The following is a 576,716-nucleotide window of genomic DNA, read 5'->3' on the forward strand; positions in this document are numbered from 1 at the left end:
AAGTGCTGCCTCCCAGTGCACGAAAACTTCACCTCAGTGGCCATCACTCAGGGCCTGGAAACACTTCCTGCATGAATCCAAAACTAAGACAACGCTCTTCCAACCACACCGTGCCTATATGGCGTAGCACACTGCTCATGTAGGTAAGCTCGTCATTGCCACACAGCGGAGTAATAGCGCTATATTAATGTTGCAATACAATACCGCGCCAGACCTCTCGCCTTTGCTAATGCTTGAAGTGTCATGTAGAAAGGCAGTGTGACAGGTGTGTGCACTACCCCCCGTGGCTAGCAGGGGGCGCCCTGGGGCCGTTCTGCCGCCGCAGGAGCAGCCAGCGCCGTTTGTTGTGTTCAGTTCTGGGATCTCCAGGGGACCCAGGATACAGCCGAGATAACGAAAGAAGGCGCAGGGCAGACGGGGCTGCTGCACCTGACTGTAGTGGGGCTTCTGTCCCCTCCTCGGCGCCTGGGGAGCAACGGCCAGACGGGCACCTACGCTGAGGACAAGTTAGAATCAGAGAGACCCCGAATTTTGCAATCCTCAAGATCTGAGAGGCGCGTCGGAGGTGAGGGGAGACGGCAAGGTCTGAGGGTGGGAGTTTACAGCAGGGAACAGACAGCGGGAAATGGGGGTGAGAGACGCGCAAAGTAGAAACTGCAGTGCCCGTGAATGAGGGGCAGCATTTCTATGGCGAGGGCAGGGCGCTAGAGTGAGAGACCCTGGTCTGGGGGCAGAGCGACACTACAGGGAAGGGCAACTGGAGGTGGGGGGTGAGAGTCACAGCGGGGGGCAGGAACTGTCTGTGAGAGAGAGGGAGCCCTGTCATTTGAAAGGGCTTAGGGAAGGGGTGGGCTTACAGCAAAGGATGCAGAGCTGCGAGGCATACTAAGCCGCTGCGGGGCAGGTACTGTGCAGCACGGAGGGGCACCGAGCCACGAGGAAAGGGTATATACGCGTTCCTTCAAGATAATACCACACACAGAGAGACTGACTGGGACAGGCAGAGGCGGCCCTGGAGGCGAAGCCCTGGATGTGGCACTGAGCTCCACTAAGAGACACAGCCCTGGATGTGGCACTGAGCTCCACTAAGAGACACAGCCCTGGATGTGGCACTGAGCTCCACTGACAGGCACAGTCCTGGATGTGGCACTGAGCTCCACTGAGAGACACAGCCCTGGATGAGTACACTGACCAGCACTGGAAGAGCCTGCCAGGCCGGAGGACGCACTGCCCAGCGGTGGAGCCGCCCGCAGCCCAGTGGCCCGGGAGGAGGGGGACAGGCATGCAGGAGAAGGCGCCCGAGCTGCCGTAGCCCCTCTCTCACTCTCATCAGCGCCCGCTGATCCTGGCCGGGACCATGAAGGAAGGAGTGGAGTCCAAGGACCAGCAGCTCACGGTAAGACCAGACCCGGCCCATCACTGCTATTCCATGTTGTGTTAGTCTGCACTTCCCTACTCTAGCTATTGCCACATTACACTGTATAAGCAATGGAATGCTGGGGTTTTATTAGTGTGGCTGTGTTTTCCTTTCTGTGATCACGTATGTTGTCTGTACTCATGCATGTTTCCACTACTCTTGTATTTCTTTTCTGGACTCACTATGTTTTCTGTGTTCGTAATTCTATGCTCATGGGCTATAGTTCACATGTGTTTTCCGTGCTTGTGTGAATTTATGTACTCATTATGTTTTCTGTACTAGTTTGTTTTTAAGCTTGTATTTTGTAAATGCTCTAGCATGTTTTCACTTTTTATGCATACTTTAATGCCCCTCCTCATATATGTCGATTCACTAAAATCCCTGGGGTAGCAGACGTGACATCACACACCCTTTGACCTTATTGACATCAAAGGAAGTGACATCGTATGACTTTTGACCCTTAATCTTCCCAGAAAGTGATGTGACTTAACCATTGACATCAATGAAGTTACATTACAACTGTGTCATTAACATGAACATACAACACACATGTCTCTTTTGGATCCACCTGCATTGGGGTGCCGACATAATCTGAAAGTGGTGGGGTGTATGTGATCTAATGCTTGCCCTAAATTGTATAAGCAAACCAAATGAACCAGAGCTCTTTTGAATGGTTTCAGAGGGCAAGGAGATCTCCCCCACAAGAACATTTGAAAAAATGGGTAAAATAGTGCATTTTAAAGCACACTTTGTACATAAATCTGCTACAAAGCCATGAAGGGCCCTTGTTAAATATATAAGTCCTTTCATGGTGTGCCAAGCCAGTGAAACCTGACGTACCAAAGTATTTGACCCCTTTTTTTCAAAATGTGCTATAGTTACCCATTATGGCAAACATAACCTCCATTGTGCCAGGGCCAGCATTTTGCCATCTGTGCCCCCTATAAGCCATGGTTGCCCCCTTATTCCAACAGTTACATCTAATATGCCAGTGCTGGCATTTTGCTATTAATGTTATCCATGTATTTTTGTCGACCCTTTTGTAACAATTTACCTTTAGTGCGATAGGACCAGCATTTTGTCATGGTTGTCCCCCGCCTATATGCCACAGCTGCTGTCCTTTAGGGCTAGAATACCCTCCAGACTGCAAGCATGAGCATCCTTTCATGGGTGTCTCGTAACAAGAATTGCCTCCAGTGTGCCTGCGGCAGCCTTTTGTCATGGATGTCCCATACATCAAGTATCATCTCTGGCATACCAGGACCCTGTCTGTTAATATTTGCCTTCAGTATGAAAACCCCTTTATTTAGCAAAGGCCAAAAGCAGGCTTGCAAGCACACCCCATTCTCACTCACGCTAATATACGTTCACTAACTCACACTCATTCTCACCTACTCACTCTTACCCAACCATTGAAAAAGAGATAGTTGTTGTGTTGCAGCAAGAGACTCCTTGGGAGTGATAGTCAGGCAGATTACGAAAGAATAATAACAGGGGTGATGGTGATAATGCTCGTTTATTGGTTCTCGTGGCTCTTTTCAGTGCCAATGAGTTTGGAATATTTCTAGACTTGCAAGTTCTTTGTTTGCTGGTGTGTGTCCTCGTCTCCTGTGTCTATGACTTTGCACGTTTGTGTGCCCAAGCATGGACATCATTTAGAGGCCACCAAGGGTCCCAGCTGTGACCCCTGGCCTTTCCCTTGTAAGCCCTGAACCTTACTTTACGACCCCCGGCCTCAGAGGTGCCAAAATCAGTGCCAGGCACAAAGTGGCGGCTCATCCTTCTGGACGTCGGTTGGGGCTCCACTCTCTTTGAATTCTCTTCATTTTTGTATTGCACTATTGGTGAGTGATGATTCATTAAGCAATATTAGTGTAATAAGACAATGGAGTACAATTAGCTGCAATATGAGTTCATTGGCAGTTAAAGTAAGTAAAAAAAAAAACCTTTCAAGTGTATGTTGTCTGCGTGCTTTCTGGTGAGTGTGTTTATGTGAGAAAGAGAGTGTAAGTGTGAATTTGTGTCTGTGTGTGTGAAATTGAAGATCAAAGGGCCTGTAATGTCACTTCCGCTACCCCTAGCATTTTGGTGAATTTATGTTAATATGCCCATGTCCATGTGTGTTTTCGGTGCATGTATTTTTCAGTTCTGATTTGTGTTTTTGTGTTCACTTGTGTTTCGGTCCTCGTGTCTTTTGTTCCCTTTGACCTTCCCATGTTGAGTCTAGCACAGCCTGGCCAAATGTACACTTGTGTTTACTTCTTAAGTAAACACTTCTTTAAGGGGTTACTTGGAGGAGAGACAGCGCGTGCTGCCGTGCCGCGTGCAGGGATCAGACCCAGATTTACAGTCTCTTCTGCCAGTGCATCTCTGCTGCCGGCTGCGCAGGTCTCAAGTGTGCAACTGATAGTGGGAGATTTGCACAACCGCCCTACTGACTTGCAGAGCTCCTGTGTCGCCAGGTGGACTTTACCTAAACACAGTTCATGCCTGAGTGTGTGTGTTGTCTTTTTTTTGTACTGTATAATCCATGGCAGGGCTCAGCACACTTTCATCTTCTAATGCCCATGAAGGCAGATTGTGCATCATATCTTCGCAATGCGAAGGACCAGCAGGATGTGGGCAAGTCTCAAGAATCTGTGGGGCTAGCCCGAGACATAGGAACCAGCCTTAAAGTAGTAAGGGGCAGACTGCCTTTTTCCTGTGAAGGACTGGGTTATTCCAAGACCCAGCGGTGCCAGGGGACAACACCTGAAACCTTCGTGGGTTACCTGTTCTGGCGTACAAAACACAGAGACACGGGACACTTCCAGCGACGTCAAAGATCGGCGTTTATTTACTGCAGGGATACAGAAATCGCAAGAAGTACACAACGTGTAGGTTCTAGGAGACTGCTTCGAATTGCAAAAGTGGATCGCTCCTTTTATACACATTTTTGCCATTGCACAACATGGCAAACAAAGGTTACAACTCAGTTCCCACAATAAACTTCAAAAGAGTCGCGTTCATGTTTCAGGAGGCCGGAACATAATTACAGCAGCATTGCCGGTTCCCAACTGTAAAAACATATTATCCCCACAGTTAAACACATTCCATTCTGACTGTAAACACATTAGGAGAAGGGACAGAAACAGATGTAAGGAAAGAACAAGGATGCACGACAGATTGGAAAAGAGTGTTGGGAGTAATAACGGAAACTTGATTACAGGATCAAAGACCTCGTGACCAATGCATGCACGACTGAAACAATAGACCAGCACGGTAAGATGAGCCTTGAGCGGGGCCATCTGCCTTTGTCGTGTCATTTCCTCTATCATAAAAGTCACCCTCAAAGGAACACGTGTCCTTAGTGTAAGCCTGGGAATCCCAGGGTCAGAGAGCGGACAAGGTCCGTTCGCTGGCTACTTGAGGGCAAGAGACAAAATGGATGCCGCATCTAAAATGGAACCCGAAGGTTCGGATGGACAAACCCAAAAATGAGACGAACCATACGTGGTTGCGTAGCGAAACCACGTACACCCACTAAACTCGTCATTTGCGGTTCGTAGATACCAAACTCATCCATATTCGACCACACCTAAAAAGTGTCGTTCCGTCTCGCACGGAACCTCAGACGCTCCTTTTGCCCTCATGTAGGCAAGCACTAGTCGAGATCGGAATCAACGTCAATATTCATCAAATCGTTCAGCTGCTGCTGGAACATCATTCTATCCATCAATGTCTCCTTGGTAACAGATGGCCGTCTTATACACGTTGTAGCACACAGGCCACCTAAGGCAGGACCACACTGCACACAAAGACAACACGTGAATAGAAACGTTACAACAACCCCTACGATCATCAGAATCTTCCAACCCCAAGTGGATATCAGGCCCCATAACCATCCTAGAAGTGTCCAATTACCTTCGTCCACGTGTATGGACTCGGAGATCTTGTGCAACTTCGAGATGGCTTTGTAAACAGTTGGAGCATTGTCAGGAATGAAAATGCAACAGCTCGAATGGATAACTTTACACACACCACCTCTATCTGCAAGGACAACGTCTAGAACCATACGGTTCTGCAACGTCATGAGTCTATCCGCCTGAAGTTCGGCTGTTAAATTACCAAGAGCACTCGCAGTTATGTTAGCAGTCGACTCGACTACACGGGTCAACTGTCTGAGGTTCCTACTATTAACCATAGGTCCCCAAAACGGCAAGAAACCCTTAAAGAAGTCTCCTGCTTCCTGACCGGCAGTGTCCTCTTTGCTAATAACGCCTCTCACAATTCTAGTCTTGTGATAGTCTGAGGCAACCGTAAAAGTCGGTGGTAAAAGATTCGCAATATAACAGGTACCCGAGAAATCACGGGGTAACCATGTATATGCACGTTCATAACATACGAAATAAGTACCCTTGGCAGTCAGAAAAACAGGGGAAGAGAGCATCGGTAGGACATATGTGTCAGTACAAGCACTGTTCCCAAGTTGTGCTCTCGGATTTCGACCCAAACCTTTCAAGCAGAAATTACCGAGGTGGGGTACGATCCATATTGGGGACGAACTCTTGAGCTGTCTATCACCCACTGACGTACTATACTCAGCCTCACTCAGATCCTTATAGGCCTGCACCTCTTCATCTGGAATAAGCGATGCATCAAAAACATCTCTATCTAAATCCGCAATCGCTATCGCCAAAGGCTTGTGGTACGGACCAGGACCAAAGCTTGCAGAGCGTGGCTCTCGACTGGGGTAGGAGTCTAGTGCACTACGGAACATAGTTTGGAATGCTCGAGCTGAACCCTGGGAGCTGTAAGGAAGAACCAAATACGGAATACCCCTATCCATGGTATGTGGCATTAACCCACACACCCAACAGTTGGTAGTATTCATCACCAACTGATGCTGATGTAGGAGTTGAACAAAGGAGTTATTCATGAATTCCGCACGTCTAACCTGTTCATGTTGAGGCAGGAGATGAAAAGAATGTGGAGAAACGGTAGTAATAGAGCTTAGTTTAGGAGAAAGAGTAGGTGAAACAGAAGGCAATAACGACTGTATTCCAAAATACACTCCGCCCACCAATAGCATAGATACAGTCAGAAACAGTAGGAATACCTGAAACAGAAAACATTTTGTTCGTACAATCTTATGCAATTTTGATCTTTGCGCCGACATCCTTTCTACTTCCAACAGCTTAGAGAATGCCATCCTCTAAAACCGTCCGTGACGTACTTGACGCACTTCGTTCTGAGTAGCGATTATCAATTCCCAGGAGTTCCCAGGAGTCGACAAAAGTAACCGACCTAGTGTCAGAAACCTGCTAAACAGAAAGGAGTACCCGCACGGCCCTACAGTTAACCCGGATGATAGGTTTTCTCAACACTCAGCTTTAATACAAATCTCTTAGCTGTAAAAAGGCACATAAAAAAAACTCAAAAAGAAAGGATGTAATTGTTCGTAATGTTCGTAGCACCAGTAAAGGAAAATATAAAACAACATTTTATTAGTCCTTGCTACGTGGACGAAGAAAGTATCGATTTCTTCCAGGTCGAGTCTGCTCTACAAACAATTGTTCAGCTGGTGAAACAGTGTTCGGTGGAGTGGACGACGATTCAGACCTTGAGTTCTTTACGACTGATGACTCCACAGGTATGTCTAGCAGCGACAAATTGTCTCCTACAGGTTGAGCATCACTAAACGGCACAAAGCATAAAGGGGTCTCAGTTTCCGTTGCCGCAATCCCAGTTCTCACCCAACCATCTGTTGGTAAGGGGATTGGTACTTTTTTCGTGTGGCCGGCGTGTACCCAGTTCTTTCTGCCTTCCAACCGAACTGCAGTCCTCGTTGTTAATAACACTTGAAAGGGACCCACAAATCTTGGCTCCAAGTTACGTTTTCGGCCAAAATTTCGGGTAACGACCCAATCACCTGGGCGGAGCCGATGTCCAGGACCCTCTGTCTGTGCCGGTAGAGCTTCAAAGACCTGTTGGTGAATTAACCTTAATTTAGTAGTCAGATCATGAAGATAATCAATTAGCATTGGATACTCAAGACTATCAAAGGCCTTAGGTCTCGGGACTCCCCAAATGTTCGCAGGGCGGCCGAACACAATCTCATATGGGCTGAGCCCTACTCGAGAGTGTACAGTCGCTCTGGTTGATAGGAGAGCCAGAGGCAAGGCATCAGGCCATGATAGACCAGTCGTAGCTTGTATCTTTGCGAGTTTCAGCTTCAGGGTACCATTGTACCCTTCAACTAAACCCGCTGCCTGAGGATGATTAGCGCTATGGAATTTCTGACGAATTCCAAGGCCCTTACATACACTCCGCATCACACTTCCCACGAACTCACTTCCATTGTCTGACCACACAATCCGTGGCATTCCATACAGAGGGAAATATTCCTTCAGCAGGATTTTCGCTGTGGACAGGGCAGTGTTATCCTTAAGAGGATAGGCCTCGATCCATCTGGAAAACGCACAAACCACAACTAAAACGTACTTCAGATTATTGCATCTCTCCATATGGATGAAATCCAATTGGATAACTTCAAAGGGGCAAACAGGGGGAGCAAAATGACCAGGTGGAGTGGGGGTGCCCTTGCCAGGATTATGCATCAAACACACCATGCAATTCTTAACCACTCTCTCAGCACACTTAGCAATACCATCATTCTTCCATACAGGGGACAAGAACTTGCATATCCCTTTCGCACTAATGTGTGACAACCCATGAGCCATCGTCACGACAGCTAATACATACGCATCCGGTAACATCCACCTCTGACGTTCCGTCAAGTCAACCCAACATCCATGCATATCCAACTTTCCCGTGCTTTCTTTCCACTTGGTCTTTTCAGCTTCAGTAGCCTCGTTCTGAATTGCTTTCACACTCTCAACAGTGTCTTCACACATACCAGTTTCCGTCGACCATCTCGCTGAACTTGTCACATACATTCGAATTGCAAGATTCTTAGCCGTTTCCTTGGCAATCTCGTCCGCAAATGCATTACCACGACCAACATCATCCGTCACTTTTCGATGCGCACTGCATTGAACGATCGCCACCTGTTTAGGCAATGTAAGTGCATCCAAAAGATCATTCACGAGCTGCCCGTGTTGGATCTTCGTACCATGCGATGTCATAAATCCTCTTTCTCTCCACAATCGACCAAAACTGTGCGCAACGCCGAATGCATACTGACTGTCGGTAAACACATTCACTCGCTTTCCCTTAGACAAAACACATGCTCTTGTCAATGCAATCAACTCTGCCGCTTGCGCTGAACTCTGATTCAATCTCGCAGTTTCCACAACCGTGCTCAACGTCACTACAGCATACGCGGTCGTCACATCGCCATTCGGCAATTTAAAACAGGAACCATCAACATACAAAGTACCATCGGGATCTGTCAATGGAGTGTTTTTCAGGTCCACACGACCCTTTGTTTCTTCCTCAGTTCGTAAATAACAATCATGTGGTGGTACATCATCTGATTCCATATTAGTCGGCAACAATGTCGCCGGATTCAGTACATTACAACGCTTGATCTGTATATGACTTGCCAAAAGGGTCAGCTCATACCCAGACAACCTCGCACTCGTCAGATGTTGAGTTTTTGTCCGATTCAAGAGAGTGTCAACTGCATGCGGAACCATCACTATGAGCATATTATCCATGACCAGACCTGCGGATTGTCGAATAGACGCCGCAGCTGCCGCTGTCGCCCTCAAGCAACTTGGCAACGCTCTAGCTACCGGGTCTAAGGTCGAGGAAAAATATGCACATGGACGCTGCTTACCACCAAATGGTTGCGTCAAAACACTCAACGCACAACCTTCCCTCTCGTGGACATATAATGTAAATGGCTTACTGTAATCAGGAGTACCTAACACAGGAGCCGAACACAACGCATCACGTAGTTCAGAAAAACTTTTCTGACATTCTTCCGTCCATGGCAAAGGAGTCGAAACGTCCCTGCACGTGAGAGCTATCAATGGCTTCGCTAACAGTGAAAAATTTGGAATCCACTGTCTGCAGTATGACGTGATACCTAGAAAGGCACGCACATCTCTCTGAGTTGTTGGCACAGTCATTCGAGCAATTGCTGCAATTCTTTCAGGGGTCAACCTTCTTCCCGCCTTTGACAATAAGTGACCTAGATAGGTTACTTCTTGACAACAATATTGCAGTTTAGAAGGTGACACCTTGTGATGCAAGTCACAAAGATGCTGTAACAGTGATACTGTAGTAGTCTTGCAAATCTGTTCAGTGTCTGCAGCTACCAACAGATCGTCAACGTACTGAATCAAGGCCGCACCAGTTGGCAGCACGAACGCATCAAGTTGACTCTTAAGAGCTTGACCGTAGATCGATGGACTCTCACAGTAGCCCTGAGGTGCACGTTTGAACCTGAAGCTACGACCACCTAATGAGAAACCGAATAAATCTCTGCTGTCCTCAGCAATCGGAATGCTAAAGAACGCATTCTTCAGATCGATTTCCGAGAACCAAGATGCAGAGGCTGGAATCAGAGTCAGCAAAGCTGTAATGTCGGGTACCACGGGAAACTGTGGAACAACAATTTTATTTACCTCCCTTAAATCAATAACTAGACGGTACACAGGAGGCTTGGAGGGATCAGTTCGCTTCAAAATAGGCAACACAGGACTATTACAAACGTTACCTCGTGTTTCCTCAATGACATCTTTATCAATCAAGTCGTAAATAATCGCTAATAGTGCTCGTTCACCATCAAGGGAGATACGATACTGGGGTATGCGCGGCAGTCGCACGTTGAATTTCAATTGAACGACATAAGGTGGTATATCCAGCAGGCCCACATCATTGGGACCTGTCGCCCACAAAGAAGCCGGAAGAGAACTCAATTCCGGTGGGAGCTTATCAATCGACAAATACATAGGAGAGATCACTCTCTGACCCAATGTAAGCTCCACTCCCGCAGGAGAGCAATACAAAGTCGCATGTAACCGTTTCAACAAATCCAAGCCCAAAAGATTCTCACCACAACCAGTAGTCAAAATCAAAGGAGCTTCCAACTCATGAGACCCAATTGTAAGGGGCAAAGGGCTAGAAACTGGATTGCTAACGGGGGCGCCGGAGAATCCAACGGAAACGTTCATTAAGCCAGACGAAGGCGCGCCAGGGAGTTTCGAATGCATGATGGAACTTTTCGCTGCACCAGTGTCCAACAGAAAAGGCTCGACTACGCCCAAAGTGGTAACTGCGACATAAGGCCCTCTCTGATCAACCGGAACTGATACTTCTCCCTTCCTCTGTCTACGGCTGTCCTAGTAGATACCGTCCGCATCAACATCATGCCCGACATAATAGTCATCCACATGATACTGTGCAGTTCTACCAGACGAGAGATCGCGTCGATCGAAACAATTTTGCGAGTCTGAGGAAGTGGCAAGACGCTCAGTCTGATTCTGAGTAACACCGCGACCTCTACCACGTGAAGCTTGTTGAGGACCACTACGACCTCCTCGAGCCGAAACACCATTGTTCCGGTCACGTAAAACTAGACAATTAAACTTCAAATGGCCCTCACCCCGACAATATGCGCATTGATTATACCCCAACACAAAGCGAGGTGCAGAAGAGTCATTACGCAACTGTGATCTAGAAAACTGCGATTGTGATCGATTTGGCTGTTGCGAGTTATAATTCGAGCGCGGAGGATACGCTTGCTGCAATAAGACCTTAGTTTTAAGATCCTTCGTTTTCTTATCTGCGCGTTCGCTTTCTTCCTTCTCTCTGTTTTCGTAGTACTGGGCCGTAGCTAATATCTGAGCAGTGGTAGAAACAGCCCACGAACTTTCAGAATTTTTCAGCTTGTTGCTGAGTTCAGGCAACAAATTCAATACGAATTTATCAACGAACAACCGCTGACCTCCCTCAGCGCTCATGTCCTGGCCACTATGATCAATAAATGCCTCCTCAAATCTCGTAAAGAAATCGGAGACACTCTCATCCCTCTTTTGTTTGCACGCAGACAACTTGTCCCAATTAACGCGTATTGCTGGCATAAGTGTCTTCATAAGGGTAATTATCCTCTGGGGCAAATCCGCAATAAGCTGTTCAGGTTTAGCCCCACCAACTTGCTGGGCGTCTGCCGCCGCAAGAGCAGCCCAGTCACCGCCTAACTCAGCCGCGTGATTCTCGTGACGGATTTTCGCCCAAATCGGCTGAGGCACTACATTGCCAAACAACATGTCAATATCGGCAAGGTTCATAACGGTAGCATCCACTAGTTGGGACAACTCCTTATAATAACCTGCAGGATTTTTACGGGGGTCAGGCAAGGTTTGCTTTACCTGCAAAACTTCCGATCGCTTCCAAGGGAGGTGTATCCAAACTCTCTGAAAACGTGCTGGAATAGCAGGATTAGCATTAGGATCACCTGGCATCCATACTGGGGGAACTTCCCGCATAGGATACTGACCAGGTTTTGCCATCCACTCTTCCGTCTCGTCTTTAAACAATGCTCGAGTTTGCACTGTACATCGAAAAGATAACAGACGCTCTAGAGCACATCGAACATTATCACCTACAATCACACCAGTCGTAAATTGATTCTGGAGCTCAGAGACCTCGGGCGGTACATTATCCACCGCATCATTATCCCACTCTACTCTCAAAGATTTACACATTTCCTCGAACACGAATCTTTGTGTGGGCGCATTAAACTGAGAAAATGTCTCAAACACTATACGCGAAGTGTACTTCACAGGATGGCGAATCCATTTACGCGCCATTTGTACCAACGACTCACGTTCCCTACCATCAGGAATCTGACTGCGCCTCTGAGCAACATCGGAAAGAGTTGACCCGAGTATTGGCCCAAAAAGCGGAGAATAGAGAGTAGCAACAGCATTAAAGAGACGGCTACGAACAGAAGGAGAAGAAGAAGAAGGTACAGGAGCAACAACAGTAGGAGTAGAAACAGTAGTAGTGGACGGGGTAACAGGAGTAGCGGTAACAATAGGTTGAGGAGGGACTGGCAAAGGAGCAGTAGGAAGGAGAACTGGTAAAGGAGGATGAACAATCTGCGGATTCGGGAGAGCAGGAGGAACGACGGGCTGACCTGCAGCCGCCAGAACGGCAGGTTGAGGAATAGGAAGAATCACAGGACCCACAGTACCTGGAGCATAGGGAGGTGGCGATTTCAATAAATAAGACAATAGCGAATCCTCTATCACTTCCTCTCCCGTCTTATCAGAATTAGACGGTAACACCGGATAACATTTATCCACCGCCATATGATGAAGTCGAGCACTGACTTCCTGCTCCTTCTCATCTTTATCTCGCTGATACTGTTCTGCATTTCGCATCACCGTAATAACATCTTCTCTCTTATTTTTCTTAATCTGTTTGATTTCTTTCTGCTTGGCCTCTTTGCGCCATAACCAGAAGGAATCAAACATGGCCGGCCTAGCCTTCTTTTTAAACAGTTTAGCCTCAAGATTATCTAAGACGGCAGTTTCGAAACTACCATGTGATGGCCAACTAAGAACACCATCATTTTTAGTGTAACGAACCCAATATTCATTATATACGATTGGACCTACGCCATGGCGACTATAGAGCTCATAAATTGGAGTTCCAACCGGAGGTATCGGACATGAATCCTCCAACCGGGAATCCATGCTGCAACATTTAAAGAAACCAAACAAAGTACTACGGCCAGGCATCGTGCACACTAACCGAGTTTACAAACTTCGAGGGCTATCGAATTAATGATGTCCTCGCACAAAAAATGCAAGACCCTCGGTTTTTGGCAATTGCAATCGTCAAATAAAACCCAACAACTACGAACCAACAACTAAGAACCACAAATGCAATGGAACCATGCAAACAACAGGGTAACTCTGGGAGCGACCCACAAATACTTAACTGAAAGAGCAATGGCGTCACCAGGAAGGCCCGTCTATCGTCTCGCCGTACAAAGGACTACGCCAGGCGCCAAAGCAGGTCGACAGTCAGGGCATCAGTCCATCACAGCCGTCTGGAAGCGGGAATCTTCGCGGGAAAAAACTTCGGGCCACTTATTTCGACAACTGGATCGATGAAGCGGGGTGCACCTTCCCTCGGAGATTTCACACGAAGTTCCTCACGATTGTCGGGCTTTGGACCGGTACCGCTGATGTCGCCCGACGTTGGGCGCCAACTGAAGGACTGGGTTATTCTAAGACCCAGCGGTGCCAGGGGACAACACCTGAAACCTTCGTGGGTTACCTGTTCTGGCGTACAAAACACAGAGACACGGGACACTTCCAGCGACGTCAAAGATCGGCATTTATTTACTGCAGGGATACAGAAATCGCAAGAAGTACACAACGTGTAGGTTCTAGGAGACTGCTTCGAATTGCAAAAGTGGATCGCTCCTTTTATACACATTTTTGCCATTGCACAACATGGCAAACAAAGGTTACAACTCAGTTCCCACAATAAACTTCAAAAGAGTCGCGTTCATGTTTCAGGAGGCCGGAACATAATTACAGCAGCATTGCCGGTTCCCAACTGTAAAAACATATTATCCCCACAGTTAAACACATTCCATTCTGACTGTAAACACATTAGGAGAAGGGACAGAAACAGATGTAAGGAAAGAACAAGGATGCACGACAGATTGGAAAAGAGTGTTGGGAGTAATAATGGAAACTTGATTACAGGATCAAAGACCTCGTGACCAATGCATGCACGACTGAAACAATAGACCAGCACGGTAAGATGAGCCTTGAGCGGGGCCATCTGCCTTTGTCGTGTCATTTCCTCTATCATAAAAGTCACCTTCAAAGGAACACGTGTCCTTAGTGTAAGCCTGGGAATCCCAGGGTCACAGAGCGGACAAGGTCCGTTCGCTGGCTACTTGAGGGCAAGAGACAAAATGGATGCCGCATCTAAAATGGAACCCGAAGGTTCGGATGGACAAACCCAAAAATGAGACGAACCATACGTGGTTGCGTAGCGAAACCGCGTACACCCACTAAACTCGTCATTTGCGGTTCGTAGATACCAAACTCATCCATATTTGACCACACCTAAAAAGTGTCGTTCCGTCTCGCACGGAACCTCACCTGCACTATGCCTGCATGGTCTAAGGCCAGGGTTCTTGGAAAAACAAGTCAGGCAAAGGCAGTGCTTTCCCTGGGCAGACCTAAGCTGCAATATCCAGTAGACTCAATCCGTACACTCTGCTGGCTGGAGCTGCACTCAGAGGGGTTGAATTTGAATTTGTCCAAGATAGGAAATGACACCCATTTACTAATATTGTTTATTCAAAGGCCTCAGCTGAGAGGGAGAGGTAGAGTGGGAAGGATCCAAAGGCACTTGGAAGGGAAGTTAACTGATGCAGTCAGACATAAAAAGTGTATTTCACAAAGCTCACAGGTCAGAGAAGAGCTGGGTTAAAGTTGAACTACCAACCTGCAGTCCTAGACGAAATAATGGATTCAGTGTAAGTCTCCTTCCTCCACATTGTTTTTGTTTTACCCTGAAATTTCATACAGTACTAATTATAATTAGGGCTATTGCTCTGGGAGAAAATTCAAGAAGATCAGGAGTATGCCTCCTTATGTAAACTAGGAAGAGCAAGGGTCCCTGGGATCCAATAAAAGTGCAGGGCATCCATGGAGGGGAGGACGGCAAGCAATGCTTAATTTGAGCCGGTGGTTCCGGTGCTCTGCGACGGCACTCAATTGTCAACACCGGCACTTAAGAGAGTCCCCCACATGGTGGCACTGTTTGTCTAATTTAGAGACGAGCACAGCAACAGTTTTTTATTAATTCAATATGTGTTAAACATGATTAATACTTCCTGCTAAAGCCATTCTTATTGCTTAGGGGGCCTTTATTATCTGAATTGTCACAACTGGGAGGGTTTGATGGTTAGTAATTGGGTTGTTACTATAGTTGGCAGCGCTGACAGTGGCAGTGGGCAGGGCAGGCGGAAGTGTCTTCCTGATGAGGACGCTGGCACTTATTTTTTCGCAAATGAAGTGCTGACAGCAGGGTAACATAAGGCGGCTGATTCACTCTTGCGCTGCGAGGGCAGGAACGTACCAAGTACCTTGTCTCTTACTTGCATGTGCAGAGTGCCAGTCTGACTTGGGTCTGCGTCATGGCCTGACTAGGGCTCACCCAGCAGGTGCTTGTTTGCCTTCGAGAGCCTGAGAGGGGCTTGGAGCATGAACCCTTTATCAAGAGTTTGGCTTCCTTTGGACTAGCAGTAGTAGGTGGAATCTTGGTCTTTTAAAATCTGTGTTGTTTCTAAGCTCTTCCACTTCCTCCCGCTTTCATGAAGCCTGTTTATTCAGCAATAGGCAATGTCCCGGCCTTTAGAAAATAAATAAATACATATTTACATACAAACACAAATAAAAAAACTAAAGTGGTGAATGCCTACTTACTCTGCTATCAATTCCCATTCTTGTCCTTTTGTTATCCTTTACTCATTTTGCAGCATCTTTGCCTGGTGCATGTGCCGTATGGATTACTGGGCCTTCTCTGAGTACCCCCATTTTGGTGCTCAGGCACACAGCATCCCACTGCCCCAGAGGTAAATTAGATAGTTCTAATTCTAATGTGCACGCCTGTCTCACATACCTACACTCATCACACCACCAAGCTCAGCGTCCTGTAACCTGATATCCGCACCTTGGTGCTCATCACTCACAACATGAAAACTCTTCCCATATAGCATCAAAACTAATACAATCTCCTCCCAACTGAACTGGACGCTCCATTCAGTCACCAGAGAAAAAAAGTGTTTCCTGCCACCTGTAACTTCCAGGACCAGCACCTGGGATCAATGGCCATCTGTTGTGACTTCAGGAGCCCCACTGGGATACAGCACCCATCATCCCCACCACACAATGGTGGTGACACCTTTTCAGTGAACAGAGAGGGGGGATATCCAAGGGCCTGCTGGGCACAATCTTGATTTGTTATTTTCATCTTGCTGATAAGCGTAGTTGTTGGTTTGAATCACGGCAGTGTAAGGTTGAGTTTGCTTAGATTGCCTTAGAAGTATGGTGTGCCAAAGGACTTTCACGGCCATCATTCATACCCCCAAGGTGATTAATCCGGAGAGAGGGGGACCACTCCGTCATGAGCACACGGCGCCCGTGGCTCATGACGGAGTGGTTCCGTCATGAGCACGGAACGGGTTAAATGACTTATGATGGATGGGCTTTCAAATGGGGCCTCAGAGCTGGGATGGCTGGGCTTATGTGTTGTGAAGTCGAGACTTGCGATGCATGTGCTTGTAGGCTAGGTAGATTTGAGAGGGTTTCTAAATGCATTTTATGTTCCCTAGCTGAGTCTTCGGGTGGATGGCAATGCAAATTGAGTTGCTGTAAAGGTTGTAGTAGCTTGTCTTGTAGGATAGCCAGGAAAAGGTTGGCTTCGTAGTTATTTCAGAATAGTAATGTATAGAATCATAAGTTGAGGATCTTTGAATGATATGGTGCTCTGCCATATAAGTTGGGTTTTTGTTAGAGTTGTGATGGTAGCTTTATAAGTCGGTTATTTTGGAATGATATGATGGATTGGTCTCCTCAGATTTGGGTTGGATGACCTTGTATTCTGTAGGATTTATAGATAAGGTAGTTGCAATGGGTGGTCTTGAATGTCCAGCAGCCTGATGTTTCATGATGGGTGTCCTTATAGATCAGAGGGTTGTTGGTGTCCTATATAGTTGTGTAACACCAAGAACTGTTGTGAATGTCCTTTTAGATTGCATAGCCTGGGGAAATTATTATGTTTGAGGTATGGGAAGCCATGAATAATGGGATGTATGACCTTAATGGTTGGGTAGTTGTGAAAGTGTTGTAGGTGTCCTTCTGTAATGAGGGTTTTGGTGGGTGTCATTTTAGCTATTGTTAGGTCAGAGAGCAGTTCTGGATGACTTTCAAGGTTGTCTAGCTCCAAGAGTTCAGCAGATGGCTTTGAACAATTTGCCAATTACTAGTTGTCATGGGTAGCCTTGTAGACTGAATAGCTCAAGAGATGTGCTTGCTTGTTTGGTAGCTTGCAAATTTGGGTTCGACCGCAGGATTTGATGTATGATCACAACATAAGTTGGGTGTTCTGTGCTTCACTGCTTACAGTGAAACGAGCTTGTTTTCAGAGAAATCAGTCCGAATGTTGTTTCCCTAATTGAGTATGCTTTATGTCTGTAGCCACACTATTGTGCAAATATTATTCAAAGGGTGTTCCATAGGCTAGGGCAGACGTGAGTGACTCCTTGTTGTGTTTTAGTACTAGGGTCAAGGACTGACATTGTTCTTCTTTCATAATTGCGGTAGTGCTCAGCATCATCGTACATTGAGCTGTGGGTGCCTTTGTTTCAGGAAGTACCATCCATGCCCCATTGGAGTTGATGGATATTAGTTCCTCCATCGCTCTATAATCGAGAAACTCTCTCCATTGTCCATTCCTGCAATGGCGTTTCCACCTTCATACCTGAGCCTAAGAGGTCACAGCACCTCTGCTGAACATCTGGTCATGTTCAGAATTGTTCGTGAGAGCAGAATTTCGTGAAGAAACTGGGAATCACCTCCTAAACTGACAATGTGCTGCCAAAGGTGCTGTGTCACGTGAGCGCATCACCTGTCGATACAGTTGATGTCTTGTGACTTCTGTGGCTAAATGTGCCTACTACAGAAATCTGTGTGTAACCTGCAGGCCAGAGGTTTGAATCCTGGTGGTTCTACCTCACGCAGCCTTAATAAGTACCTGTCGAACTGGGTAATAAGACATGCTATTTGCGGCAGCAAAGCACGCTAATTGTTATCATTCTCTGACTGCGCTGTTAGAAGGCGAGCGGCTCCAGACTCAGTCTCTGCTCAGTCTTGGCATTGGCTCCCCTCCTCTGAGGGTGTGCTAATTGGATGTGTGTGCGACAGGGCTCCAGGGGACCAGCGCCGACCTCCCGTTGGGCGAGGACGTATCCTAGGTGCTTTTGCTCAAACACATTTGCCATCTAGCAACTTTCCTGGTGTTGCCACGATAAGGAGGCAACATGCTGCTACATTCAAGAACCCACACTGTGTCTTTTTGGAGAGCTTGTGTAGAAATGTCCTATAAATGCATTTCTATAGCCACAGTTCGGCGCCGAAAGGCATTACTGTACGGATAGCATGCTCTGCCCTGGAGGAGTGCTTGGAAATTCTCCCCTAAGACACAGTCTCACCATATTTGCATTTTGGTACTTACAGTGTTGTTTTTCTCTTGGTCTGGGAGGTCTAGACGCGTGATTGCTATTCTAGGCATCAGAACTGGCCAAAGCACTTGGTATAAGTAATCTTGACTTGAAGTGCCACATCAAGGCGCTAGGAGTTTGCCATGTATCAGGGTGATACAGGGCTACATACAGGGTGCACTTGACAGCTGATTTACTTTTGAGGTCACTAGTGGCATTGTCGCCAAGACGAGGAAGGGGCAGAAATGGTTCTAAGTTCATGATTAAAACTATCCCTTTTAATAAGTATCCGACAGTGCAGTGCTATAGTGTGACTTATTAAAGTCTAAGCTTCTACATGTCAAAGAAATACACTTGTTTGAATTTTGAGGAAACGTGATCGTATTTTACGTGATGTTTGTTGCATGATTTACATGGCAATTCTTTTTCAGAGCTCGGCTCGTAGAGCCGAGATAGATCCTTTGGCTTGGCTCTGGCTCGGCTCTCCCTGTTACTTTGTTGGCTTGCCAACCTCTAGTCTAGTCAGCTACCACAGAGAGTAATGCCCTCTGAAGACTTCTGCGTCACACAGCACCATTAGTGAATAACACATAAAGAGGGCAAGAGCCCGTTCTGTGTACCCTCTCCTGACTGCTGTCAACTACCAGACCTCGCGTGGTTTCCAGATTTTCCACTGTTCTCTACTCTTGTTCCCTTGAAACTGTTACATTTTGGGTCTTTTAATTCACCAGCTAATGTGGAGGACTCTTCTGGGCATTGTCTTCTCTTTTTGTGAATTCATATTTCCTATGGTTGCTCGTGTCTCTCTGCCAAGCGCTTCGCTATCATTTATGCAGCAGGTGCAGTGGCGCCGGACATGAGAGGCCCTTCTGCACCCCAATTATGTCTCTGTTTACCCAGGGAAGCTTTTTCCTTTCTTGCAGTATGGTCCATGCTTCCCTTTGCTATGTTGAAGCTTCCCGCTTCCATAGTGTAATTTCTAGTTTTATTAATATTTATTTGCTATAAGATGCATTCTAGAGACTGTCCATTAATAACGCGTCTGTTTGATTTGGCAACCCTCTATTGACCGTACAGTCCCTTCCTGCATTGCATACAAACTGCTGCTGTCTGATTTGAGAGTTGGCGTTGTGCACGCGCAGAATGCCATGTGTCGCAGTGAAGTTAGCTAAATAGTGCCACATGTTATATATGCTATAGGGCAGCCGTTCTTAACCTTTTGTTTTCTTGGGCCCCTAACTGAAACACTACTGGAAGCTGGAGACCCCCGCCGAAAAATTTGTATGATTTTAATCTCAAATTAATACACAAAAATACAGAAACATGTATAAAACAAACAAATACACAAATGCTATATTTCGTTTCACTATAAAAATGTAGAAGTCGAAATTTTAAAGGGAAGATTTGGAGCTTTTCAAAATGTTGTTTTATTTCTAAAGGACAAAGCAATATACTAGCCTAGCATATCATGTTGTCTTTTTTGCATGGTCTATTTTTTTCTGCACAAACATATGCTTCAGTTCAAGCCACCAAACGTCCATACTAGATTCCGTTTTCTGTCCTTGCTCTGCTCCCACGAATCAAGATAAGGATAACATTATGTTTTTCAGCCTCCAATTTCAAATTCCTCCACATTTACACTGGTTGAAGTATTCCTATGTTGCTTCTTATGTGTATATACATTATTAATCTGCCAATAGTATTTAATGTTCTAAACATTTGAGGACCACTGAGTAGGCGCCATGGACTCCCAATAGTCGTCAAACGATGGACTAGGTATAATTAAATAAATAAATAATACCTATTCTCTCATCTGTCTGCTTCCCCCCCTTCCTCACCCTGCCCCGCCCCACCGTCTCACCACGCTTACCTGTGCAGGACGCCGCTGATCATTAGAATGCTGAACAAGGTTTGCTTTTCCATAATTTTGTTTTTGGTGATACAACTGAGAAATTACCACTGACCCATTGAAGTGGAATTTCATGTTTAACAAAAGTTTCCTCTTATTTCTTTTTCGTCTCTTTTACTTTAATTGAAGTGCGAACTTTGTGCAGAATCCCTATTCCCTCAAAGAAACAAAGTGCAGTAACAAGAAAAGCATTCGGATGAGCCAGCCACCTTGTACGTTGCGAGGGACTCTGGTGGGCTTTTGTGCTTGCGATGTCCTATGTTCTGCCTACACTGGATGGTAGCTAGAAGGATCAACAGTAGCATGTCTCACCTACTGTATATAGAATGATGGACACATGCCTGCTTCTGAAAGCAAAACTGCTATCTTCTGGTTTTTTTTTTTTTTGTTCAAAGTGTTTGTCACAAACTCACAAATGCTCTATTTTCCCTCTATAGGTGGCCCTGCGAATCCGTCCTGTCAGTGAGCTGGAACGCGAAGAAGGTGCCACCATCATCGCTCACAAAGTGGATGACCAGGTGAACTCTTATTCCTTTCCCCAAAAGCCTTAAGCTTCCCCTACCAATCACACACCCTGCTATAATAATGGACGTCTGCAGGGATGGTGGCTAATGGAAGCACCAACAGATGCAAACTTTGGTGTGGCCATGGGACAGCCACATGTTCACTCTCACTTAGAGACCATCTCTTCATGTGGAGATGATCAAGAATGCATCAACAGTCATTGGTAAACACAGGATGTCTTGTGTAAGCACGACAGGTGAAGAATGTTTTAAAAACATCTGGTCTACAAAAGGGGCTCAGCAGGTGCGTGATGTGTGCCCTGCACCCCAGTGGCAAGAAGAGTCACTGGCCTACAAGGGCTCCCTCTTGGGCAAACTCAATAGAGTATTTGTGAGGGGGGTAGGCTAAGTAATATTTGGGGGACTTCAACCAGTGGTGTAAGAATTGCCCCTGCAGCCCCTGCGGTGCATGGGGGGGGGAACCCCATGCAGCCCCCTTCAGCACTGTGAATTGGTGGTGGGGGTTCTGGCCTTAAAGCTCCTGACTGGGTCCGCAGCATGAGGGCAACCTCCGTGAACTTTGCAGTGTGCCCCCTCAAGTTTCATTACACCACTGTTTTCAACACCAATGTGCAGGGGTTCTTGTTATTCTGCTTTAAGCCACAGGGGTTGAGGTTACAATATGATACACAAAGCCAGCAGTAGCGGAAGTGACATCGCACACCCTTGACCTTCACTTTCGCTCATACACACATGCTTACACATACATACATTAATACTTACACAAACTAGCTCACGTAAACACACTCTCACCCGCAAGCATGCACACAACATACATTTAAAAGCATTTTTTTACATACCTCCACTGCCAGGGAAGGTCATATCTGAGCCAGTGGTGTAACAAAGGCCCCCGCAGACCCCGTGGGGTGAGGGCCCCCAGCCTCCAGTTGCCCCACAGCACAGTACTCTGGCCGAAGAGCTCTTGATTGAGTTCGGAGGTATGTGGAGGGGCACCCTCAAGTTTCGTTACGCCAGTGATTCCAGCTAAGTGTACTCCATGTTTTATTACACTAATAGTGAATAATGTAATACTATTCAGTGTTAATGTAATAATGAAATTAAAGAAAAAAACAAAGTGAAGCCCCAACTCACGTCTATAAGAACGAGCTGCACTCTGTTCCTGGCAGGGCCGGACTGGGAACTGAAAGCAGCCCTGTAAAATTTTGGAAAAAGACAGACCAAAATGGTGCATTTTACAGCACATTTTTCATTACAGATTTAATTGTATTAACTTTTAGAGTACAGTAAATACTACATGATGACCTTAAAGAGCACCAGTCATTATGCCTACAATTAAGGCAGGTCACGTGCCTCTGTGCCTGCCTGGTCACGAGGGGTGGTGGTGGTAGACAGTGGGTGTGGTGCCGATAATTGTACACGGGCCGCAGCCTGCACGCACCGGCTGAACGGCACCCTGTGCCTGAGCATGCACAGTGCAGTAGCTGGGTGGGCTGCTATGGTAACTTGGGTTGAATTTAGTAGTACGTGTGTGAGGCACGCGCACTACTAAATTCAACCCAACTACTGCACCACAGCACCTCTGTTTGTCTGTGCGAGTAAAAATCACCACTGCCATTCGTGAGTGAGAGGTCACCTCACCAATGGCAGTGGTGCTTTTTCTCCGCAGAGCAGAGGCAGGACTGCACACTGCACTGTGCATAGCTGCCAAGGTTTCAGATTGCTATGTGTGACATTTTCATAAAATCAGTGTAATTATGAGTGAGATTCAATGAATATGAGTGACACTTTCTCGTGAGCAAAAATCAAGCAATGAACATGAGGGAAACATTTAAATATCAGAAATTGCACCTATTTGATCAACCAGAAACTCTAAGATCTTAAACTGCTGCACTAGGGCTGCTGGGAACTTCCATCTGTAACTGGCTCTGCGTGAGACTGCGATTGCACAAAGCGACCCACCCACTGCTCTAGTGGTCTCAAAAGGATAGAGTATAAAAAAAATGGCAGTGGTCTGAAAATACAGACAATTACAGCTTGTATGATAGCGGCTATAGTTAGTGGAGCGCTGTAAAGCTATGCAGACCAACGGTTTGTCAAATTTCCAGGATTTCACTTCTGAAATGGACTGAATAGTGCCCAGATGCATTTTAGCTTCCAGTACGGCGCTATAAGAAGTTCACAAGTAAATACAGTCAACAAAAGTGTATCATAATCGTTATGGGAAATATTAATTCTAAATAAAACATCAATGTGAGGCAGGGCAAAACAAGAAGTTCAGACAAAAAGCAAACAGCAACTGGTGGCGCTGTGGTTTGCGTTTACGCGCTTACGCCCGACCCCTTTCGCTCAGTGACAGCCCTCAGTACTTCTCCCTCAGTGCAATTTCCTAGTCAGTGTGCCTGGGTCACTGCGCCCTATACTCACTGTTTCTCTCCCCAGGGCTTGCTCCTCAGTGGACTCCGCAGCGGCTCCCGAATCCTGCTCCCTGGTGCTCGTGCCCCTCTGTCAGTCTCCTGGCTTGAACCCCCAGATCTCCGGTCTCATGGTTCTTTATTTTGGGTTCCCGGCTCTCCCGGTCTTTGCCTGTGCTCCTGGGCAGTGCCGGCTCGTGGGGTGTCCTTGCTCTCACGTCACCAGCGGTGCCCCTTCCCTCTTGCATCATGGATTATTGAACTCTCTGTCCTCGTGCCCTTCTCATCCCACATGCCACCGATGCCGGCACTCCCACCTTCACCCGGCAGCTATCGCTTCTCCCACGGCGCCTCCCGCTTACCCTGGAGTGCTCCCTGCTTCCTCCTTCTACCTGTAAGAATGCAAGTGCAGGCCTCTGTAGCTCATCTACGACCCTCGGGCCTCAGTCCTGAGACTTCCCTCGGCCCTAGCGTGAGCTGCTATCGCTCTCCATGAGGAGCGTTCCGCAGTTGACCAAGTTCACATGCGGGTCTCTCTGTTCCTTCTGGACACGGGCTCACTCCCTCGAGGCCGTTACACACAGGCCCTGCTGAGTGGCCTCGAGCTGGGGACAGCAGAGATACCCGGCGTACTGCAAGCTATAAAAGGGCCGGAGCCCTCCACCGACATCCATCTCACCAGCAGTAGGAGGACCTGCTTGGCGCACACTTGAAGCCCTCCTTGTGATCTTGGGCGCACACTGGTCTGTGTCGCTCTGTGAGGCCTGCGGCGGATCATTCACTTCTTCCCCTGCGCTCCCTTCTTATCCCTGCAGCCTCGGTGTTCAGCGCCTCTCCTCCAGGAGGTCTCCTTCCGGATCCCAAACTGCATCTGTCCCTCTTGCATGGCTCCTCCCTCTGACCCTCACATGTCACCCCATGCGCCTCTCCAGTCCTCGCCCACAAGTACATATTAACCAAATGCAAAAATACACATGCAGTATAAATAATATCATATTATTTATACTGCGTGTGTATTTTTGCATTTGGACACTCCAGGGTCGGATTCCTGCTGAGAACCCACAGATACACCTAATAATGGTGCACCTTATAAACTTTGTATAAGGTGCACCACCAGCTGTAACAGATAATACTTACATCTGTCCTCTTCATGAGATATGACATTTTATAAGGCAGGTCACCAACCAATTACCTTCTCTTAGGGTAATAAGTTAGGAATTAGGTGTATCTGCGTAAAAGATAATCTGAGTGCATATGTTTTACTCTGCATAATTTTTTAACTAAATCATCCGACCAAGGCCAACGACACCTGTGAACTTAATAAACATAGGAGTGCCACACCCGCAGAGCAGATGGCTTATTGTTCGTTCCAAGGTGAGGAACCTCGATGGTCATTTGTGCAAACTAAAGTAATTAAATCTTAGTGACCATATAGTAATAATGACATGTTTGTCATCATTATAATTTCAGATATTCCACACATTGCCTAGTGGAACCCGAATAGAATAGTAGGAGGTATATGCCCTTGCCCCCACAGGACATTTTAAATTCAGAATGGCCTTGTTTTCACGTGATAACAATAAGAGGTGAATTACCACGTTATTTATTTCAACTAATATTGGAGAAGTAGTGTAGACATGTTAATGTGAAAGTTGAACGATATACGTAGGGGTAATTTGTAATTTGTTAATGTGGTATGACTGAGGGGAGACCAGTATAATTGTTGCGTGCTAGAAATTCTATTTGTAGGCCATATGACAGTAAAGTGTTGAGCTTTAGGGGTCTGCTCGATGGGGCTATTAATGGTGTGCTCCATTTGAAAATGTTGGCTTCTGTTTTAAATAAAGTATTGATAGCCTGAATGATACATAGTTTGGTATAAACCGCTGCCAACAATTTTTTGTGACATTTGAAACTATGATATGACCCGCCAACATCAAAGAAACAATTACTGACGTGTGTTTTATTGTCCAGGTGGTCCTATCTGTTCCAGTTTTTAATTCATGTTTGTGAGAGTCACAAAAAAACTTGGTCTTGATAAAGATGGCTATATAAAGTTCCCATCAAAACGCGTCAACGCTTTACAAAAGGAACACAATCTGTGAAGAAACTGGGACCCTTGAATGCTCATTGTCTGTATGGTATCAGGTCTCAGTTTTTAAATGTAACAATCACGGATGTGGGCCATCCAATGACATAGTATCTGTCTTTTGTATGTACTCTCCCTGTTTTTATGTATGTTTTTTATGAAAATTGTATGCAATTATTGTGTTTTATGACGATGTTCTGATGGAACAGAAGTATTGATTACCTACATACTATTAAGCTTATGCTTTTTTAATCATAACCTGGATCAAATTGAAGAATAAAGTTATTTATTTTTGTGAAACTATTGCTTCTGATGTATAAGTGAGGGGCTTGGGGTGTGTAATTACACTGCTCCCTTCATGTATGTGGATAGCTTGAATGCGTGTGAGCGTGTTGTATAATAGAATATATAGTGAATAGCAGTAGCCTTAGAGTTCGGTCCAAAGGAAACACTATTTGTTGACATGAACGTATACGTTAGGCCATTGGCGGAAATTGTGACATTTTGAGGCTCTCTGTAGTATCATATGCAGATGATATTCAACCTATTGTTTCCTTCTTGTGGATGTCTCTCAAGATGCTGCCAAGTTTCAGAAGTGTATGCTGGCTTTGGCTACCTGGTTGGGTGACAATTGTCTCAAAGTTAACTTTAATAAAACCAAGATTTTTTTGTCTGGCAGAGTTGGGGTGATCATTGATCATTGATGGCCGCAGGCTTTGGGACCTTGTCCTCCACCCAAATCCTCAATCAAAAATCTGGGCATATGGCTTGACTACTCCCTCTCCTTTGAATCTCAAGTGAGAACTCTTGCAGGTTCCAGCGCCGGTCTCCTCAGAGGCCTCAAACCTCATAGTTTTTTTTAAATTCCACATTCAAAAGGTTATCGTTCAATCACTTGTCCAGCGCATCTTGACTAATGCAACATTTTATATTTGTGTTCAAGAAATCCATTCTGAGGAGGCTGCAATTAGTCCAGAATGCTGTCGCCCATCTTCTGTTTAGTCTTCCAAAGTTCTATCCCTCATCAGGGCTTCTTCTGAAACTTCACTATTTGGCAATTGAGAAGCGCATCCAGTTTAAAGTTCTCAGTACCGCCCATAAGATTATGCACTTTTCAGGAGCTCCTATTCTCTCAGAAATTATGCTGCCCTACTTTGCCACCAAATTTCTTCCCTCTGCAGATCTTAACCTGGCAGTGATATTCTGATTTATGAGAAAGTAATTGGGTGGACTCTCCTTTCAGGTGCTTGCACCTGTCTTTTGGAACAGCATGATTTGAGGCTATCCAGAATCGGATTTGTTTCAGAATAAAACGTAAAACATACGTAGAAAAGTGCCTCTTTTGCATGGTTAGTCCCCAGGGTATATGGTTACCACTTTACAAGGAATATACAAGTAAACTAAATATTTCAATGGTGTATACACCAGTGTTACCAGAAGCACTTGCAGTTTAACACTCGTCAGCAGTGGCAAAGTGCTCAGAGTCCCAAAGCCAACAAAAAGAAGGTCTGAAAAATAGGAGGAGGAAGGCAAAAATTTGGGGGTGGCTTTTCAGAGGAGGCCATTTTCCAACACTGAGGTATTGTAAGATCTTAAGAGATCATCCATGTTTTCTGTGTTAAGCGATGATTTGCTGTTCTAGGACATGGATCTCGATTATTGATCTGCTTGGTTCAAGATTGGTCAGAGATGAGATTGTAGTGGTTAAAGTGAGAATCGACTAGTTGTTCAGGTCTTGAAAACTTGTGTGTCTGGGTTTTGTGTTGAGTGCATGAGTTATCACTTCGGCGAACAGCGCTAGTTTTTTTGGAAGGCAGAGGAGATCTTGTGAGTCTGCTGTCAGGTTTGTAAAGTTTATCTGGCCTTACAGGCCATTAGGTTCCCTTCTTTGTTTGATCGGAATATTGTGTGTTTCTGCCAAGTATTGCTGCACTCTTCAATTTCTTGTCTCAGTCTTCTGGATTCAGTGCTTCAGATGAGTTCTCCTCCTTTCGATAGCTTTCTCTGGAGGTGTATTCTATTCAATCTTGTTGTTTTTCCTGTCTTTGTGTTTTTTTGTTTCTTTTTATATGGTGAGAATATCCATGATAATGTCTGGAGCCTTGATTGACAAAGGGTTCTTGAGGTGAAGGGGGTGCATCAGAGTCTTTGAATGGTGCCAAAGCTGGGTCTTGTGTGAGCAAAGCTGTGATTGTTGCCATTGCTGGATTAATGTCTATTTTCAGCAGGGAGCTTGAGATGTGTGAGGTGTGAACAATGTTAGTGTCATTTAAAGGATGGTTGAAGCTAGGTGTAGGTGATCCATGTGGTTAGTCAGAAAGTTTGAGAAGTGGGAGTCATCCCTTCTTTTAGTCAGAAACACTGAAAAGTAGGAGCCATCCCTTGTTCTGATGCCATTGTTAAAGATGGGATTGGTGATTTCACTATTGAGAGAAGGTGAGGGACCGGTGAGGAACTTCTATCACCATTTAATTTTTTGAGCCTGCAGAGTAGCAAGACCCTCAAGGGCAGCACACAGACACTGTGCATCCTGGTGACCCTCCACCCCCAGTACATGCTATCCTAGTTCCAAGACATTCTTTACTGACTCAGCCTCAGTCTTCCTGCCAGTCACTTCTGGTTGGCACAAGTGAGTCCAGCAGCAATGGGGGCAGTGTCGAAGCATGGGGCACAAGTGTGGTTAAAAAGGACAACATTATTCTATATGTATTTTCATTGCTCTTTAGTTTTCTAAAGAACACACCTTAAATGAAAGATAAATGCAAGCTCGAATAATCACTCGGAAATACACTCTTACATTGTGAAACCACAGCTGGTTAATTCAGTCTTTCTGCAGATGGCTGTCTGTATTTAAGGAGAGAGAAACAGAATTAAATCCTGGTTGGTGCACTAGGGCATTGTGTCTTGTCTGTTTATAGTGCTACGACGTCCCCTTCTGCGACAGAGAGAGCACTTTAACTATATAAGTCATTGATTGTAACATGCACAGTAGTAGATAAGGGTCACTCAAAGTGTCAAAGATTTGGCTGTAGAATGTCACTCCTAAGTACACTGAAATCATGGAAATGCCACACATAAGCAAACTGAAAACTTGGCAGCTATGGAGAGAGTCATGGTAGGGTGGAGGGAGTGCCCCAGAACTCAGGGAGGGCTGGAGGTCCTGGGGGGCAGTGATGCAAGGCGCTTGCACATTCACACCTCGCACATTCACACCTAAGTGCCCTTCCATTTCTGGTGCTTTGCAGCAGTTTTAAGATCTTCTTAGAGTTTCTCATTGCTCAAATGGGTGAAATTTCCTATATTTATATGTTTCCTTCGTCTTCATTGCTGGATTTTGATCGTATGAAAGTGTCAGTCGTTGAAATGTCACTCAAAATTGCACAGAAATTATGAAAATGTCACACATAGCAATCTGAAGCCTCGGCAGCTATGATAGCAGAGGCTCAGAGGAGAGCACTTGGAATATGGGCTCCTTTTCGGGCAACCTCGTGCGTTCCCTTCAAACTGGCCTGCCACCTGGAGCAGATTTCACATGTGAGCCCAGAGCAGGGTTCACCCTTTCATTAGTGAAAGGCGAGGCACGATGCCGAGGCACTATTAGGTTTCAGATGGCCTTTTCTTGCAATAAAAGCTGCCAAGAACTGCTCAGTGAAGGAGAGCGCAGCCATACAATGGAGCCCGGGTCTTCCCGCCACACAGATGCCAGTCTGAAATGGTGTATTGTGTCACAAGATATCTGGCCTCTCTCGGGCACCCAGCCGCCATCCTGATGCCATAGGGAGATGAGTGTATGAAGAAACCTGCCGTCACGGTGACTTTTTGATATTTTAAAGACATTGAGTATTTATATAGTGCGCACCACAAACTAAATGGTTAAATGGTTGTTTGCTTTAAATGATAAGAGTTTTTATTACCAAATCGTATGAGTCCCGTGAACCGTAGGTAAGACGGAGATCTCAGCAACGAACGCGGGACCTATCTCACCGTACGCGAACAGGCTTTCAGGGCCTTCCCTGGGGGCATGAGCCAATCTGCTGTGTTTAGAAAATGCAGCAGGGTGACATCATATTTTATTTATAGTGCAGGTGAAAACATCCACTGTCACTAGTCCAATCTAAAGGCCTCTTTACAAACTTCATTGCCAACAGTGAGCTGTCATGTGGAATAATATGACTTTGGGGTGAATTTGGCACTTTTGAACATTGCAGTATTTGTCTGGGTTAGACTTGGAATTGCATCTTCTTGCTTTCAAATGAATACTACAATGTGAGCCCTTTGCGGGCAGGTCGGAGATACAGCTTGGTATCTGTTAATCCCAAATTCGCAGTTGAAATTCCAGATGACTAATCAGAGCTCTGAATGAGCGATTTATATCAATTAGACAATGACAGACAGTCAGTCTCCCAAATGTGTCAACTGAAATCTAACTAGCACTTTCTATTTCCAGTAGACAGTGCACTTCCAGTTACCGTATTCACAATCAGACTTCTGAAAGACAGACAGAAATCCCATTGGCCAACTGAAATTGTGAATATCAAATCGGAATCTCAATGACCAATACAAATTCTGACTTAAAAATCTTAATACAATTGACCAATCAGAATCCTGAATCACCATTCGGAATTCCAGTGACCAATTGGAATTTTGAATAATAAATCAAAATAACAGTAACCAATCGGAATTCTGAAGGACACACGCGAATCCTATTACTCAGTTGGATTTCTGAATGACAAATAAGAATACCAGTTACCATCACACTAAATGACAACAAAATTCAAGTAATGAATCAGAATTCTGAATGGCAACTCAAAATGCCCAACAAGAATTTAAGATTTTATTGTGGTTGAAAATCTTTCATTGATTTGATTTACAATTACATTGAATAAAACATGGACTGTAATGAATTACCATTGGATTGCAATCATATGGGGTGCGATTTTTAAAAGTACCAGTAATTACCAAATGTAATAATAGTTGCACTCCCTGGTAAGGTTTGGTAGGTCAAACCTGACAGAATTTAATGGGCTAAAAGTGCCTTGTAAATAGCCGACATGCGGATTTTGATGCAGTAATCACCAAAATGTGTATCATATTCCTTATTACTGAATGATAGAACTCAGAATAGGTTCTATTTATCGTGTGCTGGGAGTTAGATTATATCAGGCACAAAAAATGCTGTCTATGCTTCCGAGTCACTTCGGGCCCTTAGAGCTGTGCTATGTGCATGGTGGTGCTCTGTTGGGTCAAAATGGGTGGAAGAGCTGTGGGCACCGTATTGATGATGAAGTTCTTTGAAGAGCTATGTCTTCATCACTTTTCTGAACATCAGTAGGGATGGGGAAGCCAGATGTGTGCAAGGTAAATTAGTCTGTGTACTCAACTCGAGAAGGCTTGCTTTTAGTGTTTTCTGTGTTTCTTTAACAGGATTCCCTTCTTGCAAAATCCTGGCTCCTTGTGTTCAGTAGGACTTTACAGGTGTTCGCTCTTTCTACAAGAGAGGGCTGGGCTGTCATCATCAATTGCAGGTGAAGTGGAAGGTCTTGAAAATGAGGCCATGGTAGCAGGTTTACAATTAGATCACGAATGTGACAACCTGATGTTTGTCAATACCAGGAAGTTTACTGTGGGCGTCCCGAAATCTTGGCTGGTGGAGGTACAAAATACTGAATAGGGAATATTAAGTTACCAGAATACTGTAGCCAAAATAGTGGGGCAGGTATAGATGAGTGTAGGTTCATTACCCTTAACTTCAAATATTGCACAAGTGCTGAGTTAATAATATTAAATCTATACTTCTCGATAGTTACTTACATTCTTGATATTTTGGCCCTACAATATTCTGCAACCTCGATCGTCCCTACTCAATACTCCAGACCACAGCCGCCTTGGCTGTAGGCATGTCTGTATGTGAACAGTACCTCTCATCAGGTAGAACACTCCCTACAGTGTCTCTAATCAGGTAAAACCCTCCACTACTTACTATGGGAAGCCTCAGTGTACGGTTCTCCGTCTAGTCCTGGGCATTGACCTGTGGAGGATCCTACGTTTGGTCTTTGTCTCTCAACATGTGAGTTTCAGACCCCCTTAAACACAGAGTGAACCCTGAAACATGTTGACTGATTAAAATGAACAGTCCAATATGGAGCTCTTCCAGTTTGTTATAATCAGGTGAGAAGGGCACAATAAAATACATCTTGTCTACTCATCATGTTTTAGATCTGGCCTAGAAAAAGCTTTGGTTGACTCGTCAGCTTCATGCAATGAAAAAGAATAACAAGAAAAGTCAAGTCAAAGAGATTTATTGAGCGCACATATCACCCATGGGTCTCATGCAGTTGCGGATCGCATAACTCACGGGTGGGGGGGCAGGGAGGTGGTCGCGGAGGGGTTCAAGCAAGGGGTGCGGCGGTCAAAAAATATTCATTAGAAACTTACCTTACTGGGTCCCGCACCGCCTTCGCTCCTGGCCGAGACCTGCGTTCAGCAGCAGTAACAGGAAGCATGCATATTCCCTCCCCTCAGCCAATCACAACACTACAATGGCAGCGTTGTGATTGGTGCAGACAGCGCCCAGCCTGGCACCCTTTAGGGAGACCAGTTACAGGAAATGTAGAGTGCGCATGACTGGATTGGTTGGCCCCAGAGGGCCGACAAACAGTCAAGGCCCACAATAGTGGGCAAGCTACTCCTCCCGGACCCGCCCACCCACCTGCCCCACCCACGCATATCCTCCTGCTGGGCCCCAACCAGGCATACCCTGCCTTCTGCTTTCTCGCAGCGCAAGAAGCAGAAACATAAAATGATATTTAAAATACCATTTTATGTTTCTTCTTTTCGCTCTGCGAGAAAGCAGTGGGGCGACGCTCCTCTGCCCTAATGGAGGAGCCACCCCTGGTCTCATTGCGCTTGCGTCAAAACTCCTTTAGGTTCGAGAAGCAAACTGAAACAGGGAGGACCATTATCGATGATCAAATAGCCAGGTTTTTAAGTCATATATATGTATATAGTGAGAGGGCATTTTGGTCAGTCCGCTACATCCATTAGTCTGCTCAGCAATTATATACATGCTATTTCCTTTCCATTTACCGTTTTTTATGTTTTGGTTATTCTTGTATGCTTAAAATACGTCTTCATGTTAAAGTAATTCAAAGCCAGTGGTACTTTTTGCTCCAATAATAATCCTATTTTACTATGATGTGCATTAAAACTAAAAAGGTTTCTACTCCTGTTTCTAATTCCACCTACCTGCTATGAAGCATTGCACTGTTCTATAATAAGTAGATGCAATGTCTGCCACATTTAGACAGTGGCATGTTTTCTTTTTTTTATGCTGTTTAATTTTTGTAGCATTTGCTTGCAGTTTTTTTTTCCAAACAAAATTTGCAATTGCACCACTTACAAAGGCCAGACCTATTGGATTTGCCAATGCTTGTTTGTGATTCTGGTGCAATAGTGTATAAATAAGGCAACAAGATATTTACACACAGACACATAACATACACACACGCACATATATGGGGCACGTCTGGTGTTCTCTAAATTACACTGCCAATAGCCATTGGACTTTCCTGTTTTTCCCACACTCAAGCTCTCGATTAGATTTCTGGGACAATGCTTACTTTGCTTAGCTTTCTTGTGTGGAAACTTGCAAATTTGTTGCGTAGGTAATTTGGAAGCATTTGCATGTGACTGCGTACACTGTCCAAAGCAAAACCAAAGGGGAAGATGGACGGAGTGTTTAACATTGCAAGCACTCACCCCCAGTCAACTGATCTGGGTTTAATCCATCATCATTCTTTAGCTCACTCCGCCACCCCAGTTTAGACATGGCCATATGCAAATCAGTCTGACCCTGTGCCTCATGGGAACAGTCCAGCCCGAACTGCCAAGCCATGTCTTCTCTGGACCGGAAATAAGCTTCCTGGGACCGGTTTCGGGTTCATAACCCTCATCAGCCAAGATATCTTGAATCCAGTGGCAAAGTGAGCAAGAGACCCACGTCTGGGCATACCCTGCCACACACATATGCGTGTGACTGCATAGTTGAAACCTTGTGATGGAATGCAATGTGAGATAATGAGGATATAAAATACTGAAAATTGAAAGTTGGTGATGAAAAAGCATCACAGCAGTCTAGATTCTAAAGGGGAAGCCTGCTCTTCCTAGGACCACGGGCAGCAGGTTCATGTTTCATAGGTTTCACCGGAAATACTGGACATCACAGAATAAAACGTAGTAGTTTAACTTGGGTCTACAATGCTTAGAGCCGATACATCTGTGTGGCATTTGGTAGTCAGATAAACTTTGTAGCAATACTAGACGCAAGCCCTGCTCACACTCACAGCGGGTGGTCTACTGTATACTCTGCACACCTTGGAGTTTGTTTTGTAGAAACATACAAGCCAAAGGAACTGAACAACCCGTGACTTCTCCTTAAGGCTAAAACTTTATAGCTTGTGCAACATATCCTAAAGAGCGCACAACAGAGTATCCTGGAGCTGTTATATTGCAGAATTTCACCCATGGCAGCTCGGGCAGGACTCAAGCTCTCCCACTGTCAAAATGTTAGTTGCCCGTGACATTGCCTAGTGTCCTGATTCCAGCACGGCCACTGCTTACCAAATGGGAGTATAATCCTGCTTTTATACCTAATACTGATGGGTAGTCGACCGTCCAGTAACTACTATGCTGTAGATGTTGCTGATATTATATGGGAGGCGCCGAATTTGACACTGTTGGGAAATTTAGTAGCATCGCAATAGTACTGATCTCATAGATATAGTGAGACCTATGCACAAACTGAATTGTGTTGTACATTTTTAAGTACTACACTAGTAATGTAAATGTATCTCACAATGCTATTACAAACTTATGTGTGGAGGTTACGTCTCTACCTCGCCTATCTTTTTCTGTGAGGAGATCTCTGCCCCGACAGCAGAGTCCCCACATTCATAAGAATATGTTTTAGTCGTAAATGTGGGAGGGACAGGGGTAGAGTGGCTGGAAAATGGAGAATATAACTAAAGATGAGAGCATTGGGGAGGAGTAAAGAGGGGTATTTGAAGGGTCAGGGAGGAAATTAGGGAGAGACTTGCACCCACCCACCCAAGACTAATCCTCTTCCTATATATAAGTTGCATTTCTTACGTTTCTACATCCAAAAATAGATCCCAAAATCACTCTACTTCAGTGCTGAGGTAAGTCCAGCACCACACATGCTCATCCACTGGTATTGCAACACCCTTCCTTAGAAAATGATGGCGGTAGGGACTTAATATAAAAACAAATAGGAAATAATGTTAAACTAATTCAATTATTTAAGCTAGTTAAAAATATAAATAAATGTGATTTAATGTTAACAAAAATATATAAAAATAGTGCATATGCATTATTTAAATATGGATACACTAGATGTCGGGCAGACCACCACCTACGGCCTTTTGGTGGCAGTCCGCCCGACTTCGGAATGAGCCCCTATGTATTTAACACATTAAAATCAACAAATGTGCAAAAAAAATGTTGAATGACAAATTGGAATCTCTTATGACAGACTGGAATTCTGAGAAACTAATCATATTCTCAAATAATCAATCCAAATTGGAGTCCTAATAGACCTTTCAAAAATTCATCTGCTCAATCTCTAGGTTAACAGGAATTGTGAACTTCCATTTGGTCATTCTGAATTCCTACTTGGTCAATCTGAGCTTATGCTTCTTTTTTTTTATCTTCTGCTTGGTCATTCTGATTTTTTGCTTGGTCATTCAGACTTTCTGCACTAACGTTCTGAATGATCTTTCCCAATTTCTGCAGGGTCGTTCTATATTTCTACTTCTTCATTCTGAGCTTTTACTTGGTCTTTGTGACCTTCTACTTGATCACTCCGTCCTTCTGGTTGGCCATTCCGAAAGTCTGCATCATCAATGCAATCTTCAGTTTGATCATTACAATCTTCTGTGTAGGCATTCTGAGGTTTGACTTGATCATTCTGAATTAGAAAATGTTCCCACCAGCGTCTTTGTTTGGAATGGTTCAGGCATTGCCCAAAACATATTCACTCATAGCGACTCCCACTCCTATTCAGAATAAGTATTTTAGGTGCCTTTCGCATATTGAAGGAGGGTTTTAGACAGTGCATCATGATAAGACATTGCATGATGTGTGACTCATACCTGTCTTCAGAACACTGATATAGTGGCTCCAGGTGGTGGTCTGGGTGGTGAGGAAGAAACACCGCATCACCACAGTTGGGACAGAAAGTCAATGAATAGTAGAACTGGTGGCATTAAAGGGATTCCTGTGAACCAGACAGCAATTATTTTTATATTTATAGGACACAGGCCTATTTTTATCTTTTCTAATACCGGAGCAGAGAGTCTCCGCTGTGTGCACTGCTACCCTTTTCTATAAATAAACCACACTGTATTGTTTGGGAGAGGTTTTTTCCATGATTGAAGCACGTGAAAGGCCACACTACCATCTCATTTTACTCCCTTTCCTATCTTCTTTTTTATTTCTTTTGTATGCTTCATCTGCTGTGTTGTTTTTTCCTTTTCTCGTTTTCTATATTTTCTCTCTTTTTTCTTTTTTTTTTTACTTTATGACATCTAGTTTTCCAGACTTCTTTCCTGCATTCTCATATTGATTCTTCTTTTTTCGTGGTTTCCTCCTACTTTCATGGATTTTACTTGGGTTGTTTAACCTCTCCTTTGTTTCTCAACGTGCATAATACCATTTTTGCCTTCTTAAGTGTTCTTTGTGCTCAAATTACCCACTGCCAATTTTATTTTATAGCATGTGCAGTTGATTTTGAAAGGCATGTATTTAAAGACATACATAATGCGCGGCTTCATTTACACTGGCACACGTGCATAGTTTATCACATTTTGACTAATCATGTGCATTAACATGTGACTCATGAAAAGTAAACCCATATTACGTGGTGTTGGTTGCCACTATGGAGTAATGGTTTCGCTGTGTTTCCTATTAGAAACACATTTTTTATTTTCCTGTTACTTTTGAACCGATGGATGGTTTCGCTGAACGAATTTACCCCAAACTTTACTTGAACATTGAATGTTTCTGCTCAAAAGTGTGCTATGTTGGTTTGCTGTAAATCTGTTCAGTAGTTTTTTTATATAAGCCTTTTGAAAAGTTGCTGAGTGGGCTTTAGAGGGTTATCAACTTCGTATATCTGTACCGTGTGGGATTGTGGATCCCCCGCAAGTCCAGAAATAAAAAAACAAAGGAATCCAATTGCAAGGAGGAGCGGTTTATCCTGCCATTACTTTTGGATCTTGGTCTCCAAGTTGGTAGGGTGGATTTGCGTGATCTGATTGGAGAGAAATGTGTCTTACAGTGGCCATTTCAGGATGCAAGGCAAGATCTCTGTGTCCTAAAAAAAAATGTAAAAAGCCATATAAGTTGGGAGGATAGGCACACTTTGACTCAAGCTATGGTGGGGAGGCCATCAAAGGGCATCCCATGGAGTATTTTTTTTTTTAAGTTGCTAGATCCATGAATCCTGACCATCTAAAATGGTGGTACTAAGACAGGTGCTGCAGGTCCACAAAACACATTGCAAATCCAGGGCAAGCTTTATGTCCGGGTACTGCAAACCCAGAGCATGCTTCTCCGACCCATACATGTCCTTTCGTAAATTTGCAGATATGGATTCAGGAATACAACCAGCCTAAAGGGCAGCATAGATTGAAGAAGATTTGCCTGGGTTTGCGTTACCAGTTATGAAGCTTGCCATGAATTTACGTTACATGTTAAGAACGGCTAATCAAAATAAATAAATAAAGGCCAAGTTCTATTGGGGCATCCTATCAGCCCAGTGGGGGTTGTCTGCCCACAGTGGATTGAGTGCAGGGTCTGCCTGCAGTCCAGGCCCTGTGGACAGCCTCTGCTGTACAAGGACGAAGGCCATACAGAGCGAGGTGTTTGCCGCCTGCGGTCACTTGGTCGCATTGACAGAAGGCTGCCAATGCCAGATAGGGTGCAGGGCCTGGCTACATGCCACACTCTGTGACAAATCTCCACTGTACCAAGGGCCATGCACAGCTGGGAATGGAAACTACACAGTTAAAACCGGAGTCATGGGTCTCGTTGCAGCCCCATTGCAACCTTGTTTCGCCCACCCTCTCTGAGAATTTATAAAGCCCCAAGCACCATTATCCATGACTGATATGATTATATTTGGGTAGGGGGACATGCACCCCCCTCCCCAGCCATAGAACTAACCCGATGACCCCCAACCCCATTATAAACTCACAAATTGTGAAAGCACCTGCCCTTCAGTGTTTTCCAGAAGTAAAAAAATGTGTAATATCTGTAGTTGCAAGGGCTTAAGGGTTAGGTGCATTGCTATCAAAAATATCTGTTGGTTCAGAACGGGTGGTGGCGTGTGCCTCTGATCAGAACGCAGGTATTCAGTAATTGAGCATGAACTCTCAGCTTGTGTGTCGGCCACAAATCACATCAGGCATTTTTTTATTTGGGGAAATTATTTCACTATCCAAACTGACCATAAGCCCCTTATATCGATTCTGTCACTCGGAGGTGTAGAAATTCAACAGCAGGCATTGCAAGGTTATGCTCAAAGTTACAAGAATTTAATTTTGATATTTGCCTTGTCCCCGCCTGAAAAAACTCAAGTGCCAGACTTTCTGTCTAGGTTGCCTCATGAAGATGAAATTGTGAAGATGAGCATTTCGATGTGGTATCCAATGTGAGTGATGTATGTGGGGGAAATGAAGAAGTGGGTGACGAAACGGTAAGGATCAATGAATATAGCAAGGACTAGGAGTTGAACCAGGCAAAAAAATACTTAGTGGAAGGATGGCCTGAAGTTAAACGCCTTGTAGGTTTCCTACATTCGTTTGCACATGTTGCATCTGAGTTGTCGACTAATGGGGAATTCCTGTGCCGCAATGACAAGTGTATTCCTCCAATGAGTTTATGAAGCCGACTTCTTGAGCGGTGTCACACAGGACATATGGGAGTGTCTGCATTGAAGAATGAAATACGTGGTTATTACTGTTGGCCAGGAATGGATGCGGAAGCTGACCACGTGGTTTGACAGTGTGCGGTGTGTATGAGTGCTGACAAAAATTACAGGACACAGGTACCCCCATGCAAGTAATTTAGCCAGAATGTGCTTGTATGTAAGGCGACACACTTCTTACACACACATAAAATAAAGCATATAAGGACTGCGCTATACAATCCACAGTGTAATGGATTAGTGGAACCCCTTAAGGGTTGCTGCCCCCCACCCCTCCTTGCCACCCCTCCGCTCTCCCCTCCCAGTGCCTCAGGGTCTGCAGGAGCCTGTGTTACACCGCTGGTACCAATGTAGCAGTCACTCCATGCACTGAGCTATCTTATCTTTTCTTTTAACTATCTCCCCCATGTAAGGTGTCTTGGTGTCTGCACCCGTCTCGGACTCATTTCCAGGGGTGGCTGGGGGAGAAGGGGACGTCCCTGCACCCGTCAGAGTGGGGGAGATGGCGGCCCTTTGTTTGGCAGCCTTGAACTCCGTGGTGAGTGAGGGGACAGGGCAGAGACATCGTTAAAACACGCTGGCATGGTTTATCCCCGGAATCTATAACTATGACAACCACGGGATGCCGTCTGGACAGATGGCGGTGCGGGGAATGAGCGCGCGGCTGAGGCGGACGTCCCTGGATGACTGGTCTTGGTGCGCTCACTCAGAGCCGTGGTCACCGGAGTCTGAGCTCGTGCGCTCCGCCCACCTCTAAGGAAGCCGAGCCTCGAGTCGAGGGTGAGCGGGTGCGTGGGGACGCTCCACGCAGGTGTCGGGTGGCATATTACATTCTCGAGAGCCAGCCGGCCGTGAGTGTCGAGGAGATGGAGGCCACAGCCCGGCGGGCAAAGCAGGGTGCCCTGGAGCCCTTTCTTTGATGCTTCACTTAACAGGTTAATTGTGTCACAGACCTGGTGTTCCTTTGTATGGCGCATCTCAAAGTTTTGGAGCTAACGACAAGGTTGGATCGGGATTAAAAATCGGCCCGGGCACACTAAAAAAAGTGGCTCACATCTGCATGTTGCCTTTCCGCAAAGCACTGCTTAGGCGGAGTTTTTTTTGGGAAATAAGGGGGTTGGGGTCTCAAACGGAGGCATACTTTCTTAAATGTATTTAGATTTTTTTTTTAAATGCACGGATTAGTTCACACTGGTGAAATACACCTGAAAAACAAGCGAGGCCACTAATGCTCAGCCCTCCTGCCCCCGCTCAATATGCATAAATTAACGGGCCGGCCCAGCCCAGAGAGTGAAAGGGAGCGACACCTCTGCCTGTTGATAAAAGGGAGGTAATGGACGCTCATCTGCCTCCAGAAAGGTCACTCAGGCACCCGCTGGACCGCTGTCAGTATCCGAACAGCACAGACACTGCCCAAATCATCCCCCAGGCTGCCCAAATAAGCGTCCCACAGCTGGAACACGGATACTGGCCCCTCGGGCAATGCCCAAGCGCCCGCGTTACCAATCTGACCCTGGCTAACAACAAGAATCATTGATTCTGTCCATAGCAAGTGTGAGCGTGCGTGCACGTGTGTGTTGTGCGTGCTCCGACCCTCTGCGGCACTACCTGGCGACCAGCCACGACCGTGGAGGGAGTTCCGTGGAGCGGAAAGGCGGGGCGGGGAAGGGGCAGGGTGGGGTGTTCTAAACACCGGAATATGGATAATTGGAGGTAAGTAAACAATTAAATAAATAAAACTAATTTCGTAGCGCGCGCTGCATCACAAAATGCGATGCAGCGTGCGCTACGAAATTCATTTTATGTATTTAATTGTTTACTTACCTCCAATTATCCATATTCCAGTGTTTAGTACCCCCCCACCCTGCCCCTCCCCCGCCCCGCCTTTCCGCCCCACGTAATTCCCTCCACGGACCGCGGCTGCTATCATCTTTGCAAAATGTCACACATTCATCTATCACATCCATGCTATGGCTGCTGAACATACACGTCACTCCAAGTATATGAACCCAGTACTTAAACAAAAAAAGCATATAAATTACTTCTATACATAGACACAGAACTTGCCCAACACATGCACATGACCTACAGCTTTACGTAAATGTCCCTTGTGCACGCATGAACCTGACCATACACTACACATAAATACGTGACTCCTGTTTAAATACAGCTGTGTGCCATGTGCCCTCGTGCAAGCAAGGAAAGCTGGCTTTGTAGTAAAAAAGCACAGCCATGAATGGGGGCCCATCACATGCTTACGCACCGCCTTCACTGCACCTGCTGCACGACTGTGTAACGCCTGGAGCGCCTCTGTGTGTAACGCCGGTGCCTACAAAGCTTGCTTGCACACATCCCGCGCCTTCAGATTCCTAGCACGTACACACAGGGCCCTTACTTAATACACGTTCTGTAGGATAAATCTGTTTCTGGCAACTCCTTGGAAACGAGAATGTCGCAGCGCTGCAACCCATCTTGCAGCGCCGCGCTGCCTAATTAGGAAATTGCAGGGATGCATCATATTTACACCAATACGATGCACCCCTGTACTTTCCCTGCTCAAAAACATCAGCCTAGCGCCAACTCAGGCACCTGTGTTGCAGGGATGATTGTTTATGTGCAGGAAGGGACACCTTCCTGTTCATAAACTATCATTAAAGGTGATTTGCTCCTTTTATGTGCGCTGCAGAATGCTTAGCGCTGCTTTGTAAATGGAGCAGGGCATTGAGCCACCGGCGCATCGGAAAAAGTGACGCTCCGGTGGCACATTGCCCTTGTGAATATGCCCCATAGACAGAGCAAAAAACGAGGAGAAATAAAAGTATTTCTCCTTGTTGCGCCGCTCTAATGCCTGCTTTTCAGTAGCTTTTTTAGTGCTGCCTCAGATTTACAGATCCTTGTAAATCTCCCTTTGTGCATGTGAGCACTAAGTGTCGCACATTCTTGCAGTGCCATCTGTTTCATTCAAACTGTAAAGGATATACAAAGATGGCGTTTACCGCCAGATTCTTGTGCCGAGCACAGTGACGCCATCTACGTACCATGACGTCATTTAGAAAATACAACAAATTGATTCTATTGGAAGATGAATGCTTGAAGGTTGACACTTTTGCTTTAATTCTGTGGCTTCTGCAAATTTGAGGTGCAGGGCTTTCTGCAGTCTCTGTTCCCATCGGCTGGCACTAAAGACAATGCCAGCCATTGCTCTGGTACCTGAGAAGAGGTTCCTCTGTGAAGGGCACTGTTTCATCCAACTGCTATGCCAGCTGCTCCTCGCCTTCAGATAGGAGCATCTTTCATTTTCTCCATCACACAGCTGTCAGGTGAGCTAGGCTGGGGAGCAGGTACAGACTGGCCATTGTCTAAGCCGCCGCCGCCAGGGAGATCCATTCGGCGAAAGTGAGCTGAAAGCTAAGATGATGGCTCCGTCTCAGAGGTGCGCTGAAAGCCCCTTCCTGGAGATCCTGGCTCAGACACACAGGGCCTTATTAAGGCTAGATATTGGTGATGAGAAGTACATCTGGGCAACAAGAGAACCTTTCATAGTATCTAAGTCACAACAGAAGCGGATGACACAGAGTGAGCATTGTCCAGTCCACAAACTGCCCACTTAACCATCGCCATCCCCAAAGCTGTTGGCATTGCCAATTGCTTTGGCTTTTGTATGGTGGTTTTCGACCAAGCTTCCCTGACATACAGCGCAGGTTCAGCATGTGCAAGAGAAGTACAAACACAGCTACAGGGCAGGTAGAAGCAGCAGTTAAAGGTACACAACCACACACAAAATACAAGCAGCAGCAGAACATGTGTCCTCGCACGCACGGACACACACAGAATATGTAGGGACAGTGCAAGCTTCCCTCACATACCCAGATTCATTACTGCATAGGTACCAGCAGTGCTCACACACTTTCTGACACATGCACATCATTTTTTTTAAAACAGATTTTATTGAGTTTTGTAGCTTCATCAAACAACTAGCACATTTTTGACATCATATACAATGCAGTTATTCAAGCCCATCTGCCATTTCTCATATTATCTCAATCCAAACTACCAAAACTCCCCACTGCCCCTTCCCAAGTCGTGTCCAAAGGAAATCCATAAATCAGACAGTTGAGTCTCATCAGTAAGCATCACAGGTTTGTTAGAGTGTGACCACTCACCCGTAAGGGTCTCAAGGCGCTAGGAGTGGAAGGGGGGTGCAGGTTCCGTTCAATCAAAGAGGGGGTCCGTCGAAGAGCCAGGTTTTGAGGTTTCTTGCGAAGATGGGGAGAGATGTTGTCTGTCTGAGGTGGAGCGGGAGGGCGTCCTATACTTTGGCTGCGCGGAAGGAGAAGGAGCAGCCTCCCGGTATGGGCTTTCTGGTGCGGAGGACCACGGCGTGGGAGAGCTGGGCTGATTGTAGGGTCCTTTGGGGTGCGTGGAATTTGAGTCGGCTGTTCAGGTATGCTGGTCCGGTGCCGTGGAGGGCCTTGTGTTTGTGGGTGAGTATCTTGAAAGTGATTCTTGCCTCGACGGTGAGCCAGTGGAGTGTGCGCAGGTGCTGGGAGATGTGGCAGTATTTTGGCAGGTTGAGGACTAGTCTTGCAGTGGCGTTCTGGATGTTCTGTAGCTTGTGGGTGAGGTTTTTGTTTATTCCGGCATAGAGTGCGTTGCCGTAGTCGAGTCTGCTGGTGATCAGGGCGTGAGTGACGGTTTTGCGGTGTTCGAGGGGGATCCATTTGAAGGTCTTCCGAAGGAGGAGGAGGGTGTGGAAGCAGGAAGACGAGACAGAATTGATTTGGCGGTCCATTTTGAGCTCGGAGTCCAGGATGATTCCCAGTTTTCGTGCGTGGTCCATGGGGGTTGGCGGGTTTCCGAGGACGGGGGGCCATCAGGTGTCGCTCCAGGCATCGGGGTTTGGGCCCATGATGAGTACTGCTGTTTTGTTGGTGTTTAGTTGTAGGTAGCTGTTTTTCATCCATTTGGCGACGGCTTCCATGCCATCTCGAATGTTGTGTCTGGCTGTGTTGGGCTCGTTGGATAGGGCGTGGATGAGTTGGGTGTCATCTGCGTATGACACGATGTTGAGTCCATAGGTTCTGACAATGGGGGCGTGTGGAGAGATGTAGACGTTGAAGAGCATTGGGCTAAGGGAGGAGCCCTGGGGGACTCCGTAGGTGGTAGGTGTAGGGTCCAAGAGGAAAGGGGGGAGTCTGACCCGCTGCATCCTGCCAGAGAGGAAGGAGCGGATCCAGTCAAGGGCCTTGTCCTAAATTCCTGCGTCGTAGAATCTGTGTATTAAGGTGCGGTGGGAGACTGTGTCGAATGCCGCTGAGAGGTTGAGGAGGATGAGGGCTACTGTTTCTCCTTTATCCAGTAGGGTGCGGATGTCGTGTGTTCCGGCGAGGAGGGCGATTTCTGTGCTGTGGTTTTTTCTGAAGCCGGATTGGGAGGAGTTGAGGATGTTGTGTTCTTCAGTGAATGTGGCGAGTTGGCGGTTGATGGCTTTCTCGATGACTCTCGCTGGGAACGGGAGCAGGGAGATGGGTCTGTAGTTTTTGAGGTCGGCGGGGTCCGCCGAGGGTTTCTTTAGGAGGGGGTTGACCGCAATCCTGTTTCTGTAATTCACTTGCCCACTCCCTCAGGAGCATCCAATCTTTCTTTTTCTTGGCCTCCTCTCTTTCATTTTCATCAAGCAACAGAGAGAACATACTGATATAGCTTCCCTTCCAAATGTTTTCCTTCACTTCCTGCGTGACATGTCTTGCCAGGTGTTCCCTAGGGGTGCGTGCTTCCCCCACCCTAAAACAGGCAAAGTCTGCTGCTTACCTGATGCAGCTGCCCCCGCTGGTTCTGTTGGCTTCTCCTTTGCAAGATCCACACCTGGGCTGCTTGCCGGCAATTCTTTGCTGGTCTCAACCGGGGCTGCCCCATCCACTGGAGTGACAGGGGTTGGTGCACCCAGCCCTTCTCCTAGCTTATCCCCAAGTGCCCCGTCCAACTGAGCCTCTATGTGCCTGGCTTTAGCAAGTAATTCCTCCCCGCTACCAGACATACCCACTGCTGGAGACCAATTCCCCACCTTCCCTATCCAAGGGAGGACCACTGCTACATTGGATACCAACTCCTGAGGAACTGGGACCCCGCGGGGGCACCACCCATGGGGTGACTGGGGCCTTCAGGCTGCCACCTGTACATGCTGGAGGAACAGCCCCACCACTGCCTGCTGAATCGGTTCCCCCAGATGGATCTGGCTCCCCTCCCTCCCCGCTTGCCCGGGGAACTGGCACAGGGGCCATTGGTGCAACAGGTTCATTTGCTCCCTCACCTTCCGGTGCCCCCCCTTTTCTGGCTCTACTCTTTTTGGGAAGATGAGGGAACGCCGCCTTAGGGGCCAAATGGGTACGTCTGGCCCTTTCTTTTACTCCATCATGCCCATCAACTTTCTCTCTAAGGTCTGCAGTGGCCTGCCCCATCTCATCAACCTTCTTTAATCTATCCTCCATATCAACCATTTTTTGCATCATGGCTACCATCAAATTCTCCATGCGGGCATGCTGTTCACCCCACTTTGACTTACTGGCCATTATCTTTAATAATATGCAAACAATTGCTTTGAAAAAACACTCTTGAAGAAATGGGTTACCACCTACCCAAACTCAAACTAAATGCCCTCCACAAGCTGAAAAAGGCACCCTTGGAGTGGTCTACACTGGCACACCCCACTGCCCCCCACGCCCTGGGACGCTGCCCGGGTCCTTACCTTATGAACGCAGGAGGTACACAACCGGCCACAAGCACCCACGCAACCAGAGCCATGCGACACCAACTAATCTAGTGGGTCAGGTGAGTATTCTCCAACCTGCGTGGCTCCCGGAAGCGCTGGAATGCAGGCCTGTCCGTGTCCCCTTAAGGCCCTCTTATGATCTGAACAAGTTGTCCCCAAACCAGGCTGCTGATCAGCTGCAATTCAAATAAAGTCCTTGTGTTCTTTGTCTCTGTAACCGCGTGCACGGCGCTCAGCCACTTGCTGCTTGTAGCCTAGAACACAACAAAAAACAGATCAAGTGCGGCCTCCAGGTGAGGCTGAGGAGCTGCCGTGACTTCCAAGATCCAGGAAGCTGCCCAACACTGCCCCTGAAATAATAAGGACAAAACTGTAAGGTACACAGACCCTGACCCCTTAAACAAGTGGCTCCAATTGCGCTGTAAACGCGCTGCCCCACTGCACAAAACTTGCCTTTGTCCTCAGCCCAGCTGTTAAATGCAGTGAACAACCTTGGAGAAATACACTACCCAGAGCGCGCTGCTCCCGCGCTGGCCCCACACCCCAAAATTGCCTCTGCTTAGTTTATACGTGGTAAAATTATCACAATAGGCAGCCCCCAACTCGCGCTGTCCCCGCCACACAACCGACTTCTGGTTATGCAGCTAACGCTTTAACAAGGCCCCAGTGCTTCTCTTAAATCAAACAGGAAAAAATAGGCGCTTTACAACTATAACGCACAGCTGTTTTTACTTTCCCAATCAGCTGATCACCACGCTCCTTCAAAAAGTGAGCTCCGCGTAGAGAGGTCGCACCAGCTGCTTCATCTCGAGTCTCAGCGCGTCCCAGCCGCTCCGATCGCCAAATTCTTCTCCTGCGCTGACCCTCAGAGTCTCCGCTGCGCGTGCTTTCTCGCGGGTCTCGCAAAGCCGCTCCTGGTCCCACTCGCCGATCTGGAGAAACCTGAAAGATAAAGCAAAGGGGTTGTAAAGCCTCAAACGCGAGACTGCCCAACTCTCCGATGCCGCCGCTCAGCAGTCCACTTCGATGATCCTCAGATCCTCCGATGTGCGTGCCGTGGCTGGTCCCAGAGCCGTCCCTGGTCACACGGCGCCAAACCCAGTGAAACCTGCAAAATTCAAGAAATGAAATTAAAATACAGCCTCCTAGCGAGGTTGGGTGGGCCCTGCTGCAGGCTATGGGAGCGGCGAGCAAAGAGGCAGACTCCGCCGCTCCCCAGCCTTTTATTAGCCCCAGACAACCCAGGCCATGCCGGTTCTAACCGGCCCCCGACGTGCGCCCCGGAAGTGATTGTTATCACTTCCGGGGCGCGACCCGGACCAACCAGTTCTCTAATGAGGCGTGCCCGTCACGTCACTATTGCGCGTGACAGGCCCGCCTACGTATTGTCATCGGGGGCCAGCACGACTGCCATACATGTGGCGTGTCCAATGCTGGCCCCACCTTTCTAGAGATGAAGTGCTGACAGGATCAGGGTGAGGGAAGAACAAAGTGGAAGAGCTGATGTGAGGTGGAGAAGGACAGAGGAATGGTGAGGGAGAAAAAGACATGCTGGTCAGGGGCAGCTCCTCTGTAATGGCAGAGGAGTATCGCCCCACTTGTCAGAGTCAGTCACAAAAAAATTTAATAATAATAAACCAATATAATTTTATTTTTCTGTGACTTGCTGGCATGCCTGTGTAGGGCGGGCCGGGCCATTAAAGGGAGCAGTGGTGGGCACTTAGTGCGCATGAATGTCTGCCCGCCGTCGTAGGCCGGCGAAACCGACATGTGCACTTCTATTTCTCCAACTGGGTTGGAGAAAAGCCGCAGGCTCCCAGGCAGTTTCTGAGCGGCAGCCCAGGCCTCTCAGACCAATTGTGGGGCTGCTCTCATAGCATCAAAGCAGTGTCTTCCCAGAGACTGCTGGGATTGAAGGATCTAGGCGGCCGTCAGCGTCAGAGGTAGCAAAATGTATGTTTTTTTAAACATTATTTTCTCCTAAATTCCCCATCCGTCCCCCCACCTGTTCCCCAGCACTTTTGTTTGTGGCGGCCACCACTGGTGCTGGTACATTGGAGAGAAGATTTGAAGGGAAAAAATATTGAGGACAATGTGTAACAGATGGATGAGGGTGAGGGCCCTCTCGGTATAGGGAGAAAGACAGAGGAGGCTAGATTGAGCATTGTAGAATTACTTATTCCTTTTCAATGTTTTCTTTGTGTAAACTAATTGTTGTCCATCCTGCTGCTGATCACAGACAACTATGGGGTGGGGAGAGGCAAATATAGGGTGTCTGAAAGGGAGTGGGTCCGAGCGAGAAAGACAGAAGGCTATCTAGAAAGAGAGATCGAGAGAGAAAGATTCAGAGAGACAATGTAGGACCAAGAGTAAGAGGCCCCGAAAGAATGAGTGAGAGAAAAACGGTATATGTTTAAAGTAAAGAAAATATGTTAGAACTTCAGTAGAAAGAAACTTTCATTGGTCACCTTTTTAAGCTGTGCTATATTGCTTCATTCTATTGCTCTTAAGCAACTATGAGGTCACCTCTAAGCACTGAGAGCAGGTAGAAAGAGCAAAAGAAATAGAAAAAGACAAGGCGAGGAAAAGAAGAAGCCACAGAGGGAATGAGCAAGGAGGGATGGCGATGGAGTTGTCGTCTCCATGAGAGAAGTAGCAGCCAGCTTTAGGCACATGACCAACAGATATGGGCGGCCACAAATAAACCCTGCTCTACAACTGACATTCTCATTGGAGCACTGAGGGCCCAACCCACAAAGGGCCTCCTCACTCATGGTGGAGGCCCCATAGCTGTGGCTGGGGAGCCATGAACTCGTGGCGGAGGCCCTGCAGTCATGGCCGGGAGGCCAGCCGTGGTGGCGGGACCTCTGTACTGCAGTTACCCTTTGCAGAGGTCCCGCAATGAGTGTGGGCCCCACCCATGACTGTGGGGCCTCCCACACGAGTGCGGAACCCTTAGTTAATCGAGCCCTGAAAGCGAACGCACTGTGCTGACAATTATAACTATTCATTGTGTAACATTTCATCAGTCGTTCCTTAATTCTCTTCCCCTGTCTTGTTCCTCCTCTCCTCCTTGTATGCGTATACTTCTTTCACTAGACAGGGACCTCCCACTCTGCTTAGTAACAGAAATGGGCTAGGGCAACAGAAAGAGTACAGAGACATAATGACTATGGCATTGCGAGAGAGGCAAAGAAGAAGGCAAGGAGTAGTAAAGATGGGGGCAAGATAGATATGTGACAAAGGGAGATATGTAAGGCAAAGTGCGAAAGGTGAGGCAGTCAGTAATAAGATACAGAGAGGCAGAATGAAGAAGCGGTACATAGAGAAAAAGAGGTAGCGAGAGAGGTAAAGTTAGATAAAGAAATGAGTTGGAGCTGGAAAGAAGGATGGGGATTTAGTGATTACTGCAGTAGAGAGAGAAATGAAGTATATCACAATAGAAAAGTAGAGTGGGAGAGGTGTATTAGAGAAAGGTGAAGTACAAAGGGCAGAGGTAGAGGTGTGTTGAAGAGTAAGTTAGTTGGAGGAAGACAGAAAATAAGAGCGAGAGGGATGTAAAGATGGGTAAGGTCAGGTATGGAGAGAGATGACAGAGCAACAAATAGGCAAATAAAGAGAGCTTTGAAGATAGGGAGTGTTGAGGTAAGGATGGGTAGAGATACAAAGTCAGGGATAGTTGCAGGCAGAGAGAAGCGGAGAGGTTAAGCTGGAGAAAGAGAGGGAGAAAGATTACTTTCTCAGAGGGGCCTTTGAAGGCGAGAGTCTTGGGCAATGCCCACTTTGGCCCTGCCTTAAAATGTCTCCAGCCCTTTGACCTTCCAGACAGGAGCTCCAGCCCATTCTTCTGATTGCTTCAAGACTCACTCAGTGTCTGGAACAAATGTAGACCTTTTGCTTCTGTCCAGGTGACAGCCCTGGTCACTGGCCTCCTATCCACCCTATTTCATGTTGCCCCGCGTCCCTCCTCTATGTGTGCAAATACGAAGTCTTCTTTCTTGTGCCTTCCTTTCTCCATTGTTGGCTAGGAGAATATTACCTAGAGGTGATGAAACGTAAAAGGCTTCTGACGACTTAATTTATCAGATATTTTTGTAAAAGTTATCCCCCATTTTTTTCGGCACAAAACGTTGCAATCTCCTATTGGGGGTCACGTGTTTTTTGGTGTCCTGGCTTAATTTTGTCCCAGCCCGACCCAGAACAGGAGTCATGTGGAAGGGCAGAGGGGTCATGCCACATGTCTACCCTGAGGCCTAAGGAACTGTGGAGAAGGGCTGAGGGGCCACAGCATTATGTGGCCTGGATCACGGAGGGGAGGGGGAGGGTGGGGGGTAGAGAGAGAGAATGCGCACTAGTGTGTATAATCGTAAACACTCTTCGATCTTGACTATTAAACAGTGAGCCAGTGCTGTTGCCTTGCTCCGAATTTCATGTTTGGTCGCCCCTTGTTCCAGTACGATTGGTTTTACTAATGGCACGTGGTCCAGGGAGAAACCAGCACTATGAGCCTCACTCCGTCTGGGGTGTCCCTTCAGGCAGGACCGGCTTTAGGGCAGTGTGACAGGTGCGGCCGCACTGGGCGCTGACCTGTAGAGGGGGCGCTGACCTCCGGTGGGGGCGCTGTGTTTAGCAATAACTTATAACTGGGGAGATGAGAGGCACTTTTGGCCAGTGGTAGTGAGAGAATCCGAGGATGTGGTCATGATTTTCGCACCGGGCGCCACCAGCGCTAAAGCTGGCCCTGCCTTCAGGGCTTCTGCCCTGCCCTGGTTCTCTGCACAGATTCAATATTTGTGCCTGGCCCTTCGTTGGTGGGCGACTCCCCTGAGGCCTGTTCCAAGGGTTTCGACTCAGAGAGGATAAACAAGCCGTCTCTCTGATGCAGTCTCCCTGTCGAGCGTCGCCTTTCCACACGCTGCACCTGACCCATACTCGCCCCTCCCTCGTGTTGGGAGAAATGGCGCCCATTGGTCAGGCTCCATTTATGCACACTTGGTCACATAATAAGTAAACATCCTGAGCCCTGCGCTGAGATTGTTCGAGGCGTCGCCAAGGGTCAAGAGAAGGAACGGCAGCACCAGGCTTTGGCAGAGCATCTTTTAAGCCACTTACATCTATCAGTGTGTGCGCTTCGCTTTAGGATAATCTCTTGACAAGCCTGTGTGTGGAGATGGCTTTTGCCTCGCAGTTACACCTCCCGTCCACATGGCAGCTGAAAAACATTTCAGCCCTCCTTGGTGAGGCTAGCTGCGAAATAATTTGGAGAAAAGTAGCATAGCTTTGACCCAGGGTTGAACTTGCTTTTTAGGCAATCAGGCAGCGCCCGAGCTCTGGTCTCTGACAGGTCAGTCGGTTTGCAACTTTTATTTTTGGTTGTTTTTGGGCCTGTTTTATGGTACGTTGGGCCGTTATCTGTCCTCTGGCATACATGCCAACATTTTGGAAGAGGAAAGTGGGAGATTTTTTAAAAATAAGAAGAAGAATGTATTTCTCCCATTGACTTCTGTGGCTGCCTGCATGTGTCTACCGGCGTGTATGGGACTTGCAAGTGTGGTGCCAAAGTACTGCATATCAAAATAAGTTTTTTCGAATCCTGTCACGAGCAAAAAGAAATTGCTATGTCAAGCAGAGAAAGCGTGACAAAAGTTTTTTGCACTTTCAAGCAGGAGCAGGTTACTGTCATCGCATAATCCGAACCACACAAGAACAGCCCCTGCCATCTGAATACACAGAAGATTCGGGTCTTTGCATGCAAGAATCGGGAGGCTGGAGACTAGCCTTGAAATCTGTAGTCTCCCGTCTGAATAGGGAGGGTTAGCACGTATGCCCTGGTATTAACACAAACATTGCAGTCGCCCATATCTTTGCAAAACACATCTACAGCCTATCTTTACAACTTCAAAAATACCTGATTTCCAACTATGGGCCACTTTTTAGCTATCTAATTCACAAATGGGGCCATTTTCATTTTGGTGCCCAGGCCAATTCACTGTCCCAGTCTGACCCTGCTTGGACCCCGATTTAGGCTTTACGAAGGAGCAATGAGAATGCAAGGTGATTGCATGAGGTTTGTAAACTATTAAAAGTGAGTGAAGCAGCATAAATGCAGAGCAAGACCAGTGATAATAAGGGCACACTATATTGGTGGTGACAAACCTTGCAGTAGTGTTTTTTTGCTCTCCCAAACGTGGAGACATGGAATCTTTCTTTAGTTCTCTCTGTTGCTTTATTATTCTTCACCACATTGAAGGTTATTTCATTAGGTTACTTTACCGACCTTTGAAGGTTGAAAAACTGGCTGCCTGTGTAACTTACACATCACACACAGTTTTCAGCAGCAGCCTAATAACCTGCTGAGCTATCTGCCCAGTCGAGACGTAAGTACAAAGAATCAGAGCATTAAGCGCAGTGGATGGATAGAAAACTCTAGTGGGAAAGCAGAAAGGCGCTTGGGAGAGAGCGGGTTGTGCAAATGCACAAAAACTGTACTTTGCATGGTTACCCAGGTGTCATAGATTAAAGGGTGGCTTGTAATACAACCTGCCGTGTATCGTAGACCACAAGACAGCAAGCTGTTGAATTAAACTCCAATGCACAGGCAGCTCTGAAGGCCTGAGGATGGCACCACCGCCACACAACACATGGGCGAAAATCAGCTTTGAAGCTGCTTAGAAGTAGGCAATCCTTTGCTGCTGTGCTTTGTAGGTCAAAGGGCGAGTCTGTGTAATCTTTAAACATAAAGTGATGACTGTGCCCAGGAGCTCCACCGTTTTCGGATCCTATTAGTTCCCCACGCAGGAGATTATGAGGTAGGAAGTCGGTGGGGCTGTTCCTCACCTTTCTTCTGAGCTTGATCTCTTTGAAAGCACAGACTAGTGATGCAAGTGTCCTGGCAGTGCAGACACAGGGCAGACGCCTGGACACAGGGATGCTTCTCCGAGACACCATGAGGCCCAGTGCATGTTGGGACTTTACTCCTAAAACGACCACTCCTTCATAAAATAAGGGAGTATTTACTTTAGAGGAAGGAGGCGAATTGTGCGTGACCCTCGGGGTGTACTGACCTTTTGGCCACGATGACATTTCCCCAGAGTGATGAAGGCTAAGTGAGATGCTGTCAGCGCAGAGTGGACCTCCCTGACCCATCAGCCCCCCACAGTCAGTTATTTTCGTGGCTTCCAGCACTGTGGGGCTGACTTAAACATTTCCACATGTGGTAATTTTGTTTTTCAGCCAGACTTTACTGACTCACTAGTAGGATACAATCTTTGCATAAAAGCCATTCTGATTCCACTGGGCAGCATCACAAATAAGGCAACTAGTTCTTTAAAAGTAGGCGCTCCAAGCCGACGCATCATTCATAGAGGTTAATGCTGAATAACAAAACTGGCCCACACCTTAAAAACACAACGTACTTAAGGCTGTGACGCTTTCAAGCAACTTGTATGATCTGACAGATTTTATTAAAACACTTCCTTTAAAAAAAATGTTACGTTGAATTCAATTTCCTAAATTGTTTTCCGGAACTCCCACACCTCGTGCCACCCTAGCCTGTGGTTAGCCCTGGAGAGACGCACGGCCGTTGCTTGGCGAGGCGCGGTTGCCTGGCACGCGGGTCAGGCAGGACACGCCTTACTGGAACAGGAGCAGTCTAGGCCCGGCAGTCTGTTGTTTGCTAAATTCATTAGGCCTTGTAATCGGATTATATGTGAGTCACCGGCTTCGAAGGTGATTACTATCTGAGATACGTTATCGCGATGGGCCATCAAATTACACCATCCCTCCCCTCCCGCCATCTTCTTGCACCACCGCTAATCCGAGTCGGGTCCACTGCCGCATCGTAGGGGGACTGCGGCACCGTGCTGCTATTTACAGCGGCTAGAGCTGTCACTCACAGCACACCATAAATATTACACTTGCGAAGTGTTAAGTGCTTTTCAGTTTAAATTGTGCGACTTTGTTACATATACTACTTAATTGTGTCAAGTGCGGCTACCCTAATGTTGGACATATTTAGGGCTTTACTCGGAGTTGAGGTTTCCGTCACAAAGGTGGCAGATTGCTCACCCTCCATATAAAAAAGTAAATTGTCCAAACGTCACCCTGAGGCTCTCCTCCCTAGATGTTCTACAGGTAGTTAGCAATCCGTAGTTTGCACACATAAAGAGAGGTGTGAGTTATTAAGGCTTATGACATTACTCACATCTAAATAGGGGCTTATTATTTACAGAAAGAACCTCATTATAAACGGCCTGGAAATCACTTAATCCTGCTGTGTTTACCCCCAAACATTATGTACCTTAGTATGAAGTAACTGGCGCTCATGTTAAGCGCAGAAAGGCCCTTCTACCGAGTTTATATGAAATCAAATTGTGAAAAGCTATCAGGCCGAAATGAACTCACCAGAGAATTACCCATACTGTACTGAGGTAACAGGAACTGCAGGGTGCAGAATTTTCCATCCGAGTACCAGTTGCAGTGCCAGGAATAATGTTCAAATGTGAGAATCTTTTTATCCAGTCCGTATCCCAATTTTTCATGACACTCCAAACCATTTCCCAAATCATATGCCTGCAGTTTTTCAAAGAGTTAAAATGGAAGAGGCATTTTGGTACAATTTGTACAACTGGTACTTTTAATAAAACCATGGCATTTTTTAACGCTCACATTGTTGAAGCCAAGATCAGCTTCAGAAAGAGACGAACATACACATAAGCCAATCCACCACTGAGTGAGTTAGCTCAGTGGGTAGAGCAGCTGCCCCTGAGAGCTGGCCATACTTGTAAAAATCAGTTTCCCCAAGCACCACCCAGACGCTCTCTCTCTCGATGTTCTTCAAGTATATCTACCCGAAGTTTCCAAAAATGAAGAGTGGTGTGACATTTTAATTTTTGCAGCATTACACAGCCTTTATTGGGTGTTAACGCTTAACTTAAAGAATCATGTTCTAATGCCCCCACACGACAATTCCAAATTCCAATGGGAACAGTAAATGCAAGGCTCAGAACTTTTTGTCCGATTACAAGTTGCGGTGGCAGGAATGGGGAACAAGGATGAAAATTCATGTTTTGCTCTGTATCTCACTTTTCATTACACTCCAGTGTATTATACCAAACTTACTCCAGCTAGTTTGCATTGAGGAAATAAGCTGCAATCCCATACAACTTGTAATTCTAATAAGCCTCGCGTAAAGAGGGTCCATACTTTTTAATCAAACAACAGTATTTTTTTTCACGCCCCCAATTATGAAGTCAAGGTCTGCTTCAGAAAGTGTCTAATATACATGTAAGCTGAGCCACCACTGAGGTAGATAGCTCAGTGTGTTGGGCGCATGCAGCTTAGAGCAAGACTTGAATGAGAAAAGGAAATAGCCCAAACCCCACCCTAATGTTTCAAAAAATTCAAAAGGGCATGAGCCACGAAAGCTAATGGCTTTTCACACCCCTTAACAGTGATTTATTTTTAATTTAAAGAACCTGATTTCAAACGAGCAGGAAATATCTTACTTTAAAAAAAGTGTCCTTGTGTTAAGTAAATGGTGCTCATCTAAAGCACTATAATGCCCTTGTGCCGATATCACATAATTGAAACGAAAAAGCCACCACTGTGTGAGATAGCTTGGTGTGTTGAGCGCATGCCACTGAGAGCTACATATGACTGAAAAAAACCAAATATCTCAGACGCTACTTTATTACTCACCCTACATGTTCTACAGGTAGCTAGCTATCCGTCGCTTCAAATGATAAAGAAGGGTCTGTTAATAAGGGTTAGGGGATATCACACAATTCTTAACCTTAAGAACCTGATTCCAAACAACCTAGACATAACTTAATTCCCGCTGTGTCTTCTTAAAAAGAAAAAAACTGTGAGCATGTGCAAAGTAACTGTTGCCTATGTAAAGCGCTGCAATGCCTTTGGGGCAAGTTTGCAGCATATAATACTGTACACAAAAAACCAAAGGCCCTCACTAGTGAATTACAGACACTGAAGGGAGCAGTGATTGCAGGGGCAGACATTTTCTTTTGATTACATGTTGCACTATCAGTAATGAGGAATAATAGTGAGAATTTGTGTTTCAACTCCGTAGCCCATTTTTTGCATTACACTCAGATCCATTTTCCAATACATATTTTTTGCTGGTTTTCACTGAATAAAAAACGTATGCGGCATTTCCATACATTTTTTAATACTGATTAGCCAACGGTTAAGTGGCCCAGTACTCTTTTTTGAAGCCAAGGTCTGCTTACGAAAGAAGCGCACATTCATATTAGCAGCGCCACCACTGAGTAAGATAGCTCAGTGCGTAGTGCCCCGACCTCGGAGAGCTGGCCATTAATGAAATGCAAAAGTAAATATCCCAAGCGCCACCCTAAGGCTCATCATACATGCTATACAGGTAGTTAGCTACCTCTGGTTTCCAAAAAATAATAAGCCCAGTCTTATGTCATGGCCCGGTTTAACCACAAACGGAGTCTAACTGTTACCACATGCACCAAAGGCAAAGGAGGTCTGTAGCAGTGTGCGCGCAAGGAAATTAAAAGCTGATTTATCATGCGCCACGTTCATGTGTGAGATGTCCCGGTGTGCACCAGAGGCAGATTTGAGCTATTCAGGTGTGTGCCATGTAAGACGTGGTGTATTAGTATACACACTGCCAGATTTGGCATGTTCTAGTTTGCGCTAAAGGCAGATTTAAGCTGTTGTAGCATGTACCCCTTCTGATTTTAGAGCTGTTCTAGTTTGCACCACTTATAGATGTAAGATGCTTCATAGAGCAACATGACAGACCATAACTGTTTTAGCGTGCAACACGGGACAATGTGAGGTGCTCTAGCACACACTGAGTCATGCGTGAGGCTTTATATGTGGACCACAGGCAGACGTAAGGTGTACCAGACTTGAGGTGTTCTATTGGGCACCTTTGTTGCTTCACACGTGAGATGCCATACACATGCGTTGTGCGGGTGTGAACACCAGGCAGATGTGTCTATGAGGCAAGGATGGGAGCTGTCTAACGTATTCCTGACAACCCCAAAAAACAGCCCTACAATTAGTTCACTACAGTTGTAATAAAATTGCACGGCTATTATACTAGGTGTGTTTATGTGGTTTGGGAAACCTGCATCTTAACCAGCAGCTTTTACTCGACCCCTCAGAGCTTGCTAGATGAATGAGCCGCCAACATGCTGCTTAAATATAACCACAATATCCAAACATGAAAAAGTACACATTCGCCAGTGCCTGATGCGTGCATGTGCCAAAGCGCAGCAATATTGCAAACATTAATTACAATTTTACAGTACCAAACAGGAGTAACACAACAAAGAATGGGAGGAGGGCAGGCGAGCAGGCACCGCTTCACAGTGTACTGTAAAAACTAACTTTCCATAGGCTCTGAAGTAGGCGGTACCATCGCGTCACAGGGTAGTGCAAGCCACCCTGCTGAATCGGCAAGAGAGCAGTTTACGCCTACGTTTAATGTTCAGAATTGTTCTGCTCATGGAGGCTGTGTGACCACGACCGCTCGCGGTGTTGGAGATCGTGCAACAGAGAACAGTCTGCAATTGCCTCATTGTTCTGCTGTGGAGGCTGTATCGGCGCGACAAAGAGAAGAGCCGGCATGAAAGTGACGCGTCGGAATGCATAACAAAACATAGAAATGTTTTAAGAAAGACTAGCACGCATTGAGAAGCGGCACATGTATGTGTGCAGCCTAACATAGGTGAAGGAGAGGAGCACGATTACTACACTCCAGTAGCTGTAGCCCTCAGTTCCGTATGAGAGGGGGGCCACGTTGAGAGCTCTCGGCTATGTGCAGAAGCGATGTAAAGGCAAAACATTAAAAAAAAGTTCAGCTTTCAAAGCGGATGAGAAAGGTATTTGTGCCCCATGAGACTGATAAGAGAAACACATGAGGAGCAAAAGGAACTAGTATGCTTCAGCCAATAGAAATGGAGGAAAAGTAAGTTTCAAGCACAGGAACCAATGAAAAGCAAGGGCGGGATGTAAGCCCCTTTTAACATTATATTAGCAATAGATTTCACAAGCACAGAGCAAGTGCTGTGCAGGCAAAACTTAAAAATGAGTACCAGAGTTGTGTATTTTTTTGTAGCTGTGCAATGGTCTACCATTATCTGCAAAGCATTATTATTTATTGTTATTATTATTAATATTTCCTTGAGTGTAGTGTCCTCTGAGGCAATTTCGGCTTTTTAACAACTGGGACTGGCCTCTTTAAGTCGCTAAATAGACAAGCATTGGCATAGCCAATAGGTCTCGCCTTTGGGACCTTATAAGTGTTTAGCTATCCAGCACAATATCCTTGGTGCAATAACATCAACTGTTGCATGGCTAAACACTTATAAGGTCCCAAAGGCGAGACCTATTGGCTATGCCAATGCTTGTTCTTTTTTTACTGTCCCTCTCTGCCAGGATACACCAGGCGGGGATGGACAGTAAAAAAAAAAAAAGTCATCAGACAGTACACTCTAAATAGGGCAGAAGGTTGGATGGCTTACCTCCAACGCCCCTATTCAGTTGGGACGTTGGAAGAAGTTTTACGCCGATTGGGTAAATTTTACTTCATGACCTATAGATTAATACAAGCGTTTGAAATGCAATATGTCTCGCATTTGTGAAAGTTAGAGCTATTGGAGGGGTAAATGACAATGTCTCTTACCTATGTGTTTAGGTTTGGAGTGGAGTGGATGTATGTGGTGTGGAGTGGAATAATGTGGGTTGGATTGGAATTGTTAGTTGTTGAATTGAGTGTGGTGGAATTTTGTGGTATGGATTGGATTTGTGTAGCCGAATTATGTGGCATGGTGTGCAGTGGAATTATGTGGACAGTAATTAAGTGGTATTGAGTGTACTGGAATTCTGTGGGGTGGGATCGTCTGTTATGGTGTGTAATTATGTGGAATGGTAGTTTATGTTGTGGAGTGGTACGTAGTGGAGTTTAATTATGTTGTGTGCTGTTGTGGCATGATGTTGAATTCTGTTGTGTGGATTGTATATATGCAGTATGTTGTGTCATTGCGATGAGTTTTATTATGTGGTTTGTTATCAAATTATGTGGTGTGGAATGGAATGGAAATGTAGAAAGTTGAATTGTGTGGCGTGGAAGTGGGTGGTGTTGAGTGAAATTAGGCTGATTAGAATTATGTTGCATGGCGAGGAGTGTATTTGTGTGGATTGTGTTACCAGGTTTAGAACTGATGAAATCTAATTACAAAGAAATGCGGTCTTCGCACAAAATTAAAACTCATTGCTTTGACCAAAAAATGCCAGAAATGCACAAATATCTCTTTAATTTTAGACCTAAGCAAGGAGGAGCTGCAAACAAAACAAACATGCTCAACATGAGCTGCGAAAAAAGAAAAGAGTTCCAAGACCAAACACTTCAACACGCCAGTGGAAACTTACCAGAAATGTGAAATGTAGTGGCTTAAATGGTATGAAATGAACGCATTTTTTAAAGCGTGTAGGAGTAAGTCAGCAGGAGGAACCAACAGAGGGGGTGTGCTTTGAGAAAGAAAGAAGAAAAATCAACCTTAACAGCAAGGTAATGAAATGAGGTCGACTGAGGTAGAGATGGTGGTCGGAAAGGTACAGAGGAAGGAGGAGAACCAGCATGAAGAGAGCAAGGGGAAAGGTAATCTTATTTTCAGAGGTGTTATGAAGAGATGTTAAATAAATGCTCTGTTTGTTATGAAAGGTGTGGTCTGCATTTTGTGTATGAGTGTGTACTACTAAACACTTCAGCTAAAACATAACTAGCGCTGCAGTTAGTGTGCACACATAGCATTACAGGGCACCACAACACAGTATTGCACTCGGATTATGCAGAAACACTGTTTGTATAGTAGCCAGAGTAAACACACACTGGAACAGCAAACACAACTGACTCCTTCCGGACAGCAACCATGGTCACTACCATTAGCAGGGCAACCTTCCTGCTGACAACCAAAGGCTCAGCTAGCACATAAGACAGGGCAAACGCAACACAATAACAGGCGCATGCTGATAAAATACTGTGCACTCGAGCTGGCTGTTGTTTCTCGCCATTACAAAAATGGGGTAACCCATGGTTGAGGGACCTGGGTATAATCTTGATACCAAAAACAATGGTCCTTGACCAATTATTAATACATCTGAGTCAATTGCTTCGCTTAGTTAAATAATTTTCTGATCCTGAGCTCAAAACCAAAATTCTTTCTAAAGGAAGGAGCTCACAATATTCAATATGTAATTTAATCTAACGAAGAACAACATCCAAACCATTTGTAAATTATTATCCATACGTTTATTATTTTGCCATTTGAAAAAGTTAATTAATAAAGCAGTACGAGGTTGCTCCAAAGGGAACGTGCATCAAAAAAGAGTGATTAAAGGGTGAATGAGTGAAACAAGAATGGAGACATAGTAATAAAGACATTAAATTGATTTCAACAATAAGGATCGGTTATAATTCACCGTCCAAAACCTGGTCACATTTATCAATTTGTAGAAACGTATTCTTATATTTCGAAAAAGACCCAATAAGTGGTCTAGCACGAAGGACTGTTGTGTGTCCCAGGTAGTGAGGAGTGGGCGTCGACGTTTCGACCCGTCTTGATGGCCTTGGGGGATTTTTAAGCCTTGGCCGTGCGGATCTTCATCAGGACCAGAGAGGGGCAACCTGACTGGGTGGTGATATTAATCAAAACACCTGATCGGATTTAAGGAATTTAATTCAATGGAGGTAGCCAGACTTCCAATGGATGGAGGACTACGTGTCACAGGGTAGTTTTTCAAACTGTAGGGGGTCACAGGGTAGTTATTCCAAGCGCATCAGGCGCTAATGTGCACTTCTTCTACATCGGATATGTCACTAATTGGACGGATACACCGAGACGTATAGTTCAATCGGGACAAGAGGCACTCTGTATGTGCTTGCTCAAGGAGCGTTCGTCTCCGTAAAAGCTCCCGCTCAGTGTGAGCTCGGCCGCGTAGACAGTACCACGCTGGGGCAAGAATAATATAATGAAGCTCAGAGTAGAGCAGGCCAGTGAAAATAACAAGCATTGACCGCGCGGCCGTGAAAGTGACACGGCCGCGCAGCCCGCGAAAGTGATAGTGATCGCGATCAAAGACAGATGGCGGCTGCGCGCGTGCACGCTCGCGTGAACGCAAGCGCTTGGCCACCAAAAGCCTGTGGCAGCCCTTTGAAAACCCACACACTAAAAGTCTCGCCAGGGCAGTGCATGCGCTGTGTCAGGCGGGACCTAAAAAACTAGGGGTGTGCAAAATTTGCGTATTTTTTGGGTCTGTAATAATGTGAAATTTGAGAAAATTGCTTGAACTTTTGTGCAATTACACGGAATGTAAATCATTTCTTTACTGCAATATTTTAGGGCAAAATGTGTCCTTGTCAATTTTTATTGGAGACCGTATTTTGCATTAAAAATGTGGTAAAAACTCAATTGCTGCAAACAACAGCCCCTCATGTTCTGTTTGTTCCCGTTGTTACTGCACTCCTGTGATATTAATGGCACCATTTTTGGAATTTCATCTAACAAGCGTAACATAAAATCCCCGAAATTACGTGAATTATGCTAGCGTAATTTAAATTTCATCCTGGCCTAAGCTAAAGCTAGTCAGATTTTCAAGATCATTGACAAGTATGGAGAAAAGCTGTACTGAAAATCATTGTATGTAGTCAGTCAATGAAACTTTATTCGGATCAGTAATAATCCATAAAAGCACAGTAAATAAAGGAAAACATACAAAATGCACGATAAAGTGCTATTTACACATAAAACAGCAGTCCATACAAATTTTAAGACATTGTTAAACGAGCACGAACCACAGTTTTTAAGAAGGAGCTCACACGAAAGACAAGTTCATGGTCATCCAGGGTCAAAATCATTGAAAATGCAAGTTCCAGGCTAATTGGTTTTAGTTTTTTAAAATACGGAATTAAAAACCATTTGATATACTTCATATAAAATTTACAAAAAAATAAAAAGTGTAAAATTGTTTGCTTGCTCCGACAGTCACAAGGACAAGGCTCAGCACATTGCTCATTAAAATTCCATAAAGGAAAACTAAGAGCATATTTAATGGTACCTGCCCTAAGACGGAATATAAGGCCACGCTCCCAATGACTCAGTGGGAGAGTTAAATAACTGGGTGTAGGATAGGTTAAGAGATTACAGGCTAGATATCTGGAAACACTAGGTTTCAAAGTCTCCCTCGCTGCCCTTTCAGCATTGAATAACATATAAAGTTCTTTTTTAAGTTCACATTTTGAAGGGAGCGTAGTGGTGGTGGGTTTTAGGAAAACATTTTGGAAGTTCACGCTGCGAAGTGCACTCAGCACCCCTGATAACCAGGGGATAGCCATTCCCTTATCGCAGCGTAAACAGTCCTCGATAATGTCCCTGGTCAAATTGGCGGCAGGGTTTTTCCAAATCGCCAGCCAAAAAAGGGCCGGACGAGCACGAATAAAATCCCCTATAAAATGCAACCCCAATTCCTTATGGCATATAAAGTGTGGGGAAGTAATGGGGACAAAGAGGAGCTTCCTACAGAATCTGGTTTCCTCGGCAATTATGTCAGAACATCTAGCAGTTCCCCAGACCTCAGCACCGTATGTGGCAACCGGGACGCATTGGGCTTTGTATATTTTTAAAATAGCAGCCAGCGCGCCGGTCATCTTGGGGCGGGGGAGGCTCAGAATTGAGTTAATGGACTTTGAGAACTTACTCCTGGAGTGGGCGATATGCCCACTCCAGGAGTTGTTCGCAGCAAAGACCACACCCAAATACGGGAAACTGCTAGTTGACCCCAATCTCTCTGTCCCCACAACAATACTACCAATATGACGTCTCTTCGGGCCACATGACATTACAAAGGATTTTTTTAAATTAGTCTTCGGGTCTAAGAAATCCATATGGTCAACAAAGCCATTCACTAAAGTGCGTAGAGCATTAGGGGTGCGGCCCATAAGGACCGCATCATCTGCGTATAGCAGGGCGGGGAAATGGTTACCATTTATTGTCGGGACATCACCAGTTAAGGAAACCAGGTGTTTATGTAGGCCGTTGATATAAATGATAAATAAAAGAGGGGCTAGGACACAACCCTGTCTAACCCCTCTATTGACTCTAACCAACTCAGTGACCTCGCCCCCATGGCCAATCCTGACACAAGCCTTCAAATCTCTGTGTAAGTAGGCCAGGAAGTGAACCAGGGATTCATCCAGACCATAATCCAATAAGGCCCTCCAGAGCAACGACCTATTAACGAGGTCGAAAGCAGTGGATAGGTCCATAAAAGCAAGGTAAATTGGGCATTTACGTGCAACGGTGTATTTGCCGAAAATAAGGTTAAGATTAAGGCACTGTTCTGCAGTGCCAACCTTATTACGAAAACCCAGCTGACAACTCTCCAAAATATGGTTATCCTCGGCCCATGATAGGATTTTATTATATAATACTCTGCCTAAAAGTTTTAAGGTATTATCAATAAGGGAGATTGGCCTAAAACATGACGGTTGAGACCGATCGCCCTTCTTAAAAATAGGCACAATTATACTTGATGACCAAGTTAGTGGTGGTGGGGAGGTAAAAGTTAAATTTTTAAAAACATTCAGCAAGAGAGGGGCTCATAAATCAGGATAAGCTTTAATAATGTCAATTGGAAGGCCATCGGAGCCTGGGGCTTTATTCCCCGCGCTCTGTGCGATGGCCTCTTCCACCTCAGATAGTGATATATCTACCCATGGAGGGTAGTTAAATATTGGGGTAGCCGTCAATGAGGATGGAACCGCATAAATCTTGGAAAAATGGTCCACCCAAGCAGCTCCGGGGATGGTGCAGTCCATTGGGGTCGAGAGCTGGCCTGAGCAGCGCAAATCTTTGACCGCGGCCCAAAAGATATCCCCCCTTCCACGGGCAGCGGTTTGCGCTAACACCTCCCAGCGCTCCTCGAGAATCTCTTCCTTTCTTCTACTAATGGCCAGTTTGTATCGAGTCCTGGCATTTTTCATGTCAGTCAGATTCCTCGGGCAAGCGGATAAAACTAGCCGCATTGTATGTAAATCTTAAGTAAATCTTAACAACATGACTTACTTACTTTTCAGTAGATCAAAAAGCTGAGCTCTGCTAGTTAGCAAGACCATGAGTGCGTAAAAGACTATTGGAGCGCTTTACATTGCACAAGAACACATTCCTATTATGTAGGGACGGATAGATTAAGTGATTTGCCTAACTGACGCCGAGACTCAAACCTGGTTCCCCAGTTCCACAGTTGGCAGCTCTAGCCATTATGCCACATCCTTTCCATTTGACACGTATTTGTGTAAAGCATGTTGATTTGTGTATCCAAGGTAAAACAAAACAACAATCCAAAAACTACATTCAAAAGTTTATTTGAGATCTGGTTTCTTCCCAAACTTTTACGATTTATTTAAAGACCGTGAGCGTTTTCCATTTGTTTAATCAATAAAAACTCTGCATCTGTTCCAAAGCTGGGTTCTAGAATGCTAAGCAAGCCACGGCAGATCAGTCCAGTCACCTTTAGTCGGAAAACATTTGATATTAAATGCATTTGTGTAGCACATTGCCACCCGCTTTGAGGCTTTTTCAGAAACAGCGCACTAGTTTACTAGTCTTGGCTTGCCAGTGACCACTGCATGCGCTATGTAGCTCCTTTGGATGTCTGTAGTGCCGTGGTTCTAAGTACTTATTCAAACATCCGATCAGTGGACTCGGGCAGTGCTGATGGCCTGTCAGAAGGCCTCTTTCTGAAGGCGATGAAAGGAATTGTTAGCAAACAGTCTAGAATTTCCCAGCATTCAACGTGTCGCCTTACGTTTCACTGGGCCCGCTGACCAGGAAGTGAGAGTCCTTTTTGAGGCGCTTTCCCTGGCTTCTCATTATGCTCTCAAGTTGAAGGCGCTTGAAATGGACAGAGCACAAGAGTGGAGAGGTCACACCGATGTCAGCAGATCTCCTTACCTGTTTGCCGCCTTTGTTAACCGGCACTGCGTCTGAAGCAATTTGTCACGCTCCCTATTGTGTGTTTCATTGAAGCCAGCTGTAATTAACAGCGTTGGCTGAGCGCCTTGTCTGTTGGAGGAAATGCCTCCTCGCGTGCTGTGTGCAGACTGTGATAATCCTCTATTGTCAGTGATGTAGCAAGAGTGACATGGGCAGTGGTGCAAGCAGGGAAAATGGCTCATGCCTCATGTTTGGGTAGCAGAATACAGTCTTAATTTGGGTGCTGTGTGATCCCCTTGCACAAGTGGGCCTTGGTGTCACTTTGCGGTCGGTGGTATTGTTAGCTATGCCTCTGTCTATTGTAAGACTCTTGACACCAACCAGCCAATGGCTTTTCTCAGTTGTTTAATGTTTATAAGTGTCTACCAATAGGATCTGCGATAGATTGCTGTATTTATGGGGCTCCAAGTGCTTAGTGTATTATCCATCCCATGGAATTCCTCCGTGCTAGATTGAACCTTAGGTCTCTATTAGGAGTTAAGCGTAGAAGCAATTAGTGCATGCTGTGGTAAGTTGCACACGAGGTTACTGACCCGGCCGATCACAATTTTAAATTCTTGCAATATTTATTTCATATGTTAAATGCAGCATGTCTACCCTCCATATGAATTGTGTGTCATATCACATTTAAGGCACTTGAACAAAACCTGCAGGAAATAAAATCCACTTGAAGGATGGGAGTTCCTTGAAAACCAGTGGAAAATACCACCTAAGATACCCTCTGTCAAAAGCAGGTTGTAGACTTGTAGTTGTGAAAGTTCCTAAACATATATGGAATAAAACAAAAGCTGGAAAAAACCACCAAAAATAACCTAAGAATTGCACAGTACATATGCTGTTCCAGCTACACCATGTTGTACCAGATCAATGTTCTGTTGCAACAAGCCATGCAGTGTGAGGATTTGAATAAGGCCACCCAGAGATGACTTCAGAGGTGCAGCAATGCAAGTTGAGAGCCAAGATTGACAGAGTAAGGCTGAAACATCTAAACATGAGTCAGCCTGAGATCTCAAGGACATACATGGCTGATATGGGCACCACACCAAACATACTCGCATCAATAAGGGATATCCCGGAGCCCAACATAGTGATACACACTGCCATTCCTTCCCCTCCATATTATAACAGCGCTATTATAGTTTGCAACAGGCACTGCGCAGTGGACTTGTAAGATTTGTACAAAGCATTTTATGTCATGCAACCTATTTTTGATGTCCTCAGAATTACAAGGATATGTTGATACAACACTGATTTTGTCTGTTATTCCATTCCACACATGTTTTCTGGTTTTCAATGTGGTCTTTAGCATCCTATAGCCCATCAGACAGTAGTGCTGTTTTACCACGTGTCAGTCAGGAATTATCGAGCGGTGTGACGGGATTAATTCTGACCGCGCACATGAAGCAAGTATAAGGGAGGAAGGGTTCTCCTACCCGTGGCTAATTTCGCCAGTTTATCTCTAAGCAGTTACGGAGGTAACCAAATTATTGGAGCTGAACATAAAATTGTTTCCAGCTAATCGCCTTTTATTAAATCTATCCTCTCATACATTGACTGTTGTTACGTTCGCCTTCCATTATTTGATTGGAAATTGTCTGTTGGGATGCTCAGTTAAATTTTATGCCCTGAAGATGACCGTGGATTAATAACAAAGGTCGAAACGTCGTCGACGCAATTGTGGCCGCAATTAATGGAGGACACATTGTTTTGCTTGTTGTAGTTTCAGTGTTTTTCTGAAACTCCATCTTTTATGTAACCTCTTTTTGTCTGCCACCTGTCTGGTTGTGTATTTTTACTAAATGTTATATGTACCAGCTTACAATTCTGAGCTCTATGATATTATATTTTTATTGAATACAATTTGTATGTTTTTGTAGATTCTTCCTGTATGGGCCTTCTTTCTATATATATGTATTTTTCTATATATATGCATTTTTCACTTCTATGTGTGCACTGATGTGGTTGTTGCTGTAATTAATTGTTAATTCATTTTTGTATATGTAATTGTATTTTCTCAAACACTTTGAACCTTTGTTTGGATTAAATACAGTCAGGACCTCCAGCGCAGGATCTGTAAACCTGTGCTTCTTAACCCTGCTGGGGTCCATCATGGGAGATTTTGTCAGGTTTCTGCTTCTCATGAACGTGTCATGTCACATGGTGGCAATGGATTCTCTTGGTCTTGTTCTAAGGTACTTTGGCCTCAGAAAATGTTTGTCTGCCCAGTCCCACCCAGAAAGGAAGTCTTGGTGTGCTTTGGGGTGTCCAGAGCTCCTTCTGTGTGTGCCGTTGCTGTCTCTATTCTCTACAAATTATTTCTTCTCACTCCAGGGACTTACTTCAGGGATTTTCAGTGCTTAAAAATGGTACTTCCTGGTGTTTTTCAAAGCACTATTTATTGTGTGTGGCATTTACCAATGTATCAAACAAATGAGAATGCATTTGCTGCCATCCCAATGTGCTGCCACGCGTATTTCTCCCATGCCTTAGATAAACCATTAGGTTTTTTAAAAGATCCCCCACCCACCATCCTAGTTGGGGGCATGCATCATCATTGGGATTGGGATCCCACCTAAGATGCTGAATGCATCTAAGGTGTCCTACGACACCTGGTTACAGCGGATCTAGTTTCGATTTGTGATGTGGTGAATTGTGACTGAATTTTAAAACCACCTCCAGGATATCTGCCTTTAGGGAAAATATTTAAATTTTGGATTTCTGGGGTAGGGTTAAAAACAGTGATAGTGGATGTGCAGTGAGCACACACAGCCTAGTGTTAGGTCAACATTTTTCAGCCAAATATGAGTGCTGTTTGGTCACAGTGGCTTTCTTCTGCCAGGGAAAACCCTAGTCAGTAAATGCACACACACTAAGGCATGCATATGTAGGGTGGACAATTTGTAACCTACAATTCACGCTATACTTCTATCAATATATCCTCTACCTCCACTCTCTCATTCATCCCAAACCCCATACTACTACTATTGTCCTCAAAGTAACCCTTTCTAGTCTCTTCCCTCCTCTATTCCTCCGTTCCTCATCTTTTACTATTCAGATCACCCAGATCACCCAAACAAGCCGTTCTAAACCCTTACCTCTGACTCTTCCCCCTCTACCCCTCTTTTATTTATCCCAAACCACCATTCACTGCTATGAACTCCAAAAAAGGTTTCTAGACCCTCCCCTCTTCTATCCCTCCTTCCCTGTTCTATCCCTCCACTGTTACTTTTCAATCCAAACAACAGAATAACACGACCACCACTCATGCCTTTCTACAGCTATAAACTCCCCCCAAAAAAAAGAAAAAAACATTCTAGACCTTTCTCTCTTTTATCCTTCCACTATTCCTTTTCAATCCAAATAACAGACTAACATGTCCACCACTCACATTAATTGCATATTTCCCAATACTAATTACCACTAATCCTGTTTGGGTTCCGGAGTAGCGTGCTACTCATTGAAAAGCGCTTCAACACCTCATCAAGGGTAGCAAGGGCGATATAAATGCAAACCTTTTCCCTCTTCTATCCGTCCACTATCCTTCTCAATCCAAATAACTGACTGACATATCCACCACTCAAATTATTTTCATATTTCACTATGCTAATTTACCACTAATCCTTTATGGGTTCCGGAGTAGCATGCTACTCGCCGAAAAAGCTCCCCACCCACTCCTAAAAGGAAAAGGAAATGTAAAAAAACTCCTGCTCTGCCTGGTGGATCTTAAGGGCAAAATATGTCCAAGTCTTCAGTCCCCCCTACTACCGAGGGTGGATCATTCTCACGTGATATGGGAGACTCACAATGGATGTTATTGATGGCTGGGATTAATTCTAGATTGGAAGCACTGCTGGCTCCAATTTTAGTAAAGCTGGAGGCCCTGTTTGTCGAGGTCAAGCAGATTAGGACACAACATCCCAACCCTCCTATGTGGCAAATTACAGAGGGCCCTGCTAGACCTGATAGGGCATTAGTATCAAAGGTAACTACTACAACCAACTTACTGGGGGTCAGCTCAGCATCACCATGTGTTAATGAGTCACAGGCCGCAGGCGCTATACCCAAAGTTCCTCTCAGGGATCGTATGCAAGCACCTGTAGCTATACCCCAAATACAGCTGCAGCTAGAGGCAACCAATGCAAATGATATACATCTAACACATGGTGATACCCTACGAGTTCCCGCATTAGCAGAGGCTAGATTTGCCACGTTAAAGGAAGCCAATGCTGCAGATGCCCAGGTCACCATTGACTTACCTCCAGAATGTTCCCCCTATGTAGTAGTCATAGCTAACCCCCCCACACCCCCTCCACCCCCCCTTTAGGGCCAGGCTAAATAGAACCCTACGATTCGTTAAGGAATAGAGTGATTCACTGGTTGGATAGGAATTGTCACTTCCCAGTAAGGGATGCCGATCAAATCATATATGTAAGGAGAGGGTGCTGGATTGGCCCCCTCAGAATTCTTTTTGCCAGAGACTGCATTATAATTAATTTTAAGGAAATGGGCTAAGGGCGTCCTTATGCCAGAGACTGCATTATAATTAATTTGAAGGAAATGGGCTAAGGGCGTCCTTATGGGAGAGGCACGTCAGCCCCAATCCGAATACAATGTTATAAGTAAAGCGCGGGTGCCGCGATTATACCAAAAGTAAAGAAATAGATGTTGTTTCCTATTCCTTTACTTTTGGTATAATCACGGCACCCGCGCTTTACTTATAACATTAAAAGTAAAGCGCGGGTGCCGTGATTATACCAAAAGTAAAGAAATCGAAAAACAAATCTATTTCTTTACCTTTGGTATAATCGCGGCACCCGCGCTTTACTTTTAATGTTATAAGTAAAGCGCAGGTGCCGCGATTATACCAAAAGTAAAGAGATAGATGTTTTTTTCTATTTCTTTACCTTTGGTATAATCGCGGCACCCGCGCTTTACTTATAACATCAAAAGTAAAGCGCGGGTGCCGCTCTTATACCAAAAGTAAAGAAAAACAAGTGGCGCGCGCGTCACACTTGTGTCTGGGCACGATCATAGCTCCTCCCACGGCCTATTGGTGTCTATTACGTGCTTGGTGCGCGTAATAGACACCAATAGGCCATGGGAGGAGCTATGCGTGCGCCTCTGGCCAATTGCGTCCAGTCTTTTAGAATAAGACGCACGCAAAGGTCAATGGGGGAGCTGAAAAGGAAACGCACACGGACGAGCATGTGCGATTGCTAGGTCAGCTTGATTTCCCCATTTTTCACTTACTAAAGGTCTCGCGACCTGCACGAGCACTGCTGTGCAGTGCAATGCAGGTTGCGAGACCTAAAAAGGGCGACCGCTCATCACCTGGCAACTACAGGCCGATTAGCCTCATTGACTCAATGCAGAAAATAATTGCCAGATTGGTCCTCAGTAGAATCCAAGTGTGGATTGTGGAGAATGAGATTTTGTCACCCCTGCAGGCTGGCTTTCATCCTTTTACCAGCACCAGGTTTTTAGGTTTGTTATGATATACTGGAAAGTAGTTATCATGGGAGGAGGTTTGCTATATGCAGCCTTTATCGACCTTAAGTCGGCTTTTCATCTGGTTCCACGTACCAAATTGTGGAGCGTACTTTTGGATGCTGGGATGCCCCAGGAGCTACTAGCCTTGATAATTAAACTGCACACTTCTAATTATGCGCAGGTGAGGTGGGGCACAAAGGGTGAGGTTACAGCTAGATTTTCAGTGCTTAAGGGGGTGCGCCAAGGATGCGTCCTGGCGCCCACGTTGTTTTCCTTGTTTATAGACAGGGTGGTTCACTACTACTCCACATGCCATACAGATGCCCCTAGTTTGGCGGGGCTGAGGATACCATTGCTCATGTTCGCTGACGACACCTTGATCCTATCCAAGACACAGAAGGGCTTGCTGGCTGCATTGTCTAGGTTTGAGGTGTTTTGCCATGACCATGGGCTGGTGGTAAATGTGGATAAGACAAAGTTCATGGTCTTTCATAATCACAAGACCATTAAAAGTAGTGTGTTTATGAACAATGTCCTATTGGAACAGACTAATGTGTTTGCAATCCTGGGGACTACCTTGGGCAAGAAACTTAACTGGAAGCCCCAGAATTACCTTTTAGCAATGAAACATGCACAGTTGGCAGGAGCACTGGTAACAGAACATAAGCTCTCGTTCACTAAGCCCATGGCCCCAGTTCTCAAGATTTATAACACCAAGGTTATTTCCTCAATCTTATATGGAGCGGAGTTATGGGGCTTTGAGAACATCTCCTCCTTTGCACAAGCTCAGAATAAATTTGTTAGAGCCATCACGAGCCTTCCACAAACCTCGCCCCTATTGCCACTTTTTATGGATCTGGGTTGCCTTTGCATAGAGGATTTAGCCCGGTTTAGACCGATAGCGTTTTGGAGACGACTCTGGGTTACCCCTGAGCTCTCCCAATATGCTAAATCTCTTATGGATTTCAGGGGGGTTGGCTGTACGGGGAAGATCAAATGGCTACAGAATGTAAAAAACACCTTGTGCAGGATGGGGATGAGTGGCTTATGGGAGCATCCCGAAGAAAATCCATTTCCATCTAAAAGGGAGTTTAAGGCTGCGTACTGGGACATGGTTAAGAGCAACTACTTTTCTTCTAATACTAGGCCCACTTTATACAGGGACTTTCTGATGCAAAAACAGGACTTCGTGCTCAAAACATATTGGGATACCATCCTTAGACCAGTTGATAGGAAATTATATAACCAGTTCAGGGTTGGCTCCCTCCCAATTAATGCCTTTACATGTAGATGGCGCTTGCATGGGTCAGAGCATTGTCCTGCCTGTCCAGCGCCGACGGAATCTATATCCCACTTTTTGTTGGCGTGCCCGGCTTACAAGCTTCCCAGGAGCAAATGGCTGAAACCCATCTGCATGAACCTGGGCACTAGATCTGCCATGGAGGCGTTAAGGATTCTGCGGTCATCCACTGAGGCCCCTATAGTTGTATCTATGGCCACATTTTTGAGTTGGGCCTGGATTATTCGCTGTAAAAAATTAAGAGCAGCCCAAGCCTAGTCATAACTATATAGCTGCTGTGTCACTTCAGTGAGACACTGTTACTTAACCTATAGTAGTGATGATTATTTGGTTTTATATAGCATCATTGTAATTTTATGGTTTTTAATGTGGTCTCTGGCGACTGAGCCTTTTTATATGATCAATATTTTGCATTAATTATTGTTACCAGTTTCACGGATTTGATTGTTATATACAGTACTGTGTTTTTCTTCTAAGTATTGTTAACTTGACATTGTATGTTCTGTCTTTTATGATTATATTAATCTAAATAAAGACACAATGAAATGAAATGATTTGCATATTGCCATGTCTGAACTGGGGTGGCGGAGTGAGCTAAAGAATGATGATGGATTAAACCCAGATCAGTTGACTGGGGGTGAGTGCTTGCAATGTTCAACACTCCGTCCATCATCCCCTTTGGTTTTTCTCCCTTGTACACATATACACATACCACTAAAATGCATGTGTGTGCACATAAACAAATGCATTTCTTAAAAAGCTGTTAAAACACGAACAGCACTTGTTTATTTATTTACTGCACGATCCGATGGTATTGAAGCGCTCCCTCTATCATCCGTTTTGCCATAGAGCGAACACAAGCTGATGGTATTGGAGCACTTTAAGTTCTCACCAGTTACATTACACAATGACACATTCATTTTTGTCAGTGATCCTGTTTCAATTAAGGCTTTTTTTCCCGTTGTTGCTTGCCCATCTCCCCATCCCCTCCTGCTTCCCTGCTTGACCAGTCCCCCGACTATGTCCCTTGTCGTGCTTCTTTTTTTTTTTCACGATCCGATGGTATTGGAGCGCTTGTTTCGTCCTCCATCTTTCCATAGTGCTAATACCAGTCGATGGAATAGGAGCACTTGCCGTGCTCACCAGTTACATTACACAATGACAAATTTATTGTCGTAGGCAGTGAGAGCGTAAGTGATATGCCCAGAATCACAAACTGTGCAGCTGACCCCAAGATTTAAACCTGATTCCCCAGTTTCCCTGTCAGCAGCTCTGGCCATTACGCCACCTCCTCACTTCACTTCAAAGCTCCTTAACTGCTTTTTCACTATCACTTCCAAATTTTTTCAGCAAGATCCCATCAACACCGAACAAGAATTGGCAAAACCAACAGATCGTGGCAATGCCCAAGCTATTGGCCTTGTCAATGTGAATGTCTTTTAGCCATGGCGTCTAGCAGCACATCTGCTGTTCAGCATGGCTGAAAGCCACTGAAACATTGCAATGCAATAGATTTAGCATTTACATGAGTTTGAGCTATTGGCATTGTAAATGACAATGCCTTTTATTTATGTGTTGTGGAAACCTGCAAGCGGTGTGTAAACACACACTTTGTACTTTGTTGCTTGTGAGAGAAGCAAGGCTGGCAGTAACTGCGCCTCTTTTACTAACCTTACCATGTCCCCATCCTTTGTGCGGGTCCTCCCTTCCAGTTCCTCTACCCGCCTGCTTTGTAAGCTAGAACGCTTACTGCCTTAACCATGCGCATGCGTGGTTCAGGCATATGAGTGCTTAAGGAAGTGTTGTTTAGCTTGCAGTGAAATGGAACACGTGCTTGAAGCCGCGCTGTAAAGCCTGTTTGCCAAATACAGCTAATGCTTTGTCTTTTAAAAGTGCAGCATATACCCACTTTACCCCAACGCAACACACTTGTCGGCAGCAATAGAGCAGTACCTGCACTGCTGCACATACCTAATCCTGGCCTGCTGCTCTAGTGAATACCAGAAGTCTCCTCAGCCAATGAGAAGTCCTGGTACCCAAGACGAGAATATTTAGAAGTGCTGATACTCTGTACCTGTGAGTACCGGCCCATTTAAAGCACTGATTCTACTACATGGAAAACAATATCGCTTCTGGACTGATTTAAGAGACTCATAATCCCAATTATAGTGTAGACAATTTCTACACAACACAAATAATTTAAAAAATACTCAAGTAAATATTTTGACAAAAATGCCTAACAGGACTAAGTAAGAGATAACAGTTTAGTCATAATAATTCATGAATACATTCAAGTATAAATCATTTTCTGTTACTTAATCATATTAGTAACATGTTATGAATTGTAAAAATATGTTTTATTTAATTGTGTTGCACAGCAATTGTCTGAACTATTGTTGAGATCACGAGTGTCCTAAATTAGATCTTAAGGCATGTTGTTCTCAAAATATAGCATTGATACCCTGATTCCATCGTGGCACACTGGATTGTCTTGTTTTTTTTCTCCATTTTTCACCTTTGCTGTCTTTAGATTTTGACATTTTTCAAAGCTTTTGCTTGAAATAGTTACGTTAAAAAGAGTGTTTTCCCCACTAAACATTTTCTTACCCATGATTTCTGTGTGTTACTGCAGGTGCGAGTCACACAAGCATTGCCTCCTTGTTCATCTTCCTCGCTCCAGTCCTCACTCGTGGGATGGAGCTCCAGTTCTCTAGATGACTTAAATTACTTCCCCCAATATGGCAGCTGATTACCCAGCCACCCATAGAGAGGAAGTAACACATCATGTTCTGATAATTATCTAAGTCATGAAAGACAACTAAGGGAAACCCAAAATATATTCAAAGTTCCTTAAAGGAAAACGGGCTGCATTTACAAATAAAAAATAAAATGACATTTTTTTCGTATAATTTTTTAAGGGCCCCCTTAAAAAATATTTTCGCATGTATTTGCAAAGGGGAAGGGGTCCCCGGGGAACCCCTTCCCATATGCGAGTGCATTACCACCTACTTGAAGTAGGTGGTAATTGCGAGTGTTTTGCGACCATTGCAGTCGCAATACATTAGTACATAGTTTTGAGACTCTCTATTTGGAAGCGAACGCCCCTTCCAAATAGCGAGTCGCACACCAATTTAGCGAGTCGCAAATAAATTGCGACTCTGTAAATTAACTTTGTACATGGCCCATAATGTTTTTGCATGCGTAAACGGGTTCGCAAACCCGTTTGCGCAGGCAAAAACGGGTCGTACATCTGGCCCCTAGGCCTGTTTGTGTATAGTTACTCACTAGCTGTGCTTGTGCACTGTGCTCACCAAGCCTGTGTGTTAATGGTCACTTATGTTTGGCCACAGTAGTGATAGGATCTGTTTATTCATGGTACTCTGGGTACAAGCTCATTTCATGTCTGGAGTACCGACGGAGAGAGCGGTGCCCCATCCTGAGCTGTTGCCAGGTTGAGGTGTTTTGTTTACCCTGCAGACTGCGGGTAATACTTGTTAGGAGAACAGACTGACTGATTCAAGTTCCTGTTCGTGTATCCTTTTATATTTATATCACTTACACACTTTTGCAGCAGCATCATTAGAGGTCCTGATGAAAGCGTAGTCCACGATAGGGCTTTTTGCTGAAACATGTCGACCATAATTTTTCACCTCACCCAAGCGGTTTAAATCTATACTGCTGGTGCACTGTTTTTTAACTCTGGCAGAGAATGTATTAGAATAAAATATACAATTTGCGTTCTCTAGCTAGTTTTAATCACATTTCCTTCACATTTGTTTATATTTTGCGCTGCGCCCTTCCTCACATCTCTCTTTGCCCATCATTTGTGGATTTAGCAAACTCCACCTATATTTGCAAAACATCCCTGAGCTCCTTCTTCGTAGAGAGGGAGTTGTAGCCCCCAGAGGAACTAGGTTTTTCCTCTGGGTGGAGATTCCCAAATGATGAAGCATGTCACCTATGGTGAGTGAGGGATTTCGTCCTGTAAAGTTTATTGTTTATTGCTGTGAGGTTTAGTCAATGTTTCAGAGCTGGGTGGCTGATTGAACGGTAATAGTGCTTTGATACACTTTTTCTGATATTTTTATTATTTGACCCCAAGATTTCGTACTGTTTTTTGACTCTGTAGTTTATTCTGCATAGCGCTCCTTTAGCGTTCTGCATGGTGCTCACAAGGCACTTTCTGTATGGATCACACTTTTCCTTTTTGTGAATGGTACTCACAAGACATGTTTGTTCATGGTGCTCACATGCTCTATTTGTACTCTCGACTCACTCGTTCTAGTAGTACATAATTGGAGTGTTTGCTATGGAAATCCTTAGGCTTGTTATGTTATGTTATGTTAAACGGGGTTTTGTTAAGCGCTCAGCTACTCAAGCAGAGTGTCCCGGCGCTATCAGACCCGAAGCCACAGAACTCTAAACAGGGGGAAGGGGGCTTATTGGCTAAAAAGCTTGTTTCTGCATAGTACTACTAAAGCACTTTTCTGCATATGCCTCACTATTTCTCTGGTGCATGGTACTCACTAGACATGTATGTTTCTGGTACTTATTGCATGTGTTTGTCCACGTTACTCCAGAGGTCTAGTTGTGTGTAGTATTCACCACACATGTTTGGCATTAAACACCGTGGACTTGCTCCTGCTTTGTACTCCTTAAAAATGTGTGTGTTAGCTTAACTATTCTTGTTTGTAGACAGTACTCTCAGTGCAAATTCGTGTATAATGCTCAATAGGAATGCTTGTGTCTCTGACACATCCGGCATAGTTGTTTATAGTACTGACTGGGCGTGTTTAGGTTTAGTGTGCCCCAGACATGTTTGTACCTGGTGCTCACTAGGTATGTCTGGGCGGGGTGCTCACTAGGCATGCTTATGCATGGTGCTCACTGGGCATGTTTATGCACTGTACTCAACACACGTGTATAGTAGTCACTAGATTTGGTTGTGCATGCAGGCATGCTTGTGCATGGCACTCACTAGGCATGTTTGTGCACGGTCCTCACTAGGTATATGTAGATGATTCTCAGCAGGCATGCTTGTGCGCGGTCCTGATTAGCATGTTTTTTCATGGTATTCACAAGAACATGGAACTCACTAGTTATGTTGCGGCTTGATACTCACTATTTGTACCTGGGCGTGGTAGCTAGAGAGGATGTGAATGAGGAGTATTCACTAGACTTGTCAGTGCATAGCACAGAGCAGGTATGTGTTCATAAGTCATGCTTATCTATGGTGGTCACTAGGCATGTCTGCACGGTTTTAAGTTGGCATGTGTATATGTGCATACTATTTAGTAGACCGCTTTGTGCACATTACAGGGCATGTTTGTGCATGTTACGCACTGGGTGTGTTTGTGCACGCCATTCACTGAGCATGTCTGTGCATGGTACTCACCAGGTCTGATTGCATAGCACTGTTTCTGTTTAGGCAGTTTGGCCTATAGGATATGAATGAGCTCTCCCATATGACTAATGCTTTCTTGGGTGCAGTGACTTTACTTAAAAGCATTCTCTCGAGTTCCCAGATTCAGCACATCACCCCAGAACTGAACAAGGTGCACGAGCTGCTGGGCAGCTGCCATATATTTCAAGGCCTTATGCACGGCAATGAAAGGCTTTTGGTAAAAAGGCCGTCAGGTACACAGCCCGTGGCTGGGGTTACACACAACCCTTTAATAGCGAAGAGATTGAAAGCAAGGGTCGTTCTTCCACTGCACAGAGGCCAGTCTGGCATAGGTAGCCTATTGACCAGTGAGAGCAAGTGGTCAATGCACAATTCTGAAATCTTATGAAAAGTAACAATCCAGGGGAGCTTAAGCTCTAAATATTTCCCAAGGCTACATCAGTGTTGTTCATGGCAGCTCCTTAGTCGTGTTAGGACCCGACACCGCGCTATAAGACAGCCTTTAGGATGTATGTTGATGCAGCATACATGGGACCTTATAATCTCACACAATATTGTTCTTAAAGATTTTTTTATAAAATGGCTATGTCTTCTGGGTCACATATAACTTAGCATTCTAGAGACTAAGGGGCACATTTACAAGAAAATGGTGAAGCGTGGTGTTAAGCAAAAATTGCTAACGCCACGTTCCGCCATTCTGAAAACGCAGGGATGCGCCGTATTTACAATGGTACGGCACATCACTGTGTTTTCCCTAGCTCTGGCGCTAAACTCAGCTGCCTAGCGTAAACGCAGGCTCCCTTGCACTATAATGCAATGGTGCCTGCGTTGAGGGAATTATTATTTATATGCAAGAAGGTGTCGTGCACATAAACAATCACTAATGGTGATTTGTCACTTCTCTGTGTGCTGCATTGTGCAGCATACATAGAAGTTGCAAATTGTCATATTTAATTATTGTTTATGTGCAGGAAGGGACACCTTCCTGCTCTGAACAATCATTCATGGCGGTTTTGCTTTTGCTATGTGTGCTACACAATTTTTCGTCATGTTAAGGCCCGATTTTCCCTGGTCTTAATTTTGGCGCTGCCCTATATTTACGCCACCCTTAAAATAGGGGGCAGTGTAAAAATCAATGGGTGTTTCAGCATAACGCCCACCGCAACACCCATTGCTCGCCACTTTCTCGCTAAGTGTAGCGTGATGGGGGCCTTATTTACAAGGCGGCGTTAAGCCAGTTAAGTGGCTTAACGCCACCTTGTAAATAAGGCGAAGGACTTATCACCACAAGAACGTCACAAAAAGTGACGTTCCTGTGGCGATAAGCCCTTGTAAATATACGCCAAAATTGTTAAAATGGAGGTTTGGGTGAAATGACCCACAGATTACGTTTATAGTAATTAAAAGGACTGGAGGAAATGTTTTTGGGGGGATTTGTACATGCATTAGCAATGAAATGTAGGTTAAAGATCTACTCAAGATGTCCAGAGTGTTGGTTATGGCATGGGCACCCTCGATAGGGCTTTTTCCTTGGCTAGGCATCTTGGGTCTACAAATGACATTTACCGGTGGATGTCCTAGTTGGCCTCTCACTTTGGCCCTCACATTGCTCTACGCCCAGGTGCAGAGTTCAGTGGATGGCTCCATTCCCACCATCTGGCAGGGTGACATGGGCGGGTAATACCATCCTGCCACCTTGAGAGAGGAGATGACAAGGGCGGGTAATACCATCCCATCGCCTTGAGAGTGGAGACGCGCGCTGATGGTCTGGAATGTCAGGATCTGCAATCAGTCTGCTGGCGCCGCGCGATAAAGAGACGCGAGAGTCATCTGTCAGTGCCCTAAATGGTGGTATCTCCCATCGGTGCAACGGCGCCCGGATCTCAGTCTACTGCGCGCCAGGCCGGGCTCTCCGCAGCGGAGCATCTATCTGTTGTTCCACTCAGGAGGATCTGAGGCTACCGAATGGCTGTCCGTCCCAGGGCATCTCGCACACCTCTCACCATCATCACCACGAGGCAGTGGCTTTCTGTGACCTCTGGCTCTGTATCAAAGCCTGAATTATGTTTTCGACACCTACACGGGCAAAATAATGAAATGTATACGTCTGGGAACTAAAAATTACATTTCATGTTGTTGGTGAGACACAGCCTCTAAAACATAACTCTCCAAAACATAACTTCTGCTATCTCTGGGTGACATTAATCAATAAAACTGGCACCGCTGAGTTGAACGAAAGCAATCCTTAATATTAAAGTGCCAACACGCATTTGATTTGGCGATATACTCTGCATATATGCCATTTATATATTTGTGCACTTTTGTCTGAGGCTTGTAAATAAGGCACTATGCAGCATTCCTGGCACAAGCATGCTTGCACACTTACATAATGCCATACGGATTGCAGGTCCACAACTGTAGCTGCTGGTCATTGCCCAACGGTGCTGCAGGGAGTGGTTGTAGGTTCTAGTTAATATGTCATCCACCTGGGGATGATGTCTGGGATGCAGGGTAGTTGGGTCTAAAGGTCTCTGGTGACATCAGTGATGCTGGGTTACTGAAAGTCTCCTGGGCACTGGTGTGATGCCAGTGAAGCGCTGGTACAGAGGGCGCGGAAGCCTCTTGAGCAACAGAAATGATGATCATGTAGAGATGGTGCGAGGGGGAAACAGCCACTACAGCGCGGCTGTTTCCACAAATACCCTTAAGTGTGAGGGCCCAGGGGTTACAGTTAGTTATTCACATATAGAGTAGGTGTGAAAGTCGCTGTGGACAATTATAGTGATGCTCGGGTCTTTAATGACTTATGACTGATGCAGCCATTAAGGTGTTTTTGTAGCATGACATGTCGCCTACTGGCCACTCTTGTGGTTGGCTTCTCCTCAGCTTCCCCAATCCGCAGCACACCAATTCCTCCTGCCCCCTCACCTTTATCCCCTAGAGATGTTTTCAGGGATGGCACTGACTTAGAACCTTACTGGCTAATTGTTTCTCTGGTAATCAGGTCCCACGTGTCTTTCATTGGCTGTGGGCCTCGCATCTTGCAGAATAATACCGACGCTGACTATCATGGTGGCCCATTCACTTTAAACCGACCCCTTCCCTGGAATTGAAACATGACATCTCCATCAAACCTTTTCCCATGGCCCCTTGCACCATGAGATACCACGCAAGGAGGGATCACTGTTTCCCAGACTCTTGGTTGTCTGCTCTCCATGGGTGTTTTCGAGTTGGTGCAGTGGAGGGCAGCGGCATGTCTCACAGTCGCTAATGAGAGACAGGAGCAGGTCCAGACAAGCACCTGGAGGCTAACGAGATCTCCCAACAACAAAAACAACATATATTTTTTCAGACTGACTTCCCAGAACGGGTTCCCTGCCCGACGCATAGCCAACTGTGATTGTAGTTATCGAATAGCCAAATCTTACCCCCCATGTGAGGAAAGCACCCATGTCTTGCTTCCGTCCACAAAGCAGTGTTTGTTAAACTTGGCCACGAAGTCTCTTCTAGTATGTGTTATGAGATACAAGATAAATTGACTTTCACTCAAAACACAGTTCCAAGACACGAGGCAGAGTCAAGCTCGCCTCTAAGAAAATCTGGTACCTCCAAAAGACCAGCAGGATTGAGACAGAGTCAATAAGCTACCAAAACACGAGTCTCGCTCCACCTTAACCATGCCAGCCTTTCTGAGGAGCCTGCCTGTTGGGATTCCTTTCAACTGCCCCCTCCACCCCCCGCCCCCGGCCTGTCCATCTCTGGGCTTGTGCCATGTGGTGGTCCTACTGTCACACTCATATTCTTACTTTTGAAGAACAAACCTGCTTCCGAGAACTAGGACACCTTGAATCTCAGTACGCAGCCTCACCCTTGCCATGTGTGGCAACAGTGCAATCAGCAGGGAGGTCAGACAGAGGTTTAAAACGTATTGGAGTGGTACAGGCAAAAAAAGCATAAAAGAATTTCAAACTACACCTCTCGCAAACTAACAAGCCCACTCACAGAGTGAGTTTACAAAAATAAAAACTCTAATATTAGTTTCAAATTACAGTGGCGGCTGGTGACATTTGAACGTGGTGAGGCATAAAAGTTCTACATGAGTGCCGGGTGGTGAGCGAGCTTAGCGAGCATGCCTGACTGTAGGAAAGTAGGATCTGGTTCTGTGGTTACCCCCACTTTTTGCCTGGTGCTAAGTTGTTTTTGACTAGTCTGACCGGGAACCTGCTAATCAGGACCCGAGTCTTGCTGCTTTCTCCCTCAAATTGTTATGTTTAGATACTTAGGTACATCCCAGATTGGATACTGGGGCACCCTTGTCAGTCCCTATTATATGGTACTAAGGTGCCCAGGGCATAGGTACACCAGAGGTCCCCCATGGGCTGAAGCATGTATTATGCCACCCATGGGAGACCATTCAAACTGTAACTACAGGCGTGCCATTGCATCCTGTGTAAGCTGGTGCTAGCACCACTTACAAAAGATATAGGTTTCCTATATCTAGGGTCACTGCACTTAAAACCTATAAGTCACCCTTATAGCAGGCCTTTTGCAATCCTGAAGGCAGGGTGCTTGGTTCTAAGTGTGAGGGTGCCCCTACATGAGCAGGAAACCCCTACAGCCTATGGAGTCCATTCTCCCGGGTTGTAAGTGAAGCAGCCATATACCATATAGAGAGGTACCGCGTAAATACGCGATGACTATCTCGAAACTGGCTGCAACGAATCCTATCATGTTTGATATCAAACATGTTGGAATCATACCCCCCACACCCTAAGCAGTGTGGTAGGTATGATTCCAAGCACTGGAACGGGCCCCTGTTGGGCTCTCAGTGCTCCCGGTGCCAGTCTTTTAGACTCGGACAGCACAACATGGCTGCTGCCGACCAGAGACACGATTCTGCCCTCCTGCTGCTGAGCCAAGCTCAAACAGGGGAAGGCAGAACAATAGATCCTAGAAAAAGACCCTAAGTAAATCAGTGTGTAACCTCAAAATTATTAATTTTAATCTTTCAAAAAAAAATCCCTGGCATGGCAAAAATATCCTTCTGCTGCGTGAAGCAGCGTAAAGGGTCTGTCACAGCTGGGGAAAACAGCCAGGGTCGTACCTGATGTCTTCCCAGTGCACCGTTATCCCAGCTGAGTCGACACTCCATAGCCCGGTGTGCCTCGGCTTGCTATTGCGCACACTGCAGGGTAGTGACGAATTGTAAAGGGGGGGTGTGGGGTTGTCATGGCCTGCTTTAAACAATGCAGCCTCGGGATGTACAGGGCTTACACTGTACCCGCCCGAGGCAGCCTGGAAATATGATGCTGCCTGGCGTCATTTGTGGGTGGGCCCCTAAAAGGGCTTAAAACAGTGACTACCGGGCTGGCACCATGTCAGCCCAGTTTTCTAAACTTTAATGTGGCATTCAGGAGTACAAAGCACATGTGTCACAACTTCAGAAGAAACCTGCCTGCCTGTCCTGCCTGACGCCCGTATCTGACTCGGAGCGTCGCCGACAGGGAGGCAGGCTCAAGGACTGGGACAGACTACCGCATTTGTTTTAAAATGGTAAGTAACATTGCTACTGGCGTTACTTAGCATTTTAAAACAAATGTGGTATGCGGATGCTGGGTGGCCCCTGACACCTGGCCTGCGCACCCTGTGAGCCACGCCCCCAGATCGGCACCTGGTTAAAAGGAGCAGCCTTTCGTGACTCTTGTGGGATACTCTATCGTTTGGTCTCATACCTGAGGACGCTGCACATTTCGTCTGCCCTGTGGTCCTGGGCTTGGTGTTGTGGACCTGCACCTGCTGACATCTCCACTCCTCGCCGCACCCGCTTCGCGGGTGCCGCTTCGTGCAGCCCGTGGTGACGCTGCGAGGCGGTTGGCAGATTTTATCTGGGGAGGAGCATCGCGCAGCAGGGACTCAATCTCCCAGGAGTCCCTGCACGGCCCCTGACACCTGGCCTGCGCACCCTGTGAGCCACGCCCCCAGTCCTGCATATCCTATATTTCAGTAGATCTCTCTCACGCCTCGCGGGACGCGCCGGGAGAAGCCCGGGACAAGGGCGGGGCCGTCTGTGGCCGTCCGGGGCCGGAGGAGGCCGGGCTGGGCCATCCCCCTAAGTCGCCCAGGCAAGGTTCAGGGACGTGGTGTGTAATATCAGGTGCCCTTTATCTCTCCCTGTGCGACACATTTAGGTTACCCCCTTTATCCCTCTAAGTAGCGCGTTGCTTTAATTCCGTGACATTTGACCATCTCTAAATGCCGATGGCAACTCGCTCGAATAAAGTACGAAGAGGAGGGGGTGACTGTGTGAGTGCCTCCATGGACCAATTCATAACACGTGCCTTTTCTATTGTAGAAAAAGAGATTGTCTGGACGGAGCGCGAACTCTCTCGGGAATCTCTTACCAATAAACGCTCATCCCTGGGCAATCTGGCACTAGCTCCATCTCCCGTTCATGCTCTTGTTCCCTTGATTACTGATTCTTCACCTTATAATGAGCAACGAGTAAATAGAATTAGAGCAAGCCTGGATAGACTGTCTCTTATTGCTCAGAGTGGTACTAACCTAACTGAATCAGATTGTCCCCCAACACTTCAGCTACCCCATCCAGTAGTTACGACTCCTCCCGTGTCCCAGGCCCCTGATACTCTATCCCCACAGCCTGACCCTCATGTACATGTAGAGGGGGGAGCTGCCGCAGCTAAAAGGAAACGTGTTATCAGCCCTCGCAGGGGGAATTTGATCAAACCCCATAACAAGCTAAGGAAGAAAAATCCCCACAAGGTGGTCGTACCGGGGAAGAGCTCTGGGGTGGGGTTAGATTCCTCAAAAAACCAGCAAGCAGTAGCTGGAGCAGATATTCTCCCTCAACAGTTGATTTTAGATTCAAATTTGGCTCCGCACTTGGGTGTGTCCTTGGAGAATTTCTTGCTCCCGAAGTTTGAATGCTTAGTGAAATCATTATTACTTCCAGTCACAGACCAGCTAAAGAAACTGTCCGAGCGGGTGGATGCTTTTGAACAAACAGTCCTCGACCACTTTTTCTCGGTAAAATCTCTGATTAAACTCAACTCTAAACTCAGAGAGGATGGGCAACCCCCTTACTTGCTATCTGGGCCCCCTGCAAAGAGTCCGGGTTCAACACCACCCATAGCGGGGAAGATAGAGGTTGTAACCAGGGAAAGCATGTTGTGTGAATCCACCTTGCATCTAGAGGGGGGGAGGGAGGAACCAGGGACTTCAACTGTGGTTAACAGAACACAGCCCAAAACCACTGGTAATTTAAAAAAATCTACCAAATCTGCCATCAAGCCCACAGATCACGCAAAACAGGGAACTATAGCTTTGGCCAAGAACATCAATACTCCTTGTAGCGCTCCTGCTGGCGGGTCATGTCCCACACTCCCAATTTCTTCTTCCTCTACTCCAGCACCTAAGGTTCAGGAAATTGGAGAGAAAGAGATTTTAACTGCACCATACCCGAGTCTTCCCCCTGGTTGCCAACCATTTGTGGTGGTTCTTACTGGGGTCCCCCCATTAAACCCAGGCAACAAAGAATCTTATACTGAGCTAAAAAATAAAACAATGTTTTGGCTCAGAGAAAATAGACCTCTACCTGATAACATCGATGGCCAGGTTATTCATGTAAGACGGGTTGGATGGGTGGGCAATAGGCCAAAGAATCAAAAGGGAGATTGTATTTTAGTCAACTTTAGAGACCCGAGAGCAGCTAGGCATATTTGTAGCCAGGAGTCCGACCATGCCCTATCTGCCATTAGCACTTGTGATCTTGGCTACTTTTATCGGCCTCCACCACCGCACTGGCCTGTTAGGCAGACATATAGAGAGGGGAGGGACTGTTGGCACCCCCGCTATGTTACTCTTGACCCCATTTTCATGTCTCCGAACCCCGGCTCCCGCTCATATTTACCGTGGCAGGATTATTGACGTGATGATCATGGAGCGGTCAATTTGAATTCTCTGGGGACCGCTGGGGCTATATACAGCGACTTGAGTGTAGCAGTATATATTAAGCCTCTTTGTGTCAGTGATCCTTCTCCGTCTCCCTTTTTGACCCCTTTGCATCGCAGTCAGAATGGAATAGCCCCTACTGTGACCAGCACTGTCCTAAACGGAATCGAGTCGGCAACAACTGATGCTGGAAGTATCTCCATTCCAACCAGTCCGAACCTCGATTCCCTTCTATTCCATGAAGTGCACACCGCTAACACTGAGAACCTTAAGGTGATCAGCTGGAATGTGGCGGGCATAAGCCGTAACTTAGAGCTGGCTGATTGGAATTTTCTCATTGAATCCTTTGATATTTGTGCCTTTCAGGAGACTTGGTCCATAGAACCTCGGCACAAAGTGGGTTATATGACCTTTTATGTTGCTGCAAGTATTTCTACTACGGGAAGGGGGCGCCCGTTAGGTGGGTTACTTATCTGGGTGAGACTTTCCTCGGGTTTACACGTGAAGCAGCTTAAGACTAACTCCCCTGACCTAATGAGACTGTCTATGAGGGGTTCTCGCAGTGGCAGCCCCCTGGAGATCTTTAATATTTATACTAGAGGTCCAAAAGGAGGTCTGCCTTCCCCGACACTAGTGGCCCTGGAGGATGGGCTAAGGGAGTGCAACCCGAACTCATACATCCTAGTCATGGGGGATTTTAACTGTACGTATGAGCCACTTGCAGGGTATGATGTCCTAGACACCCTAGGCGAGGACACCCAAAGAGGTATTCCACCTCTTAATATAAGTCCAATTAAGAGATGGTCCCAACGTGCAATCCAACTAAATGCACTCACTTTGGAGTTTGGCCTAAGGGCGACCAATGGGAGATCCATCTCTGACCAGAAAGGGGCACATACCTACGATAGGATTGGACATACATCTAGGATAGATTATATCCTCTTAGATTTCCGTCTTTGGTCCCACTTGGTAGACATGGAGGTTGTTGCATCCACGGATAGCGACCATAATCTGCTCTCTTTGAGTCTTACTCCCCTATGGTGCAAGAATATTAGCCGTGTAATCCCTCCTGTCACAAGGATGACCGGAGAAGTCTGCCCTTCAAATTGTGGGAGGCGGTTAAAATGGGACAAGTTTATCCTCGATGAGGAGAAGGTCATGGGCATAAGGGCAATTATGTCAAATATTACACCAAGGTTATCAGCCGCTACATTAAATGCTGACGAGGTTTCCTCCTTGTTTAGTAGTACCACTAGATTAATAGGGGACCTTTTTTCCATACCCACTCGAGTGGATGGCGTTCGGAGGGAGCCCCGCCCAAAGGGTAATCCTGGCTGGTACTCCGCCCCCTGTCGGGAAGCAAAGCGAGAACTAATCACGGCAGTGAAGATAGGGGATGGAGGATTAGTATCGGTTGCGCGGAAGAAGTATAGGTCAGTCCAACAGGTCGCCAAGAAAGACTGGGAGGACAAGTTTTGGAGTGACTTGAAAACAGCAAGCACAGAGAAAAATTCGAGGGGTTTTTGGCACCTAATTAGAGCTAAACACAGGCCCATAGATTCGCTCATTACCTGTAACATCCCCGAGGAGTCCTGGTTTGAGCATTTTTCTTCCCTCTATACTGTGAACATGGAGGATGAACCAGATTGTTTTTTTCCACCCTCTTCTGGTTGTCTTGACCCAGGGGTGGAAGTCCCTTTTACAGCTAGGGAAGTTGAACATTCTATTAAATCCCTTGTGCCGATGAAAGCTGCAGGGCCGGATGGTTTGCCTGGGGACCTTTTTCGTCTTAATCCAGGAGAGTGGGGGGGTTCTTATTGCTTCCCTGCTTACTGCATCTAGGCAAGGAGCTTCACTCCCAGAGTCGTGGATGGGTGCAGAGGTCGTCCCGATCTTCAAGAAAGGGTCTCGGGATGACCCACCTAATTATCGCCCCATAAGCTTGATAGACTCGTCTCAAAAAGTGGCAGGGAAAGTAATTTTGAGTAGGGTTCTCCAATGGGCTGAAGAGAATAAAATATTATCTGACTTTCAAGCTGGCTTCAGGGCTGGTACCGGGACCATCGAACAGTCATTTCGACTGCTAATGATCTATTGGAAGGTGGTAGTGATAGGCAAAGGCAGTCTGTATTTGGCATTTATCGACCTGCGGACTGCCTTTGACCTAGTACCCCGGGAGCGCCTGTGGCGGGTTTTGGTAAAATTAGGTATGCCCTCATACCTACTGTGCCTAATAATAAAACTTCACGAGAATAACTATGCGCAGGTGAGGTGGGGAACCCAGGGTCAAAGGACCGCTCGCATCAAAGTCAATAGAGGTGTGCGCCAGGGGTGCGTCCTCGCACCCACACTCTTCTCACTTTATATAAACGGAGTTGTGGACCACCTCCTTAAAATTCAAGCTGATTCACCATCATTGGCAGGGAGGAAGATACCAACCCTGTTATTTGCCGATGACACCCTGCTAATCTCCAAGACCCCGGTTGGCCTTCAGAGTCTCTTGGATGGCTTTGACCAATTCTGTAAGTTAACAGGTCTAAAGATTAATACTGATAAGACCAAGTTTCTTGTCTTGAACCCTCCTAAAAAACTTGGTCACCCCCAGTGCTTAATATGGCTCCCTTGGAAAGGGTCAAGGAATTTGACTATTTGGGCATACGCCTCCTTGACACCATGAAGTGGGACAGTCATCTCCTTAAAATGATCTTAAGCCACAAAAGGGTGGTGGGTGCTCTTCTGAAGGAGCAGAAAGCATCCTCTATGAAACCTATCGCCCCGGTGCTTGATATTTATGCTGCCAGAGCCGTCAGCACGTCACTTTACGGAGCAGAGTTATGGGGTGCCCACAGTATGAGTCAGTTGGTGCGCTCAGAGAACAACTTTCTGAGGGACTTGATGTCCCTTCCCAAGAGCACTCCTACTCTCCACCTTCTGCTGGACATGGGGTGCCGTCCCATCCAGGATCAGGCGAGGCTGCGCCCTCTTCTATTGTGGGCCCGCCTGTGGAGGGTCCCGGAACTGGGCAGTTATGCTGAAGGCCCAAAGGAGATTTTAGGCTTGTCTGGATGGGCAAAAATAAGGTGGTTAAGGGATGTGAAAAGTTTGCTGACCGAGCTTGGCCTTGAAGGGGCTTGGCATTCTCGGTCTGCCCCTCCGAAATCAGCTTTGAAGAACTTATATTGGTCTTGGTCAACAAGCAAAAGAAATACTGATCCCAGTTTGTGTCATGCCTCTAGGGATTTCCTGCTTGTGAAGGACGTGGCACTGCGGGAACACTACTTGGACTTTATTACAATTCCCAGGGACAGAGCTTTGTTTTTTAAATTTAGAGTTGGTGTGCTGCCAGTGAGATCATTGACCGCCCGGTGGAAACCACCGGCCCAAACTACACCTGACTGTCCCTTTTGCCCATTGGAGATAGAATCGATCCCTCATTTTTTGTTTGTATGCCCAGCCTATAAAGTGCCCCGCTCCAGGTGGCTTAAACCACTGTGTAGGGAGCTGGGCACTCGACAATGTAGCGTGGCCCTGCGAATTTTAAGTTCAGATACTCGGCTGCTTTTTGTTTGTGGCTTAGCCAAATACTTAAGCTGGGCATGGCGTATTAGGACAAAATGGCTTTTACTAATTGTTTAATTATGGTTTCTGTGATTTGACCTTTTTAGCTATTTATTGACTATGTTTTTATAGATTTTAATTCTGTAATGTATCTTACTTCTGTAAAGCTTTTAAATATATTTTTTGTATCGAAATAAAGCCACTTTGACTGACTGGCTGGGTGGCGCAGAAATAGGGTGGGCGCCACCAGCACTAAATCCTGCCCTGCTTGCTGTCAAATATCAATGGCACCCATTGACTCTCTCAATTGTATACCAAAGACTGATTGGTTGTCTATGTCTATTTTAGTTGGCTGTCTTGGCTTACCTTGGATACAACTCATGGGTTACCAGAGGTCTGTGAATTGACTCTGTACCTTAAAGTTGTCTATCTTTAGTACCCCTCCCCAGTTGAAATATTTTTTTACTTTAACACATCAACTAATAAACTATGTTCACCATGCTTTATCCCATTTGGCCTATAGAAATGCAACTTAAATATGTGCTGATTTTGTCTAACACAATGAGTGGTGTTCCTGAAAGAGGCTTGCTTTGAATTTCTTATGGAAAATAATTTAGAGTCAATTTCCTGTAGGAAAGGAGGAAAGTTATTCCATGTTCAATAGGTTGCTTGGCAAATGTATGTTATATTATCCACAGTTGTGTAGTATATGCTACCACTATTACGGCACTTACGCACAATCTTGAGCTGCACATGCTCATTGTACTGTTTGGGATGTCCATTGATTGGATGCACATGGTTATATGTAATTAGGAGAGATTTATTTGTAATATGGCCTTCAGTAGTGGTTCAATGTATAGAGACATTTCAAGGTTAAAGAGGACAATATAGTGTCGTGTTGTATTGTGGACTTTTTGTAGCGCTCTCCTATTTGTCGATATCCGAAAACATTCTCCAACTGGTCTAGGAGGTCGTTACCCAATCTTCCAGTGCAGTGATGAGGAAAAGGCTTTGGTTGCAGTGTCGTATGTGGTACCTGGAGAGCATGCTCCTCCCTTAGTGTGATGACATGTAACATATATGCAAAGGGAGTGTAGCTTTGCAGCTAGGGTATACAAATCCGTATGACATGAAGTCAGCTGTATCAGATTTGTGGAGCATCCACTTCTTTATTGCTATTTTGAAGTCACTGTAACCATGGTGATCTTTATTCTATATGGAATGTGTTCCAAAGTTTATAATATGTCTGGACAGGAAAGAGCTCAGCCAATGGGACTTTTCGGTGGGAATTCACCAATGTGAGATAGTAGCCCATTCCCTGGAGGCACAGTTAAACCACCACTAACATGTCATATGGTGTCTACCCGTGAGCAATAGAAACACAGACCCTGTAGGCACTTTTAGGCCACCAGTAAAATCACTAAGTGGAGTTTGCCCAGGAGCAATAAATATCCAAACCACTGGAGTCGCTGTTAAAGCCACTTGGGACTGTATATGAAGCCCTTCCGCACAAAATGGGAGCCCAGCCACTAGAGCATTGGTCTTCAAACTTGTTAATTATGCGCCCCCCCAGTAAAGAAATAAAATTCATCAGGCCCCCTCAGATTTTTCCAAGTTATTCTATTAAACTGACAATGTTTAAATATATCTCTGCTTATTTAAGCACAAGATATAGTTAGAAATAGCAGTTAAATTCTAATACCATTTTTCCCAGATAGGAAATAAATGACAGAAGAAGCTAGTGATGGCCCATTACAGAGTGGCTTATTGCTGCTCAGTTTTCCCCACCAATTAAAACAAAGCAGTGCTATCAGAATCAGCCGCGGTCCGTGCAGGTAACAGCGGTGGGGCGGTGGGGCCGCATGGGGGGAGATTTCGAGAGACGACGCTGAGGGAAAATTAATTATTTATTTAATTTTCCGTCTGCATCGTCCCTTGAAATCCCCCTCACCCGGCCCCACCGCTCCTCCGCTGTTACCTGCACGGACCGAGGCTGATCAGAATAATGCTTCTTTTGGCCAGAGCTTCGCGGCCCCCCCTGCGATCACTTGGGGCCCCCCCTAGGGAGGCCTGCCCCCCAGTTTGAAGAACCCTGCCCTAGAGGCATCGTTAGACCACTAGCGAAGGCTCTGTGTGAAGTCACCCCTGGAGCAACTGAATCCCAGACGCCTGCAGCACTTATGCAGTTAGGCCACCAATAAAAATGCTGTAGAAACATTTACAATACTGACGGATCAGTATCACCTGGGACAACTCTGGCTGATCACAACTGGTCTGGTGTTACTGCGCCCCAGGATCACCAGGTGTGGGAAAACTGGGCCCAATTTTAATTGGTTCAAAAATGCACCTGCTATAATCCCATGTGGGCCCTGGCGGGGACTGTGGGCACAAGCGCAGCCCAACTCCGCCAGATGCTCTCCTATAGTACAGGGGCTTACAGGATGCTCCCACACCTGCCAACACCCTCTCCTGGCCCTGGATGCTTTCCATGCCCCCACCCTGTGCTTACTTTGTAAAATAAATAGGTGCAGTGGCCCTCGTCAGGAGTCCTCCATAGCTTGCACCACCCATTGCCAGCGCTGCCAATGACAGTACACACCCACTAACCATCACACCGCTACAAGTGTGACCATTCAGACTGTTCAAGGCCCCCAAAGCAATAGGAATGGCTTGGGCGGCAAGTAGTAGTTGTTTTTGATGTATATTGGATGAATAGATAACTGTTGTTCTCCTCATCTTTAAATTACACAAACAGCGCCACAATGTGACAGCTGTCATTAGTGGTGGTGTTGACAACTAAGGGGCATATCAAGGAAGGCGTTAAAAATTACCACCGGTTTAGCGGCAGAAAACTGCCGCTAAAGCGGCGATAATGGGCTTGATAATATGCCGCAGAGAATTCCCATAGAAGCCCATGTTGACACCAGAGCATGGGCTTCTATGGGAATTCTCGAGGGCATATTATCAAGCCCTTTATCGCCGCTTTAGCAGCAGTTTTCTGCCGCTAAAGCCGCGATAATTTTAACGCCGTTTGTTGATAATATGCCCCCAAGTCCCCTGGAGACACTGTTAAGCCACCAATGAACACAATAGGAGTCCACCCAGGAGAAGTGGGAACACAAACTTTCTGTAGGCATTATTAAACCACAATCCAGGGTTCTGTTGAGACTGCAGTAGGCGTTCTCTTCGAGCTTCAGAGATGTCTTCCCCTCACCCCACAATTAACTGGCGACCATGAAGTAAAGTTAAAAGAGAGTATACTCCTGCGGGCAAGAATGAATTAGAAGCACACAGTCAAGGGGGCAACTTGGCCTTCAAGAGCTAAGCAGGTAGATATTAGTTAGTCTAAATACAATTCTTGCAAAATCTCAAGTTATTTTTTTAATATACTTTGTTTATCAACTTATAATGGCTTTACCCCAACATTTTAGGACGACATAAAGAAAATGTACTGATCATTATGTTTCTCTTAGTAGTTGAAGGCAAAGAAGACCTTTGCCGAAAAATATGCACTTGTAAATATGCAAATACTTTTCAATATGTAACCTTTCATTGGATCTGGCTTGCCTGCCTTCTTATATTAAACATCACTCTCAGCGATAAATGACCTTCTCTCTCTGCTGGGTCTAGCAGCCTCATGCCAGCTCAATTATATGTGTACCTAGCAACCAGCAACAGGTCACTAAGGAGTGGTGCTCAGCCTTAGAGGGCCAAATTATCAACACAATAGGCGCCTCATTAGGCAGTCTCTAGGCACTTTTGCACACAGCATGCTCAGCATAGGTCTAATTTCTATTTGAAATCCAGCATCTCATTACATTCTGGTGCCCAGTCTGTCAATAGCCATCCATGCATCGAAAATATTGATTGTTCTGATGGAGTCTTCGCATTGACATTTGTGTAGTACCCAGCTGCTGATGTGTGGCTTCACAGTGTTGTACAGAGGATCCACAAAAAAGGGCTTCCACGAGTGCCCACGTTGAATGTGTTCTGTAGGGAAGCGCTCACTGCCACGGGCAATAACCACAGAGGTGCTGCAGTTGCTTTTGGTGAGCTGGGCTCTGTAGCTTAACCACAATGGTAACCAGAGAGGTAAGATGATAGAATACAGGTTGTAGCGCATATGGATTCGAAGCTGTGTGTTTTCAGCTATCCACATGGTAAGAATTTGGTATCATGAGATGACCTAGTTCCGGTAGTAGTAGCAGTGGCATTCTCCTACATGTGTAAATGATGACTTAAAGTGAGAGCACTTATGAATGATTTATTCTGTTGTCCTGAATTAGTTATCTGTTCTACTTCTAGAGGAGCTTGTCCCCACCGTGCAAGCCTATCTTGCCACAGTTCAAAGGCCCCCTTTCTGTCCTCCAATTCCTGTCCTTGGCTGCCCTCGGTAACTGGTGTTGAGTGCCTGGGACCTTCTTCAGCTTCAGGTGACTAGTATCCACAAGATGACACAGCCCAATCCATGCTGCAATGTAGGTATCTTCTGATGAGGACAGACAGTGGAAGACGTCATTGGAGAAACCATTCTTCTATTTTTTATTAGACTGTGTTGTAAAGAAAATATTATTTAGAACTCAAATATTTTTGCACATAGCCTTTATTCTTTTTCTAAATAATGTGGCTTTGATATTTGGATGCCTAACAATTTTACCTTTCGTTTTTAGCTGCTCAGCACATATTTTGACTCACAGGGGGTTTCTTTCCATCATGGCCAGGCATGACGAATGCTTCTGTACATGGACCTTATTAAGTTTGGAAATATGCTCTTTTTAGGTCTCGCCTACGCAACGCGCATGCGCTGCTTAGGAGGGGACCTCGTAGAATCGATCAGCTTTTTAGGCGAAAAACGTGCACACTTTGCATTGCTTTCTATTGCAACGCGTGCACGTTTGGCATTTCCCTTGCGGGAGCGAGCAGAGGCGCCATGTGTTAGCAATTATCGCGCTCGCTCCCGCAAGGTAAATGCTGCATGTCCCTGCTCTCTGTCACACTCCGCACACCCCTCCCACTTGTTTTTTTTGTAACCTATTTGAGTGAAACACGTAGGTCTCTCAATCAGTGAATCTTCTTGTTGTCTGCAATTTACTGCACTTTTTGAGCTATGTTGTTTGTGGTTAGGGCGTTTTCTGGGATTTTCCATATTATTAAGAGCCGACTTCTGGTGGTTTATGACATACTTCACTGGTTTCCCAGCGATGTTGGTTTTTACGCTTTACTGTGTATGGTTATACAGGCATGAGCGCGCACAAGAGTTCCTAAAGTGGAAATGTTACAGATTGTAAACCTACCAAAAGAAATGAAATATGTATTTTCCTTCCATAAAAAGTGCATGCTTTGAACATTTTTAAATTAGAGTAATTTGAAGGACGTCCAGCCTAAAATGCGAAGCGCTGTATGCAAAACAGCTTCAAAAATTGTGTGCTGTATCGGAAGCAGTACACGCTACATACAATCTGTCCATGATTTACTAAATGAATGTTTTACTCACCATGGGCAGATTACTTTTAAAATGATCAAAATTATTTGCAAACTAAATCCATGTTTCTGTGAGTATTAACCTTGACGCAAGTGCGGCCTCGTTGGCTATTTCCACACGCGCTGCTGCTGGGGTGAGTCATTAGCCATTGCCTCACGACGTCCATGCACGACGGAAGCTGCAGTCGGTCTGGGGCTCGCGCAAGCACTGCATGTGCAAGCCCCTCCTTGCTGGAGGTGAAAGGCCAGCACGCAGGGAACCTGCGCCTCTTCCTTGAAGAGAAGCAGGGCCGGCTTTAGGGCGGTGCGACCGGTGCCACCGCACCGGGTGCTGGCTTCCTGGGGGCGCCGTGTTTGAAAGTTTTTTATGCTTTTGAAGCACCTGCTGCAGCGTTTCTTTCCCCTGGAAATTACCAGGCCTCACATAAATGTCAAGATAACTCGTGTGATTAATTATCTTCCTGGAGAGAGATCAGCATTTTGTATAGTTGAGGTTTTGACTTAGGTGAAGTTAGTGCAGAGGGTTAATATGCCTACTGTAAAGAACGTGTACCAAGTAGATTACAGAATGTGTATGAAGTAAACAGATCAGCAGGTTACTGCTTTCACAAGAGACATCCTTTTGTTACTTGCAATTTATAACTTAAAGTCCTAATATGGAATAGTGAGCTATTAACTTTCATCCTAGAACTGCATACACACTGCAAAGTATACATTATTAGAACATTGATTAATGTTGCAAAAAGGGTTAATTTGGCTAGAAATCGATTCTTATTATTAAAGAAAACTCCCAACTATGCTGTTTCTTTTTCGACTCTGAGTTTGTGCTTCTCCACACCAAGCACTCTTAAACTATACTGCCTACCAGTATGGATGACATGTGACTCCTACACTTTTAGTCCTTTGGCTTATGTAACATTTCCTATACACTGATTTACACACGTATGATTGATTGTCTCTGCGTAATGTGTGTGTGATGCAAAGTGCTCGGACACCCTACACTGATATGAGTGCCGCTATATAACTAATTCAATGTATCTGAGAGAGTGTGGTTATGGAGACTTGGTCACTGTTAAAGGGTGCTAGTGAGAGACTCCGTGGTGGAGGTGGTCATTGGGGGGCGCCAACAAACATTGTCGCACAGGGCACCACCAGCACTAAAACCGGCCCTGAAGAGAAGGCAGTCCTCGGTGGGACGTGGTGGGACGTGGTGTGCACGCTTGGGCGCCATGGGGCCACCGAGAGCCCTCTCCATCCGCCCCATCCACAGCAGAGGGACTGCAACTCACTAGAGGGATTAAAAAGAAATGTCCGTTCACAAGATCTCCCAATTTAGTCACAAGTTGTTCTGTGCCTGGTGCGAGTTGCACACTGATGATGTTATAGCTCTTATTGGTCTATATTTAAAATAGAATTACAAAACTACCGGAATCAGGTTGCCTCCCCCCCCCCCCCTCAAAAAAACGTGCCGTAGAGATTTTCTGGAGAGCATTATTTGGGGCCATGATTATTACATTGCAATGCTAAACTTTACCTGGTAAGTTATTTGAAAACTACACTATGATGGCGACATAGGGTGGCACTTTGCCACCACTTTGCATGGGAACTCTAACTACGCATGGTCTTCTTTTCCTCATTTATTTTAGAACGATGGCCTGGAATTTTAGTTAACGTGCCATTTTATTCCCGATTACTCAACTGACGGAAACACGCCGCTACCGTCCCACACCCCAGAGCTTACAGGTTGTCCTTGTGTTGACTGCGATGTCAAGCCGTGCTTTAAGCCCCTTTGGTGCCTGAGGGGGTGTGAGCCGTAGGTGTCAGTTAGATTACCCTCTCACGAGCCTGACAGCACTCCCTGGCCCTCCATGAGGAGGTCCTGTTGCCGCCCTGCATGGAGGAGGGAGGTGGGGGGATAGCCTCTCCTTCTATAGTCAGCAAAGCTTGCCATGTCAAAGGGGGGGGGGCTGAGGTGGGCATTCACTGCAGACACTTTCACAGGCTCTGGGAATGGCCAAGGAGCGGTGACTGAGAGCGGGTACAACAGACATTCCCTCCAGTTAACAAGTGAGACCTATTGGCTATGCCAATGCTTGTTGCTTTTGACATTAATTCATTAATACAAAATCCTTTGGGCGATTTGAGTCGATATGTCTGCACAGGAGCTTCACACATTCCACCTTCTGCTCCCCGAAGCCTGTTAGATGAGAGACACACACACACACACACACACACACACACACACACACACACACACACACACACACACACACACACACACACACACACACACACACACACACACACACACACACACACACACACACACACACACACACACACACACACACACACACACACACACACACACACACACACACACACACACACACACACACACACACACACACACACACACACACACACACACACACACACACACACACACACACACACACACACACACACACACACACACACACACACACACCCCCCCCCCTTTGTTTTATAGTCTCTGGCCAGAGAATGTACTTGGTGGTACATCTGGGTGAGGGTATACCCGCATAGACCCGGGTGGCTCACTCTTCATCCCTTCCCACCTCAGCCACAAATTGTCATTGTTGGACTTTGCACACAAAGTCTCTGAGACGCTGACACAGCCGCGGGTAGGCCATAGGTGATACTACTGATTTTGTGAGAAGTCTGGCGTCTCTCAGTTACTCTGTTCTCAACTGTGCGATTGGGATTCCCTTGGCTAGTGACAGTTTCATTATGGTTTTCCTCCTCCTGCCAGCTATTGTCTTCCATGTCATCTTTGGCAGGCGCCCGTTGGTTGGTTGTGTCCACCTTCTTGAACCATGAGATGTTTCTTGCCACTGTCTTGCTGCTTTGTCTCGCTGTGATCATGATACCATTAACTCTTAACACTGTTCACACTCATAGTTTAAAAGATGCCCTGAATTTCCACCCTGGTCTGCGAACTTTGATGATGCCTTTGTCTTCTGGCAGGACCAACGGACTGTTTGCTCTCCCCATCTGGCTCATGCACATGTTGCACTGGGTTTGAGTCTCTTGGGGATTATAGGGCAGTGGGGTCCACCCAGGGTATATTGGATCGTGTCCCGCCGAAGTCCGCTGAACAATACAGTCCACGGGGCTTGTTGGGTGGTAGAGTGCGGTGTTCCGCGATACTCATGGAGGAACTTCTGGAGGCAAATCACAGGGTTCGCGTTCTCTGTAGCAGCAATCCTGAGTGTTTTATTGAATGTGCACATACATCTTTCGCCTCGCCTTTGGCCTACGGCCATTGGGAGTGATGTAATGGTGGATTATTCCTAGGTGATTGAGTAAACCTTCAACTCTGATCCTCGAAGGGTTGGGCCATTATCAGTTTTGACCTCAGTTGGTAGGCCAAACATTGCAAATGGTTTTTCCAGAACTGGTACCATATGCATGAAATCGGTCAAGTCAATTACTTCAACAACAGGATATTTGGAGTAGCTGTTGAACAGGACCATCATGATCGTTCCATCAGGAAAACTCACAAAGTCAAGGCTTAATTTGGCCAACAGGGTAGTGCATGGTTCTTCCATAATGATGGGTGTCGGGCTTCAGGAGGATTCGTTATTTGGCACACTGGGCATTGTCGCACCACTTCATCTACCATGGTCTCGAGGTCAGGGAACCACACCATTTCTTGCATGGTGAACTTCATCTGCATGGTTCCTTGGGGTCCACCCTGAGCCAGCAGTGTCACTTGGTGTTGTAGCGTGGCAAGTATTACAGGCCGGCTTCCCCTTTGCAGAATGCCATTTTGGGTGTTACTGAATTTGTTGCGTACTAGCCACATTTTGACCAGCTTCTCTTTGTCGTGGCTGCTCCATTCGATGGCGTCTCACATGAAGTTTAGCCAGGACTCTCCCTGCACAGCTGCTATCACCTTCATCATCCTTTTTTTGTGGCTTTCTCGATGTCACTGAGGCTGAGCGCTCCTGGGCAGGCAGCCTGCAAGATCATGTGGATGTATCCTTCTGCGTCGTCGGCCTTGTCAGCCCCAGCTTCGTCTGTTTGAGAGGGGTGACGGGAGAGGAAGTCTGCAGGATTTTTGGATCCTGGCTAATATATCACTTCCATGTAGTAATGCCGCAATTTGATGGCCCACCTCTCGATTCGCAGTGTTAGATGTGGTGCTTACCGCCGGAAGAGTGGGAAGAGAGGCTGGTGATCAGTGACTACTTTGAAAGGTCTGCCACTTAAGTATAGGTGAAAACACCTGCAACCCCACTTGATGGCCAATGCCTCCCTTTCAATTTGGGCATAGTGCATCTCCGTTGGGGTCAGCGCCTTGCTGGCAAACGCTAGCTGTGCCCACTTTCCAGGCTCAATCACGTGGGTGAGGACTGCCCCCAGCCCAGTGCTTCATTTGTAAAAGAGTAAGTGCCTGGGCCCAAAGCTTTGGTCAGAAGCCCAAGGCCAGCATTATGAATATCGGGGAAGGCAAATACCAAGGCTGTGTAGTCTTGATTCTGCCTCATGCCTCGTTCATCCTTTACTAGACACTCCATTCACCTCTGTCTCACCAATACAGGTTCTTGTTCATTCCTGCTTTCTCCCGTCATCATGTTTTTATTTCACGTTCTCTTTCTCCTCCTTTTCCCTTCGAGTTTCTCTCTCATGCTCTGGATCAAAGTTTGATGAGGAAGAATAAGTGTCAGTCCCCAAAAATGAGTTCCAGTGGGCCCCGTCTGCGACCACCGGCTCGAATTAAGCACTGCCCCAGCCCCACTGGACTTGCATTTACAAAAAGTTATATTTGCTTTACAGGATTGAAGTAGGCCATTGTCGTGTTGTTCTGAAGAATGCTTTTATTCTCTGAAATACGTCATCCTCCTTCTGGCCCCATGTCTAGCTGGCATCTGCCCTGGTCAGGGCTCTTAGTGGTTCGGCCAGGGTTGCAGGATTGGGAATGAAGAGGCCGCAATATGTACCCATGCTAAGAAAACTGCACACTTCAGACTAAAGATGGCGATGGGGCATGCTTGATGGCTTGTGACTTCCAGGGGTCAACTTGCATCCCATCTTGGTTGAAGACGTAGCAGAAGAACTCGATTGAGGGTTGAAAAAAGGAACACTTTTCCCGGTGTAACGTGGCCTCATGTTCCCAGAGGCATTTCACAGCAGCTCTTAAGTGTTTGTAATGTTCGACGGCCATTGCAGAGTGGATGAGGATGTCATAATTTACGTTCATGACGAACAGGAGTCCTGACAGAGTCTCTCTTATGGCATCCTGGAAGACTTTGGCAGCCGAGGATATGCCGAAATTTAGTTGTTTGTAATGACGCAGCCGTAGATGATTGGTAAAGGTCATGATGTCCCTGCTTTCTTCAGACAGGAGCAGCTGATGGTAGCAGGCATTTAAGTCTAGCTTTTCGAACCACCTTGAGCTGTTCAGGTTGGCTATGATGGAGTACATTGTGAGTGTTATGTGGTGTTACCGCTTGATGGCACTGTTTGGGAGACACATGTCGATGCAAAGGTGTATTTTGCCAGGTTGCTTCAGCTTTTCGTCGATCACCATAAGGGACACCCAAGGCGTTGGGCCTGACACTTTCTCAATTACACCCTGCTTCTTGAGTTTGTTGAGTTCTTGCTCAACCAGTGGTCTTAGGTGGAATGGGACTTGGCGGTGGTGGAGTGCCACGGGTTTGACGGATGGGTCAATATGTAATTTGACTGGAGGGGCATTTAAGCATCCCAAGCCATCGAACAGACCAGGGAATTGGTTGAGTAAGTTGTAAATTTGGAGCGCTTTCACGTTTCAGGCAAACACGAGGCCCAACTCTTCGGTGGAATGGCTCCTCAGTAGCGTGTCGGCATCTTTGTCTACTACGTGGAATGTTGTTGTGACTTCCTGGTCATTGGACTTCAACTGTATGGACATGCGTCCTTGTAGGGGTAGTAGCAATTGGCTGCCATAAGTGAAGATCTTGGTCTGTGACAGGGTGAGTGTTGGTTTGCATCAGAAGTTGTTGTATTGCTCGATCCCCATGACATGTACTGACGCTCCCGTGCCAATTAGAGCTTTGAATTCAGACTCAGCGATATGGAGAATGCACCTGGGTTGAGGCATCCGGCGGTGCTTCAGCTCGCTCGTGAAAGAGATGAGGAATGCCTCTTCTTCTTCGTTGGGTGATGAATCGTCACGCCGCCGATTTGTCATGATGTACTTTTGGAAGTGTCTGACGTTGCTGGATCATTCAGGGATTGGTGCCAGATAATTTTGGATGACGGTCTTCCACCTCTGGACTCTCTTCTCCTGTCACCCCCTCAGCAGACAGACTCAAAGTGGTTACTCCTTCTGCAGTTTAAGCATGTGCAGCCTTTGGCGGGGCAGTCATCCAGGAAGTGTTCTTCGCAGCCACAGTAACCACAGTAAGGCTTCACCAGTGAGGGTCTACGTGTCTTGGTTTCGTTGGCTCTCCCCTGTGTGCATATGGCATCAGCACATTCCATCTTGATGACCGTGGACTTCTCAGGTGCCTGCGTGATAGTGATGCCCATTTCATTGGCCCTTGCGGGAGACAGGTGCAAGGATTAAGATATTGTCTGGATTTATATTGGGTTGTCGTAGAATGAGACCTCTCAGAGTCTTATTGCAAAGAGTGCAACTTACTGGCAGCTGGGTGTGGCACTTGCCGGGCATGCTACCGCAAATTATTGCATGCGGCAGAATACAGCGGCAGCTGGTGTCGTCCTCACGGGGGTCAGGGCTACAGGTAGGGACGGAGTTACTGCCGACTGCAGGAGCTGAGCAGCAACTCGGATCGACGTGCCGGTGGGCCTCAGGGAGGATCGATCGCAAAATGTTGTCACATTTGTTGCGCTTCAAAGACAGAGGTCAAATGTCAAGCTATGTCTTCTGACAAATTGCTACTTTTTTACATGGGACTGGTGTTTACAAACTCCTCTCAATGTTCAGTCATTGAAAGAAAAGTATGGTGAATTATGTGACAGTACAGGGAGAGTGCATGGAAAGGCTGTAGGATGCCATTTTTTTGTAACACCCAACAAAATGTAAATTCCTGTAAAATCTGAACTGTACATATTCAGAAATAATGAAAGCAAAAAAGGACATTTTTGTTGCAATTCTGAAGTGTGATGGAAACAATGATTTTAATAAGATCAATAGCAAACCAAGACACTTTACTTGGTACAGCTCAAATGATAACTATTGTATTGCATTGTATTGTATTGTATACGGTATTTGTAGAGCGCAGCTATCATCCAACGGGTATCTTGGCACTGTTACATGAATCCTCATCAGGCAGTGGAGGGAAGAAACGGGCGTAAACTAACAGGGCAGCTCCAGAGCTGTCAAGCTCTGCGAAACAGCCATGTTTTGATCTTCTTCCTGAACTGTAGAAGATCATGTAGCTGTCTAAATTCCAGAGAGAGGCTGTTCCAAAGCTTGGCAGTGGCTGAGCTGAACGCTCTTCCTCCTGACTTAGCTCTTCGAATTTTCAGGACTTTCACCAAACAGGCGGTGGCAGAGCGGAGACACCTTGTTGGAGTGTACCATGTGAAGGTATCTTGAAGAGGTATGGGTCCCAGGCCATGAAGAGCCTTGAAGACCAAACACAGAGACTTAAACTGGACCCTCTGCATTATAGGCAACCAATGAAGCTCTGCAAGGGCCAGTGAACCTGACAAGCGTCGTGGTTTCATCAATGCCAATTTGGCCACCACGGTTTGAACTCTTTGGAGGTGCTCAATCAAGAATTTAGGGGCCTCTAACAGTAGGGCGTTACAGTAGTCAAGTCTACTGAGGATGATACTACCAACAACCAACACTCTGGCCGTCTTTGGCAGCAACGGGAAGATCTTCCTTAATGCTTTAATCAGGGAGAGACAATTCCCCACCACCTTATGTACATGCATTTCCATGGTTAAGTTCGCATCAAGCATCACTCCCAGATTACGTACTGCTTTAGCCGGAGCCAGAGTGGATGTGGATGGAGAAGGCCAGAAATTGTCCGGAAAAAGGGGAGGGACTTTTCCCACAGTGCAGTATAAGCCTTCAGTCTTATCCGAATTGAATTGAAGTGAGTTAGTTCTTAACCAGTGGGCAGTATCCTGCATGCAGGCATGAAAAGCTGCTAAAGAAATCAACTGATTTCCCTCTACGGAGAAGAAGAGTTGGGTCTCGTCGGCCTAATTTACCACTTTCACACCATGCGCCTTCATAATTCCAATCAAGGGTCTCATATAGATATTAAAAAGAATAGGGCTTATCGCCAAGCCCTGAGAAACGCCATGGTGGATGTTGGAAAACTTAGACTGATACGGCGGAAGGGAGACCGCCTGACATCTGTCAGATATATAAGAGCGAAACCACTCTAAGGCCGTCCCTGACACCCCGACTTCTTCCAGCCTGGTCAGCAGAATACAGTGGTCGACCGTATTGAAAGCGGCAGACAGGTCGAGCAAAATAAGAATGCCCGATTGTCCCCTGTCTGCCCGCAATCGGAGGTCGTCTAACAAGGTCACTAGGGCAGTCTCAGTTCCATGGCCAGGTCGAAAGCAGAACTGAATGTCGTCCAACCTGGAGTTAGATTCCAGGAACTGAGACAAGGTATTGCTGACCAGTCGTTCAATGATTTTAATCGGGTAAGGTAAGAGAGAGATTGGCCTATAGTTCCCAAGTGTCGTTTTTTTCAAAAGTGGAGTAACCACCGCCCGTTTCCAACATGCTGGCACTGCGCCAGAGGTTAAAGAGCTATTACAGATCTGGTGCAGAGTAGGAAAAAGCTCTGGGCCCAGCTCCTTCCAAATTTTGTGAGGGAGAGGGTCTAAAGGGGACCCCGAAGATACACTCCTAGCAATTCTGTTAAAAATCTCCTCCGAAAGTGGCTCAAAATAACTCAGAGAGGTCAGTCGACCTGACTTTGCCCTTTTATCCTTCCCTAAATCTCGTGTCTCCTTGATTTTAACAGTGAAGTCTTCTTTCTTAGAAGAATTATTCCTATTCAGTCCATCAATGATGTTGCTTATTTTTTTTCCATGAAGAAAATCGCTAAGCTATCACACAAAGCTTGGGTTGGCATAATTTTAGACTGTGTACATTCCGGGACATTCATGTCCTTCACTATTTTGAAAATTGCTCCGGAGTTATGTTAAGAATTTAGGATAATATTAGCAAAGTATTCAGATTTGGCCAAATCGTTTCCCTTCCTATATTCCACTATTGCAGCCTTCCAGGAGACTTTATCCTCATCCGAGTAAATCTTCCTCCATTTCCGCTCAGCCGTTCGGCAAATCAATTTTAAGGTTTTCAGATGATCATTGTACCAGCAAGCTGACGGCCTGCCAGTCTTCTTACAGTTTTTAAAGGGATAATCTGGTCAAGTCGACTTTGAATCTGGTCACAAAAGTCCGTATAATTGTCTTCCACTGTTCTATCATTATTAGAATCGTTTCCTAAGGAAAATATCGAGGAGTAATCGGTCTTTTTTTTTAGAAGTCCTCTCCAATCCCTGCTCCTAAACATCCTTGCTTCGCTGGTGGAAGGCCGAACCCTTCTAGGGTCAAGTATCTGGAACTTGACCGGGTGATGGTCGTACCAGCCAACTGGAAGGATCTCTACTGCTTCCACAGCCTGTTCCTTAGAAAAAAACAAGTCCAGTAAATTTCCCCCCCTTATGGGTGGCTTCAGTAATCCACTGGTGTAATTGCAGGCTCTCACAAGCCTGAATAAGATTACTATATCCAGAGTCTAAATTTCCATTGCACCATAGATTAAAATCACCCATGAGAAACATGTTGGAGTGGGTAATTGCAGATGATATCTATCAGTCCCTGCAGATGAGGTGAACTCACCGCTCCTGGGGGTCTGAAACCCGTTTTCCACACATTATCGTTTGTATGCAATATAGTTTTATCAGTAAACTGTATGTCTGTGCAAATTTTGTGAACATTACAATGGAAAATGTGTTGTCTGTAAATGGCAGTGCTTTACCACACGATTAGTTACATAAAAAATTGCCCGCCTCATGTTTAAAGCCGGGTCACAAAAGTTTGTCGTTCTAAAAATCATGGTTCTGAAAAGTATGGGAAGCATTGGTCTAACCTCTCTCTGCCTGATCACGTCAGTCCTTGCTAGGCACTTTTATCTCACCACTTACCCGCTTGGTGCTAGGTTTAATACAAAATCATGTAGTGTTTTCACCCCTCTCACCACTCGTCCCTGGGTCCCAGTTTCATCACTTGCTGCTTGATGCCTGTGCCACCTCTCCCTCTAGTTCCTCATGCTGTGTCTGAAAGGAGGGTTCAATGGTGTTACCTCTGTCTGAACTTTGACTCCCTTCCACCACAGTTCTCACCTTGGTGTACTCACTGGCCTCACTTTTCACACACTGGTGAATTCGAACTTCTGACTTCCTTGGTTTGTATCACTCATCTCCTCACCTCTTATCCTTTGATCTCTTACAGATGGTGGTGCTCATGGATCCACTGGAAGACCCTGATGACATCCTTCGTGCTAATCGCTCCCGGGAGAAGTCCTACATGTTCGATGTAGCCTTCGACTACACAGCGACCCAGGTGAGCAGAGGCGTAGACCACAGTGAGATATTCTCTGTGGTGATTAAGGGGTTGCATAGAAAGATCCGAATTACCACTGAAAAGAGAAAAACGTTTATTTTTTGGGGTGCTCCTATTAATGGGCCAGGATAACCTGACTGCCTCATTGTTTTCCTATGGTGTGTTTTACTATTTAATTGATTGTTTTGGATTTTAGTAAAGCATCCTCTAACACTGTTTCACAGCCGTTTGACTCATCCACCTGACCACTAATACAAATACATAATGATTGATCCCCACAGACATGAAGTGGAGCCAAAAACCCACTTTATTACTCACATTGCTACTTAGCTTCTCACTCACCAAGCTGCTCCTGGCTTGCTCAATAATAACAAAAACAACAGTTGATGGACAGAATGCAGAACAATGTCATACATTCACCCCAGTACAGAGATCTGGGCATAAATCCATCGCTTTTTTTGCTCACCATGCCGTTCCATTTGGAACCCAGCCATATGCAAATCAGTCTTGACCCTGTGCCTCATGGGTACAGTCCAGCCCGAACTGCCAAGCCAGGCCCTCCCTGGACTTGAAATAAGCATCCTAGGACCCGTTTCGGGGTTTCACCCCTCTTCAGCCAGGATAGCTTGATTCCAGTGGCATGTGGAGCATGGGACCCACATCTGGGCATACCCTTCCCACTCTGGGTTACAAATGCAAAAACAACAGTTGATGGACAGAATGGAGATCAATGTCATACATTCACCCCAGTACAGAGATCTGGGCCTAAATCCATCGCTTTTTTTGCTCACCATGCTGTTCCAGTTTGAACCCAGCCATATGCAAATCAGTCTTGACCCTGTGCCTCGTGGGCACAGTCCAGCCCAAACTGCCAAGCCAGGCCCTCCCTGGACTTGAAATAAGCATCCTAGGACCGGTTTCGGGGTTTCACCCCTCTTCAGCCAGGATAGCTTGATTCCACAGATATGAAGTGGAGCCAAAACCCACTTTGTTACTCATTGCTACTTAGCTTCTCACTCACCAAGCTGCTCCTGGCTTGCTCAACAATAAGGCAGTTCACATATCGAATCACATACAACACTGTGGTTTCGGTGCTCTCTGCAGCCCAAATTTCCTCCTGGTGTCACTATTTAAACTGCTGTTTAAAGTCTAGAGGCACAAATAGTCCGTACACAGATATTAATAAACTTAAACTTCTTGATTCTTCATCATTGTTATTCCCTCTCTTCAGGCTGCATTAGAAAAAAAAACAGCTACAGCAGACACTGGTTTTCCTGCCCATCCACTTTCTCAAGGTTATAACAATCATAAACATAAATTATTATCATGCACACTCTAGCTCACAATGCAGCACATCCGAAAAAAACACCATCTCTTCCTCACCTCTTTACCATACCAGGTGGAAAATGAGGCTTTAGAGGCCAGAATTCCCTCAAGCTGGAATTCCCAAAATTCAGAACTGCTCGCACTTTAAAGCAATCCTTTTCACGTGTCACCACTAACTTTTCAAACTCCCTCCTCTCTCCCATGAGAACTCAATACTCCTTTTCATATCTGGTGTGATCACTTTCCTTCAGAATTTAATTCAGTCTTCTGGACAAATTCTTCTTTGAGCAAACCAAGGAAAATTGACTTTTCAAACTTCCCACAATCATATTTACATATTAGTGCACATTTCATCTCCGTCGCTGTAGATTCTCATTGTTTGTTGATATTCAACTCATTGTAATCTGTTGTTCACAGTAAAGCACCCTGATACTACCAAGTGCAGCATTTGTATTTCTACGCGATACCTCGGTGGACGTGTGCAGATCTACCAGATACAACAGTCTCCTCATTGCTCCGTGATGGTACATATACATTTGTGATGTTCCTAAATGCTTCTGCTGGTGCCTGTGGTGCCCCGGGAGTGCTTTATTGTTTGCAGTCCTCTGGGTGCCTCAATTGGTGCATGTGTTACTTTCTGGTATTTCCGTATCTGCCATGCTCCCAAACACTTCAACATCTGCACTTCTTCCAGGTTCCTCAATTAGAGTCTGCAGCAATCCTTCATGTCCTAGTTGGCATCTGAAGTGCTCCCAAAAGACTTAGGGGCCGATTACAGTCTCGCTAGGAAAACCCTCAGTACGACTCTGATCCAGAGGGCTTTCCGAGCGAATCGTGCACCAGGAGTCCGAAAGAGCGAGTACGATGCATTCGTATGCTGACGGACTCAGTTCGCTCAGACTCCCATTGAACTTTATGGGAGCCTGTATACTGGGCCCGTACACGGGCTCCCATAGCAAAAAGGGGTGGGTGGGGAAAAGCGTACACCCTGTGGCGGGCACCCCACCACACTGGGCATGCTTTGATCGGGGGGACCCATGGGCACCCCCTCGTGACAGATTTGGAGGGCCCTGGGTGAAGGGGGAACTGCTATGGCCCTCGAAGTATGATTCCGACAGCAGTTTCATCTCGCTAAACGTACACCCTGTGGCAGGCACCCCACCACACTGGGCATGCTTTGATCGGGGGGACCCATGGGCACCCCCTCGTGACAGATTTGGAGGGCCCTGGGTGAAGGGGGAACTGCTATGGCCCTCGAAGTATGATTCCGACAGCAGTTTCATCTCACTGAGACCGAGTCGATGCGGCTGTCCGAATCATACATTGTACTCACTTGGTCGTAATCCGGCTCCATTGCGAGACACGATTCGTCTATGAACGAGTCATATGGAGAGGATCGGGTTCGGAAGTGATTCAGACGACGCGTACGCGATATTCTCATCGTACTTGGTCATTTGGACCTGTGTACGATTCAGATCCGGGAAAGCCAAATCCGATTCGGAGGCCTTCCTAATGACTTCGTAATCGGGCTCTCAGTTGGCATCAGCCAGGTGCTCAAGGCTTTTTTGGGGCTGGTGCATTCCTAATGTATCAGTTGAAGTGTGTTTCTTGGAGCATTCAGTTCTCCTGGATATATGTAATTTACTTATTTAAGTACTAATGACTATACACCTCAGTGTGTCTGCAGTGCTCCTAGATATCTCTGTTCACATCTTCTCCACACCAGGCCACCTCAGTGGTGCCTTCACTACCCTGGAATTTCCTACTTGGCATCCGTGCTCCAAGATACCTCGAGTTTCCAAGTATTTTTTTTACAAATATTCTAGTAGGGGGCTACACAGCCCCTAAATTCCTCAGTCACTGCTGGTGTGCTTCTGAATGCCTTAAGCTGGTATCCACATCATCGCGTCTGTGCATCTTCTGTGCTTCTTGTTGCTTCTTTGAGTGCTGCAGTGAACCAATATACCCTATTTGGTGCATGAGGTGCACTATGATACTTGAACTTGGTACTTTTATAGCCACTTCAGCACATATGCAAATGTCCTGGTTCCCTTGGTTGTTGTCTGAAGTACACCCATGGGCCTCAGTTGGTGTATGCGGTGCTTCAGGATCATCACAGCCATATCAAAACATCCGTAATTTACCTGGTTGCCAATAGCGCTTTAGGAGGCCTCAGTTACCACTTTAGTTCTTCCAGATACTACCTAAACTGACACCACAGTTCTCCTGAATATTTTTGTGGTTCTTAGGTTGGATACCTCATTTGGTGCCTGCAGTGCTCCATGTTGTCCTGTTTGGCTCCTGCTGTGCTGCAAAAATCTTCAGTTTTCATTGCATTGCTGTAGGATACTTTGGTTAGTATTGTCACTGCTTCTTCAACACTTCTGCAATGCTTCTGGATGCATCAGTTGGGGTCTGTTGTGGCGCTGGAAGTTCTGGTTGGGGTCCGTAGTGCTTTTGAATCTGTCAGTTGGTCAGCCCAGTAACTGGTCCCAGGATGCTTAACTGACCTGGCAGTTTGGGGATGGACTATTCCCATGAGAAGCAGGACAAGGACTGATTTGCATATGGCTTGGTCCAAACTGGGGTGGCACAGTGAGCAAAAGAACAATGGATTAAACCCAGATCTCTTGACTGGGGGTGAGTGGATGAAAAGTTTCAGCACTCTGGTCATCTTGTTGTGTTTGCTATGTTTGCCCTAAGTGGCCAAGGGTATGCCCAGACATGGGTCCCTTGCTCACTTTGTCACTGGATTCAAGCTAGCCTGGGAGATGAGGGGTGTTACCCCGAAACCGGTCTCGGGATACTTATTTCTGGTCCATGGAGGACCTTGCCTGGCAGTTCGGGCTAGACTGTTCCGAAGAGGAGCAGGGTCAAGAATGATTTGCATAGGGTTGGGTCCAAACCGGGGTGGCATAATGAGCAAAAGAACAATGGATGAAACCCAGATCTCTTGACTGGGGGTGAGCGGATGAAAAGGTTCAGCACTCCGTTCATCACCTTTTTGTGTTTCCTAAGTCGGTAAAAATGCACACAATTACACCAAATTAGGCTTGCAGTACTCCAGGATACCCTAAATGTCACTTGCAGTGCTCCTGCACTGCCCCTGGATACTGATTTGATATCCTCACGACCAGTGTAGTTTCCCCAGAAACCTCACTTGACACTGGGGTGCTGTTGGGTATTGCTGTGATGCTAGGGGACCTCCAGATTCCTCAGTTGGTGCTGCTGTGCTCTTCGGTGGGTCCTTTTACCCCACAGTACTCTTAGATGCCTTTGGTTTGTGCTTGCAGTCCTTGTGTATGCCCCGGTTTGTCGCCGCAGAGTTGGCGGCTCGACTGTCGCTCCCAGTGGACCGGACTGGCTCTAGCAGCGTCTGAGCGTTTTCTGCAGGTAGTTATTTCATTTAAATATTTCCAGGAACTCTTTACCCTGTGGACTCCGTCTCCAATCCTGTTGCTATTGTTGTCGCCACACATACACTTCTGTGCCTCCCTCAGCCCTCATATTCATGTGATATGTTCACGCCACAGTGAGATCATGTGATATGTTTCCCAACCCTGGGTCAGCTACTGTTCCATCACACCCTGGGACCAGCAGTGTTCAGAGGGTTGGGCACTGCTCAGTGTTCCTAGTAGTAAAATATCGGATTATGTGTCATAATGCTCATAGTTATCGTCAGAAAACATTATTATGTTTTTCTTCATTTCTCCACTGACTCCCAAAGGTAAATAATAGGAATCCGTGTAATAGGTTCCTACTTATGTGCATCTGTAAGTGACAGCAAACTCACCCAGAGGGAAGAATTGACCTTTATGGTTCATTCCACTACGTCTGGGATAAATTACCACGAACTATACGTTATTAGAATAAAGCAAGCCATTGTATAGTTATAAAATGATATATAACATTTAAGCACAAAACATTATGAAAGTCAGACTAAGATTCCCCCTGTCAGCATTAAAACAAGTACATATGTCCTCATTAAGGCCTTGTAAGCCCCGTGAGGATCAGCCTGCCATATTTAAAGGTCCCACCCCCATGGAGGAGATTTTTCACTCAAAGTACTGCCGCTGGCGGAATGGGGCTGCATTCTTCTATTTTTAACAAACAAGTCCCTTTCCACCCTAAAATCAAGGGTTTGTTACAGAAAAAACAATAATAAATGTCCCTTACATACAGGGAATTTTCTCTTATTAGGTGGGTACTGTTATGTCGGAGGGGCGAGGTAGCAGCCCTCCGATACAGTGTTTGGTGGTGTGCTTACGGCCTATGCTTTAAGGAACACACGGAGCCGGTGTTGGGTTGCCTGTGTCTCCTGAGTAGGCGCGCCCAGTGACGTCACGTCCACGGCAGCCAATTTATTAAACTAAGGTCACATGACCTGGGCCATACTATCCGGCCACTCTGTGGTAGGGGTAGACACGGGATGCCTCTCCCTCCGATCCAAGGTCAGGACGCCCTGCGGGACGCACCCATTACATCATGGGTGCGACACAACATTCCTCCTCAAAAATAAAACTTCAAACTGACACCTTGTACGTTCAATGCAATGACACATCAATAATTCAAAAAAGGTCCCCATAGAAGTTAGAACAGTCTTGCGTGCAGTAGTGCCTCAGCTTGCGAGTCGGCTTAGGGTTCGGTCGGATTCAGTACTGGGAACTTCCATGCCCACTCGGCCCTTCCTCGGCATCCCCACTCTGAGAAGGGCCTTAGACCTCGGAGGGTCCCTCAGGTACTTCAGCGTCAACCACAGGCGGGACTGCATTGTCTGGATTCAGTTACGTATCCTGAGGTCTGCTTTCTCGGTTGGATTCAGCGGGTTCGCTTGGTCTGTCCTCTTCTTGTGGGGAACCTCCCCAAGACGTGCTCGAACTCTCCCCGACATCAGACGATGACGGGACCACGGAAGGATGAAACCTTTTGAAATGTGAAATGTTCCTGGTCGTTGTTTCACCCCCTCTCCTGGCGGTGATCTGGGTGCCTTTCACATGGATTAAGATCCAGGGTTTTCTTTCATACAGAAGATTGAACTTGCTGCCAGACATCCGGTTCTTTAACAACACCAGGTCACCCCGTTCCAGGTGTTCCTCCCGAGCCCTCTGGCGCTGACTGACTTGAGCATGCACCCATCGTCTCTGTGCATCTATCCGTTCATTGCTTGCAGATCCCGGGCACCACTGCGGGTGATGAGGAATGGAGTCGGTGATCACCCGACCCATCGACAGGTGCCCTGGAGCGAGCCCCGTGGAGGTATGAGGGGTCTGCCGGTAACTCCACAAAAACTTGAAAATGGCTAGCTCCACTGGCTGTTGTCATTCATGGGCTATGCGTATTACCTTATTCAAAGTCCGCATAAACCTTTCCACCTCCCCGTTGGCTTGTGGCCAGCGACGGGTGATTCTCCTGTGCTTGATGCCCAACGAGGTCAGGAATGTGGCCATTTCTTGCCCCTGGAATGGAGGACCATTGTCGGTTCTCAGCTCCTAAAAAATGCCATGAGTTGCCATCACTTTCTCTAGATTACCTCGGTAGCACTCAGTGTGTTGACGATTTCCACCTCTGGGTAATTGGAGTGATCATCAATGGCCACAAATGTGTGTCTCCCATGCGGGAGACTCCCGAAGTCAAGGCTGACACACTCCCAGGGACGCAGGGGCCGAAGCTCTGTGATCACGGGATCAGGCTGAGGCGCTTCTCCGGTCACCTGGTACCACTCGCGGACTGCCGCCTCCCCAAGCTCGTCCATCAGCGGAAACCATACTTTTGTCCGCAGCCTTGACTTTGTTTTGACCATTCCCTGGTGTCCGATGTACGCAAGTTGGACAACTTGGGCGGTCAGAGATGACGGGATAATCAGATGATGTCCTTGCATCAGGCACCCTGTAGCATCTTCCGTTATCTCTGCCGGATGTGATAGAGTCTTTCTAGGATGCGTCGCGTGTCAGCAGTAAGTATTTTCCACTCTTCTCAGGCTCGGTGCCAGTTCCCACACTTCATGGCTTGTTTGACTCTCTGCAGGCACTCATCTGTGGCCATTTCTTCTCTCAGTGCGTCCATGGAGAGTGGACGGGGGCAGGACCTGGCGTTGACACAGCGGACATACTCCCCCATGTCAGCGGCATCCTCCTCTTATTGGGCTGTGGCTGCCCTCGGATGGCGAAATAGATAGTCCGCTGGATTGCGGGATCCTGGCTGGTATTCCACTCGACAATCGTAGTTCTGCAACTGCAGCATCCATTTCTCTATCCTGGGAGGAGGCTTTGACGATGTACCGGAGAAGAGAGACAAGAGGGGTTTGTGGTCCGTGGCTACCACAAACGGCTTGCCGTATACGTAGAGATGGAAATGGCGGCACACCCAGTGTATAGCTATAGCTTCTTTTTCTATCTGAGAGTATCTCTGCTCGGTATCATTGAGAGAGCGGCTTGCAAAAGCCACCGTGGCCCAGTCCTCCTCAGCATGACGGCGTTGCATCAACACGGCTCTCAACCTTTTTGGGCTAGCATCTACTGCGACCAGTGTCATCTTCTGCGGATCAAAGAATGCCAGGGTGGTGGCAGGGCCTCCTTGATGTCCTGGAATGCCTTGGTGTGTTCCTGAGTCCACGCAGCTGACAGGGCCTCCTTGGAATAAAGGGTTTTATTTTCTTGAGATGACAGAGTGTAGAGGGCTCCATTAACCAATTTTTTATGTGGACATTGAGAGTTAGGTTATTATCGATGGAGATCCTAAGAGATTTTACTGAGTTGGACAAGGAGAGTGAACAGTTGCGGGAGTTGCGTCACTTTTGTGACACACTCTAGTATTGCGTCATTTTTGCGCCTACAGATACGTCAGAAATACTGCCGTATCTGTAACTTCTTGCAACATGATGCGTCTTCCTGTAAATATGGCGCATCATTGGTGTCGCAAGGAGGGCATAATGAACAGTGACGAATCGCTGTTTTCTCGCAGCGATGTGTCACTTTTTATAAATGATGGTATAAATGTTTTTGTAATATGTGACCAGCTCCCTCCACAAAATTCCCCTTCCCTGTCAATGGGTCAACTGGAAACCAAAAATAGCCATGGAGATATTATGGCAAGAGAGTGCAGCTACTTCATTCATTTTTTCTCCAAATTGTTCTAGGCGCGATCGGAGAGCTTCCTCTGAACACAGCCATATGAGGAGCATATGAGAGTCACTGCAGTTTTTTATTTTCCTTGGCACTCTAAGGTGCATAATAGAAGATGGAGGTCTCTTTAGAAATATGACTGTGCTAACTTAGTTAAACTGAACTCTTTGGAAACCCAAAACACTCAAACATTGATGTCAAAGGTCATGAACCACTCGGATTAACCCGGGAATGCTGAACAAATCTTATTTTTTTTATATAGGACCTCCACTTTGTCTTAGTAAGGCCCATTCTCTGACGATCCGTGTGTTTACTCCCATGCAAGATGGGTAAGGACTTTTTGCCAAACAGAAGGTACACGGCGAGCTGTTCTATGTGTGCATTACACCACTGCGCACACCCTCATTACTGGTGTAAAAATGTGTCTGATTATTGAGCTGTAACAGGCAATTAAAACTCATACAAGTCAGGTTCTGCTGGACATAGCCATATTGAGACCCCTTTCTCTGGACCTACATCACATGTAATCCAATAATCCAGTTTGGGCTGACACTTCAACTACGTTTAGGTGTTAATAATCTGAACAGAAAATTGTATTGAGTATATTCTCAAATCTGTAACTTCTTCAAAGCCTTAGGGCCTCCTTTAGAGTTTGGTGTGGTGGAAGCTCTGCCATAAATTGGCAGAGAAGTCATCACATCAAACGTGTTGTTCCATTGACTCATTAAGACTTGGGGAAACTGCTGGGCTTCCAAAGCAGAGTTTCAGTTTGCTTCACCATGAGAAACCCTTTACCTGGCAGTCCATCATCTACTGGACCACCTGGACAAAGTGGCTTTTGCCTGTCCTGTTTAGTGAATGGTGACCACAGTGATTTTACTATACAGGGCCCCAATCTGAAGCACGCAGACCCCGGAAGTAAAATGTGAAAATGATTGCATGGAAAAAAGAGGAGGTATCCTTGGACTCAGCTTAAAACTGCCTGACGGAGGTTTTTAAATGGTTAGCGCTGGCCCAACTTAATGTAACGAGGATAAGTCTGAGGTTCTCCTCTACGGGTCCTTCCAGCAGAATTTTAGGGATGACCTGTGGCCCGCTGGCTGCCCTATGCCAAAAACCATGGATAGCCCAGCAAAAAACTTGGGGGTATGGTTTTGCGAGGACCCCAGATTCCTAACACAGATCAATAAATTGGTGGGTGTGTGTTTCGGCACATTAAAACTCCTTAAGAAATTTCTGCCGCTACTGCCTAAAGCAGCAAAAGAAATGGTGACCCGCGCGCTCATTCTCTCGCGGCTAGACTATGCCAATTCTCTCTACATCGGCCTCCCCCGTTACCAGCTAAATAAGCTACAGATCATTCAGAATGCGGCCGCTAGAATGCTCCTGGGTATTCCGGGTAGCTCCAGCATTAAGCATCTTCTTCACGATTTGCACTGGCTTCCGGTTGACCAGCGCATTCTGTTTAAAACATTGACCATTGACCATGGCCCATGGCGCCCTCTACAAATCAGGACCTCTATACCTCAGGAGGTGCTTCGATTTCTATGTGCCATCTAGACATCTCAGGTCCACGGGACAATGTCTTGCGGCTATCCCACGTCACCGCCTCGCCAGAATGGGAGGTAGCTCCCTCTCTGTGAGGGCAGTTATGGCCTGGAACAGCCTACCTTTTGAGCTTAGGAACAACCACGACCCCAGGCTGTTCAAGAAGCAGCTAAACACCTTGCTCTTTGTTTAGCCTGCTAGCCACATCTACCACATCCGCTCCCCTCTGAACAGGCTTCCGCGCCGGGACACTTCCGAGTATCCGTGCGCGTTACAAATGGTGGATAACATAGCATAACATAACATTGCGTGGAAAGAGAGAGAGAGAGAAGAGAGAGAAGAGAGAAGAGAGAGAGAGAGAGAGATTTTTTTTACCACAAAACAGAAGAGAAAGCCAAGCAGGCCAAGAAAAATGGCCGCCAGCTCAGCACTGAAGAGTGATGAAAGTGTATCCACTGCACTGGCAAATGTACTTTCATCATAAAGCTTCTTGGCAGGCAGCTGGGGATCAACATGGCAAGCTTCTCAGCCAGGGAAGCAGAGGCCAGGGCCCTCAATGACATGGCAGGCTAGTGGGCACCACCCAAATGTTAAATTACCCGTTAGTGACGCACTTCCCTTTGAAGAGAAGGTACTACTGAACTTTAACTGATCCTTACTCCTACAGCTCTAATGACTTACTGTGAATGGACTCTGCTAGGGTTCCCCTGCTCTTCCTCTCTTTACTCCTGGTGGGGCTACCTCCTCTTTCATATCTAAGGCGAGATATCTTGGGGAGAGGATGTAGCCTTATGGCTAGAGCGGTCGACTTTGAAGCTGGGGAACCGGGTTCAAGTCTCGGCAACAACGCTGAACATCCTGTGATTCTGGGCAAATCACTTAATCTCCCCGTGCCTAACAAAAATGAATGTGTCCTCATGTAACGAAACTGGTGCTATGTAAAGCACTCTGATCCCCGATATCTTCGGGTCTAGTTTGCGCTATATAAAAAAATAATAAAGGCCACTAAACACACTCATACATCAGGTCCTGTCCGTCCTCTGATATTGCATTACATTTCTTCAGACTCACACTGTTACATTGATGAAAGTGCTCTCTTAGGTAAGCAATCCAGTAGCCGTAGGTGTAATTAAGTAGATTTATTAGTCATAAGTTAGATGGTAAAGAAGGCCCCACCGGGAGCAGCATCCAGCTGCTCAGCCTCACTCACTCAAACTGACCACACATTCAAACCATGCATTCACCAACATTCTGATGACATCACACACACAGGCTGAGCAGCAGGGAAGGAGAAGACCAGAATATAACACATCTCCCTCCTTTAAAACAATGAAAACAAAAGAAAACAAGAGAAAATAAACACAGTAAGCCCTGACGATGACAAGGTCAGGATTTCAAATAAGCATTAAACAAGAATGTATGAATGACTACCAATAAAATTATGGAATAGCAATACAGCATAATATCAGAACTCAAACAGTGGAGAATAAGTTAAAATTGAATAATTAATAGCATCACACCCAAATAAACGAAAACACCACTCACACTAAATTCCAAAGGAAGGTAGGACGTCGCAACTCGCACAAAACATGAAAAGAGGCATAATATCAACTCGCACGAAACCAATACAAAAACATCACATGACTATACAATCCAACAATTCAATGCAGAAACATCACATGACAACTCAATCCGACAATAACCAATGCAAAAACATCACATGACAATTCAATATGACACTCAACCTCACATAACCACCATCCCACATCAGAAACCAAAACCCTAAATATCACAAATCATGCCAGTTGGCCAGACCAGCACGAAAAGCGATAAACAGGGAACCGAAGCTAAAAGAAATGGCGCCCCAAAGAATAACAAAAATAGGAACGCAGCAGTTCTAAGCTAAACAACACACCCACACAACACAGTCCACAAAACGGGGAGTATGACTCCTTAGAACACACACCAGGGTAGAACACACGGCATGGGGTATATGACTCCCCAAAACACGCAGGTTAAATGACTTTTCAAACACATACCAAGGCAAAACACACACTTTAAAGGGCACCTGACACCCAACGCACGGGGTACATGACTCCCTGAAACTCACGCCAAGGCAAAAAAACACATATCAAGGGGTACATAACTCCCCAACGCACGGGATACATGACTCCCCGAAACGCACCTAAAATAAAACACACAGCACAAGGTACATGACTCCCAGTGCACAGGGTACATGACTCCCCAACTTAACGTACTCAAGTTACAACACACAGCACGGGGTAGATGACTCCCCAGCGCTCAGAGTACATGACTTCCCGAAACGCACACCCAAAATAAAACATACATTACGGGGTACATGACTCCCCAGCGCTCGGGTACATGACTTCCCGAAACGCACACCTAAAATAAAACATACAGCACGGGGTACATGACTCCCCAGCGCTCGGGGTACATGACTTCCCGAAACGCGCACCCAAAATAAACAGAATAGAGACTATATGACCAGCCAAATGCAAATGCCGACGCTAACCAATTGAACAAAGCGCGTACATCATGGTACAAGGTAATTAAACAGTACTAGTGTTGTTACTGATCCGCACACACGTATAACCTAGAAAATACTCAACATGCATAACACAGTGGCTACCAATACCAAACATGTATTTGGTGATTGATCAATCACCCGAACCCACTGCCAAAATAAGATATATTCACATTCATATTAAATATTGGCTGATAGATCTTGTAAGATTTTACCACAGAACAATATACATTAACAGTGCATACTTTCCTCTTTGTTTAGCACCGTAACTATAAACACAATAAACTAAAATAACAGAAAGTAGTCACCGTTGTCGTCGCTGAAAAAGTAGCTCGAATAAAATCCCCCCCAGTAAAACAAGTTGAAACAATCTTAGTAGGATCCATCAAAATCCACAAAATGGCAGTGTTGTCCAAAAATTTGATAATGTAACTGTTTCTCGCAAAGGCAATGCATTATTAGAAGATAAGTTAAGTATATTGCGATCTCCTAGGTAAAACCAACTTGACAGAAGCACCTTGTCTTGTCTCTTTTCACGCCACATATCGTATGGAATTCCTTTGCAGCAAAACATTGAAGCAGAAGTACAAAGGATCGGTGCTTAGGTTACCTGACACATCTATGCAGCGCTCATTGCAGTACAAATTGTTCATTGACATCCCTCGCAGTGGGCATACTTCGCAGCTCACACGGTTTGGCACACTACTAAGTGGTGCTCAGTGCTTCACAGATGGAAAGCTCCAAACTGGCGGCACGCTGAATGGACGCCCGCCGGGTGGCTCCAGGCGTGTTTATGAGTGACAACGTCAATCGGCATCGCGATTGTAGTGGAATTGCTGCGACGTCAGAGAAGATACCTGCCCGTGCGCACGGTCATTGTAGAGCAGGTAAGGGCGCGCGGTCCGTGCATAGCACGCGCCTCCGTTTTCAAAAATTGCAACAGACCACTACTATTTTATAACAAAACACTCACAGTTAAGCACTTTGATGGTATCGAAAAACAACTGTCGCAGGGTGTCAATACCGGTACTTGCAAGGCGTCTCCCAGAACACAGATTTTTGACCTGTCTGCAGCGAATTAAACAGAAAAACAGAAAACAATGCCCCCATTTGTAGATGAAACACACTAACACGCAGCCAGTTCATGCAGCAGAAATCAGATAATTCTGTGTGTGCTTCCCACATGTATGTAGATCATTAGTAGAAAGGAATTCAGGCATAATGATGTTCGGGAGCAAAATTCGTTGATGAAAGAAAGGTAAAACGCCCTAGGCAAATGACTTTACTAATCCAGAGAATAATGCAGGCCCTTTGACGACAAGGCACGTAGATTAAGCATCCAATGTTTAACCTGTGCAAGTTCCAAACTCAGGATAACATCTTCCACGGCGTATTTTTGCATTTAGAATCGCTACAGCAGTAAGCAGCCAAAAGTCCAATGTTGGCGGGTTTCAAATTTCAGGCCACACACTGTCAAACACTTATAAGATTTTTTTTTTTTTGTTGAAGTTGAAAATGTCAATTGACAAAACAGGTTACAAACCAATTGAGCCACACAACGTCCAACGCTCAAAACATACCTCTATGGGCTGTCTGCTGTAGAAGGCACCGGTGGGGCATCCAAGGCGTTGGTTAGCTTTTCTCTTCAGGCTCAGCTGGCTTCTTTGTGCAGTATCATCAGTTTCTCAACTTTTCACGTGTGGTTCTTTATTTCCAATCGTCGCCACTGTTACATTGATGAAAGTGCTCTCTTAGGTAAGCAATCCAGTAGCCGTAGGTGTAATTAAATAGATTTATTAGTCATAAGTTAGATGGTATCAAAGGCCCCACCGGGAGCAGCATCCAGCTGCTTAGCCCCACTCACTCAAACTGACCACACATTCAAACCATGCATTCACCAACATTCTGTTGACATCACACACACAGGCTGAGCAGCAGGGAAGAAGAAGACCAGAATATAACACACATGATGACCGAAACTGTGTTTGTTTCCTCAATGCTGCTGAAACTGTGGAATCCCGGTAGCTCACCGGAGAGTCTATTAACCTTAGGGTACACCTCTTAGCTAGCAGCAATTTTACTGAGGAATGGGAGCTGGTTTACTGAAAACCTTTCACATCTTCAGGAGCCGGGGACATTTCTCCTGATATGGCTGAGAGAAGCCCTGGGTAACTCGAAACTATGAGCTAACACAAGAGGCTACCTGAACAAAGTTCCCTTTTAGGGTTTCCTACATGCAACTGCAGTTCCTGTCTCCTGTCCTCTCTGGTCAGTTTGTCACCCTCAATCTTTCTCCAGTTGTGAGTATTCCCTTCAATGATTCAAACTCTAATTTTTCTACAGCCACATCTCCAGCATTCCTATGATTTTTTTTTTTTTTTTTTTTTAACATGTTTTTTATTGCAACATTTTCAGCAACATAACCATCGGGGCAACCGGCACCCCCTACAATCTCCGGTCATATTCCTCGGTTTAGCAACGCACACAGCCATTCAGCCCACATCCCGGAGGCCGGGCGGCGTAGATGGATAGTTAAGCAATGGAACACAACTATCGCCTCACAGCGGTGCCTGGTGCATGCCCCATGGGAGCCTCTGCTTTTCTGTCCCACCAGCTACATTCTTCACCCAACTCAGTGTAGCATTACCCTCCCACCGCAGGAACTCCCCCCCCTCCCAGCCCGCCCCCCCCAACTGCTGCTGCTGCGGGCCCCTCCAGTGGTCCCTAACTCTAGTTCGTGCCAGCTATCTGGGGTACATCTATTGTCCTCAGCCTCAAGGAACTCCGTTCTCCTCACGCTCCCGTTCCGCTCGCTCGAGCCGGCAATCCTGCAGGGCCTGCTTGATCTGCTCCCATGCCCTTACCCACTCCAGCCCCGCTTCATTGTCCGTCCTAATCGCTTGGCGCCTTCTGACTTCACTCTCACATCCTGACCATTTTAGTAACTCGGAGAGCCACCGCCCGATCGATGGGCCCTCCCGGGACTTCCAGTGCCACGTAATCTCTCTCTGGGCCAACATAAGCCCCAAGTCTACCCAGCATTCCTATGATGACATCACAGGTGCATCAGCTGGGGTTAGCACTAGAACAGTCTGCAACTTAATGCTCCAGTGATTGCTGCCCTAGATTACGTTGCTTATTAGCATTAGAACTGACGGAGCAGTGATTCCTATGTAAACTTTTGATTTGTTGTTCTCCTAAGTGATATGAGAGACTGACTCAAGGAAATTATGGGAAAAAGAAGAGCTGAAAAGATGTTGTCAAAAGGCGAACTTTACAACACAGTTCTCAAAATGATTTGGCCAAAAATGTGTAAGTTTTACTAACAGTTCAAAGATTTATGAGTTATTCGGACACTTCAGTATCATCCACAATAACTCAAAGTAGGTTTCTCCATAGCAGTAAATGATATACCTATAAGAAACCTTTGTGCCTGGAGCAAAGAACTGAATGCTTAGGCAACTTACTGTGCCGCAGGAGAGACAGTACCTCATGGATTAAGAAACCACTGTTTGTGGAGTATGGAGCAATATCTTCAGTGGTGGCTAGATTTTGAGGAGACAGGCATGTTATTAAATAAAAATCCATTTCGTAAAGGATTTACCATGAAATTACAGATATTCATGTGTGATCAGTTTGTATCAACTCTCAGCTATTTGTACTCAGGTGACTGAGTGGTCCAGTTGATTTAATATGCAGTTTTGCCTCCTCTTTCCAATGAATTATGGCGATGATGCATTCTTCCAAACATATAATGTGAACTATACTCCAATGCACTCTTTTCCTGGCGCTAGAAACATATTTAAACCAGGACTCTTCAACTGAACCATGAGTAATGAAGGGCAGTATAATGCTGCAGGACAGATGGGTGTGTGTAATTTTTCGTAAGAGATGCACAGCACATCTCCATATGGCTGGTTTCAAAAAGGCATATTTAATGCAAATTTAGGAGAGGAACAGCAGGTGCCAGCAAGGAAGCAATAGTGTGAAGAATCTGAGAGTTGAAAATGTGCCCTTTTTTTGTAGTGTCACCCAGTATGTTTTTTACCCTTTTGTTGAACCCTGCTTTTGCTGGCTATAAAACTCTGTGCACTTTATCCCTGCTAACCAGGGGTAAAGTGCTTGTGGTCCTCCTTTCAACTTGGTAAAATTGGTATACACCTGATGTAAAACATGTCTCAGGCCTGCCAGTGTAGCCTGGCTGTGCAGTTTTAAAACTGCAAATCTGGCCTTTCAAAATAACCTCTTTTGACATGCCTAAACCTTCCTTTTAAATTATTTATTAGTTAATAGGTTACCCCTAATTAGGTCTTACTGTGCATAAGGCAAGGTGCATGGTATTTAAAAGTAGGACATGTAGAAGGTTAATGTTAAACGTGTCCTTATAGTGAAAAGCCCTAAAAGCTATTTTCATTGTAGCAAGGTTGGTTGTTCCATTGGAAAACACCAGGATGAAATATTAAATTCTAATAGAGCACCTGGGAATGTGACTATCTAGAGAAAAAAAACTATTTTAATAGTGATTAACATCTAATTCAATAGTGAAGTCAGATTGTTTTCTAAATATTGCTCAAAAGCAACTTTTGAAAAGTTTCCTTTTCCCTACCTGAAGTCCATGGAATATAAATCTGCATTTTACTCTCCAGCTTCTGCTGGACAGTAATTAGCAACTGAATGATGCAATGACTGCAACAACAACAAGGTTATGGATGAAATGCTTGAACCACTCGGGCCTTTCAGGCTGGACTGTTCCCATTGGAGCAGGGTCAAGACTGATTTGCATATGGCTGAGTTCAACCTTAGGTGGCATGGTGTGCAATATACTAATGGACTGGGATGCAGCCTGAGTAATTACCAGTTGCTGAGATTATTTGAAACATTCCATCAATAACATTTTAAATACTTATGTGGGGTTTTTAATATGACCCTTGGGGCATATTTCAAAGAGGCCTCCCCTCTTACAGGTAAATGTTATCTAACACTTGGCCAGGGCCCTTTTTTGTTCCCCCTAGCCAGTCAAGCTCAAATCACAGTGGGCCTCTTTTTGACATTACATGCTCACAGCCTGGTTGACTGATCGAATGGGTTTACATATAACATTTGGGGTGCATTTCAAAGGGTGAAGGCAGGATGCCAAAATAATTCTTGTGCACCCCATGTCTGTTTGCTGAAAACGCAGCTTTGTTCTTCCTGACCTTTATCCCTGAAGTTGTTGTGGGTTCAGGGACTGCCACAAACTAGATTTCTAGGATAGATGTGGGTGGACATCAGGATTACCAAAGCACACTTTCCACACACACCACTACCCTCGGAACTCAGAGACCCCATTTAGTGTGGCAGAAGACTTCAGTCATCTTGAAAAAGTGGGTAAGGGTAGCCCCTGAAACCGTTACCCAATTCGTTATGGCATCCAAAGGAATCATTCCCATTAACTAGTTCATGTCAGGCATACATTTGCCATTGATAGCCACTCTTCAGAACACTCCTGGACTTGTGGAAGATCCGAAGGGGGTGAACCTGCTGTCTCCAACCTGAGAAGAGCCTTGAAGACTGGATCTGCTCTCTTTCTTGGATCCAGGACAAACAAGTATTGGCATAGCTAATAGGTCTTGTTTTTGGGACCTTATAAGTATTTAGTTATGCAGCACAATATCCTTGGTGCAACAACATCAACTGTTGCATGGCTAAACACTTATAAGGTCCCAAAAGCAAGACCTATTGGCTATGCCAATGCTTGTTTATCTTTGGGAGGGACAGTTAAGGCCATATCCTGTATGGCTCACTCATTACGCCTCTGTCCCTGTGTGAACGTTGAAAGCAGGGGAAGGTTTAGGGATGGATTTATAACATAATTTTATAGATGGGTAAGAAGAATATAACCTAGATGTTTTTCACCTCGGGGTTCTCAGAGACACATAGGTGACTAGAGCATTGCTCTCATTGTCTACTTGATGTAATTCAGAAACCCTTGGAGAAAAACATCCAGTTTTTTGTGGTTACACATCCATAACTCTACAGTTTTCCAATGGACAACTGTAACTTAATTCTGTAACTCTGTTTTGGGCAGGGGGCAGAGAGCGAGATTTCAAAGCTGTCAGAGAGATTATTGAAATGATGAGCAACTTGTGTGTATGTATTAACAAAAACAGTCACATACATAGGAATTAAGTTGGGGTGAGTGAACACGTTTGCCAGATTATGAAAATGGCAAAACACACCTTTTTTTGCTTGCCTGCACAGCAAAAGATAGCTATAAATATGCCAAAATCCATTTCACAGGTGAACTGAAATAAAGGGTGGAGTATTTCCTGAACTTGGGAAAACTGCTGTGTTTGTGCTGCCCGTGCCACCCCGGACCCCAAAGCAGTCTGGCAAGATATGGACTGCCCGCGACCATTGCACTGGCCCGAGGAAGCAACCAATGGAGTCTGCACCACACCACATAACAGGCACAATGATCACTTCTGATCCGTGCTAACTCTGTCAGACATGAACCAGTGGCCATGAGATAAAACTGTGCCTTGGACACACAGTCAAAATCATTGACTGGAACCCCATGCAAAAATGAGATTAAGTTAACGGCGTCCAATATTGATTGAGAGAATTTGTTTTGCATTTTCACCTCTTTCAATTAAATGTGATCAAATTTAATGAATAGTTAAAAAGTCCAATTGTATGTACTATGCTCCTTGACCACACTTTCACCCCTACCTTAATCCACGAGCATTACTCCACCCTTAACCTTAAGCCCCAGCCAACAGGATTCTTGCTGTCCCAATGAAGCAGCATTTTACCCCTTTCCCCCCCATAATGAGGCCCCATTGCTTGTGTTCACTGCAACCTGCTTCAGCAGTCGACCCAGGTGACAGCTTGTCATTGCCACACTGTAGACTGGCCCTGCCTGAGGTGGTGGAAAGGGGTATCGGGCCCACAATAGAGGTGGATGGCCCAGAAGTGCCTATTCTGGGGGGAAGGACACAAGAAACTTCTTGTAAGAAGCTAATTAAAATGAGGGCTTGCAATGTGTCACTACAAACAGATGACATGCAAATAAGGCCATCTTTTTTCAAAACAACATTTTCAAGTAGATGATTTCAAGAAGTGAACACAACTCTGGCTACGAGGCATCTTGCTGATCTATAGCTGTCCACCTTGACACAAGTTGAACCTTTCAGCCAGTCTTGAATTTTCAGCCAGCAGCGATAAGCATACTGGAACTTGTAGTTTTGCATCCTCATTGGGCCTACATTTCCCACTATGTATATAGTGCCGTTGGCTGAAAAACAAGAATCAGCAGTGAGTTGCTTGCATGACACTGGTGTAAGCAAAATGATGGGCCCTCCGGTAGAATAGGATGAGGGGCCACTGAGTCTCTCATATCTCACAGATATACATTGGCCGTGGTCTGAATGGGGGTCCCCTAAAAGGCTGGGGGTCTCCTGAAGGGCTGGGGTCACTTTTATGCCACCAGGGCTGCAGGGGCCTAGGTTACGTCACTGGAACAAACCAGCTTGTACACCGACACATCTAAGTGCATCTCTCTAATCAGCTCCTCCCAAACCATATAATTTCGACATTCAAATGAAAATATGGATTCAAACGATCAAACTGCACCAAATGCACTTCTACTCTGTTGCTAGCATCAAACACAGCATTCATCCTCAGGGTGAGACTAAGACAGAAAATAGACAATGCTTAATTTTAACCAGTGCTCTACCCCGGTACTTAACTGTCAACACTGACACATATCACAGTCCACCACATGGTGGTGTACTTGTCTAATTTTGAAATTAAAAAAAAAACAACAGGTGTTTAATAATTTAGTATTCATTGAAAATGACTAAAAGCTGCTGCCCAAGCCATTCAAATAGTGTTGGGTGGCCTGGAATAGCCTAATTTGTGACAGTTGTGGGAGTGTGATGGTTAGACGTTGCGTTGATACTGTCATTGGCAGCGCTGGCGGGGGTAATGGGAGGGGCAACCTGCAGTGGCCTCCTGACAAGGGCCTTGGAACTTATTTATTCTTGTATTTTTTTACAAATTAGACACTGGAAATAGCCCCAAACACCAACATAAAAGTGGCATTACTAGCGAATGAGCAAGCTAACAAAAAAGGCCCACATTTGTAAAGTTTTGAACTTGTAAAGGGCAGGCATGCTGTATGACTGTGGGAAACTACATGCGTTTGGGGTTTGGGGTTACTGCTGCTCGCAATGTATGTGGTATTAATGCCAGGGAAATCAATATTAAAAACCAGCACACCAGCTCATAAACAGGCCCACAAACAGGCAAAACACTGGCCCACACACTGACCTGTCAGACGAACCCTTCCCCTTCCGGCACTGCCAGATTGCCCTATAGGCCAGGCCGAACCTGTTAGTCCATCAACATGGGTCACCTTAAACAGAAGAACAAAGCTCGCCAAACTGACTGCTGACGAAGCCTCTCTGCAAGCCCGCGTGATGGGCTGCCTGCCCTGCGCCACACAATGAGGGATTTCAGATATCCGGTTCCCCCGCGTGGGACCAGCTGTACTAGCGCGAGGCCAATTATGTATGCTCATCCCAGATCTTCACCAACAATAACTCGCTTGAGGCAGCTCGTGATTGCTTTAGCGCGCATAGCACACCCGGCATAACGTTAGAGCACGCAGGTATTTTGAAGCAAAATGCCCAGGATAAAACACATACCAAAACGGTATAGTGCCTGAGTGGCTCAGCCGTTGGACGTATTATCGCAGCCTCTGCGTTTCAAAATTGCATACTGCAGGGAAAGTGTGGTCTAGCGGTATGTTTTGGTGTTTAGGGAGCAGGCTTTGAGAATACAGCTGTTATTCATTGATTGTCTGGGAGAAAAAATACACTGCCCTGGAAATTAGTTTAATACTGGCTCCATGTATCCCTGAACGTTGGAGCGAGTCGAACCCTCACCACGTGTCAATTATGTTTGAGTTATTGATGCTTACATCCCCTGAAACGCATTTTGTATTTTTCTGAAAAATCTGAAGGCACACCTCACTAAATAATTAAATATGCCAATGTGTCAGGGTCGAATCCAGTACATAGGATATTTCCCCACAGCGGCAAATCATGCCTGTGTCTATATGAACAATGTGTCTAGCTGGCAGTCAGCTAAACCAGAGTTGCTTTCTCATGGCGCTTTCATACAGAGTGTAACACAAGCCCCGACTGTAAAGGGGTCGCCTAGTCATCAGTGAGCCATCCTCTCTGCTCGATGCTTTTGACTGCCTGTGAAGTATCCAGCAAAAGTGACACTTTAGTGACCCTCAGCCAGTTTTTACAGGTGGGACTCATTTTACATTACACCTGCCTGAAGAGCACGTCTAAGCATATTAATGGTACCAATTATTAATAGATGCCGGTGGCTGGGCGAGAGGTCAGCCTGGCCCTGGTCCTTGTGTCAGGATCCATTACTGCTTTCTGCTGAGCCCAGACTCCCTCAAGACTCATCCAGGTGAGGAGTGAAATTTCAGCCCTGGATTTGCATTTGTTCCATGTGACAACTGTGCTCACCTGATCTAAAAGCGGCGCAGGGCACTGGCTGCATGACCTGCTGCATTCTCTTCAGCTCTTCGTGGGCACTTGCTTTGCCTGTTTAAAGAGCAGCGTCTTATGCGATTCTCTATACCTTAGTTTATGTCATGAAATACCATATGTGTTACAGAATGTTGTAGTATATTAATGTGCATAATGCGGTACCTATGTAACTCCTATGTCACTCAAGACCCTTTAACCCCTTTCTTTTCCTCTTCTTCCATCAATTTTCCTCTTCTTCTTTCTTCCTTTTTCCTTATGTCATATACATAATTTCTCTTCCATTCTTTCCTTCCACAAAACGTCTCTTGCTCTATTCACCTGTTTTTACTCTTCCATACCTATACTTTTGTCTTCCCCCTATCCGCTTGTGTGCTTTCTTCCCATTTCTTCTTCTCTTTACACACCCCTTTAATACCTCAAAACTCTACATCCTTCTCGTTCATTCATCCTTTATCCATTGAATTCTCATTCCAAATATTTTTGTCTTTTCCCCATAAATCTTCTATACATGATCCTTCCTCAACTGCTTTAATTTCCTCTTTTGCTTTATTTTTCTCTCTCTCCATTTTCTATTTGCCCCTTCCGTTTTCTCTTCTCTTCCTCTGAATCGTGGCCTTTTCCTTTCGGCTTCCCTACTCTTCTCTCCCAACCTACACCCCTCCACTTCACTCCATTTCCTTGCTTCTCCTGTTTTGATCCATTGTTTTTTATCTCTATGTAACCTCATCTAATAATACATTCCGCACTATATTGTTCACTATTGCATAAGACAGGAATTTACATACAAATACCTACAGACATACATGACATATTTGATTAAAATTCTGCAGAGTATCTTTTTCAGTTAGCTTTCTCTTCAGTGAAGGAAAATAATGAAAATCGTTATCAGCAGCATTCAACATAATAAACTGTTCTCTTAAATTAGAAGGTTAGTCCTGTTTAGGCTGTGCAGAAGAATTGGCTCGCTTGGCTTTGCTAGTGTTTGTTTGGACTAACGTGGGTGAAGTATGATGGATTTTCCGTGTAAACCAATCTTGCTGACTGGCTGGCTATGTGTGATTGTTCCTGGGTGAGTCCATCTCTAAAAGTTATAACGTGCACAAACCTGCCATTTTAGGAGTATTCAACAAATGTGTGCAGGTAGTTTGCTCTCATGAAAAATGGATGATCATTTATAACAGACAAGAGCAGAAGTACACACCTTTTCAGGGTTCGGCATTGAAAGAACCCACGACATTGACTTTGTCAATATTTTCCCCGTAGGGAAGAAATGTTTTTCAGTGCAAATACACTTCTACGTTAAATTGGCACATGCAAAAATGTACACCTGTTAAATGTTTATATGTATCTGAACTCTCATGAATATCCATGCCTTGCCTCGTATTTCTACAATTCTGTCAAAGTCCCAAAAAAGGTATGCATTTGATTCTACTAGAGTAAATTTGCAACGTTTTTTCAACAGTTTGGGCCACAACGATGGTTTGGGTGATAGATTAAATACATTCTGTGCTACTATGGATTGTTTTATATGCTTTCTATCTCCCACTTTACTAATCACACCTACTCTTTTGATCCTCTTTCCCTCCTTTCTAACTTATTTACTTTGCTATTTCTGTCTCTTCCCTTTCCTCTAATATTCTCTGCAGCCTTATTCCTTTCTCTCTCGTTCTCAGACACTCTCTCTCGTTCTCCTTTTACAGGGGTCAAAGCAAAGTGAGATTTTACAGTAATTGCAGTGCTTAATTTAAGCCAGTGGTTTCCGGTGGGGTCCACTGGTACTGATTTTTGGGGACACCCTTATTTTTCCTCATCAGACTTTCACCCACTCAAAGAGAGCCAAAGATAGAAGGGGGGATGAAGAAGTAAGAAAAAGATGGCAAAACAAGTGACAAAGGGAGAAAGGAGGGATGAGAAAGAACCTGGAAGAGTGATATAAAGAGGCAGGGAGTGTCTGGAGGTGGATTAAAGAGGTATGAGTTGGAATCAAGAGTATGAAGCCTTGGTATTCGTAGCACTGGCCGTGGACTATGGAGCAAAACGTTGGGCCCCAGCACTTATTGTTTTACAAATTAAGCACTGATTGAAATGGAGTTCTCTAATTACATAGTTCCAAAACGTCTTGCAACTCTTTGCATATGTCCACTACTTATCTTTTTTATGTTTGTCTCTTTTTTTAAACTTTACAATCAGGCTTTATATTTTTTCTGGAGCGAATTATTTTAATTGTGTCCTACTGTTCTGGAAGGTAGCTAAACTCGAACTCATTTAGCCGTCTGTACCACCACACCCTCCCTTTATTGACCCCTCGCACGCTCTGAACCGATGTGCTTCTCTGTTCTCGCCGAGAATCATGCCCTACCAGTCACAACTCCATTTTTTTACATCTTTTCTTGTATTCGCTCTCTTTGTTTCCGTCTCCTTTCCAGTACTGCCATTAAATGGTATCTCAAGGGAACCGCGTTGCTGTAGTGCCCGGAACCAGACTATAGGCCGAGGGTGCAGGGAACCAGTGACATTGACCTCAGTCTCCCTCGGTGGGATGCTAATTGTTGCCATGGAGACACATAGCAACAAGTAGGACCGTGGAGCCTAGGCACGTGTTGTGCCTTGCTGACGACTGCTAAGAGGACCTGGGAATTAAATCTGTCGTTCCTCCTCCAGTGTACACACTACCTCAGTTTAGTCAGCAATTCCTTATGTCGCAGTGTCCTGACGGGACAAGAGCCCTAAGACCTGGACAGTGAACCAAACCATATCCTGCCTCCAGACTCAACAGTCCAGAAGGGGAAACCCAGATGCACCCTGTCACTTCACGATTCAGCTAAGAGATAAGCTAAGACATAAACGATTTTTCTTTCTCAAGGTCTACAAAGAATCTTCCTGTCCATAGAGAAAGTGAATAAAATGGGAGCTCAAACATAATAGGAAAATAACTAGAGACAGCAAGATGTGTTTGTTTCCTGTGTTGACGACAGCCGATAAAAAATAATGTGAATGCTCAGAACATTTTATATGTAATTTTGTATGTAATCATTCTGAGTTCATCGAAGAGAACCATGTCCTGGACACCTCCCGATTCAGTTTCTGAAGCAACCACAGCACCGAGACCGAACTGCTGCTCGCCTCTACCGACATCCACTCCTTCCTCGGCATGGGCGAAACCACAGCCCTCATTCTACTGGACCTCTCGGCCACCTTCTACACTGTTTCCTACCACACCCTAATCATGAGACTCCATGACGCCGGCATCCGCAACAAGGCACTGGACTGGTTCCACTCCTTCCTTACCGGCCCAACACAGCGAGTCAGACTACCCCGGTTCATCTCATAACCTACAGAGATCATCTGTAAGTACCCCAGGGTTCCTCCCTGAGCACCACCCTCTTCAACATCTATGTGGCTCCCCTCACAGCCATCGTCAAATGCCACTGACTCAAAATCGTCTCCTACGCAGAGACACCCAGCTGATCATCTCCCTCACTAACGAACCCACAGCCACCAATATCAACTTTCACAAGGGAATGAAGGCAGTTGCTACCTGGATGCAAGGCAGCTGTCTCAAGCTCAACTCTAACAAAACCAAAGTACTCATCCTGGGACCCACCCCCTCAGCCTGGGATGACTCCTGGTGGCCCACTACACTAGAAACCCCTCGCACCCCTGCGTACCAAGCATGCACCTTGGCATTATACTAAACTCCTCGCTCTTAACCTCCAAATCAAGCAAGTATCCTCATCCTGCTTCCACATGCTGCACCTGCTTCAAAAGACATTCAGATGGCTCCCCACGGAATCCAGAAAGATGGTCACCCATGTATGCATTACCAGTAGACTGGACTATGGCAGCGCACTCCACGCCGGCGTCATCCAGAAACAGCTCAAGAAACTACAGAATGTCTAAAACGCTGCAGACAGACTTGTCCTCAACATCCCCTGCCATAGCCACATGACACAATACCTCCGACAACTCCACTGGCTCCTGATCAACAAGAGAATCACCTTCAAACTCCTCACACATGCCTATACGGCCCTCCATGATGCAGGACCAGAATACCTGAACCACCACCTCGATTACCACACACACCCGCCAGACAACTCCGCTCTGCCCAACTTGCCTTGGCCTCCGTCCCACGAATCCACAAGGCCAGAATTGGAGGCAGATCCTTCTCTTACCTCGCAGCCAAGACCTGGAACACCCTGCCCCTTCACCTCCAGCAATGCGCGTCATTGACCCAGTTCAGGAAGGACCTAAAGACCTAGCTCTTCGACTGAACCTCCACACCCAGATGGATCAGCAGTCCCCCTCAGCGGCTTGAGACCCTCATGGGTGAGCAGCTGCGCTTACAAACCCCTGATTGATTGATTGATTATTGGGTTTGTGACTTGCAGGTTGTACTAGAAACAAACATATTACCCTACTGAGAAATCATGCTAAGATACTACCCTGTGCATGCAGTGCTCTGTAAAAGGCACAATAACTCTCTAATGATTCAAACTTGTGACCAACGGATTACACTCCACTCTTGCAGCAAGAGCTTTAGCAACCTGAGCTGTCATACTAGTGTTGTACCATTACTCCTGCTGTATACACATACATCTCTGCAGCAGGTGCCTTGACACCTAAGGTTATGTTAAAATGTGCCCTGTTGTTATCAACAGAGCAGGTTAAGACATCTTTAGTATAGAATTCTTGTTGTCCTCAATTTTTCTGAGGGCAGTTTGCTCAAAATAATACAAATGTACTGGTGACTTTCACTGACTCAACCATATGCATTTTCCCTACTTAGTCCCGCCTCTGTCTGTTGACCACCTCCCGCGACCCCTTCACTGTATGGATTCCTGGAGTAGATTTCTTTCCAGTTGCAGTTCTTCCCCACCTCTCCACTTTGCCTACCGCTCTTTAGCTCTCTCTGTTCTGCCACATTTGTTCACAATCTCCCCATTGTCTCCCTTATTCTTCCTTCCACGTCCACTGTTTGTGCTTCATGAGAGCGGTTCTTAGACATTACCAGTCTGACCAGTATTGCCAAACCAGACGCTTTCATTGCAGAGGACGACAGGAGACAGCGTAATTACAGACCTACGGTGTCATTTTGATGGGTAAATTGGTCATTATGTATTTCACTAGAAATCCCTTGGACCTCACCCTGCGAAAAGCACTTTCAATCCCAGATAATAGAGAACCAGTCTTTTCACCTTTGTACAACCAGACCTTACCCTGGCAGCAGAAACTGAGGGGTGGCATACATTTTTTTATCGTAGAAACCCTTTTCAACCCAGCCTCCATGCGCGTTGCCAGGGTGTCTGCTACTGAGAGCGATTATAAAGGTGTTAAATGGGGTGATCAGCATGACAAGAGGCTGCAACACTCTTACCTAAGTATTAATACCAACCTTTACCTTTAAAAAAATAAAACAGCACATTTTTAATTTTATATACTCAATATCATTTAATATCACATGTTCTAATTGTGCTAACCAAGGTAACGTCTCCTTTGCTTTTATTTTAATTTTTTTTTTTTACTTTGAGCCATTTCCAAGCTAATTCCCCCATTACATGTGAAAGAGATACATGTGATTTACAATAGAATAGTATTTGTATGTATGAGTGCGTGTATATATGTTTGTTTCCTACAACGCAGGCTTAATTTGTAGATTGAGTGGTTTTGTAACTTTGGTGGGCATTATTAAAAAATATGTATTCAAAGGAAAACTTTAGTCAGGGGTCAGTTGTTTGTGTCGGTACCAGGTGCACAACTTTACGTGTGCCAGATGCACAACGTAACAACACTGCATTGAAACAGTGTCTATTACACTTGAAATTCACCTGTTCTGGCATTTATGCTACATTTAACTCCTACCTTTGCCGTGCGCTGCTCATGACATTCTACATGACATCACAAATGACATCATCATCAATGTTACTGGTGGCATTCCTTATCACATTACCATTTACATCATCAATGACATCATTCATATTGCTCAAGGACACGGCAGCTCATAGTCCATTTGGCAAGGCCAGAAACCGTACCGCACCAACTCTATGGACACTAGCCTTGAGCCACACCCTGCGGCCACAGAAGCGGCCTCGGAGCCAGACCTTACTAAGCCTTACACATTTTGGGGAGGGCCTTTTCCGGTTAGTGCATTGTGGGGCACAGAACCCCATAAAGCACTAGTCTTTTCCTATTTTGTGACCGCTTGGAAATGGCATATCCTCGTACAACAACATTTGCACATTTGTCTGGACTTGTGGCTGTGCTTCCTCCTAGCCATATGCCTGGGTTTGTGGACATGTTTCCTGCTGACCGCCTGCCTGGGCTTCTGGCAATGCTTCCTTCTAGCCACTCTCCTGGTTTTGTGGCCTTTTCTCCTCTTAGCCACCTGCCTGGACTAGTTGTGGCCATGTTTTCTCCTAACGTGTTTATGGGCTTCTGGTTGCGCCTCCCTGGCCACCGGCCTCTAGTTGTGGCTGTGCTTTCTTATAGCTACTTGCCTAGGCTTGTGGCAGTGCTTCCTCCCATTAATCTTCATGTACTGATGTTATCCTATAAGATGCTCTACCTGTAATGGCTGTGCTCCCTCCCAGTGCGTTGCCTGTGCTAACAGCTGTGCTTTCTCTTTTCTTTCGCCTGCAGGATATGGTGTATCGATTTACTACCAAGGGCCTGATCGAGGGTGTGATATCTGGCTACAATGCAACAGTCTTCGCCTATGGCCCCACAGGTTCGTTTTTTCACACTTGTGACTTCACCTAGCGCCGCAGCTGTTCATGGTACTGCTCTCGACCTTATCAACACTGATACAAAAACAAAAAACACAAATAAAGAACACAAAATGGTGGAGTCTGCCCTCCCACAAAACAACAGACTTTTTTCCAGAGTTGATTGATTGATTGATGTGAAACTTGTATAGCGCGGCTGCTCAGCATTGTACTTATTTGACTTTTCCCAAAAAGTGAAAATTTCTAGTGTATGGATGCAGCAGAGATTACAGTCATAAAGAGAGTAATGCTACATTATCTTTTCTTCCCATGTGCAACTACTTTGCTTGAATCTCTGTTACTATATCTAAATTGATTATATTTGGTTGTATCTTTTCTAAAATAAAGTTTCTTTGTTCAAACTAAAAAAAGTTAAGACTGTGATGACAAGTCAGTAGTTGGAGCTCACTCTTGATGAGGTCCAATGGCTCTGGTGTCCAAACCGAAGCAGAGGTTCCAGTCCTCTGTAGGTCGTTTATTGTGCTTTGTGCAGTAACCTGCTTGGCTCAGTGAGGGTTCCTAGGTTCACGGTGCTGTCTGGGTGAGTACCTTTTCTGTTGTGACGGAATACTTAGTTGTTGGGGCTTTACTTTTCTTCCTTCTGGTGAAAGCTCTGCCCCAACCTGGAAGCAGCCGAGTGAGACCCTGAACCTTGGTCTGTAAGACACCTCGTCCTACAGCTGAAGGCTGCAAACACTGGGGCAGATTTACAAGAAAGTGACGCATCTGTAGAGATGCGTCACTTTCCCTGCGCCAACATGCCAAATCCTTGCGTCACCATGGATGCGCCGCATTTACAATACGGCGCACCATGGCGCAAGGATTGACAGATGCGTCAGAAATTCTGAAGCATCTGTTGACGGAAAAGTCACGCATTGCTGGAGTCGTGTCGCAAGCACGACGCAACTCCAGCAATGCTCAGGGCCACCCTATGCCAAACATGCTGCATCTATTCTTACGCCTGCTTCAAGCAGGCGCAGGGTTTTGACGCAGCATGGACGTAAAAGTGACTGTGAAATCTTGTAGATTTCACTGTGTCACTTTTACAGGGCTTCCTGCGACGGAACGCCAACCCTGCATACATTAACCCTGATGCAGGTTTAATGTGGTGCAGGGCTTCACAACATGACGCATGTCCCTAGATGCGTCACATTGTAAATGGGCTGCAACTTTTACGCTGCCGCTGCGTCACAAAAGTGACGCAACGACGGTGCAAAAGTGACGCAAGGGGCTTGTAAATCTGCCCCACTGTGTATTGGTATGGACCTGGACACTGCTCAGAGAGGCAGATTGCCCCAATAACTATTCATAGTACTTTAGCCAAAATTTGTTAACAAAAGTTATGAAAGTAAAAATCACCCTGTTGCCTGAAACTGCCTACTGCAGTCTAGCAGCTTTAGCTGGTTAAGCATCACAATATGTGGAATGCACTCCCGGGAGCCCCATATGTTTCACTCCAAACAACACGGAGGAGCACCTAGAAGTTTCGAGTATTGCACATGGAGCATGCAGGACCAAGTCCATACTTACGATGAGTTTTGAGAATTGTTCTCTATTGAAGTCTCTACAACGGGCTCCCTGATTACTTCATTCATTGTTTGTTGGCCGTGTAATTGTTGTTATAAATATTATACAGGACCTAGGTACTTTGATCAAAACAAAATATACTGTCGCCAGGAGGAAGCTTGCTCCAGCCCCTTTCTCATGTTAGCGCCGTCTAAGTATGTGGCATAATGGCCAGAGCTGCCGACTTGGCCGCAGGGGTTCGAGTCTCCGGTCGGCTCAACATCCTCTTTCTGGGAAAATCACTTCATCTCCTCGTGCAAAAATGTCCTTAACTGGTGCTCATGAAAAGAAACTGTGCTGAGCACCGAAAACCACGAGCTCAAATTTGGGAACTACAAAAGGCAAGAAGGTTGCTTCCTCTAAGAATGCACATTGTCAGTGCGCACCTTGATGCTGTCCTGCCCACCAATGCAACCATCAGAACACCCACTTCTGTTCCCTCAGCTAAACTGCAACTGAAGAGCACTGCACACAGAGAATAACACCGTTCTCATTATTTTCCCTATTGTAGGGTCGCCAGCTTTACTCTACCATTTCAGCTCATAAACTCAGAACATTTAGTGCTAGAATCGCTGCGTTTTCTTCAATCCATTTTATTGTCCGCGCACTTTAGGCTTGTTGCTCGTTTCTTCCTTTACAAAGAATATGCCTCTGGCATACTGACTTTTTTGATAACTGTGGCTAATTGACTGTTGACAACTTTGGCATACTGGTGCTTAAGGCCTGACCTGCTCCATAGTGCGCGACAGGTGATCCAAGGAAGCTAGGGCTCACCAGTGTATGCATATTAATAAACCTAAACGTATTACGTTTTTCGGCGCTACATGGCTACTCACGGTGGTGAAGTTCACAACGCCGCATTCGTCATTGCAGTACTGGCAGCAGAGCAGCATGTCCTCCATGTTGTGGCCTGTGTTCTGGAAGAAGTCCCACATGCTGAAGGACTTGCCGATTTGGGGGAGTTGTCGGCAAGGTCTAGGGCCTGCAAGTAGTCACTGTAGCGCTCCTCGTCCTCTAAGTACAGGAGCTGGCCAGTTCGCAGTAAGTCATTTTTGGTGATGGGCGAGGAACCGTTTGTAGTTGCAGAAGGCGATGGCGGGATGGTCATCACGGTGCTCTCTTTCTCGTCCCGGGTGGTGACGTGGTGGAACTCGGAGTAGTACTGCGGCTCTAGTTGCTTTTAAGCAGCAAGTAAATCGAATATATAAAAATTATACATGTATGAAATGCGGGCGCTGGCACACGTGTATATTCACTTTTCCTGGACGTTAAAACGTTTATTGACAATCCTGCACACTTCCAGCATGCCGTGCCCCAGCTTAGCCAAAAGCCCGCCTCTGCCATTCTTGAACGGAAATTAAACAATGTTCTGTAAAAGGCATACTCAATCTGCGGACATGACATCACTAACGTGATGACGACGCTCTTGCAGTATGCGTGGACCAGGGTGGGATTTTCTATGAGGACATACCAGGCGGCATACCAGGCAGCAGCCACAGAAGGAGAGCAGAAATGTATTTTAATAATTACCGGGCCATCGATCTGGCGAGAGAGAAAAATCATATAGACCTGGCCCGGTGAAATAAGTGCTGGTGCTGAGCACCGGAAAGCACCGGCACAAATTAAGCACTGCTTGTAGCATTTCGTGCCGCCTTGCTAGAACTTCTAGTTTATTATCGGTGCCTTTAAGCTGTTCTCTTTTCCGCATGTGCTGATTGGGGAAGACACTTCTTTACTTAAACATGTCCTCTGTGGGTTTACAAAATGGATTTTTAGCCTGCCTCCATCACTCCTCTGGAGAAATATGATTGCACAATTTTATTTCAACATGTTTTATTACATTTTGTTAAACAAGAACACATTAGCAATTCTGTAACAGGGTTTGCATCGATTCGTCCACTTGCTTTTAGCCTATATAATTCTTTGCAAATATCTCAAAATATAGAAATATTGACTGAATTAAACAAGAATCGTTTCTTTTCATGTTGCACTGTTCAAAGGTAATTTATAGAAAGTGTACATCTAATTTAATCTCTAACAGCAATAGTACATTTAGGAAGGTTACTTTCAAATGTATTACTTCAGTCACACTTGACTATTAAGAATTTGTACAAAAAAGAGGTTGGAATAATGAGCTACATGTAATGTTTTTGTTTTGTTTTCAGGGAGCAAATGACGGGTATAGGCAGAGGTGCAATTAATGTAGTTAGTGCTTTCCTGTCATTAAAATGGAATGCTGCATTTGCTAATGTCAACAAAAAAAAAAGAGAGTAATGCTTTCCCTGTAAATGCAAAACGACCAAGGGATGAACAAAGTAAAAGGAGGAGTCTGCTGGACAAGAGGACGTTTCTACTGCATGTACAGTGCCCTCTCAGTCTCTATGACACTAACTTCCTATTTAAAACAAGCATTTGCAATGCAATAGGTCCCGCATCTGTAAGAGTTTGAGCTATTGGCATTATAAATAAAAATGCCTTTAATTTATGTGTTTTGAAAACTTGCAATCGGTGCGTAAACAGGAACTTTGTACTTATAGTCCTTGCTTACGAGAAGCAAGACTGGCAGTTAAGAGGCGCAGTTACTGCCAGCCTTGCTTCTCGTAAGCAACGACTATAAGTACAAAGTGTGTGTTTACGCCCCGCTTGCGGATTTTCAAAACAATAAATAAAAGGCATTGTAATTTACAATGCCAATCGCTCAAACTTTTGCAAATGCGAGACCTATTGCATTGCAAATGCTTGTTCTTTCGAGAACCCAATTATCAACACTGGAGTCAGACCTCTGGCAGAGGCGCTAAGAAGTGGTCGACAGGGTCCAGCTGGCTGATGGTTGTACTATAAAACTTGTGCGCTCAGTCGTCCTTCGCAGCTAAGGTCTGGAGGACAGGAGTCAAGTGGTAGACATTTTTTGTCAACAACCATGATCTCTGATGGACCCCAGCAATATCAGGGATGTTAATAGCAAAAAGCAACCCATCCAACCACAATACATGAAGTATGAAACATAGCACGCTAAGTGCAAAATGTTTGTGCATCCCTTGGCCTGCAAATTGAAATGTTGCACAATGCCTATGAGAGACATTTCTGTTTTGTACTGTGCTTACGGGTGAGATTTAAGTCTATTGTGTGTGACACTTTGAAGGACCCTTTACCGGGTGCAGTTAGCAAGAAAACATGTACGGGACAACACAGCTCATCTTTCAGATTTGCAGGGCTTGGATTGGATTACCAACTTTTACTTGACATACAACATTGTTTTTAAACTGTGCATTTGTCATTCTTCAAAAGGCAGGCTGGCTCTCATAAACTCACAATTCAGCAATATTTTTATCTGCTCATTTCTTCACTCCACATAAACTACAATCGTTTTGAATACCCAAACCTCACACAGACAAGTAATGCGCTGCTGGCAGTAAATTACTCTGTGAACATCATATGGCTATGTTCTATGAAAAAAAACAGTTTTTGAGACGAGTACTAACGGCTGCAGTGTGACCTTACAAATGGATTAATAAGTAAATGTGGAAAGGTATGAGGAAGCTCAAGAGCACGCTCAGATATGTACCCGTTTGTCAATGGCATCTGAAATAGTGAAAATCAACATGTGAGACAGCAGTGCAGACATTTGAAATGACCAAACACATGGCTGCCAAAGTTATTTTGACGTCGGAGCTATACACGTGAGTCTCTATATTGAGAGGTTGGTGGTGCTGTGTGCACAAATAAATAAACACCGTACCTGCTTTTAGTGTGACAGAACAATGGATTGTCTGTACTACATTCCCTTCTCTGTTTTAAGAGGGCCAGTCCCCCTCTTGCAGGGCACAAGCCGGCCCATCAACAGAAATACTCAAGTCGGAATTGGGGAAAAATGTCAGCCTGCATGGAGCGGTCGTGTGGACGGGCCAGTTTTAGTTGACCAGTTGAGGGGCTGTGGCATAATAAATGGCCGGAGGAAAGAGCGGTAAGGAAAAAAGACAAAGCTGCCACCCACTAACTCTGTGTCTACTACCGCTGCTGGTCCCATCATTTACTGCGTGTTTACAGTAAGGAGCCATTAGAAGGCTAACAAGCTATCTCCGTGAAAGCGCGAGGCAGGAGGGTTGTGCTCAATGCGAGACATGCACGTGCACATCGCCTGTCCAGGCGCGCACATGGTTTGTCTCCCTTCGGGCACCAAACCGACAACAATAGTCTCGTCAAGGCGAGCAACGTGCATGCGCTGCGTTTGCCAGGCGAGACCTAAAAATGTACTTTTCTCACTAAAATATTAACCAAACGGTCCACTATGGTAAAGATTCAACTCAAAAAAGTATTTTCGAGTTCATTTTCTTGTCGGTCATGTTCAGAATGCTGCTGCTTGCATTTGGATTTGTAGTTGGGTGCTCAAAATTAACTGAACGGTCCGCTAGGGTAAAAAACGCTTGTGTTGACTGTGCATGTTAAAAGAACTGCCTTCTGCATTGGGAAGATGATCCTCGAGTTCGTGATGAGTTGTTTCCCTACATCTTGAGGTAGGATTTCTCCACTAACTGAAGTATTGTTATGCAACGTGGCATTATTCCGCAATCTCCATTAAATGTTATGCCAATTAAACTGGTGAAAGTGGGAAAGGTTAAGCCTCCAACATTTGGAGGTAGGGGAAATATACCCCAGGCCTAGTTCAAGAACTAACAGAGTGTGTTCAGAGATTCCCCTAACCTCAATTGCACGTCTATGAACATCTATGAAGAAGGGCTAGAGAAGAGTGGTTCATACGAAAAAATCTATTCTCAAAGAGATGCCATGTACACACATAAGAAATTAGTATTCCCTATCTTGAGGGTGAGTGAAGCGCCATAGGTCATGTAGATTATGATCCTGCATGATATCCAGCAATACTGCACTGTTCTTAGCATTAGGTCTATCAAGGGGTCCCGACCTGTCAAGAAGCGGGTCTTGCACCAAGTTCCAATCGCCTTCCATAATAATCTTGGCATTACTAAATCTTTGGGCCTGATTTAGATCTTGGTACACGGGTTACTCTGTCACAACTATGACGAATATCCACGTCCGCTAAAATATAAATCCCATAGGATATAAATGAATTTATATTTTGGCGGACAGGATACCTGTCACAGTTGTGATGGAGTAACCCGTCTGTCAGTCAAAATTCTAGATATAGAGGAAAAGAAGGACACCCTGTCCTGGTTAGGAGCATAGACAGCATCAAGGAACAGAACCCGGTCTATCGTTCTGAATTTTACAAAGACACAGCGACCAAAAGGATCCGTCTATGTCATCAGAATAGTGTCCGGTAGAGATTTATGAAGCAGGATAGAACTCTGCACTTCTTCGGAGATGAGTGAAACCCTGAAGCAGTAAGGGCCTCAGCAGAGGAAGAAAGTAGACTGCCACTTATAACTTTGCCCTCCCAATCCCGTCGTGATATACTGGTCTCTAGGGTAGATAAGTGTGTTTCCTGTAAAAGGACTATGTCAGGGGTTTTGGATGGGCGGAGCTTAAGTGTCTTTTGATGATTACTGTAATGGGTAAGACCATTGACATGAAGAGATAGGAGACAAAGGTGTTTGGAGCAGAGGAAGAGCCATCAATCCGAAGGCAGAAAATGGGAATATGTCGGTGAGTCAGGTTGGTGTATTATACAGTAATTACACAAGAAATATAACACAATATTTCAATAAGAAATGCAGCAGATCTCCTAAACAACCGATAGGTCAAAGTGAGAAAATTAAACCAACTATATACAGGCAAGTGGTCCTCCCAGCCCACCTCATGCCCAGTGCCTCCAGATAAGAGGAGATACAGCCAAGTACTCGGCCCCAATAGGGTGACAAAAGGTCCTACAACCCCAGAGCATAAAGGAAAAGTTGAGTAGATATTGTAAAACCTATGGCAATGAAAACAAGTTTGAAAAACAGGCAGCCCCCTATAATGGACCCCTCAACATGATAACACACTGTCATTTAATACAAAGAAAAAAGATATATGGAGCATATAGAGTAGAATTGATATCAGGCAGATCTTACCAAATAAAGCTGGGAGGAAAAAATCCAGGTCCAAGGGAAAGGAATTCGCAAAATCATTTTACTCACAGTTTGACAGGACAGAGAGATTTATTGTGGCATCTGAAGGCTGTGTCTTTTCCATCTCGGGGTGCTTGCTCCTCCCACCACTTAAGCACAGTATCCAGTCATTGTTCCGAAGGGGCGTTATCCCAGCGAGGTCAGAAAGTGAGGGTGGAGAAGTCAGACGCTTAAGTGTATCGGGAGAATCTGTACCTAGGGGAGATGTGACCATGTCTGTGCCAGTCAAGGAGGATAAATACTGTTCAAGATCCTCTGGTTATTCAAATTCCCTGTGCTTGCCATCACCATTAATTAACATGGTGGCCGGATCCACCATCAACAGTAAGTAACATGGTGTCCGGTTCAAGCAGACCAAAACGAATATTAAGTTGACGAATAGTAGGTCGGGCGGCAGAAAGTTCTTCCTCTTCATCATCTGATCATGAGAGGAGTCTGCTGGCACGTAAATTCTGGCATCTTTGTATATAACTGGGCCCTTATGACGTTTAGCTGTGGAGATCAGTTGGCGGGCCTGGTGATGACGAAGAAAATAAGCAATGAGTGGCCTTGGGTTATTGTGTCGTGATTCTACCCTGGCGCGGATGCCGTGGGCCCGTGGAAACTCATTGAAACTCCAACATGGAGGAGTCGCAGTGGCATAGGTGGCAAGGAGCCAATGAAATATTACCACACAGGAGCCACTCCAGGATGTCAGCACGTGAGTAAGTAGGTGGACGGGAGTCCAAAATGGACTGAGGGGCAAATTGGAGGCAGCAAGGGTCAACAATACGCCGTAGGGATGGTATCCAGGACCCCCTGTATACAGTGAGCGGGGAGTGACTCGAAGAGCAAAGTATCAATGATGGAACTGTCAAGAAGGCTTAAACAGCAAGCTGCCCCAACTGTAATTGTAATTGCATTTATATAGCGCTTACAATCCCTGATGATGCGGCAAAGCGTTTTTTCAGAAAGTAGCACGCTACTCCGGAACCCAAAAAGGATTAGTGTCAATAAGACACTGTAGTGAGGCCAAGAGAGGAGTGATGGTCGACCAAGTTAGGAGAGATGTAGGGAAATGGTCCTCAGGTAGAAGGCTGGCAACAAGTAACAAGCGCGGGCAAAGCCAATCGGTCTCGGCAATCCGAGAACCATAGGCATTGTCAATGTGTTATGGAGTGGATGTATGTGGTGTGGAGTAGAATTATGTGGGTTGGATTGGAATTGTTAGTTATGGAACTGTGTGGTGTAGAATTGTGTGGTGTTGAGTGGAATTATGTATAGTGTAATTATGTGACATTGTGTACAGTCGAATTATGTGCATAGTAAATATGTGGTATAGAGTGTACTGGAATTATGCGGAGTGGGATTGTGTGTCATGGAGTGTAATTATGTTGAATGGTATTTGTGTTGTTGAGTGGCATGTAGTGGAGTAGAATTATGTGGTGTGGTGTTGAATTTTGTGCCATGATGTGGAATGCTGTGGTGTGGATTGGATGTATGTGGTGAGTAGTGGAATTGTGTTGTGGAATCTTGTGGCTTGATATGGAATTATGTGGTGTGTAATGGAATTGTGTGGAGTTGAAGTGTGTGGCATGGAACTGTGTGGCGTTGAGTGAAATTATGTTGAGCGGAATTATGTGGTATAGTGGGGAGTGTAATTATATGGATTTTTGCTATATGGCATAGAGTGGATTTATGTGGGATTTATTTATGTGGTATTGAGTAGAGTGTATGTATGTGGAGATGAATTATGTGGTGTTGAGTGGTATGTGAAGTGTAATTATGTTGTGTGGAATTGTGTGGCATTGAATTGTGTGGTGTGTGAAATTATGCTGCATGGTGTGGAGTGGAATTGTGTTGCATGGTGTACAATTATGTGACATGGTGCGGGTGGTATTATGCGGTATGGAATTATGTGGCATGTTGCGAAGTTGAATTTTGTGGAGTGGGAATTATGTGTTTTGGAGCTTTAAATGACATTGAAAAACAATGCAGCACCAGGCGCATCCCTAAAAGAATGACCTAACCTTATCTTGAGAGAGGGAGTGTTGATGTCTGTCCCCAAATGGGAGCGACCCCGAGACGTTGCCCACCAACGGTAGTGGTGGGCACAGGGCTAGACTGACCGTAGCGAGCATCGGGCATTTCCCCAGTTGGCTGGAGGGGTAGGGGCCGGTTTTGTGGCCGTGGGGGCCATTTTTGTCACTGGGGGCCGATTTTGCAGGAGTGCTTCAATTTGACCCCCTGTAACAAAAGCGGGAGCGAGGCTTCTGCTACTTAAAATATCTTCTTGCGTTTCTCTTGTGCTGATCAGTGTGGAGTTCAGTAATGAGCCTATGTACCACCACCCTCACCTCCTTGAGAAACCTGTGACTGTTTGTCATTGCTACCACTGAGCATTAAGTGCTGAAAGGTTTGTACTAATCCCAGAGTAGGTCCGATCAAAGACAGGAGGGACAAACAACCCAATCCCCCACAACTGTGACCTGCTAGACCGTACCTATCCCGTGATTCCCTCACCCTCAAAACAAGGCCATCTTTGAGCCAGGGCAAGCTACACTGAACCATGACCATGGCTCTAAATCCATTGACTGCAAAGGACCACTTCAGGCACAATCAGTACATTTTGTGATGCTATTAAAAAAATACATTGGTAAGGCCAGAGGGTCTCACATTAGGACCTACTATCTTTGCAATTGTTTTTGTGATGCTGTGCAACATGGCTAAAGAGGAAACAGCGAAAAAGGCCCTATGACTCAGCCCATCATTCTGAAGGTCCGTGCACTGTGCATGTCAGTGCCCGCACAACGAAGCAGGCGTTTTTTTCAGCAAATAAAAAGTAGCAAAAAAGCACCTTTCTCTTTATCTACATGTGGGTTGGAGAAGCAACAATGAGGAGAGTGGTGGATGAAGTAATCCATACCAATGGAACATGGAAATAACACAGGGTAAGGAACGTGGAGCGAATAGGGAAGAGGCGCACACAAGCTAGGAGGAGGACCGCTGAGGTGGAGAAGCAAACTAGGGCAAGTACAACACAGAAGAGGCAGGGAAGAAGAATGTGAGCGAGAGAAAGGCACCATGGAGCTTTGCAGGGTGGTGGGGCAGGGGGACATGGTAGTATCCAAAAAGTAAGCTATGGAAGAACACAAGTAACAAGCCCATACTCTAGCAGAGAGAGACACAAGGAAGGAAATCCCACACAAGTTGACAAAAAAGGCAAGCAAATGAGAGTGACAATAATGCCGCCCAACGAGTGGGCTCTTAGCTGATAGAGTCCTTTCGCAGACGGCTTGAGCTGTATGGTAGGCGAGACCTAAAAAACTACAATCTCACATGCTCCAGCAAATGCCCTGAATCATCCCACTCGTTCTGGTGGCAGTACAACTTGATGAGGTTTCACACAGTCACTATCGAGTGAATGTCAACAGCAGCAAGTGGGGCCAGTCACACACTCATCATCATTTCTGTTTAACAAGCAAAACAGAAGGATCTCAGTGGTTTCAGCTGTCAAAACGAGAGCAGCAAAGACTAGAGCAATTTACATTTCTAATGAGACTCTTCGCCAGCAAGCTAAGAGAAGCTGCTGCAGGTTTGCAAACAGTGTGCTCAGGCTCTGTATTTTAATAGGTGGACCTGCAGCTACCCCAAAGAATCCTGTGATGAACTTATGGCGTGGGGACATTTCCAAACCTAGGGCCCGATTCACAAAGGTAAACTTAGACCAAACGTCTCCGTTTACGGCTTTCGGCATTCACAAAGGTAAATGTAGACCAAAAGTCTAACTTTACGACTTTTGGTGTTCAAAAGGTAAGTTATAAGTAGTATCTTTACATACACACTCGAGGCAGAGTTTATGCACTCGGGACGGAGTGTGGAGACTCCACTTTTGCACTCGGAGTGAAATCTCTGCTTCGAGTGTGGCGACTCCACTCTGGGTGCGGAGTGAAATCTCTGCACTCGGGCGGAAATTCCGCACCAATTGCAGAGACTCCGCCCCGAGTGCAGACATAAAGATACTACTCGTAACCTACTTTTGTGAATACTGAAAGTCGTAAATGTAGACTTTTGGTCTAAGTTTACCTTGATGCGTACCAAAAGTCATAAACTTAGACTTCTGGTCCAAGTTTACCTTTGTGAATCGAGCCCCTAGTTTTTAACTCTGAAAACATCACTTCTATTGCAATTTAGTTCGTAGATTCCTTCTCCGGTGACATTTTGTTAATTTATTATTATTAAACTTTGTGAAATAGTTCAGGAGCACAAGAGAACAAGAAGAATACAACAACAAACAATCCCCAATTCTATTTCCAGGTTCCCATGTACACGTATAGAACAAGACATCAGCTTATTCCCCCCAGACTGACTTCGCCAGGCTACACGACAAAAGCACTAGGTACATTGGATCAGAAGCCATTATCCATTAAATGGGGAACACGGATTGCGATCCCACCCTCCTTTAACATGAAGGCAAGAAGGCTAGACTCAAAACAAATCAATTGGATCTCTGTGCAACCAGGCTCATTATTGCATTTAGAAATGGAAAAGTATTAACTTCAGTATTTTCAGCCATCGCTTCATTTGCTCTTCTTGAAGAGACATGAAGAATCATAGAGGCATCATTGTTGGCAAATCAATATGAAAGTATTAAATGTCTCTTGTAGAAAGATAAGAACGTGGTGTGATGTCAATAAGTGAAAAATCTTTTCTGTGATGCAATTCCATTAACTACAGACGTGAGCAGTACTGAAACAAACTGCAAAAATATTCTGATTTAGTACTAATTAAACCTTTGTTTATCCCTCCAAGTGGGACAGAGAATTCACAATAACTACAGATACTCCCTTTTTTATACACACACGCTTACTGGTGCCGCCTGGAGGTGCGTTTCAACGTTTACGAAATTCCAAAGAGACACACTTGTGCTTTGCTACTAATATGGATACAGATACTGTTGGATCATATTTACAATTGCGATTCAGCTTCGGCTTTTTGGATGGCTACATCATCCACATGATTTAATGGATCCAATATTGACCTTTCCTGGCGGCACGCCTTTTTGACTTATTGACTTTGCGGATTTAGCTGACTTTGGACCTGATTGATTTTGGACTGACAATCTGTGCTGATTGCTGTTTTGGATGTGTTTATCGTCTTTCTGAATATTCCGCTACCATGTGTTGTCGTTTTACTTTGACCTCTTCTATTCTACCGTGCATGTGACGCACCTAGCCAGGTTATAGTGGTTGCCGGTCTTAGGTTGCTCACCGGTTCATCGCTATTGGCTTCAGCCCTGAAGAGTCAAGGGATTACCTACCCTGACGAAACACTTGTCGGCTGGTTTTTGCTTCCAAAAAGAATAAAGAAAATTCATTACTATCGAAGATTTTGATTGATCCTGTTTTTCTACACGACAGTATCTACTGTATTTTTGTATATGTGTGCACAGGATTGTATTATATTTCTTTGTTGTCGGGTTCGCCCTACACACATTAAGGGTTTTTTAAGGGTTTCCCCTTCCTGTCTAGCACCATTTCTACTGTTATAGTCAAATACTCTATACGCATACTTGCTGGGCGCCACTACTTCCTATATACTCAATACCCTTCATGTAGATTGTGTTCAACTACAGATCTTTATTACTCACCCTTTATTTTAGGAGATAAAATAAATGGGGCAAAAAAATGGAAACATACAGGGAGGGTAGGAACGTGCCACTCGATTACGTGTGAAAACAGAAATGCCTTACTCCTTCGCAACAGGCTGGAGAAACATATTAGAATTTCTGCAAGCCACGGCATTGTATTAATAAAAATGCAGTCATATTTATTTATTTATTTATTTCTGAGTTTGTAGAGCGCCTGGTTACACTTACCAGTGTGTCCCCGCGCTATCAAGGATTGCAGCAGCACCTACTCAACAAAACCAAAAGGCAGATGGTTAGCCCTTGGGGAAGAGAAGCGTCTTCAGCTCCTTCCGAAAAATCAGTTCTGATGATTCTGCCCGTAGTCGGGGGGGAGGGTGTTCCATCTACGGGCAGTTAAGGAGCGGAACGATCTCCCTCCCATCCTAGCCTTCTTTATTCTGGGGATCGAGAGGAGTCCAGCATCAAGGGAGCGCAACTGTTGAGCAGGAATATAAGGAAGGAGCAGGTTGCGCAAGAAGCCCGGGCATTTCCCCTGAACTATCCTGTGGGCAATGCATAGGGCCTTGAAATCAACACGTTCCTTAATAGGAAGCCAGTGTAATTTCTCCAAGGCTTTTTTCGAAGGAGCTCTTCTTGGTAGCCGGAGTACCAAGCGAGCAGCGGCATTTTGGATAGTCTGGAGTCTTCGATGGCAGCTTGCATTTGCTCCCAGATAAAGGACATTCCCATAGTCCAACCTCGAGGTGACTAGGGCATGTACCAAGGTTTTCCTAGCAGATTCCGGGAGCAAATCAAGCGTCTTTCTCAATTTACGAAGGATAGCAAAGCAGGTGCCAGAGACACATCGGGAGTGGTAGTCAAAAGTCAGTTTTGAATCAATCCAAAAGCCTAAATTCTTCACCTGATCCCTTGGGATCGGCAGAGGTCCCAAGGCCTGCGGCCACCAGGCCGAGGTCCAAACTGAGGGAGATCTGCCGACGATAAGTACCTCTGTCTTGTCACCGTTTAGGCGGAGGCAATTGCTGGCCATCCAGACTGAAAGGTCTTGAAGACAGGATGTAAACTTTCTAGCAGCCTGCTCAGCTGGCTGGGTCAGAGCAACAACCAACTGAGTATCATCGGCATATGTTACTACCTCAACCCCATACTGTTCAGCAATGAGCGCCACAGGTGTAACATATAAGTTGAACAGGGTGGGGCTGAGGCTAGAACCTTGAGGGACTCCCTGCCTGAGATCAAAGACATCTGATCTGTTACCCCCTTGCTCCACATAGAAGCTGCGGTCAGTCAGGAATGATTCTAGCCATAGCCATGCTTTTCCCGTCACTCCCCCTCTCTTCAGACACTGTAGCAAGGTGTGGTGCGCCACAGTGTCGAAGGCGGCACTGAGATCGAGAAGTATCAGTGCTGCTACTTGCCCTTCATCCACATGTTTCCTCAGCGCCTCTGTAGAAAAAAGTAGGGCTGACTCCGTGGAGTGGTGAGCACGAAAGCCGGACTGGCTAGTGTGTAAGAGGCCATTCACCTCTATATGTGCTGTGAGTTGTTGGTTGGCCAATTTTTCGGCTAGTTTGGAAAAGAAGGGTAGTAGGGAGATCGGGCGTAGGTTGTTAAGCTGAATGGCACTAGCTTGAGGTTTTTTTTTTAGGGGTAGCACGACTGCTTGTTTCCACCCAGGCGGAACCTTGCCTGAGTCGAAGGATAGGGAGAGTATGTGTCTAACATAGGGGGCTAGAACTAGCCAATATTCTGGCCGGTGCAGGATCCCTGGGGGAGCCTGATTTAATTCCCCTCGCTACTGTCATCAGAAGTTCCTCCTCTGGAACATGGAACTGGCTGATGCAGCCTTCCTTCTCTTCCCCCCATCTGACTTCCTCGTGGGGGGGGAGCCTATTGGAGCCAGTTCTGGCATCACAAGGAAAGGTGGAATAAATGTCCAACACCTTTTCTTGGAAGAACTCAGCGATTTTGTTACAGGCTTGCGCAGAGGCGCCCGCCTGTTCATCACTGGAGGCTAGTGTTGAGATCTCTTTATAGATCATGAATAGCTCCTTGGTAGAGCATTTAGCCCTGTCGATGCGATCGGTATAGAACGCTGCCTTGGTTTTCCTGATCAAGGCATGATAGTTCTTGAGGCAGACTTTATACCGCGTTCCTGCTTCTAATAGGTAGGCCCTTCGCCAGGCTCGCTCTACCCATTTGCAAGCGGCTTTGGCTTCTTTTAGTTCCGCATTGAACCATGGTGCTGATTTTGTTAATCGCACCGGGCCCTTATTAGACCAGGGAGCTGCTGAATTCAGAGCAAGTGTAATGTGTCCATCCAAAGTTACGCAAGCCTCATTAAGTGTAGTGCCCAACACAGTGGGGGGACCTTCCAGGATAAAACTGAGAAAATTTAGCCCATTTCCTTTGTCTTCTCCTGTTGCAAGTGATTTGGCTCTGATTATTATGAGCCCTCGTATGGAACCAGAATGGGACAAGGAAGTGGTCTGTCCATATCAATGGTAAGGGGGATTCTTGCTTAATGTTATCCCAATTACTGAAAATGGGATCCAGCTGATGCCCTAGGCGATGTGTGAGAAGGGTAGAGCATAGTTCTAGCTGCATAGTATGCAGCTCTTGCCGCATTTCTTGTGCTGCTGTGTTATTAACATCTTCAAAATGAAGATTGAAGTCACCTAGCAGGAGATATTTATTAAAGCGCATGGCTGAGGAGATGGTATTATGTACAAAACTGTCAGTGAAGGCCTTACTGGCACCAGGAGGTCTGTACACTAAGCGACCCTTGATAACCGTGTTGGTGTCAATCAAGATGGTGAAGGCTCCTGTTTCACTGTCTGCAATATTAGCGGACTCTAGGGTGCATTTAACACTCTCCCTGTAGATTATTGCGATGCCCCCCCCTCTCCCGCTGGGTCTGTCCTGCCTACAGATTTTATAACCGTAGGGAAGAGCCTCCGCTAATTCAGGATCCGAGTCCTCATTAAGCCAGGTCTCTGTTAGAAACAACATATCCCATCTGTTATCAGTCAGGAGATCATGAATCTCTAGCCTATGTTTTTTGAGGGACCTGCAGTTGAGCAGGGCGCAGTTAATCTTCCTGCTATTACCCAATGCATTGGGAATACCAGAAAGGCTCCCTGTGGTGTTCTTGCTCAGGGTATATCCACAATGCCTGCAAGGCAGTTCCTGGTCGTAATTATTTAAATCAATGTCATGCTCACACTCCTTAACGATCTTAGTACGGAGATTGGTGAGCTCCTCCTTAGTGTAAGTACGAGGTAACAGGAGACTGCCAGGGGGTATGGCCCCGTGCCCCGGTCGGCCGCGGACGGGCGCAGACGGGCTTGCCTTAGGCGCGCCTTCGGCGCGCATCCAGCGCGCCCGCTGCGCTCGTCCGCTGCGCGTATGACACGTGTGGTTAAGTACCTTCCCTTCCGGCGGACGACTAGACCGCGTCCTGCCGGAAGTGGGTACCGGGTCAATGAGGTGTTTACTCCCGCCGCTCAAACGGCAATGCAGCCGCGGCGGATCGGGCAGGGACACCGAGAATGCAAGGACACAGCCCCGAAGTGAGGCAAGTAAAAGCGTCACAAGTAAAATATATACAATGCTAAAAAACAGTACAATGCTACAAAGAGAAAGAGGTCATATATGTTCCCAGGCGCTAAGTAATGAGGAGTGGCGCCGACAATCCGCCGTTCCCCAACACAGGATTACTTAAGTACCTTCCCTTCCGGCGGACGACTAGACCGCGTCCTGCCGAAGTGGGTACCGGGACAATGAGGTGTTTTCTCCCGTCGCTCAAACGGCAATGCAGCCGCGGCGGATCGGGCAGGGACACCGAGAATGCAAGGACACAGCCCCGAAGTGAGGCAAGTAAAAGCGTCACAAGTAAAATATATACAATGCTAAAAAACAGTACAATGCTACAAAGAGAAAGAGGTCATATATGTTCCCAGGCGCTAAGTAATGAGGAGTGGCGCCGACAATCCGCCGTTCCCCAACACAGGATATATGTGTTGAATGGCAAGCCTAAAGGTCCATGCGCATAATTCACCAGTCACTGTTCAAAAAATGAAAGATTTACAGTGCATAAGGGGGAAACTGAGTAAATAAACTATGGCGAAAATGACATCCCTGCAAATTATATATAATTATTTTCTTGGGGAGAGGATCTTGAAACCACTGTGTGTTTAGAAAAAAAGACACACGTAGAAAACAGACTTTGACCTGTTTGAATACTTTTAACAGAAATGGGTACTAAAGATTAATTTAGAAATTGGCTTGGAGTCAATCAGCTGGCCAGTATGCCATCTGCATGACATTTACCACTAAGCACCGGCTTTGCCCTGCGCTGCCCGACTCGTCGCAGTCACACAAAGCCTCTACGACTGAGATCTTTACTCCAACATACACTAAAGACAGACACGAGTCGCTGTAGAGTCTCCAGCGAGAGTGGGTCATGGATATGTTCTCACTAGGACTCCATATTGTGCTGTATAAAGTAAAGGCCCACGCACATGATGGCGCCTCTTGTGCTGCGACAAGAGAGACCGCTTTGGAAGTGATAATCTAGCCACATACAGATTGCCGGTCTAAATTGCTAGCGCAGCTGCCTCTTGGTGAGTAATTGCTTGGAAGATCACTTACAGAACCAGAAGCAGGCTAACCTGGCATAGAAAGATAAGAGCAGGCACAGCAATAAAGGACCAGCAGGTCAATGTGAGCAGAAGAGCGAGGGGTTCCTTAGCAACAACGTTTCTTTGAGTTTATCACATGGTCAGCAGTGACTTGAGTGGTGCCAGATTAATTTTGGTAGAGAAGAGAATAGAAGAGCATTTGAGGAAGCAGTCTAGCATGAGAACTGGCCAGTCTTTGATTGCACAGCAGATGTGACAAGATAAGAACAAGATTTACAGGCTTGTTTACAGAGGGGCTTGAGCACAGAGTGAAAACACAAGAGCTTGTGTTAAGTGTTTTTCAACAAAGAAAAAAGTAGTTCCAGAAACAGATGCTAAAATGTGACCAGTGGAGGGATAGTGTAACTGATACCTGCTCTCGAGGAGGGCTAAACACAGGAAGAGGTATGACACATCCATGCCATGGACAAATAGGGAGCAAGAATAGGAGAGGGACAATGGAGCCAGCAAATGGGAAGCCTATGGGTGTTCAGAAGCCCACAAAGTATATACAACATGTCTCGAAAAGACAGCGCAAGCACTATCCAGCCGAGAACTAAAAATGCTGTGGGGGCCTCCCAGGTACAGACCAAGGGCCCGATGCGCCCCAGGCCAGGTGGAGTGCGGCCATGTTGTGCGACTTGTGTGCTCAAATTGCCAAGAGAGGCTGCCGGCTCGAAGCGGATTAGGCCTGCCAGTACTTACCAGGAACAAAGGCAAAGGCCTGTCCGAATGAGGGTCTCCTGCAGCCAGGAAAGGGCTCCCGGTTGAAGCGCACTTGTAGACTGCAAAAATCAAGGAGGGCGGGCCCTAAGTGCTCCCGCACTACTTTGCTGTCTTTGAAAAAAAACCAAGTGGTTGCAGAACGATATTGCGTGCCCGGGGCACTCTGGCAATCAAAGAAGGCCGCTGCTGGGAGAGTTACGCCAAAGGCAATAAGAGTCCTGTGGGGCATAGAAAAAACATGCTGAGTGTCACAGTCGATGCAGGAGACCATTTGAAGGCTCACCTTGGGGGAGGACGCAGCATAGCCCTCTGGACCGGGCATATATCGTAGGAAAGCACTGGGTGGGGTGGGATCATTAACAGGAGCTGGCCGTCTTGATCAGGGCCAGACTCCTTCCCCCCCCTTTGTTTGCCTTTTAATTATTTTAGAGCATGTGTCCTTGTAGCACCTTGCAGAATTTTGGAGTGGGGTCAGGGTGCCTGTTGGTGAGTGTGACTAGAGATGTGAACACATTCACAAAGAACGAAAATGAGAATTTATGTGTAAAGTAGGCAGAAAAGAGGCAGACTAGATAGGCCTGGTTGTCTTTACCCACATTAGATGCCAGATCAGAGTTCAAAACATCCTACCCTCATGATGTACATATGACTTCATGTCAAATCACAATTGCCCAATCTGATGAAAAACATGGACCGCATCAGATGTCCCGACGCCCGGCCATCATCATGTACAGTAGCATGAGACTACATAAGGGCCTGTAACACTAGTCAACACATTAGGATTTGAAAAACAAATAAAACATTGCTTCTTCTAAAAACAAATTTACAGCTCCAATTGGTTTCTCACTCTCTCTTTTGTGGCTATCAATACATTCCCTATTGAGGTTTCTTCACAACGCTTGTTAATTATAACAACACAACACATTCTTTATAGTGTCTTAGTTCACAGTGAATTCTCCACAAATTGCTTATTTCTGATTAGTCTCACTTCACACCACAGACATCACTAAGTAGGTTTTTGATGTCGTTATTTGTAGATACTATGCATTTCTTTATATAGAGTTTGAGTAGAGGACCCTGTAACAAATGAGGAGGAATTCATATTGGGTCCATCATTCTTCAGTTCATCTCCATAACCTCTTAACCCCACTTACCTGTAACAAATAAGACCGAATTAACTACAGGTGTTTCATACTCCTGCCCAACTCTATTCCTTGGTAACTCTTCCCTGTAACAAATAATGAGGAATCAATACTAGGTCCTTTATACTCCAGCCCGTCCCCATTCCCTGCTAACGAATTTAACACCAGGTTCTACTTACCCCTGGGCGTCTCTGTACCCTACTAACCCTCTTCCCTGTGACAAATAAGGAGAAATTAACTCCAGGTCCGTCCAGGTCTCCTCTAACCGCATGTATCCACTCGCCGCCTAGGCTCAATGGGCCAACACGTGGCTGTTGTCCCAAGGAGGAGAAAGGTCTGAGCAGGAGGACGCTCTTTCCGCGTTCTCGCTGCTAAATTCTGGAGCTCTCTTCCTGTGAGCATCAGGTGCATCAGCAATCATGGTCAATTTCGCAAAGTCATTAAAACCTATCTTTTCCCTGCTTGAGGGGCCTCTGGCACTCGCTCCACGGTCTTCTTAGCAGTCTGCAGTAGCAGCGCTGGGACGCCCCTTTGCTGGGGCAGCTGTGCGCTATATAAATCTGCTAACATAAAATAACCTTCACTGAAACCTCCTTTCATACTTGAAGTAAACCCTCCTCTTCCCAAGTAGATCTCCGGTTTTCTGGAAAGTGCAACTGGTGCTTCTGCCCTTTCATTCCTTCTATTGCCATTGGTCAAAAGTATCTCCTGGTCCCTTCCCCTAAAGGACACATTCCCTCCTCCATCCACGGTGTTTTAATATTTTCTCTCATTCCCAGGAGTTTATCTCAGCGTTCTTCCTCCTCTGAATGCAAAATGAATCCTGCTCTTAGTATCAAACTTGTTTTAGAACATTTGGGTTTTGATTAAAAGGTCTGGGATTTATCTAAGACACTGCTATATGTGCTGTGGTACTAAAGACAGCCTGTGGAAAGTGGTGATCTTCTTTCCAATTCAACTCAAAAGGAGTCACCCTACTAACCACGGAGGTCACCTGTTTTTCAGTATCCTGGACGGCGGGTGACTCATCCACAGACTTATGACCCCTTCTAATATGGTCCCCAGAGCATGTCCGTTCACAAGGCTACAATATAGAACCCCCACAAAGCACATGAGATTCTGTCAGAAGCTACTATACCCAACTTTATGACATATGTAAGACCCTATCTGGGGCTAAAACCCTCTGCCCTCCGGACATACATTAGATCCCATCTGAGGCTAAAACCCTCCAGTGTCATGTAGATTAGACAACATCTCAGGCTGCAGTCCGCCACGGTTACGTCATAAATTAGACTCCATCTGAGGCTCCACCCGCAATCAATCAATCAATCAGGGATTTGTGAAGCGCACTACTCACCCATGAGGGTCTCAAGGCGCTGGGTGGAGGGGAACGGGTGCGTACAGCTCTGTCTCATCCAAAGAGCCAGGTCTTGAGGCTCTTCCTGAAAGCTTGCAGACTGGGGATTCGTCTGATGCGGAGGGGGAGTTTCTCTGCCCTAAGGACATACATTAGACTCCAGCTGAGGCTACCACCCTCCACTCTCAGGAGAAACATTCCATTCCATCGGAGGCTACAACCCTCCACTGTCATGTGGTATATTGAACTCCATCTCAAGCTACAGTCTTCCAATGTGATGTCACAAATGAAACTCAGGACTTACATTAGACCGACAAAGGCTAAAATCCACCGCCCTCAGGACATACATTAAAATCCATAAAAGGCTACAACAATCCACTGTCATGTACATGAGACTCAATCTTAGGCCACAATCCTCCACTGTTACTTCATACATTAAACTCCCTCTCAGGCATCCATCCCCCGCCCTCAGGACGTATATTAGACTCAAATCAAGACCACCATCCACCGACCTTAGGGTATACATTGCACTCCATCTGAACTTACAATCCTCTGCCCTCATGACCGTACATTAGACTGCAAATTTTGTAACCATCCGTGTGACAATTAAAAAATAATATAACAAAAATCCGTTAATGGAAGTATTTATTCCCGAGTCAGCTTCCCCCCAAAAATGATCATATTGCCCCCTGCCTCCAACCAGAATGATTGTATGCTGAGGTGTCGTGGTGTGGCATTGCTCGTGTGCCCCTGCGCATTATATGCGCCTCCACTGTTCCTGTGAGTAGGTTGGAGAGTGCCCCCGAACCTACTGCCCATCTGGGGAGCTCTCCGAGCCCACCCTCGCTATTATCGTGTTTGTATCCATCTTGCCTCGTCCTTCTTCGGCTTTTATGCGTTGCTATAGAAACCGCCCACGGAAGATTCTCCTAAACCTCTCTGGGCCCCTGTCCTGGAATTGCCCAAATAGCGTAGATCTTGTAAACAAGTCTCTGCCCACAAGTTTATGGGCTGGTTGTGAGGGGGCGGGGAGGAGGGCAGCTGCTCCCTGGGGCTCTGAACGAGGAGGGAGGGAGCACTGGTGCAAACCTTGGTGCCTCAAGACGCCGCTTCTGTGACACATGAAGGATTAGGATCAACAGGTAAAAAAATTGTACCTAAAAAATCTGAATTTCTGGAAGACCAGGTTTGAGACACTGTTAAAGTTAATGGGATCTTTGCGACTGGTCAAGAGCGATCCTATACTACAAGATGTGAAACTCACACGCAGTGAGTGAGACTTGTGGCTGTCTGGTTTCTTCCATCATTAGATACCTCACTTATGCCTATGTTTGCCTGTGAGTTCACTGCTTCTTAGAATATTAAAGATACGTCACTCATAAGTGGATTTTCCTTTAGTTTTAAGGTCCCTTTCTTCTCTAGGGGCACCCATCTGAAGTTGGCAGTATTGCCATAGGAAGGACTCCCACAATGCCTTTCATCTGAGCACCGTGTTTAGCGCCTGTGTTATGGGAGTAGCTATGGACAGTGGTGCTGTAGCTCTTTCACGTTTTCTGCCGTCATATTTGCTCATATTTACTCGTTTATCACGTGACCTGATGCGTACGCCTCAGCGTATCGCGTCAGTGTCACGACATTACACTCGTTGCCCTGGAGTCTTAGGGGCATATTAACAAGGGCATTATCGGCTTTTTTGGCTTTAAAAGCCAAAGAGGCGGAGATAAAAATATCGCCCTATCAACAACAGGACAGGAAGGGATACCTTCCTGCACATAAACAATGGAATTTTGCTGTTTCGATGTGTGCTACACAATGCAACACACATAGAATCAGCAAAAACGAGGAGAAATAAATCATGTCTCCTCGTTTCGCCGTGTTAAGGCTAGATTTTCCCTGGTCTTAATTTTGGTGCTGCCCCATATTTACGCCACCCTTGTAAATATGGGGCAGTGTCAAAATCAATGGGTGTTACGGCAGTACGCCCAACGCAACACCCATTGCCTACCCCTTTCATGCTAAGTGTAGCGTGAAAGGGGGCCTTATTCACAAGGCAGCCTTAAGCCATGTTAAGTGGCTTATGGCTGCCCTGTGAATAAGGTGAAGCCCATATCGCCGTAGGAACGTTGGAAAAAGTAACCTTCTTGTGGTGATAGGGGCTTGTAAATATGCCCCTTTGTACCTTCTTCAGTGTTTTCCCAAAGCCAACCAAGCAGTGTCAAAGGCGAGTGAACTGCTGTTTCCCACGATCTGTGACTCCAAGTACTTGGTTTGAGATGGAAAGTTGGCCTCCTGCACAACTCTTTAATAGTATCTCAGTAAATGTATACATGCATTTACAAAACAAATGCAAATCAAATGGCGATTCATTTACACAAAACAGAATACATAGCAATACGATAAGGCAACACAGTACAGTGGTGAAACCTGGGCCCCAGATTATGCACACTATTTAATATATGTGATCAGGACTGGCTTTAGCGCTGGTGGCGTCCAGCACGACAATGCTTGTTGGTGACTCCCAATGACCATTTCCGTCACAGATTCCCTCACTGCCACTCTTTAACAGTGCCACTCACATCTCACATAGTTTTACAGCACCACTCTGATCAGTGTAGGGTGTCAGAGCACTTAACATCACACACTACACAATCAATCATAGGTGTGTAGGAAATGTTATGTAAGACAGAGGACTACAAGGTGTAGGAGTCACATGCCATCCATACTGGTAGACAGTATAGTTTATTAGTGCTTGGTCTGGAGAAGCACAAACTCAGAATTTTAAATGTAACTCCATGGTTGGGGGTTCTTTTTAATCACCAGAATTGATTTCGATCTAAATAAACCCGTTTTCCAACACAGGATAATGAAAGACTGAGTAAAAGATCATAACGCTCTTATCTATACCTTGTAATTTGCATGCAGCTCTATGATGACATTTAATAGCTCACTGTTCTATGTTGGGATTATAAGGTATAAACTGCAAGTTACAAAAGGATCTCTGTGCCAAAGGCAGTAACCAACTTACCTATTTACATCATATGCCCTTTGTGATCTGCATGGGACACGTTCTTAGCAGCAGGCATATTAACCCACTGCTCTACCTTACCATGAGTCAGTACTTCCACTAGAAAAACCTCTGATCTCGCTCAAGGAAGAACATTTATCACCTGTGTTATCTTGACATTTTTATTGTTGCTTATAGATTGCAGGAGGTCAGGAACACGGCAGCAGGTGCTTTTAAAACCATAATATACTTGCAATACAACGCCCCTGTCCGAAGTCAGCGCCCGGTGCGGTTGCACTCGTCACACCGCCATATAGCCTGCCCTGTTTGTGATCACTAAATGATCAAGAGCACAAGAACAGTCCTTAATTGAAAACTCAACACAATAGCAATACAGTTACTAAAAAACTGGAGTGGATCAACAATGCTTGCCAACATATACTGGTTGCAGTAGCTAACTGATTATGGTCACAGGACTGTAAAATGGGGGACTGCAATTCTATGGCAGGACTGGAGGCTCCAATTATGCTTCTCATTTCTTTGCTTTTTTATTCACAGCAGCCAATCAAAACACTTTATTTGCAAACAACTACAAATCCCATGAACACTAAGTGCACATAACAACCATAGAGTGTATCATATAAAGGACTCAACAGAGGTAACCACTTCCTCTTTCTTTGCTGCTCCGCAGCCAGGTAAGTACCTCTTACCACTATAACTTGCTAGTTCTAGTGCTTGATTTCTGACTGTGGTTGTTTAATTGCGTTTGGTAACGTGCGGTATAGTACTGTCTTAAGCTGTTAATTGCTGTGGAGAAGCGCTTACCGAGGATTGGCTTACCGCGTGCTAGCCGTTACAGGCTTGGATTTGATAGTGAGCACAGTGGCGGGCGTCTGCTTTCCCCACGCTTGCCTCCCCTTGTCCTCGCTTTTCGTGTTGTGATCGGGATCGCTGCGGCCTCCCTTGCGGGGCGCACTGCGCCGTTCGCAGTTACCTGTGGAGAGGGAGTCAGGGGGTGAGGGCTGCACGTCGCTCGATTGCGCAGTCCTCTTTCTATCGCTGCGGGTGGCCATAACCGCGCATGCGTGGCGGTCATTTTGGGGCATAGTTTTCACCGCAAATCAGTACAGAGAGCGCGTAGCAGGAAAACGGCTCCAAATTTAAATTTCAGCTGCATATTCAAGTGCAAAAGTGTCCGTTTGCAAACCCGCCTTACGCCTGCTGTGGTATAGGTGCAGTGGGCCGTTAAACGTTGCATAGGCTTTGCCTAGAGGGGTGTTTTGACAAGCCTTCCCTCCACAATTGAAAAGAAAGGTTGTTGCTACAGGCTTGCCTGGGGTCTTACCTCTCCCCCGTGACTGTCCAGGTCCTGGACTTTTGGTTTGAGGATTACTCCTCCCTTGTTATAACTTTAAGATTAATTGATTTGTTGGCCTGTGCTCCAATATGGCAGAATATATGTATGAGGAGGAATATTATTATGAGGCTGAGCCTGCGGGTTCATTGGAACAGGACCTAGTAGAGGCACTAGATGCTGGGGTCCAGAAATCAGTTAACTCAGCTCTGGTCGTTGGTCACACCAAGAACTATCCTTGCACATCAATTGCTTGGAGCTGCTGGCAGGCTCTTTTGCGATCCGCAGTCTTTCACCTCAGAAGACGGATTGTTGCATTTTCTTACGAATGGACAATATTTCAGCGGTTTGCTATGTCAACAAGCTGGGGGGAACCAATTCCAAGATTCTGGCAGAAATTGCCAAGGATATTTGGCATTATTGTCTGCTCCACAAAATATCGGTAGTGGCAGAGTATCTCCCAGGGCGAAACAACGAAGTGGCCGATTGGCCCTCCCGCTACCTTCGGGACTCCAGCGATTGGAGGCTTCACCCTTGAGTCTTTCGTGCTCTGAACCTCGTATGGGGTCCATGTCAAATAGACCTCTTTGCCTCGTGCCTCAACCGGCAACGACCGGAATTCTACAGTTGGCGTCCCGATCCGGAGGCGATAGCCTCGGATGCATTTCTTCAAATTTGGCCCCAGACTCTGAATTACGCGTTTCCACCATTCATGATGATTCCCAGAGTCTTGGCCCAGACCAAGCATCAGCAAGCGGAATTAGTGGTTATCACCCCGTTGTGGAGGGCTCAGGCCTGGTCCTGGATCTGTCCTGTGCTGTACCCTTTCTCCTTCCGTAGAGATGGAATCTGCTGTTAGATCCTCAGAAGGCTCCTCATCCATTGATAGAGTCAGGGCAGCTTCCTCTGGCGGCTTGGCGAGTTTCAGGGATCGCTGGGAGATCCCAGGACTTTCGAGCGACGCTCACAAGTTCATTAATGAGGCATAGTCGCCCAGCACACATAAACAATATTCATCTGCATGGAACAGATGGTGTAGCTGGTGTTCTCAACGGAACGCCGATCCCACTACAATGACTGTCTCCATGGTAGTGAATTTCCTGGCCTCACTAGCGTCATCGGGTTTAGCTTACAGAATGGTTAACAATTTTCGATCCGCCATCTCGGCAGGACACGTTCAGATAGACGGTAAACCAGTTGGTGAGCACACTTTAGTCTGCAAACTACTTAGGGGTATTAGGATGGTGAAACCCTCACACCCTAAATACTCAGCCCTTTGGGACGTTTCTGTGGTATTCCGCTTTTTGGAGTCCTGGCCTGCCAATAAATACCTATCTTGAAAGCAACTTTCTGCAAAATTAGCCATGCTATTGTGTCTGGTTTCCTGCAAGTGGGTTTCAGATATCCGCGCCCTCGATCTCGCGGGATGTCGGTTTTCCCCTGAAGGAGTAACCTTTCTTATATCTCGACGGACCAAGGGAAATTTTACCTCTGTATCTTATCCGGCGTTCCGGGATAATTCTAAGTTCAATGTTTGAAAGTGTATGAGGTAAGTACTGCTGAATTCAGATCTGATATGAATGGCCAATTGTTCATTGCATTACAAAAGTCTTTTAGACCAGTGCCCCCGACCACTTTATCTAGGTGGGTGCGTTGGCTCATGGAAGAAGCAGGCATTGATACCTCAATATTTGGTGCCCATTCTGTGCGGGGTGCGATGGCATCCAAATCTTTCTCCATAGGAGTAAGTCTTACTGATATCATGAATGCAGCTGATTGGTCAGAGGAATCCAAGTTTGAGACGTTTTATTATAAACCTATCTTGGATGTGGCGTCATTAGTGGTGGCTCAGCTTTGAACAAGCATAATCAGAGCCTCCGGCCCTGACATAGAATTAAATATTTGCGAACATACGTGACAAGAATTTTCAATTCTATTAAGGACAACGGAGGCGAGGATTATCCCACCCAGGGTTATGGTACTGTTGCCATGCATTGTTGTTGATATTTTCATGCATGTTAGAGTTATTACACTGTATAAGATTTTTCCCCACCTTGTGTTTGAATGGCATGCTTAAGATCTCCATGGGGTTATTTTCCTATATTACGTAAATGTATCTCTGTTTTTCTTTTCAGGTACTGATGGCAAATGAAGGATTCAACGCTTCGACGTTGGTCACGTTTAAAGGGTTGGTCCCTCTGGATCTTTGTTGCGTTTTGCTCGCCGAATGTTGGAAGTTCATGGAATCGTCTTCACGTTCTGAGGCCTCAATGTTCATCTGTCTCATGTCTGTGTCGTGAAGGACTCTTCCGCCAGAGGAAAGGTTTCGGACTAATGTTGAGTTCCTGTTCGTTTCAAGTATGCTGAGATCAAGCAAAGAAAGAGGAAGTGGTTACCTCTGTTGAGTCCTTTATATGATACACTCTATGGTTGTTATGTGCACTTAGTGTTCATGGGATTTGTAGTTTTTTGCGAATAAAGTGTTTTGATTGGCTGCTGTGAATAAAAAAGCAAAGAAATGAGAAGCATAATCCTCGCCTCCGTTGTCCTTAATAGAATTGAAAATTTGTGTCACGTACGTTCGCAAATTTTTAATCCTCCTGCCGATAAGCGATACATTGTAACAAATTTGCAAACCTTTTCTATATGCAGTCCTAATGTTTGTGACCATTGAAAGAAATCAGGTGCAAAAAAATAACAAGTACAGTCCATACCAGAGCATATCAGTAACATGAAAAGCGAAGGGACAGTGCCATGGAGTACAGGAACGTGAGTACATATATCTGGGAGGATAGAGCTAACTCTTGGTTTAGGATTACGTGATGTTAGGCTGCGAAAATGGGTATATCACATGATCTAAGGGTTCTAGATGCTCCAGATCAATGCTGGAAGCATCCTTGATGTTGAAGTGGATAAACCGTAGCCTGGGCCACAGCAATGGGTGCACACCCACAGGTACTAATGGTTTTCTCTATATCACATACGGTATGGTACAACAATAGTGTAACTACAGCAATGTCTGACAGAAATGCTGTATCCCACTTATTGTTTGCAAAATTAACATTCCATTAGAGTTTATTTCAGAAAATCTGCACCCAACAGGACAAGATATTTGTGAACTTTAACTTAGAACACCATTTTCTGTCAGACAATATTCTTGCTAACAATATTCGGGCCAGCTTGTATAGCAACCAAGTTCTGGACAATCACTAAAGTTGCAGCATTAGCCAGTAGAAACTAAGGAAAAAGGGGGTGAGGTGAGGGAGGGAGCATGCTTGCTCAGAAGACTCACCACTCAACTTACTTAAAAAAGTATGGTTGCATCATTTTAGGGTAGTCTTGCTCCGTTTTTAGGTCAAGCCTAGCGCAGCGCGCATGCGCTGCCCTATGCAAGGCTTCTTGTTAGCACTCTAAACTTCTCCGTGTGGGTCTGACTCCTCCCACACATCTGATTGGCTTTTGCGTGTGTCTTTAAATGTTATGTTATTTGTTATGTTATTTTTATTTGTACCGCGCACAGCTGCCCCAGCAAAGGGGCGTCCTGGCGCTTTGAGAAGGTGAACACAACACAGCACTAAAAGCGGACAAAAGGAGACGAGACACAACAGATAAGCTAAACAAATAAAAAGGTCTTGATAGCCCGTCTAAACTGAAGGAGCTTATCGATGGCCCGGATTTGTGGAGGAAGAGAATTCCACCAGCTCGCTGCCAGGACTCGAAAGGAGCGGCCACCAATTCTGCTCAACTTAAAACGCGGGACCACTGCTAAGTTCTGGCCTAGCGATCTAAGAGTGCGAGAGGGGACATAGGGGATCAGCAATTTCCCCAAGATTTGTGGGGGAGTACCCTTTAGGATTTTAAATGCAAAGCAGAGAACCTTAAATCTAATCCTCTGCTGCACAGGGAGCCAGTGGAGAGAGCGCAGAGTATTGGACACCGAGCATCGCCTAGGCAGACCTGTCACCAGTCGGGCCGCAGCGTTTTGAACCCGCTGGAGCCGCAGAAATTCTGACTGGTTTATCCCCGCCAGTAGGGAGCTGGCATAGTCCAGCCTGGACAGCACTGATGCTTGGACCTCCAGCTGTCTTGTGGGTGCATCAAAGAATTTGAGGATGGGTCGAAGTCCTCTGATGATGCCATAGCAAGAAGCCGCCACCTTCTTGGTATGACAGATGAAACTCAGAGAAGGATCAAGCCACACCCCCAAGTTTTTTATCTCTGCCGCTGGGAGGGGAGTCACACCCAACTCCGAAGGCCACCATTTGTCATCCCACAAAGCCACCTGTTTACCAACCACCATAATCTCCGTCTTCTTGGTGTTTAACTGGAGACAGTTGGAATTCATCCAGTTAGCCACTTCCCGCAGACCATCACAGAACCTGGGAGCCTCCAGGTCTGAGTCCCCACTCAGTGTGCCCGCCAGCTGCGTGTCATCTGCGTAAGAGGCATGGTCAGGCCCCACCGCTTGACGACCGCAGCCAACGGTCTCACATACAGATTGAAAAGGGTGGGACTCAGTGAAGACCCCTGTGGGACTCCCTGGTCTAGCCGGTAGGATGACGACTTACCGGGCGGGATCGCCACCTGGAATGACCTATCCGTAAGGAAGGAACGAAACCAGTGCAAGGCGGAGCCAGAAACGCCCACCTCCTCAAGACGCCGAATCAGAATCCCCTGCGAGACCGTGTCGAAGGCGGCACTAAGATCTAATAACAGTAGTGCCGCCGTCCGACCGGAATCCAGCATGGAACGCAGATGCTCGACCATCGAGAGAAGGGCCGTCTCCGTGCTGTGACCCGCACGGAACCCGTTCTGGGTAGGGTCGAGAATGTTAAGCCTACCAAGATGGTCTGTAAGAGTGGCATTCACATGGGCCTCCGCTATTTTCGTGGCCCAAGGGAGAAGGGAGATAGGGCGGTAGCTTTCAGGTTTAAGGGGGTTAAGGGTCGCCTTCTTCAGAATTGGCGTGACTACTGCCTGCTTCCATCTAACGGGAACCACTCCAGAAGAGAGAGACAGGTTGATCAAGGACAGCACCGGGGTACGGCAAACCGGTGCCAGGGTCTTGAGTTGGGCCGGTTTCAGCGGGTCTGCCGGAGATCCAGACTTGATTTTGGCGCTGAGAAAGTCAAACACCTCCAGAGATAAGGGGGGTAAGATGGAAAGACATTCCCCCTCACCTAAGGTGCGAGCAACCTGCTCTAGCATCAGGGAACCCGTTGGGAAAGTGCGATAGATGGCTTGCACTTTTTCATGGAAGAAAGAGGCCAAACCCTCACAATGTGAGTCCGAGCATATTTCCACTGCAGTTGCTCTCTTCGCCATCAAGTCCTTTAATACTTTAAAAATAAGTTTCGATGGATTGGCAGAGTTCTGAAACTGTTGAGCATAAAAGGAAGCGCGAGTTTGACACACTGCCCTGTGATAAATCTTGACCTTGGCCAGATAACATATTTTCAGATCTGGGTCGTACGACTTCCTCCATAATCTTTCGGCCTGTCCACAGGCCCTCTTAAGAGATGCCAAGGAAGTGTCATACCAAGCGCTCGGCTCCTTCCGGTGACACTTGGACCAACACATAGGAATCAGAGAATCGAGGGCACCAGATATCCACTCACAGAAGGAGTCGTATCCACAATCGACCTCGATGAGCGGACCTAAAAGAACCTTCTCGAGCTGATGGTAAAAATCCTCCAGTCTTAATTTGTTCCAGTGTCGTTTAAGAACAAGTCCATCCTGAGATAGAAAAGGAGAGTCAGACAAAGAGCATGCCGTTTTCACCAGCATGTGGTCTGTCCAGACCAACTGGGAGGAACCAAGAACTCTGAATCCTTCTAGATTTGTGAAGAACGGGTCAAGAATATGACCACCTTTATGTGTGGGGAAAGTAATCATCTGCGAGAGCTGTAAAGCCTCAAGATCCGCCAGAAAGCTCCTAATAGAGGGTAAAGAAGGGCAGTCCAAATGGAGATTAAGATCTCCCACAACATTAAAATTTGCGCATCCTAGTGCCTCTATGCTAATATACTCAGGAAGAGCAGCCCTAAAAACAGAGTCACAGCCCGGAGGCCGGTAAATTAATAGCCCAGAGGGTAATGAAGGTACACAAATGGACAAAGGTGGGCACATGTCCCACCTCTTTATTTAATGGTCTCTCCCACGGTGTTTTGCTCTCGGGAGCGAGAATCGACACGCAGGGTGGCAGCTGCATTCCTTGTTTTAATTAGCACTGTTTCTTATCACTCCAATCTAGCTCCCTTCACTGGCTCCTTACCCGCCCCCTTCACTCTTCCCATCTCTCCCCCCAACTCTTTCCCCTCCTCCCACTTTTAGGAATCCATAAAATGTAGTTTCTTTCGTTCCCAGACTGTAAGAGACGATGTTGTTAACAATGAAAAGCGTCTGTGGCTGCTATGCTCCCTTTGGCATCACAGTTTACTGGTGCCATGTTTTGGTACAACCGAAGACTACAACTCGGGACATAAAAATCTGCCAGTGACAGGGTCGTCTGATAGCTTTAGCATGAACCCACTGAGCTATTTGTGCCCCTCTGACCTTGCAAGAGTCCCTTCCTGCCTTGTTTGAATCATAGCCGTCAGGGGCTCTATACTATAGCACTCATCCTTGCGTCGTGCCTTACTGACACTGCTACCACATACGGCCTTGAGGAGCGGGTGTTATTTGCGCTGCAGGCCGCAGTATCGTCCAGTGTGATTGTTTCAGATGTAACGACGCCTGCAGACCATTGGCTTCAGTGCTGCCATAAAGCTTGGTGGGTTAATGCCCTGCTCTGTACTGCTCTATACAATCCACACGATTCATGTTGAATTTGCTAATGCAGACGTTTCCATCTGAGGTCGACAACACACAAAGCGGTGAGTGTAATGATGCTAAGGCACAAGTCCACATGGACGGACAGCTCAGTGTAAAGAGAGCCTGCTGCAGAGACCAAGTGTTCTAGCACTCAGCCTTTCATCTTTGAGGAGCTGGCAACCATGCTGCTACATCAGTTTGGCTTTCTGTATGCATTACGTACAGGGAGGCTCAGGGCATCTATTATAAATTGTGACCAGTTCGGTTTCTTTGGTTAAATAGCATCACTCAAGGCCATTACATTTTTACATATACAAGGGAAAAAAAACATTTGCCCAATATCACATAATGTTAGTCGATGGCAAAACCCAGATTTTCCCCCACAGCTCCAAAGTTGGCACTTATCTCACTGTGTTGTACTTACTATTTATGTTCTACAATATTGCTTTTGACCGAGGTGTGTGATAAATATGCTGTTAAATTTTTTTGGCTTTCTCTATGCATTACGTACACAGATGTCTGGGGCATGCACTATGAATTGTGACCCAATCGGGTTCCTTGGTTAAATAACACCACTGAAGGCCATAATAATTTTACATACACAAGGAAATAAATAAATTGCTCAAAATGTGTATTAAGTATGCAGTTACAAGGGAAGAGGTGTGGCGCCGAGGCCAGGGCGACTGACGCTAGAGTCTGGGGCTCAGGGTTCGATCCCCAGCACTGGCAGCAGGTTAGCCCAGCACCATGTGACTCTGGGCAATAGCTTGCTTAATCTTCCTGACAGCCCCCAGCGCCGGGATGCCTTCGGGTAGCTGTCCGCGCTTTACAAATACCGGATTTACATCATTTTTTGCAGGTTAATAAGTAAAATACATTTGTATTGCATATATTTTTAGCGTCCGCACTGTATATCTACTTACGATAGGGTTCATCTTATTATTTTTTTTTTTAGTATGTGCTGGGTGTAAGTGTGCTTACACTAATATATTTACACAATTTTAGACTTTAAACTACTGCTTAATTTGAGCTGGGGTATACCGGTGCGCACATTGACACTTAATCATTAGCACTTGCTCTTTGGGGGTGCATGTAACACACTCATTAGGGAATATACAATTTCTGTTTTATAACTCACAAAAGTGAAAGTTATCTGTGTTAAACTTAGGGGCAGATTTATGAGCCCCTTGCGCCACTTTTGCGTCACTTTTAACATGGGAAAAGTGACGCAAAAGTGGCGCAAGGGGCTCATAAATCTGCCACTTAGTTTTTATGTTCCGTGATATTTCTTTTGTTCACGGTTTTAGCCAGGATGTTAGGGCCACGGCAAGATTTGTGTCCCTCTGACCTTGCGTGAGTCCCTTCCTGCCTTGTTTGAATCATAGCCATCAGGGGCTCTATACTATGGCACTAATCCCTGCGTCGTGCCTTACTAACACTGCTACCACATCCGGCCACGAGGAGCGGGCATTATTTGCGCTGCAGGCCACAGTATAGTGCAGTGTGATTGTTTCAGATGTAACGACTCCTGCAGACCATTGGCTTCAGTGCTGCCAGAAAGCTCGATGGGTTAATGCCCCGCTCTGTACTGCTCTATACAATCCACACGATTCATGTCGAATTTGCTGAATTTGCCTCGAGCATTCCAGAGAGCAGCCACGCTGCTCTACAACATAACTTGAATTCCTTGGCAAAGTCAATAGCTCTAGCAAAACACTTAAAAGGTCCCAAAGGCGAGACCTACTGGCTATGCCAATGCTTGTTTTTGATGAGGGGTCAAAGTGTTGAGTCTGTCTCTCTGGAGTCCATGGTCTGGCTAGGGGCTCCCACACAGGCAAGGTCAGCAGCAGGGCAGGCTAGCAGAGATTCAGCAGTTCGTTCAGGCTTACGCCTAGTGAAAAGGAAATGAGCAGCATGTAGTGCCATCTTCTGGCAGTAGAAGGATCCCTACAGGTCGGTATCCCATACGTTGTTCAGACAGCTGCAGGGCAGCCCCAGCATATACTTCCATGTTCTGGCATTTGGGCAAAATGTTATATGTCAGTCTGAACATTTGCATTCCATAAATATTCGATTTTCAGCAAATCATGGTGTGGGGGATGAGGTGCTGGAAATGGGAGATCTTGCCATCTATCCCAGAATGCTCTGGGGTGGCCGCTATCTACCTTCAGATGGCCAAGTCCATCTTCCAGGGTTCTGTTTGGTGAAAACTCTAGTGTATTTCCTCCAGACAGCCTTGGAAACAAAGAATAGCGAAGGAAAATAGGTGGGGATGGGCATGCCTTACTGTCCTATGTGAACAGCATCCATACTCCATCTTGCATCTGCTGCTTCTACAAATAAATAAATGTTTGTCAACAGATAAGAGTAATCCTAACGATAGCTGTATTGCTAATTTTCACAAAGCATTCACCATGCACACACTTTCTGTTGATCACTATCATTGACTCAAACATTATGCAAATGTTCACAAACTTTTCATTTAGGTACAAAAAAAACATAAAAAGACCCTGCGTGCTTCAAGCCCTATGACTTAATGTACACTTAAAGTTCAAAATAAATCTCCCCTTGGTGCTGCTTCTGCACCCCGACAATATTAAATGCTGTACCCTGCCAGGGTCTTATAGAAGTCATTTAGGAGGTGGGCTACCCCTTGAGTCTACAGGCTGCGGAGACCAGAGCTCCTCCATCAGAGTGTCCCTGTGAAGCAGCATTTGCAGTTTGAGGGTCCTTGTGAACCAAGTTCACCATAAAAAGTTTCCAAAAGGGCAAAATGACAGGGTATCCAACAGGCAGTGGCTATCGCAGGCCACAGCAGCCTCTGTGTCGCAAGGGGGTCCACACCTCTCCTGGGGCATGAAATCTTTCAGAGGGACCCCATTCTAGCTAAGGCCAATGAATATCTGTGAATTATGGGAGACTCAAAGGGCCCTCTTCACATTCTGCAGGAGGTCCCATCATTTTACGTTCCGCCACTGGCAACAGGGACAACTGAAAAATGGCAGGGATGGTGCATTCGTGTTGTGTTTCGGGCACTGTCTTCTTTACAGCTTCCAAGGATATCTTTTTGACTCGTTTTTCCTCCTGGACAACTGATTCTTGTCTAAAAGAGTAGAGCACTTCTTCAAACAAGAATCTATTTTTAGGAGGACCTTTCCCTGTGAATATTGGGGCAGCTCGGGGCACTCATTGCTCTCTCAGTCCTGCCTTTATAGCGTCTGTTCCCGGGGAGGAACAGCATGCTTTTCTCAAATGTAGGTAAACAAAGTGTATTCTTAGGCTTCGCTTTCAAATTTCTATATGGGTCTGACTCTACTCCGGCCACATCAGTATACGCAAATGCTGCTCTTTTGTGAAACCTTGCTCTTTCCTTTAAGGCTGGTCCGCCTCTGTCTGGGGCACGCAGTGATGCCCCCGAGATGCCTGGGTTTCATTTTCTTTATCATCGAATACCACAAGCTAAGTAAACTTACCCATCTGCCAGATTTACCCACACAGCCATAGACTGCACCATCCTTCACGTAGTTCTGCTGTTCCAATGTCCTGTCTCCCTGCCATCTGCCTTGGCAAACAGATTTGCAAAGTAATTGACGGTTTGCTGCACATACCCTCATTTAATGATGCTCTTCTTTGCACTATATCCAAACCTTCCTTGCTGACAGATGCAGCCCTGATATTTACTCTTCTGAGAGTAAAAATAGCACACTGCCGGACTCCTTCATGGAGCATGGAGGTCAGCCAATCAGAGCTGATTATTAGAGCTCCGGATGTGGTTAAAACCATTCCACAGTAAGGACTGGCTTAGCAGCTCATTGGTGGTGCTTTTGCCACCCAGGTCAGATATCCGATTCCAGGACGAAGGCCAGCCAGGAGTGGTGCTCTTGGGGATCCACCTGGTGTCAACCCAACCTTTTCAATTCAGTTTGCATTTGGCTGACCCAAGTTTTTACCAACTGCGTTCACAATTGCCCTGATTCATGGATCCCAATGAGGTGGGGACCGACTGCAGCTAGATATGCACACATTCTGTAAATAATATGTGAAGTGTATCACTCGTGGCATGGGCCTTTTAGGTTGTAAGTTAGGACACAGTTGATATATGTTCTGTGAGCATGTCTGTAGTTGGGAACTCGAGATGTATCCCTTAGAATCCACACATACACACAGACGTCAGCGAGTCTCTTCAGCGCTCTAGACAACGAGAGGATTAAAGGTGACTCCACAAGGACTCTCTCTGGAACTGTTCTGGAGGCTTCACCCCCTAACACGCTCACCGAGCAATTGTGGTGGTGGCAAGGAATTATTCTTTTTTAGCCAGTATGGCTATCCCTCAGGGGTGAATGCAACAAACCTCCACGTCCCTGAAATAAAGGGGCAGATTTATGAGGGACTTGCGCCCCTTTTACGCCACCGTTGCGTCACTTTTGTGACGCAGCGGCGGCGTAAACCCTGCGCCATGTTACGCCCCATTTACATCGTGACGCATCTATGGAGATGCGTCACGGTGTAAAGCCCTGCGCCACATGAAACCTGCGTCAGGTTTCATGTGGGCGTTGCTACTGAGGGAGGGCGTTCCGTCGCAGGAACGCCCCTGAAAAGTGACTCAGTGAAATCTATAAGATTTCAAATAGATTTCACTGAGTCACTTTCCCAACGCTGATGCGTCAAAACCCTGCGCCTGCTTGAAGCAGGCGTAAGGCTTGACGCACCATGTTAGGGATAGGGTAGGTTGGAACAGTGCTGGAGTTGCGTCGCACTTGCGACGCAACTTCAGCACTGCGCCAACCTTACGCCGGCAGATGCGTCACGTATCTGCTTGTCCTTGCGCCACGATGCGCCGCATTGTAAATGCGGCGCATCTGCGGTGGCGCAAGGGCAAACTTGCGTGACGCAACTTCCCTGGCGCATCCATGCTGATTTGCAGGGATGCGCCAGGGAACATAAATCTGCCCCAAAGTGTAGTGGCCGCCACTGAAATGACCCTTGTTCGCTCGCTCTGCTGTGTGCTGTCCTGGAACCTGGGTAATAGTGTAGGGCAGGCTATGAATCATGACTGCCTGCTCTAAAGTAGGTACAGGCTACCTGCCCGCGCTAATGACCAAAACAGATTCCCTTCCTTCTTGTCTTCTCGCTCCTCCGTCAATGGAAGTTCACAGATCTTCCAACCCAAGCAGCTTTTGCAAGATAGTCCAGGAATACCTGCCTGCATTGAACCATCATCCACAGAGAAAGCTGTTTTTAAGAAGTCCTCTTTCTCTTTTCTTGAATAGACATGCAAAACAAACCTCATAGGAGCTCCAGCGCAGGCAAATTCTGACAGGCCATAGTTATAGAGGAAAAGCCCACAAACATAATCATATCCTCATTGGCTGGCACCTAAAAAGGTGAATTATAGCAGCCTCCGATCAGTAGTGAACGGTCGGCTCAACAGCTGAAAGCTTGAAATACAAACAGTGTCCCCTCCCTAGCAAGTTGAAAAGTTACATCAACTTGTAGCTGCATGAACTGTTGGCACTATGTGGACATGAGATTTGTCTTGGTTGTTTCTTGAAGGATAGGATCAAGTTTGAAGCCATACACATGGTCCTACTGTTGTCTGTGGAGTCTGTGGTAGAGTGAGTCAACAAGGAGTTGAGAGTGTGCCTGGTGAGCTCCCTCTCCTGCTGTAGGAACTTCTACTGTAGTATCCTACATCCAGGTGCTGGTACCAGGAGAGTGGCCCCAACTACACCTACGTATCACCCTGACATTATTGGTGTTTATAAACACGTGACAGCTGATAGGCATAATTAACTCTGGAGCCTGAGCTCTCTGGAATGACCTGAAGGTCACTTGTCCAATTGGTGATCCCTTGGCTTGGTCCCCAGTTGGTACTTGGGTTTGAAGCATTCTTGACTCCGTTTATCTGTGAAAGTGTCTTCCTCATTGGCTGGGAATAGTGACTCCATGCTGAAGTGGTTGCCTCCTCTTATTTTAAATGACTTTAGTGATGCTTTCATCTTTATTGATGTATTGCCTCTCTGAATATTAATCAAAATGTGGTTGTCTGTCCTAACGAATGTGGTATACTGAAACACGACGAGTCCCCAATGGCTTCAGCCCTGAGTGACACGGGCCAGATGTCGCACTTTCTACACTATGTAGGTTTCCAATTCCTATTACTACCCAGCTCTAAATAATTCACCTACGTACACTTTAAGCAACTTGTTAATTTATGGAAGATACAATACCATATACGTAATGACTCATGGAGGTTACTTAGTGAGTTCATGGTCCTCTGAAACTGTACTTCAAAACCCACAGGGCAAATGAGGATCCATGAATGTCAATTCACCAAATGACTGGGGGAGGGGAAGTGACATTGCATACTATTTTACCCCGATGATGTCAGAGGATTTAAACCCTTGCCCCACCCATAGCCTCCCATGACGTGTGAAGGGGCAATAGTCTGAACTGCAATGTTGCATTAAAAAAAGTTAATAAATTATGTTTAAAAAACACCCTGGGAGATATTTCTTCTAGTAACCATGTCATTAAGACTAGTGATTTGTCCATGCACACAGAGGCTAGTAGGAGCTGGAGACAGGATAAAGCAAGGGTCTCACAAAGAGAATCAAAGAGTTATTGGTACAGAAAGAGTGCTCAGCATCCAGAATCACCGCACAGCTCACCTGCACTTGCAGAGCAGATTCTCATGCAGCCCTCCTGCAGTCTGCTGTAAAGGGCAGGGAGGGTTTCTTTTGTCTGGGGCAGCCTGGGGACATCTTTACAGCAAAGGGCAGCCAAAGAAGCAGGACAGGTCAGCAGAGCTCGAGCATGGGGCAAGCATAGACCTCACCCAGAGAAGATGGGCAGTACTCCGCTCTGACCACCAGTTTTCGTGATGCCGGACATCGACGGTTTGCCCATTTCTGGGAAAGTCCAAATGCTGTTGGACACAGTCAGCAATGTCCTGCTTCCACCACATACTGCAGGCAATCATAGCATGTTACCACACAAAAGACTCCTCCAAGATGGCTGGTGGTAAGAAACCTTGAGTAACCCACCAGAGATTCGCCTGGTTAGAAGTATAGAATTTGCTGTCTCTGTATTTCCTGTCGGGAAACATCCATTACTGCTTTTAAAATGCAACTGTTACAACGCAAGTGCCTTTACATGACATGCTATTACAACGCATGCCATTTCAACGCATGTCACTACAACGCATGCCATTATAATGCATTATAAGGTAAGTAATGGAGATTTTTTATTTTTAGGGTGGGTATGGGTTTCGGGGTCGATGGAAATAGTAATTTTTTCCCCTACACTATCCAACACTTTCCCTTCTGTTGCACTCACTGGAGTGGGAATAGTAATGTTACCCCTACACTATCCAACACTTTCCCTTCTGTTGCACTAACTGGAGTGGGAATAGTAATGTTACCCCTACACTATCCAACACTTACCCTACTGTTGCCCTAAAAGTATTATGCGTTGTAATGGTATGCATTGTAAAGGTATGCATTGTAATCAAATGCGTTGTAATGGTAGTTTTTAAAAATGAGTTGAAATGGCATGCGTTGTAAAATCATGCGATGTAAAAACCGCGTTGTAAAAGCATGCGTTGTAATTGCTTGCATTGTAATGTCATATATTCTTTCCTGTCTGTCCATCCTCGGCAGGGCCTCAGTAAGATGAACACGTGCAGTTTAACAAGTGGTACTCTTTAGATTACCAGCTGGAATCCCTGCAAGGCCAACTCTGCCTTTCATTCTTCCGATGGTCAGTAAATCCAGTGCCAATAGATCGGGTAATCGCAACACCTGTTAGTTACAGCAATCAGCATTTGCACACAATTACGTATGAGTGATTGTAATGCTATACAGTTATACATGTGAACAATAAACAAGGCGGTAACGAGATACCCCTCCCGGGGTGATTCGCGTGCATTACAAATCAAAATAGCATAACATAACTAGACGTCCCTAGAACTAATTGCACTGGAGACACTTTATGGAGCTGCTGATTGCACCCAAGTGTACCCATCGGCTTTCACCAGCCAGGGCCCATGGTAAGGGGTGTGAGGGGGTCCCAGTTTATAGTCCTATGTGAGCAACGGTCAACTGTGGTGTCCCAGGAGAGCACTACATTTTCAACTTGATGAAGTGACCCTAAAACTACAATGCTAAGGAAAATCTAGTGATAAAATTGATTTGGAATTTTAGAGCGGGTACAACCAGGAGAGGCGTTTTCCTTACAAAACACTGCACTGGCTGTGACAACTGATGTCGAAGTGAGTAAGAACTAACTGGAAGGGAACTGAGTTTCACTATCTCTCTCTTTACTTTTAAATAGTTCTGCTTCTTCCCATAACCAGTTTAATAGCAGCAGTACTTTTGTTTTCCAATGGAAAGCACAAATATTGTAATTTAAAACTTAGTCCTCTCATTCAAGATATATATTTCTCCTGCTCTCCTGTCAACGTTGATGGAAAAGAAACAAGCATTGGCAAAGCCAATAGCTCTCGCCTATGCAAGATCTATTGCCTTTGGCAATATGTTTTAGCCATGTTGCACCCTAGTGTGTCTGCTGTTCAGCATGGCTAAAAGTGAGTGGAGTGGGTTGGAGAGGGGTAGATTGGGATAGACTGCGGTGGGGTAGATTGAAGTGGGGTAGATTGAAGTATGGTAGATTGTGGCATAATAGATTGGGGTGGGTAGATTTGGGTAGATTGTGGTGGGGTAGGTTGGGCAAATATATGGGTGGGGCATATTAGGGTAGCTTGTGGTGGGGAGATTGTGGGCAGATTGAGGTATATTGGCGTGTTGCACATTGCGGTAAATTGTGGGCAGATTGGGTTAGATTGGGATGAAGTAGATTGGGGTAGGATGGGTGGACTAGATTCGGCTTGTGTAGATTGGAGTGGAGTAGATGAGAGTAGATTGGAACATATTAAAGTGGGGGTAGATTGGAGTGTGGTAGACTGGGGTCAGGTAGGTTGAGGTAGATTTGAGTGTGGTAGATTGTGTAGATTAGATTGGGGTAGATTGGAGTGTGGTAGATGGGGTGGATTTAGGTGAGGTAGATTGAGCTACATTGAAATTCGGCAGATTGAAGTGGGGTAGATTGGAGTGGGGTAGAGAGGGGTAGATTGGAGTGGGATAGAAAGGGGTAGATTGGTGTAGGATAGATTATGGTGGACTGGAGTGGGGTAGACTGGGGTAGATTGGAATAGTGTAGATTTGGGTGGGGTAGATTGGAGTGGAGTATAATGGAGTGAGATAGATTGGATTGGAGCAGATGGGGTAGACAGGAGTGGGTTGAATTGTTTGGGGTATATTGGGTGGGGTAGATTTGAGTGGGGTAGACTGGAGTGAGTGAGGTAGATTGAAAATGGGCAGATTGGAGTTGGGTTAATTTGGATTAGTTAGATTGGGGTAGATTGGGGTGCGGTGGGGTGGGTTGGATTGGTAAATTGGAGTGGGTTAGATTAGGCCAAATTGGACTGGGGTAAATTGAGGTAGATTGGAATGGGCTAGAATGGAGTGGGGTAGTCTGAGGTTGGTTGTGTGAGGTAGATTGGGATGCATTAGCTTGGGGTAGGTTAATGTGGGATAGATTTGGTTAGATTGGTGTGGGGTAGGTTAGGGTAGATGCGGTGGAGTAGATTGGAATGGAGTAGAATGGGGTGGTGTAGATTGTGGTGGGGCAGATTGGGGTGGGGTAGATTAGGGTGGGAAGGTTGAGGTAGATTGGGGTGGTGTAGAGTGAGGCAAATCGTGGGCAAATTGGGTTAGATTGGGGTGGGGTAGAACAGGAGTGGATTGGGGTTGGATAGATTAGGGTAGATCAGAATAGATTGAAGTGGGGTAGATTGAGATGTAGTATATTGGGGTGGGGTTGGTTGAGGTAGAATTGAGGGGGTAGATTGTGTAGATTGGGGTAGATCGGACTGTGGTAGATGGAGGTGGGTTGGGGTGGATTGGAGTGGGATGCATTGGGATACATTGAAATGGGGGTGATTAGAGTGGGTTAGAGAGGGTAGATTGAAATGGAGTAGAGAAGGGTAGATTGGGTTAGATTGGTGTTGGGTAGATTGTGAACTGAGTAGATTGGAATAGTGTAGATATGGGGGGTACATTGGAGTGGAGTTGAATGGAGTGGGGTAGTTTGGAGTGGAGTGGTGTAGACTGGAGTGGGTTAGATTGTTTGGGGTTTATTGGAGTGGTGTAGACAAGGGTAGGTTGGGTGTGGTTGATTGAGGTGTGGTATATTGAGATAGATTGGGTGGGGTAGATTGGAGTGGGGTAGTTTGGTGTGAGGTAGATTGAAGTGGGATAGATTGGAGTGGGATAGTTTTGGGTGAGGTGGGGTGGATTGGTAGACTGGAGTGGGGTAGGTTGGGTTAGATTTGAGTGGGTTAGATTGGGTAGGGTAGATTGGAGTTTGGTAGACTGAGGTGTGGTAAATTGGCTGGGGTAGATTGGAGAGATGGAGGTGGGGTGGATTGGGGTAGACTGAGTGGTGTCGTTTGGGAAGGTGTAGATTGGGGTGGTGTAGACTGGAGTGATTTAGCTTGGAGTGGAGTACATTGGAGCTGGGTACATTGGAGTGGGGGAGATTGGAGTACATCAGAATAGATTGAAGTGGGGTAGTTTGGGAAGGTGTAGATTGGTGAGGGGTAGGTTGAGGTAGATTTGAGTGGGGTAGATTTTGTAAATTGGCGTAGCTTGGAGTGTTGTAGATTGGGTAGATTGGGGTGGATAGGAGAGGGGTAAATTAGGGTACATTGGAATGGGACAGATTGGAGTCGGTAGAGAGGGGTACATTGGAGGGGGGTTGAGAGGGATAGATTTGGGTAGATTGGTGTAGGGTAGATTGTGGCGGACTGGAGTGGGGTAGACTGGGGTAGATTGGAATCGTGTATATTTTGGTGGAGTAGATTGGAGTGGAGTAGAATGGAGTGGGTAGAGTGGAGTGGAGTGGGGTAGATTGGAGTGTGGTAAATGGGGTAGACTGGAGTGTGTTAGATTGTTTGTGGTATATTGGAGTGAGGAAGATTGGGGCAGGTTGGGTGTGGCTGATTGGGGTGTGAAAGATTGGGCTATATTGGGTGTGGTAGTTTGGCATGAGGTAGATTGACTTGGGATAGATTGGGTTAGATTTGGGTGGGTTTGATTGGGTGGGGTAAATCAGAGTGTGGTAGAATGAGGAGTGGTAAATTGATTGGGGTAGAATGGATGGATTGAGGTGGGGTAGATTGGGGTGGATTGGAGTGGGGTAGTTTGGGATGGTGTAGATTGGGGTGGTGTAGATTGGGGTGGGCTGATTGGGGTGGGGTAGATTGGAGTGGGGTAGATTGGAGCTGGATAGATTGGAGTGGGGTAGATTGGGATAGATTGGCATGGGATAGATTGGGGTATATTGAAATGGGGAAGATTGGAGTGGAGTAGAATGGATTTGGGTAGTGAGGGGTAGACTGGAGTGGGGTAGAGAGTGGTAGATTGGAGTGGGACAGATTGAGGTGTGGTACATTGATTGGGGTAGATTGGAGGGATAGAGGTGGGGTAGATTGGGTGGATTGGAGTGGGGTAGTTTGGGACGGTGTAGATTGGGGTGGTGTAGATTGGGGTGGGCTGATTGGGGTGGGGTGGATTGGAGTGGGGTTCATTGCAGCTGGGTAGATTGGAGTGGGGTAGATTGGGATAGATTGGCGTGGGATATATTGGATATATTGAAATGGGGAAGATTGAAGTGGAGTAGAATGGATTTGGGTAGTGAGGGGTAGACTGGAGTGGGGATAGATTGGGGTATATTGAAATGGGGAAGATTGAAGTGGAGTAGAATGGATTTGGGTAGAGAGGGGTAGATTGGAGTGGGGTAGAGAGGGGTAGATTGATTAGTGTTGGGTAGATTTTATTGGATTGGAGTGGGGTAGATTGGAGTGGTGATGATTGGAGTTAGTAGATTAGAGTGGGGTACATTGGAGTGTGATAGATCGGGGTAGATTGGAATGGGGTGGAAAGGATTGGTTTAGAGATGGAATGATTGGAGTGGGATAGAGAGGGATAGGTTGATTAGTGTGGGGTAGATTTTAGTGGATTGGCGTGGGGTAGTTTGGAGTGGTGTAGATTTGAGTGGGTAGATTTGGGTGGGGTAGATTGGAGTGTGGTAAAGTGGGGTAAATTGGAGTGGGGCAGATGGGATAGACTGGAGTGGGTTAGATTGTGGTAGATTAAAGTGGGGTATAATGGATTGTGGTAGATAGGAGTAGATTGGAGAGGGGTAGATTGGAGTGAGTAGATTAGAGTGGGGTAGATTGGAGTGTGGTAGATTGGGGTGGATTGGAGTGGTGTAGAAAGTATTGGGGTAGAGATGGATTGATTGGAGAGGGATAGAGAGGGATAGGTTGGTTAGTGTGGGGTAGATTTTAGTGGATTGGAGTGGGGTAGTTTGGAGTGGTGTAGATTTGAGTGGGTAGATTTGGGTGCAGTAGATTGGAGTGTGGTAAAGTGGGGTAAATTGGAGTGGGGTATATGGGATAGACTGGAGTGGGGTACAATGGATTGTGGTAGATTGGAGTAGATTGGAGAGGGGTAGATTGGGGTAGATTTGAGTGGAGGAGATTAGGGTAAATTAGATTGGGGTAGATTTGAGTTGGGTATATTGGAGTGGGGTTGAGAGGGGTAGATTGGCGTAGGGTAGATTCTGGTAGTTGGGTAGATTGGAGTGGGGTATATTAGATTGGAGTTGGGTAGATTGGAGTGGAGTAGATTGGGTAGAGTAGATTGGGTTGGGTAGATTGGAGTGGGGTAGATACCTCGTAGACTGTGGCAGATTGGGGTAGACTGGAGTGGGGTAGATTGGGTAGACTAAGTTTAGATGGTACAAGAGGCCGCTTATTAATATGCTGTTTTTCATGACTTGTGTGGTCTTATTTCATAGTCTATAATGATAAATCTTTTCATGATATTATCACAACTGTTTGAGGACTGAGCATATGAGCATATAAGATCAGTATTACATCTCTGCAGTTGCAGTACTGCAAGAGCCTACAAGATTTGTCTATTTCTGTAGTCTACATTTACACATAGTTATACTGCATTTTAGTATTGGAGGAATTGAGTACCCTGTTAAGTGTTTACTTTGTTCATCCTAGCTGCACTGGGAGTCCATTCTTTGGATGCATCTTGGTTTTCTTGTCAAATGTGGCTGGCTGCACAAAGCTTGGTACTCCCGACATCCCATATTCAACAAATCACTACTCCCACTGCTGTTGACTGAAAAATCTGGTTTCCTTTTATGGGCACTGCTTATGGAAATAGATGAATTGATGGTCTAGAAAATCCTCTTATAACCTCATATGTCATCCCATTTCCAAGCACTGTACAGTATGGTGCCCCCAAATATTTCAGAAGTGTTAATGTTGTCAAGTATTTTCCTAATGCCCGTGTTGTTCACCCTTTTCATAAGATTGTCCATCCCTGCATCTCTTCTAGGTTGTGGGAAGACTTACACCATGCTGGGAACTGACTATGAGCCAGGCATCTATGTGCGCACACTCAATGACCTTTTCCGGGCCATTGAGGAGACCAGCGATGACATGGAGTATGAAGTCTCAATGTCCTATCTTGAGGTAAGGGCCTTGCCTTGGGAACTCTTTGCTCGGTAGAACCATCTGTCTGGGGAGGTAAGTAATGGTAGGTGTGTAGTTAATGTGCAGTGGCGGAAGGCAGAACCTCGCTCCTTTCCATTGAACCTCGTTGGTGTAGCTGACTTGTGCTCCATTGCACTAAGCCTCTTAGATCCTGGTCTACAGCAAATATTGGCTATCATTGGCGCTGTATGCTTCTTGGCAATATTGCTTCTTAAAACCTTAAAAACTCATATCTCCAGTCCCACTTATTGGATATTTGTCATTTTGCTGTCATTTTATTTATTACATTTTACTCTGTTTTTGGTTTGAAGATATATTTGCTTTGTAATAAGACTTCACTACATTTTTGGTACTACATAAATACTTTACACATTGTCCTAAATAATGCCTATCTGCTCTGTGCCCTAACTACCAGGGGGTTGAACTTGCGTTAATTTTGTGACTCTAACTGTTCACACTCATTTGGGGTTGAGATTATTCCTTGTGGTGGGAAGTCACCCCTCCCGCTCCCCAAATAATAGTCCAATTTCATACAAACAATCACACATAATCAAACCAATTACTGATAGTACATTCATAGACATCTCTATCAAAGTGGTTTGGTTGATGTGATATGTCATTTTATCTGTAAGAAGATTTACAACATTTGTAACTACATCTGTTTGATTACGGCTGAGGCAATGAGCATTTTATTTGGTGTGCATGTTATTGCTTACATAGCGGCTGTGCAAATCACTGGCAGCCCACTACATTTTGAATAGGTGCAACACTGAGTCTGGGATTACACAGACTCTGGTACGTGCGAATTCAAAACCTTATAGAAGCGTCTGGCACCAGAGTCCCTGATTATAGCATAGTTAGATAGTGTGTCTGGGCTTCTTATACAAACAAAGACCTGCTAAGTAATGGCTACTTCTCAAAATGTAGAACACCAAAGAAACAATAGAAACAGTGGGTCTGAGTAACAGTCGCAGGGTTTTCAGGATGCTGACGTGAAATGCCATCCAAGTGAGAATGGTGTCTGAACTTGCATGTTTACTCACTCATCCACTTATACATTCCTCTCAGTGAGTTAAGCACCAGCTCCAATGATCTGTCTGTAACCTACACATCACTCAGATTTGTGCTAGACATTTGCACAGCTGCATGTGCTCTGCAGGGTATGGAAGAATGCACTTGCTGCTTTCTGTGAGAGAGTGATGATTGCTTTGCTACTGCCAAGCTGTGCCTCTTCTGTGAGAAAGCAAAGCTTGCACTGCTGCTGTCCAATGTGTACCTGTCTTGTTATGGGGGAGGCTTTTGCTACTTCTACCCTCTTTAGGAGGGAAGTGTGCACTGTTTCTTCCTAAGGTGTACCAGTTCTATGAAGAACGGGTGTTTTGTCTGCTGTTGCCACATCTTATGAAAAAAAGTATATTTTAGTACTTTGAATGCACTTGAATAACATGCTCAAGTCAGTCAGAAGATTTTATCAAACCCAGGGCCAAAATTAGTGGCATGCCCTGACACACAGACACCGGTTTTAATCCTGGCTTCCCAGCTTGACCAAACTATTTGACTCTGGGCAAATTTCTTTCTTGAACATGCCTTCCTTCTATTATCATCATATTTGAGTGTTCCTTGAAATAATTAATTTTAAAATGTGCCCTGTAGAAAAATCTTCCTTATTCAGGGTGGGCTTGACCATAATGTTGAAGTTAAAGTTGAAAGGGTTTTGTATAGCGCTCTATTACCAAGCGGTTTCTTGGCGCTGCAGAAGGAAACTGAAACTGAGGAGGGAAGGGGGGTGAGGGTTTAAGAGGAATAGGCAGAGGAGAAAAGATGGGTTTTCAGAGCAACCCGAAAATCCAAATAGGAGGGAATAGACCTGATTGCCAAAGGGAGTGTGTTCCAGAAGTGGGGGGCGAGTGTCGAAAACCTGGAGCCACCCGATTTCTTCTTAAGGAATCGGGGGACAAGAAGAAGGAACTGGGTGGAGGAGCGAAGATTTCTGGCAGGAGCATATGCATTGATCTTAGATCTAATAAATGCAGGGGCAGTGCCGGCTAGAGACATAAAGGTCAGACAGCCCATCTTGAAGAGCGAGCGCTCCCTAATGGAGAGCCAGTGGAGAGTCTGAAGCAGGGGGGTGGTGTGACTAAATTTGGGAAGCCTATAAATGAGGCGAGCCGCTTGATTTTGGATAAGCTGCAGGCGACGGCACTCGTAGGCAGGAATGCCCATATACAGGGCGTTGCCATAATCTAGGCGGGATAGGATCATTGCCAGGACAATGAGTTTGAGGGCTTCGACCGTGTAGTAGCGCGAGACTTTCCGGATGGTTCTTGAGGCCGAAAACAAGAGGAGACTGCCGAGCTTGATTTTGGATAAGCTGCAGGCGACGGCACTCGTAGGCAGGAATGCCCATATACAGGGCGTTGCCATAATCTAGGCGGGATAGGATCATTGCCAGGACAATGAGTTTGAGGGCTTCGACCGTGTAGTAGCGCGAGACTTTCCGGATGGTTCTTGAGGCAGAAAACAAGAGGAGACTGCCGAGCTTATCTGGGGACGAAGAGAGAGATCCGGGCTGACTTTGATGCCCAGAGTTTTAACGGAGGCAGATGGAGACGGGGGGAACCAAAGATGGGGGTCCAGAAAGCAGGGGACCAGGGATTGGAGGGACCACCGATGAGAACCAGCTCCGTCTTATCAGGATTCAGTTTTAATTGATTGAGGTTCATCCAGTTGTAGATGAAAGTAAGAGTGGAGTGGACCCTGGAGACTGAGTCAGAAGAGAAGGAGAGGTTGAAGATGAGCTGGAGGTCGTCAGCGTAGTTGAACGTTGTAACCTCCATATCCTGTAAAGCAGCAATGAGGGGGTGTATGTAAAGGTTGAATAAGAGGGGGGAGAGGGAGGAACCTTGGGGTACCCCGCAGGAGACAGAGCTGGTGGGTGCAAGAAAGCCTTCCAAACGAACAGCCTGAGTACGGCCTGCTAAGAAAGAGGTGAGCCAGGTCAAGGCCGTCCCCCGTAGGCCGGCACTCCTGACACGGTCGAGGAGGATGGAATGGTCGACCGTGTCAAAGGTGGCGGAGAGATCGAGAAGGACTAAGGCCTGGGGGGAATTGGTGTCGGCGCTGCGTTTGAGCTCATCAACCACTGAGAGGACAACAGACTCCGTAGAATGTGCAGGACGGAAACCGGCCTGATGGTCCGCCAGGAGGTGGTGGGCCTCAATGTAGGTGGAGAGTGAGGAGGTGATATGGCTCTCCAAGATCTTGCCCAGAAGTGGGAGGAGCGAAATGGGTCTAAAGTTGGAAGGGGCAGTAGGATCGACACCGTTTTTTTTTATAATAGGGATTACCGTGGCTGCTTTGAACACATCAGGTACAATTCCTGAGGTGATAGAGGTGTTAAGCAGGGTAATAGGGGGGCTGGACAGAAGGAGAAGATCTCCCTTAGGATGTGTGCCGGGCAAACGTCAGTGGGGGAACCAGTTTTAACTTTTCCCAGGAGAGTACGGAAGGCCTCTTCTGAAATCAGGGGGAATTGGTCGAAAGAGGAGGGGGACGGGGGTAAAGGAGGGCAAGAGAACATAGGAGGTGCCATGGGGATGTTCTGCTTTATAGTGGCGATCTTCTCAATAAAAAAGTCATTGAGGGAGTTGCAGAGGGATTGGGAAGGAATGGGTCTAGGTGCAACTCTGTCGGAGGCAGCAAGCTCGTGGACGATCGTAAATATCTCCTTGGGTTTGTTAGCTGCCTGATAAATTTTCTGAGAAAAATGTTCTAGCTTGGCGGTGAGTATAGCTTTTTTATAGGCCCTAAGTAAAATCAGATAAAGGATCTTAAGGTCAGGGAAGTATCTGCGGCGCCACTGGCGCTCAGCCTGCCGAAGTGTCAACTTCTGGTTTTTTAGGGCATTAGAAAACCATCTATTGGCATCGTGAGAGCGGCACGTTCTGACCCGTCTAAGAGGTGCAACATGGTTGCAAGCCACTGAGAGCCAGTTATCGATGGTGGCTACCTGCCGATTGGGAGGCAAATCTATCAAGGTGGGAGCGGAGGAGGCTAAGGAATGGCCTAAGGCGGTCAAATCCACCCTATTCCAGTTGCGAGCATAGATATTTTTGGGGAGAGGGGGGGTGTTGATCTCCCCCAGTGGAGTGGAGAAGGTAATCAGGAAGTGATCAGACCAGGCACAGGGAAGTATAGTAGGCGAAGATGTTGCTCTAGCTATAAAAATATGGGCGTGTTTAGGAGAAACAAGACAACTTAGACAACTTGCCTCTTGAGTCATTCATAAAATTGCCACGACAGACGGGGTGCTGTTCTCTAATACTAATAAAAACCACTCAGTGCTATGATATGATCTAATGTTGTAAAGTGAATCAATCCAAAATACATTTTTGTTTTAATTAAAAATTCATACCTCAGTGCTAAATGAAGTAGTAGTCAACAACACTTGCAGAAAAGCAAGGGGTCCAGGCTGAGCAAAAATATATTATCTTCTGCCTTCACTGAGCTGCTTTTTCAGATAGGATGCAACACAGGTGAGGCAGTGGTGAAGTATGGGACCCAGCCTGCAATACCTCATTACCAATGCCTTATCAGCGTGAGTATCGAGGCCAGAGATGTTTGGATGTTGGGTGTCTGGCTCACAATCTCAAAACCTATGCACACCCTTTGTCTGCACCCAATTAGCTTTGAGTGTGCCTTAGTAGTGTTGGCATGGCCTATTCTATAAAGCAATGCTATGATTTCAGAGGCTTGCCCTGTACAACATGCCACACGGGCTGACAGCCTCGCCAATATCGCAACTGGAGCTTGAGAAATGTATCCATCTGCCACCTTCCTTCTTAATTAGGTGAACATGCCGGAATTAAACGGCAAAAACAGAGGTCCTTACATTTAATTTAGCTCCGTATGATCTTCCTGCATCAATATATACTCGAAGGCCACACCCTATTAGATACTTAGGCATTTATGTCACAAACAACTATGACAAACTCTTTTCTTTGAATTATACCACCATGTTAGGAAAAGTTAAAAAATTACTGGGAAAGTGGACCTTACTGAATTTATCTTTGATAGGCCGAGTGTCTATGGTCAAGATGTCAGTGCTCCCGCTATTTCAGTTTCTTTTTAGTAATCTCCCTATGAAAATTCCAAGTACCTATTTCAAAGAACTGGGTGGATGATTAGGAAATTTATATGGAACGATAAGCACCCTAGAGTCAAATTGCCCATATTACAGTTGGATGTAGCATCTGGGGGATTAGCGCTGACACATTTTCCAATTTATTATCAGGCTTCCCTGCTTAACTTACTCTCACAATTAGGAGAAGAGAATTTGGTCTTTGATAATTACTTTCAAGTACAAATGGTGAAAAAAAGCACTATAAAACTGCCCATTTTTCTGCGATCTGAAAAACTACCTAAAAGAACCAGATATAAGATCATTGCTGCATTGGTAACTAGGATTACGCTTTTTTTTAATTCAAGAAATATTCCAGCGTATCATGCTTATACCCCCATACAGGATTGTGTAGCTGGAGGTTTAATGATGTCAAAAGAACTCTATCAAGAGTGGCAAGAATTAGGCTTCGCCTTCTTGGTGATTTTTATAATCATCATACATTAATTACATGGGATTCGATAAGGCTACAGTTCGGTAATTTAAAATACTGCTTTTTTTCTAAGTTATCTTCAGCTTGCGAAATTTCTCGAAAATAACTATACTATGCTGAGTGAAACAGAGCTTCCAATAATCAAGCAAATATCAAACAAGTTCACGGGTGTCGGAGTTTGGTATTGACTTCTACAACAGCAAGCACATAATGAAGAGATTATTGTGAAGGAACTTCAGAAAATTCACTTAAAGACAGGCTGTAAATTCAATATTAAAGAATGTCAACAATTAAGCGAATGCTCAAATAAAGCATTGCGAGGAGCAAATTATAAAAGAATTATAGTTCTATCAAGATGGCTAGCATACTACACTCCTCAGAGACTGCATAAAATGTTTCCTACCTGCCTGAATCAATGTTTTAGATGTAATGAATGGGATGAAGGAGGATGGGTTCATATATTTTATGGTTGTAGTAAATTGCAGCAATTTTGGAAGGATGTTTTTGTTATGATATCTCAGTTTCTGTCATCAATTATTGTCCCATCACCAAGGCTGGTTCTATTTGGTATCTCGACAGAGATGCAATTTTTTACTAAATATCAATAATTTCTATAGCTGTTGCCAGATCATTGGTGCTGCAAAACTGGAAAACCAGTACACAACCCAAAATTAATCAATGGATCAGTAAAATGTGTAGTACCTATAGATTCGAGGAGGTATACACAAAACGTATAGGAGCTACAGTAAGATTTAGAGCTGTATGGCATAAATTTGGTATAGCGGAGTTAGAGTAGGATTGAGAAACTTGCTGTAGTTGGTAACAAATTACAGGACAATATTTAGTAATATAAATGTTGACTGTCGCACCTGCACTTTATGGAGTTCCTTGACATTTGTACTGATTAATAGTTGATCCTAGCTGCACATGCACTTTAAAAAATGCTGGATGTCTGAATTGTCCTTTTTTTAAAAAAAAATGTTGGGAGTATTGTTGAAATAGTTGTTTCTTAGTTGCACAGGCACTTTAGAGGGGAGGAGAAGAAGAAGGGGGAGGAGAAAGGAGGAAGGAGGAAAGGAAAGGGAAGTAAGGGTGGATGTATCATGCAGAAATAACGTACCAGGGAATATAAGCTGCTATGGAATTCTGTTTTAACGTATCCTTCTAAAAAACAAAATCGTAACCTCTCAATGTTAATTAAGAATATTATTGTTATTGTATGCATTATGGTGTAATGTACAGTGTATTTTCTTACTGCTCTTAATAAAAATATAAAAAATAAAATTAAAAAAAACTAGGTGAACATGCCATATGAACCAGGGACTGTTTTATTCTATCTTATGTGAGTTACCTATATTCCTGCAGAAGTCATCTAGGGGCCAAAATCAAGACCTGAAACATGTCGATGGAAAAGAGAATGAGGGTCCGTTGCTTTGTCCTTCTTGATTTTAATATTGTGGGAGGGAGACACCAGTAAAAACATTTTTTGCTCACCCATATTCAATTTTAATATATGTCTGACAGTTTAACAATTGTAGAACATACATGTCAATATAAGGGACTTCTGTTCCCTATGTTGACATATGTCAAATTAGGTAACCCATACCTAGGAAAGTAGTGACGAATAGCAGTCTCAGATGCATTACAGTACTAGATGTGGAACCCACTGATGAAGCATAGCAAATTTGTTAGATGAGGGATAATCATCCTATATGGGCACATAAACATATGGTTTTTCCATAAGATTGACTTTTTCTTTCAAGAGTTTTATACTTATTGTATGTTTATGTTGGTTTATAGAAATTGCATACCAGTCCTTTAATGCCACCCACCCGCTTTCCAGTGTGCTACTGCCACCTATCCTTTACTTTAGTGTTAGGCAAGGTTGCCCTGCTGCTGCCCATGTTGTACCTATGATGTGTTGTGTAGCATCTTGTAGAAAACCTTCCACTATACAAAAGAAAAAAACTATTTGCATTGCCAATGCTTGTTTTAATGCATGAAGCGGGCAAAAATGTGAAAAGAGATTTCTTTTGGTTCTCTGTGTAAAACAAGCAACTTTTTAAAATGGACAAAGTTACTTTGTATAGCTTAAAATATAGCTGACAATTGGCTCCATTTTCATGTATAACACCTTTGTTCAGTTCTGGCATTTGAACCAACAGCACTTTGCATGCTGATATTTTGAGCTTGCAATGTGCCTTTAAAACAAAACTACAAGACCCACAATGCTACATGTTGACTAAAAAAGCAATGGCTGATGGTATTGTGCCACTGGGCTACATGTTTGAAATGGTCGAAATGACTTTGTAATATTTTTAAATATAGCGCTCACCTCCCATTGCACATGCCTTCTGGCATGCGCAGCGTGCGGTTGGTCTCACAGGTCCTGACTGCACTCAGGCAGTCTTACTGACTTTCTCAAAGTGTCACAATACCAAAATATAAACAGTGGGCCTATTGGCTTTAGCCCTCACAGGGCAATATGGGGTGCTCCTTCAAGGAGCAGTGAATAATGGAGCTTTGCCAGTTACCTAGAAAGGCCTCTATCTCAGGTTCTCTCCGTGACCTCCGCTGGCTTAGGATGGAGAATCGCATTAAATTCAAGGCCCTATGCTAAATGCATAAGATTAAATCGGGTTAAGCGCCACAGTATCTAAGTGCCTTGGTACACCCTTACCTCCCTACGTGTCTTCTTCGATCCTCTACTCAGGCAAAGTTTCAAGTCCCCAGGATCAAACGATCGTGTATGGGTGGTCGGTCTTTCTCTTACTTAGCTACTTCACTGTGGAATTCACTTCCCCCACAACTCCGGCATGAAACCATCTATTACAACTTCCGCAAAGACCTAAAAACATGGTTATTCAACCAATAGTGTATCTTCTTGCGTGGGTGCGATGGCGCCGGTAAACCTCCGGGTAGCTGTGTGCCTTAGAAAATTAATAATAATAATAATAATAATAATAATAAATGAGGTTCTCCTGCTACTTATTTATTCACTTTTCTTTCTTTTTTTTTTTAAATAATAGTTTTGTGGGTGTCCGGGTGCCCACCTGGGACATACACGTCTGTTTTAGTTGGGAGCCAGAGTGGGAGCCACATCATCATGTGTGCCTGCGGGAACTTGCATGTTTTTTCCTTGGTGGGTGCCCTGGTGTCCACCAGGGGCACCCACAGATACCTTCCAGTTGGGGGCTGCGGGAGGAGCCCAGCCGGCGCACCCACAATGCAAGCTAGCTGGATGCTGAAGAGGGAGCCTCAGGGCCCCCAGGGGCCCGGCCATCTCCCCTTATCGGAGCCTGCAACTTTTTAAGTTATATGTGGGTGCCCCGGCACTCTCAATGTAGGGGTTGTTGAGGGATGTGGGGCGAACCCCAAGGCAGTGTGGCCCCAGCTGATTCTACAGCCAGGATCATACTGGGTGCTGGCAGGAGCCGTCACTTTCTCCTTGCTCCCGCTGGGCAGGAGTAGCCTCTTTTAACTACTCCCGCTGAGCGAGAGCAAAGTTGAGTTCCCTGTCTAGGAGAGTGCTGGGTATGCCACACTCTCCCAGGGAGGGAATCACGGTGTCCCAGGGGTGGGACACTATACAGTATTAGGTCCCAGGGGATGGAGTTCCCAAGTGCGCTGACCCTCCCCTTTTCAAATATATTTGGCCCCGGGGATGGGGTCACTGGGGGCCAAGAGTGGCTCGAGGAGGGGGGGGTGGCCCCCTCCCCTTTTTAATTACATTTGGCACCAGGGGATGGGTCCTGTTGGCCTGAGCAGGTTAGGAGACGGGCCGAGCACCCCTCCCTATTCATTTTATTGTGGGCTCTAGAGGATTGGGTCCCCGGAGCCATAGCTGGCTCGAGGAGGGGGGCTGTGTGCCCCCCTCCCCTTTTGAAATGTTTGCGGGCCCGGGGGATGAGGTTCCTGGGGCCCGAATCTGATTGGGGTGGTGTGGCCCACGGATGCCCCACTTCTCAAAAAGTACATTTGTATTTTACGCTAACCACTTTTAAGGTTTACCAGCCGCCACTGCCATGATGAGACTCGAATCTGGTTCCCCAGCTCCAATCCCGGCTCTGGCAGTTTGGGCACACCCTCTCCCAACTTAAATGAAAGTGGACGTGTATGGGGGAGAGGGGGCCAGATACAGTTTCTTACATTTATTGCGACAATTTGCTGTAGTGTCTCTTTAAAAAATGGGTTGGCTGAAGTCGGGGAATATCGACCTTCCTGTCCGTCAGCACTCCTCTCGGACCCATACGTCTATATATAGAAGTGCATTCAGCACTTGATCGGTTGACCTCTGACCTCCTTATCACTTGTTGCACTCAGGCTGTCTTTGCTGCGCCCCGAGTAGGCCGCGCCGTCCTGTGTACACTGAGCTGATTGTCGCCTTGGCTACAGGCAGAGGAACATATGCGCAGCAGCTGTAGAAGCGAGCGGCGCGCGCCGCCTGGCCAGGCCGGCACAATATTTGTATGCGCAGGAGGATACATAGCAAGAAACGAACAGTGTGGAACAAACATAAACCGACCTGAGGAGTAAGGAGGGCCCGACCCAGAGGCAGTCCTGAGCATGAGGTCAACTGCCACCAAAGCACTGTAAACCATCAATCCGTGGCGTGACTGTGCGGGAGCTTCGGTTCCCGGGACCTGAAGGAGAAGCCGTTGCACTGTGGTGGGGTGGGTGGTAAGAGGGTATCACTTCATGGAAGGCTTGTGCTTCTATCATCCAAGCGATCTATTGCCAGCCCATTCGATGTTCCGAAGGTCACACATAGCGCCAAGCATGAGAGCCAGTACTCGAATTCCCAATTCGTAACTGCTTGATGCTAGACGGAACACACCTTTTCACCGTGAGTGTGTGTACATGAGTGAGGAGCGATGCGATGGGAAATGTGGGTTATTCCCGTGATGGTTGGGTGTGCGTTTAGGAGTGATACCTACCCGGGGCTGGTAGGCTGCCTGCGGCTGCTGAAGTGTCAGTGTCAGGTTGAGGGGCTTAAAGGAGACAGCACTAACTTCTCTCTCCATGTGTAGCGCATGGTGAAGTGCACATCAGTCAGAAGACATACTGGTTGCTTCCTAACAGCATCTGAGATCGCTCTCCGGACCAAAATCTATGACTTTCCCATCCGCAACAGCAAGGCCCCAGTGCATGAAAAACCTCAGTGGCCCAGTAACATCTGAGGGAACCACACTCAACAAAGCCATGTCTGACCTCCTCAGCTATCCGAACCACCTCCCAAAATCACGCAATCGACGCTACGGCAAAGTGGTATTGCTGGTACAGCAGAAGAAATACACGCAGTGAAAAACACACATGATAATAGTGAAGCAGAGATATTTCCCCCACTGGGTGAGCTCTCGGACTAGTACCCCCGAGACGTCCACACTGGCAGCTTTAGAAGTAGACAGAGCTCTGAAATGCCTCATCACAGACAGAGAGATTTCGAAGGAACTGCATCTTGTACATAAATATATTTATTATTGAAAACCCAAATGTTTAAGTTATAAAAACTAAAAACTTCAGTTGGCCACTTCGGATGAGTAGCGATAGGGAGCATAACATGTTCCCCTACGAAAGCAGGGCAAATTAAAAGTAGTCACCCTACCTAATAATTCACAGGCTCATAGAAGAGACTTCTGTTAAAGTCCGGTATTCTGTCAGCATGCCGGATGTTAACATATAGGTAAAACACCGAGACCAAGCATTAGCAAAGCCAATAGGTCTCACTTATGAGAGCTATTGTCTTTGGCAATGTTTTGTAGCCATGCTGTACAGCAGCGCAGATGATTTGCAGTGTGGCTAAAAGTAATAAAAAAAAATCTTTATGACGCAGCCAGGGCTTATGCGCTTTTAAACAAAAAAATAAGTCCATTAGCGCTGGATGCATCGTAATCTTTATTCTTAATTATTATTTTTAGCCATGCTGCACAGCTGCCACGCTACTTACGCTGCTATACAGCATGGCTGCAAATCGGTGCCAAAGTCGGAAATGTCAATGCTGTACAGAATGAACAAAAGGCCATGGCAACGCCAATAGCCTCAAAGGCGAGACCTATTGGCTATGCTGATGATTTGTAGATCTTTTTCCAACACCCCTGTGTTTTTGAGCAATTCAGTTAATCTCCCCATTAATGAAAAAATATGACATTTGGCAAACAACCCTCACCCATGTACTTGTCTCAGTGAAAATACGTTTGGAAGCAGATAACATCTGTTGTCACAACAAACACCTATTTCAAAAGAGCAAAGGGCTTAATTGAAGTGCTTTTAGCATAGCAAAGCATAGCTTCAAATGGCAAGAGGTTCAACAAGGAAGAGAGGGAAAAATAAACAATAAAAGGATTGCCTCATTCATACCGTGATCAGCAGACGGACAACAATCAAGTTGAAGCAATCATTACATGGGCCATGCTTCAGCCGAAAGAAGAGGAAGGGAAGTCAGCCCACGCTGGCCAATTAGAAGGCAGCAAATATGAGCGGTAATAAAGCCAAAGAATGTTAAGCAAAGGGCATGCCGCAAGAACAATAACTCTCGCAAGTGAAAGCGCATGCAGTGCATTTGCATGCAGTGCATTTGCAGGTGTGCGGGACACTATGATTGCACAGTAGACTGGGGTGCAAGGAATAGTCGGAGGCCACTCCCTGCATCCAGTTCCAGTGGACAGTTTGAACAGCAGAAAAAGTATATCACAATAAAACAAACAAAAAAAGTAACACAAATAATCTATGCCAAGGGAAGGTTAGGATTCTTTACTGATATAAAAAAGTAAAGTGTGTCATACAAAATGTAGTTCCCATTAAATCTGCAGTATAAGCAATGTTATGGTTATGAGCCAAAACCTTGAAATTCACTGAATTTACTATGGAACCATATCGCACCACAACTCATTGTCCATGACCTCACATATTATGTCAAAAATGATATCAAAATCAGCACAACTATTCCCACTAGTGGTGACATTTGTTTTAGAGACTGTCAGCTTTTGGCAGGAGCGAGTTGAGAGCCGTTACATAACATTAGACTATTGGTTCAACCTTCCCTTCCCATGTCCTCGAACACCATCATTAAAATATAAATATAGTCCAACATGCCGACACTGATTCCCCTCTTTAATTTCCAAATTTCACCATATGCGCCAACAATAACAAAATTATGTCTTCAAATCTACTGTCCTTAAGACAACTGATAAAACACCATCTTACCTAAGAGTAAACATGCATTTAAGACTCACGTGTTCCCTACTAGCCTACCTGCCTACAGAAACTATATTAAGACAAACCAGTTTCACAAAAAACCTAATCTAATCCACTTCAGAAAATAACTCCTAACTCATCAGTTCTCGGAACATTCTCAATTTCAACAGAGACAATGCATCCTTATTCTTGACTGTCCTGGAGATGTGTTATATTTTTATTGTGTTTTTGTTCTTGCATCAAGATGCTCTCTAGTGATACCCAGCACCTTACATATCTAAAAAAAAGTTTAAAAAATGCATTTCTATTAGGGGTGTGCAACATTTTCTAAATTGTCTTTTGCCAAATTCTTCAAGTTTTCTATTTAAAGTTATTCAGCTTTACCTGGTTTAAATAAAGCAATTTGTACAAAACCCAATTCTTTCATGAAATTTGCTTGCATGTGAAATTTTGTGGCGGTGACACAGAAATGCATGTAACATAGCACACAACAATGAGAAACAGATCTTCCTAAGAAAATTGTCCTATTTTTGGTATTCCAGCACTTCAGACAATTTGATTGGTCAATGTTTGAGTCAATTGAGTTAAATGAAATTTCTCAGCAATGTTAGATAACCGCATATTACGTAAATGGGTATGCTGAGTGGCCTCCAGTGTATTTTGCCCATTTTGCCTTTTACTGGAACGATATGTCCACTCCTTAGCACAGCACACCTTTACTCAGGAATGAGGTATATTTCCAACATCACATGCCCATATGTGCTCATACCAATGTGGCAACATTAATGAAAACATTATAAAAAAACATGTTCATGCTTTTCTCAGGTGAAATTAAAGTCAAGTTCAGGATCTGTTTCTGAGATCGGTCCTGGACCAGGGTTCAATTCCCCGCCTCGGCGGGTCTTGGGCTAAAAATTCCATGGACTCGATAATTCTCGCCCCGGTGCCTCCTCGACTCACGGGTTCACACTCTGCGACTCTGGGCAATAGCTTGCTTAATCTCCACAACGGCCCCTCGCGGCGGGATGCCTGACTTTCACCTTGTGGATACCCTGCTATCTCACAGGGGAATACCAGGACGGGTTCCCTAAGCAAGCGCCGGGAAACCCACAGCGGGTAGCTGTGCGCTATATAAGCTCAACTACATTTACATACATTTACATGAGTCGAGAGTCTAGGGACCTATAACATCCATGCTGTGTGTAAGAACCTTGATAACCTCTGATGTGATGATAGTGTATAATTTATTTTTCCTCAACTCCTACAGATCTACAATGAGATGATCCGAGACCTGTTGACTCCTTCCCTGGGATACTTGGACCTGCGAGAGGATTCCAAAGGTGTGATCCAGGTGGCCGGGATCACAGAAGTCTCTACCATTAATGCCAAGGAGGTAATGTTGGCCTTGAGACTGCTGCGCGCTCTGACCTCATAGCATAGAATGGAGGGTTGAAAAACGAAGGGTAATAGTAATCCTCAACAGGGATAAACCACACTTAAAGTAGATGATAAAGATAAGTAATGACAATAGTAGTTAGCGCTTTGACAATTTGTTAAAAAATGGGGTGCTGTGTAAACTGATGGCACTGATTACCCAACAGTGCTAATAGCAGGTCCAAAAACCTGCATGTACAAATAGAAATTGTTCAGTAATAGCACTCCCTAATGCAGTTACATTTGGCGCTTTACAACCAAAATACACATAATGAATGATTGCATTTTCAATAAAATGTCCACTATCGATGTAAATTAGTCTTCTTTATTCTTTGTAGTGAATTTCTCAGCAAATAATAGAAATCAGGCCAACACGTGTTTCGTCTGTACCACAATACGTATTTCAGACTTTTTCAAGGCTGGAAAAGATGGAGATGTACACAATGTATAAGACTCTGCAAATCGGTTAACATGATTCAGTATTCATATAGCTGAGTACTCAGATCTAACCATAATTTTCTATGCAAGAAAAATAAGGAGGAAAAAAGAGGCGAGAGAGGGAAAATAGATTAAATTACCCAAAACACCATATATCACCATAAAAGTAAGAGAACAGAAAAACTGACCCAAAGGACCGTGTATCACCATGAAAGTGAGTCAAATGCAAACATTGACCTAAAAGAGAAACCGAAAAGTAGTAAGACTACACTATATAGAGATAGATAAGAGAATAAAGGACAGCCATTAGACACTATATATTACTCAAAGCTGCGCCAAAACTGAAAATCAGGACGTGAATAGATAATGCAAAATTGAAAGAAATAGTGAGATGTCTAATTTTTATTCGAAAAGCAATAAGACACACTAAAACACACCCACCAATTGCGCAGATCCAGAGCAAGTCACAATGATCAAATAGTGGTTCAATCCCGGATATCACGAGAGTCTTGAATAGAAAAATTACCAAGAAAAAAGAACAAATAAACAATCACACAAGCTAATCAAGTTTTAGCCAAACATATGTAGCACACCCTAAAAGTACTTTTAAAGCACCAAATGTAACTGCATTAGGGAGTGCTATTACTGAACAATTTCTATAGAATGGAGGGTACTCAAGGATGGACTGTTCTTCAGTACCTGCCCTAAAGACCATGAGTTATTTTCTTTCTTAGCTGTGCAAACTCTCCATCATGCATGCAGAACACGTACTACTGTGGCAAGTCTGTTGACTTTCAGATACATTTTATCATGTGAGAGGAAGTGGAGGCTTAAAAGGACAGGGTCTTAAGCCCAATACTTTTACGAGGCATGAGAAGGCTGGTCATGGAGTGATGGCGGGGCTTCATGCCGAGAACTGAGCTCCGATTAATCCCCACCCCAAAACAAAAGTTTCTGAGGCTGCTGCTGATGTCATGGAAAGTTTGCAACCCCGCCCTCCCCCAAACAACACCTACCCCATGGGCATCAGCAGTCCCCTTGCCTACAATAATGAGATGGAAACCACACTGCAGAGGGTTTTGCAGCTCATGTTAGTTCCTACCATGTGATATCAGCTCCTCACCAGGAGGCTGTGTGAGCAGAGCCAATATCACGCGACCATGGTGGGATCCTGTGTGTTTGCGGGTCTGCTAACGATATGTATGGTGATTGTTTGTCTTTCAGGGTCTGACCCAGGCTCTACAAATATCATCAATATAATAAATAAAAAATAAAATGAAAATGATAGATTTCTCAACGAGTTGTTGCAGCTCCTTGACACTGGTGGTGAGGTAGAGTCTTACATGCCTATGTTTCTGACTCGTCCCCATCCACCACTGGATTAATTGGGAAATCATGTAGAAATCCAGTTATATACCTGGTACTGTCTGAAGACTTGGTGCCACGCTGGCATCCCATGAAGTGGATCCCAGGGGTAGGTAGGCATTATCTTGGCACATGACTGCAGTGGGACAGCTACTTAAAAGCAAAAGAAAAGAAAAAAACTTCTCTTAATGCTGCTTTTTTCTTAGCAATTCCAGTTTTGGCAGATAAGGGAATTGTGGGAGGTAATTGATAGCACAGGATCACAGAATGTGGACAAGCAGTAAAGCCAGGATTACAACTTTGATTTACACGTTGACCAACCAAAAGCATAATCCTTAGAGTACATCTCCACTTAGCAACCTGACCCTACTGCGTCCTACCTAGCAGAGTAGAAGTGGGCTACAAACACCACTGTGGAAACGAGGATTTGTTTTATATGTAAAGGAGACATTATCTCTAGAGCAAAGGAAAAATGATGTTAAAGCAGTCTTCAGTAATTAAACAAAATGATTTATTAATTGTTACTTTATCTTGATTAAAACGTGAGGGATGACACAAAAATGTTGGATAGATAAGCGTTGGATAAGGGCTATTGGTACCCTACCATCTGAAAGAGACCCTATACCTCTGGCATCGGGAGACAGCCCAATGATGATGCATGCCACACTATGAGGGTGAGGGTCTTGCAATTCACAGTGGCACATCTGTCCCAAATAGGCGTTTTCAGAGTAGTACTATGCGTCTTTTTGTGAGTACATACTTTTGTTAGGGATGACGGAAGAATAGGTCTCTCCTCTTTTATGAGCGAGCAGCTCCGGGATCCTACTTCCATGGTCTTCTCTACCGGAGAATGCTGAAACGTTCCTCTGAGTGCATTACATGCTTGGAGTTAGAGCACATCTTTGACCAAAGGCTTGTGAAGCCATCTACCTCAAGCACTTTCTAAGTTCCCAAGGCGAGAAATCACATGTTAGGAAATAAAAGGTAGTTCCAGGTTTCCTCACCCTAAGCCCTTACTTTAAATCACCCCAGGCTGCCTCTCACAAGCAGAAAGTAGTGGGGATTACAAAGCTCCTGCATGAATGTCACACAGACTTACACATTTAAATTCACCACCCACACATAGTTCGGTTCCTTGTTTCAGTGTTATAGCAGAACCATCGCCACCTCAACACTGAATGTTGCCGCAATCACTGTAGCACCTCGTGGCAAGTTTAACATTTTCTTTACGCTACAGTATAAACGCAGATGGGCAGTTTCACGAGGTCTAACAGGGCTGCACTCCCAGAACCCAGGGATACAGACTAACTTCCTTTTTCCTTCCTGCTCAGATAATGCAGCTTCTGATGAAAGGGAACAAGCAGAGGACCCAGGAGCCCACGGCTGCTAACAAGACCTCGTCCCGGTCGCACGCGGTGCTGCAGGTTACAGTGCGGCAGAAGAGCCGGGTGAGGAACATCATGCAGGAGGTTCGCGTTGGCCGGCTCTTCATGATAGACCTGGCTGGATCTGAGCGGGCCTCACAGGTACTGGAGCAAACGTTGACCAATTGGGGAACCTAGTGAGCACCCATATAGTGAGCACCCGAATAAGGTGTGTCAGAATTTGACGCTGAAGCCAGTACTGTCCTAGTGCACTGAGGGCAGAAGCAGCTTCACAAAACATCTCGATGCACAGAGCTTCCTTCCCATCTAATGAATTGCATTGATCCATTTACTACCTTGTTCTATGGAGTTGTATGATAGAAGCACTCATGGTTAAGCCATGAGTGCCTCTACCACGCAGGCCAAACCATGAAAGCGTATTCACTACGCATTCCTTTACCACACATGCCTTTACCACGAAGATTTTGTGGTACAGCCATGAATGATGAAGGGGTATGTGTGGCTAAGGTCGCCACTACCCCACCCCGTGCTGTCCCTTAAACTACCCCAACCACTTCCACTGCCCTAAAACTTACTCCAACCCCCCAGTCCTAAAAACGACCCCATCTACCCATTCTCCTCTCACTGCCCTAAGGCCAAAAACCCTTCCCCGTTTACTTACACTATGCCGCCCCCATGCTGTCCCTTAAACTAACCCAACCTATTCCACTGCCCTAAACCCTACCCCGACCCCCAGCTCTAAAAACGACCCCACCTACACATTCCACTCCCACTACTCTAAGGCCCAAAACTATGCCCCTTTTTTTACACTACCCCGCCCCCACCCGCGCTGTCCCTTAAACTACCCCAACCCCTTCCACTGCCCTAAAACCTACCCTGACCTCCCACCCACCCTAAAAACTAACCCAACTACCCATTCCTCTCCCACTGACCTAAGGCTTAAAACCCTGCCTCTTACGTTACTCTACCCCGCCCCCCTGCGCTGTCCCTTAAACTACCACAAACCCCTTCCACTGCCCTAAAACCTACCCTGAACCCCTCCCAGCCCTAAAAACAACCCTGACTCCCTCCCAGCCCTAAAAACGACCCCCGCAGCTTCACTTACCTCATCGCGGCATCTTCCTCCTTCCTTCTTCCAACGGCTAGACCCGCGCACTGCCTTAACCACTCAAATGTTTGGTTACGGCATATGCATGATTAAGGCAAGCATGGTCGAGTTGCGTAGTCGTAATACGCGTGGTTTAGACCGCGGTGTTCTGACTGTTTCCTGTTATATGGTTCATGTTAAGCAGTGAAGCACATGGGTAGCAACTTTCTATGTTCCCCTGCAGCATCGCTGGTAATTAAGGTCAATGCCACCCTACCTCTACATTCAGCTTAAACTAAAAGGGAAAATAGCAGTAGTGCCAGGCTTACAGCTTCCCACAAGGATAAAGGGTACATGTATTCACCTGTTGAGTGTATCTCCCATCAACTGATCCCTACATCATTGTAATGGGTCTGTGTAGTGATGTCAGCACCTTTTCCACCTGTGGTATCCGAATCTACGGTTTAGTCCAAGCAGTTTTTTGTTGTTGAGAAGCAGGAAGGCCTGCAGCAGAGTTCGTCACATGCTCGGCTGTGTCTGTCATGCAGTAAGTCTGCCGATCAGCCTTTTTAGAGATGCTGATCTCTTTGAAATCTCGGGATTTCCCACCAAACCAAGCCAGTATCTTAGCGCTGTACACGAGGAGCGCGCCTGATGGACAACGGGGAACCTCGCGGTGAAAGACGTCCTGGTGTTTTCATGGCTCTCTTTAGTTGCAGTTTTCTTCCAATTAGTTTCAGTCTGTCCTTATGTGGACTTTCTAAGTGACTGAGAATTTAGCTCTCTTGATACTTTTCCATGTGCAAATGTTCTCTGTTGCTCGTGAGTGGAACATTTACCATCGGAGAAGGAAGAAAATGACCACAATGCTCTGGGGTACTGGCTGTTGTGTATCCAGCAGGCTGTTTTGTGCCACATGTAGGCTCATGATGTCACTAGAGAAAGGATGTGCTGACCATCTGTAACCGAGTCAAACCCAGGACAGTGGTAAACGAATTCTGGACAAATGATCAATTATACGAACACGAGCATTGGACAAAGTTCGAATTTTATGAAACATCCAAAATTACAGCTTGCAGTATACAACTATGAAATGAACGATTGGCACAATAATTTGAGTTGTATCCCATATCTATCGACATATTTTCCCAATATGAGAGATAGGAAGATCTCTTTTTTGAAAATGAGAATCTTTTTTCTTCTTCAATCTGCTAGCACTGTCTGTTTCCTCCAGACAGAGGTGACTGGTAAACTTTGAAACAGGTGTGGAATGAATACCAGGCCTACATTGCAAACACCAACCAGGCGAGCTTGCCCAACCAACCACAGTGAAGTGATGGTTGCGGTAGCGGGGCACATTCTTCACCCACTAATTCCATTTTACTAGAGGGAACAAATGTCGGAAATCACAACACAGTTTTTTAGCACATGAATAAAAATCCATAGGTTTGCTTGCAGCTCTGACGAGAATTTAAGAAGTGTTCAATATTTCAGTGTCTACCACACTAAACAAGACGATGATATGCCTACAGCACTAAGACATTCATGCAACTATCAACCCTCAATGACATTTATGAACCCTTATAAACATGGGAGCAGACATGTTCAGCATCACAGAAGCGTCACCCGCATGCTAATGCCACTATCCCACCAAACAAAAAGGTAATTCCTAATTCATATGCCGGTAGAAGTTACTCCCATTTTTAATATGGCACTGGAGATGTAATTCATATTGTTGTTCTGTGGCAGCTAGTAGTTCAATAAAATATTAACAGGATTGTTATTTTATGCCTCGATGCTTGGATTTTGGAAATGATGGTGGTATGGTACTTAAGTATCCCTGCGACCTGCTAATAGTATGTACCGGTTGCTAATAGAATAGTACCAAGTGGCTACTTAATGTGCAAGCTTGTCGGGTTCAACTTCCCGATAGTAGACGGTAGTACCACTTTGACACAGGTATTTGCATATTTCACTGCCAGATTCACAATGACACATAAAGTACACATTGTTGTACTACATTTTTTTAAGGTCTTATGGTTCACTCTACCCCAGTAACCAATTTCCGTGGCAATTTTGCAAGGTCAATGCTTGTGCATTACAACAGGTATAAAGGGCATAGGGCCTGATTACGATGGAAGTGAACCCCCCCCACCGGCAGGCTGCCGTGGCGGGTTCACCGCCATCGTAAGGCCATTCTCGGCCCTCCAGATAAGGATGGCGGGTGGTGTGCTGGCGGGCAGAAAGCCCATCCGCCACGGGTCCGAAAGAAGCAATCGTTATGATTGCCTGTCAGACCCGCCCCGCATCCCTAGAATCATAGTGGTGCCTAGCAGACACCGTCCGCCACATTAGAATGCTGCATCCCCACCAGCCTTTCCATGGTGGTTGCCCCGCCATGGAAAGGGGCCTATTGCGGGCCCCCCTGTGCAGGGGCACTTTTGTGTTGCACTTGGGTGGCACCAATGGTGCTCCCCTACATTTCCCTGCACCATGTGGCAGGGAAAGGCAAAACCTGCATTATCAACATTGTGGCGGGTGCTGCAGCCAGCAGCACCCGCTGCAATGTTAAAACTGCCTTTTACCGCCGCCGTGGTGGCGGCCACATTGTAATTTGAGGTGTGGGACCTTAAATCCGTTCGCCATCGTAATCAGCCCCATAGTTCTGTTACGTTTGGGGCACACAGGTCTTCCCATCAGTCTACACAGTGCAACCATTAGCCCCACTTAGGGGTACACATTTCCATGCCAATATTGTCCTTTGAAAGAGTGGTGAGAGCGGCTGAACACATCTTACTTTGAGGCTGCTTTCAAAGATGCTTTATGCAGGCAACCTTTGTATAACAGAATGGACAGCAGGTTTGTTTTACCTTCCCCAAGTCTTTGGCTCTTGTTTCTTTTGGACATTTGTCAGTCATCCCTCTTTCTGTGCTTTAGTAAAGCCTGTGGATTGTTGTTTACAGTTGTCTTTGAAGAAAGACCGGTGCCTCCAGGGTGGTTTGTGCAGGGTGCCCGCCCTTGTGCGACTGCGTGAGGAGAGCGTTCTTTACTACCGGAGATGATGTTCTTGCAGAGAGATGGACTTGCTGGGGCCAAATGAATTAGCAGACATGTGGAAAGAAATTAAAAAGAACTGGTATGATACAAACCTGTGGAGCAAAGCAACAGGACACGGTAAAGAGATGAAACTAGAGACAGTGTATATGCAACAAGCAAACACGATTCATTGTTTCCGAGTGTGGAGCTTGACTGGATTGGATATGAAGTTTCATGGATCCTTCCCCAGTACACTGTGAAGACTCCCCAGAGTATCCGAGCATTGTTTTAGATGGAAAGAAAATAATACAGTCGTGGCCAGGGGCAGCAACCCAAGTGCCGTATGAAGACAGTCCAGTCCTTGGGGAGGGTTTCAGTCCATTGATGGCACAGGACGGGAATCCCTAATTGGGCTCTTCAAATGCCCTTGCAAGGAGCCGCCCTTACATAATCTTTACTTGGGTTTAGTGGACATAGTGATTGGTTGCAACAAGGTATCAATTATTTTGTGTTTTTTCTATTTTACATCAAGAATAGATGCATTGAAATGTGTATGCGAAATATCGGAGATCAGTCTGCTTGTAGCTGATCCGTATTTGCTAAAATAAGTAAAATAGGATGTCGGTCTCTTCCTGTAAGGATTTCCCTACTTGAACAAATTAGGGGGCATATCATCAAGCCCCGGAGATAAAATTATCGCCGCTTTAGCGTCCGTTTTCAGACGGAAAGAGGCGATAATTGTATCGCCTAATCAGCAAGGTCACACTATCGTGTGAATCCTTGCATTATCGCCCTTTCCCCCCACGCCCATCTTTGCATCTCTAATGATGATGCAAAGTGGGCGTTCCTGCCCTGACATAACTGGAGAAATGTTGCTAAGCGACATTTCTCCAACTATCAATGGGCACGCTAACCTGCAGAGCAACAAGCAAAGTAGCGATAACCTCTGTTATCGCTACTTTCCTTACGCTTGCTTCAAAACTGACTTAGCCGCTGGAGAAACTGGTTTGTGCTGCTCGTTACTGCCAGGACTGCCTGGATTCTTACCCCAGCCTTTTGATCTTCCATCGCGCCTCGCGCCCCCCGCTGCACGGGCGCCGCTCGAGGGACCGGGACTTCGCTGTTCACTGCCTGGGTCATTGTGGATGCCCTGTTGATGCCCTGACTCTACGCTCCACGCTGTTGGCCCCCCTGTGCTGTGCTGTGCTCTGCTGTGGTGAGGGGACGTTGCTGGATGCTTGTTTTACGGTGAGCGACCGGCGTAACCGGGACTGCGAGGACCAGGGTGCTGTGCGGGAAGCTGATCATCCGCACCTGGTCCTCTTCCCGACTCCTCCCCCAACACCTTCATCAGGCGGTGCACCCCTTGCATTACGGGCTCCGCTGGAGAAACTGGTTTGTGCTGCTCGTTACTGCCAGGACTGCCTGGATTCTTACCCCAGCCTTTTGATCTTCCATCGCGCCTCGCGGCCCCCGCTGCGCGGGCGCCGCTCGAGGGACCAGGACTTCGCTGTTCACTGCCTGGGTCATTGTGGATGCCCTGTTGATGCCCTGACTCTACGCTCCACGCTGTTGGCCCCCCTGTGCTGTGCTGTGCTCTGCTGTGGTGAGGGGACGTTGCTGGATGCTTGTTTTACGGTGAGCGACCGGCGTAACCGGGACTGCGAGGACCAGGGTGCTGTGCGGGAAGCTGATCATCCGCACCTGGTCCTCTTCCCGACTCCTCCCCCAACACCGTTTCCTTTCCCTTTATAAACATAATTTTGCCCTCACGCGCTAGCGGGACGCGCGCGGGTCTTAGCACGGGGCTAAGACCGGGCAAAGAGCGGGCCGTTTGAGGCCGTTCGAGACTGGAGACACTGGGCTGGGCCACCCCCCCTGCAACTCGGCCATCTTAGTGAGAGAGATATATATATCAGAACTTGCAGAAAGAATGCCTAGGGCTAAGGGTACCGCTACCAATACTACTCTGGCTGGAACTCTGGACAATTTCATTGTTAGGGCAGCCAACATTTTAGAACGTGAAATTGACTTAACAGAGCGTCGTCTCTCGTTGGACTCGCTTACTGCCAAACGTTCTTCTCTAGGGACTATTGCCACAGTTGTTTCACCTGCGCCTTATAATACTATTTCTGGCACAAATAATGGTACGATTAGCGAGGGGGGTAGTATTGATCTAACTATGGACTCTAGCTTGGAAAGGATAAGGGCTAATACTGCTAGAAATACCAACAGATCTGACATCTTGTCTGATGCTGTGAATGTTCAATCTGACGGTGTTTCGACTCGAGCTCAATCACATGCCATCTCTGATGTCACCTCCCCCCTTCCTGCTTCAACCCTAGGGGCCAAACCAAAACAAAAGGCTGCCCCGCGTGGTAAAAAGGGGAATAAATCTATACCGAACAAATCCAAAAACGATAAACTCCCGTCTAATCTTTCTCTGGGGACTAACGAACAAACTCTGTCTGAAGTAACCCCAAACAAATCCACGCAAATAGATGAGGGTTTCCTCTCAAAAATAAGGGAAATTTTTGATAACTCTACCCGACCGTTTTTAGATAGGCTCATCAAGATAGAAGAGCGCCTTAAAAAAATAGAACAAACTGCTCTAATAAATCTTGAAATTAATCAACTAATGAAGATAGATTTACATAGAGAGCATAATAAATCCCCCGCACCAGCTAATATTGCAAGTAACTCTATAGAGAAAACCTCTCCTCTCCTGACTATTCCTCACTTGGCTCTGCCATTAGACACATCCCGGAGAACCGGTTAGGTTATTGCTTGCACTGAAAAATCTACCAGCATTAGTGCCACTAAAGATCAACTTATAGCAGAAATACCTCAGCAGAAATCCCCAGATGCTAATATAATAGTTACTAACGACACGGTACAGAATAATAATGCGAAAGTTAGTAGTAGGGTTTTGCCCAATGGAAACGTACATAACCTACCCATTCTAGATCTTCCACCAGAATCCGACCCATATGTTATCGTTTTGACGGGTGTACCTTGTATTGGAGCTAATGTTACTGAGTCATATCACGAGCTAAAGAACAAAACAATGCATTGGCTCAATAACAACCGACCACTCCCTCCTGGCACCCACGCAAAGATTCTGTTTGTGCGGAGAGTTAGTTGGGTGGGCAGAAGAAATAAAGATACAACAGGGGACTGTATTGTGATCAATTTTAGCAACCCTCATGTGGTTAAACACATCCAACAGACACGATCCTCCTTACATTTTACCAGCATTACCCCTTTCCCACTTGCTTATTTCTATCCTCCCCAAGCTAATAACAACTGGTGGGTTCAGGTTGGGCGAGGTAAAGCTAACGGCAACTTTGAAAGAGGCGGGATGGCTATAACCGACCAGGACTGGTTGGAGTCTTTTTCATGCGCAAATAGGTACAGTTGCCTAGATGCGGTTGATTGACTGCCCCCTAATGACCCCCCAGCCTCAGAACTTGTAGGGAAGGCTGTAAATAAGGATGAGTTAAAATCATTTGATCCACAGACAGCTCAATTGATAGTCCCCCCTCGGGTTAATCCTGATACTACTTTTAGCAACTTTATGACGGTAGAGACTCCGAATTATCCCTTAAGTCCAAACAGTGGTCCGGTTGTCAATGTTGTTTCTTGTGAAATTTCTATTCCTCCTTCCTTGCAAGAGGCTGACACATGCTCTGACCTCACCCTTTTGTCTTGGAATATTGCAGGTCTGTCCTCCAGACTAGGAGACACAAATTGTATCACTTTTTTGAAAACGTTTTCGTTCATTTGCCTCCAGGAATGTTGGACGGTTGATCCCATTCATATGATGGGCTATCGAACTTATCACACTCCTGCAATACCCACCACTAGAGGGAGAAACAAAGGGGGTCTATGCACTTATGTTTCCAACTGTGTAAAAGACATAAAAATCTCCTTTGCACCAGCCTCTGCTTTTTACCAAATTCTGCACATCACGCTTGGGGGAAAGTTACATATAGATCTGATAAATTCTTATAACAACATACCGAAAGATCTGTGGGCCTCAACACTTAAGGAACTAATTGAATCCTTAAAAAACTTGGACGACAAGGATTCCTCTGATACCTGTGTTATTTGGACTGGCGATTTTAATCACACGTTATGTCCACTCAGTGATCAAAACATATGTGACCTGGGGGAAAGGGAGGGCGTTCCTTCTGCACATTTTTCCCACACCCCTTTAGGAAAAAATCTAAACGACATACTCTTCTCCTTGGATTTGGGTTTTGCTAACGAACTTTGTTCTCCATCAGTCCCATTCAGCCCCACTTTTATAGGCAGAGGATGTAACTCCATCATTGACTTCCTGCTTATATCTAAACGCTATTCTGACTATATTTGCTCGTTTGAATTACGCGAGGTAGCAATGAGTGATCATCTACCCCTCAGTTTGTCCCTGGCCATTCCGAAGGCTAAAAGCAACACCGATTCTACGGTTCAGAATCTATACAACCACAGATTGCGGCTTGCCAGGAGGAATGGTTATACCTTAAAATGGGACAAAGTAGAACCAGCGGCCTTTCTTGGTACTTTAATCCGCTCTAGGGTAGATGAATTCAATACTTGTCTAATTGAGAGCGCCGATCCTTTAAAAGTGACCGATGCTTTCCTTAGTATCTCTGCGGAAATTGGGAATCTACTTACAAAACCTCTTCATCATGGGGCTAACAAAACCAAGAGGTGGTTTGACAGAGAGTGTAGAAGGACTCACGCCTACTTATTGACCCAACTAAAGAGAGACCCCAGAGTAATGGTGGATGTCAGATCGGCCAGATCCGCTTATCAAAAGGCAGTTAAAAAAAGGAAGAAACAAATTAAACAGGATGCGTGGTTTACCCTCCGAGAAGCCTGTCAATCTAAAAACAATACTGCCTTTTGGAAAGCAGTGAACGCTCCTTTTTTTACTAATAATGAAACAGACTCTATTGAAATAGCAATCACTGAAGAGACTTGGGTGACTTACTTTCGGGAACTCTATCAAGAAGACCCCACGGTAGTTACAGAAGGGGGGAAAAATTTAAGATTACAGGATAGATTGCACTTTCCAATTAACGTTGCCTTCTCTATTGACGAAGTTTTGATAGCCATTGATAAGAGCCCAGCGGGAAAGGCTCCGGGCCCGGACGGAATACCCGTGGATATATATAAGGCAAACAATAAGTTATGGGCTCCTCTTTTAACCAATGTTCTTAACAGCTTTACTAAAGTGGGTTTCCCACGGACTTGGCAGGAAGCCATTGTGGTCCCCATTTTTAAGAAAGGAGATCGTAACACACCGAAGTGTTATAGACCGATCTCCTTACTTGATTCTCTCATGAAGATCGCGGGGAGAGTTATACTTAATAAACTGCAAACATGGGCCGACGAAAAAGGTATTCTCTCCCAGTTCCAATATGGTTTTAGGGAAGGTTTGGGAACTATTGAGCAAGGATTGAATCTAGCTCTGCTAGTAGCCAAATATGTTGAGGCAAAAAACGAAAATATATTCCTCACATTTGTGGACTTAAGCTCGGCTTTTGACTGCATCAACCACAACAAACTCTGGCTAACCATGCAGGACATGGGTGTGGACCCAAACCTTCTAATTTTTATCAGAGAATTATATCGAGATGCGGGTGCTAGGGTTCGTTTCGGAGATAAGGGGGAGTGCTCTTCCAAATTCCTTATAGGAAAGGGCGTGAGACAAGGCTGCATTTTAGCTCCTTTTTTGTTTAACCTATATATTAACTCAGTCGCATCTCACCTCCTGGAAGATAAGCAGGACTATCCAAAAATCGGCAACTCCCACATCCCCATTCTTTTATATGCAGACGATGCTGTAATTATGGCCCGGACTCAAATCGGCCTACAAAGATCGATTAGCAAATTCTCAGAGTACATGGGCAATAGGGGTTTAAAGATCAACATCAGCAAAACTTTTACTATGTGCTGCACAAAAAAGAAGAACCTTCGCTGCAATTCTTTTTTATCCGACACAAAACTTGCGATTGTCAACACTTTCTCCTATCTGGGTATTAATTTTGATAAAAAGGGCACTTGGCTAGCAGCAAGGGAATCAAGAAAATTAGCCTTCTCACGAGCTACAGGAGCCGTCAAACATTTCTCTAATAAGGTAGGGGGTCGTCCTGTATCAGTGCTGTTGGACATTTATAGAGCCAAATGTGTATCCACCGCACTGTATGGTGCAGGAATTTGGGGTATAGGAAACGCCTCGACCATCCAGATCTGTCAAAATGTTTTTCTTCGTTTTTTACTGGCAGTACCTGGGTCCACTTGCTCTTACGTTTGTCATCAAGAGCTGGGCGTACCTTATATCTCTGACCTCATTAACCTAGAGCCCATTCTGTTGTGGCACAAAGTTTGGTCGGGCACCAAGACGGGCTTGAACAGGGATATAATTAAGGACTGTCTTGGCTTAGATGGGTCTCCAAAAATCTCCTGGTTCAAATATCTAAAAAATTTCTTTGTTGAGATGGGCCATCCAGAATTCTTTGATTCCCCAGACACCATGGCAGAACTGTCAAGAAAAAAACTTAAGAAATTATGCCTGGTCTTTCTGTCAGAGAAACGCTGGTTGCTGGAGAAATGTAAGAGCTCCGTTATGGCTAACCATTTACTTATTCAGATGCAAGGCATACAGCCATACTTGAATCTTGTCCCTAGCTGCTATTCTCGAATGCTTTTAACCCGATTTAGGGTTGATGCCTTTTTTAGATTAGTGACTTTTCCTGTGATGAATTGTTGGTCTAAGGAACTTATTCCCTGTCCCTGTGACGAGGTTTCCGTTCAATCATCTCTGCATTGTATCCTTTTTTGCAAATATTACTCAGAACCTAGGAAAAGGTTGCTCCGACCCGTTTTAAAAAAACTAGGGCTGAGGCAATGTAGAGTGGCTTTGGTTAAACTGCAATTGCTGGATGATGAATTCCTCATTTTCTCTGTTTCAACATTTCTTAAAACCATTATAAGATTTAGGATCTCCATGAATTAGGATATGTTTTTAACTGTTATTAATTTGTACTGCTTCTTGTAAATAATGAACTATTTTATATGTATGCTTTTATGGTTTTTCTTTTAAAAATCGAATAAAGCTGTTTTGACTTGACTTGACTTGACTTGACTTGACTTAGCCATGATATCCTATGTAAGGTGAATATCATGGCTAAGTATGCCTTGCCCTATAAGCAAGCTTTCGCCAAAGCTTGTGCGATTATCGATGTATTTCCAGCGATAATCGCACAATTGGCAGCTTGCACTCTGAATTTTATCACTTTAGAGATAAGCATTGCTGATAGCACGCTATCTCTGCGGTAAAATTCAGAGTTGGCCGTGATAATTATCCTCGCGCTAAGAGCGCTGAGCGATAATTATCGCATGGCCTTGATGATATGCCCCTAGGTGACCCTAGGCGAGTGCCTTTATCTTCAGGTGCCTCTGTCCCATTTGCTTGGCAAATTTGAAGCGCTTAGAAGCAGACTAATATTTCCATACAGTTTATTTGTAAATTGCAGACAAGAGCGGATTCGCATCTTCTTGCAATCGAACCACAAAGGCCTTGTATACTCAAAGATTATGTACTATACTTGTTAAGGTGGCTTCTTCTAAAGGACCCTCAAGAGCCCATGCATAGATGACCTTAATTGTGCCATTTTTCGACTGCCCATATCACCTGTCTTTATACACCTATCTCTGGAAGGCGACTCATCCTTGGCTACTTACCTTATGGATTACTCTGGATTCCTTTCCCTCAGTTTAGGCAGTTATGGGGTACCCGAAGAGACTACCACTGCACTGGACTTGGATGCCTGCACTCCAGGGCTGCTCTGGTCCCAATCTTGTCACATTTATCTGAAGTGTTCTGTCAAAAGGAACTCCCTGATTATTATGGGGGTTGCATCAAGCTGAAGATGTGCTGACGCCAAGCAGTCATCCTCTCAGAAACCAATAGCGGGAATCAGTTGCAAAGGACGGCAGTGTCTTCCCAACAAGAACCTGTGATCTGGGGCATACATTCTTTATCGTTTTGTCAGGGACAATGCACCAGAGGGTAACTTACTTCAGACGGAAGACTTTCGGCGGCGCCGTCACAGGATCACCCCGCTCCCTTCCCTCGTCTTCTCATACTCCAAGGTGAGTGCCGCATACTTAAGATGGCTTGTTATGTGAGCTTATAACTCCTTCTGTACGGGTGCATGTCTGAAACCCAATCATTTTACCAGGGCAAAGGCACTTTCTCTGGCGCGTTTTCCATCTGCCATCCAGTTGTCCAGTGACGTTCGACTATCATTGATCTCCGCCTAGTGCTGGTCTTGTGCACTGCAGCCCTTTCATCTTTTACCTAGCTTCATCTGGACAATAACGCTCGTAGAGCGCCACCTGGTGCTGAGCTAGTAAAAGTTTCAGCAACAGAAGAAAGTACTCGAGTCTGACTAGGGTTGCCGCCTCGCCGGGTTTCACTTTACATACTTGTCATCTATTCTTAAATCCAAGCTGGTAAACATATTGACGTAAGCACTGCAATTCGGTGTTTTCCCCTTCTGACACGTAGACCAAAAACAATAAACCCATAAAGAAATCAGTTAAAAAGTTCATAGAGCTGTCTAAATCGTTTCTGATTAAGCTACGAGAGAAAAAAGTGTCATGTTACAAGAGAATCCTGGTAATATTACAGGCATTAATTATCACATATCAGATATTGGCTGTTCCACAACAGCAAAACGTAAACAAATGGATGATATTATTTCTTAGAAATGTGTAAACCCTCTGCAGAGATAACAGCAACCCAGGCTGTCCGGCTCCTCTAGGCCTCAAGTGGTCCTGGCGGTATGCCCCCCCCCATGCAGCCCTGCACTCTGTGAGCATGAGCTGCGCAGAAGCGCCTGTGAATACCCAGAATGAATGAATGAATGAAATTAAATTTATAACGCGCAAAAAAAACTTAGCCCAAAGGGCATCAAGGATTTTGTTACATGATAAAAAGGTGAGAGACGCTACAGCATCAAGCGTGTCCTGCATAACACCCTTTTAGAAACATATTGGAGTTTGGGCATGGTAAATAGAGTTTAACATTTGATTCTGGCTTGGGTCCGTTGAGTGCTTTTGGGTGGGTTTGATGTGGTCCTGTTTCTCCAAAAATAAGAGCGAACTAAGCTGCCTAAATTGGTATGTTTTGTAGTCTTTTATTTAGCTTTGTGTGCGCCTCTTTAGACCCCATTGCACTATTCCACATGGGTCATGTGAGTGATCAAGTGAGCCGCAATAGGTAGGATATTCAGGAATAATGAAATGTGTAAGCAGTTTCTTTCGACCACTGCAAGCAGTTGTGTGATGAAAGGGGGACCTGCCTTGATGTATCCCCAGGTTTGTCACATTTGGTGCTGATGTCAGAGCTATTCCCAGGGCTGGGGACTGTGTGGATCAGATATTTTCCTTCCTCGATCCTCTTAATAATACATTATCGCTTTTGGTTCCCCTGACGCAGAAGAAACCTTCTCGTTTTGAGTGAAACGTAGTTCGTGTCTTTATTTTTCATTAATTGAGTGTTATTAATGTACAATCCAAATCAGAGTTGATGGTGTTCACTTACCCAAGCCAATGGGGATATAAACTGTGGCGACAGACATGGACCTGAGGGACTCGCACGACACCCGCGTGCTGGACTGATCACATGGCTAAGTGTAAAAACCCCATGCAGCCTGGATAAAGTGGGCAGAGTAGTTGTGAGCCCAGTAGTTGTGAGCCCACACTGCCATGAACGCAACCTTAAGAGAAGGGCATAGATTTAGCTATCAGTGCATCAGGTGTAGTGGCAGAGAAGCCTCGGGATCTGAAGGGCCCACTGCACGCCTTTAGTAGCTCTCTTTTACTACTGAAATAGGGGGGGGGGGGCATTTGTCTTGCTTGTGTTAGGGTACACGATGGATGACTAAACAATTGGGAAGGGCACCCAATTTGGTAAGAGGCACTGGGAGATTCCCATCAGGGTGACACGGATTAAAACAGATTGAAAATGTTGTTGCTTGTTTAATTTTCTCAACCAAACGCAAACGTACGGTGTGTGGACAGGGTCAGGTATTGCTTTCTACCTTTGGCTAGTAACAAGTGCAGTTTGCATAATTCCCTTTTTTTTGTTTCACAAAAAGAGCTGCTTGTAATCTGGTCAGTTGCCACTCCCCTCTTCCTCTGTCCTCACAAGGGGTGTGTAACATCCCATGGTCCCAAGGGCCTATGTTCTTGATAGGATGTGCTCATAAAATTGCTTTTACTTTCTTCGGGAGAAGTCCCTGTCTCCTGTCTCCAGACTTCATGTTCACACTTTAGCAATCCCCCACTTGCCTCACGGAATCCTCATATCCCTTTCTCTTTATTTCAACAACAGTCAGTATTGTCGCCTGAATTGAGAAAGAGGTGCATTCATTGGCCTTTCCTGGCCCTCAGCTGCTCTCCACTGCAGATCGGTGGGAGCAGCTTTATTGCAGGTGATACCAAGACCTCTCTTTTTCTTTTCTGATCCTGGCTGCGCTTATGTTGGCCAGCCTGCCTGCTAGGTTCTCCCCAGCAAAGTTTGAAGTCTTCTGATTGGTGGAGTCCCCATCCAAACACATCTTAGCTTTTCCCCCTTCAAAAACCAAGACCCGGCTGCCCCTCTATTACTAGACCAACAAGGTATGACGTCCTGTGCGAAAAATGAATCTGCTTCCAGCATCCCTGATCCCAAGGCGACCCCCATAATGAGCCATATTTTGGCCACCCCAAACCCCCATGTGTGGGATGCCATCCCCTGCTTAGTTAGGGTATGTCTCTGTCTGCGAGTGGGCTGATATCTGCCTACAGTAACCGAGAGCTAGAAACTGGTAAGCAGATGTCTTTCTGGGCCCTCAGTAGTGTTACCTAGAGTCATGATTTTTTGACTAACCAAGCGAGACCTCTACCCGGGCCCTCAGCAGTGTTACCTAGAGAAGAGAGACCCCCTACCCTACCGATCAGAGCCATCCTTTCCTCTGAGTAGGTTATCCCATGAAATATGGACTCCCTAGGGGCATATCAACAACAACCGGCGATAATTATCGCTCAGCGCTCTTAGCGTGAGGATAATTATCTCCGGCTAGCGTGAATTTTTATCGCTGAGATAGCGTGCTATTAGCAACGCTTATCTCAATAGCGATAAAAATCTACACGCTAACAGGCTAACGTGAGATTATCGCTGGAAACACAGCGATAATCACACGTTACCTTGTTGTCAGGGACAGGCAAACTTAGCCATGATATCCTCCTTCCATAGGATATCATGGCTAAGTCTGAAAAATACCAGACGTAAAAAAGCAGCGTTAACCGCGGTTAGCGCTGCTTTTTTTGTCTCTAACAGGGTTAGCGACATTCTTGATAATAGGAGAAATGTCGCTTAGCGACATTTCTCCTATTATTTTACTCTGGAACGCCCCCTTTGCATCTCATTAGAGATGCAAGGGGAAGCGTAGAGTAAAAGGGTGCTAACATGCAAATTTGCGTGTTAGCACCCTGTTGTTGATAGGGTGCTAGTTTTATCTCTGCTTTTTTGGCTTTTAAAGCCAAAAAAGCAGAGATAAAGCCCTTGTTGATATGCCCCAAAGCAAGTCGCCCATGAATGGCTCTGTTTTTAATCCATGAGGAGCTAAGGCCTCCATGTCAGAGAGCCCCTTGTCTGCTCCGTTATTTGCACGTACAAGATTTGCTGCTGTGGAGGTATAAAACTCCTGCACACATAGCAGCTCCTAAATATCTGGAATGCCGAATTAGTTACTCTTTAGAGCTTTTTGGGAAAACCTATTGATTTATGGTAAATAACGGATGATTCTTTAACCTACTTTTAAAAACGCCAGTGGCAGAGAGCCGATTTCCCCCAAAACTTCCTGGAAAGTTCCATAAAGGCCCACTTTAATACTCTTTAGCAATTTGCAATAAGGGGCTAGTGGTAAAATATTTATGAGGGATTCTTTTAGCTGCAGAGCTATTCTTAGCACCTAGTCCAGAGCGTTCCTCCTGGTGAATTTGGCAGAAGCTCTTCGAATAGACTGCCTAAATTCTGTAAGGACAGGTAGGGCCAGTCCAAGCCTTACATATAATTTCGGACCATTCTTTTGGTCTCACATGCTACAAATAGGTTCAGGAGGATAAGTGCTGAATCATGGACTTCATGAAATACTTAGTGCTTTCTAAGGCATTCCCGTTATTGTCCTGCGAGTTCTCTGGCTCAGTTTTCTCCTCCAAACATTCTACAAAAATGCAAACATGAGAATTTACTAATACTTTGCAGCAAATGATTTACTTTTGATGAAAGGCGAGGAAAGATTTTCTGCGTAGAGACATTGAATCCTAAAAAACAGAATTATGACATTTTACCCAACAAAACCAACCTTTGAAACTGCTCATAGGTGATTAGTGCGCAATACAAATTCACATTACCCAGCATAACAACATTTTATGCCATTGAAACATTGAAGTTATGAATCTTTGCTGGATAATTCTGTTTGTTTAAAATATAACTTTGTAGAAAGTCTTCTTATGAACTCAGTTGTTTTTTTTAAAACATATTTTATTGTGTCAATTTGACTCTCACAGCGCAGGGCTCTGCACTCCAGAGACGTCTGCCATATTCATCATACATATACCGGCAAGCAAATGACAGATATATATTAAAACATAAGATAAACAAGAAAAAAGGGGGGTAAAATCACGATGTATAACAAATGCATATTTGAATACACTTAGTATCAACTGGACCCTACTAGCCACTACCCCAACGCACGAGTCTCCTCCTCCACCGGCGGCTCTAACCATATTCCTCGATAGTCTGCCCACCTTTTCCAGATCTTGTAATGTTTGTGTGGGCACCCCCTGGCCTCAAAGACGGGCTGCTCCAGTCCCATACAAAAATCTAATCCATTCTTCCAAACTGTCATGGACGGGGCTCGTGCAGCCTTCCACTCCCTAGCAATATCTCGCTTAACCAGCGTAAACCCCAACAACATAAGGTGTCGTTGATAAATATTACCCCCTATGCCTTCCATGACATGAAGTATAGCCAGCCGCGGCGATCGGGGGAGCTCCCACCCCAGCACCTCCGAAAGGCATGCCAACACTCCCCTCCAAAACCGATCTAATGACGTGCACTGCCATATTGTGTGCAGAAATGTGCCCTCCTCCCTACCACACCGCAGACACTCCGGGGACGCAATCAACCCCACCCGCCACAATCGTGTTCTTGTAAAATATACCCTGTGAAGATATTTAAACTGAACCTGTCGGAGTCTCATGGCTATAGCTGCGCCCCATGGCGCTGCTAGTGCCTCCCTCCAGTCCTCTACCTCTAGGGCACCCACATCTGCCTCCCAATCCCCCCGCAGTTTGCTCAGTGTGGGGGAACTGTGTGTGACCAGGGATTGATATATCTTGGACATTTTTATGAACTCAGTTGTTTTGATGGAGATTTTGACTAGTAAATAGATTACACATCTACTCTCATATCTTTTCAGGGCTTAAGGTAAACTGTAAAGCATCTCAGAGCATCTTTGTCCTCCCACTAAAAGCTAGAATAACTAACACTGGAAGTGAATTAAATGCTCCCCACTGTAATCTCCTGTGAGAGCAGGCGACAAGTCTCAATTTTGGCACGGCCAATTCAGCATTAATTTTTTCTGTGGTTGATAAATGGAGTATCTGTTATTATTTGCAGTACTCAAAGATTTGGTGCCCCCTACTCCATGTGAAATGCATGTACGTATTCTTCCCCCTCCCTCCGGGCTTGAGTTGAGCTGACTCGTATGTCGAACCTAAAACAAAGTCCTCCTCTATGAGGTACACTTAACCAACATTCACAGTATCTTAACAAGTTAAGTTCCTGTCACAAGACTACTGAAATGTACAGGACAATCACAGCCCTGCTGTGCCTGCAGAAATGATTTCTCAGTGCCTGTAGCTAGAGCCTCTGCACTGCGCAGACGAAAGGGGGAAACGCCTTGAGGAAAGATGACAGGGTGCTCTTTGGGGTTCATCTGATGCCAGGAGCAGAGTCTGCTGGGCTGCACTGACATTGGTGTTTCAGAACCCATTGAGCCCAGCAGTCAGAAGCAATCTGTCTCTCTCGTCCAGGATTTGGTGTGATCGGCTATGCAGTTTACTCGTACAGTCTGGACAAGGTAGACTACGTAGTTATCATCTCAGCATCTGGCATGGTAGAACGTGTGGGTCTCATCAGCAGATTTTTACTTGAGATAGTAGCTGTGATACAGTTCTCATTGGCAGTGTTGGATATGGTAGTCTCTATGGTTCTCAATTCAAGGCAGGGGCTTTGTGAACCCCCGCTTTTGCAGTTTCAGCGGGGGTGGATTTTTATTGGCCTCTTCTGTCTGCAACACAGCAAACAAACGCTCATAATTAACCAAAGTAAGAGGGGTTGATAGAAAAGGGATGGATGGTTAAAAGGAGGGGTAAGTGAAAGGATGCATGGGTGGGTGAAATTATGTGTGGATGTGTGAAAGGATGCGTGAGTGAGTGAAATGATGGGTGTACGGGTCGATGGGAGAAAGGATGCATGGATGAAAGTATGCATGGGTAAGTGAGAAAGATGGATGGGTAAAATGATGCATGGGTGAGTAAAAGAGTGGGTGAAATAGTGGATGGGTGAGAGGATGGGTGAAAGGGTGAATTGGTGAAAGGATGGTTGGATGAAAGGATGGGTCAAAGGAATGGTAGGTGAAAGGGTGGATTGGTGAAAGGATGGGTGCAAGAGTGGATTGGTGAAAGGATGGGTGAAAGTGTGGATGGATGGATGGATGAATTGGGATGATGAAAGACTGAATGATAGATGAAAGAATGAAAGGATGACAAAATGTAAAGGTGAAATGGTCGATATCCGTGGGTGGATGAAAGGGTGAGAGGATGCATCAATAGATGTGTGGCTTGAAGAAACAAGGAAGCTCTTCTAGGTAGAGTTGGGCTAATTTGCTTCGCTTTCTTGGTGCCATCAAAGCTTTGGTTCAAAGTGGGAGGTATGTTTTTTTTCTGGCTTCTCTCTTGTTTCAATGTTTTGTCACAGTATATCACTCATAGTTCATCAGGAGACTTTCGAATTTTAAACAGTATTATGCTCTCATCGACAGAGTTTTATATGGTTCGCAGAGCATGTAATATTCATTGTCCACTTTGGGAACTATTTCATGAGTCCTAGGACAAGTAGAGGTTACTGGGTTCAGATTGTGAGAATCAGTACTTTTGTGTCCACGTTAAGTTCTTTCAGTGGTAAGCAGCACTTGTGGTCATCATTGATCAGTGGGGGCAGTGCTGCTCTTGGTGTTGTGCGCACAGTAAACGCCCATTGCATGACTCACTGCGCGGCGATGTGAAGTTTTTCACCCTGGTCCAGCAAATGCGGTTGCATTTCGCAACAATGGCACCAGCATTCATTGACTCGGATAAACAGCGGAGCGTTAGTGCTGGATCCAGTGGTGTTGGATGTTTGTGGTCATGGGGATCTTGCTGGGTGGATCCTTCCTAAGCTAGATTCACAAAAACCCACCACCCAAACAAGCTAAGTACCCACTTCGGGTCATAATGGTGCAGGCTCTTGCTGGTGCAGTCTCCTCTGATGATGTCAATCTTCTCTGCACTTATGGGGGCAGATTTACAAGCCCCTCGCACCACTTTTGCTTTACTTTTCGCATGTTAAAAGTGACGCAAAAGTGGCGCAAGGGGCTTTAAATCTGCCCCATGGTTTCCAAATGTAATTTGATTGTGCTTACCGTTTTCATTATCTGTGCCGATGCCTTTTTTTCTTTTTTCTTCAATTAAAAGATGTGAACTTTGGTCTAAATTTCTTTAGCACTCTGATGCTTCATGGAACTAGATGGTTACAAAAGATCTCAAACCCTGTTGAGTTTCATGGTACCTTCTGACTTCTTTGGCAATGATATGGCCCATGCTGTGGGGCTAGTCAAGGCACTAAGACCTGCACAGTCACACAGGCCTTTCTTCGAGCAGCTGTTGGGTTGATTCATCTCATCTTGGTTCCATCACAGCTCCTCTTCTTCAGAGTAGCATCTTCCTCGTGTCACGGGACCTGAAAAGCTTCACCCTCGAAATAAGGTCAAAGGCAGCCCCTCTGGCTGTCTGTTTGAATTTCCACAGGCTATTGGTGCCAAACCAGGCTAGGAGAGTTGGCAATGGGTAGCCGAACCCTGGAGCTCAATTTCTCTGTCGTCAATGATGGGAAAAAGCTGGATTACAGTTTCTGCCCCATTTTTATATTAAAGTTATAGATAGCAGTTGTATAGGTGTGTATTCCACCAGTCAGCGATTAAACTGATTCTGGGTAGTGCTACTCTTTTGCTTATCCAAACAATCTTTGTTGAAAGTTATGAGCAGGGTGTTGGGATGGAGTCAGGAGTCCCCTTTCAGGAGAAGCGCACAACAAGGCACAAGTGCAAGGGATATTGCCATACGTAACTACCTGTTGATTTGTGTGGGGGGTGGGGGTTAACCTTGCAGAGAACAATGGACTAGGAAAGGGCAGGGAATGCTGTTTAGTTTCCATGCTGCCTCCTTTCCTTAACACTCCTTAGCCTGATCCACTGCAAAGGATCCCAGAAATATTCTGAAGGAGGTGCTGTTGTGGAGGCCCTGCAATTAAAATCTACTGTCCAAGCATTTCCTCCAACCCTCCACTTTAATACCAATAGAATGTAGCAAACACAAAACGGAATTCCATGTGGCTACAGGCACGTGTGCCGTATGTGCCCCACAAATATCCTCCACACACACAATAATGTACAAACATGCCCAACATAGACCAGCAAAGGACCAAGGGGCATATTTACAATAACTGGCGCATCCCTGCATATCAGCAGGGATGCGCCAGTTATTGTGCGCCGCAGCTCTGCCACCATGGATGCGCCGCATTTACAATGCGGCGCACCATGGGGCAAAAACGGCACAGATGCATGATGCATCTGTGCCGTAAAAGTGGCGCATTGCTGGAGTTGCGTCACAAGCGCGACACAGCTCCAGCAATGGTCTGGGGGGTCCTATCTTGCTAATGCTGCGTCAATCCTTACGCCTGCTTCAGGCAGGCGCAGGGTTTTGACACAGCATGGGCCTAAAAGTGACCGAGTGAAATCTTGTAGATTTCACTCAGCCACTTTTAGGAGGCGTTCCTGCGCCGGAACGACCCCCCCCCCTTGCGCAGGAATGCCTACATGTGGCGCAGAGCTTTACAACGTGACGCATCTCCCAGATGTGTCACGTTGTAAGTACCCCGCACCATGGCGCAGGATTTGCGCTGCCGCTGCGTCACAAAAGTGACGCAACGGCGGCGTAAATGAGGTGCAAGGGGCTTGTAAATCTGCACCCTAGTTGCAGGAGTCTGGTAGACCAATTTAGAAACATTGAAGATGCCGGTAGACCATCATCCGTACTAAGTGATAGATAAAAAGGGCTTATCTAGCTTCTAGAATAATATTGCTGTCACCCCTGTCAGTCCTATACAACCCATTGAGATGACATTAGACATGCTCATCCAATCGAGGATGCACATCGTGTCCCCCTCTGACCACCAAGCTTTGTGTTAGGTCTTAGTCCTTGTCTCAAAAAGTGCATCCAGCATCCACCTCTGATGATCATGTGTGCTGAGGCAAAAATAAAAAAGCTATGTTGATTTCAAGACAGAGATGCATGCCATTCAAGCCATGCAGGGAACAATTCTCCATCCAAACAAACCTGTTTATAGACATATGTTTCCTGTCTGCACCTTTTCACTCTGTACTCTGTATGGCAATGATGAGAAAATTTAGACATACAGAATTATAGGTAGCATTGTTTGCTTTAGCAGCTAGTTATTTAGCAGACCACATGGCACTCATTGGATATGGTAGACTAGCAGGACTCATGGACTGAATGCAGTGTGAGACGTTCTTGTCTTAAATTGGTCTTAGTCTGAGTTAAGTCCTTATTTTCAGAAAGAGCATCAGTAAGTGAAAATGGGTAACTTTATTTATGTGAGAGAGGAGGTGGATTGCTAGATGCCCAGGTAGCTACTCTAATCCCGCACCTCTGTAAGTATAAATGTATGCATGGGAGCCACTTGAAAACCTTCCTCAGAATGTTCAGGGTGTGAAAGCATGAGACGGTGACGGTATTGACTTGGGTGATCAGGTCGAGTGTGCTGTTGATGATGATGCTGAGGTTCTTGAAGTTGGGGTGTGGGTTTCAGCCGTAGATCTGTTGGCCACCAGGTGGAGACCCACAGTGATGTGCTGTTCCCGAAGATCACAATTTCGGTCTTGTCGGTGTTCCACTTTAGACAGCTAGTCTTCCTGTGGGCGGTTTCAGTCATGCAGGCATTGAACTTGATCTGGGTACTGGACGTTTTGTCCATTAACTATTTGAGATAATTTAATTTAACATTATTTCCTATTGGGTCCCTATCTCCATTGTTTTCTATGGGAGGGTGTTGCAATACCAGTGATTGGCTATATTTCATTCTCAACTTACTCCTGTTCTGAGCGGGCATGCATTTGCTACTGTTTTGGGTCCAATTTGGCTGTAGTAACTTTGCAATGCAGTTTCTGAATAGGATTAGGCTTACTCTTCTGTGGGTGTGTGCATGTCCCTCCCTAAACATTTTCCTAACCCTCCGTGAACCCCTCCTTATAGTAAGTATGCTCCCTTTTCCAGCTACTCCCTTGGTTCCTACCACATTTACTACTAAGCGCTAAACTTACATGTGTGAGGATTTCCCCCCAGAAAAGATAGGAGAGGTGGATCATTACACTCGTGGGTTTGTGAATTACATTATGCAGCAAGTAACTAGGGGGCAGATGTACGACCGTTTTTTGCAGTCGCCAATGGGAATTCGGCCCGTTTGGGACCGCAAAAAAGGTCAGCTCCATGTACAAACCATATTTTGCAGGTCACTAACCTATAAGCGTCTTGCTATTGGGAAGGGGCGTGCCAAGGGCGTCCCTCCCTAATAGCGAGTGCAAATGGCATGTGCCATTGTTTTGCAACTGCATTTGCGGTCAAAAAACACTTGCAGTTTTCCACCCTTTTCAAAAGGGTGGTAAACTATTCGCAAACGGGAAGAGGTCTCCAGAGGACCCCTTCCCCTTTGTGATTGGGTGCGAAAATATTTTTTAAGAGCAGGCAGTGGTCTCAGGGACCACTGCCTGACATTAACAAATTAAACTGAAAAGTTACATTTTTTTTTTTTAAATGCAGCCTTTATTCCTTTAAGGAAAACGGGCGACATTTAAAAAAAAAAAACCTGCTTTATTGAAAACGCAGTCACAAACATGGTGGTCTGCTGACCCCAGCAGGCCACCATCCCTGTGAGTGCAGGCCATTCCCAATACATTTTGATGAGGCACGCAATTTGTGATCCCATTGAGAATCGCAAAGGGTCTGAGACACTGTTGTACATTGCATTTAGCAAGTCGCAAATTGCGAACCACAATTTGGCGCAATTTGCGACTCGCTAAATGCAAGCGTTATACATCTGGCCCCCTAACTATTGCAGTAAATACTTTATGTATAGGCTTTCCTTTTTTCTCAGTTTCTATGTTTGGTAAATTCTGGTGGGGTTTTTCCATAGTTTTTAATACCTTAAAAAACTGTGGTTATCAGTGGTTACACATTTTAGCACCATTAAAAACAACAGCAACTGTGTTTTTCCCGTGTTTATGGAACATGTTGATTTTATTATTACTTGCTTTGTGCATGGTATGTAGAGAGGGTGCGTACAGTGTTTATGAGGTCCAAATACATTTTTACAAATCAAACTTATTGTAGTATACCATACAATACTTCTTCAGTGAGTCTTTGTGCATGTCCGCTCACTCTTTCCTTCCCATGTAAACTTTTGTCTGTGAAAAGGTCCTCTCAACATTGGCACTTGAGACGGGTAATGGCAAAACAGCCAGTACACAATTTGCTAACTCTGGCCACTGACATAGCTTTCTATGCCAATACTGGTGCACCTGAAGATTGTGATTCTCTGGGACAGGTTCTGCAACATATGCGTTGAACTGGGTGTATATGCCCTCAGAGTTCTTGAAGCGGTCAAAAATGAAGCAGTACTTTTCAATGTCCGGAGAAAATTCCCCTTTATGGATGGGATCTAGTACTTGTGCAGAGTACCACAGTGCGGCTGCATTATCTTCAGATGCCATGGTTGGTGAAGGGACATGTATATGCATCATTGCATGCCATTTCTCATGCATTGTAAAATACAATATCCTGAATTGCTCCTCAACATTTCTTTGCTTACCAAATGGCAAGCATTCTAACATGGAACATGTGGAAATGCTGAAGTCACTAAAAGTGTCGCTCAGCCTACTCTCAAGGAGATGTTTCACATCTACACCAAATATGTTGAACTCTTGGTAGACAAGGGTATTTTCAAATCTAGCTTTTTAATTATGTCCACTAAAGCAGTCATGTTTTCCTGTAAAAATCTAAGAATGCAGTAGAGTCTACTTTTTTTCACATAACTATCAATATGCGACCAAAGATCCACACATTTCTAACTCTGAAGATTGTAAAGATGCTTTCATCATACCATCTAGCAAGTGGCAAGGATCTCTTACTGGTAAGCACTTCAGCTCAGGTATCGATTTTGACAGGTCATCACACAACGTTTTCATATACGTAGCTGAATCACTGCAAATACAAACAATATCACTCTTATCTTTTATTGACTTGTTTAGAACTTTTTGCAGCAGCATTCCAAGTGACACTGCATTCCATGTTTTTCAAAAGTCTGGTGCCCTATTTTCACCACTATCCCAGATGCTTGGTGACCACACTCTTTTCACATATACCTTTTACTAAACCTTGCATTGAATGCTTAAAGCCTGGGTTGTTTGGCAATTCACCTACTATCAATACTGACTCACTAGAAAAGGGGGGGGGGGTTGATATATCAAAGGGTTTTACCCATTCTCTGTCTGTGGGTAAATGTGATCGTACATATTGGGAAAGATTCTTATGAAACCAGCCATTTTACCTATCAGTGAAATAATTAAACATAGCCAAATATCAAATATGATTTTGATATTTCCTGATACTCTACAGTTCATTTTTTTTTAAATAAGACCTAAAACATGCTTCTAAACCATGCATCTTTAAACCAAAGAACTCAAAACTAAAAATAGCAAAAGGAAGAAGAAACAATATTTTAGAGACCACCCTAAACAACAAAACTCAAGCAGAATAATGTTAGCCCAGCCTTTCTTGCTGCTACCTTGTATAACAAAGTTACAATGTATTGGCCACTTCAGGAAGAAATAATAATTACTCTTTTACTCTCTTTTTCCTTTCTTTGAAGGGCATTTAGTTTGTTTTTGTGCAGGTGTTTTTTCAGTGTTTATATGTTTACACTGGTGAGGGTTATTTCCCTTTTGGTGGAATTTTATTAATTATTTAGGTTTAAATCTAGAACAGGAAAGCCTATTTATGTACTACAAAATTTAGTTTGGGAATCAGGCCCATTTGTCTTTTTGTAAATTCCTACTTAGACTCAAGTATGTACATAATACTTCAAATGCTTCATTGTATCCATTTCCGTTTCCTCTCCTCTCTGAACAGACCCAGAACCGAGGTCAGCGGATGAAGGAAGGGGCCCATATAAACAGGTCACTGCTGGCTCTTGGCAACTGCATCAATGCACTAAGCGACCGTGGTGGGAACAAGTATGTCAATTACCGGGACAGCAAGCTCACCCGACTCCTCAAGGTATTGTAAGTTATGAGTGGACCTGGTCCTTCTTTATATTGCCGTCCCTACTGCACAGTTCTGTTGAAAGGCCTCTGCAGAGATTTGTGTATTATGTTAAATTTATAAAGCGTACGTATACTCTGGGGTCTCTTGGCGCTAGCACATCTTAAACACAACTGGGGGAGCTGTAGCCACCTTTATTAAAAAGCCATTATTTCCTGTAACAAAGCTGCTACCTCCCCATTTGACTCTTTTAAAATCTGTAGGGCATAACTTTCTTTGCTCCTCTAGAATGCAGATTTCTTCTGGGTTCATACAATGTGAGTGCTTGTTTTAAGTATTCAGGCCAGTGTCACACAAGACCTTGTAGGTTAGCACAGTGCCTTGAATTTAATGCAGTTTCTCACAGTCATCCAGTGGATCCCCTTGATTGCTTGTGGGACTGGTTAAAATTTTGGAAGACCCAGGAGCAATTTGGCTGCCGCATTTTGCAGAGTCTGCAGTTTATTAAGGTATCGTTCTTGTAAATTCAAGTGCAAACCATTACAGTAATCAATTTTCGCAAACACCAGGATGTGATTACTGTTTTTTTGATGTTGGGTTGAATGAATGGAAAGATTTTCTTGATTATCCTCAGGGTATTGAAGGAGGAAGAGATTAGGGAATTCATTTGTTTGCTAAAATTCACCTTGTTTTTGATTATTACACTGAGTTACAGGTTCAAATTTCAGCTACGTAGACTCAGCCTTTTACCTTTCAAAGGGGCATATCAACAAGGGCTTTATCTCTGCTTTTTTGGCTTTAAAAGCCAAAAAAGCAGAGATAAAACTAGCACCCTATCAACAACAGGGTGCTAACATGCAAATTGGCATGTTAGCACCCTTTTACTCTACGCTTCCCCTTGCATCTCTAATGAGATGCAAAGGAGGCATTCCAGAGTAAAATAATAGGAGAAATGTCGCTAAGCGACATTTCTCCTATTATCAAGAATATCGCTAACCGTGTTAGAGACAAAAAAAGCAGCGCTAACCTCGGTTAACGCTGATTTTTTACGTCTGGTATTTTTCTGACTTAGCCATGATATCCTATGGAAGGAGGATATCATGGCTAAGTTTGTCTGTCCCTATCAACAATCTAACGTGAGATTATCGCTGGGTTTCCAGCGATAATCTCACGTTAGCCACTTAGCGTGAGGATTTTTATCGCTATTGAGATAAGCGTTGCTAATAGCACGCTATCTCAGCGATAAAAATCCACGCTAGCAGGCGATAATTATCCTAGCGCTAAGTGCGCTTAGCGATAATTATCGCCGGTTGTTGTTGATATGCCCCTAGGTTTCATCAAATGGGAACCACTGAATTGGGAATTGCAACACCTTTTACGCATCAACCATCCCAGCTTTATGTCAGTAATATCATTATTGCTTATCATAGCAAAATGTATATCATCTATGCTAAGCAGGGGGTAAAAGCACTGCTTTTGTATAATAAAGGTAGGAAATGTAATATGCCTGTGCACATTCTACCAAGAAGACCTGACAAACTGGTCCTTCTAAATATACACCATGAACAGCAGCTCATTCCAAAGAAGCACTGCTTTTGCGTTTTTTAAGTGCAGTCATGTTCTGAGCAGTGACCATCCATTTTTTGTTCAAGATGACATCCACCATTGCGGCTGTGCTTGTTTTTCATGGAAGGTTTTGGAGTGGCTGGTTTGTTGGGTTGAACCTAGCAGTGCTCAGCTAATTACATGGTGGTCCCTGGGAAGTGATTCCTTTTGTGGGGACTTTTTTCATGTGGGTGTGCCTTTCAGGAACTGAAGGTTTGAGCTTCACTCTCTTCCATTCCAGGATTCTCTCGGGGGTAACAGTCGGACGGTTATGATTGCTCATATTAGCCCAGCTAGCAGCGCCTTTGAGGAGTCTCGCAACACACTCAGCTATGCAGATCGTGCCAAAAATATTAAAACCCGGGTAAGAGAAGACACTCTGCATATCACACTTTCCCATATCTGCAATCCATACTGCATCAGTATCTGGGCTTCATAATTTGCCTAGCATGGGCTCTTACTTTATCCTATGTGTGTCTACTCTTGCTCAGTTTTCCTCTCTCCAGTTCTCTCACTCGCTGGCTTTTTTTTTTGTCATTCCTTTTTTCAGAATTTTTTTTGTCACTTCCTCTCTCCCAGAAATCTTCAGTTCCATTCTACTATCCCATTTCAGCCATTTTCAGTGCCCTTCCTTCATGTAATATATTTGTTTACATTTCTCTGTCTTTTATGTTCTCTTTGGTTGCTGTTTCTCTTTTTACCCTCATCTCTCCCCTAATTATCCATTTTCTTCCACTCTATTTTTTTCCCTCTCCTGCTCTCTCAATATTCTTCTATCTTTTTGTGTTCTGTCTTCATCCCTCTTTTCACGCCTCTCCAAGTCTGAGTTTCACTTCTTGTTCTACGTTTATCACCATCTTTCCTTTTCTCTCCTCTCGTTTTTTATCTCACCACCTATTAAACCTGGAGAGGTTCACGTTCCCCTATTACCCTCTTTTGATCTTTCCTTCTTACTTTTGGCAGGTGAAGCGGAATCTGATGAACGTGTCATACCACATTGCACAATACACAAACATCATCTCAGACCTGCGCAGCGAGATACAGCGGCTGAAGCGAAAGATTGACGAGCAAAGTCTGAAGCAGATCAAGAATGGGAAGAATGACATACGCAACATTCAAGGTGAGAAGAAGCTTAACATGTCTCTTCACAGATAACACCAGATCCTTTGTCCCACCTCGGAAAAGGAGCAAGACTTTCCATTAGGCCCAGATACTTACTTCTGATTCTCATTTGGAAACTCTTCTTCCCTTGTGTGCATGGTCCTTCACTCCTAGAACACATTTTTACACTATTTTGTTGCATTATGTTATGTAGGTGTATCATGGGATACTTAATTACGTCCCCTCTGCTTATGTGAGAATTTAAAAATTGCAATAAACTGTTGTGAATCTACAAGTACAGGTTAATATCAACTTTCACTGATTTACAGTGAGAGTCACAGATGTTCGATGAAGGAAAAGTCAAAAACCCTCTGATAGAGGTTCTGATTGATGGTGCTCCTTCTAAAAAAGGGCATTATTGTAATTTAAAATCAGTAATCTATTGCAAATATGTCAGTACAGAATGTAAAATGGAAGTGTAACTTTCAAGTGTGAGTTCTATCGAACTATTTAATCATCCATCATTGGTTTGCCCGATGCTCTTCTGGCACTTCCATTGCAGCACAGTACAAGGACCACCTTCTGGATGACCTCCAGCAGATAGTTAATGGTGGCCTTGCATCCATATTGATCCCCCCAGTCTACCCTGTGACATTTGGTACGGTGAGCATATTTGGACGTTTCTGCCAGCTCTAACACTATCTAATGGTTCCAATCCTTCTTATTTTTGTCTGAACACAAAAGTCAGCTCATTCCTTTATGCTCCGGTGAACATTTTCTGCTCAGTTCCCCCTAAGAGTGTCCCTTCTCTTACTTAATGCCGATTGGGGCAACATCATTGTTCTCTTTAATCAAATGTTTTTTAGAAGATTGCAATTCATAAATAGTATTCAAATTTATATGGTCACCTACAATATTGTTCAATCTGATGTACAAGCTCATAGAAGGGAGTTTGAACAAAATATAGTTCTTAACATACCAAGAGGCAGAAATATCGGAATTTTAATATCGTGAAACACATGTATCATTGACAAGCACATTATTTTTTGAGATAAGTATTATAGTTGTAAATAATATTGATGTTTTTTTTATCAGTTTAAAAAGATTGTTCTTTTATTATTGTGATGTGTATTAGTTGATATATTTGTATTATTTAACCCCTTCGACGCTTATGACGGAACGGTTCCGTCATGCACGTCGGTTGGGCTGTGCTTATGACGGAACCGTTCCGTCATGGCCCCGCCCGCGCTCAGAACCTTCAGCACTGCGCGGAAATCCGCGCAGCGCTGAAGGGGTTAAATACTAAAATATACAATGTAATTTTAAGCGATGTAAACATTTTGTTTTACATTTATAGTGTTGTAGTGGATTGTTGGGTTTGTAGGGGAATAGATTGGGAAGTTAATTAGGTAATACATAATTAAAAAGTAATAATTAATAAAATGTATTTAATTATATGAATGATATTTATGATGTAATTTTTGTAATACCAATCTATTTCATTATATGGTATTTGCTGGCTGCTAGGTTTGTAGGGGTATAGAGTGGGAATTTCATGAAGTAATTATTAGTTATTGATTGTTAATTATTTAATTGATTTTTAATTATGTAAAATATGTAATAATTATTTTTTTAAATTATATTTTTGTTGCCGGATGCTAGGTTTGTAGGACTATGGGGTGGGAATTTACTTAAGTAATATTTAATTAACTATTCATTATTAATTGCTAATTGATTATTTAATTATTTTAAACATGTAAGTTATGGTATAATTATATTTTGGGTGCGGGCTGCCTGGTTTGCAGGGCTACATGGTGAGATGGTAGTAAATTAATATTTGAATAACAATGATTTATTATTTGATCGTTTTTTATTGACTAGTAAATTGATTATTTTGCTTTCGTTTTTAAATACATGTATATATATATATTTTATGTTCATATTTTTTTATTAAGAGTTTAACATGCTTTCTCCATTCATGGGGTTATTCATACATGTAATGTGTTTGAAGCCAAGTATTTTCACTACTCTTAATTAGACTGCAGTAAGAATAGTAAAATTAACCTTTTTGCAGTTCAACACTTTCCTTACTGTTGCGCTGTTTGGAGTGGGAATAGTACATTTTACCCCTCCAAAGTCGAACACTTTTCCTACTGTTGTGCTGACTAGAGTGGAAATAGTAAATTGTACCCCTCCAAAGGTCAACACTTTCCCTACTGTTGCACTTTTTGGAGTGCTAATAGTCAGTTTTACCCTTCTGCAATAGAATGTTTTCCCTACTTTTGCCCTGTTTGCAGTGAAACTGGTGCATTCAATCCTCCAAAATCCATCACTTTCCCTACTATTGCACAGACTGGAGTGGGAAGAGTAAATTTCACTGCTCCAAAGTCCAATGTGTTCCCTACTATTGCACAGATTGGCGAGGGAGGGAATAGTACCTTTTACCCCTCTGAAGTACAGGGGCACTGTTTGGAGTGGGAACAGTAAATGTAACCCCTCCAAAGTCCAACACTTTCTCTACTATTGTGTAAACTGGAGTGGGAATAGTAAATTTCCCTCTCTCCAAAGTCCAACACTTTCCCTACTGTTGCTTAGTGGAGTGGGAATAGTAAATTTCAGTCCTTCGAAGTGAGGTTAGATTTACCAAATGTGTTTTGGAGATTTTTCATTTTTTAATATTTTATATATAGTTTACATTTTCTTTTTTTATTCAATTGTTTTTATATGTTTTATGGTTTTATTGTGTATTTTTGTTATATATAGATATATAACAAAGGTTACATGGAGATTATAGATGGGTTCAGATTTTACACACACAAACCTATAGTGATCTCAATTAACTATAACTCGTGCCCCCGCCATCCACTGTTTTCTCATCAATAATTTCTCTGCAAATGTTGCAGTGAAATTATCAATGCTTTTAAAGGCTGGTAAAAGGCTTTTGTCGTTTTACAGCTCGGCATGGATGGCATTAGGTAATCCTATGCTTAAAGACTTTGCGGTAAATGTGGCAAAAGACTTTGTCCCTTTCTAGCTCGGTGTGGATGGCACTATGCTAATCTATGCTTAAAAACCGTGCTAGAAAAACATATGAAGTGAGCAGATTTAGAGTGTCACTGGTGTTGTGGGATGCTCTATATAGGAGACGCTCTCCACCTAAACTTGGGAACTACCAAGAGTTCTCTGCTTCTTTTTTTGCATAATTTATGTAGCACGCTAAGCCTGAAAGTGTATTGTTTTGATTCATATAAAAAACTTATTATAAGCTAAAATAAATATATTAATTATGTTACACTATAAATATATCTAATTACAACAATACCAACATATATATGTGTTTTTATTTTTATATAAGTATATATTTATATATAGCATTAAATATTAGTGTATTATTTAATTTACTTTTTTTAATTGATAAATTAAAATATTTTCCTTTTACTACTTTAAACTCTATTTATATTTAGAAAATCGACATTTGTGACTGTTTTTGGACAACATTTAGCATCAAAGATATTTTTCAGATATTTTTGTACTTACTATTATAACTAAAGGGGCACCAGATTGTGGTAAGCAGTATTTTTGGCACGATATTTTTGTCAACGATATTGTTTACCACAATATTGTGTCAGTGATCCCACAGAAGTCTACAGTGCATTCACCGCTAATTGTTTCAGCCTAAATGTACTAAAATAGAAGTGATGGCAAATACAACATGTATTATTTACACTGCTTTGAAAACAACAGAATTGCTTTATGAGTTCTATATCAAACACAAAGCATTAGAATAACACAAGTTAGCCTTGTTACAAGTTCAGATAGTAAATCAAATGATTCTAGGGAAAGTCCCTCTTTGAAAAACCTTTAACTTTTCTGATACTTATTGCCATCTTAGTTACAACAGTAACCTAACATTCATTTTCCAGTCTGTTTAAAAAAAAAAATAGCTCCACAGTTGTCATCTGGACCCTGCATTGTAGAGACTGTTTCATTTTTGTACACTCTACTGTAAGTCTATTAGTCACTAACTTAATGGTGGGAGTCTTTCAAAGTCTTGGTCAGTGATCTTGCTGAATCCAAGGCAGAGGCCTGGTTTGTCTACCCATGAACTTAGAACATAAGATAAGGCATTCATAATTTATCTTGTTGTCTCAACCAGCGTAGCAGCAAAGATGACATTTATTCACATATCAAACATCTGCAAAGTGACCCACTGTTCATTAATTTGTATCCCGTAAATATGCTTTATTTGAAAAAGGTTGACCCACTCCCACCAAATCATATATATTGTTGTTTCATGAGAAGGGTGAACAAGCTGCCCACGGCACACTATAAAAGGATTGTGCAATGCTCAACAAATACCCGATTCTGCAATCTGTCTAAACCATGAGTCCTCTCGTCTCCTTTGCCACAGGGCTGGGCATGTCTGTGTCAAATATTTGATCCATATTTCTTGACACCACATGCCATAGGTTTAGTGGATTCAAATAAACACTTTCTCAAAAAACAATGTAAATACGTCCATGATTACAGTTCCCAAATTTGTGCTGCGCCACTTCCTGTCTTTCATGTCAATACCGCTCTTATTTGTCAATAGTGAGAATAAACAGTTGGTATCCCACCTGCAGGGAAGAAACAGTTTTTCCTGCATGCACTCAGCTTGCTATTGCATATTTTAACTTATTTTGCCCGTCTAACTACAGAAAACCATTGACAGGTTTATTTCACATAGACTTTGCTTCAAGTGCCTACCGGTATGACACAATTATTAAAAATAGATATAGTTATTTTTTTGTTGTTTTCAAAGGGCTTCCTACAGAAAATATCTTTCATCTGCATACTTTGGCGACACAGCTTTGCAAGGGCACAGAATATCTTTTATTGTAATATTCCAGAATTTATTGAAAAAAGAAAAGTGAGTTGCAACAAAGTAGGGCCAAAGTGCACACTATTAAATTAAAGTTTCTTTGAAAGTATTTCTGTTCATTTCATCCTGTGCCCTTAGCGGTGTATATTGAAATGCATTGGCATTGTTTCTTTGTTGGTTTCAGCTGAAGTTCAGCTCCATCACTCTCCGTATGAGCGACAAGAGATAGACCAGCTGCGGGAGCAGCTGATCGGGGCATTTCGGGAGCAGATGGAGATTCGACGGAGCATGATGGAGCTCGAGAACAATCACATGGAGATACAGATGGACATCTCCCGACACCTGCTCATCATCGCTGAGTAGGTATTCGGGCAGTGGGCAAGCATATGGGCGTGTCAAATGATCTGACAGCTAGTAAAAGATGAAGGTGAGAGACTCAGAAGTCAGACCTTGGAGAAGGCAAACAAAAGTCTGAGGGTTGGATTTAGACCTGAGAATTTTCAACTCCAGGAACAGAAGAGAACAACCAAAGACAGCTACTCCCATGAATCACTGTTGACTGTGAGAGCTCATCTAAGATGTTGGAATATAACAAGAGCTATAAATAATGTGAATTCCCTATAGACAAGGAACAGCAAATTGTAAGACTAGATGCCAAGAATTGAAGGAGTGTCCACTTATTTTGAATACCTCTAGTAATACTCATGCTAGGGCTGAACCCAGTAGTTCACGCGCATTAAAATATGACAGCAAATCTTAGGACTTTGGGTCCCAGACTCTTAGAATATTAATCAGGAATGTTTGGCACAAGGATCCTGAGATTTGGTTGCCTTCAGAGTTCTAAACTCTGAATGCATTCTCACATATGGCGATTGGGCTGTAAATCCTATGACCTGTAGCCAGGACCTAAGAGGTCCATGGCATGGTGGCAAGACAAAAATGAATGGCAGCAGGGTTCCAGCTACAGCGATACAGCAGTAAACCCCAAGACCCAGGGGCCAAACACGTAGAGTTCATGTGCATGGACCTGTCTGCTAAAGATTAAGCAGGTGACCTGTTACGCAGATGTGTCGCACACTAGTTCTATTGTTTGAGATAAGCACATTCTCATGCACCTTTGCTAGTGGAGTATGTTAAACATCTATTTTGTTGGCAACATTTTTAATCCTTTTATTCCAATCCTTGGTAACTTAGTTGGGAGCAGGAGAAAACGCGCCGTGCCCGTAAGTGGAGGGAGGAGATGAGAAAGGAAACATATGGCAAGGATGACAGCGAAAAAGATTCAGATACTGGAGATGATCAATCGGACATCATGGAGCCCCAGGAGGTTACTGTAGCGAGGGAGAACATTACCGTCCTTGTGGGGGAGCAGAAGAAGCTCAGAAAGCGGAAAGTAAGTAACTAAGTCTGAGCGGACCATGGTTAAAAATGGTAAACCAGAGGTTAATTAATACGATTAGGCTGTTTTCTGCACTGCTGAAGAATGCATTTCTGAAACTGTTCAGTATGAAACTCTGACTAGGTGGTGATAGAAGTGTTGTTCAGTATTCATCAATGGAGTCACAAGCTTTATTTCTTATTTCATTGGTTTAACTGGGCAGTTCTTTATCACATAGTGTTGCTTGACTCTTTCTAATGCATGCACCATGCAAAGTCAGGTAAAATATGTGCCAAATATTTGTTCTGAAGGATAGAAATATCTAGCATTTTTGCGGTTTCCCATCCTGGTTGGAAAAAACGTTTTTTATAAATTGAAATATTATTGCTACAAGATTGAAACAAATCTTAATGATGATGGGAAATGTTCAAATTAGTTTTGAATAAGGATGAAAAGAAACAAAGAAATATATAGATAATGGTATAATGATGGATAAAATGGTTAGAAATCTTGGACAAGTCCAATGTTACAAACCACTGATGTGAGATTTAATTTTGGTGGGTTAGTACTAACTACCTTTTTAACTCTTTCCAGCATTTTGTAACACAATTCCTGTATTATGTTTCTAACCCTTTCCTGACTGGTGCTTGCTGCTCTTTCCCCAGCTGGAAATGGAGAAGAGGTTCAAGGAGATTCGGTACCAGGCTCGGCGGCTGGAGGAGGTCCTCCCACGCCGAATCAGCTCGGAGGAGCAGCGAGAGGTACTAAGCCTACTCTGCAAGGTACATGAACTAGAGATAGAGAACACAGAGATGCAGTCCAACGCCCTGCTCAAAGACAACATGATCCGTCAGAAGAACTATGTAGTGCAGCGGTTTGAACAGCACCGGGCCTTGTGCGACGAGATTATCCAACAGCAGCGGCAGATCATCGGTGGTAAGGCCTGCTGTGGGAATATATTGAAGCAGATAAAGCATGACTTGACAAGCACTCACAATGTTCCAGAAACTCTGAATTCAGTAGACTTCACCACACACTCCAAATTTTGAGTAATTTCTTGAGTAACTTGTTTCTGCTGTCAGCATGTATCAGTCTAAATGCAATTACTTATTAAGAGACCACTCCTGCTAAAAAAAACTGATGTACCTCTGACCACGCTTCTGATCTCCATTATTTTCCACCAGTTCCACCTTTGGTGAGAATAATTATTGGTATCAATAATGGCAATGCAGAAAGTGGACATCACCTAGAAGCTTTACACTCTGACCACCAAACAGCCGTAAAATGTCTATACATTTTGGGGTAGTCCTGCACCATTAACATAGGAACATCACCAGAGACATTTTATTATGGGTTACTCAAGCAAATATTATCTTGAGAGCATAAGGATGACACTCCCTTTACCTTGCAGTTAATACTTAGGAAAAATAGAGAAGCATACAGAATTAGCCTTTGTTTGTTTTATATGTGAATCATTGACTTTTCCATTTCTACATTGAGTGTGATGTACTATGTTCTGCAAGTTATTGATGCCACAGCCTCTTGGCTACCAGTTACTATGGGTATTTTTCAGGCTGTTTGCAGTAATAATGAACTTCCACTAGGGGACACCAAAATACTGCTGCCATACCTCACCTTAAATAGTGTTTATCCTGGTTGTTGCTGCTAATGATCAAAACAAAGCAGCAGAACAATGTAGTTGGAAGCAGCCGACTGTACCATATTCCTAAATATAGTTTTTAAAAAAAAACCATTTTCACTGTTACATACAGCTGTAAGCAATAATCCAACAGCAGCCATATATCAGTGTTCAATTGCCTTAAAGTCCAATAACCCATGCCAAATCAGAGCCGCACCTCTCCCCCAATCGTGTTCTATGCATTCTACATCCATTTCCAGTAACCGTGGATATGCCAGAGAACTCTTTGATCTTCTATTGTCCCCGACTGTCCCCCCTCCTCATCACGGCTGCCCTTCCGGGGCCGTGGCCCCCTGCTCAGTATCAGTGCGTTGCGTGCCACCGGGCGTGCCCTGTGTTTGTGACTCTGTGCTTCTGTTATTCCGTTGCCCGGTCTCTGTATGCCCAGGCCTCGAGATCCTCTAGTAGTTTTTTGTCCACGCCTACTTCTTCTCAAATGTACCTCTTCTGCTAGCGTCCATTCTACTGTGTCCCTTTACCACAATGTGACAGAGAGAGTTCTGTCGCCCAACCATCCCATAGCTACACATCTTTTAGCAAGTACTAATGCGAGTTGTAAAAACTTCCACTGCGTTTTCTTTCTCCGGGGTTGCTTTATTATACTCAGCAGGCACTGCTCTGGGCCATCCTTCAGAGCTGTGCCCATCACCGTGCTTAATGTTATCATTGTCGCCATTCAGAAAGCTCACAGTCTGGGACACAGCCAAGCCAAGTGCAAGGAGATTCCATCCAGCCCACACCTTGTGGAAGCTGCAGTTCTGTCCCTCTACATTCTGGTTAGTTTAATGAGTTTGGTAAACATAATAAAAATGTGTCACCTTGAATCTGCCATTACACGAGACAGTTTTAACCAGTGCACATGTCGTCTGCCACTCTTTGTCTGTCACAGGGTCCCCCAACTCACCCATCCAGGCCTGTCAGGCCTTGGAGATAATCCCTGCTCTATCCTTCTTAAGTGCTTTGTAAAACAGAGAGACTAAGTGGGGGCCGAGGCCTGCAGCCAGCACCACCTGCAATGTCTCCATCTGTCACTGCATCTCCAGGAATCCTGTCCAAATCTCCTGTGTCGTTCTTGCAAGTTTAGCATAGTGCAAAACCTGACTGCTCCCCATAGAGAACGCCTCACAGGCATCTGAAAAAGTAAGCAATCGCTCTTCATAATGTATGTCCCCCACTGTTTCACAGCCTCCCGCTCTCAAATGCACAATTGACATGTCCACCCGGATAATCTGAATGGCAGCCACGTCCCGTGCAAGCGTGTGCAGCGGGTTCTGGATTATTTAGAGGCATCAGGATAGGAAGACCATTTTCACCACTGCTATCCATCCCCCTACTGAGAGCAGCTGCATTTTCCAAATCCGGGTAGACCGTGTCATGCCTCCTAGCATCCTCTTAATAACGGCGTTGTCCCTCCAAGGTGTGTGCCACCATAATTCCCTGTACTTAAAAGTATCTGTCTCCCGCTGCAATACTAGCCCACGCTGTTCACCCCCAAGGGTGGCAGGCAGTGCCCGCAGCGGGCACAACAACGACCTATGCCTGTTGCTCTAGAGATCAGCTGCGGCACTGAAGTTGTTCAGCTGAAACAGCAAGTGTGGTACAGCCTCCTCAGATAGTAAAGGACATCTTCTGAATATAGAGATATCAGGTGTACCGAATCCCTGATTGCGATGCCAAAATCTCTCAGGTACCTCCTACGTTTTATAGCCAACAGCTCAAGCGCAAGGGTGAATAACAATGGGGATAGAGGGCATCCCTGGTGTGTACTGCGTTCCATCACCCAGTCCCTGGAAACCACTCTGCCAACTCTTGACTCTGGCACCAAGTGTGCTATACAGGAGCTGCACTCAGCCACAGACATTTGGTACAAAACCCATCTGTTGCAAAACCTGCATCAGGTACATCTTGTCCAGCAATTCAAACGTAATGCCTATCCATGCCAGCACAAGGTCCTCCCAGCTATGGTCTACTGAATGCAGAGCATGTGTAAGCCTTCTCAGATTCATAGTGGTGCTACGACCAGGTATAAAGGCACGTTGGTTGTAATGAATCAGGGTTCTTACCACTCCACGCAGCATTTCAACCTGGATCTTACACAGCACCTTTGTATCTACATTAAGCAAAGTATTGGGTCTGTTTAAGGAAGGGTCCACTACATCACTCCCCGGTTTGGGCACCATGTCAATCACTCCTTCCAGCAAGGTAGGGCGTAGCGTTCCTCGCCCTTTAGCTTACCTGTACATCTCAAGCAGTGGCTCTGCCAGTTGTGCTGCGAAGGCCTGATGATCAAACTCGACGGGAAAGCCATCGCTCCCTGGCGTCTTGCCTCTAGTCATCTTCCCCAGCGCCTCTTTTAGCTCCTCAGGTGAAATCTCTGTCCCAAGCTCTCCCCAGAGTGCCAGCAAGACCAAAGGGAGCTCCACCTCTGCCAGATATGCGGTTATGTAATCTCAGTCAGCCGGTTGACTCTCGTCATACAACCCCATCAGGTGGTCTCTAAGTGTAGTGTTAATAGCCACTTGAGATGTCACAGTAGTCCCGTCCATTCAACTCAGTGCCATGATAGGGGGCATGTCCATTTCCAATTTCAGTAGCCAAGCTAGGAGCTTGCTGGGCTTCTTGCCTTCCCGGTGCAGCCTCTGTCTGTACTCCCTGTGTGTGAACCTGTCTAGGCATTCCCACGTGTCCCCAAACTGCTGACTGAGGGTCACCAGCTCCATCCACTCCTCTCGAGCATCATCCTCCTGCCTCTGTGCTTATGTTATTCTACCTTCCAACACTCCCAACTACCCCTGCAGCTACCTCCGGAGGCCACACATTTTGCTCATACATAGCCCCCTCATGACAGCTTTCAGCTCTTCCCACTGTACTAATAATCCCAATTATCTTTCATGTGGGTGCTCAGTGCTTAACCCAGCAATGCCCTACATGCAGTGTCAAGAAGGGTGTCAGGTGGCACTCTACAGTCAGGGAGCCTATAGTGTGAACTGGACATACATAGGTCAAGCCGAAGAGGGGAATGGTCTTTGAAATATCTCCCCAGATATGTGGCTGTCTGTACCCCAGTGTTCATTGATGCTGTTCCCAGAACACGATCCAGTCTGCTATATGTGCCGTCTGTAGGAGAGTAGCAGGAGTATTCCTTTTTGGCTGGGTACATTGCTCTCCAAATAACCCCCTTGGCTGCTGGGTATGAGTGATCCATTCCTCCAGAAAGCGTTCAGCTAAATCACCCTCTGCTCTCTCCAGGAAGCCCAACAGGTGCAAATTGTTCCTGTGCGACCAACCCTCAGCATCTTTGGCTCTACTTTCCAGTGTCTTGATGGCTGCTGTTAGGTGGGTCACTTGATCATTGAGCATCGTCACTTCTTGACCCAGGCCAGTGAGGGTGCGTTTCACATTTGTTACCCTGTCTACAACTTTACGCAAGTCTGTGCACAAGAGGCCAACCTCTATAGTAACTGCATTCATCTTCCCCTTAGCACAGTGCATGAGCCATGGATGGCCTCAACAAAGGCTGCCTTGGACGGGTCCTCATCCTGCTCAATCTGCCGAGGCCCTGTCTGTTTTGTACTCCTAGTGGTGGAGCCCTGTGGCTTTGCATACTGCATAATGGTGTTACTCTGCTGGCTTTGCCCATGCTGTGCCAGGTCCCCCACCCAATGGGGTCCCACAGATTATGCGCCAAAGGCTGTGGAATGGAGGGAGAGGTGCCCCATGGCCAACCGCTGTCCGTATATCGCAGTCCTCACAGCTATGCTAGCCACAGACCCTGAAGAGACATTCCCTGCAGGGCAGCTCTCCCTCCAAGGTGCTCCCTCAGCAAACTCTCGCAGCAAGATGAACTGTGCCTCCGTTGATGGCAGGCGGCCACTCACCTGTGACTCCTAACACCGGTGACTCTGACCCCTCTGTCCAGGATCAGGGACAGGTATGTCCTCCGTCGCTCTCCACTCCAATGCCGATCAGCAGGTCGTGAAGTCTGATCAGCTGTGACCGGCTCCCCTCTCTTTTATAGTTTCACTGCCAATGTATTTGGGCCTGGCTGAACCTTCAGCAGGCCATCTGCTCTCGTCCTGGGCCCCTGGTCAATGCACTGTGACCAATCTATGTGTTAGAAAGGGAGGAGGGTCCGCTTGCCACCAGACAAGCAGCTCTCCTTAAATCGCGGGCCGCGTGTCCCCCAGCCAAAGCTGGCCCTCAGGAGCCCTGTTCCGGATGGCGAACCATCTCTGCCTCGCTCTCCTGACCGCTCCCTCCTCGTGGTCACAGGATGCAGGATGGCCCCGCTGCCAGCAGGTCCTGCGTCACCTCTGTTGCCCAGCACTCAGGGCCGGCTCTAGGGCAGTGCGACCGGTGCCACCGCACCGGGTGCTGACTCTTCGAGTGGGCGCCTGTTTGGAAGAATTTTATGGTGTTAAAAGCACCTGCTGCTGCATTGCTGGCCTCCGCAATTTTCATGCAAAAATAAACATGTCAAGATAACACAGTGATTAATTATCTCCCTGGAAATAGAAGGAGTTTTGTCTAGTGGAAGTCTTAACTCATTTTATGTTTAGCACATAGTGTTAAGATGTCTGCTGCAAAGAACCATGCACATCACAAAGTGCATATATTTTAAATAGGTTAGTGCTTTTGTCAGAGAGATCCTTTTGTTACTACTAAAATCCTAACATGGAACAGTGAGCTAATAACTGTCATCAAAGAGCTGCATGCAAACTGCAAGGTATAGATTAGAGAATTATGATTTTTTTCCTCGGTCTTTCATTATTATAATGTTTTAAAAAGGGTTCATTTTGTTTAAAAACAAAACGTATTATTGAATGTAACCCCCAACCATGGGGTTATGTTTTAAATTCGGAGTCTGTGCTTTTCCATCCCAAGCACTCTTAAACTATACAGTCTACCAGTATGGATGACATGTGACTCACCTTGTTGTCTTCTGGTTTATGTAACATTTCCTATAACCTATTTTACACACATATGATTGATTGTCTGGTATAGGAAGCGCAGAGAGAGTGTTTATGGAGACTTGACGGGGCACTGTTAAAGGGTGGTAGTGAGGGAGTCTACGGGGGCGCCAAAAAACACTGTCGCACAGGGCGCCACCAGTGCTAAAGCCGGCCCTGCCAGCACCTGAGGCCCTTGTGCAGACTCCAGGCCCACCAAAGGTCCTTGACAAGCCTTGGCATCACAGAGCATTACCTGCCACCACTGCAAGGATGTTGCGTCATTCAACGGAGCTCCTATTAATCAGCTGGGGCACCGTACTGTAGACAACAAACAATCTGGCTCATACGGGCAGAATTAGGACAGATGTTTACTTGGGACAGTGGAGCAGGGGCTCAATGCATCTGATCGGCCATCTTGTCAGGTATATATTGGTACAGTAACAGAATTCAATAACTAGACTACCTTCTGTTATAAATATTGTGTCCTAAAAATGGGTCGCAATAGATTGTCCTTTTGGAGTTGATAATAGACTATATATTTATGTAAATTATATTTAGGACACAATGTTTATCTCAGGCACTATTTTATTATATGATATTCTGATGCAAGTAGGGCACGTACATAGCTTTGCCTCGTCTTGTGCCATAGCTTCTTCAGATCTCCAGTTCCCTCTCACAACTGACTGAGGAAAACTAGTCCATGTGTCCTAAATTCATAGTGATGGGTCATTAGGGATGACGACGCCTCTGGCTATTGTAATAGTATAATGGCTCAGCTAAATCTCTTCACTGTTTGAAACTCCATTTCCTTAAATCTCTCTCAGTATTGAACATCATCCTCTAAATTGTGATAAGACATGAAAAGGTACAGACTGTCATGCCTTTCTGCCTATAGTTCTGCTCTTAAGGCAGGTCAGGTTTGCTACTCTGCCAGATGAAAAATATAATGTGTTTATTATTTAAAAAAAGTTTCTTTCAATATTGTTCGTGTGCTGAAAGTTGTTATAGAGTTATTAGATCTGTGGAAATAACTCTTCAGTGATACACTGGACTATACGTCTTTCTCTTTGATATCCTGACTCTACGCTGCTGCTGGACCCTCTAAATCTCAATGGCCCTTCTGAGCTCTGTGATTTAATTTCATACATATCATCTATATCACATTTCGTTATATGCCTTCCATCCTAGGCAGTTTAATCGAAAATACACTTAACAGTATGTGGTGAAATGATTAGTTGTCATTTTTAGGTAACTCAGGGGCATATTATCAAGAAACGGCGTTAAAATTATCGCAGCTTTAGCGGCAGAAAACTGCCGCTAAAGCTGCGATAATGGGCTTGATAATATGCCCTTGAGAATTCCCATAGAAGCCCATGTTCTGGTGTCTACATGGGCTTCTATTGGAATTCTCTGCGGCATATTATCAAGCCCATTATCGCCGCTTTAGCTGCAGTTTTCTGCCGCTAAAGCGGCGATAATTTTAACGCGGTGCTTGATAATATGCCCCAAAGTCACCCAAAACCCTGCAACCCAAATTGTGACAGTTTTTAAATACCCCACTCAAACTTTGCAAATGTCATGGGGGCATATCAGCGACAACCGGCAATAATTATCGCTAATCGCACTTAGCGCTAGGATAATTATCGCCGGCTAGCGTGGATTTTTATCGCTGAGATAGCGTGCTATTAGCAACGCTTATCTCAAAAGAGATAAAAATCCTAGCGCTAACTGCCTAACGTGAGATTATCACTGGAAACCCAGCGATAATCTCAGGAAATGTGGCGTTTGCTTGTTGATATGGACTCACAAACTTAGCCATGATATCCACCCTCCATAGGATATCATGGCTAAGTCAGTCCTGAAGCAGACGTAAGGAAAGTAGCAATAACAGGGGTTATCGCTACTTTTCCTGCCGCTATGCTTCATAGCGTGGAGCTTGATGATAGGAGAAATGTCGCTTAGCGACATTTCTCCTGTCATGTTAGGTCAGGAACGCCCACTTTGCATCTCATTAGAGATGCAAAGCTGGGCGTTAAGATTTTGTGCGCTAATGCAAGGTTTCACGCGTTAGCGTGACCTTGCTAATTAGGTGATAAAATTATCGCCGCTTTTCGGCCGAAAACGGCCGCAAAAGCGGCGATGATTTTCTATCGCCTCGTTGCTGATATGCCCCATGGTGTACTTAAGTTACAATGTATTGATTCTTTAAGGGTGTGTAACCACTTTCTCAATTACTTTTCACATGTGGGACACAATAAATGCTTCGCTTGCAAGTAGTTCCATATAATATGTTCCAATTTAAACAGCTCAAAATTCTCCAAAACCGAACTCCACCACAAAACATATTTCTCCTTACCAAGATCAACATCTTAAGAGTGATAAGCCCGGACACACACACAGATTTCTTTTAGTAGCACAATTGTTTTCTTTGATTTTGTTACCCTCGATATCGACTTTGTAATCAATATTTTTTCTGTATTTAAATAGCTCCAAAGCCACTTCCCTAAAAGAATATCACTTACTACACATTGGAAACCTAGCTACACATGTCTTAATAAAGCACAAGATCACATGTGACACGAACAGCAACCACTCGCGTTCTGTTGGTTTACACTGTTCCAGTGTTTTCACAATAGAATTTTTATGTGAACGCAATCTCAGTTATGCGATGGATCGTAATGAGGTAATCGCGGGCTGTTTGTTAACAGGTGTACCATGAAATGCTGTAAATTGCAGAAGATTCAATCAGTGTAATTGAAATATTGCAAGGAGCTAGCTGCCTCCTAAATATTGATGATGCAACATTTTTATGAATCTTTGCAACAAGCCCCCTGGTGCTTTGCCAGATTGGCGCATCTGACACAATACATTCTTCTGGCCAGTTCATATTGCAGGTGCAGTGCAGAAATAGTGCTGTAATGCAACCTGAACAAAGGCACAATAATCCCCCTGCAGGACAACAGATCCATGACATTTATAATATAACTAAATTCTAGTGTATAGAACCTGTAATTGTTTTGCCAGCTCAGAACATTTCTTCCTTTCTATCGGCACCTCCTGCATCCTCATCATCACATTCCTAGCTCCATCTCTCCCATAATTAACCATGGTCTCACTACCAAATAGATTGACTTTTTTACCTTCAGGGATTTTGGCTTTCTGCAGCACATTATTCAAATTGATGTGGAGGAGGGGTTCAATCCATAATGGCAGGCAACCCATCAACCACAATCCCAGAATGAGGAGCCTGGAATCACTACATTGACCACAGCTCCCGCTCAGTCCCATCATGCCCCACATTCATTAGACACAGACAAGGTTTTAGGAGCAGAATCTTTTCCCTGAAATAATTTTTCTTACTGTGATGAAAAATATGATACACCTGCATCCTAAAGGGCAGGATTCTGATCTTGCAAATTCCTGAATGTTTTATCCAGTACAACTGAATTGATAGAAAGGGAAAATAGGCATTTTAGTTAAACCTAATGATGAGCTTGGAAATACATTTGAATTTAATTAAAGATGTCTCTAAGATGCTAGACAATAAATGCAGGATTCCCTCTGATAGATAAATAGTTGTTCCCCCTCTCTCCACCCAGTTATTTGAGGCTATGTAACTATAGAGAATGGAGGAGCCCTGTGGCGATGTCCACCACAACACCAGGCAACACCAGGCAAGATGGCGGGAAAAGGTTATCTGTCCCTAAAGTTGTTAAACTCTCATTCCATTATGATCTGATGCACCCTGTAGATGTTGGAATTAGTGATGTCCCTTTAAAGGAAGCTCACTGAGTTACGCAGAGAAGGGTTTGGTCACAGGTTTTTATTGAATATTGAGACTTGGGGAACTAGATCCTGAGTACCACCCACAACCAGGCCAGGAACACTGAGGAAAACCCAGGGACTTTGGAACTACCACTGGGCAGTGACCAATGTTCAAGTCTTCATATTGCACAGAAGAGGTTTAGCACAGAGTCCGAGACTCATTTGTGGGAACATTCTTTTTCATTTGTCTATGGACGAAGTCTTGACGCAAGGCTAGGCTAAAGTTGCTGTGACTATGTTTGTATCTATTATCTTGATCAAAACATACTACAGACATTCATCTGAGACTGCCAAATTACCAGACAGATATAGATTGGTTCACAACTATTATTGAATAGAAAAAGGAGTAATAGATACGTTTACGCTTTCGTAAGCAAGAAACATAAACCTGGCAAATACCAGTCTAAAGCTTCCCCTGCCTCTCCAAACAATGCTGAGCACGAAACTGATTTTAATTATGAACTGGTAAAGCAACAAAATCACCCAGTACAGGCAATAAACTCATCCAATTCGAAGGTCTCTTGGCTCTGGTCAGTAGAGAATCAGGGTTTCAAGTTAGAGAACTTCTACTACAAAAAACTTCATAGGACTTTCAGTTCCCTGCTCTGAGTTGGTAGGTGAAGAGGCTCATGACAGTCTAGTTTTGCAACTGGTTACACCTTAAGAGATGGTGTTAGGCTTCTACTCATAGTACTACCAGAATATCAAGTTTTTGACATCATCGTACAAAAATACTGACTGCAGAAAATCTACTTCCACTGTATCTTCAGGTTGAGTACGTGTAGGCAAGCAGGGCCAGCATTAGAGCAGTGCGACCGGTGCAGCCGCACTGGGCGCTGACCTGTGGAGTGGGAGCTGACCTCAAAAGGGGGGGGGGAGTATATTTAGCAATAACTTATGATTAGAGAGTTGAGGGGCACTTTTGCCTGGTGGTAGTGGGGGAATCCGAGGAGGCGGTCATGGGGTGTGAGGGTACCAGAAATGATTGTCGCACCAGGTGCCACCTGCGTTAGCCCTGTAGGCAAAGATAGATTTCCCATTCTTAACTCCACCCACCTCTACCTATCTTGAAAATGTATATGTCATTAGAATACTTGAATCTTCAAGATTTGTACAAGTGGAGTTATAAACAGTAAATATATTCTTATGATGGTTAGGGGTAGTCAATATTCTGGAGTTGATATTTTTATAGATCATTAGTTGTGACCTTGGTATTCGGACACACGACCCCTCTCCTTTAGGGGCTTCATAGTGCTAAAGCTGTTATGAGAATACTTATGGACCAAAATCACTGCGAGACATATCTTCCAGTTAAAGATTTCAAGATGTTCCTCTAAACCCAGATGAATTCTGGAATCCATCAGGAAGAGGGACTGTTGAATATTTGTTTTTCCTGCTCCATGTTGAGATTAGGAGATAGACTCTCGGTTTGTATTCCAGACACTGTAAAGTATGACTAGCTTTGATTGCTTGAAGTCACCAACCTTCTGTTAGCATTCCTTTTCTGCTTTCAAATCCGTAGTTTTCCATACAATCAGGTATGTTCAGGTAGAGATGGGAAGATAGTTTCACAAACTTTAGATTTCATGTTCTGTGTTGCCACCAAAAAAAGAAAAGCACAAAGCAATATTCTAGAAGTCAAGTTAAACATTCTGTCTCTTTGATATTTCCTCTAGTCAATAAATGTAAGCCAAGTGTGATCTATACTAACCCTATACTCGTTATGTTCTATCTCTGCAAGTCAGGAGGACTCAGTCAAAGAAACTCTGCTAGTTACCAATAGATTGCTGGTGGGCAACTTAACCCAACCAGAAGACACCCTCACCTGATGTTACTCTGCCCCATTTGAGTAATCCCTGAATTCAAAAGTAACAAACACTTCTTTTCTCAACTGAGAGTTTCCTTCCAGGCATGTAGTTGTGAAGCAGGTCACGCACTATCCAGTGTTCTGCATTATTGGCACGCAGGATCTCTAGACCAGGAGATGCCATCCTCCTTCAACGGAAACCGTGATTCCCCTACCACTTTTATCCTCCCCGTCTAGCTCTCAAGATCGTGGTCGTATTTTGCATCAGTTCACTTGGCTCCTGATTTTGCTGGTTCAGTTTTGAATAAACTAACACTCGTTCTCACATCTAATAAATGGGGTGAGGATTCATGTTTTCATGTTCAATTCAAAGAGGGCCTCCTATCAGAGAGATGATCAGATTCGTCACCCTTCTACTTAAGTGCTGAGTTTGAGTGCCTGGAATGTCTAATTTTACATCTGAAGCTTTTTGACAAAAACCTTAAACTAATTCAGGTAACTAGAAAATACATCACCATGAAACGAAACCATAATAAGGTATGTGGCTCTGCTTTTGCCACTGGCACCTAGACAGTGATATTAATCTCTCATTCCCTGTTGATTCTTCTGATGCCTGTCTTCCAGTCCTTTACTCACACAAGGATTAGGAGGAGGATGTAGCCTTACGGCTAAAGTGGTGGACCTCGAAGCTGGGGAACCGGGTTCGAGTCTCAGCAACAACGCTAAAACATTCTGTGATTCTAGGCAAATCACTTAATCTTCCCGTGCCTAACAAAAATGAACGTGTCCTTCTGTAGCCAAACTGGTGCGTAAAGCACTCTGATACCCGATTTCTCGGGTCTAGTTTGTGCTATATAAAACTCTAAAAAAATGATGGCGGATTTGGCAAATATGGAAGCAATTACTATTTCTTACACAGATAAGTCACTCAAGGGATGTCTTGGTGTCTTCCCTCTTAATAAAAAACTTCCTCTTGTTTGAAACCTCAACATATTTTCAAAGACATATGTTCCTGGGCCATTGAAGCTCATAGCCTTTTATAATATTAGCTAAGCCATCTTGAAAATTTAACAGCATATTTATCAAAAAGTCATGCAACGCAACACAGGAAGACAATCTCCTGCACTGCGTTGTGTGACAGGGAAAGAGAAGAAATGCACCATATCTACGAAGATATGATGCATTCCTGCTCTCTCCCTGCGCTGGCGCACTGAGTGCTGCCTATCTCCAATGGAGGCACCCGTGTGCCATGGTACAAGTGTGCCTGTGTTACAAGCAGGATTGTCTTTGTGCGTGAAGGAAAAACCTCCTGCATCAAAACAATACCTTGAGGCATTTTCCTCTTTCTACATCTGCTGCAGAATTCAGCACATGTGGAAAGAGGAAAAATCAAGGAGAAATAAATATATTTATCCTCGTTGCACCTCTATTGGGAAGGCACACCATTCTGATGCAACCCCACGTTTACCAACCTTAGTAAATCTGGAATTGCATCAAAAGTCATGGGTTGATGCATGGGAAAGCCCATGTAACCCCTTACCAGTGTAGAGTAATGAAGGAAGCATTTTGCACTGTCTTGCATTACTCTGGATTCACTATGTCATGCAGAGGGGCTTGCCACTGAGGGGCTTGTGTTGCCTTGTGTCACCTTGCATGACCAAAGGGCAATGCAAGCCCTTTATAAATCTGGGCCTAATTTTCTAGTGGTTATCACTTCCGGCCACAGAATATTTCAGCTGCAGGGAGCCTGGCATAGAAGCCATATGCTGTGCATTACCCACCCATTTCATGAGTTTCCATGTTTACTAAAATAAGTTTAAGGAGTTTCATAGGTGAACTTCTGTGTTTCACGTATTTATGAATCCTGCTCCCAGGAAAGGCACAAAACCTCTCTATTCACTGTGACCTCATTTATTTAATCATGAAATGCCATTTCCATCACTTCCACCTCCCTCAGAAAGGCTTTCGTACTCATGCAGTAAGATAAGATTAGCTTTTATTGATTCTCAGATTCATGTCTCAATGAATGCAATCTGCAGACCCTCCTTCAGGGCCACTCTCCGTGCTCTTCACAAGCACTACTTCTTGCATGCTAGAACTGGAGAAGTTTTATAGTTTGGTCAAGCCAGATTGAACAACTATTTCAACTGGATTGAGTCCAGACTTCACCTTCTTCCTCATTCTGTATTTTGTGCTTCATAATCTTCATATCTTTAACAAAAGGGTATGCAGTTCCTAATAATAACGTAGTGTGTGTTAGAATCACTAGGTCCCAGGGTGATGGTGTGAACACGGTCTAGTTAAGCGGAGTAAAAGGTACTCCTACTGGAAATGAAGACCCTCACACACCCAACAAGCGGGTGTCTTGCTTCATCACCGGGTCTTTGCTCCTTATCGGGCCGGCGGTGCAATGCCCGATCAGGCACCCCAAGGGGGCCTTCCTATCGGAGATCTTTATTTCCAAACGCCGGTGAGTGAGGTGTGTGGGGAAAACAGTTAGTTGATATAACTAGTGTAGGTGCAAGTGGAGTGAAAGGTAAGTGTACTAAAACAGGGTAGGTGATCCACTTCAAACTAATTTAATAAAGTATGGTCACCACCCTGATTAAAAACAATCTGCACATCTCTCACCATTAGGTGTATGAGTGATATGTGCTACAACAATAATAAAAAAGGTCAACATGTTTCTTGCCTGGATATTAATTAAATGGCAATTCTTCAGGACCAATGGATACGGCTACCTGCACCTTTTTGGTGGTGGCCACAACCTCTAAGAGGTGTCAATGGTAGCCACACGTACAGCACCCTAAAAACGTGTGGTGCCGTGTAAATCAAGAACACACAACCTGTGAAGAAAAACACACAATTATTGAAAAAAACATTGTTATTGTACATCAGTTCGAGGCATCTGATTCAATTAAAGTTACGTATTATGTCAAACCAGAAACCGTGGCATGCGTCGAATGTGAGCATGTATTAAAAGGACTTTGTCGAGGCAAACAGCAGAATCTTATAGGAGGACTTAATCTATATTTCTTAGAAGGCATGGTACTCTTGGTTATATACAAAACTCACCCCATTAGGCTGTGGAGATAATGTGGTCAGGGTAGGAACACACTAATTGTTAGTGTCCTAAAGAGGAGGAAGAAAAGTAAAAAACAAACAACAAGTGCGTCAGGAAAATCCGTGTCAATTGCACTCAAAATAAGATGGACAACCCATATGGTAATTATTCTCATGGGGAACAACAGCGTATAAAGTTGTTTGATGCAGATAAAGATACATGTAAAACAAACTCCCCGGAGCACTCTGGTAGATGCTTACTACAGTTTATGACATATACTTTGAAAATGTTGAAACAGTGCCCGCTCAGTGCTGATAGCGCGGGTGCAATCCCTGTCAGTGCTCCTTATATCGCATCCCCCATGTATGGGACTCGAAACGTGGCAGCACTGGTCTTAGCGTGTTGCCAGAAGGCGTACAGGGGTTGTGGCAGTCAGTTAATCAAAAGACTTGCACACGCAGTTGGTGATAGAAAAATAAGGATGGACTCATCCCAGCGCGAGGCACGAAAGCGCTGGGGAGACCGCCGTGAGCAGAGATTGTACATGCTGTCTACGAACAGTATCGCCTCTAAAGCGTGGTGAACATAATCTTCATATCACAGGCCTGAAGGGCTTGGATGCATCAGTAAGTGAAAGTTATTCACCTTAGTAACTTCTCTTCTTTAACCTTACAGCCCCATCACTTTTTACAAATCCCCCACTCTGCCTTTTGCTATAAACTGGCCTCTTTCCTGCACTTCAAAGAGGACAGAGCTTACAAGAATCATGACAGGGACAATAGGGCCGTGTCCGCATAAGGGCGAGGCTTTCTACTGCCGGGCTTCTGTGCTTTCTTTTTCTCCTCTGATTGTGCTAAGCTCCCTGCCCCAGAAGTCCAATAGGAACAAGCCCCCAAGTATGATGATGGGACCATAGAACCAAAAACAGTTTCACGATGAGTAATTTATAGATTATTAAAAATAAAATTTGGTCTGATTTTAGAGAGTGAAATATGTAATTACTTCCCAAATTTGGATCCACTGCCTTTTCCAGCCAGAGGGACCGTCTCTAGGTATCTGACCATGTTTGTAAATCTTCCATGTAGATCACAATCTGGCTGTACCGCACCACCTGGAGATGCTGTATGAGATCTACCTGCGGGAGCTTGAAGATGGAAGCCTTGACCGAATCACCATCATCAATCGAGTTGCCATCAAAGCTCTGAAGGTACTATTCATGAAAAACACGTAAACTAATTATCTGAATGGAAGTATATGCCCTAAATGAATATGCTAAAGGTGCTGTCAGAGGCTCCCGAACCTATTGGGTGATCAGTAGATTTCCCATCAGTTCAGTGACTCTGAGAGGCCCATCTTCAGCAATGAGCCAGAGTTCTGTAATCCACGCCCTAATTGGTTATCGAATTTTTACTACTCACAGTGGTTTATTTTCCTCAAGCCAGCGAAAAGCATTTTTCTAAGCTCAGCACTTTGATTTGTAGAGTGGACTTTCTGTGAAGTTTCGTGAAGCTAAAATAGAGCTGCTAGTAATGAAAAAGGTAACGATCAAGAGGCAGCACTGTCTTGACCGGTGATACACTGAGTTTTGAGTTATCTGTGATGTGCTTGAAGGAGGTCTGGGATCTACAGCACTGTTTGCCACTAGAATCAGGAGAGGGTGGTGGTGTGCAAAGTTAATGCATCTAAAACAGTTGGGGGTATATTTACAAGGGCTTTATCTCCGTTTTTTGGCTTATAAAGCCAAAAAAGCGGAGATAAAACCAGCGCCCTATTTACAAGAGGGTGCTAACATGCATAATCGCATGTTAGCACCCTTTTTCCCAACGGCTCACTTTGCATCTCCAATGAGATGCAAAGTGGGAGTTACTGGGCGTGCCCAAGATGGACTACCTTGCAAATATCGCTGATGTTTACATCGCGATATTTACAAGGCAGCCCACATGATTTTAGCACACATTAGATTTTGGCGAAAACGTCCGTTTTCGCCAAAACCTAACGTCTGCTAAAATCCTGAATTAGCCATCCCTAACATAGGGGGTGGATTATGCTGATACGACCCTGTGGGTCGTATCAGCAAGGTTATTGCCCTTTTGCAAGGAACATCACTGGAAAACCGGCGATGTTTCCTTCAAAAGGGTGATAACCTCGCTATCTCTGGAATTTTTATCGCCCTGGAGTAATGCGTTGTTAATAACGCGCTACCAGGGCGATAAATATCAGAGATAGCCTGCGACAATATAGTTATCGCTAAGCACGGCCAGTGATAATTATCGCTGGCCGTTGTTAATATGCTACCAAACATAAGGATCCACCTCTGGAAGAAAACAAATAACCTGGGTTCAGAAAACACTAGGGTAGTGAAGTGTGCGTGTCCCACTTTGGTTGGACACACACTAGGTTGTTTAAATACCCCTCACACACCAAGAATGACCCATGGTGTCATGCTTCATCATAGGGGTCTTCCCGCCCCGCTGCGGGATGGGGCGTGCTACGACCTGCGACTATGCGGGAGCACTGATGATAAAGTGCTATGTGTGATGCAAAGGGGGGTCTGAGGTGAATGTAAATGTGAGTTAAAAAGGACCTGGCCCCTTAAGACAACAAACTTTAATATGTCAAGGGGGGGCGGGTGCTAGTAAAAAGGTGGTGCGGAGATTCCCTATGTAATGTGTGGTTACTCCTAATATGTCAACATGTTTCGATGCGAAAGCATCTTCATCAAGACAGGGCTAAGATCCCTCCTAAAAAGCGTGTACTTATTTAATGACTATTAACATATAAGTGAAGATGCAAATTATGATGCATTAATATACGATACCTAATAGTATACTTGTATATTCTGAAAAAGAAAAAGAAAAAATGGACGTGTTTAGTGTCCCAGGAAGCAAAAACATGGTACCTGCAAACATAAGTAGTGCGCCACAAATGTGACCAAACGTGATTGTTAGCCATAAGTCTAATATTGCAGGAAAAAAGTGCAGTGACCTGTAAGAAATAGAGACAATACATGACACTACACACAAAGAACAGAAAACACACACTCTAAGAATTGCGTGAACTAATCTCTAGTGATCAAGATGGACACAGTGGTAAAAAAAAACAATACATACTTATATGTATGTGAGGATTCTGCCTCATGAACTTTGAGAACGGGTGGAAAAGTCAAGGAGCCTCAATGCTAAATGGGGAAAGCAAAGAGGAAACGGAGAAGGAGAAATGGCTGTTACCTTCAAAACGCTGCTCGTATTATGAAAGGTTGCGTCGGCATCCCCGAACGGCTGTGCCGTACTTACGTGCCCTTGCATAGACTTTTGCTCAATGTACGTCAATCCCGCGGTTCCACTGATATGCGGGGCTTTGCGGGCTGTGCTTCTTTTACAATGAGCCAGTAATCGCTAAATTAGGTAGAACTCGTTACACCTGGGTCATGGTAGTGACTTCCGGGTGGAACCTGTCGAAAGGCTAGACCGTGGAAAGCCCTCGGAAAACCGAAAGTGAGGAATAATCGTAAACACAAATACGTGGAAAGCAGTGTGAGCTATCAAAAATACGATAAAATAATCCGGTGAAGATGGAACATTGTATTAGAATGGCAAAGCTGATATTTGGTTTTATTGTATGCTGAGAAATCTCAAGCGCTAACTCCCTAAGTTGCGGGCGTGTGCACGCGCAGGTTTAGAACACGTGTCACACCACTGCGTAACACATTGGCCAAATGGTATGCTCTAACAAAAGGTAAAAAAGGGGGGGTAGCGGAGAAAAGCCATGCTGAAACCTCCTGATATATAGGATAAATACAAATACAGGGATTTCTCAAAAGAAATAGTCTTAAAGATAAGTATGGAAAACGGGGCCATTAGCTCTCCATGTCTGGTGGGTTACATAGAGCCTCCTGATATAGAGGATGAATATAGTGAGTCTCAAAAAGAATGGTCAATATTAAATCTTAAAGGTTTATTTGAAAAACGGGGACATCAGCTATCACTGTCAGGTGGGTTACATAGAATTACTCAAAGGAACCTTCCCAGAGAGTGCTGTACATTGATAAAAATAAATGGAAAAAATAAAATTAAAAAAATGTAAATGGATGGCTAAAAAAGGGGAAACAGGAAGGGGTGCTTTACTGGGGGGTCTCAACATTGATCATTGCAGATTCTGCTTCAAAGAAACATACCAATAGCAGTCCGACATGCATCAGATGACACATGTGGGAAAATGATGGTGCTAGGTCAACTGTGACCACGGTATCTCATCATTCAGGCCCATCAAGTGTGTGCTCAGACGGAACACCCAGCGTTGCTCTTTTTCAAACAGACCAACCTCGGTGTTCAATTGTTCTATGATTGTCCATCTGAGGTCTTCAACCCCATGGTTCATAGTTAAGAAGTGGGTTGCCATTTTAGTCCTACTCTTTTTGCAGCGAATATTGCTCTTATGCTCGCCGATCCGTATCTTCACTTGTCTAGTGGTCATACCCACATATTCCATCTTACAAGGGCAAGTAATGAGATACACAACATTCTTGCTGTTGCAATTAGTGAATTTTCTTTGCTCCCAGGAAGTACCGTTGGCAAAAGTGATTTGGATACTTTTTTTGGTGAGTGTGCATGTACTGCACATTCCACATGGATAATGTCCTTTGATGGGTGGTAGTACGTTACTAGTAGTACGTCGGGTTGGTAATGAACGTGGTCTGGTATGAACTAGAATGTCCTTCAGATTTTTGCCTCTTTTGTGGGAGAACATAGGTTTTGGTAAGTTTAAACCGCCACAGTTCAGGATCTTCCAATTCTTATTAATGATTTTGGACACTTGGTTGGAATGGGTGTTATAGGTTGTAACACAAATGGGTCTGGTCTCTTGCTCTTGTGGCGTATGGTCTTCTAAAAGGGAGTCCCTATTGTTGTTCCTCGATCTTTTGAGTCCTTTTCTAACAATTGATTCCGGGTAGTTCCGATCTAGCTATTTCTTTTCCAAATCCTTTGCCTGGGCACTGAAATCTGCAAGTTCTGAACAATTCCTCCGTAAACGGAGGAACTGACCATAAGGGAGATTATCCCGAAGGTGTCTGGGGTGAAAGCTATCATATAGCAGTAAGCAGTTCTTTGCCGTAGGTTTAAAGTGCGTGCTGGATTTCAATCTTCCTTCATCTGCGTAGATGTTAAGATCAAGGAACCCCAGATTGCTGTTAGATGAGGTATGTGTGAATTTGAGGAAGATATTCTGTTCGTTCAGCCAATTCATAAAAGTGGTCACTGATTCGGAGTCCCCCTTCCAAATAACTAAAACGTCATCAATGTAACATTTCCACAGAATAATGTTGTTGTAGAATGGGTTATGCTGGTTAAGTATTTTCTGAGATTCAAGATGATGAACATACAGACCCCCTAGACTCGGCGCAAAGGTACTCCCCATGCTAGTACCGTGTTTCTGTAGGTAATGGACATCCTCGTACATAAAGAAATTTTTCTTAAGGGCCAAAGTAATACATTCCATCACCAAATTTCTGGGAGTATGGTAGTTCCAGGTGGTAGAAAAAAGAACCTCTTCTATGATATCCAAGCTCTCATCATGCGGTAGGCTCGTATACAGGCTCTCCACATCTAATCCGAGTAACAGATGTTGTGCCGGATCAAACGTGAGATCTTCAAGGAGCTGTAGAACTGCTTTGGTGTCTTTCAAATAGGTGTTGGTACCTTGGACTAATGGTCGAAGAAATGCGTCCGCAAATTTCGAAAGAGGCTCAAGTATTGAGCCAATCCTAGATATGATATGGCGTCCTGGAGGGTGTTCAAGGTTGTTATGAATTTTGGGGATGGTGTAAAAATAAGGTGTTCTGGGCGACTTCTGAATAAGGAAGTCAGCCTCTTTTTTGGAGATCCAATCATGTGCAGTGGCCTCTTCCACCATCCCCATTATACGTATCCGAATGGCTTCGGTGGGGTCATCAGGGAGGATTTCGTAATTTCTTTGATCTCCCAGTAATCTCCTGCATTCGATGTCATAACTGGTGGTTGTCTGGATGACCGTTGCTCCGCCTTTATCTGATGGTTTAATGGTTATATCCATGTTGTCCGCCAATTGCTGTAGAGCTTCTTTTTCAGATCTAGTAGTATTCTGGAAGGTTTTGTAGTCTTTCTGAAGTGTGTTATTAAGATCTTCCATAACAGCTTTCTCGAAGGTTAACAATTCGATGGGTATGGTGGAGTCCAAAGGAGTGAAGGTAGATTTTGGTCTCAATCCCGTATCAGAAGACTGGTTTGGGGCCACAATTTTGTCAGAGAAAAAAATTCTTAGTTTGAGCTTGCGTATGAACTCTTTGATTTCCAAACAGAGTTTGAATTTATCTACTCTGTTGGTGGGGACGAAACCCAGTCCCTTTTCCAGAGCTACCGTTTGGTGGTGGGTAAGGGTAACAGTTGAAAGGTTGACCACTAGTTGTCCTTTCGGCTGGTTGATGGTTGGTTCGATGCTGCTGTCATGCTCCGTGTGGATACCCTCGTCGAATCCTCTTGGTCGTTGTTCCAATGGACCTGGTTGCCCCTCCGGTTTCTTCCTCGTCGTGATCCTTGACGTATCCCTAAAAAAGGAGGCAGACCATAATAATTGTAGTCTTATGGGGCGGGATTCCAATGTTGGAATGGTACTCCCATTGGTGGTAGTCCAAAAGGATATTGGGTGTAGACAGGTGGACCTTGATAGCCACCCCAACCACTACCTCTTGGTCTGTATGGTCTTTGTTGTTGACCTCTGCCCCTCTGATTTTGTGGATTACTCGTTCTGCTTGAGTAAGAGTCGTTGGATGTCGTATCGGAGAGGTCGCTGTCTGTTTCCAGGTCACTGCCTGTTTTCCGTTGTATGTAATCGTCCCTTATATATGGGTACACTCATTCATGGCTAAAAGCTGCGGTGTCTTTCTTCAGTTTCTTATATTTGCTTTGTTTAAGTGAGATTTCATACTCACTCATCTCTTGGTTAAGTTCCTCAAGTCTTTTCTTGAGGACAGCAGTTGATTGATAACTTTTCAACTGAACCTCGATTTTCTGTATGTCAATTTTTAATTCCTGGGTAAGGCGAGTGGCTGTCTTGATAATAAGGACTAGCCAGTCCCTTGTGCAATGCCACGATATCAGTGACCAGTCTTTTTTGAAAATCTTGTCGTGCTGGAAAATAAATGGCTCGTTCCGAACTATCAAGCCTCTCGGTGCTGTATTAGCCCTTAGGTACTCTGTCATTAGTAGACCATTAAGCCTGGGCAAAGCACTACACTACGCTCGCGTAGTTTGCGAAGTTCGCGCTACTTCGCACTACGTGAACTGCACGTAGCACAGTGCGAACACGCGTAGCGTAGTGTTGCGTAGTGCTGCGGTCATTTTTTGCTTGCTCGTGGTCCTCAACGTCAAGTTGGCGACCGCGAGCAAGCTAAATGACATCCCGGCGAGACTTTTTCCTTGTTCGCGATCAGCAACATCAAGTTGGCGATCGCGAGCATGGAAAATAAACCTCCCGGCGAGCTTCCCAACGCGAGGAGGTCAGGTTTCTCGTATGCTCGCGACCGCTCGCGATGAGAAACTACCAGTTCGCGTTGAGAAAGTTGCCGCTCGAGTAAAAATCTACTCGAGCAGCAGAAAACTACAGCTCGCACTGTGCAAGATGCCATTTTCAATGATTGCACAGTGCCGGTTGCTTGTCCGCACTGTGCAATCATTGAAAACGACATCTGGCACAGTGCGAACAAGGTACTACGCAGTTCGCGAAGTGCTACGCGTAGCTCGCGTAGTGCGAACTGCACTTTGCATAGCTTCGCGAAGTAGCACTTCGCAAACTACGCCCAGGGTTATAGACCATGCAGAGCTGTTTTAATCTGCGTTCTCCATAAATTGGATAATTCATCCCAGTCCGAGCTATTAAGACCAGGGTCTGTATTACTCAAACCCTCAAAGGGGTTGAGAGCTGCTAGAATCCTGTCAACTTCTTCATCATCAAATGTGAGACCCGCTGACTCTGCCATGTTTGTAGATACTTGAAAATGTATGCGTATTCAAGTTAGACTAAATGTGAGTAGTTGATTATGCGAGTGTGTGTTTCTTATGTGGTATGTGAAAAAAATTTATAAAAAGATAATGAAAGGGAAAGCACACTGGCTTTATAATCCCAAAGGGGAAAGAAACTCCCACAACTGTACGCTGTCGAAATAGCTAATAATAACAGGATTAGGGAGTGTAGAGGGGAGGCCCTACACGGGCACTGGAGGTGGATACGTCCTCCACTTAGAATTAGTTACCAAACATAAAGAGCCACCTCTGGAAGAAAACAAATAACCTGGGTTCAGAAAACACTAGGGAAGCCCACTTCACTACCCTAGTGTTTTCTGAACCCAGGTTATTTGTTTTCTTCCAGAGGTGGATCCTTATGTTTGGTAACTAATTCTAAGTGGAGGACGTATCCACCTCTAGCGTTGTTAATATGCCCCTTGCTTTTTCTTGGCCATCAATGTAAACTACGACAAATCGCGCGTTCGCCACATTTTAGGACAGCCACAAGAGCTGGTCATTGCAGGTGACAGGTTGTTCACCTTGCAGTTGTAATGGACGTTGTCAGGCAGGATGGGCTGACACAGGCTATAGTAAAATGTGCATTTCTAACTGTTGTGTTACAGGTATCCACAGTGAAAAACATACCGGGTGCCCTCCTGTTAAAGAACAGATGCCTTAAAAAGCACAAAGCTTTCCATTGTCCATCTGTTGGATATATGAGAAGTTAATCATGTTTCAGCATAAATATTGTTTACACTTATTGACATCACTCTTTAGGGGTGCCCTTTCGAAATTGCTCATATTGAAAGAGGTATCTCCATTCAAAGAAAGAGCTGCTCATATCCCTCGATAGAAAGTGAAAGGACTCCTAGGAAGGACTTTTTTCAGTAGTTAGCCGAGCATTTCCTGGAAGAAAAGTTAGGGGCAGATTTATGTGCCCCTTGCGAACTTTAGTGCTGCTGTTGTGTCACTATTGTGACGCAGTGGCGACATAAAAATGCGGCCAATTTACAACGTGATGCATCTAGGGAGGTGCGTCACATTGTAAAGCTATGCTTTACATTATACCTGCGGCAGGTATAATGTATGCAAGATTGGCGTCCCCATGCAGGAAAGCCTCGTAAAAGTGACACAGTGAAATCTAGTAGATTTCACTGCGTCACTTCCAGGACGCCACTGCGTCAAAACCTAACGCCTGCTTGAAGCAAGTGTAAGGAGTGATTCAGTGTATTGGGAATAAGCCTCAAAATGCATTGCTGGAGTTGCGTTGTGATTGCGACACAACTCCAGCAATGCGTGACTTTTGCCCCAACAATTTCTGACGCATCTGTCAAACCTTGCGCCATGGTGCGCCGTATTTACAATACGGCGCATCCATGGTGGCGCAAGGGTTTCTCAGGGTGGCGCAGGGAAAGTGACGCATCTCTACAGATGCGTCACTTCCTTGTAAATCTGCCCCCGCGTTTTTACAATTGAGGCAGACTTTTATAGATAGCATGTATGATATTCCATTAAATAAAATATGTAATATGGCGCTAGAAGTGTCCATTTTGAAAGAAAGAAGCAATTGCTTAAACTGCTGAGAGAGCTAACTCAGGAGAGCTGTTCTTGCATGAAAACGGTTGTAAAGTAGAATGTGTTGGCTTGAATGTAATGTATTTTGTAAAGGGTGACTTGTATTGTTCCAACCAACATGTAAGATAAAATGCCCCATTTATGCCGCCCACCAGGACAGCCAGAATTCACTCCCGCGGATTGCGCAGGTAACAGCTGGAGAGAGCGGGCAGGAATTAGACTCTGATCAAGAGAGCGTGCAGACCTATGGCTCAGAAAATCAGCCACCTCCCCGGAGGGAGGGACGGAGGAACACTTTGCCACCTTTGATGCCTGAGGCCGAGAGGTGAGTCTCAGGATGCCGGGGAGAGCTTCACTGGCCACGCGGATGAGCTCAGATTGGGCAGGTTCATGAGGAGGGGGAGCCGGCCTAAAGGTAGACCTGGACATTTTATAGCAAGCCACTCTGAACGCCTGACTAGGCTAGGGCAGACTCAGTCACAGATCAGGCCATTTCTGATGAAAGGATGATTGGGTCTTTATTAACATTTGTTTTCACTTAACCTCTCGGGCTCCTATTTCTCTCCTTTGTTAGTGTCTCTCTCATTCTACTCCTCCATCGCACCCTCTTCTGTTTATATTCTTAGTCGTTTACAGGGGTACATGAGGACTCACTTACAACACAGAACTTTGATGCCTTTTCTTTGAAATTGGGGAAACCAATTCGGCTTGTAGTAGGATGCTCTTTTTGAAATGTGTGAGGACCTGGAGGTGGTGCAGAGGCGGCAGACAGGGAATGGGGCTCTTTGGAATCTTGAAAGTTTGGTTGTGAACTGAGCAATGGTAGTGGTGGTGGGGCAAAGCTGGGTTGTATAAAGAACAGGCTTACATAGCCTCAATGGGTTGGCTCCATTCTTCACCATATGTTGATCATTTATACATATTTATGCTGGCATTCTGTGCAATAGCGACCTGAAGCAACCTATTTAGCTAGGTTTCAAATACGTTTACCAAGAAGGATCCTCAATAAAAGTCTGCAAGGATTTAGAGGGATCCTATCGAGGGTCTTAAAGACAAAAATTGATCTGCAGACTGACCTGTACATCGCTTCTGCATATTTTCCCTCACTCCCAGAGAGAAACTGAAATTTGTGCTGCATCTAACTCCAACTTTTTCATACTTGCCAATCCTACGAGTTAGATGCCAGGCTTCCGCTTTTGCCACTTCCTACTGATTTCGCTGAATATTCCTAGGGATTTTTTAAGCTGGCATGTGATAACAATGTTCTCACATCACAGGCCAGTTTTAGAAACCCATACAAATGAAGCTGTTGATCTTGGCTCTGAGGCATATTTTAGGATTACCACGCATCATTGAGTTGCTCCATGTGCCTACTGGTGTGAGCGGGCACTACCAAAACAAGCATTTGCAATGCAATTGGTCTTGCCTTTGGGGCCTTATAAGTATTTAGCCATGCAGGACATTGTCTGCAGCTGCAGCCCAGTAGGAGTTCCACTGCGATGCGTGCAAGGTAAACTGTCTCCAATCGAGAGCCACCTGTTTTGAAAAATGCCAAATATTTACAGATTGGTTAGGTTAATAAGGTAATAATGCTCTAAAATTAAGGGGAGGGGTGTTACAGCCATATCTGAATTGAGAGATTCAATCATGTGGGGCTGGATGCCAAGAGAACTGCTGGAGCCTGAAGGACGAGCCGTAGATTTGTGCCCTTTGAATAGCAGCAGGGTTCGAATGCGCACCCGGCATGTAAATGTGGTGGGCAATGGTGCATTGGGATAAAGAGGGTCTCAAGGTGCTGAGACATTGATTCCAGGCTTTTATCTGCCGATCCAGAGCTTAATGATGCTGTAATAAGATGGTCTTCAAACCAAAATGCACCAGAGCCACAAACGAGAGCAATATTTGACTGTTTAATCATAAAGGTTCCTGATCGTGGGAGTGCTTCGCAATACCATGGAATGTGCAAGCAAAAGTTATGCTTCCCTGTAACAAATCTGGTGGGGTTTTGGTTGCCTTATGCTTTATGCATACACCCTCCCCCCCTTATTAATCAACCTTTATAGCTGCTGTCTATCTGTTATAACTTTGACCTTCTCTAAGGAACAATCCAATTATGTACAAAATACAGACATAGCCCTCACTGTAAACACATAATTGCATCTTATTAATGGCCATTGAGGGACTGTGTTCCAGGCTGTACAACTGGTGCTATTTTTCAATCTAATATCCTGTGCATTTTAATGAAATTAAACACAATCTGTTATGCCGAGGCAATTAAGTGCACACAAAGTGAGGCGGTGAGCAGCAGCACTGGGAATAGTAACTCACTTGTAAGTACACAGTGTAGCTTGCTCACAAAGCAAGTGCCCGCCATGGCAGCCTTAAATACTCAGAAGGCTCATTATAAGCGCTACTGTACTGCGGAATACCATAGTAGGAACAACGGTTTCTTGGGGAATAGTCAAGTTTTAGGAGTAACAAAAAACAACACAAAGGGATGAGAGGTGTTGCTTGCAGAGTTGGTGAAAGCATTGTTAGGAGAAGATCCCTTCATTAGCATCCTGACCCCAATGCTTATCTTCACAGAGTCTATAGGGTATATGACTGTGTGCTCCAGCTGTTATGTATGACCCTATGGAGGCTCTTGCTGGAAAGCTTTTTTATTTGTCCCCGGGATCCCATCCATCTTCAGTCCTGCTCCGCCACTGCAAAGCCGTTCCATCTGCCCCTGGAGAGAAGTAGCATCCAAAGTAGTGCAGAATACCAAAGGAGCGGAGCACAACCCTCCAGGGTGCAACATAACCTAACTTCAAGCAATTTCCCGAGCACAAGCACCAATGGCTCTTCAGTGCTCTGTGCACAATCACCCAAAACACGTATCTAGTGTTATCTTTTGGTGTGCACCAGGATCTGCTCAAGTCTCGCAGGGTGTGCCCCGATAGGCAGCTACAGATCAAAGCTATGGCCATTTTTACATTGTAAAGCCTATGGCGAACGGCAACGTATTACGGGCAGCGCATCCTCCTCCACTCCGACTCAGGCTGGTTCACACAGGCATAGAGGAAGGGGTGTGATGCCCGCAAGAAGCCTCACGAACACAAAGAGGTGCTGTGCCTGAATAAATAAAAATGCGTAACCATGGGAAAGCTTTCCTCGGTGGTTGAGGGGGCATGGTAGCTCCCATTGTGTGAATGCGTTGGGGAATTGAAATGGGTCAGCTGAGCGCTTTCAGATGCAAACGCATAACTTCCAGATCTGCTGACTCTGCCGAGCCGAGATAGGATGAAGAAGCACTGACACGAGCAGTGCTATTGGAGGTGTGGTGGGGCGGGCAAGCACTGTTGTGGGAGGGGTGAGGTGGTGTGAAGCGAAACAGATTATGCGATCAGCAGAGCGTGATTAAATTAGCCAGTGTATTTCCGAAGTTAAAAAACAAAGGACCATATTATCAAGCATGGCGTTAAAATTATCGCTGCTTTAGCGGAAGGAAACTGCAGCTAAAGCAGCGATAATGGGCTTGATAATATGCCCTTGTGAATTCGCATAAAGCCCAGGTTCACACCGGAACATGGGCCTCTATTGGAATTCTCTGCGGCATATTATCAAGCCCATGATCGCCGCTTTAGTGGCAGTTTCCTGTCGCTAAAGCGGCGATAATTTTAACGCCATCCTTGATAATATGGCCCCAAGTGTGTGGTTGAAAATGAGCTGCACGCATTTGCCTCTGAAATTCAACAAAGACAACATTTCAAACACACAAGCCAAGGCAACCAAAAAAAATAGTGCACTAACTAACTTAAATGGCAAGAAGCAAAATAAGACCTGTAACAGGGCCAGTAGCCATGGAAGGGAACACACACACACCAAAAAGAAGGAAAATGGCCACGGCACACAAACAGGCCAATTAAAAACATAAGCGTGGCTGATAGCCCTTAGAGTAGATACCGTATGTCTCGAAGTGACAGCGCATGCCGCGCATGCGCTGCCCAGGTGAGACCTAAAAAGCATGTACTGGCTGTAGGAGTGTTCGGCAGAGGGGAAGGTTGGCAGGATGCTGTTCCTTGTACAAATAAAGCTTTGTATTTGATACTGTTGTTGAGACAAGCTGCACCACATTATTATAATTATGTTTAGTGTGACTAATAAAAGAAACGAAATTGAGGGTTTTCAAGCGTTATTTTTGTACTTTTCATAGTATGGCTATTTTTTCCGTTTCCATAACTGCCTAGTTTAAAAAGAGAGGCAATCGAAATTATACCATCTGTGATTTCAGTATGCTAATTAATACCTTTGACACCCGAAAGTCTACCTTGTTTGGGCAAAGAGTATTGACAAGTATGTATTCAGCGTGTTGATTGTCAGATCAAGAGTCATTTTGCCATCTGAAGATGACCATATGCTCTTCTGAGGAGAGAGGATGTCAGCATCAGAGCAGGACTCCCCGCAAAAATATTGCGGGGAAACATGCCTATTTCCTTAAGGGCGATTCCTGCTTTGGGCCCCGGCTAACAAACGACAGGATTTGTAAAAAAACGACTTCAGAGTTTTGCATAAAAAATGCCACATATTGTTTCATCCGGTACACAAGAGTATGAGGTTCCAGTGGGAGCCTGCATGGCTTGCGGGTGGGGTGGTTGCGGGGGGTCGCAGGGTCACAAAGGGGGTTGGGGGAGGTAGCTATTACAGGAGGGAGTGAGAATAATTTTTTTTTAAATGTAAAAAATATAACTTAGCTTGCCGCCGGGTCCCGCGTCTTTGCTCCTGCTCTCCTGCCTCTGACTTCAAGAACAGGAAGCAGGCAGCCAGGCTCCCTCCCCAAAGCCAATCACAACACTGCAATGCAGCATTGTGATTGGTCTGAGCGCTGTGACACAGTGCTCAGCCAGGGGCTGGAGGGGAGGGCATGTTCTCCATTCAGGCTGTAATGCAGCCTGCATGGAGAACTGGGAAAGTGCGCATGAATGGTTTGGGCGGCCCAAGAGGGCCAACCAAACAGTCATTGCGCTCTTAGGAGTGGGCAAACCACTCCTCCTCTGCCCTGTTCCCAGAGCAACCCGCCCGCAAAGCATCACAAACATAAAATCAAAATAACTGCCTTGCCAGTTGTGAGTTATCCCTGGTCCCCATCACCACATGGGGCTTTGATGCACCGTTCTACACCAGCAGCAACCGACAAGTGTGTAAGGAATTGTCCTTCCATTGGATTGTAGGGCCTCTTTAAGTGCAATGTATTCCTCATAGTAATTTGTCCGAACTAGCAGCTCACTGCATATAATTGAATAAATCACTGATGATGACACTCTTCCTTTGCAGATACGTTGGTGCATAGATATTGGCATTATACATGAATGCCTGACATTTTTGTTTGTGTTGATGAAGTCACCTTGTGGGTTAGCACTACAAGAATACGGAGGGATGGGGGGCTGGGCGGGCATTGCACCGAGCACTGCACCCAGAGACCCTGGATGTACGTGAACAAGCTGTGCTACCAAACTCTAAGATATGAGCTTGCCAATGGCTATGTTACTGGCCATATGAATTGTAACTCCCAGTGAGGTAGCCTCTACCCTGCTTGACAAGGATCTAGAGTAGGATACCTAGAGCAGGATCACAGGGTCACAGTGGTCTGTATTTATCTTCCCCAGCGGAGCTCCAGCCACAGGTAGCGGACAATCAACCAAAAAGAAGCTTGCTAGAAGGAAGCTGACAGGTGCCTCAATGGTCGGACCTTAAACAAAAACCACAATGATGTATTCACATACTACAGTGATCGGAGCGTGATGACGTATCTGTGTGCATGCATCATGACGCAGCAGCAGCTTTTTTCTTATTTACCTTTCCAAGAAAGATATCCTAAGATCAGTAAATTAAAAAAATATTTATATACATGCTGTATGTTCATTGTCCTGATTGCAAATTCCACTTGCAGGGATCTCCTAAAAAGAAAGAGGAATAATAATTAATAAAAACAGGGCAGGTGGGTGGTGCCATGGAGTAAGAGAGGGGTGTTGGGAGGAAGTAAACACCAAATGCCAGCAGTGAGCATGCATAGCATGGATGGGCAAGGGTTACAACAAACAAATGATGGATGGAATGCTGACAATGCAGACATTCTCCCCCAGTCAAGAGATCTGGGTTAAATCCATTGTTCTTTTGCCCACTACGCCACCCCAGTTCAGACATGGCCATATGCAAATCAGTCTTGACCCTGTGCCTCATGGGAACAGTCCAGCCCGAACTGCCAAGCCATGTCTTCCCTGGACCGGAATCAAGCATCCTAGGACCGGTTTCTGGCTATCAGCCGTCATCAGCCAGGATAGCTTGACTCCAGTGTCGTAGTGAGCACGGGTCCCACGTCTGGGAATACCCATCCCACTTAGGGCGAAAAGCGTTACAACAAACAAATGATGGACGGAATGCTGACAATGCAGACATTCTCCCCCAGTCAAGAGATCTGGGTTAAATCCATTGTTCTTTTGCCCACTACGCCACCCCAGTTCAGACATGGCCATATGCAAATCAGTCTTGACCCTGTGCCTCATGGGAACAGTCCAGCCCGAACTGCCAAGCCATGTCCTCCCTGGACCGGAATCAAGCATCCTAGGACCGGTTTCTGGCTATCAGCCGTCATCAGCCAGGATAGCTTGACTCCAGTGGCGTAGTGAGCACGGGTCCCACGTCTGGGAATACCCATCCCACTTAGGGCAAAAAGCGTTACAACAAACAAATGATGGACGGAATGCTGACAATTCAGACATTCTCCCCCAGTCAAGAGATCTGGGTTAAATCCATCGTTCTTTTGCCCACTACGCCACCCCAGTTCAGACATGGCCATATGCAAATCAGTCTTGACCCTGTGCCTCATGGGAACAGTCCAACCTGAACTGCCAAGCCATGTCTTCCCTGGACCGGAATCAAGCATCCTAGGACCGGTTTCTGGCTATCAGCCGTCATCAGCCAGGATAGCTTGACTCCAGTGGCGTAGTGAGCATGGGTCCCACGTCTGGGAATACCCATCCCACTTAGGGCGAAAAGCGTTACAACAAACAAATGATGGACGGAATGCTGACAACGCAGACATTCCCCCCAGTCAAGGGCAAGGTATCAGCCCTGGGGAAAGGGGGGATTTGGTTATGAAAAATTGTAGAGTGGGACAGTGAGGGCTGGGGAAACCGTGACGAGCTTGGGCGTGGGACAGCGTGGAGGGTGGGGTTCGGATCACAGAAGCAGCATCCAAGTGGAGAGTCAGGGAGCAAGAAAACACATGCAGACTCATGGAGTGCCAAACGCAAAAGGTAAATGTAGTTCCCTAACTGAGATCAGTGGAAGGACACATGTCATCCAACTGAAAGGATGGTAAAAAAAAAGCAATCAAATTAGATAGGCAAGAAAGCCAACCAACGCTAAGCAATGTGCTGACCCAAAATCCATGGCAAGTATTGGTGTTTACATTATGTCTTTCAACATAGACAGCTGAAGCAGTCTGAAGGTGGGACCTAAAATGACAACATTGTTTTGGCCTTTCAGGGTACATTTTTACACCTTTTTTTTTCAGCACACAAATAGTATGGAACACATTAACAACATTTGGACACAAGAATGATAAGTGGAAGCTCTCAGTTTTCTGAAATAAAAGAAATAACATAGCCATAGGTCTGCAAATACTCCAATGGTGCTTTCTGTCAGCTTTTTACATCTGTCTTTCCAGCTCGGACATAGGAAGAGTGTTCCGGACCAGTCCTCGTGCCAGGCAGATCAAAAGCTCTATGGTGATGACCCCACCACCCATCCATGTGAATGGCATGGTGACACAGGAGGTGAGTGATTCCTGCTCCCTCACAGAAAGACTTCTGTGGTGCTGTACATTAACTAGGACCTTGTGTGCCCAATGTGCAAAAGTCAGCCAGAACATTACCTTTGCCTGGTATAATAGCTACAACCATATCCCATCTCTGTGGCTGGAATGTAGCAGACTGTGGGGCATATTTACAAGGGCTTATCACCACAGGAACGTCACTTTATGTGACGTTCCTGTGGAGATAAACCCTTCGCCTTATTTACTCAACGTGGCTTAATGTCGCCTTGTAAATAAGCATGAGAAAAAGGTATCAAGGAAATAATACAAAAGAACTTTCACAAAGAGAGCACATTTAATTACCCCTTCATGGACATCAAATATTCATTGTGAATACATCAAAAATCATTTTCAAAAATACACAGAAACAGGCGCTTATTCAAAGAGAAGCACAATGACATATATCACAAAATATCGAGTACATACAATGCACAAAGGACATGATACAAATAACAATAACCCAAATGCAAATTATTCCCATCAGTGTCCTCCTCTAAATTGCAGGCGAACCACTGGGAGGTAGTCAAAAAGAGAACACTAGGGAAGGCAAAGTGGCCCAAATTTTTAGGTGTCCCCACAAAAATCTAAGAATCACTACTGATCTAGTGACTCCTCCATCCAATGTCTGTCGACGTGACCACGTTTCAGCCTTTATTGCTTATGGCCTCTTCAGGACAGGGGTTATACAACAAATGTTCCTTCAATAATTCTCTCACACGCTGCAGGGTAGACGGCACACTTAATGCACTGCCTTTAAACTATTATGCGTACTTGTCAGCTGGGACTTTAAAAAAAGATCCGAACACCGGTTCTCCAATAAGCTCTAAATGAATGAATGTCGGGTCAGTCTAGAGGTCGAATCCTCACTATACACCAGCTCCTCAGCCGCTCGGGTTAGTGTATAACCCTGTTGTTTATGACTAGCCTTGTAAATAAGGCCACCTTTCATGCTACTCTTAGCGTGAAAGGGGCTGGCAATGGATGTTGCCATGGGCGTTCCATCGCAACAGCTATTGATTTTGTTACTGCCCCTATTTACAATGGTGGCGTAAATAAGGGATAACGCCAAAATTAAAACCAAAAATAACCTGGTCTTAACACGGTGAAATGAGGAGTAATTATTAATTTCTCCTCGTTTATGCTGTTACATGTGTGCACACATAGAAAGAACAAATCGCCATGAATAATGGTTTATGTGCAGGAAGGCGTCCTTTCCTGTACATAAACAATAATTAAAAAAGTGACGATTTGCAACATCTATGTGTGCTGCGCAATGCAGCACACATAAGAGTTACAAACCACTATTAGTGATTGTTTATGTGCAGGAAGGTGTCCCTTCCCGCACATAAACAATCATTGCTTTAACGCAGGCACCCTTGCATTGTGCAATGGTGCCTGCATTGGCTCTAGGCAGCTGAATTTAGTACCAGCACTAGGGAAAATACTGATGTGCACCGTATCATTGTAAATATGGAGCATCCCTGCGTTTTCAGAATTGCGTAGCCCGGCGATAGCAATTTTAGCAAAATGCTGCGCTCCGCCATTCTATTGTAAATATGCCCCTGTTTCTCTTCACCATCAGACTTCATAGCATGAAATCAGGCCCAATAGAGGGCAGACCATGACATAATACCCCAGCCAGTGCCAAGGGCGTCACATAATGTCACCACCATGGGGTAAAGCTTCTTCAAGTAGCAGAGCATGACATCTCACCACTATCATGGACCTAAGCATGACAGCACACCAACATATATACAGACCATGACATTCCACCACCACCTGGGCACAGAAATTGATATTTTACAAGCAACAGAAGGCAAAGCATGACCTGTTTACTCCTCTAGCTGTCAGAGCACAGCGTAGATCCAGTCGAAAGAGGACAGATCATGTCATATCTTCACCTCAAGGGAGGCAAATGTGGCTTATAGGCGCCACTCAGCAGGCATGGCTAGTCAAAAAAGTTTAATATCACCTCCAGCATGTGCTAGAAAGTAGCGTATCACCAACACTACCGTATCGCCAGCATTAGATGCCATGGGGCATATTTACGAAAGAAGTGGCAGAGCGTGTCGTTAGCCTCCTTGGCTACAAGAATATGGTGCAGCCCTGCATTTCCCCCTGCGCTGGCTCTAAGTTTAGCAGCCTAGCGCCAACGCAGGTACCATTGCATCATAGTGCAAGGATGTCTGCATTCAGGGAAGATTGTTTATGTACATGAAGGTCCCCCTGCCTGCACATAAACGATCTTTAAATGCTGCTTTTGTAACTTCTATGTGTGCTGCTTGATGCAGCACACACAGTAGTTGCAAAACAGCATTTTGAAAAAAAGGTGGTTTATGTGCAGGATGGAGGACCTTCCTGTACATAGACAATCATTGGCCTTTTGCTGTTTTCATGTGTGCTGAACAACGCAGCACACATGAAAACAGCAAAAACGAGGGGAAATCAAACTTTTTTCCTTGTTGCGCCAAGGTAAGACCAGGATTTCCCTGGTCTCAATTCTGGCGCTGCCTCCTATTTGCACCTCCCTTTCAAATAGGAGGCAATGTCAGAATCAATGGGTGTTGTGGTGGAACACCCACAGCAACACCCATTGCCCTCCCCTTTCACGCTAAGTACAGCGTGTAAGGGTGCATTATTTACAAGGCACGTTATGTGGCTTAACCCTGCCTTGTAAATCAGGCAAAGCCCCTATCGCCATCACAACGTCACTGAAAGTAACGTTGTGATGGAGAGAGGGGCTTGGAAATATGCCCCCATGTGTCTATATCTAACACCAGGGGACTTGTTAGCACTGGACGGTTGATGTACCTATTGCAGGGGGTAGTCTTTGCTCCATTACACAATGATCAACTCCAATAAATTGAATCATCTGTTGGCAATTTACTCCAGCTGACCAATGTCACAGCTCTGGTGCATAGTAGTCGAGAACCCAATCTGATGTGTGCCTGCCATGTAAAAATTAGTTTCCAATTCCTCTGGTTTCTTCGGATACCAGCTTGATTTTACTTAGCGGGCAAGAAAAGGACTCCCAGAACTACCGCAGCATTTTGATGATGGGGACCTTTTCTCAGGGTAAACAACGCCAACCCTTCTTTTGTAAGTGAGAATATTTTAATCCCATGTTTATCCGCTGCAGAAACAGGCAAAGTGACGCAATTGGGTGGGCGACCAATCCTCTTTGCCTTTGTCTGTTTTAAAACTCGGTCTGCTGGAGATTTCCTCTGCAATTTCCTCTCAGTTTTACATTTCTGGCTGAGGACAAATTACAGAGAATTTTCAGTTATAAGGGTCAGTGATATATGTGCAAAAAAGAGCAGGCCATAAGCTTTCTTTACCACCACATGATGCAGGGCTTGGCCAACATCCCCAGCAGGCAGAACATCAAATACCTTCCCCACAATGGAGCAAAATGAGATAATTAGACATCGTAACCCTGAAGTGCAGCCCTCAGCAGCTTTTTAGCCGAAGCTCACACTGTGTACTGGACGATACACTTCGACTGTTAGGCTTTAAACAGGCAAAATCAATAGGTCTGGCTTGCATTTTGAGCCCTGGCTGAAATATTTGAAAATCGCCTGCTGTGAAAAAAACAGTTGTCTTCTGTATGCAATGCATCTGTGATATAGATAATAATTGACAGTGTCAAGATTTGTTGAACTTTGAGGTGTGCAACAGACGCTTTTGCATTGTAATGTAACGACTCCATGGAGGGTTGATTGATACTCCTTACAGCCAATAGCATCAGACGAGAGAGAAATATAACACCAGGCAAGGCAAAAACCCACTCTCTTTAGAAGGCAAAGTGGTAACAACTGGCCTGCTGGCACATACTCTGTCAAGCCACAGCTAACAGGTCCTTAAGACACAGGCAAATGCCTCTTTCTGTCTCCCTTCCACTTGTTTTGGTTTTGTCTGTTACGCTTCTTTATTGTATATGTGAACATGTCCTATTTCCCTGCAGTATCCTCCCCGGGACAGCATGGTTAGCGTGAGCAGTCATTTGAACTCTTCTCCTGATAGCATCGAGAATATTCCAGAGACCATGCTTGCTCGCAAAGGTAAGTCCCAACAACTGAAAATTGCATTTTCACTTGGCACTGGCCATAGGAATGAGCAGTGGAGTTTGCATTGCAAAGTGAATCGTTTCTGGACACTTGGGTGTATTTTAGTTTGAACTTAGTAATTATGAGAGGTCCAAGGGGCATATTATCAAGCACGGCCTTAAAATTATTGCCGCTTTAGCGGCAGAAAACTGCCGCTAAAGCGTCGATAATGGGCTTGATAATATGCCGCAGAGAATTCCCATAGAAGCCCATGTTGACACCAGAACATGAGCTTCTATTGGAATTCTCAAGGACATATTATCAAGGCCATTATCGCCGCTTTAGCGGCAGTTTTCTGCTGCTAAAGCGGCGATAATTTTAACTCCGTCCTTGGTAATATGCCCCCAAGTCTGGAAAGTAAAGTCCTCCACTGGAGCGAGAGCTTCAATGTGTTTCAAGCCTGGCATAATGGACTCTTTTCAGAATGCGATATTCACTGAGGTTCTTGAAGAGTGGACAATAACAATGCTGTAGTCACATGATGATCTGGAGTTAGCAGGCATCCTGGTACAACGGAGACACCAATTAACAGCTCAGCCTATAAATTCTGGGTCTTGCCTCCTTTATGTATGTGCCTAATATTTGGGAAAAGCAATTACAAAGAACAAGAGCATTCTTAAAGTTGTCCGTGGCTTCTGTAAATCCGCCAAAGGATGCTGCAGAGGACTGTCCCAACAAAGGAAGATAAATAAGGGTGGGGTGCTCTCCACAGTAGGAGGTAAAGCCTGCTCTAGAAACAGTGCATGATTGGTCTGCATGTTGTGATTCTTACCCTCCTGTGCCTGACACATACCAGCTCTAACTGGCCCATGCCTTACTTAACTCCACAGAGAGGACGACCATCTTAAAAAACACCAAGAGCATCGCAGTAAAAGCCGCCCGTCGCCGCTCCAAGGCGCTCGAGACTGACCGCTTGCACCTGTTGGAGCCTATGAAAGAGCGCAGCAATTTATCACTGCATTCACTCAGTGAGACAGAGGACCCACCTTTTCAGGGAAGCCCTGCCCACAAGCGCCCACCCAGTCCTATCTTGCAGCATGCAGCCAGTGAGGACAACCTCTCCACCAGCACTGGTGAGATGATCACCTCCCAGGGAGTCAACCCAGACACTGACTCACCAGCCATGTGGCTGCAGGCCCAGAAGAAAGGAACCAAAAAGTTGGACAAGCGAGAGGAGATGCAGGAAGCCAAACGAAGGAAGAGAAGGTCCCGGTCCTTCGAGGTCACTGGGCAAGGGGTAAGTACCTGGAGAGCAAGCTCATAAGTCATGAGATACATTTTGTTTAAATCATCTGCTGTATCATCAACAATTAATTTAGTAACAGTACCTCCCATCTGCCCTGCTAGGTCACAGCTTGCTTAGCCTCTGGTTGATAATCTATTTAAACAGGAGTCACATTTCATTGATCAAGGAAATTTAAATCCATGTAAATTTGAGCCACTGTGTGTCATTCAAAATGGGCTCTGGGTAAATGTTGAACTATTTCCTGCTACTCCTGCTCATTGGAATCGAGATCCTTACTCAGCCAAAGTAATATACACAAAGATTGAAAATGGTAAAAAAAAAAAAAAAAAATGCATTTTCTTATCCCTCTTGTTTATGTGTCTTTTCTCAGCTTCCTCGCCCGAAAAACAATGTCACAAGACCGCTCCACCTGGAAAGCACATCTGACCACAGGATCATGACCAATGGGATCCAACCCTCCAACAGTCGACCCCATGGGAAAGTGATGCTTCCAATCGCAAAAGTCAGGCTTCCTCACAACCAGTATGCAGGTAGGGGGTTGAAGACCTTTCTCGCCTGAGTACAGAGTATTAAGAAAAACAAAAATGGGAACATGCCTGTTATATCTAATTTAATTGGTACAACCCATAACCCACAACCCCGCAATTCTGTCACAATTGGAATGTTCTGTACTGTATTGTTGTAAGGTTCTACTGCTGCCTTCAGCTGACTGGACATTGTGGTGGTGAATGGAGCCAATAAAGAACCATTTACCTTTCTTCCAGTGTACTTCTTTATATGCCCTAAATGCCTAGCTGCTGCAAGACCGACTAAGACCGACAGAGGCAGTCACAGCAATGCCAGGGCATTTTTTCAGTTCACAGAAATCAGAAGTGAATCCCAAGAGTATATCTCCCCTTTTTCATGGATCCATTTTCCCTGCAAAGTGAGCTGTTTGAAAAAGGATTCAGTCAGCTCAGAGACTGGTTTTCGAGATGCAGACAGTCAATGCCACATCTGTACTATATGGTGCTAACACTTCGCTCTAGTTTTATTGTTTGAAGAGGTGGCTTATCAGATTGTTGTAACAACATGTTTAGTCTGAAAAACATGCCCAATCATGCTACTCGTCCAACATTCCTCCAACCAATTCACCTCTACTTGCAGTTTATTAATTCAAATCATAGCCATAAATCACAGATGAGAACCATAAGTCATGAGCATGAAGCCATATCTCACTGATAAACAGCTGGCAAATGGGCCCATCAAGTCACTGCACCCCAATTCCAACATGTAGTGCTTCTTCTGTACAGACCTCGGACCTTAAAAATGACTCTATTTATGCCCCTCGGTTCTCAACTATATCATTCCTGCCATTATCTTTCTGTACTTTTACCAGAAATGCAGCAATTCTGGACCTGGAATAATCTAGATATTTAAGTATTTAGACCCACACACACTGTGTTCGCTCTAAATAAGGAGTACAATTATTTTTAGGGCTCTGCCACTGCATCTCAAAGATGACCAATAGCACACACTAGTCCCATGCTGGGAATTACACACATCTCTGCCAAAGCACCTCCTAATTCTGAGGACAAGCACCTCAAAAACCCTCGGCTATTCAGGAACATAACTCTGCAAGTGAGGTACAGGCCTGGTCTTCAGCATTCCTGCATTTCCAACCCTGTGGCAAGACGTCACGCAACTCTGCTAAAGCTTCTCAGCACAGGAACTACAAAGTCCGAGGCACAGCCCCGGTCAGGTCCCAGTTCAAGTACAGAAATGTGTGTTTAAGGACGTAGTCTGGTTGTACAGCTGTGGGATTGAATATGCTACTATTGTTGGTCTACTGGGCTTTGAATCACTTTCCGGTTGGTACTGATATCTCCAGTCCAACACAAACCACACAATGATTACAAACAAACATATACACGAAATAGTAACCACTTCCATACTACTGACGAACCTACTAGAAAGAAACAGGAAACAGACAGCGGTCTTTTACAGAATGCTTGAGACTAGGGCGCTTCAAAGCCTTACTGATAGCAATACAGCGCTACAGAAAACACTGTTAACTTAACATAGCAAATGTAGAAAAGGTTGGACAAGCTCTGCGGTGTTGGGGGAATTTTTACGGTTCACATTCTCCGTTTGAGCAGCAGCAGCAGAGCGCCACAGGAAAGCGCCTCTGTGGCAGACTGACATGTTGGTGTGGGAAGGAAATATCAGTCGTAACGAGGCAGAAGCCGCAGCAGCATCTGTCAGCGAGCACGCAGTGGCACAAAGAAAAGTCATAAGCAACAGGCTGCCAGTGAACAGTCTTCGGCACCCCACAGCAGCATTGGCATAATGAAATATATCCTAATGCTCAGATGTCCCACCCACAAGTGTGCTTGACATGGAATCCATGCAGTGAAGAGGGATGAGGGGCCATCACATGCTCTAACAAAAAGAAGCCTTTGAATGCAGTGGATGGCCAACAAAAAGTTTCTCCGAGTGAACATGCCTTGGCGTCAACCAAGCACCCAGGGGAGGGAGTTTGGAAAACAGTCCACTATTAGGGGGCCATCATTTCTGATTGGCACAGCAGAGAGCGAGTGGCGGTCGATGAGCTTGGTTAAAGACCATATTGTAGATACATAAAGTCTTGCAGAGCAGCACATGTGAGCTGACTCTAGGCTCGACCTAAAAAGGAGTCAGTTTTGTCGTGTTTGCATCTGGGTCAAAATTGCACTGAGTCTTAGTCCCAGGAAACAGGTCTGGTCTAGTAACTAAATGGGGACGAACATTACATCTTTGGAGATCAATCAGAGATCATTGTCATGCATAAGCGATAATAAATACATACATAGTCTGTTGCCAGAGGATACAGTAGGCTGCATGACCACATACACAGTAAAATTGATATGAGAAGAACGCTATTTATTGCCTCATAGATTGCCTGCACAAAAGGCCGATTCAGGGTGATTGTTTTGCCTCAATTCACGAATTTGAACCCTTGCATTCTACTTTTAGTATCTGTTTTAAAAAAAAACATGAAAAACATCATGGATACACAGGTGCCGAGTGCAATATGGTATTTCTTACCATAGTTGAGGAAGCGGAGGGGTGGGGGGGTGTTGACCCACTCAAAGCTTCACCTTTCCTGAGTCATAGCTCCTGACCACACTCAAAAACGCTAAAAAAATAATATATCGCACTCTGTATGTCTGAATATATGTATGCACGCACACATGCACGCACTTTCCGAATTCTATATAAATATTGCTTCTTATCTAACTTTCCATGCTCTGAAAAGAGCATTGCTTTATAAAATATAAGTAAATATTTTAGATAAGAAATGTGATGTTTATTTAGGGGTATGTAAATAAATAGGATAGATGTTTATTTCCATACGACATTAGATAATAGGCATAAACATTGCTAACGTTAAATGGATTCACAAAATTGTAAATGGAATAAAAATGTATGCTTTTCGAGGCCCTAAGTTACTACCAGGACAATTATTCTATTGGCCACATGCATGGAGAGAATAGCCATGTTTATCCGTTGTTCCCTTTTCCCAGCAGGACCAGCCGCAGCAGTATCTGACTCATCCACCGTCAGCTTTCCCATCAACCATCCTGGAAACCTGAGGAAGGCGCCAAATGTCGGTCAGCGCCTTCGATTCAATCAGCCCCAAGGAAGCGGCCCCAGTCAATATGGAAAAGAAGGCAGGGTTCGAAAGCATTGATCTGGGGATCAACAGGAATCGTGCTCTATATTGCAACAATATCCTACTCACTGTGGGTTCCCTGTACTGGCAAGGTGTTAACCATGAAAGGATTACCAGATCTAGTGGGGGGGGGCCTGAAACCAAGGTGACCGCAAACAACATGCTCGAGCAAGGATCGTCAAATTGACTCACAGATAGGGTTCGGTCTTTAACCATCGTGAATTTGGGATCCGGTCACTCCCATTAACAAACCAAAGGACCTTTCGTTTCCTACAGGGAAACGTGCTGTTTAACACAACTCATTTTTTGTGGTTTGTTTGTGTTTTTAAAGGAAGGAAAAACTCTCAAAGATTTCTTGGGGAAAAGACCATTCTGCAAGGAGAAACATCCATTGTAGGTATCCATATATGCAACCTGCTTATAATTAAAGCAATTGATTAAAAATCACGCACACACCTATTGCCAGCTACACAGAAAAACGGAGAAATGCACCCATCAACGCTGAAATGAAATGATTCCCAACTGGGAAGGCAGGACTCCAACACATTATAGCCATAGTTGGACATTCGGCACCGCCCTACTGATTATGAGGGTGCTTTTTGACCAAAGGCACTTTGTTGAGTTGCACATGCTTGTGAGTCCAAGCAGCATGTGAGTGTAGTTTGCAAGAGCTGTCAATTTCTATGCAACCCAAAAGCATGTTGTAGATTTTCGCTTTTTGTAAGGCTGTGGAGGTTCTGTAAAAATGTGGTTTCTACATGTCAGTCTCATTAATGACTGTCTACATGCCTTAGTATTTGGTTTGTGAATCTGAGGACTGTATGTTCAATCAATTAAGCGCACACTGTTTCCAAACGTGCATTGCATTTGAAGAGTGGTTGAGGAGAAACTACCTTGAACAGGTTAACCACTTCCTAAAGATTCAGAAAAATGAGGCAAGAACCATGTATGAGGAGATAGGGTCTTAGCTGAGCTGGAGGGTGGGCTGATAGTTTTTGCATTTCGATGGGCAGATGTGCATTTTAATCAGTATTGAAAATCAGACGGCTCCCCAACAGGCCATTTCCATGCAAGGCAGTTGGGTGAAAAGTCACTTTCCACAGATTCAGTTCACAGTGTGTGCTGCACAATACTTGTAGTATTTGAACTTTTCATGCTGAACGCTCGTTGGCGCCACTAATAGATAATAGCACTTTATAAAAACAAGTAATAAAGCTGAAAGGGGGAAGCGATGGGGGATAATTGTAGGATGTTTTAACAGCATTAAAAACCTTGGTGCCTAAAAAGTAATGAATATTTACTCTGCTTTGGGAGCTGAGGTATCACATTTTTAATAATAGAGTAGAACGCTGGCTGATATTTCCACTGGAATAAGGCTGGAGCATTCATCTCATGGCCACACTTTTCCACACATTTTAAAATACCATCCTGTCAGGTTTGGTGGCGTTCTTTGACAGCAGGATAATGGCGCGTGGCCTCCTGCGTTTCTTTAAACCCTCTTCCCTAATCCCACATTGCTGAATTCTCATTGAATGACGAGGAGTTTCAATGATTTGCAAGCAATGTTTCCAGTGTTGATCCCAAATATCCCCTAAAGTTCATAAAAGCCACTCCAATCGTCTTAAAATATTTGTTCAAAATATCCAAAACTCCAACAGTTGGTTTAGAAATAAATGACATATGTATTCTATCAAGAATTACATATCGGTCAAAATAATGATAATCTTCCTAAAACAAATTCATGCAAATACCACAAATTCTCACTACAAAGGACTTAAAAATTCACCAATTTGTAACGTCAAAGATCTGGAATATTCTAATGAAATATGCATTGTTGGGGGAATTATTAAAGTACTGATTCTCCCAGGATTTTCTCTTTGAACTCAATTTCTATTGCCTTTTCTGTCAAGCGTACAATCAGACATCTCTTCTTGTTAAATCCCATGTGAATGTACATCATCCTCTGGAAATGAGCCTCCATCAATCCCAGTTATGCTCAAACTGGGTAGGGCATTTTTTACAGTATTTGTGGGCCTGAATGGAGCATTTCTGTGGCTGCAGAGTAATTTTCAGATAAACATACAAAGTTATGGTAAAAGGTGACCAGAGATATGCATACAAATATGTATACAGCATCAACAGTTTGACATGTTCACTTGAGATATTGAAGTACAGCTGGGTCCACTAGTTGTTAATAGTGGTAAGTAAAATGGAGATAAGACGTATTTCCCCAGCTACGTCTACTACACATGCAAAAACAACAGTTGATGGACAGAATGCAGAACAATGTCATACATTCACCCCAGTACAGAGATCTGGGACTAAATCCATCGTTTTTTGCTCACCATGCTACTGGATCCTGGAACAGTGCTCTTGAATTTCACTGAAAAACACCATTTATGGACTCAGATCATTATACATTCTGCTAAATGCAATTCTGATTTGATAACTGGTCTCTATCCTCATACTTAAAGCAGCAAGCTAAATGACTTAATGGGGCAGAATCACGTTGATACTATTAAAGGACAAGACTGTGATCTTTATCAGTACAATAATGACCAGCTGAGAATTTAGTCATCTCTCTCAGTTTTTACTCAACTGAGCCAAAAATCCATTCTTGTTCCCTTATAAAGAAGGCAGACTAGCAATCCATACTTTGTGTCTCCAAATTTATGCTGTTGTGTCTTCTTTCATAAAACGTATCTTGTTTATAAGGTCCTTAATTGGCAAAAAGTGTGTTCATACATTTCATATTTCTAATCCAAGCCAGTTGGAGCGCTCTTTCACAGACTGATGGTGCACTTGGCTTTAATGTACATTGACAACTTTATCTTTTTCTGGTGGAACAGACTTCCTGCACCTTTTAGGAAGGACTGACATTGTCCTAAGATACTGTTTTTCTATTTATTCTTAAATTTTGCTTTCGATTTGGAATTTGTACAGTTTCTATTGCTCTGTTATTTTTTTAAATGACTTGAATAAACCAAGTTTGATGAAAATGTGGTGACTGCTAGTTTTGTTTGTTTGCTTTTTCGCATCCTTGATGCCATGTGCCACAAATCTAAGCAGGTTAAATTGTGACATTTATAATGAGATGTTGGATAGAATGGTTGCATTTCAGAATATTATATGCAGAAGTATTGTCTGACATAAATATCATATTCTAAATATAGTTTACAAAAGTTTTGTCCCTTGCGTGAACATTTTTTATTACCAACTTTAGTGGGGTGATAGTTTCTAAACTATATTTTTGAGCCGATGTTTATATTAGATGATGATATTATGCTACCATACTTATACGATAATATTATATTGTATTATATTATATAAGTATACTTACTGAATATGACAAGGAAGGTTAAAACTGACAATGATTGTATGGTACCATATTTATAAAATATGACAACGAATGTTCAAAACAAAACTCAGAAATTGATTTAGTGCAGTTCTTCCATTCATCCACACTACACTTTTTGATGAGACTCTAGCAGCACTCCTGACTAAATACTTTGACAAATGTTTAAAAGAATAAATCAGGGTTCATTTGCATCAACACCTTGACTTTTTTTTTTTTTTACAGAGTTCTATATAGCGTGAACTTGACCTGAAGGTATCGGGTTTCCGAGCGTTTTACACGAGCACCAGTTGCGTTACATGAGGACACATTCCTTTTTTGTCAGCGTACTCTCTGTAATGCAGTTGTTTATTCCAAACAATCCTTTGAAGAGAAATTAGTCCCTGTGAGAAAATTCTAAATCCACGTAGCCAGTTTCTAGCTGCAACAGCATTGCATTATGATTATCTGGCAAAAGATGACGTGAGACACACAAAAAGTCGTACCCATTAGTCAGTAGTGGCTCCTGGAGGGAGTACTGCAGGGCGGTGGGCGCTGCGGGGGAGGGGCAGGCTGGGGGGTAGTAAACTCCGGCATACGGCCGACCGGAGTTAAGTACATAAATAAATAAATAAAACTAATTACATTGTGCGCGCTGCAACGCAAATGGCATTGCAGCACGCGCAATGTAATTTGTATGCTGATTTTCCACAGCATGGGTGGGTAGAAAATCATGCTTTTATTAAAGACACGGAGGCTAATATTATGCATATACTCTTTATGGCAAACTCACATCAGCAACTTCAACAAATGCAAGAACTTAGAATAAGAATGTTTTGAACATTCCAATCCACTATATAAACCCCCGTGAAGCAGCCATCTTCCTTCGTTTGTACTATAAATCAAAATAAAATAAATATTCCTTATAACTTGAATCAATACAAATGGATTTTAAACTTTCTTTCCACACTCCAGGTTCTTCTAATCTACTTCCTGTAGTCACTTCCTCCTAGAACATAAAAAAACAAATTATAGGGTATGTACCAAGCAGGGAGGGATAATGTTAGCCTCTGTGTCTTTAATAAAATCGTGATTTTCTACCCACCCCTGCTGTGGAAAATCTTAATTTTATGGCAAGGCACTGGGGTCAATATTATGCATATTTAAAGCCCTGCCATAAAATTCCTCACAGTGCATTCCACTGGTTTAAAATAAAATGTCCTAAATATCGAATCTGAAGACCAATCTGCCGCTGCTAAGATACTATTCAAACCACCACCAGTCACCAAAGCCTTAGTAGCCATTGCTCCCCTTGCTGAATGCACTCAAAATCTTGTTACATCTACCCCAGCTTTTTTCATAACCTCTTTCACCCACCTAGCCTACACAGGAGATTGATTTATAGGGATACTTGAATAAAATCAGCAACTGAGTTTCTCCTGCATGTTAAACCTTCTGTTCTTCCTTCATATTCACGCAAACCTCTAACCACACGTAACTTCCTGCTGTCATCTAAATTTGGATAAAATATCGTTTGAGACATAGGTTTAGTCCTCCTCCTGAAAATGAAATATACTCCTTCCAGTAAATAACTTTGTGATGTTACATCCAAATTCTTAACACCTGATACTCTCTGAAAAGAGATTAAAGTAGAAGCATTGTTAACTTTATTGACAAACTCCTCAAATCCTAAAACCCATTTCCCGTCAAATTATTCAATTCCTTCAAGACCAAATCCACATCCCATATGGATGAATACCTCGGTTCTGGAGGAACCTTCAACCGAACACTCCTTAGTAATCTCTTCACTACATCATGTTGCCCAACGGATATACCATCCTTCAACTCATGACCAGCAGAAACTGCCAACTTACTGATATTCACCATACTGTATGAGCTCCTGTTCAAAAAGACTTCTGTCAAAAAATTGACTAACTCTAACCCCTGGAGCTGATACGGGATCCAAACTCCGTACCACACACCAACAAACCCATCTATTCCTTGCCAACCTGTATGCCTTAGATGTCCCTGTGGCCCAGGACTCCTTGATGAGTTTAGAAGCTTCTGGTGATAAGCCTGACACCTTCTAGGCTGTCCCGAAATCAACCATCCCATTAACCTCAACTATCCCAGTAGCACTAATTTGTGCCTGTTCATTCACCCTGTTAGCGAACAAATCCACCATAAACGGCCGCCACCTGCTGCTTACTGCAGAGAACACTTCCCCGTTCAACATCCAATCGCTGAAATCCTTCAAATTCCTGGAATTCCAATTTGCCACCATCTTGGTCATTCCTGGTATGTACTTAGCCTGAATTATGAGCTCCTTGCTTAAACAAAAATGTCAAGTCCACTAAAGGTTTTGACTGTGGTCCTCACAACTTTCTGACATACCTCACGGCAGAAACATTGTCCATCTTTAATAAAACACAACACTTTACCTGGTTCCTGACAAAACTCTTTGCTGTAAAAGATCCAACCAACAACTGCAGATAGTTGATAACATAACATAACATAGCATAACATATCCATATCCATGTCCATCTCCTTCTCTTGTATTGTCCATTTTCCCCCTGTTGTCTCTGCTCTCAAGCCTCCTGTCTATGCCCATATGCTTGGTACCTGCCAGGCGAGCTCAGGGCTCCCATTAACGCAACACAAGCTGCTCCTAGTTCTCAATAATGTACTCTTGGCATCTTTCTGGGGTCTGTGTCCCTCTCCCAGCTCCAAGATGACAATATCAGTGCTGAGCCAGCTTCTCCCTGGGCTCCCAGACGCATCCCTCCCAGGTCTCTCTCATCGCACACTCTGGTGCCGATTACGATCCGGCAAAAACCGGGTATGAACCGTCGGTCGGAGCGTTTTCTCCGTCCGACTCGTACCCGGTCGTAAAACTTCACAAACATGGAATTACGATTCGCACGGAAACACCATTTCCGTATGAATCGTAAAAAACACCGACCGACGAAAATATACATACGAATGTGCTCCGGGAATGCTGCGACGTGACGTCGGGACGCTGTCAGGCAGCGTTTCACGACCCAGGAACCACGATTCGAACCGACAGCAGTCCGGACGGCAATATTTTCACGGCACCAAAAAAGTGCCGGAAAAGCGAAGTACGTCGCGAAACGACCAGAGTAGGTGGCCCAGTATGCGCCGTACCCCCCCAGCCCCCGTACGTACGCGCCGACCCCCCCAGCCCCCGTACGTTCGAGTCGTACCCCCCGTGTATGTACACCCGTGTACGTGTCAAACCCCCCCGTGTATGTACACCCGTGTACGTGTCGAACCCCCGTGTACGTTTGAGTCGTACCCCCCCGTGTATGTACACCCGTGTACGTGTCGAACCCCCCGTGTATGTACACCCGTGTACGTGTCGAACCCCCGTGTATGTACACCCGTGTACGTTCGAGTCGTACCCCTCCCCGTGTATGTACACCCGTGTACGTGTCAAACCCCCCCGTGTATGTACACCCGTGTACGTGTCGAACCCTCCGTGTATGTACACCCGTGTACGTTCAAGTCGTACCCCCACCCGTGTATGTACGGTGCGTACCCCCAGCGCCGGGGGTACGCACCGTACATACACGGGTGGGGGTATGACTCGAACGTACACGGGTGTACATACACGGGGGTACGACACGTACACGGGTGTACATACACGGGGGGGTACGACTCGAACGTACACGGGTGTACATACACGGGGGTACGACACGTACATGGGTGTACATACACGGGGGGTACGACTCGAACGTACACGGGTGTACATACACGGGGGGGTTCGACACGTACACGGGTGTACATACACGGGGGGTTCGACACGTACACGGGTGTACATACACGGGGGGGTACGACTCGAACGTACATGGGTGTACATACACGGGGGGTACGACACGTACATGGGTGTACATACACGGGGGGTACGACTCGAACGTACACGGGTGTATATACACGAGGGGTTCGACACGTACACGGGTGTACATACACAGGGGGTTCAACACGTACACGGGTGTACATACACGGGGGGTACGACTCGAACGTACGGGGGCTGGGGGGGTACGACTCAAACGTACGGGGGCTGGGGGGGTACGACTCGAACGTACGGGGGCTGGGGGGGTACGACTCGAACGTACGGGGGCTGGGGGGGTACGACTCGAACGTACGGGGGCTGGGGGGGGGTCGGCGCGTATGCGGGCACATGTCTCCATGGTTGCTATGGGAGTTCGGTGCGGACGGTGTTTTTTCCATACGGTTGTAACAGCGGACGCACGGGATGGATCGTAATTCCTCGGTCGGACTTCACTTTTCACATTTGTACGGTAAATCGTCCGTGGACGTGTCGGACACATTTTCCGACCCGAGGACGTGTGGGGAATACTTCCCAATGCGATTCGTATGGACTTTTTACCATGCGAATCGTAATTGGCAGTTTGTACGGCACTTGTGCGATTCGTACGGTAAAAAGACCGGATACGAGTCGTACGGGGAATTTTTTTACCGGATCGTGATCGGCACCTCTGTCTTAACCAATTTGTTTCCGGTTCTCTCGGTTTGGCCACATTTTTGGACTTTGATTCCTTTGGTTTGGGCTTCCGTATTCTGTTTCCTCAGTGACATTAGTTTACTCTGTGTGCATTTATTCTGACCTTTGGCCCATGTTTTTTACACTTCAGGTTCTGACCTTTCAGTTTGAACTTGTGCTTCTAACCAATGCCATTTGCTTTTAGTCTTCTGCTTCTGATCTGCGACGTTTGCTTATGGAAATGTTCATTTGTCTTTAGTGCAATAACCATCAAAATATTCACTTCTCCTGCAATCTGAATAAACTCGAACATCAACCTGCATTGAATACTGCAGATGTCATGCCTCTATCTTATGAATGTTGAAAACTTCAGATAGCCTGTGTATATTTGTATTACTTTTCTTTGGTGATAACTGGAGACAAGTACATCCTGAGCATCCTAAATAACTCAGCTTTGACACTTTAACTGCACACTACTGACTGAAATGCTTTCTTTCGTCTGCCTCAGCTGACTGGCTTATTATTCCCTCGTCACATACTGGCCAGCGAGTGCTAAGGGAGTAAAACTGGAGCTCTGTGCTTCAGAAAGACATTATTAACAGCAAATTCATGTCAATTCCCAAACTGTGTGCTTGGTGGGCGGCACACCTGGCCTGTTTTGATGGCGCACTGGGGTGCCTTGGCACACAGATTGGGAACCTCGGCCTCAAGGGATTCTTCACCTGATCAACCTGATCTTTACTCTCACTTTCTCTCTTAATTCTTTTTCCTCCTACTTCCTCTGAGTCTCCCAAGTCCGAGATCACTATGTCTCCGCCATGTGATCCCTCTTGCCGGCCTTAATGCCTTTTCACTCAACTCCATCAGAGTTACCCTCTGTCTGTCCTTTGGACCATACTGTTCTTTTGGCTTAAATCCCGTCTCCTTTTGGAGATGTTTCTTCTTTTGATTCATCTTACGACCTCCATTCGACCCTTCCAGCTTTAACAGTTGCTTCCTCAACAGACCAAAACTGTTCTTCTTCTACTTTCTTTCAACCATATTTCTCCTGTAGTCTCTCCTTACAATCATCTAATTATTTACCAATTGTGTGACCAAATACGAAACTGCTTTGAACACGCTCCTGCACCTTTTCATCAATATTCATCTCCGAATCCCCTCCACTCTTGATGCTCCTATTTAATATTACCACCAATCAAATCTAATATAATTTCTCACAAAACTTACTTAATACACTCCTTCGCTGTTAATTTCTACTGACAGAACTTTCCCTTCTTTCAGAGAACCCAAAAAACAGCATTCCCTTTGTCAACTGCCTCACATCGTGAAGTAACTGTCTCTAGATAAACAAATGATCGTTCTCCCAAAAAATGCCCGTCATATATACTCTTAATTCTATGTTTTAGCTTCGCATTCAAAAATGGCTGGGCTTTGCATGGCAAGCTTCCAAGTTCAAAAAACCTGCCCCAATTCGTCCTCTCTGTCTGTGCGTATGATTAGGAATACAGCATTACCTCTAACTAAGGTAAATTTACAAATCTTTAATCTCATAATCTTTCGGACCCAACAAAACGCTTTCATGTGTCTCACACACGCAATATACTTAACCTAAAATGCGTATGCCGGCATGAAGAACACACCCCTCACGTACCTAGCTCTAAATATTCCTGTCTAATCACCATAACACCAAGTTGCGTGAGCTTGAAAGCCTGCAGCAAGATGCCGGTTGTCGTACCAACCACGCTGTAACCAGCTAGTTTCAAAAGCGACGAACATAATCACCCAAACTAACTCCACATCTATTTCGGCTTTTAAAACCCGCCTAATCCTAAAAAAACTCTCTTGAAAATATAATTTTAATCAAAATCTGGCAGCTTAAACGCATACTCATTAAATTAACCTTCCAGTAAATTACTAAGAAAACCCCTCATGCGCCCCATACAACGCGTAGATTCACTCAGTAAAAGATTTAATCTCCATATTCTCAGGTGCCTCGTCTCCCACTCCAAATGAATTACCCCAATACATCATTATAAGAACAAAATCATGCTGAGCTTATAAGTGAGCAGCAACAAATAAGGAAGATGGCTGCTTTATAGGGGATAATATAGAGGATTAGAATGTTCAAAGAGATTCTTATTCTAAATTTGTTAAATGTGTTTCTGTGAGTTGGCAATAAAGAGGATATGCATAATATTGGGCTCCGCGCCTTGTCATAAAATCCAAGATGGCCACCATCACTCTGGGACATGCAAGAGTTTGTGGCCTGCTGTGAAACATAGTTCATTGTCAGCATACTGCCATGCATCTTGTTCTCCACGGATGCGCATCTTGAGTCCAAACCGAGCCTGTTGACAGTCAGTCTTTCCTTCACTGAAGCTGTCTGAGTCAGCTGTACCCTTTCTTCAGCTGGAACAGAGAGGTGGGGACAGTATTAAGGCGGGTTATATTAATTGTAGGTCCCTTCCCAAGCATGCTGACGATATATGGTTAAGTATGAAATGTGAAGCTTGGGATATAGTCTTTCTGACGGAAACTTGGCTGAGAGAAAGTTCTCAGCCAGATATTGCGTTGGCAGTTCCTTTTGGATACAGACTAGTGGCTGCAAATCGAGCTAGGGATCGAGTGGGAGGCGGGGTAGCGATCATTGTCCGGGATAAGTGGGACGTCTCCTTCAAGAAGTTGGAGGAGTTTGGTCCCATTGAGGCTTTATCCTTTAATGTCTCCTGCCCTTCCTACCCCATAATGGCTGGCCTACTTATATATAGACCACCCTCATCTCCTGTTAGGTATTTAACTGGTTTGTATGAGTGGATTAGTAGCTCAATTTTAAATTTCCCCTCATTCACGGTCTTAGGGGACTTTAATTTCCATGTGGATGATAGTGAAAGTGTGGACGCCAGTAAACTTATTAGTACGTTCCAGGGGTTTAATCTTGTACAAAAGGTCCAGAGTACGACTCACAGAGGAGGTCATATGTTGGACCTGGTGTTTACAAATGACCTGTCCCTGGTAATGAGTTCTCCTCAAGAAGTTACCTGGTCTGACCATTATTTTATTCCTTTTTCTTTCAAAAGAAACTATAAACTCAAGACAGGCCCTCACGCTATGATTGAGACTAGAGATTGGCGGAAGGTGTTGCCCACTACCTTCACTCACAACTGGGGAATGTTCTCTTCCCACTTGACGGGGGACGTCAATCAAGATGTTCTAGTTTTCAAGAAGCAAGTAACCCTTACTCTAGATAACATTGCTCCAAGGGTGTTGAGGAATACTGTTCGTAATCGTCCTTCCGCCCCATGGTTTACCGATGATCTTAAAGCTAGAAAGAGTGCTTGTAAGAAGCTGGAAAGAGTCTGGCGACGGAATTATTCCTTAGAAGCCAAACTCATTTATAAAAACGCCATTAGGACTTTCCATCGGATTAAGCAGTCAGCCATGAGAAATTATTTTGCCGATCAGATTCGAGCGGCAAATAATTCAAATAAAGAAATCTTCAAGATTGTAGAAGGTTTCACTAATCCCCGGGCCTCCTTAAGTTCTATACCTGTGTCTCAAATCTTATGCGAGAATCTGGCAACTTTTTTTCATGAGAAAATTGCAGAAATATATTCCTCATTTCCTCCTTGCAAAGAACCGGAGTCAATTATGAGTAATGGGTATGGAAATTTGGCCTGGGCAAATTTTGCCATTTTTGAAGACATTCAATCTCTGGTTGACCTTGAACTTGTAAAATCAGGTTCTCCGGCGGACCCTCTCCCTGCCAGGTTCTACAAGACTCTTGCTCAGGGGCTAAATCCGGTCCTGAATATTATCTGGAACCAGTCGTTGAAAACTGGAAACTATCCAGCGGATTGGAAGAAAGCCTTGGTTAGGCCCATCTTAAAAAACAGAAGGAGCCGATCCTTTGGTATTAAAACATTACCGCCCCATATCCTTACTCGCAGCTCCAGCTAAGGTTTTGGAGAAGGAAGTACAGAGGCAACTCTCGAGATTTTTGGACTCCATTAACCTGTTGCATGACTCCCAATCTGGTTTCAGAGCCACTTTTAGCACTGAGACCGCGCTCCTGGAGACTATGGAGATTCTGAGAGAAACTGTGGACAAAGGACACTGTGCAATGCTCGTGTTATTAGATCTTTCTGCGGCATTTGATACTGTGTCCCATAAGATCTTAATTCACAGACTAAAGCACATTGGTCTATCAGGAGCAGTTCTGTCGTGGTTTCAGTCTTTTTTGGAGGGACGCTCGCAACAGGTGGTCTTGGGTCCGCACTCTTCACAAATAAAAATGCTGTCATGCGGAGTGCCTCAGGGCTCTGCATTGAGCCCAACATTGTTTAATGTTTACTTGGCTCCTTTAGCTCCTATAATTGAGAAACATGGCCTACGTGTTGTCAACTATGCTGATGACACTCAGCTCCTTTTCTCGTTTCATGAAAAGGATGAGGGAAGGATGTTGAGTGTTAAGAGATGTATGTTGGACATAGTATCTTGGATGTCGAACAACTGTTTAAAGTTGAACACAGAAAAGACGGAGGTCCTTTTTTTCAATAATCACTCTCCACTGTCCTCAGACTGCTGGTGGCCTACCACTTTAAATCCCGCACCGTCCCCAGTTAAGATGGCTCGGAACCTAGGCGTTAAGATGGATACAGAGCTTTCAGGAAAGGATCACATTGCTCAGCTCTCCGCAGTTTGCTTTTGGAAGCTTAGAATGTTGCGCCGTCTTCTTCATTTTCTGCCTGTAGACTGTCGTCAAACGGTGGTACATGCCACCATTACTTCACGTCTGGATTACGCAAATAGTCTATTTATTGGACTTCCAGACTATCTGATAGCCAGGATTCAGCTAATTCAAAATGCAGCAGCCAGGTTAATTAGAAATATTCCTGTCCGCCACAGAATTTCCCCTCATCTGGCCAGTCTACACTGGTTACCCATAAAGAAAAGAGTGATTTTTAAGGCAATGGTATTAACCCATCGTGCCTTGTATAACACAGGCCCTCCATATCTCAGAGCTAGAATTCAAAGGTACGTACAAAACAGATCTCTAAGATCTAACAATTTGAATCTTCTTAAGGTACCGAAATTTAGAAGGGTCAGAATGGGTGGTCGGTCATTTTCTGTCAGGGCACCTACCATTTGGAACTCCATGCCAAAGGATCTTAGAGCACTTGAGAAAGAAAATGTGTTCCGAAAGGCCTTGAAAACCTGGCTCTTTCTCTTGCATTGATTCTCCTCCCCACTGATCACAGCTCCTTTCTTTTTCTGTTCAGGTCCACATGATTGGTAACAGCGCCGGGACACTTCCGTTGGAGGTAGCTGCGCGCTATACAAGCTTTTATAACATAACATAACATAACACTGATAGGCACCCAGAACAAGTGGATTTGGAGTATCACCTCCACACCCATGGGCTACAGAAAGCAGTAAGCAGAAACTCCAATCCTGCTTCTGGACAGTTCCTGTCTCACAATCTACTAATTATATGACCTACAGCGGAACAAGCCTTAATATTTACCAGGCACCACACTGAACAAAGGTTTTGAGCAAGTAAGAGTCTCCACTGGTGAATAATACCTTTAAGATACCAGGATGGGTTCTTCCAGTGTCTTGAAACAGGTTAAAGAATGAGGTCTCATAAAAGCTACAAGAGACAATCGCACGGAAAAGGCTGATGAAGACAACAAAGCTCACCCCGGCCATCTCCCCAAAACAATATTTGAGTCTTGTTCTGAGAGGGTTTGGCACTGGGAAAGATCTTCTAACCCCTTTGTTTGTAAGTAGGGATTTGCATCATTATCTAAAATACAGACAGATCTCCACAATGCTCTTTTTAAATGAAAACAGACTACTGCCCTGGACTTCTCTCTTCTCAGACCATATCAATAAACAAGTTAGCAGGTTAGGTCTTCATCATTCCTATGACCCACATTTGTATAATACCTGCTCGATCACCAACAAAGACCCAATCCTAATTAAAGCTATGCTACCGTCATATCTAAAACTGGCGAGGACACTGTAAGAGAACAAAGACCAAAAGTTGTGTCTAATAATGATCATAAAGCAAATTATGTACTTAAAATATCTGGGAAACTTGTTTATGGTTCTCATTGGAAACTCTTAGTGAGAAGTTGAGACTGTTAGGCCATCTGACATCACATCCAGCCTCACAGTGGCAGCTGCTTAAAGATATACGTTCAGGAAAAGAAACATCAATTCTCAGCTCTAAGACCATGGTTACAAGTTCAGGGCGACTTCCATTCGCTGCACAAATATTAGAATTCTGATTTTTTTTTATGTTTATTACACCCTCACTCTTTTCCTCTTAAAGACTTTGGCAGGTCGGTCCAGCCAAAATTTGTTAGGGGAAAGGCCTAGAGTTTGGTGGGTTAATTATAGATTTTGCATTTTATGCCTTATTTCTGATTTGAAAAATCAAAATAGGTGGTTTGTACCACACCAGTAAATAGCTTACCCTAGGTGCAAGTGTTTACCTGTGTGGAAATACGCCTCCCTATTTAGCAAAGTTGCATACAAGGCCTGTGTGTACAAAGAGCTTGACCACAATATATGACACACCTTTGGTATCTCACAAAAAGGGCAGGGCATAGACAAGCACAAGTAAGCAGAAAGAAAGCTAGCTGCTGAGAAGCCTGCACACACTCGATGATCTTAATAAATGAGGTAGAATGCCCAATGCAGAATGAAGAACTTGTGTATGCAGAATGAAGAATAGTGCCTGGTGTCATATTGTGTTGAAACTGCCCATGCTCACTCCTTGTTCCTAGCTAAGTATGCTAATGTTATTTCATTCCCTATTGGGCATTAACTAATTTTAGCCAATCCCAGGGTGTGTGTCGGTACAGGTTAGGCTGACTGAATTTTTTTTTTTTAAATGACTAGTAATCCGTTAGACACTTCTAGCCTGAAATACGTATCTCTGTGCATGTATGCCTTTGAGGAACCCCCACATCATCTCTATTAGCAAACGCTGACCAGCATAAGATCTAATACACCTACATCTTAGTTTTTAATATTTCCGTGACTGAAAAGTAAAAACGGGCTTTTTAGTTATCGAGCACTCCTGAAGGGTAAACAACCTTTACAACGAAACTTTTACAACGCACTACCATTACAACGAAACTTTTACAACGAACGCGATGTAACCACGCGATGCCATTACAACGCAAGTCTTTACATCGACTTGCGCTAGATGGCGTGCTAACATTACAAATAGTGTAGTTTACTATCCCAACACCTTCCCTACTGTTAAGTGGACTGGAGTTGGAATAGTAAATTACGCTTTTCTAATGTTAGCACGCCATCTAGCGCAAGTCGATGTAAAGACTTGCGTTGTAATGGCATCGCGTGGTTACATCGCGTTCGTTCTAAAAACCGCGATGTAACTGCACGCGTTGTAAAGACACGCGTTGTTACGTCATACATCCCTCCTGAAGCTACATACATTCCTAATAAGTTCATAAAGTCTGGTGCAGGGATCTTAGAGAATATTCCTTTGACTATTCATTGCTGCCTAAAGAATTTACAATTTACAATTGTGCTCAGAATTATCAGATAGGGCAATGGTTGGATGCTGTGTCTCTACCTTCTGACAGACAGCCGATTAGCGACATAAGTGCCTATGTTCGGATGTGATTTTTGTACGGGTTTTTTTGTAATGCATTTTGCCGTCGATATCGGTGATGTGATTTAAAATCGAACCCAAAATGGAATAAGGCCACTGATGTAGAAAGAATCACAGAAACCATCTAACAAGTTTGAAAACAGGGGTTCCCTGTAACTGCATTTTTTTAAATTAACTTAACCATCCACTACATCTCACTTCAATGTCTAATCTTTATTTATTAAAACACACATTTCCCTGCACCAAGATCACACAGACAAAACGTGCAAGCTGCAGGCTTAAGGCTGACAAAGAATCCCGATCCCCCTTTGCACCTCCTTCGACATACATCTGCACTGAAACCATATGCGAATGAAGCCGTCCAACGCTCTCCTGACTATAGTTTTGACACTTTGGCCTTATGCAGCAGTCTCTTGAGGCAGGGTATGAACTTCGGCTGTGCCCTACTTCCAGTCCTCTATCCTCAGGTGAGCAAGTCCTTCTGTCATGCACAGAGCAAAGGGGCACTCTGGATTAGGGGTGGGCAGAATTGGCAGAGTTTCATTCCACACAATTCTACGGCATTACATAATAATTCTGCAGAATTCCGCAAAGGGGCAGGGTGGGCACCGCAATGTGCAGGGCATACACAAGTATGTAAGGGGCACTGAGGGGTATGAATTGGAGTGTACACCCCTTGTTGTCCTTACATAGTTATGTAAGGGCACCAAGGGGTATGCAGTGTACTGCACTGCACTACAGTGCAGTGCATACGCCTCGGTGCTCTTACATAATTATGTAAGGGCACCGAGAGGTATGCACTGCTGTGCAGTGGTCTTTAAACAGGGCTCGAAGACAGAGCAGTCCCTCTAAGTTTAAAAACTACTGCAGTGTAATTCCGCCGGCGGAATGGCCAAATGTAACCAGTAATTTTGTGTTACAAGAGTAACGCAGAATTACTAAGGGCCATATTATCAAGTGGCAGGAAACTGCCGCTAAAGCGGTGATAATGGGCTTGATAATATGCCCTTGAGAATTCCCATAGAAGCCCAGGTTCTGGTGTCAACATGGGCTTCTATGGGAAATCACAAGGGCATATTATCAAGTCCATTATCGCCGCTTTAGCGACAGTTTCCTGCCACTAAAGCGGCGATAATGTTATCGCCATTCCTTGATATTATGGTCCAAAATTCCACCCACCCCTACTCTGGATGCAGAATGCAGCCTTTAGCGTTATCCTGCATCAGGTCCACTTGGAACTAGAGCCTGTTATGCTCAGTTTTCTGCCGTGAGCTTTATTCAGGGGCACACAATCTAGCTACTCTACATTCACACAGCTTTTCAGCAGCTAACCTTTTCATAAATGTTCTTACGTATTTTGTTTTTCAGTCTTCAGATGTCAAGCATAGGGTGCTCATTGGAACAGTTTCCTTTCAAAGGGGCATTGTTCACCCTTCCAGCATTCGCCACATCCTCAGGGGACTGGGTCGGGGGGGATGAAATAAGGGGGGGGGGGGTATAGTTTCCTGGAGGATGCACTCAAACACCCTACCTTCCCTCTGCAGTAAGAGTCTTGCCAAGAGTCTGCACACCTGTCCGTGTATCAAGAGAAAGACTATGTCAGGATTTATAGTATGGATTTGAAACCCAGGGGTCTTATTCGACAGTCCAAATTGTCGATTCTTTGCAATCAAGACAGTGAATAGCAGCACCTCAATTAGGGACCTGGGACAAATGGGGGAGACGTTAGGACACAGAGACACCGGTTTAGAATGGCTCCAACAGTAAACTTAGATTGTCATTTTGTCACAGATCCACTTCTAGGTAATCTTGGGGAAACAAAATACAGGACTAAAAGGTTGAAAAGATTGAGATACAACAAATAGCTGAATTTCCAAAAAATGAAGCAATAGAGTTAGCAGCTTACCTCTCACTCAGCTCAGGGAGGCTAAATCGCCCCCTGCCCTATCCGCGCCCAGGCCCAGAGCCGAAAGCTGCAGAAGAGACGAGAGCCGCCTTGTGGACATGATGCAGAGGCCAGGGACCACAGAGGAACAGTGGCAGATCGCCCAGTGTTCAGGTAATGCTTTGGAAGGCTGGTGAGGGTGAGTATTGAGCGGCCTCCAGTCACAGGCTTCTGTAATGAATGAGTGCAGAGGGAGAGAAGGGAACGAAGGAGGGCAATAGCAGAGGACATGGTCGCACGGTTGAGAGATTAACTGGTTCGGAAGTGAAAAGCAGAAACTATTAGGGGCCTTGCCAGGCACCAACCCAACTAACACAATTAGTGGCGATGCCATGAACCTACCCTGTTACTGTGAGAGTCTAAAATAGTACACTGCGCTAATTTCCATGCCCCTACCTTCAACAGTTTCCACGCCTGACCTCTTCTGAACCTATAGTGGGCCTTTAAGCTGGTGCTCTTGCTTCTCGTTAATCGCGAATATTCCCCACCACCCATTCATAAAGTGGAGGGCACTAAAATGAGTCTCTCTCTCTCTGTATTGGCTGGAAAGGGAGGCTGAGCCCAGCAGCAGATACTAGTATAGGTTCTGTAGACTGGATAATTGTCCCACTTCCACAACCCTGTTGCAGTGAGGGTCACTTGGGGATGGAGGCTTTTATGGAATTCCTCCTGCTCCATAATTTCTCACAGGGGAGGTACTGTTTGTGATTTCTGAGTTGAGTAAAATACTTTTTCCAGGCTAGTCCCTGCTATAACAGATATACAGGTCACTTCAAGCTACTGGACTCTGGCAACTTCAAAACAACATAAAACATAATTTACCACCAAACCTTCCAAAAGTTCTCTTTTGATTGAACATTTGACATTAACTTTGTACCTGTCAAAAATCCAGGGTTGAAGGGTGTTTATAAAAGTAGCCAACACTAGGTGCAAACATGTCATTCCAGGTGATGATTGCAGAACCTTCCTCTCCCTACCACACACATGAACTTTCCCCCTGGTATTCATCCACAGCTGCTACAATTGGTGCTTTTTAGGCTTAACGATTGGTGCTTTGTAGGATTAAATATTTATATAGAAGAGAATCACAGATACTGCGCCAACAAACCACCCAGGCCGGTAAGAAAAAACTCAAGGGCGTATTCTCAAGGAGCTATAGGCGAGTTATCGGCACTTTAGCACAGCCAAAGTCACGTTAAAATTACCGCCTCATTCACAAGCTGGTGCCAACAGCCAATATCACCAGATTTCCAGAGATAGCATGCTCATTAAACATTGCCACAGATTACACCGGCATCTATCGCTAATAAGATGCAGAGTAGGCGTTCCCTGGCAAAAAGCCGCGACAACACCACTCTGCAACATTCACAACGACCAGTCACATCGGCGATAAGAACACAAAACATGCGGTAGGGCGCGTTAGCAGCAGGAAATTAACACCTGCTCCGACCTGGTGCAAATCCGGACCTCAACCTGCAGCATAAAGGGAGCCCAGACCAGAGCCGCACCTGAAGAACAACAGATGCCAAGGAGCTACTCATCATGCAGCTCGGAAGCCCCAAGAGGGCCACAACACCCCCCGCCACCACCCCAGGACCGCCACCCCCACCAGGACCCCCCTCCCCGGACCACCACAGAGGCAGCGTAGACAAAGACAGCAGACCTTCAGGAAATGCACCAGCCCCACAGACTTAACACCAGAGCATGTCATTGCCCACTACAGGCTCAAAAGCACAATCATCCTCCGCATCTTGAACATCATCGCCCACAGGCTGACAGTACCAACACAGTGGACAACCAACATCCCTCCGCAGACAAAGCTGCTGGCTGTGTTGCACCTGTTGGCCTCTGGGACATTACAACCAACAGCCGCCAGAGTCGGAGGAGTTTCACAGTCAGCCTTATCAAAGTTCCTCAAACCTGTCCTGGATACCATCATCAGCTTGGTACCCCAGTACCTATACTTCCCCCACACCGCGCAGGGACAGCTGGAGACCAAACAAGGATTCTACGCCATAGCCGAATTCCCACACGTGTTGTGGGCAATTGACTGCACACATGTCCAACTTGTCCACCCTGCCGACACTGCACACAATTACTGCAACAGAAAGCACACGCATTCCATCAATGTGCAGGCAATAGTGGACCAGCGGGGATTCTTCACCAATGTCGTCGCCAACTACCCAGGCAGTGTGCACGGCTCATACATCTTCCGACAGTCCATCATCAACCGGCGCTTCCAGGATGGTACCTACGGAAATGCAGTGCTCGTTGGTTAGTACCAAAAGTACACACAATTCCACAATCATGCAACTCACAACTCTGGCAATGCACACGTCACAAACCCACATACAACATGCCAAACAACATGCACACCCACCAGACACGACACCACAACTTACTGTGGCAACCTGGGCCAGCCATGTACATGAGCCACCAATGGCGTGGCACATCAGCTACACACCAGCGGAATGTGTAGGTAGGTGGCAACCAGGCAAACATAATGCTGGTGGTATTAGTGTTGTGGACAGTGGACGCAAACATGTCACCACAGCCAGTGGGGAAGATCACGGAAATGTAGCTTGTTATGTCCCCCTGTACGCATGTGCATAGTGGGCATGCCCGGCGTATGCCAGGCTAGCGTAGGGGTGTGAATAAAAAGCACGTAGCCCTGGGCATGGTTCTCTTCCGGAATGGCCAACGTCGGCTGCCAGGGCAGTGCCTCTCACCCTGCCACGAGGCCGCCGCCATGTGCGGCGGTGCCTGCGATCATGTGCGACTGCCGCAGCCTGGGACGCTGCACCCCGAACCAGTCTCGTCCGCTCCTGCGCATCCAGGCCTCACTGCTCACCTGCCGACACCGGCGTATCTCCAAGAGTGCCCAGCACATGCCCGTGCTAGCTCAACACCTGAGGCCCGCGACCATGGCAGCCTCCTCAGACCATCATGGCCTCCGCGAGCAAGGCCCGCATACTTCTTTCCCTTAGACGCACTCCACCGGCATACACAGCGGACAAGTAGGTTGCACATTTGGAACTGAGTCTTGATTACACAATGGCAGAGTACATATTTAAAGCAGAGCTTAAATCCCTATACTCCCTTCGATGTGGTGCCACCAACTCACATGTGTCTGTGGGCACTTGCGGACTGCTGCCTTAGGCCTACACACCTGTCCAGCAAGCCTCAGACACATCCTATCCAGTCCGTTCCAGCCAGGACACGACATTGTCGCAGACTGCACACCCGCCCACACAGAGGCTGCCTCACGCTGACCGCTGCTTCCAGCACACACTGCGGTTGAGTAAGACACACATTTGGAACTGAGTCTTTATTTGTCAATTGCAGAGTTGATATCAGTGTACATGCCTCATCACAGACTGCATCCCCTTCCAGCTCTGGTGCCACGGGAGTCATGGGCACTCTCCCGTTGGACTATGTTGGCATCTGAGTCCATGACCTGGGGGTTGACTTCATCATGTAGCTGATACTGACCCGCTTTCATCGCCACTCATCGCTGCATCAAGTCCCAAGGTCCAGGGGGACTACATCGCCCAGCCTGCCTTGCCAAACCGGCGCCCGGCCGCCTTGTCACCTGAAAGCGCCAGGAGGCGCTTTAAATCCGGCCGCGGGCTCCCGCAGCGCGGGACCCGCTTTCATCGCCACTCATCGCTGCATCAAATCCCAAGGTCCAGGGGGACTACATCGCCCAGCCTACATTGCCTGCCTTGCCAAACCGGCGCCTGGCTGGCTTGTCACCTGAAAGCACCAGGAGGCGCTTTAAATCCGGCCGCGGGCTCCCGCAGCGCGGGACCCGCTTTCATCGCTACTCATCGCTGCATCAAGTCCCAAGGTCCAGGGGGGACTACATCGCCCAGCCGGCCATGCCTGCCTTGCCAAACCGGCGCCCGTCTGCCTTGTCACCTGAAAGCGCCAGGAGGCGATTTCAATCCGGCCGCGGGCTTCCGCAGCGCGGGACCCGCTTTCATCGCCACTCATCGCTGCATCAAGTCCCAAGGTGCAGGGGGACTACATCACCCAGCCTGCCTTGCCAAACTGGCGCCCGGCCGCCTTGTCACCTGAAAGCCCCAGGAGGCGCTTTAAATTCGGCCACAGGCCCGTCTGCACCAGGTAGAGACAGGGCAGGGCAATCCCTCTGACATTTGCTTTTCGATTGCTCTCTCGGACCAATAAGGTACTGTTTTACATGCCATTGGCAAATGACTACTATCACTACTTATTTATTTATCTACTGACCACATCTTTATTACCTATTTTGGCTGTAGGTTAAAGTTGCAAGTAGTATTAATTTGTTTACCGAGGCACGTTTTGGTTGTACGCAAACTATTCTACTTGTCTCTGTCACTTGCGCTCTATCCCCGGTATTCCTATACGTTGTTGTCTACATTTAACAAAACTCAACTTGATCCAATGGGGAAAAGGAAATCAGCGGACTGTGGGGGGGCCTTTTGAAGAAAGGCAAAAAAGCAAAAAAGTCATCTAAACAATCGCTATGCAAAACTAACTGTGTCATGGATCGTATTGCTAACCTTGTTAGTGAATGTGAGGAGATTTTACTTGCCCCATCAGCTTCGAGTGGCAGCGATCCAAATGTGGCCAGCGCATTGCCCCTCAATTCCACCACTACCCCCCATAAGGTTGTCCCGTTAATCCCTGACATGTTTAAAAGGTCTACCTTGAAGGATCAGCAAGCGTCTGCTCACAATAGCAACAATTCTCCTTCATTAAGCTCCCGTTCACCTACAATAAGTGCCATTTAACCTTCCATCATATGTTCAAATAGATTTTTTCCCCTAATGTAAATCCCCGAAGAACCCAGTGATCAGCTGGGTTCTGAGGGGTCTGAAGGCGAACCCGCCAGATGTGACAATACAATCAGTAAGATATGTGTTCATATACAGACTTGTTTAAAGGACAGATAGCTGATCTAAAAGCTCAGACCAAGCAACTTATAGAGGAAGTCAGTCTACTTAAGGGTACTATCGACACACTTTGCACAGCACTAAAATTATGCACTAGTTCAATCCATCCGGCTATCGAAGCTCCGACCCGGGTCCAAGCATGCAGAATGAGTAACATCACTAAAGGGAACCTACGCAGTCTAAACATTGAAACCAAAGCCAATGGGCAATCTGCAACACCCAACAAACAACTGACTTGTGGCCCAAATACTATGCAGTATTCCGCTACCACGTAAAGGCAGTGAATAGTTACCATAGCATGCATAATGTGGAGAACAGAAAAGAAACCTATAATTTCTCCCATCTCTATGACCAGCCTAGGGTAATTCCATCTGCCAGGGTGAGCCACTATGATAAATCCTTGTCCTGTCCTTCTAAATGTCCAATTTTCCTGTCTAATGTTCCAAAAACCATTCCTAGCTAAATTAAGGAAGGCGAGCAATCCTTGATTAATAAATGTACCCAGTGGTTGATACAAGTGCGTAAGTGCAGATCCATAATCAGGGAGGACATATTTTCCGCTACTAGATATTCATCTATGCATAATAACCCTGATTATGTGTGTCTTACTCTTGCCTCTTCACTGCTGGTAGAAAAACTGGTGGCTTTTGATTTAAGAACATCTCACATGATACACACAAATATTAGGATGAAACTTAACCCCCCGATTCTGTTTCCACCCAATCATCTAATCCCCTAGGGACAAGTCGTATTGGGGATTCATCTCTACAAAACATAGATTGATGTTTAATAAACTTTTGCCCCTCACCCAGACCCCCAGTAGCCACTCAATCAGGGGCAGTTGATAGTCACCGCATATGATTACCTCCCAGCGTTGACCATGTCAGGACCGATTTTGTAGCTGAACCCCCTAGGGCCTCAACTTCATCACAGGTTGACCCAGCCAGTCCAACAGGCAACCATGTTATAGTTCCAGCTATTCCCAACTTGGGTAAAGAAATGGAGGCTAGCTTGGGTAACTCATCAGGTAATCAAGATACATCTCTTATGGCACTAGCCTCCTGGAACATAGCGGGGTTGTCGTCCAAGACTTCATCACTGGACTGGGCAAATTTTATAGATAAACAAGATATTATAGCATTTCAAGAGACCTGGGCGCTTACTTCAGTCTACCATCCTTGTTATTTAAATATCTCAAAACTAGCAATCAGTGGACGAAAAGGCAGGCCCTCAGGAGGGCTAACAATTTGGGTAAGACAGAGCTCCTCCTACAAGATAGTAGAAAAGGAGATTGAGAATTCAGACATGGTGAGACGAGTAGACTGTAGCATTCATCTCCTCCATTATGCCTGTTTATGCTTGCTTCTGCCCTCTGCATCATGCCCTGGATGGACACCTTCCACTGTCTCCCATAAAACTCTGCGACATTCTCCTGGGACATCAACGAGGACCCCCTCAGCTCTCGTGGCCCTATCTCAGTGCACCACAAGTCACCGTCCTTTGCGGGTGTGCCTGTGCCTGCCACAGTGCATTCGTGGCCACTAACTCTGTGCAGCTCAAGTCATGGACCCTTGCTGTTTGTACTTTGGACTGCTGATTGTCAGATCACTGTTGTAGTTGTTGCCAGCACCAACCAATCCCTGAGGGATTGCTTACACTACCCAACACTCATCCAGCACAGGCGTCACTGGACGTGTGGTACTGGCAATAAAAGGTGCCAGGCGCACGTGCCCGTACCACAAATTGTCTCATTGTGTCGGTGTGTTCATTATGTATGCCTGAGGGCCACAGGCCATAACACATCACATTGTGCTGTGTACAGCATGTGCAACCTTGTCACCTCAGGCAGTCGTGTAGACCTTGGACATGTGGCTGTAGCCGAACCCCCCTGTGAGCGTGATTGAGTTGACCGGCGTACGGTGTGGGGTGTGGTTTTTCGACACGTAGCTCTGGGCGTGGTGGAGGTTAGTTAGGCCTTGAGAATGATGCAACTGATGCGTGTGTCTCTGGTGTGGTGTCTGCGCCACCCGTCACGCATTGTGCAATGTTGCTATGTAGCATGCCCAAGGCGTACGGCCATGGCCGAGGGGTACATGAGGGTGAGCAAGCCCGCACGGGATTCGGGATCATACATGCTAACTGTTGTGTGTGTTGCTATTTCCGCAGCATGAGCCAGAGGTCTACCCTCAAGTGCAGGGCGAGTTCGGCCAGGCATGTACCCTACATCTGTGTCCGCCCTGTCCTTACCATAGGCCTACACGCACGTGGCTGCACACCTTCTGCACACAGAATCACTGTGCCGTTGTCAGGCTTGTGGACATGCGCAGACGGGCATGTCAATGGTGTGCCGTAGGGGTGCAGGTGATGCAACCGTGCTGCACACACTAGTGAATAGGCTCGGGGGGAGGGAGCAGCAGCAGTGAGGCTACGTACTACACATTCATGCCGCTCATTTGCAAAAAGCACTACAAGTCATACAGGAATGACATAGTCACACATATCACACACCAGTGACACAGTGAGCCTGCCAAAACGTCATGCAGACCCAACTGTTGACTCATGTCTCTCTGCACTGTCGCAGGTGACCAAGGATATGCACTCTGCGCTTGGATGATGACACCCATCCGTGCCCCACAGTTCCAGAGGCAGTACAATGTGGCCCACAAATGAACCAGGGGCATCGTGGAATGCACATTTGGCGTGTTGAAGTCACATTTCAGGTGCCTGGATGTCACAGGTGGACGGCTCCTGTACAACCCAGACATCGTGTGCAAGATGATCGTTGCATGTTGTGTGTTGCACAACATATGTGTACGCAGCAAGGCACCATGGATACCAGTTCCAGAGGCACCGGAACATGAGGATGGGGATGAGGCAGGTGGACTACGCCCCACTGCAGCCGCAGCAGGAATAGCCTGCAGGGACGACATCATTACACATTTCTTCTGATGCTCACGCCACATTGTGACTGTTCTTGGCAATCATGGGGCAGTACAGAATGACCACAGGCATGGCATTTGCAAATAAATGCATTACAAAATAACATTCACTGAGTGCATGTCACTCATCTGTACAGGCACATCACTAAGACAGGTGTGAGTGCGACATGTGTTGATGGCGATTTTATGATGTGTTCATGGATGGTGGGTGTGTCACCTCTGTGCAGAGGGGCTGTTTGGGGTGTCACGTATTCTGACTGCCAGTCCTGTGTGTCACAGTTGGTAGGGTATCCCACTCTTCGGTGTTTCACAGGGCTCTTTGTGTGGTCAGTTATGTACCACCATGATGCAGGGATGCCCCCTGTGATTCAAATCCCACAACATGTGCAACATATACATAAGTGGGAGTCACTGCCCCTACATTCGTACACGCTATCATGTTTGATTGCTCATGGTCATGACACGTCTGTGTGCAGGAGGGGTTGCTTGTCCCTCTGCAATGCAAAGGGGAGAGGCAGCTTCATTGCGTGTTCCATGTGTCTGCATTGGCACAGTTTACATGCAGACTGCATGTCAATGTACATTGTGACTGTGAGGCGCTGCCTATGTGATGTGGGACGATAGTCATTTGTTGTACGTCACGGATGTGGGGGTGTGCTCGTACATTGTCATCTCACCGTTTTTGATCTCTGCTTTTGTGTTTCCTTTTCCCGCATGACGCGTGGAAATTGAATGCCTGTCTCTGGTTTTCACTTGTTTTTGTATCGCTATTGACCTCATCGCAGCTTTTTTTGCGTTGGTGTTTCACATTTTTGCTGCATTGCGTTGACTTTATTGAGGACATTTGACGTGTTGTCGTAGGGCTATCGCATGGTGCCGCCAGGTTGAAAATGCTACGTTGACACAGCGTTGTTTTCCCACGATAGACGGCGATATGCAAAGTTGCGCCACACGTTCTTAAAAATATATCCCCCTCAGTTAGACTCACTCAGAATGGTTATCTAATAATAATATAACAAGAGTTCCCGGATCTGTAACCTTTTAATGCAGATGTAAATTTGAAGAGGAAGCATAGGAGAAACTGTCCTGAACAGGGAGCAGCAACATCAATACTGGGACTATTCATGGGAAAATCTAATACGCTGACATAGTTAAAACAAATATTAAACTCTAAAAAAGCCCACCTAGTCATTCCATCCTGCTTCTAGGAATGCCATGATGTCATCTAACTGTTTGAACACCAAGAAGATGGTGTTGCGCATGACCTTCCAGTTCTCTGGATGCCAAAGGGAGTTCTTCAATTCTCAACAGGGACAATTCCATTTTTATTCACTGTACTATATCTGCATTGTGTGAATCTACTGTAGTCCAGAAAGTTCAGGATTTTTTCACCATATAAGGCTTCAGACCTCCTCTTGTTGGATTAGTTTAGGACCACCTTATGCTTAAGTGGGCTGCTGAGTTCAGCAATGGGCTGCTGAGTTCAGCAATTACAGTCCCCTTACACTCTGCAGACTTTTCCAATCCTTCGGTGGGAAGCATGTAGACCTTAGAGACAATCACTCCTGACAGGGTTCAACACTTCAAGATATCCTACTCATTAAAACTCAGGATCGTGACAGCTAGGGGCCTCTCTGTACTGGTACTCCCAGTAGTCTAATATGTGCAGCCCTGGAACAATCAGCCAGAAACACCAACTGAGCCTCCACGTGGATCATCACAGGGATCATACATTTAGTAAAATCACTTTGTTCTAGTTTTCATACTGATGACTCCACTTGAGATGCTCATAGTGCCACTAAGCAGTCCTTTGGTCTTAATCAAATTCCCTTTCCCATAGAGCCAATTATTGCCTCTACTCAATGTTTTTAGTAACAATCTGTATGTCTTGGATTAGCACCAAAATATGAAATTCATTGACTAAGCTCTGTGTTTAGAAGTCACTGCTCTGCACCGTCCGCTAGCTGTTACCTAGGCTGGAGCCCTCTCTGTGCGGACATGTGGACCAATACGACACCATCTTCTTTGTCTGATATTCCAAGGGGAGCACCGTTTCTTGCCTTTGTTGTAACCACACACCTCAGGGTACTCACAAGAAGCCTCCCAGACCTGCAGAGATGCCTACAGGACACAGAATGCACCCCTTCCACAATCCTCCTCGATTGCCTAACAGGACCACAAAAGATAGGGTTTTGCTGAGAGAACATGCCCACTTCAGGATTCGGTAATGCTCAGGCGATTGGTGCATTTACTTTTACATTCTCAGGTCAATTATTCTCTCATTTGGTGGGTTTTGCAGCAGAGTTAATAATATTAAGTCAAAGAGATGCTAGCAATGAAAAAATGTTTCCCTAGCGGTATCACTTTTCAATAGGATCCTGAGAACCTTTTCCACAGTGAATCTTTATTAAAAACCTACAGGTTCTTCAGGGCCTACAGTGTAGAGTTAGTAGTTAAGTTAGGTGGTCATACTTCTTTCATGAAAATGTAGAGTTGTGTACATTTCTGAAAGGGAACATATTTGGGAAATGAACTAAGGCTCTGGCAGCACACCATTACATGTATCATTGATCTATAAGTAATTGAGATCAAATTGGTGGGACCATTCAGTATAGATCCCAATTCTAAGAATGGACAAGACACAACAATATTTGTCTGAAGAAAGATCCAGAAGGTCATTGTTCATGTAGTTCAGCAGTCTTTATTCTTGTTGTAAAAAAAGTTCTGTTTTATAAAACATTCCCAGCACACAATAGCCGACACGTGTTTCGTCTTTTGATAAGACTTTTCAAGGCAATCACGTCGAAATCTACACGTCAAAATGAAGAACAGCTAGTATCTGTTCTAGCTTAACGAAATCTGTAAGGGAACCCCAGTCAAGCTGGTAGTACACACAGCGTAGCACTAGGATGGGTCAGCGACGTACTCCTAAGTATTGGTAACACGTTTTGATTAAAATCCAACTGTCCACATTTTATGGAATATACGACTAGTAAGTGGACCTTCATTTACGATCCTGCTACATGCAATTAGTCACCTTGCACACAGTGAACACAGTGAAATTATCGACAGTTGTAGTGTCCGCCGATCCACGTACCTCCACAGTTTTCCATTGTGACTGTGGAGGTACGCGGATCGGCGGACAATACAACTTTTTGGTTGCAATGTATTATGGTTGCGTCGTATGGGTCGCGTTAAAGAGAACATATAAAGAGGAGACTGTTGATAATTTCATTGTGTGCAAGGTGACTGATTGCTTGTAGCAGGATCGCATATTTGATCTCAATTACTTATAGATCAATGATACATGTAATGGTGTGCTGCCAGAGCCTTAGTTTGTTTATATAAGTGATTGCACATTTGTTTGTGCCAATAATACCTTTAGGCGGACTTAGCACCCTTTTGTACAATACAACACGCTATTTTGACTTTACACGCTAAAAGCAATGATAAATTACTGTATATCTGTTAAATGTGCGGATATTTCCCTTTAAGGGAACACTACTACCTATGTTTCTATGTTATATATTTGGGAAATGCTCTGATTTGTAGCTATCCCAAATCACCTTGTTCTACAGAATAATCCTTAATCCCTGATTGTAAAGGTTTTGTAGTTGTCAAAACCTTCTAAGACAAAGTCAAAAATACATTTAGGTGCCGATTACGATCCTGTAAAAACCGGGTACGAACCGTCGGATGGAGCATATTCTCCGTCCGACGCGTACCCGGTCGGAACAATATACAAACATGGAAGTACGATTCGCACGGAAATACTATTTCCGTATGATTCGTACAAAACACCGACCGACGAAAATATACATTCAAATGTGATCCAGGAAAGCGCCGACGTGACGTCGGGACGCACGCAGCCTGCCTTTCACGAACCAGGAAGTACGATTCGCACCGACGTCATCCCACACGGAGAATATTTTGCCGGGAAATCAGGACGACGCGAACAAGGAGTATCTGCACGCGACGGACAGACATGGACCCGAACCTACGTGTCATCCCGGCCCTCATAGCAGTCGACCTCCTCTACAGGTTCCGACGCAGACACCGCAGAAGGTCAGAACAACAAAGGGAGGGGGGAAAGGGGGGGGCACAAAACCCCCACCCAAGTCACACAGCACACATGCCCTGGACATACCTGACCCCCAGGCCCTGGTCACTACGAGGGGGTGGGGGCGTGTCCAGCAAAGCCAGCGTCCGCCACAACGGAAGTGGTTGACGACGCGAACCGGTAACACAACAATACAGGTAAGTCCCGTACCCACGCCTTAAGAGCATGGGTACGAGTCGTACCACGCCCACACCTACGTCACCCCAACAATGGCGGGACGGCTCATACCCACGTGGCAAAGGCCTGGGTACCGCCTGCACAAGCATTCCACAGCATGGGTACGGATATGTACGGACAGTACCCCCACCCGCGTATGCATGGAGCGAACCCCCCATCCCAACAGTGTATGTACGGACCGTACCCCCATCCCCGTATGCATGGAGCATACCCCACCATCCCAATAGTGTACGTACGGACCGTACCCCCACCCCCGTATGCATGGAGCGTACCCCCCACCCCAACAGTGTACGTACGGACCGTACCCTCACCCGCGTATGCATGGAGCGTACCCCCACCCCAACAGTGTACGTACGGACCGTAACACCACCCCCGTATGTATGGAGCGTACCCCCCACCCCAACAGTGTATGTACGGACGATACCCCCACCCGCGTATGCATGGAGCGAACCCACACCCGTGTATGTTCTAAGCGTACATATCCTGATATAGGAGGGTTGGGTGTAGAGTCCTCCCAGCAGTGCCCGGACATAAGAGGGGTGTGTGCAGAGTCCTCCCAGCAGTGCCCAGACACAGGAGGGGTGGGTGCCTAACACTCACAGCAGTGCCCGGACATAAGAGGGGTGTGTGCAGAGTCCTCCCAGCAGTGCCCAGACACAGGAGGGGTGGGTGCCTAACACTCCCAGCAGTGCCCAGACACAGGAGGGGTGGGTGCCTAACACTCACAGCAGTGCCCAGACACAGGAGGGGTGGGTGCCTAACACTCACAGCAGTGCCCAGACATAAGAGGGGTGTGTGCAGAGTCCTCCCAGCAGTGCCCAGAGACAGGAGGGGTGGGTGCCTAACACTCACAGCGGTGCCCAGACACAGGAGGGGTGGGTGCCTAACACTCACAGCAGTGCCCCTGCAAAGAAAAGGGTGGAGTACCCACAGATCCAATGCCCACAAATGTCAGTCAAGTGCACAAAGATCCTGCAGTACATGTACCACATGTGTGCGAGGCTGGGAGTATACACATGCATAGCGCCGAAAAGAAAACATGTCCACATGAAGTCATGTCAACAGTCTACATACACAAGTACAGTGACCACCAAGGACGCCACGAATGATGCAGGTGGAGACATCGCTCAGCATGCATGGCCAAAGTCTAACGAGTCCGTCACACACCCAGCCAATGTAGACACAGCTCAGCACCACATATTGGAATGACCCTGCAGGGAAGATGTCAGGTTACACAGAGGAAGGAACACACCTTGGGACGATGTCACCATGCAGTAACTGCTTACATGAACAAAGTTATGTAGCCAACAGCTTGTGATGGCAGACAGATACCAGGGTCCACCCTATGACCAGCACAAGACGACAATTCCCACACACCCAACACATTATCACCACCCAAAATAATGGAGCAGGTCCACCAACAGCAATACCAGATAGACAGTAGTGTACTAAGGAAAAAGAAATTGCTTTATTCAGCATCCAAAAATCTGTTTGTCCCTTGAAAGTTCAAAATGTTCAATGCCCATAGGGCAATCCAAAGTTCAAATCCAGGTGGGGGACACAGTGGGACGCGTGTCCCCTAGCTTGCCTGCACAGTCAGACTCCTTTGTCTTCCAGAGGGGGGGGGAAGGACCAGGCACCGCAGGGACATGAGGGCGAAGGGTAGGCGTCGTGGGTGCAGGGACGGAGGACTCCACCACAGGGGGTGGGGCAGCGCCAAAGGTGGAGGTCAGGATGGCGCTGCACACCTTAGCAAGGTCCTCTAGCGACTCCCCTGCACCCGAAGGAACCACAGGCCCCAAGGAGGGGGGGGGGCGGGGTTGGAGGGATGGATCGCAGCGCCACTGGAGGAGGGTGTGGACAGGGGGGGGGGACTCAACTCCCCTGCCGGTGTCTTGCCTCCACCACTTGCGGGGTGGTGCCACACTGGGGCTGATGGACAGACTGGGCAGGACTGACCCTGTATCCGAGTTTTGGCCAGGAGAGCTGAGGGGAGGGGATTTGGAGGGAGTGGATTTTGTGGAATGCGGACTCCCACTCTGGCTGCGTGTCTTACGTTTGCCCCCCGACCCAGTGGGTGTGCCTACTTCACCCTGTGTGTGCGTGCCAGGAGGTGTGCGTTTGACCTTCCCTGCTGGTGTGGTGCCTGTGTCTGTTGTGGTGGGTGCATGCTGACATCTGGGTTTACGTGGGACAGGCATGGGAGTGGGAAGTGTGGATGGGTCAGGGGTAGGGGGTTGGACGAAGCGCTGCAGGAGACCCACTGCTGCAGTCAGTGTCGAGTCAATGGACCTCAGCAAGTTGCGTTGGTCAGCCTGCGATGAGAAAATGCCCTCCAAGTATGCCTCCATGTTGTTCAGCACTTGGCTGTGGCCATGGAGGACATTAAGCATCGCAGCCTGACCAACCTGCAACTGCCGCTGGATGTCCACAGACTCGGCATTAGCGGCAGCAGTGGAGACAGGGGCAGGGGGTGCGGTGCCTGGCAGGAAGGAGACATGTGGTGACCGGGCACGCTGGGAAGGGACACGAGCAAGTGGGAGGCGGCTGATGGCAATGGAGGGGGCGGGGAGAGATGTTGTGCCGCTGTCAGCTGGTGGTGCAGCCTCCGCCCACTCAGAGAGCTCAGCCTCTGACCCGTCAGCTTCATATTCTGTGGTGGCAGTGGACAGGTCCTCCGCCTCACTCCCCTCCGCCTCAGTTCCACTCGATGTGCCAGCCAAGATGCCACCGCTGGCACTGGTGCTCGGTCCCTCCGCTCGGTCTGTGCTGATGTCTCCATCCGTGTCCCCCGACGATACTGTGGGCAAGGTGAAGAGACAGGAATTAATCATACACCTGTATACATATGTCACATGAGTCCAATCTACATAGGTTACAGTGCATAGCCTGAAAATAAAGATGAGTAATATCTACAAAACAAGGTACATATGTAGGCCCTGCAACACACAGTTGGTTGACCCACCATGCCACTGAAAAACTATGGAGAGCATGACACAATAGCAAATGACATGAAATGGATTTTGACAGAGGAGCCAGGCTCTGGGGACAATCCAGCACTGCATCTGCACCACACAGCGTTGCCGAAAATAGGGATGAGCAGGTATCATATCCATGAACTTTAGGCACATGCTGCATAGGTAATACTGAAAACATGCCCACCATGACTGGCTCACTGCACCTTGAGTGTATGTCCAGACAAACATCACACACTGGCCAGACCTAGCAAGGAGATTTCAGGTTTTGACATGTAGGCTTTGCCCGCACCAACCACCCCCTACATGAGACAATTTGTTGAGACACAGGAAGCACTTACATCTGTTAGTCTGGGTGAAATACACATGGGCTGGAAAAATGCAAGATTGGACACAAAATACCCAAGGTGCGCCTGTCCAAATAATCATGTACAAATGGGCATCATCAGATGATTGTAACAAGACACACAGGCACTGGCCACCGTGAGAATGAACAAGGAAAATCAGGTCAGGCTGTACAGTGGACACTTGTACTACATTTTACGTCAATATACATGGTGCCAGGGGACAATGGCACAGAGCACAACCTATGCTGTAGACACTGAGAGTGTCCACATTTTGTGATGACACACATGACACCTAGGAAAATATGCCCCAGGGGACAGTAGTGGCCACACAACTCCATGGTCCTGAATGGGAATGACTGCAACACACGCCACCATCCCTGCACTATGCGTATCGCACACTCATGCACATCATGTAACAGGCCACAACATAGGACATGCGTGCTGTAAGGCATGACACTTGAGAGACTAACTCCCATGTCTGGACTCAGCATCAGTGCCAACTGACATGGAACCCACAAGTACTGAACTGGACAGGGCACAGGCAAGGTCCCAAAACCTGTTACACACCACCCCCACACATGATGCTACAGGCATTGTTCACGTGGATAAACTGCCAGCCAAGATAACCTTGTGAAGGAGTGACTACACACAGACCAGGGAACACATTGCAAGGAGGGGAAGGGAGGCAGGAGAGCACCGCTATACTGTGGGTAACAGGATCTGCACAGCACCTTTAAACCCTGGCAGTGTATCCATGCAACTGCGCACTTACAAATGCTGGTGACACACAACAAACACACATGTACCTACCCCCTTCCTGCTGCTGCTTCTCCTGTAAGCGCCTGTCCAAGTCTGGAAAGACCACCGCCAGCACACGCTTGTGGATGTGGGTCAGACGGTGGCGCCCACGGTTCTTATGGGTCTCAGGTGAGTCCCCCAGCAGGACCCGTGCGATCCTCCGCGTCCAGCACCGGATATCCTGCCAGCGTTTTCTCACCTGGGCCAGGCGCCGCTTGTGACCATCCGTCCTCCTCACGGCACTGACGGCGTTCATCCAGATCTGCTTCTCGGCAGAGGGGCCTACCTGTGAGGATGAACAAGTGACACTACATCAATACACCTGGCACATGTCACAGAGACACATATTAGAACAAATTTGCTGGTTACAACAAGGCATAGTATGCATCCAAGCATTGCGCCTTTGTCATAGGGACATTATCCTCTGGGGAAGGGCAAAAGCAGTACGTGCCATTGAAAGTACACAGGTGGAATGAGGGCAACGACACAATCAATGATCCAGGCTCACACTGTGCATCACAAGCTACACCAGGATTATGTGCAGCACCTCAAAGCAGTCACATGCCACAGGCCACTGACGCTACCTCAGCAGAGTACACAGACACACACAGGCACAGGACATTCACCTGCCATTGCCAAATGCAGCTACAAACCTCACTCTGCACATGTGCCACTAGACGGGGGGGGCTCACAGGTGTGGGGCTGGCTCTGCACGTCAGACACACAGCACTGCTCCCTGCTCACATCAGATGGGCAGGGTATATCCATCCCTCATGCAGCTTGGGTGCTACACCCCACATATGCACCCACCTACATGACAGGGGACTTACACACACACCGATGTCCAGGGTACGAACACATCATGTGGACACTCTCAGCACAGGTACACAGAACTAACACACATCTGTGGGTACAGTTACCTGTCACACTGGGCTGACCACATAATCACATGAGGACTGTAGAGGCAACATTCCCAGGAGGATTAAACAGGCAGAATGTGGCATACACCATGCAGTGATTGTCACAGTAAACACAATGCAAGTGAGGACGGCAGACATGCACCACAGCATGCTCTGGCTGGGAGACATCAGGCATTCCCCCCCCGGGATCCCCCCTACAGTACATTGCATGTGTGTCACACCTGGACACAATGCCAGAAGTCACAGTCACAAAAAAGGGACACAGTCTGTGCTAGTGGACTCTGCACTCACCTGATACCCTGGTCGCCCATACAGCAGGGGGTACTGTGGGAGGATCACATCCAGCAATGCCAGGTTCTCCTCCAGGGTGAAAGGCTGGGCCCTCTCCACAGACCTTGACATGGTTCCAGGGAATCACGAGCAGCAGCTGGGTCGTAGAATCCAAAGATGTGCAGGCAAGTGCTCTCTCATGGGACCTGGCTGCCTTATATCTGCCTTGCTGGCCTGTTTCATGCACAGGAGTACAGAGTGATTGGTCACTCACATTTGCATCCTATGTTTCCTCCAATCCCTTTAAACCTAGCACAGTCAGTGGGTTTTTATTGTTTTTTTTCTTGAGCATGATGTCAACTCCACAACCAATTTGCAACAAAGTAGATTCATTCAAACTGACTTTTGCTGTGCACCTGCAGAAAAAAATTCATACTTTAAACTTGGTCTCCATGACAACCAGCATGCATGTAGGCCTTTATACTTGTCACTCATGTGTCCCCTATGTAATTTGGAGATTCACACACAGGTACGGTGCGTTCCGGGGCCCTAGGGCACCCCAAATGCATAGCAACGGCCCGTACAGGCGTGTGTACGGTCCGTATCACTATGGGTACGCAGACGCGAGCAAACCCATAGTGATAGTGAGCGTACGCGCGTGTGTACGGTCCGTATCACTATGGGTACGCATACGCGAGCACACCCATAGTGATAGTGAGCGCACAGGCGTGTGTACGGTCCGTATCACTATGGGTGTGCTCGCGTATGCGTACCCATAGTGATACGGACCGTACACACGCACGTACGCTCACTATCACTATGGGTGTGCTCGCGTATGCGTACCCATAGTGATACGGACCGTGTGCGTAACAGTGTGCCATGGCCAGCTACACACAGACACATGTTGGTTGCTGCAACAGCAGATGCTTTTGAGGGAACACCAACATCAAGCTAATGGGAACACACCACACATACATGACATAGACACATCGTGCACCGTGGGTAGTCACATGTCTGGTGTGGTAACTCCTGTAGCGGGCATCAGGGGACACTTGCGTGTGTTGTTGACTGTGCCATGCCAGTGACGCTCATCCCAAGTGTGCAGTACGACATGCACACATGTCAAAGGAGTTAAGGGCATGTCTGGTACATATTGCACCGTCACACAAAACATCTGTACACATCTCATCATACATCTATTGCCTTCTCAACTCAGGAGTAATGTGCCACATCACAGCCTTTCACACCTGTGCCCCACACATGTAGTACTGCCCAGACAATGCCTTGATGTCCATCCATGGACAAGTATGTCAGCTCTATTCCTTCCTGTGTGCTGCCTGTCACCACTGTGATGTGTGAAAGGCACCGTACATTCGCTCTGAGGGCCTGTGTACGTTCCCTATCACTATGGGAGTGCTGCTGTAGGCCTACCCATAGCGATAGTGAGCGTACAGGCGTGTGTACGGTCCGTATCACTATGGGTACGCATACGCGAGCACACCCATAGTGATAGTGAGCGTACGAGCGTGTGTACGGTCCGTATCACTATGGGTACGCATACGCGAGCACACCCATAGTGATAGTGAGCGTACGCGCGTGTGTACAGTCCATATCACTATGGGTACGCATACGCGAGCACACCCATAGTGATACGGACCGTACACACGCCTGTACGCTCACTATCACTATGGGTGTGCTCGCGTATGCGTACCCATAGTGATACGGACTGTACACACGCCTGTACGCTCACTATCACTATGGGTAGGCCTACAGCAGCACTCCCATAGTGATAGGGAACGTACACAGGCCCTCAGAGCGAATGTACGGTGCCTTTCACACATCACAGTGGTGACAGGCAGCACACAGGAAGGAATAGAGCTGACATACTTGTCCATGGATGGACATCTAGGCATTGTCTGGGCAGTACTACATGTGTGGGGCACAGGTGTGAAAGGCTGTGATGTGGCACATTACTCCTGAGTTGAGAAGGCAATAGATGTATGATGAGATGTGTACAGATGTTATCTGTGACGGTGCAATATGTGCCAGACATGCCCTTAACTCCTTTGACATGTGTGCATGTTGTACTGCACACTTGGGATGAGCGTCACTGGCATGGCACAGTCAACAACACACGCAAGTGTCCCCTGATGCCCGCTACAGGGGTTACCATACCAGACATGTGACTACCCACGGTGCACGATGTGTCTATGTCATGTATGTGTGGTGTGTTCCCATTAGCTTGATGTTGGTGTTCCCTCAAAAGCATCTGCTGTTGCAGCAACCAACATGTGTCTGTGTGTAGATGGCCATGGCACACTGTTACGCACACCAGGCCACATGTGGTATTGGATGTAAGGTGTGTATGTATGCATGGGACACGGAGTAGCGTAACAAGGACCTGTCTGCATCCTCTCAATGTATGTGTGGTGAGTCATGACATGTACACCTTAATGACAAGGTGTGTGGGCTGTCCTAGTGTAATGTCATGTGACCTGTGGCTCTAGTGTTCCGCTACCTGTCTCTGCAATCGACATCCTACTTCTGCTGATGTGTTGATGTATGTCACTCCTGTGTTGCGTCTGGCTGTTCACTTACACTGGGACACAGCTAGTCCCATGCCATGGGATGTGGAGGTTCACAATCTCCATGTGTAGGTGGGTCTTGGTAGGAGTGTCACCTGGCAGCCATACGTGTCCAGGGCATGTAGCACATACCTGACTCCCTATGTAGCAATTGACAGATTAACATGTGCTCAGTACATATAAATTGTTGTTGTAGTGCACTCACTCTTCCTTGTCACTTCCAAATAACTGCAGAGCGCTGCCTCTTCCCCGACCAATTCTGGACTTGGCTGCCATGCGGGAGAATGACTGTATACGCTGCTACCGCTTCCCACAACCGTTGATTGAGGAGTTGACGGCAAGGCTGGCACCACACCTGCAACTGCTGCACAGGTATCCTACGGCACTGACACCCAAGCTGAAGGTAATGGCAGCCCTACATTTTCTTGCCACGGGTACATTTCAATATACCATAGCTCATGTTGGTGGCATGTCCCAGAGCATGTTCAGCCGTGTGCTGCATGATTTCTTAGAGGCCATGTTGCTTCACCTGGATGAGTTCATCCATTTCCCAACTCCTGAACAGTTGACTGGGGTCAAGCGTGGATTCTATGCCCTGGGAGGGATGCCCCATGTCATTGGGTCCATAGATGGGACACATGTGGCTTTGGTACCACCACAGGCACAAGAGGTAGCGTACAGGAATCGCAAACACTACCACTCCATCAATGCCCTTGTGGTGTGTCTGTCCAACATGGTGATTTCACATGTCTGTGCTCGTTTTCAAGGATCAGCACACGATGCCTACATCATGAGGCGTAGCAGGGTGCCTGAAATGATAAAGCAGCTGCACAACGAACGAGCATGTGTTGTTGGTGGGTACACTCTGTCTGTCCTGTATTTTGCGTAGACTTCCAGCACGACCGCTTCTCCTGTCCTACTTATGTCCATGTGGTTTCCATGTAGGGGACGCTGGCTATCCCAACATGCCATGGCTGCTCACACCTCTCCGCAACCCCAGCACGCCGACCCAGCTCCGCTACAACATCGCCCATGGCCGGACAAGGCGAGTGATAGAGAGGACATTTGGCCTCCTGAAGAGCCGATTCAGGTGCCTCCACAAGACCGGCGGCGCCCTCCCATATGCCCCGGCGAAGGTCTGCAAAATCTTCATGGTCTGCTGCATGCTGCACAACATGGCAGTTGAGAAAGCTGTGCCACTCATCCTGGATCAAGATGATCAGGACCATCCACCCGTGGAGGACGAAGGGCTTGGCAATGGGGCTAGTGATGTGGAGGATGTGGTTCCACAAGAGGGCATTCGGAGTCGGCTCATACGCGACTTCTTTGCTTAGTGGTGAGTACCAGTGCCTGAGTGTGCACGCATTGGTCCCCGTGTGGCATGTGTTGCGATGTGTGTGTCCATCTGCATGTATGCCACGTGAGTCAGAGGTGTGTGTGGATGTGTCACTCGAGTGATGGTGCCAGTGATGAGTGTATTTCCCCAGTCATAATTGTGACCTAGCATGTAGTCATCCTTACATGTGTCGAGTACATGCACATGCAAGTGGCTGTGCTTTTTGTGGCTGACTTCTTGTGTGTCTCTCATCCCCAGGTACTTGCGCATGCCGTCTGCTGGTTGCATTGTTGTAGCACTGCTATTCCTCATGGACACGTCATCGTGTGCTGACTCAGCGTTACACGCACGGACAAGTTTGGAAGTCTCCTTAGGGTAAGGGATGCATCAGGGGTGTATTGGGTGTGGCAGTTGTTTACGATGTGTGCACACTGCCCCTGTCGATGTTTGGTTCCTCTGCAGACATGTCGCATCACCATGGGACACATTACATGTAGCTGGATACACCTGAATAGATGGTTAGACTTGTTGACAGTCATCTGTGATGGGATAGTGGATTGTGATGATGGCATCAATGTGTGTAACACTGCCCTCGGACACATACGGTTTGCATTGGCCTGACATGGTGTGGGACTTCCACATCAGTGGATCAATGGTGTATGGCAGCCTCTCCGTGAGCAGCAGGGGGTGTTTAGCTGTTACCTGACACTTGTGTGCCAGTTCCATGGCTATCACGCATTTGTGCTGCAGAAGGGGGGTTCCAGTGTTGGACCCACATGTTACTCCACATGACCTGTGTATGTGTACTCCGAGTTGCCTCTGCATTCCCGAATACATGACTAATAAAGGTGTCCCTATGCCTCCAAGGTGCCTCTTCTCAGTCAATGCTGGTGTGTTGCCACGGTGCATACTGCATGTCTGGCATGGTTTTCCGTGATAGTGGCTATGTGTCTATGTGTAGAGTAGCAAGATGCAAGCTGTTTGTGTGGGATTAGACTCTGTATTGTGCATGATGTCCATGACTGTGTGGGTATTGTGACATGTGCCATCCCCATGCATCCAACGTTGGCCAGGCACCATTCTCTGCATCCACCTGACTCAAGCTTGCAGGAAATGGTTCTGCCACCTGTCTACACATACCTGGGTGCCCCCCAGGACACTCCACATAATCCCTGACCTCTGCGCATGACTGTCGCTGTACTCAATATGTCTGTCGGCACGGTTGTGCGGCCACCCCCTCAGCTGGTTGGGCCCATCACGGGTGTGTATGGTGCTCCATGTCTGTCTTGCCTAATACATTGTGACCCATGTGTGTCCTGTGCTAGACTCAGGCCCCAGGGTATGGATGGTTGAAGTCATATGAGAACTCAGGCATGGTTAGACTTTACAAGACACATGTAAGGTAATAATGCAAAATGTAGGCATCATCTCTTTATCGTGTAACTTTTTATTTGTGTTGGGGTACGTGTTGGGGGGGGGGGGTATGACAAGAGGGGCTTTCCTGGTGTGTGGAATCCAAAGTTCACTGGGGGAGTTGGTGTCCTTGCCATTGGAAATCATCAGAGTCCATGCCACAGTCTTTATCAACATTGGTCAGACAGTGACCAGCAAGTCCATGTGGCAGAGAATGTCTTTTGCTGATGTGCTGCTGTTGGTCCAGTGGGCCAGGTGCCAGGCCAGGTGTCCTGGGAGATGGTGCTGTTGCGCCGACCCTCACGGTCTTTTCCGTGGACGACCCGCCCTCCTGCGGGAACCCTCAGAAGCAGGCCGTGATGATGTTTGGGATGCTCCGTCGGATGTCTCCTCCTTATCCCTCCCTGTGGGTGGTGATGTTCTTGGCCTGGTGGCACAGGGAGGGTTGCCCATGTTGTGAGCTATCCGACGGAGTGTACGGTGAATTCCCGTGAACACCGTCACGAGCTCAGCCTGTCTGTCCTCCATCTGCCCTTGGTGTCGCAGTAGACAGGCATGTTGCTCCGCATGTTGCTGGGCCTGCTGGGTCTTGATCTCCTCGAGGGTCCCCTTCATCTCATTGAGGGTGGACACAACCTGGCTCATGCCCGTGGTGTCCTGCCGGTATGTGTCCAGGATGTTTCTGACATGGGAATATACCGGTTCCGCAGCCAACTGGTCAGGCTCGCGCCTCCGCCGTCCTCCACTCCCACCACCCCTGCCCACTTGCACCTGGCCTGCCCTTGTGGGCACATCGGGTCTCCGGGACCCCTGAGGGGTGGCATTAGCGTTATCGCCTGCCTCCTCCTGGGTGCCCGGTACACCGTGTCCCTCCTGGTCAGCCTGGCTGCGTTGTGGTGGTGGGGCAGGGATCCTGGGTGTCTCCTGGGATGTGGCAGGAGTGGGGGTGGTGATTGGCCCAGTTGTACCTGACGCAGGTGCTGCAGGTGGTTGGTTCCAGAGGAGCCAGGTTGGTCGGGGTCGTCCACAGAGTGGTGAGAGTCGTCGCTGCCGGTGGGATCGTCATCCCGCAGAGCCGGGTCCTGTGAGTCTTCCCCCCCCAGTGTTGGGGGGTGATCCACGACGTTGACCTGTGTGTGAGAGAGACAATGTTATTTTTGTTCCATGCAACATCCATGTTTCATTTGTTTCAAAGTTGGCACATTTCCTCTGGGTATTTGGATATGTCTTGCATTCCACTCACAGTGCACTTGTGCATGGGTATGTCCCTTGGCCACAGCTTTTGAGACTTTACCTATGTGTGACACAGTCTTACTTGCTGCGTCAATTGTGACTGCAGTCAGCAGTGGAGTGAGCAGGTGTGGCGAGCCATGCATTGGCGCCTTCCGTGTTGCACTGTACGTGGGCACATGGAGTTGTTCCACACACTTATATAATGCAGGTAGCTGGCGTTGTGCTCGTGCACAGGTTGAGACATGGCCCAGTGTTTTGCCATGGAGAAGAGAGGGGGATTCAGGCACTGGCCACCCTTGTCTACATGCACGCAGTCCACCTGCTGACGAGCAGACATTCCCACACCACCCAAGGCTGAATTGGTCTCCCTGTGTCTCCCTTTCTCACTCCCTCTCTGTCCCCCTCTCCCTCCCTCCCTGTGTCAGCCTCCTCCCTCTATCCGTCTCCCTGTGTCTCCCTCCCTCTCTCTCCCCCTCTCCCTCCCTCTGTGTGTCACCCTCTGTCACCTCAGCCCAGCTTCCTAGGCACACACTTTTTGCAGATCTTTGAATGGCCCTTGGCTTGTTCATGTGAGTTTGTTTCTGATCTCCAGGCACCCATTGGGTGTAGTGTCTGTGTCTGCGCTGCTGCTGTGGTGGTGTGTGCTGCCACTCTTTCCCAGTGTTGGCTGTTCATTAGCTGCTGTCATGTGCAAAAAGTGCCTTCACCCCCATGTCTTAATGCAAGGCGTCCGCCATTTGCTGGCAAGTCTTTCCTGTGTGGGGACACACTGTTTGTCTGGCTGTGACCTAGGCCATATGGGCAGAGGGCATTGTTGTCTGCTTCTGAGTTGCACTATGTGATTTTTGAGGCCCACACTCCCGCCATCCGGGTTACCGTGTCTTGTGTTGGTGTTTTCTGTGGCCTGTGACTTGGGATTGTCCAGCTGGGTGCATGGGGCATGGTGGCGCTAGTGGCATGTGTGTGTTTATGGAGTGTGGTTGAGTCATGCGATAGCTTGGGGTGGTTGCGTGCATGATTGTGAGTTTGGTTGTGGATGACGTTCCCCCCATGTGAGGTGAGTTGTTTGTGTACTCACCAGGCTCTCGGAGTCCTTCTACTCCGTCCACTGCCACCACCGGCAGTATGGCCATCACCCTCTCCTTCCAGGAATGGTATTGTACGCATCTGCAGGGCGGCCCTCCTCCAGTGATGTTGGCCTGGTTTTGGTCGTCGGTCATTTTGGCTCGGACCCTCCTCCGCAGATCGTACCACCTGGCTTGGCATTCATGCCTGGTCCTTCTGGTGGACGCAACAGCATTCACAGCATCGACAATCGTCTGCCACATGGCTGTTTTTTCGGAAATGCTGGTCTGTCTGACCAATGTTCCAAAGAGGTGTGGCTCGACTCTGAGGATTTCGTCGACAAGGACCTCCAACTCTTGGCTAGTGAACTTTGGATTCTTGTTAGTGGGCATGGTGAGGGGTGTGGGTGTGGATGGTTGTGGGGGGTGTGGGTGTGGATGGTTGTGGGTGTGTGGGTGTGGTTGTGCAGGTGTGTGTGTGAATGTGATGAGGGGGTGTTTGTGAAGGTGGTTGTGTGAAGGTGTGCAAGTGTAAGGTGTAGTAAAGGTTCAAGTATGGTGCTGTGGGTTGTCTGTGAGGTCTGGCAGCAGTGAGTCTGTTGCAAAGGCTCATGGTTTGTGTCTGTGGGCCCTTTTTATTGGTCCATTGGTGGGTGTGGCTGTGTTTGAACTTTGGGTGGGTGTGTTATAAGGAGTGGTTGTGTTTTGGGCCTCTGTTTGGGAGTTTGGCAGTTGCAGGTCAGTGAATGTGTTGTATTTGTGCTTGTTGGACATGTTTTGTGGCTTTGTGCGATTCGAATAGAGTATTCTTGTGTTGTTTTGCTTTGTCCTGGTTGTGTACATGTGTTTTTAGCGTGTGTACGGTGTGTACATCGGCCATTTTGTTGTACAGTGCTGTCCTTGTCTCTGGCTTGGTACGACTCGTACATGCGCGATGTTGGGTGAAGGTGCTGGTGTTGGGGCCTGGGGTGCGCTCCGTACTTAGACTGTTGGGGTCGGGGTACGCTCAATACATACGCGGGTGGGGGTACGGGCCGTACATACACGGTTGGGGTGGGGGTACGCTCCATACATACGCGGGTGAGGGTACGGGCCGTACATACACGGTTGGGGTGGGGGTACGCTCCATACATACGCGGGTGAGGGTACGAGCCGTACATGCACGGTTGGGGTGGGGGTACGCTCCATACATACGCGGGTGAGGGTACGGGCCGTACATACACGGTTGGGGTGGGGGTACGCTCCATACATACGCGGGTGAGGGTACGGGCCGTACATACATGGTTGGGGTGGGGGTACGCTCCATACATCCGCGGGTGAGGGTACGGGCCGTACATACACGGTTGGGGTGGGGTACGCTCCATACATACGCAGGTGAGGGTACGGGCTGTACATACACGGTTGGGGTGGGGGTACGCTCCATACATACGCGGGTGGGGGTATGGGCCGTACGTACGGGGGTGTACATACACGGGTGGGGGTACGTCTCGTACATACACGGGTGTACATACACGGGTGGGGGTTCGACTCGTACGTACACGGGTGTACATACACGGGTGGGGGTTCGACTCGTACATAGGAGGGCTGGGGGGGTGGTTGGGCGCGTACATACGGGGGCTGGGGGGAGTGTTGGGCGCGTATGCGGGCACATGTCTCCATGGTTGCTATGGGAGTTCGGTGCGGACGGTGCTTTTCACATCTGGTTGTAACATCGGATGCACGGGATGGATCGTACTTCCGCGGTCGGACTTCACTTTTCACATTTGTACGGTAATTCGTCCGGAGACGTGTCGAGCACATTTTCCGACCCGAGGACGTGTGGGGAATTATTCCCAATGCGATTCGTATGGACTTTTTCCCATGCGAATCGTAGTTGGCAGTTTGTACGGCACTTGTACGATTCGTACGGTAAAAAGACCGGATACGAGTCGTAGGGGGAATTTTTTTGCAGGATCGTAATCGGCACCATAGTTTTGCTCCCCTTGTAGTTTTTACACCATCCGCTGAAAACCGTTCTGTTTTCCTCAGTGCTATGCTCTAACTACGTTGCACCAGTGCTCGCTGTACCGTTGGAATCAAAATATACCCCACTGATGAGCACCAAATGGACGCAAACTGGGCTAGTTTTACTTGTGTTCCCATCAGGAAGGGACCCGGCCTGACATTTTAGGCTGCCGTTTTACTACTCGAGCTATACATTGGCTGACTTGCATATGGCTGGTCTCTGTTTAAAGTGGCCTGTGGCCAGATATACTAAGCATTTTAACGGTCAGAAATGCTCTAATTCAGCATTTGCTACAGTTAAAATACTTTTTTGTACCAATCAACTTTTAAAGAGTTGGAAAAGTTTTTCCAAAACCTAAAATTGTATTTAGTGAATTGCTACCAAATCAGTATCTGGACGTCGTGTTCTAGGGATCCCTTCCAAATACCAAATCGGTATCAAATATTTCAATGTTTTACGACTAAAATCTGGTTGCAAAACATTAATATTTTACAGACTCCTCAAGAGAGGGAGTAAAGCATGGTAAAAGAGATGGGGTCCCAAGGGGACCCTTTTGTGAATGCAAAAACAATTGGTTAAAGAATAAGCAGTGGTCCACAGGACCTCTGCCAGCTGCTAAACAAACAAAAAAGTAAACTATATTTTTTTAAAGTCCTGTTTCCCTTAAAGACCTCCAATTGTTACGAGTTGCCATTTGCACCTGCTTCATTATTGTTCATGAGATAGGGCAAATTGTAGTCCAATATTTAGATTTTTAAGAATCAAGCTATTAGTATAGAGGTTAGCTTTTAAAAATGATTACTAGTCGCAAAAATAGTGGACGCAATTTGCAACCAGATATTACTACATCTGGTCCCATAGGGAGTAAAAAGGGCTGGACTGGAATGTGGCCCAAGAACAGCTGAGATTAATCCAAGTATTCTACCAATCACCTTTTTGCTTTCTTGTTTGTATGGACATGATATACTTGTGTCTAAGCAGATTCAAAATTAAATCAATTTAATTTTTAGAATGCTAATGTATATTCTGACTGATAATTTTACAGTAATTTCTATACATTTCAAAAGCTGTGTTTGTACTGTGCCTGAAACAAATCTCCATTTAGAATTTTTTTAATGAATCTAGGTGGTTCCCATAAACGTATTTGTAGGCCTAATCCTGTTTAGCTATCGCGGTATAGCTAAGCTGGACGATTCTAAGGTATGCAAGAATCCGTATTTTTATAATAAATGAAGTCCTAGTCAGTACAATAGAAACACGTACTGTGAACTATGTTAGTATGCATTATAAGAAAAAAATACTCAAAGCGTGTGCAATGTGCATTTTTTGCAGTCACTCTTGAAATCTGTGCCTTTATAAACATACTTGGCAGTGGCCTTCATATGTTGATGGAAGTCCGATAACCTGCAAAATGCCTGATTATTTATTCTTGGGGTCATCTTGTGAGATAACCTTTTTTATGTCACTGCTTGTTCTAGATTTTTTTAGGGCAATTTCAGTGACAGCTGCCGCAATATTATAGTGTGTGTGTGTGTGTGGGGGGGGGGGGGGGGAGGGGGCAGGACGGGGGACTAGAGGGAATAATACTTTTAAAAAAACCTACCTGATGACGGGGTCGCCTCTGTCCTCCTCTCCGGCTCTCCTCCCAGCATGCACTGGGGCACAGGCACCCCACCCAAAGCAGCGGCAGCATTGGTCTGGGCAGTGCGGGTTGCTGCTCAGCCATTGCCTAGGAGCCTGTGACATATCTCAAACCTGGCTGTGAAATACAACTGGGTTGGAGAAACCTAAAGTGCTCAAGTTCGGCCATACAAACAGACATGCACGCTTACAGTGGGCCTACCACAAATCCTTCTTGATATACCCGTCCCGCCTGTCCATACACTGCTGGCATCGGCTCAGTCAGTCAGCAGTCATTTTAGTTTCGCTTGACTGCTGACTGACTGACCAGTGTGGCGATGCTCCTCTTCCATTACGGAGGAGCTGCCCCTGGGTAATTTACCTTTTTCCAGTAATTTTATCAGCAACCTTTTCAGTAACCACACTGCGCAGTCACACCCAATTTGTGATTGGAGGTATCTCACTTAATTTTTTATTGCTTTAGCAAGTATGAAAAGCACAGTGCCTAGAAGTCAACATAATTTCTATATATATTTTTTTTTAATAAAAGTAAGGTACAAAAATGCAAATTATAAAATTATACAAGAAAATGAATGCAGTTTTCTTTAAGTCAATGCCTCATAACCCTTTTCAATTAAGGAGTTCTAAAAAATATATGTTTGATTAAACAAATCTAACGGCCATTGGAAGCAGCGACGAAGGAGAAAAGGTCCCCATGAAACGAAAATGAGGTTGGTTAAAAAAACAACTAAAGGAGCCCTAAGAGTTTGGAGAATTTTTAAGAATGCTGTTTCCAGAAGCTACAGTCTTAAGAGACATTGCTATTTCTGGACTCTCAGTTTATCTGCCTTTCAATAGTATATGAGGATTAGCCTTTAAGAAAATTGTTGATTTTATATGCCTATAAAAGGCAAGTTCAGCAAATTTCATGTGAATAACTGTCCCATAAATAGCTAGCACTGCTGTTAACAAGTATGGGCCCATCAAATCAAGGTTTCTAATTTCCAAATGGACTTGATCATCCTAGCTTCACTTGGCTTTGATCAGCGAGTGGTAGATGGGCTTAACGATGATGTGGAGGTGCAGTGAATTGTCTACCAAGTATTCGGAGGTTCTCTTCTGCAGGTCTGCATTGGCCAGGAAGTCGGGCACCTCATCTGTGCTCTGGTGGAAACTGTAAATGTGCTTCACAAATACTTTACCCTGGGGCTTCTTACCAATCACCAAGATGGTTTTCTGAAAGCTCACACCTGCAAAGTCTGAGCTGCTCATGGCCGGGCTTATAACGAGCCTGGGTCGGCCATCTTCAATGCGAGCTGATTGGACGGCTCCAGATGTTGAATCTGAGTAGACAGGCCGTAAGCTAACGGGAAGCCAGCGAGGTGAGAACAGCATATTCCAGGTAACCTTCTTTGCAGAATCATGGTTGCTCGGTCCCAGCTGAGTTTGGAAGCTTGTGCTCCTGTCGTCTCTGGCTGGGTTGTTGATAATCCACTGGGAGCCCCAGGAAGGTAGAATATAGTTGCGAGGAATGAACATGCTGCAGTTAACATCAAAGTACTTGCCGTACTGCAGCGGTGAGGCAGAGTGGAACTGGAATGTCTGAAAGAGGAGGTCCTGGATGGAATCATAGTACTTGGTCATCGCCGAAGAATGCTTCTGAATCTGGAACAAGTGGGCAGGAGAAATCATTGGGTATCGGATTGACCTCAGGACCTTCTCAATAATGGGAACATCAGGGTTGTTCTTTCTGATCCACTCCTCAATGGCCTGGTAGAGTTCGAGCTCATTCTGAAGGACCAAGTCGGAGCGCTGGAGCAAAGAGACCATAAGGTCATCACTCACAGATACCCATTCGCCACTGTTGATGATAGTGGAAAGGTTCCAGGCCAAAAACTCCAGGCAGCTCTCCAGCAGGCCTTCATCATGGACCTTGAGGGCATAATGGTACCAGCCCACAACATGGCCTTGGCTTGATTCAGTGGCTAAGTGGTTCCTCATATACTCTCTTACACCTCGTTGAAGTGCCCAAACATGATACTTGCTGGCCAGTCTGTGGAGGGTGATTGCTTGGTTCAGCTGGATTGAGATCTCCCCAGAATACAGGTACCTGGAGAGAAAAGTTTGGATAAAAAGATCCTGTTACTGATGATACTAATGTTGCAATGATTGCAATACATATGTTGTCAAGAATGGGAGTGCATGTTCCACAGCTATTCATTTTTAGTAACAAGTTTGCCTTCAAATCCTTTTTTCATTAACTGCCAAACTAAATCCAAATGCCTGCTCGAATATTTGAACAAGAAATAGTTCAGTCCTACAATTGCCAAATTCTGATCCCAAAAAAAAGAAAAACTTCTTTTTCAAGTTCTTTAGATTTTGCAAATGTAATACAAAAGATGTCACTTACAGGAATATTGTAATTTACTGCTATTAATGATTTAATAACCTGAATAAGTTAGACCAATGAAAATGAATTAAGTGAAAAAGCAATATGAAAACACATTTTTTATTAGATTGATTTCAGATAGTGTATTTATCCGTTTTAAAACTTCAATTAGTAATATTAAATATTTGTCTGTGGGTTGAATATTTAAACAGTGGTAATCAATAGACTAGTATAAAAGTGAACATGGGACTCTAAGGGGCATATGTACAAGGACTTAACGCCACCAGAATGTTACTTTTTGAGACGTTCTGGTGGCGCTAAATCCATCACCTTCTTTACAAAGTTGCGTTAAGCCACTTAATGTGGCTTAACGCCGCCTTTCGTGCTACACTTTCATGCTACACTTAGCATGAAAGGGGTGGGCAATGGGTGTTGTGGTGGGCGTTCCGCCGCAACACCCATCGATTTTGCGGCTGCCCCTATTTACAAGGGTGACATAAATATGGGGCAGCGAGAAAATTAAGAGTAAAAACCCCTGGTTTTATCATGGTAAAATGAGGAGAAATATCTAATTTCTCCTCGTTTTTGCTGTTACTGTGTGTGCTGCATTGTGCAGCACACATAAAAACAGCAAATCACCATGAATGATTGTTTATGTGCAGGAAAGTGTGCCTTCCTGCACATTCCAGTTTTCCTTAAGTAAGGAACCGGATTAAAGAATTTGTTAATTAAAAACACTGGGCTGACTCTGCCAGCTTCCTTGGTATTATGACTATCAGGAACCGACCCACCATTTTACTTAGCCTCACCCAGGAAGGCGGAAAACACGCAGAAGATGGCGCCCCCCACTGCCTGAATTGGGGATAAAGAATCATTCTTTAGTAGAAACAAAAATAGGACCACTACACCCATTGCGACAAAAACCCTGCAAAACTGGTGGCCATCTTTAAATGCTCATCAGACATTGGTATATCTTATCTCTTAAACCACTAAGATTGACCTAGGCACCCTTGGAATGCAGTCCCATCAGAAGAATACTCTATTATCCTCAACCCAACTTTACTACCAATAAAGGCTTATCACAAATAATTTGGCTTCTACAAATTGCGTATTTCTACACTACATTACAATTTTAGAAGATTGATCAGAATCTCCACCCATGATCTTTCACACCACCTAGTGGTACCTTCCAGCACTAAACAATGGACAAAAAACTAGAACCCTCGGGCCATAATGGCTTCACTATCAAATACCCCCCTAACCTCTCCAAAAATGCATCAAAAAATGTAAATACCAATTACTCAAAACACATCCAGAAACTCTTATCTCAGACCCCTATTTTTGTGCCAGCAAGGGAACTCTAACTAATGACCTTATATTTCATACAAAAAGGAGAGCCCAATTGAGAAATATATTATTCTCCATGTTACGCATCACAGGCACTAGGAAAACACCTCACAAACTTAGAATATCCATCTCTCCCTCTTCCTTCTGCTGGGCGAATGCTACCATATCTATATTCAACAATGGTATCATTCTAATACAGTCCTCGAATGAAAATCTCATCCTAATTGTCAAGATCTTCTCTACTCTTAGAAAGGGGGTTTACAATAAGCTCAATCTTCCTACTCAAAATCACCCTAACATGCTTGATGAAAAGCTTTCACCCTCTTCAATGCACATGGCTACTCCAATCTCAATCAGCCCACTTGCGGTCACAAGCGATTACCTCCCGACTCTCGCTACCACCACTCCCACCCCAGAACCACCCTCTCAGTCAGAGCTTGAGAACCTCTCTAGTAAAATAGTCGATCCTTTTTTTAGCCCCCCCTCCCAGAACTAGTATAGACCCTGACTTCATCGAACTTCTTCCCCCATACACCCCTTCTTACCTCCTCGTGCACCCCAGCGAGTGCCATCCAAGCACTCCTACAACGCTCTCATACTCATGGAACAACAATGTCCACAAACCTATATCCCATCACCAGACAACCTTATGTCACCCAGATCCACTGACCATCACACAACCACTCTTTCTACACCTCCTCCCCTCACATCTAATTATCCTCATGCATATCCTCAACAAAATTGTCCAGATGCACCTGCATGCCAGGCCCCCATTAACGAGCCCCCACTCTCAGTATGGGGCTGTTTATTACTTTTCTGCACTCCCTGACCTCCCTACCCAACCCACAACTACCCATAAGCACGATTATTGAGAATTCAATTTGACAAGATCGATCGTAGCTTACGGCATCTTAAGGATGATCTCTAGAGACTCACATCTATTACATTTGATCTATGGCTCTCGCATGGTTAAGATAGTACCACGATATCCAGAATTGATTCCCAGGCAGATATGCCCACCCTCTATCTCCCACACTTATCCAATCTTGGAACGGAATCTATACCATTACCCAATGACGCTTCTCGCCCTAAGAGATCGAATCAAGATCTATAAAACAATGAGATCAATGGACTCCTCCTCTCTTATCAGACCGAAAAGAATATTAACAAGACTGAACGGAATCAAATCAAAACCATCCAAGCGAACCCATTCAGAGAACGAGCTACAATCACAAATTAGTAAACAATGACCACATCAAGCGTGCCAATATATCACGGACGGCCTTTCATCATTCAGATATTCAGCTGAAATGCATGCTCCTTAATTGCATATCATCAAACAAACATGCGGGGGATATTTATGACCTAATCCTCTCACATAAGTTTGATATAGTTATCCTCATGAAACGTGGTTAAACAGCGCATCTCATTCCATCATAGACCTACTAGTTCCCACAGTCACAAGATCATCCGAGTAGATAGACCCAAGAAAACGGGTGAGGGAATAGCAGGCATTTACCACAACACCCTCTCAGTATCCCAATCTGAAACAATCGCCCTAACTACATGCGAATATCTTAGCATCAATGTCTCATGTAAAAATAAATCCCTTTGTAATATACAAGCCTTCTACCCGTGCAATAACTCACTGTTCATTGAATAAATCATCAAAATCATCACAATGAATGATAATCCTCAAGGGCCCCAGATCTCCCTGGGAGACGATCTGAACAACCAGTCAGTGAAATTTGTGACAGGCCAAACTCACAACAAGGGTGAGACTTTGGACCTTATAATTTCAAAGACGGACAACATCTCCTTGGAGTCCATTATCCCCTGTGACTGGACAGACCATTATCACATCACCTTCCTCATCAATTCAAGGGTGATCCCAATGAAAGGGCAACCAAAAAAAATAAAACATTGGAAAAGGAATCTTCATACTATAAACCACAATGAACTAACTACCCTTTGCAATAATACTTTGATTCCACAGAACAACATGGATGATGTCAATGACCTTACAGATTTCTATAATGCTTCCATATTGGAAGCCATGTACTCTGTCACTCCCCTTCAACAAAAAGACATATCCAATAAAAAATCAAACCCCTGGTTCAACGACAACTTGAACACCGAAAGAGGCAATCTAAGAATAGCAGAAAGATCCTGGAGATCTTCCCCATCATTGGAACTTCTAAAACGCCTAAGATCAACCAGGAACACATACAACAGAAGAATAAGACACGTGAAAGCTAATTTCTTCAAAGCATAGCTTGACCAAGCCAGAAATAGGCCCGAAAAACTATTCTAAATAGTCAAGCAGCAATCATATAACACATCATACCTGTTAGACGTTGATTCCAGGACACACCCAAACTGTGAAGAACTGTCTGCTTTCTTCATGAAAAAAACTACAAAGATAGATAACGAACTACAACTAGTGAATGAACTACTACCGGCTGCCTCATCCAGTTTCTCCTACACCTCCCAATATACTGGAGGGAGCCACCCATCCAGGCACTTCTCCAAAAACAATGCCTCTTGGCACTCCTTCTCAACAATCAACGAAAGAGACATCTACAACACTCTTTCATCATTAAACCCATCTAATCACTTCACGAACCCACTACCTCCGGCTATATTTAAAGAGATCAAAGCATGTATTGTCCCCCTGTGCACTAAGATTGCAAATGCCTCACTACATCAAGACACTATCCCTGATTGCCTAAAAGCAGGACAAGTAACCCCCACTTTAAAAAAAAACAATGCAGCCTGTTCTGATCCTAATAACTACAGACCCAACTCCAACATCCCGACTCTTGCAAAGCTCTTAGAAAAATGTTTCCAGATCCAACTCTGTAATCACATAGACAGCTATCAACTCCTTGAACAACACCAGTCAGGGTTCCATCAAGGTCACAGCACCAAATAGGCTCTTACCCATGTTGTGGATGACATACTAAAAATGCTGGATCGAAATGAATCATGCCTTCTGATACTGCTTGACTTATCGGCGGCCTTTGACACGGTAAAACATGATAGTCTACAGAAACAAAGGATGGGCCTATCAGGGGCAGTATTGCAATGGTTTTCCTCATTCCTCCAAAACAGATCCCAGAGAGTCAAAATGAACCAAGCCCCACACGATCACTCTGGGCACTCCACAGGGATCTGCTCTCTCATCCATTCTTCAACTTATTCCTGGAACCACTAGCAAACCACCTAAAATCGGCCAACATCCACCATCATATGTATGCTGACGACACTCAGCTGTATCTCAAAATCGCCTTGTGGGCGGAATTTGCGAAAGTGACTTTCGCAAATTATCGTGAAAATGTTAAAAATCTCCGCAAACACGCGGAAATATCGCGAAGATGCGGAAGTTTTTTTCCCGCCCGTTCGCGGTATTTTCTGCGTGGTCGCGGCTCGCCAACTTACCCATGCGGTTGCTCGCGGGCACGGCCATCTTGTTTTCACTCTTCTCGCGGTGCATGATCGTGAGAAGAAAGACGTGATCGCGCGACCAATGACATTACTGCGGGCGCGAACTGTCGCGAGACTGCGCAAATGGCTACCAACAATCCAACATCTCATGGAAAACGCGACCGGATCGGGAAAACTTTTCGGCGAACGCGGGGATTCAGGTAAGGCGATTGCGCGCGCGCGAGAATGTATTATTTTACAGCGCGAGCAAGAAACAAATTATCGCTAAGCTGCGGAATGCGGAAATTTTGACATTTTCGCGGTCTCCGTGGAACGCGAAAATGTCAAATTATCGCAATTTCCGGGAGCGGAACGGAAATTTAGCCCAGGCCTACATTATATCCCTCAATTTCACCTTGCAAAAAACACATTTATGGCTCACTGATAACCACCCTAAACTTAACGTTGCCAAAACCAAATTCCTTCTCATCTCACCGCCAAATAGCATCACCAAGATCGAGCTTTGTTTGAGACATCTTACAACCGTTAACTGCTGTCATCACATCATTGACTACATCTGAATATACAGGATTACATTAATGCTGCCACCAAAGGAGCGAATTACCAACTGAGAATTCTGCGGAAACTTAAACCCCACCTTCCACATGAAGACCTAAAACAAGCGGTCCAACCTCTTGTATTGCCCAGACTGGACTATGGAAGTGCCACACCATGTGCCTTACCTCAATTCAAGTTGGCCCCTCTAAAAGCCTCCCTCAATGTGGCAGCCAAACTTGTCTCCAGAACAAAAAGAAATACACACATCTCCCCAGCCCTAAAATCCCTGAACTGTCTACTGTATGAAGCAATAATCCAATAAAAAATCTGCATGCTTGACACATAAAGCGCTCTATTTCAATACCCCCAGATATCTGACTCTAAAGCTAGAAAAACAGGGGGGCTGCAGACCCATGCGAAGTGCGCACACCCTGCTTCTGAAACCCCAACTAACCCACAAAAAGAAAACGGGCACCAGAGCTTTCTTGGTTGTTGCACCTAAGATATGGAACTCTCTACCACCAGACATTTGCCTAATCTACTCTACCGCCTCCTTCAAAACAGAAGCAACATCTTTTTTGTTGACTAAGTTTTTACCCTAAGACAATATATGTGTCTATGGGAATGTAACCATACTAACTTCTCTATGACGAGTGGCCATTTTATTACCAACTATAATTGAGATCAAGCTTTTTACTCTATGTACTTTCATATATGTTTGTCATGCGCACGTATCTTTTGTTTACCAGTCCAATTGATACCCTACTTCTTGTCATGTAAGGTGCTCTGATACCCACTAGTGTCATGTTCGCACTTTACAAAACTTTATCAATAAAATTAGTAACTAAACCATCATAAAAAAAATGAACATGATATGGGTGATTTTTAATGTATCCAAAGCATAGCATCGAGTTGTATGGCAGAGTTGTTTACAAACAGCAAATTTTCGATTAAAATGGTCACTAAATTTGAATAGGCATACAGTTTTACCCATAAAGCTATATTGCACACAGATGATAACGTGTGGAAATCGGGTTTCAGTAAATATTTTTCATTTGTGAATCACCAAGTAAAGTGTCTTAATTTGTTTTTCTCCTAATAAAATCTTTGTTTCCACTTCAGAATTACAACAAATGTGCTTACTTTTTGCTTTTCTAACTGCTTAAGAAGTACAGTGCAATTGCAAGTATCTCTATTTAGCTTTGTGTTACAAAACATTATTTCCTACAGCCCTTCCTTTCACACTCTCTGTATCCCAGCAAGATCATCACATAATTCACTTTGCTTTTCTTTCTTTGTCTGAAAAGTGAGAGGAGTTTGTAAACACCAATCCCCATCTCCACCCTTCAAACTAGGAAAGGGCACTAGAAAGGGTTTCCCTCTCTTCCCCTCCCTGTTTATAATTTCACTAGAACAGCTTCTCTACAATATCCAGAGTAACAGCTCCATATCAGTTGTCATTTTCACGGATATAATAGTGAAAGTATTGGCATAAGCAAATGATATTTTGATTATGATTAGGGCTCCCGGTTTTATGGTATTTGTTTTATGACATTTCCGTCTGTATTTATCTATATTTATTTTTTGTTCATTTTATCTGTATTTATCCATATTTATTTTGGGTTTTGTGAAAAATGAAGCTGAAACGTATATTTCCACATTTATGTACCTGATAAATATGCACTCATGCTTAAATGACTGCCAAGTTTCAGTGATATGAACATCTGCAGAAGATAAATCAATGCACTTATATGAAAATATGCAAATTTCACAATCAATCTTGTACATATCTACTGCTGTTTAAGCCTCTTTACTAAAATTCCTTTCTTTTGTAAACACTTAACTACCAATCCACACAGTTATTGGCCTGAAAGAAGGTATTTAGATCACTCAAAAAGCAACCCAATTTCCGTTTTTATCCACATTTAAAAATGAATACAGACAGGGAAATAAATGATTTTCTGTCTGTATTTATCTATAAAAATCAGTAAAAACGGAAAACAGGGACCCTTATTCCTGATAGATGACGCCCGCTCCTCCATTGAAGCACATGTTAATACGATCGAGAATTATGCTCGGGTTGTGGCTTACAGTCTCAATGCAGAAAAATTTGCAGTGAAAGGTCTAAATGAAATCTGCCCTAAAGAAGTTATAGGTAAATCTGGCCTCGCACTGCGGCAGACTGGCTATTTGAAATATTTAGGTGCAGAATTTGGCACAGACCTAATGGAGGATACCTTACAGCACAACGAGAAACTAACCCTGCACAAATCTCAAAATCGCCTTGAAAGCTGGAACCCTGAATTCATCACTTGGTGGGGATGCATTAAAACTATGAAAATTATGATAGTACATTTCCTTATATCCATGCTCCCACACTCCCTCTCTGATGAGTTCGCCTGCAGACTGAATAAACACTTAAACACCTTTATCTAGCAAAACAAATGCTCAAGAATCTCAAAATACCTATCCGCCTTGGTGGAGTAAATCTCACAAATTTCCAGTCATACCGACCAGCCTTTATAGCTATTCTATGCAGTTTCATTCTCCACAGGAGTATACTCCTGCCTAGCTTTTAGTCGAAAAAGCACTTTTCGAAGATTGTCATCCCATTATGCTGTTTTCAACTAAATATAAACTCTCCCTTCCAGTTAGACAAAGTTTTAAAACCACCAAACAGACCGAGTTAAAACTGGACATAATCCTGGAGATTCATAGTAGGCACCCTAGCTTTGTTTCCTTATAGAACACCACACGCTTCAAGATTCAAAGTGCTCCGATTTATTGAAAAGCGTGGTCTTTTTAAGGATCCACCTTTTAACGTAATTGGGTCAGAAGAAATACCCACTCTCTTTCAGAGAATTGCAGATCCAATGTAACCTTGACAACATAAACTTTTATGATTTCCTAAACTCAAGTCCTGTGTTTCTAAGGTCAATCCTCCCTTCCAAGAGCCCTCTCTTCCTAAATTGATTACTGTTGCAAACAGACAGGGTCACCAGGTTTCAAAATACTATAAACTACTACAACCAAACTCTTCTCATTTTAACCATGGCATGTATGAGAAATGGGATCTAAATTTCTCACTGACCCAAGAACAGGGGAAATAGATTTGGAAATTGGTGGTCTCTCATAAAATCCTACCTGCGCTCCCCCAAATCAAGTTCTGGCTCCTTCACAGAATTTTTGGGACTCCTGCTTGCCTCCATAAAGTTGGTCTGTCAGATGAGCCGAATTGTTGGAATTGGAATAAAGAAATTGGTGGCTCATTACAATGGCAGGCGGACTTCAGTCTGTCCGCCATCATCTCCTATTTGGGACCGCCTGCCAACCGTGCGGCAGTCCCAAAATAGGAATTACAATGCGACCACCACCGTGGCGGTTGCATTACCCACCTCTAACATTGCGGCAGGTGCTGCTGGCTGAGGCACCCACCGCAATGTTAAAAAGGGATGTAGCAAGCGGTGACTGTCACTTGCTACAGGGTTAAGTTGGGGGGCACCATAGGTGCCACCCAACACCCACAGGAATGGGACAGGGGGAAAGGGGGCCCCACTACGGGCCCCCAATGTCCATCCCCGTCAGCCTTTTCATGGTGGTTGAATGGGCAGGGAAAGGCAGGCGGGGAAGGATATCATAATCTGTACGGCGGTGTTTGCCAGGCACCGCCACCATTCTGGGTATTGCGAGCGGTCCATTTGGTGGTAGGAATCTATCTGACTGTCGGGACCACGGCGGTTGGATTTTCCGACCACCACCGATGCGACTGCTATCGTAATGTGGCGGTCTGAACGACCCTTAGAATATGCAGGCAGACCACCACCAACGGGCGGATGTTGGCAGTCCTCCCGGGAAAATAATGAGCCCCTTGGTGATATACCACATGTACTCTTCTCTTGCAGTCGTGTCGTTCTGGGACAAATTTTGAGTTTCTCCCCTGATTATTGGTTTCCGGATTAAGCGCGATTTCCAGTTGATCGTTATGGGTTTTCTCGACCCCTTCCAAACCGATGCCCTACTGTTAGACAGTCTATTAATAGCAGCTTGTAAGTCTATCCTTTCTAATTGTAAAGACACTGCATCCACCTTCTTTAAATCCTAGCTGAACTGAATTACACATATAAGGGGAGCTGATATCATTGCCTTACAACACTCCCCTTGGAAAACACAGCGTAGACCATTATGGAGTAAGCTTGACCCTTATTTTGCCACTACTAAACCCCCATGAGATTCCGATACCCAACAACTCCTATCTATCACTCACCTGTTAACTAAGCTTTCCCCAACCTTACCTGAGGTCCCCCCAAACACACAGCAGATGTCCACATCTTTTTTTCCAAGGATCCCCTGACAGTTTGACAACAACGAACACTGATCTGTGAATACTGATTTAGATATTACATGTAGATGATGCCCTTTGTTCCTCTCCTTTGTATCTGATACGTTTTGAGAATCGTCATATGCAATATCTGTACTCCTTACAGGAGTCTTACTGCTCCTTCTCCAGATCATACCATAGCCTGTTGGGAACATACGCTTTACTGCAGTCCTTTATGACTATTTCACAGTGATCAATTGTAAGTTTATATTTGATTTCTTTCCTCCCTATGTGTATTTTCGAGCTTTAATCGACCATACATGCATGTTTGTTTCCTTTATATTTCATTTTCTTATTCTTTTATTGGATTATGTTTATATGTTTTATGTGAAAAATGTAAATAAAAACTGTGGAAATAAAAAATACACATAAAAACTCCCCATAAGCAGAAATTTTACAGAAGACATAGTCTGAAATGTAACCTCTGTCTTTCAAGTGGAGCAAATGTAGCAAGATAAAAACTGAATTTAAATCCATCTTTATTTAGTGCTCGGATTTTCACAACCCATCAAGAATTGGTTTACGACCATAGTTTGGGAAACACTGGTGTAGAGAAATCTGCAGTAGTAAATCCCGTTTAAGGGATAGGAAGTGAACGTTCTAAAGTGTGGTTTGCCTTGGAATATTGGGAACGCCCACAAAATTATAAATTTGTGGGCATTTCCAAACTTTGATGCAACCCCTTTCCACGTTGAAAATGTTCAGAGATTTACTCAAGCCCAGCTCCCTTTCTAGGGTGGGAAGGGGACCTGATCACCTCTGGTTTGCTTGGTGGTGAGCAGGGCCGGACTGGAAACCAATGCTAGCCATTGCAAATTTTGGCAGGACAGACTTCATAATGTGCGTTGTGAGGGAGCCTGACCACTGCAACTAGTGGCTTAGGGATGTTCTCCCACCAAGAATTGGTTGCGAAGGAATGCATATATGGTGTGTTTTGCAACACATTTTTCTTTTTGAGTATTTTTGTTAAGGTTTATGCATAAATGTACATGGTATGTTATAATAATGCCAACAAACCCTGGAATGGTTCCTCTTGCATCACCATTTGAATTAAAACAGTATGATATATACTATCCGCTTAATGATTTGTGTGGATCCCCTTGGGAGACAGTACTTCCCAATAAGAAGCGGGCGTGTTAGGAGTAAGGGAACGGAGAGAAAGGGGGTGTGTTCTAGATAAAGGTAAAGTTTGTGTCTAACCTACATTTATCCAATGACACAACATGTGGTCACAGAAGTAAAAGCTGTGCACGATATTTGGGTCACAAGGTCATTGTGAGCGGCCCATCTTCACGGCATAGGATGACCTGGCTGAGGGCTGGCAGCAGGGCGCCCTCAGGTCCCGCTCATTTTCTGAAAAAAGGGGCCCAGATCTCCTAAAATATTAGTAGCTGATCATTTAAGATTATAGATTGTCCTGTATTGCATTGTAATTATACTTATATAGTGCTTACTACCCCAGACAAGGCGTCAAAGCCCTTTTTCGGCAAGTAACACGCTACTCCGGAACCCAGAAAGGATTAATGGTGAATTAGTATAGTCAAATATGAAATTAATTTGAGAGGTGGACATGTTAGTCTGTTATTTGGATTGAAAAGGATAATGAAGGAATAGAAGAGAAGGATTTCGATTTTTTGTTTGTTTTGGAGCTCATAGCAGTAGGAGAAGGTTTGGGATGAGTAAAAGGGAGGTGGAGGGGGATGAGTAAAAGGGATATGGAGGGGGAAGAGTCAGAGAGAGGGTTTAGAAAGTCTTGTTTGGGGGATCGGAATAGTAAAAAGAGGTATGAGCTGATGCAAGGAGGGGTGGAGTCTCGAAAGGGTGATTTTGGGGATCATAGTAGTGGTATTGGGTTTAGGATGAATGAGAGAGCGGATGTAGAGGATATATTGATAGAGGTATAGGGTGAGAAATAGGCTAGTGCATTGGAAAGAGTAGCAGAATGAGGTTTGAGATGAGTCAGAGAGTTGAGCTAGAGGATATATTCAGAGCGGAATAGGGTGATAATAGGGTAATGCATTGGATATGCTGAATTAGAAGAAAAGTAATGAATAAGTAAAAGTAATAAATATATAGATCCAAAAGTATTAAATATATAGATCCATAAGTACATGGAAGGTATAAAGATGCATAGAGGAAGGTAGTATATGTTGATTAAAGATGCATTAATTAAACTCTGGATTTCAAGCATTGCACTTTAAATTAGTTTTCTTTATTTTTATATATATATATATATATATATATATATATACATTTTTTTCAGATCAATAGTGAAGCAATTGTAGATAAATAGTTATGATAAAAATATTTACTTATTTATGCAGTCACATCTATACATGTTAAAAATATAGAATGATGTAACTATCAGTAATATGTACATTAGTTAAGCAGAGCTAATGAATATCTATATTGGGTTTTTTTTAACATAGGTATTCTACACGTTTATAGAAAGCAATACACATATATAGGAACATATCTATAGTACAAATAAATGCTTATATACAGAGAGTTATGCTGTATATTTCCATTTGTTTGCGTATGATGGTTATGTGGGGAAGAGCCAATTCTTGAGTAGTTTTCTGAAGATAAGGTGGTTATCTGAGGATCTTATGTTGGGGGTAAAGAGTTCCATAGTTTGGCTGCTTGAACAGACAATGATGTGCCACCCATTGTGTTTTTTCTTGTATCTTGGGATTTTTAGGCGAGGTGCCACTCTGGAACTGAGGTTACTTTGTTGAATGTGTTTGGTGATTTTATTCCTGATGAAGAGCAGTCCCATTCCATGTATTGCTTTATGGGTGATACATAGCAGCTTGAACGTGGATCTTCTGGCAACCGGTAACCAATGCTTGGCTTTCAAGGCAGGAGAGATGTGGTCTCGCGGTTTTATACGTAAGAGTAGCCTGGCACCCGAGTTCTGAATCGGTTGTAGTCTTTTCATGGTCGTTTAAGGTGAGCCATGGTAAAGGCATTTGGCGTAATCAAGGTTGGGCAAAACAAGGGCGATGGTAGCCTGGACCTCGTGTGGAAATTCCAAATGGGGGAAGATTCGTCGCAATGTTTTTATAGTAACAAAGCTTGATTTTGCTAGTTTGTCCACTTGGGCATTTATCGATAGCTTGGAGTCCATGGTCATTCTGAGGTTTCTTCCTTCCTTTGATATTTTAGGCGGTGTTCCCAGATCATCAGGCCACTTGGAGAGCGGGTCATAAAGTTTCCAATTGCCACACGTGAGTATTTCCGTTTTGGAATCATTCAATTTGAGATGGCACCAAGCTATTCATTGATCCACAGCTCTGAGACAACTGAAAATTGTCGAGTTTCTAATGTCCTGGCGGCATTGCAGTTGAAGGAGTATTTGCGTGTCATGTGCAAAGTTATAGCACGTGAGAGGAAATTGATTGATCAGTGCCGGTAATGAATTCATGTAGAGGTTGAAAAGCATGGGCAAGATAATATAATAGGGCCGCGAGGGACCCCTGCTTTTGTGAAGTACAGTTTGGATGAGAAAGGTGGGGTATTGATGACATTAGTACTGTTGCAAAGGTAGGATGCAATCCAGTCTAGAGCAGTCCCCTCTATGCCGGCTTTGTTTAGTCATTTTATCAGGGTGTCATTGTCAACCGTGTCAAAGGCAGCGGAGAGGTCCAAGAGAAGTAGCGTAGCAACCCCGTTGCGGTCAACTGTGTTCTTCAGGTCATCCCAGATGGCCAGGAGGGCAGATTGTGTGCCTCTTCCTGCACGGAATCCCATTTATAAGTCTGAAAGTATGGCATTCTCTTCAAGGAATTGTGACATCTGGGCAAAAGCTGCTCTTTCTATCAGTTTGACCAGGAACGGTCCATTTATAATGGGTCTGTAGTTGGCAGGGTTCAGTTGGTCTAAGTTCGTTTTCTTCAGTAATGGGTGTATGTATGACTTTTTGAGTTCTTCTGGAAATGTTCCGGAATTTAAGGATTTGTTGATGATTCTCCTAACTGGAGTGGCAGCAGAGGTTGTTAAAAGAATTGTCTTGAAGGTTTGCGGTGGACACGGGTCAGAAGGGCTGCTGGTAGGCCTGCTTGCTTTGACCAGGTCCATAAATTCATCGTGTGAGATGTGTTGTAAGGAATGGAGAGGTTGTGTTAGGGTATTCTTGGATTGTAGCTTTGTAAAAGGGTTAGTGCTGATGCTTTGTCTAATGTGTCTACTTTGTCCGTGTAATGATTTGCCAGTTTGCCTGTGAACTCTTGAACAATGGGATGAGCTGTTTCTAGGCAATTTGGTTTACGAAATTTATTGAGAATTTTATAGAATTCTTTATTTGCACATTTAGCATTTTGAAGTCTGCTTGAATAGTATTTCTTCTTTGCTCTTTTGATATCTGACTTGTACAATCTGTTAATTTTCTGTTGGCAAAGTTTGGCTTGGTTGGTGTTTGTTTTGAGCCAGGTATGTTGCTGCTTTTTAATTTGTTGTTTTGTCTCTTTTCTCTGTATTTTTTCCAAGGTGCTTGTTTTCTTTTGTTCTGTTGTGTGGCAGGGTTTGCCCAGACGTGGGCCCCTTGCTCACTTTGCCACTGGATTCAGGCTAGCCTGGCTGATGAGGGCTGTTAGCCCAAACCGGTCCCAGGAAGCTTGTTTCTGGTCCAGGGAAGACATGGCTTGGCAGTTCGGGCTGGACTGTTCCCATGAGGCACAGGGTCAAGACTGATTTGCATATAGCTGTGTCTGAACTGGGGTGGCAAAGTGAGCTAAAGAACGATGATGGATTCAACCCAGATCTGTGACTGGGGGTGAGTGTCTGAAAAGTTTCAGCGCTCCGTCAATCATCTCCTTTTGTTTGCTTTGTTCACCCTAAGTTGCCAGGGTATGCCCTCACTTTGCCACTGGTTTCAAGCTAGCCTTGCTGATGAGGGCTGTTAGCCCAAACCGCTCCCAGGATGCTTGTTTCCAGTCCAGGGAAGACATGGCTTGGCAGTTCGGGCTGAACTTTTCCCATGAGGCACATGGTAAAGAGTGATTTGCATATAGCTGTGTCTGAACTGGGGTGGTGAAGTGAGCTATAGAACGATGATGGATTCAACCAAGATCTGTGACTGGGGTGAGTGTCTGAAAAGTTTCAGCACTCCGTCCATCATCTCCTTGTGTTTGCCTTGTTTTTTAGTGGTATCAGGATATCAAAAGCTTCCTGTAGCAACTCATATAGTTTTTAACAGAATTTATTGTTTCCATCTCACTACTGGATGTTAGTTGTGTTTCTAAGTGTTCCAAATTGAGTTTGTTCCACAGCAGATAGGTGGATGCATGTAAGGTGGTTTTAGGTGCGTCGCTTAGTGTTGTTTTATTTTGGAAGGCAAGTAAATGGTGGTCTGACCATGTGACTGGAGTCAGCTTTTGAAAGGTGCTGGTTCTATATTAGCAAAAATGACATCTTGGATGTGTCCAGCGGAGTGTGTGTGTTTGTGGACGATCTGATGCAGGTTCAGTGCTTCTAGGCCAGCGATGATTGCTTTTGGATGGGGCATATTTGGTTTGTCAAACCAAATGTTGTGGTAACAGAGTACGCATAGGTTGAAGTGTAGTGTCATCCGGTTTGAAACATGTCTAGAAGTGCATCTGGGAAAGTTGCCTTGCGAGGTGGAGGTCTGTAAAGGAGGAGGACGTTACAGGAGGAAGATGGTGTAGGATTGCATCTGGTGAAAAGGGCCTCACAATTTTTTATGGAGACATAGTCATCTTTAGTGATGTGTATTGTTTGCCTTAACACAACAGCTAGGCCACCTCGTTTTTTTGCCTGTATGATTTTGGGTGATTGTTTGATAGCCTAGAGGAACGGCTTCATGCAGAACTGGAGCCATATCATCTCCCAACCATGATTCAGTAATGAATAGTATGTCTGGTTTTGCATCAGTGATAAGGTCGCAGATGTGATGTTTGTTCTTAGAGAGCGAGCAAGCATTTATTAGTTATTAGTAGACAGTTTAGAGAATGTGCTTTGGAGATAGTGTTACGTATATGAGGATAGCAATCCTTTAGCTTTTCTAAATTATGCATAAATATATCATCCAGTTGTCATGGGTCAGTGCTGCGGTTGTTTTTCATTTCTGGAGAATGCAGATCTGTGCAATTCCCAGTGCTGATGATAGCCAGTATGGTTAGTTGGGGTCAAGTTCGGGGTGGCATGTTTATTGTGTCATGGAGAATTGCCATTTCTGGCGAGGGAGTGACTGGAATGTCCACCATATCTTGTAAGCAGTTCCAGATCTGCTGCCAAAAGACCTGCAGTCTCAGGCATTGTCATACTATGTGTACCCTATCGCCCACCTCTCAGTGTCATCTCAAGAAGAGAGGTGTCGGTCATATTTTGCACCAGTGCAGTTTGTAGGGGGTCCAGTGGCAATCCTGTAGTATTTTGAAGAAAGCATTACATTTGAGACAGTTTTCCCTGAGGCTCTTATCTTAAAAGGACTTAAATTCTGATCAGTTATCACCTGAGAATTTTCTTTGCAGTTGTGTTTGCTATCGCCATTTAAGCAGTTGCCGTGTAGGTATAGAGAATTGTTTCATTATCAGGTGCTCGTATATTCTAGATATAATTTTTTAATATTGCCCCCTTTCACTAAGTAATTAGGCAGTGGGAAGACAGTGGTTGAGGTACTTTGTGCAGCACACAGTATCTCAATTGTAGATATTGCTTCAGACTGAATTTTGATGCCAGGATTGTGAAGGATTTTAGAGTGTCTGCTGAATATAGTTGACAGAGATTATGGATTCTCTTGGAGGACCAGACGACCATCAAAGTCAATTCATGAGTGGTCCACGTTAATTGTAAACACAATTACACAGAGACCTACAGTGTGATAGCACTAATGTGGAATTACTAGTGCTTTGTTTTTTTCTTGATGCCTAGCATACGTTAATGACGGATGTATGATGTTACAACGCATGCTTTAACAACGCATGCTGTTACAACGAAATTTTTACAACGCAAATGCAGTGACAACGCAAGTCTTTACAACGCAAGTCTTTACATCGACTTGCACTAGATGGCGTGCTAACATTAAAAAAGTGTAATTTACTATTCTAACTCCAGTCCACGTAACAGTAGGGAAGGTGTTTGGATAGTAAACTACACTATTTTTAATGTTAGCATGCCATCTAGTGCAAGTCGATGTAAAGACTTGCGTTGTAATGGCATGCGTTGTCAATGCATTTGCGTTGTAACAGTTTCGTTGTAATGGTAGTGCGTTGTAAAAGTTGCGTTGTAAAGGTTGTTCCACGTTAATGACATGATTATGGGCTAAAAAAGGAATTGCAGCAAATGACACGGAATTTGCACTTAATGTTGAGGACATAGAACATAGGTTCCTAGCTAGAGGCTATAATAAGGATATTATCCTAAGGACCAAAATAAGATCATTAGGGCTGAAATGGACTGAACACAGAAGAGACAGAAACACTAAAACACCCATTAGAGTTGTGACAAATTACCATCCCTGGTCACACAAACTTTACAATATACTAAGGCGACATTGGCACTTGCTCACATCAGATAACATTCTCCAACCTTATGTATTGTGACATCCTAGTATAACTTATCATAGGGGTAAAACCATATGAAATATGGTTAGTCCCAGTTATCCTAAGGGACTGGTGTCAAGAGGCACATGGTTACATAAACTGAATGAGGGATCGTAACCCTGTGGTAGCTGTAGCATGTGCAAAATGTCAATGCATGGAATTAAGGAATTTAAGTACAATGATTCTTGCAGATAACGAATAACCACCATATTGACTCTATGACGAAATATGTTATCTATGTAATTATCTGCAAGTGTGGTAAGATTTAAGTTGGGAGCACAATACACCCACTGAAGGAACATATTGCAGAGCTTTTTAGAGCTTGTAACAATCTGGATGATAGATATCCTATTGGAGCCCATGCAAAGGAATGTGTAGCACATAGTAAGCAGCTATCTTTCAAATGTTATGGAATACAATATGTGATGCCTAATGTGAGGGGTGGAAACCAGGAACTCAAGTTGAGACAATATGAGGTCCATTGGATGATGAAATTATGTGCTGTTGACAGGGGCCTTAACATCGATAATAAATGCCAATACTTTTTGTGTACTTAAAGTGCAGGCTCTCTGTCCTTACTTTTCATACTAACAGACACCATCTGACGCTAACTTATACCACCTATTAACATAGATAACCTGTTGTTGATAAATATGCCTCTGCGTTGGTATCTTAAGGCTGTCATATAGTAATCATGTATGATTTTAAACATGTTGCTCCTATTAGGAGTAAGTTTTTTTTGAAGACTTAGTATAAGTACTCTTAGAAGGTAATTTTAGTCGAGAGGTTTGATGATTAGCAACAGATATGGTTATGATTCCAAACACATGTATTTAGGTGGATCCTTTTGATGGAATTTGTGATTATACTCCATATTATAAACACGTAATGGTGTTTAGTATAGTGTTAATGACTGCATGTATACATAGTCATTTGGACTTTCAAAATGGTGTCCATAAATACAGTTCTTGTAAACTTCCATATTAAGTGCGGTTTTGACTATGAATGACTCCGTATTGTGAATACTTAAGAGTTTTGATAATGACATGTAAGCGAGATGCCATTTTGAATTATACATAGATTGAATATCTAACATTGTTATCGAAGTGTATGTGCTGACCCCTTGTGATTGAGATGATTATAGGCTAATAATTGTTATTTTAAAACTTCAAGATGGTGCTTACGTATGCCACGCTTGAACTCTTCCATGTTAGTCCGCTCACGAATGGAAGCATTTGCACTTCCGATATATATATAGACAATTAAGTATGGGGTGCGTGCGACACGCCGTTGTTTCAGAGAGGAGCACACTCCTTCTGATCAAGAGGTAAGCCGTCCTTTTCAGGCATTTTTCGTGAGTGGTCCCCGTTAACTGTAAACTCAATTACACGGAGATCTACAGTATGATAGCACTTATTTGGAATTTCTAGTGCTTGTTTTTTTCTCTCGATGGCCAGCATACAGGTTATTTTCTGTGCAATACAATTATGCACGTTATCAAGCTGTTTTGTGGCATTTGCATTGCGTGAATTACACGCCGGTACTTAGATTACCTTTTAATAACTCCTGCAGACATAGCATGTTGGTAATGTAGGACTTATTCTTCACAGATCATATATACTACTATTGGGAACCAAGTTTACATTGGTACCCACGTGAAATATGCGCTCTTGCTTAGATCATTGTTGTTGGAATTTTTGTGGACATAGCATGTTGGTAATATAGTATTTATTCTTCACAGATCACATATCAATAATTGACTATCATTAAGGACCAATTGGAACAATAGGTATGGACTGTTAATATATGTATGCATTTGATACTTTGCTAACGAGTTACTCAATCACCAGATTCTGACTAATAGTATAATTTGATGACTAGGTATTGGAGTGAGTATATGCTTTGCGCTAGTGACGTGAATTGATTTTACTTGGATTAATGTGGTGAGTTGACTCTCGCTCACACACTGGCATGGTGTTGATTTGGTCTTGCACTACTTTGATTTACTTGCCTCCTTTGGGCTTCACTTGTGATATGATTATTAGGCACGTTCTTTTGGTGGTACATTGGATAAACCTTGGATTGAGGTGACTATTCTTATCTATTATACGCTCATTACCTTACTTTCTCTTGATCTTTAATATTTAGGATCACGGTTCCTTTCTGTCGTTTGATTTGGAAATTCATGCCATACTAAACCTGGGGAAGGTTAGTGGTACAGACAGTCATGGGTTTTATTTTGTCTTACTGGAGCTCTGAGGAAGACGGTGGGATATTGACCTCAGACGAAACACGTGTTGGCTACATCGGCGACATCTGTTTTCTGAATAGACTTCAGTGTCTATGAGGCTCTGAATACAGGATTTCAATTATAATGATGAAGGACTGAAGGACTGGCTGTAATACTGTGAATTTGGTATTGGACGCTTGAAATAAAAAGAAGAAGTCTCTGCAACTACATATCTGTGGAATCTGAACATTACTGGACATTTGCTCAGGATAAAGACTTTTGTGTTTATAAAGAAATACACTGTTTGGAATTTTGAAGTGATCCAATCTTACATGTACTGGACCCTCGGAGCTAAGCAACAGCAGACACCTCACCTCCCTTCCCCCTGAATGTCAGTGCTGCTTCTGTTGACACTGCAGGAGACAAGGGCAAAGCAACTGTAAAAGCAAATAGTTTTGAAGTGAGCATGTTTTAAAACCATTTGTTTTGCATTGCTTTTCGTAAAGTGCCTGTTGGACCTGGCCCTCTCAGTGGGGTCATTCCCAAAATTACCATTCACCCTCCTGTTTTCTGAACCCGTTTTGTTGGCTTTAGGAACTCTGTGTACTTGGTTGCCTATTTACAGATATCCAGTAATACAGTGAACAGGGTCTCGGAAACGGAAGGGACAAACTCAAGCTGGATAGCCTAAAACAAATAAAGCCAGCAAAGAGAAAGCAAGCAAATGTGATTTACAAACCACAAAGCCAATGGCAAACTATGGGTGGAATGCTTTCCTAGGGTAGCTTTCCGAATGTCCACAAGATGTAGCTAGAAAACCAGACAGCTGTGCTATCTGGTAGGCTTTGACCTAAAAAGGAATGGATTTTAAGGCAACTACTTTGAACCCTGTAAAGCAAATGCCAATTAGAAAGGGTAGTATGGTAACACATTGTGTTGGTGAGAGTGAAAAGGGGAAAGAACAGAGGAGCAGGAAGCTGTGAGGGGTAGCAACAACTAGTACACAGGCACCCAACAGTGGTCCAGGAGGGTCGGATATAGGACAGATTTTCAGGATAACCACTAACTACGTGAATGATTAACATTTACATTGATATGTGAAACAGTTTCTTACATGGAAATACTAACAATCTTGCATGTATCAGGCCATCCTGGACCAATGTTGAACACCTCAGCTGAAGGTGATAAAATAATGGACGTCATATAGGGGTCGCCAGGAGTTGCAGCTGTGACCTCTGGCCAGCCCCTTTCAACCCATGGGACTTCTTTTGTGACCCCTGGCCTCGGAGGTGGCAAAATGAATGCTGGATCACAGCAGCAGCTGTAACTTATTGATGTCTGTTGGTGCTCCTTCTTTTTGTTTTCTGTTATTTTTTTATTACACTAATAGTGAATAGTATTACGTTATTCAGAATAATAAAATTGGAGTACAATTAGCTGGAATGTGACCTTCCCTGGCAGTATGGTAAAAAATGCTTTTTTCAATGTGTGTAGTGTGTGCGCTTACGGGTGAGACTGTGTTTATGTGAGAGTGTGTTTCTGTGTACATGTGTATGTAGATGTATGTGTAAGCACGTGTGTGAGTAAAAGTGAGGATCAAAAAGCATGTGATGTCACTTACACTACCCCAGGCATTTTGTGAATTAACATCCATCGATAAAATAAGCTTAATGTGGTCACATAAAAGCAGTAGTTTAGGGCTGGAAAGGAATGTTAAATAGCAGAAAAGCAAAGTGGAAGTAGAGGAAGAGGCTGTGTAGGTGAAAGGAAATGAGGCAAGGAACAGTGGAGCAGAGAAGTAAGGGAAAAAAGCAGGGCGAAATGAGTCAGACAGAGTGGCAAGCAGTATGCAGGCTATACCCCCAAAAAAGGTTTAAAGACATCTTCCCTAAAGTCTGAAAAGTAGGTGAGGAATATGTTGGGGTGAACGTGTCACACAGATGCTGTCGGTGTGCGAGGGAATGGTAAAATAAAGGAAGAACAGAAAGGTGGGGGAAGCAATGTAGAAGCTGGTCACACCTCAATCCATAAAGGCAGCTTCCTTGAAACAAGAAAAGCAAGAAAGGAAGATCAGGGATGGGAGACAAACACAGGCTGTTTGGGTGAGATAGAATGAAAAAATATCAGAAGAGCAGGGAGACATACTGGTAAGAAGACAGAAACCACCTCAAGCAATTGAGAATCCGAGACAGGGGTATGCTCAACACAACCTGTTTGTATGACAGCAATTGATGAAAGGAAGGGAGGAGTGTGGAGCTGTAGGGAGAGCAACATTCACATGTGGTCACAGAAAATCACCTGTAAAGGGAAAGGAGCGCAAGTCACAGAGGCTGTGTAGATGGGAGGGAATTAGAAAAGGAAAGGAGGAGCAATGGAGGAAGAGGAAACAAACAACAACATTCAACGTAATTGACACTAAAATGAATGAATAAGTATCTCCATAAAAGCACTGAGGATTACAAGCACCATAAACGCTGTTTACATTTTTTTTTTTTAATGAATCTTATAGAGCTTTTAGAAATACATTTGAACATGCCCTAAGTCAAAACAGCTTGCACACAGCCACATGCACAATTCACATGAAATTAAAAGAATGTGATAAAAGCATACAGTAGTTCAGAGAAAACACGCCCTTGAGTGCTGGGAAGCAACAGAACGTTGCAGAAAAGTAGGTGAGGATCGGGAGAGGAGGTGGGGTAAATTTACAGCCTGTGGGTGCCAGGGAGGAGGGGAAGAAATGAACGAGCAGAGTGGAGTAAGAATAAACAAGGCATACAAGTAAGTGGCCGTTTTATGGTAGACAAACTTGGATAGCAAAAAAGCACATTGGGAAGAGAGCTAGGAAAATCAGGTGGAATATGGTTGACTTGCCCAGGCCTACGTATATTTGTATGTCCTTGATCGTACCTAATGAATTTTTCGAACAGTTGCGCGCAGTCAGCTGGTTCCTGCAAGGTCACTACAGTTTGGTTGTGAAAGAGGTCCTCGAAGACATCGCTCTGAAGGGCCAGCAGCAGCTGGTGGGTGTGGTAGACGCGCACCTCATCCGAATTGATAGTGAGTACCTTGATGGTGGAGTCGCTGGCGTTGCCGTTCTGAAGCAGCTCCTGCAGCCGCTGGATCAGCATCAGGGAGTGGTTGATGACAGCTGTCGGGGCTTCCAGACCAACATCAGCTTTATGGGCTGCAGAAAAAACACAACGTTAGAAATAATGTGAGGAGACCCCCTCGCTTCACAGTGATAAATGATAAAAATAAAGTTTTTAACCTTAGGACTGAAAGAGTGCGCATTCACATGGATGTACCATTCAATACCGCAAACCACTCTATCAGCAATGGAGACAAAAAGGGATGGATAAATTAGATGTACGAGATTTATGCCTGCGAATATTTGCAAAAGATTTAGGGCCATATTTATCAAGTGGTTGTGTTGCACTTGCACCATACAACAGGGTGCAAGCGTGACGCAACTGCTAACCGTGATTTATCGAGCCCTGCAAGGCCACCTTGCGTGGCCCTGAGTGGCTTGATAAATCTGAAGTAACAATGCAGCGCAAATCGCCACGTTGCACTACTATGCCTCCATGAGACTTCTATGGGTGGTGCATGGGTGTTCTCACACAACAACCATGAATTTTGATGCATTCCCAGATTTGCTATACGTGGTAGACCTTGGAATGCGCCAAAACTGCTATGCCTCCCCAGGTGAGGCATAACTAGGAAAAATATGTTCATTTCTCCTCGTTATCCTCTTTCTATCTGTGCAACATTTTGCAGCACACGTAGAAAGAGGAAAATTCCTCAGGGGATTATTTTTGTGCAGGAAGGTGTTCCTAATGCTAAATACGCACATTCCTGCCCTTTCCTGGTCACACAGTGCAGCAAGTTGACTTGCTGGGCTGCACTGCACTGCATGACTATTTGATAAACATGACGTTTACATTTCTAGGTGAATCACAGAAAACGGTGCACAAATAAATGCTCAAAAGGGAACCAAGAGAGTTGTTATCACCAAATAACTCCCTTGTGATTGAGTTCATAAAACAGCCTTTCGTAATTTTTGCAATGCATACACAAGTCTCAAATGTGAAAGGTATGCAAACAAAACGTTAATAAACATTAACAATAATGTATTTGTCTATCAAAAATGTTCACACTGTTAAATAAGACGACTACTGCAACCCAAATAATGATGCATCCTAATATGATATAAATTTACTACACACAACGATATATATCACATTCTCATCCATCTTCCTGTCCCAGTCCTTACACAATGAGCAGTTCTCCTGCTACACAGAAACTATTCACCCAGCTAAGTCTAAAAATGTTTCCCCAAGATTGTGTCAATTACCCAAAATGCATAAATGGAAGAACTAATCATGACCACATCCTGTACCTTTTTAAATACACTACAGAATGTTGTACCAACAAGTTTTCATTGTAGGTACTGTTTTTATTATTTGTACATGTTATTTTTTCTCTTGGGAGACTTGCTTTAGCAGTCTTTTTAGATCCGTCTGCCTTGGAAAACAGGTGTGGATCTGTTACTCAGCGTTTCAAGGATGCAAAACTTCATTTTTGCCGATGGGCTACATTTCCAGGTTGCCTAACGCTCACGCAAGAACATTGCCTGATTTCAAGATGGCGGCTCCTGCGAGAGTTCAGAAGCCATGTAGTTTGGTTACTATAGTAACCACTGGGAATCGGGGAATGTGCCCAACTTCAGCGTTTTTGGCATACTGGAACAAACAATTCCCTCCACGAGTCCGGCAGAGGTCCCTACTGTGGATTCCTTGCACCTAATGATCAATGGATCAGTCCAAGCTGCCTCTAAAGAAAGAGAAATGGATGGTCCTCTGTCTAAAATTCTGAGTCTGCACATGGATGATTCTCATTTGGAGGATTTACCCTTCAAGTTACCCTTCGAGGGTTCCAAGATCTTTGGCCACCACCCTGAGGACATGGGTAAACAGGCTGGGGAGAACAGGACATTTGTAACTTCGGTACGTCCCTCTACTAAGTACAGGGGATTTTGTTATAGAAGAATGTTTCCACCGCCTCAGGCCACGGTGAATAAGTAGCCCTTTCAAGGCAGGGATCGTGGCTGGGGCACCCCTGGTTGAGACAAATCCTGGTTCAGCCTGCAGCCATGCTTATCTGTCCCTTCTTGCGTGGGGTCGTCTCCAGTTTTTCACTCACTGCTGGCTTTCCATTTCAGATGGTTCAGACTGTATCTTTGCGATATCAAATAGAGTTCTCATTCCTTCCACCTCAGACTTTCAGAACAACCCCTCTGCCGAAATCTTCTGTCAAACAAGCATCATTATTATCAGGAGTCCAGTTAATGTTAGAGAAGTCAGCTATAATTCCAGTTCCTTCTGAAGAAAGGGGTCAAAGTTACTACTCATGCTATTATTGGTTCAGAATGTGACAGGAGACTTTCGTCCAGTCCTGGAATTCAAGGTGGTCAATCTACATGTTCCCAACAAACCATTAAAAATGGTGACAATTCAATCCATTCTGCAGTTGCACTATCAGGAGAACTATTTAACATCTTTGGACCTGATAATAATAATAATAATACAGCATTTTGTAGAGCGCGAACAGCTACCTCACAAGGAGGTGTCCCGGCGCTGAAGTGGATGTGAATCTCCATGTACCCATCCACAAACTCCATAAGAAGTATCTGTGATTTGCTATGCAGAGCAACCATTATCAGTTTCAGGTTCTACCTTTTGGCCTTTCATCGATGCCAAGAGTATTATTTTACAAAACTCTTGGCCCCATTGGTAGGTATTCTTCATTCTAAAGATATTCAGGTTTATCTGTAGCTGTATGAGTGGCTGATTGTCTCTCCTTTTTGCAAGTGGATGTTGCATGTGCAACGGCCTGCAATCTGCTGGTGTTTTTCAGATTTCTGGTCAACCACAAGAAGTCCACTCTCCACCCTGCGCTTAAATTCATCGGGCCCTGTTCAGAATGGACTTGAGGGAAACTTTCCTCTCACAAGAGAGGCAATCCTCTCTCATCTATCGTATCTTCTGGCACAACCCAAAGCATCATCCCGTCTATGTTAAGGAGCCAGGAGGAAATGGAATCAATTCTACAACTTCTCCCTTGGACACACCTCCATTTGTATATAGTCTTTCATCATCTTTGTTACTGGAATCCTGCCTCCCAGGATTACGAGGCCCCAGTTCTAATTGCTGGACTCAGGGTAATGAAAATTGCTGGTAAGTAACAAGCCATTATGTTACATTGTGTCCATCCCTCTTTATATCGCTTCCTTGGCGAATTCTCCTTTAGATTCTCCTATCTCCTAAAAGCAAATAACAAACAAATCTTTTTGACGTTTTTCACTTTCACACCTCACCTCTAGGTACGAATTTTCAACTATCTCATAGCAATTTCCCACTGGAGGGTTTGTCACTCTCTCACTCTGGATTAATTAAAAACCGAGACCATATACTTTCCTGCCACACGTGCTCCTGGCTACACTCCTAGCCTGGTCTACCTTCCCTGATAGAATGGCCATCACCTCCTCACCCGTAATCATCAGTGTTCTCTTCAAACTTTCTACACAGATCGAATCCTTCATTACACATGTGACAAATACAAACAGCTATCAGGTATTAGAAATTAAAGATTCACTTGAATATCACTTTCCGCAGAGGCAAGGCAGTGATGAATTCACTGGTCGTCAGCAGACTTGATTATTGTAATAGTTCACTCATGGGTCTTCCAGTGCTTCTCTTCTTCCCATGGGTTAAAGTCTTAAACTGCACCACAAGAACCCAATGCTATCTCCTGAGGCTCACTCCTACCTCTTCTATAACCATCGTTCGGGCTACCTAGCAGTAGGCCTGGGCTAAATTTCCGTTCCGCTAGCGAAAATTGCAATAATTTTACATTTTCGCGTTCCGCGGAGAGCGCGAAAATGTCAACATTTACACATTCCGCAGCATAGCGATAATTTGTTTCTTGCTCGCGCTGTAAAATAATACATTCTAGCGCGCGCGCGCGATCGCCTTACCTGAATCCCCGCGTTCGCCGACAAGTTTTCCCGTCCGGTCGCGTTCTCCACGAGATGTTGGATTGTTGGTAGCCATTTGCGTTGTCTCGCGACAGTTCGCGCCCGCAGTAATGTCATTGGTCGCGCGATCACGTCTTTCTTCTCGCGATCATGCACCGCGAGAAGAGTGAAAACAAGATGGCCGCGCCCGCGAGCAACCGCATGGGTAAGTTGGCGAGCCACGACCACGCAGAAAATACCGCGAACGGGCGGGAAAAAAACTTCCGCATCTTCGCGATATTTCAGCGTGTTTGCGGAGATTTTTAACATTTTCGCGATACTTTGCGAAAGACACTTTCGCAAATTCCGCCCACCCCTACCTAGCAGCCACAGGTGGAGCTCTGTACAAGCTACTGACTCTACCCTTCAAAGTCTTGTATGCCACTTTTCAAAGCTGTCTATGGCACCTGTCTCAGTTGTCTCTTCGAAACATCAGCAGCAATATTCTCGTCCGAAATGTATGACAAGCTAACCACAATCTCTTGTCTCAGGAAACCATCCTGTACCATGTCAGGATTCTGGGCCCTTCAATGGATCTCACTCCAACCAGGCCTCTGTGCGATTCCCTGGCTTCAGGCATTCAAAGCTGGACAGCAAAATTACCTCCTCTTGCAAGAGGATAAATAATGAAAATAGAAACAAGTCCTTCATCATCGTCTTTATTCTTGGAGCAGCAAATTAACCACTTGAAATATGTAATATTTGAAGAACTACAAAATATGTACACATTGTCTTATTAATGTTATGATTTGCCACCTATCTTGCTTGGTAACAGATTCTGTATATTCTCAAACCTACAACATCCTAATAAAAATATTGGTATGGGCAGCATTTTTGTGCAAATCCTCCAGGTTGTGTTGTTAAGGTAAACATCTATGGGCCACATGCATCAACGAGAAAACTGGTCGCAAACGGGCAGATTAGCAGAATCTGCCCCCTTGCGACCGGTATTTTTGCATTTGGGATGCATCATCCCAAATGCGAAAATCGCAATTTAAGGAATCTCTAAATAGCGATTCCTTAAATTGCGATTGCATTTAAAGAATCCCAAATTGAGATTCCTTAAATGCAATGCATTAAAGTTAAAATATTAGCGATTTCGCTAATAGGGGGAGCAAATTACCATGAAGTTGAACTTCATGGTAATTTGCAAAAACTTTGAAAAATGCACTTTTGTGCATTTTTCAAAGTTTCATGTTGCGCACACACATGCCCTTAGAGCATGTGTGTGTGCAACATATGTGCACAAATCAATTTCAGGGGTGCAATAGGGTGTCATTTTGTCACCCTTGCACCCTTGAAATTGCATGAGCAATTTGCGAGTACCTACTGGTACTCGCAATTTGCTCATGCAATCTCCAAATCATTCCTATGGGCCTGGAGGCCCATAGGAATGATTGGGACGGCATTCCTTAATTGCGACTCGCAATTTGCAAGTCGCAATTAAGGAATTTGTAGGAATCGCTATTTTTATAGCGATTCCTACATGCATAGGCTTTTGCAATTCCTTAATTGTGCTTCCTTAAAAATCGCAATTAAGGAATCGCAAAAGTCTTTGTTGATGCATGTGCCAGTTAGTTATGTTATGTTATGTTATAAGAATGTATAGAGCACACAGCTTTGAGAAAAACGTTCTTTTTCTACCTAGAGGCATCAACAAGTTTTGGCCAAGCTTTTAATCAATATTTGTTAAATTATTATAACTATTCTTTGTGAACTAACAGCTGGTCTTCAGATATCTCCTGAGGGTACTTATAAGCTGTGGAATAGTAACTTGACAGTAGATTGTCAGGAGCTAGTGCCACTGCTCTCTGCGATACAGCTCAGAAGATTTTACATCTTTAAAAACAAAACTAGAAATTAGATTGCTTTGGCCAAACTTTTCTTTTCCATCTTCATCAAGACAGTTTTGAGGTCTCGTTTAGACAGTTCTTGTGCTGTATCTTCGAGCCATGTTGTATATACTTTATGGGCTTACAGACTGCCCATTGCTTTTCATTTGTTTCTTTGAGTGTCCATTAAAAAGCCTTGCTTCCAAGTTGTTAATCCTTCCTATTTGTCCCTCCTTTTAATAGGTTGTTTACTCCCACGGAGCAGCCCCCATTACTTGTAACTTTACACTTGTCCCATTTTAGCAACTGCTTTAGGAACTTCTTTTTTCTTTGTCTAACAGCTGTTCACACGAGAGCTCTGTGTATTCACTCGCTCTGAGCTGTAATTCTTGTTCTTATCTCGTTGCATTTGCTGTTCATTCAAAGACCGAGATCAAATCTCAGATGCTTTTTACCTGAGGGTGCCTGCTTGTTTTACTTCATCTGATTTTCCATCCAACCGCCCTGGTGTAATTACATAGTGTGATACCAGGGATTTCATTGCATTTAGGATAATTCCAGCCCATTGTCTCATGCCTTCATTAAATCTGTAAATCCTTAGTTGACCCAACCCCATGTAACCCTCGGTTCCCAATTAGAAGCCACTTCAAAACAATCCAATGTTTTGCGAGTGCATCTTTTTTTAGAAACACATCTCACCGTCGACAGAGCAGGTATTCTCTCTCTTCAGTTTTCTGTCACCATTTTGTGACTTGGTGAGCACCCCTCTCCCTATCTCCCTCTCCCTCTTGCTCTCTCTCTCTCCCTCCCTCCCTCTTGCTTGCTTGCTCTCTCTCTCTCTCTCTCTCTCTCTCTCTCTCTCTCTCTCTCTCTCTCTATCTCTCTCTGTCTATCTCTCTCACTCTCTCTCTCCCTATGGGTGCACCACTCAGACCTGTTCTGCCTCTCCGGCCCAAGCATGCTTTATGTGGCTTTGCAGTTTAAACAGATGCTAGGAATGATTCCCTGGAACCAAAACACCATATGTTGGGGAGGAGTGACTGGGCGGGTGGTGGCACTTAAGGAATAGATTTAATCGATGTGTTTTATACATTTGTAACCAATAAATAAAATACTCCCGATTATCAGGTAGAAAGTGAAGTCCCCTGTAGTCCTGGATACGTTCTCCCCACTTAGTACCAAGCAGGTTTTAAGACTAGTTAAGTCAACCAAATCAAGCTCTCCTTTAGATGCTGATCCACTAAAAATAGCACACCTGGTTCCAGAAATTGTAAATACCCACCTAACTGTAATCTTCAACAAGATGATTAAATCAGGATATTTTTCCTTTAGAATGGAAAAAAACTTCCATCCTTCCGTTATTAAAAAAAACATAGTCTCATTCCACAAGAGCCGAGTAGCTATAGGCTCAACTCTTGGCTACCGTTTCCATCCAAAATGTTAGAAAAGGCTCTGAATATGAAACTCACATCATAGCACTGACATGTCTCTGATTGTCCCATCAGAAGAGTTAAGGTCCATTCTTGATGGAGGAGGTAAAGCCACTTTTATTTTATTTGCTCTCCCTGCGGCCTGCGACACAATTAATCAATACATCTTGATTAACCTGTTCTCCGAGCTTGGAATAAGAGGTTTTTCTCTTAGGTTGCTGAAATCCTCCCTTTCATAGAGGGTACAACATGTTGCTATGGGAGAATTCACTTCTGACCAGTTTCGCCTGCCCAGTGGGTTGGCAGGGCACCTCGTTGAGCCCTACTCTTTTGAACCTTTATGTCACCCCACTGGCAAGGCTTACTAAATCCTTTGGCTTCTCTATTGTATTATACACCAATGACACTCAAATAGTGGTCTCGGTATCTAGCAATCCAGAAGAAACAGCATCATGGGACAGATAGACAATTGGATGAAGGTCAACTGCCTAAAGCTTAACTCTGGGAAAATGGAGGCCCTTATTTTAGGCAATGACATCTCTTTCTGGTCACCAAGCCGCTGCCCTAAGGAAATGGGTTCATTATCATTGCCTGTGAGGAAAGCTAGAAATGTGGGTATGGTCTTTGAGAATAAACTAAACTTTGAAGATCAGGTCAATGCCCTAGTTTCATCCGTATTCTTCATTCTGAGAATTATTAGAAAAATTTGCCCTTTTATTCCATCTGATCTTCGAAAAACTGTTGTGACCGCATTGGCTTATCCAAGATGGACTATGGCAATGCTCTGTTTGTGAATATCCAAAAAAGATTCCTCCATAAGCTACAAATGCTCTTAAATGCATCAGCACGGCTTCTTCTGGGAATTCCCAAATATCAATCTGTGTCTTGGGCCCTAGTCAAGATGCACTGGCTTCTGGTAGAAAAATCACTGATTTCAAAGCACTATGTATAGCCTTTAAGGCATTACATAATGATGGCCCAGTTTATCTGCGGGCAGATTTACCTGATACACCCAGTCAAGGAAACTTAGATCATCAGCAGTCAAGTTTCTGGTGATTCCCAAGACTAAACAAGCCTCTTGGCGAGGTAGAAGCTTTGTTTTGGGAACTGCAAAACTGTGGAACTCTCTCTCCATGATTTTAAAGAAGAGCCCCAATCTTTTGCCCTTCAGGAAATCTCTCAAAAACTGGCTTTTTAGTAATTAGGGTAGTATCTTTCTCATAAAGACAGAAGCAGTGCTAAGAAACCTCAAGGAATTCAAGCACTCTACAAAACCAAAATCAAATTGTCCACCGGGGATTGAACACATTACAACCCCACTAGAAAACAAACATTGGCAAAGCCAATAGGTCTTGTTCTTTTTGCCAATGTTAACCAGCAATAGCAGAAACCATTGGGAAAGCAAGTGGTTCTGTATTGGCAGCCAAAAGGCGAAACCTATTGGCCCTGCCAATGCTTGTTAAACACACAATCACTGGTACTGTATATCATTTTAGTATAGACACTTTATTATTGCTATGGGGGACTATACTGTAAATCATTCAGCATTTGATTGATGTTATAACACTGACCATAGAACTATAGGGCTGCAAAACAAATGTAGCCAGAATACTGACTACCAAAATATTGTGAAGGTCATTGTATATGATGGGTAATTATTGATTTACTATGCATAGCTCCTTATTTACACACAATGTGTGTATGTGTGCGTGTCTGTGTGTGTGTGTGTGTGTATATATTCACTGAAAAAAACATAGGTTTCAGGTGCGTTATATTTAGTTGGACATTTCACTCGTACAAAACCATAGAAATTCCCCCGTTATAGTTAGTTCAGCTAACTATAACTCGCGCGCCCGCTATGCACTGCTGATGACGTCACATATTACATCATGACATGGTCAGTGACATCACTCATGACATCACTGATGACATCTCAAATGACATCACTGATGACATCACTGATTACATCATCCTTGTGATAGAGTGGCAGACCTCCTCTCACCCTAATATAACCTTTGATACACACTCTCAAAAATTCAAACTAACATTTTCAAAACAATGGACATACCAATACCAGTTAGAACACACCTATTCAGTAAATCCAAGATCTACACACACATCAACTCATTCACCAACAGTCCCTATACAGTCACTCATACATGTAGTCACTCATCATATGTACTCATACACCTATACATCCTGTTACACACCGCCACTCATCCATAGTTACTCACACATATAGTCACACATGCAAACAAAGTATCAAACATCCATTTACTTGCATATACAGTTATACACACACTGCCACACTTACTTCTACAGAAACATACACATACTTACTCTCTTAAACAATGACTTATAGAAACACCTACTTATTTGTACAGGAACTCTTCCAATCTCTCACTCTCACATATACTCACTTATATACACCAATACTCACATATGCTAGTTTAAAACATATGTAGTTACTCATAAAGACACTATTGAGACAGTCATTCACTCACTAACACACCCATACACACACTCATCCACCCATACAGTCCTGCACACATGCTGTCTTCAACACATACAAACAGAGTCACTCATTCATGCATCTTTGCACTAAGTAATACCCCCCATCGAACCATACAGACACTCATACTGATACTCAAAAAACCAACTAATAACCCATATAGACACTCATGTAGCTACTCACCAACCCATGCAGCCACTTATACACAAAGTGAGAGACTGATACAGATATTTACATATTTAAACATTATTTACTAACCCATGTATTCACTAAGCTACACTTAATCAGTCAGTTATACAATCAATTTAAAAAAAAAGAAATCATCCATTTAGACACTTATATACCCATGTATTCTTCCATCGACCTTGAGATATACATATATAAAAAATATTTAATTTTCAGAAAAACACACATTCACTGGATGATGTCATCAGTGATGTCATTTGAGATGTCATCAGTGATGTCATGAGTGATGTCACTGACCATGTCATGAGTGATGTAATATGTGACATCATCAGCAGTGCATTGCGGGCGCGCGAGTTATAGTTAGCTGAACTAACTATAATGGGGGAATTTCTATGGTTTTGTATGAGTGAAATGTCCAACTAACTATAACACCCCTGAAACCTATGGTTTTTTCAGTGAATTTCTAAGGTTTTTTAAATGCTAATTTCTAACTATAACGTGCCTGACACCTATGTTTTTTTCAGTGAATATATATATATTTAATATACTATGTATACATGTGAAAATGTCTCGGTCTGCCTGTTTGCCTCGGTGGCACAGAAAAAATGGGTGGAACTGATGTCAGCACGCTGACGAGGTCCTCTTATGGCTCCGATGATGTCATACGGTGTCGCGAGTGGAGCCGTGCTATTATGACATCCTTGTCGACGTGGGAGAGCTAGGAAAGAATATCAGTGGAATGCTGGTGCAGGGGATATTCACCTAAGTGTTCAGGCTAGTCCTTTGGGAGCAACTGTTTATGTTGCAATTCCAGAAACCAAAACCAGTGATCCGAGGGCAGAGGCCCTGCAGATGGCACACGAGGTGAGGTGCCCAGTCGTGTGCACCGGCGGGGCAGCGAAGTGACAAGCACCACAACCCACAAAAAAGGTAACGAGGGCACTAAATAACACAGGATCTTCTCTTTGTATCTGGCAGGAACAACAAAGTTAAAATGCCTCAGTACCAAAATGTAGAATTAGTGCTACAACGGTCTTCAAGAGGACCTGCGATGCTGCTTCTGCCTCCCGTACCCTGGAGGAGGCACATGGGTCACGCGGTACGGTCATACTGCAGTGGGACGCACACTCGTTGACCTCTCATGGCACTGCTCCGCACTTCAGGGAGGACGCTTTCCATTAGCTATGTATTCTGATGACATGTCGCGCCGGCCCCGTCCAACAACAGAACTCCTTTAGATCCAAACAGACTCTTCCACTTTCTCACCGGAAGTGAAACCAGGCCAATCGGACACTTTCACAATACAACAGCTGGGAATTCACTTTTTGGTAAAAAAAACACATTCCTTCCTCCTAATTAATCAAATAAACGTCTCACTGAGGAACAGGGGCCAGCTTCGATCAGTAAACAGCCGATACAACAATTTTTTTACTTCGCGATACCATTACAATGCTTGCATTACTACGCATGTGTTGTACATTGCAAAGTCATTACTACACATTTTTTTAGAATGCATGGTCATTTTGTTTTAAAGGTATGTATGGTAAATGACCATGCATTCTAAAAAACATGTAGACGATCTACGTTGTTGTAAGGAAACAGAGGCTGTTCCATTTCCTCACAACAACTTGCACCGCCCCTCAGAGACGACGTGAAGCAGGAACCACGAGGAGAGAGGAATCACGAGGAGTGAGAGGTAAGGGGGATTGGGCATGGGGTGGGTGTTTTTTTTCTAGGGTTTAGGGTAGTGCAGTGGTGTTTGGGTAGCATAGGGGGTCATGCTGGGGGTAGTGTTTTAGGGTTTAGGGTAGTGCAGTGGAGTTTGGGTAGTGTAGGGGGTCATGCTGGGGTAGTGTTTTAGGTTTTAGGGTAGTGCAGTTGTGTAGGGGTCGTGCTGTGGATAGTGTTGTAGGGTTTAGGGTAGTGCAGTGGTGTATGGGTAGTGTAGGGGGTTGTGCTGGGGTAGTGTTTTAGGGTTTAGGGTAGTGCAGTGGTGTTTGAGTAGTGTAGGGGGTCATGCTGGTGGTAGTGTTTTAGGGTTTAGGGTAGTGCAGTGGTGTTTGTGTAGTGTAGGGGGTCGTGCTGGGGATAGTGTTTTATGGTTTAGGGTAGTGCAGTGGTGTTTGGGTAGTGTAGGGGGTTGTGCTGGGGGTAGATTTAGGGTTTAGGGTAGTGCAGTGGTATTTGGGTAGTGTAAGGACTCGTGCTGGGGTCGTGTTTTAGGGTTTAGGGTAGTTCAGTGGTGTTTGTGTAGTGTAGGGGGTTGTGCTGGGGGTAGTGTTTTAGAGTTTATGGAAGTGCAGTGGTGTTTGGGTAGTGTAGGTGGTAGTGCTGGGGTAGTGTTTTAGGGTTTAGATTAGTGCAGTAGTGTTTGTATAGTGTAGGGGTAGTGCTGGGGGTAGTGTTTTAGGGTTTAGGGTAGTGCAGTGGTGTTTGTGTACTGTAGGGGGTCGTGCTGGGTTCTTGTGTTTTAGGGTTTAGGGTAGTGCAGTGGTGTTTGTGTAGTGTAGGGGATCGTGTTTTAGGGTTTAGGGTCGTGCAGTTGTGTTTGGGTAGTGAAGGGGGTCTTCCTGGGGGTAGTGTTTTAGGGTTTAGGGTAGTGCAGTTGTGTTTGTGTAGTGTAGGGGTCATGCTGGGGGTAGATTTAGTGTTTAGGGTAGTGCAGTGGTGTTTGTGTAGTGTAGGGGGTTGTGCTGGGGTAGTGTTTTAGGGTTTAGGGTAGTGCAGTGGTGTTTGTGTAGTCTAGGGGTTGTGCTGGGGTTAGATTTAGGGTTTAGGGTAGTGCAGTGGTGTTTGGGTAGTGTAGGGAGTCGTGCTGGCGGTGGTGTTTTAGGGTTTAGGGTAGTGCAGTTATGTTTGGGTAGTGTAAGGTGTCGTGCTGGGGGTAGTGTTTTAGGGTTTAAGGTAGAGCAGTGGTGTTTGGGTAGTGGAGGGGGTAGTGTTTTAGGTTAGTGCGCCCACCAGCCACAATATCCGTGGACAAAGGGGATCCTGACTCTTTTGAACTCTCCGCCAATTGAATAATTTGGGTCAAGGGCCCTACCACGTCCAAGACCTATCAATTCCTTTCTTGAGATCCCTCATATACTTGGAGAAAAAGGTACATAGTTTCTCATCAATTTCAGGCGTGTGTGCCACCTTTCCCTTCAGTGAGGGTCTGGGGCATTCTCCCCTCATCCTATTCCTGACCTCCATTTCAAGGGGTTGATGGATTTTCCACACCACATACTTTGCCACTTTGGTGTCAGGGGTCCACTCCACCGACCTAGGATGGTAAATTTGGGTAGGCTCGAACATGTCCGAGTGGACCCCATCCCCAACACGGGACTGAGAAAAGTGGGACTCTGGATGCCAGGGATGCCCCGAGTCCTTATCCTCATCAGAGGAGAAATCGTCCTCCGAAACACCCTCTCCCTCTAAGGGAAACCCGCCGTCGGGGTCTACAATAGTGGTGACAGCTTCGCAATTTTCTCCGGATTCCTCCTCCTCCCAGCAGGGTGCATGTTTTAGTGTTCGTGCATTCTTGAGGAAGGTCTCCGTAAGTTTATCAAATCCTTCCAAGTGCCCCGCGTTATGCTTAACAGCCCTTTTATTCCCCATCTGGGAGCTACTGGGACCTGCCACCACCAGATCTGGGTAACTGAACACCCCAGGGATGCTTTTTGCCAGCTTATCAACCTGATCCCTAAGAGGAGCCAGCACCCTAGAAATAGCCAGAGAGAGAGCTTGGTCCACTGCTGGAGGGAGAAGTTGGGGGGCCATTCCTCCTCCAGTTCCTGGTAGGAGGAGTAAAAATGGTCTTCTGGAGAAGACATATAGCAGAGGGTGTGAGCACAGAACAAATGCCCTTAAAATCCTTAAGGCAGCCCCCTCGCCGGTGCTCCAACAGCTTGGCTTTCCCCGAAGCTGTTATAAGAATAGACTGAGGCACAATACCAATTACCACCACCAGGTGGCGCTGGTCACTAGCGTGGCCATGTGGGGAAATCACCGCGTAGCGGTGTCAAAATTAGGCGAGGGTTGGTCGGGAATCAAGCTGACACTAAAGTACCAGAGGGAGTGCTCGACGGAGCTGCCGCGCTCGGACCAGATGCGCCTGACAGTATCTCATCGCGCGCAGAGCGCACAGCGGGAGAAACTACGAGGGGGAGAACGCTCTCGGGCAAGAGCCTGCTGTGCCGGGAATATGAAACAATACCAAGGCAATAATGCGAATAACGTGCACAAGAAACCGCTACACAAACAGCAACAACGTCAGATTAAGCCAAGAATGTAAGTAATGCACTGGAATGACAAGCAGTGAAGAAAGAGGAAGCGGAAGGGACGTCACAATGTTATATACGATGGACTGTGATATGATTGGACTATAGTTGCCTTGGAGACTATCCCCCTAATGGTTCATGGGTTGTGTAGTCTTTTGTTTAATGATTGTAGTGTTACGTTTTCTTTGAACTGCTATGCAAATAAAGTGAGGAAAGATATGCATAATCCTCGCCTCCGAACTGCCATAGATTTCATTAAACTTTATTCGATCTGATTTAGAAACATAGATTATAAAAGTGTACATAAAAACAGTAAATCCTCTTTCCTAATACAATATAGTGAGAATTAATTAAAACCAGTAAGTAAAAACGGGTGTTACAAAGCCCGGTTCAGAGCAACTTCAGGTTAACAGAATCTTAAAGTTCAATGTTTCGCAAGATCAATCTCATGTACCTCGTTCAAAATACGCAATAAGGGGTCCAAGTAAGATGTAACGCTCCAATACCTGACCAGTCTGCACTATATAAAACTGCAGAAAAACTAAAAATAAAAAGTGTTTTGCACTCTTATGTCATTGGGCTATATGAGGGCTACTTCTGGGTGATATTTGTGCTACATTTGGGCTCATTTTTCTCTGCTGGCCATCTTGGGAGGCTTATTTGTTATGAAGTTTCCTAATTTCCTCATTTACTGCAGTCTCCTCAGTAGGAAATGCTTTCAGTATTTTACTTTGATTCCATCAAGAAGGCATTCAGATGTATCACACATTTGCCATAAATTCAGAATGTTAGCACTCTAGTTGTTCATTTGATCACTGTAGTAAAGCTACTGCTCACCAGGGAGTTAACTGGAAGTCTACTGCTGGTATTGAAAGTGATTGTTTCATTCTGCATGTCAGAATTTTCTAATGAAATAGAAGAGGATTTGAGATCTCACTTAAAACATGACCTAAATGTTCTTTCTGCAGCACTAAGCATAATTTCTATGGCAAAATGAACCCCCTAATTGTGTTCCTTTTAAATGAAATGTTTTAAGTGTTACCAGTCTATTCCAATCAAGATGGCTTCAGGTGTGCCATAATTGTGTCATAAGTAAGGCTGTTAGCTCTCTAGTTGTTCTTTATAACACTCTGGGAAGCTGTAGTAGAACACACAGACATCAACTGACAGGCTGCTCCTGTTGAAATATAACAGGAAGATATTTGAAATCTCACTTAACATGCCCTAATTTTTCTTTCTATAGCACTAACCATAATTTCTATGGCAAAATGATAACCCCCTCATTTTGTTCCTTTTTAAATTAAATGTTTTAAGAGTTACCAGTTTATTCCAATCAAGATGGCTTCAGGTGTGCCATAATTTTGTCATAAGTAAGGCTGTTAGCGCTCTAGTTGTTCTTTAGAACACTCTGGGAAGCTGCAGTAGAACACAAAGGCATCAACTGACAGGCTGCTCCTGTTGAAATATAACAGGAAGATATTTGAGGTCACACTTGAAGCATATGCGATTGGACTTCATGTTGTTAAATCATTTTGAATACAGATTGATCTCTGGTTAGAGTTACAGCGAGACGGCTTTTGCTTATGCCACAAGAATTTTGACTCTGGGAGCATGAGCCTTTACCGTCACTAGAACTACATCAGTGTACCATCCCCTGGAGATACATTGTTGAACAGGAACTAGATCTGGGATTTCAAAGCTTCTCATTTTGTACCTGAGTGTACCCTGATTTCGGGAATTTCTTCGCCTGCTCCCCATCCCTCGGTCATTTTGATCGTGAGACTTCTTTTGACAATAACAAATAAGACTGACGAGGCATAAAAGTTAATTTATGTTAGTCATTTCTGATCCATTTGTTGGTTTATCGTATCACATTGTACCTTTCTTCTCCGCCTTTTGAAATGCTATCAACGCCCTGAGGAAGGAAGACTCCGAAACGCGCGTCGGCGCATTTGTGGGTTGGCGCATTTGTGTGTTTTTTATGTTTTTGTACTGTATTGTTTACATATCTGTATGTGATTATTTTGTATACACTGCACTGATTGTTATTTAAATGTTATTCTGTCTTTGTAATTTGTATTGCTTCGTCGATTCTAGCCTAATGAATAGCTGGCTATATGTGAATACTTTTGAACAAAAAATGAAATGATTTATTCGAAAAAAGAAATATTGATTAATAACTCTATATTTTTATAATAAAAAACAAAAGAATGTTATAAAGTACTGTTTCTTTTCTGTGGTCTTGAGAGGTTATCTTTCTAATAGGGTTTCTTCTCTTGTATTTTGAATTGTGTATTCCCTGCTACTTTACCCCGCTATTCTCTAGTACAGGGACCCTCTGATGTTCTCATTGTTGTAAAGCTACTGCTCACCAGGGAGTTAACTGGAAGTCTACTGCTGGTATTGAAAGTGATTGTTTCATTCTGCATGTCAGAATTTTCTAATGAAATAGAAGAGGATTTGAGATCTCACTTAAAACATGACCTAAATGTTCTTTCTGCAGCACTAAGCATAATTTCTATGGCAAAATGAACCCCCTAATTGTGTTCCTTTTTAAATTAAATGTTTTAAGTGTTACCAGTCTATTCCAATCAAGATGGCTTCAGGTGTGCCATAATTGTGTCATAAGTAAGGCTGTTAGCTCTCTAGTTGTTCTTTATAACACTCTGGGAAGCTGTAGTAGAACACACAGACATCAACTGACAGGCTGCTCCTGTTGAAATATAACAGGAAGATATTTGAAATCTCACTTAACATGCCCTAATTTTTCTTTCTATAGCACTAACCATAATTTCTATGGCAAAATGATAACCCCCTCATTTTGTTCCTTTTTAAATTAAATGTTTTAAGAGTTACCAGTTTATTCCAATCAAGATGGCTTCAGGTGTGCCATAATTTTGTCATAAGTAAGGCTGTTAGCGCTCTAGTTGTTCTTTAGAACACTCTGGGAAGCTGCAGTAGAACACAAAGGCATCAACTGACAGACTGCTCCTGTTGAAATATAACAGGAAGATATTTGAGATCACACTTGAAACATGTCCTAATTTTTCTTTCTACAGCACTAACCATAATTTCTATGACAAAATGAACCCCATCATTTTGTTCCTTTTTAAATTAAATGTTTTAAGTGGTACCAGTTTATTCCAATCAAGATGGCTTCAGGTGTGCCATACCTTTGTCATAAGTAAGGCTGTTAGCACTCTAGTTGTTCTTTAGAACACTCTGGGAAGCTGCAGTAGAACATTAAGGAATCAACTGACAGTCTCTGCCCTTGTTAGATGTACATGATTTACTGAGAATGACAGACTTCATCCTCACATGACTGAGAAAGATAATGTGAATTTACAGAAAATATGCTCTCATTTTAGCTTCAGTTTTCTCTCAAACATGATTCATGATATCCCAGCAGAAGGTTTTTCACAGGGTAAAATCACCTTAGAACACACCCCAATTCCTGAAATGAGTATGGTACCATCAACAAATTAATTCTAATGTAACTAAAGTCTGTTATCACCCTTTATAGTTCTCCTTTTGGTAATCCTCAAAATCTTCGATTCACTACAATGCATTTCAATGGGGTACTATCATGTATATTGGTCCCAGGATGGCTGCCAGCAATTCCAGGATGACGTGCTGACAGCCAATGAGATCTCACGATGAGATGTGTCGTTAGGCTCCGCCCAGATATTGAAACTTTTTCTTTTTCTAATTTCTCATGAACTACGGAACGGATTTACACCATTTAACAAAAAGGGATCTTTCTGAACCAAGGGCTACCTTTTCGCCAAATTTGATGTAATTGCGTTCAGCAGTTCGGGCTGTAGCCGTGTCTAAAGTTTCCTATGGTAATTAACATGGAGAAAACACGTTTTGGGACCCCCCTTTATTCTCAGTCCCCGCTTGCCGAATCACCCCGAAACTTTTAAGAAAGGAGCTGACTGGAGCGCCCCACAAGTTTTGAAACTTTTGTGAAGATTCGTCAACCGACGCCAAAGTTATTGGGAAAAGAATGTTACGATTTTCCTATGGATAATAGGTCGTAACTAGAAGTACCCACTGGCGACCTCCAGTAGGATATATATATATATATATATTCACTGAAAAAACCATAGGTTTCACACACGTTATAGTTAGGAATTAGCATTTAAAAAACCTTAGAAATTCAGTGAAAAAACCATAGGTTTCACACATGTTATAGTTAGCTGGACATTTTACTCGTAAAAAACCAATGAAATTGCCCCGTTATAGTTAGTTCAGCTAACTATAACTCGCGCGCCCGCAATGCACTGCTGATGACGTCACATATTACATCACTCATGACATGGTCAGTGACATCACTCATGACATCACTGATGACATCTCAAATGACATCACTGATGACCTCACTGATGACATCATCCAGTGAATGTGTGTTTTTCTGAAAATTAAATATGTTTTATATATGTATATCTCAAGGTCGATGGAAGAATAAATGGGTATATAAGTGTCTAAATGGATGATTTGTTTTTGAAAAATTGATTGTGTAACTGACTGATTAAGTGTATCTCTCACTTTGTGTATAAGTGGCTGCATGGGTTGGTGAGTAGCTACATGGGTGTCTATATAGGTTATTAGTTGTTTTTTTGAGTATCAGTCTGAGTGTCTGTATGGTACGGTGGGGGGTATTACGTAGTGCATAGATGCATGAATGAGTGACTCACTGTTTGTATGTGTTGAAGACAGCATGTGTGCAGGACTGTATGGGTGGATGAGTGTGTGTATGGGTGTGTTAGTGAGTGAATGACTGTCTCAATAGTGTCTTCAGGAGTAACTACATATGTTTTAAACTAGTATATGTGACTAATGGTGTATATATGTGAGTATATGTGAGAGGGAGAGATTGAAAGAGTTCCTGTATGAATAAGTATGTGTTTCTATAAGTGATTGTTTAAAAGACTAAGTATGTGTAAGTTTCCGTAGAAGTAAGTATGGTGGTGTGTGTATTACTGTATATGCAAGTAAATGTATGTTTTATTCTTTATTAGCATGAGTGACTATGTGTGTGAGTAACTCTATGGATGAGTGGCATTGTGTAACAGGATGTATAGATGTATGAGTACATATGATGAGTGAGTACATGTATGAGTGACTGTATAGGACTGTTGGTGAATGAGTGGATGTGTATGTGGATCTTAGAATTACTGAAGAGGTTGTTGTAACTGGTATTGGTATGTCCATTGTTTTGAAATTTTTAGTCTCTATTTTTGAATGTGTGTATCAAAACTTATATTAAGGTGAGAGGAGGTCTGCCACTCTATCACAAGGATGATGTCATCAGTGAGGTCATCAGTGATGTCATTTGAGATGTCATCAGTGATGTCATGAGTGATGTCACTGACCATGTCATGAGTGATGTAATATGTGACGTCATCAGCAGTGCATTGCGGGCGCGCGAGTTATAGTTAGCTGAACTAACTATAACGGGGCAATTTCATTGGTTTTTTACGAGTAAAATGTCCAGCTAACTATAACATGTGTGAAACCTATGGTTTTTTCACTGAATTTCTAAGGTTTTTTAAATGCTAATTCCTAACTATAACGTGTGTGAAACCTATGGTTTTTTCAGTGAATTTCTAAGGTTTTTTAAATGCTAATTCCTAACTATAACGTGTGTGAAACCCATGGTTTTTTCAGTGAATTTGCAAGGTTTTTTAAATGCTAATTCCTAACTATAACGTGTGTGAAACCCATGGTTTTTTCAGTGAATTTGCAAGGTTTTTTAAATGCTATTTTTTTTTTTTATTCTTCATTTTTTTCAAACATATTTTTAATTTAATTTTCTTATCTTTTATAAAGACTATGCTTAAATTTTTAAAATCCTTAAATATTTTTTTTATATATATTTTTTAAAATAAACATGTAAAATTTATTTCCTGTTTTTTTTTTTTTTTTTTTTTTTTTTTTTTTATAGTACGCGTACCGTAAGCTCACGGTAAGCGTACGGTTTACGCAACGTCCGTAATCTATCTACGCTGCTTGCGTATAGTTACGTACTTTGCGTAGCCGCGCGTACTGCGCGTGGGACGCGTGCGCGCTTACGCAACACGCGCACGTTACGCGGAAGTGCCGGGAAATGACTGTTATGCGCATGCGCGCAAGCGCGTGTCTTTTTTACGCGCACGCGTACTTTTTGCCGTAAGCGCTCCGTAAGCGTACCGTAAGCGTACGGTAGGTCATGTGATCATGAAACACAACTTTTGATTGGTGGAAACTACTTTCAGTTCTAGAACTCTCCTACACCACACCCATTCCCCTCATTTCTGCTTGTGATCCCTTGGAAGAAGGAGCTGGTTTGTCTTTGGGATACGATGGCAGAACAGCAGAGCCCTTCTGAGAGTGAGGCTAGCACCAGCAGCACTGTCTTGAGGCAGAGAGCGAGGAAAGTAAAGCCTTCTTATGTTTGGGATTATTTTACTTTTCCAGAAGGCCAGCAAAAGGTGAATGCACCCTTAGTTACTTGCAGGCTGTGTCAGCGTGTACTTTCTAGAGGTAATCCTGACAGGAAGTATTCCTTTGGGAATCATACCATGATCAGACACCTCAAGGATGTACACAAAAGGACACATGGTCATCTTTTTGGAGGTAACTCTTCAGAAAGACGAGCCAGTACATCCACAGCAGCTCAGCCTGGACCATCATCTGCAGGGCAGACTCCTTCTTCTGCAGGTCAGGTGAGCCCTTCATCTGTGGGGGGAGAATCTCCTTTTGCTGGCCCTCTGGAAATTAACCCTCGGTTTGCGAGGGTTGAAGTACGGTGCGCCACTTGTCACGATCTAATTACTTATAGGGAGACCAGTATTTCCCTAGTGAACAATAAAATAGATCAGCACACTTGTCGTACCGTCTAATATTCCCAATCTTTCTTTCCTCTGTCCCTGCATGAACACAACGGCTCTTTTAAGAGCCAACCTTATCTTTCATCTTTTTTTTACATATGTTTTTAAAAACTTTTTTTTATTTTTTTTTTACCGTACGCGTACGGTAAGCGTACCTTTTTTATTTTTTTTAAAAAAAAAACACAAAAAATCATTTATCACATTACATTGACTTACCATACTCACTCAAAAAAATATTTATTCATTTGTTTTTTTAAAAAATAGTTTTTAAAATGGTTGTAGTTTTCAAAAATTTTCTATATCGATCTGAAAAAAAAGAAAAAAGTATTAATATTTTTATAACAATTTATAATACAGTACACATATTTACATTTTTTTCCAAAAAATATTTTTGCCTCTTTTAACAATTGGAAATCACTTTTACAGACTGACACATTATGAAACCACTATTTTTGATTTATTTAATTGCACGTGTCCAAGCTGTTTTTTTTTCAGACCACCACCATGTGCATTCTCTGTGACTGCCTACACTCCACCAAGGGCAACCAGCCTTAGTGATGCTGAATGTATTTGCATTACAGACTTAAACCTGAAAACCCCACTGGCTTGTAAATACTGTGCATGACTATACACGGCAAGGACATGGGTGTGTGCTAACCCTCTGCTTATTCCCCCAAAAATTCGCTCCCCCTTTCCATCTAATGCAACTGTGAAATCACCAGAGCAAGACGCAATAAATCTCTGCCTATAATTCTTCTATGCACACAGAGTCATATTTTCACATTAGTCCCAAAACGAAATTTCTTTGCCAATTTGAAAGCACACTTACTGCTCTTTTTTTTTTCAGGGGCAAGTGTAAATCACTTTTACACACTGACACATTATGAAACCACCATGTGTAACTACAACAAAAACAATTCCCATTTCTATTATTCATTTCTTAAGTTACCACATACATACCCTCTCAAACTGTAAACTCACCTTTAAAATGAGTTAGTTGTGAAAGAAATGTGACACTCAAACAGCAGATTATCAGAGCCAGGATCTCTGTTGTGTTCACCTCTCTCCTCTCAGCAGAACCAGATAATGGCAAACTTTCCCTCTATTTTTCCACACATATACATGTAAGTTTCAAATCTCAGTGCTTCCCCCTTTTTTTCAAATGTAATCACACATTTCTATTGGTTGAAAACCAACCCTTTTCCAAAAGTACCCTTCCCCCAACTTGACTTCTGCCTAGTACCCTTCCCCCAACTTGACTTCTGCCTGCTACCATAGCAACAGCTCATGGAACACTGCTGTGTTCAGTTAGGTCAGAAGTTCGACACACAATGTTTCAATTCCACAGAGCAAGAGTGCTTGACTTTTCAAACCTAACAGCAAATCCATAGTACTGTTCTTTGGTTACACATTTTTTTGTACCAATACAAAACATGCTTCTATTAATTTACACATACAGCCTAGTTTTTATTCTGGAATGGTATGAAACAGCCAATCAGTTCTTTTTGTTTTGAAAAAAATATGTATGCCTCCATTTCCAAACTGTCTTTCTTTTCATATTGCCATTCTACTGAAAGACACCTCCTGAGTGCATCCAGATCTCCTTTGAAGATGTTCACAGTGTGGATTGTAGGGCACAGCTATGTCTTCTGGAGTGAAAAGTTTGCAGAGAAAACAGATATGGTGAGAGACCTTGCTTTGCCAAATGTAGACATTAAATGGATTGGTCAGAGAGGGTTAAAGTGGCACCAATTGATGCCATTGGTGAAATCCTTCATGCAAATCCAACACCCTGACCTCATAATAGTGCACTGTGGTGGCAATGACCTAGGCACTTTGACTGGGGTAGGTCTGGAAATGCTTATGAAGGACACCTTTGCACAACTGTTTTCACTTTTCCCTAAAACTGCCTTTGTGTTTTCCAACATATGCCAAAGGCAAAAATGGAACTGGTCCAATCATTTCTGTCCACAGATTGACAAAGCAAGAAAGCACGTCAACAAATCTGTTTCTGCTTTCCTCCGTGACTATGGTATGGGTGCCATTTACCACAACAACTTGCGTTACGACATGCAAGACATTTATAGAGGAGATGGTGTGCACTTCAATGATGAAGGGAACAGAGTCTTCCTCTTGAACCTTAGACTCTGCATCGGTACTTACTTGTAGGTACCACTAAAAAAATGACTCCATAAACACAACAGCTCTTTTTAGAGCTCCCTAATTTCTAAACTCTTAAATCTGCTTTTCATTTATTTATTTTTATTTTGTTTACCGTACGCTTACCGTAAGCTTACCGTACGCGTACCCCGTGATTTTTTTTAAAATCAATAAATATTTTTTTTGTACTTTTCTGTCCATCTTTGACCCCCTTACAATTGTTAGGGGGTCTGTAACTCTCCTCATTGCCCCTTTCCTTGTTTTCACTCTTTTTTTTCAGAGTGAAATACACAAAATGGCGGCCGCCGCTTCCTGGTTTCGGCCGATTCGAATGTTTACTAAGATCTAAGAGCCAATCAGAATCGCGCTCGCGCACGCCACCGTACGCTTACCGTAAGCGTACGGTAAGCGTACCGTAAGCTGGCTCAGATATATATATTGATTTAAAGGCTATTTTCTCAGAATCTACTGAACAGATTTACACCAAACCTTCCTTGACCTAGGGACTACCTCTCTGCCAAATTTTGAGTAATTCTGTTCAGCCGTTCGGGCTGTAGCTCGTTCTAAAGGTCCTATGGAAAAATGCATGGGAAAAACGCGTTTTGGGACCCCCCTTTTATCTCAGCCCCCGCTTGACGGATCCCCCCGAGACTTTCAGGGTAGGAGCGGAGCGTAGCGCCCCACCTATTTTGAGAAATTCGCGAGGATTCGTCGACCGGCGCCAAAGTTATTCAAAATAGAATGTTGAGGTTTTCCTATGGAAACGTGGTCCTAACTATAACTACCTACTGGCGACCGCCAGTAGGTAATATATATCTATATCTATATATATATATATATATATATATATATATATATATATATATATATATATATATATATATATATATATATATATATATGAGATACCGGAAACTCCCACAACCTCCGAACGGACGGCGAAGAAGGAGAGACGGACCACAGGAAACTTCAGGCAAGAGTATTTATTCGACCAATTCTCAGCAAAACATGACGCGTTTCGGGCTCAAAAGCCCTTGTTCACATGCAGAGACAAGTTGCACTGAAACATTTTTATATAAGCGCTGTGAAGTGTACACCCACTTCCTGATCACGTGCTACTAGACCAGGAAAACAGACTTCATGTGGTACGGTGCGAAACATTGAAATTAAATTGCACGAAGATTTAAAGAAACCTAAAACAAATGTAGAATAGGGATAGTTGACAATTCATGCAATCTAAAATACGGAAATGTAATGGTAAACATTGTCATGGGCAGCCAGCAAAAAGCTATTACATGAGACTGAACTATTTCAAATGTGAGAGTGTTGATATAACGGGATAAATCCTTTTTAAACACCCAACTCACAGGAAAAGTAAAAACAATGCCATTAAAAACAATACCGTATAATATCATAATATAAAGACACTTAACATCTGTACCAATACAAAAAGGTGCATAGCAGCATTTTCAATAATTTGTGCAAAATAGTGCAAATGTGCAAAATATTCGGGAGTATGTGCAAATATAGCAAGACGAAACAGTAAGATTAAAATAGGAATGAATAAATATTGATAACAATAAAAAGTGCAGTCCTGATAGTTATTGTTAAAATCATATAAATTGCATTTCTAAAATTCCATCATCTTACTGTCGAGTGCTGATAAGTCATAGAATAATGTGTATTATATATATGACAGAAAAGGTATAAGGAAAAAATCCTGCGCTGTAACCAAATAACTAAAGTGCGTGGTGTAAAAAGTAGCCACCCAAGAAGAATATGATGCATAGAGCAAAGAGTAAGAAATGTAAATAGATAAAAATATATATAACTGTAAGTACAGATGTATATATGTGTGTGTTTAACACAGACAAGGCTCATTATATAAAAAAGGACGGAATGAAACAAGGAGATAGCTGAGGTATATATAGGTATAAATACACTCGTATAATTTCTCCCAGGTTAAGTCATCAAATCCAGACACCATTAAACAAAGTTATGCATATCCTCAGTATTGTTTAGGCCATTAGGCCACTTGCTGTCAAACTCTAAGATTTTACGAGTTTCCAACTGCCTTAATAAAAGTTCCCTATTGCCGCCCCTTCGCGGTTTGGGAACATCTGCTATTACATAATATTTAAGGCAGTTGACATCATTATTGTGCATAGACTTGAAATGGCGTGCCACCGGATACGCAGGATCATTATGTAAGATGGCTCTCAAATGTTGTAAGATCCTAACATGCACCTGCAGCTTCGTACTACCGATGTAATTAAGGCCGCAGGTGCATGTCAGGACATACACAGCAAAATCGGTTCTACAGGAGAAGCTCCCTGTGATAGCTACTTCCCTAGTGCTAAAAGGGGTAAGGTAGTGAGTTTTATTAATGCCAAACTTACAAGCTCTACAAGAAGAGCATTTGCGGAAACCAGGGGCAGATTTTAACCACATAACTTTCTGTCTAATTTCAGGGCTGCTTTTATCAAGACAAGTTCCCATGTTTTTCGCTCTCCTGAAGGTGACCGTGGGAGTAGCTGGTACTCTAGTACGGAGTACAGCATCGGACAGAATGATAGGCCAATGTCTTTTGACAATGGATCTTATTTTCCTTTCCTCTCTACTGAAGGTGGTGATCAATCTGGGTCCTGATTCATTTTCTGGTGGATTCTGTGTAGCCATCTCGATTAATGGGTCTGGGCACAGAGTGGACTTGAATAAACTCAGTCTAGGCCGAGCATTGGCTTTTACCATGGCGTTATCAAGAATAGTGTTGGAATACCCCCTCGCTTTTAATCTAATGATGGTGTTATTTAAACAAATGTTAAAATCAGATTCTTGGCTGCAAATTCTTTTGAGTCTTAAGATTTCGCCGTAAGGAATACTGGCGATGAGGTGTTTAGGATGAGCACTTTTGGCGTGGAGTGTGACATTACCAGCGGTGGGTTTCCTGAATAGGGTCGTTTCAATTTGGTTATTTAAAATGTAGACTCTGACATCCAAGAACTCAATGCTGGCCTTATCAATGTGGGATGTGAAATGAAGGTTCATGGAATTGAGGTTGATCGCTTCTATGAAACTTAAAGCTTCTCTTTCATCACCCTGCCACAATATAAAAATGTCATCAATATATCTTAAGTAACAAGCCACATGATTATTGAAATATGCCCCATGTTCAGATTTCAGAACCTGTTCCTCCCACCAGCTGACATGTAAACATGCGTAGCTGGGGGAGAAACAGGCTCCCATCGCTACTCCGCGAAGTTGTTTAAACAAATCCTTGCCAAACAAAAAGAAGTTGTTATTGAGGCACCAGTCAATGAGATTAAGGACAACTTTGTTGTGTTCATACAGTTCAACTGATCTCTTGTCCAAAAAGTACTTAACAGCAGACAAACCAGTTGTATGATCTATGCTCGTATATAAAGACTCAATGTCTAGAGTCATTAATAACATGTCATCAGACCAAGTTAAGTCTTTCATTTTTAGCAAGAAATCTCCGGTGTCTTGTACATAGCTAGGTAGTGCCTTGACCATGTCCTGTAAAAAATAATCAATATATTGACCCACTTGTTCGGAAACACTCTTGATGGCCGAGATAATCGGTCTCCCAGGTACTGGAAAAATACCTTTGTGGATTTTGGGAATGAGATAGAGTATAGGCAGGACAGGAAACTCATTATGGAGGAATTTAAATTCATCAAATGAAATTAGTCCTTCCCTTCTGTATTGCGTTAGAAGTTTGTATAGAGTTTCATTGGCCTTGATGTATTCTTTATGAGTGGATCTTGCGTAACAATTTAAGTTGTTGAGCTGTTTGTTAGCTTCATTCACGTAGTCAGATTTAGGCCAGATAACTACATTGCCTCCTTTATCCGATTTTTTGATTATTATCTCGTTGTTTTCGCCTAGCTTGGACATGAGATTGACATACTCCAGTTGTTTATAATGAGCTTTTCTGTTGTACTTTTTCTTACTTGATGCTTGCCGATGTAGTTTCTTGATATCCTCAACAACACAGTCATGAAAGACATCTACAGCATCTTTAGGCATAAGTGGAATAAAATTGGATTTAGGTTTGAATGGGCTAAGACCAGCCCCCTTCTGAGTTAAGTTGATCTTGCGCAATCTATTTTGTGTATTCATGTCTAAATCCAAATCAGAGGAAGGCGATTCAGTGGCCTCATCAAGGTCATGTACTGTCAATAGTAGAGGAATATCAGCAACGGTTAATGTGGTGTCATCACAGGCAGTATTGACATTCTCAGAATCATTTTTATTTTTATTTTTATTTTTGTTTTTCATTGCAAAAAACTTTTTTAGCTTTAATTTCCTGATAAAGCAGAAAACGTCAATACGGGTAGAGGCATAATTGAAATTTTGGCCCGGGCAAAAATTTAATCCAAGCATCAATAATTGTTCTTCAGCTTTGGTGAGGGTCACTGAAGATAAATTGACAATATTTGTTTTTTCTTAGAGTCTGGAGCACTACAGATAGAAAAGACAACTCTACCACCAAAGTATAAACCAAGAGTAGGTGTTCTGAACAACATAAGGGTTACATTTAAAGTTACATTTGATTCCACACTCAAGTTGTGAAACTTCTACTCCATATTCCCTACACTAGACGCCTTGCATTAAAATTCAGTGCTGGGTTTCCATCCTTGCTTTTCTTCCGCTCTAAATATGATGAACAACTGCACAATGACATACAGATATGTGCCTCATCTGCAAACAGACAGACTAAAGGACTTTCAAAATGTCAGTTTTCTCACACTTTTATGTGATGCATGAAAGCATCTCTCAGGGTTCTAACAGGGTTACATATGTCAGTGCAAGCTAATAAAACAGAAGCAGTGGTTAATTTGTAAAAGAAAGCATGCCGGTGCCTTAACCTCTGGGAAAACGCTGGTGCGCTGAATAGGAAGGCTGGTAGCCGAAGGCTGGTAGCCTTAAATCCACCTCATCATGCTTTTTTAATCCACTGCTAAACACTCGCTGCCCCTTTATCTCACTCTTGCAGCTTCCTTCTTTCTCCCGTTTTGACAGCTTTCCTCGTTCTTTTCCTTGTCTTTCTATTTGTGTTTTTTCCCCTCTCTTGCTCTCCGGAGCACAGAACATAAAGCACCAGGCATCAGATATCAACCTCAAAAGGCCCACATCAAAAACTTAATGCCAAAAGCTCGAATCAGATATGCAACACCTGCTGTTCATTTTCAAAATGTGAGTAAAGGACAAGTTGTTTTTCTGTTGTTCATACTCTATAGAAATAAAAATAATTTGCAATAAATGCTGCTGAGTAATTTTGTCATTACCGTATATCAGATAAGTGGAAAAAATGCTTTATGTTACTGGCTGGAGGGCTCATATTGAAGACTGGGGGGATATTTGGTCTGGGCCTCATGCTCAAAGAGAGTCTCAGGTTTAGATGCCGGTTAACGTTTTGGAGTTTGAAGAATCTCGACATTGTTAGGGGGATTTAGAGCTGAAACTGGCCTCAATTTATTGGACTATTCGCTGAAAGGACTGTTGTTAATTTGTATAGGGTTGGCGATTGTGTGCTTCCCAAAAAATAATTTGTGGGATACAAGTTATGATCACTGTTTGTGTATTTTTGTTAAGGGTACTTTAGTGAAACTTTAAATACACGATGTTTCTGAATAGGAATTTACCCCGTGTGGTGTTTCTGCATTTGTAAAAATGCTTCAATGTAGTAGACAAAATTTGTGAGAATTTGGTTATTGCACATGCCAGCACTTGTCTATTCACTCTAAATGCCGATATAGATAGCTGTGAGGCACATATTGAACATCTTCACAAACAAATAATTCAGTTATAGTCTTGGATCTAACAAACGACTTACATGCTAATTAATCTAACCCATTATCCAACACATTGTAAACAACAAGCCCTAATTCATCACTGTTTAGAAATGTTCTACAATGTTTAAAACCTTAGGTGCATATTTACTGGAAAGTGACGCAACACTGTGTTGCAAGCCATCTTGCTGTGCCGAGCTGCACCATTAGGAAAGTGCAGAGATGCACCGTATTTACAGCAATACGATGCATGCCTGTGATGGAGCGGGTAAAATATTTTCTTTTTATATACCCAATCCATTTATATATGTTTATATTAAAATGATTAATGATTTATAATAATAATTAATAGTTGATGTGAAAGAACTAAACCAACCTTATTAACAGAAAGAATACACGTGGGAATGCATTTGCATGGCTAAAATAATAGGTGAACTAAGTTTGTATGCATATTAAAACGATAAATGTTGCTTAAGTAATGTTAATGTGATTTGCGCTTAAATAAACCAGCATTAACGGCTTTGGATGTTGCATATGACTAGATAAATGCATACACATAAGGGTATTAGCAAGGGAATAACACTGTTTTAATCATTTCCATGTATTAATTACGATTTTGTGTTTCTTTGCTTAAGTTGACTATTCTGGCCTACCAAAAGATGGCCACCGACTGAAACCTAACTAAAGTACATTACTTCATCATTTGGACAATGGAGAAAGGCGCCTGCACTGACTTCGTTCGTGTCCCTTGTGTGACCTGTCAGACCATGCCCATGAAGACTACCCTGGGCGAGGTGCCAATGCCCCTGAACGTGAAGAAATTGTTACAATTGGGAATATGAGCTGTCGAACCCGACCTGGTTTCAGCGAACTGATACATTTGGGACCACGGATTATTCTTTCCCATACATTTACTTTGAGACTTCTTCCGCATGGGAAAATTTGAAAATGTTTCCTAATGTACTGAGATGTATTTGAATTCAGCCAATCGTATTCCTGTGAAATGAGAAAATGTAACATTGATATGTACATTTTAGTATAAATATTAGACTAGCAGAGACGGAAGTTAGGTCACGCCATTTATTCAGAAGCTACTGACGGAGAACCGATGATCAGAGATCCTTATGCTGACGGAGAGGACGGTGACTTTATATGATATAACAAGAACTCTGACGAATTTACTGAGGACCAGTTCTGACTTAGAAAACGACGATTAGCCAGAATAGGTAAATATGACAAAAGATGATATTGCATTATTAAGATTTAACCTGCATTTAAATTAGATAAAAGAAAATCATTATTTGAATTAATGTGTCGGGTGATTATTTCATTGAAATGTTTATTAATTAATTTTGAGAGTTAAAGTATCATTGAACTAAATAACAACTAAATGATTCGATCGACCTATTGATGGAGGAATTGTTAGGGTGATTCAGGTGAAGTGGTTTCCCTCTATCAAAGAGAACAGTTGTGGTTCGGATCTGATGTCCCTTTGTAGGCACGGATAGTTTGAGAGAATGAATGTTGGTGTTATGGGCCCCACCAGCGTGTGATGTGTGTATGTGCGTGTGACTGAGAAATCATTCTGTCCGTGGAAGTAAGGGGAAATTGAGTAACCTGAACTGCACCAGTATTTCTGGTAGCTAGAGATGGTTTTTATTGTTTTGGTTTAATGGTTTTGGCATGTATATAGCTTATCGATTATTGATTGGTATTGATATATGTACTAACACTATATGTTGAAGTCGTATTGAGTTTTATGTTGTCTGTACGGCTTCTGGGAGGTAGGAAGTCGGGAATTGGTAACAGTTCCGTAGTAGAGCAGAGGTAAGTGCTGCTCTCGGGAAAGACGGGATTGTGATTGCCCGTAGGTACACGGGAGAAACGTCTGACAATTGAAGTTGCACGGCGCATTGTCTGGGTTCGATTTGGTAGCATCGCCGAGTGTTACCATTCGTGATTTTTTCTGTGTGAGAGAAGTGTGAATGATAGCAAAGGGTTACCTGTGAAATTTTGGTCTTAGGTACCAGGAAACCAATTGGCATACCGATAACGCTTATCACTGAAAAGGTAACAGGTGTTCTCTGAGCTTGGTAGAAGGACAAAGTAGAGGTAAGTGCTGCTTTGTTAACATATGTTATAATTCTGTAGTAGGACAGACGGTTCGCTGTTCTCGGGAAAGACAGGATTCTGTGTGAATGTACTACTTTTTCTTGTGTGAAAGTGTGTGAATGAAAAGGCATTCGGGTTAATTGCGAAACTCTGGTTTTATTTCTCAGGAGCATTGCGTTTCCAACTCTGGGGCATATCAACAACAACCGGCGATAATTATCGCTCAGCGCTCTTAGCGTGAGGATAATTATCGCCGGCTAGCGTGAATTTTTATCGCTGAGATAGCGTGCTATTAGCAACGCTTATCTCAATAGCGATAAAAATCTACACGCTAACAGGCCAACGTGAGATTATCGCTGGAAACCCAGCGATAATCACACGTTACCTTGTTGATAGGGACAGGCAAACTTAGCCATGATATCCTCCTTCCATAGGATATCATGGCTAAGTCTGAAAATTAGCAGACGTAAAAAAGCAGCGTTAACCGCGGTTAGCGCTGCTTTTTTTGTCTCTAACAGGGTTAGCGACATTCTTGATAATAGGAGAAATGTCGCTTAGCGACATTTCTCCTATTATTTTACTCTGGAACGCCTCCTTTGCATCTCATTAGAGATGCAAGGGGAAGCGTAGAGTAAAAGGGTGCTAACATGCAAATTTGCGTGTTAGCACCCTGTTGTTGATAGGGCGCTAGTTTTATCTCTGCTTTTTTGGCTTTTAAAGCCAAAAAAGCAGAGATAAAGCCCTTGTTGATATGCCCCTCTGTGTCTTAATTCTGGTGAAAACAGTTAATTGATGCTTGGTAGAAGGGTGAAGTAGAGGAATGTGCTACTTTGCCAACGGACGTAACGATTCTGTAGTAGGGCAGAGGTAAGTGCTGCTCTCGGGGAAAACAGGATTCTCGTGGGAAAAGTCTTTTGCTATTCTGTGGTTAGTGAAGCAGACAATGGAGATGTTTATACGTTGTAACTAACAGTATTGTAACATTCAAACAAAAGTTTACCAAGTAGTTTGTAAAGGAGGGGTAGACTGAAGACAGGAGTCAGGAGCAGGAGCTGCTGCAGCGACTGCTGACGTCAGAAAGACCGCGCTGGGATTGGACAGCCAGTCAGAAGTGTAAAACGCTCTGGATTGGTACGTCAGTGTAAAACCGTGCTAGGATTGGAGATGTAGAGGGTGACATAGACGCTCCAGGATTGGTGCGTTAGTGTGAGTCGCGCAGGGATTGGAGATTGTGACAGTGACGTAGACGTGCCAGGATTGGTGCGTGAGTAAGAGTCGCGTTGCTATTGGACTAAAGATCGTACAGTTGCAGAAAAGACTAAAGGGTTTACGAGAGAAAGGAAAATGTATTATCATTCACCCGAGAAAAATAAAAAATCCTTGTTTAGTAAAATAAAAGGATGGTTTGTGAAAGACAAAGAGATTGTGACTAGGGAAGGACAGTTATTTCCTCCGACGAAAACACCCGCATCCTTCCTGGTTGCGAAATATGGGTACCATACTTGCATCTGGTTAGACAATTGGGCAAAGTATACAAAGGAAGACGGAGTTTTAGCGTTTCCAGAAAATGGTTCCTTTAATTTGGCAATATTAAGGAATTTACGCGAGAGGATGATAAGCTTAGATCCGTGGCCTAGACCTACGCAGTTCGAGGCTTTGACAGAGTGGGAAGACGAGATGCATGAGCGAGAAAAACAGAGAAATGGCAGTAGATATAGATATATGTTCGGACGGCCAAACAATCGTGAAACTCATTTTGATCGAATGAGAAGGTGGCGAGACGCAAGTATGACTGAAGGACTGTTTCCCGTAAGAACTGCAGGGGAAAGTGTGGGAAGGAAATGCATAGAGAAAAAGCATAATGTAGAACCCAGAAGGTACGGAGCAAATGAGATAGAAGATGATGTCTTGGATGATATGTTTTACAAAAGTCCACCTCCGTACAGGCAGGAATCAGAAACGCCGACCGCAGGTACACCAGTGGGGGAAACTCTGCGAATCATTAAGACAGAAGGTACGACTCCAGAGGTAAAGAGAAGGAATTCTCTTAGGGAAAGAGAGATGGAAAATAAGATTGAGAGTGAAAATTCGAGGGAACTAGCGAAAACCACATTAGAACTGACGAAGAAAATAAGAGAATTGACTAAAAATCTAGAAGCAGTTACAGTCCCTGTAACCATAGGTCCAGTTATGCCCATTTTTGAGAAGCAGAAAGAAAGTGAGCATGGTCTAACAGTTCCGTATGTGAACAATAGACAAGCGGAACAGCCCCTGATGAGAGCAAAAGAGAATCCTTGGAGACACACCATGAGTGAAGGTGAACTACATGTGTCAAATAACCCATTTTATAATCCTGATACTGTAGAAAGAAGCAGAATGATTGGGGGACCAATATTAGAACCACAGAGACTGACAGAACCAGGAAATGTAGAAAAATCAGTGGGTATAACTACAGACGAATTGAGCGAATGGCTGAAGGGCTTGCAAGGTAAAGAGAAGGAATCCCAAACCATTGATGTGGCAAAATTTTGTATGGTGTTAGAAGAATTAATAGTAGGGACAATTCCCACAGAAAAGCTGAAAATTTACCAGGATGAGGAATTGTTGTTCTTATGTAAGAGTATCACTTGGAGAGCCAAGAATTTACATGACAGACTAGCAGAAATAGCAAGTGAAATGGGAATTGACATGGACAAGGTGAAAGCTTTACAGAAGCCTTACCGAGTGGATTTCACGGAAAAGGATATTGAAAATCTGAACACTGCAGGTGGAATAGGGCAGATTAAGGACATAATCACAGTGTTGAGGAAATGGGGAGATGTGGACAAATGGAAAAGCAGGTGGTATAGGAAACGGGATGATACCTCAGACAGAACTTTTCCAGCATTTCCTGTGAGAGAAAAGGAAAGGGTAGTGACAGAATTTCCCATGAGAGAGATTCCAGGAGGGGGATATGTGCATGTCCCATGGACACGACAGGATATTTTGTCATTTACAAATGACTTCCCTCGATTGCGAGAAAAGCCAGTCGAGTGGTACAGATAGGTAGACAGATTTGTTAAGTTGTCAAAAGTGCTGTGGATTGATCTGAATAGCCTATTTGATATAATAGTGCCAGCAGACTTCTGGGCAGAATGCAAAATAGTCATAGATTGGCCAACTAAAGAGTACCCGAGAGATCCCAAAACAGGAGCACCAGACCCTGAGGTAATGAAGAAATATGAACAAGTTATGGTGTTTTTGAAAAACAAAGTGCCTCCCAAAGAAACAGACTGGGTTAAAATAGATCGAACACATCAAGAAGCGAAAGAATCAGTTCATGCTTACTATGAAAGGCTAATATTAGCTTTCAAACAGTTTAGTGGAGATGACAATCTGGGAGAAAAGGATCTAAGTCATTTTGTGTACAGATTTGTGTATGGTTTGCGTCCCAAAATTGGGGAAATGATCAAGCAGCATACCGTAGACTGGCAAAGCAAGAAAATAGATGAGATCCTAAAGCATTGTATTGTATTGTATTGTATATCGATTTGTATAGCGCGATTGCTGCCCCAAGGGCGTCCAAGCGCTGAGGATGTAGACAGAGTTGGGAGGTACAGCAGAAGTTTAGGACAGGTTGGACCTAGCAAACAGAAGAGTCTTCAATTGTTTGCGAAAAGAGTGCAAGTTGGGGTTGGACTGGAGTTGTAGAGGGAGTGAATTCCACAGTTTTGAGGCGTTCAGAGTGAACATTCTGCCTCCAGTTCTAGCTCTCTTAACCTTCGGGACCACGGCCAAGAAGGCTTCCGTGGAGCGTAGATTCCTGCTTGGGTGATAGCGGGTGACTAGATTGTCATTTATTGCTGGACCTGTTTTCCAGAAGGCACGATGTGAGATACATAATGCCTTAAAAGCCACTCGCTGCTTCACCGGCAGCCAGTGTAGACTTTTTAGTCCAGGTCTAGCTGACTGCGTACGTGGAATGTTAAGCAGGATACGGGCTGCGCAGTTCTGCACAACCTGTAACTTCCGTAGAGTCAGCTCTGGGGCTCCCACGTAGAGGGCGTTATTAAAATCCAGCCGGGACTGTATCAGGCCTTGTACTGCCACCTGTTTGGCCTCCATTGGTAAAAGGGGCAGAACTTTTCTGAGTGTTCTGAGCAGGCCGAAACATGTGGCAGATAACTTGGTGGCCTGGTGGGTAAATGTAAGACTTTTGTCCAACCAAATTCCCAGGCTCTTTACATTCTCTTTGGGGATAGGGGGAGTACCCAGACATGAGGGCCATAAGGAGGTAAATGGTACTGGTGATGCTGGGCCCAAGAGCATGAGCTCAGTCTTGTCTCCATTGAGTTTTAAGGAGGAAGCTGTCATCCACCCTTTAACCTCCTCCAAACATTTCATCAAGCCGGACGAGGTTTGCCTGTTGCCCTCCTGCGTCAATGACACCACTAGCTGGGTATCGTCCGCATATGATATGATCTTAATACCATGCGGTTCGATGACCCCAGCGAGCGGTCTCATGTATATGTTGAACAACACAGGGCTCAAGGAGGAACCCTGCGGAACCCCACAGCTCACTGATTTGCTGACTGACACTGTGTCCCCGTCAAAGATCTGGAACGATCTGTCAGTCAAAAAAGAGTCAAACCACCTCAGTGCATTGCCTGTTACCCCGATGTCAAGGAGACGGTTCAGTAAGGTGGTATACCTGACCGTGTCGAAGGCAGCACTTAGGTCAAGGAGGATCACTGCCACTGATCCTCCTTGATCCAATATCCTCCGTGACTCTTCAGTGACTGCCAGCAGCGCAGTCTCAGTTCCGTGCCTGGGTCTGAAGCCTGTCTGAGTCGTATCTAGTAATAGGTTGTTCTCTAGGAACTGAATTAGCTGGGTGTTTATGTATTTTTCCAGGATCTTACTTGCCCAGGGGAGCAATGAGATGGGGCGATAATTGGCGTGATCTTCTGGGTCAAGATTTGGTTTTTTTAACAGTGCCCGTACCATGGCTCTTTTCCAAACAGTGGGCACAATACAGGATGAGATCGAGGAATTTAATAGATCCAGAATTACGGGAAAAGTGGTTAGACTTGCCCGCAACATGATCTCCGGTAGAGCTGGATCAAGTGGAGAGCCAGATTTGACTTGCCAAGCCAGCATGTTCAGGATGTCGAGGTCTAGAGGTGGGAAATGTTCTAGAGTTGGTTGGCCTGGGAGGATGGGATGTGTCGAGAGTGCTTCCTCAGCACCTCCAGAATTTGAGGTTACTGTCGAGAAAGAGGAATAAATCCGAGAGACTTTATCATGAAAGAATTCCGCTAGCTCGTTGCACTGATCTTGCGTTTTTGGCAGAGGTGTAGCTGTGTTTAATCTAGTGCATTTTTTAACCAGGTGAAAAATTTCCCTAGGTTTGCATTTGGCTTCCCTGATTTTGTCTGCAAAATAGGCAGCCCGGGCCGTCCTTACCCCGTCTCTATAGGCCTTGATTGCTTCCCTATATTGCAACTTTTTCTCCGGTAGGGAGTCTAGGCGCCACGCTCGCTCTCGTTTTCTACAGAGGCGTTTTTTCTCCCTTAGGGTGTCTGAGAACCAGGGTGCTGATTTATGCAGCCTCTTTGATGTGACTTTCCGACAAGGGAGAATAGTCTCCAGTGAGTTTGTAATCCAGCCCTCATAATCCTTGTTCGATAAGTTGGGGTGTGTATGAAGGGATGGGCGGGTGGATTCTAAGTTCCTGCACCACACTTCCACAGGAAGTTTAGGCCAGTTCCTCTTAGCTTTTACTTGGGGGGCAGGCGTGGAGGGTTTGCTGGTGACCCAGGTCAGCGGGATTAAAAAGTGATCGGACCAGGGAAGGGAAATGGGATGACCCACCATCAACTCGAAACAGTTGCTAAAAATTGGGTCGAGTAAATTGCCCTTTTCATGGGTAGGGGCTGTGACCCGCTGAATTAGCTGTAAGGCTGCCAGATCGTCAGTTAGTTCCATAGCAATATGGTCTATGGGAGAATTGAAATGAAAATTAAGATCTCCCAGCATAGTATAATTAGCTAAAGCCATGGCTCGTTTAGCTATGATATCAGGAAGAAATTTGTGGAACATTTTAGCCGGCTCTGGGGGACGGTATATTAGAGTGCCAGAGAAGGAGCTGTTAGCAGTAAATTCAATGCTAAAAGCTAGGCTCTCGCATTCAGGGATGGTTTCGGTCGTAATGCGGCACTGGTACTGGCCTTTCAGTATAATAGCCAGACCTCCTCCTCTACCCTCTGTCCGGTCCAGTCTATGAATTTGAAAACCAGGGGGTAAGGCAGAGATTATGTGTGGCTCTGAATGGGGGGGTGAGCCAAGTTTACGTCAAAAAGACGGCGTCCGGCTTGCGCTCCTCAAGTAGTAGAGCGATTTGTGTGCTATGTCTCGGGAGTGATCTACAATTTAACAAATACATATGGTATTCCTGCGTCGTGGGTAGTACTGTGGTGTTATGAAAAGAGTGTTTACATCCAAGGCAATGGGGGGGAAGGTCGGCTGGTGCGTAGATGTGTGCGCAGTGGACAGCCGCCATAGCCCCAATGTTGTAGATATCTAATGAACTGTATGTCCTGACCTGGGATACGTGGGGGCCAGGGATTGTGGCCCCTGGTCCCGGTTGGGCGCAGACGGGCGCAGACGGGTTTGCCTTTGGCGCGCCTTAGGCGCGCCGCCGGCGCGCCCGCTGCGCACGTCCGCTGCGCGTTCGCCAAGCCAGGGTTTTAACCCCAATGGGGAGGGGGAGGAGTCAAGCCCGAGGTCCACCCTCCGTTCGATCGGCACTTGCCGCGACGGACCGGGGTGCAGGGCAGCTCCAGATAACAACAAGTAAGTGATTTAAAATCTTAAAATACAGTTATGAGCAAAACGTGCAAAATTTTGCGTATTTCTGGTCCTTCGAACCGCACCTCAGCAGTACTCTGCTGCATCCGCTGCGCGTTCGCCAAGCCAGGGTTTTAACCCCAATCCCCCGGAAGTGGTGGGGGGAGGGGGAGGAGTCAAGCCCGAGGTCCACCCTCCGTTCGATCGGCACTTGCTGCGACGGACCGGGGTGCAGGGCAGCTCCAGATAACAACAAGTAAGTGATTTAAAATCTTAAAATACAGTTATGAGCAAAACGTGCAAAATTTAGCGTATTTCTGGTCCTTCGAACCGCACCTCAGCAGTACTCTGCTGCATCCGCTGCGCGTTCGCCAAGCCAGGGTTTTAACCCCAATGCCCCGGAAGTGGTGGGGGGAGGGGGAGGAGTCAAGCCCGAGGTCCACCCTCCGTTCGATCGGCACTTGCCGCGACGGACCGGGGTGCAGGGCAGCTCCAGATAACAACAAGTGATTTAAAATCTTAAAATACAGTTATGAGCAAAACGTGCAAAATTTAGCGTATTTCTGGTCCTTCGAACCGCACCTCAGCAGTACTCTTAGCATGCTAAATACTTTAGTGATGAGATTGAGGCAAAGCAGCGAAAACTAAAAGAAAAGGCAATGTGGGCTCAAGTGAAAGTCGCAGAGATACAGGAAGCTCAGCTGGTTGAACAAGCCAATAACCCAGGCATTAAACCGAGATTTGGCCCAGGAAAAGGAAAGGGTAATATAGAAGAAGCTAAAAAGACGTTTCCATGCCACAATTGTGGAAGGTTAGGGCATTGGAAATCCGAGTGTAAATATCCACCAAGTACTAATAATGAAAATCCATCATTGAATCCACAGGTGCAGTGTGAGGTGAGTTGCCCACCGCAGCAACAGCAGAAGGCTGTTAATCCACAGAATCAGGTGCCAAAACTGCCATTACCGCAAAGCAGGAACACCCAAAGATATAGCAAAGAAGCGGGATTCTACAATGAAGAACAGGTAAACAAACCGCAACGCGCGAGCGCTATATCACAATATTGGCTGCAAAATTACGAGAGTGAGTCAGAGGAGACTTATTGACGGTGCCGAAGAGAGGAAGAAGGGTGCGTACTTGGCGCAACTCTAGAAATAGACCAGACAGGACCATTTGTGGATGGGAAAGATAATTACTTTTCTAGTAGACACTGGAGCTACGCGATCTACTGTCAGGTCAGCAGATGTGAAAAATCTTCCTCTCTCGGATGAAACAATCCAAGTAGTTGGTGTTTCAAACACCCAGATAAGGACCTACCTTACCGAACGGGTAAAGGTTAAAATAGGGAAATTCACAGACATGCACCGATTCGTGGTGTGTGATACTAGTCCTGTGAATCTGTTAGGAAGGGATCTACTGTGCAAAATGAATTGCACCATATTCTGTACTCCAGATGGAATAGCGTTTTAGACACCAGATGAGGATGTATTGTATAAGATGACAATAGCTAATCAAGAAAATGGAATTACAGGAACTTATGCAGTATTTAACCCAGATGAATTACCCAAAGAATTGAAGCAGTCAGTGAAGGCAGGAGTCTGGGATTTTACTGGAGAAGATGTAGGCCTAATGAGAAATATAGATCCAGTAAAGATTACACTAAAAGAGGGAGTAGTTTATCCAAACATTCTCCAATATAGACTGACACCTGAAAGAATTGAATGGGTGACACCTTTAATTGAGAAAATGATTCAACAAGGAATATTGAGAGAAATAATGAGCAGTCCATGTAACTCACCTATAATGGGACTGAAAAAGCCCAATGGGAAGTTCAGGATTGTGCAAGATTTGAGAAGGATTAACAAAATCGTTGTGTCATGTTGTCCCATTGTTCCAAATCCATCAGTAATTTTGTATCAGATTTCCCATGATGCTGAATGGTACACAGTAATTGATTTGTGTCATGCTTTCTTTTCCATTCCGTTGCATCATGACAGCCAGCCGATTTTTGCATTTCGGTTTGGAGAGCGTATTTTGGCATGGTGCCGAATCCCACAGGGGTACACAGAGAGCCCCTCCATTTTCAATCAGTTGCTAAAGAAATCTCTGGAAAGTCTTACCATGCCTGAAAATTCAGTTTTGGTCCAGTATATTGCCGACCTATTGGTGGCGTCAAAAACACGTGAAGCTTGTGAAACGGACACAATAGCTTTGCTGAATCATTTGGCAGATGGAGGACTAAAGGTATCTCCGACAAAATTGCAATACTGTAAAAAAGAAGTACAATATTTAGGTCATACCATTGAAAAGGGCTAAGAAAAGTAACCATAGACAGGATCAGAATTATTAGAGGAATGAGAGCTCCAATGACCCAAAGAGAGGTGAGAATGTTCTTAGGGATGGTTGGTTACTGAAAATTGATGAAAAGTGAGGTTAAAGACCCCCTTGAATTGAACAAAGAAGAACTAGCAGCATTCAGACAGTTAAAGAACAGCCTTTGTGAAGCTCCAGCTCTGGGAATGCCAGACTACGAGAAAGAATTTGAATTGTACTGTAGTGAGAGAAATGGATGTGCACTCTCAGTGTTAATGCAGAAACATGGAAGACAAAGGAGACCAGTTGCATATTTTTCGTCAATGTTCGATCCAGTGGCGGTAGGTTTGCCAGGATGTCTGAAAGCAGTAGCTGCTACCTGCCGAAGCCTAGAGCAGAGCGAAAGCATCGTGATGGGATATCCAGTAAGAGTGTTTGTACCTCATAATGTGGCGATCCTTTTAACAAGGAGCCGAACACAGTTCATGTCACATAGTCGGCTGACGAAGTATGAGAAGGTCATTCTAGGTGCAACCAATGTGAGTCTGGAAAGATGTGTGAATGTGAATCCAGCTACACTTTTGCCTGATGCAGAGAGAGTGGAGGTAAGAGATGATGTTGACCATGATTGCTTGGATGTGCTTGACTTTTGCATGAAACCTCGACCAGACATAAAAGATTTACCATTGCCAGAAAGTGATTATGTGTTGTTTGTGGATGGGTCATGCTTGAGAACACACGAAGGATTGTTGAGTGCGGCCTATGCTATATGCCCAGTTGCTGCAGTCATAGAAGCATCACACTTGAAAGGAGTTAAATCCGCTCAAGTAGCAGAACTAGTGGCATTGACAAGGGCATGCAAAATTGGGAAGAATGTGAGAGTGACTGTGATAACAGACAGCCAGTACGGCTTTGGAGTTGTCCATGATTTTGGCCAACTTTGGCTGCAGAGAGGTTTCCTGACCTCAAGTGGAACTCCTATAAAGAATGCAGAAGTGGTGGGAAAATTGCTTGAAGCAATACAGTTGCCAAAGGAACTGTCAGTGGTAAAATGTGCTGCTCATAGTCAAGGTAGTGATTATATCACTACTGGGAATCGCTATGCCAATGACATGGATCAGTATTGTGCCTGAAATCAGTATTCAATCAATAGGGCAAAGGAGAAGGACATGTTTTCTTGCTCCATAATGTTTACTAACGTTGTGGGAACATGGGAAGAAGTGAGGCAGTTACAGGATGAAGCAGGAGATGAAGAAATGAAGCAGTGGGTAAAAGCAGGTTGTGCACCAAGGGAGAAAGATCATGTGTGGGTCTATCGGGATGGAAGACCAGTAATGCCTGATAGCATGATGTCAACCTTGGCACGGATGTATCATGGCCAAGGACATCTGGGAAGAGATGCCATGATAAGGGCTTTTAAGCAGACCTGGTACAATGCAAAATTCAGGTTGATAGCAGAGAGTCTCTGTCAAAGATGCCTAATATCTCAGCAGTACAATCCTGGAAGGAAAACAGTGGTGAGCCTAGGTACAATAGGCCGAGAGGGAGGACCCTTCACCAGAATGCAAATAGATTTCATTGAAATGCCTCCTTATAACAAGTTGAGGTATGTTCTGGTGGTAGTTTGTCTATTTTCAAGGTGGGTGGAGGCATACCCAACAAGAAGAAATGATGGAATCACAGTGGCCAAGCTCTTGTTGAGGGAATTCATCCCAAGATACGGGTTCCCAGGGACCATAGAATCAGACAGAGAAAGACACTTTTACAATGAGATCATGGCATTGATTTGTGAAGCATTGGGTGTACAACAAAAACTGCATTGTGCCTATCTACCAGAGGCTTCTGGTGTGGTTGAGCAAATGAATGGTACGATCAAAAACAGAATAGGGAAAATGTGTTTAGCCACAGGAATGAAATGGCCTGATGTCTTGCCTCTAGTCCTGATGACAATCAGATCTACTCCAGACAGAACTACAGGTTTGAGTCCCCACAAAATTATCATGGGACGAGCCATGAGACACGTATTTGTTCCAGTCAACAAATTGATGACAATAACTGATGACATGATTTTGGATTACTGTAAAGGCCTGGCTGACGCAGTCCATTCTGTGTTTCACCAGGTTGGAGCGGACGCCACCACCCTTGAGAGAAAACCAGCCTATGACCTGAGCCCAGGTGACTGGGTGAGAATAAAAGTCCACAGAAGAAGGAATTGCTTGGTTCCAAGGTGGGGAAGGCCAAGGCAAGTTATCTTGACTACAACAACTGCTGTGAAGTGTGCTGGACTGATAAATTGGATACACGCAAGTCACACTTTGAGAGTTCCAAATCCGGCAGATAGCATTGGAAAATAATATTTCGATGATTCAGAATCGAGTGATGATTCAGGCAATGAGAATGCAAAGTCAAAAGAAAATCCTGAAAGGGGGGAAAAGGAGCCAAGACTAGTTCCGACTCCAAGAGAAGAAATTTTGAGGAAGAGATTACAGATTTCAGATGGTTCAGATTCTGGAGATGAGCAAAACGCCAGTGGCGAGCGCAGAAAGAAGAAGAGAAAAGAAAAGAATGTCCAGTCAGAAGTAACATTTACACCAGACGAAAGAGTAGAAGAAGTTCCACCTGAGAAGATTCTTGAAGAAGAAGAAGCGACAGAAATAGAGAGAGAGGGACAGATTGCTGCGGAAGACCCCCGAGGAGGTGTACGGACAACCAACACTGAGTTAGGTGAAGGGACAATCAGCAAACAGAAAGATTGCGTGTCGGAGACCCGAGGAGGGACAGAAGTAGGGCCGACTCAAGAGGTGGAGAAAGTAGCTGGTGAAAAAGAAAAGTCAAATGAGACAGAATCTGAAGACAGTGAACCAGAAGGTCGAGTTCTGAGAAAGAGAACTTGGATCGAAGAGAGAAACTGTAGAGAAGGCAAAACAAGAAGAAATGCTAAAAGAGACCTTTGGCCAAACAAAATAAAGAGACTGAGATATCGATTGACACAAGTCCAACCCTCAGAAGCTGAACAAGTGAACGAAGTTACAAGTCAGCACAGAGAAAAAGTGGGAGAGACAGAAGTGTCTGAAGGAAACAAACGATCGAGAAAACCGAACCAGAAGTATAAGTCACCTGAATGGACGTACGTGGCACTGCCTGAGCAAGGAGAAGAGGTAGATAGTCAAGGAAATCCAGAGGAGACTTTACTGAAAGTGGTGAAGGAAGAAGAAACAGCGGAAATCCTGAGAGTTATCCTATCCGATATCGGAGAAGAAGCGGAAGATCAGGAAATTCTGTATGTGGATGATGAGAAGGAGGTGAAAAGCGATGAGAGGCCAAGCTGAGTGATTTCAAGAAGGTCCTTGTGGAAAATATAAAGGAGTTAATAAGAAACTGAAGAATTTTTGGATAATCTGATAAGGGCCTAGCTCTTGCAGGGAAAATACAAGAAGCGGAGTAGAAGAGGCTAAGTCAAAAGACATGGTTAATTTTAACAAGATGACTAACATAGATGATAACAAGAGTAGATGTACCTTTATGAGGAGATGGTGCAAGGCATGTTGTTGTTGTACAGGACTATTAATGCTTCTTTGGAGCGTACTCGCTTTTTTGATCTCTTTCAAAGTAATTTTAGATACACTAGAAGGGCATACAGAGAATATGACTAACATAGTGAAGAGTTCACAAAAGATAGTTCCATTTAAAACAAGCACTGAGCATATGCACAAGGATAGGTCTATAACTGATTTTTCTAGCAATGTTTTTTCAGAATTATTGTATGAATATGTAAGAACAATGGACGTAAGGGATTGCTACGTATGTATGCAATTACCTGCATCTGTTTCAGAAGGAGTGACTTACCATCACCTTCCAGCAACTTATGGAATAACATGTAGCGTTTTAACCAGTATATTTTATCAAGTAGGGAAATTAGAATATAATCTGTCTAATATAGATAACATTCTTGGACAATTGCCCATGAATAATTAATTGAATCCAGCTAAAACTGCTAATGTACTAGGTGAGATTTTTATAGAGACTAAAGAACTAACTTTAGAATATATTTTTAGGAACAATTTAACTTGCAGTTTGAAGACAGAAGAGAAAATATTTTTAGATATGGTCGAAGAAAGGAGATTGAAAATACATAAAAATGCAGAAGGACATAAAGAGGGGGAAAACATTTGGGAAATAGATGGGAGAAAGGAGACAAAGGGTGATGCTAGACCAACAATAGCTATAGTCTCACCACAGAAAGGCAAATTATGCATTATGTGGGAAAGATCCCAATATGATTATTATTATATAGGGACAAGTGAGTGTCATGATTGCATCTGGATGGGGATTTAGAGGCGGAGAAGATCCAGTTTTTCCTGGACTGTATTATATTTGTGGGAACAAGGCTTATTACAGGTTGCCTGACCATTGGTATGGCACATGTTATGTTGGCCTGGTCTTTCCAAAAATCTTTCACATGGATAGAGTAGAAAATAGTGGACCATATAACCTACTAATGCGTAGCAGAAGAGAAACTTGGTTAGAAATTGTAGGTGATATTTTCGGAGCCTTGATACCAGCAGTGGGAATATCTTTGAATGCAAATAATATTCGGAAATTGTCAACCATAGTGGATCGCTTGTCAACAAGCACCGCTGGAGGATTTCTTTTGGTAAATACTGAAATGGTTGCTATGCGTGCTATGATTATGCAAAATCGACTTGCCCTTGATATCTTATTGGCAAAAGAGGGTGGAGTCTGTGGAATGCTGAAAGTTCAACATTGTTGCACTTACATTCCTGATGAAAGCAAAGATCTAAAAGTATATATTAAAAATATTACAGAACTGCATGATGAAATAGTATCACTGGAGGTTGAAAGTATCTGGACTAGAATTAGTAATAAGATGGCTGTTATTAAGAATTTCTTAGGTAAATTAGGTAGTACTATATTAGGGAAAATATTATTTCCATTAACGTGTGTGATTTTCATATTATTAATACTTAGATTAGGATGTATGTGTTACAGACAGAAGAAATAAAAAGAAAATTAGACGAGAAATTATCAAAAAGAAGGAAAAGAAACAAGAAAGAGATTTTAATGAGATAGAATTGGAAGAATGGAAGGAGAGTATGTATGACAAAACAAAAAGAGAAGATGAAGGAGAAACAGAATTTTAATTGAGCAAGAAAACATTTCGAATTTCCATAAAAGGGGAAAAATAAAATTTTTGTGGGTTTTGTTTGTGGTGATAAAATCACCAAAGGGGGGATTGATGGAGCGGGTAAAATATTTTCTTTTTATATACCCAATCCATTTATACATGTTTATATTAAAATGATTAATGATTTATAATAATAATTAATAGTTGATGTGAAAGAACTAAACCAACCTTATTAACAGAAAGAATACACGTGGGAATGCATTTGCATGGCTAAAATAATAGGTGAACTAAGTTTGTATGCATATTAAAACGATAAATCTTGCTTGAGTAATGTTAATGTGATTTGCGCTTAAATAAACCAGCATTAACGGCTTTGGATGTTGCATATGGCTAGATAAATGCATACACATAAGGGTATTAGCAAGGGAATAACACTGTTTTAATCATTTCCATGTATTAATTACGATTTTGTGTTTCTCTGCTTAAGTTGACTATTCTGGCCTACCAAAAGATGGCCGCCGACTGAAACCTAACTAAAGTACATTACTTCATCATTTGAACAATAGAGAAAGGCGCCTGCACTGACTTCGTTCGTGTCCCTTGTGTGACCTGTCAGACCATGCCCATGAAGACTACCCTGGGCGAGGTGCCAATGCCCCTGAACGTGAAGAAATTGTTACAATTGGGAATATGAACTGTCGAACCCGACCTGGTTTCAACGAACTGATACATTTAGGACCACGGATTATTCTTTCCCATACATTTGCTTTGAGACTTCTTCCGCATGTGAAAATTTGAAAATTGTTCCTAATGTACTGAGATGTATTTGAATTCAGCCAATCGTATTCCTGTGAAATGAGAAAATGGAACATTGATATGTAAATTTTAGTATAAATATTAGTAGACCAGAGAGGGAAGTTAGGTCACGCCATTTATTCAGAAGCAACTGACGGAGAACCGATGATCAGAGGTCCTTATGTTGACGGAGAGGACGGTGACTTTATATGATATAACAAGAACTCTGACGAATTTACTGAGGACCAGTTCTGACTTAGAAAACGACAATTAGCCAGAATAGGTAAATATGACAAAAGATGATATTGCATTATTAAGATTTAACCTGCATTTAAATTAGATAAAAGAAAATCATTATTTGAATTAATGTGTCGGGTGATTATTTCATTGAAATGTTTATTAATTAATTTTGAGAGTTAAAGTATCATTGAACTAAATAACAACTAAATGATTCGATCGACCTATTGATGGAGGAATTGTTAGGGTGATTCAGGTGAAGTGGTTTTCCTCTATAAAAGAGAACAGTTGTGGTCCGGATCTGATGTTCCTTTGTAGGCACGGATAGTTTGTGAGAATGAATGTTGGTGTTATGGGCCCCACCAGCGTGTGATGTGTGTATGTGTGTGTGACTGAGAAATCATTCTGTCCATGGAAGTAAGGGGAAATTGAGTAACCCGAACTGCACCACCTGCGCTGCTGCACAATTAGCTGCATAGCGCCAACCCAGGCACCCTTGCACCAAGTGCCTGCATTGCAGGGGTGATTGTTTTTGTGCAAAAATGGACACCTTTCTGCACAAAAAGTCAATGATGGTCTTTTCCTCCCTCTATGTGTGCTGCAGAATGCAGCACACATAGAAAGAGCAAATTACAAGGAGACATAAAGGTATTTCTCCTCGGTGCACCACTTTAACGTCTCCCCTGAGGAGGCATTAGAATCTGAAGCATTCCCAGGGTTACGATACCTTTTATATTTGGGAATGCGTCAGAATCCAGGGGAAACATCCACAGTAACACCCATGGAACACCCCTTTCATGCAGAGTAATGCATGAAAGTGGGACATATTTACTAGGCCATGAAAAGCCATGCAGGGTGGCTTTGCGTGTCCTTGTAAATATGGCTCAGCTTTGTGCGCCACTGGAGCATCAAAAAAAGTGATGGTCTGGTGGCACAAGGGCCTTGTAAATATGCCCATTAGTGGCACACTTACTAGAAAATGATGCAAAAAAGGTGCTGAAAGCCATCTTGCCGGACCGAGCTGCGTCATTGGGAAAGTGCGGGGATGCATCGTATTTACATCAATACGATGCATCCCTGTACTTTCCTCTGTGCTGGCACACAATTGACTGCCTAGCACCAACGCAGGCACCCTTGCACAATGGTGCAAGGGTGCCTGTGTTGCAGGGATGATTGTTTCTGTACAGGAAGGGGCTCCTCCTGGACAAAAACAATCATTGATGGTGTATTTCTTCTTGTTGCACCACTTTAACGTCTCCGCTGGGAAGGTGTTAGAATCTGAGGCATTTCCATGTTTATGAAACCTTGTAAATCAGGGAGTGTGCCAGAATCCATGGGTGTTGCATGGGAACACCCACAGCAACACCCATGGAACACCCTTTTCACGCAGAGTAATGCGTGAAAGGGGGGTATATTTACAAGGCCTTGAAAAGCCACACAGAGTGGCTTTGTGTGGCCTTGTAAAGATAGCTCAGCATTGTGTGTCACTGGAGTATCAAAAGAAAGTGACCTTCCGGTGGCACAGGGGCCTTATAAATATGCCCCATATGCTTTTATTTCTAATGACTGTAGGAAGGTGGATATCTGACTATAGTTACCCCCAACTTTTTGCCTAGTGTCTAGCTGGTTTTTCGACTTAATTGGCCTGAGATCCTGCCATTCAGGGTCTCAGGCTGTCTGCTCTCTTTAAAATGGACTCCATGTACCCTAGGTACATTCCCAATTGGTAAGGATCACCTTATTGGACCCTGTACAGTGTACCCTAGGTACCCAGGGCATAGGTGTACCCTAGGCCTCCCAGGGGCTGCAGCATGTATTATGCCACCCCTGGTCTGGCCTTCCAATCAGACACAACTGGCTGATCACTCAGCTGGGGCAAGGTCGTGTAATCACCCCTTGCTTAGATATAGTATGCCTATATCTACCCTTATATATAGACACATGTGTACCTATCAGTCACTCCTATGGCAGGCCTTAACAATCCTGGAGGCAGAGTGCTTGGTAACATGTGAGATGGTGCTCTAGCGTGAGCTGAGCCTGTCTGCAGCTTTCGGAACCATGTCCTTATAGCTGTTCTATGATATAGCCTACCATATACTCTTAAAGTGCCTTATAATCTTAAACGGTTATGGTAACTATGGTTTGGCTTTATCAAAACTTGTCGTGTAAGGTGTCTAACACTTTGGTATAATACCCCCATACCATTTCTGATGAAGAGGATATTATTCCTCCCTTCTAGAGGGAGAGACATGTTAAAATCCTACTTTGCTGTTTAACTCTAACCAAAGCCTCAGCATCACAAAATGGATGCTGCTGCCACAGACATGAGTCTGACCTCCTGCTGCTGGGAGTGATCCCGGCAAGGGAGGCTTGGACAATAGGTTTCCTGCTTGGGGAGGTGCTAGCACCTCCCCAGACAGACTTTAGTGTATTGGGGCAGGGAGGGCTGAAAGGAATGAGACATGCCTGGGGCACACAAGGTGTCCCATGCATAGTCCAGTTCAAACCGGTGCTGGGGCACACCAGCCCCAGTCCTGGCGCGAAACTGGACAAAGGGAAGGGGGTGTAACCACCCCCCTCCCAGGTCCCACCCATAAGGCGTGACCTAGCATGTATCCCAGCCCCCCAGATTAGTATAAGAGTGGGAGTTGGGCCTCAAGACTTTAGATTATCCTGAACCTGCAACTTGAACAGAAACTCTGGACCTTCGACATTCGACGAAAGAAGAAGACTGAAGAATCTCCCTTGTGGCCAAGGAGTGGCTACCCTGTGCAAACAGGCACCATCAAGAGACTACCCTTTGCTTTGCTAAAGCTCTACGAGGGACCGACTGCAGAGCCCGACCAGAGCCTTGACTTCCAGACTTCTCCGACCCTGATCCACATCCACAGCCGTACTGAGATCCGTGGAGGCGACGAGAGACGTGGGACCGGCTACCTGGGAAAAGTGGCTAGTATCTTCAAGCGCAGCTTCTGAGGCACCCTCGAAGTTGTGCACCGGGGATTGAGAAGCCCCAACCCCAAGCACCATCTGCACCGAAGACCAGCCCCCCACACTCCACGAGTCCTGCGTGGGGCCCTTCTGCATTTTCCTGCTTGCCGCGTCTGTCCGGTTGCTTGCCCGCTGGCTAGTGGCCTTTGAGACGACGCACCCTTCAATCTTCAGCGCTGGTTTGGCTCCTCCAGACTGGCTCCCGCTTCTTTGAAAAAGAGAAGCACCCCAGACCTTCCTGGTCTGCACCAGAAGCAAGTGCTCCGTTCTTCGTGGGTTCCGCTTGCCAAGGCTTGGTGAGTCCTAGTCCAACTTCGACGCCGCCGACAGCAAGAGCCTTCTTGGGACAGCTCGCCTCCTGGTCCTGGTCATCCTCGACATTCCCTGGTCCTCATGGCTGCAGCGACAAGCTTCACCTTCACCTGCAATCTTCACGACATCGCCTGGTTCCTTCCTGGTTCCACGTGGTCACTGGCTAGTGACCTTGACTCTGTCCCCTCTGCTTGCAGGTATCCTTTCTTCCTGATCCCAGCCTTGGGATCCACCGGACACTGTTCACTGACTGCCTGTCAGCATCTTTCTTCAGGCATCCATAGGAGTCGACGACGAAACCCGACGCAACTTCACACCTATGCACCCGCAGCCTGTGGGCTAGGTAACTTGGGTACTCCGGTGCTCATCAGGGTAGTGACTATCCTAGTGTCTAGTTTTCCAGTCTCGACTTCCTAGCTACTCCGGAAGTGTCCTAAATCTATTTAATTCAAAACTGTACTATTTCTATCGATTATACGCATTACGCGTGAGTGTTTCCACTCTGCACCTGAATCCCGTGGGCCTCCCACTTCCTAACCTTTGGTAGTATAGTGTAGCCCCAGCGATTCCCTAGGCCTAGGCCTATCCTATTTCCATGACAGTGGTCCTTATACCACTTACTTAGTATATGGTTTGCGTGGCCCCTAGGGCCTAACTGTATTACTTACCTGTGTGACTTAATGTATGCATAAATAAGACTGTGTTGTACTTACCTCTAATCTCATAAAGAGTGCTGAGGGTTTGACTAGAATAAATACACTTTATTTTATATATATATCTGTTGTGGTGTCCTTTCATTTGGTATTCAAGGGATTATATATGGTATCACAGCTGGCTTCACATGCCATTCAGAGTTTAGCCTAAGACTGCTCTTGTCCATGCTACCACTAGGATAGCTGGTCTATAAGGTTGACTTTACAACCAATCACCATAAGGGTTGTTTGGACTGATATAAGGTGTACACTAGAACTAGTGACATCATACATCAGGCCAACTTCTCACATTGGTGAGCAGCGGTTGGGATCTGAGCTTGCTGTTGTAATACCATTGTAATCTTGAGATACTAAATTGAAAGATCACACAGATATTGTTTAGGTACATATAACATAGATTATAATACTTAAGTCCTACTGGACTTAGTGGTTGTAGGTTGAAGGGAGTAACACACCCTGACTACAACTACTAGAGAGGTTTAGTAGATACAACTAGTGTAGGTAGGTGCACACACCACACCCTCACTAGAATCATGTACCTGAATAGAGATCACACTGATGCTCCCTCAGGAGAGGGGAACCCTAGACAGGTTCCCTCTAGATATGATGCATTCACTTTCCAGGAGATGAGACAACTGTGTACCTCCAGGAGATTAAAACAGGGTTCCAACCCTACCCTTAGACAGCTAGTGGAGCTTCTGGAGGCCTATGATGCTGAAAGAGCTGCCAAGGATGGTGCCATAGCTGTAGACAAGGGTCTACCCACCACAGAGGAGTCAGATGGGGCTTCAGATGAAGAGGTAGACAGCCAGGGCCAAGTAGGAAGACTTAGCCAGGCTAACCTAAGTTTACATGGGAGTTTGCATACAGACCCCCAAGTGGGCTTAACCAGAGAAGCAGGAGGGACAGATCCCCTTCAAGGGAATCCATCCACTCCCATGTCTCTAGCATCTCTAGTGTTTCCTCTCACAGGGGAATGACTTCCCCTGAGAGAAAGGAGCATGAAGCCAGAATGAGGGAAGCTAATCTGAGGATTCAGAGGGAAGAACTTGCCCTTGCCAAAGAGAAGCTTGCTCTGGCTAGAGCACAAAAGTTAAGTGGGTTAGAACCCACTGGTGGCAGCAACATTCCTAGAGATAGGGATAGGTCTTATGACCATATTAGAAACCTAAGCAAGATAGTCCCCCCATATCAGAATTAGGGGTGGGCGGAATTTGCGGAATTAACCTTCGCAAATTATCGCGAGAATGTTTAAAATTATCGCAAACAAGCAGAAATATCGCGAAGATGCGGAAGTTTTTTTCCGGCATGTTCGCGAGATTTTCTGCATGGTTGCGGGTCGCCAACTTACCCATGTGGTTGCTTGCGGGCGCGGCCATCTTGTTTTGAGTTGTTCTCGCGGTGCATGATCGCGAGAAGAAAGACGTGATCGCGCGACGCATGACGTCACTGCGGGCGCGAACTGTCGCGAGACAGCGCAAATGGCTAAAAACAATACAACATCTCATGGAGAACGCGACCGGATCAAGAAAACTTGTCGGCGAACGCAGGGATTCAGGTAAGGCGATCGCGCGCGCGCGAGAATGTATTATTTTACAGCGCGAGCAAGAAACAAATTATCGCCAAGCTGCGGAAACCGGAATTTTTGACATTTTCGCGCTCTCCGCGGAACGCAAAAATGTCAAATTATCGCAATTTCCGCGAACGGAACGAAATTTTTGCCCAGGCCTAATCAGAATGGGGGATGACATCCACAAGTGGATGACTGCTTTGGAGAGGGCCTGCAAAGTATAGCAGGTACCCCAAAGTCAGTGGGCAGCTATCTTGTGGCTCTCCTTTTCTGACAAAGGTAGAGACAAGCTCCTCACAGTCAATGATGAGGATGCTAACAATTACAAAGTCCTGAAGAGTGCTCTGATAGATGGGTTTGGCTTAACCACTGAGCAATATAGGTTGTTGTTCAGAGACACCCAGAAGACACAGACACAGGACTGGTCTGATTTTGTGGATTGTGCCACTAAGGCTTTGGAAGGTTGGTTAACTGGCAGCACGGTGCAGGACTATACAGGATTGTACAACTTGATCATGAGGGAGCAGATCCTTAGTAATTGTCAGAACTAGCTTCTCCATCAACACCTGGTAGACTCAGATTTGACCTCTCCCCAAGAATTGGGAAAGAGGGCAGATAAATGGGTCAGGACCAGGATTAGGCCTAAAAATCAGGGTGGTGACCAAAAGAAAGATACCACCAAGCCTCAAGAGAAGGGTGGGGATAAAACAAGAGAGAAATCTTCCTCAGGGCCCCAAAACTCGACACAGGGTGGTGGGTCCCAAGCTCCCTCCTCTACCACAGTTAAAAAGCCTTACTGCCATGAGTGTAAAACTCCTGGGCATTGGAAAACTGACAGCAGTTGCCCAAAGGCTAAAAACAAAACTGTTCCTCCAACTACTCCTGTCACACCACCTATTACTGTCAGCAGTAATCCCCCAGGTGGTGGGAGTGCCCCCAAATATTTGGTTGGGTTTTCTTGGGGAACACAGGGGGATCCTGGCTTAGCCAATTCCCCTACAGTAGCTACTCTTGTCTGTGATGGTGGCATGGGGTTTGCCAACTTCACTGCCTGTCCCAACACTTTGGGTAGGTACAGACAGGAGCCCTACATCAATGGTAGAAAAGCTGAGGCCTACAGAGACACTGGAGCTAGCATCACTATGGTGGCCCATAGGCTAGTTCCCTCTGAGCAGCTTTTGCCTGGTTTCTCATACCAGGTAACTAGCATTGATGGCAAACAGAACAGCCATCCCATGGCAGAGGTATGTCTCAGCTGGGGAGGTGTCACTGGCCCTAAAAGGGTGGCAGTGTCTCCAACCTTGCCTGTGGACTGCTTACTGGGGAATGACTTAGAACTCTCAGCTTGGGCTGGAGTTGAACAAGACACCCATTCCAAAATGGTAGGCCTTTCAAAAAAGGGTAGTGGGGTTGTGCCAGCCACAACCCCTGTCCAAGTAGATTTCCTCCCTGAAAAGGTTGGAAGGGCAGTGGTAGCCACAGCCCAGGCAAAGACAGACTTCCCTGTAGAGATTGGCAGAGCTGTGACAGTCACAGCTCAAACCCAAACTGAGTGCCTCCCTGAAAAGGTTGGCAAGGCTGTAATGGTCTCAGCCCATACTCAGACTGACATAGGTGTAGTGAAGCCTGAAACTATGGATCACTCCACACAAACAGAGAGTAGTGGGGAGGACGAAAAGTCGCCCTCTCCCCAGACATTAGGAAAAGGTCAGCCTCCTCAGGGATCTGACCTCACCCCTTGTGAAGGAACTGCCCCAGAGGTAGCCAGGCCTGGCCTGGCAGAGCCTCTGATGTCAGTGGCCCCTTCCAAGGTGGGACCCAGTCTGGTGCAGGTAGCCTGCCTCTCTCTACCCTGCCTCAGTCAGCCCAGGGCTGCAGAGGTCAGGGAGGCCAGTGGACCCCAAGGGGGCCCCTGTCCACAAGAACCCCCCCATCAAAAGAATGAGGATTGCCTGGTTAGTAGCCCTAGCCAGGTGATGGGTAAAAACATTCCTGAGGGATCCCCTTTACAGATAGTTAGGGACCTCCCCCAGAGGGATTCTGTTGGGCACAGGCAAACATGGGACCTTAGGGCCCCAAACCTGACCTGTCCCTCCAGTAAGCCCACAAAAGGGACCCAGCCTCCAGCTTTAGGTAGCCAGAGGCTGACCCTGAGAGCACAGTGCAACTCAGTGAAAGAAAGAAAGGCATCCATGGTGGAGGATGATTGGAGGAAGCTGAGGCCTCACTTTGAGGACACTCACTTCAGTACTCCATCTCAACACCAGCCTTTTACTTTGCAAAGACACACCAAAGGTAGTGATTCCCTATGGTGGAGACCCTATGATACCTTTAGGGTGAGGGATTGCTTAGTGGACCATGAGACAGGGGGTAACCATGCCAGTGCTGGTTCTTCCTTATATGGCCACTTAGGCAATAGAGGCTTACCTTGTCAAGGCCAGCCTTATCTCCTTTCGTTTGGGGGGGGGGGTTGTGTAGGAAGGTGGATATCTGACTATGGTTACCCCCAACTTTTTGCCTAGTGTCTAGCTGGTTTTTCGACTTAGTTGGCCTGAGATCCTGCCATTCAGGGTCTCAGGCTGTCTGCTCTCTCTTTAAAATGGACTCCATGTACCCTAGGTACATTCCCAATTGGTAAGGATCACCTTATTGGACCCTGTACAGTGTACCCTAGGTACCCAGGGCATAGGTGTACCCTAGGCCTCCCAGGGGCTGCAGCATGTATTATGCCACCCCTGGTCTGGCCTTCCAATCAGACACAACTGGCTGATCACTCAGCTGGGGCAATGTCGTGTAATCACCCCTTGCTTAGATATATAATGCCTATATCTACCCTTATATATATAGACACATGTGTACCTATCAGTCACTCCTATGGCAGGCCTTAACAATCCTGGAGGCAGAGTGCTTGGTAACATGTGAGATGGTGCTCTAGCATGAGCTGAGCCTGTCTGCAGCTTTCGGAACCATGTCCTTATAGCTGTTCTATGATATAGCCTACCATATACTCTTAAAGTGCCTTATAATCTTAAACGGTTATGGTAACTATGGTTTGGCTTTATCAAAACATGTCGTGTAAGGTGTCTAACACTTTGGAATAATACCCCCATACCATTTCTGGTGATGAGGATATTATTCCTCCCTTCTAGAGGGAGAGACATGTTAAAATCCTACTTTGCTGTTTAACTCTAACCAAAGCCTCAGCATCACAAAATGGATGCTGCTGCCACAGACACGAGTCTGACCTCCTGCTGCTGGGAGTGATCCCAGCAAGGGAGGCTTGGACAATAGGTTTCCTGCTTGGGGAGGTGCTAGCACCTCCCCAGACAGACTTTAGTGTATTGGGGCAGGGAGGGCTGAAAGGAATGAGACATGCCTGGGGCACACAAGGTGTCCCATGCATAGTCCAGTTCAAACCGGTGCTGGGGCACACCAGCCCCAGTCCTGGCGTGAAACTGGACAAAGGGAAGGGGGTGTAACCACCCCCCTCCCAGGTCCCACCCATAAGGCGTGACCTAGCAGGTATCCCAGCCCCCCAGATTAGTATAAGAGTGGGAGTTGGGCCTCAAGACTTTAGATTATCCTGAACCTGCAACTTGAACAGAAACTCTGGACCTTCGACATTCGACGAAAGAAGAAGACTGAAGAATCTCCCTTGTGGCCAAGGAGTGGCTACCCTGTGCAAACAGGCACCATCAAGAGACTACCCTTTGCTTTGCTAAAGTTCTACGAGGGACCGACTGCAGAGCCCGACCAGAGCCTTGACTTCCAGACTTCTCCGACCCTGATCCACATCCACAGCCGTGCTGAGATCCGTGTAGGCGACGAGAGACGTGGGACCGGCTACCTGGGAAAAGTGGCTAGTATCTTCAAGCGCAGCATATTCTGAGGCACCCTCGAAGTTGTGCACCGGGGATTGAGAAGCCCCAACCCCAAGCACCATCTGCACCGAAGACCAGCCCCCCACACTCCACGAGTCCTGCGTGGGGCCCTTCTGCATTTTCCTGCTTGCCGCGTCTGTCCGGTTGCTTGCCCGCTGGCTAGTGGCCTTTGAGACGACGCACCCTGCAATCTTCAGTGCTGGTTTGGCTCCTCCAGACTGGCTCCCGCTTCTTTGAAAAAGAGAAGCACCCCAGACCTTCCTGGTCTGCACCTGAAGCAAGTCCTCCGTTCTTCGTGGGTTCCGCTTGCCAAGGCTTGGTGAGTCCTAGTCCAACTTCGACGCCGCCGACAGCAAGAGCCTTCGTGGGACAGCTCGCCTCCTGGTCCTGGTCGTCCTCGACGTTCCCTGGTCCTCGTGGCTGCAGCGACAAGCTTCACCTTCACCTGCAATCTTCACGACATCGCCTGGTTCCTTCCTGGTTCCACGTGGTCACTGGCTAGTGACCTTGACTCTGTCCCCTCTGCTTGCAGGTATCCTTTCTTCCTGATCCCAGCCTTGGGATCCACCGGACACTGTTCACTGACTGCCTGTCAGCATCTTTCTTCAGGCATCCATAGGAGTCGACGACGAAACCCGACGCAACTTCACACCTATGCACCCGCAGCCTGTGGGCTAGGTAACTTGGGTACTCCGGTGCTCATCAGGGTAGTGACTATCCTAGTGTCTAGTTTTCCAGTCTCGACTTCCTAGCTACTCCGGAAGTGTCCTAAATCTATTTAATTCAAAACTGTACTATTTCTATCGATTATACGCATTACGCGTGAGTGTTTCCACTCTGCACCTGAATCCCGTGGGCCTCCCACTTCCTAACCTTTGGTAGTATAGTGTAGCCCCAGCGATTCCCTAGGCCTAGGCCTATCCTATTTCCGTGACAGTGGTCCTTATACCACTTACTTAGTATATGGTTTGCGTGGCCCCTAGGGCCTAACTGTATTACTTACCTGTGTGACTTAATGTATGCATAAATAAGACTGTGTTGTACTTACCTCTAATCTCATAAAGAGTGCTGAGGGTTTGACTAGAATAAATACACTTTATTTTATATATATATCTGTTGTGGTGTCCTTTCATTTGGTATTCAAGGGATTATATATGGTATCACAGCTGGCTTCACATGCCATTCAGAGTTTAGCCTAAGACTGCTCTTGTCCATGCTACCACTAGGATAGCTGGTCTATAAGGTTGACTTTACAACCAATCACCATAAGGGTTGTTTGGACTGATATAAGGTGTACACTAGAACTAGTGACATCATACATCAGGCCAACTTCTCACAATGACAGTTTGTAACGTCAAACATATTAGAGCATTATTGCATTCCTGTTTATTTTTCAGTCAAAACATAAAACATAACTTTTTTTTGCCTAATATTTTCAAGATGTCAATGCCAACATCTATTGGACAGGTGCATTACACAAACACATTCAAAAACAATGCTGAGATAAATAATGACACCCCACCCAAACAACATACATAAGATAAGACACAAATCTTAAATCATACTTGACACACCATTCATTCGACATCAGACACCTAACTTCAAATTCAGCAGAACGCATAATACTTCTTAACATTGCAGAGCCCAACACCCCGTGCCCTACACACCACATGTACCACATGAACTAGCGCCCACTTCATTTGCCCTGTTTTACCACTCTATGTTCTCTAGTGAAATCAGGGTCTCCGGATGACCCCCTTAAACCTGATCTTGTCATAAAACTCCACGGGTTCATTCTTACTTATTTTCTAGAGGTTGCCAATCTCTCTTTGTAATTGGCCACCGTTCATCAGGCCTGAAAGTGGGCTAAGGTGATACCCCTACTGAAAGAAAGTGTCTTTTCACACTACTATACCTGAAAACTACCGACCTATTTCTCTGCTCCTTTTCCTAGGTAAGGTTGTGGAAAAACATGTTAATAAACTCCTATCTGAGTTCTTAGAAGCCAATCACATTCTGGACATGTCCCAAAATGGTTTCCGGTCCAATCATAGCTCTAAATCTGCTCTCTTGACCGCAAATGAGACTCTTCAAAAAGCTGCAGATGAAGGCGGCACCTCAGCCCTTATCTTTCTGGACCTGAGCACTACCTTCGACACTGTATCACATAAGGTGCTTCTCCAGCACTTCTGTAATATAGGAGTCAGTGACAAAGCTCTGCTTTGGTTTGTCTTCTTCCTCAGTAACCGCTCCTTTCAGGCCCTTTCTATTCCTTTCCCATCTTCGCTTAGACCCTTAGAGCATGGGGTCCCCCAGGGCTCCTTGTTGAGTCCTATTCTCTTTAATATTTACATTAGGCCCTTCTTCCGACCCCACATTAAACAGCTGCTCATTCAATCTCTCAATCCAGTCATGCCTCGACATCTTGTATCTGGGTTGCATGAAATCAATTCTAAAGAGGTTGCAATCAGTCCAAAGCGCTGCGCCCAGATTACTGTTCTCCATCCCTAAGTTCTGCTCCTCCCCTATGCTCCTTCAGCAGCTCCATTGGCTGCCTATTCAAGTTAAAGATCTTAGTACTGCTCACAGGATCACGTATGTTGCAAAAGCCCCCATTCTCTCAGAACTCATGCAGCCCTATCTTTCTGCCAGAGCACTTCACTCTTCTGAACTGATCCCTCGATTCAAAAGAAAGAAACTGGAAGGTCACTCTTTCCGGTTTCTGGCTCTTGCTCTTTGGAACAGTATGCGCCCTGATCTAAGGAATTCTCAGAGTCATCTCTGTTTCAAGAAAAAAATTGCATTTCTCACTCTCTTGATGCATAATGCTGGTCTACTGTGGTCAGCGCTAGTAAACCCCATTACTAGGGCAGCCATGTGCTTTACAAATCATACTAACATAACATAACATTCTACATTCACACAGTCCAAAGCTAAGCCCTCACAGCACCAGACATTAAGCATAATATATGTTTTTTTGAAATTGTTAGAACTGGGGGACTCTAGTTGGCAGAGGTAGGTACCTTTGACCAAATAGGGACCCTTGCTTGTAAGTCAGGGAAAGGGGGTTACACTACTGGATAACCCCTGCTCACCCCCTTAGTAGCTTGGCAAAAGCAGACAGGCTTATCTCTGAGGCAGTGTGTTAAGCATTTGTGAACACATACAGCAATACAGTGAAATCACTACAGATGGACACCACACAGGCTTTATAAAAATAATTATTCTTTTTTATTTTTTTAAATTTTTTATTTTGCATAATCCAAAAAAAGATGGTACAGAGAAAAAAAATATTCAAGGCGCCCCTCCCTCCCCCCACCCCCCCACTCTGTGTAACTACTGAATCAAAGGCACTAAAAGAAGAGTAAACATAATTAAATGGCGTTTATAAGAATCGGAAGAAAAGAAGAAAAATAAAAAAGGACGTTAAAAAAAAATAGAAGAGAAGGTACTAAGAGATAATCCAGACGTCAGAAGGAAGAGAAGTAGAAAAAGAGAAAAAGAATATAACAGCGTAGGGAAAAGAAAACAGGCAAGGAAAGAAAAACAGGCCGGATCAGCCTGGCTGCTCTAACCAAGATGTCAGTTTTCCCCACACATCCAGGCCCTTCTTCCGGCTTTTGCGCCCTTTCCTAGCGTAGACTGCTTTTTCTAGGTGGTATGTAGCGACTAGTCTGGCCAGCCACTGAGAGAATGTTGGAGGATCAGCATCCAGCCATGCGGAAGCAACACAAATCCTCCAGACTGCCATTGCTATGAAGATTAGGCCCTCACTTTTTATCCTGAGGGTTTCAGATTGAGTCCCCAGTAGAATGACTGTGGGGGTTAGTACAGTAGTCTGGGTGGTGACTTCCCCTAGAAATTCCTGTACTTTAAGAAGGGTTGAGGCGAGTTTAGGACAGGTTGCAAAGATGTGGATCGAGTCGGCACCAAACTCAGAACACCGGGGGCATAAAGTCCCTTTGCCAGCTCCCCACTTGGCGATCTTGTTGGGGGTAATATACAAAAAAAATAGTTTTAAAGTGTTGTGCCTGTAGTTTAGCTGAAAGCAAGATATTTTGAGACAATACTAATGAGTTAAAAAATATACTGGATGAAGATTCGAGTTTGGTATGCCATTTATCGGCTATCTTTGGTAAGTCGTCTGGGGTTTGTCTATTTAGTATATCGTACAAAAGACCTATCCGAGGAGCCGTGGTGTCACGTAATTGGTTGAGAAGTTCTACTTCCATGAATCCTGCCTCACCCCCAACCTTTCTGCAGAGAAAGTTAGAGATAGATAAATATTTGAAAACATCTTGATTTTTCAGACCGTATTTATGTTGCAGCTTTACGAATGATTTGACTCCCTCGCTGGAAATGAGATCCCCCAGTTTCGTGATACCTGCCTGTGCCAGTCTGAGAAATAGGACCTGCCAAAAATGGCGGGAAGATTATAATTTGTCATGATGGGAGAGTAATAGTTAAATCTTCCCAGCCCAAATATTCTGCGGATATTACGGAAGACCTTATATGAGTTCATTAAGGTCTTGAATCTCACACGTTTGTAATATCCAAACGAGGTCTCTCGGAGGAGACAGCCCCAGTGGTCTTCACCAAGTAGAAGTCGGAATGGTGAGGAAAGACCAAATGTGGGTGCGAAGGGGGGTTCCCTCAGCAGCTCAGAACTATATTGCATAACTGCAGCCCAGTAGTAAAGCATAATGTTAGGGAAGGCCCACCCACCCCGCTCTCTAGGAAGAGATAATTGCCTTAGAGCCCTCCTTGGTTGTGAATAGGCCCAAATAAACTGCGTGAAGATTTGCTGAAATTTCTGCAGATTAGCTTTGCTGAATTCCAGGGGTACGGTACGAAAGAAGTAAAGGAGTTTAGGAAAGTATGTCATCTTAATCACGTTGCATCTTCCAACGAGGGTCAGATGTAGGTTATCGATCTGTTTAAGGGCCTTCTTGGTTTCTACAGCGAGAGGAACTAAGTTATCTGCTACGATTTCATCAATACTAGCAGATATAAAAACCCCCAAGTATTTAGCTTTTGACACCACCCTAGCATCGGTCCAGGTAATTTCTTTATTTATAATTATTTGGGTTTTATTTTTGTTCAAGGCATAGCCTGAGATTTTACCAAATTTTTGTGCCTCTACCTCCAATGCAGTTATGGCGTTCTCAGGATCAGGGGAAGTTATAGCCAGGTCGTCCGCGTATGCCATAATTTTGGTGTAGATGCCCTGAGTGCAGATTGCTAAAATGGCGGGATTCCTTTCAATCTGTTTAATGAATGGGTCTGGGTAGAGGGCAAATAACAGCGGGGAACAGGGATAGCCCTGTCTTGTGCCCCGGGAGATGTTAAATTGATCAGTAAGTCGCCCGTTAATGGAGACACAAGCCTTTGGTTGTAAATATAGAGCCTGTACCGCCTGCGTGAATCTCGTCCCAAAACCCATCCTGCCCATGACAGCCCACAGAAACCGCCAGGAGACCCGATCAAATGCTTTTTCCGCGTCTAGTAGTGTTAATGACATCGGGTCTCCTGCTGCCTGCGCTGCGTCAAACAGGGTAATAGCCCGCCTGACATGTTCTGTGGTGCCTTTTTTAGGAATAAAACCATGTTGCCATTCTGAAACTAAGGACTCGATCACGGACGATATTCTGGATGCCAGTATTTTAGAGAAGGCTTTAGAGTCGCAGTTGATTAGGGTGATGGGTCTGTAAGAGCTCATCTCTAATGGGGACTTACCCTTTTTGGGGAATATAGAGATTCTAGCATTGGACCAGGAAGCAGGAGGGGAAGCCCCATTAAAGATAGATGTTACCACGTCGGTGAAAATAGTTTTGATTTGAGGGGCGAAGATCTTATAAAACTCTACAGGAATACCATCCGTTCCTGCAGCTTTCCCATCTGGCAAACTAGATAGAGCTTCCATGATTTCATCCCAAGTTGGAATAAGTTCTAGTAGTTCAGTGTTATCAGGGGTGAGCTGTCTGAGATCTATCTCGCTTAAGTAGCTGGCTATCTCGCTTTCGAGTAGGTCAGCCGCGCTACGGTTCTCCTCAGTATATAGATCGGAGTAGAATTCCTGAAATCCCTTCTGTATTGCGTTAGGATCATTGGTCTCGTTCCCTGTGATTAGTTTAATTGCGTGTATTTCATTACTTGTAGATTGTTGCCTGGTTTTGACGGCTAGATGATGCCGAATGCGGTCACTGCACTCGTAAGTTTTTTCCCGCTGTGTTGCCCACTTAGCTGCGTTTTTTTCCGCAAAAACTGCCCCTATTTCTTCTTTAGCAAGGACTACCTCTTTTTGGGCGTTTTGGGTATCTTGTCCTGACTTAACCAATCGGACCAAGTTTGTTTCTGCTCCCCTTAATTTCTCCTGTAGATCTTTAATTACCAACTTCTCCTTCCTGTTTTTCCTTGCTGAAAACCTCAAAGTTTCGCCCCTGACCCCCGCCTTTAATGTGTCCCAAACAGTCATTGTTGAAGCGGTTCCGACATTTATTTCCAGGAATTCCTGGATCCAACCTTGCATATGTGCCCTATAACCGGGGTTTTGTAATAGGGCTTTCTCAAAACTCCATCTGGGTGCCTCCTTCCACTTCCCTAGTCCCTTGATATTTACTATAAGAGGATTGTGATCTGACATAAAGCGAGGTGCAGAGTCTATGGTACAATTGCTAAGGAGTAAAGATGAAACAAAAAAATAGTCTAATCTAACAAAGGTGTTGTGTGGGGCCGAAAAGAAGGTATAGCCAGGTTGCGTGGGATTTAAACTGGCCCAGATATCACTTAACCCGTGGATCTGGGCAAGGTTAATTAGTGCTTGATATACTCGGGGTTTTCTGCCTTTGTATCTCCATTTATTGTCTAGTTTCCAATCGGAGGGCAAATGTATATTGAAGTCACCACATAGGATGATAGGAGTAGGCCAGTGGGCCAGCTCCCCTGAGACCATGTTAATAATCCCTGGGTCATCTACATTGCTGCCATACAGTGAGCAGAGGGTAAAAGGAAGGTTAGAGGAAAGGTGGCATTCAGTTATTACCCATCTACCCAGTGGATCTGATTTAACCCGAGGATTGCTAAGAGAGAGTCTTCTGTCTGCCAAAATTCCTACCCCTTTTGTCTTGGTGCCCTGCGAGGTAGCCCCCACAACATTAAACCCTAATGTATCTAATAGATGCTTCTGTGAATACTCTATGTGGGTCTCCTGAAGGCAGATTATATTGCCCCCTAGAGAACGTAGGCCTTGAGCAACATTTTGCCTTTTAGAAGTATCATTCAAACCGCAAATGTTAGCAGAGACAAACCTAAGTGAATCTATCCTAGCCATCTAAAAATTAAGAGAAAACCATTCTCCTTGCCCAACATCTTAACAAGTAAGTACAGAGATGTATATGTGCCAAAAAGTGCGCTTGATTCTTCTGTGCCTTTTCTAGTGCCCGTCCCTTCCCCCCCCACCCTGCCCACCCCCCCCCTTCATCTGAGCAATCAGGAATGACCTGAATGATGATAGTCAGTCATGAGGCCCGGCTGTCACCCACGCCTAAAAGAGCCAAATTAAATTTTCATTCGGCTTGTAGCCCCCTTGTTTTCCTTTAAGACAAAGTGAAACAAGCAGCGAGACAGACAATCAGAAAAAAAACCAAAAAGGGCTGCCCACTATGTCAAGTTTTAAGGTTCACAGAAAGCTGCCGTAATGTGACCATGGTCATGGTCCTTGAAGGCTTGCATATATGTAGAAATTGTAGAATGAAAGTAAGAACAAGAGCAAAGAGAAAATAACAGGGGCAAAAGAAGGAGCTTATCATCAAGGACTCTTTCTAGATTTTAGCTCATTCAAATATTCACCAGCTTTTACTTCAGATAGGAAAACTTTAGCCCCCCCATTAAGAATTACTTTAAGTCTAGCAGGGTTCATTAAATATACTTCGGCCCCCAGCTGCTGAAACGGAGAGATCAGTTGTCTCAGGCGCCATCTCCGCTCTACTGTCAGGTTTAGCGAAGAATATTATGCCATTGGCCCCTTTCTTGGAGTTGGGGCGGGCCTGATCGTATCTTAACTGTCTGAGAAGAAAATTGCCAAAGTAAACCAGGAATACCCTTGGCTGTCCTCCAGTGGTGTTGCCGCGGCCATGTTGCTGTCTCTGGTTGAAGGGAAAGCGGTGCGCCCTCTGCACTTCACGGTCCCAATCCCAGCCCTGTTGGTCAGGGAAGGAGTCCTGCAAAAGTTTCACAATGAAGCGTCTCGGGTCGTCCCCTTCCTTTCCCTCCGGAATACCAAGCAGGCGAAGGTTATTCCGGCGCTGGCGATTTTCCTGGTCCTCCATCTTAACCATTAGGTCTACCAGGCAGGCACTGTTTGATTCGCTCTGTTGCTTAACTGCCACGGCTTCAGTTTCCAAATTCTCGGTGCGCGCTTCCACCATGGAAACGCGTTCACTAATGTCAGTGCAGGTTTTATTCAGCCTTCTTATGCCTCCCTGAAGCTTCTTAGAAGCATTTTTGGCCGCACGATTGTCGGCCCGGACCTCCTCCTGAAACTCTTTGATGGAAGCTAAGATAGAGGCGAGGGATGGCTCAGCTAGGTCTGCAGGCGGGTTTTTAGTAGATCTCCACTGTGTTGTATTGGGATCATCCTCGTCCAGAGGGTAAGACATTTGAGAGTCTGAATAGTCCCATTTCAGCTGGCTACGCTGCTTGTTCTTACTTCTAGGTTTCTTTGGTCGCTGGACCGTGCCAGTGTCTTGGATTGAGGCCTCGCTGTCCCCTTCACTTGTGTTGGACCCACCCTCACCCGAAGAGGTGGGTGTGCTATCGGAGACGGAGTAGAAATGCTCAGGTCCTGCTTCTGGGGTCCAGGGAGCTTGTGCGCCGGGGGGAGCCTCTAAGTGCTGAATAAAGTTAGCTGTACCCGACGTCTGTATTTCAGGCGCTATGAGAAGGGTATCAACAATGGAGCAGCTACCAGGTTCCTGCGCAAGAAGAGGCAGAGTTGGTAAAACTTGTTGCATGGTTGCCCCTTTTGGGGGATTGATAGAAGGTACACACAGAGAGATACCTAAGTTTGTAGCCTGATCTGATAGCGCCACAGAGGTGCCATTGGTGCTAGTGTCGCCGTCAGTGCATGGAATTTCCCTGGGTCCGGTTTCTGCTAAGACAGTTTCTTGAATAACTGCTGAGCAAACCTCTTGCTGCGAACCAGGCGCAGATGCTGGTGTAGTCAGCACGGTTAGTGTGACCGCACTGATACTCTCAGTGATAATCTCAGTGGGGATCGCAAGAGTCTTGGAAATAGCACCTGAGGACTGAGTTCTGGCTCCCAAAAACAGTTTTGCTATGGGGGGGTGCATAGATGTTAAATCTTTTGTATCTTGGGTGTCTTTTACGTCTTTAGGCAGCCCGCCCCCCCCAGCTCTGCCCAGCAATTTTTTGCTGACACTAACCTCTTGCCTGGGTTTAATAGTTCCTTCTGTGGATGCTGTATCCCTGCGATCTCTGGCCTCGAGAATGGCTGCTGTCTTCGTTTTGACACCTTTCTTGGCCCCCCGGGCGCTCATGTTAAGGTTGTGAATCTTGCTGAAAGCTGGAGCCAAAGGAGCAGTGAGCGGCAAAGTCCAAGTCAGAGCCGCGCTGAAGCACCGTTCTAGCAGAGGCAGGGCCAGACGCAGGGAATCCGATGTGTAAATAAATAAGCGAAGGGTGGCCTTAATTCTTCCCTCGTTAGGGATGCCACGTCTGCGCAATTGCTGCCGAGATTGGTAGCCTCTCGGTGGCAGCCTCAGCGTTCTCAGCATTCTCTGCGCTCTGTGAGCTGGCATCGCATCGCGGGACGCAGGGCGGCTAGCCGATCATCCACGCGTCTGGCGTGAGCAGCCGAGCAGCGCAAGCACTCACGCTGACTTCATCTTGCCAAAAATAATTATTCTTTATATAGACTTAACACAAGACCACAAATGACAAAAATCCACAATACTGTACTCAAAATTGACTTAAAGATGGTAGAATTAACTTAGTTCAAGTTGATGGTAAATGCAACAAAGTTCTCACAAAAGTACCTAGATGCGTAACGCAAAATAAACAAAAGGCTTGCAGCGTTGGAGATGCGTCGGTTCCTTGCTTCGGGGGAGACGATGCGTCGCGCCCAGTAGCGGTACATGGAGGGAGTTTCGTGGGGCGGTGAGGAGGGGCGGGGGAGGGGCAGGGTGGGGGAATGTAAACACCGGAATATGGATGAACGGAGGTAAGTACACATTTAAATAAATAAAATGAATTCCTTTGCACACGCTGCATCGCAAAATGCGATGCAGCACGCACAACGAAATTCGTTTTATTTATTTAAATGTGTACTTACCTCTGTTCATCCATATTCCGGTGTTTACATTTCCCCACCCCACCTCACCGCCCCACGGAACTCCCTCCACGGACCACTACTGGTCGCGCCTCAATGCTTGCGCAGAGTAGGGGATGCGTCTTGATCCTTACCGGAGAGGAGGTGATGCGTAGATTCTTGTGCTGCAACACGGTTGCGATGCGGCAAGATGGCGCCTCGATGCGATGCGACAATCCGGTACGATGCGATAAGATGGCGCCCTTGATGCGACGATGTGAAGATGATGCGGGCATGCCCTGGCAGCCTTGCGGCGACTCTATACTTTGGAGCCGCGACAGGCCCTGCGACACGCTTCTCCGGTGGTGCGACGGTGACCCTCACAGTTGCGACATGCTTCTCCGGTGATGCAACAGCAGACAGCTGCGATGAGGACACGCTTCTGGGGAGATGCGGCGGCGGCACGCATCTCCTGCGATGCGACGGCTACGGCTGCGCCGGCGACACGCTTCTTCTCGTTGCGTCGCGCTTCCAGCTCCCAGCGACACGCAGGCTTCTGCAAATAGAATTCCCAGCAAGGAAATTCAGAGGGGAGATGGTGGTGAAGTCTGTTGTCCCTGAGACTTCAGCAGGAGGCAAGCATAAGTTCAAGCCCTTGGAGAAATATTCTGCAAGATGATGAAGTACACACAAAAGTTCCTTCTCCTCTCCCTGGCACTGAAGATACCACTGTAGGCCAACCCAGCAACACAGCACACTGGCAGGGGGGCAGTCCACTCATACAGCTTCCTTTGGTTCTTCTCCTTGGCAGAGGTTTCTTGTTGTTGTTCCAGAAGTGATCTAAAGTCTTGGGGTTTGGGTCCCCATATTTATACTACTTTTCTCTTTGTTCTCTGAAGCCAGAGATGCCTTTGCCAAGTCCAAACCAGTTCTGGTCAGTCCTGGAGCACTTTGTTGACAAGACTCCTTCTTTCCTTTCACAGTGCAGGGCAGAGACATCAGACGCACTACAGGAGGTGGAGCCAGCATTGTGGAGGGAAGGCACAGTCCTATTCAGGTCCCAGGTGCAACTCCTCCCACCCATCTACATTCAGATCTGTCTATTCAGCCCTGTGCTGACTCACACTCTCTCCTGGTATCCCCCAGCCCCTTTCACTCACAGAACCAGTCACACAATACACAACCTAGCAGAGGCAGGCTTGGACAGTTAAGCAAGAAAATACCTACTTTCTAAAAGTGGTATTTTCAAACACAGAATGTTAAAACCAACTTCACTAAAAGATGTATTTTATCATTCTGAGTTCAGGCATACTACACTCGAATTTCTACAATGCTCCCTGAGTCAGTTAGGATTATAAGATGTAATAATCAAACTGCCCTTTCTAGCCTATGGGGAACAGGTAGCCTTGCAATAGTGAAAAGCGAAAATGGCTGTAATTCACTATTAGGTCATGCCACACACAACAGGGCATGTCCTACCTTATACTTACAATGCACCCTGCCCCTGGGCCTGCCATAGGGGTTTCTGATATGAAGATATGGGAAGGTTTAGGGACTGGCAAGTGGGTGCACTTGGTCAGTCAGCATGGCAGTACCAGACGGCACACAGGCTCTGCAGTGGCAGACCTGAGACACACTTTATCAGCTGCTTCTGTGGTGGCACAACCAGTGCTGCAAGCCCACCAGCAGCTTTTCATTTACAAGCCCTGGGCACACATGGTGCACTGTACTAGGGTCTGACAAGTAAATCAAATAACCCAATCATGGAGTCATTAATCAGTACATCAATTTACACAAGAGAGCATAAGCACTTTAGCACTGATCAGCAGTGGTAAAGTGCCCAGAGTCATAAAACCAACAGAAACAGGTCAGAGAAAATATAGGAGGAAGGCAAAAAGTTCAGGGATGACCCTTCAAAAAGGGCCAAGTCCAACAGAAATCCGTACATAACAAAATAAAATAACATCAACATACCCACTTAGCAAAATAAACCACAAAATACAAAGCCCGTACAAAATTACATTCTGATCAGGACCAGATTGGCCATATCGGGCACCGGGCGTTTTCCTGGTGGGACGGTTTTTTGACCTGGGGGGGGAAGGTTTTGTTACTGGGGGACGGTTTTTCAGCAGTGCTGCAATATCGGCTGCCTATAACAAAAGCGGCAGCGTTGCTTGACACTAGCTCCTGCCCTCCCCCAGGGGTTGGCACTTCTCAGTAGCACCCCGCCCCCCCCCGGAGCTCGAGTGGAATTGCCAGGGCCAGTTTCTGTTCCCAGTCAGGCCTTGATTCTGATATAATACATGTGAGTAAAACACATGCTTAAAGTAACCAGAAGTGTATGGAAAGATTGAATCAATAGCTCCTCTTTATAACTGAGAGGAACATCAACAATATATTTCAATACAGTTAACCTGATGTTGACCTTGCTCTTATAAATTCAAAATCCAAATAATGATGATTTCCAAAGTAGTTAGTTGCCAAAGTGGCTGAGTATATTGGAAAATGTGTAAGAGCCAACCAGGGGTCATATTATACAAAATGCACCGGGGGCGCAACGGGCATTTGCCCCCATTTTGCATGCCTGCCGGGCACTTTGGTATTACAGATGCTTGTGCAGCCCCTTCTGTAATACAGATAGCGCTGGTCCCCATATAGCGCCAGCGCTATCATCAGAATGTGTTCCCTCATTTGCATTGGTGTGTGGCCCTATGAGGGAATCTCCTTGCCACTTCACCTGTGCTGTATTATAGATGCAGGCACAAAGGTAAAGAAGGTGTCAGGAGGTGCTCTGGCAGTGCACCACCTAAAGGGTGATGACAGTCCTCTGGAAGGCATGACCGGGGTTCTAAGATTCCCCTAGACATCCCCTTGCAGGTTGGTGCAGCCACTCACTGCACCCGCCTGCAAGAGGATCTCTCACCCCTCTTAAAAGTGCAGGCACAGTGAAACATGGAGCGGCTGCTTCAAAGCCGCTCTGTATTTCACTTGAACGCACTGCCCCCAGGCAGGACGAGTTCGCAGCTCCCACAGGACAGCGCATTTAATCTAATACTGCGCACTCTCCTTGCTATCGTCAAGCGCACCTTTTGAAAGGTGCGCCTGGAGCTAACAAGGAAAATACACCGTATTGTATAATATATCCCCTGATTTCTTCTAGTATAGTACTATGTACAGCTTTTGTAGTATTACCCTGTTTGTGTCTTTTACAAAGTCCTTTTTAACCTGAAAAACAGGATGGTAAGAACTCTCCACTGTAGTCCTACTGTCTGCACGTTCTAGTTGCCTATTGTTTGATAAAGTTGCATTTTTGTGTTTATGTATGTATTTGTTTATTCATTGAATTCAGTGTTTTGCAGATCCCTACCATGCTTCATTACATAGGCAATGAGTGCCGGCACCTGGCGACTAATGGCTAGGAGGAGGTTTGGGATACAGTGATGGGGCACTCATAAGTTGGTGGGGCCTGGAAACCCAGCAGAGTACAGCTGCTCCAGCTAGTGTGCTACAAATAGTCTCCCTTCTCCACACTGCTAAAGTTGGGGGGCTAAATACAGAGTTAACTGCCATTTTTTTAAAATATATATTTTGGTATTCATTTTTACAGAGAAAAAGGATGTGGTCAAAGGCATCAACATGCAAAGTGGTGTTCAATGCAGTATTCATTGTCAGCTTTAGGTTACGTGGAGGCAAATGCAATACTACTGCATCATAAGTGCTTCCATGTTTAAAATATTGCTGTGTTATCTCTGCCCTATCTGGTGGGCAGTCACAGCTCCAAAATGGGATACTCAAGATATGACCCTCCATTCAACCTAGCGGGAACAGGGGTTCCACGCACTTCTCCCCCTACTTGCCTACCATTGCAGTTCTGTGGGTAGGGAGGAACCATTTTCCTTGATATACCCTCGCGCCTTTGCAGCCTCTTGCCATCCTTCTCTGTTGTGTTGTTTCCCCAGGGCCTATCAGTCGTTATACATCGTTTCAAGGAGGCATATTATAATCCATTCTCTTTAGTTAAGGAGCATTTCATTCTAATTGAATATCTGCTGCCTTGCCCCCTCTACTTCTATCCTCTCCACCCATAGTCATACCCTCAGTTCCACACTCCATGTCAACGTTTGTGGTGTCTAATTAGATTCTCACTGCATCTCACTGACTAGGTCCACCTTCCATGTCAATGTTTGTGGTGCCTAATTAGATTTCCATTTCAGCGCAAAATTCTGTTTAGATATTATAAGAGTGAGGTTCATCATTCTACATGTCATTTTAGTATTTTTGGAACTTTTCATTAATCCCAGGAGACAGGCTTTGGGATCGCGGTAAACTCTCACTCGCATAAGAGGATTTGCAAAATTTAGGACTCTCTCTGAAAAAGGTTGACTAGTGTGACAGGACTAGAACATATGTGTCGCTCGGTGTCATCAACATGGAACTTGGGGCACATGTCTAGCACTGGCAGAAATATTCTATGTAGGCAGCTGAACATGAGGTCATTCTGTTTAACTATATCACACTGAGCAAAAAAGAATCTAGCTTTCTGCTTTCCTGTTCATGACCTTATTCAGACGTTCTTGTTGAACAGCAGTGAAGCTTGCACAAGTGTGCACACACCAGGTCAAAAAGAGAATGAGAATGCATTGGGGTCTGCCGTTGGCTACAAGGACTTGACACAAACCATGCATGGACAGAATCTTATGCACAAACACATTTAGGATCCATGTTGATGGTGTCGGCATTTATCTTAGTCTGTTCTGTTTTTTGAATGAATCCATAATATTAAATGACTTTTCCATGAGGTACCCCACAAGGCCACTGTTTAACCATATTTTTCATCATAAATTGACCAGGGCATCAGATTAACTCGATAGTTGGGACAGGGTTTTAAAAAGCACTGATGTGATATATGTCCTGCTCTGGGGCCGATTCTGATCCGGATCGGAAGGGCACCGAACGCGATCCGGACGGAAAAACTACGAGCCATATGCGTATTTTCCGCCCGACTCATACAGCTGTACGAGCGAGCAAGTACGATGCGAGCTACGTGAAATTCACCGACCAAGTCGTTACTGGGTCCGAACCGCTCCATACGTCTCGGCCGTAAGCTAACCGTGGCTTGCAATGGATGAGCCAGTACGATGCACGGGTCGGACAGCCAGTGCGAGCCGGTGTGTCCGGCTAGCAAAATGTCCAGGAAGTTGCCTTTGGGGGTCCGCGTCGGACCCCCTGTCCCTTGCAGCCCTACGACTCGGACACATGGCGAGACCCAAGGGTCTCCCCAACACAGGCATGTACGGTGCGGATGGCACAGACGCGTACCCACTGTAGGGGGCGCCCTTGTGCGAGACGTACCCATTCAGTCAATGGGAGCCCATGTACGCATCGTACGACCGGCTCCCATTATCTTCTATGGGAGTCTGACCGAACCGAGTCCGGCAGCATACGGCCGCATCGTACTCGCTCGGTCGGACTGCAGGACTCCGGCTCGGTCGGAAAACACTCCGGATCTGGCTCGGTCAGAGAGCTTTCTGACCCAGATCGGAATCGGCCTCTAAGTGTCTGTGGTGACTGGAGGTTCAGAATCGCCCTTCACTGTCACCCCCGGATGAATGGTTAGCTGAAACAGAGTAACTATTCTGTATAAAAGGCACATTGCTATTCAACTTATCATTACTCCATGTTTCTCTAAATTACCTTATCAAATTTAACCCTCAAGGAACTCTTCCCAATGGACATAGTAGAGTGGTATTACTTCTACAAATAATCGACTTCTCGACATTTCTCTTTTGCATTAAATAATATGAATTTCTGTTCTAGATGAACACAATAATGTTCCACAGTAGGAGTATGTTAACAGGTGATTACAGAACTTGATCCTACGTAGAGCGCCCCGATACCTCAGAACTCTGATTTGCATAATATAAAACTGCTAATATTAAATATCTATCTCTTGCTATAGGTCTTTATAGAGATTTGAAGACAGAGATATAGAGCTAGAGAGTTAAATATAAAGATAGATGAAGAATTCTTTTTAGAAGCAAACAATCTTTTTAAAGGTGTGCAGAAACATTTTAGTAAGTCCTCAGAATTGGATCTGACGCGCATTAAATTATTTATGTGCAGAAATTCCACTCAAAGGTGTGCTACATTCATTTAAAGTGCATATAATTGTACACTTTTAAAACAAATTGCACTGAATTAAAGTGCACATTATAAATTTATGGAATATTTGTGAAGTGCAAAAAATGCATTTTTTGCATGTGAAATATTTATAAAACACAGGGATATTATTTTGAAATTCAAGTGAAGTGTTCTTAATAGAGCAAATAATTTGTATTCTAAGTACTAAAAATCCCATGTACAAGTGCACAGATATATTTTTGAAAGACAATGGTATTCAACTGAAAGAGGAGTCCAAATATGTTCTTAAGTGGCCAAAATTCCACTCTGGGCCATTGATAATAAATTCCACTATTTTGCAGGACTGTCTCATTGCCTCTGTGTCCTTGTCAAGGAATCGTTCTTAAGACAGTGAGGCTTTGGTGCTGGAAAGCTGAGTCTCTGAATAATTATTTGATTCCAGAGTACAGTATCTTACAACACAACGCTACATATACCACAATTTGACAGTCATATTGGCTTTTTGTCCGTTCTCTCTATCCCTTTTCTGTTGTCCTTCATCTCTGCAATGTTTTCCTTTTCCCGCCCTTTTCATCCTTCCCTCTGACATCTTTCTCTTGCCCAAAATCTAACCTCTCCTTGCATTTGTGCAATGTTGGAGTGGTGGGATTTCATGGTTGTCGGGTGGGACTGCTCTGGTGAATGTTCCTGCCAGACAAGTTCTTGATAGGTTGTTTGTTGTTTGTTGTTTGCCTTCTAATAAACGTACCTAGAAGGGCTCTTGATGAGCAGTCTATATTATACATATTAAACTCAATGCAACACAAACTGTTTTATGCATGTAATTCATTTTGTGTGGCAGGGGTAAGCTGCCATGTGAAAGCCAAAAAACAAAGATGAAAATTAGAAATAGCTTATTCTTTTATTTCCTAAAGACTGGGTCCATGGAAGAGCTTGCTCTCTAGCTACAATCACCAAGTCATTCATTCAATCACATAGCGCTACACCCCCCGAGACACCCACGTGCTGTCAGTGTTGTCTAGGAACAAAAAAACGCCAGAAAAGCCTCCTCTAGAATTATTCTTGTCAGCGAGCAGAACTCTGCTGCAGGAACATTAACCTGCTGAGCAAGATGCAGAACAGCGCATTCACATGTGCACTGCATTATTCACATGCCCCCTGCTCAACAGCGCACATGGTGAAGAGTGAGACGGTAAACTCCGAAGGGAGTGGGTTGGAGGGTCTGGAATCACTTTTGCAATTGTGCGGTTGGTACAGGTTTGTTGAGGACATCGGATATTTTCAATTATTTTTTTTAGCTCAAAACAAAAGCTTGGAAAATCTTAGTATCCACTCTGTATTCACAGCTGAGTCCGCCAGGCCACCGTGGCGACTGACTGCTAATGCCAGCCACTGAAAGGGCCGCGCATTCGGCTAATGCCTCATTACGATGGGGTAAGTGACTGCACACAAACGTGCCCCCTTCCAGCAGGCTCATGCAATTAAAGCTTTCAGATGGCTGAATAGAAGTGTCCTCAGGCAGGCAGCAAGGCTGAAAGGCCCCCACCCCCTCTGCTGGCATTCTTCAGAGGGGCTCAGCTCAGCTTTAGAGCCCTGCCTGGCACAGCACAAGCAGGAACAGAGCCCTCTCTCAAGAATCAGGAGAAAGAATGAAGGCAAGAGAAGTGCACGCCCATCATCATAGACTCAGCCAAATCTCTCGGAGTTACCATACCCCCAAGCACCTGAATACAAATACTCATATCAGCAATGTATGTAAGGGAGCAAACCACTTGATGACTCTCAGAAATATCAAACCTTTCCTTCCACAAAGTGATTTCAAGCAGGTGGTCCAAGCGCTTGTCTTGCCAAGGCTATACTATGGCAGTGCTACCCTCTGTGGTCTTCCCAAATATGCCCTGGCTCCATTAAGGGCCTCACTGAACACTGCGGCTGGACTGGTGACAGGTTCCAAACGAAACGAGCACATATCCCCCGTCTTAAAATCTCTCAATTGGCTACCCTTAGAACCACGAATTCAGCTAAAGATTGCAGTTCTGGCGCACAAAGCCATCCTCTTCAAGACTCCCAGGTACCTGGCGCAAAAACTTGAACTATCCTGTGGGGAGAGAGCTTAAAGAAGCGCCACAACTTACCTCCTGAAACCTCTCATCCTTAGCAAAAAGAGAACTTGTCACCGAGCCTTCTCTGGTGCTGCCCCAAAGATATGGAACTCTGTCCCACCGGAAGTACGCAGACTCTCCTCGACGACGGAGTTCAAAATGGAAGCTAGAGACTTCTGATGAGCAAATTCCTACCTTAAGTGGCTAGGGCTCACTTGACTGGTTGACTTTGTTGCTATCACCAGGGTTGCCACCATCTGATATGGCTCCTCTTTACTCCATTTCTTTACCCCCTTTTGTTGTTTGAATTCATCACTTTACTGTAATATTTTCTTTTCCCAATTCATGTTGATACCTCATTCATGTCCTCTCTTTCATACTAATGTAAAGCGCTCTGATATCTTTCAGGATCTTGTTCGCGCTATATAAAACTTTATAAATAAATAAATAAGGAGTGATCATCTTCACTGAATGTCAGAAGCTCTCACACCTACCGAATATTGAGACGGATCAGTGAAGTAAATAAACGGGTATTTAGAGGGAGGAATAATGTCGTATGTAATGAGCGGGCCAATGTCTTTCAATCGTATTTAGCAATTGAAGGCAACACAGGATTGGTTGAGTTACCATTCAAGGAAGAACAGTGGCCAATGGGGAAATGATTACATTTTCTAAGAGGACGTCGCACCTGAATAGCCGATAGGGCTGGGGCACAGGCAGCCGATTGTTAGGCTACAGGGTGGGAGGGAACATTCTCTACCATTAGCCCTATCCATGACAAGGAGGACCTGAAATGATTTACACAAAAGAACGCTGTTGTACCGCTGCATGGCTCAGCGTCTTCTTTCCCCGATAATGACTTACACATATCTGTGGGCCAGCCATCCCTGCATGCACACAACACCTGCATCCCTTATCAAAACCTTCATCAGCATCAGCAACACAATGTGACACAAAAGAATAAATTCAACCTAGCTTGTTTCATCTGGAAACAGAAACAGGATTTCTATTTAAGACCCTTCAAGAACATCAACCTGAATCGACAGAAGGCACAATCCGCAAATTCTGTCACCACTTACAGGCTTAATTAAAGTCATTTTAGCTCTCCTTTCGACTCCAAAGTCGACTTAGAGCAGTGACCAAAAACAGATCTAAAATAGCACCTCTCCCAGGTCTACCTTTGAATCAACATCCAAGATAAATGCATGGCACCAGGGTATCGTGGGCTAAATACCGTCTGACACAATGATCACCCTATTGGAGTCAATAACTAAAGATCTACACACAACGGGGTGGTAATTTTGTGAACAATATTTAGGACATGATATTAACGTCAGCCAATATTTTTGTCAAAGATATCCTGACATACTACCAATGTGTATCTTCTATGCTATGATAGAGGCTTTCACGCTGACCAGAATCTGCGAAGGCCCCAAGAATACACATTCAGTCTTAAAAGCAGTGACACATGCAGCAGTGCACCAGGGGCTGCACTAGAGAAAGGACCCATATGGATTGCACCAGTGCAGACCTTGATCTCAAGAAGGTGCATGGGGGTATGGCACCATGTAAATGAAGGAACCCTTTGCCACTTCACCCCTTGATACCAGCGCAAACTGTGCTCACAAGAAGGTGCATGGGGGTATGGCACTTTGTAAATGAAGGAACCCTTTGCCACTGCACCCCTTGCCACCGGCGCAAACTGTGCTCACAAGAAGGTGCATGGGGGTATGGCACTTTGTAAATGAAGGAACCCTTTGCCACTGCACCCCTTGCCACCGGCGCAAACTGTGCTCACAAGAAGGTGCATGGGGGTATGGCACTTTGTAAATGAAGGAACCCTTTGCCACTGCACCCCTTGCCACCGGCGCAAACTGTGCTGACAAGAAGGTGCATGGGGGTATGGCACTTTGTAAATGAAGGAACCCTTTGCCACTGCAACCCTTGCCACCGGCGCAAACTGTGCTCACAAGAAGGTGCATGGGGGTATGGCACTTTGTTAAATGAAGGAACCCTTTGCCACTTCACACCTGCCACCGGCTCAAACTGTTATCATAAGAAGGTGCATGGGGGTATGGCACTTTATAAATGAAGGAACCCTTCGCCACTGCACTCCTGCCACCAGCACAAACTGTGATCACAGGAAGGTGCATGGGGGTATGGCACTTTGTAAATGAAGGAACCCTTCGCCATTGCACCCCTGCCACCGGTGCAAACAGTGATCACAAGAAGGTGCATGGGGGTATGGCACCATGTAAATGAAGGAACCCTTTGCCACTTCACCCCTTGATACCAGCGCAAACTGTGCTCACAAGAAGGTGCATGGGGGTATGGCACTTTGTAAATGAAGGAACCCTTTGCCACTGCAACCCTTGCCACCGGCGCAAACTGTGCTCACAAGAAGGTGCATGGGGGTATGGCACTTTGTTAAATGAAGGAACCCTTTGCCACTTCACCCCTGCCACCGGCTCAAACTGTTATCATAAGAAGGCGCATGGGGGTATGGCACTTTATAAATGAAGGAACCCTTCGCCACTGCACTCCTGCCACCAGCACAAACTGTGATCACAGGAAGGTGCATGGGGGTATGGCACTTTGTAAATGAAGGAACCCTTCGCCATTGCACCCCTGCCACCGGCGCAAACAGTGATCACAAGAAGGTGCATGGGGGTATGGCACCCTGTAAATGAAGGAACCCTTTGCCACTGCACTCCTGCCACCAGCGCAAACTGTGATCACAAGAAGGTGCATGGGGGTGTGGCACTTTGTAAATGAAGGAACCCTTCGCCACTTCACCCCTGCCACCGGCGCAAACTGTGATCACAAGAAGGTGTATGGGGGTATGGCACCCTGTAAATGAAGGAACCCTTCGCCATTGCACCCCTGCCACCAGCGCAAACTGTGATCACAAGAAGGTGCATGGGGTATGGCACTTTGTAAATGAAGGAACCCTTTGCCACTTCACCCCTGCCACCGGCGCAAACTGTGATCACAAGAAAGTGCATGTGGGTGTGGCACCCTGTAAATGAAGGAACCCTTTGCCACTTCACCCCTGCCACCGGCGCAAACTGTGATCACAGGAAGGTGCATGGGGGTATGGCACCCTGTAAATGAAGGAACCCTTTGCCACTTCACCCCTGCCACCGGCGCAAACTGTGATCACAAGAACGTGCATGGGGGTGTGGCACTCTGTAAATGAAGGAACCCTTTGCCACTTCACCCCTGCCACCAGCGCAAACTGTGATCACAGGAAGGTGCATGGGGGTATGGCACCCTGTACATGAAGGAACCCTTCGCCATTGCACCCCAGTCACCGGCGCAAACTGTGATCACAAGAAGGTGCATGGGGGTATGGCACACCCTGTAAATGAAGGAACCCTTCGCCATTGCACCCCTGTCACCGGCGCAAACTGTGATCACAAGAAGGTGCATGGGGGTATGGCACCCTGTAAATGAAGGAACCCTTTGCCACTGCACTCCTGCCACCGGCGCAAACTGTGATCACAAGAAGGTGCATGGGGGCATAGCACACCCTGTAAATGAAGGAACCCTTCGCCATTGCACCCCTGTCACCGGCGCAAACTGTGATCACAAGAAGGTGCATGGGGGCATGGCACTTTGTAAATGAAGGAACCCTTTGCCAGTGCACCTGTGCCATGTTACAGATGCAAGTGTGATGCCGAAGGAGCTGTAATGAGGTGCACTGATTGTGCACCACGTAGAGATGGTGCATGGTCATTGCAAGAGAGTGAGTTTTAAGTAGGGAATGGAAGGTGCCCAGTGACCCTCCAGGCACTCTGCTGTAGATGAGCGTCTCGCCCTCACGGTACAACCTGCAGGGCGATCTATGCTTTCAAAATAAGGCGAGGTTTGTGTCTGCCCAAAAAAGGCGGGCCAGTCCCAGACCCCCTTTCACTATTTGGCTGGAAGAGCAGGCATGACTTCATACATGTACTCTGAACAGTCCATTGACTGTAATAGGGGTGCTGCCACAGTCTAAGCCTGGAGCACCCAGATCTCTGTATCCACTGGCTCATGTACATTACACATGCATCCTGCCCCTGGAAGCGGCAACATTCTGAAAGCAAAAGTCACTAAATAATCGTTTTCCAGAGGCGCTGCCAAGATCGCGGATCCCCGCCAGTGGGGCTGCAGCTAGAGCCTGGCCTTCTGCAAATCAAAGAACGAACTACAAATATTCTTCTACAGGAATTAGCACCTTCCAAAAACGCTCAACTCACACTGTACATTTATATCACTTTTGAACTCCGCCGCACTTGCATAAACCCCAAACAATGAACATATTCACAAGCTGCAGCAGGTTTATCGCGGGTAAAGGGGTTATTTACTGCAGGGTGTTTCAACATCAGAGCTGGTCTGCTTTGTGAACAACAAATGTATACAAATATATATATATAAAAACATTCCTTAAGCCTTTGGACTTCCTTCCTCTCACTCTGACTGGGTGCCCAGGTTCACTCTGCCTGAATCACTGGTCCTCCATGTCGTGACTTGAACCTTCTCGCTCACACCTCCTTGGAGTAGGATGGACAAGTCATGGTGGGACATTGACGACTGTCAGTTCCACCTCAGTCAGGAGGATGGGCGCCATAGAGGCTGCAATGCTAGTTGAGGGTAGCAATTGGCATACATTGATGGCTGCATCTCACACTCTTAGACAGGGCATTACCCAGTGATACACCATTCGACTAGTAATTAGCATATCTCAACCCACAGACCTTTCAGATATCAAAACTCTTTAGTACCTGTTTCAACAGTCAGTGACAGCACAGAGAAGGCGGTGAACCAGTGGAGCCAAGGACGGTGTTCATAGGGGGCGCCTCCAGTTGGCTGAGCCATCTTCCTGACGAGCCGCTCCAGCCGGAGAAATAAGGCAGCGACTGTGAAGAAAATCTGCCTCTGTGTGACTCTTTATCTAGGACACTGATCCCCACTGGGGACAGTTTCAGGCTCTCTCATCCCTTACTTGATTGGTGGAGACCCAGCTGGCATGACTGTTGCCGCGGAAACCACTGGAGCGCTGGCATTGATTCTCTGAATTGTAAATTTGGGTGGTGGGGGGGTTGATGTCTCAGAGCCACCAGGATTTTTATCCGGTCGCTCATTCTGCGTTTAAGAGAATGTATTAAACCAACTATAAACACACATTGACAAAAGAAATAGGTATGTGCTTGTTTTAGCGCCAATTTTGGAAGTGATGACCTAATATCTGGCCTGTGAGAATTCACTCACAGTGTGAATCAGAAAAAGGATACAAGTGCGGCCCTTTTCTTGCCCAATGGAACAGGAAGTACTGTCTGCTCCTTTATACAATAAAATGACATACCATCACGAAGTGGGGTGCACAGGCGCATGCAAAGCGTGCGCACGCATGCGTACACACACACACACACACACGGAGAGGCAGACACACACACACTCAAAACTGAATTAATCCTGGACGAACACCTTTGCACGAGGCTGTACGAGGTGTCATTAAAACGAGTTGCCAGAGTTCAAAAATCAAAATTTGAAAAATCATTATAACAACGACCTGATTTGCAACGATTTGATATTTAACTCGTAATTTTATCTCAACAGCGGTAATAAAAACAATAAGCTACATAGAAGCATAGTTTTGTTGCTAAATATTGTTGGTAAAATGTAAATGTAAATGTATGTGTCTTGTAAAGCGCACTGCTGCCCTGAGGCGTCCTGGCGCATGCGTTCTGTGCGCTGACTGCTGGCGCAAAGCTCACTGCTGATGCTGTCATCTAGCAATACATCCTCAGTGCTGCTGCCTCAGACGTGATGAGCTCTGCATATAAAACTGATGGAACTAAAGCCAGCTTGAGGGTGAAAAGTTTAGAAAGACCTTCGTCTCGCTAATGAACCTTCGCATAGAGAAGAAAACTGATTCACAATCTCCCATCGAACTTAATAAATGAATGCAGTCAACAAAGATGACTTCAAAGCGCGAAAATCATTTATTTGTGCATTCTGACGCAGGAGCAATGGCAGCTTTCTGAACATCCGTCGCCAGATCATTTTTGTACAGCAGATATGAGCCAAATTGGAAGTCTTCCTATTGGCAGTCTGCGTGTAAGGAGATTAGAGAATGGCATTTGTAGAGAGAAAAGAGAGGTGTCAAAACTATACTGATGATCCAAGGAACAGGATTTCTGAGAAACAACCACAGCAAGCAAGTTACAAAATAAACTGAACTTGTAAAGATAATCATGGTAAGGTGAGCCATGGTAGTTGACGTCAGACCGGATTTACGACTCACAAATTGCAATTTTTAGTGACTCGCAATTTGCAAAATCTGTAATACAGCAGAGTCTCAGACACTGTTTGCAATTCCCAAATGGGTCGCAAGGGACCTGCCTCATTAATGTTCACTAAGCAGGTCATAATTTGTGACCCACTTGGTATGGCCGGCACTCACAAGTATGGTGGACTGCATTTTAAATGAAACTGTCTTTTTTAATGCAGCCCATTTTCCTTAAATGAAAACGGGATGCATTTCAAAAATACAAATAAAAAGTTTTCTTTTCATTTTTTTTTACAGTGGCCAGTGAAATGGTCCGTGGGACCACTGCCTGCTCTGAAAAAAAGTTGGCACTGCCATTCACAGAGGGGAAAAGGTTCCCAAAGGGGAAGGGGTTGGGACCCCTTCCGATTTGTGAATGGCTTATCACCAATTTGAAATGGGTGGTAATCTGTGAATGTTTTGCGACCGTATTTCCAGTTGCAAAACATTAATAAATACCAGTGTGACTGGCTATTAAGAATGCACGCCCTTTCCACGCCCCTTCCTAATAGCGGCTCACAAACCCAATTTTGCGAGTTGGTAACAGGTTACTGACTCACAAAATAGGATTGGTCATAGACGTCTTTTAGGGGTCACCAGGGGTTTCAGCTATGACCCCTGGCTTGACCCTTGTGACCCCCTTACACTGCTTTTGCAACCCCCGCCCTCAGAGGTGGGCAAATCAGTGCCAGGAACTCAAGGGCAGCTCCTCCTTATGGACTTCAGTTGGGGAACGCATTTCCTTTTTTTCTGTCAATTTTTATTACACTATTAGTGAATAATATTAGGTTATTCACTATTAGTGAGATAAAGAATGGATTACAGTTAGCTGAAAAATGACCCTCCCTGGCATGTAAGGTAAGTAAAAAATGCTTTAAATTGAATGTTGTGTGCATACTTGCGGGTAAGAATGTGTCTGTTTATGTGAGAGAAGTGAATGTGTGTGTATGTGTAAGCATATGTGAGTGAGTAAAAATAAAGGTAAATGGCAAGTGATGTCACTTCCCCTATCACTGGCATTTTGGTGAATTGACGTTCCTGGGGTTGGTGCATAGGGAAATGCTTTTTACCGGTCGCAAATGGCCCCATGGGCCATTTGCAACTGGTAAAATGCGTTGTACTTCTGCCCCTTTGTGACTCTACCTTGCAGTACTTGCATAAATGCTATGTTTTAGGTAGGAAAGCATCACATTGTTTTGAATCTATTTGAACAGTGCGGAATCTTAAAACCAAAAACCAGATTACCATCATTGGAAAGAATGAATATTAGTGAACATGTCAACATTGAAAAGGGGTTGTTGCCACTCACTGCAGGTGTGGGCTTCTTATATGGTTGTCTATTATAGGTCCCTTTTAAGGCACAGCATAGAAGAGTTTCTGTGCCAGTAAGCATAGTGGCCACTCTCTCTTCAAGGGGCAAGGCAAGGAACCACTCCGCAGCAGCCTTTCTTATAATCCCATTACAGTGTCTGGGGTCAACAAACGCTAGTAGAATCCCGGGACCTCATGGCCGGGGCTACAGTCAGTCACCAATCACAGTCTCACCTAATGCATCTCACAACAAGTGATGAGCAGCAGGAATGAACACAAGCTGCAGCTCTGTGCTGCAGGTATCAGTGATCATGGGAGAGCAGGGCCAGAAACATACAAAAAATGTGTTTGCCTCTCAGTATGCTACATTCAGATGGCACATTATGTCTTTGTCCAATAGTAAATTGATTCCTTTGAGCACCATGTTAAGGGCATCATCGTTACTCAAACCTACCCAATTTTTCTTGGAGAGAAAGCACAAGCAACATTTTGATAATATTTCTAAACATTTTAAAACCCATTGCAAAAAGTTTAGGACACATTAAGGAAAGTAACATTTTCACCTTCTGCTATTTTAGACAAGTTGATAAAAACACACCTCGTTCACCTCACCCTTTACCAGACATTAAGCCTAAAAGCTTAATGAGGTAGTGCAGATTGTGTGTGTGACAATCTCACACCTAATGTCAGGATGTGGGGTACCCACAACTTGTTGGTAGTAAACGGCATCGAAAAGGCCCATCTGCTGAATTAAAGTGTGCATCAGGCGTCCTACATTTATCTCAGAACTGGGAGCCAGGACCACCAGACAAAGAGAATTAAAGATCAAGATGAAGTCAAGATCAGATGGGAAAACCTCTGTAACTGACTCAATGAGTTGCTGCTAAGATCCAGACAAATAAGGAAGAGCAGAACAAATGGGCACAATTCCTAAAATCAGACAAGATGCTCCCTTTAGGAGTATCAGAAACATTTGCATACCTGGAGAGTAGTCCCAGCAGTGGGGCTATGATCATAAGAGGCACTCTCAGTTGGTTTAACAAGCAGCACCTACCCACCTGGCAAACTCTGCTTGTGCAACGGTCCATTGCTTGTGCTTGTGGAGGGCAAGAAGGGGCAGCAACCCTTGAAGATAGCACCAAGGGCAATTGCTCACTCTGTCCAGGTCTTAAAATGGCTCTGGCTTAGATCCAATGCTGAACCAGTGATCTGGCTCATCCCTAAGGGCAAAACAACATGCAGAATCATCAAAATATTTGGGATGTAAATTACATAAAAAACAAAATGTAAGAACATGATAAAGATTTTAAAATATAGCAAGTGTTTCTTCAACATTTGGAAGTGTTTCAATGTAGTACATTGAATCACAACATTGTATTGACATTTATTTGATGTGAAAGTCCCCAAACATGAACTTGAAAACATTTATTAATCTTCCCTCCTGACAACCCCAGGAGTGAACAAAGTGAACCAATTAGCTGGTGTCCCCAATATTATTGTTATGGATGGTGGAACATTACAGTCTATTAAAGCACATAAAAGTGAGGCTTATGTAATGGGTCATCTTGAACTGATTTACTTGAAAGTGCTCTCAAATGTAACTATCAAGTAGACACTTTTTAGTAAACTAATTGGACATATTTTCAATTTTGTCATAAGGGTAATCTGGGATTTTAATTGAGGTTTCCTGGTTACACATCAAGTGCACTTAAGCAACTGACTAAACTCATTTATTTTCTCCATCCCCTTTAACACCAGAGAAAACTGTTTTTGTAAAATTTCCTTAGATGAGTAGTAAACTGTGCTAAATAAATATAGATCACAGGTCAATCTGACAAAGTATTAAAAAAAAGGTACACAGTGAAGGTAAGGGAAGGCAGGATACTATATGCATATATCGCTGGCTTGTTCAGACATTACATAGCTATTCAATCCAGTGGTCAAAGTTCTCTAAAAAAGTGTGGCTACTGTGATCCTGACTGCAATAGGAGTCAGTGAGCAAGGAGGCAGAGTCAAAGATGTGCTAAAAACAACAAAATATTCTATATTTTGTTGATTTTCAATATCAGGTAACTACATTTAAAATAGCACACTCCTTAACCTCTTGTATGATCATGACGAGCCCAGCTCGTCATGCGGCACAGTGGAGCTGTGCTCATGACGAGCTGGGCTAGTCATAACGGTCGCGCCACTCCCACGTGTAATTGATTCCCCGCCTGTGCGGGAGAATAAATTAGTGGGCGGAGTCATGACGAGCCCAGCTCGTCATAAGCACAGCTCCACTGTGCCTCATGACGAGCTGGGCTCGTCACGAGCACAGCACCGCCGCCACCGGTCACCACCCCGAGCCGCGGGGGTAAGGGGTTAAATGAGAAATAAATGGAAGTTAAACTAATCAGTGGGAAATGGACTACAAAACCTCTATTGGTTAATGCAATAACTGCAGATGTCTGGGTGTCCACCCAGAGGCCCATAGAACTGAATCTTGTCAGGTGTAGCAGTGAACAGTGACTTGTATATTTTTAGTACTAGGAGGTCCGTGCATGCCACAGAAAGCATTGTGACTGTGTAACTATTTATTTTAAACTTGCATTACACACAGTATAAGATAGGCTGACACAAAATGTCCAATTCCATGTAGGTTAAAGACAAAATAGGCGATTCCAAAGTATAGATTTCAGTAATATGTGGACTTTACCCAGTGCAAAATTTTTTATAACTGCATAAAAAGCATGCATTCCACAGCTCAGCTTAGAACTCCCTTACAATAGCTCTCAAAATAGAAACAATCTTTGTTATCAGGAAGCTTCAAGTGACTCCTTCAATTAACGCCATTAACAGCTACCAAGTGGCCTTTACATTTGCAGATTGAACAATGGCACACATTTACATTTCTTTCAGGCAGCAGGCATACTGGCAAGAAGGCTTGTTTCTTGTTCAGCTGTCTGCCCCTGCTTCGAGATCACAGCAAAGGAGACCTCCTCCCTTCCCCTTCAGCTGAACCATCCCAACTGTTAGCTAAATGGCTAAAATAATAGACAAATGATGCCCATTAAAACATCAGTCTCAGTCATCAGACATTAGCGTTAATTTCTGGACAGTCCGTGTAAATTACGGTCAGGTGGTCACCCTAACAATCACATCACGATTCACGAGTAGAGAATCACAAAAGCTGGACGTAAGGGGCATATGTACAACAAAATGTAGATGTGTGGCATTAAGCAAACATTGCTAACGCCACGCTTCTCCATTCTGAAAATGCAGGGATGTGCTGTATTCACAAGAATGCGGCGCACCGCTGTGTTTCCCCTAGCTCTGGTGCTGATTTCAGTTGCCTAGCACAAACGCAGATACCCTTGCAACATAGTGCAAGGATGCCTGCGTTGGGAAAAATGATTGTTTAAATGTGCAAGAAGGTCTCCCTTCCTGCACATAAACAATCATTCATGGAGTTTTGAAACTTCTATGTGTGCTGCTTAATGTAGCACACATAGAAGTTGCAAAACATAATTTGTATGTGATTGTTTATGTGCAGGAAGGGTCACCTTCCTGCACATAAACAGTCAAAGGCATTTTGCTGTTTCTATGTGTGCTGCACACGGCAGCACCTATGGAACCAGCAAAAACGAGGAGAAATAAAGCATTTCTCCTTGTTTCACCTGTTTAATTTTGGCGCTGCCCCATATTTACGCCACCATTGTAAATAGGAGGCAGTGTCAAAATCAATGGGTGTTGGGGTAGAATGCCCACTGCAACACCCATTCCCTACCCCTTCACGTTAAGTACAGCGTGTAAGGGTGCCTTATTTACAAATCAGCATTAAGCCAAGTTCAGTGGCTTAAGGTTTTCTTGTAAATAAGGCTAGGCCCCTATCGCCAACCCAATGTCACTAAAAATGACGTTGTGGCGATAATGGCTTGCAAATATGCCCCCATGTGTCACTCTAAAGACTGAGACGGCACTCAAACTCGAACACATCTCATGCCCAGCAGCAGTAATTCCGACTTCCTGTTATCTAGGGCCTCATGTAGGTAAATAAATTTTACCGGTTCATAAATACCGAGCCGTACCGAATCGGTAAATTAGAACCGGTAAGTTATCTGTAGGTAAAAATTCGGTAACAGTTACCGATTCGGTAACATTCGGTAAATACGAATCGGAATTCACCGAATCGGTAAATACCGAGGTGGTATCCACCGAATCGGTAAATACCGAGGTGGTATTTAGCGAATCGGAAAATACCGAGGACACTACCACCTTCCCTTAACTAAGTAGCCAATATCATAATCATGTCATTATAGAAGGTCTCTCAGGCTTGAATAGGGGACCCCATACCTCAAAGATCAGCATAGTGAAATCACATCACAGGAGCATCAGGAGTCTCCTCGCAGGAAGGCTCGTCTTCGGTCTGAATAATAAACATGACGTCTGGGATATGAAAAGCACCAACTGTCAGGCATGTGCAGCTGCGCGTGTGCCATGGCTAAATCGTGGGTCGAACAACCTAGAGTGGAAAACATGCATTGTGTAAAATTCCAGACTGTGTGTCACAGCATGTACAGACCAAGGTCGCTGCGCAGAGCTTGGGATGGGAACAACAGAATGCACTCGTCTGAAGGAAGTCTCGAGTCAGCAGTTTATTCAAGAAAGAACATGTAAACGCAGTGTCGTGTGCAAAGACACAAATATGGCTACATAACATTCAACGTGGTAATGCCAACTGAACAATGCATGTACGTATTCAGGGAGAACTCACTACACGCCCCCTTGAGCGAAGCAATATGTAATAGGCAAGAAAAGAGAGAACGCAGAGTTCAGTTTCGTCAGAGCAGAACAGGGCGTAACCAATGCAGCGCCAAAGTCCTACAGTCCAATTAATTGCAGCATACAATTCCAAAAAACACAATGCAAGTATAGTAAAAAACTCAAGCAGACCATCAGGAAGAGAAAAACGAGAATTAAAAGAAATAAATGTTGCGCCAGGGTGCTGTCCAGTAGCACAGGCGCAATGGACGACAATCCAGTTAATCCATGAATGTATAGGCAGCATATGTGGCCACGGCTTCCAACAAGCAATCGTTTTCAGGGCCACTAAAAGTCTCAGCCATCCAATTGAGTAAAGAAAAGGAACATACGTGTTCTCCAACCAACGGAGCCTCTAGCACAATCAGAGGGCACCCGGAATGTTCCTCCAAATAGCTCATGGACAAGAAGTCGTAGGCTGCCGCTGAGATGTCCCAATTACCCAGGATACCATGCGCCGCTCCACACGCCATGATCCGGACACCAGAACAGGACAACTCGTGAGACACTAAGGGCCGCATCAGTCGATCGAAATCCGGCACCGGAGACACCATGTTGGTCAAGCACAAATCCAGAGGCCATTCAAAGGGACAATCCAGGCAGTGTAATACAGGTTGTACGCAGGTGAAGTAGGAATACCTGAAGGATAATCCATAAGCCAGGCTCAAAGTCGCCAATGGCAAAGTACCATAGAAGTCAAGCATCCTATCACGAAGAAGATGCAGACGGGACAGGTGCTCGTGTGGCACAGAAGGAGCAGCCATTCCGTAGTATGAAAAGTAAAAGCAGCACACCTGCCACCAGCGCCAGAAGCAGCGGAACACCTCCAAAGATGCTCGAGAACAGTGAATGAACAAATGCCGGAATTACACCAAAAATTGTTTGGAAAGAGGTCACGAGACCCGAGCCCCACATGTCAGAAAAAATTGAGCCAGGCCGGTCGTGGACGAGGCATTGATAATACTTTGGATCAAAGAGCCGAAATGCAGGGGGAGGTCAGTATTCAGAGGCGCCTGTTCCTCAGTGCGCGTAGTAGCAACGTGAAGGACAAATATTTCACGAGAGGAAGTCAAAGGCACCTCTTTGTGGGACAATGGCGCTCTATTCTGCTCAACTTGTTGGACTCTGCTTTCAAGGTTGGAATCGAAGGCCAGATGGAAACATCCCGCCGCCCATGCGGGGGTGGAAAAAGAACAGTATTGCAGCAGACAACTTCATGCGAGACAGTTATGTACGGGAGTACCACTCACATCCCGCAGCAAACTTCATTAATCATTATTGAATGAATACCGTTTGCAAGCACAGTGAAAGAAGGTGTAATCACAGGCACTGGGATACCTCGTAGGACGCACGCCAAAATCGGGGCTTGTACATTGCATGCGCCGTGTACTTGCATGTGCCTATTGTCTCATGTATGAATCCTAGAAGTGAGAGTGCTAGAGCTAATATCTATAACGGCTTAGGCCTTCTCCATGTTTGCTTGGTCAATAGCTCTCAGTCTGGAAGCCGCCTCACTGTGCGACAACTTGCAGACCTCGTTGTAAATAGCATACGCGCACCTTTTGGTTCTGCCACCCACGGGACCATTCACAATATCATTCCATTCGGTATGCACATTGATGGAGTGGGTGGACTTCCTGATCCTGTAGATGTGCTCTGTGTCAGCTGGTGGACAGAGTGGGATGTGTGTCCCATCAATGCAGCCAATATAATGGGGGAAGAAATTCCTGAAGGAACGGGACAGGCAACTCTGGGATACACCACCCACCGCAGCTGTCACCACCTGAGAAATGCCGGATGCCAGCAGATGTGGGCTGCAGAGCACCTGCACATGTGGGGGTATGGCGTGCGCCCTTCTTATTGGCTGGTCCAGGAGTGGGTGCGGGTCCCTGATTGAGTCCATGATGGTTTCGGGGTGTAGCCTGTACCTCTCATGTATCTCTGCATCAGTCAGCTGGAATAGTGTGATGCGCTGTCTGTGGATGCGTTCCTTCCGTCGCCAAACCCTCAGTCCTGCTGCCTGTAGACGTAGGCGCATTGCAATGACGTACATAGCTGCCAGGGTGTCCACGCTGTTGCATTTTGGGATTGCTTAGCTGCACTGTTGTTGGTTACCACCTGCTTTCAATCCGTGTTAATTACCGACTCTTATTTACCGATTTTCTTGGATTTCTTAATTACCGAGTGCTCCTACATGTCATTTTCACTTTTTACCACTTCATATTTACCACTTCATATTTACCGATTCGTTAATTATGTATTCGGTAAATATGAATCGGTATTTACCGCCTCATATTTACCGAAAAGTGGTTTTTGGACTCCTACATCTCACTTGTCTGAATACCGGTCGGTAACGGCATATTTACCGAAAATCGGCCGTTACCGACCGGTATTTCGCTACCTACATGAGGGCCGTAATGTGGTATTTCTCAAGTGCCTGCCCACCGTAGCTTCTTGGCCCTAAAGAAAATTACTATTAACACAGACTAGGGTATGTTAATTTAAGCGTGGATTAAAAAAACACAAGGTTTATAATTGTTTCTTAAACAAAACAAGTGAAGTTCGTGAGCAAAATCTTGTATGAAGAAGGTGCCACTCCTCAGCCACTACGATAGAGATGGCCCCTCACCAAAGGTGGTTGTGCATGTTTCTGAATATCAAGCAGAAATGTGCCATAGGACCATGAAGCTGGATGGCATGGGATGGAGGTGAGGGCGGGAGGCAGAGGGTTTGGAGGGGTGGATTCTGTGTGAATAAAAATTTGGAGGCTAAACAAGAAGGCAAATTCATGTGAAACCCTTTATGCAGAACAACTAAAGGACTTAAAGTGAGTTCTCTGCTCAACCGGCAGCCAAAGAAGCTGAATGAGGATGGGGGAATGTAATCCTTGGTGGTACTTTTTGTAGTCAGACGAGCACGAGCTGCAGCATTTCGAAGCAGTTGGAGTCTCCGGAGTAGTTTTTTTCTGTAAAACTATATAACAGACGTTCGCATGGTCCAAACACCAAAGATTGACCGATGGGGGGTACTGAGGTAAGACAGCTGTGTGTAGAACTTGTGAGTATAGTGAGTGATAAGATTCTGTCGAGCTCTAATGATAGCCTCACAGATTGCATCGCTCATGACGTTTAATAACATTACTGATGACATCACTTATAACATCTCAAATGGCATCACATATGGCTACATTGGGCATGGTGGGGGCACAAGTCCTAGTTAACTCCGTGAGCTATAATTGGTACATTTCTGTGCTTTCTTTCATTTAAAATGTTATCTTGTTTTAACTGGCATTTTTACATAACTATGACATCACTGTAACCTTTGTTTTTTTCAGAAACAGTGACAGAAACGATCCACACCACATTTGCTGCTGTTATTGATTTAGTTCAATATCCCCATATGGGGGGACGCAACTCATTTGGACTCAGAAGCGCCTGTGAGAGTTTCCATGTCCAATCAATCTGCACCAAACTTTACAAAATAAAAGTTTGTCTACTAGTTGACTGGTCCTATATGTGGCAGGTTCTCAGGGGAGTTGGGGTGGGAGATTGATTTCTAAAATGTGTGCAGCTGCTTTATACAGCCCCTATAGCCAGAATCAGAAGGATGGCGTCTGGACAGCTCACCCTTTGTCGAGGCACCCGCCTGGGGTGCCTGCTCTCCCCTCTACCATTTGCAATGGTTATGGAGCCTCTGGCTGTGTGCCTACGGGATGTGCTGGATCCCTTTGGTATAAAACTAGGGGAGATCAATCAGGAAGTTTCCCTATATGCAGACAATACGCTGGTCTATTTAACACACCCAGAGACCTCTATACCTTTGCTCCTAACGGAGCTGCGGACTTTTGGTGACATCTCGGGACTTCACATCAACCCTGGGAAGTCCAGGGTGATCCCCATGGGTAGACTGGTCATGGTTCCAATATCGGGGCTGCCGCACACGGGCTTCCATGGGTAGAAGAGGGGGTGCGATACCTTGGGATTTGATTGGCGAATACAGCTTCTACCTACTTGGATCTTAATATTGGATGGGTGATTGAAGGGCTGCGAATTGATGCATTTCTTGAAGGATCTGCCATTATCGCTCATGGGGCGTATTACAATTATTAAAATGATTGTTCTACCCAGCTGCCTATATCCTATGCAACACTCGCTTTATATAATTATGCGACACTACTTCCACACACTAGAAAGTTAAATGGTAGACCTCCTATGGGGTAAGAAATGTAGAAGGGTGGGTCTAACAACGCTACAGAGAATGTGGGCTAGTGGAGTACTGGAGGTGCCTCACTTAGAATTTTACTACATGGCATCTCAGTTGCAGCATGTGGTCCACTGGATGGACAGCGAGGATAACTCGGAGAAATGGTTAGTGGTGGGGACGTACGGAGACCGTTCGCTGGCAGAGATACTGATGCTGGGATGGGGAACCCCCAGGGAAACCCCGTATATTGTGCGACTAGTGGCCACAGCCTGGGAGAAAACGGTGCACCGGGTGAACCTCCTACATCTAACATATTGAAGGTCATGTTGTACATGACGCAGGGTAGGCAACAGATTTATCATCTTTATAGAGCACTGAGAGATGACCTGCCGTGAGATGCCATCGGAATTCTGCAAAAATGGGATACCCTGCTTGATGACCCCCTGACAGAGGGTGAATGGAGGATGGTCTCTGAGGGGGTACAAAAGGTTAACACCAACACACAGTTTAAGCTCCTTCAATACAATCTAGTGCATCAAGTATATCTCACCCCACGCACACTACACATAATTTACCCGTCTTGTAGGGATGAAAGTACTAGATGTAACCGACAGGGGGCGGATTTCCTCCATATGGTGTGGTCCTGTTCGCTACTGCTCTCTTACTGAGAGGAAGTACTTACACGTCTAAAGGGGGCCACACGCTGGAGCATTCCTAGAGATATTAAGCAAGTCTTATTTGGATTGTAACCCATGCCAAAGCACACAAAACTACGTAGGCAGGTTTGTTCTCCTGGAGATTGCCTTGGCTAGGAGGCATGTCTTTATAACATGGATGTGCCCTCGGCCCCCGCAGCCCGAGGGCTGGATTAGAGATATGTGCAAATGGGCGACTGCGGAGTCAGTGCAAATTAAATTTGTGCGAAAGGATGATAAAGTTGGGGACGATCTCGTGGCATGGGCCTCTATGATGGCAGACTTAAAAGAAGAACCAACCTCTGGGACCCAGGTAACCTCGGTGGGAGAAGCCTCCCAAAGCAGAGAACAAGGGGGGAATACTGCCTAGACCATGTCTGATACTCCAGTTACTAGATATAGTATTGTATTTTTCATGTAACCATGTATTCTGACACTGATGAATGGGTAAGGGGAGCGTGGAGGGAGGGTGGGGTGTTGGTTTAATGGGACATTTTCTTTGTGCTATGATAGAAAGGATTGTGTGGGTCAGAAAAAGGTCAATATGTGGATACAAAAGTAAACGAGGCCTATGCAAACGGATGTAATGCTTTTATTTACAAATGCCAATAAAACTTTATGAGAAAACAACATTTTGTCTATTTTGATTTTTTATGGAAGGCTTTGCACTGACACATCACGTAAGAGCCAAAACCAAGGGGGTGGGGTCCTCCAAATCATAGTTTTCCCATTGTGTTTTCCATAGGAAAGTTTGCTCTCAGATTTAAAAAATATGGCTGAACGGAATGACACCAAATTTGGCACAAAGACAATACTTTACTCCGAAAGCGTGTGTTTACATTTTATTTGCCGTAAATCCGTTAAGTAGTTTTCAAGAGATTTTCATTTAAAAAGGTGCTTAGGTTGATCATGAAGAAGTTAATCTCCTAGAATTTGGGAGATATTAGGAAGGTTGGTGTCCAGATATGCTCCGATGGGCCAATTTAAATTAAACTAGTCAATCCTGATTAGCTGGACACAACATGAACAATATCTTGCAGCAGCTATTAAGGACTCAGGGACATGATCCCTGTGGTGTGAAAATGAATTAAAAAATATATATACAATGGGGCAGATTGAGCACACCCTGGCCACCAGGAGCATGTGGGGTGGGAGCCCAAAGAAACCCCACCTCACCTTGATTGACTGGCTACAACATGAGCAATATATTATCAGTCAAACAATCAGGATTTATAAAGCGTGGCTAAACACCCGATAGGGTATCCAAGCGCTTACAGGTTCGAGGTTTATTTGAACAGCCAGATCTTGAGGGCCATTCAGAATTCTGGAATTAAGGTGATGGATCGGAGGTGCATGGGGAGACTGTTTCAGGTCCTTGCTGTGATGTGGGAGAAGCGTCTTTCCCTTCTGCTTCAGTAGTTGTGGGGAGTATGAGCAAGTGAAAGGGAGGTAGAGCATAGTCTTCTCAATGGTTGGTGGAAGTTCAGGTGGTGGTTAATGTAGGCAGGTGCTTGGTTGTGTAGAGCCTGGTGTGCGTAGGGTCATTAGCTTCAATTGGCATCTCTTCTGTATGGGGAGCCATTGTAATTGCATGAGGTGAGGTGTGATGTGGATTCACTGGGGAATGCTGAGGAAGAGTCTGGCTGTGGTGTTCTGTATGGTATGAAGTCTCTGTAGGAGGTGTGTGGCTATTCCTATGCAGAGGGTGTTGCCGTAGTCCAGTTGTCTGGTGATGAGGGCTTGTGTCACCATGCATGTCGTGTGTAGGGGTAGCCACTTGAAAATCTTACATAGCACATGCAGAGTGAGGAAGCAAGCGGAGGAGAAGGCATTGATCTGTGATTTCATGGTTAGCTTGTTGTTAATGATTATTCTGAGGTTTCTGTCGTGGTTGAAGGGAGAGGGCGAGGGTCCTAGGTCTGAGGGTCACCAGGAGTCATTCCACATGTTGCTGCTGTTGCCAAAAATCAGTACTTCTCTCTTTTCTGTGTTCAGTTGCAGTCCCTTGTTCTTGATCCATCTGCAATGTTTGTCATGCATCTGTGAAAGTTGGTTCTGGTGGTGGTGGGGTTGTCGGTGAGTGAGAGGATGAGTTGGGTGTCACCTGCATGGGAAAGTATGTTGAGACGGTGGGTTCTGACGATGTTGGCCAGCGGGGTCATACATGCATTCAAGAGCATGGGGCTGAGGGATGAGCCCTGAGAGACACGGCAGGTGATCTCCTTGGCTTCAGAGGTGAAAGGTGGGAGGTGAATCCTCTGGGTTCTTCCATGAGGAAGGTGATCCATCTGAGCGCGTCCCCTTGGATGCCGATGTGGTGGAGTCTTTCGATTAGCATGTGATGGGATTTGGTGTCTAAGGATGCCAAGAGGTCAAGGTGGATAAAAGCTGCTGTTTCTCTTTAGTCGAGGAGGGTTCGGATCTGGTCGGTGGCTGTGATCAGGGCAGTTTCGGTGCTGTGATTGCTGCTGAAGCCAGATTGGGAGACATGGAGTAGCTGGTTCTGCTCCAGGTGTGTCATAAATTGATTGCTGATGATCTTTTCCACTACCTTCACTGGGAATGAGAGCAGAGAGATTGGCCGGTAGTTTTTGAGTTTTCGAGGTTGAAGATGTGGTTCGAGCATGGGTCTGTGGGTGCTCCAGAGTGGATAGATTTCATGGTGGAGGTGGTGTCCTGGGTGGAGAGGATGTCCCAGGTGGTCAGTGTGTGGTTTGTGTTGGTTACAGTGGTGGCGTATCTGTCGAGGAAGTCTGTAGGTGTGGGTTTGAAGTTTCTGTGTATGGTTGCGATCTTGTCGTGGAGAAGTGGGCGAGGTTGTCGCACAGCTCCTCTGAGAGTGTGATATTTTCTTCGCTAGCAGCCGGGTTGGAGAATTCCTTAATTATGTTGAAAAGTTTCTTGGTGTTGTTGGTCCTGGTTTTGATGCATGCAGCAAGGGCTGTCTTCTTTGTTGCCCTCAGCAAGTTGTGGTAGAGTTTGAGGGAGGTCTTGAAGGCTGCCATGTTGGTGATGTCCTTATTGGTTTACCATCTCCTCTCCAACTGTTTGCTGTCTTTTTTCGATGTTCTGAGTTCTAGAGTGTACCAGCTGGCCTTTTTGGAGGATTTTCACTGGATGTTACTCTCAATGGGGATGATGCTGTCTGCACAATTGGTGATCCAGGCGTTGAAGTTTTTCACTCTCTGTTTAAGGTAGCAGAGTTGGAGGTCTTGAGGGTGTTTACCCAGCTGGTCTCTGACATTTTGTTCCACCTCTGGTGGGGGCGTTGGTTATCTTGAGGGTGGTGGTGTGGGGTCTGAAGATGCTGAAGTGGATAATGGAGTGATCGGTCCATGTGAGTTCTGTGACATGACTGTATTTTACTCCGTTGCTGGAGGTCAAAATTGGGTTCTTCGCGCGTCCTGTTGTGTGTGTAGGGTGGTGGAAGATCTGGGTCAATCTGAGGCTGCTCATACTGTCGAGGAGGTGGTCTGTATTTTTGTCATTGAGAGCATCGATGTGGAAATTTAGGTTATAAAGGAACATGTAGTCCTTGGAGTTTAAGGCTAGGGGTGCAATGTAATCTACAATGGTATTGCAGAAGCTGGAGCGTGGGCCTCGGGAACGGTATGCGAGGGTGCCTCTAATGGTTGTCTTGTCGTCCGTGTGGAGCTTGAAGTTGAGATATTCCATGGGGATGGTGGTGGTACACCGTATGGTTTCTTTGTGGATGATGGCTGTTACTTCTCCCGGCTTGTTGATGCGGTCCTGTTGAGTGATTTTATATCTGCCGGGGATCGCTGTGGAAATGTTTGGGGCAGATGTGGGGTTGAGCCAGGTCTCAGGGAGGAAGAACATGTCGGTGTGAGGATGGTGATGAGGTCTTAAAATTCTGTGGAATGCTTGCATAGTGAGCGTGTGTTGTGAAGGGCGCATGCTAGTTGGTGTTTTTGTTCAGGTGGTGTCTGTGATGTGTTCAGGGTGGGGCTGGTTGGTGGGCTGGTGTGTCTGCAGTGGCAGGTGACATGACAGAGGGTACAGGGGAAAGGGCCTACCGTGGAGCATGGGTCGACGCAGTGGCAGTGGTTATTGCGGCGTTCAGGTCTAGGGTGTAGAGCTCCGCCATGGTGTATCTTCGGGGGGAGGGAGGCCCAGAGGTCGTGATGCTGGGAGCATTCCAGTCATGGTGGAGCAGAGGCGTGCTTGCCTTTGGGGTGTCTTCGGCTTTCCAGCTGTGCCCTTGCAGAGCACCTCCGCTGCACGGTCGCCCTGCGGCCTGCATTAAGTAGGTCCTGGGGTGGCTTCGGTTGGCAGGAAGAACATTGAGTGGGAAAACCCCATCGGGAAAACCCAGGCAGCTGTGGTGTCACTGGAGCAGTCTGGAACAAGCAGGAACTGAAGGCCACAGGCAAGTGGCAAGCTAGATGTCCAGGTGCCTACTCTTATGGCAACCATTCCAGAACTCTGAGGCATAGTACCCTTTGAGATACATTGTAGTGAAAGCCAGGATCTGAGGGTCACAAAAAAGAGCACATATAAAGGGTGATAACAGATTTTAGTCACAATATAAATCATCTGTTGTTAGTATTAAACTCATTTCAGGAATTCTGGTGAGTTCTCAGGTGATTTTATCCCATGAAAAAAGCTGACCCTCTGCTCTGCTAGGATTTGATGAATTATGTTTGAGATTTTCTCATAGAAGTTATGGAAGGCACTCCATAAGCTAAAATGAGAGCATATTTTTAAATAAATTCACACATTCTTCCTCAACAATGTGAGAATAAGTCTGATAGTCTGAGTTAAACATTTACGTACAACCCCAACAACTGTGTGCCAGTTTATTCCTCTGTGTACTACTGCAGCTACACCAAAGTGTTCTACTGAGCAACTGGTGAGGTCACCTATTAGGTATGTTTTACATTACATGTCTATTTTGGGGCAGTTTGAAATAGCTGTTTTCTTCAAAGCACGGCTAACAATGAGCACCAACTTGAATTAGGGCGTTTAAGTTTGATTTACCTTTCATGAATAATTTGTTGATAAAAATGAATGGACAATGGTGATGGTCAGTGGATTTGTATGATTCTGTGGCTGCAATGTTTACTGAATAACAGTGGGTTTACTGCATTTGTAACATACCTTTCATATTTGATTAACAACATTATTTCTCATTAGAATGCCTAAAAATAATAGTGCCAAGACCATTTTGTATATTTTACATTTTTTGCCATACAATTTAGATAACCTTGTTGCTCAATTTTGTCATCCAAGGCACATAATCCTAGCAGGCCAGAAAATGGTAACGCTCTGCAGAGTATTTTGGGGGCTGTCATTAGGATGATGACACATTGTACTGTGAACCATTTCATATTTTCCTTATTTCACATTTCCCTGGCAAATATGGGTTTTCATACCACTGTATTTGTACAATAAAAATCACCCAAATACGTAATGTATATATGTGCACATTTGACACACAAAGCAAAGTGTCGTCACTGGAACGTAGGCCCTATTTCAATAAAACGAGGAGTAAGATAGGATTGTGCTAACACTCTCAGTGAACCTATTTCAAATTAACTATGCTAATTAGTCTCAACTACTGCCCAAGCCTTCCCACTCCAGAGACATAGAGGTATCAGATAATACATTTCACCTAGGAACATATTTTCTCACTTCCAAACAGTGCAAGCAGCTTGGTTGCAAAATAACTTTTGTGAGCTTCCCCAAAAATGTACAATGGGTTTACAGCCCGCCCACTGCTTACCATTGGTTGGCTTTATTGTCACTCTCATTTGCTTGCTTCGAATTCAATGGCTTGTCTTCCACTTCTTGTGTTTGTCTCTGCCCTGGAGCATATCTTCCATAAATGCCAACATCTCAGAAGAGGAAAGTGGGAGAATAAAAAAAGCAATTGGGAGAATGTATTTCCCCTATTTTCTATTGATGCAGAGGCAGTTTCAGGTAGAAGAAAGCCATAATAAAGCCATTTTTGACATAGTAAATCGCGAGTCTCCCAACTGCATCAGGTCTATTGGAATGTATGAGCTTCTTTAACATCCTTTTGATTGGCTGACATGTATCCTTCCACTGCTCACCTTTAGGGAACTCCTGTTTTTTTGGTTAAGCACTTAATGGAAGTGCATGTCTTTTCCAGCTCTCTCCCTTGTGTGCCTCTCCCTTGCTACATATCTGACCCCTGCCCTCCATGTTGCTCTCTCCCTCCTGTGCTGCTCTCTCTTTCTCACACCACAGCCAAATTCCTTTGCCCCCCACACTTTGTGCTGCTTTCTCTCTTGTGTGGTTCCCTCTCCCCATGTTGCTTTCCCTGTATGCTGCCTTTCCCCTCCTCTCCTCACCCAACTTTATTTTTATTGTATCCATTCACCCACATTTTGTTGCTTTACCACCACTTGCTTCCCAGACATCTCCTCTATTTTTCCGTGGTTCAATTTGATTTTAATTTATTTGGTTTGGGGAGAGTGTTGAAGAAAATAACTGCCGGTTCAGCTGCCATGCAAAAAAGTGATTTTGTGCCTCTGCATTTTTGAAAATTATTTTTTGGTAAATAAAAAAAGTATTGGCATGGCCAATAGGTATCGCCTTTGGGACCTTCTAAGTGTTTAGCCAGAGGTATTAGCTTAGCCATTGTGTTCAAGCTATGTTGTAGAACATTGTGGCTGCTGTGCAGCATGTTGAAAGGTTAGAATAAAAAAGTCTTATAAGCATTTTTGTTACCTTATATATAACCAAGAGGACATTATGTACAACCTTATTAAAAATAAAATTAACATAAAAAATGATTTCTAGTTTTGTGATTACTGTTCCACCACTTTGGCAGCAAAATTAAGATTTATTTTTATAGTGTGTTTAAAGTGGCAGATGAGGTGTTATTATAATGTAGCACACATTTTTAAATAGGGAAGCGTGTTTTAATGAAAAAGCAAATATATAACTATTAAAATCCAAAGAAAAATGGGATAGTGTGTATAATATCGGCAACTGTGTTTCTTAGAAGGGCTGGTACATAGTAAGTACCTTTTTACAAATGTTTAGTAACACTAAAACAATCGCATAGGGAAAACAGAGAAGCACAAAATCCATCAGTACTTCAACAGTTGTTGTAAAACAGACAACAATGAGTTGTAATTTTTTTTAAATAATTTGTGTGCCGATTACTGCAATGGCAATACAATTATTTATAACATAGGGCCTTTTTAGGTGCTTTGAATGTTTCATCCTTGTAGCCGAGGCTTTAATTGTGCTGAAAAATCAGGGGGGAATAGAGGGGTCTCTCAAAGGGACGTGGCCAATGTAATTCAGGACCTGGCTTGAAAATATTGGGGGAAAAAATTGTGCTTGTTTAGCATAGTGTGCCGCCTGACTGGTATTTTGCGGCTTCTGTCATTGCATCCAGGTATATAATACAACGAGTATCATTACACTTACAACAAGCCTGGACTATTGGTTTTGTCAATGACTGGTAGGTGAATACGATAAAAAGAAGCAACAACTGTGGCTTTGTTGTATATATAGAACATTGACAATGTTTCCGTTCTAAAATGATGAGTGTGAAAGAACTATAACCAGTGTCTTTGAAGTTATACTAAAGGCAGTGCAGAGTTAAGATTTTCTTTCCACCGAGGGTGAGGGCAAAATTGGAGAAGTTTTAACTGTAAAACGCGTGAGTCGGGGAGGGATTAATGCAAAGTGGCAGGCAAGGAGAAGCACATACAAGCAAGAAATACTAGGGCCACAAAAAGTTACAGAGCAGAAGGCTATATGGGTATGGGGGGGAGCAAAAACAGATGGGAAACATTAAACTGGAGCGCTGGTGCAGAGAAGCACATAAAGTAAGATGAAGGAAAGCATAGAAGGAAGGCCACTTTAAAACACGCAATATCCTCTTGGCATATGAGGTAAACATAGATCATTTAACTGGCACACATGTAAAGCGCTCCAATACCTTTGAGTCGGGTAGAAGTTGCACTATTTAAATTAGTGCAAAAATAAATGTAATCATAAACATGTTTATCTTTGATACATACATGGAATGGGGGGCAGCAAACTTGAGATGCTGGGGTCCTGTGGAGGTCAGGGTGTCCTGTGCTTTCCGATAACTGTGGAAGGCAGCAGCCAAGCTCAAATCCCTGTGTGGTGCTTGCGGAGCAGTAGCAGCAGCAGGTAAAACTCTGGTCTGCAGCTCGTTGTCCCAGTCGCAACCATGCACACAGCCCCATGCCCAGGCTCCAGCAGCAGGAAGACACCAGTGCCGTAAAAAAACAGAAGGCAAACAGTAAAGTGGAGCGCTGGGGTGCAGAGAAGCACATGGTGCTTCAAAGTAACACGGAGAGCGTGATTAAGGTAACACGTTATCTCCCTCCCAAAACATGAATCTGAATTTAGGTAATGTAATCAGTGCGCATGTAAACCGCTTCAATACCTTAACAATTAAGAACTGATGGTTCTGAAGAAGCAAGTGGAAGTGTTGGGGGGAAGGCAAGGGGAGATTAAGGAACTGGCTCTGGAGGTAGCGCCGTGCCCCCACGAGTGGCGAGGAAACGGTGTAAAGACCAAGCACTCATCCGCTTTCAAAACAACTATCTGCAAATGCCAAACCTTCGGCGACCCCTACCTTTTGGCTCTTTAGGAAAAATAGAAATCCCATAACCGTGGCATACAGCAACCTTGAAGCCGTGGACTTGCATATGTTTTTATCCGACTGATCAGTGCCAAAACATAGCATGAAGAGCTGACAACTTTTGAAGCGGGAAAGCTGGTTCAAATCTCAGCATCGACTCTCCCGTGCCTACAAACATGCCCATCTGAAACATAAATAAAACCATGTCATGGCGTCAGTGTCCTTCAGGGGCTGCGGAGCACCACACAAAAGAAATGTATCCATTTGTGATCACTAAACATAATGAAGGCATCAGTGGCCTTCCGGGGCTGAGGAGCACCAGAAACAAGCCCGATAGTTGTGTGCGCGCGCGCTAAAATAAAATTTGTAAAAAAGCACGCTACAGCTTGCTGCAGTATAGAGAGGCGGGGGGGAGTGGAGGCCAGCAGAGTGACGCAATCTGTGGTGGGGGAGGGGGAGGGAATTGAAGCGCAAGAAAGCAAGGCGGAGAGAGGCCCGCAAGGCTTAATGAGCCTTGACAGAAACCCACCCTGTGGCTGCACGCGTGCAGGCGCTCGTGAACGCAAGTTTGAGGCCATCAAAAGCATCTGGTAGCACTTTGAGAAGCCCCTTACTAAATGTCTCGCAGAGCAGCGCATGCGCTGGCTCAGCGAGACCTAAAAAATGGTGCCACCATCATTTTGTAGGGTGTGTGCATTCACGGAGAAGCAGCACATGCAGACGCTTATAAAATGACCCAGGCACAATTAGAGACTGTGCCATTGCATCCTTAATTTTCCTTTTTAGGTCACGCCTAGACAACGCTTGCGCTGTGTCTTCGAGACATGTGGTAAACACTTTGTGGGCTTACAGCCCGCCCATTGCTTTTCATTTGTTTCTTCGAGTAGCCTTTTAAAAGCTTTGCTTCCAAGTGATTAATCTTTCCTATTTGTCACTCCTTTTCATTGGTTGTGGCCCCATTACTTGAAGCCTTACACTTCCATTTTAGCAACTGGTTTAGGAACTTCTATTTTCTTTGTCTTAGAGGGCCCTCTTCCATACCAATGCCATAGGTACTAGGGGTACCAATTACTAGAGACGTACAGGGGTTGCTGAAGTTGTGACAATCGTGGTACAGTTTTAGTAAAGAGATCTGGCACTGGGACCCAGTTAGCAGGGACCCAGTGCACTTCCAATTCAAAATCACATCACACACCGGGCAAAAAGTGGGGTCTAACCATGTCAAATGAGGCACATTCTTACATAGAGTATGCCTGAGACTGCAAATTAGTTCTCCATGGTCACGAGGCCATATGTGAATATCAAAAGATTTGGGTTCGACATCCACTGCTATGTAGCTTTTCACCATATGGTGTGTATAGTTTGCCCCTCGGTAAATCCTATCTTTAAGTAGCATAAATTCTCTTCCTTTGTTACTTGAGAAGGGATCAACAGAGAGCATGCTGTGGGATAGCTTTTCAAGGATCGCATCAGTCCTCGTGTCAAAAGCCACTCTATAGTGCTTGGTGGAAATACGCAATGATGCCCAAATGGTAGCCTTTCAGATCTTATTTGTGATAGCTTCAGTGAAGACTGCTTTGTATTTTGTGGAAATTATTTTTATGTCTTGAGCACCAGTCTCCTAAGTCTCCTAAGCAGAAACGTAGCATAATGCTGTGCCTTTAACAGCCGGTCTGGAAACATTGTTTCGATAATATCCTCACTGCGATAGTGGCCAATAGCAACAAAACACTTGCAGTATTTTCTCAGAGGGCTTTTGCAGGTGCAAGTGGAGGATTTTACGGATGTTTGCATGGCACGCTTCTGCAGTGTAAATTTGAGGTATAGAAAGAACACTAAAAATTATGCTCCTTGGGTGAGTTGGAATGGTAAAATTACCTTTGAGAATTGGCCTCAAAGGCAGTCCTATGGCAGACTGAGTGATGCCAGTCGGCAAGGAAGACCGGAACCTTATTGCAGTGGTAAAGGCCACTAAAACAATCACTGGGAAAGTTAACTGCTCATACTTTATCTATGCTGGGAGAGAAACTCAATTATTATTGGTGACACAGTTTGACAGCATAATTTAGATATCACCTTGAAAGTATACAAAACATTCTTTTATATATGTTCAAGATGACAGTCTCATTGTGTGATGAAAACTGCTGAATCATTGATTGATATGTCACACAAATTCCATATTGAAAGGATAGCTAACAGTGTTTTCTATACTTTTAACTTTGTGTCACTATTCTCTTTGTTAATGCTGGTGCATTTTAAAAAGCATTAGGCATTGGCAAAATCACTAGTGGCTGCCTTCATGGAGTGAGAAAGGGGACCCGGGTGATGGAGTAAAGACTGAATAAATGTTCACAAAGAGGCACATGAAAGTGAAATGGGACAACATACAGCACACCACCAAGATGGCCATCTGTCACCTGGTGAGCGTGGAGGAGTACCTGGGGGGGGGGGGGGGGGAGTGAAAGGGGAGCGACCGGTTGTCTGAGGGGAAAGCAAGGGAAAGAACACAGTCTGCAGTAAAGTAATGAGCAAATTAAAGTTAAAAAAAAGTTGTTGCAGTGGAAGGAAACACCTAATAATCGAGGCAAAACAAGCTATGCTCAAGGGATGGGATAGCTGCAGAATGGGGAAGAAAGCCATCCAGTAAAGATCAGGGAATTGAGATAGACAAGAATACCATCCAATCATGAGCAAGGAATGACATAAAGTCTACATTTTGTAATTTTGTGTACAGTGCTGTCTGACACAGATAGCTGATGCTGTCTGAGGTGAGATCAAAAGAAGTGTGTAGATCGTGAGAACGGGTATTACAGCGCATTCTGATGGGTAATTCTTGTTTTGCCTAATCTTCTCTTTCCTCACCTAAGTCGTTACTGCATGAGATGCTGCTGCATCCCCAGATGGGCGCTGTGCTGTCAATCTTGCCTTTTAGTTTTAAGTGGCCCTGCTGTGGCATCCCTATAATAGTGCTTTCTCCATTTTGTATCATCTATGTGATTCGCAAAGTAAAAACCATGTCCATGGATAATGGAAGAAATACAAGTATTGGTAGATTGTAATTACTGGGAAGAGGAAAAGCAGGATTCAACATGATGAAAATTACTAACACGTAATTTGTTTTACTAAGCATACTTTATTCTAGTCCCGGTCCTTACAGCATGAGGACATACCAAAGTACCACTGAGATATCATTCAGTGAGGAAACAACAGAAAACTGAACCAATCTCTGCACCGCCACAATGTGTTAATCTGCATAGAATCAGGTCATAGATAAATGTAAGAGCCCACAGACACCCTGCCCAAAAGATGAATAATGGTTGAAAGAAAATTCAGAACACATACTTTGATCATTAGAATTAGGACAACCCAAAGTCCGACCTCAGGGCTTGGCTGAGACTAAGGTCAGCAATAGCTCCCCTCTTTCCCTGCCTTGCAAATTCAGAGAAGGCAGCTCCTGATCACTTTGAGGTAAGAGCCTGCTTAATCTGAAAGGTTGTACTGAATAACTCCTCTGAGTGTTGCCATCGGAGGTATTATTCTGTACATTGCTCATTTGTTTCTAGAACGGCCTTTCATCCAGATAAGCGAGTTTCAACAGCAGTTGCATTTAGACATCTGACATGTTTCTCTCATGCTGGTGCTCTATCCTGCACCACTCCATTCTATGCCATTTCACTCTACTCTGAAACAATCTACTATACGCCACTGCACTCTATGCCACTTTGTGCCACTCCAATCTATGCCACTGCCCTCTACGACACTCTACTCCTAACCGCTGCACTCTACGCCAATGCGCTCTACACAACTGCACTCTGTCACTGTACTCTATGCCACTGCACTCTACTCTACACCTCTGCAATCTGACACTCTACTATGCAATACTGCACTCTCTGCCACTGGATTCTACTCCACTCTACTTTGCACTACTCCACTCTACACCACTGCACTCCATTCTACTCTGCACCACTCTATTATGCGCTACTCTGTACCACTGCACTATATGCCACTCAACTGTACTGTGTGCCACTACCCTCTGTATGACAGGGTGACCTGTTCTCAGGACACCCCCGCGCCGCACGGCCACCAGCTGCTGTGTGTGCCCCGCCTCGCTGCTGCCTCGTAGAACCTGCCTCGGATTTGCGTACATTTGCATATACTGTTCTAACCATTCTTCCCTTCTGTTAATCCTGCTTTCTGGTAATCTTTGTGGTTCCCGTTTTTATTCATTGCACTTGTAATTATCTGGACTGTGTTGTATTGTCTGTGCCCCCCTGTGCCTGCCCGCTCCGCTCCCCGCTTCCCGCCGCCGTGCTAGCGGCCACGCCCCCTTTTCGTTCTGTACCCTCCCCGCTTCCGCCTCCCAGCTGCTCCTCACTCCCTCCCACTTCGCCATAAATGGCGACCACGCAGACGCGCAGCGGTCACGCGCAGCGGGAGCGCCGATTGTGCGCCGAAGGCGTGCCAAAGGCAAGCCCGTCCGCGCCTGGGCCGCGCCCAGCGCCAGGACCCCTGGCCCCCACCGACGCAAGACGACCCGACAGACCTACGACGCCGTCGCCCTCAACGCACTCAATACCGGCCGGAACCCCGCCTGCTGCCAAGCCGCCCCGAAACGCTTCCACGGACCCTTCACCTGCACAACCTGCAAGCTCACCTGCCTCCAAACATGCACCGCGCCCGCCAAGCCAAACCCCAGCTGCGACCTCAAGTGCATCCTGCTCAACACCCGCTCCGTCCACAGACACGCCGTCGAACTCTGGAACCTGCTCGACACAACATCACCAGACGTCGCGTTCCTCACTGAAACATGGATGAACGCCTCCTCAGCCCCCGACATCGCCATCGCCATCCCGGATGGATACAAGATCATCAGGAGGGACCGCGTCAACCAGGCTGGGGGAGGCATCGCCATCGTCCACAAGAACACCATCCGCATCACGACCGACGCCGACGACACCTACACCGCCGCCGAACACCTCCACTTCCAGATTCACACCGACCCAAAGACGACCCTCAGAGGCACCCTCATCTACAGACCCCCGGGACCACGCACACAATTCAGCGAAGACATCACAGACTTCATCAGCCCACACGCCCTCCCCTCCGCCAACTACATCCTCCTAGGGGACCTCAACTTCCACCTGGAGAACAACAAGGACCGCAACACCGTCACCCTGCTGGACAACCTTGCCAACCTCGGACTCAAGCAACTGGTCAACACCCCCACCCACTACGCCGGCCACACGCTTGACCCCGTCTTCTCAGCCAGCAAGCACATCGCCTTCAGCCACTCCACCGGACTTCACTGGACCGACCACAGCTGCATCCACTTCAGCTTCAGAAAAACCACTACCCACCACCACCCGCAACAGGTTCCTCACAGAAGCTGGAGCAAGATCACCGCCGACCAGCTCACCACCTCCCTCAGCCAGAACCCTCCTGCCAGCACACCGGACCCCAACGAAGCAGCCCGCAACTTCACGCAGTGGCTGACCGCCTGCGCTGACGACCTCGCACCACTGAAGAACCCTCCCAGCAAACCCAGAAGCAAGAAGGCCCCCTGGTTCACCGACGAACTCAAGGACTCCAAGAAAACCTGCCGCACCCTCGAGAAAGCCTGGCTCCGCGACCGGACCACTGACAACATGACCGCCCTCAAACACGTGACCCGCAAGCACAACCAGCTCATCCGCACCACCAAGAAGAAATCACTGAGGGATCGACTGGACAACAACGCCCACGACAGCAAGGAACTCTTCAGCATCGTCAAGGAGTTCTCCAACCCCAGCACCGGCAACAACGACATCACCCCGTCACAAGATCTCTGCGACTCCCTCGCCTCATTCTTCCACCGCAAGATTGCCGACATCCACAACAGCTTCGGCGCACCTTCCTCGCACCCAACCGTCGAACCAACGCACCCCACCGCCACCCTCCGCACCTGGACCGCAGTGACCACCGAAGACACAGCCCGCACGATGAACACCATCCACTCCGGATCTCCGACTGACCCCTGCCCCCACCACGTCTTCAACAAGGCCGACTCCACCATCGCACCCCAACTCCGAGACGTCATCAACACCTCCTTCGACACCGCCACCTTCCCGGAGAGCTGGAAGCATGCCGAGCTCAGTGCCCTACTGAAGAAACCAACAGCGGACCCCACCGACCTCAAAAACTTCCGCCCCATCTCGCTCCTCCCTTTTCCTGCCAAAGTCATCGAGAAGATCGCCAACAGACAGCTTGCCGCCTTCCTCGAGACAAATGGATCCCTCGACCCCTCGCAGTCCGGCTTCAGAGCCAACCACAGCACCGAGACCGCCCTCATCGCAGCCACCGACGACATCCGAGCCCTTCTCGGCAACGGGGAAACAGCAGCACTCATCCTCCTGGACCTCTCCGCCGCGTTCGACACTGTCTGCCACCGCACCCTAGTCCAACGCCTCAGTAACACCGGCATCCAAGAGAAGGCACTGAAGTGGATCATCTCGTTCCTCGCTGGAAGAACACAGAGAGTCCGCCTCCCCCCGTTTCGTTCCGAGGCCACCGAAGTCATCTGCGGCGTCCCGCAAGGATCATCACTCAGCCCCACCCTCTTCAACGTCTACATGAGACCTCTCGCACCCATCGCACGCCAACACAACCTCAACATCATCTCCTACGCCGACGACACCCAGCTGATCCTCTCCCTAACCAGAGACCCCGACACCGCCAGAACCAGCTTCCACGAAGGGATGAAAACCGTCGCCGAGTGGATGAAGAACAGACGCTTGAAACTGAACTCAGACAAGACGGAAGTCCTCATCCTCGGACCATCACCCTCGGCCTGGGACGACTCTTGGTGGCCCCCAGCCCTGGGCACCGCCCCCAAGCCGACAGACCACGCACGCAACCTGGGCTTCATCCTGGACTCCTCCCTCTCGATGACCAGACAAGTCAACGCCGTCTCCTCTTCATGCTTTCACACCCTCCGCATGCTCCGCAAGATCTTCCGATGGATCCCGATCGAAACCAGGAAGACGGTCACCCAGGCCCTCGTCACCAGCCGGCTGGACTACGGAAACACCCTCTACGCCGGAACCACAGCCAAGCTACAGAAAAGACTACAACGCATCCAGAACGCCTCCGCCCGACTCATCCTGGACATCCCTCGACGCAGCCACATCTCCGGCCACCTGAGGAACCTGCACTGGCTCCCCGTCAACAAGAGGATCACGTTCAGGCTCCTCACCCACGCACACAAGTCTCTCCACAACCTGGGCCCCAAGTACCTCAACGACCGCCTGACCTTCCACACGCCCACCCGCCAGCTACGATCCGCTAGCCTCGCCCTCGCCGCCGTACCACGCATCCGAAGAACCACCGCCGGAGGCAGATCCTTCTCCTACCTGGCGGCCAAGACATGGAACTCCCTCCCCATCCACCTTCGGCTGACCCAGGACCACCTCGCATTCAGGAGACAACTCAAGACCTGGCTGTTCGAGCAGTAGCGCCCCCCTTCCCCCAAGCGCCTTGAGACCCTCCGGGTGAGTAGCGCGCTATACAAGTGTTATGATTGATTGATTGTATCACTCAACTCAATGCCACTTCACTCTATATCACTCAACTCTACTCTACACCACTGCATTCCATAACAATGCATTATACGGTGCTGAATTCAATGTCACTGCACTCAATGCTACTATACTCTGCAACACTCTACACCAATGCACTCTACACAAGTCCACTCTACTCTATGCCACTCCAGTGTATGCCACTCTGAGTGACTCCACACTATGCCACTCCAATACAAGACACTTTTACTGCACTCTACAATACTCTACTCCACTCTTCGCCATATGCCACTCTACGCCACTCTCCTCTGTGCCACTAACTTTAAGAATGCTGAACAGCAGCCACGCTGGTGAACAACGTGGCTAAAACACAGTGGCAAAGCCAATATCTCTTGCATAGGCAAGACCTATTGGCTTTGCCAATGCTCGTTTTTGCTGATGCTGTAGCGCATCGCCACAAAGCATTTGCAAGCAAGTAGGATTTGAGGGCGAGACCTTTTGGCTTTGCCAAAGCTTGTTTTTAAATTCCTTTTCCAAATCAGCATTCTTGCCTCCCTCACAAATCCGCATTTCCAGATGTTTAGTTTAAGTAGGTCAAGAAAAGTAAACCGGAATTATAGCTGAGATAAGGCATTTGGCTGGTAATCGAAGGCCCGGGAAAGGAGTATGTGTTCTCTGGTGAGAAAGAGCATGTGGCAGAACTAGGCACTGGCCTGACGGGGATTGTCCTGCGTCCCCCTAAACGCAACATTTTCTTAGCCATCACCAAACAAATGAGGCCCTTCGCTTCACCTTCCTGGGGCATAAACTGCCCTTTGTCACCCGACCTTGGTGCTGCCAGACCCGTCCCAGGCTGGCACGCTCCATCGCCTGTTCTCCCACTGATCGAATAGCTGTCAGTCTCGATATAATGGGAGTGGATACGTTTTTAATTGAGGCCGCATAATTAAAGCGTCAAGCAGAGCAAGAGAGTAGAGTGCCTGTGGCTGGCAGCTGCTGTCTGGAGTCTCCCTCGCTATTATGCCCACTAGAGTGCCATTCAGTGACCTGGCACAGAACATGATGATGGCAAAAACTAACATGAACAAAGATTGATCAGGCGGCTGCATACATGTAGCTTCTGTGTACGTGTGTAGCATGTCGATCACAGGTTTCAGTCCCTGCAGGTGGCTCAAGTCGGCCTTTTATTTCTGCGGAGGTTGGTAAGAATAAAATGAATACATATTGCTAAAGTGGGAGGTGACATGTTGTTAAAGTGCGGAGAGGCAGACCAGCTAAGGCGGGCTCTGCTCATTAAGACTGGTTGGAGGTGGGGCTGCAGTGCTTTAATGGCAAGTCATTGGTCACAGAGATACTGAAATCAAGAACACATGGGGCATGTGGACCCTCAATGACCCTTTAAATATTCTCCTAATCAGCTTCCTTGCCCCAGTCCTCAGTTCGTGAAATGAGCCCCCCTAGACGGCAAGGCACCCCGCTGCCGAACTTTCCTCTAAATTACTATCTGCTTAGCCCTGCACCCCAAGCGATATTTCATCCCAATATGCCTCCTGTTTTGTCTTTCTTTTGACAAACACCATTTCAGCTGATCCTCAAACTCTGCATTACATATAGTGCCGGGTGTGGTTTTGATAAGTTGCGGCCGGCCTCAAGCATGAATGGAAACCTTAACCCTTGTGAGGCCCGAAAGAGTGCAAAGGCAAGAATGGAAGAAGCCGCTATTCAACTGAGTGGAGTTCTATGCCCTAGTTCCTTAGCATATGCAGGTCTTGCCCTGTTGAAAATTAGACCATAGTGTGCCCTGTCCAGGTGAAGAAGGAGTTCTACCAATACTGGTGACTATTGAACAACCATCCCCTTGCTTGGGCCTGGGCTGATCAAAAGGATGATAGTTACTGGGCATGGAGCCAAACCTTTAACTCCAGAGAAGTATGAATGAATTGGTGTAAGGAGCTGGCTCTGTATATGCTACACCAAAGTAAGGATTAGTGTGCACAGAGTCCAGTGGATCCCCAAAGGTAGGCAGAGGTAAATGCAGATAATACCTTACGCTCTGTTTTTGGGAGGGTCGGCGAGCAGTAAGGCTTTATCCGGGGGAGGTGTTAATCAAGAAATGATGTCACACACTCAAAGATTGAACTCAGGCCAATTTGTTGGTATAAAAATATTATCTTGTTATTTTATTTCTAGAACCAAGCCAGGCCTGGTACAAGTAAGTGAAATAATACTTTGCAGGTATAATGCAGTTGAATGCAATTGGGTTGTTTACTGGTAAGTCAACAGTCAAAATTACTTTCACTTACTTTGGAGATTACATTGTATGTTACTTTTAAGATTACGTTTTAAGTTACTTTTTCTACTCAGTGTGATATGCCTAGATATCAAACTGGGACATTTCCTAGAGAAAAGGTAAGTAAATCAGTTTTAATACATTTGCTGTTTCTTTAGGTTTCCATACAAACCAACTCCACACAAAAGATTTTTCACAGAAAAGCAGTCAATGCAATCCTATGGCAGAAAACAGTGTTATCGGTTTACGGGTAAGTACTTTGTTTTCAGAGTTGGTTTTCTGAGGTTAGAAGCAGGGTTCCCCCAGGGTCAAGGATGCACTCTCAGCAGCATTACGGTGGCCGGTTGCAGAGTGTTGACGCCCAGTGTTATTCAATGCAGGTTAGGGAGCCTCCGATTGGTAGCTGCTCACAAGCAGGCCAAGCAGGCCACAAGGTTGTGGGAGCAAAGCTCCTGCTGTTAGGGTCAGGGCAAAGGGCGATCCGGTTTAGCACACAAGGTGCACCCACAGGTGCACAGGAGCAGCCGGGTGCAGGGTGCGGTTTTGCCGTCGGGTGCCCTGTTGCTTTCAATTGGGATTCTCCGGTTGCAACAAACACTACATGCTCAGGGAACGAAGATCTTCTGGAGGTGAACATCCATTGGAGAGGTAAGTTGGGATGTCTTGGAATGCCGAGACATCATCGGTTGGGCCACCCAAGGCCGTGGGACGTCGGGTGCAGGGGTGTCTTTTGGCATTGGGTAACTCTTACCGGCTCCGTTTGCAGTTGGGGGATCCTCCAGAAAGTGGCTGCAGGCATCGGTTGGAGACTCAAGACAGGTCAGGGATTACCAGATCCCAGATCAGGATTGCTGGGGAGACCTCCTTGTGGTGCTGGACCACTCGAACTCAGGCCATGGGCGTTGGGTGCAGAGTGGTGCAGACTCGTGGATTTGGACAGAGTCAGATTCTGTGGGTTAGCAAATCGGGAGCTAACTGGAGACAAAGTCTGGTTTGGAAAGACTGGGCATGTCCTCTGGGTTCTTGAGGGCTGCTGGCTGCAGGACACACCGGGATTTCAATGTAGCAGGTCAAGGTCGGAACAGGCCGGTAGAGCTGGAGCCAAGTGAGTTGGTGTCGTCCTCTTCTTCTTCAGCACGGCTCTTCAGTCCTTCTTCTTCTTCTTTCTTCTTGTCTGAGGAGGCAAGGTTCCTGAATGCTAATTTTAGGTTCGTTACAGGTAGGTACAGGTCGGTACCAATGGGTCCCTTCCTTTGGGGGGATACACCCCCTATTATGCCACTCTCCAGTGGGGGAGGGTCCACCCATCTGCAAGATGGCTGGGACTGAGAGTTGTGCTTCACCTCGCCTCCCCCACCTGAGGGGTGGGGTTGGCAAAGGTGGGCACACATCTCCTCCTATCTTGGTTTTCCTGCTGATTCTCCCACCCAAAGTGGGGGTCAGAACTGGTGGGGGCTAGTTCCTGGGAGCAGCAAATGGCTGGGGTAGCTCACAAAGGCAGCAAGCCTTTAAAGCTTTCCCTTCGTGGACCCAGCCCATCCTTGGGGAGGAGGCTTGGCACTTTGTCCCAGAATGTGCTTTGTTTCAGGACCCTGAGAGCTGTAGGCTCTTGACACAGGGGTCCAGAAACATGTCTGGTTGTGGCAGCTGGAGAGCAGCCACTCAGACAGGATACAAGACTTAGGTTGTTTTTCAGGTGGCATCTCTAAGATGCCCTCTGAGAGCATTTTTCATTAAATCCCAAACTGGCATGTGTGGGTTTAATGTGCTGAGAAGTTTAATACCAAACTTCCCAGTTTTCCGTAAAGCCATTATGGTGCTGTGGAATTCGTAATGACAAACTCTCAGACCATGTACTCTTTATGGCATTACTGCACTTACAATGTCTAAGAATGGACTTAGACACTGCAGGGGTACAGGGCTCATGCACCTGTACCCTCACCACTGGCATAGTGCACTCAACTAGAGGGGTGGCATACCTATACCTGGGCAGTGGTTTGTATGCATGGCATACAGGGATGTGTGCCATGTTGACTCTTCACTTTGTTCTGCATTAAAACACGCTTCCTGCAATGGCAGTGTGTGTGTGTATATAAAGGTACAGGGCCTCTAAGGGTGGCACAATAAGTGCTGCAGCCCATAGAGGTCTTCCTTGGTAACAGTGCTCTTGGGATCTGTGGTGCCTTTTACAAGGGACTTACATGTGGCCAGAGAGTTGCCAATTGGGTTTTGCAACAGTACAGTTTAGTGAAAGAACACAGGCCCTGGGTACCTGGTTGGCAGGAACCTAGGGCACACTCAGTCAAGTACATCAACATTAGGCAAAAAGTGGGGGGCAACCATGCAAAAAGGGGCACTTTCCTACACTTGGGTTCCAGAGTTATAATTGAAAGTTCACATGGAGACGTCTGCTCTCAGTTGTTGTGGAGTGGAGTTCCTCTGGCCTTTGAGGAATTAACCTAGAAAGAAGTATCTACAGCATGATCTCTTCTACAAATGGTGGCAGTCCAATCATTATTCTGAGTAAGAAGGGAGCAAGGAGAAACTCATCAGACGAGTAAGTAGGGAAAGTGTCCGTATGAGGTCCATGAATCCCTTTCTCTATCAGTTGCTGATGATGAATGACCAGGATTTTGATGGCAGGGATCACTCATGGACAATTACCTTTCTTTATCACCGTGACTACTGGATAAGAAACACCAGAACAGAGTTAATTATCTAAAAGGACCAACAAATGTTTGTATTAATTCTCTGTCCAAATAGTTCTTGTATTCACCAGACTGAAAATGGAGCAGTATTTCATTTGATTTGAATGCACCTCAGGCTTTCACATTTTTGCTCTACTATGCTACATTTGGCAATATGTACTCTAAAACTAGAATTATACAAAGAACAGTGGTGGCCGGCTTGGAACAGGGGTGGTGGGGGCGGAGAGAGTGTAAGAGGGTGTAAAAAATAAAGAAAAATTAATTTACCTTATTGCCACATCTCTCCTCTTTCTCTCCTCCGCGTCTAGCTGGAACAGGAAGCACCCAGGCTCCCCTACGCCAATCACAATTCTGCAGGGCAGCATTGTGATTGGTCTAAGCACCGTGGTTCAGCACTCAGCCAGGGACTGGGAGCCTGGGCATGTTCTCCACACAGGCTGAAATACAGCTTGGGTGGAGAAAATGCAAGGTTTGGCTGGCCCAAGACGGCTGGCCAAACATTCATGTGCACTTACATAGTGCCCACCACTCCTCTCCCTGTTCTGAGAGCAGAGTAGCTCTGCCCCACAAAGCTGCTGCAGCAGGAAAAAATAAAATGATGATAACGAGTTATTATCATTTTTTTCCCCCCTTATTTACACTGCTGAAAAGCAGTGGGGCAACGCTCCTCTGCCATAGCGGAGGAGCCGCCACTGGCAGAAAAGGCTGCAACAACCCTGTGACAAGGGTAACAATCAAGTGGTAAAGTAGCCCATAATTGTTGGGAGAAGTGTTGATCTCCTTCAAAGTACGGGAGGTGTATTTTACCTATTCTGATCTGGAGTTACCTCAGTATTTCTGTATCCTCTCCCTCCAGGGCTGGAGTCACTTTATCCAGTCTAAGGTCAGTTCGGAGTATTCAGACAAAAGCTCGCCTCTTATGGTGGGGCTTTTGTTCATCAAGGGTGTTAAATATCTCTCTTTTGAAGGCTGATGAGGGACAACTGGAAAGTTGTATTCTTAATTCCATACCGGATGCTATTAGGAACCATTACTATGTGAAAGTGGCCTCAACTGATGGTTCAAGAATCCCTGTTAAGCCCAAACGTAACGCTTGTTATGTCACCTCTTGTATGTTTTAAATACTTTCATCCGGTGGTTCAGTTGGCTGAAGTGGCTATCTCCTTTTTGACTTCTGAAAGGGCATAAAAGTGACAAATTTGTCTGAGACCGGTTTGGACTAGTCACTTGTCTAGTAATAGTGGCCTGGGCAGTGAACTCAGCTCCGTTCACGTAGTTTGCGGAGTTTTCTGCACTCCGCGCTCTGCGGAGCTCGCGGAGTGCAGAAAATATCTGCTTCGCCTAGTACAGCAGAGATTTTTCCCCACTTGCGAATGGTAGGTTTGCAAGCATGAGGTGCCACTCAGGTAGAATTTTTACCCAAGCGCCAGGAAGACCAGCGCAAAAGGCAGTTCGCACTGCACTCCGCCACTTGCGGAACTCCGCTGAGGTTTTTTGTCACTTCGCAGAGTTCTGCCTAGCAAAACTCTGTGAACTACGCCCAGGCCTGAGTAATACTGGATGTAGCTGGCTTGGGTGGGCCCTGGCTTCCTTGTCCTATTATCTTAAAAACAGTAGAAAAAATCTGTTTTGATTCCTCTGGGCCTGGTAGCTTTGAATGAAGAGGATATAGGGAGCTTGAGAGGTTCTCTTTGGCAGCTTGTAAAGAGATTGCCCACATCAGTCTAGAACTGCCCCTGGGGTTTTCAATTGGTTAATTAGATGCTCCAATATGGGGTTGAAGATATACAAGTCCTTACATTTTCTGATACATCACCTGCAGAGACTTCCCTGCGGCACACACATAATTTTGAGGATTAACAGTTGTGGTATATCTGCTCATGAATGGGAGCTAATGCCTTGACTATTTTATGGTACTCTAATCACTGTTCACTAATCATAGGATGTGGACTCTTAATTTTTTTTGTAACTCTAATTCAAGTTCACTTACCCAGGTCCTTATGAACCACCCTCCCAATTATTGTGGAAAAATTGTCACTGGCCTGATGGTTGTGTAGTTTACACCAGAGGCAGTCTTTTGGGGCCAAGCCCTAGTGAACCCGTCGTAGTAGTTGGAAAGTTTGTGGAAAAATAGACAGTGAGGTGCGTGCCTGACTAAATGGGGTGGCTCACATCCTTAAGGAAGTACTAGTATGAGGATGTTCAATTAGAGTGATGAGATTATGAGAAAGTAAAGTAGACATTCAGCTTCAACTGCCAACAGGAGTAACAAAATAGGGTGCGTATTTAACACTAGAGGTGTGTGAAATTATAATTATAGTAGTGCAAAATTATGCCTGAGAGACATTTTTCACACCTACATGGGTGGTGAAAAATGTGCCATGCCAATGTTACTGATGATGTTTTGTACATAAAACATGCCAACTTCAGTTCCAGCCAAATTCCAGCAATTTCCTCCTGGTGAAATCTTTTTCCAGTCCAGTAAGTGGGAGAGAGTGAGCATGATTTGATATCCCTAACATGATTTCCAGTTGCTGGGAGGTCATCCAGAGAGATTTTTCTAACGTGGGCAGTCATGGAAGGTCACGACCGTTCACGGTCAGAAGGTTGCAACTTAAGTAGAAAATCTACTCAAGCTGCAGCAGAATCAACTTGAGTTGCTGTTCTGGTGCTCTAGTGCACCGCACGATACCATTTGTACTAATTTTTCAGAGTGTAATGCACTCCCGGTGCTAAATCACAGCACGAGCAGTGCTATGTGCAATATACTCCCATTGGTAGAACTCTGCAGAAACTTGCAGAGATTTTATGTAATTCCACGGAATTCCACTCACTGGTCCATCACTAGTGACATTTTACTCACAAGGCTGATCCTGCCAGTATGGGTGTGTCAACTCAATGAAGCCTTTTCACCAGCCAAACAGGTCTAATCTAAATTTTGCACAGCCTATTTTTTTTATGTTTGAAAAGCTTTATTCAAGAAGAAATAAATACATAGACATCAGCCGCAATATAAGAGAAAGATAAATGGAATGAAATGGCATTGAACAAGCTAATATCATTAAAAGACAGACAAAAGCATTTTATAGAGTTTTAAGGAAAAATGGGAAGGGAAGAAGGGGAAGGAGGAACAGGAAAATAAAAAGGGGAAAAGGGAAACGGCAAAAACATATATATAATAAAAGATCCTAAAACCTTGCTATAAGGAAGGAATGAAAGCTGTAGGCAATACAACAATCAAAATGTTACATAGCAAACCCAATAGTGTCATAAACAAGTCTGATATTATTAAAGTAGGAGAAGAAGGAGTAACTCCCTCAAGGTGGTTTGAAGTTTTCCGAAGTAATGGCGGGAACATTCCTCGGGACCATCCGATCTAAGTATGTAGTAAGAGGTAGCCAAAAAAGATCCCTATTATGTGTAGGATTATAGAAGGAAGCAAAAGCAGTATCTAGTCTGTGAAAGTGACACAAGGAATTCCACCAGTGACGGATGGAAAGGTTTGACAGGGTTTTCCAGTAAGAGGAAATGTGTTGAAAGTTATTATTATTATTATTATTATTATAGTTGCTTGTAAAGCGCTACTGACACCCTACGGGTAACCTGGCGCTATGTTAGAGTGTGTGTTGAGAGAACAAGAAGACTATCAGCGTAGACTTAACGGGAAAACTGGGAAATGGCCCGGGGATATAGCCACGTTTTAATTCTCTTTCTGAACTGCGTCAGATTGTCTATTTGTCTAATATCCAGTGGCAGTGTATTCCAGAGTCGAGGAGCTGCTATACAGAAGGCACGACCTCCTGACTTAACTTTCCTAGCTCTCCGCACCCTCACAAGATTAGATGAGGAAGAACGAAGCGGCCGACACGGAGTGTACCAGCTAACACTTTCCTGCAGAGATGTAGGCCCCTGTCTGTGTAAGGCCTTGAACAGTAGGCAAAGGGCTTTAAATTGAATTCTCTGGGGAACTGGCAGCCAGTATAACTCCAAAAGGGCTTGCAGAGTAGAGGAGCGACGTGGTCGTCCCAAGATTATCTTTGCCGCCATATTCTGTATTCTCTGCAACCTCTCGATCAGATACTGTGGTGAATTCAAAAGCAGAGCATTACAGTAATCTAATCTGCCCAGAATGGTACTTCGGGCTATCAGCACCCTTGCTTCCGATGGAAATAATGGGAATATTTTCCGAAATGCTCTTAGCAAACTGAAACAGCTCCCGACTATCTTGTTAACATGCTTCTCCAGTGTTAGTTTATTATCAAACATTACACCCAGATTACGTACAGCAAGGTTTGGTGTCACTGGTACACTGTCCGTACTCGGCCAAAAATTAGGTGGGAACGGATGGGGAACTCGTCCTGTAGCGCAATATAAAATCTCAGTTTTATCACAATTAAATTGGAGTGAGTTCTCCCTAAGCCAAGTTGCTATGTCCTGCAGGCATGCATGGAAATCTGTCACAGGAACCGAATGCTCGCCTTCTAAAGACAGGATAAGCTGAGTGTCATCAGCATAGTTGACTAGATTGACACCGTGAGCTCTGATAATTGAAGGTAGGGGGCTCATATATATATTAAAAAGGATGGGGCTTATTGCCGATCCCTGTGGAACCCCTTGTGGTATGTTTGAAAGACTGGAGCGGAAGGGGGGGAGAACAATTGCTTGCTGTCTATCAGAAAGATAGGAGTGAAGCCATTTAAGGGCGGTTCCCCTTACTCCCACCTCCTCTAATCTGGACAGAAGGATCCCATGGTGCACCGTATCGAATGCGGCGGACAGGTCAAGAAGGATCAGAACTGCCGCCTGTCCCCTGTCCGCTCGCATTCGTAGATCGTCCATAACGGTCACCAGGGCTGTCTCCGTACCATGTCCTGGACGGAATCCAAATTGCATCTTATCCAGGACATTGTTACTTTCTAGGAACTGAGAGATAGTTTTGCTAACCACTCGTTCCAGAATTTTTACAGGAAATGGTAGTAAAGAAATTGGTCTATAGTTTTTCATGCAAGTTGGATCTAGTGTTGTCTTCTTTAGCAGTGGCGTTACTGATGCCTGCTTCCAGCATGAAGGTACTGAGCCCTCCATCAAGGACTGATTGCAGATTTGACGCAATACTGGAAAAAGCTCCATAGACAGTTCCTTCCAGATTTTATGTGGTAGGGGATCCAATGGTGATCCCGAGGAAATACTCATGGCCACTTTTTCAAAGTCCCCCGGAGAGATAGCATTAAACTGGTCCAGAGGATGTAATATCCTCCCTTCAGCATGGTTCCATATTCCCAGTTTCTTGGGTGAGTGTCGAGGAGCGAGATCATTAATGATGTTCTTTATTTTCTCCTCAAAAAAGGCGGCCAGTCCATCACACAATGTTTGGCTAGGCACAATGTCATTTTTAACACACTCAGGCTTAAGCAGGGTATCTACAATCCTGAAGACCTCCTTCGAGTTATGTTGTGCCTTCAGGATACAGTTGGCAAAGTACTCCGTCTTCGCTAACACAATTTCTTTTCTGTATCCTGCTAGGGCAGTTTTCCAGAGGGCCTTATCCCTCTCGGCATAATCTCTGCGCCATCTCCTTTCTGCTTGTTTGCAGCTAAGTTTCAGGGTTCTAAGATTATCTGTGAACCAGGGGGCAGACGGTCTACCAGTTTTTTTGTGAGTCCTTAATGGGGCTACCCGATCTAACTGCGAACTGATATTATTACAGTAAACTGTATAGTTCTCTTCCACTGTCTTATCAATATCATAAGTTACAGTTGGTGCGAGAACCGGAATGGTCTGTACTCTCTTAAGGAGGCCCTTCCAGTTCCTGCTTTGAAATACCCGATCATTCTTTTGGTGTAGTTTATTTAATCCCAAATTATACAACTGGAAAATGATCAGACAATGGTCAGACCAGCATACCGGTAGAACTTCAAGAGGTCCCATCAATTGTTCATTGGCGAACACCAGGTCCAGCATGTGTCCTCCTTTGTGGGTGGATTCCTTCACCCATTGCTGTAGATTAATAAATTCACAGGATTGAACAATATTATAGAAGGCTGTGTCCAATATCCCATTTGGCCATAGGTTAAAATCTCCTACAACTAACAGCCTTGAGTGACATAGAGCCAGGTTATTCAGGGTTTCAATGAAGCCTCGTTGAAATGTAAGGTCGGAGGCGAGAGCAAGCATGAGGTCAAAAAGACCTCGAGAACATAGAGGGAGATTTAAAGACTCAGATAAGCTGCCTAAAAAGAGAGTAGAAATTGAGTATGGAGAAGGGAGAGTGAAAATACGAGAGATATAGAGCCAGACAGAGTTCCAGAATTGAGAGACAGAGGGACATAAAAATAAGAGGTGAAAAAGATTAGCGTTGGGGGCAGAACAAGTCCAACAATTAGAATCAGAAGAGGAAGAAAAACGGGCTAGAGAGAGTGGAGAGAGATATAATCTATGGTATAAGTAGAATAAAGATTGAGTAAGAGAGGCCGAACGAGAAATTTTCAAAGATCTAGACCAAAGCTTATCCCACAAGGCGACGGACCAAGCGCAACCCAGGTCTTCCTCCCAAGCAAGTTCTAACTTAGTTTTAAGGCGCTCTGGATTAGGGGATGAAAAGAATTTATAAATGAGAGACGCCTTGGGTAAGGTTAAAAGAATTTTAAGAAGAGGTGCTTGGGAGAGCGAAGAAGGGGAGGGGGGAAGAGAGTAAAAAACATCAAGGATAAGCGTCATCAAGACAACAAACTTCTGCAAAAAGGAACGCGGACAGTGAAAGGACATCTGAAACTGGGGAAAAGAACATGGGGATGTTCCATCAAAAAACTGGTTCACCCAGATGATGCCCAGCGATCTCCAAGACTTCCAGAAGATGGGTCTATTCCTTATAAGAATAAGGGAGTTATGCCAGACAGTGGAATTCAAGAAGGACTCTCGAGTAATAGGCGTAGGGTTGAAAAGTGGTTTTAGAAGAGAAGAAGTATGGTTAAATAAGGGAAGTGCCAAGTGCGGAACCCTAGCAGAGAAGCGAATAACCTCCCCAAAAGAAAAGGGTAACAATAATATATGTTCGATGCAAAGCCAAAGAGGGGCAAAAGCAGAAGGGACAGAAGCAAGCCATCTAGATGCCTGGCGAAAGGAAAAAGATTTATGATACAGACGGAAGTCTGGAAAGTTGACCCCACCATTGGCCTTTGATTTACGGAGCGATGCCAAAGAGATTCTAGATCTTTTCTTGTTCCAAAGGAAACCAGACAAACAAGAATCGATACGTTTAAAGTAAATTGCGGGGATATGAACAGGTAGCATAGAAAGAACGTAGATTAAAATGGGAGCTATCATCATTTTGATGGAGTCTAATCTCCCCCACCAAGAAAGGAAAAGAGGATTCCAAGAAGAAAATAATCGTTCAATGCGGGACAAAACCGCTGACATATTAAGAGCAATTGAAGAAGAAATAGAGTTAGAAAACCATACTCCTAAATATTTAATTTTAGAGCCATTCCAAGCAAAGCCCGTGGGGGCAAAGGCATGAGGAGTGCAAAATTTCGTAAGGGGAAGAATTTCAGTTTTATCCGAATTGATTTTATAACCAGAAACCTGTGAGAAAGACTCGAATTCGGACAGTAATGGGGGAATGGATGTTTCTGGAGTGGAAATGAAAAGAAGAATATCATCTGCGTATGCAGAGAGTTTCAGTTGATTGTCACCATAAGGAAAACCAGTGATGGCATTATTGTTACGGATAGACGACAGAAAGGGCTCAAGGGCAAGAACAAAAAGCAAGGGAGATAAAGGGCAACCTTGACGAACCCCTCGCTGAAGAGGGAAATACGAAGAAACTTGACCATTGACCAGAACTGAAGCCTTAGGGGCAGAGTATAACAAAGAAATAAGAGAGATGAAGCGAGGACCGAAGCCATGCCAGCGCAATGAAGCAAATAGGAAAGACCAGTCAACTCTATCAAAGGCTTTCTCTGCGTCAACAGAGATTGCCGCTAAGGGAATAGAAAGAGATGGAACTTTATTTAGTACATTAAGGAAGAGACGAGAATTATCAGATGTCAACCGACCCTTCACAAAGCCACACTGCTCCTTACCGATGAGATGGGGCATTAAGGGATCTAGGCGTAGAGCCAATACTTTGGCAAACAGCTTATAATCAACATTCACTAAAGAAATCGGACGGTAGTTCTTACAGTATTTAGGGTCGCGACCGTCTTTAGGGATAAGGCAGATGGTAGCTTCTTGAAACGTACCTTCCGCTCTCCCCGATGAATGAAACGATTGAAAAAGAGACAGGAGTTTAGGAAGTAACAGGTCAGAAAAATGTAAATAAAATTCAACTGAAAAGCCATCAGGACCTGGAGTTTTACCCTTGGTAAGAATAGCCAACGCCGTGGAGAGCTCATGTAAAGAAAGGTCAACTTCCAGATCCGGGAAATGAAGATGAGACGTCAAGGGCTTAGGAAGTTTGTCTAGGTAAGCTTGGACAAGAGAGGGAGAGGGAGAAGACTCAGGTGTATAAAGGGTACGATAAAATAATTGAAATTGTTCAAGAATATCCTGAGCTTTATGCAATAAAGTATTATCAGAGGAGTAGATGGAGTCAATGGATGAACGTTCTTTGCGTGATTTGAGATAATTGGCTAAAAGCTTCCCAGCTTTGTTACGGCCACCATAAAACCGGGCAGTACTACGAAGAAGCATTGACGAGGCATTATCGGTAGTTGATTTGTTAAAATCTAGTTTGGCACGAATAAGTTCCGGAGGTACGGAATTCTTAGAGGAAGAATAGAACTGGCGCTCCAGAGACTTAATATGGGCTAATGTATCTCTCCGCTTCTGGAGAAAGCGTTTCTTTTTCTTGGAAATAAAATCAATAACAAATCCGCGAGCGGTGGCTTTAAAGGAGTCCCAGAGAAGATGGGGGGAAATATTAGAAACATCATTTAATAGAAAGAAATCAGTAGCAAAAGAGCGGAAGGAAGAGGAGAAAAAGGGATCAGTAAGTAGAGAGTTGTTAAAGCGCCAACGAGAGGATCTGGGAGGAGGGGAAAGAAGGTCAAGATCTGTTACAATAGGAGCATGGTCAGAGATAAGTATAGGTTCAATAGAAGACGACAGCAAATTTTGCGACAAGGAAAGAGAAAGAAAAATATAATCAAGACGAGAGAAAGAGGAGTGAGGAGGAGAGAAAAAGGAATAATCAAGAGTGTCAGGGTGCGAAAGCCTCCAAGAGTCAGTGAGAGATGCTTGAGAAATGGTGTCGAGAAATTGTTTGTGGGGTTTGTGAGGTATGAAACGAACACTTGACTTACGATCAATAAAGGGATCCACAATCTGGTTACAATCGCCACCTAGAATGAAGAGGTCATCTTTATATTGAAAACATTTGCTAGTAATTAAAGGCCAAAAAAGTAAATCAGGTTGCGTAGGGCCATAAACATTAAACACAGTTAAAGGGATAGAGTTAATTGACAATTTAGCTAGAATCCATCTACCATCAGAATCCGACTCTTGTGTTAAGACTTTACATACTAACTTTTTATGACATAAAATAACCACACCATTCTTCTTGTTGGTAGAAGGGGAAAATAGAACCGTACCCACCCATCCACGCTTTAATTTGAGAGACTCAGTCTCCGAAAGATGCGTCTCTTGTAAGAGAACTATGTCAGGATTATAAGTAGCAAGGTGGGAAAGAATTCTCTGGCGTTTGATAGGGTTAATAAAACCTTTCACATTCCAGGAAATTACTCTGAACTTAAACACTGAATAACATTATCAGGAACAATATCTACAGCAACGGGTAAAAAGTAAAACATTTGTAAAAGATAGAAATAGAAAAGAATAGATACAAGAAAAGAAAGCTCAAGCAAGGTAAGGGAAACGAAGAATAAAGAAAGTAAGAATAAAGAAGGGAAGAGAGGGGAAAGGTGAAGAGAAGAAGATACAAGAAGAGACAGTACAAATCCATAAAGGACGACTGAAAGTAACATACCTGAAGGGAACATGGAGAGGATATCGGGGCAGTGGATGACGCAACAAGACAAGCATGACCTCCCGAAACCAGGAGGACAGTCCGACCGCACCAGGACGAAATGGGAAACACAACTCACATGAGGGAAGAGGGGAATACTTTAGTCGATCTGGGTAAGGAAAACAAACACAAGAATAAAAAAAACGCTGATAAGAACAAGGGACACGTAAATAGATGTATAAACAATAAACAATGGAATGCAAACCGCCCAGAATTGTGGGCAATAATAAAAAATGGGAAAAACAAAGGTTGCGTAAAAGAGAGTAACCAGCAGGGTTAATCAGGGACATTGAGAGATAACATATCAAAACTCTTAAGAATAAAACAGAATGAGAAAAACCAACAGCATAACAGGCCATGGCAATGCAGAAACATTATCAGGAACAACCTGTAAGAAAAAAGGAGAGGGAGCATTCAGCCACTAGTAGAAGTGGAAGTATCCATGCCAACGTTGGACTGTATGTGAATAAAGTTTTTAAGCTCCGCAGGATCTTGAAAAGTCCAAGTCTTATTCTGATGAGTGACTTTGAAGGTACAAGGATGGAAAAGACCAAATCTGGCACCAAGAGAGCGCAAAGGTGTACGAAGGCTCAAAAACTCCTTTCTTCTTGCTGCGGTAGCATTGGAAACATCCTGAGCAAGGAAAACTCTCTGGCCCAACCAGGAAACTTGGCGCTTGGCTCTAGCCGCGGAGAGGACAAGGAGCAGGTCAGTGAACTTCAGAAAGAGAATGATAACACCTCGAGGTTTAGTTGCAGTTGATAGACGAGGACCAAGCCTGTGAGCCCTTTGAATGGTGAGAGAGGTGGTAGGAGGCATGTCCAGAAGTTTCGGGAGGAAAGAAGAGAAGAACGAGACGGGGTCATCGCTCTCCAAGGATTCCGGCAAACCATAAATGCGCAGGTTGTTCCTCCTATTCCGGTTTTCTAAATCCTCGGTATGTTGCTGAAGAGCAAGCACAGATTTCTCCAGCGAGGTGATACGCTGAGAGTGAGATTGAATCTCCGAAGTCTGAAGTTCCACCACCGACACTCTGCTCTCAATAGTTGACCATCTCTCTTCAAAAAGTTGCATCTTGTTATTGGTTTCCTCAACGAACGGACGTAAAGCCCGTATTTCCTCAAGTATTAACTCCATGGAGATAGGGGGTGACGGTTGATCCGGAGGAGGAGAGTCCTGTTTTAGTCGTTTGGTTGACGTAGCAGAAGAAGAGGACTTACTGGAGGTTGATTGTGACAAGGGAGGACGACTGGACGACGTTGCCGCCATTGGATCCGTAGGACTGTAAGAAGGATCAACTGATGAGGAGGAGGAAGGATGAGCCGCGGAAGAGCCCTTTGAAGGTACAAAAACAAACTTCGGATTGCGAAGCTTGCCCATAGGTGCGCTCCAAACAAATCCCCACAAGTATCGCACTTCAGGGGAGCGTGCAACGTCGTCACCAGAGTTTTAATAGGCACATTAACGTCTCACAACGATCCACCCAAAGACCCCACAGCCACCTCCACCTGCCACGAAGAAGGACCAAGGTCTCCGAAGGAGTTGACGTAGAAAAATAAAGTCGCAGAGAACAGCATCTGACAATAATCCTCAAACCGCAAGCAGACCAAGGAAAGAATAAGAACTGTGCATCCTTGTCAATAAAAAAAACAAAAAAAAAACACTGTGAAGGTTGACCATGAAGGGTTAAAATAAAAAATAAAAAGAAGAGAAAAAGTAAGGGATTATGCAGTGTCTACCATGGTCGCAATCCAAGATTCCATATTCATGAGGAGAAATACAGCTGCGTAGGAGTCATCGCGCCGAAAAACAAAATGGCGGCCGCTATGAGGCGCTCACAAAACGGCATAGAAACGAAGCATTGAAGAGTCCCTGCGCGCTCATTTTGGGCTCACCATGTGCAGTACATGCTCCGATTACAGGAGCCGGCGGAGAGCGTGTAGAAACATCGCGTAAATCAACGCGAGGCAGAAGAGGTCATCCCGATGCGGCGGAGCCCCGGACTCAGGCGGCCATCTTGAACGGCGTCCAAGCCACGCCCCTCCTTGCACAGCCTATTTAACACTCATCATTTCTTTAATAATAAGTGCACTTGTTATGTATCACCATTGTCTTTAACATACAGCCATGTTTCCTTTTCTTTGTGTGCTTTTAATGTATGTATTCTAGCTCCATTACATCCTCATACACATATCTATTATTACGTATGAAAACCACCATTACAGATTGCTGCATAATTCCAGACTTTATTGGGTCATAGCTTTACTTTCGGATCGTCCTCAAATTTCAACTCAAGATCCCACAAAAGATGCAGAACGTGGCCACCTGGCTCACAGCTAGTCAAGTGACCATTACACAGAAACACCATCTTTAAAGGATTGACATGGACAGCAATCTATGAAACACTTTATGCATCTAAGTCCTTCGAAGCACTGGTATAGTCTTCTGGGAAGAGCTAGTCTGCAACACTTTTGCCCCTTAGAGCAAAAGTAATAGTAAAAATCATATTGCCTGCATTAAGCAAACTTTTGGCTCAGTGAGACATAAAAAGAGAAAGTAATTTCAGAAGATGCATGTACATGATGCTTCTGCACTTTACCCTCCTTGTTCTATGAATAAAAGGAAGCAAATAATTGGAATGAGGAACACAAGAGGCATACTTACCTACCTGATGAACACAATTTACAGTGGACAGACTTCTATAGTTCCTTTATTCCTGAATAATGGTGACCCTCAGCAAAAGAAAGCAAACTTGAAAAACAATTCCACAGTTGGAGTGTTCTACATGCAATAACCCTGTTTGTAGAACATAACATAATATTTCACCTTTTTTACAAAAATAAACACAAAGGTGACCCCACACTAACCATATTAAAAATAAAACAAACTGCAAACTAAAACAGGAATATATATATATATATATATATATATATATATATATATATATATATATATATATATATATATATATATATATATATATATATATATATAATATTACGAAGAGCTCCTTCCAGAATGCTGGGACCCTGAGGGAGGTGGCGTAAACTCCGGTGGAGCGTGCCGGTACTAAATGTCAACTTGAAACCAAATAATGTCAATACGCTCTCAGAAAGGAGGCAGCACACAGGGAGAAGTTTTCCAAAACTTTACTCTACACAACGCGTTTCGGCGACAGCCTTGGTCACGTGTAGTGGTGCAAGACAATTACAGACCTTAAAAAAGTTTCACGATCTACTATGCTGCATAAACATAAACATAGGACACAGTTTGCTAATGCACCTCTGGCATCCATTTTGAAATGGTGCATATATGTATACATTCCTATTACTCTACAAAAGAAACATATGTCCATGGTAAACAAGACTGTGATTAATCTGTCCAACCGATCTCTAAGTGATGTGGACAAAAGAACTCTCTATTTAGGCCTCTCTTTCTGTCCAACTTCACTATTCAATTACACAGATACCAGGATAGATGTTTTCAAATTTGTAAGGAAACTAAAATTAAAAAAGTGGCACAAGTTGAAAAGACTAGAGCACAATCACACTAGAAACTACAACACTAGGACTGACAACAGCAACTTACAAGTTGGTGACGTAGACATGCTGATCACTGTAGCTCAATTGAATGATGAAAGTGACCTTGCAGCAAACATAGAAAATACTACAGATGATCCAGTCAGCACTACACAAATTCTAGAAAACATGCAAATACAAACAGGGGCTTCCGCTGGATCTGATTTTAAAGTCAAATCCTCATTCATACCATTGCTCCCGCATGATAATATAGACACTTTTCATGAGTGCACAGCCAAGGCATTAATGGATTTGAGACAAAAAAACAAGAAGCCTAGAAAAATCTCCCTGTGTGCTGCCTCCTTTCTGAGAGCGTATTGACATTATTTGGTTTCAAGTTGATATATATATATATATATATATATATATATTACCTACTGGCGGTCGCCAGTAGGTAGTTATAGTTAGGACCCTGTTTCCATAGGAAATCCGCAACATTCTATTTGGAATAACTTTGGCGCCGGTCGACGAATCCTCGCGGAATTTTCAAAATAGGTGGGGCGCTACGCTCCGCTCCTACCTTGAAAGTCTCGGGGGGATTCGTCAAGCAGGGGCCGAGAAAAAAGGGGGGTCCCAAAACGCGTTTTCCCCATGCATTTTTCCATAGGACCTTTAGACACAGCTACAGCCCGAACGGCTGAACAGAATTACTTGAAATTTGGCAGAGAGGTAGCCATAAGGTCAAGGAAGTGCCTTTTGCAGGTCTGGTGTAAATCTGTTCAGTATTTCCTGAGAAAATAGCATTTAAAAGCATATATATATGTGGGCGGAGCCTAACCACACATCTCATCCTGAGATCTGATTGGCTGTCAGCACTTCATCCAAGAAGTGTTGGCAGCCATCTTGGGACCAATATACATGATAGCACCTCATTAAAAAGCATTGCAGTTAATAGAAGGTTTTAAGACTTTAGTTACATTATAAATCATTTGTTGATGGTACCATACTCATTTTAGGAATTGTGGTATGTTCTAAGGTGATTTCACCATGTGAAAAAGCCTTCTGCTGGGATATCATGATTGAGAGAAAAATATTTTCTCATGCTTTTACCACAGAGGTTTGGAAGGTGATCTATAGGCTAAACTGAGAGCTTATTTTCTGTAAATTCACATTATCTTTCTCAGTCATGTGAGAATGAAGTCTGCCATTCTCAGTAAAACATGTACATCCAACAAGGGCAGAGACTGTCAGTTGATTCCTTTGTGTTCTACTGCAGCTTCCCAGAGTGTTCCAAAGAACTACTAGAGCGCTAACAGTCCTACTTATGATAAACGTATGGCACACCTGAAGCCATCTTGCTTGGATTAAAGTGGTAACTCTTAAAACATTTAATTTAAAAAGGAACAAAATGAGGGGGTTCATTTTTCCATAAAAAGTATGATTAGTGCTGCAGAAAGAAAAATTAGGGCACATTTTGAGTGACTTCTCAAATCCTCTTCTATTTCATTAAAAAATTCTGACATGCAGACTGAAACATGCACTTTCAATACCAGCAGCAGTTTTCCCTGGTGAGCAGTAGCTTTACTACAGTGATCTAATGAGCAAAAAGAGTGCTAACATTCTGAATTTATGGCAAATGTGTGACACATCTGAATGCCTTCTTGATGGAATCAAAGTAAAAAACTGAAAGTATTTCCTACTGAGGAGACTGCAGTAAATGAGGAAATTAGGAAACTTCATAACAAATAAGTCTCCCAAGATGGCCACCAGAGACAAAAGAGCCCAAATGTAGCCCAAATATCACCCAGATGTAGCCCAAGTATAGCCCAATGACAGAATGTCCCAGAATGTTCTTAAAAACAACTAGAGAGCTTACTGTCTTCATTATGACAAAAGTATAGCACACCTGAAGCCATCTTGATTGGAATAAACTGGTAACACTTAAAACATTTAATTTAAAAAGGAACACAATAAGGAGGTTCATTTTGCCATAGAAATTATGATTAATGCTGAAGAAAGAAAATGAGGGCACATTTTGAGTGACTTCTCAAATCCTCTTCTATTTCATTAAAAAATTCTGACATGCAGACTGAAACATGCACTTTTAATACCAGGAGCAGACTTCCATGGTGCAGTAGTTTTACTACAGTGATCTAATGAGCAACTAGAGTGCTAACATTCAGAATTTATGGCAAATGTGTGACATATCTGAATACCTTCATGATGGAATCAAAGTAAAAAACTGAAAGCATTTCCTACTGAGGAGACTGCAGTACATGAGGAAATTAGGAAACTTCATAACAAATAAATCTCCCAAGATGGCCACCGGAGACAAAAGAGCCCAAATGTAGCCCAAAATCACCCAGATGTAGCCCAAATATAGCCCAATGACAGAAGTGTGCAAAACACTTATTATTTTGTGTTTTTACAGTGTTATATAGTGCAGACTTGTCAGGTATTGGAGCGCTTTACATGAGCATTGGTTACATCACACAAGAACAAATTAATTTTGGTTGTAGACATGGGGAGACAAAGTGATTTGACCAGAATCACAGAATGTCGAGCTGAAGCAGAAACTTCAACCTGGTTCCCCAGTTGCAAAGTCTGCAGTTCTGGAAGTAACACCACATCCTCTCCCCTAAGTGCAACATTTAATCAAGTGGTCAACTGGATAAAAAAACATAAAGATAACAAATAATTTAAAAGTGCTTTGTCGCTATTTGAAAACTCAGAAAATATGTCCTTATTTTAGTCTTTTAGAGCACTAACCATAATTTTGATGCCAATAAGACCCTCTCATATATGTAATTTCTAAAGGAAATGCTCTAGGTATTACAGTTTTGATTACATCAAGATGATGTCAGGCGTTCCACACTTTTGTAATAAATATAGAATGTTAGCAATCTAGTTGTTCATTAGGATACTGTTGAGAGGCAGAGGCCAGGGGCACGGACTCTGAAAATTGAAGGCAGGTAGGAGGGTGCAAAGGCAACAATTTAACCACACTGAGCAGGCAGGAAGGGCCGTGGAAGCACAACAGACTATGGAGGGCAGTGGAAAGGGGGGCAGGGGCAACAAACCAACAATACAGGACTTGCAAGAGAGGCTGTTGGAGGGAAGATCTATTACGGGTCAAGGAAGCTAGGGGCGGTCCCCAGATCCCCGGGAGCCACCACAGAACTGAGCAGGAGAGTGAGTCAGGGACAAAAGGGGCACCTTAATTTGAGCCGGGGTGCCTAGGAACGCTTGCTCCAAAAATGAAGAAAACAGACATATGAGACATGGAATTGGAGGCAGAATACAATGGCAGTTTAATGAGAAGATGCAACTTCAAAGAAACCGCAGAATAGAGACATAAAGTACAAAATACAGAATCCAGATAATCATACAGCTGTCATAATATTCTCTGTATCTCAATTAATGTACTGACAGAGAGAGAGAGAAAACACATCTATAAATGCATCATGAGAAACAAGTTACACCAAGGAAAATGTTACCTAGGAACACTCACGTTTACTCTTAGAGCAAGCATTCCTGCAATTACAATACAAAATCTTTTAAATGCAAAAGTAAAGAGAACAATGGTTAAACATAACATGACATTTCATATAGGTAAAATAGAATAAGATACTTCAAGCAAAGCAGAGCAAGACATTTTAAGCAAAGGAAGACAAGAGCTCCCAGCTCTTGGGGAAAACCTGCACTGCCTGTTAACCTACATACAGACGGCGAGGTAGTCCGTCGATATCTGTGGGTGCTCCCTTTTTATATCATTTTGTGGGCTCCTTTGCACGCTACATCTACCTACGTATGCTACCCAAAAGCTTCGTCTGCAGATTTTACCAGACATTTCGTCATTTACCCACTTAATGCTGACAATGGACTGGGTGAAAAGGTCAGTCTCTCAGGCCAATCGCTTATCGTAAGTTCCATAGAGCAAGCAGAAAATAATGGGTATTGTACGGGAATTCAATATATTCATGTATAAAATCTCCTCAGTTCTCCTAACTTGACGCTCTGCGGTTGCCACTTCCTTAAAAGCGGGAAACCTGCCCAGGAAGCAAGTACCAGTCCAGGATGCAGCCTACTGTATGTCGACAGCTTCAGGGGGATGTTGAACTTTGATACCGAGCACGGAGCACTCGGGTAGGGTGGGGGCTACTAGTTTGGATCAGAAGGCCTCGCAGACCTGCCTTCAGACTGCTATACACTAAAATTGCAGAGCTATGGTCAATTTAACAAAGAGGCCTACATATTGAACAGAAGGGCCTACACAGGGGTTTTATGCTGGCTGAGTGGTAAGGATGTCTCAGGATAATTATATAGCAACACAGGACCCGCTGGTCAATTTAATACGGCCTACAAATGCAGCTGGCAGGGCAAGGACAAGGGTCTCATACTTCAGGTGTGGACAGAACGGGCCAGGGGCCCCCTGTGATACAAAATCTACCCTCCTTCAAGGCTGTGGCAATGTAATAGACCATTGTGGGCAGAAGGAAGAGGCAATGGTAGTACAACCATACATGCCAACAGACCCGATTCAGCCAGGAAACGTCCAATGTTTTTAAGCTCAAATGGGCTTTATTTGATCGGTCTCCTGTCTACAATATCCTCTTTTTCAATGTAACTCAAAGGGGAAAATCAATACCCCAGTTTTTTTTCAAAATCTCCCTCTTACCAAGTTCAAAATGTTCGCAAGTATGGTACATTGGATCATGGAAGGAAATGGGATAGGGACATGGACTTGGATAACAGAGGACAGGAGGGACATGGAGAGGTGCACCAAACTGACCCCATCAGGGTTTGCAGCAGCACAATACACCACACAGGGCATGCAGGACGGGAGTGCAGCACAACAATCCATAGAAAGCAAGAGGGAGGGGACAGGACCATGCACATGGACAACAGAGAACAGAGGGGCAAGAGGCAATGGTAGCTAGCTGACCATAATGGACAGACAGGAGAGAAACCTGCAGCATAACAGACCATAAAGGGCAGGAGGGACGGATCAGGGGCATTACAATGGAACAGACAAGCCAGGAGGGAGGGAGTAGGGCTGGGGGCAAGGGGGCAGGGCAGGAGCAGCAAGATAGCCATGGAGGTCAGGCAGGATGGGCACTAGAAGCAAGACACACCATGAAGAGCAACAGTGAGACTGTGATGGCATACACACAGACCATGGAGGGAAGGTGGGAGGGGGTCAGGGGCAGCTAACTGACCACACAGGGAAGGTGGGAGGGGCCATGGCAGCACAGAAGACCATGCATGGCAAGTGGGAGGGTTAGTGGCAGCACAATGGCTATGATGGGCAAGAAGGAGGGTGGAGGGGCATGCACAAAGGACGATGGAGGATAGAAGGGAGGGTCAGGACCTGTGCACAGACAAGAAAGTTCAGGGGAAGGGACCTCACAACAGACCACACGGGGCAGGCAGGAGGAGCAGTTGCAGCACAACAGACCAGGGAGGGCAGAAGGGTGTGGCAGTACAATGGACCATGTAGGACAGGAGGAAGAGGATAGGGGCATGGCATGTGGACAGGCAGGGTGGAGGTGGCAGGGACAGGTTACAGTCGTCTGACAATGCTAGGCAGGTGGGAGGGGAGTGGCAGCTCAACAGAACACTCAGAGTAGATAGGAGTGGCAGGTCCATGGGACATGGTGGGCAAAAAGGATGGAGCAGGGGCATGCACAAAGACATCGGAGGGCAGGGGGAAGGAGAATAGGGGCAGCAAGCTAAGCACAGAGTTTAAGCAGGAGGTCAATGATGGGGCATAGAATTGGGCAATGGAGGGCAGGAGGAGTGGACTGGTACATCATACTAAATTGAGGGCAGTGGCAGCACATCAGACCATGCATGGCAGGAGGGAGGAGGCTAGTCCATGGATTCACACAACAGAGGATAGGGAGGAAGGGGATGGGGCAGCAAGCTAACTGTTCAGAGAAGGCGGGTATTAGGAACTTTATTGTTTTTAAAACATTGTGTCTGTGCGAACTACTTAAAATATGAATAAGTATGCAGCATAATCTCACTTTTATTCAGGAAGAAGAGGACGTTTGTGACTGTGACTCCGGGCTCACTTGGCAGAAACACCCCCTGACCCTCCACCCCCTATCGCAAAATGTAATGCCCGTGAAAAGGGTAGGTGAACACAGTGTTATATAGAACATAGTCCTGAGAGCACGATTGAAAATGAAAACTAGATATAGTGTATGGTATAAACTATGCACCAAAAAGTGTGATATAAGATGAACCGGGCGTGAAATATAATATGCAATACATTGTGCGCAATGACAGATTCATTGGAGAGCGCGAGATAGCACAGGCACTAGCGCGTGCTATGCGATATGTGCCTTGGAGTGTAATATGCACAGGGCAGTGTTGTGTAACCTAACTAGTCTCTAAAGTTGTAATATAAAATATGTGCTGGGGAGTGTAACGTTGCATATGCACTGTGACAAAGATATGGATCCCAGATTGTAATATGTATGGCATAGCACTGTGCGTTATAACATAGGCATCGAGAAAGGCACGTTAGATGGGGCAATATAACCCGTGCGAAGACAAGTGTGGCATGACATATTCACGGGGTGGTGTTACAGTGCACATGGGCTAGAGAGTGTCATAGCATATGCACTAGCTAGTGGAATACAACACAGAGGTGTGTGGCACTCGGCAGGCAATGGTGGGTGTAACACAGCATTGGGCTCTGTCAGGAGCACGCTGTGACTCTCAAGTGATGTTCGTCCCCTTTCCAGAGAGTAAAATAAAAAGTATTACACATCCGGCAGTGGATGTGTGTTTTATTAACCGTGAGGGGGGTTTCTTGCATAGTTTTGGTCGAATTTTTGTCGAATCCCCTTTGAATGGCTTGGTGTGCATGTGTATTAAATGTGCCCGTCAATAGCTACCCATGTTTGTATAAATAAACGACAAGGGTGTCTACCAGGATTAGGCACGGTAGGGCATCAGACATGTCAGAGCTTCACTAGTGGTGTAAATACATTCCACGTGGATTCATTGCATGCATAGTCGCCTTTTAATGAATATCACGCAAATCGTCATGGTGATAGGTACGTACGGTTTGTCCAGCATGTCCTAGGTGTGTCTATAAATATATATTTTTTAAAAATAATAAAAAACAGTGGCCGGCCCTGGGGATTGGGGTCAAAAAAATATAATTAGGAGACTGGCCCTGGGGGATGGGGTCATCAGGGCCAATAAATTAGAATAAGAAGGGGAACCAAACAGCCCCCCTTCTTAAAAAACTAAAATAAATAAAAGACTGGCATCGTGCCGGAGGCCATGCCCCCTCCGTGCAGCACTCTGCAAACGCGCCCCCAACAGGCAGCTCCAGTATGCGCCAGGGAGCTGCGCTGCAGCCAGGTGTTCTGAGGCCAAGCCCCTTTTTACACCTCTCTGCAACGCAGCTCTGTGGCGCTTACTGGAGGTACCTAGTGGTCTAGTTTGACCCTAGGGACCCTTAGGATTCAGGGGGACTTAATCTCTCAACTTAGAACAGCCACAGGGCGCGTTTACACAGTGGTGAAGGGAGGGAACGGGGCCTGAGGTGACGTGTGCAAACACGCACTATGGCACGTTTTAAATTGGGGATATAATTTCCCTTCAATACTGAGGGCCCCTGGGGGCTAACTAGCCCACCAAGTGCTTCCAGTAAGCGCCACTGAGCTGCGTTGCAGAGAGGTGGTCCAGGCCGTGCCACTTTTTACACCTCTCTGCAACGCAGCTCTGTGGCACTTACTGGAGGTACCTAGTGGGCTAGTTGGACCCTAGGGACCCTCAGGATTCAAATGAACTTAATCTCCCAACTAAAAATGGACACAGGGCGTGTTTACACAGTGGTGAAGGGAGGGGACGGGGCCTGAGTTAACGTGTGCAAAAACGCCCTGTGGCCTGTTTTAAGAGGTAGTTTTAATCCCCATGCCCTATTATACACTAGGGGCTTACAGAGGAGGTCATGCTAATCACAGGGGGACCCCAACGCATAATGTTCCCTAGTGTATGTAGGTGTTTTCACTGTATTCTAAGTGTCTTTGAACATAGCACTGGCTCTAGGACTGGTTAGTCAGACTCAGTTACCACCAGTATCCGTCTGAAAAAGTTGAGGGTACAGGATGATTTTGCAACAAGGCTTCTTTCTGCTCTTCTTTTTGTTCTTTCTGCACGTTATCCTTCTTCCTGCACTTATCTTCGTATTTGAGGACTTCTGTTGCTTCTTTCTGCACTTCTTTTGTTTCTTTCTGTGCATTTTTCTTCTTTCTTCACATGTCCTATCTCTGTAGGCATAGTTAGAAATTAGCATTTAAAAAACCTTTGAAATTCACAGAAAAAACCATAGGTTTCAGGCACGTTATAGTTAGGAATTAGCATTTAAAAAACCTCAGAAATTCACTGAAAAAACCATAGGTTTCAGGGGTGTTATAGTTAGCTGGACTTTTCACTTGTACAAAACCATTGAAATTCCCCCGTTATAGTTAGTTCAGCTAACTATAACTCGCGCGCCCGCAATGCACTGCTGATGACGTCACATATTACATCACTCATGACATGGTCAGTGACATCACTCATGACATCACTGATGACATCTCAAATGACATCACTGATGACATCACTGATGACATCATCCTTGTGATAGAGTGGCAGACCTCCTCTCACCCTAATATAACCTTTGATACACACATTCAAAAATAGAGACTAAAATTTTCAAAACAATGGCCATACCAATACCAGTTACAACAACCTCTTCAGTAATTCTAATATCCACATCCACATCCACTCATTCACCAACAGTCCTATACAGTCACTCATACATGTACTCACTCATCATATGTACTCATACACCTATACATCCTGTTACACAATGCCACTCATCCATAGAGTTACTCACACACATAGTCACTCATGCTAATAAAGAATCAAACATACATTTACTTGCATATACAGTTATACACACACCACCATACTTACTTCTACGGAAACTTACACATACTTAGTCTTTTAAACAATAACTTATAGAAACACATACTTATTCATACAGGAACTCTTTCAATCTCTCACTCTCACATATACTCACATATATACACCAATAGTCACATATACTAGTTTAAAACATATGTAGTTACTCATAAAGACACTATTGAGACAGTCATTCACTCACTAACACACCCATACACACACTCATCCACCCATACAGTCCTGCACACATGCTGTGTTCAACACATACAAACAATGAGTCACTCATTCATGCACCTATGCACTACGTAATACCCCCCACCGAACCATGCAGACACTCAGACTGATACTCAAAAAACCAACTAATAACCTATATAGACACCCATGTAGCTACTCACCAACCCATGCAGCCACTTATACACAAAGTGAGAGACTGATACAGATATTTACATATTTAAACATTACTCACTAAGCCATGTATTCACTATGATACACTTAATCAGTCAGTTACACAATCAACTTTTAAAAAACAAATCATCCATTTAGACACTTATATACCCATTTATTCTTCCATCGACCTTGAGATATACATATATAAAACATATTTAATTTTCAGAAAAACACACATTCACTGGATGATGTCATCAGTGATGTCATCAGTGATGTCATTTGAGATGTCATCAGTGATGTCATGAGTGATGTCACTGACCATGTCATGAGTGATGTAATATGTGACGTCATCAGCAGTGCATTGCGGGCGCGCGAGTTATAGTTAGCTGAACTAACTATAACGGGGGAATTTCAATGGTTTTGTACAAGTGAAAAGTCCAGCTAACTATAACCCCCCTGAAACCTATGGTTTTTTCAGTGAATTTCTGAGGTTTTTTAAATGCTAATTCCTAACTATAACGTGCCTGAAACCTATGGTTTTTTCTGTGAATATATATATATATATATATATATATATATATATATATATATATATATATATATATATATATATATATATATATATTCACTGAAAAAACCATAGGTTTCACACACGTTATAGTTAGCTGGACATTTCTCTCATAAAAAACCAATGAAATTCCCCCGTTATAGTTAGTACAGCTAACTATAACTTGCGCAACCGCAATCCACTGCTGATGACCTCACATATTACATCACTCATGACATGGTCAGTGACATCACTCATGACATCACTCATGACATCTCAAATGACATCACTGGTGATGTCACTGATGATGTCATCCAGTGAACGTTTAATTTGCAAACATTTTTATAATTATAGAGAAAGGCCTGTTAAAGAATGAGTGGGTGTACAAGTGTGTAAAGGGATGATTTTCTGTGTTGTGTAACTGACTCAACAAGTGAGTCCTTTAACTACATATTACTTCAGACTAGTGCATACACTGTATAAATGTTTTGTATGTGTCTGTGTGTTGGTGTATAAGTCGTGGCATGGTTTTGTGAATAGCTATATAAGTGTCTATATGGGTTATTGATTGCTTGTCTCAGTATCTGTATGAGTTCCTACGTGTTTGTGTGAGTAAAGCGTGTGTGAGTGTGCATAGATGAGTGAGTGTGTGATTCTATGAGTGGATGTTATTAAAAGTGCATCTCTGAAGGACTGTATGGTTGAGTGAGTGTATGTATGGCTGTGTTATGGTTTGAATGTATATCTCAGTGGTACATTTGTGACTAACTAAATATGTAAAAGGCATTATATATGTGTGAAAGAGTATATAAGTGGTTAGATGTGAGAGTGTGTGATTGTGACAGTGACTGTATGGATGAATGTGTGCTTGTGTCAATGATTCTAATTGAGCATAAGAATATGATACTATTTTTGTGAGTGAGTGAACTTGAGTGTGTATAACTGCATTAATGAGTAAATGGCAGTGTGACTATTTGTATGTATGACTAGGTGTGAGAGTACCTCTATAGATGATTGTTAGTGTGTGAGTGTCTATATAAATATATGTATAAATTCATATGATACTTTTTTATGGACTGAATGTAACTATGAGTGACTGTACAGGTGAGTGTGTGGAGGTGAATAAAGATCTAAAAGTTTTTTTGGGGTATGCAGTTATTAGTATTGCATTATTTATGGATTTGAGAATGGAACTGTGTAATTTTCAGTTGGTATATCAATGGTTTTATAAGGGTGTGAGAAGATGTGGTAATTTATCACATTGATGTCTTCAACAGTGACATCATCAGTGATGTCATTTGAGATGTCATGAGTGATGTCATGAGTGATGTCACTGACCATGTCATGAGTGATGTAATATGTGAGGTCATCAGCAGTGGATTGCGGTCACGCAAGTTATAGTTAGCTGTACTAACTATAACGGGGGAATTTCATTGGTTTTTTATGAGAGAAATGTCCAGCTAACTATAACGTGTTTGAAACCTATGTTTTTTTCAGTGAATTTGCAAGGTTTTTTAAATGCTAATTCCTAACTATAACGTGTGTGAAACCTATGGTTTTTTCAGTGAATTTGTATGGTTTTTTAAATGCTAATTTTTGAATTATTAAATTATTATTTATTTTTTTTTATAAAAAAAAAATTCCTATGTATTCATTTATATATTATCTGTATCCTTTTATTTGTTTTTGCTCTTTTTTTTAAACTTTCAATTAGGATAAAGTTGAACAGTTTATTTAATTTTTGCAATTAATTTTTCTCCACTTTTTTTTTTGTTTATATAAATTCTTGGGGTGCGCGCTCAGAGCGCGCACCTAGTACGTTTTCGTAAGTTTTTTATGAATACTGTCGTACGTTATTTACGTACGGATACATACGTTTCAGTGCGCGCTGGGAGCGCGCACCCAGTACGCATGCGTACGTACGTATGCGTACGTACGCATGCGTGCGTGCGTCGTACGCGCTCCACGCGGTTCACTTCCGCATACGCTTAAATTACGCGCGTGAACGTTCGCGTATACGCGTGTGCAACGTATGCGCGTTACGTACGCGCATATGACGTATGCACATGCGCTCCTATGCGTTCGCGCATGCGTAAACACAAGGTGCGCGCTCGGAGCTTGCTCAGTGCGCGCACCTCGGGTTATATGCATAATTAAACAACACTTCTAATTGGTTAACATTACTTTCAGTTTCTGATTGTTTCAACACCACACCCAATCCCCTCATGGCAAGTCATGTGATCAAGAATCATCACTTTTGATTGGTTTGAAGTACTTTCAGTTCCAGATTGTTCCCAAACCACACCTACTCCCCTCATTATTAGTTCTGATTCCTTTGGAGAAGGAGCTATTCTGTTGTTGAGAGACAATGGCTGAACAGCAACCATCTTCAGACACTGAGCAGGACACTCTTGAGAGGCAGAGGAACAGGAAGCAGAAAGACAGCTTTATATGGCAGTTTTTTACTTTCCCAGAGGGACAAAAAAAGGTAAATGCACCGAAAGTTACTTGTACATTGTGTCAAAAAGTCTTATCACGTGGGAATGCTAACAATAAATATTCTTTTAGCATACACACAATGACGAGGCATGTTGAGGCAATGCATCCAGTATCTTTTCGTCGAGCTTCTGGAGCAAACCCTCCACCTGCTCAACCGACGACATCTGCAGCAGCTCAGCCGAGCACATCTTCGGCAGCTCAGGCGAGCACTTCTTCTGCAGTGGTGCCTTTGCCTTCTTCCACACCTCTTTTTGGACCACCTTGTTTGGCGAGGTTGTCCACACGCTGCACTGATTGCGGTCGACTTATTTCTGTGGGTGAGACCAGTCTTGATCTCATTCAGAGAAAATTTGATGCGCATGAGTGCAGTAGGCCATAGATGTTTTTTCATTTTTTTCGTTTTTCTGTTCCTGTTTCCCTACATTAACTCAAGGGCTCTTTTAAGAGCCACTTAAAAACTAAACCCCCAAAAATTTTTGGGGGATTTATTTATTTTTTATTTTTGGGGTGCGCGCACCCTGCGCGCACCCTAGGATGTTTTTTAATTTTTTTTTTTTTGTTTTAAATTTAATGTACAAAGAGAGGTGATGAAATGGAAGCATGAAAAGGGAGGATTGAGAAATACAAATATTTTTCACTTATTTTTTTTAAAAATAACTTATTTGGAAAAAATAAATTTTTAAAATTTTGCAAGGGAACTGAATTTCGTTTTTTAATTTTTCTTTCTAGTGCTGCAAAAAAAGAAAAAAAGTATTAATATTCAATCATACATTTCAAAAAGCATTACATGTTTTTACATATTTTACAAAGCAATTTTTTGCCCTTTTTTTGCTGTTTTCAGAATTTTTTAATTTTCACTTAAATAGTGAAAAAAATTTTATTCATCATTTAACAGCGGGCAAAAAAAAAACAATCTGAAAGATTGTTTCAAAAAAGCCCAAAAACTATCCTCAATAAAATATACCTTGAAAGAAATATTACATATATATTACAAATACTTTTCTAGATGAATATAAATTTTCTAGATAAACCGTCTTTAAACCTTGTCGCAAAAGCACACATGCCAAAATAATTTCTGTCAAAGGAGTCCACAATTGTTTTTATTACTTTTCCTTTAGGCCAAATAGTAATTTCAAAATCCTTTTTAAGTGATATCTTCAATTATAATCCTTTAAAATTACAAAAAATGCTTTCTTCAGATGCAGTTTTTAGTTTTCAAAATTTAGGTTTCAGAAAAATTAAGTAAGAATTGGGTAAATCATAAGGCAAACGTTGCTTGAAAATCAATTGGGAATCATTACACAGTGTCCAGCCTTTTTCACATTTAAGATAAACTGTGTAATGTCCAGAAGTTACAGTAGGTCCTTCATGAAAAATTATTGCAACTGTAACAAAAGTTTTTCCAGAAATTGATAATTGTTTCCTATAAACTTCTTTATTAAAGTATCCAATTTTGAACCATCAGCTCTACAACGTTGCATCATTAAAATTACATACTGACCATATTTCTGTAAAAATAACGAGGAAAACATGTCAGATTTACATTCAGAACATTCCATGTTGTGATTGGCATCTTTAACTAATTTACTAAAAGTCACTGATTTACTTTGTGGTAATGGTAAAAATATGAACCTTTCTGAATCAACATTACTACTGCATGTGTTCATACAGTTTTCACAGCAATGTTCCCATTTGTAAGAGACACCAAATAAGTTTTCTACTTCTACTCCTTCATCTTCAAGTACACTCAGTATATATATTAAGAATTCCTGTGCATCTTGCTGGACATTTTCTTTAAACTGTGTAGATCCAGAACATACATCTAAAAGATTTCTAACATCAGAAGCACTTTCTATTTTCGTTTTATCTTTACTCAGCTTCTCATAAAGGAGACTCAGCAGAGAACACAATCTTTTTCCATGATTTACTATTATCTGTTCTTGCAACTTTTCAAGATAAAATACAACATTCAGCACTACATTTGCATAGCAGTTGACACCAGAGCTATTTTCAAAATGGCAACCAACAACCTCTTCAACACTGTCCTTTTTCTTTTTCCTTGCTATCACATCACTGTCCTTTTTTTTTTGTTCTGTTCATCCACATTACAGATATTTTCAAATCTCCTTTTGCGAGAAACAACATGTTTTTCAATCACAGGATACTGACCTAAATGAGGAGCATAGGTTCTTCTTAATCTATTATACTCCTTTACACAGTTTGTATCAGCACTAACTTTTGAGTCATCAAAGTCTATCATAAATAAACCAGATAATGTTTTTACTCGTGACAGAGCAACATATGCCATACCTTCTTTGAACACAGTAGAACCAATGTTTACAAAAGCACTATCTACAGTCAATCCTTGAGACTTGTGAATAGTTACAGCATATGCTAGAGAAAATGGAAACTGCTTTCTACGCACATATAAGTCTTTCACAAGCATGAAACGAACTGAACAACGACAAATGTCTAACTTCTTCTATCTGATCAAATTTTATTTTTAAACATTCAATTCCATCTTTTTTCTGGTAATTAATAAAACCCACAACTCTTCCCATAGCTCCATTCACTAAACCTTTTTCTACATCCAAATTTCTCCTTAAAATCACTCGACAATTCATGCAAACATATAGATTTTTTTCTAATCCAGCTGTTTTGGAAATGTTCTTCTCTAGTGAATCCAATTTATTTTTCAGTTTGCCTGTTAATGTAATAGTAATTCTTTCATGCTGAATTTTGTCCTCTGCTTCCATTTTCTTAATCTCTTCCTTTTCCAATTTCAAAAGTTCCTCATTGAATATTGAGCACTCATATAGTGTTGGCATTAAGCAGATTACAGTATTTTTTTCAGCAATGTTCTTGTATATTTTCTCTGCAACTATTTCTTCATTTGGAAATAAATTATGTAGCATCCTACTCTGTAATGCTTTTTTTCCAACTTCTGTGAGTAGTCCAATTCTGATATCTTTCAGAATACTTGCATAATCTTCATCGTTTGCTTGTCTCATATTGGTAGTGAGTTCTTTGTACTCAAAGAACGACCAAATATTCGCATTACCAATGCTTCCTAATGACTTCTTCGTGTCTTCATGTGTCATAGTATTAAACACTGGTTGTCCTTTAACTGGAGTGAGCTGTAAAAGATCTCCAAAAACTATGACGTGTTTACCTCCAAATAACACGTCATAGTCTCTCTTAAGAATTTGTTGCATTCTTAAATGCACAAAGGCAAGCATTAAGTTTGAAACCATGCTCACCTCATCAATAATGAAAACTTGCATCTTCTTCAACACTCTTGAAACTTCGAAGCATGCTTCTCCAGTTAGCTTGTGGTATTCTATTTTATTCTCATGCTCCACTGGTAACATTAGCAAGCGATGTAAGGTAATTCCTTTTATGTTATAGGCTGCTAACCCAGTTGGAGCAGTTACCACACAAGACAAATTTGAAGCTGTTTTTTGCTGTAGGTAGCTTCTGATGACTTTTATTAAGAAACTTTTACCAGTTCCAGCTTGTCCACTCACATAAATCCTGATTGGTTCAAATGATGTGCATGAGCACTGTTTTTTTTCATGTAGTAATCCATGATCAATTTTTTTGGTGACTTCTTCATAAATTTGTTTTTGTTCTTCATTTAGTGTTGTTCCAGATTTAGTAAGTCTATTGAATCTTCCTGTGCTTGATTCATAGCCGTTTCTACTTCAGTCATGGCTACTGCAGCTTCATTTTCTACGATTGGTTGTCCTAGGGGATCTTGACTAAGTGTTCCTGAACTTTGGCTGTCTTGAGAACTGTCTCTAGCTACTTCAGCTGCAATTTTTGCTTCCTGTTCATTTTCTTCATTTAACATTTGGACATAAGTTGTGAAAGTACTGCATTCTATGCTGTCTTTGCTAGCATTAAAAGAATCTTCATAGCTTTGAAATTCTCCCAGTAGTTCGTCCTCTGAACGCCATGGTTTAAACAGCTGTAAAAGAGCCAAGTAGTAACATTCCTTTTTGTCAGTAGTGTCGCAACTCAGCTTCCTGTGATTTATCAAACTTCCTTTTGTTTGCTTCACCAAACATCCTTCCTCACCAATGACTTTATATTTTCCATTGTTGATGTCTTCTGTGGCTTTCCGTGAAAAAATGTAGTTCTGCAGCACTTCATAGAGACACATGTTCTCAAGATGATGACTTCTTTTTGGGTAATATGTGTCCAACATGTTTGTTTTCAAAATATCTGTACTTTCTGGGTCATTCTCGGCCAAATATTCAATTTCTCCAACAGATTTCAGTACCCGATTTCGCATTCCTGCAAGGCCTAAACTGACCCAAATTATTCTTCTGGATTTCGAGAAAAGACTTGCAGATGATAACCTATCTGAGCATTCGTAGGATCCAATTTCTCGATGCGATAACATCTTTAAACTGAAACTGTACAGCTTCTTACTGACAGTCTTCTCATGAGAAATCTCTTCCCACATTTCCTTCAATTCTGTTTTCTCAGATTTAGTGATGTAAGATGTGACATACCGAGCAACAGCAATAGAATTGTCTGCCACATACTGAATATCCATGTTAGCATTCCACATGGATAAAATGACTGGGTTGTAGTCATTTATGTATTTTGACTCTTCTTTTCTTCGTAGGTTGTAGGTATTCTTAGGTGATTTTCTTGTAATAGTATGTCGCACAGCTGACATAAAACGGTTTACTCTTCCTTTTGAAAGAACAGGTCGTGGAAATCCAAATCGACATTTTGTGTAGAATTTATTTTCGCTCTTGTACTTTCGCCAGTATCAGACCACAGGAGGTAGCCCATATACCACAGTGAGACTGGGGCAGTACATGATATCTAACAACAATGTCTCATAGTGGGATTCATTGGAAGGACAAGTTATTTAACGCGAACCATATCAACAAATAACGGAGGAATGAATCCATACAGAGAGAACACAGGGAGACCAAGAATGCAAGAGAGAGTTGTATTTTCAACACATGATGGACATATTACGTCATATGTACATATCATATAAGTTTAAAAGCACTACGTGACACTTAGTGAAAGTGTAACCAACAAAATACTGTGCACAAGTGCTCGTGGAATTTGTGACGGCGCAAGTGACACATGAAGTGGTATGTACAGCGGTGAAAGGGCGCAACAGAAAGAACAATGGTACATTGATTATGTCAAAGTTTTAGGGCATTTACACAATTGATGAAAAAATTATAAAGGAACATTAGAGCAAATGCTCATGGTACAATGCGCCAGAAATAACGCTGTGGAAGTCGACGGCGTTTCGGCCTGTAGTATTCTAGGCCATCATGTCCTGATGATGGCCTAGAATACTACAGGCCGAAACGCCATGTGTTGAAAATACAACTCTCTCTTGCATTCTTGGTCTCCCTGTGTTCTCTCTGTATGGATTCATTCCTCCGTTATTTGTTGATATGGTTCGCGTTAAATAACTTGTCCTTCCAATGAATCCCACTATGAGACATTGTTGTTAGATATCTTGTACTTTCGCCGACAGTATTTTCCACACCGATGATTTTGAAAACGTAGAACTTGCTCTTTTAACTTTTTCTCTTGTGTGCTTTTAGGTATAGCACATGTTGCATATTCTTCAATGAAAGATAACACTGCTTCATCAGCATCTGTTCCAAATTTTGGGGCATCCTTGATCCACAACAGCATATGAATATGAGGAGCACCTCTTGCTTGGTACTCTTTTCTCCAAAAGAAATCCACTACTTCTCCAAGAGGTGGATTTTTTTTATTGCAGGTGAAGGACATCATAGCCTCAAATCTATGATTGAAATATCTGCAAACATTAACCGGATCCAATGAGCACAGTTCTCCTGCTGTCTTGTATTCAATGTTTTTAATGTTTGAATTGGCCTCTCGTAGAAAATCCAATAAATCATCCCAAGCGTACTCGGCACAGCTTAGGGTTACAAACCATGTAGGAGTTCCTAAATTCCATAACATGCATTTTAATTCTCCATGGCGTCGGTACCAATATTCATTTGTCCCACGCTGACAAGCCATCAGATTGATCAGTTGTGTTTCCAAATGATCATCTCGGTGTTGCACTTTCTCCATAAAATCCTTAGCAGACACATTATGTAGATGTACTCCACTTTTTAAAATGTGATTTACTGCATAAGATAATGCAGACAAGTCGCTTTCAAATAAAAGATGAAACAAATAAGGAATACTTTGACGAAATCTTGGATCTTCTGCATATAATCTTGTAGTCCCATACTCAGAAGCTGGAATCTGTTCTGGGCGTTCATCGTATCGTCCACCTTTTCCTGTAGGAAACAGCTGAGGAAAACATCGAGCTTCCAAGCTCTTCTCCCATACACTCACTGGAGTTCCTTTTGCTTTCTTCATCTGAAACAGATCAATAGTGTCTCCCATAACTTCTTTTGAATGAAGAGGATGTATGCTAAAATGTTCATAAATTTCTTCTTCTTTTGACTTGTCCACTTTTTCAATTTGTCCAGTTGGTGTTTCTGTGTCTTCTTGTAAATCTTCTTCTTCTTCATCTATATAAATTGATTCATACCATTTATTATTCCTTTTCAAATATAAATTTGCTCTTTGTACTTTCCGTACATCTACCAGCTCCTGCCAAATCTTCTTATTCTTTGTAGGTACACCATTAACCAGAATAACTAATGGTTCAGTTTCCAAAGTATCTGCATCAATAGTTTCCAAATTTTTTTTCAAATCCAAGGGCAAATACACCACTCTTCCTTTTAAACCTCTCAGTAAATCTGAAGGAGGTAATTTACCAGTTTTGGGCTCCATACGTACTATGGTCTGGAACGGATGAACACATTGAATGAGTATAGACTCATATGTATTTAAATCAGAAAATTCGGCAGGAATAGCATCCCATTCTAAATTATTATGTACACCTCTGGTCGGCATTCTATTTTCTTCTAACTTATTATAACAGTATTTACAAATACGCTGATCTTCACCCAATTCAAAACAATTTTCCAGAAATATATATGTTGCAAAATCCTTCCACTTATAATTATCTTCATTTTCACTTTTTTTATACAGATCAACATTCCTTGTTTGAATTTTATAATGGTTTCTTCGGCAACAAATACAAGTAATATTTGGTCTTTCATTAGAGATGATAGTACATTTTGTCATTTCATCCTCAAAATTTTTAGTAATAATGAGTTCTACATTCTGTTCCTCATTTTCCTCATTAACTGTGTCCTTTTCTGCACTTTCTTGTTCTGGACCGAAGTAACAAAACTGAATCTCATCGGTAACCTTCACTACATCTGATACAGATCCACGGAACAGAGCATTATTTAACTCATTTAACTTTACTGCTGGACTTTTAGCAAAATACAATGTTCTCACAAACTTTCTCATTTCAGTATGATGAACAGCCAGCATCCTAAAATGATGAAAAACACTTTTACACACTTTTCTAGATAGACAAGCCAGAGAATGTCCTTGCAAACCAGTATTCTCTCTCACTCTGCATGGATCTAGTGTTTGAAGCACCTTCATCTTCTGTTTTACACTCTTTTTACTATATTCTCTTAGAAAGTCACGTAATTTATCAATAGATTCCTGACGCACAGTACAAATACTACTACAGTTCCAAGTGTACACTGGGGCTTTTGGACGTCTCCCCATAGCCTCAGCAGCCATTACTTCTTCCTCATTTCTTGGGACCATTTTCTCTTTTTCCATCACACAACCATCCTTAACTTCATATGCTCTACCATTGGTGTCAACTGCATGCAACAAACTATTACTTTGAAGATAACTCTCTTCATTAAAAAATGGTTCAGTACTTGAACTGTGCTTCCATTCTCCCAAGAACACTTTACAAAAGTTACTTTTTTTCACTTCTCTTTTCCTTTTGCTTTGTGACTTCATTGCATTGACTAATTTATCTAATCTACGCATCCTATTCAAAATTAGAATAAAAAGTTTTCTTTTTATTTCCAAAGCCTTACTTACAATATTTTCTATAATTTTTTTTTTCTTAATAAATTTTGATTTTTTCTTATATTTTTTCACATCCTTTAGCAAATTTAACATCACTCTTCTCTGAAACATTTTTCAACGAATGTTTTTAAAATCTAATTTTCGTGTTAAATCAGTTTTACATACTTCTGATTGTACATTAGCTTTTGTTTTTTGCTGTTGACTCTGTTGTTGCTTTGTACATAAAACACTGTTTGTTTTACACTTATTTTTGCCATTTTCTTTTTTTTTGAAGATATTTTTAAAGAAAACTTTAGTTTTCTTACCAGTAGAGTTTTTCTTTTTTCCATCACAAGCTTCTCCTCCTATTTTTTTTTCCCAGTTTTGTCCAGATATACTTGTTGTTGCTTTTCTTTCCTCTTTCTTGTCCTTAAAGGCATTTTTTTATTTTTTCACTGTTGCTCAGCAATACCTGCAAGAAACTTAAAAAAATTCTTTTTTGTAATTATAATTCATTTAAATATTTTTTAAGCTTTTCATTAATTTCAAATGTTTTACCATTTGCCTCTCATTTGTGATTTAATGATTTGTGCAGAGTGCTAACCACCACAGTTGAAAAAAAACAAGCTGCCCCTTTCCTGCAAGTGCAAGTCTTTCAGAACATCTGCAACACACTTTAAATCTCTGCCCACAATTCCTGTGCGCACACAGCCTCATGGTGTGATTCTAGGCAGAAAACAATATTTGATTGGCAATTTAAATGCACATTTACTACTGTGGTAGAGCAAGTGATAAGTGCTGTTACAGCCTGACACATTTTCCTTATGGTTTACAGAGACAGAAAAGAGCACATTTCCTAACAGCTACTTCATACCATGAGCATCTGCAACCTGGGTGAGTGATTAGACTAGAGCAAAAAAAATGAGGCCTTGATGATGTTTTTATGTGTTTGCATTACACACTACTATCTGAAACATCACACAGAGCTGAGTACTACGCATGGGAGTGTTGGAGAAGCTGCTGCGTGTGTGCCAAGAGTGTGTTTCTGGAGACTGTGTATTCTCTGGTGCAAGAGAGATGAGCAAGGAGACTTCCAGAACTGCATGAAGACTGCAGGGATGTATGTAACAGTGCATGTGTGCTAAGGGATAATTTGAGTTTAGAAAACAGACTGCCCCTTTCATGGGACTGCTATTCTTTCTCAACAACAACTTCACAAATTAAATCTCTGCCCACAATTCCTGTGCGCACACAGACTCATGCCGTCATTTTAGGCACATAACACAGGCTGCCCCTTTCCTGGGACTGCAATTCTTTCAGAACAACAACTTCACAAATTAAATCTCTGCCCACAATTCCTGTATACACACAGACTCATGCTGTGATTTTAGGCACAAAACAGTGTTCCTGGATAGTACCAAATTACTGTTACAGCCTGACACATTTTCCTTATCATTTAGAGAGGCAGAAAAGAGCACATTTCCTAACAGCTACTTCATACCATGAGCATGTGCAACCTGGGTGAGTGATTAGACTAGAGCAAAGACAATGAGGCCTTGTTGATGTTTTTATGTGTTTGCATTACACACTGCTATCTGAAACATCACACAGAACTGAGTACTACGCATGGGAGTGTTGGAGAAGCTGCTGCATGTGTGCCAAGAGTGTGTTTCTGGAGACTGTGTATTCTCTGGTGCAAGAGAGATGAGCAAGGAGACTTCCAGAACTGCATGAAGACTGCAGGGATGTATGTAACAGTGCATGTGTGCTAAGGGATAATTGGAGTAAAGAAAACAGGCTGCCCCTTTCCTGGGACTGCAATTCTTACTGAACAACAACTTCACAAATTAAATCTCTGCCCACAATTCCTGTGCGCACACAGACTCATGCCATCATTTTAGGCACATAACACAGGCTGCCCCTTTCCTGGGACTGCAATTCTTTCAGAACAACAACTTCACAAATTAAATCTCTGCCCACAATTCCTTTATGCACACAAACTCATGCTGTGTTTTTAGGCACAAAACAGTGTTCCTGGATAGTACCAAATTACTGTTACAGCCTGACACATTTTCCTTATCATTTACAGTGGCAGAAAACAGCACATGTCCTAACAGCTCCTTGAGACCATGACCATGTGTTACAGGGTGAGTGATTAGACTAGATCAAAGAAAATGAGGCCTTGGTGACGTTGAATGTGTTTGCGTTACACACTGCTATCTGAAACACCACACAGAGCTGAGTACTACGCATGGGAGTGTTGGAGAAGCTGCTGCGTGTGCGCCAAGAGTGTGTTTCTGGAGACTGTGTATTGTCTGGTGCAAGACAGATGAGCAAAGAGACTTCCAAAACTGCATGAAGACTGCTGGGATGTATGTAACAGTGCATGTGTGCTAAGGGTTATTTTCAGTTTTGAACATATGGCAACTACCTGTGCCTTTGCTATTTTGAAAGGAAAATCTACCCTGTTGGTTTCAAATGTTTTAGCTTTTGCCTCTCATTTCAGATTAAGTGATTTCTGCTGAGTGCTAACCACCATATTTGAAGAAAACAAGCTGTCCCTTTCCTGCAAGTGCATGTTTTACAGAACAACTGCAACACAAATTACATCTCTAGCCACAATTCCTGTGCGCACACAGCCTCATGGTGTGCTTCTAAGCAGAAAACAGAATTTGATTGGCAATTTCAAAGCACATTTACTACTGTAGTAGAGCAAGTGATAATTACTGTTACAGCCTGACACATTTTCCTTGTAGATCACAGAGGCAGAAAAGAGCACATGTCCTAACAGCTACTTCATACCATGAGCATGTGCAATCTGGGTGAGTGACTACACTAGAGCAAAGGAAATGAGCCTTGGTGACGTTGAATGTGTTTGCGTTACACAGTGCTATCTGAAACAGCACACAGAGACTGTTTTTTGTCTGGTGCAAGAGAAATGCATGAAGACTGCTGGGATGTATGTAACAGTGCATAGTTTCAGCACACCTTTGAAACATCTCTGTCAACAATTCTTCTCTGCACACAGACTCATGGTTTGATGGTAGGCACAAAACAGTATTCCTCATTGTAACCAGAACATATGGCAACTACCTGTGCCTTTGATATTTTGAAAGGGAAATCTACCCTGTTGGTTTCAAATGTTTTAGCTTTTACCTCTCATTTGCGTTTTAGTGTTTTCTGCTGAGTGCTAACCACCACATTTGAAGAAAACAAGCTGTCCCTTTCCTGCAAGTGCATGTTTTACAGAACAACTGCAACACAAATTACATCTCAGACAACAATTCCTATATGCACACAGACTCATGCTGTGTTGGTAGGCACAAAACACAGGCTGCCCCTTTCCTGGGTCTGCAATCCTTACAGAACAACAACTTCACAAATTACATCTCAGACAACAATTCCTATATGCACACAGACTCATGCTGTGTTGGTAGGCACAAAACACAGGCTGCCCCTTTCCTGGGACTGCAATTCTTACAGAACTAATGCTAATTTCAAATGTGTTGCCATTTTCCAAATGCATGAAGACTGCTGGGATGTATATAACAGTGCATAGTTTCAGCACACCTTTGAAACATCTCTGTCAAGAATTCTTCTCTGCACACAGACTCATGGTTTGATGGTAGGCACAAAACAGTATTCCTCATTGTAACCAGAACATATGGCAACTACCTGTGCCTTTGCTATTTTGAAAGGGAAATCTACCCTGTTGGTTTCAAATATTTTAGCTTTTACCTTTCATTTGCGTTTTAGTGTTTTCTGCTGAGTGCTAACCACCACATTTGAAGAAAACAAGCTGTCCCTTTCCTGCAAGTGCATGTTTTACAGAACAACTGCAACACAAATTACATCTCAGACAACAATTCCTATATGCACACAGACTCATGCTGTGTTGGTAGGCACAAAACACAGGCTGCCCCTTTCCTGGGTCTACAATCCTTACAGAACAACAACTTCACAAATTAAATCTCAGACAACAATTCCTATATGCACACAGACTCATGCTGTGTTGGTAGGCACAAAACACAGGCTGCCCCTTTCTTGGGACTGCAATTCTTACAGAACTAATGCTAATTTCAAATGTGTTGCCATTTTCCTCTCTTTTCTTTCAAAGTGATTTCTGCTAAATCCTAACCATCACAATTAAAAAGAAGCTGTCCTTTCCTTTCAACTATAGGAAGGTAGAGAGAGATCCCTTGTAAGATCAAGGGAATAGGATACTTTTTACAAGTGTCTACTACAAACCAATGTAATTCAAAAATATAATATTCACACTCTCACGTTTTTAAAAAAAAAATAGTTACCATTTATTATTTGTAAAGCATGTTATGCATCACCATTTAAAACTCAATCTATTCTAGTCCCTACTTAACATTGATCTAAGCAGAAGATATAATCCCAACAATATATTCAATTTGAACATGAACAAATAAAAAAAGCTAAGATATCATTTGATACTGCAAATAATCAAAAATGTAAACAGAACAGATTATTACATTAAAAACGCCTCGTTATGAACCAGCATAACTGAGAAAACACACCAACAAAAGACATTACACTCTGTCATATATTGACACATCCAAAAACACTACTGGACTTTAACCACTTATGGGATGTTTTGGGCTCTTTATCACTATAAGTGTGTATCCGTTTCTGTGGATTGTGTGTTTCATGAGCGTCGACGCGTTTCGATAGGCTTTGTTTTATGCCACTATCTTCCTCAAGACCATAGATAGAGGTTTTCTCTCAGTATTCAATGCTTCTTTCGTTATTGATGTCGTTACTATGCCAACATCGTTCTTGTAATTCAATCTCTATCCGTCTATACGACTCGGATGATATTGGGGATCAAGCCTGTGTGAAATCCTTTGTGTGCCTTCCACCCCGTGTCCTTTCTTATGGTACACTGTTATTCTCCCGCATTATCCGTAAAATATAGATTGTCCTCAGCTGAATCAGCGGAAGGCTTATAGACGAGACCGTTGTGGATAAATTGTCCTTAGTATTGTGGGCCCCCTATAGCCTTGAGCACGCCAATAGTTTCATGAACAATAAAGAAAATAATATAAATATATTTAAAAAAGATATAAAACAAAAAAAACAGAGTTTCAATATTTTACATTTTTTTCCCCATTTATATTAAAAATATATAATGTAATTTAAAAAAATAAAAGATGTAAAAATAAATAGTTTAAAAAATGTAGAAAATCAGTATAAAAAATAAATAAATATAACCATTAATACATTTAAAAATTGTCATTTCAGAAATCTTTGAAATTTTCTGAAAAAACCATAGGTTTCAGACATGTTATAGTTAGGAATTAGCATAAAAAAAAAAACTCACATATTACATCATTCATGACATGGTCAGTGACATCACTGATGACATCACTGATAACATCTCAAATGGCATCACTGATGACATCACTGATGACATCATCCACGTGACAATCTGATACACCTCATCATACACTAGTATAACATTTCATCACTCAATATAAAATATGGAGTCATTTGAGATGTCATCAATGATGTCATCAGTGATATCACTGACCATGTCATGAATTATGTAATATGTGACATCAGCAGCAGTGGATTGCGGGCGTGCGAGTTATAGTTAGTAGAACTAACTATAACGGAGGAATTTCAATGGTTTTGTAAGAGTGAAATGTCCAGCTAACTATAACACCCCTGAAACCTATGGTTTTTTCAGTGAATTTCTAAGGTTTTTTAAATGCTAATTCCCAACCATATCACGTCTGAAACCCATGTTTTTTTCCAATGAATATATATATATATATATATTCACTGAAAAAACCATGGGTTTCACACACGTTATAGTTAGGAATTAGCATTTAAAAAACCTTAGAAATTCAGTGAAAAAACCATAGGTTTCACACATGTTATAGTTAGCTGGACATTTTACTCGTAAAAAACCAATGAAATTGCCCCGTTATAGTTAGTTCAGCTAACTATAACTCGCGCGCCCGCAATGCACTGCTGATGACGTCACATATTACATCACTCATGACATGGTCAGTGACATCACTCATGACATCACTGATGACATCTCAAATGACATCACTGATGACCTCACTGATGGCATCATCCAGTGAATGTGTGTTTTTCAGAAAATTAAATATGTTTTATATATGCATATCTCAAGGTCAATGGAAGAATAAATGGGTATATAAGTGTCTAAATGGATGCTTTGTTTTTGAAAAATTTATTGTGTAACTGACTGATTAAGTGTATCATAGTGAATACATGGCTTACTGTGTAATGTTTAAATATGAAAATATCTGTATCAGTCTCTCACTTTGTGTATAAGTGGTTGCATGGGTTGGTGAGTAGCTACATGGGTGTCTATATAGGTTATTAGTTGTTTTTTTGAGTATCAGTCTGAGTGTCTGTATGGTTCGGTGGGGGGTATTATGTAGTGCATAGGTGCATGAATGAATGATTCACTCTTTGTGTGTGTTGAACACAGCATGTGTGCAGGACTGTATGGGTGGATGAGTGTGTGTATGGGTGTGTTAGTGAGTGAATGACTGTCTCAATAGTGTCTTTATGAGTAACTACATATGTTTAAAACTAGTATATGTGACTATTGGTGTATATAAGTGAGTATATGTGAGAGTGAGAGATTGAAAGAGTTCCTGTATGAATAAGTATGTGTTTCTATAAGTGATTGTTTAAAAGACTAAGTATGTGTAAGTTTCTGTAGAAGTAAGTGTGGTGGTGTGTGTATAACTGTATATGCTAGTAAATGTATGTTTGATTCTTTATTAGCATGAGTGACTATGTGTGTGAGTAACTCTGTGGATGAGTGGCATTGTGTAACAGGATGTATAGGTGTATGAGTACATGTGTTGAGTGAGTACATGTATGAGTGACTGTATTGGACTGTTGGTGAATGAGTGGATGTTTATGTGGATCTTAGAATTACTGAATAGGTTGTTATAACTGGTATTGGTATGTCCATTGTTTTGAAAATTTTAGTCTCTATTTTTGAATGTGTGTATCAAAGGTTATATTAGGGTGAGAGGAGGTCTGCCACTGTATCACAAGGATGATGTCATCAGTGAGGTCATCAGTGATGTCATTTGAGATGTCATCAGTGATGTCATGAGTGATGTCACTGACCATGTCATGAGTGATGTAATATGTGACGTCATCAGCAGTGCATTGCGGGCGCGCGAGTTATAGTTAGCTGAACTAACTATAACGGGGCAATTTCATTGGTTTTTTACGAGTAAAATGTCCAGCTAACTATAACATGTGTGAAACCTATGGTTTTTTCACTGAATTTCTAAGGTTTTTTAAATGCTAATTCCTAACTATAACGTGTGTGAAACCCATGGTTTTTTCAGTGAATTTCTAAGGTTTTTTAAATGCTAATTCCTAACTATAACGTGTTTGAAACCCATGGTTTTTTCAGTGAATTTGCAAGGTTTTTTAAATGCTAATTTTTATTTTATTCTTCAATTTTTTCTAACATATTTTTAATTTAATTTTCTTACCTTTTATAAAGACTATGCTTAAATTTTTAAAATTCTTTAATATGTTTTTTTTATATATTTTTTAAAATAAACATGTAAAATTGATTTCCAGTTTTTTTTTTATTTTTTTTTATTTTTTTTAGTACGCGTACCGTAAGCTCACGGTAAGCGTACGGTTTACGCAACGTCCGTAATCTTTCTACGCTGCTTGCGTATAGTTACGCACTTTGCGTAGCCGCGCGTACTGCGCGTGGGACGCGTGCGCGCTTACGCCACGCGCGCACGTTACGCGGAAGTGTCGGGGAGTGACTGTTATGCGCATGCGCGCAAGCGCGTGTCTTTTTTACGCGCATGCGCACTTTTGCCGTAAGCGTACCGTAAGCGTACCGTAAGCGTACGGTTGGTCATGTGATCATGAAACACAACTTTTGATTGGTTGAAACTACTTTCAGTTCTAGAACTCTCCTACACCACACCCATTCCCCTCATTTCTGCTTGTGATCCCTTAGGAGAAGGAGCTGGTTTGTCTTTGGGATACGATGGCAGAACAGCAGAGCCCTTCTGAGAGTGAGGCTAGCACCAGCAGCACTGTCTTGAGGCAGAGAGCGAGGAAACAAAAGCCTTCTTATGTTTGGGATTGTTTTACTTTTCCTGAAGGCCAGCAAAAGGTGAATGCACCCTTAGTTACTTGCAGGCTGTGTCAGCGTGTACTTTCTAGAGGTAATCCTGACAGGAAGTATTCCTTTGGGAATCACACCATGAAGAGACACCTCCAGGATGTACACAGAAGGACACATGGTCATCTTTTTGGAGGTAACTCTTCAGAAAGACGAGCCAGTACATCCACAGCAGCTCAGCCTGGACCATCATCTGCAGGGCTGACTCCTTCTTCTGCAGGTCAGGTGAGCCCTTCATCTGTGGGGGGAGAATCTCCTTTTTCTGGCCCTCTGGAAATTAACCCTCGGTTTGCGAGGGTTGAAGTACGGTGCGCCCATTGTCATGATCTAATTACTTATAGGGAGACCAGTGTTTCCCTGGTGAACAGTAAAATAGATCAGCACACTTGTCGTACCGTCTAATATTCCCAATCTTTCTTTCCTCTGTCCCTGCATGAACACAACGGTTCTTTTAAGAGCCAACCTTATCTTTCATCTTTTTTTTACATATGTTTTTAAAAACTTTTTTTTATTTTTTTTTACCGTACGCGTACGGTGCGCGTACTTTTTTTTTTTTTTTTTTTAAAAACACTAAAAATCATTTATGACATTACATTGACCTTGAAAGACTACAATTATTATTATTGACTTACCATACTCACTGAAAAAATATTTATTCATTTCTTTTTTTTAAAAATAGTTTTAAAAATGTTTGTAGTTTTCGTAAATTTTCTATATCTATCTGGAAAAAAAGTAAAAAGTATTAATATTTTTAAAACTTTTTATAATACAGTACACATATTTACATTTTTTCCCAAAAAATATTTTTGCCTTATTTTTGCTGTTTTCAGAATATATTGCATTTCACTATAAATTGTGAAAGCAATTGCATTCATCATTTTACAGCGGGCAAAAAAAAATACCAATCACAAAGATTGTATTAAAAAAGCCCTGATTCTTTTTTTACTTAAACTTAACATTATAGAAATGCATAATATTGTAAAAAAATATCATCTAATACCAATACTTATTCCTTTAAAATACCGTCTGATATGTTTGTTTCAGAAGTATAATCACAATATTATATCTCAAATAACTCCAAAAAACATCTGATTTCATTTCCTTTAGGCCAAATAGTAATTTTAAATTTTTGTTTGGATTAAATTACCAACGGTAATCCAATAAAATTCTAAAGTTTAATTTGTCCAGATCTCACAGATTCTCTGTAACATTTTGGTTCACGAAAATTTTTTGATTAATTTATTTAGTCCACAATAGAATTGGTTACTTTTCCACATGGCCAAATATTAATTTTTTAAATCATTTTTGAAAAAATTTCCAATGGCAGTCCAATAACATTCCAAAATATAAAATGTGCAGAAGTTACCGATAATCTCAAAATTATTGGTTTTTCAAAATTTCATTAAAAATTAAAAAAGTCCACATTACAATTGGTTATCTTTCCATTAGGCCAAATGATAATTTTAAAAAATTTTTTTTTACAAAATTGCAATGGTAATCCAGTAAAATGGTAAAATTGTTTTGTCCAGATCTTGCCAAGTCTCTCTAAAATTTAGGTTTCAGGAAGATTAGATATGAATTTGCTAAATCAAAAGGCAAACGTTGTTTGAAAATCAATTGAGAATCATTACACAGTGTCCAGCCTTTTTCACATTTAAGATAAACTGTGTAATGTCCAGAAGTAACAGTAGGTCCATCATGGAAAATTATTGCAACAGTTACAAAAGTTTTTCCTGAAATTGATAATTGCTGTCCTGTAAACTTCTTTATTAAAGTATCCAATTTTGAACCATCAGCTCTACATCGTTGCATCATTAAAATTACATACTGTCCGTATTCCTTTAAAATTAATGTTGAAAACATGTCAGAATTACACTCACCACATTTCATGCTATGATTAGCATCTTTAACTAATTTTGCAAAAGTGACTGTTTTACTCTCTGGCAATGTCAAATAAATAAACCTTTCATTATCAACAATAGAGCCACTTATATTATAACAATTATCACAACTATGTTCCCATTTATAAGAGAGACCAAAAAAAATGTCAATGGGAACTCCTTCTTCTTCCACTACCTGAAGAAAATACATCAAAAATTCATGTGCATCTTGCTGTTCATTTTGAGAAAACTGTGTTCGTCCTGAACATACATCTAAAAGTTTTCTAATGTCAGTAGCACTTTCTATTTGAGTTTTATCTTTACTCAGCTTTTGAAAAAGGAGACTCAGCTCTGAACAGAATCTTTTTCCCTGATTTACTATTATCTGCTCTTGCAAACTTTCCAGATAAAATGCAACATTCAGCACTACATTTGCGTAGCAGTTGACACCAGAGCTATTTTCAAAATGACATCCTACAACCTGTTCTTCATTTTCCTTTTTCTTTTTGCTTGCAATTACATCACTCCTCTTTTTTTTCCTCTTCTCTACATCTTCACTACAGATATTCTCATTTTTCCTTTTACGAGAAACTACACGTTTCTCCAACACAGGATACTGACCTAAATGAGGAGCATAGCTTCTTCTTAATCTATTATACTCCTTTACACAATTTGTATCAGCACTAACTTTTGATTCTTCAAAGTCTATCATGAATAAACCTGATAATGTTTTGACTCGTGACAAAGCAACATATGCCATACCTTCTTTGAACACAGTTGAACCAATGTTCACAAATGCACAATCTACAGTCAATCCTTGAGACTTGTGAATAGTTACAGCATATGCTAGAGAAAACGGAAACTGCTTCCTACGTACATATAAGTCTTTCACAAGCATAAAACGAACTGTACAACGACAAATATCTTTAACTTCATCTATCTGATCAAATTTTATTTTTAAACATTCAATTCCTTCTTTTTTCTGATAATTAATAAAACCCACAACTCTTCCCATCGCTCCATTAACTAAACCTTTCTCAACATCCAAATTTCTCCTTAAAAACACTCTACAGTTCATGCAAACATATAGATTTTTTTCTAATCCAGCTGTTTTGGAGATGTTCTTCTCTAGTGAGTCCAATTTATTTTTCAGTTTGCCTGTTACTGTGACAGTAATTCTTCCATCCTCAATTTTGTCCACTGCTTCCAATTTCCTGATCTCTTCCTTTTCCAATTTCAAAAGCTCCTCATTGAATATTGAGCATTCACGTAGAGTTGGCATTAAGCAGATGACACTTTTGTTTTCTGCAATATTCTTGTATATTTTCTCTGCAACTATTTCTTCCTTTGGAAATAAATTATGTAGCAGCCGACTCTGTAATGCTTTTTTGCCAACTTCTGTGAGTAGTCCAATTCTGATATCTTTCAGAATACTTCCATATTCTTCATCGTTTGCTTGCCTCATATTAGTTGTAAGTTCCTTGTACTCAAAGAAGGACCAAATATTTGTATTTCCGATGCTTCCCAATGACTTCTTCGTGTCTTCATGTGTCACAGTATTAAACACTGGTTGTCCTTTAACTGGAGTAAGTTGCAAAAGATCTCCAAAAACTATGACGTGTTTTCCACCAAATAACACGTCATAGTCTGTCTTCAAAATTTGCTGCATTCTTAAATGCACAAAGGCAAGCATTAAGTTTGATACCATGCTCACCTCATCAATAATGAGAACTTGCATCTTCTTCAATACTCGTGAAACTTCCAAGGATGCTTCTCCAGTTAGCTTGTTGAATTGTATTTTGTTCTCATGCTCCACTGGTAACATTAGCAAACGATGTAAGGTGATTCCTTTTATGTTATATGCTGCTAACCCAGTTGGAGCAGTAACCACACAAGACAAAGTAGAATCCGTTTTTTGCTTTAGGTAGCTTCTGATGACTTTAATTAGGAAACTTTTTCCAGTGCCAGCTTGTCCGCTTACATACATCCTGATTGGATGAAATGATGTGCATGAGCACTCTTTTTTTACATGTAGAAATCCGTGATCAATTTTGTTTTTGATCTCTTCATAAATTTGTTGCTGCTCTTGATTCAGTTGTCTTTCCAAATTTTCTAAGTCTATAAATTCTTCTTGAGCTTGATTCATAGCCGTTTCCACTTCATTCATGGCTATTGATGCTTCATTTTCAACGATTGGTTGTCCTAGGGGATCTTGACTGTGTGTTCCTGAACTTTGGCTGTCCTGAGAACTGTCTCTAGCTATTTCTGCTGCAATTGTAGTTTCCTGTTCAATTTCTTCATTTAACATTTGCAGATAAGTTGTGAATGTATTGCATTGTATGCTGTCTTTGCAAGCATTAAATGAATCCTCATAGCTTTGAAATTCTCCCAGTAGTTCATCCTCTGTACACCATGGTTTAAACAACTGTAAAAGAGCCAAGTAGTAAAATTCTTTCTTGTCGGTAGTGTCGCAACTCAGCTTCCGGTGATTTATCAAACTTCCTTTGGTTTGCTTCACCAAACATCCTTCTTCACCAACAACTTTATATTTTCCATTATTAATGTCTTCTGCAGCTTTCCGTGAATAAATGTAGTTCTGCAACACTTCATAGAGACACATGTTCTCCAGATGATGACTTCTCTTGGGATAATATGTGTCCAACATGTTTGTTTTCAATATATCTGTACTTTCTGGGTCATTCTCGGCCAAATATTCAATTTCTCCAACAGATTTCAGTACCCGATTTCTCATTGCTGCAAGGCCTAAACTTGCCCAAATTATTCTTCTTGACTTCGAGTAGAGACTTGCAGAAGATAACCTATCTGAACATTCGTAGGATCCAATTTCTCGATGCGGTAACATCTTCAAACTGAAACTGTACAGCTTCTTACTGACAGTCTTCTCGTGAGAAATCTCTTCCCGCATTTCCTTCAATTCTGTTTTTTCTGATTTCGTAATGTAAGACGTTACATATCGTGCAACAGCAATGGAATTGTCAGCTACATACTGTATATCCATGTTAGCGTTCCACATGGATAAAATGACTGGGTTGTAGTCATTTATATTTTTTGATTCTTCTTTTCTTTTAAGGTTGTAGGTATTCTTAGGTGATTTTCTTGTGATAGTATGTCTCACAGCTGACATAAAACTGTTTACTCTTCCATTTGAAAGAACAGGTCTAGGAAATCCAAATCGACATTTAGTGTAGTATTTTTCTTTGCTCTTGTATTTCCGTCGACAGTATTTTCCACACCGATGACTTTGGAAACGTAAAACTTGCTCCTTTAACTTGTTCTCTTCTGTGCTTTTTGGTATACCACATGTTGCATATTCTTCAATGTAAGATAACACTGCTTCATCAGTATCTGTTCCAAACTTTGGGGCATCCTTGATCCACAACAGCATATGAATATGAGGAGCACCTCTTGCCTGGTACTCTTTTCTCCAAAAGAAATCCACTACTTCTCCAAGGGGTGGATTTTTTTTATTGCAGATGAAGGACATCATAGCCTCAAATCTATGATTGAAATATCTGCAAACATTAACCGGATCCAATGAGCACAGTTCTCCTGCTGTCTTGTATTCGATGTTTTTAATGTTTGAATTGGCCTCTCGTAGAAAATCCAGTAAATCATCCCAAGCGTACTCGGCACAGCTTAGGGTAAGGAACCATGTTGGTGTTCCTAAATTGCGTAACATGCATTTTAGTTCACCATGGCGTCGGTACCAATATTCATTTGTCCCACGCTGACAAGCCATCAGATTGATCAGTTGTGTTTCCAAATGATCATCTCGGTGCTGCACTTTCTCCATAAAATCCTTAGCAGACACATTTTGTAAATGTACTCCACTTTTTAAAATGTGATTTACTGCATAAGACAGTGCAGACAAGTCGCTTTCAAATAAAAGATGGAACAAATAAGGAATACTTTGTCGAAATCTGGGATCTTCAGCATATAGTCTTGTAGTCCGATACTCTGAAGCTGGAATCTGTTCTGGACGTTCATCGTATCGTCCTCCTTTTCCCGTAGGAAACAGCTGGGGAAAACATCGAGCTTCCAAGCTCTCCTCCCATACACTCACGGGAGTTCCTTTTGCTTTCTTCATCTGAAAGAGATCAATATTGTCTCCCATAACTTCTTTCGAATGAAGAGGATGTATGCTAAAATGTTCATAAATTTCTTCTTCCTTTGTCTTGTCCACTTTTTCAATTTGTCCAGTTGGTGTTTCTGTGTCTTCTTGAAAATCTTCGTCTTCTTCTTCTTCTTCTATATAAATTGATTCATACCATTTGTTATTTTTTTTCAAATACAAATTTGCTCTTTGTACTTTCCGCACATCTACCAGCTCCTGCCAAATCTTCTTATTCTTTGTAGGTACACCATTAACCAGAATAATTAATGGTTCAGTTTCCAAAGTATCCGCATCAATAGTTTCCATATTTTTTTTCAAATCCAAGGGCAAATACACCACTCTACCTTTTAAACCTCTCAGTAAATCTGAAGGAGGTAATTTACCAGTTTTGGGCTCCATACGTACTATCGTCTGGAACGGATGAACACATTGAATGAGTATAGACTCATATGTATTTAATTCAGAAAGTTCAGCAGGAATAGCATCCAATTCTAAATTATTATGTACAGCTCTGGTCGGCATTCTATTTTCCTCTAACTTGTTGTAACAGTATTTACAAATACGCTGATCTTCACCCAATTCAAAACAATTTTCAAGAAATATATATGTGGCAAAATCCTTCCACTTATAATTATCTTCATTTTCACTCTTTCTGTAGAGATCAACATTCCTAGTTTGTTTTCTATAATGAGTTCTGCGGCAACAAATACAAGTAACATTTGGTCTTTCATTAGAGACTATTGCAAATTTTGTTATGTGATCATTAAATGTCTTACTTACAGAAGGTTCTACATTCTCTTCCACTTCTTCCTCATTTACTGTGTCCTTCTCTGCACTGTTTTGTTCAGGACCAAAGTAACAAAACTGAATTTCATCAACAACCTTCTCTACATCTGATACCGTTCCTCGGAACAGAGCCCTATTCAATTCATTTAACTTTATTGCTGGACTTTTGGCAAAATACAACCGTCTCACAAACTTTCTCATTTCAGTATGATGAACAGCCAGCATCCTAAAATGATGGAAAACACTATTGCACACTTTTCTAGATAGACAAGCCAGAGAATGACCCTGCAAACCAGTATTCTCTCTCACTCTGCATGGATCCAGACTTTGAAGCACCTTAATCTTCTGTTTTACACTTTTTTTACTATATTCTCTTAGAAACTCTCGAAATCTGTCAATAGATTCCTGACGCACAGTGCAAATACTACTACAATTCCAAGTGTACACTGGGGCTTTAGGACGTCTCCCCATTGCCTCATCTGCCATCACTTGTACCTCATCTCTTGGAACCATTATCTCCTTCTCCATTATGCAACCATTTTTTACTTCGTATGAGCGACCTCTGGTGTCAACTGCATGCAGCAAACTATTACTTTGAAAATAGCTCTCTTCATTAAAAAAAGGTTCACTACTTGAACTATGCATCCACTTTCCTAAAAACACTTTACAAAAGTTTGTTCTGTTCACTACTCTTTTGCTTTTGCTTTGTGATTTCAGTACATTAACCATTTTATCTAATGTACGCATCCTATTCAAAATTAATATGAATAGTTTCCTTTTTAATTCTAATGCTTTTGCTGCAATGGCTTCAATTTCTTTTTTTCTCTTGTAATATTTTGCCTTTTGCTTATATTTCTTCACATCCTTTATCAAATTGGACATAACTCTTCTCTGAAACATTTTTCTACGTATCTCTTTAAACGCTGTTTTTCTGTTTATGTAAAACTTTTCAGTTGCAGAAGGTATATTTGCATTAACTAAATTCTCAATTTTTTGCTGTTCTCTTCGTTTTGTTACATTCTTTCCAGGACAGACATTTTGTACATTTTTCTGTGTTTTGAATATTTTTTTAAGAAATTGTTTTTTCTGCTTACCAGAAGATTTTTTCTTTTTCCCAACATGAGCATCTTCTACTAACTTTGGTCCTCCAGTTGTCTTCAAATATAGTTTTTTTTTTAGCGTTTTTTGAACTCTAGATTTTGTAGGCATCTTAAATTTTGTTCACTGTTCTTCAGCAATACCTGAAAAAAACTAAAAAAAAATCCTTTATTGTATTTAAATATATTACTACATTTCTTTTCACAATAGTCACAAAACGAAATTTCTTTGCCAATTTGAATGCACACAAACTCCTCTTTTTTTTGGGCAAGTGAAAATCACTTTTACAAACTGTCACATTATGAAACCACTTTTCAGATTTTTTAAAAAGCCCATGTCCAGAGTGCTACACTCCAGCAAGGGCAACCAGCCTTAGTGAAGCTGAATGTATTTGCATTACAGACTGAAACCTGAAAACCCCACTCGCTTGTAAATACTGTGCATGACTATACATGGCAAGCACATGGGTGTGTGCTAAGACTCTGCTTCTTCCCCCAAAAATTCGCTCCCCCTTTCCATCTAATGCAACTGTGAAATCACCAGAGCAAGACGCAATAAATCTCTGCCTATAATTCCTCTATGCACACAGAGTCATGTTTTCACATTAGTCCCAAAACGAAATTTCTTTGCCATTTTGAAAGCACACTTACTGCTCTTTTTTTTTCCGGGCCAAGTGAAAATCACTTTTTACAATTGGAAATCACTTTTACAGACTGACACATTATGAAACCACTTTTTTTGATTTATTTAAATGCACATGTCCAAGCTGTTTTTTCAGACCACCACCATGTGTATTCTCGGTGACTGCCTACACTCCAGCAAGGGCAACCAGCCTTAGTGATGCTGAATGTATTTGCATTACAGACTGAAACCTGAAAACCCCACTCGCTTGTAAATACTGTGCATGACTATACATGGCAAGCACATGGGTGTGTGCTAAGACTCTGCTTCTTCCCCCAAAAATTCGCTCCCCCTTTCCATCTAATGCAACTGTGAAATCACCAGAGCAAGACGCAATAAATCTCTGCCTATAATTCCTCTCTGCACACAGAGTCATGTTTTCACATTAGTCCCAAAACGAAATTTCTTTGCCAATTTGAAAGCACACTTACTGCTCTTTTTTTTTTCGGCGCAAGTGAAAATCACTTTTTACAATTGGAAATCACTTTTACAGACTGACACATTATGAAACTTTTTTTTTTGATTTATTTAAATGCACATGTCCAAGCTGTTTTTTCAGACCACCACCATGTGTATTCTCGGTGACTGCCTACACTCCAGCAAGGGCAACCAGCCTTAGTGATGCTGAATGTATTTGCATTACAGACTTAAACCTGAAAACCCCACTCGCTTGTAAATACTGTGCATGACTATACATGGCAAGCACATGGGTGTGTGCTAAGACTCTGCTTCTTCCCCCAAAAATTCGCTCCCCCTTTCCATCTAATGCAACTGTGAAATCACCAGAGCAAGACGCAATAAATCTCTGCCTATAATTCCTCTCTGCACACAGAGTCATGTTTTCACATTAGTCCCAAAACGAAATTTCTTTGCCAATTTGAAAGCACACTTACTGCTCTTTTTTTTTTCGGTGCAAGTGAAAATCACTTTTTACAATTGGAAATCACTTTTACAGACTGACACATTATGAAACTTTTTTTTTTGATTTATTTAAATGCACATGTCCAAGCTGTTTTTTCAGACCACCACCATGTGTATTCTCGGTGACTGCCTACACTCCAGCAAGGGCAACCAGCCTTAGTGATGCTGAATGTATTTGCATTACAGACTGAAACCTGAAAACCCCACTCGCTTGTAAATACTGTGCATGACTATACATGGCAAGCACATGGGTGTGTGCTAAGACTCTGCTTCTTCCCCCAAAAATTCGCTCCCCCTTTCCATCTAATGCAACTGTGAAATCACCAGAGCAAGACGCAATAAATCTCTGCCTATAATTCCTCTATGCACACAGAGTCATGTTTTCACATTAGTCCCAAAACGAAATTTCTTTGCCATTTTGAAAGCACACTTACTGCTCTTTTTTTTTCCGGGCCAAGTGAAAATCACTTTTTACAATTGGAAATCACTTTTACAGACTGACACATTATGAAACCACTTTTTTTGATTTATTTAAATGCACATGTCCAAGCTGTTTTTTCAGACCACCACCATGTGTATTCTCGGTGACTGCCTACACTCCAGCAAGGGCAACCAGCCTTAGTGATGCTGAATGTATTTGCATTACAGACTTAAACCTGAAAACCCCACTCGCTTGTAAATACTGTGCATGACTATACATGGCAAGCACATGGGTGTGTGCTAAGACTCTGCTTCTTCCCCCAAAAATTCGCTCCCCCTTTCCATCTAATGCAACTGTGAAATCACCAGAGCAAGACGCAATAAATCTCTGCCTATAATTCCTCTCTGCACACAGAGTCATGTTTTCACATTAGTCCCAAAACGAAATTTATTTGCCAATTTGAAAGCACACTTACTGCTCTTTTTTTTTTCGGCGCAAGTGAAAATCACTTTTTACAATTGGAAATCACTTTTACAGACTGACACATTATGAAACTTTTTTTTTTGATTTATTTAAATGCACATGTCCAAGCTGTTTTTTCAGACCACCACCATGTGTATTCTCGGTGACTGCCTACACTCCAGCAAGGGCAACCAGCCTTAGTGATGCTGAATGTATTTGCATTACAGACTGAAACCTGAAAACCCCACTCGCTTGTAAATACTGTGCATGACTATACATGGCAAGCACATGGGTGTGTGCTAAGACTCTGCTTCTTCCCCCAAAAATTCGCTCCCCCTTTCCATCTAATGCAACTGTGAAATCACCAGAGCAAGACGCAATAAATCTCTGCCTATAATTCCTCTATGCACACAGAGTCATGTTTTCACATTAGTCCCAAAACGAAATTTCTTTGCCATTTTGAAAGCACACTTACTGCTCTTTTTTTTTCCGGGCCAAGTGAAAATCACTTTTTACAATTGGAAATCACTTTTACAGACTGACACATTATGAAACCACTTTTTTTGATTTATTTAAATGCACATGTCCAAGCTGTTTTTTCAGACCACCACCATGTGTATTCTCGGTGACTGCCTACACTCCAGCAAGGGCAACCAGCCTTAGTGATGCTGAATGTATTTGCATTACAGACTTAAACCTGAAAACCCCACTCGCTTGTAAATACTGTGCATGACTATACATGGCAAGCACATGGGTGTGTGCTAAGACTCTGCTTCTTCCCCCAAAAATTCGCTCCCCCTTTCCATCTAATGCAACTGTGAAATCACCAGAGCAAGACGCAATAAATCTCTGCCTATAATTCCTCTCTGCACACAGAGTCATGTTTTCACATTAGTCCCAAAACGAAATTTCTTTGCCAATTTGAAAGCACACTTACTGCTCTTTTTTTTTTCGGTGCAAGTGAAAATCACTTTTTACAATTGGAAATCACTTTTACAGACTGACACATTATGAAACTTTTTTTTTTGATTTATTTAAATGCACATGTCCAAGCTGTTTTTTCAGACCACCACCATGTGTATTCTCGGTGACTGCCTACACTCCAGCAAGGGCAACCAGCCTTAGTGATGCTGAATGTATTTGCATTACAGACTGAAACCTGAAAACCCCACTCGCTTGTAAATACTGTGCATGACTATACATGGCAAGCACATGGGTGTGTGCTAAGACTCTGCTTCTTCCCCCAAAAATTCGCTCCCCCTTTCCATCTAATGCAACTGTGAAATCACCAGAGCAAGACGCAATAAATCTCTGCCTATAATTCCTCTATGCACACAGAGTCATGTTTTCACATTAGTCCCAAAACGAAATTTCTTTGCCATTTTGAAAGCACACTTACTGCTCTTTTTTTTTCCGGGCCAAGTGAAAATCACTTTTTACAATTGGAAATCACTTTTACAGACTGACACATTATGAAACCACTTTTTTTGATTTATTTAAATGCACATGTCCAAGCTGTTTTTTCAGACCACCACCATGTGTATTCTCGGTGACTGCCTACACTCCAGCAAGGGCAACCAGCCTTAGTGATGCTGAATGTATTTGCATTACAGACTTAAACCTGAAAACCCCACTCGCTTGTAAATACTGTGCATGACTATACATGGCAAGCACATGGGTGTGTGCTAAGACTCTGCTTCTTCCCCCAAAAATTCGCTCCCCCTTTCCATCTAATGCAACTGTGAAATCACCAGAACAAGACGCAATAAATCTCTGCCTATAATTCCTCTATGCACACAGAGTCATGTTTTCACATTAGTCCCAAAACGAAATTTCTTTGCCATTTTGAAAGCACACTTACTGCTCTTTTTTTTTCCGGGCCAAGTGAAAATCACTTTTTACAATTGGAAATCACTTTTACAGACTGACACATTATGAAACCACTTTTTTTGATTTATTTAAATGCACATGTCCAAGCTGTTTTTTCAGACCACCACCATGTGTATTCTCGGTGACTGCCTACACTCCAGCAAGGGCAACCAGCCTTAGTGATGCTGAATGTATTTGCATTACAGACTTAAACCTGAAAACCCCACTCGCTTGTAAATACTGTGCATGACTATACATGGCAAGCACATGGGTGTGTGCTAAGACTCTGCTTCTTCCCCCAAAAATTCGCTCCCCCTTTCCATCTAATGCAACTGTGAAATCACCAGAGCAAGACGCAATAAATCTCTGCCTATAATTCCTCTATGCACACAGAGTCATGTTTTCACATTAGTCCCAAAACGAAATTTCTTTGCCAATTTGAAAGCACACTTACTGCTCTTTTTTTTTTCAGGGCAAGTGAAAATCACTTTTACAGACTGACACATTATGAAACCTTTTTTTTAAATTTATTTAAATGCACATGTCCAAACTGTTTTTTCAGACCACCACCATGTGTATTCTCGGTGACTGCCTACACTCCAGCAAGGGCAACCAGCCTTAGTGATGCTGAATGTATTTGCATTACAGACTGAAACCTGAAAACCCCACTCGCTTGTAAATACTGTGCATGACTATACATGGCAAGCACATGGGTGTGTGCTAAGACTCTGCTTCTTCCCCCAAAAATTCGCTCCCCCTTTCCATCTAATGCAACTGTGAAATCACCAGAGCAAGACGCAATAAATCTCTGCCTATAATTCCTCTATGCACACAGAGTCATGTTTTCACATTAGTCACAAAACGAAATTTCTTTGCCAATTTGAAAGCACACTTACTACTCTTTTTTTTTTCGGGGCAAGTGAAAATCACTTTTTACAATTGGAAATCACTTTTACAGACTGACACATTATGAAACCTTTTTTTTTTATTTATTTCAATGCACATGTCCAAGCTGTTTTTTCAGACCACCACCATGTGTATTCTCGGTGACTGCCTACACTCCAGCAAGGGCAACCAGCCTTAGTGATGCTGAATGTATTTGCATTACAGACTGAAACCTGAAAACCCCACTCGCTTGTAAATACTGTGCATGACTATACATGGCAAGCACATGGGTGTGTGCTAAGACTCTGCTTCTTCCCCCAAAAATTCGCTCCCCCTTTCCATCTAATGCAACTGTGAAATCACCAGAGCAAGACGCAATAAATCTCTGCCTATAATTCCTCTATGCACACAGAGTCATGTTTTCACATTAGTCCCAAAACGAAATTTCTTTGCCAATTTGAAAGCACACTTACTGCTCTTTTTTTTTTCGGGGCAAGTGTAAATCACTTTTACAGACTGACACATTATGAAACCACCATGTGTAACTACAACAAAAACAATTCCCATTTCTATTATTCATTTCTTAAGTTACCACATACATCCCCTCTCAAACTGTAAACTCACCTTTAAAATTAGTTAGTTGTGAAAGAAATGTGACACTCAAACAGCAGATTATCAGAGCCAGGATCTCTGTTGTGTTCACCTCTCTCCTCTCAGCAGAACCAGATAATGGCAAACTTTCCCTCTTTTTTTCCACACATATACTTGTAAGTTTCAAATCTCAGTGCTTCCCCCTTTTTTTCAAATGTAATCACACATTTCTATTGGTTGAAAACCAACCCTTTTCCAAAAGTACCCTTCCCCCAACTTGACTTCTGCCTAGTACCCTTCCCCCAACTTGACTTCTGCCTGCTACCATAGCAACAGCTCATGGAACACTGCTGTGTGGAGTTAGGTCAGAAGTTCACCAATCAATGTTTCAATTCCACAGAGCAAGAGTGCTTGACTTTTCAAACCTAACAGCAAATCCATAGTACTGTTCTTTGGTTACACATTTTTTTGTACCAATACAAAACATGCTTCTATTAATTTACACATACAGCCTAGTTTTTTTCTAGAATGGTATGAAACAGCCAATCAGTTCTTTTTGTTTTGAAAAAAATATGTATGCCTCCATTTCCAAACTGTCTTTCTTTTCATATTGCCATTCTACTGAAAGACACCTCCTGAGTGCATCCAGTTCTCCTTTGAAGATGTTCACAGTGTGGATTGTAGGGCACAGCTATGTCTTCTGGAGTGAAAAGTTTGCAGAGAAAACAGGTATGGTGAGAGACCTTGCTTTGCCAAATGTAGACATTAAATGGATTGGTCAGAGAGGGTTAAAGTGGCACCAATTGATGCCATTGGTGAAATCCTTCATTCAAATCCAACACCCTGACCTCATAATAGTGCACTGTGGTGGCAATGACCTAGGCACTTTGACTGGGGTAGGTCTGGAAATGCTTATGAAGGACACCTTTGCACAACTGTTTACACTTTTCCCTAAAACTGCCTTTGTGTTTTCCAACATATGCCAAAGGCAAAAATGGAACTGGTCCAATCATTTCTGTCCGCAGATTGACAAAGCAAGAAAGCACGTCAACAAATCTGTTTCTGCTTTCCTCCGTGACTATGGTATGGGTGCCATTTACCACAACAACTTGCGTTATGACATGCAAGACATTTATAGAGGAGATGGTGTGCACTTCAATGATGAAGGGAACAGAGTCTTCCTCTTGAACCTTAGACTCTGCATCGGTACTTACTTGTAGGTACCACTAAAAAAATGACTTCATAAACACAACAGCTCTTTTTAGAGCTCCCTAATTTCTAAACTCTTAATTCGTCATTTCATTTATTCATTTTTATTTTTTTTAACCGTACGCTTACCGTAAGCTTACCGTACGCGTACCCCGTGATTTTTTTTAAAATCAATAAATGTTTTTTTTGTACTTTTCTGTCCTTCTTTGACCCCCTTACAAATGTTAGGGGGTCTGTAACTCTCCTCATTGCCCCCTTTCCTTGTTTTCACTGTTTTTTTTCTGAGTGAAACACACAAAATGGCGGCCGCCGCTTCCTGGTTTCGGCCGATTCGAATGTTTACTAAGATCTAAGGGCCAATCAGAATCTCGCTCGTGCACGCCATTTTTCTTCCGTACGCTTACCGTAAGCTTACCGTACGCGTACCCCGTGATTTTTTTAAAAATCAATAAATGTTTGTTTTGTACTTTACAGTCCTTCTTTGACCCCCTCACAAATGTAAGGGGGTCTGTAACTCTCCTCATTGCCCCCTTTTCTTGTTTTCACTCTTTTTTTTTCAGAGTGAAACACAGAAAATGGCGGCCGCCGCTTCCTGGTTTCGGCCGATTTGAATGTTTACTAAGATCTAAGAGCCAATCAGAATCGCGCTCGCGCACGCCACCGTACGCTTACGGTAAGCGTACGGTAAGCGTACCGTAAGCGGGCTCAGATATATATATTGATTTAAAGGCTATTTTCTCAGAATCTACTGAACAGATTTACACCAAACCTACAAAAGGCACTTCCTTGACCTAGGGACTACCTCTCTGCCAAATTTTGAGTAATTCTGTTCAGCAGTTCGGGCTGTAGCTCGTTCTAAAGGTCCTATGGAAAAATGCATGGGAAAAACGCGTTTTGGGACCCCCCTTTTATCTCAGCCCCCGCTTGACGGATCCCCCCGAGACTTTCAGGGTAGGAGCGGAGCGTAGCGCCCCACCTATTTTGAAAAATTCGCGAGGATTCGTCGACCGGCGCCAAAGTTATTCAAAATAGAATGTTGAGGTTTTCCTATGGAAACGTGGTCCTAACTATAACTACCTACTGGCGACCGCCAGTAGGTAATATATATATATATATATATATATATATGTACCAAACTTCGCTCCTTCTGGAAAGCTGGACCCAAGAGAGGTGGCACACACGCCGGCGGAGCTCGCCGGCATACAAATGTTCCCACAACGATTCCAATATCATGCGCTCTCAGTAATCAGAAAGCTCCAAATCCAATGATGTCAACAGGGATGTTTAATTCTCACAACACGTTTCAGCTCGTTGCTAAGCCTTGATCACGTAAGATGACGTGTGGGAACATATATATATATATATATATATTCACTGAAAAAACCATAGGTTTCACACATGTTATAGTTAGCTGGACATTTTACTGATAAAAAACCAATGAAATTCCCCCGTTATAGTTACTGTAGGCAACTATAACTCACGCGACCGTAATCCTCTGCTGATGCTAATACTGTATTTAGACACTTATTTGCCCATGTCTTCTTCGATTAAATTTTAGCTATACATATATTACAAATATTTTTTTTTCATAAAGACACATATGTCATCAGCAGAGGATTACGGTCGCGTGAGTTATAGTTGCCTACAGTAACTATAACGGGGGAATTTCATTGGTTTTTTATCAGTAAAATGTCCAGCTAACTATAACATGTGTGAAACCTATGGTTTTTTCAGTGAATTAGCAAGGTTTTTTAAATGCTAATTCCTAACTATAACGTGTGTGAAACCTATGGTTTTTTCAGTGAATTTGTACGGTTTTTTAAATGCTAATTTATTTATGTATTATTTTTTATATATTTATTTTACAATAAACTACGTATTAAAAATTATTATTTTTTTTTTTTTGGTTTTCACCCTGCGAATTATTTTTTTTTTTTTTGTAAAAAAAATTTTTTTTTTGTGTTTTTCAGGGTGCGCGCACTGTGCGCGCACCCCCGCGATTTAAAAAAAAAAAAAATTTTTTTTTTTGCCTTCGGGGTCCTTCAGGGACCCCCTGACAAAGGCTAGGGGGTCAGGAACTCTCTACCCTGCCCCCTTTTCACGTTCGCCACCTTCCTTTTTCACTCTCGCACTGAAAACAAACAAAATGGCGGCCGACACTTCCTGATTTCGACCGATTCGAACGTTGACTAACATGTAACCACCAATCAGAATTACGCTCGCGCACGTTAGGGTGCTCGCACGGTGCTCGCACGGTGCGCGCACCCTGCGCGCATATATATATATATATGCTTTTAAATGCTATTTTCTCCGGAAATACTGAACAGATTTACACCAGACCTGCAAAAGGCACTTCCTTGACCTTATGGCTACCTCTCTGCCAAATTTCAAGTAATTCTGTTCAGCCGTTCGGGCTGTAGCCTTGTCTAAAGGTCCTATGGAAAAATGCATGGGGAAAACGCGTTTTGGGACCCCCCTTTTATCTCAGCCCCCGCTTGACGAATCCCCCCGAGACTTTCAGGGTAGGAGCGGAGCGTAGCGCCCCACCTATTTTGAGAAATTCGCGAGGATTCGTCGACCGGCGCCAAAGTTATTCCAAATAGAATGTTGCGGATTTCCTATGGAAACGTGGTCCTAACTATAACTACCTACTGGCGACCGCCAGTAGGTAATATATATATATATATATATATATATATATATATATATATATATATATATATATTATCTACTGGCGGTCGCCAGTAGATAGTTATAGTTACAACCTAGTTTCCATAGGAAATCTCAAAATTCTATTTTGAATAACTTTGGCACCGGTTGACGAATCCTCGCGAAATTTTCAAAACTAATGGGGCGCTCCGTTCAGCTCTTACTCTGAAAGTCTCGGGGTGATTCGTCAAGCGGGAGCCGAGAAAAAAGGGGGGTCCCAAAACGCGTTTTCCCCATGCATTTTTCCATAGGACATTTAGACACAGCTACAGCCAGAACGGCTGAACAGAATTACTTGAAATTTGGCAAAGAGGTAGTCCTCAGGTCAGGCATGTGCCTTTTGCATATATGGTGTAAATCCGTTCAGTAGTTCCTGAGAAAATCAAAAGTAAAATCATATACATATCTGGGCGGAGCCTAACCACACATCTCATTGTGAGATCTGATTGGCTGTCAGCACTTCATCCAAGAAGTGTTGGCAGCCATCTTGGGACCAATATACATGATAGCACCTCATTAAAAAGCATTGCAGTTAATAGAAGGTTTTAAGACTTTTGTTACATTATAGATCATTTGTTGATGGTACCATACTCATTTTAGGAATTGTAGTATGTTCTAAGGTGATTTTACCATGTGAAAAAGCCTTCTGCTGGGATATCATGAATCATGTTTGAGAGAAAAATATTTTCACATGCTTTTCCCACAGAGGTTTGGAAGGTGATCTATAAGCTAAACTGAGAGCATATTTTCTGTAAATTCACATTATCTTTCTCAGTCATGTGAGAATGAAGTCTGACATTCTCAGTAAAACATGTACATCCAACAAGGGCAGAGACTGTCAGTTGATTCCTTTGTGTTCTACTGCAGCTTCCCAGAGTGTTCCAAAGAACAACTAGAGCGCTAACAGTCTTACTTATGACAAAGGTATGGCACACCTGAAGCCATCTTGATTGGAATAAAGTGGTAACATTTAAAACATTTAATTTAAAAAGGAACAAAATGAGAGGGTTCATTTTGCCATAGAATGTATGATTAGTGCTGCAGAAAGAAAAATTAGGGCACATTTTGAGTGACTTCTCAAATACTCTTCTATTTCATTAAAGAATTCTGACATGCAGACTGAAACATGCACTTTCAATACCAGCAGCAGACTTCCCTGGTGAGCAGTAGCTTTACTACAGTGATCTAATGAGCAACTAGAGTGCTAACATTCTGAATTTATGGCAAATGTGTGACACATCTGAATGCCTTCTTCGTTGAATCAAAGTAAAAAACTGACAGTATGCCTACTGAGGAGACTGCAGTAAATGAGGAAATTAGGAAACTCCATAACAAGTCTCCCAAGATGGCCACCAGAGACAAAAGAGCCCAAATGTAGCACAAATATCACCGAGATGTAGCCCAAGTATAGCCCAATGACAGAAATCCCAGAGTGTTTTAAAGAACAACTAGAGCGCTAACAGTCTTACTTATGACAAAGGTATGGCACACCTGCAGCCATCTTGATTGGAATAAAGTGGTAACATTTAAAACATTTAATTTGCAAAGGAACAAAATGAGGGGGTTCATTTTGCCATAGAAATTATGACTAGTGCTGCAGAAAGAAAACTTAGGGCACATTTTGACTTCTCAAATCCTCTTCTATTTCATTAAAAAGTTCTGACATGCAGACTGAAACATGCACTTTGAATACCAGCAGCAGACTTCCCTGGTGAGCAGTAGCTTTACTACAGTGATCTAATGAGGAACTAGAGTGCTACCATTCAGAATTTATGGCAAATGTGTCACATCTGAATGCCTTCTTGATGGAACCAAAGTAAACAAGCATTGAAAATGCAATAGGTCTCACCCTCGTTTAAGTTAAAGCAATTCTGTTTGTAATTAGGTGGCTTTTTAGCTTTGCTTTTATTAGTGTTTTTCAAAATTTCATGTAAATAACATGCATATCTGTATATGTATGCATGCATTTATATTTGTATTTATATAGATATGCAGATTATATATTTGTTTATATATGTATGTATATACATATATATACACATACATATATATAAATGCATATATGTGCATATGTGTGCGTGTAGAGAGAGGTAGAGAGAGGTAGAGAGGTAGAGATGTAGAGGTAGAGACATAGAGGTAGAGAGGTAGAGGTAGAGAGGTAGAGGTAGAGAGGTAGAGGTAGAGAGGTAGAGAGTAGTAGAGAGAGAGGTAGAGAAAGGTAGAGAGGCAGAGAGTAGAGGATGAGTAATAGAGAGTAGAGAGTAGAGAGAGAGAGTAGTAGAGAGAGTAGTAGAGAGTAGTAGAGAGAGTAGCAGAGAGTGAGTAGGAGAGAGTAGTAGTGAGTAGTAGAGAGTGAGTAGTAGAGAGTAGTAGCGAGTGAGAAGTAGAGAGTAGTAGAGAGTGAGTAGTAGAGGGAGTAGTAGAGAGTGAGTATTAGAGAGTGAGTAGTAGAGAGTAGTAGAGAGTGAGTAGTGGAGACTGAGTAGCAGAGAGAGAGTAGTAGAGAATGAGTACTAGAGAATGAGTAGTAGAGTGAGTAGTAGAGAGTAGTAGAGAGCGAGTAGTAGAGAGTAGTAGAGAGTGAGTAGTAGAGAGTAGTAGAGAGAGAGTAGTAGAGAGTGAGTAGTAGAGAGTGAGTAGTAGAGAGTGAGTAATAGAGAGAGAGTAGTAGAGAGAGTGAGTAGTAGAGAGTAGTAGAGAGAGTAGTAGAGAGTAGTACAGAGTGAGTAGTAGAGAGTGATTAGTAGAGAGTAGTGGAGAAGTAGAGAGTGAGTAGTAGAGAGTAGTAGAGAGTGAGTAGTAGAGTGAGTAGTAGGGAGTAGTAGAGAGTGAGTAGTAGAGTGAGTAGTAGAGAGCAAGTAGTAGAGAGTGTGTAGTAGAGAGAGTAGTAGAGAGTAGTAGAGGGTGAGTAGTAGAGAGTGAGTAGTAGAGAGAGTAGTAGAGAGTAGTAGAGTAGTAGAGAGTGAGTAGTAGAGAGTGAGTAGTAGAGAGTAGTAGAAAGTGAGTAGCAGAGAGAGTAGTAGAGAGTAGTAGAGAGTAGTAGAGTGAGTAGTAGAGAGTGAGTAGTAGAGAGAGAGAGTAGTAGAGAGTGAGTGGTAGAGAGTAGTAGAGTGAGTAGTTGAGAGTGAGTAGTAGAGAGAGTAGTAGAGAGGGAGTAGTAGAGAGAGAGAGTAGTAGAGAGAGAGTAGTAGAGAGTAGTAGAGAGTGAGTAGTAGAGTAGTAGAGAGTGAGTGGAGAGAGTAGTAGAGAGTAGTAGAGAGTGAGTAGTAGAGAGTGAGTAGTAGAGAGTAGTAGAGTAGTAGAGAGTAGTAGAGTAGTAGAGAGTAGTAGAAAGTGAGTAGTAGAGAGTGAGTAGTAGAAAGTAGTAGCGAGTGAGTAGTAGAGAGTGAGTAGTTTAATTTAAAAGGAACACAATGAGGAGGTTCATTTTGCCATAGAAATTATGATTAGTGAGGAAAAAAGAAAAATTAGGGCACATTTTGAGTGACTTATCAAATCCTTTTCTATTTCATTAAAAAATTCTGACATGCAGACTGAAACATGCACTTTCAATACCAGCAGCAGACTTCCCTGGTGAGCAGTAGCTTTACTACAGTGATCTAATGAGCAACTAGAGTGCTACCATTCAGAATTTATGGAAAATGTGGGACACATCTGAATGCCTTCTTGATGGAATCAAAGTAAACCAGCATTGAAAATGCAATAGGTCTCGCCCTTGTTTAAGTTAAAGCAATTCTGTTTGTAATTAGGTGGCTTTTTAGCTTTGCTTGTATTAGAGTTTTTCAAACTTTCATGTACATACCATGCATATGTATGCATATATGTATATGTTTGCATGAATTTATATTTATATAGATATGCAGATTATATTTATATGTTTATATATTCACTGAAAAAAACATAGGTTTCACACATGTTATAGTTATGAATTAGCATTTAAAAAACCTTGCAAATTCACTTAAAACACCATAGGTTTCACACATGTTATAGTTAGCTGGACATTTCACTCGTAAAAAACCAATGAAATTCCCCCGTTATAGTTAGTGCAGGCAACTATAACTCACGCGACCGCAATCCTCTGCTGATGACGTCAGATATTACATCACTGTATTTAGACACTTATTTACCCATGTCTTCTTCCATTAATCTTTAGCTATACATATATTACAAATATTTATTTTTCATAAAGACACATATGTCATCAGTGATGTCATGTTAGTTGCACTGCCCCATTCGGGGTGGTGTCCCTCTATGCGCACAACACTGTGGGGTAACGAAGTTACCAATCTTCACAAGTATAAGTTTGAATCAAAAGTTCATTTGTTCATGATGAAAAGTATGTTGTCATATTGTGAACTTCAAATGTTAAATCACAACGATATCAACGGATATCCTCTATGCATTTCGGGTAAAACCCTTCATCAGGAGGAATCCTGTAACAGAAATAGGAGAACATGTTGCTAATCCCCTTAAAATACAATAATTAAACAAAGCATACTAGAAGGTAAATGACATTGCCCTTCCATAAAAGGTCAAAATTAAGCAAAATAGAGTTACTCGAAAAAGTATATGTAACGGTGTTGCAGTAAAGAGTGAAACGTAAAGAAACACAGTAACGGTCACATTTAGAAGATAATGACGGTGAAAAGTGAAAGATGAATGCAAGGAAGCTTAAATGGTGAGAGACACCACGCATTGTAATGCGATAGTACCTACAACATCCATGCGTGAAAAATCAAACTTTGAATAAACCTGGGACAAACACAGGTACGTGAGTTAATATGTAAAACTACGTGTGTAAAGTTGTATGTTTGAAGCGCTGGGGTAAACGCTAAAAATAGTGCTCAAACGTTGTACCCAAGCTAATCACCGTGATGGAATCAAAGATGCGGGGTCAAAAGAATCAGGGTTAGAAACGAAAATTACCTCGATTCGTCGTTGAAATGGGCATGATGAGAATGTGCCGATCCGGGAGATCGTAAATTGTAACGGTCACCAAGTTAAATAGGAAATTGGGTGATAGACAAAAAAAGAGGACTCAAAGTACGGCGGCCATCTTAAAGATGTAAAGTGTGTTCGTAGTTGTGCTGCTAGTCGGCAAATGTAAACCAAAGAAAAAACAAAAGATTTACGTGATGAATTGGAACAGGAATGCTGAAAAGAAAAAGCATGTCAGGAACAATAAAGTTTAGGAAAGTAAATAAAGTTGAAAAGGATAATAAAGTTCTAGAAAATAACGTAAAGTGCGGAAAGAAGTGTTAAAAACGTTAAGAACGAAAGTATGAAAGTATGAAAATTAAGAATTTAAGAAGATTAAAAGAAAAGAAAGCTTACAGAAAAGAATTTACTAAAAGGCATTGACAGGTAATGAAAACAATGTGAAATTGAACGTAAATAAATAAGTTTTCGCACAGGCATCGGTGCAAAGTCAAATAAAGCAACTGAGTTCAAGGCGGTCATTCAGACCATGTGGTACCATCGAGTTCATTTTATATATCCAAGATGTTTCTCTTTGGATCAAGAATTTTCGATTGTCACATCCATCTTTTAGTGGAACTGTCTCGCACACCAGAAAGCGTAGTTGACTGACATTATGTTTGTGTTCATTGAAGTGTACTGCTACTGCAGATTTGAGATTGTTGTTTCGGATGTTACTCTTATGTTCATTTAATCGTATCTTCAACTTTCTTTCCGTCTTCCCAATGTATGGAAGACCACAAGGACATTTCAACATATACACAACGTTTTTGGAATCACAAGTTGCTGACACGAAAAGTTTGATGTTGTGACCCTTGGTTGGGTGCTGTATGTTATTGCCTTTGATAATGTTGTTGCAATTGCCACAGTTATGACAGGGTATGGTGCCCTTGTATTCAGAAATGCACTGTGGTGAGCTCGTTGGTTTCAAAAGATCCATGAGATTTTTGCTTCTTTCATAGGCGAACAGTGGTTGATCTGAAAAAATTTGGTTGAAGTCAGGCTCCATACGTAACAAAGGCCAATGCCTAAGGATTGATTTCCGTATGTTGAAACTTTCAGTTGAAAATTTGGTCACCATGACCAATCTCGCATGTGGTTCTGAAGTTGTTAGTTGTTTGTTTAATAGTGATCTCCTTGGTTTGTTTAGAGATTTTTCAATTGCCTTCTCTAAAATTTGTGGTGGATAGCCCCGCTCAGTAAAGCGTCGTTCCATGTCTGAAGTATGTTGGTTCAGTTGATCCGGCTCAGAGATGATACGTTTTATCCTGAGGATCTGTGAATATGGTAAATGGCGTTTCAATGATGGCTGATGAAAACTGAGGTAGTGTAATAAGTTGTTTCTGTCAGTGTCCTTCCTGTACAGGGTGGTTTGAATGTGTTGATTGACAATATAAATGGAAACATCAAGGAAGTTTATGTGTGTATCACTGATTTGAAAAGTGAATTTCAATCTGTCGTTGATGGTGTTAAGATCCTCAATCGCTTGTCTCAGGATGGGCTTGGGACCTTTCCAAATTAAAAAGATGTCGTCAATGTAACGAACAAACAATAACAAGTGGTTTACCCATGGTGCGGTGTGTAGAATGTGATCCAACTCAAATTTGTGCATGAACAGGTTAGCATAGCAAGGTGCTGCACAATTGCCCATCGAAGTTCCATTCAGTTGAAGGAAGAATTGATTATTGTAACAAAAATAACTGTGGTAAAGTGTGAAATGTAGAAGCTCCATTAAAAAAATTTGTAAATCGTGAGGAGTCTGTGATTGCAAAAGAAAATGTTCCGTGGCCTCCAGTCCCATGTCATGGGGAATTGAGGTATATAAAGAAGTCACATCTATAGTGCAAAAGTACATATCAGTTTCCCATGGAATATTGAAGTTCAAAAGGATATTCAAAAAATCCGTGGTGTCCTTAACAAAGGTAGACATGGCCTGCACTAAAGGTTGAAGATGTCTGTCTATGTACTTGCCAACTGGTTCATGGAGCGAGCCTCTGGTAGAAACAATAGGCCGCATAGGAGGATCCAATAGGTTCTTGTGTATCTTAGGCAGCATGCGTAAAGATGGATTCTTTGGGAATCTGGAAATCAAAAATTTCTTTTCCGTATCTCCAATGGTACCAGATAGGACTGCTTTGTCCACCAAGGTCTGTAATGTTTTCAAAATTGCCGGTGTAGGGTTGTAATCCAGTCTAGAGTAGGTGTTTGAATCTAGCACATGTTCATCCAATTTTCGAATGTAATGTGTAGTATCCATGGCGACTAGTGCGCCGCCTTTGTCAGCATCGAGGAAGGTGATATCAGGATTTTTTGCCAGTTGTTTGAGCAATGATTTGTCTTTTGTCGTAATGTTAGGATGTCTGGGTTTTCGATGTTTGAAAACCGACTGAAGATCTTGTTTTACCAAAGTCTCAAAAGTATCAAGAATCTTGTGGCTCACTGGAGCCACAAAAGTGCTTTTTGATGATAGTCCTTTCAATGTGTTTTCAATTTTTTTTGTAGGTTCAATAAGGACGTTATCAAAAAAGTGTCTAAGTCTGAGTTTCCGCATGAATTTATGGAGGCTTACCTCTGCTTCCATGAGGTTACTAGAATAAGTGGGAACAAAAGATGACCCCTTCTGTAGTAGGCGTAATTGTGATTTGTTGAAGGTACTTGTAGAAATATTAATAACCAAGTTATCCTTCACCGCTGGCTCCTTGTAGTTCTCTTGTCTAGTGGTGGAACTGCTTTTTTTGCCCCTCCTGGGTCTCCTTGATCTTTTTGGCCTGTCCCTAAAAAAGGGACCGCAGAAGATAAAGGGGTGGAAGTTGAGGTTGAGGGAATTTCAGTATCTGTTGTGGTTTGTGGTTGTTGTCGATCTTTTTGAGGTACATTTCTTGGTTTTCGACGAAAAGTATCTGAGTCACTAGAAACTGGAGATGTATCAGTATCAGATGCTTTTGACGTGGGTTTGAACTGTCTTCTTCGGGCGTATATCTCCGCCCAATTATAAACCTCTCCCAGTTTATAATCGATCGTGTCACGTCGAAACTTTCGAATTTTTCTCTCGTTCACTTCTTGTTTATGTTTCTCGAGTTGTTCATTGATATCATTGAGAGTTTGAGATAGATCATCTGAAGACATTTTTGTAGCCAATTCATTTTTGAGTTGAGTGATTTCTGTATTCAAGTCTTCTAGAATGTTAGATAGTTCCTCGATTATCAGTAATATGAGATCCAGAGAGCATTTATTAAGGATCCCATACCATCTGTCGACAAATTTTGGGTCATTTTTGCACAAGGATGGTTTGAGAGGGATGCGTAGGCCTCTCGGAATTCTTTGTGCTCGGTGATATTGAATCATTGTGCTAGCGTGCAAACGTTGATTGATCTCACGTTTTGTCAAGTACAGAAGTTGCTTGATGTTACTTTGTATGGTGCCTGTGCCTGAGGGAGTTGCTTCGATGTCTCCTATTAATGAGTAAATTCTTTGAGCTTCATCATCGCCGAATGCGAACGTCTCGGCGCGTTTATCCGTGAGGTTGGTGATGTCTTGATAGGCCATGGGTGCTGTGATAGTGGTTGAGCGATGCAGAAAGTCAAAAGATATATATCACGCACACCAATTGTTTGTCAAAAAATTAAATCAATCCTTAACAGGTAATTTGCGTGCAGCTAGAGGAGCGACCTCTGAACCTAGGTCGGTAGATAAATGTTAGTTGCACTGCCCCATTCGGGGTGGTGTCCCTCTATGCGCACAACACTGTGGGGTAACGAAGTTACCAATCTTCACAAGTATAAGTTTGAATCAAAAGTTCATTTGTTCATGATGAAAAGTATGTTGTCATATTGTGAACTTCAAATGTTAAATCACAACGATATCAACGGATATCCTCTATGCATTTCGGGTAAAACCCTTCATCAGGAGGAATCCTGTAACAGAAATAGGAGAACATGTTGCTAATCCCCTTAAAATACAATAATTAAACAAAGCATACTAGAAGGTAAATGACATTGCCCTTCCATAAAAGGTCAAAATTAAGCAAAATAGAGTTACTCGAAAAAGTATATGTAACGGTGTTGCAGTAAAGAGTGAAACGTAAAGAAACACAGTAACGGTCACATTTAGAAGATAATGACGGTGAAAAGTGAAAGATGAATGCAAGGAAGCTTAAATGGTGAGAGACACCACGCATTGTAATGCGATAGTACCTACAACATCCATGCGTGAAAAATCAAACTTTGAATAAACCTGGGACAAACACAGGTACGTGAGTTAATATGTAAAACTACGTGTGTAAAGTTGTATGTTTGAAGCGCTGGGGTAAACGCTAAAAATAGTGCTCAAACGTTGTACCCAAGCTAATCACCGTGATGGAATCAAAGATGCGGGGTCAAAAGAATCAGGGTTAGAAACGAAAATTACCTCGATTCGTCGTTGAAATGGGCATGATGAGAATGTGCCGATCCGGGAGATCGTAAATTGTAACGGTCACCAAGTTAAATAGGAAATTGGGTGATAGACAAAAAAAGAGGACTCAAAGTACGGCGGCCATCTTAAAGATGTAAAGTGTGTTCGTAGTTGTGCTGCTAGTCGGCAAATGTAAACCAAAGAAAAAACAAAAGATTTACGTGATGAATTGGAACGGGAATGCTGAAAAGAAAAAGCATGTCAGGAACAATAAAGTTTAGGAAAGTAAATAAAGTTGAAAAGGATAATAAAGTTCTAGAAAATAACGTAAAGTGCGGATAGGTTTCACACTATAGTTAGTGCAGGCAACTATAACTCACGCGACCGCAATCCTCTGCTGATGACGTCAGATATTACATCACTGTATTTAGACACTTATTTACCCATGTCTTCTTCCATTAATCTTTAGCTATACATATATTACAAATATTTATTTTTCATAAAGACACATATGTCATCAGTGATGTCATATCTGACGTCATCAGCAGAGGATTGCGGTCGCGTGAGTTATAGTTGCCTGCACTAACTATAACGGGGGAATTTCATTGGTTTTTTACGAGTGAAATGTCCAGCTAACTATAACATGTGTGAAACCTATGGTTTTTTAAGTGAATATATATATATATATATATCCTATGGAAACACGGTCCTAACTATAACTATCTACTGGCGACCGCCAGTAGATAATATATATATATATATATTAAAGCTCCAAAGTTCCCCACCAGGGAAAAGATGCACTCGAACAACTGTTAGCACCAGGCTTTTAAAGGGTAAGAACGGATCCAGCATGCCGATGCAAATCACTTCGACAGTCTTTCGTGTTGTTCTGATCCTCCCACACTCAATGGAAAATGTCGCCCTTCGATGGGCTGCCCAGTTGGGCGCATTGACTTGTGGGTGTTGTAGTCTGGATCAGCAAACTCTACCCCAATGGGTGCACGTTAATATTGCTGTTGCCAAAAGTTCCAAAGACTGTCGAAGCCTCTGAAGAAGTGCGGCAGCACAGAAACGCGTCAGGCATGCATAACTCGACATGAAAGCTGTGATTTGCATCGGCATGCTGGATCCGTTCTTACCCTTTAAAAGCCTGGTGCTAGCAGTTGTTCGAGTGCATCTTTTCCCTGGTGGGGAACTTTGGAGCTTTAATATATATATATATATATATATATATAAATATATATCCAGGCTCAAGCTCCCTCCAGTCGCAAAGGAAATAGGCACTCACGGGAGATGTTAAGAAGATTATTTATTCCGATAAATCAAACAGACGCGTTTCGGCGAATTGCCTTCCTCGGTGTTAGATCGCACACCGGGAGGACGCCATTTTAAGTGCACGCATAAGGCTGTCATCATGAAACAACAATCATAGAAAGCGGACTTGCACATGAACAAAATAAACGTCCGCCATTGCTAAATATGCAATAATAACTCTTTCAAGTGGTAAATACACATCAATTTACACCATTGAGTTGTTGAATATGTTATGAAAAAAAGTTATATACATATTCGCACGCACTTGGCCATATAACAAAATTACGCCATATATTGGCTGCGGCTCCTACGCAACGTTGCTATGCACAGATTCTGCAATGGATTTTAGAGAACAAGAGAAATACGAAAGGGACGAACAGGATTACCTCCATGGAAGAGTGCTAACGTTCGCACGCAAATTTGATATCCCCAGAAAACAATTGTCCCTGCAAACAAGGAAACCGGAAACAGAGCAGTTGATAACTTCTGAATCGGAAGTCACCGAAAATGAGTCTGAAGATGAACGGGTTGCAGCCACTGTCGGGAACACTACCACTCCTTTTTTCGACGAGTTCAAAATTATCAGGCAGTCATGGCTAAGGGGTGGCAAGAACAAACCACCAGAAAGAGCAACCGAAGAACGCGGAGGTCAAGGTGGGGCAAGAGGTGGAAGAACGTGGACACCACGGAGGAAGAGATACAACAAGAAATAACTAGTATGAGCAATCTCACTGTCGTCAACCTTACCCAGAGAAAACTGTCTGACAATGAAATAAAAGTCCTATCATTGGGACTTACATTTTGTCCCACAAACCACTTGGAATTTACACAAACCAGAATTGACTTGTTTTGCTTTGTGCGAAAACTCAAATTGCACAAATATTTTAAATTACGACCCACCATGAAAGACGTCAAAGGCATCCCGTCAAGAATAACGGCAACTGACCTGCAACGATATCAATGCAGTGGAACTTTTGCAAAATTTAAGCACATCTGATTTGGCAAATACAAGTTTGTCCATGGCAGAAAGGGCAACGAAAGCTGGCATTGAACAAGGGATGCAAGAGAGTCCATTCAAACCCAAATCGTTGTTTGTTCCGCAAATGCCTTATGATTCAATTGATGTATTCTCTGAAGCTATGATCAAAGATTTACTGAACTTTAGAGGCAAACAGTACCGTACTACTGGTAGAGACAACCTATCCAAGGAAGCAAAGTTGGCATTAACCAATTTGATGGAAGATAAATCGATCATCATAAAACCTTCAGACAAAGGCGGTAATGTAGTGTTGCAGACAAAATCACAATACCGTGAAGAAGCATTAAGACAACTCACGGATACAAAATACTACATGCCGACAACACGAGGAGTATATTTGGAAAGCGTGGAAAAGTATAACATCATGATTAAAACGTGGAATTCGAAAGGAATGTTGGGTAAAGACGAACATTTGTTTCTAAGGTGTCCTAATCCGGTGACAGCTACGTTTTACCACATCCCAAAGATACACAAGGATGCTGCCCGCCCCCCTGGAAGACCTATAGTCTCGTCACAGGGTAGTCTGACGGAACATTTATCAATGTTCATTGATCATTTCCTCTTCCCCTTTGTGATAGAACTGAAATCGTATATAAGAGACACTAAAGACTTTCTGAACAAAATTTCCGCAATCAATTGGAATTCATCGTATCTAATGATGGTGCTAGATATTACTAGCCTATACACTTGCATTAATCATCATGATGGTTTGAAAGCATTGCAGCACTTTCTAAATAGAAGGCAGTTAAGATTCGCTGCACACAATGAAATGATCATACAGTTCACAGAATTTTGTCTGATGAATAATATATTTTTGTTTGAGGACAGCTATTACAAACAAGTATCAGGGACAGCGATGGGCACCTGCTTTGCCCCCAGCTATGCGAATCTTTTCGTAGGCTGGTGGGAGGAGCAGGTGCCGAAAACGTACAAGTGTGGAAATCTAACAGGAAGGGTGGTTGAATGGTATCGTTACATAGACGATCTATTCGTAGTGTGGCAAGGCAGCATTGAATCTGCTCATGGCTTCATTAGTATCTTGAATAACAACCATCTTAATTTGCAATTTTCAGGCGTAGTTAGTTCAGTGGCAGTGGACTATCTAGACCTGAAAGTTTTTGTAATGGAAGATCAGCTACACACAACACTGCATCGTAAAGATACGGCAGGCAACTCCACCCTGTTTGCCACCAGTAACCATCCGCCACAACTGATCCAAAGTATCCCATATGGGGAACTATTGCGTCTTAAACGTAATAGCACACGTCCTTGCGACTTTGAAGTGTCAGCACGTGAATGCTTACAGAGGTTTACCTTAAGGGGCTACAATCCTGTTCTATTGAATAACACACTACATAAGGTTAAAAGCATTCCTAGAAAGACCCTGCTTGCCTACAAAAAGAAGCCAGCCAATGAATCAGAGGATAGTGATCAAGGAAAATTTAGGATGATCACTACCTACTCAGCAGAAGCTAATCAATTAAAACGTATACTGAGGAAAAACTGGCATATTTTGAAAACTGATCCTGCACTAAATGAAGATATTCCAAACTATCCACAAGTGACATTTAGAAAGGCTAGGTCCTTAAGGGATCATCTAGTACACAGTCATCTTGAGGGAGCATCATCGGGGGTTAGAACCCTTAAGGAAATGAAAGGTTTCTTTCCTTGCGGAAAGTGCAAAGCATGCTCCAATAGTAGACGAGTCCTTTCGTTTAATCTACCGGGAACACAGATAACTAGAGTTATCAACAAATTCATTACCTGCAGTACTCCTTATGCAGTGTACTGCCTTGTATGTCCGTGTAATCTATGGTACATAGGCAGCACTTTGCACCCACTTAAGATCAGGGTATTGGAACATCAAAGGGCAATTGCCAATAAAGATACGGCATACCCTGTAGCTAGACACTATGCCGAGAAACATTCTAGCAATCGAAATCTACTCAGATTTTTTGGTTTAGATTCTGTACCAGATAATGTAAGAGGAGGCGATAGATTGAGAAAATTACGTAGACTAGAATCTCGGTACATAGTAGATTGCCAAACCAAATCTCCGAAGGGTTTAAATAGTGGGGAGGAACTGGCATCACATTTAGGCACATGAGAATATCATTAGAGAGAAAATGTAGTGTTTCAACTGTAGCATTGGTACTTTTTGTCGTATTGACAGTAGAGCTATCTCCAACGAACTAACTTGAAAAATGTAATGTATTAGAATTGCTTGATGACAAGGTTTTATAAATTGTATTTAGTATGGTGCACTATAGCCGATACACGGCGTTATGAAATGCTAGATAACGTGATTTTGATTAGGTACCCCTATAATCATGTATGATGAAGTGGCAATGACAGCCAATATATGGCCAAATCTGATGATATTTCTGCCACGCTTGGGATGGGGGTCTATATGCTTACTTTGTTAATATTGGGACCCATGACACTCACGTTGCGATGCACTGTCTCAAATTCAAATATTAACTGAGGAATAATAATTTTTTATAGCCTTGTTCGTGCATAAATGACGGGTTCTCTAAAATCCATTGCAGAATCTGTGCATAGCAACGTTGCGTAGGAGCCGCAGCCAATATATGGCGTAATTTTGTTATATGGCCAAGTGCGTGCGAATATGTATATAACTTTTTTTCATAACATATTCAACAACTCAATGGTGTAAATTGATGTGTATTTACCACTTGAAAGAGTTATTATTGCATATTTAGCAATGGCGGACGTTTATTTTGTTCATGTGCAAGTCCGCTTTCTATGATTGTTGTTTCATGATGACAGCCTTATGCGTGCACTTAAAATGGCGTCCTCCCGGTGTGCGATCTAACACCGAGGAAGGCAATTCGCCGAAACGCGTCTGTTTGATTTATCGGAATAAATAATCTTCTTAACATCTCCCGTGAGTGCCTATTTCCTTTGCGACTGGAGGGAGCTTGAGCCTGGATTATTTGTGGATTGCATCGCCACACCGAGGGCACCCACCCGCGAGTGAACTCCCGACTTTGTAAGGATGCAAGCTGAGCTGTTATATAAATATATATATATATATATATATATATATATATATATAACATTATAAGAGATCAGTATTACATACATGAACTTCCCTTCAGGGTATTATCCTGTACCTTCACAATTTTACTGAAATTCCACCAATGTCCACCCTTCACCATTAACAGAAACGTTTTTCACTGTCACAGGTTTTCCATAACTCGCATCCCCTTTTTCACAAAATTTGCTCTCTTAACACACACTACATCACCAAGTTGAAATGCCAGCTGTTTGGTGGACCTTTTATGTCATACCTGCATTTTATTTTACTCTGTTCCTTTTCCACCCTACTTAGCATTGCTCCCAGATCCACACTTTTACTACCTTTATTTTGCACAGGTTTAGATAACCATGCAGGATAAAGTATCGAAGTAGATTGGCGTCCTTTAAACAACTTAAAGGGAATATGGTATAATATGATAAAACCACAGCACAGATTTCAGGGCTTCTTCTGTGTCAAAACTAGGGGTGGGCGGAATTTGCGTAATCGCGTTACGCAAATCTCCGCGAAACGGTAAAAAATCTCCGCGAACATGCAGAAATTCCGCGAACACGCGGAATTGCTTGTTCGCGATGCTTTTTTCCTGTTCACAGTTGCTGTTTGCGTGCTCGGGGAGAAATATCTCGCGAACACGCATTTTGAGAACGCGAACAAGAAAAAATTTCGCGAAGTCGCGGAAAGCAGAATTTTGGGCAATTTCGCGTTCTCCGCGGAACGCGAAATTACCGAAATTCCGCAAATTCCGCGAGCGGAACGGAATTTACCGCCCAGGCCTAGTCAAAACCATTGTTCTTCACCCTCTTTATACACTCAACTACAAATCTATTCATTCTTTCCACCGAACCATTGGTTTGTGGATGATGAAGAGAGCTTCTTAGATGTTTCACACCAGACTCTTCCAAGAACAATTCCCTGTCATGATTCACAAATTTACTCTGTTGTCGGAGATTATGGACTCTCGGAAACCTTCCCTCATGTAAATGTCATTTTGGAATTGCACCACTTTACTAGACGTGGTAGTGGAAAACAAAATTGAACCTCAGGCCATTTGCTATGGTAGTCTATCAGCGCAAATGTGTAGTGCAAATAATAAGAGAGTTGAACGGTCCTACCATATCAATACAGACTTTCATTCACTGCCTTTCATGTACGGATATAGGTTGTAAGGGTGGTGTAGCAACTTTGAACCCACATACTCTTTCACCACCATATTTACATGCCTATCTATAGAAGGCCACCAATAATGGGCCCTAACCCTTCTCTTAATCATGGTTGACCCAAGATACCCTTCAGGGACATTGTTTCCAATACAGCACGAATAGTGTCAGGTGGCACACATTTATCGCATCACATTATCATACCGTCTTCTATGGAAAGTTCTTCCGCAATCTTACAAAAGGTTTGAATTTCAGAACATACACTTCTCTCCTTAAGCCAACCATTTACAATTAATTCTTTGACCTTCCTCAACATTGTATATTCATCACAAGCCTTCCTCTATTCGATCTCACAACATACTTTTTATTTCAACTGCATCCACAAGTGATATACAATAATCTTTCCTTTCATCTTCAGGATCTACTGTTTCCTGATCACAGGTAATCTCAACAGAAGATCTGCTGTGACATTATCTTTGCCCAGAATGAAGTTAACCTCAAAATCTTAGTGAAGCAATTGAGTGGTATGTGAGCTATGCTAGGAGTGGTGTATTTGACTTTGTCACCACTCAAAATGTACATAAGCGGTCTGTGATTGTTCTGCATCTCAAACCATATACCCACACATAACTTTTATATTTTTCACTCGCCCAGAAGCATGCCAGGAACTTCTTTTCAATTACGGAGTAATTTAATTCTAGCTCACAAAGGACTCTTGATGCATAGCTAATGGTAACCTCATCGTCTTCATTGGTACTCTCAGTCAATACCGCTCCCAATCCATACTTACTGGCCTCTACTGTCATGGTGTAAATTATCCTTGGATCATATGCACACAATGTTTTAGCATTCGTCATTTTCAACTTACCATGTCAAACGTATCCTGGCAAACACCATCCCAAATGCACGAAACCTTGTTTTTCAACATGTTAGTCAGGGCTTTCATATCAGTAGCATATCCTGGCACAACATTTGCAAAGTCCAATAAATGTGACAGTTGCTCCTTGTTCTTGGGGTTGGGACATTTTACCACAGCCCTAACCAACCCAGGCCTAGGACTTATGCCCTTACTCGAGATACTGTTTCCAAGAAACTCAATGTCCCTTTTCCAAAGCTCACATTTCTCTTTTTATACCACCTCACCATTTTTCCCAAAAATGTAAAGCACAGATCTAAGCACCTTGACATGATCTTTCAAGTGTTTCGCCAAAATCAAGACAACGGTTCCGGTTGCTGCATGATACTCTGAAAGGCTGAGGCAGCAGAAGCCTGGCCACATGGCATCCTTCAGAACTGGAATGTACCAAAAGGTGAGTTGAAAGCCACATAATAGCGGGATACATCCTCCAAACCCACCTGTTGGTACAGCGACACCAAATCGATTTTAGAGAACCAGTTAGCATCTCTAAGCTCCTCCAAAAGATCACTAATCCTGGGTAGAGGGTGGGAGTCCACCCAGATCTCCTGATTTAGACTCCTCAAATCAATGAAAAAATGCATATCCCCATTGAGTTTCTGGGCCACCACAAGTGGAGATAACCAGATCCTAGATTCAATTGGCTCAATCATGCGTCTATTTGGAAATGATCTAACTCTTGTTTGAGATTCTCCCTAAGGCTAAATGGTACAGATCTAAACTTGTGCTTGACAGGAATTGCTCTGTGTTTAACTTTTATTTTATGTTTGAAACCAAGATTTTTGACAAGTTGTTAGAAACGACATTGGGAAACTCATCCTTGAAAGATAAAGATAAAGTTTAGTCTGTGATAACCAGAACCTGTTCACTAGGTCCTGGCTTAATCACCATACCCAAAGACGCCCTTGTGGAACCACCCCAATATATTCAAACCTCTCAATGCCACATAGATTTCTCCATGGATCTTACGCCCCTTAAACTCTAGGACATCCTCAAGAAAACTCTCCAAATCAATTTTCCTGCCTTCATATGACACCAGAGCTCTGTCTGGAGGAAACAACACTCTCTCACCTCAAGTCTTGTGATCATTGTGATGCACGCTCTGAATCGGCCAACAGATGCAAAGTATTGCCACCCACGTCAACATCAACACATGGATCGACGTAATCATTTGGGTCTCCACTGACAATCTTGTCGTCAGTGATGAACACAAGCATATCCTGAAATTCATCTGCTACGCATTCGTCCTCGCCTCCTCCTCATCTACCACACTGCTAATTTCCGGTACTCTATTCTGCCCGGTCTGGCACACTTAAGCAAGTGCCAGTCTTTGCCACACTTGCGACACAAAACATTTTTGGCGGGTCACCATTTGCTTCCCCTGTTATCTGGGCCATTGCCGCATCTAAAACATATGTTAGAGCATTTAAAAAAAAAACTTTTCTCCATACTCTTGGCATCTCTACGTACAGACTGGCTGGAAGACACTGCATGAACATTCTCTTTAACCATAGGTGTCAAATTGAGTTCGTTAAGGGATAAGTGCCAAGGTCCACAATTTAAGCCACTTTTAAAACTTCTTCTAATGACGGATTGCCCATGGTTTAGAGTTTTCGTTGAATCTGCTTATCTGAACAGTGGACCACACACTGATCCCTTACTGATTGGTCATAGAATTTATCAAATTGACATTGAGAACATAATTTCCTCAGTGCACTAACATAAGCGTTAACATGCTCATTCTGTATTGGTGAACGTTTCAAAAACTTATGACGTAGGACTAACAAGCTGGACTGAACATCAAATCTTGAACCAATTTCTTTACCACCTCTTGATAGTCATGCAGCTTTCTCCTATGGCTAGTACAAGCTCTGGTAGGTGCTTAAAAACCTCCCAAACTAAGAAACCCAAGGAATGTAAGAGTAACATTTTTTCTTTTCTGGTCTGAAATGCGATGCCTCAATTGCCCCCAGATACAATTCAAGAGCGTCAAACCATTGTTTCCAGGGAATAGTAGTATTGCCCTAGGTCAATCTAAAAATGGAGAAGGAGGAATAACTGACTGCATGCCCAAACATGTTGTACAAATCACCCCAATAAGATTAGAGCAAAACTGCACACAAAAGCAACAATGGCAGTGACTCCCCCAATACTTTTGTAAAACAAAAACGAGCAGCTTATTCAAACCAGCACAAGTGTGGAAAAATGCTTCAAATGAAAACTCTCCATATAATGCTAAAGGCACCTTAAAGGAAACAGTGGTGAGCTTGTCACAGTAATGGAATCCAGTAAAAATGACACACAGGTGCATAAAAGATTAAACAAGTATAGACAGTCACCTTAATAGCTGTGGTGAGTGTTCACCGAAGTAGAATGGGTTATGAGTGACACGTGGTACAAGAATGCGGAACTCATTCCCCGCTGGTGTGCCTGTCACTGATATACACACTATGTCAAATATGTTTTAAATTGGTATGCATATCACCGTTGAGTCCTGATGTATGCTGGTGTGCATGTCACCGTTGAGTCCTGATGTACGCTGGTGTGCATGTCACCATTGAGTCCTGATGTACGCTGGTGTGCATGTCACCGTTGAGTCCTGATGTACGCTGGTGTGTATGCCACCGTTGAGTCCTGATGTACGCTGGTGTGCATGTCACCGTTGAGTCCTGATGCATGCTCGTGTGCATGTCACCGTTGAGTCCTGATGTACGCTGGTGTGCTTGTCACGGTTGATTCCTGTGAAAAAGGCTTCGACAAAATATAACACAGGTATGAGCATAATGCGAGTTAGTACTTTGCATAGTGCCGGCACCCTGGAGCAATACTAGCCTCCAAGTTAGTTCTGCGCAGTGAATTGTTCTATGTTCTGTGTTCTGCACTAGCATTGTGGACTCCACTGCGACCAATATCCTGTGCTGAAATTTGAGTGAGAAATGCATTGAGAACCCACCAGAACACTGCAGCTGCGCTCACCTTAACCGACTAGTTGGTGTACACAGCAAGACCACACCACGAAAACTGCGCCAGGCTTGCGTGGGCTCTGTGCAGTGGCTCCTGCTTGTCACCAAATTGTGTGATGGCAAAGTAAACACCAGGGGTCAGATTTACAAGCCCCTTGCGACACATTTGCTCCACCGTTGCGTCACTTCTGTGACACAGCGGCGTCGTAAACAATGCGCCACGTTGCGACATATTTACAAAGTGACGCATTGCTGGAGTTGCGTCGCGCTTGCGACACGATTCCAACAATGTGCTGCCCTTACGACAAAAGATCCGACACGCATCTGTATATCCTTGCACCATGGTGCGCTGCATTGTAAATGCGATGCATCCTTTGTCGCGCAAGGGTATTTTGCGTGTCGCATCTTTACTGGCGCATCCCTGCTAATATGCAGAGATGCGCCAGTCCTTGTAAATCTGCCCCCAAGGGCCTTATTTTCAAGCCCCATGCGCCACCCGTACGTCATTTCTCCCATGTTAAAAATGACGCAAAAGTGGCTCAAGAGGCTTGTAAATAAGCCCCCAAGTAGGTAGGTTTGAACACAAACGGAGTTTATTTAACAAGAAAAGTGTAGCCGTGAAGAAGCCACTGCTGTCATCTCATACGAACGAACTCCACCTGACATTCAGTGGAACACACCCTGAACGAGCTTCAGCCGTTGAACAATACAATGGGAGCATTCTACATGCAACAACAATGGTTGTAGAACATAACAGAAGTGCAGTATGGGGAAGAAAGAGACATGAAATTAAATCAAGATTATGGGTCCTTGGCATTTGGCATCTCCAAAATTTAACAGAGCTGGTGACAGGCTACTATGAAAAACATTGGGTACTGCACTTTTTTATTTTTATGTTTTAAAAAATTAGGCATTGCTTCTGTGAGCTGGTACTCTCCTGGCAGGGGTGAGAATGAAATGGAGGACAATGTACAGAGTATACAATTGGCATTGTTAAAGTTGGTTGGCATGCTTGGTATCAGGTAATTGTTAGATACGGTCCAATATTGCTCACTTTCTCTTTCTTTATATTGGAACCAAAACGAGCCAAGGGAAGTACCTTCAGTGCTGACAACAGCACAACAGCAGCACCACCGCCACCACACCAGGGGCCCTAATATGTATAGGGTGCACTTTCCCTGTTTGCCACTGCACAGCTTAAAATAGGAATGCTGGACGCAAACAGGGAAAATGCACCCTATTACATAGAATGCACTGCCCCCAGGGCAGCTACGACCTGGGGGCAGCGCATTCACGTGAAAAATAGGGCAGCTTTGAAGCAGCGCTCCGTGTTTCACTCTGTAGGCGGCAACTCACCTGCACTTTTAACCCCTTCCATGCGGGGCGGATTCCCCCGCTGTGCTGACCGTTACCTGCGCGGGCGTGGTCATGACGGAACGGTTCCGTCATGAGCACAGCTCAACCGACGCTCATGACGGAACCGTTCCGTCATGAGCGTCGAAGGGGTTAAAGGGGATTAGAGATCCCCCTGAAGGCGGGTGCAGTGAGTGACTGCACCCACCTGCAAGGGGATGTCTGGGAGGGGCCCCTTTTTTCCCTTCCAGAACACTGTCCATCAGGGGGCACACCTTTTAGGTGGTGCACTGTCAATGCACCCCCTGACAGCAGAGGCAAAGATTTTCCCTCATTTGCATGGGGTCACGCCCCCATGAAAATGAGGGAACACCCTCATGAGAAAGCACTGGTGCTGTATGTGCGCCAGTGTTTTAAGTATTACAGAAGGGGCTGCACAAGTGTCTGTGGCCCCTTCTGTAATACCAAAGTGTCCCATTCGCAGTGCTTAATTTGTAAAATATTAAGTGCTGGGGCTCAAAGTTTTGCTCAGAAGCCGCCACCAGCCCTGCAGAATGTTGTGGTGCCAAAGACCAAGACTTCGGTAGGCTTGAGCGTCATTCATGCACATTTAACCCACCACCAGACACTCCATGCCCCTCTCTCTCACTCCTGCACGTTCTTTGTTCTCTGCTTCCACCCTTTGTCACTGTTCCATCTTTTTCTTGTCACCCCTTTTGTGTTTTTCTCTCTCTTGTCTGGGGTCAAAGTGTGATAGGAACAATAAGTGCTAGTGCCCAAAAATAAGTGCTGGTGGCCCCACCTGTAGCCACTGGCTCAATTAAGCACTGATATTACTTTACGCTTCACATCCAGAGGCATGGCATGGATTCCAGTGGCCCTGGTCAAATAAGAAAAATGGGTCCTTGCAGTGGCCAACGGGTGATGGCGGGTGACTGGTGGTCCCAGGTGGGCTGGCATTGTAAATAAGGGGTGTTTCCTCTTCCACTGACTGACCGTCCTCGTAACTCTTAATATGAGCACAGTGACAGGACGGTTCTATTTAGTTGCTGAAGGGGCAGCCTCTCATTCTGTTCAATCTGCTTTTTTTGTTTCTTATTTTCAGCCTTTCAGCAGCTTGGCACTACTAGTCTACTGCACACAGCACTGTCAGTTAAAAAGACAGTGTTAGACAGCCATGCCGTAACTACACACACAACTCAAAGGGCATACAAGGCTCACCCTGCCCCCCACCCACGCACCATGTGGGATGCGGGGTGTACTTTACATCCTTGGTATCGATTATCAGCGAGGCTTACAATCGTTCTGTAAGCTGCCAGACTGCCAGTCCTGCACACTTGTGTTCACCTTTCGTTTCTCCAGTAGGAGGCACAGTCGTGTTGCACTCCATCAGATTGTATATCACAGGCCTTCACTTTGAGTAATATGTTCTTTCTTTCTGACCTTAGGACTTCTCTGATCTCCCAATCACACAAGATGAAACAAAGTAATTCTACCCCGACAACGGCCAGACAGTCACCCAACTAATTATTTTTATTTTCAACAGTTATCAGGCAATCCGACTGCATGTGAAGAAATGCATAGTCCCTGTGAAATAAGTGCCGGTGCTCAGCACCCGCACAAATAAAGCACTGCCCATTCGGTTTCACTAGGAACACAGGTGCTTTCTTTTTTAGGTTCCTCATAATTGACAAACACTCTCCAATTCTTGGTGAAGGACAACTTACATGTCACCTTTTGCTCTCCTTCTGAAATTTGTTAATGGTGACCTACCTACTATGGTTCATTGTTTGCTTTCGAGGGTGATGGTTTCAGATTGGCATTGCATTGTCCACTGAGTCTGGCCTCCCAATGCCAAGCTGGCAGCTCCAATATTCTCCATCCATCTTTGCAGACTGAGGACATGATCAAGCATGGGACCAACATGACATTATTGGAATAGTTTCATTGACAGGCTATCCAAACACGCCGGGTGTGAGTTGTGGAGCAGGGTGCACTGTGATAGATCCACAAAAATTTGTAGCTAATAGTTTCACAACACCATTCTGTGCCATGCATATTCTGATGGTCTTGATGAATGCTTTTATCGTGCATAATACTTCCCTATTTGCCTTGAGCGTTCTTACTGTGATCTTCCAATGAAGTACACTGAAGGATTTGAGTTATTCCTTGAATTTGGTCCCTCTGAAGGGAAGGCCTTTGTGAGTGTTAGTGGCACCTGTTAACCTGAATATTCTTAGTATCTTTGCAAGTTGGTTAATGTGCTCATATTCCATCAATAGTGCCATCTCGATGATGGGAACTTTCTCCAGGAATCCTTTATGATGAGTAGTTGCCTTCTAACTGAGAGCAGACCAAAGTCTGTGCTGCTCTGTCTCCAGAGGTCTGCACACCATTCTGCAATGATCGTAGGTGCTTTAGGCTTCCTGCCTCTTGGCACCATCACACTCTCCTACTACTTTGTCCAGGAAGCATCCCAAGCCTGGGAACCACACCCTTTCTCTTAGCCTGGCTTTGGTCTTTGCTGTGCTCTGGTGCACTCGAACTGCAAGATAAAACAGAGTGATGTTGGAATGACTTGGGAATTATGATGCAGTAGAAAAGCACCCTTTCTAGTGCAAAGTTTGCTGCAGTATCACCACAGTGCGTGAAGGTAAGAATGGCTAGGCTCATCTCTATAATGTGCTTCAGCGAGGAGCAACTTCCATTTTGTCATGACAGACAATTTGGATGTCATGCCTGATGTCCGTAAGCACAAGTGCCTTTGGGTATGCTGACTAGGCCTGGGCAAAAATTTCGTTCCGTTCGCGGAAATTGCGATAATTTGACATTTTTGCGTTCCGCGGAGAGCGCGAAAATGTCAAAAATTCCGGTTTCCGCAGCTTGGCGATAATTTGTTTCTTGCTCGCGCTGTAAAATGATACATTCTCGCGCGCGCGCGATCGCCTTACCTGAATCCCTGCGTTCGCCGACAAGTTTTCTTGATCCGGTCGCGTTCTCCATGAGATGTTGTATTGTTTTTAGCCATTTGCGCTGTCTCGCGACAGTTCGCGCCCGCAGTGACGTCATGCGTCGCGCGATCACGTCTTTCTTCTCGCGATCATGCACCGCGAGAACAACTCAAAACAAGATGGCCGCGCCCGCAAGCAGCCACATGGGTAAGTTGGCGACCCGCAACCATGCAGAAAATCGCGCGAACATGCCGGAAAAAAACTTCCGCATCTTCGCGATATTTCTGCTTGTTTGCGATAATTTTAAACATTCTCGCGATAATTTGCGAAGGTTAATTCCGCAAATTCCGCCCACCCCTAATGCTGACATGGCAATGTGATCTATGTGGTCATCAATATTGATATTTTATTCAGCGTCCTGTGGTATGCGATGAGAGGGATGTCTCGACTAATAATAAGCTGAGTTGCTGCATCCTGGATTTTATAATAATGTGAATCAATATTTCTGAAGTTGGAGTTTCTACTTTTAAATATGAAGGGCTGGGAGGGATGCTGTGCCACAAAAGAGAGGGATAAGAGTCTTATGGTTGGTGACCACTTCAAAGTGACTTCCATAGAGGTATACGTGAATGTGCATGAAGCCCCACTTGAAGGCCAGTGACTTGATCTCAATCTAAGAACATCTTTGCTCTTTCCCATGAAGGCATAGCTTGTAAAAAAAATTGGCTTTCACGTACAACTTGTGGGATCCAAATGACCCATCATAGGTGCCAGGATTCAGGGTCAGCAGAGACAGAATAAGGCATAAGGTGCAATGGTGCTGGAGACTATGGAAGAGGGGTCGGTGGAAACTGAGGAGGTTGAGAACAGGTTAGTGAGTGGTTGAACTGATTGTACAAGGCCTTGCTCAACACATTGACTGATGCCCCTTTCTAATTAGGGCAATTACAATCATCAGTTCTTGTATCCACACTTTGCACATCAGTTAGCTCCCATTCTGGTTTATGTCTTTCATAGCAAATGGGATCAGGAATCTGTCCTCACTGTCATCATCGAAGCCTGACAAGGGTTGTCATCTGTTCTGTTAGGGTTGCTTATTGTCACTCCTTTCAGCAACCTTGTGCAGTTCGCAGCATGGGTGGTGCCGGGTTCTGGTGTTCCCTGGGAGCTGTCACCCTTGGTATAATCATGCAAAGTTGTTTGTTCTGCCACAGCTCAAACATGTCTAGATGCTCGGTTGGTGGATGTTGTGGAAATCGCAGATAATCTGTTAGCATGAGCTGAAGCCATTTTGATTGTGGAGTCCATTTTGTTAGCTATCTGTTAGCCATGTGCTTCTTCCGTTTTCACTGTTGCTTGCCTTTCTATTCTGCTTGAGTCATCAACTGTAGTTAACTCCTTCAGTACTGAGCCAGAGCTATGTATACGCTCAGAAAGGCCTGTAGCTGCTAGAAAGCACCTGTCTTAGAGTGTAACTGTCAGGATGTTCCAACTGATGTAAGCAGTTCTGTCTTTCCTCCCACTCTACTGACCAAGTGATTTCTATCTCTCCATGTTAGTCAATAGCTATTCCTGTGTATGCCTGTACCTCCCATTTGAGTCTCCATGCTTACTCAGCTGTAAACAGGGTATATAAGACCCTTGGTTTCTGCATTCCTTGGACTACCTCCTACAGTGCCTGAGGGTGCTGTATTGATGTAGTCCCACTCAAGAGAGATTATTAAACTTGTTATTTGATATTGCAGCTTCCGTGCCAATCTCTTATTTGTTGGTTTAAAGAACCAGTGGACGGATAAGGGTGAACCCCTGCACCGGTGGGCCCCTAAAAAGGTTCCTTTCCACAAATTTGTGTCCAACTCGTGGGGCTCATCGGAGACGCGGCCATCTGAAGGAGCGGTCTTGATGGAGGACAGGAATCTACTGAGAAGGTAAACTGCACGAGGAGACCCTTTGTCTTTGCAGACCAACATGTTTTTCCGGTTTTCCCCATCTAACCCTCCAGGTGTTGGCCGGTCCCGACTGAAATCTCCTTTGGCGTAAGCGCCCATTAGGTCAACCCAGAGCTTGGCAGGTGGAGGTTAGAGACTTTGGTTTGGTAAGGTCGCTGGAGCGACACTCTTGTTTTGGATTTGCTTGGCCAAGGTTCTGGTTTTGTTTGTTTGATTATTGCAATAAACAAAGGCAGGTAATGGGGAGATGTGTTGTCTCTAATTTTAATATGTTTGACATAAGTACTATATTTGGGATAAGTACTACTTTAGTTATATTATTATATTTTGTTATAATATTTTTGGCATGCCTCCTCCTAGCACACTTCGTAGAATGTGTTGCTGTCTTGGGGGTATCAATATGGATCTAGAAAGTAGTCAGCCGGTTCCCCTAGAGGGGACACCTAATAGGTTTATGTATATTAAATATGGTATTTCTTCCATAATGTATAGTACACTATGGAACAAATATACGAAAAAGGATCCTGATCTATGATGGCAAGTAAATGGGTCATTTGACTTTAAGAAGATTCAGTATGTTGAGCAGTGTCTGTCTATGAAACAGTCTTTGGGCTGTTTATTTGTCTTGGTGCAGTCACTGGACTGCTTTTGAGAGCTCTTCTGTTTGTAAATATGATTTACAATTGGTGTGGTTTGAGTACAGTCTATGAGGTTTGTGGACTGACGCCGGTGGTAATGCTTGTGAAATACTTGTTTGAGTGAGTAGCGACTGTGCTCCTTGTGTAAGGATGGCTTACCTCAGCTATGTGTGTTGTGTGTTATGAGTATGTGGCCCCTTCTTAAAAATGTTTGGAATGAGCCCAATTTGGTTTGTTGTCATTGTGTTCTGCAGATGCCATTGGAAGAATTCCACTTTAAATTTGAAAGAATGAACTATATAAAATATTTTAAGTAGCTGCACGCTACTTTGAAAAGTAAAGCAGTAATAAAGTATAAATGTGTGAACATTCAATTATTATATTGCCACAATGGTAAAAAATTAGAATTTAAACTCATTAGGAAAAAGTAGGCCTCACAGAGAAAAACTAATTTGTGTGCTTTACACAGCTAGGACTTAACACAATTAAAAATAGGTGCCAAACATTTTGTTAGAACTGCCTATCAGCTGTGCACAATGTTACAGCACTATCCTTAGATACATCATATTAAATATTAAAAAGCATTCACATTATATGAGTAATTGGTTGTTGCTAAAATAAACGTGTCCTCTTTTTACCACACTGCAAACGATAGATTTTGACTGGCTTAGAATGCCTGTATTTTTTTTAACTGAGCCTCATTCCCAGAACCAGCTGCTGCCTTCTCTCCTGAAAAGTGTAGAAGTTAACACCTGCCGGTCATAAAACACAGCTAAAAAAATAAGACAGGCCTTACTCAGACACAAGCTACAAATAAACACTGTGGCAACTAGGTTTTAAGTTAGTACAAAATGGCATAAAAGCACGTGTATTAAAGACTACTAATTTTGAGAGTTAGAAATACATCTTCATTATTTTGGATAAAAGAGAAAGGACTTTCTTTCCTGTTGCTTTTCTAAGAAGCACGTCTGTGGATCTGATGGTAAATATTGACGACTTTCTAAAGAGTGAAGCAAACTTTCTATGTTTTAGTAAAGCTTCTGTGCTTAGTTTCAAAAGAAGTTTTGTAAGTGTTATAAATAAATGCATTTCAAGACAAAAGGAAAGGAATGAGGCTTGCTTTTCATATGTAGAAACAACCAAAAGGGTTAGTGATCATTATTCAAAAATGACTACATGAAAAACATTATTACAAGTCATTGCACTAAAATCGTTTTCACATTATTATGATCTTTGTAATGTCTAATAACACTATTGTGAAAATCATATTTAGCAATGTAGGAAATTACCCTGTGCAAAGTGTGCATTAAGATTTCAATGTCTAAATGGTTAAATATGTTGTTCATAAAAAAAAGGTGAATATTAGTTTCTCTAACAATGACAATATTACTGTAACTTAGTGACAACCTTAAAATATGATTTCTAGTGTGGCCTAATGGCTGCAGTCTCAAATACAATTAAAAGTTATACAAAAAGAGTAGCTCTAGAGACATGTGAGTTACATTGCACGCCTTAATGCACAATAGTTCTGGGGGCATTATGGCATTCTGAAAACAAAAAATTTGAGCCAGTTCTTTAGGTGCTAGAAAGCACAGTGCACAAGAATAAAAGAAATAAAGAGCAAACATTACATCCTACCTTTGGAATATCAGCATACAGGCATGGAGCAGGGATGCCCTTCAGTCATGATTCTTGAAGAAGTTACTTTGAATTGTGATGGCCACATGGGGATAACTTTGCTCAGACAAGGGACAACAGGTTTAGGGTCAGAGGTCAAGTTCTGTATTTAGCAAACTAGCACGGCTAAAAGCAAAATGCCCACACAGGAGAGAGAGAAGGAGGGGGCCAGAGCGTAGAGAGAGAAGGAGGAACAGCAGCATCTGTGGGCCATGTGTAGCTCATGACACAGAGAGGGGCAATGAAATAAAGTTTGCATTAATGCGCCATCATGTTACACAGCTCAATAGCTAAAGGAATTGGTAGTTGGTCATTGGATTAATGTTTTCTAGTTAGCTCAATGTTCTTGTATAGCAAATTTTACAAGGTGGTACAGTCCAATAGTATTGGACATGGGCTCCTAGGTGTGGGTTCCTCTAGTTATTTATCTCCCACAAGTCTGTCCATGCCCAGCTTCCAAAAGAGGAATGTATTGTCGACAGGAGGTCACCTGCTTAGGGTACCTACTGTTGAAGGGGGGTAGGAGACAAGCTCCTGGGCAAATTAAGAGTAAGCAAAATTAAGTAACAGTGTGTTTCTCTCTCTCTCTCTCTCGCTCTCTCTCTCTCTCTCTTTTTCAAGCCTGTCTGAGCTGTCTAGGAATGGCCATGAGACAATTGGTTGGGCTCGCTTTAGTCATTTATTTCACAGGATGCTGTGAATATATGTTGGTGGTTTTTGTTCCAAATTCCCAGGTGGCAACACCATTATTGTGTATGTTATTGCAGCACTACGTAAGTCGCCGAGGCATCACAAGTCCCTTATTAGTTAGTCTATGTAATCAAGCTGACAGCCTTGCTAGAGCTGGTGAATAGGTTTCTCCCCCAAATATAATATTACATGGCCCAGATTGTAAAAAAGTATGATGCATATGGTTCACAATGCTAGGAAAGATGCCCATTTGCCCTTTGGTATCGCTTTGTTCGCCCTAAGTTGGCAGGGTATGTCCAGACGTGGATCCCTTGCTCACTTTGCCACTGGATTTAAGATAGCCTGGCTGATGAGGGTTATGAACCCGAAACCGGTCCCAGGATGCTTGTTTCCGGTCCAGGGAAGACATGGCTTGGCAGTTCGGGCTGGACTGTTCCCATGAGGCACAGGGTCAGACTGATTTGCATATGGCCATGTCTGAACTTGGGTGGTGGAGTGAGCTAAAGAATGATGATGGATTAAACCCAGATCAGTTGACTGGGGGTGAGTGTTTGATTTGCTCAAACGCTCCGTCCATCATCCCCTTTGGTATCGCTTTGTTCGCCCTAAGTTGGCAGGGTATGTCCAGACGTGGATCCCTTGCTCACTTTGCCACTGGATTCAAGATAGCCTGGCTGATGAGGGTTATGAACCCGAAACCGGTCCCAGGATGCTTGTTTCCGGTCCAGGGAAGACATGGCTTGGCAGTTCGGGCTGGACTGTTCCCATGAGGCACAGGGTCAGACTGATTTGCATATGGCCATGTCTGAACTTGGGTGGTGGAGTGAGCTAAAGAATGATGATGGATTAAACCCAGATCAGTTGACTGGGAGTGAGTGTTTGATTTGCTCAAACGCTCCGTCCATCATCCCCTTTGGTATCGCTTTGTTCGCCCTAAGTTGGCAGGGTATGTCCAGACGTGGATCCCTTGCTCACTTTGCCACTGGATTCAAGATAGCCTGGCTGATGAGGGTTATGAACCCGAAACCGGTCCCAGGATGCTTGTTTCCGGTCCAGGGAAGACATGGCTTGGCAGTTCGGGCTGGACTGTTCCCATGAGGCACAGGGTCAGACTGATTTGCATATGGCCATGTCTGAACAGGGGTGGTGGAGTGAGCTAAAGAATGATGATGGATTAAACCCAGATCAGTTGACTGGGGGTGAGTGTTTGATTTGCTCAAACGCTCCGTCCATCATCCCCTTTGGTTTCGCATATGCAATTAGGCACACATTTTTTAAGAACAAAATGTTCTTTTGCTTGTTTTCTTGTCTGCCACAAATACGTTCTGCTGGAAAATTTGTGTACCTACTAGGTTATGTTTACTCATGTAATATGGATCTCTGTTACAGTCACAGTTTTAGAGTTTCCCGCTACACCTATAATATGAGAGCAACATGGTTGTTCTTATGCAAGGAAAATAATTTTAGAGGAGTCTGCAGTTTTGCGCAATATTGAAGGTTCACAAAGTAGAAACTGTATTGTGACTTCTATGACTTATAAGTCCAAGTTTGTTAAAAGAACAGTTGTTTTGAAATTCCTTTTCGTTTGAGGTTCTTCAGAACAATAATATAGGGGTGTTTCTGATATAGACTATCCTCTTTTGATTGATTATTTGTATGTTGTGTCTAAAGATTTCTGTTCTGTTCACTAACAGATATCTGCTCCCTTACAACCAATGCCAGAGGGCCCGGACAAAGAGATCCAGCCTGGGGATTCAGCGAAGTCCAGCTTGAGGCTCAGGTGAAGGAAACCAGCACAGGTGGTGCTGGCAACTAGGACCGCAGTGAAGGTAGAAGGCCGGAAGCACTGGGTCCATGAAAGTGACGTGAAACGTGTACCCCTGTAACTGTCGGAAAATTCTTAGGTGATGGACGGGGTCACGAATCAGGACGGAGAGCCGATTCCTTGCTTTGTTCCTTTTTTCCTGATACCCAGCTGAGAGAGGCACAGGCCGACAAGGACGGCAAGGAGGCTTTGCTTGAGGTAACCCCTCTGAAACAAGGCTTGCTTCAGATACTTCAGCATCAGGCCTCTGAGTCCCAGTCCTGAAGTGAATTCAAGTCTGCACCTTTGTTTGTTTGGAGGTGCCTAGACACACTAGGTACAATCTGTGGGCCCGACGAAAGCGCAGTGCGCCAGCAGAGCAATACAGGAGTTAGGGAAGGACTTGAGTTCAGGGTACAGGTGCTGTGCCTCTGGTGCCTGTTAGATTAGAGTGAAGAATACTGGTGCACTGCCTGAGACACTGGACAGGATCGTTGAGGGTATTTGCCCTGGAAGGTGATTGCCCTATTCTGAAAGGAAGACTTTTTCCTTAGCCTGGGCCGTGATTGTTTTTCTGGGTTACAAGTTGTGCAGCTCCACCGTGGGAGAAGTGAACACTTGATGAACGATAAGATCCTGCCTGTGAGGCTCAGATGGACACAGGGAGAAGACTCCCCTCTGGCTGGTTGTACAGCGGCTTCAATTCCTCAAGTATTTTTTTTGTTACCCCTTTGGTTATCCCATTTTTGAGGAGGAGCAGGACTTTGCGGATCCTCATCCTAATTCCCATGGCCCTGTTTGGTCCTCCTGGTCCCCGAAAACAAAGATTGTTTTTGTGACAATGATTGTGTTTGCTTTAATATTCGTATTTGGAATACAGTTTTTTCTGCAAGAAAAACATCTTGTGCACACTTTGATAAGTACTACTCTGCCCTCCCCCTGAACATATCATTGGTACTCTAGCCCTCATAAAGAAGAACACCGGAAGGTCTATCAAGAATATGTTTTTATTTAGACATTGCATCAGACATGTGCCGTTGGCTATTTCCAAAACTGAATAAAATAGCCACTGAAATCCACCAGAATTCAGGGACATGGACTTGGACTGGATGGCTTTGGAAACTGTTTTCTGTCTGGGGCTGGAAGTTATTATCAGCCCTATATATAATTGTTGAGATCCTTTTTTCCTTCTGTTTATGTATACAATGTGGCCCAACGCTCTGTTCTCTATGTGCTTCTACCTACTTCATGTATACCAGCTAAACAGAATACTAAGAATGTTAATGCCCAACTAGTAATAGACCAGGAGATCAATAAACTGATGAGTTTAGATGTGCAAGATATTTGCATTTTTCTTCTATTGCATAGCGGATGTCTTCAGCTAATGCTAAAAAGGACATCTGTGGAAATCTCAGATAATCTGTTAGCATGAGCTGAAGCCATTTTGGTTATGGCGTCCATTTTGTTAGCCATATGCTTCTTTCGTCTTCACTGTTGCTTGCCTTTCTATTCTGCTTGAGTCATCAACTGTAGTTAATGCCTTCAGTACTGAGCCGGAACTGTGTATAAGCTCAGAAAGGCCTGTAGCTGCTAGAATGCACCTGTCTGAGAGTATAACTGTCAGGATGTTCCAGGATGTAAGCAGTTCTGTCTCCCCTCCCACTCTGCTGACCGAGTGATTTCTATCTGTCCATGATAGTCAATAGCTATTCCTGTGTATGCCTGTACCTCCCATTTGAGTTTCCATGCTTACTCAGCTGTTAACAGGGTACATAAGACCCTTGGTTTCTGTATTCCTTGGACTACCTCCTACAGTGCCTGAGGGTGCTGTATTGATGCAGTCCCACTCATGAGAGATTAATAAACTTTTTATTTGATATTCCAGCTTCCACGCCAATCTCTTCTTTGTTGGTTTAAAGAACCAGTGGACAGATAAGGGTGAACCCCTGCACCGGTGGGCCCCTAAAAAGGCTAATTTCAGCAATGTGATGACATTCACCAGTAACTATAACTCTTTTTACTATCTTTTCCTTCACTTCAGTGTATTTCTGTACCCTAGTGAATTTTTTATTTCCTAACAACTACCTGTTGGTCATCATATTTCTCTTTGACTACCACCTTGATGATTGAGGACTCCATCTCTCCTGCCCCTGCAATCAACAGCTTGTGTGACATGGTGAAGATGAGTATCTCATTTCTAATGATGAGTCGTCTCAAGACCGCACGCTTAAATAATTTGAATTGGCACTTCTCATGTGGGTCGTCATCTGTGGTTCTTACAAGCTACCAGAGCAATGCTTAATTTGAGCCGGTGCTTTCTGGTGCTCTGCATCAGCACTTAATTGGCTTCCGGTGCTTGGCATCGGCACCTAATTGTCAACACCATACTTGGAACAGTCCACACATGGCGGTGCTGTTCATCTAATTTAGAGATGAATAGAATAATGGTAGTTTAGGACTACAATATACATTAAAATTGCTAATATGTGCCTCCCCAGCCATTCCTTTAGCTTTGGGGACCTGGAAAAATCTGAACTGTTGCAATTACATGCGAGAGTGATGGTTAGTAGTTGTTTTGGCAGTGATGACAAGGGTGATGGGTGGTGCAAGCTGTGGTAGCCTCCTGGGAAGAGGCCAGGCACTTAATATTTTACAAATTAAGCACTATACCAGAGCCTCACATAGAAGTTATCAATGGACACTCCATCTTTCTGCCAGGCCTATCTCTTTTTAAAGTGCTCAAAGTACCGGTTATTTTAAATGAGCATTAAGGGAAGAGGTCACCTTACAGTCATGATTGCCACCAGTGTCCATGAGAAAGCCGAACATTTACATTTCTTCACTCTAATGTATCATCGGGGAGCTCTTGACTTCCACATCTGTTTCTTTTGTGGCTTTAAAGTAATTTTTCAAATGTGCAACATGCATGTTCCACCTGGGAGCAGCCATTGCCAAATCATTCACTCTGCAGAATGGTAGAAGGGAGTCAAGTTGCCTATCTGGTGCGTTGGATGAAAATGCATATTTCCTTTATAGTTCTGGGTGGTCTAGTCAGTGTGTTGATAGCATTGTCATCCATTTGCACCATACATGCTTCTCCTACAAGTTGGCGTCAGCTGTACTCCAAGTATTGTGTGACAACAACAGAGGGCAGCAGCACTCTCTGTGGGCTAGTAATTGACACTCTTTCCTTAGATAAGCCCTTTGACCATATGTGGGTCTGTTCCCCATATTGCAGGCAGAGGGCATGCCTCGCATGTGTTCTTGTAGCATGACAGTAATTCTACCCTCCAGTGCTTAATTTGAGCCGGAGCTTTCCGGTGCTGAGCACCGGCACTTAATTGGTTTCCGGTGCTCGGCACCGGCACCTAATTGTCAACACCACACTTCGGGCAGTCTGCCACAAAGCAGTTGTTTAGGAAAACAATATACATTAAAAAATTACTAATACCTGCCTGCCCAGCCATTCCTTTAGCTTTGGGGACCTGGAATAATCAGAACTGTCGCATTTACAGGGGAGAGAGATGGTTAGTAGTTGTTTTGGCAGCGATGACAGGGTGATGGGTGGTACAAGCTGCAGTGGCTTCCTGGCCAGAGCCCTGGCACTTAATATTTTACAAATTAAGCACTGCTACCCTCACAGCACTGAACCTGTTCCTCGGCTGCTGGGCACATGGTGTGTATCAGTGTTCACCGCCTCTGGGACATGAACCGGATCCCTATTTGAGTGGTTATGAGTCAGAGCGCGGGGCCTTGCACATGCACATCATCTCCAATCTAGGCTGCAGTGCTTAGATTATTCACACACATAACTGCTGCTGTAACCCATCATCCGAGCCATGCACCAAAGGTGACCCTTATTCATAGCCTGGCTGACTGCAGGCCTCTAATCAGAACTGTTGGGTAAGAGGCTTCATCAAATATTAACCATGCCAATGCATTTGCTGGAAATCCCAGCATTATGTACGGACAGGTGGAATTGGCTCCTGAGCAAGTGGGCTGTCTCTGAAGTTGTTTAAGGATGTGTAACTAGAAGATTGACACGATGGGATGATAAGTGAAAATATTCGTCATAAAACTGTGAGAGTTGCAATTGCAAATATTGAAAATGCTCTGTCAAAGTGTAAGAATTGGAATGCTATGGGGAGTGGCCTTAGGACCAGACAATCATTTATCTAATTGTGGGGTTGCACTCCCTTGATAGTTCCAAATAATTAGAAAGGGATCATTTGGATACAAATCTTGGAAAATCAAAATACACAATTCCAGTCACTGAGGAGACTCTTTAAATTCCAATATTGAGAGCAACCCTTGCACTGTTATTCTTGGTCTGGCGCTTGAACCTCCATTTCGGAATATGTGTGTCATATTGGCACTGGGTTTGAGAGTCATTCGGTTTGGCTTCCCATGAGGCAGCGTTTCAATATTTCTTGTATAGATCGTGGTTGAGTTATGGTTACTGTTGAAAAGCAAAAGTAAGTTGACCATGCATTAAGTTGTTATTGAGAGTTTTCTAATGTTTTGATTATACTGTACAATATTTATACCCTGGCAATAACCAACAAAGAACTGTTTACTAGTACATTTGGAGAATAATTTGATTTCTCTTGAATAAACACATCCTTATAACCTGCTTTCGACAGGGGAAGAAGTGCTGGATAAGAAAGGGATCCAAACAGATCCGATAGCTATTTTTGGGCTAGATCTGGGTTGGCCACAGTGAAGCGTGCTGCATCTCAATGCAATTTGCCAATAACTAAACACATTCAGCCATGCCTACACTGTGCATTTGTGCAGCCCCCCTCTCCGAGCCCATAAAAGTCCCGGGGACCCCATCCCACAGAGCTAGCTCCCCTTTGGGTCCCAGGGAGGTCACTCCGGGACATAGTTTCTCTGCTCACAAGAGCACAGACAGGGAAAATAACTGTGCACACTGTAATGTAATGTAATGTAATGTAACCAATACTTATATAGCGCACTGTGACCCAGCGGGTATCCTGGCGTGGTGGGATCAGAGAATAATATCTGCTCCCACTGAGTGGGAGTAAAGATAATTCCCACTGCACCTGGGACGGCGAGGGTCCCGGGTGTCCCACCATAGCCTCCCAATGGTGTATACTGTGGGTGCCCCAGTTGGTTGTATGTGAATTAATGGAACACATTTTCATCGAACTTCATTGTCATAGTTACAATTTAATGGAGACCTTTTCATTGAATTATGGTTTTAACATTCATTGGCTTGTTTGTTTTATCAAAACCTTTTGGAGGAATGCCTTTTTAATCAAAAAAGGCTATTTTTATTCTGTCTTGCACTATATTCTATTCATGCATGTGAAGCATCATGTAGCCGAAAGGCTAGGGCGGTCGACCTCAAATCTGGGAAACCGGTTCGAGTCTTCGCGATGAAGCTCGACATCCTGTGATTCTGGGCAAATCACTTAATGTCCTCGTGCCTAACAAAAATGAATGTAATGCAACTGGTGCTCATGTAAAGCGCTCTGATACCTTCGGGTCAAGTTCCAGCTATTTAAAACTTCGAATAAGAAAAAAAGAAAAGTAGCAGTTTAGAATGTTGATCATTAGTCAGATCAACTGTCATTCTAACTGGAAGGCAGCAGAGGGCGCAGTACCACAAGACTTCTGTTAGCTCTGTCAGTCACACAAAAGGTAAAGCTAACCATTTGCTGACACAAATCTGCTTGTAGTGTTCCTTTTCCAGGCATTAAACAGAATAGATCCTATATATCGTGTGTGTTCTATTCCAGTGCCAATAATTAAAGAAATGGAAGTAAAATATATTATCTCCCAGTGTGCTAGGCTCTTGTTAACTAAAGGGGTGTACATCTACATCAGAGGGAAAAATTTCAAAGAGGTTTTCTGGAAATGCACTCAATATCACAGGGCAAACTGTCTGGGACCTGCCTGCACTCTCTTCTAAAACTGTGGGCGCTGCATGTGAACTGTAACCTTTGTACTGGCTTTTCAATAAATTGTGAAGTTCTATTTCTAGTGCCATTTTTTAAAAATAAACATTTAGCTATGATTGCTTCATTGTTTAAAATGTAATAAATAACTAATGACACTAAATACTAATTGTACTGCAGTTTCAATGAAACTATGTTTTAATTTTTTTAATGCACCTTTACGTTTTTGATTTAAATGCATTTCAAATAAAACATTTCCACAAATTTTTGATGTTTTGTTATAAATTACTTTCGTTAAGTAAGGTGTTCCATGACTTTGATTCCTACAATATGGCTTCTATGTTTTCGTTTTTCTATGAATTCACCCACTACCACCCCAGTTGGGCATTGGGATTCCCACCTTAGGCCCAGTTCACAGTTGGCTCAGGGAGGTGGGTTGTGATATTTTGACGAGTTTGTGCATGGAAAGTTTGGGGTGATCCATCAAGTGGGGGTTGAGAAAATTGGGGGGCCTCAAAATGCAAATCCCATGCATTTTCAATTCACTTTTTAAAGAAGGGATACAGCAAAAACTGCCTAACAGAATTACACCAAATTTGCCAGGAAGGTAGAACCAGGTCTGCAGAATGTGCTTTTTAAGTTGAGCCTGAGTCAGCGCGCATGTGCTGCTCTGGCGATCTGCTGTAGTGGAATAGGAAATAGAAGCCCCACCCACTCTCCGCCCATATTTGCCATTGGCTTGGGTCATTGTCTGTCCGAAATGCTGGCTTCTGATTTGTAAATAAGCTTGTTAGTCTCTCCTTAGTTCCGCCTCCTCTTCATTTGTCACCTCCCCTGGCGACTGGCCCCTTTGCTTCGGTTGTTACACAGTACATGTTATTTAGATTGTGAGCACTATTTTCTTTATCCAGTTTCTCTTACTGCAGGCATGACGTGGGGCCTCCACTTCTGAATGGCACATCCCCAACCACCGATGCTTGCGCTCTGATCTCATTGTGGCCGCGCACTTTTTATGGGAAGCGTTAAAGGATAGTGGGTGCTTCTTCGGTTAGGCTCGCTGGGGGCATAGCTTTCTCCAATCCATAGCTTGCATCCTTACTGGTGCCCACACACCGCACTCTCCCTGTACGGCCTCTGAATGGTAGCTGCACCCGAGCCTCAAGGTTGCTCTCAGTACCCTTTAAGCACTGACGTAAGAAGACATACCTTTGTCGGCTGTCTCCTGGACAAATGAAATAAGGGCTGCATAGACTGCCTGTGACTAGCTAGCCCCAGTTCTGTGTTCTACTATGTGCGAGATCTCGCTCTATTTGTTTATTCAATATTGCGCAGACCTTTTTCAGTTGTAGATGTGCCCCCCCATCAGAACTCCCTTTCAATACTGTTGTAATGGAATAATGGTCCGTATTCAGAATGGTATCTTCCTGTAGTTTATTGGGTAACAAATAAATGAAGTAAGGTACAAATGAACAAACCCCAACAGGAGCAGCCTGCTTGCTGCTCAGCCCTACTCTCAACTGCTATTCATGCACGCATACAACACTCTATGACATCATACACTCCTGCTAACATTCTACACCATACACTGGCTGAGCAGCAAGCTGGAAGCAGATACCACACATCTTCCCCCTTTAATAAAAACACAAAATTGAAAGTGCAAGAATAAGCATAATAGCAACATTACAGGGAAGAAGCAAGAAGTCTGAATGTCAATAAACATAAGTAACTAAATGAGAATATATAGCAAATATAATGATAGAAGTTTCTGCAATAACACAATAGAATTAATATGCAGACTAATGATGAGAAGATAAACACTAAAATAAGGAAACAAAAAGGGAATGCAAACCTCGACAAGGAATAACAGGAGTAATCCAAATAACACATACCCATCTTCCCCCTTTAATAGAACGACAAAGAAAGGAAGCAGATACCACAAATACTGCACGATCTTAAAGAGCACAATCTCCCTTTATAGAAAATCTTTACGTTAATCCTGTTTTCCACTGCAGTTTTTGTCAGCCCTTGCCTACTTGCAGCTGTTTGATTTGCTAAGTCTGTTCCAGTGCCACGAATTGCTTTGTAAGCTGCTTAAACTTTGAAATACACGTTTACGAATTTCACTTCAGAGTTATAAGGCGACCAGTCCTGAGCTGGCCTGATGCCTGAAGGTAACTGTGTTAGCGACTTTTTTCCGTTACTTATGTTTCTGGGATTTCCTTACACGGTGGCTCCGCAATGTACAAAGTCGACAGTGCATACTTCCTTATTTCTAACTCGGGTGGTCACATGCTTGGCCAGTCAAGTGACTAGGCACCGAGGCGCAGCCCCAGCTCAGGGTTTTTATTCACGGAGTTGTCGCTCGCGCTGTGTTGACCCACAGAGAGCAGGTAAAATCAGCTCTTTTAAAAAAAAAACAATAGAATGTGTATTTGCCAGTCAGTTACGGGTCTCTACAGTTGTACCACTGAGCCGCACATAATTGATCACGATGCTGGTTGTTTAAAGAAGAGGACGTGGGCCATAAGATATACTGTGATCACAAGGCTTTTCCTGAATTAGTTGAACATTGTTTTTTTCCCTTCTGGATCTGGTACCTATATTAGTTAGCTTCCCGCTGCATTGTATCTTTGAAAAAAACAGTAGTAAGCAGCTTAAATAAAGATCTTTTAATCGGAACTCCAAAGCCCAGGTAACCTAACATGAACACAACGTGTGCATGTACATAGATTTGTGTCAGTGCTGCAAGTGCACTATAATATACAAGGCTAAGTGCTAGCAAGGAGAGTACTTGTGAGGATGTTAAGATCTAAAACTACGTAATTTCTAAATCTGAATTAATGCGAAAAGTGCAGTGTAACCCAGCCATTAAGAGAAACTTGTGAAAGTACCAGGTTATTTAGATTGTGAGCACTATTTTCTTTATCCAGTTTCTCTTACTGCAGGCACGACGTGCTTTGGTGCCTTCTTTACAACCCCGCCCTCCCTCCTGTTGTCCATGCCCCTTCTTTAGCCCTCCGCCCTCCCTCCTGTTGTGTGTGTCTTCTCCCCCCTCCCTCCCATTGTCCGTGATGCCTACCATTTGTAATAGGTCTTGCATTTACACAAGCTTGAACTATTGGCATTGTAAATGACCATGCCTTTTATTTATGTTTTGGTTTTTAAAACATAAATAAAACGCATTGACATTTACAATGCCAATAGCTTAAACTAGTGTAAATACGAGGCCTATTGCATTGCAAATGCTTGTTGAGATTTGGTGTAAATCCGTTCAGTTGTTTTTTAGAAATTAAGGGTCAAACTAATTTGTGTATCAGGAGGGATGTGGCGTGACAGGCTCTTGAGTACCAGTTTAAAAATGCACTGTTCTGATTGGCCCAGGAAGCTTTTTACCATCGGCCAATTCCGTGGGAGCGAACGCTCTGATTGGCTGCCAGCAACATCAAAAAGATGTTGCTGGCCACCATTACAGGACTCAGGGACTCATTTATGAGCTTTGTGATGCGGTGAAGTGCAGCAAGTTCCCTTGCTGCACTGCGTGACAGGGAAATGGAAGGAAAGCACCATATTTAATGGAATACGGTGCATATCTGCCCTTTCCCATGCACTGGTGCACAAAGGGCTGCCTAGCGTCAAAGCAGGCACCCTTGCACCATGGTGGAAGGGTGCCTGCGTTGCAGACAGGTTTGGTTTCGTGCAGGAAGAGACATCTGTCAGCACAAAAACAATCCTGGCAGGCATATTCTTCTTTCTATGTGTGCTACAAAATGGAGTACACATAAAAAGAGGATGAAACAAGGAGAAATAGAGATAATTATCCTTGTGTAAGATTTTGACGCATCCCCAGGTTTACAAGTTCTGGTAAATCTGGGGATGCTGCAAATTCCATGGGAGTTGTGTGGGAACACCCACACAATGTCCATGGAACATCTTCTAAGGTCAGAGTAACGCAACGTAGTGATTTGCGATTTGTTTTAGTTACTCCCGATTTTTGGTGCCACTTAGATCCTCAAAAAGTGGCTTTGTGCGGCTTCAAAAATCTGTCATTAGGTTTGTGTCACTCTTGCACCACGTTGCGTAGTGCAAGAGTGCCGCATACAACCTAATAAATTACGCTCTTGGTCCCTTGTCCTGAAGTGTTAACTAGAAGAAAAAAAATGTATGGGTGTAGTATAGGGATAGCCAGCCCCCCAGGGCCAAAAACAAAAAAAAAGGTACATTTTGCTGCCATCCTGCAGGACCGAAAGAAAAAAAAAAAAGAAATGGCAGCTGCATTGTTCAATTATAGCCCCAGGAAGCCCACACCTGGGGCCAAATTCAAATGGGCAGGGGTATGCACAACCCCCTTCCCCTGGTCATTAAAGGCCCCAGGAAGCCCACCCTAGGGGAAAATCATCAAAAAAGAGAGGGGGCATGCAACCCTCCTTCCTGAGCCTCTAAAGACCCTGGGGCCCCATCCGCTGGAAAAAAAACCAAAAAAAAAAAAACACAATTACGAGAGGGGGACCCCTAAATATCAATAGAGGGCAGGTACAAGCGGGGTAAAAAACACTTCAGGAAGCAGAAAACAGTACCTGTCCAAGACGTATATACTAAAGCCTAACACATAGGTCTCTGGTTAAACAAAAGACTAAACTGGAACAGAGCGGAAACAGATAGATAACATAACACACCACACCAAGAGGTTAGATACAAAAATATATATCTCTTATTTATTTTATTTTTGATCGTATGAATCTTTTCAATATTTTCAAATTTTTTAACACTGATAGGTCAATAAAAAACATATACGTTCACAAATCGATCAGAAAGAACACATATGTATGATAATACATGCATTGTTCAATGTCCCACAAGTGAATATCAATCATGCTTACACACATTCATTCCAGACAACAATCGAAACAACAATTCAGGTCAAGGTGTCAGAAGAACTATCCCGTAGTGCTCAAATGCCATTTATTTATGTGTTTAAAAAACACCTGCTATAATAACAGGAATTGTCATTTATAATACCAATAGGTCAAAGTTTCTAAAATGCGAGACCTATTGCATTGCAAATTGCAAATTGCAGGGTCGTGGGGGCGAGCAACATGGTGGGCCAGAGTGCCATAAAAGTAATAAGGTGGTGGGGTCAGCATTCAGATGGATGGAAAGCAACATACAAGGGAGTGGGGGCGGAGAAGGTACAGACAACAGAAAGAGGGTGTGGGTCAGGGGGAAGTAAGACGGAGGACAGGGTGGAGGGCAGCAGCAAAGAGCTAGTGAGCAATGTAGATCCAGAGGGGTGAAGCGATCAATGCGGGGTAATTAAAACCCAGTGTCGCTGAACGTTTTTGTAAAAAGCGGTAACATGTTTTCAGTTGTGTGGTATGTTGTTAACTCTGTGTGCTTTAAATGCTGTTGTTCGTTTTATGATTATATAATAAAGACTGTGTCAACTTTATACAAGGGTTGCTTTATAAAAAAAAAAGTCGTTTGAGATCCCCTAGGTTGAAAGTTATACACATTCTTGGGAATATGTACCCAAAAACACATTCCAATGTAAAAAGTAATACGAATGCCAACCTGACTGCATCCCTAAAAGACAGCAAGAGTGATCTTAAGTATTGGCACACAAGTTGAAAACCGTTCAGGATGTGCAGAGGGTTCAACGTTTACTCAAAAGGAGGGGGTACTACGACGCATTACCAAAAGTATCTGAGCTATGTCACAAGTACAAGAGAAAAGTGTGGTAAAACGTTTCACATTTGCAACATAGAAACATGCTGTGTTACTGCTAACGATACCATTACTCAGACAGCATCTGGAGTCTATCTAGAATCTTTCTATAGGAGCCTGAAGATTAGCCGGAGCACTGTGCTCTATGTTGAGGCAATAGGTGCAAAACTGGGTTCAACATGAGCGGACTGTTGTACCTTTGGAAGAAACTGCAGAACCAAGTCTAGAGGCTCTGTGGACTAAAGTTCCTCTTACATGTTGTATTCATGTCAACCTATGGATTTTTTTTAAACAACGAAAGGTCACTACCCACAATCAGTACCAAAAAGAATGAAGCAAAAAACAAAAACTCATCTTGCACTGTTAATGTTGCCTGATCAAGACATACAGCAAACTGATTTTGCCCCAGACTGGCATAGTTATTTTTACTTTTGTGTAACTACAGTGGAAGGAGGCCATTTTCTGTCTCCTCTAGTGTGCGCCCTGGTGCAATTCACAAACATCATTAAAAGTGCTTAGAACTTTCATGGCGCATACTGCTGCCGTCTTACCTCAGAGATGAGCTTGCTCCGCTGTACCCAGTAAGAGCATCCAGATAAGCAGGCTAGAGCGCTCCTTTGCCATCACTGCTCAAGCGCTACATGTGCAATCCCTACCAGCCTGGAACCAGCACACGGGGAGCCACAGCGCCTGCTCCGGTTACAGCAAGCCGTCTTCTCTTGGGCTCGTACCACTCACTCTTCTTGTAGGCCGTGCTTCGTTTCCGAGTAGGACTGTCACCGAGCACCCTTGGCAACCATTGTTCAGCCATGATATTTTTCACTTCCTTACCTACAACACGCCCACTTACCTGTCTTTTACATTCACCTTGTCAATATGTTGACTTCCCTCACACACACATTTGCACTGAAACAGATGACCATTGCTCTGAGGCTCTGCAGAGAGGCCAAGGATTGGATGGCCATGTAGCCTGGACTCCTTTTTGTCCCACTGACAGGCACTGTGAGAAACACGCAGTGCCTCTGGCCTCCACTGCAGAGCTCTCAAGCGTGAGCAGTTATAATTTTGCAGATTTTATATAGCGCGAACTCGACCCGCAGGTCGACCACGAGGACACATACATTTTTGGTATGCACGGAGAGATAAATTTATGTGCCCAGAATCACAGGGTGTTGAGCCAAGCCAAGGCTCAAACATGGGTTCCCAGCTCCAAGGTCTGCAGCTCTAGCCGTAAGACTAGAAGCACCTGAAGGCGACTCCATTCAAAGTAGGCACTATACAAGAGTAATGTGCTGCGCGAAAAAATACTGAAACCCCACATGACATAACATTCTTGGGGAATGCAAGAACAACGTGAATTTTAAAACAGGGACCGCTTGGTATTACTGTTAACGTTCCTTGTGCAGAAACTGATCAGTTTGTTTGTCAGACGTTGAATAATAGTATTCCATAGCAATCTGTTTCAGTGAGCGTTTTGAATTACTACCGAGACTGAGGCCGGACGGACCCGGCCCACCTTAAGCCGAGGGCCTAAGTCAGTCATTCGGACTCATTCCTATGTCAGTATGCGCCTGGCATGTGACTGACTCATTAACAAAAACAAGTTGGACTTCCTACACATATGTGCTTCAATAATAGGCAGTATGTCCATAGAATAGATGAAGCCCAACGACCAACAATGTACAAAAAATATATATATCAATTCATTTATTGAGTACTTTTTCTTTTTTTAGGACATATAGATATCCATTTTTCATTTTGTTTAAACCAAATACAGTGTATAATGAAAGGCAGTGATAAGATAAAACATATCATATCCAGCACACAACATAATGACAGTGATAAATGACAATGAAATACAATACAATACAAAAAACAAAAAAAATTACTTCACAATAAAGAACAGTGATGACAATGTTGTAGAACAATAAACATAATATTACAAAAAACAATGACTATAAATAAGACACAAGACAAGCGCCGACGCGCGTTTCGGAGATCCTATAAAAACCAAACAGGCTCCTTCTTCAGGGCATGTAGTGTGGGTCTTTTAGATAACAACAAATTGATACGTTTCAATTGCGACGTCATATGATAAAGGTACTGGAATTAGTTCAATATTAACAACTGTTGGTCTGTGGACAAAAGAGAACAAAATATATGTAATAAATTTCAAGACAATAGCATAGGTCTGGGGCTGGGTCAAAAAGCTCTGAGGAGAATAGACGAAATAGAAGGTTAGACAAATTATTAACAGCGAATGGCACATCCTTAACTCTGATAAGTGCAAAAATTCTCTCCCCAAGCCCACTTTTGCGTTTCGACGCAATAGCAATTTGAGAAACTCCTTGGTCAAAGCTAAAGAACCCTCTACCGACACCTGTGTTCAGAAATCCATCATTGGCGCCAAACCCATTATGGGTACGCATAAATGTGGCCATTGCCATGCCTGTCAATTTGCCACTGTGTCAAACAAACTTACATGGGACAAAAGGGTTTTTACCTTCAAACATATGACAAATTGCCGTACAAGCAATGTTGTCTATCTTATTCTTTGTCCATGTGACAAGGGCTATGTGGGTGAAACGAGTAGGGAGTTCCGAGTTCGCCTTAGTGAACACAAGTCGGCTGTCTCCAACCAACGCCCTGGGGCCCCATTGGTTTCCCATTGGGTAGAAAATAAACATTCTGTTAAAGATCTTCGCTGGACCATCTTGGAACATGTTCTTGCGCCTAGGGATGGTAACATTGATGCCCAAAGACGCAAAAGGGAAGTGTTCTGGATTTACACTCTTCAAACCCACGAAAGGGGCCTCAACGAATACCTTCCCTGGGAAAATGCCATTGTCTGAAGTTCACTTGATTAAACTGTTCTGAATCTTCACTTTTTATTTTTATTTTTTTCATTATCTAAATATTCTCATTATTTAAATAATCCCTTAGTTAGACCATAAGGGTATTTCATCGGTCGTATATGTGATTCAGGACCGTCTCTTTCCAATTAAATGTATTTTGTCATCGTTTTTAATACAATGTATTGATTCTGCATGCTTATTATTATATTTATTCTATTTCATGTAGTTCTTTCCTCTTTGGTTAGGTATTATCTTTTCCTAGTCTGGAGCGCTCTATATTGAGCGTGTACTTCGGTGTTTTCCCAGTTTCCTTATTGTTTTCTTTTCTTTTTTCAGTTGATCGCCAACATCCAATATGGCGACCGACATTTTCTTTCGTACATCTCTCCCCGGACTAGTAGTTTCTTTCAGTCCTCTTTTTATTTTTACTTTTGTTATTCCGTTCGAATTGCCCATTGGTTACCCCATAAAAGGAGAACGCCTAGCCTACACATGTCCATCTGCGGGAATTATACCGCCTGTAGTGCTACGGCTTGAAACGCTAAACCCTCGGTAAGTGGTCTCCTCGGTTTAATCTCGTATTCTCGTTGTGACTATCCTTGTAGCTCCCCTGCTAAAATCGCTGGTCTATCTCTTTTCCTTTTAGACTGTAAACCGCTATACTCACTCGTGCCCATGAGATTATCCATTGAGGCGCACCTCCCAGTCTGAGTGGATTCAACTCCTTATAGTACAAACGCTTACAGTATATGATGAAGACTATTGAGCCCCAACTACTTGTAAGTGAGAGCATAGACACTTAAATTATTTAACTCTATATTCTCGAAAGGGGTCCATTTCAATTTCTGTTTTGGTTTTGCATTTTTAGGTAGATTTTTCAGCACGTTAATTCTACCGTCTCAAAAGCGTCTTGGTATTTATATCTAAATACTTGCACGTCTGGCATTTGAAACTATATTCTTGGCTAATACACTGTTCCTTCTGTTACCACCGAAATCATTGGTAAGTGTCTGGGTTCGTAGCTTTGATATCTTTTGGTTTAATCACCCTTACTCTTTTCATTAATGGCCTCTTGCCTTATCCCTTATCTTTAGAACCCTATTGGTATCCATTAGCGTTCCAGTTGATACAAGCCTTCTACCATTTACCCCCATATACTGGGGTTATTGTGGAATCCCAGTCCCCATTAGTGGGTATTTAGTTCTTTCACCTATCCATATATATCACTCCGTGTTAAAGTAGTTTTTTATAAGCTTTTCTTTTTTCTTCGTTCAGTTTGCCGTTTTTGGAATTTTGTGGGCACTTTGCCATAAAATATCTAGGTACTCTATTTTGTTTCCATAGTTTTGGAGCTATTCATCATTTTTTTAAATTATTTAACTTTTTCACCATTTACGTTCAGATCTTCAAACTATTGAATAGTTCAGCCCCGTTATACATGGCTAATGCAACTGCCCGAATTTGCTCTCATTTACCATTTTTTTATCTTTTTAAGTTGTTAATACTCCCAGAAGTTCTTCGGTGGCCTGGCCCTATCCTCAACATAGGACTAAAATGTCAAGTAGGTCTACCTCTATATAGCTGCTTAATCTAGGTGATTGGTATCTCTTTTTCACTTTTTGGTCTTTCTACATTTTCACTATCTTGTTTTCTTCACCTATAGGTTGTCTATTCAAAACCTGTTGGTTGTTGGTTTCTATTTCGTCTATTCTCCTCAGAGCTTTTTGACCCAGCCCTATGCTATTGTCTTGATATATATAACGCCCGTGGGTCGTGTGCTGTGCAGGGTGGGACCAAGGCTGTGGAGAGTGCTGTACGGAGGACATCTCATGGCGAGCCAGAGAAGGGACATCACTTTCAAACTCGACGAGAGAACTGCCCACAGTAGCCTTGACCTCATCAAAAAGGACACGGGTGTTGTATATCGAATTCTTGGGATCGATCCATCCAAAGTCCCTCAGAACCTGTATTTGCACCAGCACTGACTCTGCCCAGGCCAAGCACTTACCGGAGGTTTAGAGCGGCGGATTTCCAGCGGGGCACCCACGCTGTTTGTCTCCCCCGCTGCCCTGACGACATCGAGGGCCGCGGTGGGGGGAGACTACAGCTCCCGTGATCCTTCATCGTCACGCCCCCTTCCGGCTCATTGCGCGCCCGGAGGCGCTTCATAATCGGCGGCTCACTCCGCGTCGCGGGACGCGCGTGGGCGGCGTCGGGCTGAGCCCGGGCAGAGGGCGGGCCGTCTGTGGCCGTCCGGGGCAGGAGGAGGCAGGGCTGGGCCACCCCTCGTACGTGCCAGCTGGCCCATCAAGGTACTGTACTGTTGTGACCCCCCTACCCCCACAGAAACACTGTGACTATTATATATTATACAGCACCGCCCATTGTGAGAGCCTGAACTAAGTATTGTTGTAGTATATTGCACTTCGACCATACATCCTCTCTAGGTTTGTGGTATTGTTGATATTTTTCATTCCCCTTGCGATTGCAACATGGCCAAAAGGAAATCCATGGAAGGAGGTGGGGGCAGCGTCATAAAAAAGGGAAAGAAAGCAAAAAAAGTTAACCATGCAGCAGGCAACTGCATTCTAGATAGGATTGAAGCTATTGTTGATAATTGCCAAGTCATATTGGAGGATTCTAGTTCTGCTTCTTCTATTACTGGGGACCCGACAAAAGATCTGTCACCTAGTATCTGCACTCGCAGGATCCCAAGTATGTTTACTAAAACCAGGGAAGCCCCTCCTACAGCACCTACTCTCCTTACACCTATATCTCATGATTATGAGCCCTGTCAGAAAGATAAACAGGCTACACAGGACCCTATATCTGTTACTGAATCCCCCTCTTCCATTATCCAGCTCGACCTCACTTGTTCTAATAGGTTTGCTATTCTGGAAGATTTAGAGGAGGATACATCTACATCCCAAGTGGTTGGTCCCTCGCCCTCTAAAGCAGCTCAGATTCCCAGCTCGCATGGGGTTTCATTGGAACAAAAAATTGATCAGTTATTATTCGAGATAGTATCCCTGAAGAACATAGTTACGGAACTGAGCAAGAGGGTTCTATCAATTCCTATGCAGTCTACAACGCATAGCAGCCCTGGGGTGCCAACACCACTTGTACCTCTAATTTCCGTACAGACCGTCCCTTTGCCAACTACACACAGGGGTAATGATCTAGTTTATGACACGATTAATCCCACCAGAAAACCACCTCTGCCCTCCACTAGCCGGAGTATACCACCAAATAGGGATACTATCAACAATCAGAGAACTCATAAAGTTATCACCCCTACTCCACATTTAGCTGGAGGAACTGGATCTCTAAGAGCCAGTACTCAGAGGTCTGTGCCATGTTCCGGAGACAACACCGCACTAAATCCTATTGCCGATGGTTTGTTGTCTAACCCAACCATAGTTTATATGGCTGGGGTACCAAGACTCATTAATAATCAATCTTACGAAAATGTGGATTCCCTCACAAACAAAGCTATACACTGGGTCAGGCATGTCAGGGGCTGTAGGTCTATTATTCGGGAAGACATTATCAAGGCCAGAAGATTGTCTCATTACACTAGCCAATTTGACTGTATTGAGCTTACATTTTCTAATAGCATCCTGGCCGAGAATTTGGCGCTCCTCGAGTATCGCACCTCAGCCCCAGACCATTCCGGTATCCAAATAAGGCGTACTCCGCTCTGGATTCCAAGCAATTCTCCACTAGAGGGTAGAAAGAGGATTCCTAGTAATGATTCCAACTTGAATAGGGTTGATTGACTGGCCCAAAATCCTTCTCCTAAGGCTTGTCCTATGGAGCCGGCCACTATTGCTCTCAATCATATTATCACAGCCCCTGAAAGTTTACCCCCTTTCTTATTGCCCTCGCTGACCTGTGAGATGCCTCTTGACACCCAGCCCACCATTACACTCGCCAAGTCTATGCCCCTTCTCAATCTTGTGTCATGGAATGTTGCGGGGCTTTCCAAAAAGCTTTTGATCCCGGAATGGCACGATTTTATTGGCGCATTTGATGTATGTGCATTCCAAGAAACATGGAGCACAATCCCGCTATATAAATCAGGGTATTCCACATACTTTCTACCGGCCCTGAGCTCAGGGAAAGGTCGCCCTTCGGGGGGATTACATGTGTGGGTAAATATCAAGCACAATTGGCAGGTCCAGCGCCATAATAATGTTTCCCCCGATCTTCTCCACTTGACAATAAAAGGTTCACATAGCGGCCCCACCCTAGATCTCTTTAACATCTATGCTAGAGGTACTACGGGTGGACAGATCTCTCAGACAGTGTCTGCTTTGGAGCACGAACTGACCCTCATTGATCGGAACTCTACTGTTATCATCTGTGGAGATTTTAACTGTACTTTTGAACCCCTAGCCTCAGAAGATCTATTGGGGTCCAGTGACTCAGATCTCACTTGGGGAATTCCGCCCTTGGAACTCTCTCCGATTAGGAAATGGTCACAAAGGGCCATTCAATTGAATACACTTACCCAAGAATTCAATCTACGTGCAGTGAATGGCAGATCCATATCCGACAAGGGCGGTGCCTTTACTTTTAACAGGTTAACTTCGCCATCACGCATCGATTATATCCTTGTCGATATTTATTCCTGGGGGCTCATCATAGATATGGTTGTCAAAAACACAATAGATAGCGATCACAATCCATTATGCTTACAAACTAAAGATCTCTGGATGACAATACCCAATGTGGCCAACGAACCTCCCTTAATGGCAACCAAGGAGGTATCACTGGCAGGATGTTGTCGACGCCTCAAATGGCATGGGATCTCCCAACATGAGGAGAAGCTCGCTTCAATTAAAGAGCTCCTAGCTAGAAAACACATTGAACTTTGCGATGCCAGCACCAAAATGGATGATCCCCACCTCATAGCTTCTGTTTATCTTGATACCATCAACAAAATAGGGGATTTCTTTATTCTGGGGGAGAAAACCCGATCCAAGGTGGACTCCTCGAGAAGCGGAAACCCTTGGTACTCCAAAGGTTGCAAAAGGGCCAGAGTTACCCTGTCCCACGCCCTAAGGAAACAGGATAGAAATCTAATTAGCAAGGCAAGACAAGACTATTCGAGATCCTTGAAAGTCGCCAAACGGGACTGGGAAGAAAATCATTGGCAGGAACTCAAGGAGGCGGCCCTAAACCGGAATTCTACAGCCTTCTGGGACATTTTAAATAGAGCCAAAAGGGCCAAAACAATAAGCATCCCAAACCACATAGCGGAGCTGCAATGGTTCGACCATTTCTCTGCTATATATGAGGGTGAGACTGTCTCTGCCACATTGGTGGCGGATGATTTGCCCCCTATCGTTGAGTTTCCAGCGGAGACCAATTTTGGGACCCACGAAACTATTTTGGCTATCAAAAGTATTGCCCCCGGTAAGGCGGCTGGGCCCGATGGCATACCAGGTGATCTTCTTTTACACGATCCAATCCCCTGGGCCTCTTTTATCTCTGTTGTTATGAATGCCATAGCTAAGGGTTCTATAGTACCTGAGTCCTGGAAAGCCGCGGTGGTGGTACCAATTTTTAAAAAGGGCAATAAGGAGGACCCTGCCAACTATAGACCCATTAGTCTAATTGACGTAATACAGAAAGTGGTTGGCAGGGTTCTCCTGATGAGACTGAGATGCTGGATTGAGAATGGGGATGTTTTATCACACTTCCAAGCAGGTTTTAGACAAAAGGTAGGCACTATGGATCAAGTTTTTATATTTTTTATGATATACTGGAAAATGGTAGTTCTAGGCAAGGGAACCCTATACTTAGCTTTTATAGATTTAAAGTCGGCTTTCGACTTAATTCCTCGCCAACGTTTGTGGCAGGTTTTATTTCAACTAGGTGTTCCCCATGAGATTCTTGCCTTTTTAAAGCTTTTACATGAAAACAATCATGCCAATATTAGATGGGGGGACCAGGGCCAGCTTACAGGGAGTGTCGCGGTGAATAGGGGGGTACGCCAGGGCTGTGTGCTGGCTCCCACCCTGTTTTCCCTATACATCAACGGGGTGGTGGATTTCCTTAGAGAGGTCCCAGCTGATGCTCCAGTCCTGGCTGGCGAAAAGATCCCCACTCTCCTGTTCGCCGACGACACTCTCCTGATTTCCAAATCCCCGGCTGGCCTACAAAGAAACCTAGATAGATTTGACTCCTTTTGCAAATCCTATGGGCTTATTATAAATACCGAAAAAACCAAACTAATGGTAATAAACCCTCCGAGACGTTTTAGTTATACTTTTACCCTGGATGGCACTCCTTTAGATATTGTAGATTCCTTTGATTACCTAGGGATACGTATTGCAAAAGGGATGAAGTGGAGTTCGCATCTGACTAAGATGCTTCTGTGCCACAAGAGGGTATCCGGTGCTATTATAAGAGAACAATATCTCTCTACTAGTCGACCTGTGGCACCGGCTCTTGTGGTATATGAGGCCCAGGCACTGTCTAGTTCTATGTATGGGGCTGAAATTTGGGGCTATGAAAATATTCACGATCTGGTTGTCTCGGAGAATAAATTTATGAGGAATCTCATCTCTGTCCCAACATCATCCCCCCTAAAACCTTTGCTGTATGATCTCAGTAGACACTCTATTCAGGACATTGCACGTCTACGTCCTTTATTATTCTGGGCAAGACTGCGGAGGACCCCTGAACTTGTTAGATATGCAGCAGGTTTAAATGATCTCATATCAGCAGACACTGGGCGGAGGTTAATATGGATTACTCACATAAAGCAAACATTGAAATCCATTGGCTATGAAGATTCCTGGGTATCCCAGGTACCCCCTTCGAAACAGGATCTTAAGGAAGCCTATTGGAATTGGGTAAATACAAGAGAGCTGAGCAATCCCAAATCGGGGAAGCTGAGCGAGGCTTTTTTCGAACATAAGCCCTTTTGTAAATTGGAGGCATATCTCGACTTCATCCAGTCCCCACTAGACAGATCCTTGTACGTACGTTTTAGATTTGGGTCCCTCCCCCTTAATTGTGTGACTGCTGGCTGGAAGGGATCCTTATCTTCATCCGCTGGTTGTCCGAGCTGTACAGCACCTAATGAGTCCATTCCTCACTTTTTATTTGCTTGCTACCATTATCGAAGGCCAAGAGCCAAATGGCTGCGTCCGATTTGTAGAATGCTCGGATGCCGTGACTATCGTACTGTGCTACGCATTCTGCAGACTGATACCTCGTCCCTTACTATTGTCTGAGGCATTGCCAAGTATTTGGGCTGTGCTTGGCTGTTGCGTAAGAAAAAAACTTCTCCTTAACCGCATTGATCCACCTCTGCGATCTGTTCCTATTTGCACTTTAACGAACTCCAAGTCACTAAGCACTTTGTCTTTGTCTTTCATATGCTGTTCTTAACCTTTTTTTTTAACCCTTTTAGATGTATCCACGATCAACTATTGTTGTTTTTATTGTCCAACTTGATCCTTTTATTATTGTATGTTGTGCTTTTATGATATTTTTTATCGAATAAAGCTTTACCTACCTAAAAAAAAATATATATAACATATATTTTGTTCTCTTTTGCCCACAGACCAACAGTTGTTAATATTGAACTAATTCCAGCACCTTTATCATATGACGTCGGAATTGAAACGTACCAATTTGTTGTTATCTAAAAGACCCACACTACATGCCCTGAAGAAGGAGCCTGTTTAGTTTTTATAGGATCTCCGAAACGCGCGTCGGCGCTTGTCTTGTGTCTTATTTATAGTCATTGTTTTTTGTAATATTATGTTTATTGTTCTACAACATTGTCATCACTGTTCTTTATTGTGAAGTAATTTGTTTTGTTTTTTGTATTGTATTGTATTTCATTGTCATTTATCACTGTCATTATGTTGTGTGCTGGATATGATATGTTTTATCTTATCACTGCCTTTCATTATACACTGTATTTGGTTTAAACAAAATGAAAAATGGATATCTATATGTCCTAAAAAAAGAAAAAGTACTCAATAAATGAATTGATATATATATTTTTTGTACATTGTTGGTCGTTGGGCTTCATCTATTCTATGGACATACTGCCTAATATTGAAGCACATATGTGTAGGAAGTCCAACTTGTTTTTGTTGATAGTTTCATTTCCCTGATTTCTTCCTCACAAATTTAAATTATTCAGGGTCCCTCTGTCGTAGCCTGATCATGTGACTGACTCATACCAGCCCCTCTGGCCTTTCCGAGGTACAGTCATTTGGATATCTGAGTCGGTGCCAGTCCTTCGGAAATTAAAGACATATATATGACACATGACTGACTTTTTCTCGGCACCGTAAGCAGGCCAGAGGCACCGCACTGAGGTGACGGGCTGTGCCCCAGTCTTACGGAACTGTCAGAGAGACACTGGCCTGACAAGGTGACTGACTGCCTTCTGATGCTGACATTGCGCTCTTTCACTTTAATTGTGGCTGCACACCTTTGTTTAGACGAGCCCAGTCTAAAGAAAGTAGCGGGTTACCATGAAAGTGAAAGCGCGGAATGGGGCGCTCATTAGACAAGCATTTCGTTTATATATAGCAGTCTTGGGCTGCGCTGAGCGGGGCTCGGAGTGGCTCTTACGCACGGTGGACTTGCGGGCTTCGCAGAAGGTGTCGTCGGTGAAGCGCTCCAAGGTCTTGCCCACCCCGCGGAAGCCGATGATGATGGCCTGTAGCTTCAAGTCTGCCGGTCGGGGCGGCTGCTTTCGTGCCCTGTGGGTCTGCCCACTGCCCGGAGCCGGAGAGACACCAGCGCTGCCCCCGGCTCCCCTCCAATGCAGCCCAGCCCGGGAGTCCATGGCAACATGCGGAGGCCCCGCTCACAACATCCCCTGCCGAGAGCAGAGGGAGGAACCTCCCCGCTGCCTAGATGTCTGTGCAATGAGCAAAAGTCAGACAAGGAGAGCAAGAGTAGGTGGCTGGAGCAGCAGAGCCGACGCAGCTCCCTGTACAGGCTGGAAGACCTCAGCCTACAGAGAACAATGAGCGAGGGTCGCGAACCAGGCGCCATGGAAAAAAACAACAAAGTAGTGCCTACATTAAAAGATGCCGCCCTGCAGTGCAAGTTAACAGTAGTTGAGCGCTGCTGCTTCCTCCAGAAACGGCAGAAAACGGAAATGACATGACGGACCACCAGCCAACAAAGAGCAAGTTAAGAAGAGCAATACCAGACTTCACCAATGGTAAGTGAGGAAGCAAAGAGAAATGCAATGGGTGGAGTTTAACTAGTAATAGTGATTACTTGATGCCTCGTAGAGGCAGCGCATGCGCTGCCCTATGCGAGACCTAAAAAGGTCCGGGGGAACCCCATCCCCATGTCTTTTTTTCCTTAAATTGGAGGGAGGCAATGAGGCCCCCCTCGCCTGGACTGAATTTATTAAAAGTGGGTTTCCTGATGCCCACCCTAATTCTCACCTCAATTTCTCTCAGCTACCACAACAGATAACATGCTTCATTTTCTTTTTTTTTACATAAATCCCTCTATTTCTCCAACTCCTGGCCCCATTTTCCCTACTGTTTTCCACTACTACCTGGTTTGCTATACAAAATGATACATAACAAGAATGTACCAAAAGTAAAAAGTTATGAAATGTCCTTTGCTATGTCGTCTTTAGCTGGGTTAGAATGATTATTTGAGTTTTGACCTGAATGGAAATCCAAGACATCATTTGTGGAAGAAGCAAATGCGCTTACCAGTGAGAAAACCTAAAGTTGATCTCATGATCTATTGTGGAAAGTATAGCTGTGGCAATGCCCTAAATTATGCTTTGCAACATTTGTTTCTCTCGTACATTCTTACATAAGATGTCATTGTGTCTTGTTCTGTTACTTTGTGAGCTCGTCGCCTACAGGTGTTTTTGTTAGCTTTATAAAGATCTTATGCCGTGCGTGGTTGACATGCCTCCTAAACTATACATTTCTAGGCTGGTTACACACTGCTAGGTGTGCGGGTGGGGAATGTGCTGCTTTTGTGGGATTCTCTATTACTGCTCACCTCAAAATCAGGTCCGTAGCCTAGGACTGTGGGGCGAAGTTTAGAGCGTGGGAGCCATAGGGATTTCCCAGGGTTTACATTTGAGGGGGTCGCCACCCCAAGTCACCTGGGTGGCTGAAAATGTAGTTGCACATTTACAGCTTTAATATTGAAACTATTTGGACTCCTAGGAGGACTCCTGCAGGGCTGTGAGGAAGCATTTTGGGGCCCTGTTTTAAGATAAAGATCCCCAATGCCGAGCCAAAGTGTAGGAAAGAAAATCCAGGTCTGGAAAATGAAGCAATAAGTGTTTAATCAGCCATACAGCGCCTGCTCAGCAGCTAAGCTGAGAAGTTGACAATAACTGACCCTTAGAAGCCATACTCAAACATTATAAATGTAGCTGGCATGTGCTAGACTGTAACACTGGCATGCACAATAAATAAAAGCAAAACACAACACACCCATCCCCCTAAATTAAAATAACACGTATGGTTAGGCAAGGATGAAATTTAAATTATGCCAGTGTAATTTGTGTAATTTGGGGGATTTTGTGTTATGCCTCTTACGCAAAATTCCCAAATTACAATGTGACATGCTGTTTGATATCAATTTTTACCAAGAGTTCATGCAAATAATGCAAACGCCTAAAACGTGAGCGGCTGTTGCTCACACTGTGTTTTATGCACTATATTTACTGCAAAATGCATTCTTGTAACACAAATTGATGTGAAGATGGATTATAACTAAAATATAGCTCCAAAGGATGGATTTGAATGACAGATAATTTCCTGTTATATTCCTGAAATGTTGTGAAATTACACACCACTAGATATAGGATAAGACAAATACTACGTATAAATATGAACAAAGCAGTGCATGAAATAGAATAGCGTGAGTATGTAACCTAAAGAGTGTTAAACAATGAACATATACACAATCTTTAAGTTTTGTTGCTATTACCTTTTCTATCCCATTTGTTTGACCCTATCATCAATAGTTTCTTCACTACTGGCTACTTCAGATACTACTTGTGCACTCTCATAAGAACTGACCTCACTACAGATCACTCCCCCCTCACCTTAACGGCTGTGTTTTTGCACACGTTTTCTATCCTGTTGCTCATTCCTAACATTCCTCACATGAAATCATCATCAGGATTCTCTATTATGTTGCTTTTGTTCTACATTGTTATCATCAGATGTCAGTTTGTATGCTATACTCTACACCCTTGCACTTAACAACTCATCTTGCATTCCACACTTTTCCATTTTGTGTCACTACACTTAAAAGGTGGACTTTCACTAATTTTGCATGATAAGACAACCAAATTTGGAGATGCACCTGGGGATTTACCCCGGCTGTAAAAGCGTTACAAAATCCCCAATAGACATTTTTTGAACAGTCTTCCATTTGTCATCATATACTTTCTTGCCCATCTCTTGCTTGCTCACTATTCTGTTTCCTCGCACCTTTGGCATCTTCATACTAGAGAAGAAAAGGGTGTTTTTGCTGATCTCTTGTATATACAATTACCAATTTAAGCCTTGAGAAAGTCGTCTCACGACAAAACCCTTGTCGGCTGTTTGTTTGCTATACTTACATGTCAACATTTTGGAGATCAAGATTACTGTATACTGAGTGTCTCATTCATTGCGTTGTCTGGAATTAAATATATCACTGACTAATGATAGTCAGTTAATACTTTTTTGTGCTGTGCTCTGTTAAAATTGTAATAAAAAATGTTCCGGGCCAGTAGCATATTTCTTGATGAACTTGCTATAGTATTCACAGAGTCCTATCTTTTCATCTGGCACAAAAGTGTTAAAAATTATTTCCACCAATGACGTTTAAGTCAACCCCAATGACCTTTATAGGCTATACCATCACCAGACATGGTATGCTCCAGATAATCTACACTCTTGCAAAACACCTTTTATTTACTCTTATTAAAAATCAGACCACTTTCTTCAAGGCTTTTACGTACTTCTCTAACATGATTAATGTGTTACTGTTCATTTCTGGAAAAAATTAAATATCATCCTGCAAACATTTTCACAATATGCCCTATCTGTAAAAATGCAAACATTTTCATTTGGGCAGAGGAGTTGGCCTAACGGCTAGGGCGGTCGACATCAAATCTGGGGAACTGGGTTCGAATCTCAGCAATGATGCTGAACATCCTGTGATTCTGGGCAAATCACTTAATCTCCCAGTGCCTAACAAAAACAATGTATGTGTCCTCATGTAATGCAACTGGTGCTATGTAAAGCGCTCTGATACCTGATTCAGGTTAAGTTCGCGCTATATAAAACTCTATAAAAAAAAAAGGAATTTTTAAGAACAGACTGTCGGGACAATACTCTGAACTCCATCCTCTTGTATTGTATTAATCCTTGATCTCTTATGAAAGGAGTCAACAGCCTAGACTCAGGTGTTGATGCACCAGTCTCCTGCCTTTTTTGCACTTGCATGATAGGTCTTTTAGGCTCATACAAATCCTAGTGAAAGTGGAAATATTAGACCCAGAATACAATTTTATATTGACTGAAGTGTCAGAAATGATGGTACATGTGACACAATATAACTAAGGAGCTGTTAATATTCTTAGGAAAAACAAAGTGTGCTTGCGCCCTGGACAAATGGAGCATTTGCCAGATACATATGGGGAAGATACATCCGAGAAGACGACGAGATAAACAGTGGGAAGGGGTTAATAAATTTAAGAGAAGGTGTACATAATGGGAAGTGATACCTATGGAAACGAAGAGTTATTAATTCACTACTTAAACAAACAAATATGTGAAAACAAATGTGCAGTGTTATCCCCAAATGTGCAAAAATTATTCTGTAACAGAATCCCTAAAGTGTAAGAATAAATGTGTAGCTGCATCCTCAAAACAAGCAAAATGAGAAGGGTTTCATTGGAAACTAACCGAAGAATGAAACCTCATTTACGGAGAATAAGTCTATAAAAGAACATCCATAACCAAATTGTTTTGCATCTATGAATCACTAAGTACTCTGTAGTTGAATGTCATTTGGCAAAAGGAACTTTAAAAGTCACACAGCTGCAGTGCCTAAACTGCAGAACAGGGCTGGACTGGGAACCCAAAGCAGCCCACGCAGATTTTTCAGACCAGCCCCTGGGTAAGCACTGCCTGGAACTGGGTGGCTGGAAACGCTTGTTTGCTGCTTTTGTTACTGGGGGGTCGATATGCAAACACTGCTGCAAACTGACCCCCAGTAACAAAACCAACCCGAACTGCTTCAAAACCGGCCCCCACTCTTCCAGCCTTCTGGGAAAATGCTGATGCCCGGTCCAGCTAGTCCAGCCCTGCTTCTGAAAACAAACTAAACTATGTTTTCTGGTAGCTTTTTCAATAAATATGTTCATTTTTTATTGACACTTGAACACCTCTTGGCAGTAAGATCTTCAGTTATAGGGCATGTGCTTTCAAAGACCACAACTGGATTGCTAAAAGGCATTCAGAATAAGATTTGGGAACTTTGGTAGGCAGAACAAATGTTACTTGCCCAGGATCACACAATTTGGTCAAGTAGGGTAGCTTGAAAAAAGACTGCAATTTGGAAAGCAAATGTACAGCTATTAAGACTGTTTGTCACTTGCACAACTCCACACCTGCCAGTCCACCAGCTATGTGGACCATGTAATCAAGAAGGTGTAACCCAATATGCAGAAAAGCAGAAAGTAATTTTTAAAAGAAATTAGCACACTCACAAGTCATTTTTTTCTTGCACAAGTGGGAAAGAGTATTCTTAGCTCTTTGACACATATCCAAAACTGTAAACACTTACCTCAGCCCGCACACCACGTGTGCCCCCAGCCACAGTCTTGCATTGGGCCGCAGTTACAGTAAAAGCTTCCAGACATCTGCCAAGTTTCTTCAGAAAATAACAGGTTTGTTGATGGCCTTATCCAGACTGGGGGCAAAAAAGTACATCATGTCTGTTTTTTAAACAAATGTCCAGATGAGGAGAAACAAATACATGGAATGTGCTTTTGCCTCTCTCAGGCCTGTGAGAGGTGACTGTCTGCATAAACTGGAGTGGCTGAACTTGACATTTTCTGAAGAGTCAGTACTGAATATGTGCATTGCAGGATTGGCCTTTCTGTCAGATGTGGAGGGTTGGTGCCAGTGACCCCATCACTTTATTTCCAGGGACGCTGAACTTTTTGAGCCCCTGTAAAGTCAA

General features: G+C 44.2%; 2 protein-coding genes across 4 annotated transcripts; one reads left to right on the plus strand and one right to left on the minus strand.

Annotated features, from left to right (window-relative positions):
- Positions 1-821: 821 nt before the first annotated feature.
- Positions 822-276,176, plus strand: KIF19 (kinesin family member 19). 2 transcript variants are annotated; one of them, XM_085617363.1, is made up of 20 exons: positions 822-1,396; positions 20,976-21,056; positions 104,073-104,183; positions 132,917-133,004; positions 178,879-179,015; positions 193,110-193,235; positions 196,411-196,605; positions 222,239-222,385; positions 224,217-224,339; positions 224,939-225,095; positions 230,125-230,299; positions 231,135-231,333; positions 231,984-232,254; positions 247,751-247,872; positions 256,432-256,601; positions 263,985-264,093; positions 268,096-268,192; positions 269,068-269,474; positions 269,854-270,013; positions 273,029-276,176. In XM_085617363.1, exons 1-20 carry the CDS (start codon positions 1,358-1,360, stop codon positions 273,193-273,195), a joined length of 3,081 nt encoding a protein of 1,026 aa, XP_085473489.1. In that variant the 5' UTR covers positions 822-1,357; the 3' UTR covers positions 273,196-276,176. The 2 variants fall into 2 exon arrangements, with proteins under 2 accessions (XP_085473489.1, XP_085473490.1); XM_085617364.1 differs by having other exon boundaries at positions 856-1,396; positions 273,032-276,176.
- Positions 276,177-319,829: 43,653 nt separating this feature from the next.
- On the minus strand, positions 319,830-423,808 carry BTBD17 (BTB domain containing 17). Of its 2 annotated transcripts, none has more exons than XM_085617365.1 (3): positions 423,647-423,808; positions 344,172-344,448; positions 319,830-321,484 (listed from the first exon to the last, which is right to left on the minus strand). In XM_085617365.1, the coding sequence occupies exons 1-3, from the start codon at positions 423,738-423,740 to the stop codon at positions 320,404-320,406; spliced, it is 1,452 nt and encodes a 483-aa protein (XP_085473491.1). In that variant the 5' UTR covers positions 423,741-423,808; the 3' UTR covers positions 319,830-320,403. The 2 variants fall into 2 exon arrangements, with proteins under 2 accessions (XP_085473491.1, XP_085473492.1); XM_085617366.1 differs by lacking the exon at positions 423,647-423,808 and adding an exon at positions 418,914-419,024.
- Between the last annotated feature and the right edge of the window lie 152,908 nt (positions 423,809-576,716).

This window comes from Triturus cristatus, chromosome 7 (genome assembly GCF_964204655.1).
Source record: "Triturus cristatus chromosome 7, aTriCri1.1, whole genome shotgun sequence".
NCBI classification, from domain to species: Eukaryota; Metazoa; Chordata; class Amphibia; order Caudata; family Salamandridae; genus Triturus; species Triturus cristatus.

What these genes read in the sequence shown, in the direction of transcription:
- KIF19 (XM_085617363.1), top strand. Translation starts at nt 1,358, where the DNA reads ATGAAGGAAGGAGTGGAGTCCAAGGACCAGCAGCTCACG. An exon ending in CTTCGCCTATGGCCCCACAG is followed by an intron (nt 133,005 to 178,878) that starts GTTCGTTTTTTC and finishes CATCTCTTCTAG; the next exon opens with GTTGTGGGAAGACTTACACC. An exon ending in GCAGCGGCAGATCATCGGTG is followed by an intron (nt 232,255 to 247,750) that starts GTAAGGCCTGCT and finishes TCTTCCATGTAG; the next exon opens with ATCACAATCTGGCTGTACCG.
- BTBD17 (XM_085617365.1), bottom strand. Translation starts at nt 423,740, where the DNA reads ATGGCTCAGCCAACTGGAGGCGCCCCCTATGAACACCGTCCTTGGCTC. An exon ending in GTCACTGACTGTTGAAACAG is followed by an intron (nt 344,449 to 423,646) that starts GTACTAAAGAGT and finishes TTTTTTCTGCAG; the next exon opens with CCCATAAAGCTGATGTTGGT. An exon ending in CTGTTCGAAAAATTCATTAG is followed by an intron (nt 321,485 to 344,171) that starts GTACGATCAAGG and finishes TTTTCTCTCCAG; the next exon opens with GTACCTGTATTCTGGGGAGA.